This window comes from Saccoglossus kowalevskii, chromosome 8 (genome assembly GCF_978046115.1).
Source record: "Saccoglossus kowalevskii chromosome 8, keSacKowa6.1, whole genome shotgun sequence".
NCBI classification, from domain to species: domain Eukaryota; kingdom Metazoa; phylum Hemichordata; class Enteropneusta; family Harrimaniidae; genus Saccoglossus; species Saccoglossus kowalevskii.
In genome coordinates, this window is record NC_140648.1 from 5,611,248 (window position 1) to 6,187,963 (window position 576,716).

At 36.1% G+C, this 576,716-nt stretch overlaps 12 protein-coding genes and 6 long non-coding RNA genes across 21 annotated transcripts in view; 11 read left to right on the forward strand and 7 right to left on the reverse strand.

Moving 5' to 3' along the window:
* Positions 1 to 23,218: 23,218 nt before the first annotated feature.
* Positions 23,219 to 53,706, reverse strand: LOC100379042 (peroxisomal 2,4-dienoyl-CoA reductase [(3E)-enoyl-CoA-producing]-like). The gene is made up of 10 exons (XM_085502078.1): positions 53,612 to 53,706; positions 53,287 to 53,355; positions 48,426 to 48,477; positions 40,810 to 40,875; positions 40,319 to 40,388; positions 39,124 to 39,248; positions 38,712 to 38,805; positions 38,197 to 38,301; positions 37,829 to 38,016; positions 23,219 to 23,621 (listed from the first exon to the last, which is right to left on the reverse strand). Exons 1-10 carry the CDS (start codon positions 53,683 to 53,685, stop codon positions 23,532 to 23,534), a joined length of 933 nt encoding a protein of 310 aa, XP_085358204.1. The 5' UTR covers positions 53,686 to 53,706; the 3' UTR covers positions 23,219 to 23,531.
* On the reverse strand, positions 29,215 to 37,178 carry LOC146739241 (uncharacterized). Its single transcript, XR_014930058.1, has 2 exons — positions 36,903 to 37,178; positions 29,215 to 29,462 (listed from the first exon to the last, which is right to left on the reverse strand). It is a non-coding gene; the product is annotated as an uncharacterized LOC146739241 (long non-coding RNA).
* A 199-nt stretch (positions 53,707 to 53,905) lies between the features above and the next one.
* Positions 53,906 to 115,940, forward strand: LOC102801969 (intraflagellar transport protein 140 homolog). Of its 2 annotated transcripts, none has more exons than XM_085502076.1 (32): positions 53,906 to 54,245; positions 71,470 to 71,643; positions 72,301 to 72,522; positions 73,809 to 73,939; positions 74,349 to 74,491; positions 75,243 to 75,418; positions 75,827 to 75,915; positions 76,831 to 76,937; positions 77,864 to 78,105; positions 79,168 to 79,278; positions 79,926 to 79,995; positions 80,091 to 80,182; positions 80,852 to 80,979; positions 81,457 to 81,574; positions 81,853 to 81,998; positions 83,832 to 83,997; positions 84,852 to 84,983; positions 85,180 to 85,376; positions 96,707 to 96,884; positions 102,651 to 102,734; positions 102,853 to 102,959; positions 103,476 to 103,571; positions 103,943 to 104,075; positions 106,498 to 106,569; positions 110,147 to 110,218; positions 110,834 to 110,962; positions 111,265 to 111,447; positions 111,862 to 112,068; positions 112,560 to 112,772; positions 113,207 to 113,373; positions 114,150 to 114,291; positions 114,522 to 115,940. In XM_085502076.1, exons 2-32 carry the CDS (start codon positions 71,500 to 71,502, stop codon positions 114,738 to 114,740), a joined length of 4,416 nt encoding a protein of 1,471 aa, XP_085358202.1. In that variant the 5' UTR covers positions 53,906 to 54,245; positions 71,470 to 71,499; the 3' UTR covers positions 114,741 to 115,940. The 2 variants fall into 2 exon arrangements, with proteins under 2 accessions (XP_085358202.1, XP_085358203.1); XM_085502077.1 differs by lacking the exon at positions 53,906 to 54,245 and adding an exon at positions 67,916 to 67,951.
* Positions 115,941 to 118,630: 2,690 nt separating this feature from the next.
* Positions 118,631 to 133,483, forward strand: LOC100378894 (U4/U6 small nuclear ribonucleoprotein Prp31-like). The gene is made up of 12 exons (XM_085502080.1): positions 118,631 to 118,791; positions 119,516 to 119,768; positions 120,558 to 120,612; positions 120,954 to 121,040; positions 122,068 to 122,165; positions 122,555 to 122,713; positions 123,383 to 123,500; positions 123,744 to 123,901; positions 126,788 to 127,005; positions 131,339 to 131,540; positions 131,657 to 131,755; positions 133,193 to 133,483. Exons 2-12 carry the CDS (start codon positions 119,589 to 119,591, stop codon positions 133,307 to 133,309), a joined length of 1,491 nt encoding a protein of 496 aa, XP_085358206.1. The 5' UTR covers positions 118,631 to 118,791; positions 119,516 to 119,588; the 3' UTR covers positions 133,310 to 133,483.
* Positions 127,974 to 129,842, forward strand: LOC146739242 (uncharacterized). Its single transcript, XR_014930060.1, has 2 exons — positions 127,974 to 128,585; positions 129,507 to 129,842. It is a non-coding gene; the product is annotated as an uncharacterized LOC146739242 (long non-coding RNA).
* LOC146739243 (uncharacterized) lies at positions 129,719 to 131,112 on the reverse strand. Its single transcript, XR_014930059.1, has 2 exons — positions 130,806 to 131,112; positions 129,719 to 130,057 (listed from the first exon to the last, which is right to left on the reverse strand). It is a non-coding gene; the product is annotated as an uncharacterized LOC146739243 (long non-coding RNA).
* Positions 133,484 to 140,024: 6,541 nt separating the features above from the next.
* LOC100378749 (uncharacterized) lies at positions 140,025 to 203,010 on the forward strand. Of its 2 annotated transcripts, XM_002742368.4 has the most exons (8): positions 140,025 to 140,239; positions 140,357 to 140,459; positions 141,095 to 141,276; positions 189,118 to 192,927; positions 193,409 to 193,502; positions 194,164 to 194,213; positions 196,378 to 196,442; positions 201,223 to 203,010. In XM_002742368.4, exons 1-7 carry the CDS (start codon positions 140,147 to 140,149, stop codon positions 196,408 to 196,410), a joined length of 4,365 nt encoding a protein of 1,454 aa, XP_002742414.1. In that variant the 5' UTR covers positions 140,025 to 140,146; the 3' UTR covers positions 196,411 to 196,442; positions 201,223 to 203,010. The 2 variants fall into 2 exon arrangements, with proteins under 2 accessions (XP_002742414.1, XP_085358207.1); XM_085502081.1 differs by lacking the exons at positions 140,025 to 140,239; positions 140,357 to 140,459; positions 141,095 to 141,276 and adding an exon at positions 173,459 to 173,500.
* A 7,431-nt stretch (positions 203,011 to 210,441) lies between these two features.
* LOC146739244 (myosin heavy chain, non-muscle-like) lies at positions 210,442 to 243,569 on the forward strand. The gene is made up of 5 exons (XM_085502089.1): positions 210,442 to 211,115; positions 211,515 to 211,671; positions 234,184 to 234,211; positions 237,348 to 237,465; positions 243,420 to 243,569. Exons 1-5 carry the CDS (start codon positions 210,774 to 210,776, stop codon positions 243,549 to 243,551), a joined length of 777 nt encoding a protein of 258 aa, XP_085358215.1. The 5' UTR covers positions 210,442 to 210,773; the 3' UTR covers positions 243,552 to 243,569.
* A 1,991-nt stretch (positions 243,570 to 245,560) lies between these two features.
* LOC100378602 (uncharacterized) lies at positions 245,561 to 275,373 on the forward strand. 2 transcript variants are annotated; one of them, XM_085502082.1, is made up of 32 exons: positions 245,561 to 245,645; positions 246,217 to 246,280; positions 247,028 to 247,126; positions 248,838 to 248,981; positions 249,434 to 249,648; positions 250,397 to 250,636; positions 251,072 to 251,155; positions 251,734 to 251,898; positions 252,879 to 252,993; positions 253,171 to 253,352; positions 257,545 to 257,666; positions 258,454 to 258,523; positions 258,728 to 258,888; positions 259,022 to 259,130; positions 259,344 to 259,547; positions 259,940 to 260,088; positions 260,702 to 260,816; positions 261,222 to 261,377; positions 262,818 to 262,966; positions 263,184 to 263,328; positions 263,535 to 263,747; positions 265,919 to 266,230; positions 266,535 to 266,855; positions 268,290 to 268,457; positions 268,672 to 268,797; positions 269,042 to 269,254; positions 269,425 to 269,586; positions 270,229 to 270,570; positions 270,916 to 271,124; positions 271,618 to 271,726; positions 271,908 to 272,080; positions 273,350 to 275,373. In XM_085502082.1, the coding sequence occupies exons 4-32, from the start codon at positions 248,936 to 248,938 to the stop codon at positions 273,462 to 273,464; spliced, it is 4,890 nt and encodes a 1,629-aa protein (XP_085358208.1). In that variant the 5' UTR covers positions 245,561 to 245,645; positions 246,217 to 246,280; positions 247,028 to 247,126; positions 248,838 to 248,935; the 3' UTR covers positions 273,465 to 275,373. The 2 variants fall into 2 exon arrangements, with proteins under 2 accessions (XP_085358208.1, XP_085358209.1); XM_085502083.1 differs by lacking the exon at positions 245,561 to 245,645 and adding an exon at positions 273,129 to 273,165.
* Positions 275,374 to 296,086: 20,713 nt separating this feature from the next.
* LOC100378275 (uncharacterized) lies at positions 296,087 to 376,117 on the reverse strand. The gene is made up of 66 exons (XM_085502091.1): positions 375,676 to 376,117; positions 364,261 to 364,442; positions 363,788 to 363,866; positions 363,078 to 363,188; positions 362,273 to 362,626; positions 361,864 to 361,947; positions 360,939 to 361,052; positions 360,493 to 360,606; positions 359,588 to 359,701; positions 359,062 to 359,175; positions 358,755 to 358,865; positions 358,490 to 358,603; positions 356,653 to 356,766; positions 355,984 to 356,094; positions 355,691 to 355,801; positions 354,576 to 354,689; positions 354,284 to 354,394; positions 354,023 to 354,133; positions 352,762 to 352,872; positions 351,965 to 352,075; positions 348,795 to 348,905; positions 348,235 to 348,345; positions 347,606 to 347,719; positions 347,236 to 347,346; positions 346,920 to 347,033; positions 346,617 to 346,727; positions 346,321 to 346,431; positions 346,079 to 346,192; positions 345,533 to 345,646; positions 345,257 to 345,367; positions 344,950 to 345,060; positions 344,626 to 344,739; positions 343,975 to 344,088; positions 343,691 to 343,804; positions 342,872 to 342,982; positions 342,029 to 342,142; positions 340,343 to 340,456; positions 339,997 to 340,110; positions 339,645 to 339,758; positions 338,768 to 338,881; positions 338,474 to 338,587; positions 337,969 to 338,196; positions 336,936 to 337,049; positions 336,271 to 336,384; positions 335,662 to 335,775; positions 335,441 to 335,554; positions 334,918 to 335,031; positions 334,518 to 334,631; positions 334,305 to 334,415; positions 334,021 to 334,134; positions 332,031 to 332,144; positions 331,596 to 331,709; positions 330,483 to 330,596; positions 329,756 to 329,869; positions 329,028 to 329,390; positions 328,170 to 328,292; positions 327,892 to 328,008; positions 301,559 to 301,681; positions 301,345 to 301,464; positions 300,771 to 300,890; positions 300,407 to 300,526; positions 299,976 to 300,086; positions 299,436 to 299,558; positions 298,827 to 298,952; positions 297,654 to 297,767; positions 296,087 to 297,097 (listed from the first exon to the last, which is right to left on the reverse strand). The coding sequence occupies exons 1-66, from the start codon at positions 375,749 to 375,751 to the stop codon at positions 296,919 to 296,921; spliced, it is 8,163 nt and encodes a 2,720-aa protein (XP_085358217.1). The 5' UTR covers positions 375,752 to 376,117; the 3' UTR covers positions 296,087 to 296,918.
* A 5,133-nt stretch (positions 376,118 to 381,250) lies between these two features.
* LOC146739245 (uncharacterized) lies at positions 381,251 to 381,608 on the forward strand. The gene is made up of 2 exons (XR_014930064.1): positions 381,251 to 381,333; positions 381,442 to 381,608. It is a non-coding gene; the product is annotated as an uncharacterized LOC146739245 (long non-coding RNA).
* A 19,268-nt stretch (positions 381,609 to 400,876) lies between these two features.
* LOC102805237 (GPI inositol-deacylase-like) lies at positions 400,877 to 463,322 on the reverse strand. Its single transcript, XM_085502084.1, has 22 exons — positions 463,165 to 463,322; positions 442,288 to 442,379; positions 441,802 to 441,866; positions 441,253 to 441,378; positions 434,010 to 434,101; positions 432,756 to 432,902; positions 430,831 to 430,974; positions 430,095 to 430,147; positions 429,173 to 429,239; positions 428,603 to 428,711; positions 424,668 to 424,993; positions 419,834 to 419,909; positions 419,317 to 419,454; positions 418,183 to 418,394; positions 417,411 to 417,504; positions 414,526 to 414,616; positions 409,117 to 409,314; positions 408,479 to 408,623; positions 405,639 to 405,689; positions 404,705 to 404,877; positions 403,046 to 403,150; positions 400,877 to 402,576 (listed from the first exon to the last, which is right to left on the reverse strand). The coding sequence occupies exons 1-22, from the start codon at positions 463,294 to 463,296 to the stop codon at positions 402,426 to 402,428; spliced, it is 2,787 nt and encodes a 928-aa protein (XP_085358210.1). The 5' UTR covers positions 463,297 to 463,322; the 3' UTR covers positions 400,877 to 402,425.
* On the reverse strand, positions 458,419 to 459,477 carry LOC146739246 (uncharacterized). The gene is made up of 2 exons (XR_014930063.1): positions 459,343 to 459,477; positions 458,419 to 458,780 (listed from the first exon to the last, which is right to left on the reverse strand). It is a non-coding gene; the product is annotated as an uncharacterized LOC146739246 (long non-coding RNA).
* A 2,105-nt stretch (positions 463,323 to 465,427) lies between the features above and the next one.
* LOC100378124 (VPS35 endosomal protein-sorting factor-like) lies at positions 465,428 to 489,862 on the reverse strand. Its single transcript, XM_006819142.3, has 29 exons — positions 489,822 to 489,862; positions 489,018 to 489,102; positions 488,674 to 488,850; positions 488,281 to 488,406; positions 488,109 to 488,139; positions 486,170 to 486,252; positions 485,781 to 485,909; positions 482,681 to 482,765; positions 482,193 to 482,367; positions 481,432 to 481,479; positions 480,502 to 480,595; positions 479,942 to 480,019; positions 479,118 to 479,240; positions 477,218 to 477,264; positions 475,575 to 475,686; positions 474,964 to 475,080; positions 474,790 to 474,843; positions 474,127 to 474,270; positions 473,147 to 473,232; positions 471,965 to 472,045; positions 471,381 to 471,444; positions 470,803 to 470,901; positions 469,886 to 469,963; positions 469,351 to 469,465; positions 468,982 to 469,121; positions 468,602 to 468,767; positions 467,797 to 467,915; positions 466,979 to 467,125; positions 465,428 to 466,642 (listed from the first exon to the last, which is right to left on the reverse strand). Exons 1-29 carry the CDS (start codon positions 489,836 to 489,838, stop codon positions 466,544 to 466,546), a joined length of 2,919 nt encoding a protein of 972 aa, XP_006819205.2. The 5' UTR covers positions 489,839 to 489,862; the 3' UTR covers positions 465,428 to 466,543.
* Positions 489,863 to 495,623: 5,761 nt separating this feature from the next.
* Positions 495,624 to 496,088, forward strand: LOC144356190 (uncharacterized). Its single transcript, XR_014930062.1, has 2 exons — positions 495,624 to 495,868; positions 496,051 to 496,088. It is a non-coding gene; the product is annotated as an uncharacterized LOC144356190 (long non-coding RNA).
* A 2,019-nt stretch (positions 496,089 to 498,107) lies between these two features.
* Positions 498,108 to 505,531, forward strand: LOC100377976 (uncharacterized). Its single transcript, XM_085502090.1, has 5 exons — positions 498,108 to 498,198; positions 500,046 to 500,139; positions 503,828 to 504,085; positions 504,652 to 504,840; positions 505,312 to 505,531. Exons 2-5 carry the CDS (start codon positions 500,064 to 500,066, stop codon positions 505,467 to 505,469), a joined length of 681 nt encoding a protein of 226 aa, XP_085358216.1. The 5' UTR covers positions 498,108 to 498,198; positions 500,046 to 500,063; the 3' UTR covers positions 505,470 to 505,531.
* Positions 505,532 to 510,511: 4,980 nt separating this feature from the next.
* Positions 510,512 to 519,984, forward strand: LOC100367128 (prostasin-like). Its single transcript, XM_085502085.1, has 8 exons — positions 510,512 to 510,613; positions 511,667 to 511,838; positions 512,149 to 512,402; positions 513,229 to 513,377; positions 514,569 to 514,749; positions 514,961 to 515,080; positions 516,840 to 517,085; positions 518,127 to 519,984. The coding sequence occupies exons 1-8, from the start codon at positions 510,553 to 510,555 to the stop codon at positions 518,492 to 518,494; spliced, it is 1,551 nt and encodes a 516-aa protein (XP_085358211.1). The 5' UTR covers positions 510,512 to 510,552; the 3' UTR covers positions 518,495 to 519,984.
* Positions 519,985 to 520,395: 411 nt separating this feature from the next.
* The window catches only part of LOC100366973 (uncharacterized), a 64,065-nt gene continuing 7,744 nt past the window's right edge, over positions 520,396 to 576,716 (forward strand). The window contains 60 exon segments of the mRNA XM_085502656.1: positions 520,396 to 520,652; positions 525,394 to 525,513; positions 527,111 to 527,470; positions 528,002 to 528,115; positions 529,569 to 529,682; positions 530,195 to 530,308; positions 530,441 to 530,554; positions 530,991 to 531,104; positions 532,064 to 532,177; positions 532,470 to 532,583; positions 532,731 to 532,844; positions 533,068 to 533,178; positions 534,444 to 534,557; positions 535,139 to 535,252; positions 535,456 to 535,569; positions 538,659 to 538,772; positions 539,072 to 539,185; positions 539,799 to 539,912; positions 540,023 to 540,136; positions 540,566 to 540,679; positions 541,256 to 541,369; positions 541,698 to 541,829; positions 542,593 to 542,791; positions 543,647 to 543,709; positions 543,898 to 543,961; positions 548,319 to 548,406; positions 550,077 to 550,205; positions 550,422 to 550,772; positions 551,102 to 551,215; positions 551,364 to 551,477; positions 552,001 to 552,114; positions 552,825 to 552,938; positions 553,124 to 553,237; positions 553,718 to 553,831; positions 554,095 to 554,208; positions 554,703 to 554,816; positions 554,986 to 555,099; positions 555,527 to 555,640; positions 555,925 to 556,038; positions 556,346 to 556,459; positions 556,662 to 556,775; positions 557,281 to 557,397; positions 558,260 to 558,373; positions 558,795 to 558,926; positions 559,654 to 559,864; positions 561,073 to 561,132; positions 561,239 to 561,297; positions 566,001 to 566,117; positions 567,175 to 567,525; positions 568,596 to 568,709; positions 569,082 to 569,195; positions 570,458 to 570,571; positions 571,055 to 571,168; positions 572,169 to 572,279; positions 572,393 to 572,503; positions 573,409 to 573,522; positions 574,280 to 574,393; positions 575,071 to 575,184; positions 575,706 to 575,819; positions 576,291 to 576,404. Coding sequence (XP_085358782.1) covers positions 520,577 to 520,652; positions 525,394 to 525,513; positions 527,111 to 527,470; positions 528,002 to 528,115; positions 529,569 to 529,682; positions 530,195 to 530,308; positions 530,441 to 530,554; positions 530,991 to 531,104; positions 532,064 to 532,177; positions 532,470 to 532,583; positions 532,731 to 532,844; positions 533,068 to 533,178; positions 534,444 to 534,557; positions 535,139 to 535,252; positions 535,456 to 535,569; positions 538,659 to 538,772; positions 539,072 to 539,185; positions 539,799 to 539,912; positions 540,023 to 540,136; positions 540,566 to 540,679; positions 541,256 to 541,369; positions 541,698 to 541,829; positions 542,593 to 542,791; positions 543,647 to 543,709; positions 543,898 to 543,961; positions 548,319 to 548,406; positions 550,077 to 550,205; positions 550,422 to 550,772; positions 551,102 to 551,215; positions 551,364 to 551,477; positions 552,001 to 552,114; positions 552,825 to 552,938; positions 553,124 to 553,237; positions 553,718 to 553,831; positions 554,095 to 554,208; positions 554,703 to 554,816; positions 554,986 to 555,099; positions 555,527 to 555,640; positions 555,925 to 556,038; positions 556,346 to 556,459; positions 556,662 to 556,775; positions 557,281 to 557,397; positions 558,260 to 558,373; positions 558,795 to 558,926; positions 559,654 to 559,864; positions 561,073 to 561,132; positions 561,239 to 561,297; positions 566,001 to 566,117; positions 567,175 to 567,525; positions 568,596 to 568,709; positions 569,082 to 569,195; positions 570,458 to 570,571; positions 571,055 to 571,168; positions 572,169 to 572,279; positions 572,393 to 572,503; positions 573,409 to 573,522; positions 574,280 to 574,393; positions 575,071 to 575,184; positions 575,706 to 575,819; positions 576,291 to 576,404 — 7,522 coding nt within the window. The 5' untranslated portion in view covers positions 520,396 to 520,576.

Genomic DNA, 576,716 nt, shown 5'->3' on the forward strand with positions numbered 1-576,716 from the left:
AACATAATGCCACTACTGTAACACTGTCTGAAAACATAGTGCAACTACTGTAACACTGAGAACAGTGCCACTACCGTAACACTGTCTGAAAATATAGTGCCACTACTGTGACACTGCCTGAAAACATAGTACTACTACAGTAACACTGTCTGAAAACATAGTGCCACTACTGTGACACTGTCTGAAAACATAGTGCCACTAATGTAACATTGTCTGAAAACATAGTGCCACTACTGTAACATTGTCTGAAAACATAGTGCCACTACTGCAACACTGAGCGCATAGTGCCACTATTGTGACACTGTCATAAAACATAATGCCACAACTGTAACAGTCTGAAAACTGCCTGAAAACATAGTGCCACTACTGTGACACTGTCCGAAAACATAGTGCCACTACTGTAACACTGTCTGAAAACATAGTGCCACTACTGTGACACTGTCTGAAAACACAGTGTCACTAATGTAACATTGTCTGAAAACATAGTGCCACTACTGTAACATTGTCTGAAAACATAGTGCCACTACTGCAACACTGAGCGCATAGTGCCACTATTGTGCCACTGTCTGAAAACATACTGCCACTACTGTAACATTGTCTGAAAACATAGTGCCACTACTGTACCACTGAGCACATAGTGCCACTACTGTGACAGTCTGAAAACATAGTGCCACTTCTGTAACATTGTATGAAAACATAGTGCCACTACTGTGACACTGTCTGAAAACATAGTGCACTACTGTAACATTGTCTGAAAACATAGTGCCACTACTGTAACATTGTCTGAAAACATAGTGCAACTTCTGTAACATTGTATGAAAACATAGTGCCACTACTGTGACAGTCTGAAAACATAGTACCACTACTGTAACATTGTCTGAAAACATAATGCCACTACTGTAAAAGTCTGAAAACTGCCTGAAAACATAGTGCCACTACAGTGAAACTGTCTGAAAACATAGTGCCACTACTGTAACATTGTCCGAAAACATAGTGCCACTACTGTAACATTGTCTGAAAACATAGTGCCACTACTTTGACACTGTCTGAAAACATAATGCCAATACTGTGACACTGCCTGAAAACATAGTGTCACTACTGTAACATTGTCTGAAAACATAGTGCCACTACTGTAACATTTTCTGAAAACATAGTGCCACTATTGTGACACTGTCCGAAAACATAATGCCACTACTGTGACACTGCCTGAAAACATAGTGTCACTACTGTAACACTGAGCACATAGTGCCACTATTGTGCCACTGTCTGAAAACATAGTGCCACTACTGTAACATTGTCTGAAAACATAGCGCCCCTACTGTAACACCGAGCACATAGTGTTACTAATATGACACTGTCTGAAAACATAGTGCTATTAATGTAACATTGTCTGAAAACATAGTGCCACTACTGTAACATTGTCTGAAAACATAGTGCCACTACTGTAACACTGAGCACATAGTGCCACTACTGTGACAGTCTGAAAACATAGTGCAACTTCTGTAACACTGTCTGAAAACATAATGCCAATACTGTGACACTGCCTGAAAACATAGTGTCACTACTGTAACATTGTCTGAAAACATAGTGCCACTACTGTAACATTTTTTGAAAACATAGTGCCACTATTGTGACACTGTCCGAAAACATAATGCCACTACTGTAACACTGTCTGAAAACATAGTGCAACTACTGTAACACTGAGAACAGTGCCACTACCGTAACACTGTCCGAAAACATAATGCCACTACTGTGCCACTGCCTGAAAACATAGTGCCACTACTGTAACATTGTCTGAAAACATATTGCCCTTACTGTAACACCGAGCACAGTGTTACTAATGTGACACTGTCTGTAAACATAGTGCCACTAATGTAACATTGTCTGAAAACATAGTGCCACTATTTTGACACTGTCATAAAACATAATGCCACTACTGTAACAGTCTGAAAACTGCCTGAAAACATAGTGCCACTACTGTGACACTGTCTGAAAACATAGTGCCACTACTGTAACATTGTCCGAAAACATAGTGCCACTATTGTGACACTGTCTGAAAACATAATGCCACTACTGTAACACTGTCTGAAAACATAGTGCAACTACTGTAACACTGAGAACAGTGCCACTACCGTAACACTGTCTGAAAATATAGTGCCACTACTGTGACACTGCCTGAAAACATAGTACTACTACAGTAACACTGTCTGAAAACATAGTGCCACTACTGTGACACTGTCTGAAAACATAGTACTACTACTGTAACACTGAGCACATAGTGCCACTACTGTAACACTGTCTGAAAACATAGTGCCACTACTGTGACACTGTCTGAAAACATAGTACTACTACTGTAACAACGTCTGAAAACATAGTGCCACTACTGTAACAATGTCTGAAAACATAGTTCCACTACCTGAAAACATAGTGCCACTACTGTGACACTGTCTGAAAACATACTGTCACTACTGTAACACCGAGCAAATAGTGTTACTGATGGGACACTGTCTGAAAACATAGTGCCACTACTGTAACATTGTCTGAAAACATAGTACCACTACTGCAACACTGAGCACATAGTGCCACTGTCTGAAAACATGGTGCCACTACTGTAACATTGTCTGAAAACATAGTGCCACTACTGTAACATTGTACGAAAACATAGTGCCACTACAGTACCACTGAGCACATAGTGCCACTACTGTGACAGTCTGAAAACATAGTGCCACTTCTGTAACATTGTATGAAAACATAGTGCCACTACTGTGACACTGTCTGAAAACATAGTGCCACTACTGTAACATTGTCTGAAAACATAGTGCCACTACTGTAACACTGAGCACATAGTGCCACTACTGTGACAGTCTGAAAACATAGTGCAACTTCTGTAACACTGTCTGAAAACATAATGCCAATACTGTGACACTGCCTGAAAACATAGTGTCACTACTGTAACATTGTCTGAAAACATAGTGCCACTACTGTAACATTTTTTGAAAACATAGTGCCACTATTGTGACACTGTCCGAAAACATAATGCCACTACTGTAACACTGTCTGAAAACATAGTGCAACTACTGTAACACTGAGAACAGTGCCACTACCGTAACACTGTCCGAAAACATAATGCCACTACTGTGCCACTGCCTGAAAACATAGTGCCACTACTGTAACATTGTCTGAAAACATATTGCCCTTACTGTAACACCGAGCACAGTGTTACTAATGTGACACTGTCTGTAAACATAGTGCCACTAATGTAACATTGTCTGAAAACATAGTGCCACTATTGTGACACTGTCATAAAACATAATGCCACTACTGTAACAGTCTGAAAACTGCCTGAAAACAGTGCCACTACTGTGACACTGTCTGAAAACATAGTGCCACTACTGTAACATTGTCCGAAAACATAGTGCCACTATTGTGACACTGTCTGAAAACATAATGCCACTACTGTAACACTGTCTGAAAACATAGTGCAACTACTGTAACACTGAGAACAGTGCCACTACCGTAACACTGTCTGAAAATATAGTGCCACTACTGTGACACTGCCTGAAAACATAGTACTACTACAGTAACACTGTCTGAAAACATAGTGCCACTACTGTAACACTGTCTGAAAACATAGTACTACTACTGTAACACTGAGCACATAGTGCCACTACTGTAACACTGTCTGAAAACATAGTGCCACTACTGTGACACTGTCTGAAAACATAGTACTACTACTGTAACAACGTCTGAAAACATAGTGCCACTACTGTAACAATGTCTGAAAACATAGTTCCACTACCTGAAAACATAGTGCCACTACTGTGACACTGTCTGAAAACATAGTGTCACTACTGTAACACCGAGCAAATAGTGTTACTGATGGGACACTGTCTGAAAACATAGTGCCACTACTGTAACATTGTCTGAAAACATAGTGCCACTACTGTAACATTGTACGAAAACATAGTGCCACTACTGTGACACTGTCTGAAAACATAGTGCCACTACTGTAACATTGTCTGAAAACAGTGCCACTACTGTAACATTGTACGAAAACATAGTGCCACTACTGTGACACTGTCTGAAAACATAGTGCCACTACTGTAACATTGTCTGAAAACAGTGCCACTACTGTAACATTGTACGAAAACATAGTGCCACTACTGTGACACTGTCTGAAAACATAGTGCCACTACTGTAACATTGTCTGAAAACATAGTACCACAACTGCAACACTGAGCACATAGTGCCACTGTCTGAAAACATGGTGCCACTACTGTAACATTGTCTGAAAACATAGTACCACTACTGCAACACTGAGCACATAGTGCCACTGTCTGAAAACATGGTGCCACTACTGTAACATTGTCTGAAAACATAGTGCCACTACTGTAACATTGTACGAAAACATAGTGCCACTACTGTGACACTGTCTGAAAACATAGTGCCACTACTGTAACATTGTCTGAAAACAGTGCCACTACTGTAACATTGTACGAAAACATAGTGCCACTACTGTGACATTGTCTGAAAACATAGTACCACTACTGCAACACTGAGCACATAGTGCCACTGTCTGAAAACATGGTGCCACTACTGTAACATTGTCTGAAAACATAGTGCCACTTCTGTAACATTGTATGAATACATAGTGCCACTACTGTGACTCTGTATGAAAACATAGTGCTACTACTGTAACATTGTCTGAAAACATAGTGCCACTATTGTGACACTGTCATAAAACATAATGCCACTACTGTAACAGTCTGAAAACTGCCTGAAAACATAGTGCCACTACTGTGACAATGTCTGAAAACATAGTGCCACTACTGTAACATTGTCCGAAAACATAGTGCCACTATTGTGACACTGTCTGAAAACATAATGCCACTACTGTAACACTGTCTGAAAACATAGTGCAACTACTGTAACACTGAGAACAGTGCCACTACCGTAACACTGTCTGAAAATATAGTGCCACTACTGTGACACTGCCTGAAAACATAGTACTACTACAGTAACACTGTCTGAAAACATAGTGCCACTACTGTGACACTGTCTGAAAACATAGTACTACTACTGTAACACTGAGCACATAGTGCCACTACTGTAACATTGTCTGAAAACATAGTGCCACTACTGTACCACTGAGCACATAGTGGCACTACTGTGACAGTCTGAAAACATAGTGCCACTTCTGTAACATTGTATGAAAACCTAGTACCACTACTGTGACACTGTCTGAAAACATAGTGCCACTACTGTAACATTGTCTGAAAACATAGTGCTACTACTGTAACACTGAGCACATAGTGCCACTACTGTGACAGTCTGAAAACATAGTACCACTTCTGTAACATTGTATAAAAACATAGTACCACTACTGTGACACTGTCTGAAAACATAGTGCCACTACTGTAACATTGTCTGAAAACATAGTGCCACTATTGTGACACTGTCTGAAAACATAGTGCCACTACTGTAACATTGTCTGAAAACATAGTGCCACTATTGTGACACTGTCATAAAACATAATGCCACTACTGTAACAGTCTGAAAACTGCCTGAAAACATAGTGCCACTACTGTGACACTGTCTGAAAACATAGTGCCACTACTGTAACATTGTCCGAAAACATAGTGCCACTATTGTGACACTGTCTGAAAACATAATGCCACTACTGTAACACTGTCTGAAAACATAGTGCAACTACTGTAACACTGAGAACAGTGCCACTACCGTAACACTGTCTGAAAATATAGTGCCACTACTGTGACACTGCCTGAAAACATAGTACTACTACAGTAACACTGTCTGAAAACATAGTGCCACTACTGTGACACTGTCTGAAAACATAGTACTACTACTGTAACACTGAGCACATAGTGCCACTACTGTAACACTGTCTGAAAACATAGTGCCACTACTGTGACACTGTCTGAAAACATAGTACTACTACTGTAACAACGTCTGAAAACATAGTGCCACTACTGTAACAATGTCTGAAAACATAGTTCCACTACCTGAAAACATAGTGCCACTACTGTGACACTGTCTGAAAACATAGTGTCACTACTGTAACACCGAGCAAATAGTGTTACTGATGGGACACTGTCTGAAAACATAGTGCCACTACTGTAACATTGTCTGAAAACATAGTACCACTACTGCAACACTGAGCACATAGTGCCACTGTCTGAAAACATGGTGCCACTACTGTAACATTGTCTGAAAACATAGTGCCACTACTGTAACATTGTACGAAAACATAGTGCCACTACTGTGACACTGTCTGAAAACATAGTGCCACTACTGTAACATTGTCTGAAAACAGTGCCACTACTGTAACATTGTACGAAAACATAGTGCCACTACTGTGACACTGTCTGAAAACATAGTGCCACTACTGTAACATTGTCTGAAAACATAGTACCACAACTGCAACACTGAGCACATAGTGCCACTGTCTGAAAACATGGTGCCACTACTGTAACATTGTCTGAAAACATAGTGCCACTACTGTAACATTGTACGAAAACATAGTGCCACTACTGTGACACTGTCTGAAAACATAGTGCCACTACTGTAACATTGTCTGAAAACATAGTACCACTACTGCAACACTGAGCACATAGTGCCACTGTCTGAAAACATGGTGCCACTACTGTAACATTGTCTGAAAACATAGTGCCACTACTGTAACATTGTACGAAAACATAGTGCCACTACTGTGACACTGTCTGAAAACATAGTGCCACTACTGTAACATTGTCTGAAAACAGTGCCACTACTGTAACATTGTACGAAAACATAGTGCCACTACTGTGACACTGTCTGAAAACATAGTGCCACTACTGTAACATTGTCTGAAAACATAGTACCACTACTGCAACACTGAGCACATAGTGCCACTGTCTGAAAACGTGGTGCCACTACTGTAACATTGTCTGAAAACATAGTGCCACTTCTGTAACATTGTACGAAAACATAGTGCCACTACTGTGACACTGTCTGAAAACATAGTGCTACTACTGTAACATTGTCTGAAAACATAGTGCCACTATTGTGACACTGTCATAAAACATAATGCCACTACTGTAACAGTCTGAAAACTGCCTGAAAACATAGTGCCACTACTGTGACACTGTCTGAAAACATAGTGCCACTACTGTAACATTGTCCGAAAACATAGTGCCACTATTGTGACACTGTCTGAAAACATAATGCCACTACTGTAACACTGTCTGAAAACATAGTGCAACTACTGTAACACTGTCTGAAAATATAGTGCCACTACTGTGACACTGCCTGAAAACATAGTACTACTACAGTAACACTGTCTGAAAACATAGTGCCACTACTGTGACACTGTCTGAAAACATAGTACTACTACTGTAACACTGAGCACATAGTGCCACTACTGTAACACTGTCTGAAAACATAGTGCCACTACTGTGACACTGTCTGAAAACATAGTACTACTACTGTAACAACGTCTGAAAACATAGTGCCACTACTGTAACAATGTCTGAAAACATAGTTCCACTACCTGAAAACATAGTGCCACTACTGTGACACTGTCTGAAAACATAGTGTCACTACTGTAACACCGAGCAAATAGTGTTACTGATGGGACACTGTCTGAAAACATAGTGCCACTACTGTAACATTGTCTGAAACATAGTACCACTACTGCAACACTGAGCACATAGTGCCACTGTCTGAAAACATGGTGCCACTACTGTAACATTGTCTGAAAACATAGTGCCACTACTGTAACATTGTACGAAAACATAGTGCCACTACTGTGACACTGTCTGAAAACATAGTGCCACTACTGTAACATTGTCTGAAAACAGTGCCACTACTGTAACATTGTACGAAAACATAGTGCCACTACTGTGACACTGTCTGAAAACATAGTTCCACTACTGTAACATTGTCTGAAAACATAGTACCACTACTGCAACACTGAGCACATAGTGCCACTGTCTGAAAACATGGTGCCACTACAGTAACATTGTCTGAAAACATAGTACCACTACTGCAACACTGAGCACATAGTGCCACTGTCTGAAAACATAGTGCTACTACTGTAACATTGTCTGAAAACATAGTGCCACTATTGTGACACTGTCATAAAACATAATGCCACTACTGTAACAGTCTGAAAACTGCCTGAAAACATAGTGCCACTACTGTGACACTGTCTGAAAATATAGTGCCACTACTGTAACATTGTCCGAAAACATAGTGCCACTATTGTGACACTGTCTGAAAACATAATGCCACTACTGTAACACTGTCTGAAAACATAGTGCAACTACTGTAACACTGAGAACAGTGCCACTACCGTAACACTGTCTGAAAATATAGTGCCACTACTGTGACACTGCCTGAAAACATAGTACTACTACAGTAACACTGTCTGAAAACATAGTGCCACTACTGTGACACTGTCTGAAAACATAGTACTACTACTGTAACACTGAACACATAGTGCCACTACTGTAACACTGTCTGAAAACATAGTGCCACTACTGTGACACTGTCTGAAAACATAGTACTACTACTGTAACAACGTCTGAAAACATAGTGCCACTACTGTAACAATGTCTGAAAACATAGTTCCACTACCTGAAAACATAGTGCCACTACTGTGACACTGTCTGAAAACATAGTGTCACTACTGTAACACCGAGCAAATAGTGTTACTGATGGGACACTGTCTGAAAACATAGTGCCACTACTGTAACATTGTCTGAAAACATAGTACCACTACTGCAACACTGAGCACATAGTGCCACTGTCTGAAAACATGGTGCCACTACTGTAACATTGTCTGAAAACATAGTGCCACTACTGTAACATTGTACGAAAACATAGTGCCACTACTGTGACACTGTCTGAAAACATAGTGTCACTACTGTAACACCGAGCAAATAGTGTTACTGATGGGACACTGTCTGAAAACATAGTGCCACTACTGTAACATTGTCTGAAAACATAGTACCACTACTGCAACACTGAGCACATAGTGCCACTGTCTGAAAACATGGTGCCACTACTGTAACATTGTCTGAAAACATAGTGCCACTACTGTAACATTGTACGAAAACATAGTGCCACTACTGTGACACTGTCTGAAAACATAGTGCCACTACTGTAACATTGTCTGAAAACAGTGCCACTACTGTAACATTGTACGAAAACATAGTGCCACTACTGTGACACTGTCTGAAAACATAGTGCCACTACTGTAACATTGTCTGAAAACATAGTACCACAACTGCAACACTGAGCACATAGTGCCACTGTCTGAAAACATGGTGCCACTACTGTAACATTGTCTGAAAACATAGTACCACTACTGCAACACTGAGCACATAGTGCCACTGTCTGAAAACATGGTGCCACTACTGTAACATTGTCTGAAAACATAGTGCCACTACTGTAACATTGTACGAAAACATAGTGCCACTACTGTGACACTGTCTGAAAACATGGTGCCACTACTGTAACATTGTCTGAAAACATAGTGCCACTACTGTAACATTGTACGAAAACATAGTGCCACTACTGTGACACTGTCTGAAAACATAGTGCCACTACTGTAACATTGTCTGAAAACAGTGCCACTACTGTAACATTGTACGAAAACATAGTGCCACTACTGTGACACTGTCTGAAAACATAGTGCCACTACTGTAACATTGTCTGAAAACATAGTACCACTACTGCAACACTGAGCACATAGTGCCACTGTCTGAAAACATGGTGCCACTACTGTAACATTGTCTGAAAACATAGTGCCACTTCTGTAACATTGTACGAAAACATAGTGCCACTACTGTGACACTGTCTGAAAACATAGTGCTACTACTGTAACATTGTCTGAAAACATAGTGCCACTATTGTGACACTGTCATAAAACATAATGCCACTACTGTAACAGTCTGAAAACTGCCTGATAACATAGTGCCACTACTGTGACACTGTCTGAAAACATAGTGCCACTACTGTAACATTGTCCGAAAACATAGTGCCACTATTGTGACACTGTCTGAAAACATAATGCCACTACTGTAACACTGTCTGAAAACATAGTGCAACTACTGTAACACTGTCTGAAAATATAGTGCCACTACTGTGACACTGCCTGAAAACATAGTACTACTACAGTAACACTGTCTGAAAACATAGTGCCACTACTGTGACACTGTCTGAAAACATAGTACTACTACTGTAACACTGAGCACATAGTGCCACTACTGTAACACTGTCTGAAAACATAGTGCCACTACTGTGACACTGTCTGAAAACATAGTACTACTACTGTAACAACGTCTGAAAACATAGTGCCACTACTGTAACAATGTCTGAAAACATAGTTCCACTACCTGAAAACATAGTGCCACTACTGTGACACTGTCTGAAAACATAGTGTCATTACTGTAACACCGAGCAAATAGTGTTACTGATGGGACACTGTCTGAAAACATAGTGCCACTACTGTAACATTGTCTGAAAACATAGTACCACTACTGCAACACTGAGCACATAGTGCCACTGTCTGAAAACATGGTGCCACTACTGTAACATTGTCTGAAAACATAGTGCCACTACTGTAACATTGTACGAAAACATAGTGCCACTACTGTGACACTGTCTGAAAACATAGTGCCACTACTGTAACATTGTCTGAAAACAGTGCCACTACTGTAACATTGTACGAAAACATAGTGCCACTACTGTGACACTGTCTGAAAACATAGTTCCACTACTGTAACATTGTCTGAAAACATAGTACCACTACTGCAACACTGAGCACATAGTGCCACTGTCTGAAAACATGGTGCCACTACTGTAACATTGTCTGAAAACATAGTACCACTACTGCAACACTGAGCACATAGTGCCACTGTCTGAAAACATAGTGCTACTACTGTAACATTGTCTGAAAACATAGTGCCACTATTGTGACACTGTCATAAAACATAATGCCACTACTGTAACAGTCTGAAAACTGCCTGAAAACATAGTGCCACTACTGTGACACTGTCTGAAAACATAGTGCCACTACTGTAACATTGTCCGAAAACATAGTGCCACTATTGTGACACTGTCTGAAAACATAATGCCACTACTGTAACACTGTCTGAAAACATAGTGCAACTACTGTAACACTGAGAACAGTGCCACTACCGTAACACTGTCTGAAAATATAGTGCCACTACTGTGACACTGCCTGAAAACATAGTACTACTACAGTAACACTGTCTGAAAACATAGTGCCACTACTGTGACACTGTCTGAAAACATAGTACTACTACTGTAACACTGAGCACATAGTGCCACTACTGTAACACTGTCTGAAAACATAGTGCCACTACTGTGACACTGTCTGAAAACATAGTACTACTACTGTAACAACGTCTGAAAACATAGTGCCACTACTGTAACAATGTCTGAAAACATAGTTCCACTACCTGAAAACATAGTGCCACTACTGTGACACTGTCTGAAAACATAGTGTCACTACTGTAACACCGAGCAAATAGTGTTACTGATGGGACACTGTCTGAAAACATAGTGCCACTACTGTAACATTGTCTGAAAACATAGTACCACAACTGCAACACTGAGCACATAGTGCCACTGTCTGAAAACATGGTGCCACTACTGTAACATTGTCTGAAAACATAGTACCACTACTGCAACACTGAGCACATAGTGCCACTGTCTGAAAACATGGTGCCACTACTGTAACATTGTCTGAAAACATAGTGCCACTACTGTAACATTGTACGAAAACATAGTGCCACTACTGTGACACTGTCTGAAAACATAGTGCCACTACTGTAACATTGTCTGAAAACAGTGCCACTACTGTAACATTGTACGAAAACATAGTGCCACTACTGTGACATTGTCTGAAAACATAGTACCACTACTGCAACACTGAGCACATAGTGCCACTGTCTGAAAACATGGTGCCACTACTGTAACATTGTCTGAAAACATAGTGCCACTTCTGTAACATTGTATGAATACATAGTGCCACTACTGTGACTCTGTATGAAAACATAGTGCTACTACTGTAACATTGTCTGAAAACATAGTGCCACTATTGTGACACTGTCATAAAACATAATGCCACTACTGTAACAGTCTGAAAACTGCCTGAAAACATAGTGCCACTACTGTGACAATGTCTGAAAACATAGTGCCACTACTGTAACATTGTCCGAAAACATAGTGCCACTATTGTGACACTGTCTGAAAACATAATGCCACTACTGTAACACTGTCTGAAAACATAGTGCAACTACTGTAACACTGAGAACAGTGCCACTACCGTAACACTGTCTGAAAATATAGTGCCACTACTGTGACACTGCCTGAAAACATAGTACTACTACAGTAACACTGTCTGAAAACATAGTGCCACTACTGTGACACTGTCTGAAAACATAGTACTACTACTGTAACACTGAGCACATAGTGCCACTACTGTAACATTGTCTGAAAACATAGTGCCACTACTGTACCACTGAGCACATAGTGGCACTACTGTGACAGTCTGAAAACATAGTGCCACTTCTGTAACATTGTATGAAAACCTAGTACCACTACTGTGACACTGTCTGAAAACATAGTGCCACTACTGTAACATTGTCTGAAAACATAGTGCTACTACTGTAACACTGAGCACATAGTGCCACTACTGTGACAGTCTGAAAACATAGTACCACTTCTGTAACATTGTATAAAAACATAGTACCACTACTGTGACACTGTCTGAAAACATAGTGCCACTACTGTAACATTGTCTGAAAACATAGTGCCACTATTGTGACACTGTCTGAAAACATAGTGCCACTACTGTAACATTGTCTGAAAACATAGTGCCACTATTGTGACACTGTCATAAAACATAATGCCACTACTGTAACAGTCTGAAAACTGCCTGAAAACATAGTGCCACTACTGTGACACTGTCTGAAAACATAGTGCCACTACTGTAACATTGTCCGAAAACATAGTGCCACTATTGTGACACTGTCTGAAAACATAATGCCACTACTGTAACACTGTCTGAAAACATAGTGCAACTACTGTAACACTGAGAACAGTGCCACTACCGTAACACTGTCTGAAAATATAGTGCCACTACTGTGACACTGCCTGAAAACATAGTACTACTACAGTAACACTGTCTGAAAACATAGTGCCACTACTGTGACACTGTCTGAAAACATAGTACTACTACTGTAACACTGAGCACATAGTGCCACTACTGTAACACTGTCTGAAAACATAGTGCCACTACTGTGACACTGTCTGAAAACATAGTACTACTACTGTAACAACGTCTGAAAACATAGTGCCACTACTGTAACAATGTCTGAAAACATAGTTCCACTACCTGAAAACATAGTGCCACTACTGTGACACTGTCTGAAAACATAGTGTCACTACTGTAACACCGAGCAAATAGTGTTACTGATGGGACACTGTCTGAAAACATAGTGCCACTACTGTAACATTGTCTGAAAACATAGTACCACTACTGCAACACTGAGCACATAGTGCCACTGTCTGAAAACATGGTGCCACTACTGTAACATTGTCTGAAAACATAGTGCCACTACTGTAACATTGTACGAAAACATAGTGCCACTACTGTGACACTGTCTGAAAACATAGTGCCACTACTGTAACATTGTCTGAAAACAGTGCCACTACTGTAACATTGTACGAAAACATAGTGCCACTACTGTGACACTGTCTGAAAACATAGTGCCACAACTGTAACATTGTCTGAAAACATAGTACCACAACTGCAACACTGAGCACATAGTGCCACTGTCTGAAAACATGGTGCCACTACTGTAACATTGTCTGAAAACATAGTGCCACTACTGTAACATTGTACGAAAACATAGTGCCACTACTGTGACACTGTCTGAAAACATAGTGCCACTACTGTAACATTGTCTGAAAACATAGTACCACTACTGCAACACTGAGCACATAGTGCCACTGTCTGAAAACATGGTGCCACTACTGTAACATTGTCTGAAAACATAGTGCCACTACTGTAACATTGTACGAAAACATAGTGCCACTACTGTGACACTGTCTGAAAACATAGTGCCACTACTGTAACATTGTCTGAAAACAGTGCCACTACTGTAACATTGTACGAAAACATAGTGCCACTACTGTGACACTGTCTGAAAACATAGTGCCACTACTGTAACATTGTCTGAAAACATAGTACCACTACTGCAACACTGAGCACATAGTGCCACTGTCTGAAAACGTGGTGCCACTACTGTAACATTGTCTGAAAACATAGTGCCACTTCTGTAACATTGTACGAAAACATAGTGCCACTACTGTGACACTGTCTGAAAACATAGTGCTACTACTGTAACATTGTCTGAAAACATAGTGCCACTATTGTGACACTGTCATAAAACATAATGCCACTACTGTAACAGTCTGAAAACTGCCTGAAAACATAGTGCCACTACTGTGACACTGTCTGAAAACATAGTGCCACTACTGTAACATTGTCCGAAAACATAGTGCCACTATTGTGACACTGTCTGAAAACATAATGCCACTACTGTAACACTGTCTGAAAACATAGTGCAACTACTGTAACACTGTCTGAAAATATAGTGCCACTACTGTGACACTGCCTGAAAACATAGTACTACTACAGTAACACTGTCTGAAAACATAGTGCCACTACTGTGACACTGTCTGAAAACATAGTACTACTACTGTAACACTGAGCACATAGTGCCACTACTGTAACACTGTCTGAAAACATAGTGCCACTACTGTGACACTGTCTGAAAACATAGTACTACTACTGTAACAACGTCTGAAAACATAGTGCCACTACTGTAACAATGTCTGAAAACATAGTTCCACTACCTGAAAACATAGTGCCACTACTGTGACACTGTCTGAAAACATAGTGTCACTACTGTAACACCGAGCAAATAGTGTTACTGATGGGACACTGTCTGAAAACATAGTGCCACTACTGTAACATTGTCTGAAACATAGTACCACTACTGCAACACTGAGCACATAGTGCCACTGTCTGAAAACATGGTGCCACTACTGTAACATTGTCTGAAAACATAGTGCCACTACTGTAACATTGTACGAAAACATAGTGCCACTACTGTGACACTGTCTGAAAACATAGTGCCACTACTGTAACATTGTCTGAAAACAGTGCCACTACTGTAACATTGTACGAAAACATAGTGCCACTACTGTGACACTGTCTGAAAACATAGTTCCACTACTGTAACATTGTCTGAAAACATAGTACCACTACTGCAACACTGAGCACATAGTGCCACTGTCTGAAAACATGGTGCCACTACAGTAACATTGTCTGAAAACATAGTACCACTACTGCAACACTGAGCACATAGTGCCACTGTCTGAAAACATAGTGCTACTACTGTAACATTGTCTGAAAACATAGTGCCACTATTGTGACACTGTCATAAAACATAATGCCACTACTGTAACAGTCTGAAAACTGCCTGAAAACATAGTGCCACTACTGTGACACTGTCTGAAAATATAGTGCCACTACTGTAACATTGTCCGAAAACATAGTGCCACTATTGTGACACTGTCTGAAAACATAATGCCACTACTGTAACACTGTCTGAAAACATAGTGCAACTACTGTAACACTGAGAACAGTGCCACTACCGTAACACTGTCTGAAAATATAGTGCCACTACTGTGACACTGCCTGAAAACATAGTACTACTACAGTAACACTGTCTGAAAACATAGTGCCACTACTGTGACACTGTCTGAAAACATAGTACTACTACTGTAACACTGAACACATAGTGCCACTACTGTAACACTGTCTGAAAACATAGTGCCACTACTGTGACACTGTCTGAAAACATAGTACTACTACTGTAACAACGTCTGAAAACATAGTGCCACTACTGTAACAATGTCTGAAAACATAGTTCCACTACCTGAAAACATAGTGCCACTACTGTGACACTGTCTGAAAACATAGTGTCACTACTGTAACACCGAGCAAATAGTGTTACTGATGGGACACTGTCTGAAAACATAGTGCCACTACTGTAACATTGTCTGAAAACATAGTACCACTACTGCAACACTGAGCACATAGTGCCACTGTCTGAAAACATGGTGCCACTACTGTAACATTGTCTGAAAACATAGTGCCACTACTGTAACATTGTACGAAAACATAGTGCCACTACTGTGACACTGTCTGAAAACATAGTGTCACTACTGTAACACCGAGCAAATAGTGTTACTGATGGGACACTGTCTGAAAACATAGTGCCACTACTGTAACATTGTCTGAAAACATAGTACCACTACTGCAACACTGAGCACATAGTGCCACTGTCTGAAAACATGGTGCCACTACTGTAACATTGTCTGAAAACATAGTGCCACTACTGTAACATTGTACGAAAACATAGTGCCACTACTGTGACACTGTCTGAAAACATAGTGCCACTACTGTAACATTGTCTGAAAACAGTGCCACTACTGTAACATTGTACGAAAACATAGTGCCACTACTGTGACACTGTCTGAAAACATAGTGCCACTACTGTAACATTGTCTGAAAACATAGTACCACAACTGCAACACTGAGCACATAGTGCCACTGTCTGAAAACATGGTGCCACTACTGTAACATTGTCTGAAAACATAGTACCACTACTGCAACACTGAGCACATAGTGCCACTGTCTGAAAACATGGTGCCACTACTGTAACATTGTCTGAAAACATAGTGCCACTACTGTAACATTGTACGAAAACATAGTGCCACTACTGTGACACTGTCTGAAAACATGGTGCCACTACTGTAACATTGTCTGAAAACATAGTGCCACTACTGTAACATTGTACGAAAACATAGTGCCACTACTGTGACACTGTCTGAAAACATAGTGCCACTACTGTAACATTGTCTGAAAACAGTGCCACTACTGTAACATTGTACGAAAACATAGTGCCACTACTGTGACACTGTCTGAAAACATAGTGCCACTACTGTAACATTGTCTGAAAACATAGTACCACTACTGCAACACTGAGCACATAGTGCCACTGTCTGAAAACATGGTGCCACTACTGTAACATTGTCTGAAAACATAGTGCCACTTCTGTAACATTGTACGAAAACATAGTGCCACTACTGTGACACTGTCTGAAAACATAGTGCTACTACTGTAACATTGTCTGAAAACATAGTGCCACTATTGTGACACTGTCATAAAACATAATGCCACTACTGTAACAGTCTGAAAACTGCCTGATAACATAGTGCCACTACTGTGACACTGTCTGAAAACATAGTGCCACTACTGTAACATTGTCCGAAAACATAGTGCCACTATTGTGACACTGTCTGAAAACATAATGCCACTACTGTAACACTGTCTGAAAACATAGTGCAACTACTGTAACACTGTCTGAAAATATAGTGCCACTACTGTGACACTGCCTGAAAACATAGTACTACTACAGTAACACTGTCTGAAAACATAGTGCCACTACTGTGACACTGTCTGAAAACATAGTACTACTACTGTAACACTGAGCACATAGTGCCACTACTGTAACACTGTCTGAAAACATAGTGCCACTACTGTGACACTGTCTGAAAACATAGTACTACTACTGTAACAACGTCTGAAAACATAGTGCCACTACTGTAACAATGTCTGAAAACATAGTTCCACTACCTGAAAACATAGTGCCACTACTGTGACACTGTCTGAAAACATAGTGTCATTACTGTAACACCGAGCAAATAGTGTTACTGATGGGACACTGTCTGAAAACATAGTGCCACTACTGTAACATTGTCTGAAAACATAGTACCACTACTGCAACACTGAGCACATAGTGCCACTGTCTGAAAACATGGTGCCACTACTGTAACATTGTCTGAAAACATAGTGCCACTACTGTAACATTGTACGAAAACATAGTGCCACTACTGTGACACTGTCTGAAAACATAGTGCCACTACTGTAACATTGTCTGAAAACAGTGCCACTACTGTAACATTGTACGAAAACATAGTGCCACTACTGTGACACTGTCTGAAAACATAGTTCCACTACTGTAACATTGTCTGAAAACATAGTACCACTACTGCAACACTGAGCACATAGTGCCACTGTCTGAAAACATGGTGCCACTACTGTAACATTGTCTGAAAACATAGTACCACTACTGCAACACTGAGCACATAGTGCCACTGTCTGAAAACATAGTGCTACTACTGTAACATTGTCTGAAAACATAGTGCCACTATTGTGACACTGTCATAAAACATAATGCCACTACTGTAACAGTCTGAAAACTGCCTGAAAACATAGTGCCACTACTGTGACACTGTCTGAAAACATAGTGCCACTACTGTAACATTGTCCGAAAACATAGTGCCACTATTGTGACACTGTCTGAAAACATAATGCCACTACTGTAACACTGTCTGAAAACATAGTGCAACTACTGTAACACTGAGAACAGTGCCACTACCGTAACACTGTCTGAAAATATAGTGCCACTACTGTGACACTGCCTGAAAACATAGTACTACTACAGTAACACTGTCTGAAAACATAGTGCCACTACTGTGACACTGTCTGAAAACATAGTACTACTACTGTAACACTGAGCACATAGTGCCACTACTGTAACACTGTCTGAAAACATAGTGCCACTACTGTGACACTGTCTGAAAACATAGTACTACTACTGTAACAACGTCTGAAAACATAGTGCCACTACTGTAACAATGTCTGAAAACATAGTTCCACTACCTGAAAACATAGTGCCACTACTGTGACACTGTCTGAAAACATAGTGTCACTACTGTAACACCGAGCAAATAGTGTTACTGATGGGACACTGTCTGAAAACATAGTGCCACTACTGTAACATTGTCTGAAAACATAGTACCACTACTGCAACACTGAGCACATAGTGCCACTGTCTGAAAACATGGTGCCACTACTGTAACATTGTCTGAAAACATAGTGCCACTACTGTAACATTGTACGAAAACATAGTGCCACTACTGTGACACTGTCTGAAAACATAGTGCCACTACTGTAACATTGTCTGAAAACAGTGCCACTACTGTAACATTGTACGAAAACATAGTGCCACTACTGTGACACTGTCTGAAAACATAGTGCCACTACTGTAACATTGTCTGAAAACATAGTACCACTACTGCAACACTGAGCACATAGTGCCACTGTCTGAAAACATGGTGCCACTACTGTAACATTGTCTGAAAACATAGTACCACTACTGCAACACTGAGCACATAGTGCCACTGTCTGAAAACATGGTGCCACTACTGTAACATTGTCTGAAAACATAGTGCCACTACTGTAACATTGTACGAAAACATAGTGCCACTACTGTGACACTGTCTGAAAACATAGTGCCACTACTGTAACATTGTCTGAAAACAGTGCCACTACTGTAACATTGTACGAAAACATAGTGCCACTACTGTGACACTGTCTGAAAACATAGTGCCACTTCTGTAACATTGTCTGAAAACATAGTACCACTACTGCAACACTGAGCACATAGTGCCACTGTCTGAAAACATGGTGCCACTACTGTAACATTGTCTGAAAACATAGTGCCACTTCTGTAACATTGTACGAAAACATAGTGCCACTACTGTGACACTGTCTGAAAACATAGTGCCACTACTGTAACATTGTCTGAAAACAGTGCCACTATTGTGACGCTGTCTGAAAACATGCCACTACTGTAATATTGTTAGAAAACATAGTGCCACTACTGTGACACTGTCCGAAAACATAGTGCCACTACTTTAACATTGTCTGAAAACATAGTGCCACTACTGTAACATTGTCTGAAAACATAGTGCCACTACTGTAACATTGTATGAAAACATAGTGCCACTACTGTAACACTGTCTGAAAACATAGTGCCACTACTGTGACACTGTCTGAAAACATAGTGCCACTACTGTAACATTGTCTGAAAACATAGTACCACTACTGCAACACTGAGCACATAGTGCCACTGTCTGAAAACATGGTGCCACTACTGTAACATTGTCTGAAAAGATAGTGCCACTACTGTACCACTGAGTACATAGTGCCACTACTGTGACATTGTCTGAAAACATAATGCTGCTTCTGTAACATTGTATGAAAACATAGTGCCACTACTGTGACACTGCCTGAAAACATAGTGTCACTACTGTGACACTGTCTGAAAACATAGTGCCACTACTGTAACATTGTCTGAAAACATAGTGCCACTACTGTAACATTGTCTGAAAACATAGTACCACTACTGCAACACCGAGCACAGTGTTACTAATGTGACACTGTCTGTAAACATAGTGCCACTAATGTAACATTGTCTGAAAACATAGTGCCACTACTGTAACATTGTCTGAAAACATAGTGCCACTACTGCAACACTGAGCGCATAGTGCCACTACTGTGACAGTCTGAAAACATAGTGCCACTTCTGTAACATTGTATGAATACATAGTGCCACTACTGTGACTCTGTATGAAAACATAGTGCTACTACTGTAACATTGTCTGAAAACATTGTGCCACTATTGTGACACTGTCATAAAACATAATGCCACTACTGTAACAGTCTGAAAACTGCCTGAAAACATAGTGCCACTACTGTGACACTGCATGTCTGGAAACATAGTGCCACAACTGTAACATTGTCCGAAAACATAGTACTACTACTGTAACACTGAGCACATAGTGCCACTACTGTAACACTGTCTGAAAACATAGTGCCACTACTGTGACACTGTCTGAAAACATAGTACTACTACTGTAACAACGTCTAAAAACATAGTGCCACTACTGTAACAATGTCTGAAAACATAGTTCCACTACCTGAAAACATAATGCCACTACTGTGACACTGTCTGAAAACATAGTGTCACTACTGTAACAGCGAGCAAATAGTGTTACTGATGGGACACTGTCTGAAAACATAGTGCCACTACTGTAACATTGTCTGAAAACATAGTACCACTACTGCAACACTGAGCACATAGTGCCACTGTCTGAAAACATGGTGCCACTACTGTAACATTGTCTGAAAACATAGTGCCACTACTGTAACATTGTACGAAAACATAGTGCCACTACTGTGACACTGTCTGAAAACATAGTGCCACTACTGTAACATTGTCTGAAAACAGTGCCACTACTGTAACATTGTACGAAAACATAGTGCCACTACTGTGACACTGTCTGAAAACATAGTGCCACTACTGTAACATTGTCTGAAAACATAGTACCACTACTGCAACACTGAGCACATAGTGCCACTGTCTGAAAACATGGTGCCACTACTGTAACATTGTCTGAATACATAGTGCCACTTCTGTAACATTGTACGAAAACATAGTGCCACTACTGTGACACTGTCTGAAAACATAGTGCCACTACTGTAACATTGTCTGAAAACAGTGCCACTATTGTGATGCTGTCTGAAAACATGCCACTACTGTAATATTGTTAGAAAACATAGTACCACTACTGTGACATTGTCTGAAAACAGTGCCACTATTGTGACACTGTCTGAAAACATAGTACTACTGTAATATTGTTAGAAAACATAGTCCCACTACTGTGACATTGTCTGAAAACATAGTGCCACTACTGTGACACTGTCTGAAAACATAGTGCCACTACTGTAACATTGTCTGAAAACATAGTGCCACTACTGTAACATTGTCTGAAAACATAGTGCCACTACTGTAACATTGTATGAAAACATAGTGCCACTACTGTAACACTGTCTGAAAACATAGTGCCACTACTGTGACACTGTCTGAAAACATAGTGCCACTACTGTAACATTGTATGAAATCATAGTGCCACTACTGTAACATTGTCTGAAAACATAGTACCACTACTGCAACACTGAGCACATAGTGCCACTGTCTGAAAACATAGTGCCACTACTGTAACATTGTCTGAAAACATAGTGCCACTACTGTAACATTGTATGAAAACATAGTGCCACTACTGTAACACTGTCTGAAAACATAGTGCCACTACTGTGACACTGTCTGAAAACATAGTGCCACTACTGTAACATTGTATGAAAACATAGTGCCACTACTGTAACATTGTCTGAAAACATAGTACCACTACTGCAACACTGAGCACATAGTGCCACTGTCTGAAAACATGGTGCCACTACTGTAACATTGTCTGAAAAGATAGTGCCACTACTGTACCACTGAGTACATAGTGCCACTACTGTGACATTGTCTGAAAACATAATGCTGCTTCTGTAACATTGTATGAAAACATAGTGCCACTACTGTGACACTGTCTGAAAACATAGTGCCACTATTGTGACACTGTCTGAAAACATGGTACTACTGTAATATTGTTAGAAAACATAGTACCACTACTGTGACATTGTCTGAAAACAGTGCCACTACTGTGACTGTCTGAAAACATAGTCCCACTACTGTAACATTGTCTGAAAACATAGTCCCACTACTGTAACACTGTCTGAAAATATAGTGCCACTACTGCAACATTGTCTGAAAACATAGTACCATTACTGTATCACTGTCTGAAAACATAGTCCCACTCCTGTAACACTGTCTGAAAATATAGTGCCACTACTGCAACATTGTCTGAAAACATAGTCCCACTACTGTAACATTGTCTGAAAACATAGTCCCACTACTGTAACACTGTCTGAAAATATAGTCCCACTACTGTAACATTGTCTGAAAACATAGTACCACTACTGTGACACTGTCTGAAAACATAATGCCACTACTGTAATGTTATCTTAAGTACCTAATATAGTATGGAAATGTTTTTTGAAAAGATATAGCTACAACTGTAAAATTTTCGTAATGAAACTACCTGTAGACAACCACAATAACAATAACAATAATAATCTTTGACAACCATTATATAACACCCCCCCCCCCACCACCACCACTACCACACATGCACACATGGCTCTATTACCAGAATTGCATAACCAACTTTTATTAATAACAGCATGAGATCAAAAATTGAAATGAAGAAAGCAAATAAAAAGTACTGTAAAAATAACAGAAGAGTCACTCCAAACTAAATTTTAAGAAAATCATTTATTCTTAATAAAAAAACAGTATTAGTTAATATACACATGGCCCATGAGTAAATTACAGCTCACGATAAAGTCTCACATGTCACCAATAATTTGACTGATTATTCTAGACCGATTTGTGTAATGTCACAAGACCCACTGGTACATGAAGATAATTGATTAAAAGTGCTGTAATACCAAGTATATTATAATTTACTGTATGCTAAGGTGAACACTTTCCCATTTGGTTGAGTCATCCAGGATCCTCCATCAGCAACAAGCACAGTTCCAGTTGTGTAGGAACTGACATCACTTGTCAAGAAAAGAGCTGATTCTCCCATCTCTCGTCTAGTTCCTCTACGACCCAATGGTACCATGGCATCAATTGCTTTGTCATGGCCTTTTGCTAAGAATTAAAAGTCACAATTATTTTTCCCATGGGTGCTGACAAGTGTTAGGATAGAATAGTGAATGTCATTAGCCCTCAATTATTTAAAGTGATTAAAAAATTTAAATGTTTGCTGTTGCATATCTGGAAGGAATATGGGTGCAAATAGCTCCTGGCAAGTCCAAAAATTACCTTACCCTACTTGTTTATTACCTGCATGAACTAGTTATAAATGGAATGGTGGAATCTGAATACCATTTCGTCACTGAGTGTACCAAACTCAACCCGACAAGGGATAAATTCTTCAACACAATTGTCTTCTTTTATTCCACATTTAGTATGTTGAACAAAACCCATAAATTCTATTTTATCATGGATCCTATATCTGATATTGCTCACTGTGTTGGATCATACCTTTATCAAATCTTAGAGAATATTTTGTTGTGTAATTTTCTGTATGTTTTTGTTTTACCCATACCACCAGAAATGAAAGGTTGTGGTCAATAAAGTTTTTTATAAATATAAAAGCTTAGTGTGAATGTATTTTGTGACACTTTTTTAGATGTAACAGCATTTGTATTTCACTCAAATTGAAATAAAAATTAATGATTGGCTCTCAGAATTAGGCCTATTATTTTTATGTGCATATATATCTATACATACAACCAGGTAAAATTCTATACATTATTCAATAATGTATGTGATAAGGGTTTGCAACTGATGTCATATGAGATGAATAATGTATGTGATAAGGGTTTGCAACTGATGTCATATGAGATGAATAATGTATGTGATAAGGGTTTGCAACTGATGTCATATGAGATGAATAATGTATGTGATAAGGGTTTGCAACTGATGTCATATGAGATGAATAATGTATGTGATAAGGGTTTGCAACTGATGTCATATGAGATGAAAATCTAAATACAAATGTATGTGATAAGGGTTTGCAACTGATGTCATATGAGATGAATAATGTATGTGATAAGGGTTTGCAACTGATGTCATATGGGATGAATAATGTATGTGATAAGGGTTTGCAACTGATGTCATATGAGATGAATAATGTATGTGATAAGGGTTTGCAACTGATGTCATATGGGATGAATAATGTATGTGATAAGGGTTTGCAACTGATGTCATATGAGATGAATAATGTATGTGATAAGGGTTTGCAACTGATGCCATATGAGATGAATAATGTATGTGATAAGGGTTTGCAACTGATGTCATATGAGATGAATAATGTATGTGATAAGGGTTTGCAACTGATGTCATATGAGATGAATAATGTATGTGATAAGGGTTTGCAACTGATGTCATATGAGATGAATAATGTATGTGATAAGGGTTTGCAACTGATGTCATATGGGATGAATAATGTATGTGATAAGGGTTTGCAACTGATGTCATATGAGATGAATAATGTATGTGATAAGGGTTTGCAACTGATGTCATATGGGATGAATAATGTATGTGATAAGGGTTTGCAACTGATGTCATATGGGATGAATAATGTATGTGATAAGGGTTTGCAACTGATGTCATATGAGATGAATAATGTATGTGATAAGGGTTTGCAACTGATGTCATATGAGATGAATAATGTATGTGATAAGGGTTTGCAACTGATGTCATATGAGATGAATAATGTATGTGATAAGGGTTTGCAACTGATGTCATATGGGATGAATAATGTATGTGATAAGGGTTTGCAACTGATGTCATATGAGATGAATAATGTATGTGATAAGGGTTTGCAACTGATGTCATATGAGATGAATAATGTATGTGATAAGGGTTTGCAACTGATGTCATATGGGATGAATAATGTATGTGATAAGGGTTTGCAACTGATGTCATATGGGATGAATAATGTATGTGATAAGGGTTTGCAACTGATGTCATATGAGATGAATAATGTATGTGATAAGGGTTTGCAACTGATGTCATATGGGATGAATAATGTATGTGATAAGGGTTTGCAACTGATGTCATATGAGATGAATAATGTATGTGATAAGGGTTTGCAACTGATGTCATATGGGATGAATAATGTATGTGATAAGGGTTTGCAACTGATGTCATATGAGATGAATAATGTATGTGATAAGGGTTTGCAACTGATGTCATATGGGATGAATAATGTATGTGATAAGGGTTTGCAACTGATGTCATATGAGATGAATAATGTATGTGATAAGGGTTTGCAACTGATGTCATATGAGATGAATAATGTATGTGATAAGGGTTTGCAACTGATGTCATATGAGATGAATAATGTATGTGATAAGGGTTTGCAACTGATGTCATATGAGATGAATAATGTATGTGATAAGGGTTTGCAACTGATGTCATATGGGATGAATAATGTATGTGATAAGGGTTTGCAACTGATGTCATATGAGATGAATAATGTATGTGATAAGGGTTTGCAACTGATGTCATATGGGATGAATAATGTATGTGATAAGGGTTTGCAACTGATGTCATATGAGATGAATAATGTATGTGATAAGGGTTTGCAACTGATGTCATATGGGATGAATAATGTATGTGATAAGGGTTTGCAACTGATGTCATATGGGATGAATAATGTATGTGATAAGGGTTTGCAACTGATGTCATATGAGATGAATAATGTATGTGATAAGGGTTTGCAACTGATGTCATATGAGATGAATAATGTATGTGATAAGGGTTTGCAACTGATGTCATATGAGATGAATAATGTATGTGATAAGGGTTTGCAACTGATGTCATATGGGATGAATAATGTATGTGATAAGGGTTTGCAACTGATGTCATATGAGATGAATAATGTATGTGATAAGGGTTTGCAACTGATGTCATATGAGATGAATAATGTATGTGATAAGGGTTTGCAACTGATGTCATATGGGATGAATAATGTATGTGATAAGGGTTTGCAACTGATGTCATATGGGATGAATAATGTATGTGATAAGGGTTTGCAACTGATGTCATATGAGATGAATAATGTATGTGATAAGGGTTTGCAACTGATGTCATATGGGATGAATAATGTATGTGATAAGGGTTTGCAACTGATGTCATATGAGATGAATAATGTATGTGATAAGGGTTTGCAACTGATGTCATATGGGATGAATAATGTATGTGATAAGGGTTTGCAACTGATGTCATATGAGATGAATAATGTATGTGATAAGGGTTTGCAACTGATGTCATATGGGATGAATAATGTATGTGATAAGGGTTTGCAACTGATGTCATATGAGATGAATAATGTATGTGATAAGGGTTTGCAACTGATGTCATATGAGATGAATAATGTATGTGATAAGGGTTTGCAACTGATGTCATATGAGATGAATAATGTATGTGATAAGGGTTTGCAACTGATGTCATATGAGATGAATAATGTATGTGATAAGGGTTTGCAACTGATGTCATATGGGATGAATAATGTATGTGATAAGGGTTTGCAACTGATGTCATATGAGATGAATAATGTATGTGATAAGGGTTTGCAACTGATGTCATATGGGATGAATAATGTATGTGATAAGGGTTTGCAACTGATGTCATATGAGATGAATAATGTATGTGATAAGGGTTTGCAACTGATGTCATATGGGATGAATAATGTATGTGATAAGGGTTTGCAACTGATGTCATATGAGATGAATAATGTATGTGATAAGGGTTTGCAACTGATGTCATATGGGATGAATAATGTATGTGATAAGGGTTTGCAACTGATGTCATATGAGATGAATAATGTATGTGATAAGGGTTTGCAACTGATGTCATATGAGATGAATAATGTATGTGATAAGGGTTTGCAACTGATGTCATATGAGATGAATAATGTATGTGATAAGGGTTTGCAACTGATGTCATATGAGATGAATAATGTATGTGATAAGGGTTTGCAACTGATGTCATATGGGATGAATAATGTATGTGATAAGGGTTTGCAACTGATGTCATATGAGATGAATAATGTATGTGATAAGGGTTTGCAACTGATGTCATATAAGATGAATAATGTATGTGATAAGGGTTTGCAACTGATGTCATATGGGATGAATAATGTATGTGATAAGGGTTTGCAACTGATGTCATATGAGATGAATAATGTATGTGATAAGGGTTTGCAACTGATGTCATATGGGATGAATAATGTATGTGATAAGGGTTTGCAACTGATGTCATATGAGATGAATAATGTATGTGATAAGGGTTTGCAACTGATGTCATATGGGATGAATAATGTATGTGATAAGGGTTTGCAACTGATGTCATATGGGATGAATAATGTATGTGATAAGGGTTTGCAACTGATGTCATATGAGATGAATAATGTATGTGATAAGGGTTTGCAACTGATGTCATATGGGATGAATAATGTATGTGATAAGGGTTTGCAACTGATGTCATATGAGATGAATAATGTATGTGATAAGGGTTTGCAACTGATGTCATATGAGATGAATAATGTATGTGATAAAGGTTTGCAACTGATGTCATATGAGATGAATAATGTATGTGATAAGGGTTTGCAACTGATGTCATATGGGATGAATATCTAAATACAAAATGCAATGCAAAATATAAATCGCAAGACAAATTTTTAGAATTACTAAATGTAAATGATCGAGTCTGTGAGACACATAAAACGAATTACACTGAGCATGGGTATCCAAGTTGTTCACAATCATCTTAAAAACAAGACATGACATGTCATGTCATAGCCCCCGCTCAGAAAAAAATTTAAAAACTTATATTGAACTTAGTTTGTGTCAGAGTGAATTAATTCATTATGAGCTGTATTAAAATTCTGTTATTAAATGTTCAGAATTGATGTGTTACAATTTTAGGGGGTGGGGTAAAAATTTATTCATTTGGCTTTTCTGAGACAATTTATAACTTGTTAAACATATAATGCGATGTGCACTTGTAAACAATTATTACCTGTCCCTGTACCAACTTTGAACAAAACTGGATGACATATCTGAGAAAAAGCTGTTAACAGATAGAAAAAGCTTGTTTTTTTTAGATTTTTGAGGGAAAAAATGGCCTCCAAGTCGTAAAACTTTATCCAATCAAACAGGGCATGAATGACACTGAAAGTTGCAACATATAATTTGTCCAGTTTTTGGTTTGGATGTAAATTGGCAAACATGATTTCTATGGCATTCTCAGCAAGAACACCAGAGAGCAACAAACAAGTACAACAGGTAAAATGACATGCAAGTATGCAAATCAGATCTGCAAATATGTTAAAGAGTCAGTGTTGTGTCTGTTTGGATAAACTTCTTTGTACAACTGTATTCCTAATACAAGAACACCGTCAATCACAGAACTGTTCCAGCAAAAAACTTCTGATATTTCAAACAGTAACAGAGCAAAGATACCGTTTGTCATACAAGTACTAGCACCAGATGAAGAACTGAGAAACTGCAATGATCCTTGGTGTACATTACCTGTGTCAACAACTTTACTTCCCATGTACTTCATGTACAGATCTACATGTAGTTTATGGCCCTGAATTAGTTTCAATATCTCTAAATAAGGACAAGAGTACTTCTCATATGACAATGATACAAATAAAGTGCAAGAATCAAGAAAAAATATTATCAAGTTTTTATTATCATACATTAATATTAACAAATCATGTGAAATTGAACTTTTATGTACAGAGAAACACATATTTATGCTTTGGTTGACAGCACTTCTCAAAAAAAAAAAAGACGACCTGCAAAACTTTATACAATTGTCAGACATGCAGCGAATAGTATGCTTTTGTAATACATTGTATATGCAGTTTCAGTGGCTTTGCTTTCCGAGAAAAAAATTCTGGCTCTGCACCTGAAAAAAACAAAAAAACATTTAGTCAAAAGTAAGCAGAGATTGTAGCATATATGCTCCCATTAGCTGTTAAATTTAATTAAAAAAGATATTTTCGTACTGTCTTTTCAATACGAAAATATATTACTTAATATATTTATACCAGCCAGAAAGAAATTGCAAGTTTTCACTGAGCAATTAGGAATATACATGGACAACAATTGATGCATTTCTAGCAATATACTGTTTGAAAGGCTGCAAGATGTAATGAAGTAGCGAAGTAGCAAAGTAGTCTGACTGGCTGGGAAACTGCACAGTACATACAAAAATGTATGCTCATGATATATGAGCAGCTCCACCAAATATAAAAATATTCTTTCCATAGTTATGACTCTAATGTGAATGTGATTTTCCACTCCTTAGCAATAGTAGTTAGAGTATTGTATTGTACTGTATCGTACAAGTTTATTGTGATTCTATGTGTTTGTAATATTATTTAGCTTTATTTAGCATTCTGTTTAGTTGGTTAACTTTACTGTATCTTAAGGTAGCGAGAAGGGAAATTTTCACTTTTTTCTTGATTTTTCAAAAATTGATAAAACGGTTACTTTAGACCTTGATACATCACCCCAGGTTTACAAAAGATCGAAATTGCGAAATAACGTTGCTAAAATTAGTGTTTTAAAACACTAGCAGAAAAGACTGCAACTGGCGTTTCGTGGATATTTGCATAGTGTTTATCTTTGGAAGGAATTAAATGATAAAATCTTATCTGTATACTCTGTTGTTGACGATTCTGATATAACGGGTGATAAGCTTCCAGTTGCAAACAATGCGTGTTTATCTAACGTCCATTGTCAGCATTATTGTCAGTCGAGACTTCGTCGGAGAAACATGGTCATACAGTACTCATTTCGCCCAACCTTCCGCTTTTACATCGACCGCTTATCGCTTAATTTCCGACCACGCGGTCTTGTCCGACCGGAAACCGACCGCATTTTAATCGGGTTTTGTTTTGTTTTTTTTCCGCTCGCTCGCTCGCTTATTGAAAACATTGACCGCTCGCCCAAACACTGAAAAATGGCACATGGGTGGTCGAAATGGTGGTTTTGATAGTGAAGTGTGAACATACAACTAGTATTAACTATTATTACATTCTGAACGACACTTCAAATCTAATAGCTGTATTACACTTGTATCGTGAAAGCAACTGAACTGGGACCTCTTGTTACGTGTTTTGGGTGCTTGTTCTAGATATAATATTTTTATTTTTATTTTAATGAGACAGTTACGTGAAAAAAGCCTAGGTAACTCATTTTGACAGAGCAGAGAAACGAGGAAATGTTAGTGATTAATTCCAAAAATAACGATATCGAATCCACATCGGTTCACGTCTGGTAAAATTTGACATTCAATTTTTAAAATTAAGTCACGATCATTGAATGAGCTCGGTCTATACTGTATACGTACCGCAAAAGTGTTCCCACAAAAAATATTTTCGACTAAAAACGGCCACATGCCCTGAAAAAATTGAACAGAGCTTGACATGTATGAATAATTTATTGGGCTTAAAAGAAAAACGTGTCAAATTTAGTTATAGCCAGTGGATGAACAATTCAATGTCCTTCAGGGCTGAAAATCATCGACGCTACTCTGGTTTACTTTATTTCACAACTTGCAGAGAAAACTGCGTGAGCTCTAATGTATCTTAGCCTAGTATTTTCTTTTTGAACTAAGGTCAAATTCCATCAGTTTGTCAAAATATATGTTTTTCAGCGAATAATTTTGAAGCCTGTCACAGCACAAACAACTATGTGAATCGACGCCGGTGATTGGATTGTACGACGACCCTTCAATTAGCGTCAAATATGCTTTGTTACAACATCATTGATTGGCTGAGAGTCACCTGATCGGAGCACGAACTGGGTCACAGAACCATATTTGTCCGTATTATCAACAGGACTTTGCAAAATAACCACACCCACATTTTCAATCTTTTTTAGCGCGGAAGTTGCCAACAAATGTAAAAAAAATCGTGAATTTCATGGATTCGAATAAAATAAAGCAAGCGATTGATAAGGATGATTATTAATATTTTCCCCGATGCTCTTCGAATTTTTTTTTTTATTTCAAGATAAGAAATGGCTAATTGAAGTTGCATCGTCTTCAATGCGGTTGTTTCACCGCGAACAACTCTAGCTCTGTTTTGGGCATGGTTTAGTTTTGCGATGTAAAATAAAATATATATTAAAATAATAATACTTGATTAATTATTTGGGGTTTCAGCCCTCAAATTACGGACATGATCTCCATGAATTAAGGTCAATGTTTGTCTTCTCTCGGCTGATTGTCACGGTGTTGATCGACGCCCTTCCTAAACTCAGTATGGAGAAACCAATGGGGATCGACATTCCAAACAAACAATCGAAATTATCAACGAAAGACAAGATTTTTCTAGATATTTACAAACATACTGTCATGACAAACATATGTAAAATTAACAAATACACAAAGAGGTGTAATATTAGGTTTTATTTTAGGCTTAGAAATATTTTCTTTCACTCAGCCCATGCATGTAACTGCCATTTAGCTTTACGGTCCTTCAGCATCGGGGGAAAACAACAATAATTATACAAAACACATTGCGAAGACTCAACAATCAGGAAAGAAACCCCAGACAACCATGTCGTACTTGTGTTGAAATACATTTTGTATTTTACGTCAGAATATTGTTTAAAATAAAATATTCAGTCCACGCCAAATCGAGGTCAAAGGGTCAGGTTGCGTGCATATAATTATATATAGTTAAAACAAAAAGTATTTGAACTTTTGTCAGCTGTTCAACATCTATAAAAACCAGAAAGACAATTATAAGACAATGTGAACCTCGGAAATTATTCTGTTAGTCCGAATTTTAAATGCGCGCGAGCGAGCAGGTGGGCGGTGATATTTCGGGGTTTGCGCGGTCGAAAAAAAAGCGGAAATTGTCCGGTTGAATTCAACAAGCGGTTGCAAAAGCGAGAGAAAAAAGGTGATTGGAAAGCGGAAGCGGGCAGGAGGTTGTGCAAAAGTACTGTAACTTTGCACAACTTTCTTTTAAATCGTTTTATTTTCCAAGTCAATATTCTATTTTACTAATACATTTTTTTTCTAACGCAATGGCGAAGAAAAGAAAGAAAGCGTTGACAGACGAGGCAAAGAAAAATCTGCCACTCAGTGTCGCACTCTGACACAGCAATTTTTTTTCAAACATCGGCCATTTTGTTTCACCATGAAAACCGTTTTATTAGATGTCTTATCTGAGATACTTGAAGGATTAGCTTGTTTGTAAACTGTCAGCGTGTACAGTGGGACAGTAATGTTTGTCAGAGGATTATCCCTCGTTGTTCGTTTGCATAACAATGGAAAACCCGAACGTTCCTGCAGTACGGACTCAAATGCCAGCAGTTTTCTTCATTTTTCATGCTCGAGCTTGAAATTATTCATTATCTGACACTCTTTATGAGTTCTATGATATTAGTGGTTAATATGTTTGGCCATTTTTAGTGTATATTTATAATAATGCAGCAAATCTACAGTGTTTTATTAACCAAAACTGTTTTTCGCGTTTTTCTCGAGTTGAAGTTTTGATCGAGTACGACTCATTGGGACCGCCGCCAAATGAAGTGCGTTCGGACTAGGACATTCAAACTCGCAGTTATCGTTCAAAAGATAATGATGGTGCGAAATATGTCTGGGTTTTTAAAGAAAATGCTTTGTCACAGAATAATAGTCTGTTAAAGGTGCCAAGTATGAAATAATTTGGGGACAAAAAAACAAACCTGCATAGAAATCGGAATAATAGGTCTTTTGATTATCGGAGACGCATTTCAATGCACTTGATTACGGACAATGCATAACTTAAATTTCACCAGGAAATTCCGCAGTGTGCTCTCGCAATCGCGTACTTAGTCATTTTTACAAGGTTCGCCATTTTTGATGTCACGTGATAATTATGTAAACAATGTCTGTCCAGTTTGTGCGAACTTGCACCTCTATACTTAGTCTTTTGATATATATAACCTAAATTACTGTTCTGAACGAGACAACAGACAGGGAATGTTTTATTTAAAAACGTCACAAAACCTTCTCGCTACCTTAATGTAGTTCATTTTATTTTTATACGACCATAGAACAACTCACTGTAGTTTGTTTTAATGTTGAATAAAAATTAAAATCAATCACTGTATAGTGGTGACGTATTGCGCAAAATTGTTGCAAGGACAATACTTTTCTCGATTTGCGTGTCGTCGTGCGTCGATAAAAAATGCATGGAATAGTCGGCAGTATCGATCAAGTTCGTCTAGTGTGACATTCGTGGCTGGCGACAAGATGCCGTCTAATCGTTTAAATAGGCGTCAAGGAGGAGTGAAAAGCCCTAATTTGGTGCTACAATAGACGTCATGGAATGTTGGAAAATTACAGTCAATCAAAAAAACTGTTCACATGACAACAACAAATATTCACTATATTCATTATGCATTATTTTTTTGTTGGTAGCACGGTACGGTAGCTTACTTGTTTTCGAAGTGTTGTAATTGTTGATTAGTACTCAGTAGTGATTATATTAACGTACAAAAAATAAATTCGTTGAATTGTTATGAAATGCAAGTAAAATTCAACTTAGTTTTATCGTAAGCAAATGTTTTCGGTTACATGTTAACGCTCGATGAGACAATATCCGCCATGTTATCCATGCCCACGACGCGTGTTTATAATGACCAGATAGGTCAAGTCGCTAATCAACCAATCAAAATGCTGGATGGTGCCCATGTGCTCAAATTACCATAAAGCATTTAAATATGACAGTTCAGCGACCTCATGGTGAAAGCAACACGAAAGACCAGATTTACCGATGTTTTAGTGCGATCTTTTGGCTTCGTTTCTCATGGGGACAAGTCATTGTCAATGACACGTCCCCGTTCCGTTCATATTTGAGTGACGTATACATTCAAAGCAGATCATGACCGAAATGCACCTGCATATGTACAACACATTGTGCTAAATCTGAACAAAATCCATCCATGCATGACTGAGATCCGGTTCTGGAATTGTGAAAATACGTGATTTTGATGCATTTTCGGCCTTAAAATGGCCATCATTCCGCTATTGTTAAGCAGATCATGAAACAAAGGCACATATCTATTTGTGACATGATGTACCATGTGTGTGTGAAGTTTGAACTTGATCAATCCAGACATGTCTTGGATACGGATCCAGAACTGAATTCTTTAACAAAATGGCCGCCAGTCAGCCATTTCGAACTTGATCCGAAAAAAAAAAGACGTGCATCAAGGTCCTATTATGTTTAATGTATGTACCAAATTTGAACAAAATCCATCCATGCATAACTGAGATACGGGTCCGGAATGGTAAAAATGTGCGATTTCAATGCATTTTCGGCCTTAAAGCGGCCGCCATTTGGCTATCGTTAATGAGATCATGAAACAAATGCACATACATATTTGTGACATGATGTACCTTGTGTGTGTGAAGTTTGAACTCGATCAATCCAAGCATGTCTCGGATACGGATCCAGAACTGAATTCTTTAAAACAAAATGGCCGCCAGTCGGCTATTTCAAACTTGATCCGAAAAAAAAAATGACGTGCATCAAGGTCCTATTATGTTTAATGTATGTACCACATTTGAATGAAATCCGTCCATGCATAACTGAGATCCGGGTCCGGAATGGTGAAAATGTGCGATTTCAATGCATTTTCGGCCTTAAAGCGGCCGCCATTTGGCTATCGTTAATGAGATCATGAAACAAATGCACATACATATTTGTGACATGATGTACCTTGTGTGTGTGAAGTTTGAACTTGATCAATCCAGACATGTCTCGGATACGGATCCAGAACTGAATTCTTTAAAACAAAATGGCCGCCAGTCGGCTATTTCGAACTTGATCCGAAAAAAAAAATGACGTGCATCAAGGTCCTATTATGTTTAATGTATGTACCAAATTTGAATGAAATCCGTCCATGCATAACTGAGATCCGGGTCCGGAATGGTGAAAATGTGCGATTTCAATGCATTTTCGGCCTTAAAGCGGCCGCCATTTGGCTATCGTTAATGAGATCATGAAACAAATGCACATACATATTTGTGACATGATGTACCTTGTGTGTGTGAAGTTTGAACTCGATCAATCCAAGCATGTCTCAGATACGGATCCAGAACTGAATTCTTTAAAACAAAATGGCCGCCAGTCGGCCATTTCGAACCCGATCCAAAAAAAAAAATGACGTGCATCAAGGTCCTATTATGTTTAATGTATGTACCAAATTTGAACAAAATCCGTCCATGCATAACTGAGATCCAGGTCCGGAATGGTGAAAATGTGCGATTTTGATGCATTTTCGGCCTTAAAATGGCCGCTATTCGGCTATCGTTAATCGGATCATGAAAAAAATGCATGTGCATATGTCCCATATAATGTGTGATGTATGAGTGAAGTTTGAACTTAATCGGTCCATGCATGTTCGAGATACAGGTGATCACGGACGCACGGACGGACGGACGGACGGACGGACACAGGGCAAAACATAAGTCCCCGTTTTCGGACTGCGTCCGAACGGGGACTAAAAAAGGCAGGATTTTTTTAATCGGATTTAGAACAATAAATAAACGTACCGTCCCAAATAAAAATGTGCCGGATGTAATTTTTCTGTGGAAAAAATAAACATACCGGTACGTTTATATTGGGACATTTAGACCTCATGGTGAAAGCAACACGAAAGACCAGATTTACCGATGTTTTAGTGCGATCTTTTGGCTTCGTTTCTCATGGGGAAAAAGGCAGGATTTTTTTAATCGGATTTAGAAAAATAAATAAACGTACCGTCCCAAATAGAAATGTGCCGGATGGAATTTTTCTGTGGAAAAAATAAACGTACCGGTACGTTTATATTGGGACATTTAGCGTTGTGGGCAAGCTCTCCTGAGTAGCGACATATTTTTAACTTCGCCTATTGCGTGATCAGTGGATTACGTAAATAAACCAACACTTTCAATGAGTACATGCCGACCCAACTAAACTTGTTTATGGCTGTTTATGAACAGCGAGGACGCATCTCATAGAACAATAGCTGTGGAAATCATAAACAAATGTAAATGTTGCGGAAATCAAGCATGGCGATAATGATTTTGAGCGAGGCAGAGTCTGGCAAGCATCTCAGAGCAGCATTGCGCCGACACCACCACGACGTTTGAATCCCGGTGAGAGCACTGCAAACCTCTTAAGTCACGAGGTAAACTTTCAATTTACACAATAATCAGTTCCTACAACCATAATAAAAAGGCAGTTTTTCTGGCGAAACTCTCGACAGGTTAGCAATAGTTTCTCACGATCACCAAACCCGAGACACAAACGATAATACAAAGTGTATAAATACCATAACAAGCACAGTTTCTTACCTTTGAAATTGAAGAGACACAATTTTGTCCATAGAAGCGTTGCGCAAATAAAGATACAATTCCGGGATACAATATCCTCACAAAATTGACTGATTTCCATCGAGACGAGAACTGCGTAAGCGTCATCAAAACTCGGATTAAACTCGGGTAATTTCGGGAAAAGTCGGATTTTGAAGGAAAAATGTTAAAAATCAAGGAAAAACACAGTGAAACTTTGAAGAATCGAAAAAATAACTTGATGTGCACCATAGCACCATCAATTTCTGTCTCTGTACCAACTCTGAACTTAATTGGATCACACATGTGTGAGAAAAAGCTGGTAACATGAAAATGTGCACGCACATTGCACAGACACAACCCAAATTAATACCCCCCGCCCGGATCACAGATCCGGCGGGGGCTAATCATTGATCTAAGGAAATATTTAAGAGTACAGTGATATCAAAGTGGTTTACATAACGTACAGTGACAAGTTACATTGTTATTGCATATAAAAATTCATCCATGCACAATGGTTAGGTAGTTTTTGACTGGAATTTATAAATATTTATGTTGAAAGATCAATAATGTCACAAACAGAACCAGAACCATGTATATTTTTTTTCAAATTTATAACATTTTTAATAGAAGCTGTACTCTCAAAAAATTGTAATGACTAACGTGTTTATGAAATGTAAATGTATGTGATATGCCATAATGCACTAATTTTCATTCATGAAAAAATGTAAATGATGATGAATGCAGCTTATGATACAATGACTTATTGAATGGGCTAAAATGTAATGTAGTGAAATCAAAGACTTGACTGTACACTTCATTAATGCATGTGTCTGGATGGTTTATCAAAATCATTAACCATACTGGCTACAAGACTCTCGTAATCCATTACACTATCAAAGTCTAGATTTTGACATTTGTTCAAGTACTTGCTCAGCTTGAACCATAGAATTCTCTGATGTCATCCAACTTCCACCATCAACTACGATAACAGTTCCAGTGATAAATGAGGATGCGCCACTAGCGAGAAACAGAGCACATTCTCCAATCTCCTCCCTCGTACCCATTCGACCAAGTGGAATATATCGACCTTTTGTGTCAGTTAATGCAAGACCAGCTGAGTGAAATGAAAGAAATGAGTTCATGTAAGGAACAGATTATATGAGTTATAAACATGATGTATGTTTTATACTATGAGGCACAGCAAGGTATGCAAGGACACAATGACTGCAGGTATATTTACATCAAATGAGGTGGTGGGAGGGGCAATAATAATTTTGGGTAATAAATATCTCACCAAGTTTTCGGATCCCTTCAGTGTTTTCTATTGGTCCTGGAGCAAGGCAGTTGATACGGATTCCCTGACCTCCCCATTCAACTGCCAGACTTCTGGTCATGGCATCTGTTTTATAGACCATACATGCAAGTGATAGCAGACATAAATTAACTGCCACACTTTTGGTAACAGCATTAAAATTAAAATATCTGCACAATCAATACAACTAAATAATAGCAGACAACCAGTAGTAGTCAGACACACTAATAACATACCAGACATAAATGGTTTTTGATATGTATGACTATAATTGGTATTATTTCTGAGGTTACAGCAGCCAATCATTCAGAGATTAATCACCAGTTACAGTAATAACACAACACATGTTTCAACATAAATGTATTTTTTCAATTGCATACTGCGACGGTATAAAAGTGACTAAACTACTTCATACTTCATGGTATAATCTTACATACACATACACACTAGATCCATCATATAACCTTACATATACTAGATCAGCGGTATAATCTTACCTATAGCTGCCTTAGCTGAAGCCGCATGAGTTTGAAATATAGTTCCTTTATACTGCAAGGTTGCACTTATATTTAGGATCACACCACCATGGTCCTTGAAGATAGATACAGTATAGTCATCAGTATAACAACAAGTTTAGGAAAGCCTTAAAAGTGGCACTATCATCTGCACATGTATGCATCCTACTGTCCCGGGTTGATCTTTACCAATATACACACTATACAAAGAAACATTGCTTCCGGTAATGGTCATAACTATTATACAAAGTTCCTCGGTAATTGCCTACCAGGTGCGGAGGTTAGGTTTATGTAAATATCTTGCGCCCGCTGTAATAACACACAGACACAATAATATAAAGAGAATCAACCAGCACAAACCATATTGACTGAACAAGAATATAAAATAGCTTACCTTCATATACTTATCATACACAGCTTTAGTGGCATTAAATGTTCCCAATGTATCAATGTCAACGACTGTCTTGAAAGCATTGAAAGATAAACTATTAGCTGGTGCTAGGAAATTACCAGCTGCATCTACATGTATAAAACAAATCAAACTTAGGGACGACGTCAAAAGATCGATGTCGGATAAAAACTCATTTGCTTTAGTTTGAGGATGGGGGGGTTTGACCTCAAACAGTCCATCCTACAAAAACGATGTGCAGAACCCAGAAAAGTAGTTTGCGCATATGTATATTCCCCTTCATTATTTCCTCTTGAACGGTTTGGTGGCTGGGTTTTTTGGGCGTGAGTTGGTAAGATGCCACAATCAATATTTATCAATTAAGTTTCCGTGGGGGGGGGGGGGACTAAAGGAATTAATTGAACAAGACATATAGTAGCTGCAGTATTTTTTTATGACCATTTCATGATCAAATAAATGAAATCTGGGTTGTTGATAAGGGAAGTAAGAAGTTCAATGCTGCTATCTAGGCATGCTGCACAAATTTGTCTAATGTACAGTATTATCTGCAATGAATATTACTGTAATGTATTAGAAGCTGCATCCCTAATACAAACCTATTGTTTTTGAACAATTGAGATTATAAAATGCTCTAATAAAAGTGGCACCCTCTTTGTTGCATTGTACCATTCGATAGAAGTCTCAGGTTCAATTACAAATTTGTCAGTACTATTCTCCAATTTTTGTTACAAACCTTTTTCTTAGCAAAAACATGTTTATGGAATTTTCATAAACATGTATAACAAATAATGTATAACAATGTATAACAAATTATTTTAGGAATAAAAATTCAATCACAAAGAAAAGACAAGGCCATGGACCTTTAATCAAATTTAGATGTGCCATGACTGATTCTGTGCCTTTAATCCAATTCTGTTGTGCCATAACTGATTCTGGGCACAAAACATGGGCCTTTAATCCAATTTAGTTGTGTCATGACTGATTCTAGCTGCAAAACATAGGCCTTTAATCTAGTTGTGTTGTACAATTCAGATTTCTAATGAATTACAAGATAAAATTTAAAGTTATTGTTAATATCAATTCCGATATGTCTGTTTTTTTCTCACATAACTGCAAAGCTATCATCACATATTGCATATGCTGGCACCACAAATAATTGGTATAAGAATGAAATACTTACTGTTAACCAGAATATCTATTTTACCAAAGTGACTGAGTGCTTGTTCCACCATATGAACTACTTCCTGAGGCTGTGACATAAATTATGAATACAAATAACTAAAAGACCAATATGCAAATAATGACAGCAATATTTCCTGAGATAATGATGATTCTGATTACCATATGAGTTCTATTAGAAGCATACTTGAGACATTAATCCTATTAATTGTAGACTGGACCATTTAAATATTACCAAATATAGCCATTGACACACCCCTGTCATTTACGTAATCTATTTCAATTGAAAATTGCCACCAGCATTGGTTTAAACATTATAGAGGAAATCACAATGTAGTTGTTTCTATGACATCAAGTTGGGGTACCTCCTTTGCTCTTTGCATTTACAGATTAAAGTTTGTTTTCAACAAAATATCAATAATTTGTAGTGTTTTTACTAATTAGCAATGTTTGTAAATGATATAAAAGCATGAATTGGAACCAAATTATTACCTTTCTTACATCCATTACAACTGTCAGACATCTTCTACCAGTAGCATCTTCTAAAATCTTTGCAGCCTGGGAAGAGTCAGCAATATTAAATATTAGAATAACAGAATAGCTTAATAAAGTGTGCTAAATAAACCATTGAATGGGTGATATCTAAAATGGAATGCAACTATGGAATAAGTTTACTGAGGAATGGAAACAATGGAATACGGGTAGTCTATTAGGAATGGAAACAATGGAATACGGGTAGTCTATTAGGAATGGAAACAATGGAATACGGGTAGTCTATTAGGAATGGACACAATGGAATAAGAGTGGTCTATTAGGAATGGACACAATGGAATACGAGTAGTCTATTAGGAATGGGAACAATGGAATAAGAGTGGTCTATTAAAAATCAACACAATGGAATACGAGTAGTCTATTAGGAATGGGAACAATGGAATAAGAGTGGTCTATTAGGAATGGACACAATGGAATAAGAGTGGTCTATTAGGAATGGACACAATGGAATACGAGTAGTCTATTAGGAATGGACACAATGGAATACGAGTAGTCTATTAGGAATGGACACAATGGAATAAGAGTGGTCTATTAGTAATGAACACAATGGAATACGAGTAGTCTATTAGGAATGGGAACAATGGAATAAGAGTGGTCTATTAAAAATCAACACAATGGAATACAAGTAGTCTATTAGGAATGGGAACAATGGAATAAGAGTGGTCTATTAGGAATGGGAACAATGGAATAAGAGTGGTCTATTAGGAATGGGAACAATGGAATAAGAGTGGTCTATTAGGAATGGAAACAATGGAATACGGGTGGTCCATTAGGAATGGAAACAATGGAATAAGAGTGGTCTATTAGGAATGAACACAATGGAATACGGGTAGTCCATTAGGAATGGGAACAATGGAATAAGAGTGGTCTATTAGGAATGGAAACAATGGAATAAGCTGGTGGTCTATTAGGAATGGACACAATGGAATAAGAGTGGTCTATTAGGAATGGAAACAATGGAATAAGAGTGGTCTATTAGGAATGGGAACAATGGAATAAGAGTGGTCTATTAGGAATGGGAACAATGGAATAAGAGTGGTCTATTAGGAATGGGAACAATGGAATAAGAGTGGTTTGTTAGGAATGGGAACAATGGAATAAGGGTGGTCTATTAGGAATGGACACAATGGAATAAGAGTGGTCTATTAGGAATGGGAACAATGGAATAAGAGTGGTCTATTAGGAATGGACACAATGGAATATAAGTGGTTTATTAGGAATGGACGCAATGGAATAAGAGTGGTCTATTAGGAATGGACACAATGGAATAAGAGTGGTCTATTAGGAATGGGAACAATGGAATAAGAGTGGTCTATTAGGAATGGAAACAATGGAATAAGAGTGGTCTATTAGGAATGGACACAATGGAATAAGAGTGGTCTATTAGGAATGGGAACAATGGAATATGAGTGGTCCATTAGGAATGAGAACAATGGAATAAGAGTGGTCTATTAGAAATGGACACAATGGAATAAGAGTGGTCTATTAGGAATGGGAACAATGGAATATGAGTGGTCCATTAGGAATGGGAACAATGGAATAAGAGTGGTCTATTAGGAATGGGAACAATGGAATAAGAGTGGTCTATTAGGAATGGGAACAATGGAATAAGAGTGGTCTGTTAGGAATGGGAACAATGAAATACGGGTGGTCTGTTAGGAATGGGAACAATGGAATAAGAGTGGTCTATTAGGAATGGGAACAATGGAATAAGAGTGGTCTATTAGGAATGGGAACAATGAAATATGAGTGGTCTGTTAGGAATGGGAACAATGGAATAAGAGTGGTCTATTAGGAATGGACACAATGGAATATAAGTGGTTTATTAGGAATGGACGCAATGGAATAAGAGTGGTCTATTAGGAATGGACACAATGGAATAAGAGTGGTCTATTAGGAATGGGAACAATGGAATAAGAGTGGTCTATTAGGAATGGGAACAATGGAATAAGAGTGGTCTATTAGGAATGGACACAATGGAATAAGAGTGGTCTATTAGGAATGGTACCAATGGAATAAAAGTTGTCTATTAGGAATGGAAACAATGGAATTTGGGTGGTCCATTAGGAATGGGGTAAATGGAATAAGAGTGGTCTATTAGGAATGGTAACAATGAAATAAAAATTGTCTATTAGGAATGGAAACAATGGAATTTGGGTGGTCCATTAGGAATGGGGTAAATGGAATAAGAGTGGTCTATTGGGAATGGAAACAATGGAATACGGGTAGTCTATTAGGAATGGGAACAATGGAATAAGAGTGGTCTATTAGGAATGGGAACAATGAAATACGGGTGGTCTGTTAGGAATGGGAAAAATGGAATAAGAGTGGTCTATTAGGAATGGTACCAATGAAATAAAAATTGTCTATTAGGAATGGAAACAATGGAATTTGGGTGGTCTATTAGGAATGGGAACATTGGAATAAGAGTGGTCTATTAGGAATGGGAACAATGGAATAAGAGTGGTCTATTAGGAATGGGAACAATGAAATAAGAGTGGTTTGTTAGGAATGGGAACAATGGAATAAGAGTGGTCTATTAGGAATGGACACAATGGAATAAGAGTGGTCTATTAAGAATGGGAACAATGGAATAAGAGTGGTCTATTAGGAATGGGAACAATGGAATAAGAGTGGTCTATTAGGAATGGACACAATGGAATAAGAGTGGTCTATTAGGAATGGGAACAATGGAATATGAGTGGTCCATTAGGAATGGGAACAATGGAATAAGAGTGGTCTATTAGGAATGGGAACAATGGAATAAGAGTGGTCTATTAGGAATGGGAACAATGGAATAAGAGTGGTCTGTTAGGAATGGGAACAATGAAATACGGGTAGTCTGTTAGGAATGGGAACAATGGAATAAGAGTGGTCTATTAGGAATGGTCTATTAGGAATGGGAACAATGGAATAAGAGTGGTCTATTAGGAATGGGAACAATGGAATAAGAGTGGTCTATTAGGAATGGGAACAATGAAATATGAGTGGTCTATTAGGAATGGGAACAATGGAATAAGAGTGGTCTATTAGGAATGGGAACAATGGAATAAGAGTGGTCTATTAGGAATGGACACAATGGAATAAGAGTGGTCTATTAGGAATGGGAACAATGGAATAAGAGTGGTCTGTTAGGAATGGGAACAATGAAATACGGGTAGTCTGTTAGGAATGGGAACAATGGAATAAGAGTGGTCTATTAGGAATGGTCTATTAGGAATGGGAACAATGGAATAAGAGTGGTCTATTAGGAATGGGAACAATGGAATAAGAGTGGTCTATTAGGAATGGGAACAATGAAATATGAGTGGTCTATTAGGAATGGGAACAATGGAATAAGAGTGGTCTATTAGGAATGGGAACAATGGAATAAGAGTGGTCTATTAGGAATGGACACAATGGAATAAGAGTGGTCTATTAGGAATGGGGACAATGGAATATGAGTGGTCCATTAGGAATGGGAACAATGGAATAAGAGTGGTCTATTAGGAATGGGAACAATGGAATAAGAGTGGTCTATTAGGAATGGGAACAATGGAATAAGAGTGGTCTATTAGGAATGGGAACAATGGAATAAGAGTGGTCTATTAGGAATGGGAACAATGGAATAAGAGTGGTTTGTTAGGAATGGGAACAATGGAATAAGGGTGGTCTATTAGGAATGGACACAATGGAATAAGAGTGGTCTATTAGGAATGGGAACAATGGAATAAGAGTGGTCTATTAGGAATGGACACAATGGAATATAAGTGGTTTATTAGGAATGGACGCAATGGAATAAGAGTGGTCTATTAGGAATGGACACAATGGAATAAGAGTGGTCTATTAGGAATGGGAACAATGGAATAAGAGTGGTCTATTAGGAATGGAAACAATGGAATAAGAGTGGTCTATTAGGAATGGACACAATGGAATAAGAGTGGTCTATTAGGAATGGGAACAATGGAATATGAGTGGTCCATTAGGAATGGGAACAATGGAATAAGAGTGGTCTATTAGGAATGGGAACAATGGAATAAGAGTGTTCTATTAGGAATGGGAACAATGGAATAAGAGTGGTCTATTAGGAATGGGAACAATGGAATAAGAGTGGTCTATTAGGAATGGGAACAATGGAATAAGAGTGGTTTGTTAGGAATGGGAACAATGGAATAAGAGTGGTCTATTAGGAATGGACACAATGGAATAAAAGTGGTCTATTAGGAATGGGAACAATGGAATAAGAGTGGTCTATTAGGAATGGGAACAATGGAATAAGAGTGGTCTATTAGAAATGGACACAATGGAATAAGAGTGGTCTATTAGGAATGGGAACAATGGAATATGAGTGGTCCATTAGGAATGGGAACAATGGAATAAAAGTGGTCTATTAGGAATGGGAACAATGGAATAAGAGTGGTCTATTAGGAATGGGAACAATGGAATAAGAGTGGTCTGTTAGGAATGGGAACAATGAAATACGGGTGGTCTGTTAGGAATGGGAACAATGGAATAAGAGTGGTCTATTAGGAATGGGAACAATGGAATAAGAGTGGTCTATTAGGAATGGGAACAATGAAATATGAGTGGTCTGTTAGGAATGGGAACAATGGAATAAGAGTGGTCTATTAGGAATGGACACAATGGAATATAAGTGGTTTATTAGGAATGGACGCAATGGAATAAGAGTGGTCTATTAGGAATGGACACAATGGAATAAGAGTGGTCTATTAGGAATGGGAACAATGGAATAAGAGTGGTCTATTAGGAATGGGAACAATGGAATAAGAGTGGTCTATTAGGAATGGACACAATGGAATAAGAGTGGTCTATTAGGAATGGTACCAATGGAATAAAAGTTGTCTATTAGGAATGGAAACAATGGAATTTGGGTGGTCCATTAGGAATGGGGTAAATGGAATAAGAGTGGTCTATTGGGAATGGGAACAATGAAATACGGGTGGTCTGTTAGGAATGGGAAAAATGGAATAAGAGTGGTCTATTAGGAATGGTACCAATGAAATAAAAATTGTCTATTAGGAATGGAAACAATGGAATTTGGGTGGTCCATTAGGAATGGGGACAATGGAATAAGAGTGGTCTATTAGGAATGGTACCAATGGAATAAAAGTTGTCTATTAGGAATGGAAACAATGGAATTTGGGTGGTCCATTAGGAATGGACACAATGGAATAAGAGTGGTCTATTGGGAATGGAAACAATGGAATACGGGTAGTCTATTAGGAATGGGAACAATGGAATAAGAGTGGTCTATTAGGAATGGGAACAATGGAATAAGAGTGGTCTATTAGGAATGGACACAATGGAATAAGAGTGGTCTATTAGGAATGGTACCAATGGAATAAAAGTTGTCTATTAGGAATGGAAACAATGGAATTTGGGTGGTCCATTAGGAATGGGGTAAATGGAATAAGAGTGGTCTATTGGGAATGGAAACAATGGAATACGGGTAGTCTATTAGGAATGGGAACAATGGAATAAGAGTGGTCTATTAGGAATGGGAACAATGAAATACGGGTGGTCTGTTAGGAATGGGAAAAATGGAATAAGAGTGGTCTATTAGGAATGGTAACAATGAAATAAAAATTGTCTATTAGGAATGGAAACAATGGAATTTGGGTGGTCCATTAGGAATGGGGAAAATGAAATAAAAATTGTCTATTAGGAATGGAAACAATGGAATTTGGGTGGTCTATTAGGAATGGGAACATTGGAATAAGAGTGGTCTATTAGGAATGGGAACAATGGAATAAGAGTGGTCTATTAGGAATGGGAACAATGGAATAAGAGTGGTCTATTAGGAATGGGAACAATGGAATAAGAGTGGTCTATTAGGAATGGGAACAATGAAATATGAGTGGTCTATTAGGAATGGGAACAATGGAATAAGAGTGGTCTATTAGGAATGGGAACAATGGAATAAGAGTGGTCTATTAGGAATGGACACAATGGAATAAGAGTGGTATATTAGGAATGGGGACAATGGAATATGAGTGGTCCATTAGGAATGGGAACAATGGAATAAGAGTGGTCTATTAGGAATGGGAACAATGGAATAAGAGTGGTCTATTAGGAATGGGAACAATGGAATAAGAGTGGTCTGTTAGGAATGGGAACAATGAAATACGGGTGGTCTGTTAGGAATGGGAACAATGGAATAAGAGTGGTCTATTAGGAATGGGAACAATGAAATATGAGTGGTCTGTTAGGAATGGGAACAATGGAATAAGAGTGGTCTATTAGGAATGGACACAATGGAATATAAGTGGTTTATTAGGAATGGACGCAATGGAATAAGAGTGGTCTATTAGGAATGGGAACAATGGAATAAGAGTGGTCTATTAGGAATGGGAACAATGGAATAAGAGTGGTCTATTAGGAATGGGAACAATGGAATAAGAGTGGTCTGTTAGGAATGGGAACAATGATATACGGGTGGTCTGTTAGGAATGGGAACAATGGAATAAGAGTGGTCTATTAGGAATGGGAACAAAGGAATAAGAGTGGTCTATTAGGAATGGGAACAATGAAATATGAGTGGTCTGTTAGGAATGGGAACAATGGAATAAGAGTGGTCTATTAGGAATGGACACAATGGAATATAAGTGGTTTATTAGGAATGGACGCAATGGAATAAGAGTGGTCTATTAGGAATGGACACAATGGAATAAGAGTGGTCTATTAGGAATGGGAACAATGGAATGAGAGTGGTCTATTAGGAATGGGAACAATGGAATAAGAGTGGTCTATTAGGAATGGACACAATGGAATAAGAGTGGTCTATTAGGAATGGGAACAATGGAATAAGAGTGGTCTATTAGGAATGGGAACAATGGAATAAGAGTGGTCTATTAGGAATGGTACCAATGGAATAAAAGTTGTCTATTAGGAATGGACACAATGGAATAAGAGTGGTCTATTAGGAATGGACACAATGGAATAAGAGTGGTCTATTAGGAATGGGAACAATGGAATAAGAGTGGTCTATTAGGAATGGGAACAATGGAATAAGAGTGGTCTATTAGGAATGGGAACAATGGAATAAGAGTGGTCTATTAGGAATGGACACAATGGAATAAGAGTGGTCTATTAGGAATGGGAACAATGAAATACGGGTGGTCTGTTAGGAATGGGAAAAATGGAATAAGAGTGGTCTATTAGGAATGGTACCAATGAAATAAAAATTGTCTATTAGGAATGGAAACAATGGAATTTGGGTGGTCCATTAGGAATGGGGAAAATGGAATAAGAGTGGTCTATTAGGAATGGAAACAATGAAATAAGAGTGGTCTATTAGGAATGGACACAATGGAATATAAGTGGTCTATTAGGAATGGACACAATGGAATAAGAGTGGTCTATTAGGAATGGGAACAATGAAATGTATGTAGTCTCAGACAAATTATAACAATGAGTGTGGTCAAAAAAGAAAAAAACAATGATATGGGTGTGGTCTAAAATAAATGAATAAAATAGATAATGAATTGGTTGGAACTGGGAAAGGAGCAGCATATATAATCTCCATAAAACATAGATGCAGTAATATAATTTCCTACCTTTTTTAACTTGTCAATTTTACGACTAGCAATAACTGTATCACATTGATGCCTACATAATAAAAAGATACAATCTTTGAAAATTAAATAAATCACAGAGAATAAGCTTAAGCCATCTATCTTGTAAGTTGAGTTGGGTCGCCAAAAAATACTGTGCATTGAATCTCAATATGTATTGACAGTGTTACCAAATTACAGAAGTCAAAATGAAATGACGCTACAAATCACTCTGAAACAAGTCATGCATGGCACAATCCATGTTAGTCATCAAATTTAATAGTTATCAAATAGATACAGTAGTTTTGTTTATAGTAATATAGTTTGAAAATAAACATGTCACAGATATATATCCAGAAGCTGATGCTTGATTATAATGATTTTTTAACAATAAAATAATCAACATTCAGTTATATTCAGTATCTGATCGTCAAATGAGTACATATTGAGAGTTATTGCTCTGGAACAGCATTAATTCAAACAAAATGGCCACCGGTCGGAAACTTTGAATTTTTTTTAAATCTCAGTGATTTTTTTAACTAACGAAACAATATCTTTTTTGGCATGAAAAGAGTGAGTATTTTACCCTTTATCTCAGAAATTTCACATTGCTAGTTACACCAAAATTGAACTTGATTGACATTTCATAGCAATTGATAAGATTCTCAAGATGTGAAGATGATCAGATAAAAAATTGTCACAGAAAATGCTAAACTGATCACTATTTTTCACACACAAAGATATTGTTACATTGGCTAAAATTGCTAAATCTAAACATTTGCATGAAATAAAGGTTTTTAATCGTACGTGAATCATACATGAATCAAACCATGCACTGTCTTCACACTCATCATTTTATTGATAATTTTCGCTGCTAGAAGAACCTTAGGCAGCATGGAATATTTTACAGTAAACCTCTTGCTTACCCACGCAGTCATTCATATTTTGTCATGCAAATTCTGATTTCAATGGTTCTAAAATTGTTCATGTTCTCTTGGTCTTATCATATACATTATTAGCTACCTTCCTTCCATTGCAGTCTTTGTTTTTCAATGGTGAAGACTCGATCCCAAAATGGCTTAACATGGCTGCAACAAGGCATAGCTAATGAAACAGTTCAAATTTTCCTTTCTAAGATGTCACCTGATCATGCAAACCCAGTCTTGACAGTCACGTATGTAGACTGAGAAAATTTTAAAGCAGGAAGTCGTCTCATGTGTCAGATGGCCATAGCATGTCATTGTTTACAAACATGTCTACCCATGAGCCTTTGCGATTTTATTACCAAACGCTTCAGCGTGGTATTAAGAGTTTGTTTTCAGGGGTGGGTGATACCAAGGTGGGAAATGGATGCACATATGGGGTTAATTCCTTGAATTGCAATATAGAGGGTTCAGGCTGAAATACAATATATAGTGTTTTCATGTTTCGTCTGATATTTCTGTGGTATTCTGCTGCTGTAAGTAATGCACGATTTGTTCCGAAATTCAGTATATTGTATGTATTCCAGGGTTATTCGTTTTTTGCTGAAAACACCCCTATTTTTTAGTGGCAGAGTTTGAATAGTCTCACTCCCACTGGGAAATCTGCATTGTTGCTTGAATGTGAGTTAATTAAACACATTTTCCAGACCGGCGAAAGAGTATGCAACAGCCAATTTTAACAGCCTGTCACGTGATTTTAGTCTGAATGTCAACATGAAGAGGCTAGTCCATTTTACGCAGGAGTAATTGGGAGTAGAATATGTGAGGGATAGTATCAACAGAGATGTGTATAGTGAAAAGTAATATCTATCCTTCATTTACATCTCTGAGCATTTCTGTTTTAGTATATTGGTTTGAAAATGTTGAACTTGCATGATTTGCAATGTGTTTTTTTAATGGGACTCCCCTATTGATCGAATCCAGGGTTTGAACGAGAAGGGCACACCACGTGATTCGTTTGAATACAATGCTGATGGCAAACATGCCGTGTTACTGCGGTACTCCACTGACGGGATGACTTACTGCATGCTACAACTTCGCTTGTGATGTTGCTTGTTAGCCATGGATTACATGAATCTTGATTACCAGTCAAATGTTGGTACTTCGTACTATGATAAAAATCAGTCAACATACATCAAGTTCTCTCAATCGTAGTATTCCATGTGATGTACACCTAATATGCCAAAAATGTTGCTGAACGATTTGAAGTGAATAAAAATAGCAGACGAAAATTTGTTTACAAAATAAAAATACTTCGGTTGCCAATGAAAACCGGTAAAAAACAAGCAATATGTTTTCGGCTGTTATCATGGAAGGGACATGAACGTGAAGCTAACGTCTGTTTATAACTAAAACCGGGCACCTTATACGAGGTTTGCAAAATAAAATGGCAGTCATTAGAAGTCACTTTATTTTATTGTTAGGACGTATTCAGCCGTTAAATGTATAATTTCCAATCGTTTTGCGATAGTATTTTCCAGATTGGAAGCAGCATTTACATTTTATTCAAAGTTCAAAGCTGCGTTGGGATTCCGTTGACAGTGGTAACAATGTCGGCGTCGGTGATCTCTTACCAGTGCGCAACGTAGCCAAAATAAAAGGCATGATCATTTGGGCACTGCTATTACAAGACTTTGGCTGTTGCCATGGTAGCGGTGGGTCAGGATTGTTTTTCCAATTAGTGATGGTACGACCTGCCTGTCAAGTATGAACCGTGACAAAATCAGCCAAGCCAAAAAAAAAAATCACAGAAGAGTTAAAAAGCCATTCCTGCTGAACAGTTACTCTAACTTCGGGGTCAACTTTCTCATTAATGAAAAAAGATATCAAAAATTCAAATAGTAACTTTTTGCCCACACTAAGGCCGAGTACAATGAGCTATGTCTGAGGTGTTGTATCACAGGAAGTTGGACAAACTTGTGTATTTTAATAAATTATTGAATAATAAAATGTTATATAACTTTTCTTTTACCCCCCTCCCCTTCCTGGTATCTATTTCAAGTATTTTTGTCAGGTTCAAATCGTTCACCAGCATTTTGGCATGTTAGATGTACATCACATAGAATACTAGGATTGGGAGAACTTAATGTTTGTTGACCACCTGGAATCTGAGTTTTATAAATCTTGAAGGGCTCTCGGAAGATCCACCCGCTGCCTGGACCCGCAGTAAAATCTCCGATTAATATGGAGCCGCAACCATCAACATCGATATACCATGAGGTTTCTGCTGGCGACGTTGCGGCGTTACTCAGTTCCAAATAAAGATTACCAACGCCAAATTAGCAAAATTTAACCGGTAACCAAGACTCAGTCTATCCACGACAAGCAAGCAACATCACAAACGAGGTTGTAGTGTGCAGCTCACGAGTCAGCGACGACCGATTTCAACGAAAATCATTCCGTCAGTGGAGTACCGCAGTTGCACGGCATGTTTGCCAATGTACAGATCTGTGGAGGAACTTTTAACTTCAACATCAACCGTGTATCGTAGTCGCCCAGTTTAAGTTCTGGTTCTGTCGTGGTCCCAACTAAAGGGCGACAGTCGTCGTGTCACGTCCTGTTCGATATGGGACTCACAGCGACGTATACAACGCGTGTAAAATACATTGTTTATTTACATGAAATTCGAACACGCGCTGTGCTACGACCACCGCGCTTAAACATCGACGAGTTATTTATTCGGACAATGACTTAAATTAGACGTCTGATTATTTTATTTTCACACGTACAGCGACACGCGTTCTACACTGACAAGCGTTGCTAGGTCGCAGCACTGTCTTGGAGCATATTAATGGGCAATTGGGTTCCCCGATCTAAATTTCTATCCCGGTTTGTTGCACGTTCTTTTTTTAATATGAAATAATCAAATATGGGACATGTGTATAATAACAGAACCCCACACCCTCCCCGTGGCTTCGCTCGTGAAAGTCCGGCAGCAGGATACACCGCATCACTCGTGAAAATAACTTCCATACGCAATGAAAGCCACGGGGAGGGTATCATAATACTTCATTATCACTGAAAACATTTTTCCCCTGAAATAAATTCCAGTGAATATGCCATTTCCCTCATACTATATTGAGACACAGCGCAGTGAAAACTAGATTCACATGTAATGCTTGAAAACATGTCAGCAAAAATAAATTAAGTGAAATTCTACGTGACTTCATAATAGTTGGAAACGAACACATTACACCCCACCCTACCACTCCATATACAATGTAAACTACACCCCAAAACATCCTTTCACCCACAGTTACTACCGTGTTTCACCAGTGTATTCTATTTGACGTCAGGAGAAATTGAAATAAACAAATTAATTATAATTTCAGCCTCTAGTTGACCACTGATTAAATAAACTACCTCGTCTTTATGTCAACTTGCAGTTATTCGTTGCCTACATCAGTGACTTCAAAATATATGTTTCAATCCCAGGAATTTCACTCGCTGTTAATTGCATGGGAGTGGCAGTCTTTAATGAATTTCTATTGTCATGTCAATTTCTTGCGATTACTCGAACATTAAGCTGTAACCACATACCGCCTAGGTGCTGTAATTAAATCCTGGTGTAAGCACCATATGAACTATGAACAATGCATGTGAAGCCAGCTGTGGGGTATATTCAATCCTATAGATTTCTCATTGTTTGGTAACTATTTGCTGCAAATGCAACAAAAATCAATATAAAAAATATTACCCACACAGTATTCTACAGGTTACTTGTCATGTGTTATATCTTGGCTTGGGACTCAATTCCTGCATGTACACAGGTGACGACCCTCCATTTGACATTACATATAACTGCTGCAATGTTTAAAAATGTTATCAATGCATTTTTTCTGGTTGAAGCTATTTATGCCTTTTTAACATTTAACTCTTACCTCATAAAAACCTCAGCGATTGTAAATCCTATTCCTGTAGCGCCACCTGTTATAATCGCAACTTTATTCCTAGAATTCAATTAAACCAAGTGGCTCACATTAAATAAATAAATAAATAAATACTATCTATTGAAGTTAACACAACATGGATAGTAATGAAATATACTTTGGTTAAAATATTGAACATCTAAAGTTCGTTTAGTACAGGTCAAAGGTCAGTCTAATTGTTATTATGTTAATCGTTTCGAAGTTGCTACTACAAAACTGCAATTTATGTCTAACACAATTCGGAACGTTTGCAACTATAACAGAGTAAACAAGATACTTCAGTAAGTCTTCTCGAAAGAACCCTTGATAGTTTTCAATCAAAGCGGTATCTGGATCCGTGTTATCGGCCATCTTCGCAGGGTTACTACTTCGATCAACCTCGTTCGCTAAACTGATAATACAACGGACCGTCAGTTATTAATGACGCAAATAAAAATAGAACAGAATGCAGAACAATATACTGTTTGCCTTATAGACTTTAATTATAATTGAAAGACGGATTTTTAAATGAGAACTTTAAAACATTTGTTGTGTGTATGAAAACTTATTTCCATAGAGGGTACATCCGGGACTGTTGAAATTTTTTCGTCAGGTTCAAAATGGTGGACAGCGGTAACCATAATAATACAACATTTGCAGATGGATAACTGTGGTTGAAGTTTTGAAGACCTTATTTAAACACAGCTTCGCCTCAATGTGATGAGTTTATTATAAAGGAACAAGGATATTACTGTATTTACGCGTATCTTCGCCATTAGCTGTCAAGAACATTGAGACATTTCACTTGGTGATTGTGATCAATCAACATCAAGTCGATTTTCATCATAACAACTGTTGATTGATTTGAAAAATATCGCATTGGAAGTTAGCGTGACTTATAATAATTATATTACACGACACTTAATTTAAAGGTGAGTATGTAAATCTTGTGTAATATCATGTATATTCACTAATTTGACTCCTTGGGCTAATACTGAAGTTGAGTGATTACCGTGGGTATTAAAAATGGGTCTAAAACGACTAAGCATTATATTTAATATTTACTAATTATATATTTACTGTAACTGTTGAAAAATACATTTTCAATTTGATTTTCTAATGTTTTACAATTACTAATAAAATAAGTGTATTGGTTTGTGGTTCATTCATCTAGTCTCAATATTCACTCAATACCTCTGCCAATATCAATTTAAACCTGCATTCCCTCCTAATATGTTATTGAAAACTTAGTCGTACTGTAGAACCATAACATATTCATGTTTTGCCAACAAACAAATCGTGAAATTAAATCTTGCTAACTTTTAATATTGTTGATCAATCAACTCATTCAAAATATACCACTCAGATTAGACTAGAGCTGTAATAAATGTTCTCTATAAGGAGACAGTTCTTGTACTGAAGAAACATTTATGTGTCTGAATTCTGTTAATTGTAGTTTTGTGGTTAGGTCATTATTAATTGCTGTAGTAAAGAACTGTGGTTAGCATGATACAGACTCGGGCGCTCGGAACGTTTCTTGGATAATAAAAAATGACCCAAAGTAGGATCGGCATAGTTAGTCAGTCGCCGGTACATTCCCCTAGCACTCGTATAATAACACAAGGTAGGACACCATGACATTGAAATTGTCTAAAAATAACACGATTTTCGAAATTTTATTTCGATCCACTTCACACAACTCAAGCATGATATCCGTAGAAACTATCAATCGACTTATATTACCTTTATTCGAACTAAAACAGGTTAAATCCTGTGAAAATCAAAACACCAGAGCAAAAAAGACAAATCCATCTACGCCAATATTTTGAAGCAGTGACCCGAGCATGCGCACTTCCCAAACATGTACTCGCGTACTGCGTCGTCAAAAACCGATGCAGATGTGTGTTTTTTATATTGCAAACTATTAGCTCAATTTTTATTTTTCGAGAAAATTCAATTTAAAAATACAACATATAATGATACAACATACAATATTTAAATTTTGAGACTATGCAGTACGCGTGTACATGTTTGGAAAGTGCGCATGCTCAAGTCTCTGCTTCAAAATATCCGTGTAGATGGATTTGTCCTTTTTGCTCTGGTGTTTTGATTTTCACAGGATTTAACCCCTAAATAAATTGTTTATCTCAAAAAGCTCTCTTTGAAAAGATATAAACAAGGACTTGTCATTTTTAAATAACTTTTTTTTTACCAATTTTTATTTATTATAAATGGCATCAACTCGTATTAATGAAAACACAGATAAATAATATGTGACAATAGAAGTGCTGATACTTTAGTAAACAAATTCTACATCTACTGAGAATTTGAAAAGAATTTAACCTTACCTTGTTCATACTTATAGCAACTTTATATTAAAATATTACAGTAGACTCATGTGTGTCATATAAATCTGCTTTTTACATGCTGTTTTTAATAAAACATTGGTATGCTAGACATGTAATTTATCAGGATTAAATCTGAAAGGGTCTTGTGTGCTGAATAAAAATGAAAAACAAATTAATCTTGCCTTAAGTTACAGTATACCAGAAACATGACAACTGTTCAACATGTGATGTCTTAGTGTTCATTCACAGAGAGCACAGAACCTTTATCACCCGTCTGGGGGGTCCTACTATTTAACGCCCGGACACGCGAGGGAGTGTCCGGGCACGCGCGAAGGCGAACAGGGGGGAATACCTAACGCGCGGGGCAGGGGCAGCAATCCTTGTACTGTATAATATTCGTTTATGCTCATAATTTGAACTGGGATGGCGAATTCGAGCAGCTATCCACACTTTTTATGATCGACGCCCGGGCATTCCGGCGAGTCGAGTCCGCCATGTTGTTTACTAATTTTGGTTAGCATTTAACAATAGGACAATACCATTCGATCCATGGGGGTGACAGTCCTATGAATGTGCCGACATTGTCGAAGGACAAGGACAGGAAAAGTTTGTGCAAGTGTGGCGAGACTCCCGTAGTTACGCGGAAATTATTTACCTCATGTGAAAAAAAAGCATTTTCGAGCATATGTATCGAGACCAAACATAATTTGTCGATAATCGAGTGTTGCAAGAAAAAGTGAGATTGTCGCAAAATGTAGCAAATTGTTTTCAAAACAGTGCCGCTAAGAAAGTCTCGCTTTGTTTGCGCCCACTGTAAAACATGTATAGTAAACAAACCGCCCTTTTAGAAAATATTTTCATTAAAAATAAGTACAAGTCAACTAAAACGAAAATTAAAACATGTATAGTAAATAGACAGACACCCCGCCCTTGTGGAAAATATTTTTATTCAAAATTATTCAAAGTACAAGTCAACTAAAACGAAAATTAAAACATGTATAGTAAATAGACAGACACCCCGCCCTTGTGGAAAATATTTTTATTCAAAATTATTCAAAGTACAAGTCAACTAAAACGAAAATTAAAACATGTATAGTAAATAGACAGACACCCCGCCCTTGTGGAAAATATTTTTATTCAAAATCATTCAAAGTACAAGTCAACTAAAACGAAAATTAAAACATGTATAGTAAATAGACAGACAGGTTTGGAAAAGATCGATCACGGGGCGTGTATACAGAAAACTACTGGTATGTAGCTCGCCAACTGGGCTTGGGATCTCTCCATCGCGTCAAGTGGTCATTCAGTCGCAAACGTGAATTCGTACAGCGGGCGATGAACTAAACTTGACCTTTCGATGTGTCGCTTCCAAGGCGTTGTGATACTCTCTTTATTACTACCTATATTTAATAAAAGTGGGAACGTCATTAACGGCAGGTTACACTAGTGCACCGGAAGCATGTGTGCGAATAGAGGTCATAGCCATCGCATCGCGATTTTATAGTAGCTCACATACCGGACTCACACCCTGCTCGGGGATCATGTGGTCCGTGTTACGAGCCCGGCCGTTACAAATTGGTCTGGGATCAGCTTGTAAATAATCTACTGTAACTATACACTGCACAAACAAACTACAAGAGATTCCATAAAATAGAAATACAATTTTATTCAAATTTATTCAAACCCTTTTGTTACCTGTTATAGCTCCAAACAGAAACAACAAATGCTTTGTCTCTCGACGCAACTCGCCCTGGTTATGTAAATGTTTTCCCTTACCATCAGGCTCCAAGCCGGAACAAATGACAACCTTTTTTTTCTGAATTACATAAGTTCATCATATTTGGTATGTCATGTTTATTTGAAAAAAAAAACGTGCCTTGCTTGGGTTGAACCACAGTTACTTAAAAATAGTGACCATGGTTGAATTGAATTAGGGACAGTGTATGTTCCCCTCTTTGTTGTAGTTGTACAATAGAGTGTCAATCACAGCTGAATACGTGTTGCGACGTCAACCTCTGAAATATGTGGACGAAACGTAATATATTCCGTATGCTATACTGTGCACGAGATTGACCAAACTCTGTGTTTTCGACAAGAGGTATAAACCAGGTTTACCGTAAACTGCGTGTACAATAAGAAATTTACCGCATGCTGTAAGAGTGGGGACAGGGGGTGGGTGACTGGTACAGGAAATAAAAAAAGCATCTTAAGTTTTTACAGGAAGTTACCATTTATAGTAAAAAAATCGATTTTTACACTTAAAGATATATTTGATATTTTGTGTTTAAGAATCTATATTGAAAGCTTAATGTGGAAAATGCTTTATACACTTACAAAATATACGATCTTTGTACAAATCATGGATGAATAAAACGGTTGATTACATTTTAAATCTTGTCCATGTCTACGAATATACGTTTTTTTATTTGTTTGAATTACATTACAAAGTATAAAAACATTGGACGAAAATATCCCCTCTGTACCGTACACGAGATTTACCAAACTCTGTACCGTTCACGATATTTACCGTATGCGATATTCTTAGGATACCGACTTCATTGCAAGTGTACGTAGCATTGTCACCTGCATACAATGCTGTGTTTACAGGGACACATAACAATGAGAAAACAACATGAGGTGAATAATTTCTGCGTAACAGACGTCTTAGATGGTCATTTTTAAATGAATCTTACTAAACAATACTACGAGAGTCTCGCCACACTTGCACAAACTTGTCCTGTCCTTGTCCTTCGACAATGTCGGCACATTCGTAGGACTGTCACCCCCATGGATCGAATGGTATTGTCCTATTGTTAAACGCTAACCAAAATTAGTAAACAACATGGCGGACTCGACTCGCCGGAATGCCCGGGCGTCGATCATAAAAAGTGTGGATAGCTGCTCGAATTCGCCATTCCGGTTCAAATTTTGAGCATAAACGAATATTATACAGTACAAGGATTGCTGCCGCTGCTCTGCGCGTTAGGTATTCCCACCCTGTTCGTCTCCGCGCGTGTCCGGACACTCCCTCGCGTGTCCGGGCGTTAAATAGTAGTACCGCCCGTCTGGCTATTGTTTTAGGTGAGAAACTGCCTGTTCCTTGGGACCAACAGCATATGGTTTTCCTGTGAATTATATAGCTAATACGATAAGCGTAGTTGTTGGTTTCATGCCTACGGTTATTCACTTTGTTTTGTTTTCTAGTGTGTTTTTCTCCAATAGTTTTATAATAATAAAGTGTAATTCTTACATGGGAGTACTTTTTATTATTCATACTAAGAGTTTATCAATCTTATTTAAAAAATAAAAAAAAAATTATAATGTTAATTCTTTTTTCTAACATGGACAACAATGTAAATGTGTTGATTGACATTTTATCTTCCTTTCATTTCCATCACGACAGGGTTTAATTGGAAATTCTTTACCCAGACGGCTTTTCCACAGTATCCATATCACTTTGTTCTGAGCTACGAAATCAATGTTGACGTCTCACAATCTAATATATATGAAACTTTGTACGTAGATGTCATAAGACAATGCAGGGATTTGATAAGTTTTAGGTTATTTTTATTTTTTGCATAATTAGTAAAGTTTTTGGTCTTTCCACTGATATTTCAAGTACTAATCATTACATTTCAATGAAACTTGTTATATAGATGCTCTATGACTATTCACAGACCTGATTAGTTTTAGTTAAAAATCTGTACATAATAATTACCTTGTTTGCATATGGTTATTAAATTTTAGGCTTTTTCACTGATATCTCAAGTACTAATCATCACATTACAATAAAACAGATTTTGATGAAATACATTGTACGATTTTAGTATTGAAGCCCTACAACTTCCACATAGCCGTAATGTTCTGAGTGACCTCTACAATAACTGCAAGTGCCAATCTGCATAATAGTCTGCATACTGGGATTTTTCTGATCTTGACTATTCAACAACTTTACACGAATGATCACTGCTCATTGTACATGTCATGTAGGTTTGAATCATCTGTTTACTCGTTCACGCACAGTAACAAAAGAGAGTCTGTTGTTGCCAGTCCTGTGATGAAGGGATTGTGACTGAGAGTATCTGATCAGACCTTAGAAATTATGTCAGTTAGTGTGAAACAACTTATTGTCATTTTACCAGTATCTGATAGAGAAAATGCTTTGAATGAAAATAAATATCACAAAATTTACCAAATCTGTATATTCTATTGAAACTGCCAAGACTGTATTTATTGAATAATCTTTGATTCAATCAGAATGAATGTTCAGTGGTTCATCATTTTTAAGTCTTTTTTTCCTGATAGTACTTTGTAGCTTTAAAGATGCTCCATGGTATCCAGTCAGATAAAAACCAGCCATAGAGGGCGCCCCATTCCAACAACTCTATTGTACCTAAAGTTGTGTTTGAAAACAGCCTTATATATAAATCTTTTTTTTGGGGCCAATTACCAGTTTTATTTAGCCACTTTAAAATCAGGAGAAAGACAAAATTAGTATTTGATAATTCATAATATTTTTAGATTGATGCAGCAGAATAAAATCCCAGTGTACACAATAATTTGTAATCTAGATTTTCTATGTTAGCATTTACTGTAATGTCTTTTCAAAGGACAGTGAATTAGATATGCAATATGTTTTGCTGATGTTTATTACATTTTCCGAGGGTGATAACTTAAACTTTTCAATAGATAGTCATTTTGTGGCTATGATTTGGCTTGAGTATAGCCACTATATACTATAGGTCGAAACAAGTAACGAAGTCGGAAAGTTTCATGTCAGGATTGACATTTATTGAATTACGAAATGGGAAACTACAACAAAAAATGATAAGAACAAGTAACCTGTAGAATGCTGTGTGGGTAATATTTTTATATTGATTTTTGTTGCATTTGCAGCAAATAGTTACCAAACAATGAGAAATCTATAGGATTGGATATACCTCTCAGCTGGCTTCACATGCATAGTTCAAGACTGCCTAACCGGTGCTTATACCAGGATTTAGTTGCAGCACTGTGGTCTGTGGTTACAGCTTCATTTTCCGAGTAATCACAAGAAATTGACATTACAATAGAAAATAAAAGACTGGCACTCCCATACAATTAATAGCAAGTGAAATTCCTGGAATTGAAACATAGATTTTGAAGTCACTGGTGTAGGCATTGAATAACTTCAAGTTGGCATAAAGACGAGGTAGTTTATTTAATCAGTGCTGAACTAGAGGTTGAAATTATAATTGAGTTCGTTGTCATATAATTTGTTTATTTAAATTTCTCCTGAATTCAAATAGAATACACTGGTGAAAGGATGTTTTTGAGGTGTGGTTACATTGTGTATGTTGTGGTAGGGTTGGGTGTCGTATATTTTTTTCATTTTCAACTCTCATGAAATCACACAGAATTTCACTTAATTTATTTTCGATGAAAAGTTTTCAAGCATATGGTGTGAATCAAATTTTCACTGTGCTGTGTCAAGTCTCAATAGAGTATGAGGGAAATGGCATTTTCACTGGAATTTATTTTAGCGGGAAAATGTTCACAGTGAAAGGAAGTATTCCACATTATTACATATATACTGCAGTTTATTTTGATTCGTCCCTGAAATCAAAATCGGTACTTCCACACTCCATATGCAAATGAGGTCTGAGAGCGAATAAAGTAGTCCGTTCAAGAGTAGCGTTTTTCGAAACATAGCAGAAATAAACAATATTTAGAAGTACGATACTTTACGTTTGGGTACATGAATATATTTGCCGAGTGAAATGAAATTTGAACAACAGTAATGGTACTTCTAAGCAGTAACTTATTTTGACTAAAACTAATTTGCATATCACCCGTGCAATGATGTTTTTGGTATTTTCACGGTCAATATGCAAATGAACATGGTATTGGCGATTCGCTCCACTTGGATTGCCCTTAAAATCACTTTAATTTTGTGTATCTGTGTGTGTGTGTGTGTGTGTGTGATTTCTAGTGTTTTCACGTATTAATTCTTCTGTGATTTGTTTGGCTTGGCCGATTTCGCTCAAACTTAGCAGGTAGGTCACACCTTCACCCTAGTTATCAGGAAATGTATCTCCTACAAATTTTGGATACAACACCTCAGACATAGCTCATTTTGCTCAGCTTGAGTGTGGGCACAAAGTTACTATTGGTAAAATCTGAAAACAAATTCTGACCACCGTTTCCATGGAAACAGCCAACAACTGAATTTTTTAATACCTTCACGCCAAATGTATCACACCCTACATTTCTATGATTAAAAAGCATGGACGTAGCTCATTCTAATCCGCTTGAGTGTGGGTAACAATTCCATTTTGTCAGCTGTAAATCTCAGTTGACCCACCCCTATCAACAACAAAAAAGTGGGCGACCCCCTAACATTATATTTTAAAACATACTGTTCCCCCCCCCCCCCCGAAAAACAAAGAAACATTAACAGTTTTGGCTCTGACATGATTACAAAATGTATGATGTGCGTTGAAAATATCGTGGTTTGCCGTAATTTTTAGTGTTTGCATTTAATAGACCAGTCACCTTAGGAGGGGAGGGGAAGCATAAAGCCAAAAAACGACTACAGAAAAGGCTGCAGGAAGTAGGGAAATCTATGCTGCTAAAGATAGTAAATAAAAACAAAGCTGTGGAGTACTCACTCAATAAACGCCCTTCATATAAGATAGGAAAAGAGGATTTGAATCTAGGCTGTTTGAAAACTAATTTGGATTTAATATATCTTTCATATCTTATAGACCAGAGAAAGCTTTACACCTGAAGCACAGTCTGTGCTTATGAAAACAAAGGACACTTTGATTTTTGTATAAATTTGTGTTGGATTTTGGTATTTTACAGAGCAAAATATGCATATTTAAAAGTTAAAAAAACAAACAAAAAAAATATTTATTTATATACATGAATCCATTTAACTTCTTTGGTTTGCTGAACAAAAACTGTCACTGCTCTTTGTACTAATTGCTGTGTTTTTCCGTCTCCAGCTACAATTGGATAAATCCAGTAAATATCTTATACAATGGTGACTTCAGACTTTAAATAAAATAATCTGATATCACATGGACTTGGGATGTGTTCAAAACTTAACTGTATAATTGCATGGGGCTCTGCCGCATTGCATAATCTGTTAGTTAATTGTCAACTTCAACCCCAAAATATTTAGCCTATAACATTTTTTGCATCAACAAATTTATAGGCAATATGTGTAATAGTTATTATTAAGAACACATTTGTACGATTAACTTTTTAATCTATTGTTCTGAAATAAAATTTAAAAAAATATATGAATAAGCACGTGTGTGAATTGTGGAAAACAGGGTGACCCCCCCCCCCCATTCGCAAAATCAAAAACAGGGTAACCCGCCTACTGATCCACCCCCAGGCCGAAGTAACTGACCAATCCCTAACAACAGCATTTGTCCTAGCAATAAAATAAAATGACTTCTAAGGACTGAATGTTTTTTTGCGAACTTTGTATACGGTGCCGGGTTTTAGTTATAAACCGACGTTAGCTTCACGTTCATGTCCTACCATGGCAACAGCCGAAAACATATTGCTAGTTTTTTTTTAGTGGAGTGGATCGCCAACCGGCTTGTTTTCATTGGCAAAATCGTTCAGCAACATGTTTGGCATATTAGGTGTACATCACATGGACTACTACGATTGAGAGAACTTTATGTATGTTGAATGAGTTTTATAAACCCCCGAAGGGCTCTTGGAAGATCCACCCGCAGTAAAATTAGCGATTGCCATGGAGGCGCAACCATCAACATCAAAATCCCAGGAGGTTTCTGCTGGCGACGTTACCCAGTTCCAAATAAAGATCACCAACGCCAAATAAGCAACATTTTAACCGGTAATCAAGATTAATTCAATCCACGGCTAACAAGCAACATCACAAGTGAAGTTGTAGCGTGAAGCTCAGCGACTACTGCTGACAACGTAGGTCATGCTTGCGTGCCTTCACCATTGTATTCAAACGAATCACGTGGTGTGTCGTTCTCTTTCAAACCCGGGATTCGATCAGTAGGGGAGTTTCAGTAAAAAAAACACATTGCAAATCATGCAAATTCAACATTTTTAAACCAGTATACTAAAACAGAAATGCTCAGCGATGCAAAAGAAGGATAGATGTTACTTTTCATTATACACATCTCTGTTGATACAATCCCTCACATATTCTATTCCCAGTTATACCTGCGTAAATGGACTAGCCTCTTTTGATGTTGACAATCAGACTAAAATCACGTGACAGGCTGTTAAAATTGGCTGTTGCATACACTTTCGCCGGTCTGGAAAATGTGTTTAGTTAGCTCTCATTCAAGTAACAATGCAGATTTCCCAGTGGGAGTGAAACTATTCGACTCTGCCATTAAAAAATAGGGGTGTTTTGAGCAAACACACTGAATTTCGGAACAAATCTTGCATTATTTACAGCAGCAGAATACCACAGAAATATCAGAGGAAACATGGAAACACTATACCGGTATATATGTATTTCGGCCTGAACCCTCTCTATTGCAATTCCAGGAATTACCCCCCATATGTGCAACCATTTTCCACCTTGGTACCACCCAAGCCTGAAAACAAAATCTTAATACCATGCTGAAGCGTTTGGTAATAATGGTGCGAGGACCTTAAGTGTCACATGACACAAAACACAAGTTGTGATAGATTGGTTCTAAACCAATCACTGATCACGTCATAGGTCAAATACAATGTATGATATAATAGGAATACAAATAATCTAAACTAAACATCAAAGCTACATGCATTGCTGCACAGAAATAATACAGCTAATGGTATAATAATTATAGAGAACATTTTGATGTCTAACTAGACAATTCAAACTTAATTAGCAAACACATCTATGATTTGCATCTCGCCCGACACATTTTCTCAATGATTCATGGTTTGAAGTTCACCATATCCATTGGTGGTTAAAGGGGGTCTAACTTTCTGCAGTCAAAGCTAAAAGTAATTCCTAATGGGTGACTTACGGAAGGTTGACAGAAGCCTAGTACTGTAAACAAATGACTGCTCAGGAAGATTCAGTTTCAGACTCTTCAATGTCTATTTCGCTAATTTGGGGAAATGAATGATACATATTAAGTGTATTACAGTATGCTTGTAAAGAGAACTGTGATGTTATTGAGGAAGTACTGTGAAAATAATCCCTAATGGATTTCCTAGTTAAACAAAATGCTAAAGTAGCTTGCCATCTAACGTCTAGATGCATGAAAGAATGGACTGATTTAATTGGAAAATATGCAGTTTGGTTTACAAACCAGTCAATGGCTGACTGGTCTAATCATTGACTTTATTTTGTCCATATGGTTTATTTTTATGACTAATTTGGAAGGTAGTCACTAGAGGATGCTTATTTCGTTTTTCTAGCTATATTATGGACAAGTTTGTCATATGAAAGCGTCAGTCCTGTTAAACTCACTGTAAATCTTGTTGAATTTTTATATTTACTATTTTTATGTCAAACAGATTCAGTTTTAATTTGCAAGTTTCTTAAAATGCCATAAATAGTATAGATGAATTTTGATGAAATTATAAACAATTTCCCATGCATCCAGTTAGTCGTCATAATAGTGTATTTATAAGCAAACCAAGAAATTCTTTTTAAAGACTAGTCCACAAATTTTACCTGGTAATTTAAATTGTGTCAGGGATCCCAGAAGCAGCACTAACCCTAGAAATATGTAGTGTTAAGTATTGAACATTTGGGTTTAAAAAAAATAAAGGTGAGATTTATTCCGTATTTAAAGAATTCTTCACTTATAGTCTAGTTAAGAAAAAACTCCAAAAGACTTGGGCAAATATAACCGCCAAAATAGATAAGAACAATAAAAAAGTATGAACAAATAATATCTGGAAAAAGGTACATAAGGTTTTAATCAATTTGCACTGCCCCTTCTCATGCTACCAAATTTGCTCTATTAGAAGCATATGTGCTTATTAAAAAAGCCAGTCATGGCGCAGCTCACATTCAAATTCATGTAAATAAACAGTGTATCCTATAACTACGATATGGGGTCACTGTTAACATATCAAGTTTTTTGTGTTTAGGGTTTTTGTAGCACAGGGCCAACAAATTACAAGGTGCACATGTACTCGTTGACTTCAGTTTTTTAGCATCATGACAAAATGTGATTTTCTTGTCTATAGAAACTTGTTAAAATGTAATTATTAGCTAATTAGTGTATTTACAGTCTTTACAGTAAAACTTTTAAAATCATGTTTCAAATGTTCGTATACCTCTGAAGTTGGTTTACTAACTAGCAAATTTATAAACATTGGCGTCATTTCTAAACTGTTTGAAAGACTGTTATTTATATTCACTTTTCAATCTTGGAAGGACTGGACCACATGTCGACTGCGTCGTTTGCATTACTTGCATGTCTTTGAATTTCAACAACATCTTTTATTTTCTGGGCATGAACGTAGACATTATTCCATAATGATTCGTCAAGCCAGTTAATTGTTGAATACTATAATTTGACAGTTTCTATGAAATCTAGTGTTGATTCTATAGAGACATTTGTGATTCTCTTTCTGATAACTCAACAGTGTTCCCTGTACAGAAATTTTCATTGTTGAACTTAGTTTGAATTTCTTTTGAATATATGCTGAACTCAACTTTGAACACTCTAAACTGTCAGTCGGCGGTGTCAGCTTCTGGACTCCATGTGGATTTGCCATCCCTTGTTGGCTGTAGTTTGTGATGGTATGCAAACTATTAAATGTGTGTAAGAACATATGTTGGTAGTACTTGAACTGTCTGTTTTGATGGCACAAAGTCTAAGGGTTTGACTACAATGTTTCAAAGTAACTAGTAATATTAACCAACTTCAGAAGTATAGGAATATTAGGTTTTCGTTTTAAGTTCTCCGTTAAGTCACGACTGTAACAGTTTTTCCTAGAACAGAAAATCAACATATTTACAAAGACTAAAAAAGGTATACATAGTGTTTCCTGGTACTGAAATAATTATATTATATTTGGATACTATATTATTGTCAATGATTAAGGGACTGACTGAAATACGAGCACATGTCAAAAACACACAAGTAGTATAAACTTAGTGTATACTTAATTTGTTGTATTTACATCAACGTGTGTATATGCTGATTTCTTTCATTTAAAGTTACCACAGAATACATAATGATTTTGCATATTACAACATACATGTATTTTTGTAAGACTGTATAACACATAGCCTTTTAAAAACCTCAAGGGATAGCCGCAATGAATGTGATAAGACATTGTCAGCTGTCGATGTGTTAAATTTCATGGTTGTTTAAATGCAGTAAATATATGTATACCTGAATTAACTCCAGCTTCAAGCATATTACATTTCCTGACACTAAATGCATATTCTGCTTGTAAACCCCTTCCCTAACTCTGTGTTTAAAAAGCTCTGCTTTTTTTTTTCCTGATTTTAATACATACATGTATACATGTAAGCTCATTACATATACATGCATGTATAGCAACTAGCATGTCTGTTGATTATCTTATTCCTGTCTTCCCTTGGATTTTTTTTACGTGCACATGTAATTGTTTGACACATAAACTTTTTGCTTTTTGTATGGTTCTTATGTTTTTCTTGACAAAATACAATATTTAAATTCCTGTGGGTTAGATGCTGACGATATGTGATGTGTGTACTGATACATTCTAGGTCAATTAACTCAAGATAGTTTGTATAAAAAACTGCCTCTAAAAGAAATATGTGACTATATTACTAACTTACCTCTGATCCTTGATTTTGTATTTGCTAACTCACTAGCCTCTTTCGTATTTTGCTGTATGTATAACTGCATGACTTTGTAGGACACATTCCTACGAGTAATAGTAACTTGTAAAATGTGTTATTGCTAAACATCTTGCTTGAACTCCTCCTTGTGAGCTGACACCCCTCTTCAAGTAATAGTTCAATCCACATGAAATAAATACTAGTAATTTTCTAGATATTCTCCAATAGGATTGAGTGAATATACATGTAGGATGGTCTTTTGAGATTTGTTATTTCTGTCTGTACTGTTATCTTGTAAACGCCTCTTCTGCGAACAATCCAGCTGTTCTGATTTAACCACATGATGTCTTCGTGAACGTAGGATGTAGCATGTCTGTTACATCACTTGCAGGCTGCCGTGGCAACAGTAGTGAGATTTATACATCAATAACTCCACAAAAGTTCCATGATAGTCAACATGGCAATGTTCTACGGTGATGACAATTATGATGTTTTGTGGGAGATTGATTTCCCAACTGTATGTATACATTATTATTTTGACTGGCTTTAAACTAATGTTCATGTACATGAATGTATATACAACATGACTTCTTTCTACGGTTTCACATGTATGTGTGTGGTTATGTGAATGGGTTTGAACTAGTATGTTAATAGTATTTATAGATTACAATACAAAATGGTATTCCATTGCACAGTATATGATCTAAATATTGCACATATTGAAGACCTACTGTCATTGCCAACATGACTAGAAAAATGTGAACCTGAGAACTTTGAAAGTATGTGCTTTTACTGGGCAATAGCATGTTCATTGGACATGTACATGTTTCAGCAAAATTCTTTCTCGTGTTGACAAGTGTGATACTGTTACATTTTAGAATTGTTTTATTCATTGCGACAAGCCATGGGCCTTTCATGTTACATTTGTATAGTGCTATAGAAAATATACGTGGTTAGTTGAGGTACAGAAAATAGTAAATTAAATATTTGCCAGCAGTATTTGTTGTTTCTTAGAGTTAAACTTGCCGGGATTTTCTTGTGTCCAAAAATGTTTAGTCTTTATTTAGGAAATACATTTCTAAAATGTTTAAATATCAAGAGACATAGTTTCCCTATATCTTGTGTAACGCATGCATTGGTGGTTATCGGTTCTTTTATTTAATTTTATTTAATCTTAGTATAATTAGAAACACAAGCCTGCCATGAATTGGCATCTCTGAACTATGTTATTTGATGCCATTATAGTATGTCATATGTGATGTAAATGGTATTGTAGATGATTTCTCGCTCATTAATTTTAACTGCATGGAGTCTTGAAAAAGTAGAGCTTTCCTTTGTCATAAACTGGTACATGTACTTCTTTGAGGCCTGTCTGTCTCTTTAACAGATTACATGGTTGTAATTGTATATGATTCAGTAGTGACTTTTGCCTTAGATCTCAGTTGTAGAGGTGAACCTAGTATCTAAACATTATTTACTTTCATTGTCCTTAGTAGTTAATTCACACTAAGTGATTTCTTCAAATAGTACATGTAGCAGTAAAATTAATATTTTACGAAAGATATAAAGTTCATGCAAGCTTATCAGTCACTAGCGAAAAACATGTATTAGCTCTAAGCGTAGATTTTGTTTCCAAGTATCAATCTGTCCATCAATGTTTCAGAACTCGTTTTTGTACAGACATTTCCGCTTATGCTCCACACTTTCTCTAGATGATTTTTATTAAACTGACAAACACTTACAAGCACATATATGTAAACATTATCTTTTTTTAATTAAAATGTATTTTCTATAAATATATCAGACTTCATTGTATTCCTGTCCTTTGTATTGCTTTAGTTAAATATTACATTTTTTTTAGAAATAATCTTTGATGTTTATTTGATATATGGTTACTTTGTTAGATTAACAGCATAATAATATGACTCATGGGAGCGAAAAGAGGGCGAATAGGATCTGCATAATGGTGTTATTATCTGTTATTTGTATATTTATGGTTTTTAGGAATTAAAAATGCATCTTGCACTGGCAGAAAAAATACATAATCAAATAACTGAGATACTGGTATACTTTGTAGCAAACCTGATTTATGTATTATGTATGGTTATTGTGGACTTGCATTTTGGGTTTGCTCTGTCTGTCTGTTTGTTTGTTTGTCTGTCTGTCTGTTTGTTTGTTTGTTTGTTTGTTTGTTAATTCTGAGTTGTCAACTGGTGGTCATGTATGTTTTATTTTCATTTGGCCCATCTCTTTGACGAATTTTGTTTAAATTTGTTGCAAAGACAGGACAATCATTTGGATATTCCTTTCAATTGTTATGGGGTTTTGAATAAATTTAACCAACAGGCAGCCATTTGTTTTATTTTTCAATTGATTTTGCCTGATTCAGGTGAGACATAATGAGTTATGTATCCTGCCAATTTCATTTTTGTTTTGTTGAAATTTCCTTGACATCCTACCATTTCCATTTTGTGTTCTTAAATGTCAATTTTGCCGCATACAAAAAGGAATTATGTTATTGACAGCAGTGAATTGTGTCTACAGTATTAAATTTAACTATTTTACAAAGTGTAATTGACTAAAAACATGCTAAAATCGTCCAAATTTAAATTTGGACATGATATTCTCTGAAAAATGTTGTTACTCAATGCTATGGGCTATGCATATAGATTTCTGGCACTGTAATGCAATAAAATTGTTATGTGGCATAAGTTTAATAACTTAACAGTGTAAAATATAGCCTCATATTATATTACAGATAGTGCTAGAATCATCTGTAAAGTTAAGGATAATTATTACCAGATGGTAATGTAGCTCCTACATTGTAGTCTTAGAATTATGTCTGCAGTATTTGTTTTGAGGCTGTTTTGGCACGAGATGTAATGTGAGTGATATAAGTAACAGTATTGGTATTTGCTAGATATCCACCTTGGCAATATCCCAACATTAGGTATCTAGCGAGCATTTCCATACATTCATTTGTGACTACTGAGTTTTCAGCATTTCAAATCACCAAATCTTTCGCAGGATTTTCTGTTCAACAAATGATCAATATAATTCTCTGTCGTCGCAACTTTCAAATTTAATTTTTGCCCAAAGTTACTCAAAATTTTAAAATGTGTCTGCTAATTTTTGCTGACAGTACAACTTTAATTAAAAAAATTGTCTGTTTGATACTCAATCCTACACCTCATACTTTTTTACTTTCCAATTATTTATACTATTGTGATATCAGATTACACTGTTAATCTACACATGTAGGTGTGCTGAAGTTAACATGCATACAGGCCTTAAGGATATAATACATAATGAATGATGTCTTCTGACACTTCGATTCACCAATTCTATCCACACATTTTGGGATTCAATTTATAAAAATCACAGTTTAATGCCAAATTATAATTTTGCATTAGTGAGCATTACATATATGCAATACATTATGGAGGGTTCTTCCTAATTGTATCTAATAGAAAACTATTATCAAACTGGAAACTATATTAAATTAAATATTATAATTCATATCTATAGTAACATATGACTTTTTCATCTCATTTTAATAACAGCAAAATTTTAAGATTTTTAAATAAATAATTTTACCAAAAAAATCTGTGTAAAAATGCTGATCATTTTTCATGATGTTTATTTTTTGATAAATTGTCTGGTGACCTAATGGCATTACTGGTAACCCGTAATATAAGAAATCATGAAGAAGATAACATAAAATCATCCCAAACCTTCTTAACATCGTACTAAGAGATAAATTTTCTGTTGAGCAACATTTAGATAGGTACATTATATATGTTACTACATGTATAAATTTGATGTTATTTTCAACTTTGTGTTCTATGACTTTGCTAGAATTGAAATGCTACATTTATTTAATATCAACTCTGGGATATAAACAACATAGTCCCCATAGTTGCATTCATCAGAGTCTTGACTCTAGAATATAAATATGATAGTCTCTGTAGTGGTGCTAGCAAATATACATCTGTTCCGTGACATAAATATTTAATTTTTTTCATCTGTTTGTAGCGCCCAAGAGAAGAAGGGAAGCCGATCATCATGGCAGTATACTTTGATCACAAAGTAGAAAAGCCGATTGCTGGCCCCAGTGTGGATATCGCCTGGCATAGTGTGCGACCGTTGTTAGCTGTTGCCTCAAGAGGCGATGGTGGAGGTGGTACCGTACATGTCTACAGGGAAGAGGTAAGTCACCTATGCAGATTTGATGTTCATTCAAAGTTCAAACCCTCTTCTTATCCATGTATTACTATTATATTACAAAATATTGTAATAAAGTTCCATAATCATATTCTTTATATATGTCATTAACTTTTTTTTTTTTTTATTATTGTTATTAAGAATACAGTACGTATTTTGAGAAATCAACTCTTTGTTGTCTAACTCAAATAAAAAATGTTCGATGTACCGTACTTGCTCTATTAGAACTGCACATGAATTAATTAGAAGTTCACATTTATTATATCCTGGATAATTAAAATATGACTTTTCACAATATACACATGACTGTTATTATTTGTGTTAGCGCATATACTGCAATAGAGCCAATGCACTATTTGAATCTGCCATTCCACTTTTAGATTCAAAGTCAAACTAATATATTTAAGAACAGAATGTTCACTTATATTGGTTTGTGTACACGCTGTAAATTTGAAAGTATAAAAATTGAATTTTATTATGATTATGAAACTGCGGGTAAATAACTCTGAAGAAAGTCTGATAAAAAGCATTGTAGCAACACTAGCACATGTATGCCACAAAACAACCCAGTGTTGATATCTGTGATTAATATACCTGCGAATTACCATCATTAATATTATATGCATTCAATGATTTATTTAGGGGGAATTACTGGAGCATGCCACAATGCAGAGAGCATGTCCATCCATGTCATTAGATTGGCATCCAATCAGACCTATAGTGGGTGCCGGTTGGGAGAATGGTGAAATACTTATATGGAATGAGCAAGAAAGAGAACTCTACTGGGCTGAACATATTCATAAACATGAAGTGGTCTTATTGAAATGGAGTCCCAATGGCACTCGACTTGTGTCTGGTGATAAGGTGAGAATTAATGATGTAATATGTTTTACATCTATATATATAGTTTCTCTTCTCTATAGTTGCACTCTCTCAAGTGATTCAGCTGCTCATGTCACTCTTCCAACTCTTGCTTTGTCATCCTGCCTTTTCCCTGTCCTCAATGATTATTTTCAAATTTATTTCTGTATATAGACTGAATCAGTAATTTTCATAGATGCTTTTAATCCACTTTACCTCAGATTTTAATTTGCAAGAATATTATGTAATGATGACAATCACTGATAGCTTAGTGGTTGTTGCATTGGTAAAAAAAAAAAAATGCTAACGAACAATGAATAAACAAAGACTGAAAGTAGTATAATTTGAGATCTGCTACCTGGTTCATAATGTGACAGTATTTTTAATGAAATGTTAACTAAACTCACAAATAATAATATCCAACAGTAAATTATATGACTCTGATGTAGTCCTTGATAACCGTACAATTCAAGATGTCATAGATGAGTATCAGAAATAAATTGGATGCTGAAATTGAAAATAATGGTGCAGTGCAATTCTGATCCAAATTAAATGTGAATTACGTGTTACATTTTGTATTTAAAGCCTGCAGCTGCTTGTAATGGAATATTTAAATTGGGAATTTGAAAAAGTTGATATTTCATCATATTCTTATGTAGTAAATTTGTTTTCTTGATCAAATTTAAAAATTGAAATGTACTTCATAATATTTTAACATTCGCTACAAACGAACAACAGAAAAGTTCCAGGCAATTCCATGTGTCCGCTCCAAATAACGATGTTACCTGATTGGTGAAAATGACCAAGCCATGTTCTAAATGAAAATCTCTACAGAGAATAAAGATGTTATTATGTTATTCCCGATTGGTGGAAATAGGACTACCGGTACTTCACTCAATTATTGATGTCCCAAATATTTAGATTCAGGGATTTTTTTAAACAAGGGAGCAGATCCTCTGGCAACCATAAAATTCTGATTGACAGGGATCACATGTGGCCACTGTCTTCACCTGTGACCTGTCTGATAGTAATTTTGGCCCCAAAGAAGCCATAGAATGCTTCATTTTAACTTAGAATTACTAAAAACTCTACATCCTAGTAGGGAGAACCCTATCTCCCCCACGTGGTGGCACCGCTGAATTGCAGTGCTCCCTCTTGCATTTTTTTTTAGAAAAAACCCTGAGATTTATTGGTGAAATCAAATAAGGAACATTTGTTTTACAATGCTATTTGTACATGTCTCTATACACAGTCTGCAATATCTCACATTCTTTATTTTTACTTTTCAGAATGGTTTGTTAGTGGTATGGAGAGCAGACCCAAGGGGTCGATTGCAACCCGGTCCTCTTAGTAAACATGAACTGCCACAAATATTAACTCAGTGTGTCTTTAAGCCTTCTGTTAATCCAGATACTGCTGCGTAAGTAAATACATCACTAGGGGGCCCTGTATAGCTAAGTTGAATGAAATGGAAAACTAATCATTGCCATATACTCCATAGCCTGAAATTTGTGTATGGACAAACGGTTTGAAATTGACAGTTGTCTTTGTTATCCAACACCTATTTTTTCATGGACAACCAAATAAGCCATAAAAATATAAATCCCACTTAGTATAGTCTATTGTAGTATTATCATAGTGATGACAATTTCACTGAAAATAAGAATAATTGGTTTTAGATGTTAAAATATAAAACAAGTACAAAGCAGAATTACAAAATTACATAAAAGACAAATCATTCACAAGTTTTCCAAGGCTTTTAATAATAAAACTCACTACTCATCATATATATCTATCATTTCAACTTGTTTCTTGTATTGCTTCTCTAGTGACATGGCTGCCTTAGCACGTGCAGCAGTTAGCGGTGATGAGAGTGCCTTAGATATGTTTAGTTGGAAAAAGGGCGGTAAAGGCCCTATGAAGGTATCAGGAGATCCCGATGCACAAACATGCTTTATAGGAGGGTCTGAAGGTAAGTAAACATAGGATGTGATTTTTTGACCAGTAGCTTAACTTTGATGTGGCTTAAAGATTAAATTTTTAACACATGCTTCCCCTAATAACCTATAAATATACAGTGTGTTTGTAAAATCCAACCAAATTTGTTTGACTAGCTTGACAAATTTCGAAAACAGGGAATTAAGGATTGACATCACACATGCTTGGTTTGATCCAGTTCAGACTTCACACATACATCAGACATTCTGTTTGACATAGGCACATGCATTTGTTTCATGATCCAAGATGGCAGAATGGCAGCCATTTGAATGCATGATAGAAATGTGTGATTTTGATGCATTTTTGGCATTCAAATGCCTGCCATTTGGCCATCTTGGATCATGAAACAAATGTGCATGTAGGGACTCTGTTCAACTTGGTACATACATTGAACATAATAGTAGAACCTTGATGCACATCATTTCATTTTTTGGATCCTGTTTAAAATGGCCAAATGGTGGCCATTTTGTGTCAAAGATTGCCGTTCCGGATCATATATTCGACATGCCTGGACCGAACAAGTTCAAACTTACATCAGACATTATATCACACATTAATTTTGTTTCATGATCTGATTCAACATGGCCATTTGACAGTCATTTAAATGTCTGTGATACAAACAAGGACTATGTCAATAACTTGTATAATACATTACTTCATCTAGTAGACGTTTTTTTTCAAATGCATGTATCTGGAAATGTGACTGACCTGCTTTTCTTTTTCAGGAAATGCCTTTTATGTTGATGAGAAAGGTGGATGTAAAGCTATTTTCAATGCTGATGGTGCTATCAGAAAGTTACTCTATAATGAATATAAGGATATATTGGTGGTTGTTACTGAGTCACTTATGCTGTCACAGTTTAGTGTCTCCCCAGAAGGACATGTACAAGAGTTAATGAAGGTAGGCATGATTTAGTGAATGCATGAATGAAGTATTGTTTATATTGTACTTTACTGTCCCTCAAAAAATACTGTTAATAGTTTATTGATTTCAGGAATTCTTTCTTTTTTTCATTTGTAACATACTTACCTTTTCAGAAGCAAATCCCTAATAGAAGTACACATTAACCAAAACAAAGACATACTTCTGCCATTTATTTAATTATATACATGTAGTAGCAATTGACTTTTACTTTCTCTTCAAATGATTTATGCTTGTTGTGCTTCTGTTTTAATGAATGATGATCAGCTTTGTTGTATTTACAATGACTTATACTACTCTGTGTAACTTTTATATAAGTACATGTCTTATGAATATGTGTAGTACACACGTGTCTTATTTTATTATTGTGGTGTTTCTTTTTTTTAGGTTAAGCTCAGTGGTAAACAAGGTGAATTTGATGCAATCTGGGCTGGTAGAGGACTACTAGCTATTGCAACAGGAGAAACTGTTATTAGGTAAAAATAATTGAATATAAATCAGCTACTGCTTTAATAGTACACAAATATTTCTGTATATCAATCGTTTTAATTCATCATAATAGTCTAATAGTCTAATAGTAAGGTAGCACTCATATGCCATTTACAATTGTAGTCATTTATATGCAGATAAGGCACCATGCTACAACTTAAAACTGAGACAATGCTGATTTATATACTATTTATTAAGACTATAATGTTATAATGTACATTTGTTGTCGATGAAACGTGAAACTACTAATATTTAATTCAGAACATCAATATTAGATACATGGTTTGTACTAGCATGATGAACCTACGCTATTTATAAATAATATAGTTGTAAAACTACATGTACCAATATATTTAGCCTAGTTGGTATTTCATAAACAGAGGTTTTTGTTTTCTTCACACACAATGAAAGCCTGTAATTCTTTTTCATGTTTTATCTATTTTGTGTTTTTAACATAAAGTTATGGCAAGAATTTTTTTTTAATTATTATTCAAAATTTGTGAAGACTGTCCAGGGGAGGTCTGTATATCTGTATACACATGTACTACTAGTTAATACAGTACAGTCCAAGCATATACACATATTTAGCCAGATTTGAGCTTGCTTAATTTGCTTTCTGACATGTTGTATATCCAAATCATGCATACATGTAGTAGTCTGTGTACTAAATTTCTATCATATCAGTAATATGTTCTTTGTGGGAGTTAAATTATATTTCAATTAAATATTCTCATTTTTTTTTTACACCTCTTTTTGGCCATGATTCTAAAGATATAAAAGCATTTGTCACATGTTATCATTCTTTTATTGCCAGATGCAATAGACATGGGTACCATGAAATTATTGCACTGTGGAAAGCAATGTGTTACTGAATCTGATAATTATTCTGGCTTTTATTGTAGAATGTGGGATTTGGATCGTGATGATAACTATGCCTTATCATTAGATGGACACCAAGGTTTTGAAACAGGAGATTATATCAATTGTATTTCATTCTGTGATGCTAAAGGTATGTAATCCATTGACTTGTAGTTGTATTGCCCACCATAGGAAGCATACCTCAAGGCTTTGATGTGTGTCAGTCATTGGTACCACCTAGCACATACATGTAGCAGTCACCTACTGCACTGACAACTAATGCATAGAAATATGGTAGCTTATCACAGGAGCCAGTTAGGTGTCACTTTTTTTCAGAAATAAGAACCAAATGTCTTTTAAAATTTTTAGACCAAGCTAAAAATGCTAAGACAAAAAATTTTGATTATGAAAAAAAAGAAGTTAATGTAAACTTAAAACATATTTTAAGTTGAATAGTTTTTAAAGCATTGGCAGTTTTTCAAATTTTAGATTAAAATATTATACATTTTAAAATTTAAGAATTGTTCACCTTTTAAATACCAAAATCAGCTTTTGTCATTCTTAAAAAAATAAACCAGCAAAAATTGTGATCCATAATTAACACAGAAATTATAGAAAAATATTGTTTAGGCTTAAAATAGTTAGCCACATACTGTAGATGTATTAATTATTCTCTGGGTTTTAATTTCGCTATTTTTGCTGATAAGAAAAATTTGCTAAATTAAATCTACATGAACACGTAAAATAACAATGAAATACATTGTTTCCTTGACAAATTCGTGAAGTTAAAACAAAGTGAATATGCTCAAAACATCAAAATAGTGAAATTTAATGTTAGTGAAAATAAATGATTTTACAGTATGTTATGGACACTAAAATTGTTTTGAACCATTTAATATGTTTCATCTCATTTTCAAATTTATAGTACATGTGCTTCTAATACTCTGATAGCATAAAAAACAGTACATAAAACGGTGTAAAATATTACACCAAATTTTGGCAGGGAAATATTTCAGCATTCAAAAGATAATACTAGCATTAGACAGTGTGTTGAGTTTGTTATTTCATTTCTTGAAGGTATCTTGGCTGGTGGTACAAACAATGGCCGAGTAGCTCTATGGAGATTCTCACCAGCACAAGGACTAGCAGGTAGAAGGCAGGAAGGTGAACAGAAATGGAAGTTACAGGCACCTGCCAACTGTGATGGCAATATTTTACAGATATCATGGGGATCCAGTAAAAATTTACTAGCTATTAATAATATTGCTAATGTTATAATACTTCATGAACATGTGATGAGTTCACATTTCAAAGATGGGGTAAGTTCATTTTATGCTTGTGTAGTAAGGCTGCTCGTCAGTGTATGCAAAGTGTGTCAGTCAGTGTTTTGGGTTGGATCTCCATACTGCTTCCTCTATGCCCAGAGGATAGTATGTTAGTCTTGGGTTGGATCTGCATACTGCTTCCTCCATGTCCAGAGGATAGTATGTCATGCACATAAATACATGGTTTCATACAGTATTTCTATACATCTAACTATCAATATCATAGCTTTATTATCCCTCGGCACATACAGCTGGCAGGGGTTGTTACCAGCGTCTGTTTGTCTATCCCTTTATACTGGGTCATATCAGAAGCAATATGACAACTAGAGACATTCATACAGTGTTATATTGACAACATTGCATACTGGATCTAATCGAAACAGATTTAATGATTGTATATGGTTGTGTAACCTCTCAAAAAGTGCATAAATATCATATCTGGACCATTGCGGATATAGATATTCAAGCAGTGCCTTGTTGAAGACGCTAGGCCCATAATCTGATAAGCGGAATTAATAATCACATGTTGTTATGTGACCTCATCAAAAATGCATAAATGCACTAATTGTAAATATAGACCAGTGCTTTACTTTATTTAGTATCATCTACTGTGATATAGTGGTACAAGTGTCTGTAGTCAAACTAAAGAAAATTCAAAACTTAAATATGATCTTCCAGTATTGACTGACTGTTTACCTACTTTTCCCATCTAGCAACACATACTCTATATAGAAATGGTCAAAAACTTCTCAATATTATTGTCATACTACAAGTTTTTTGACCATTTACCTATTCCAAATTATGTATAAGCCACTTTCAATACCCCATGTTCACCCATGAGTCCTTCCTCCCATCAAGATAAACATACCGGTAATGAAGATGGCGGTGGATCTGCCTTCTCTGCCAGCTTTCTTGTTTTGAGATGGTATACTATTATATATTAAACAATGAAAATGACATAGTTTCAATGATATAGTGTACCTTTTTCTTTAGCTGTAGTTTGTAAACAAGATTTTGTGAATCAGATCTGACACCATTTTATATATTGTTATTCAGGTTGCCTGTGTACAGACGTCACCCAGTATATTGGCAGTAGATATGTACAATTCAGGTATACATCATGATCTGAAAACAGATATTCATATCAAGGGAGTCTACACAACCAGAGTAAGTACTGTTGAGTTGTCTGTATTCACTCATCTATGTCAGTCAGATCTTTTCTTATTCAACAGGTAGTTGAATTTAAATTATGTCTTTTGTGTATGTTCGTTTATTCGTTGTCACAGCAGTGACAATTTATGTGTTACTTACTAATGTTTGATTTAATCAAGTAATATTTTGCTATATGTTTAGTTTTTCACACGTGATAATAAAATCGTCCACCCTACATTTATTTTAAGCAGTTGTGTGCAAAATATGTCAAATGAACGAGATTTCAAACAGCGACGTTGCAACTGGTATTCATAAATGTAGCCGCCAGATTGATTTTTGACCCCACTGTACCCAAATTCCTAACAGTTCAAATCATGTCAATGACGTATTTGCAACGCCTTCACACATTAGATTTAGGTAATAAGATTTTTGTATAAATTACTGACGAATAAAATGGCTGATTACAATTTATACCTTGCCCATGTCTACAAATTTACAATTCTTATTTATTTAAATTACATTATTACGAAAATAAAAACAATTGATGACAGCTTACAAAAATACTCCTTGCCGACCCTCATTATTTTCTTTATTCTATAAACTATTTATGAAATGCAAGATGTGAGTTCAAATGATAAATGTTTTTTTTTTATTTTTTATAGGACCATGTGGCAATATGGAATGGTAGGAAAGTTGTCGCTTATGAGATTGGACCAACAATTAGATGCCTAGGTAAATAACATAGAAATAAACACCAAATATGTAGATGTATATATGTGGCATCTGTTGATGGTCGTTGCTTGATATTATTTATTTCACTATTGTAGGTACGTTTTCAACCGAATCCATGTTAATAGCTATATTTGATCAGAATGTGTATACTACAGAACCGGGTAAACTCCAAATTAGAACATTCCAGGTGAGTATCAATGGTGTTTATATTAGGCTACGAAAATGACCAAAAAACCATTTAATACGTTTCTAGTCAGCACATCGCCAAATATGTGGGCATATCATTTTTCTAACTTATTTTGCACCTGCACAGCGCCCTCTGACAAAGTGATGAAATTTGCAAAATGTGTGTGCCATGAAATATTTTTGTGTGATTTATATAAAATTTGTATTACTTCAGGTGTCAGCAATGTAATAAAATACAAAGACACCAAAACAAAGGGTACACTAATCACATTTATGTTGTTGAGAATTTAAATATAGACAATGTTTAAGTAAATCTGGATGTGGTTGGCTGGTCATGATGTTACATGACATTCTATACATGATTGATGTATTTTATTTGTTACATCAGTCTTATGCGTCAATCTGCTATATTTTACATGAGACAATTTGTCGCTAATTTCACAAGCACTGTAAGAAAATTAACATTTAGTTATTAAACACGGCAAGTCACAGTGTTTTAAGAAATGTCATCACCCATGGACGCTATCGAATTATCATACCTGGAAAAAAGTGCCTGTGGCGGAAATTCAACAAAAAAGATTCATTTGAGAATACTTGATGTGGAATCTAGTCATCCAGTAGATAGCGTGTAATACCCGGTAACATATTTTTGTTAATTGTTTTAATGAAGGGTACAGTAAAACAACTGTTATCATTTAATGAACAAGAAGGAGAAGTCATAGCTATAGACATCAATGGTTATTACTTAGTTGTTGCCACATCAACCGGTTATCTTAAAATATTTGACCTATCAAGGAGGTAAGTCAGTCACACATCTAGTCTAGGTGTGTTCATAATATTAGCATTGTTGTCTACCACAGTCCATTTTCCAGTGTTATAATATATCTGTTAGAATAAAAGCATGCCATAATTTTATGATATCAACCACAGTATCTGCATCTTAGTACATTGGGAATTACTGTCAATCACTTTATGTGAGATAAATTTGTGATAATTTGTAGGTGTGAAAATTTAATGGTATATCAGTCATTGATCACATGATCACACAGGTTATCACAATAGTTAACATGTCAGCTCAGCATTGGTGAAATTTGGGGTTTGACCCTTGTAGTGGGCTGTTCACAGCAGTGAAAAAGTACAAACTGCCCACCTACCATCCTCATAAGTTCTCCAATATTTTTTGAGGCAAGAATTGGCTAACTATTTGAATACATACCCTCAACATGCTTTGTTTTTTCTAAGTTAAAGTACATATCTGAATTACTTATGTTACAGGGAAGCTAAGCTCCATGCCAATCCTAAATATATACATGATTCAGTCTCTAAATTGGGTAGTATAGTGTCTATCAGAGTTAATTGTAATGGTACCAAGATTAGTATACTCTCTAATAAGGTATGAATGTTATATATTTATGTCATTATTTCTCTTATCTAGCATTGTAGACAAATACTACATGTAGCGAATTTTATTCTGTACTCCACTAATATAAGGCAGTGACAAATTAATTTAAATCCAGAAATACTTATACAGATACTTTGAGATATTTTATTATGATTAATCATTTGCTGCATTTGACATTATACATACCAAAAATAATAAAGTTTCTTTCCATTTATGAAATAAAGTAATCATGATTTTTTCTATATAAAATTTGATAATTTGCTGAATAGACGGATGGTACATGTGACCCAACGTTATATGTCTGGGATGTTGATATGGACAACGTTAGTCATTTTGACTTTGCTGTTGGCCATGGAGATCAGGATGATTTCACTCCACAAGATGAAAGTACTGAGGACCAAACTGATGAAGAAAGGTATACCTTGTTCTGTCTAACCATTACCACATACCTGCTTGTTTGTTTTATCCCACAATACACCATTCAAGATGGTTGCCATATACAATTAGAGCAATGTGTTTGATGCTAAAACATTGCAAACTTTTCTTCCATGTATAACGTGTTATTTTCAATTTTCTGTACTCATTGTTTTATTTCTGTTGTTTGTTATTGCATGTTATGTTGCGATGTGTAGATTGATGCAGTACCAAGGTGTTCAAATCTATCATTATAACCCAGTAGCTGGCCCCACCTGGTAGGAAACTCACAGCATGAAAACCCAACAAAGCACTGTTTGATTGTGTTGAACTTCTGCACTTGATGTGTTTATTGTGAACTCTCATCATCCCCCATTCCCCATTCTTTGTGTGTTGTTATTGAAAACGGTCGTAATCTGCTGTGTAATTCTGTGACATGCTTAATCAGTCTTGTAGTTTTCATCATATAATATCGTATTTTCTCTAATAGATGTACAATAGAAAAACACATGTACCGGTATATGTATTCTGAAAGTGCTATTTACATTTTCGTCAATACTGGTGCACTTGTGTCAATTGTCAAATCTTACATGTATTTGAAAGATATGCTGTAAAATTTTGTCAATAGGATTTTGAGGTTGTTAAAAAAGTTATCAAGACATCAGTTAAATTATCACTGCTATTAAATTTGGTGGTTTTTCTTGACCTGCAAAATTGAATTATTTGATGATACTATATTTGGGTACTTTTCATGAGAATACAAGACAGAATAAGCATGGCAAATGTTACTTAAGGTGAATTGTATTGGTTTGTGTCAGTAGTTATTTAATTTGTTGTTGATATGATTGTATTTGCAGTCATGATGTGTTATTTATTGCACACCATATACTACTCATTTACACATAAAACTATGCAGACATAGTTAAAGGCTATTTATTTGGACCTGTCGTCTCTTTTAAATGTGCTCTTCTTAACGTTGAATATTGTTATTAATGTGAAAAAAAAAACTTTAAATTGGTGAAATCTGGAAGCAGTATTGTCATTCAAACTGAAAAACGTTTTGAACTAGTTAGTAAGCTTAACATTTTCAAAAAGTGTTACTATTAAATAGATGATTTCTGATAAAAACAATATCGATACAATATCAGATTTATTAAACGTTCCATTTGTTCCAAATCTTTGGTGGATAACTAATGAAAATTAAATTTGGAGTCAAATCCAACTGTGGAATGTTTCTCTAGATGTGGGTGAAAACAATTCTGAGAAGGTAAAGTTGGGAGAATTTTAAATGTCTCAAATATATGTGGCTTTTATATCACTTTTATATCACTCTGACATCTAAAACTACCAGAAATATCCAAATTAATATAATTTCTAATAGTAATTCAAGAAATATTATATCATCTTGAGATATTGTTGTTATTATGTGTCAGCCATGATGTCAATTGTCTGGACCAATCAGATCACAAGGATTTTTATGACACAATAAGGAGATTATAACACTGCTTTATTACACTGAACTGCCATGATATATACTGAATTCATTTAAAGCTATTCATCTCAGTCAATATTTATATCAATAAAGTTTTTCATAGCCCAATATATTAACTGTATACAATGGTACAGTATTTCATCTTAAATGTACACATTTTCAGTTTTATTTTTTAATAAGTAATGTCTGCAGATCTCCTTAATTACCTAAGACGATGCAAAATCTGAAACATTGAAACTAGTCATCATTATGTTACATACCCGTGAAATCCTCGCTGTGTTTGTGACACATCACCTTATAAAAATAACAATTTACTCAGTACCTTTCGTTTATTGAAATTAGGGGTCGTTCAGAGGCTGCCCGTGACATAGCAGGCCGATATCCAATATCCCATTATTGGGATCCGCAGGAACCCAAACTATTGGTATGTGAAGCAAAGCTTTCAGCTGCTGCCGTGGAAATGAACACACCAAAAAAGTCAGCACTTGCTTCAGCAATGTATATACCTGTAAGTAACTTGATGTGAGTGATGACAGTGGACATTGGATGATTAACTCTCCAGCACTTGCATACTAACAGTATTCCATGATGAGAAAAAATAAATAACAAATAACAGTGTTGTCTACGTAGTTGTGGACTTTTGTGTTTGTTAAATGCAATGCATTGAATCCATATCAAACACAATTATGCAATGACTTTGCCAGATCATGGTATTAATTGAAATTGAAATAGTTTAGTTTATTAAAGTACTGCAAACCACTGGCCCATAATAAGTACAATTACATCATACAATAAATACATGATGTACATGAACAATTCTGGCATATATAATTAAGGTAGTAGTGTAGAATCACAAATGCCCACCAGTTAGAACAAAATTCTTGCTCTTTTTTCCATTGCAAGAAAGATAAATTTAGCAAGGTTGGCAGAACAATTACGTTATTGGATTTGCATCAGCAAAGAAATTTTCAAGTAGGATGGATGTTCATAATAATATTTTAGATAGTCTGTCAAATAGTATATTGTATAATAGAGCATGAGTGTCAGCTGTGTCATCTTAATCTTAGAATTCTAACCTTTTTAATTCTTTGATAATGAGATTAAAAGCTCAGTGGAGCTTGGCAAGACATTCTCATTGTGTGAAAATTATTACAAGAGAAACAGTTTTAGAAAGGTTTTAGAGTTTCCTCCTTAGATGAAAAACCATTATGACTTTTATCAGTGATTTGGTCGGTGATTTGAACCCACACACCTTCTGACAAAAAGTGTTATCACCTTTTACAGTGAGAGTCCATTTAACCACCAAGCCAGTCTAAATTACTGTTTATTGAATTATTGAATCATATGTCTTTATCTTTGCAGCCAGAAGTCGTGATCGTTTCATTATTTAGTACGTTAGAACATGGTGTAATGCTACAAGATAGTTTTCCATTGGGTGCCACACACAACTCATTGATTGGCCTTGAAGTTCCTTATTTCTACTTTGTAAAGAAGGTAAATATTTTGACAATCAAGTATGAGTGCTGAATGAATGATTAAATACATGTATCAGTTATAGCGACCAGTATCTAAATCTTTTTTTTCTTGTTTCACTATAGCTAACATAACTGCTCTCATTGAAGATTATATTGTCTAACTAACTAACAATGGTCATTTGGAATAATTCAATTTGACTATATTTACTTTGTAGAGCAGTGAAATTGGTCAAGACGATCCTCACAGCCCATTGTCTGGTCTTGGTAACAATATCGGCAGACAAGTTATGAGAGATTTTGTTGGACTGGAAGATGGTGATAAGAGTGCAAGGGATGCCATGATGAATTTTAGCTACTATCTTACCATAGGAAACATGGACGAAGCATTCAAAGCTATCAAACTCATAAAAAGGTACACAATATACCAAAGATTGATTAACTAACAATCATTTCATTTCTCCCAAAATATTCACGGGACTCTAGTCTTGAGTTCTTTTCCCTTATAAACTCTTTCTGACATAAATTGGACCTGCTCGTGTCAGTTTAGATGAAGGTACTGGCTTTGTATCGGCTGATGTAAGCTGTTTATAGTGTTGGTAGATTACTATTGTATTGTCTGTTGTATTATCTTGTGTGAAGTTTGTAGTGTAGTTGTGGGTTCCAATCTGTCATTTGTTGTCAGTGCTTACTCGGTTACATTACTATCTGTTTGGTTTTCTGTTATGTTGTTTTTAGTTGTGTTCCAGTAGAAGGGACATGTTACTCCAGTCTGTTACTTAGTTTAGAAACCATTCCAGATGGTATTCTTGAGTTTTGTAACCTGAACTGTGTTGTGTTGCACAAGCTGTGCATCATCCCCTGGAAACCCCATGCTGTTACCTTTATCTCTGCCCCAATAATATGCACTATTTTCTTCATGTATCATTCATTCCATGCTAGCTCACACTCAGACATTACTGAGGGTAACTTGATTCTACACAGGTAAAATATCTTTAAGATCTCAGTGTAATATTATTCTATAAAATCCTCAAATAACTATCTGTACCATAAGTTTATGCTCTCCCATCGTTTGAATTCTTTGAAACTTTCAAATTGCATTTTATCATAAATTACACAGCATTAACTGCGGGTTCCATTAATATATTGAAGTAATTTAGACAACCGGTAATGGAGATGAGATCGTCTGTTGTCGTTGTCTTCAATGTTATACTTTCTTGTGGTTGCAATAACTTCTGTAATTTGTATCTGATCTTCATCAAACTATATGTTTTGTGAATAACCTTAACACCTCGGTCAAGTTTGATTTTGGTTGCATGCATAATTAATGAGATGTTGACAATTGACATTGAAATATACCCAAGCTTAACTCCACACTCTAAGCCCTTGCATCATTTTATATAAAAATATAGATAATTGTTTATAATGAAATGTCCTGATGATGATTTTCTCAACATAAATAAACTATTAGTTTACAGTGTAGTATAAAATCTCAACCAAGATGTTCAGTGCATGCTTATATATCCATTGGTCCTTACCCTTGCTGCATCTAAAGATATGCATAAATATTAATATATTTTATGAACCTATAAGAGCATTTTTTCAAAATTCCTGTGTCTACATGACAGTGAATATTTATCAATATTATCAATATAATTTACTTGTATATTTAAATTGTTAACATAGCAAATTAACAACAAAACAGAGTAAAAATTACAATGATAAATACTTTTATATTGAAAATACCGGTAATATTCTTTGTATGCTCAGTCACAAATACTTGATAGCTGTATATCTAAATACTTTTTGCTGTTAGAAATATTGTTTTCCACTTGTTGTGTTGAAGGAAAGTTATATTTGTATTCCTATGTTTTTGATGACCAATAATAATTTGTGCTTTGTTGTGTGTCTCTTGCTTGATATTGTCTCTTGCATGAATCTATGAGTGAAGTAATATCAGAGTGTGATCTTACTCATCAACAATTTTTAAATATAGTTATTTTGAGGCAGTGTATAGAATATTAAAATTTATTTAAACATATATGTGTATGAGCCACACTCTTGGTATACATCAGAAGTAGTCCATAGGAATCAAGTTAGTGTTTACATGAATTAAAACACTGCATGGGTCTCAGTGTCTGAGAGAAATAATATTAATAATCCCTGTTCACTCCAAACTTTCTCTTTGTTTTCATTTTCTTAATATTATGTTTTTGTTTGCATGCAATCATTGTCTTGCATGGATATATAACTCCTTATGCACAATGACAGAGATGAAAGGTGAGATGATACGTTTACCTTATGTAGAGTAAGAGTGTTTTTACTATGCTTCCTCTCTGTACTGTATTTGTAGGTAGCTGTTATTTGCTGCAACTGTAATACTTATGATAGAAATGTGTTACATCTTTGTTTTTGTTGTATCGCTGTTCTTCAATCATGTGATTATTATATCCCCCCTTTACGGAATCATTACGACGTTTGCTATCTCAACATTTCAAACTGGTTACAAATCATTAAGACATTTGCTATCTCAACATTTCAAACTGGTTACAGAATCATTAAGACCTTTGCTATCTCAACATTTCAAACTGGTTGTGGAATCAATAAGATGTTTGCTATCTCAACATTTCAAACTGGTTACAAATCATTAAGACATTTGCTATCTCAACATTTCAAACTGGTTACAGAATCATTAAGACCTTTGCTATCTCAACATTTCAAACTGGTTGTGGAATCAATAAGATGTTTGCTATCTCAACATTTCAAACTGGTTGTGGAATCATTAAGATGTTTGCTATCTCAACATTTCAAACTGGTTACAAATCATTAAGACATTTGCTATCTCAACATTTCAAACTGGTTACAGAATCATTAAGACCTTTGCTATCTCAACATTTCAAACTGGTTGTGGAATCAATAAGATGTTTGCTATCTCAACATTTCAAACTGGTTGTGGAATCATTAAGATGTTTGCTATCTCAACATTTCAAACTGGTCACAGAATCATTAAGATGTTTGATGTCTCAACATTTCAAACTGGTTGTGAAATCAATAAGATGTTTGCTATCTCAACATTTCAAACTGGTTGTGAAATCAATAAGATGTTTGCTATCTCAACATTTCAAACTGGTTACAGAATCATTAAGACCTTTGCTATCTCAACATTTCAAACTGGTTGTGGAATCAATAAGATGTTTGCTATCTCAACATTTCAAACTGGTTGTTGAATCATTAAGATGTTTGCTATCTCAACATTTCAAACTAGTTGTGGAATCATTAAGATGTTTGCTATCTCAACATTTCAAACTGGTTACGGAATCATTAAGATGTTTGCTATCTCAACATTTCAAACTGGTTACGGAATCATTAAGACCTTTGCTATCTCAACATTTCAAACTGATTGTGGAATCAATAAGATGTTTGCTATCTCAACATTTCAAACTGGTTACGGAATCATTAAGATGTTTGCTATCTCAATGTTCCAAACTGGTTATGGAATCATTAAGATGTTTGCTATCTCAATGTTCCAAACTGGTTGTGGAATCATTAAGATGTTTGCTATCTCAACATTTCAAACTGGTTACGGAATCATTAAGATGTTTGCTATCTCAACATTTCAAACTGGTTACGGAATCATTAAGATGTTTGCTATCTCAATGTTCCAAACTGGTCGTGGAATCATTAAGATGTTTGCTATCTCAACATTTCAAACTGGTTGTGGAATCATTAAGATGTTTGCTATCTCAACATTTCAAACTGGTTACGGAATCATTAAGATGTTTGCTATCTCAACATTTCAAACTGGTTGTGGAATCAATAAGATGTTTGCTATCTCAACATTTCAAACTGGTGACGGAATCATTAAGATGTTTGCTATCTCAACATTTCAAACTGGTTACGGAATCATTAAGATGTTTGCTATCTCAATGTTCCAAACTGGTTGTGGAATCATTAAGATGTTTGCTATCTCAACATTTCAAACTGGTTACAGAATCATTAAGATGTTTGCTATCTCAACATTTCAAACTGGTGACGAAATCAATAAGATGTTTGCTATCTCAACATTTCAAACTGGTTACGGAATCATTAAGATGTTTGCTATCTCAACAATTCAAACTGGTTACGGAATCATTAAGATGTTTGCTATCTCAACATTTCAAACTGGTTACGGAATCATTAAGATGTTTGCTATCTCAATGTTCCAAACTGGTTACGGAATCATTAAGATGTTTGCTATCTCAACATTTCAAACTGGTTGTGGAATCAATAAGATGTTTGCTATCTCAACATTTCAAACTGGTTATGGAATCATTAAGATTTTTGCTATCTCAACATTTCAAACTGGTTACGGAATTATTAAGATGTTTGCTATCTCAACATTTCAAACTGGTTGTGGAATCAATAAGATGTTTGCTATCTCAACATTTCAAACTGGTTACGGAATTATTAAGATGTTTGCTATCTCAACATTTCAAACTGGTTGTGGAATCATTAAGACGTTTTCTATCTCAACATTTCAAACTGGTTACGGAATTATTAAGATGTTTGCTATCTCAACATTTCAAACTGGTTGTGGAATCAATAAGATGTTTGCTATCTCAACATTTCAAACTGGTTACGGAATCATTAAGATGTTTGCTATCTCAACATTTCAAACTGGTTATGGAATCATTAAGATGTTTGCTATCTCAACATTTCAAACTGGTTATGGAATCAATAAGATGTTTGCTATCTCAACATTTCAAACTGGTTGTGGAATCATTAAGATGTTTGCTATCTCAACATTTCAAACTGGTTATGGAATCAATAAGATGTTTGCTATCTCAACATTTCAAACTGGTTATGGAATCATTAAGATGTTTGCTATCTCAACATTTCAAACTGGTTACGGAATTATTAAGATGTTTGCTATCTCAACATTTCAAACTGGTTGTGGAATCAATAAGATTTTTGCTATCTCAACATTTCAAACTGGTGATGGAATCATTAAGATGTTTGCTATCTCAACATTTCAAACTGGTTATGGAATCAATAAGATGTTTGCTATCTCAACATTTCAAACTGGTTATGGAATCATTAAGATGTTTGCTATCTCAACATTTCAAACTGGTTACGGAATTATTAAGATGTTTGCTATCTCAACATTTCAAACTGGTTGTGGAATCAATAAGATGTTTGCTATCTCAACATTTCAAACTGGTTACGAAATCATTAAGATGTTTGCTATCTCAACATTTCAAACTGGTTATGGAATCATTAAGATGTTTGCTATCTCAACATTTCAAACTGGTTACGGAATCATTAAGATGTTTGCTATCTCAACATTTCAAACTGGTTACGGAATCATTAAGATGTTTGCTATCTCAACATTTCAAACTGGTTATGGAATCATTAAGATGTTTGCTATCTCAACATTTCAAACTGGTTACAGAATCATTAAGATTTTTGCTATCTCAACATTTCAAACTGGTTACGGAATCATTAAGATGTTTGCTATCTCAATGTTCCAAACTGGTTGTGGAATCAATAAGATGTTTGCTATCTCAACATTTCAAACTGGTGACGGAATCATTAAGATGTTGGCTATCTCAACATTTCAAACTGGTTACGGAATCATTAAGATGTTTGCTATCTCAATGTTCCAAACTGGTTGTGGAATCAATAAGATGTTTGCTATCTCAACATTTCAAACTGGTTACGGAATCATTAAGATGTTTGCTATCTCAACATTTCAAACTGGTTGTGGAATCAATAAGATGTTTGCTATCTCAACATTTCAAACTGGTTACGGAATCATTAAGATGTTTGCTATCTCAACATTTCAAACTGGTTATGGAATCATTAAGATGTTTGCCATCTCAACATTTCAAACTGGTTACAGAATCATTAAGATGTTTGCTATCTCAACATTTCAAACTGGTTACGGAATCATTAAGATGTTTGCTATCTCAACATTTCAAACTGGTTGTGGAATCAATAAGATGTTTGCTATCTCAACATTTCAAACTGGTTGTGGAATCAATAAGATGTTTGCTATCTCAACATTTCAAACTGGTTACGGAATCATTAAGATGTTTGCTATCTCAACATTTCAAACTGGTTATGGAATCATTAAGATGTTTGCTATCTCAATGTTCCAAACTGGTTACGGAATCATTAAGATGTTTGCTATCTCAACATTTCAAACTGGTTGTGGAATCAATAAGATGTTTGCTATCTCAACATTTCAAACTGGTTACGGAATCATTAAGATTTTTGCTATCTCAACATTTCAAACTGGTTGTGGAATCAATAAGATGTTTGCTATCTCAACATTTCAAACTGGTTATGGAATCATTAAGATGTTTGCTATCTCAACATTTCAAACTGGTTATGGAATCATTAAGATTTTTGCTATCTCAACATTTCAAACTGGTTGTGGAATCAATAAGATGTTTGCTATCTCAACATTTCAAACTGGTTACGGAATCATTAAGATGTTTGCTATCTCAACATTTCAAACTGGTTACGGAATCATTAAGATGTTTGCTATCTCAATGTTCCAAACTGGTTACGGAATCATTAAGATGTTTGCTATCTCAACATTTCAAACTGGTTACAGAATCATTAAGATGTTTGCTATCTCAACATTTCAAACTGGTTACGGAATCATTAAGATGTTTGCTATCTCAACATTTCAAACTGGTTGTGGAATCAATAAGATGTTTGCTATCTCAACATTTCAAACTGGTTGTGGAATCAATAAGATGTTTGCTATCTCAACATTTCAAACTGGTTACGGAATCATTAAGATGTTTGCTATCTCAACATTTCAAACTGGTTATGGAATCATTAAGATGTTTGCTATCTCAATGTTCCAAACTGGTTACGGAATCATTAAGATGTTTGCTATCTCAACATTTCAAACTGGTTGTGGAATCAATAAGATGTTTGCTATCTCAACATTTCAAACTGGTTACGGAATCATTAAGATTTTTGCTATCTCAACATTTCAAACTGGTTGTGGAATCAATAAGATGTTTGCTATCTCAACATTTCAAACTGGTTATGGAATCATTAAGATGTTTGCTATCTCAACATTTCAAACTGGTTATGGAATCATTAAGATTTTTGCTATCTCAACATTTCAAACTGGTTGTGGAATCAATAAGATGTTTGCTATCTCAACATTTCAAACTGGTTACGGAATCATTAAGATGTTTGCTATCTCAACATTTCAAACTGGTTACGGAATCATTAAGATGTTTGCTATCTCAATGTTCCAAACTGGTTACGGAATCATTAAGATGTTTGCTATCTCAACATTTCAAACTGGTTATGGAATCATTAAGATTTTTGCTATCTCAACATTTCAAACTGGTTACGGAATTATTAAGATGTTTGCTATCTCAACATTTCAAACTGGTTGTGGAATCAATAAGATGTTTGCTATCTCAACATTTCAAACTGGTTACGGAATTATTAAGATGTTTGCTATCTCAACATTTCAAACTGGTTGTGGAATCATTAAGACGTTTTCTATCTCAACATTTCAAACTGGTTACGGAATTATTAAGATGTTTGCTATCTCAACATTTCAAACTGGTTGTGGAATCAATAAGATGTTTGCTATCTCAACATTTCAAACTGGTTACGGAATCATTAAGATGTTTGCTATCTCAACATTTCAAACTGGTTATGGAATCATTAAGATGTTTGCTATCTCAACATTTCAAACTGGTTATGGAATCAATAAGATGTTTGCTATCTCAACATTTCAAACTGGTTGTGGAATCATTAAGATGTTTGCTATCTCAACATTTCAAACTGGTTATGGAATCAATAAGATGTTTGCTATCTCAACATTTCAAACTGGTTATGGAATCATTAAGATGTTTGCTATCTCAACATTTCAAACTGGTTACGGAATTATTAAGATGTTTGCTATCTCAACATTTCAAACTGGTTGTGGAATCAATAAGATTTTTGCTATCTCAACATTTCAAACTGGTGATGGAATCATTAAGATGTTTGCTATCTCAACATTTCAAACTGGTTATGGAATCAATAAGATGTTTGCTATCTCAACATTTCAAACTGGTTATGGAATCATTAAGATGTTTGCTATCTCAACATTTCAAACTGGTTACGGAATTATTAAGATGTTTGCTATCTCAACATTTCAAACTGGTTGTGGAATCAATAAGATGTTTGCTATCTCAACATTTCAAACTGGTTACGAAATCATTAAGATGTTTGCTATCTCAACATTTCAAACTGGTTATGGAATCATTAAGATGTTTGCTATCTCAACATTTCAAACTGGTTACGGAATCATTAAGATGTTTGCTATCTCAACATTTCAAACTGGTTACGGAATCATTAAGATGTTTGCTATCTCAACATTTCAAACTGGTTATGGAATCATTAAGATGTTTGCTATCTCAACATTTCAAACTGGTTACAGAATCATTAAGATTTTTGCTATCTCAACATTTCAAACTGGTTACGGAATCATTAAGATGTTTGCTATCTCAATGTTCCAAACTGGTTGTGGAATCAATAAGATGTTTGCTATCTCAACATTTCAAACTGGTGACGGAATCATTAAGATGTTGGCTATCTCAACATTTCAAACTGGTTACGGAATCATTAAGATGTTTGCTATCTCAATGTTCCAAACTGGTTGTGGAATCAATAAGATGTTTGCTATCTCAACATTTCAAACTGGTTACGGAATCATTAAGATGTTTGCTATCTCAACATTTCAAACTGGTTGTGGAATCAATAAGATGTTTGCTATCTCAACATTTCAAACTGGTTACGGAATCATTAAGATGTTTGCTATCTCAACATTTCAAACTGGTTATGGAATCATTAAGATGTTTGCCATCTCAACATTTCAAACTGGTTACAGAATCATTAAGATGTTTGCTATCTCAACATTTCAAACTGGTTACGGAATCATTAAGATGTTTGCTATCTCAACATTTCAAACTGGTTGTGGAATCAATAAGATGTTTGCTATCTCAACATTTCAAACTGGTTGTGGAATCAATAAGATGTTTGCTATCTCAACATTTCAAACTGGTTACGGAATCATTAAGATGTTTGCTATCTCAACATTTCAAACTGGTTATGGAATCATTAAGATGTTTGCTATCTCAATGTTCCAAACTGGTTACGGAATCATTAAGATGTTTGCTATCTCAACATTTCAAACTGGTTGTGGAATCAATAAGATGTTTGCTATCTCAACATTTCAAACTGGTTGTGGAATCAATAAGATGTTTGCTATCTCAACATTTCAAACTGGTTACGGAATCATTAAGATGTTTGCTATCTCAACATTTCAAACTGGTTATGGAATCATTAAGATGTTTGCTATCTCAATGTTCCAAACTGGTTACGGAATCATTAAGATGTTTGCTATCTCAACATTTCAAACTGGTTGTGGAATCAATAAGATGTTTGCTATCTCAACATTTCAAACTGGTTACGGAATCATTAAGATTTTTGCTATCTCAACATTTCAAACTGGTTGTGGAATCAATAAGATGTTTGCTATCTCAACATTTCAAACTGGTTATGGAATCATTAAGATGTTTGCTATCTCAACATTTCAAACTGGTTATGGAATCATTAAGATTTTTGCTATCTCAACATTTCAAACTGGTTGTGGAATCAATAAGATGTTTGCTATCTCAACATTTCAAACTGGTTACGGAATCATTAAGATGTTTGCTATCTCAACATTTCAAACTGGTTATGGAATCATTAAGATGTTTGCTATCTCAACATTTCAAACTGGTTACAGAATCATTAAGATGTTTGCTATCTCAACATTTCAAACTCGTTACGGAATCATTAAGATTTTTGCTATCTCAACATTTCAAACTGGTTACGGAATCATTAAGATGTTTGCTATCTCAATGTTCCAAACTGGTTGTGGAATCATTAAGATGTTTGCTATCTCAACATTTCAAACTGGTTATGGAATCATTAAGATGTTTGCTATCTCAACATTTCAAACTGGTTATGGAATCATTAAGATGTTTGCTATCTCAACATTTCAAACTGGTTACGGAATCATTAAGATGTTTGCTATCTCAACATTTCAAACTGGTTACGGAATCATTAAGATGTTTGCTATCTCAATGTTCCAAACTGGTTACGGAATCATTAAGATGTTTGCTATCTCAACATTTCAAACTGGTTGTGGAATCAATAAGATGTTTGCTATCTCAACATTTCAAACTGGTTGTGGAATCATTAAGATGTTTGCTATCTCAACATTTCAAACTGGTTGTGGAATCATTAAGATGTTTGCTATCTCAACATTTCAAACTGGTTGTGGAATCAATAAGATGTTTGCTATCTCAACATTTCAAACTGGTTACGGAATCATGAAGATGTTTGCTATCTCAACATTTCAAACTGGTTACGGAATCATTAAGATGTTTGCTATCTCAACATTTCAAACTGGTTGTGGAATCAATAAGACATTTGCTATCTCAACATTTCAAACTGGTTACGGAATCATTAAGATGTTTGCTATCTCAACATTTCAAACTGGTTGTGGAATCAATAAGACATTTGCTATCTCAACATTGGAACTTGTTACGGAATCATTCATCAGGACATATGCTATCTTAATTCTCTACATCCAAATTATGGATGTAGCTATAGCTAGATGGTTTGTTTTATTTTTAACACCCCAAGAATGCAAACCTATGCCATGCTGCAAAGTACTATCTGGCAATTAATGGTGAAGAATTCATATCTCCATGGCAACCAGATCCAGCTTTCTCTTAAAGTATATTTGATTAGTCATTGTCATAACCACTTTTGAATCACTTTCTGAAAATTTGTGCTCAACTTTTTGAGTGGATGTGCTGACACACATACAAACAAAACACATAAACCGCCTCAGCTCTCCTGAGTGCTTCAGAACTAAGAATTCCTCATTAGTGACTAGAAGTAGGTGGTTAATCAAGTGACTTTGCTACTCTTCACTGTCTTGCTATCTTGAATGTCATAACACAAGTTTTTCTTATGCATTACTTGCAAAGATGGATGTAAATATTTTTCACCGTATACTATGTCATGGTGAAAAGTCGCTCATGTTTGAAATGCTTTTCCTCAGTCTGACTAAGATATTCCAAAGACTAGACGGAATGGAACACATTACATTGTAAGGTATACAAACAATAGTCCCAGTTACATACTTATCTCTTCATTCAAATCTGCTCAAAGTTCCTCCAAGTGATCTTTCCTCCAAGTGATCTTTTCTCCAAGTGATCTTTTCTCCAAGTGATCTTCCCTCCAAGTGGATGTTGGTGACCGCCTACTGTCTTCTTCACCTTACCAGAAGTACAAACACTATTCAGTGTAATTTTGTTACCCATTGGTGCCTGTTTTCATAAGTTGTGGCCAAATATATTGTTGCCAGTGCTTTCTTCCACCAATCCTGCGAAATTCAATAATAATGTACAATTACACATTATTACATTTTTTTTTGTGATGACTGAACTAACTTATCTTTCTGGTAGAACATATTTGACACATTTCTTTTTACCCACATTGCTTGTCACAACTATAGCCACTATAGTAGAGCAAATGTTAACGGTGATATTCAATTTATGCATTCTTGATTTTCTTTTAATATATAGATGTACAAAACTTTCTTTTTTATAGAATAGACAAAGTGTTGTTTTTTTTAGCCCAAGCAGTTTCCATCTCATGTTTTTATTTTATTTATTACAGTGAATCTGTCTGGGAAAACATGGCTAAGATGTGTGTAAAGACCAGAAGGTTGGATGTTGCCAAAGTCTGTCTAGGAAATATGGGTCATGCTAGAGGGGCTAAGGCACTGAGAGAAGCTGACAAAGAACCAGAACTTGATGCCAGGGTTGCAATATTAGCTTCACAATTAGGACTCTTGGTAAGTTAAACACACATTTTACATTTGTTGTATTTGTTTACCCTCTTTTCAGTTCAAAAGTTTGAACAATAGTATAAAATATGGGGTTTACAATTTGTATGGAACAGTAAAAGTGTAGGGTTTACAAATTATATGGAACAGTAAAAGTGTAGGGTTTACAATTTATATAGAACAATAAAAGTGTTGGGTTTACAAATTATATGGAACAGTAAAAGTGTGGGGTTTACAATTTATATGGAACAGTAAAAGTGTGGGGTTTACAATTTTTATAGAACAATAAAAGTGTTGGGTTTACAAATTATATGGAACAGTAAAAGTGTGGGGTTTACAATTTATATGGAACAGTAAAAGTGCTGGATTTACAAATTATATGGAACAGTAAAGGTGTTAGATTTTACAATTTATTGAATAGTAAAAGTGTGGGGTTTACAATTTATATGGAACAGTAAAAGTGTGGGGTTTACAATTTATATAGAACAATAAAAGTGTAGGGTTTACAAATTATATGGAACAGTAAAAGTGTGGGGTTTACAATTTATATGGAACAGTAAAAGTGTGGGGTTTACAATTTATATGGAACAGTAAAAGTGGGGTTTACAATTTATATGGAACAGTAAAAGTGTGGGGTTTACAATTTATATGGAACAGTAAAAGTGTGGGGTTTACAATTTATATAGAACAATAAAAGTGTAGGGTTTACAAATTACATGGAACAATAAAAGTGTGTGGTTTACAATTTATATGGAACAGTAAAAGTGTGGGGTTTACAATTTATATAGAACAATGAAAGTGTTGGGTTTACAAATTATATGGAACAGTAAAAGTGTGGGGTTTACAATTTATATGGAACAGTAAAAGTGTGGGGTTTACAGTTTATATAGAACAATGAAAGTGTTGGGTTTACAATTTATATGGAACAGTAAAAGTGTGGGGTTTACAATTTATATAGAACAATGAAAGTGTTGGGTTTACAAATTATATGGAACAGTAAAAGTGTGGGGTTTACAATCTATATGGAACAGTAAAAGTGTGGGGTTTACAATTTATATGGAACAGTAAAAGTGTTGGGTTTACAAATTATATGGAACAGTAAAGGTGTTGGATTTTACAATTTATTGAACAGTAAAAGTGTGGGGTTTACAATTTATATGGAACAGTAAAAGTGTGGGGTTTACAATTTATATAGAACAATAAAAGTGTAGGGTTTACAAATTATATGGAACAGTAAAAGTGGGGGGTTTACAATTTATATGGAACAGTAAAAGTGTGGGGTTTACAATTTATATGGAACAGTAAAAGTGGGGTTTACAATTTATATGGAACAGTAAAAGTGTTGGATTATACAATTTATTGAACAGTAAAAGTGTGGGGTTTACAATTTATATGGAACAGTAAAAGTGTGGGGTTTACAATTTATATAGAACAATAAAAGTGTAGGGTTTACAAATTACATGGAACAATAAAAGTGGGGTTTACAATTTATATGGAACAGTAAAAGTGTGGGGTTTACAATTTATATAGAACAATGAAAGTGTTGGGTTTACAAATTATATGGAACAGTAAAAGTGTGGGGTTTACAATTTATATGGAACAGTAAAAGTGTGGGGTTTACAGTTTATATAGAACAATGAAAGTGTTGGGTTTACAATTTATATGAAACAGTAAAAGTGTAGGGTTTACAATTTATATGGAACAGTAAAAGTGTGGGGTTTACAATTTATATAGAACAGTAAAAGTGTGGGGTTTACAATTCATATAGAACAATAAAAGTGTAGGGTTTACAAATTATATGGAACAATAAAAGTGTGGGGTTTACAATTTATATGGAACAGTAAAAGTGTGGGGTTTACAATTTATATAGAACAATGAAAGTGTTGGGTTTACAAATTATATGGACAGTAAAAGTGTGGGGGTTACAATTTATATGGAACAGTAAAAGTGTGGGGTTTACAATTTATATAGAACAATGAAAGTGTTGGGTTTACAATTTATATGGAACAGTAAAAGTGTAGGGTTTACAATTTATATGGAACAGTAAAAGTGTAGGGTTTACAATTTATATGGAACAGTAAAAGTGTAGGATTTACAATTTATACGGAACAGTAAAAGTGTAGGGTTTACAATTTATATCGAACAATAAAAGTGTGGGGTTTTACAATTTATATAGAACAATAAAAGTGTTGGGTTTACAAATTATATGGAACAGGAAAGGTGTTGGATTTTCCAATTTATTGAACAGTATAAGTGTAGGGTTTACAATTTATATGGAAAAGTAAAAGTGTTGGATTTATAATTTATTTCAAACAGTAAAAGTCTGGGGTTTACAATTTATTTCAAACAGTAAAAGTGTGGGGTTTACAATTTATATGGAACAGTAAAAGTGTGGGGTTTACAATTTATTTAAAACAGTAAAAGTGTGGGGTTTACAATTTATATGCAACAGTAAAAGTGTGGGGTTTACAATTTATTTCAAACAGTAAAAGTGTGGGGTTTACAATTTATATGCAACAGTAAAAGTGTGGGGTTTACAATTTATATGCAACAGTAAAAGTGTGGGGTTTACAATTTATATGAAACAGTAAAAGTGTGGGGTTTACAATTTATTTCAAACAGTAAAAGTGTGGGGTTTACAATTTATATGCAACAGTAAAAGTGTGGGGTTTACAATTTATATGCAACAGTAAAAGTGTGGGGTTTACAATTTATTTCAAACAGTAAAAGTGTGGGGTTTACAGTTTATATGCAACAGTAAAAGTGTGGGGTTTACAATTTATATGGAACAGTAAAAGTGGGGGGTTTACAATTTATATGGAACAGTAAAAGTGTGGGGTTTACAATTTATATGGAACAGTAAAAGTGGGGTTTACAATTGATATGGAACAGTAAAAGTGTTGGATTTTACAATTTATTGAACAGTAAAAGTGTGGGGTTTACAATTTATATGGAACAGTAAAAGTGTGGGGTTTACAATTTATATAGAACAATAAAAGTGTAGGGTTTACAAATTACATGGAACAATAAAAGTGGGGTTTACAATTTATATGGAACAGTAAAAGTGTGGGGTTTACAATTTATATAGAACAATGAAAGTGTTGGGTTTACAAATTATATGGAACAGTAAAAGTGTGGGGTTTACAATTTATATGGAACAGTAAAAGTGTGGGGTTTACAGTTTATATAGAACAATGAAAGTGTTGGGTTTACAATTTATATGAAACAGTAAAAGTGTAGGGTTTACAATTTATATGGAACAGTAAAAGTGTGGGGTTTACAATTTATATAGAACAGTAAAAGTGTGGGGTTTACAATTCATATAGAACAATAAAAGTGTAGGGTTTACAAATTATATGGAACAATAAAAGTGTGGGGTTTACAATTTATATGGAACAGTAAAAGTGTGGGGTTTACAATTTATATAGAACAATGAAAGTGTTGGGTTTACAAATTATATGGACAGTAAAAGTGTGGGGGTTACAATTTATATGGAACAGTAAAAGTGTGGGGTTTACAATTTATATAGAACAATGAAAGTGTTGGGTTTACAATTTATATGGAACAGTAAAAGTGTAGGGTTTACAATTTATATGGAACAGTAAAAGTGTAGGGTTTACAATTTATATGGAACAGTAAAAGTGTAGGATTTACAATTTATACGGAACAGTAAAAGTGTAGGGTTTACAATTTATATCGAACAATAAAAGTGTGGGGTTTTACAATTTATATAGAACAATAAAAGTGTTGGGTTTACAAATTATATGGAACAGGAAAGGTGTTGGATTTTCCAATTTATTGAACAGTATAAGTGTAGGGTTTACAATTTATATGGAAAAGTAAAAGTGTTGGATTTATAATTTATTTCAAACAGTAAAAGTCTGGGGTTTACAATTTATTTCAAACAGTAAAAGTGTGGGGTTTACAATTTATATGGAACAGTAAAAGTGTGGGGTTTACAATTTATTTAAAACAGTAAAAGTGTGGGGTTTACAATTTATATGCAACAGTAAAAGTGTGGGGTTTACAATTTATTTCAAACAGTAAAAGTGTGGGGTTTACAATTTATATGCAACAGTAAAAGTGTGGGGTTTACAATTTATATGCAACAGTAAAAGTGTGGGGTTTACAATTTATATGAAACAGTAAAAGTGTGGGGTTTACAATTTATTTCAAACAGTAAAAGTGTGGGGTTTACAATTTATATGCAACAGTAAAAGTGTGGGGTTTACAATTTATATGCAACAGTAAAAGTGTGGGGTTTACAATTTATTTCAAACAGTAAAAGTGTGGGGTTTACAGTTTATATGCAACAGTAAAAGTGTGGGGTTTACAATTTATATGGAACAGTAATAATTTGGGGGCTTACAGTTTATATGTAACAGTGAAAGTGTGGGGTTTACATATTGGAGTAACAGTGTGTGTCTAAAGTTACTATTTTGTTTTTTGAGTTGATGCAAACAGTGATGTTAATAAACCTCCATAAAAGTCTCTTGTTTGCATGTATTTTCAAACTTGATAGGTTGGTCACACCTGCACTCTACTTAGGTGGAAATACTTCTGTCCTACCATTACCATGACAACATCGGGGGGAATGCAAACTGAGCACATCACCTATCATCATGTTTCATTATTAGTCTCCGTTCGGACGCAGTCCGAAAACGGGGACTTATGTTTTGACCTCCGTGCGTGCGTCTGTGCGTGCGGCCGGACCTGTATCTTAGAAATGCCTGGACCAATCATAATCAAACTTCACACATACATCATATATGATATTATACATGTGCACGTCAATTTGTTTCACGTTCTGATTCAAGATGGCTGAATGGCGGCCATTTTGTTCTAAAAATCATCAAAATTAAGCATTTCCCGAGTGTTTACAGATGGATTTTGTTCAAACTTAATAAATACATTAGACATTATAGGACCTTGATGCACATCATTTTGTTTTATGATCTGATTCAAGATGGCCGAATGGCGGCCATTTTTGTGTTGAAAAATCTTAAAAATCAAGCATTTCTCGGCTGTTTACAAATGAATTTTGTTCAAACTCGATATATACATTAGACATTATGGGACCTTGATGCAAATAATTTTGTTTTTCAGATAAGATTCAAAATGACCAACTGGCGACCATTTTGTTTCAATGCATGTGGTTCGCGTGCCATATCTCTGATTTGCTTTCACTGATTATGTTCAAATTTTAAATATTCATTATACATCATGTCATAGATAAACAGTTACATTGGTTTGACAATCCTATTCAAAATGGCCTAATGGTGGTCATTTTTGTGCTAAAAAATCATCAAATATCAAGCATTTCTGGCATTTATGGATGGATTTCGTTCAAACTTGGTACATACATTAGACATTACGGGTTCCTGATGCACGGCATTTTTTTTTTCAGATTGGATTCAAAATGGCTGACTGGCGGCCATTTTGTTTTAATGATTGGGCTTATAGAGCCTACTCTTAAATGCTTTGACTGATTATATTCAAATTTTATATATTCGTTATACATCATGTGATATATATACATGTATTCAAAATGGCTGATTTTGAATGCTGTTCCAGAGCAATATCTCTAAATATGGACAAGTACTTGTTTGATGATCAGATACAAATGTTAATCATTTTAATGTTAAAAAAAATATATTCCTGACATGGTTATATTCCAGCTATATTACTATAAACAAAACTATATTTCTTAAATTTAATAACTAACGGGGACTGTGCCATGCATGGCTTGTTTTTTTCTGTTTTGTTGTATTGTAGGAAGATGCTGAAAGACTATTTAAGACATGTAAACGTTATGATCTTTTAAATGATTTCTATCAAGCAAGTGGTCAGTGGAGTAAGGTGAGTGCAAATAAATCCTATATTATTACATTAAAATGCCATTTCATATTCCATGGACAACACGAGTAGGGTAGTTCAATTTCATATCTTTGAACATAATAAACTGTGTTGATTCTAGGCTATGGAGACAGCTGAGCTTCATGATAGAATACATTTGAGAACTACTTACTATAATTATGCAAAACATTTAGAAGCCAAAGGAGACATCAATGGTGCAATACCAAAGTAAGTATAGTATGGTATGTATGATGGTAAAACACACGGCAATAGGCATGCCTTGACAACTGATTGATTGATTGATTGATTTGAAATTAAATGAATAAATTGTGATTGTATATAATAACATGTCTGGTATGTTTTATGTGGTTAGCAATGGGTTGTCATGGTTAAATCCACTAACTGAAGATGAACTTTTTAAAAATGATTTAAATTAACACTGGGTATGATACTAAAACATCCTGCTAACTTTCCATAAAAAAAGTTCTTTACATGCTAGAATGAGGGGAGAGACAAAAGTCAAGTATATGCATGTCACAATCGTCAGTGACTGTAGACTGCAAGTGAATGGCAAGCATCAGGATACAAACTCTATCACACCAACCACCCCAGAGTTAACTTACAATTGCTGATATGGAAAATTGCCAAATTTCAGAAGACTTGTGTGTATTCATACAAGGTCTTTATGTCATACATTTGAAATCTATTCTATATTATATATGTAATTGTATTTCTTTTGTACAGCTTTGAGAAATCAGACACCCACCGATTTGAAGTACCCAGAATGCTGTTTGATGAACCGCAGGCGTTAGAAGCTTATATCATGAAAACAAAAGACAAGTAAGTTATGGCATTAATATTAGACCTTCCCAACCTCTCAGTCATGAGTGTTCACGCTTTTAATTTGTACCAAAACTTAAAACAAGTCTTCGTGTACATCTGTAGCCATACTCTTACCAACACATTCAATTTGTTCCATTGGAATTGCAGTACTAATAGGTAAATTCTTACTTGCATGTTTTGGTCTTTGTGTTTTCCTGCAGGGAAAATTATCAGTTTAATTCTGCCTAATTTTCCACAGTACAAAATCACCACCTACAGTTCATGTTCACACTGTGACTCCTGTGATCTAACACAACTCAGACAAAAGTCTATTTCACTATTCAAGCATCGGTATTCATTAATACACTGTTTAATTTCTTAATTATTAGAGCACTACGTAAATGGTGGGCACAATACATGGAAAGTACAGGAGAAATGGAAACCTCATTACAATTCTATGAAGCTGCTCAAGATTTCCTATCCCTGTGTAGAGTATACTGTTATTGTGGTAATATGGAGAAAGTAAGTGTGTTTTTGCATTCATTCGGTACATCTGATTACAATACAGTGTCAGTGCCTTATTATGAAATGCTGCATAAATTTTCATCGATACTACAGGCAGCCATGTTATCAGATTATAATCAGGGCTACGCTTGAGATCAATGCACAAACATACAGTCAAACCTGTGTTAACGGCCACCTGGATACAGCGGCCACCTGCCTATAGCGGTCACAACCGAACAGTCCCTACGAATTTTACATGTAAAGTACCCTGTTTATAGTGGCCACCTGCCTAATGCGGCCAACGGCCACGTTTCAGCGGCCGCAGTGATCAGTTGACCTGCATATAACGGACATAGTTCCCGGATGTCTTGCAGACTACTGCCTTCAATCTCAGACAACTAATAAGCTCACAAGGGACAAAATTAGCACGTTTTCACACCTTTCATTCAACCGATGGCTTCGGCAATTATGTTTTATTCTTGTTTATAATTCAGTTTACCACGGCAAGCACATCGTACCGATGGCTGTGGAACGCCAAAAACATAATTAAGAATTTGAAAGTGTCTTGATAAAAAAAACATGCTGTCATTAATGTTTTGTTGAAATATGTATACCATGGGAATAACTTACAATTTTGTTCAATGAATGAATCAAGCAACCACAACGATGACGACCCGCAAAAGTTTTGTGAGTCGCCGGGACACAGTCACGATTCCTATCCATGTGGCTGGGGTGAATTGGAATGCCGACGGTAAATCCCCGATCGAATTGATTACCAACAAAAAAAACATAACAACTCACTTGTTATTTAGTATCGATATTTATTCACTTTGAACTCCTATAAATCTCGATAAATACGTATGTAACTGGAACTGATAGCAAAAACGAAAAAAATCAACGCAACGGCCATGCCTGTTCTTTATCCATCCAAATAAATTATGCTAATTAGCCTTGCGCATGTGCGTTCTTGTTCTTCCGGGGTTATGATTACTCGGGTCAAAAAGTAGAGTCGCTTCCGTTACTGCCTATCGATCACTGCGAGGGAATGTGTGCGCAGTATCGTCTCGTTGTCCAACTAAATTCATTCAACTATTTTGTTCTTTCGGTCGGTACTGCCTCGGTACATTTAACAATAGATGCTTTTAACAATGATGTTAAATTGACCTCAGTTCACTGGCCAAAGTCGCCAGGCATATTTCACACTTTCCTATTGTTGCATCAGTACAATAACATGGAAGTCGCACAGATTTCGATTGCGCAAAGTAATGTTTTGATTAGGGATCAACCATTTCGTAAGGTAGGCCGAGAAGATTTTTGAAAAAAAATGAACAGAATGTTAAGGGAATTGTGATTGGGGAGGAAACTTTCAAGTTGTCACGTAACTGGAAGTAGATCCATCACTACAATAGATAAGTGTTCTTTTCGTATACGTGACGTTGTAGGTATCAATAAAGCACTGCTAACTGTCCCTCTTCCTTCTCCTTTGCTATAGCCCAGAGACACTCCGATTTATTAGAACAGTTGCCAGACACAATAGATATTAAAAGAAACATACAAATTCAGAATAGCTAAGCAAAGCAAGCTGAGTGATTTCTTTAGTAGGATATGAGACTAAAACTGCTGCTGAACATGAACTTTACTGTACAAATCTTCAAATATTTAATTTTCATACTACTCATTATTGTGCAATGATCATTTTTTGTGAAATGATTTTAGTTTACATAATACAATTTAAAACCAACATTTTTTATTTGTAATAAAGTGTTTGGATACTGTGTACAGTAGTGTAATAGTGTGTGTCAAATGGGGTTGTGAGATCTGTTTTAATACATTGATTCAGTGCCTAATTAATATTCATGAATAAATTAGTGAACCTGTATAGAAAGGACACCTGTCTATAAAGGCCAAAATTTTAAAGTCCCTTGGGTGGCCGCTATAGACAGGTTTGACTGTACAAACAAGAATATGTGTGTGACATGTCAACAGTCGGTTTTCCTCCACCTCTGTATGAATAATTTAAACAACAAACCCACCAGTATTATCACATGATAATGTTTACTGCCGTTCACTAGTAAGTTCATTTCAACAAAAAAGGTCCTGTATTTATAAACAACAATAATGAATCTCCCCCATCATCATATTGGATTCAGAGAGGGTTCTAGACACAATGTGTATGGCTTTGTCTCACATTTTCTTGCCATAGACCATTCTTCGCATCCAATATGGTGCTGTTATTTCTTATTCTTAAAATAACAGTACTTTCCCATTATTGCCTACATCCCCATCCTTGTCCTATTACCACGTAATAATGGACAGTATGTTATCCTTTATTCCCCAAAAATATTAAAAGTATTCTGAATATACCTCTATTGTGATTCATAAATAATAAGAACGGTAAAATATTTATTCCATCACTGACTTGTTTTGCTTTGATTGACAGGCAGCTGAGATTTGTAATGAAACAGGAGACAGAGCAGCATGTTATCATCTTGCTAGACAATATGAAAATCAGGTAAGGTTTTAATTTTGTTTACTTTCCTGTGTGTGACTTGCATTTAAAGTATAGTAACATTCTAACTGTAGGTCCACAGAGAAATTCACTGTATACAATAATAATTAACCCATCCTGCATATTAATGAGGTGAATCACTGCCTATACATTCATTAATTTTATTTTAATTTTCACTCTTGGGTGTGTTTCTTAAATAAATAAGGTCACTGGCTCTGTCGCACTTTATGAGGTAAAAGCATTCTATGTAGATGATTTTTTTGTTGTGATTTCAAAGTGAAATCCTATGTTGTGTTACTTGACTTCTTTGTGTGTAGTGATATACATTATCTAACTATTAAACACAGAATCTTTGTACAAGCCACTGCCCTCTCCTCAATACTTATCAATTAGTAGCACATAAAAGGTATGCCTAAGACTAAATGTGTGCTTCTATTAATGATGCACTTCAAATAGAGCAAATACAGCTCATCTAGCACAGTGTGTTTTCTAATGATACTCCAACTAGACCAACTAAACCTTATAACTCGATTTGAAAGATTGGTATTTTGCAGCAGGTGGTTGTTGAAGCTGCCCATCATAATTGTTTTATATCACATCTTTCTGTGTGTTGTTGTTGTTGTTATTGTTGTTGAAATGGGCCCATTATACACTGCTCCAACAATCCAGTGATCTTGAATCATTGTACATGTGTGTGTTTGAACCTTGTGTTGTTGTTGTTGTTGTTGTTGTTGAAATGGGCCCATTAAGTGGATGATACACTGCTCCAACAATTCAGTGATCTTGAATCATTGTACATGTGTGTGTTTGAACCTTGTGTTGTTGTTGTTGTTGTTGTTGTTGTTGTTGTTGTTGTTGTTGTTGAAATGGGCCCATTAGGTGGATGATACACTGCTCCAACAATTCAGTGATCTTGAATCATTGTACATGTGTGTGTTTGAACCTTGTGTTGTTGTTGTTGTTGTTGTTGTTGAAATGGGCCCATTAAGTGGATGATACACTGCTCCAACAATTCAGTGATCTTGAATCATTGTACATGTGTGTGTTTGAACCTTGTGTTGTTGTTGTTGTTGTTATTGTTGTTGAAATGGGCCCATTATACACTGCTCCAACAATCCAGTGATCTTGAATCATTGTACATGTGTGTGTTTGAACCTTGTGTTGTTGTTGTTGTTGTTGTTGTTGTTGTTGAAATGGGCCCATTAAGTGGATGATACACTGCTCCAACAATTCAGTGATCTTGAATCATTGTACATGTGTGTGTTTGAACCTTGTGTTGTTGTTGTTGTTGTTGTTGAAATGGGCCCATTAGGTGGATGATACACTGCTCCAACAATTCAGTGATCTTGAATCATTGTACATGTGTGTTTGAACCTTGTGTTGTTGTTGTTGTTGTTGTTGTTGAAATGGGCCCATTAGGTGGATGATACACTGCTCCAACAATTCAGTGATCTTGAATCATTGTACATGTGTGTGTTTGAACCTTGTGTTGTTGTTGTTGTTGTTGTTGTTGAAATGGGCCCATTAAGTGGATGATACACTGCTCCAACAATTCAGTGATCTTGAATCATTGTACATGTGTGTGTTTGAACCTTGTGTTGTTGTTGTTGTTGTTGTTGAAATTGACCCATTAAGTGGATGATACACTGCTCCAACAATTCAGTGATCTTGAATCATTGTACATGTGTGTTTGAACCTTGTGTTGTTTGTGATGCCATAGTGATATAAAGATTTGTCCAAATTGATAAGTCTTAACAGTACATGAATTGTCAAAGCATTACATGGTCAGAACTAATGGGTTGCCAGAGTGTAATGCATTGTCTGGCTATTATGCGTTAGTTATTTCAGTTGTCAATATACCAGACATATCTATTTATTTATTATTGTATTTCTTTTTCATTTTATTACATAACAGTTTGATGAGGTAAACTATTATTCACATAAAACCAATCTCACATTTGATATTAGAGACACTTGTTGTTTGAATAAATCTGTATTACAATTAAATATGATGACAGACAACAAATGTTTTCAACTCCTTGTATGTAACCTGAGTGTGTGCACTATTGCAATATCTTATCCCATATATAATGGCAGTTCAGTGTAATTAAGCAGCATAATAATTCTCTATATCTCCTAACTACCAGTATGTAATAAACATCCCAGCAATCTGATTGGTTCATACAGATTGAACTTTTGATGTCATGACTGACTTCTGCAAAATACACCAATATCTCAAGATGTTGAAGGTTTAACACAATATATCTTGAATTATTATTAAGAATTATGTTAACTTGAATATTTCTGATAGTTTCAGATGTTGCCTAAATGCGTGTATGATTTATAGCCACATATACCTATGTGAAATCTCATTTCAAATTCTCCCATTCTCAACTTTCTGCAAACAAAAAATTTGTTTCACTCATGGTGATTTTCACTAATTGTGAAACTGTCACAGTTGAATCAACTCTAAAATTAGTAATTAAACATAGTGATGTTTCTAAAAATAGCTCTATTCCTTCATGGTAATGGTAATCAGAGTTCATGTATAATAATCAGTTATGCAAATAAGCCTGAATGTTCTCTGATGTCTTGAATCCCCACTCATGAACTATGATCACTGCATTAGTTTTTAACCCTGGAAGCTATGAAGCTAATACATGAGATAAACAAGATATCAAATTTGTGATCCTGCGATATTAGATTTACCGGTATGAAACTTGTAATGAAAATTACTGCACTTGTTTAATAAATCTGATATTGTAGGATCACTTATAAGATATCCTATGTATATCGTTTTTCCTGTTGAACAAATGGTTGCCCTGGTGTATTCCAATATCCAGTTTCATTGAACCAGATAATGGGGAAATGATTGAGAGATTGCTGCTGTTCACACTCTGACTGACTACTAACTATATACATCTGTCACCATAATGCCACAAGTTGAAGAGTGTCGTAATTTTGTGGTATTGCATTTGGTATTTACATCCTACCATATTAGGAAATGCGAATTCCAAATATGGAACGATTACACATGTAAGCATCCTCTAATAATAAAAGCAAACATGGCAGCACCCAGGGTACTTTATTTGAAATTTTACTTGACATGCATTTCATTCACTCAAAAGGCATGAAGAAGTAATAAATGATCAATTTCTTTGAACAAATACCCTTGGGAGGAAAAGATGTATAATAATTAGGTTAATACGAGGATACCGCAAAATATGCGCTCAGCCAGTACACGGCTGCATCAACCTCCGTTGCACGTTGGTCAATACTCCTGCTGTCTTCGCACGTACTTTGTGGTATCCTCGTAATAACCTCAAAGTGTTTGCTGTTCTTCTGTCTCAACATAATACTTGGTTTATGTCAGAACTAAAGTACCGGTACTAGAAGTCTTTTGCCTTGTGACTTGTGCACAACTGATAACTGGAGTTATGTGCACATGTTTTTTGCACATTCATTCCTACTGTCTGTATTCAGTGTGAAAATGAGTGATTTGATGTGTTTTCGCACTTTATCACAACATCATAGGTTTACCTTGGTATCTGCAATGATTTGTCATGTTTTTTGTCTGTAGGACAATGTGAAAGAGGCCATACATTTTTTCACAAGGGCCCAAGCATACAGCCAGGCAATACGCTTATGCAAGGTATGTCACTCATACAGCAAATCAAGTCATATACTGTGAAATACTTTATTTTAGCTGGAATTAATTTTCGGTGAAAAGACATTTTGAGTGTTTTGTTTATGGAATTTATTTTCACTGATTTTTGACAAGTTGAATGTAAAATATAGGAAAAAAGGTATATTCACTGGATTTTATTTTCACTGAATCATTCCTTCAGCGAAAATAGCGAAAATTAATTCCAAACGAAAATATAGTACTGTAAAATGACTAATTTTCACTGGGTTTAAATTTCGCTGATTTACCATTTCAGGCATATTCAGTGGGTTTTAAATTCACAGTTTTATCATTTATCATTTGTGTTCTATGCTGAATTTTACATATTCACTGGGTTTTAATTTAGCGCATTTTCCAGTCAGCAAAATTAAAACCCAGTCAATAATTACCCCCTTTACAGTATTTTACAGTAATGGGATGTATGAACACAGATGCTACTAAAATGTGTGATGTGTTGGCATTTTTACCTGTTTCGTTCATGAAAATAGAGCCACATGATGCACTACATCACTCTTAAAAATAACTTGACCACAAACATTCTGTCTTTGTACTGCATTCACTATGTGTTTAATTCATTGGTAGGAGCATGGTATGGAAGATCAGCTGATGAATCTTGCCTTGATGAGTACTCAATATGATATGATAGAAGCAGCTAGGTACTATGAAAACAACTCTAATACACAAGACAAAGCTGTTATGCTGTATCATAAGGTACACTATATGCTACTTAATTTAAATCAAGCAAGTCGTCAACAGCGCATGATGACTATAGCATGTCGCTGTTTACAAACATGCGACTACCCATGTCTTTGCATTTTTAACGTGTGTTGACATGTTTAGAACTCAATTTCCATGCATGTTCAAGTAACAATCTATCCGCTTCAAAATATTTTCATGATGAATCAGATACATGATCAACTCTGTAGTGCATTTTCAGGAATCTTGCAGTTCATGTAAGTTTTGAATATGTAATCCTAGATGTTTTTATTTCATTATTTGTCTTTTTTCACTAGGGTGGCCATTTCTCAAAAGCATTAGATTTGGCGTTCCGGACCGAACAGTTTGGTGCCTTGCAGTTAATAGCAGATGACCTAGATGACACTACAGACCCAGTGTTACTCAATAAATGTGCTGAATTTTTCATGGAGCATGGCCAGTATGACAAAGCTGTGGAATTACTTGTAGTCGCTAAGAAGGTCAGTTTTATTTTTTGTAATTGATATTAGTAAGATATTAGCAACCTATCAAACATGAACTGAGTCTGCCCAGCAGTGAAAATTTGATAAAGTGGAGATAAATTATGATTTATGGATTTCCAACCATTATATTAAAAATAAAAGTTAATTGCTGCATTGCAATCAAAACCTCATTAAAATAAAACCATGATGTGGTTCACAAGATTATACAAATAAATATTTATTTAATACTAATGTGATTGAGAAATTGTTTGGTTCTACTATGATCTTTTCAGCCAATAGAAATGTTACACACAAACCAAACCTCACTGTAGATCTCTTTTTTTTCAAATCTTCATGTATTGATTTGCATGGAAGGGAAGGCATGTGACAATATTTTGAATTCTGATTTTTTTACTACTTGTTTTCTTATAGTACTTTGATGCCTTAGAACTGTGTGTACAACAGAGTGTGACAATTACAGAGAAATTAGCAGAGAAAATGACTATACCAAAAGACACTCCTCAAGTCAATAATGATACTAGAATTAAACTATTAGAAAAGATAGCTGACTGCTGCTTTACACAGGGTGCTTATCACCTAGCAACCAAGAAATATACACAAGCTGGTAATAAAGTCAAGGTAAGTGGAGATCCTGGTGTGGGCTTGATTTAGGTTTAGTTTGATGTCATTACTGAAGTTAATCATAATTGGTCTTTTATTTAAATTTAAGAAATCACATGGAAATATCAAAACTATCAGATTATCAGATGCTTAGCTGTCAAAAGTTAAAAACATCAAACTTTGGGGAGTTGTTTCAATATTTCATCTCTTATTCTTGAGCTGTAATCATAAAACACAGTCCAGGGACCGTCTAATACGAATACTGATCATAATTGTGTTTGGTTAATTACAATCTTGATTGTAGAAAACAATGGTTGATAAATTTAAATAGCTTCCTCTATAGTTGAAGATGTGAGTTTATTTTGTTTTTTTACTTCATAAATTGCAACATCACTTAAACATAGTTTGATTAAATTTACTCACAATGTGTAAATTTCGAATACAACACTCGATAATTTAGCATGTGATTTGAATTTCCTATTTGAATTGACTTTCAATGTGTATTACAGGCGATGAGAGCTTTGTTGAAATCAGGAGACACTGAGAAAATCGTTTTCTTTGCTGGTGTGTCAAGACAGAAGGAGATATATGTTATGGCTGCCAATTATTTACAATCATTAGACTGGAGGAAAGACCCAGAAATTATGAAAAATATTATTGGGTTTTATACAAAAGGTAGAGCATTGGATTCACTGGCTGGCTTCTATGATGCATGTGCACAGGTAAGTTTAACCAAACTTTATTATTTCAAAATAAGAAAAATGATAAACAAAAACTTTCAAATGCATCTAAACACCGAGAAAATAATTTGTTTGTGTAGAGTAAAAAAAATCTGTTGACAGTTACAAACACAGCACTTTTGTCAACAGTCTATAAAACGTATTTACATTACTTCTATGTGTAAATATGTTGGGAATGTAGACAAAATCTGTAGATACTCAACAATATTTTGAAACAAAGTAGGTAATCAGTTGTTGTAATCTTACAACGTCTAGAGCAATCTCAATGGCAAAACCTCGGTTTTCATTGTAAAACACAACGGTTTAATTTTGTCAGTCAGCAATAAATTGTGTCCACCTGAATGCAGTCTAGCGATGCCAATTTAACAGTGTACTGTGCTTATCTAATGTAATGATATATTTTCATTTATGATCAGGTTGAAATTGATGAGTATCAGAACTATGACAAGGCCCTAGGTGCAATGAGTGAAGCTTATAAATGTTTAACCAAAGCCAAGATGAAGAATATCTCACAGCAAGAAGAACGAATTGCAAATCTTAAACATAGAATAGGATTAGTAAAGAAATTTGTACAGGCAAGAAGGTAATGTGACATATTCATGCTGTTTAACTATAATCTCTTGTGTATCACCTGGATGGTTTTGGAATGCTATTGCAATTACATTCCTCAAACACATACTCTGTTTGCTGTACTAGAAGCACATCTCCAAAAGATGCATATATTTCCCCTAAAAATAGTGTCATTGTGTGTTCACTACTAATCTCGCAAGGCTTGTAACTGTAATGTTCTGAGAGAACCCGATGTCATGGCAAACTGTTTTAAACATGATTTAGACTCACTTTATAAATTGTTGAGAAAATATCTGAAGAATTGCGTGGCATTCTATATTATGGACATTTTAGTTGCCATTTGCCATTTAGTTGCACAATTACTAAAATAATAAGATAGTGTATGATCACTTTTGAGATACCTCTGTATAAACAGTTGCATAACATTATGTTTATTTTACAAATGAAACCTGACATTTTAGGAAGATTTTGCTCGAATGTTTAAATGATTCAGAGCATTTAGCTCTTCACCCTAATGTAAACTTCCCAGACTGGTATCCAGGCAATGATGAAGAAAACATTCATTAACTGTTAACATACATCAAACCTTTGCTTCAAAGCTACAGCCAGTTCTATTTTTCAGTTTAGTCCATTCTATTTATTACCTATATATTAGGACTAAAATATATACTGGTATTTTTGCTAAAATGCATTAATAATGCCCAAACAGATAATACAGATTGCAGCACTGTCTTGTGTCTAATGCCAACCATCTGGAGAACAAAGTTATTGAATGATCTCCATTTTCAGGTTATATGACGATGATGCAGAAGAAGCTATGAAGCAATGTCAGATACTTTTAGAAGAACCAGATTTAGACAGTGCTGTTAGAATTGGTGATGTCTATGGCTTAATGATTGAACACTATGCTAGACAAGAGAACTACAAGAGGGTAAGTTGAGGGCGCTCTTCACTCTAGTAAACATGACTGAAAGTTGTAATGCTGTATTGCAGCACTTTTAAGTTGAGCTGCACAGATTTAATAATACATCTGAAATGTATTACAAAACAACAATGCCAGAGTTGCAAAATGGTATCTGTAATTTAGTGCGTATTATGTCAATGTCATTTTCTAATCCTTTTAACATCTAGTGATAAAATGGTAATTTTTGTGATTGACAGGCATATTCAGCAATGGAGGAGATGCGTAATCGGATCCCGACTGTAAACATGGCATATTATGTGAACATGGCAACCATTGAGGCTGTACATCGAGCATTAGAGATACCGCTGGGGAGGGGCATTGGTGCAGATATAAAGGGAGGAGGGGGTAGAATCAGTGATGATGAAGATGGAGAAGTAGTCGAAGAAGAAATTTACAATGGAGAAGAGTATTGTTGAGGAATTTCAAGAACTATATTGTGAAAAAATGACTGAATCTGGATACCGTGTAGCTTTGTGTGCTGTACGGATATTTTGTTCGTACTGTGGTGATGACATGTAGAAATACTGTAGGTAGGATATCATATAGCGTGGGGATGACAATGTGTACGCTGACAGATCTGAAAGTCTTTTGTAATCCTTCCACATAGATGTAAGAGTCAAACACTGACATGCACATAGTTTTCACCACAATTATTATCCGTTATCCATTTTGTTTACTGTGCCTTTACCTGCCTTTCAAATGATATATAGAGCATCTTGTAGTCATTCCGTCCTGTCAAGCAGCTACACGGTACTCAGCTTGTTTTTTAAAATAAATATAATTTTGAATGCTTAAATTTGGTGATTCCTTGTTCAAGGGTCAGCAATAAGTTTACCCGTTCAGTGCACACAGATATTGCAGAGAACTTTTTATTCAAGGCTAGTGATGGTATCCAGATTGCAAGTTGAACTTTCCATTCTCACTTTGATTGCTGTCTCATATTTTTTACATAATTTATTTTATCAGAAATAGATTTGAAAGAGGAGGGGTTATATGTACAATATTACCAGCAATAGGAGTGCCAGCATTTTAATATCACACTATTGAGTGAAATTATCATACAAATATAACCTCATCAGCTGCACATTTACTATACTGCAAACCGTTTTTATTTTAAAACAAATTGAAAAATATTGTGAAATTTTGTATCTACACATATCACTGGAGTAACATTGACTTTTGTGGAAGGTATGAAAACTCACAAATTTAGTGGTTTACAGTATTCTCCTAAATTGGTAATATTGATGTAAATTTCCAATTAAATCTGTAAATTAAGTACTTAAAAAATGTTCAAAAATATGACCCCATGCTGCAGTTGCTGTTTTTATGTCCATTTAATATACATATAAAAGTACAAATGTTATGTATATTTTTCTCTATTCTCTGTGCTCTTCCACTGTGGCCATGTTATTATTAAATTCCTATTATGTATAGTAAAATGAAATTTGTATGTATATAACTTTTGACACAAGATTACTTGGCCAGAAGTGTTTCTGCAACATGGCACGGTTTGTAGTCATCTCAAAGATGGTTGCAGATCTTGTGATATTTTGCATCCTGTAATTTGCTGTGTCATATTCAAAAACTTTGAATAAAAAATAATCATAATTAAGAAATGAAGTGGTTTTCTATTCTTTTTACCTCGCTCGTAATGATAATGAAGTGGTGATATATAGAGGTTACACTGTCTGAAGTTGTCGTCAGCATCATTGTTCTTGTCCTAAACACTTTGTAGTTAAGATAACTAATTCATAATTTTTGTTCAGTCGTCCTCATATTATCAAATATCAACCAATGTATAATCTTGGTGTAGTTCAAGATTGGTAAAGCTGGCTCATGTATTTTTTGGAAATATTGGTGAAAATGTGCTTCATTAGCTTAAATTAGAGGAGTTTGTAATTGAATGCCTTACTCTGAGTGGAAACATAAAACTTGGATACTGATAAGATTAGCTTAGCTTGAAAGTTAAATCCAAGTAATAAAAACGTGTACAAAAAAAGTTAATGAAAAGCACTTTTATCTTATTTCTGTTTTAAATCCTTGTTCTTGTGATTGCAATAATGAGGTTCAAATGTCAGTACTATATTCTGCAAGATCTATTAAGATAGCCTCATAACCAATCATTTTATATTTTTTATTATAATGGCTTGCATAACTTTCCTGCCTAAATTTTGCTTAAATATATTGCTAAACTATTTGGAAACTTTTATTGAACTCAAGTTGTGTTCTATAAGGGACCATTAAGATTAATGCTATTCTAAAAGGGACATTTGGATTAATACTTGCGCCAGCATTTATTCAATTTATGTTGTCTGAATTAGATATGATAAACACATAACAATTAGGGTAGTACCAGTATTATGTAGTATAAATACATTTTTGCCATTTGTCACTGTATTTTTCCATTGAAATTGGCCAAAATGTAAATGTTACACTATTTTAAAACTTTCATGCAGTTCATATCGTACTAGTATTCTATAAGGGGCAATGAGATTAATACATTACATTTAATATTAACCTATTCATTCAATAATTTCATAAATAATTACTTATAACTTCATTGTTCTTGTGAAATGCCATTCAGAATGGAATCCAAAAGCAGGAACAGATTAACCTTTGTTCATCTGCACATGTCTTGCTTGATCATTGTGTCACATGTATGTACATTCGTTTGTTCATCAAAATTCAAGATAGTCAATTGCTGGCTATTTTATTTTCAAAATTTATAGCCTCCATCCTGTGTCTTATTATTTTGAGTATCATTTCTCACTAAGCCCCACAACGCAAGGTTTCTTGGAGAACATACAGTTATTTAGTTTATAAGGGAGATGTACTAAATCATGACTTGCTATATATCACACATCTCTACCAAACTGAATGTCCAGTGAATTCTCTACAAACACCACTGCTCCCATCCCACTCCCAAAATTATACCCAATGTTTTTGATAAATTAACCATATTATTCCATTGTAACTACTATTATGGCATAAATTTCATCATAAATCACAAATAATGGGCAAAGTAATCAATAGCTTCATAGCTACATTAATTTATTGACCCCTGGCAGTAAAATGTCACTGTCATCGTTGTATATAAATTGTGTCTATGTTTTCAGATTCACAGTATGTGATGCATATTAGACTATTCTGTACAACAACTACTGCTTTTAGCAATTCTGGGAAGTGGTTTGAGAGATGATCTTCCTTTTCAATTCTTGAATTATATATAAATGGCTTTGTCAACCCTATTGCATGGCCAGTGAGAAAAGATAAAAATAATTACACAAAAGTAGAAGGACATGTATGTATATTCTCAGTGTGCTCAAGACCAGATCGTAGAACAAATTGGCTGCTGTATAAACTGCAATATTTGATTGCCAAGTTTCATTGCGATGACGGATGGTACACCAAATCAGCATTATTGTCATCTAGTTTGCTAATGATACAGATGAGCAATGGATAGCCCGATTTAATTTTGGGTCACAATACTGGTATTATCAAGAAGAAATATTTAAACTTACTTTGAGGAGTCACTTTTAATTTACTTTTTCCTTTTACAAAGAATTTTATGAAATAAACCACAAACACACCAGGAGTTGCTAACTGGAAAACTGGTAGACTTCGAAGCTGTCACCATTCTTGCATCCAAAGTGTGTTAGCACGTTGTGAGTTATTGAGTAGACTTTTTTTATTGACATAAAATCAAATCATACGTTCATATATGCAGTTGTACTACTGATTTGATGTCTCAATTGTGAGCAGAGTAATTCTAGTGGTGCATATGCCAACAAAGACACGAAGCAAAAAATAGGAACTGAAGTGAAAATACTACATTGGATTTTAGAGGTAACCTCGTGGGAGAAGTGCAGGTAATTGATAACAGATGTGAATGGTTGGTATTTTGAAACAGGTAAAGGAGGAAGAGTTGAAGTGATGTGATTAAGACTAGGGCATTGTGTAATAGTACTATACTTTTATAAAATCCGAGCAATGTGACTGACGCATGGCCGAAAGACTAAATGACAACCACATATTTCTCGTCTTCCAAAAGTAGAGAAACTTTGATGACTCAACAGATATTTGTTTTTCATTAGTTATAAAAAACCTTCATATATGTGTATATTTTCCAGTATCCACTCTTTCTGACCAATTTTTTGTGTGCTGCAGTGCATTTGAAATTTGTATTTGAAATTTCTTCAGTATAGGCAACTGAAACATCAGATAATATTCACCTTTTAGTGTTAGCGCCCTCAACATAAAAACGTACAGTATTGTAATGATTGACGTTGTGGGCGTAATTCAGGGTGAAAGTTCATTGCGTTGTGTTATCGTTTTTCAAGATGGCAGCCTCCGTGTGAAAGAAGTGCTTTTGTTTTTGTTGTGACTCTGGCAAATTGAGGCTTTGGTTGAGTGGTTGGAAGCTGAATTGCATACAGTCTTTGAAACGAAATCTCCTCACAATCATAGGTTAGTTTTATGTCGAAAAGTGCAGGGTATTATTAATTTAAACAGATACTAGGTCCAAGTCCCAAATCATTGTTCACGTAAGACATTGCACTTGAGGGAGGACTGTGCATTGTTGTATGCCGGGACGAGGGCACTACTACTGCATTTAGCTGTGTACCGTTGGTACAGCTTGTTATTCCAATAACTAATGAAATAACCATCACAGTGATACTAAAAAAAACATTACTACCTACATAGATGAAAAATAGAGGTCTATGGTTTCTGTGAGCAGTGGCAAGCGAAAATCATTATTATTGCCAAGTTGGTTCACTACTGATTTAGACTTGAACAACTTGTAATGAAACTACTTAAAGGCACATTTATTACTATCACATGCAATCATTACCACAAATGCAAAATGATTCTTCAGATGCAAGAATTTCCGCTCAGATTGCAGATTGCCAATTCTGCATCAGAGACTTCAGCAACAATGTGTATTGTGCGTGTGCTGTATTGTTGTTGTTAATAACTTGTGACAATATAGCAAGCCCATCACCTGTCTGTATCCTGCATGTAAACAGAGATTATGTAAAATAATGAATCAGACACTTCCCAGTATTCGTTTTGACTTCACAGAGGAACATGTGATTTTCAAAACAATTTGAAACACTTTGGAGCTGAGTTTTTGTCCCATAAATATGAGTATTAATTTTTCACATCACTGCTTATATGTATCTGGTTGTAGTTTGTTTCAGGAACGGAAAGCAGTGTATTGTGTTATTAAGGCAGGATATTATAGAATTGAATCTTGATTAGCAATGTCTTTGGCGGATGAATTATTAGCTGACTTGGAGGAGATCGCGGAGGAAGGAGAAGAACCTGAGATAAGTAATGAGCAGGATGATGGGATTGATGACATACAGGATGTTCCCATGGAGATGGACACCAACAGTGCAGAGTCCATAAAGAATATTGCAAAACTACGTGATGGTCAGCAAGTATGTAAACAATCTCAATAAAATAACTTTTCTTATAGTGGACTCCATATCCATGATATCATCATTGTTAATTAATTTTTGTCAAATCTTGTGCAGTGATTATTTCCAATCTACTGGGTATGCTCAGATGTGTGTAGTTGGAGGATGTCATATTAATCGTTAATATAAATATTATTATAATAACTGATGTATACATTATCTTTCAGATCTTGTTTTATAAAATTCTAATTAACTCCGCTCTGTACGTTGTTAATTGATCTACAAATTGTGATTAATTCTGATGGGTGTCTCAGTTGTATCCTAATTTATTCAATCACATTGTAGTTTATCACTAATCTTTTTTAACTTTTTTAAGTATTCTAATTTATGACTCAAACATAAGTGCAATTCCATCATTTGGTTCTGAAATAGACATCACAGACTGTAGAAATTTTACTGTCCACAAACAAATAATAACTGGTGCAAAATGATTTTAATATAAATACTCTAGTTTCAATTTTTTTTAATGTAAAGTATAAAATCTGAAATTAAGGATGCTGTATAGGTTTTTGGTATTGATTTTCTAAACTGATGTTTCCATATAAAATATTTACTGAACCATACAAAGCTATACATTAATGGAAAGCTTATTTCACACTGAATGTGAAATTGACAAACGATGTATTGCTAAAGGAACAGGAAAGATTGAAAAATACTAGAAAATACACCTAAATAGGATATTTATGGTTTTTGAAATTGCATTGGTTCATATGATGACAGTAACTCAAATTTATCAATCTTGTTGTCTAGTTAAAAAAGATTATGGCCCAAATTGAATATTATGAAAAGAAAAAGACCAAATCAGGTAAGAACACTCAAGAGATATCTCTCGAGACATGTCATTTTCTATCATACAACTTTCATATATGTTCATGATCCATGCTGTTTGACTTGGAGACTTCATCAGCCTCCATTGTTTACAAATAGTTAACATTGATTACCTGCCAATACAATGAAAACTAGCATTTTTCAAATGTTTTCTGTTGGTAATGTAGTGAAACAATAGTTTGCATATGTATATGTCAATTTAGTTATAGTTTCTCAATTTTTTGTTCCTAAATGTCATTCCAGTCGAATACAGATAGGGACTATTTCATTGACAGTGACTTCTTTATCACATAAATATGAAACCTTTGTTCATTGTAGGTGCAGCTGGACCTGTTGAGGCTGACCCTGAATATCAGTTGATTGTAGAAGCCAATAACCTCACTGTAGAAATTGACCATGAAATTGGTAAGTTGAAATTTACTGTTGAACTTGAGTAGAAGCTCTTTCCTGAAACCTCTTTTTTGATTGAACCATTAAAATAGATGATATAGTTGGCAAGAAAACTAATTGAAACTGTAAAAGAACCAGAAGTTCTTTGCTTGTGTTCATTAGCATTCAACAGTATTCACACACATTTTGAGCTATTACATGAACTCACTCAGTGTATGGTCTCATTGATGTATACTTACTGTACTGTCATTGTAATATCCTTATAACAACCTTATTATGTCAGATTAGAGTCCTCACATGTCATATATTATACCAATAATATTTGTTTTATCAGGTGCTGATTTTATTGTCCATTGAACTTGACAATAAAATGTGCTGGAAAATATCTGGCATTTGACCAGATTTGTCAGTAATATGAGGTTATTACGAGGACACCTCAAAGTATGCGCAAAGACAGTACAGTGGGAGTATCGTCCGACACGCAGCAAACTGTCTGTGTGCATACTTAAAGGTATCCTCGTAATAACCTTATTATGCCGAAATCCAAAAAGTTTAGATTAGAATCAGCGAACTTCTTTGTGGGGAGTCCGGTCAAATCCTGGTGGCAGTCATGTTTGTTTTTCCATATTTGGAATTTGCATTTTCTAATATGGTAGGATGAAAATACTCCATAAAATACAATTAAAAATTACGACACACTGTAATTACGGTGACAGATGTATAATAATTATATATAATTCCATATTATTTTCTGTTAGTTTGATGTCAACAGACATGAGGCATATCGTAGGATTATGTATTTATCACATTCATATTTCCACAATACGATAGTGAAACGATGGAGTATTGAAAGTGGAACTTTTGCTAAAATAACACTGAATACAAATATATTATTGTGCCCGCCTTGTATGCTAATTTTGTTGAAGCCACAGTGTTCTAATTCACACAAACGTCTTGTTTACGCTGTATGGTGATTCTGCTTGTTTGTTATGCATGTGATAATCTTTAAGATCTTCATGACTTTTCATGTGCTTACTTCCAGATGTTATCCACAAATTCTGTCGTGATCATTATATGAAGAGATTTCCAGAGTTAGAATCATTGGTACCCGGAGCTTCCGATTATATGAATACAGTTAAGGTTGGTATGGCTATGTCACTGTTAAGGTGGGTCGCAAGCTTTGCTGGGCTACCTATTTGAACAGATGGTAGCATTGTGTCCTTTCCAGGACTTTTTTGCAATTCAGTTTTGCCATGCCTTGCCTTACCTTAGAATTGTTATTATTATTTACGCTGTTGATTAATTTTTTTTATGCAAATTACCCTTCATGCTTGGATATTTATCTGGTAGTACATGAATTGTTTGATACTTGAAATCAGGAATATAAGTAAGTAGCCTACCGAGTACTTACTTTGTGTAGGATGCCCATAAATTGAATTGTTAGGATACCTTACATTTAGGCTGCTGAGAATAATCTGAATTCATTTTATGCTTGCGTCATGACTGTTTTGTACTCTACCTTTATGTAGGAACTTGGTAACAAATTAGAGAAAGCAAAGACAAATGAGAAACTACAGGAAATTTTGACACCAGCCGTTATCATGATAGTAAGTGTATCTGCATCAACGACACAAGGACAGTTAATGGAGGAAGACGAATTGAATCGTGTCTACGAAGCATGTGATATGGTAAGTATGCTGACAAGCTTTGATGCAATCAAATGGATTTTATTTTCAGTTTAATACAAATACTATTGCATGCATCTTGTGTGCATTTGTTGTGAACATTTTGTCGTATGCTTGCTTCTGAAAGTGACTATCCATTGACTTTGGCTTGTAAATTTGTTTCAGTCATTTTATGTCTGAACAATCAAACAAAATTAGGTGATCATTTTAGTTTATAAAATCTGACCTAGTTGCTTGCTGAACTAATAACTATGTATTATTCATGTGTTCTCATGAATGAGTGTGCATCACAGGCCAATTTATTACTTTATTTTGATTTAGATTTTGTAAGTAATAATCATTGATAAGGAAATTTCTCCTGAAACCTGATACGTCATATTTATTTACCAAAATACGAGTGTGTGACTGGTGTGATATGCGATGACTACTCTATTCAAATCAAATTGTGACATCACAGTCTCAATTTCCAAGATATTTGTTCACATAATTTTTAAAAAATACTCCCGGTAATTCACTTATTCACCTTTTTAAATGTATGTTTCCCAAAACGAAACCAGTGTCCATTGCTTTCTATGATGTCATTGTCATAACTCGCATGGATTGGGATCTTTATCGCAAATGGCAAAACTGACCAGCACTTCTAATGTTAGTTTGTTTGTGTTTCTTTACTAGGCTATGGATCTAAATGAAGCTAAACTAAAGGTATTAGCATATGTAGAATCCAGAATGTCGTTTATTGCTCCTAATTTATCGATCATAGTAGGTGCTTCCACGGCAGCCAAATTAATGGGTATGTGCAATTAGTTGTTTTTTTGTTTCCCAGAAAACTAACGACATTTACAGAGAAAATTAAATGAGTATTGCTTAAATTAAGTGGCACAATGTTTAATTCAATGTTGTGCCAGTGCTTGTTTCTATGAAAACAATAAATGTAACTCTACAATTCATTCTTCTTCAGGCATATTGGAATGAAATGGTCACAAAGCATATCCTTTTAATGACGACATGATTTATTTATTATTTACATTTGTAGGTGCTGCTGGTGGTCTTAGTCATTTATCACGAATGCCGTCATGTAATATATTAGTATTAGGAACACAGAAGAAAACTATGATGGGTTTTTCCAGTACTGTCACCAACCCACACACTGGGTATATTTATTATTGTGATCTAGTACAGGCCACTCCATCGGTAAGTTTATTTAACATTTTATTCGCCAAGACTCAGCTGTCTCTCTGATCATTTGTCGTCTATGTTAACGATCCACTCCACTAGGATTGCCCTCATAATCACTTTTGTGTGTGTGTCGTCTTCACGCATTAAAGTGCCTGTGAAATGGCTGCTATTTTCACGCCTAAAATTATCAATTGATACATAAATATTATTAATTTTTATGTTTCTAAGCATGAATTATTTTTTTTAAGTGAAAAAATGTGTTTTAAACTCAGTCTACGGCAACTTTATTTTTGTGTATTTTAAAACGAGGCTCCTCATTAGCTTCTCATTTGCATACAGAAATTCCCCTTGTGATGTCAGAAGGGGAAGTCGCATGGCAGCTTGCATTGCCGATACGTGTAAATAAGGCAAATTTCTTGTGCAGTTTTCTCGTTTTTGACTATATTGTCACTTACGTACTTGTTCGTCGAGGAAGAATGGACCATAATGAACACATAGTATCAATTTTTGTAGCATTGGGTTGAGTTAGATGCGAAATATGTTCGTTCTAGTGTAGCTGGTCACCGTGATTGTCACCGACACTGGCGCACGTTTGTACACTGTTGCTGGACAAAATATAATTTGACGTCGGAATTATCTCATTATTTAGCAGGTTACTAGGCACGTCACTACACTGTTTTATTTCATCGATCGTCTGGGTAAAACTTTCAAAATTAAAATAAAAGAGAACATATTTTAACATTCTAAACATTAGACTATAGTGATCACTATAAAATAATTAAAAAATCACAGTTACTAAATAACTGACAGCCGCGTGGAAATAAATTGACATTTTGTTGAAATAGGTTGGCTCACGGCGAGGGCAAGTGCGTGCATTAAAAGCGGCGTTTAATTGGATAACAAAAATAATCAAGATCGACACACATACAGATAAATTCAGAGTGGATTCGAGTTAGCTTGATCCATGGCGTGATTGTCATAATTATAACATCGTATTAAAACTTTATTTGGTGGAAACACATTGACCAAGCCCGGATTCTTATTTCATAAATTATTACGCAGATCAAGCTGCAAGCATGGAGGTAAAAAAGAACAGAGGTGTGAATTCGACATTCAACACCAATCACCAAACAATTCAGAAACTTTTAGCCTTCGAAAATGAAAACAATTAGCAGCGTGTAAAGGCTGTGTAATTTCCTGTCTGTCCAAAGCTTCGTTTTCGTGTCACTGTCAAAATTATTGCTACTCTTTACTTGACTAAATGGTCTCTATAAAACGATAATTAGGATCGCAAAAAAGTCAACTCATTTGAAACACTTGCCGTCTCTCTCTCTCTCTTCTGAAATCTGCCTCGGTGATCATGGGCTGGTGCGTAATCTATTTCTTTCAAAAGTGTTGCGCCAGGTTTATGTCGTCGGCGTTTCTCTTTAAACCTAGTTGTTTTTTTCATGGACGAGGACAGTTTTTCCAAAAAAAAAGAAGCTGAGGTTAAGTGGCTTTCGTCCACTGATGTCGCACTTTCGGATCGATTAGAAGCGTGTGAATACTTACATTATGACTATACGTTTCACTGCAACTGCCCATAACACAACATCTAAAAACTGTCTCTCAAAAAAAAAAAAAATAGACAAAAAAAAGAAAAAAAACGCCGACCGAAAAATGTATATCGTTTAAAAGTATACTAAATGACCAGTGTTATTACGGCTCAGGGGTATAACTTCCTCTCACATTTTGGCATTTGGTGGCGCACTTTCGGCGAGAGTCGGAGATCCGGAAACAGTCGACCGTTTCAGGATAGGTGGGCGTGGCTACAACACGAGAAATATCCCAAATGTACTTGGATACGAGTAATCATTTTCAGCAAAAAAATCAATAACTGCCCATTTCAGTGGGATACTGATCTAAAATGGGAAACGTGAGGGTGGGCATTGCACAGGCACTTTAACTCTTCTGTGATTTTTTTTTGCTGGGCTGATTTCGTTCAAACTTGGCATGCATGTCACAACTTCATTCTAGTTACCGTAGGTGGAAAAATCTGGAAAAAATTCTGTCCAACCATTGCCATGAAACAGCCATTTTTGAATTCCTTTGCATCAAATGCATCTTGTACAAATCTTGGAGTAAAAACCTTGGACATATCTCATTCTACTCAACTTGAGTGTGTGCCCGAATTCACTATGTTTTTTTTATATCTTTTTTCATTGTTGAGAAATTTGACCTCAATCTTTTCACCACTAACAGCTTTTTAATTCTTCTGCAATTTCTTTGGCTGGGTCAATTTCATTCAAACTTGGCAGGCAGATCACACCTTCTAGTTATGCAGTAAAATCTAAAGAAAAAAAATCCTTGCGCACCATTGTCATGGCTACAGCTGAAAAAAGGAATTCCTTTTGTGCCAAATGTATCTGCTCCTACAAATCTTGGAATAAAAACCTTGGACATATTCTACTCAGATTGAGTGTGTGCCTAAATTTACTATTTTGTTTTTGAGTTGACGCTAGTGCCTTTACTGGAATGACAAGATCCACATTCAGTGCTAGCCTAAATTGTTATTTACACTTGACTTCAATTGTGTTAATAAACCACTACAGAAGTCTCTTGTCTGTGTGTCTGTTTAAACTTGTCTGTTCGTCTGTCTATCTATCTCTGTCTGTCAAAATAATATCTCAGACTCTAGTTCAATTGAAACTGATTGTAGTGCATAGATGTTGTATGATAAACGCAACACTTATGATTTGTTATTAAATGCATGCTAAAAACGTTTTTTTTTTTGCATAATAATTACTTAATTTTGGCATTTAAATTTGTAATTTATCCATTGTGCTTATTTTGAAAAATAGAGAAAAATAAATGAAAAAATAAGAAAAATGAAAATATTCCCAAAAAAAAAATATTTTTCAGGATCTTCGAAAAAAAGCAGCTAGGCTTGTTGCTGCCAAGTGTACACTAGCAGCCCGCGTTGACAGCTTTCAGGATACCTCTCTCGGTGAAGCTGGACAAACACTAAGAGAAGAAATTGAAAGAAAGTTAGATAAATTACAGGAGCCTCCTCCGGTTAAACAAGCTAAGCCACTTCCTGCTCCAATTGATCCTGTCAGAAAGAAGAGAGGGGGCAGAAGGTGAGTTACCGGTACCTATACATCCGTTGAGATATGCCACTTTGGTAATCTATCATAAACATTAATTAACAATGAAACTAAGGTAAATATTACCTGCATTTAATATCAAACCAATAAATTTATTTTTATGTGTTATAATATTCATGAATGAGTAATAATAATTGTTCATAATCCCTAAAAACAAGTTATTCGAATGTGAATCAGCATGTATGGATGAATCAATGCAACTGAACAAATCAGTGTGACCGGACTGACTGTATTCTAGATCACTTGTAACCAAGTAATTCACCAACAAAATTACAACCATTGCATAATATACCAAAAACACAGTTTAATTTTTTCATAAATAGGAATATCACATTTATTTCATGTACTAAAATTGTAACCTAAATGCCATGCTAAATGACAGACTGTCTCTCTCATCTGACATTGAAATGAGAGTGACATCTAAATTTGAATTCAAATAACAATGCATGTACATGATGATAGTTTCTCATTTGTACATTGTAACTATCAACCTGAGTATCTACCCTCTGTCAAACATTGTTAATAACTTTTTCATCATCAAGTCAACTTTGACAAAATTCTGTAACTGTTTCTAATTTATATTTTGATCAAGACAGTTGATCCAAAATTAACTGAGAAACTATAATAGAAAAATATACAAAATGTTTCAGAGATACAAATGTTGTTGATACAAATGAACCTTTAATGCATTTTTTAATAACTGTATAGGTGGTTGTTAATAAAAATATTCAATATTGTTATTAAGTATTTCTACATTGATTTTTTGCATAATTTTAATGGGGCTGTTTACTTCATCTCAAAATATTGGACATTTGCATGCCTTCAGTTTAAAGTGCCTGTGCAATGCCCACTCTCACGTTAACTATTTTAGATCCGTGTCCTACTGAAGTGGGCAGTTATTGATTTTTTTTGTCAAAATGGTTACTCCTGTCCAAGTAAATTTAAGATATATCTCGTGCTGTAGCCACGCCCACCTATCCTGAAACGGTCGACTGTTTCCGGATTTCCGACTCTCGCCGAAAGTGCGCCACCAAATGCCAAAATATGAGAGGAAGCCATACTCCTGAGCTGTACTTATATAACACTGCGTGATTCAACATACTTTTAAACGATATACATTTTTCGGTCGGCATTTCTTTTTTTTGTCATTTTTTTTTTTTTTTGAGATAGAGAGTTTTTAGAAGTTGTTTTCAGAACAAACGTTTGTGATGGTTAAACGTTGTGTTGTGGGCGGTTGCAGTAATACGTATAGTCATAGTGTAAGTATTCACACTTTTCCAAACGATCCGAAGGTGCGACGTCAGTAAACGAAAGCCGTGAAAACAACGAGAAAAGGTTGGGGTGGACCTTCTCCTTACAGCGTCATATGTAGTGTCCACTTCACCTCAGATTCTTTTTTCGAAAAACTGTCTTCGGCCGTGAAAAAACAACTAGGTTTTAAAGAGAAGCGCCGACAACTTAAACCTGGCGCAATACCAACAATTTTGAAAGAAATAGATTCCGAACCAGCCCATGATCACCGAGGCGGATTTCAGAAGAGCGAGAGACGTCGGGTAAGTGTTTCAAATCATTTGACTTGTTTTGCCATCCTGATTATCGCTTTATAGAGACAATTAAGTATGCGTTATGTAAAGGTATCAATAATTTTTGATAGTAACACGAAAACGACGCGTCGGACAAACAGGAAATTACGCAGTCCTTACACACTGCTAATTGTTTTCATTTTCGCAGGCTAAAAGTTTCTGAATTGTTCGGTGATTGGTGCTGAATGTCGAATCAGTTATGAGACATGACAAAACAAACGCTGCCAGTGATAGATTTCGCGAATAAAAAACAAAATTAACGCAATCAAAGGCGCCGACCACACGCGTTGGAAATACTAGTAGATAGTACACGATGTTTCGAATCAAAAGATGTCGATCAACGTTGAACTAGATAGAGGTTCGCGTCGCCACATTGAGACAGGGTCGCGTCGATGCGGTGGGTCGAGATGTTCAATTTGGGTTGAAATGTCTTGGGTCGAGATGTCTAGAAATCATTTATGGAATAAGAATCCGGGCTTTGGCTGTCAATGCGTTATCACCAAGTAAATAAGTATGACAATCACGCTAACTCGAGTCCACTCTGAATTAGTCTGTATGTGTGTTGCTCTCAATTATTTTTGTTATCCAAGTAAACGCCACCAGTCACGCACTTGTCCTTGTCGTGACCCGACGCGTTCACCCATTTCAACTGAATCTATTTCCACGCGGCGGTCATTTATTTAGTAACTGTGATTTGTCGTTTTTTTTAGTTATTTCCCTATTTTATTGATCACTAAAGTTTAACGTCTAGAATGTCAAAATATGTTTTCTTTTTATTTTAATTTTGATGCTTCTACTGGAAATGTACTTCAATAGAGCATGTATGATATGATTCTTTATGGTTTTCTATCTACTATTGTTGAATCAAAATGCTCTCATTATAATTTACAGATTACGTAGAAGAGCTCTTCAATACACTAGACTTGTATGTTGGAGGAGATTGTGTATTACATACACTTGATGATGCACCCCTGCCACTCAACAGCCAGTATGCCCACCCTGACAAAGTCTCGGCAGTTCATTGCCACACTGCAAGATTCACATAACAGTGTAAATACATTTCCAGATGCTGCAACAATTATGCTAATAAAAAACAGGCTACGTTACACAGTTCACATATTTTATTTAGACTTGTGATGAACAAGGAAATATGACAATGTAAACATTGGATCGTCTGTACACGTATGTGAGGAAAATAATGTGAATAAAATATAATTTGTACATGGATTACTATTACTATAGTATATGGTTTTAATTGAGTGACACTGTGTGACAATGAAAAAAAGGAAACACATCTTCAGATTTTGGAATCCATGAAAAACCAAGATTTGGTAATTTAAGTCCTAAATAATTCTCTGACATAAATATTGATAAATCTGTTACTGCTCACTCTGGTAGTACTGTAGTCTTTTTCAAGGAACTTCAAGTATCCCCTCGTTAACCTGTGGAGGTTTAGAAAATAAATAAGGTCACAATCTTTATTTGGCATTTGTTTATACGTAATTCATTCGTTTTATGATGCATCTTTTGTTACTATAATAAAGGCAACTATTATTATGTTATATATGTGTTTGAATTATGGATGAAAAAAATATTGAACACATTTACAATTAGTACATAAGTATAAACAATTGCCACCCAATCCTCTCAAACGATTATTCAAAAAATAATTAAATTTGTTTTCTTCATTTTCGTTTCATAATAATATGTCAATTTTATTTCACCAAACATTTTTCAAATTTACGTTTAAAATTTTGAAACTTGCGGATGTAATGCACACCCGCGCTTCGTGTGGAGGGAAGCCAGGTCAAAACATTGGGCATTTTACGTGTGTAGAGCAGCCCACAGAGACGTCGGCCGATCCCAACAACCATATCAGAAATTGTTGATGGTGGAAAAAAATAAGAGTTTCATTTGTGCAAAAAAAAAAAAAAAATCAAACGTGATAAAGTAAAACGCCGATGACATTCGGGCCACACGAGACACTCACGCCTTCGACCATGAACGAAAATCTAATATATGGATGCCAATGCACGTTTGAACGAAGCAGGCAATATTTCTGAGGAAATTCGCGATCTAAGTTTATCGAGCATAATAAAGAGTTCACACATACCTCTTTGAAATTATCGATAAGATATTTTATAAAGAGTAGTAAGCTCAACTAGAACAAAAAAAACTAGAACTTCTTACCGACTCGAAAGTTGTCCAGTGCCGAGGTTCAGCGATAGTTTACAAACGTGCGCCGGGGACGGTGACATCACTCCGACCAGCCACACCAGGACGGACATATCTCGCATCTAACTCAACCCCATGCAACAAATTTGATATCCAAGTGTTCATTATGGCCCGTTCTTCCTCGACGAAAAAGTACATAAGTGACAATGTAGTCAAAGACGAGAAAACTGCACAAGAAATTGGCCTTATTTACACGTATCGGCAATGCGAGCTGCCCAGCAACTTCCCTTTCTGACGTCACAAGGGGAATTTCTGTATGGCAATGAATAGCTAATGAGGAGCCTCGTTTTAAAATACAAAAAATAAAGTTGCTGTAGACTGAGTTTAAAACACATGTTTTCACTTAAAAAAAATAATTTATGCTTAGAAACATAAAAATTAATAATATTTATGTATCAATTGATAATTTTAGACGTGAAAATAGCAGCCATTTCACAGGCACTTTAAAGTCAAAGATAATAATGTCAAATTCAATGTTTTTTTACTAGATTAAGGAAAATGAAAGAGAAATATGGTATGACAGAAATGAGAAAGGCAGCAAATAGAATGACATTTGGTGCAATTGAGGAAGATGCGTATCAGGACGCTATGGGGTATTCTAGCGGCATGATCGGTAAATCGGGCACGGGGAGAATACGTGGTCCTCAAGTAGACACTAAAACACAAGTCAAGCTATCCAAAAGTTTACAGGTTTGTCTGATTTGTTTGTTTTTGTCTTCATATAACAAGAATCTGTTTACAAAAACATAATGTTCTGATTTCTGCTGCATCTTAAATACTTTGTCGTGTTTTTTTTTTTAATGCAGAGAACATTACAAAAACAACAGACATATGGTGGTAAATCAACAGTAAGAGGACGAGAGACGTCGGGTACAGCATCTAGCGTGGCATTTACACCATTACAGGTTGGCACATTACATTCTCTTTCCCTCTGAAGTATTGTGTCTGGTCATTCACCACTACCAAAACAGCATCCCACTCCCACAGTACAAGTAACTGTAAAGTATTGTGTCTGGTCATTCACCACTACCAAAACAGCATCCCACTCCCACAGTACAAGTAACTGTAAAGTATTGTGTCTGGTCATCCACCACTACCAAAACAGCATCCCACTCCCACAGTACAAGTAACTGTAAAGTATTGTGTCTGGTCATTCACCACTACCAAAACAGCATCCCACTCCCACAGTACAAGTAACTGTAAAGTATTGTGTCTGGTCATTCACCACTACCAAAACAGCATCCCACTCCCACAGTACAAGTAACTGTAAATTATTGTGTCTGGTCATTCACCACTACCAAAACAGCATCCCACTCCCACAGTACAAGTAACTGTAAAGTATTGTGTCTGGTCATTCACCACTACCAAAACAGCATCCCACTCCCACAGTACAAGTAACTGTAAAGTATTGTGTCTGGTCATTCACCACTACCAAAACAGCATCCCACTCCCACAGTACAAGTAACTGTAAAGTATTGTGTCTGGTCATTCGCCACTACCAAAACAGCATCCCACTCCCACAGTACAAGTAACTGTAAAGTATTGTGTCTGGTCATTCACCACTACCAAAACAGCATCCCACTCCCACAGTACAAGTAACTGTAAAGTATTGTGTCTGGTCATTCACCACTACCAAAACAGCATCCCACTCCCACAGTACAAGTAACTGTAAAGTATTGTGTCTGGTCATTCACCACTACCAAAACAGCATCCCACTCCCACAGTACAAGTAACTGTAAATTATTGTGTCTGGTCATTCACCACTACCAAAACAGCATCCCACTCCCACAGTACAAGTAACTGTAAAGTATTGTGTCTGGTCATTCACCACTACCAAAACAGCATCCCACTCCCACAGTACAAGTAACTGTAAAGTATTGTGTCTGGTCATTCACCACTACCAAAACAGCATCCCACTCCCACAGTACAAGTAACTGTAAAGTATTGTGTCTGGTCATTCACCACTACCAAAACAGCATCCCACTCCCACAGTACAAGTAACTGTAAAGTATTGTGTCTGGTCATTCACCACTACCAAAACAGCATCCCACTCCCACAGTACAAGTAACTGTAAAGTATTGTGTCTGGTCATTCACCACTACCAAAACAGCATCCCACTCCCACAGTACAAGTAACTGTAAAGTATTGTGTCTGGTCATTCACCACTACCAAAACAGCATCCCACTCCCACAGTACAAGTAACTGTAAAGTATTGTGTCTGGAATGTTTGAACCAAAATATGTTTTATTCAGTGTGTGTGTAATTGTTATCCCCACTGAGTTTTGTTTGATTGATTACTGCTACTACCCGGTAGTATTTAATTAATTGTTCTTGTTTTATAGGGTCTTGAAATTGTAAATCCAAATGCTGCTGAAAAGAAGTCTGAAGAGGAGAACGCTAAATATTTCTCAGCTACTGCTGGATTTCTTAAAGTAACTAAAGAAGAAGAAATGAATTGATCCGAGTTGTAATCTGATGTGTCCCTCACCTCAAACAAAGCCTATTTTAAAACATCTTATTTTTTTATAGTTTATAAAGATTCCTGGCAGTTTTTCTGTACATGTGTGTCAAGATCAAATTACAAACTGTCCAGACCTCGTGAAAGATATCATTAAATATAATTGGGGAAATCAGTATTGTCTTTTGTTGTGCTGTGATATCTGAGTATTTCTATAGTTTTAACTTATTCGATTTGTGCAGTATTGTTAAGTGGAAGTGTCATTTGAAGCCTGGATATTTTATTTCATTCAATTCCATATCTGAGAAGTGCTTGTCATTGTGATTTTTGATTTACGGGTATGTAAAACGAAATTACATTAACGGATGTAACTGATAACTTTTCCAATGAAATCCTTAGCACCCCGTTGACAGGCCAGTCACACTGGTTCTCACCACAAGAGGTTACGATCCCCCCTGCCAAATGCTAAGAACAACTGAAACTAATATCTACATATTTACATGAAAAATTGTCCACCTGTGCGGATCTATTTGTGCAGGAGTTTTACGACCGTATGCCCTTACTGACGTCATTGTGTAGTCATGTACATGTATGTTATGATTGTAGGTAGATTTATTAGATGAGGTTTGTAAGTGATGTGTTATGCCGTTGTGTAGTCATGTACATGTATGTTATGATTGTAGGTAGATTTATAAGATGAGGTTTGTAAGTGATGTGTTATGTCATTGTGTAGTCATGTACATGTATGTTATGATTGTAGATAGATTTATTAGATGAGGTTTGTAAGTGATGTGTTATGCCATTGTGTAGTCATGTACATGTATGTTATGATTGTAGGTAGATTTATAAGATGAGGTTTGTAAGTGATGTGTTATGTCATTGTGTAGTCATGTACATGTATGTTATGATTGTAGGTAGATTTATAAGATGAGGTTTGTAAGTGATGTGTTATGTCATTGTGTAGTCATGTACATGTATGTTATGATTGTAGGTAGATTTATTAGATGAGGTTTGTAAGTGATGTGTGTTATGTCATTGTGTAGTCATGTACATGTATGTTATGATTGTAGGTAGATTTATTAGATGAGGTTTGTAAGTGATGTGTTATGTCATTGTGTAGTCATGTATGTTATGATTGTAGGTAGATTTATTAGATGAGGTTTGTAAGTGATGTGTTATGTCATTGTGTAGTCATGTACATGTATGTTATGATTGTAGGTAGATTTATTAGATGAGGTTTGTAAGTGATGTGTTATGTCATTGTGTAGTCATGTACATGTATGTTATGATTGTAGGTAGATTTATTAGATGAGGTTTGTAAGTGATGTGTTATGTCATTGTGTAGTCATGTACATGTATGTTATGATTGTAGGTAGATTTATTAGATGAGGTTTGTAAGTGATGTGTTATGTCATTGTGTAGTCATGTACATGTATGTTTATATGATTGTAGGTAGATTTATTAGATGAGGTTTGTAAGTGATGTGTTATGTCATTGTGTAGTCATGTACATGTATGTTATGATTGTAGGTAGATTTATTAGATGAGGTTTGTAAGTGATGTGTTATGTCATTGTGTAGTCATGTACATGTATGTTATGATTGTAGGTAGATTTATTAGATGAGGTTTGTAAGTGATGTGTTATGTCATTGTGTAGTCATGTACATGTATGTTATGATTGTAGGTAGATTTATTAGATGAGGTTTGTAAGTGATGTGTTATGTCATTGTGTAGTCATGTACATGTATGTTATGATTGTAGGTAGATTTATTAGATGAGGTTTGTAAGTGATGTGTTATGTCATTGTGTAGTCATGTACATGTATGTTATGATTGTAGGTAGATTTATTAGATGAGGTTTGTAAGTGATGTGTTATGTCATTGTGTAGTCATGTACTTGTATGTTTATATGATTGTAGGTAGATTTATTAGATGAGGTTTGTAAGTGATGTGTTATGTCATTGTGTAGTCATGTACATGTATGTTTATATGATTGTAGGTAGATTTATTAGATGAGGTTTGTAAGTGATGTGTTATGCCATAATGATTGACCTGAATTAAAGAGTCATTGCAAGGTGGTGCATTCAAAATTGAATGACAAATATTCATTTTTTAGAAATTACTGGCAAGTAAAAGCACTGGCAAGTTTTTATCTTGTGCTATTTTGCTGGTGGTTATTATTTATTTCGCAAAGCATGTATTGTGTTTTTCATTTTTAAATACCCGGTACAGCAATAATTTTACTCATTTCTGTTTTATGTAAACAAACATGCATACGAAAGTGGACCTTTGTTGTATATCACTGTACATACTGGTATCATAGTGGTGTATCTTCATCACAAAGTTCTTTGATAATGACAAAAAAATGCTTTTTACCATCACATTTTTATTTCAACAAATGAAGGCTGTTGTAAGACTTTTATAAACACATTATAGCAGTATTTTGGGATCATTTTTATTCCCAGAATGTGAACTTCTTGTTGGTTTCTGTATGCATCAATGAATATATAATAAAATATCTATTATCTGTGTACTTTAATTGTAAAGTTGCCAAGAATACTGACCCAATAAAGGAACCTTCTTATACCAACAAACTTGTAACATTACAATGGTTTTCTCATATTTAAATTATTATCATTTAAGTATCAATATTTATGTCATTAACAATATTACCATATAAATGGTAGGGTTTTATTTGCTGAAATATAGATGAGTGTTGTTGATTAGAAATGCTTATGCATGTGTAACCATTTGCTCTATTAGGAGTCAGTGGTGTGTGCCTATGGCCTAAAGAAGTAATATTTAAATGTCCAGTATTTGATTAAAGCAACTGATAGTTTACCTGCAATTCTAATAGAACAAATACTGTATCATGAATGCCAAATTTCAAAGTATGACTTGTCAGTACTGTTATCAGATTTACATGATTGGTCAAAATCTTCACGGTTGAGCCAAGATCAAATATAGAATTACCAATATTGTCCCAAAAATTATATTGTTTTTGAGAGATTGCTTGATATATTTCATTAATATGATGGCACAAATACCATGCATGATGGATCCTATCTCAACACCATCAGATGTGTTTCTATGGATACCGGAAATTTATACCAGTCAACTTGCATCTACACATGAAGCAGATGATGGCCAGACCCAGATCATCTGTTAACACCAACAGTCTACCATTACATCATCCATGTTCAAAGCTGAGTTGAGTACATCAGAACAGCAAATGACAGAAGAGGCAGCTGGAAGGCTCAGATTTACACTGGTATTTTGGCAGCCAAAGCTATAGTTTCTTCCTTGTCTCTTATGAGCAGTTTGAGTTGGATGGTGATTTACCTTTATCTTGTCTAGTGTTGAATTCAGTACATTCCCATTCAATACAGTATTGATAAGATACTTTCAGTCTAATAGAACACATCACTCTGTCAGATAGTGGATGAACACACAAAGACGTGTGCCAGGTGCAGCTCTCCACGTACAACCACTGCAGAGATTGATGAACGGGCTCTACATAGTGCACAGTTTTGTTAACATTTCTGGACGCACTACTTTGGTGGTACTGTCCTCATCAACCTGACAGTGGGGGTTTCCCATTATTCCACTCGGAATGAGTGTGACTGTCATCACAGATGGTTTGGGAATTAGGTGGCAGGGTGGTATTGGACATGACTTCACAGTGACTGTCACAATTTCTGGCGGACATCATAGTGAAAGAGTAACGCATTCATTGGCAGGAAATTACTGCAGTTCAAAATAGGACAGTGATGGCATATTTCAACAATAAAGGGGGAATCAAGTCAAGCAATTTATCGGTTGACATTTTTCAGTGGTGTCTGGCCAATCTGTTGAAGTGGGAGGGTCATCACCTGCGCACGCGCGGGAATTGAAACCCAAGCGACGATAACAACGCAAAGGCTTATGGGAAGAAGCTAGTTTGTAAACAATGACACGCTATGGCCATCTGACGCATGCGCAGGCGACGACTCCCCCGCTTTAATTCTCTCAACAATTCCCTGGAAGTGCGAACTGAACTCATTAGCGAATATGCTTGTCTCATCAGAGGCAAGTCAGCAACAATGAATAGCAGATAAGTCAATAATTGGCAAACCACCTGTTCAGAATATATGGTCAGAACTGATCATAAACCTATTTAAATTTGACCACTGATTAAACATCGCTCACTAATTTACCGCCACCTTGTCTTTGTTTTAGGTCTTTGCAGAATCCATTTTGAACCAAACAAGTCCGTGTTACTATATCAGTTATCATGCATGACACACTAGTCCATGCGGTTAATGATCAGCAACGATGTTTGAATGACAAACTGACTTGCATGTGCATATGTATTCCATGATATACAAGTACAAAGGTTTACGTTCATTCTTTAACAAAATTAAGAAAATCACCACCAATTAGCCATTTTTAATCAAAACGTGAAAAAAGCAACCCTGTATGTTCAATCGTCATACCAAATCTGTAGGAAATGTGTCATCGCATTTTCAAACAAGTGACTCTTATGCTAGAGAATTAAAAGCACATACATGTTATATCAAAAGAATCAGCTTGGGCAAAAGCATACAGTGTACATTATAAAAATAATTCTTATTTCATTTTCATTCTCAAAGGATTTATTTGTGTTCAATTTCAAATTTTTATACAGGAATACGGTGAAGAATTTAAATTTAAAAATATTGGCAATTTGATCAGACATGGTTCAGGTATTGCTAAAATATTTATACAAAGAATTATCAGTTGGTGCAAACTCTCGCAAGGTTATCTTTCATTGCTTAACTTTTGGATATACAAGAAGCAAAATGGCGACCAGCCCATCATGTGTTTAAACATCATACTAAATCCAAAACAAGCACATGTCAACTGTTATTACATGTCATGTAGTAACTTTGAACCAAGTCCGTCAAAGCATGCCAGAGAAACAGAAAAAAAATACTGAAACCAGACGACCGGTAATTTGAATCAAAACGTAAAAAACAAATCGGCATATTCAACAAATTGTCGGGAAAAGGTTTTGGAGCATGACATTTTTTGACATTTTAATGACTGAAATGGCCACAATTTGGTCAACAACTATCTGATTAAAAACATTGATATGCGTATGTTAACTATTATGACCTGAATTTATTGAATATTGTGCCAAGTTTTGAATAATTCCGTCAAGGCATATCTGAGAAACGACTAAATGGCCCCTAGTTGGCCATTTTAAAGTAGCTACACATTTGTAAATGTGTGACTTTTCCCATAGGCCTACTTATAGTATTTGTTTTGTAAATATAATGTATTGGCAAATAATAACCTTGTTGAGACAAAACTAGCTGGGAACAGGCTGACACCGAGGTTAATCAGCAGAAGTTGTTTTTCTGAATCTTCTTCGTTCAATCCAACCAATAATCATATCTGTGAATCGCTACTATCTATCTCTATATTGCATATACCCTTTTCCTGAAAATGTTTATCTTAACCCTAAATACATTACGTGATTTTAGCATAAATAAATACCCCTTCCATATGTTTTCCGTAAAGAACATGCTTAACCATCTTATGGCTAAGTGATCTGGAAACAGAAGAGAACTCTTAGAGGAACAGCATAGTAGTAATGGGTATGCAAAAAACGAGTTTTGGCACATAACAACCACTGAGTTTATAATTTTGCAGTACAAGGACATTTTAGTTATTTCATTCAGTGGTGGTAGCAGAAAATTTGTTATTTTTCTCTTACTAATATTTGTTTTCTATGTGCAGCTCGTATATTTTTTCATACTTATGCTTTTTCCATATCGTAGTACCCCCCCCCCCTCTCCGAAGCAGTTCAAGTTGTACAGTTACTTTTTTTATTTTTCTTCTTTCTGTGAATTTTTTTTTTATATCAAAGGATCAAATCTATCACATTCTACTCGTATTGAATTAATTACTGTAACACTGTTAACTAATTAATTTATCCATGGGTCCTATGAAACACATAGACATTAGGAAATTCTGTGTCTCCTCCAAGTAATTTCAACCGTTAAATCAAATTCTGCTTAATACTAAATGCAATCTTTTTTATTTTACCTATGTAAAATTGCTTGTTACTAAGAAGAGAAAAATGAATTAAAACACGGGAATATCGATGACAAGAAAATAGCATGTTTTGTATGGTTTATGTCATTTTACCATTGTTTCCTATGGCAAGGATAGTTTCTCTATATCTCCGTCCAAATTTTGATCAGTGACGTATCTTACAATGTACTTGTTCGTGTCTAGAAGTATCGCGGGATTTTAATGACAAAGTGTGTTTTCATTGTGGCCGGTGACGACCGAAGCTAAATTGCTATTTTATGCATATTAAAAAAGAAACAGTGAAATAAGTCCACATATAGTTGAATAATAATAAAATGTTTAATTATATTAATAGTTTGGCACTGCTATATGCACCAAAAATTGAAGATATTCGCACATGCCAAAACGCGCGTGTAGCATTCTACCTTAGAATGAAATTTTAAAATTGTTTAAAACTGCTAGGACCGATAAATATAATACATTTGTTGTATATAAAACTAGACTACCTACTACTATTTACTGTATATTATAATTGTACATGTACTAGTATTATACGATGTTTCCATTATTTGTGAATAGACGCGCGTCGTTGAGGGCGTGTTTGTTGTACATCCCATGAATCTCCGCGCAGCTGAGATGAGGTCACATGACCTTTGCCCTTATAGAATAATGAAATCAAGGTCTAAAGCTTTACTGGGTTGAGAGGCAGATAACCCATGATTTTGATGCGAATTTCGGGCGTAATTCGACCAAAGTTTCACGAAAAGATTTCAGATTACGATGTCCGGACCTGTAGAGCGATGGCTGGAGACGTTTATGTGCAAACAATACGCCGAAACATTTGAAAAGTGTGGTTACAAAACGCTATCGTCGGTGAGTCATAAACCTGTATTGTATCTCCCCGGTTTCTGATCGCTACGAATACTTATGTTTGCCGTGGTAATGATGTTATATATGTGCTGACGAGTATGTTGTGTTTATTCCTAACAGGTTTGTCAACTGGATAGGCATACATTGCGGTCCATGGGAGTTCTTGAAGAACACTGCGACAATATAATCGAAAATGTATCTGTACTGAGACAAACCATAGTGGGTACGTAGCGTTGTTTATTATACCTATATGAACATTCGACTATGTGATGTAGTCACTGCTGTGAAATACCCTCTGCTTTTACATAAGTGTATATAGGTGATCTCATATACCTGTTTATAATTACCTTTTTAAAAGAATTTACAATATAATATTAAAACTTCACTTTTTTCTCACTTCTCTCACTTGCTTTCATAGTCTCAATAAACACACGTGCTTCTATTTGCATACATATGCTCATCAGGCACAGAGCGTATTTATATATCTTGCTCATGTCAAACTGATAATAATCTTATCTTTCTCTTTTTTTCTCCTCTTTTTTTGTTTGTCCTGTTTGTATGATTCCTTATTCAGCAGGGACTGAATCGCCCAAGAATCGCACCTTCCCTGACCTGAGCACCTTGGCGACGGACGCCCCAGCTGCGCCCCAGGGGGAACCTTCACTTCCCGCTGTCCCCAATCCTGTTGTCAACCCTGCTAGTTCTGCTTTGCGTTCAGTGGCAATGAACTATCAGGGTAAGCATAAAATGTGCGCTTTTGTTGTCGTTCTCCTCTCTTTCCTTCTATCTTTTCCATCTGAACTCTGTCAACATGATTTTTGATTGCTATAACTGCAGTTGGCTTGAATCTCTTTGTAGGTAAAGCCAATCTGGATAAACAAGCAGGTTCATCATCATCTTTACCACCTTTCCAAAATTTCTCTGGTATGCCGGCCCGCCCACCCGGGCATCAGTTTTTCTCCGAAAACCAGCCATACAACCGAGGAGAATTCCCACATGGTCAGATGAGCACACCAAATCCACCAGGAAGTGGTGACGTGGTAAGACAATTGTTATTCAAATGTATTACTCTCTCTTTATGACATGATTCTACATCCTAGTAGTGGAAACAAGAACTTCTGTGTGAGTAGAAATTTTAAGTGTGAAACCACTACTTAAATTATATATAAAAAAACATTTTTTTTTCTCGCAAACCATTGTATAGCATAAGAGATTTATGGATAATGCAGCTATGATATGTCATTGGTTGATGTTAATAATAAAAAGATTAATCGAAAGTACAAAATATAAAATATTGTTTGGATATCAATTTGATACCACTAGTCATGCAGGATATGTGTCTCGGCGTACGCCAAGGTCCTAGGGACACAGATAACTCGTATTGTCAAGGCAATCAAGTTTGAATAATACTGCTATCATTAGTATAGACTGAGTGACAGCCAGTGTTACCACCATACTGTAATTACACACTCACCACGTAGAGTACATGTAGTATAAGTACTCAGGTTCTTATTAGCTTTGAGGCTTTGGGCTTGAACAAAACTGTTTGATTGGTTAAGTCACTGCCCCTCAGTGGTTGTGAAAGGAGCAGTGGCTTATTTGAATGGGGTCTATTTTTCAATGTTAGATTACTTTCCATATTAAGGTATTGAATTCAAATTTATTGTATTAATCCCTGAAATTGCACCATTGCATTGTGGGTCACCATTTAAGTAAAATGAAACAAATTTGATGTTTTTGGTAATGGTAAAAAAAATTACTACGTATGTAGGCAAGGATTTTTTTATTATACATTTCCCAATGAGTTGTACTCTTAGGTTTTTTTTTTGAGAACATAATCATTGTTTAACTACAGTTGTGAAAAATCTAAGTAAGTTTCCAGAATATATTCACTAGTTAGAAGTAAGTACATGAAATCAAAATATATGTCGTTATTAGCATGACCTGTGTTATGGTATATATTTGCATAAAATTAACATTTAGATTTTCCACACAAAATGGGTAGGTAACATAGGATTTATTTTATTTTGCCTTGTATATTTACATACTAATTCATTATAATCATACATGTATCTACTCTAAAATTAATATGATAAGAATGCTTTCTGTTTAATAATGCATATTCTTATTAAATCCTGATGATTGACAATTCCTTTGTGCAAGTTACTCTGATTTGGTGAGAAAATCGTGTTAATGGGATACACCTTACTACTATTACTGATCAACCATTTGTATTTTTAAAAACTTGTGAGAGTAACGGAAAAAATGCAAGTCATTTTGTAATTGAAGTGTTGTAGGAATTTAATACTGTGTTTATGTATTATAATAAAAAAACCTTCAGTCATTTCAGTCAAGCACCGGGAGCCCTGAGGCAACTACTGACTGGTAGCTGTTCATTTATCTCCTTTATGAATAGAATATCAGAGAGATTTGTGCCTGCTTACTAGTAAAGCAGGTACATTCTGTGCTAGTCAGCCAGTTGTTTGTTTGTTGGTTGATTTTTATCTCCACATATTTCAGTTTCAAAAGATTTATCATTAGCTGCACCCTTATTAAGGATTGTGCCCTCTAACAGAGTGTAGATTTGCAAGTCTATCAATAGTTCACAAGCTCCATTATAGTATTATATGTAAGACCCTTTTCATTTAACCATGGTTGCAAATATAATGTTTCAGATTTTGCATCACTGAATGTTTTTTAGGGCTTTCAAATGCTACTTACAACCCTATGACTATTTGTTTGGACTTACCTGAGTTGGTATTGAGGCTATTGACATGGAATATGTAGTGACAAAAACTGTGGATAAGTGTTACATATGTTAATACTTGATATCTGACAAGTAGAATTTTGGTGTAAAACGTAATCCTAATGTGACATGTGTGCAAGGCTCGATGCTAATGTTGGCCCTGGATACAAATTCAAGTTTTGGTTTGAGTCAATGAGAAAGTATCACCTCATTGTTTTTTTCATGCATTTGTAGTACTTGTAGCTTTTTTAATTTGTCTCTAAAAATACCCACCATAAGTTGATTTGAATTTTGCATTTGATTTTTTTTTAACAAATACATATGTGTATGATCCATAGACCTCAATAAATTTGTTTATCTGATTTAAATTAATTATTATTTTACAATTATTAATGCTTAGAAAATGTTTTAATGTGATTATAAGCTCATAGTTTTTCAATTGTTTTAATTATTTCTATTAATTAATCAAAGTTTGTACAAATTTATTGTGATGGATGGACTATGCAGTTATTGAGACTTTACCTTACTTATAAGATCATTTGCACATATTTAGTTGATTCTGAATTTTAAAAAAAAATTATAGATGGCCAAATAATGTAATTTATGCTCTGTTTTTTTTTTTTTTTTTTTTTTGCTATTTCTCAGTCATGCTCTTCAGTACCTTCAGCACAATAGATACATGTCTTTTAGATAAAATTAGTGACATCAAATATTTTTTTGCCTTCCTTGTATTGAGCATCAAGTAGTACTTGTATGTGAAACAAATTGACAAGCTTCTCTTTGTATTTCTTCTTCTAAAACTGCCCATTACAGTCCTTATATCAAACATGCTGTGTATAACAGAGGACTAAAATGATGATTTTATTGAAATAATACACACTACAAATATATATAGTTTATTTTAATCCTGATTTACAACCCAGCATGTTACTGCTCTTAGTACTGTATTGTAGCTATATAAATTGAAAAAGCTAGGTCAGATTCAGTTTTAAAAAGTATGAAATAATATTCCTACATAGTAGCTTACAAAATAATATAATCTGTATAGATTATTACAATTATTTTATTATTTCCAGACTCATGCTTGGCTGCGATACAACTGTCTGCTTTTAATGTAGTGTAAAGGTCAAAGGTCGGAATGAAATTAATATCTACATTAGCTGTGTGGCAGTCAATTATTAGGCTGTTGGCATTTTCCTAGTAGCTGAGTGACAGCTTTCTATACATTTCCCCTCATTTCCTACGTCTGTCCAAATTATATTTATTAGTTGTATTCCAGACAGCAGCCACATTTATTCAGCTACCTTGTGTCTGCCTGTGTTGTGTGGCTATAACGGATCATACAGTAGCGTATTGGTTGTTGTCTCCACAGGGTACTACCGTTACACACATCACCACTGTGAAAAAATAATAAAATCCTTTTTTATTATTATTATTATTAACAATAACTAAATGTTGTCAACCCAGACACTGATGTAAGACTAATGAAATATTATATTCCATTAATGGATGAATAATGGTGGACTGTTATCCTAAATAAAGCTTGTTTTTGTTTCTTGAAGTTAAAAAAAAAGTATATTGTGTTATCACATTGTCAACAACAGGACGGATATCTAAAATTATTTTAATATTGAATGGGGATGATGAAATTATTGCTTGTCTGTTTGTAGTAAACACCGTTAGTGTTAATCATCTTTCTTTTCTATATTGGTAGTGGGTGGGGGTTGTGATTATACCAATATGATTCATTTTAATTTTTGTCTGCCTTTATTGTGTATATATGTACAGTTGGGGAATGTATACTTTTTGTTAAAGTAAATGATGATTGATAGGTAACATGTGCTTATGCAGTACAGATGTAGATGATATGACCTTATCTGACCCCTGTATTGTTGAATTTCCTGGTCTAGCTATCATTTCTTCATTCATGTTTCTACACCAGAGCTTTGATGTCACTGGCAGGATGTGATCATTATAATTTGTCTACGCCTACTCTGTAAATACACCTAGAAATCTGGTATACAGTGCCATATTAATTTCTTAATATTAATATAATATGTTGATGCTGATATATTATGTATTGATTCATCATAATATTGCATTAAATATGAAAATAATTACTAATAATATGAGCAAGCCTAATGTGTATGATACTGTATACCACTTCAATTTTCTGAGTCAGTAAAAATATGTGAAAATTTGTAGCAGTGATAATTCACTGGAGGATTAAAGACATCATCATAGTGACTTTTGCAAATATTTATTCTTGTACATTTTGTACATGCAATTAAATCATCCCATCTTGAAAACTCCTAGTCTGGAAAATTATGTATAGTACAGTATAGTACAGTATATTGATATGCACCCAGCAATAGGACTGGTTTCCATATAATTAGCATATTAAATTTGTTTTCAATTTCCAATGTACCACAAATTAATTCACTGGAGACCCTACTCAAGCAAATTCAGATTATTGGCAGAGGTTTTCTTAAATAAGTCAATCTACTTCCTGTTTGTACATGTGTTGTGTCATTAAAAAAAACAGTATGTACTCAAAGACATCATTCATTTGAGGTTTGTTTAATAAATAAATTAAACTACTGCTAAAAATAATTTATTTTAAAAATATCATATGTAAAATGCATTATTTATATACAGCATGCAGCATGTAGTTTATTTTAAGCTGTTGTGAGCAGGGACATATTTTTATCATGTGGCAGCTTTTGTATCTAGATTGGGTGCAGTATGCTTAATATTGCTAAATTTACTTCCAAGTATAATTATATATTATATATACATGTAGTACTATTACAATGGCTAGTTTGGAGAACTTGCAATTCATATGTAAATTACCAGGCAATCGGATTACATGCGTACCAAACCTGTAATAACATGCACAAACCCTAACTGTAGATAATATGTTGACATGTATTATGGTAGTATGAGTTGTTTTCACTGGTTTATGTCAATATCTGTACATTGTCACTGCTGCAATCATGCTGCAATATAAGCACAGTAGACAACATGTTCTTTTTTATTGTTTCATGATTTGTGCTATGGTATATGCACACATAACATAAAAATAACACAAATAATTGTTACAATTTATATTCAGATACATGTATCTTCAGCAATCTCAACTGTAAATGGCAACTTTACATGTAAGACACATTGTAATCAAGTATGATCTCCCTTGACAGTTTATTCCTCTCCTGGCTTATAGCTTATAGCTTATTTGTGTCTCTATTGACTACCACTGTATTTTGTCCTCTTTGAATACTGGGCAGGCCTCTGACTTCTTAAACATGACATATGACCTTGAAATATAGAGAAGGTTGTAACTACAATCAGTATTACCGTAGGTAATGCATTGCACCACTGTATGAAGCCATTTCTATGTATATTAGGTATCAGGTAGCTATACATTACAGATATGGGAAGCCACAAAAACAATGTACATGTGGTGTGAAATGTCATGTAGGTCAAGGTTCACTAGATAAACACTTATTGAATGTTAAACCATAGAGGGTCTATGGTTAAACTAATGCCCTATTTTAAAAAAAACCTTAATATTGTGTTAGTTTGTTTATGTTGTGTGTAAATACAGTACATGCATATTTCTATGATGACAGCCATGTTTGCATCTGTACAACCTGTTTTCAGGTTGTTACATGTGTAATCGTGTAGCCATGTTTTTTTTTCACACTTGTTTCACTTGACTGCATAGTATGTATATGATATCTATTTTTTTTTCTAAGGGAGACGAGTACAAAAATAGCTGGGTTAGCCTATGTTCTGTCACAGAAAAGCTCACTGTGTTTATGAATTTTGCTTAAAAGCACATTGAAATTACAGTATAATACCTAAGTATGCGGTCGTCATACAATGTACTTGTATGTCTAGTTGTTTTCTGAGAAGATGAGTTAAACGCTGTTCTTGTCATCATTTACATGTTCTGTTTTACTACATGTATACTAATAATATAATGAGTGGGATAAGGTACTGTTGTCATTCTGCTTTAGAGTTTACACACATATTCTTTGCCACATGCAATATTACACATTGTTCAGTACCGGTAATACTACATAAGAGTGTAATCTTCATATACATTTATATAGGATGAAGCTTTCAGGGTCCATGCATTGCACTATGCAAATTGATACAACATCGTTTCTTCTATTACCCATCCTTGCAGAATAATTCCAATTACTGAAATCGAAAATACAAATTGCCAAGTATTTACCGACTACCTGTCTGTCTTCCAAGTCTGAATTATAATTGTAGGAGGGTTCAAGAAACCGTGTTGATTGTGTCAGAGTATGATTGATTCATGAATACTGTAACTATGATTAGTTTACAAATTTGTCTGGGTAAGCTAACCCGAATTCTCTCCTTCAGAGCAGTGAGCACTGACTTTAATCAGTTGTAATTCTCACTAGCGCGCTTAGTTTTACCTTTGTGGTGGCTACCTTATCCCTCTATAATTAAGTACATTATTTTTTTGGAGCACTGAGTTGAAATCATAACATGATTCTTCCATTTGCTGCCATGTGCACCCATAATACCACTATCTTGAATTTTGTCCGTGAAATAGAATAATAGTTTTTTTATTTATAACTTGTAAATTGACTTTGTATGGTGTAATGACCCAAATGTTAGCTTAATCTATAATTAAGATTATAATGCTAGAAATTTTTTATCACAGGCTATATACAGTTCAAATTAAAGATTGCCTGAGAATTAAATGTTGTCATTGAATGAATCACCTGTCTTAAGAACCCCAATAAAATGTTCACTGTTGCTATAATTCATGATTTTCACAACATGTAAAAATTGGTCTTTGCAAAATTGAAGTTTTAATTGCAGCTGACCGTACAGTGTCTGCTTGGTACTCAGTATTGCGAGTAAAATTATTTTGCAATTGGAATTGCAAGCTTGTAACAGAGTTAGCATGGTCAATTTATACCCAATAATGTATAGTATAATTGTGGCATGACTTCCTATTATTATGTTATATACGGTAGTGCAGTTTGCTCAAAGTTTTAAAGGACCTTAGTGTCATTTACTCAATTTACTAATAGACTTTATTTCATTTCTAAGTCCAATAAGATGATGAAAGGTCATCATTACTTGTCTGTAATGGGATTATGGTGTATGGCAAACAACCATTGAGCTATAAAAAGTCATGATTTGACAGCACTATTTATATCTTGGGTTCTGTTGATCATAAATAATGATCATGACTGCATGTTTTAAAATAAAAAAGATTTGTATTTTTTTTATTTCTTTTTTATGTGCATGTAGGTTGTTAGCTTTTTAATGATCAGACTTATGATGACTGTCTTTGTGCATGTTCCTATGATACATACAACCTCAAATGTGTGCCTCAAAATGCAATGTTACAATAGGTGATTTTCCGAACAATTGCGAGATCTCGCGAGATGCATGAAAGACGCGCGTCGAACGTCTGCCGCAAAAATCGAACGATTTGATTTTGAACTAGAATTTCTTTATTTCGCAGCTTACATTGACCGGCCGATCTTCGACAGAGGAATATTGCTTCCGAATACCCTCACTTAATCGAAATTGCCTATCATCTAATGTGGCCAGCACATTATTAAGCATGGAAATGTCCCCGAAATACTTTCGCGTTTGTCGAATCCCACGCGATGTTTGACGCGACTACGACGCTATGACCTTTGTTTGTCCTGTTTTTACGTTCGATTTCACGCATAACGCGTGATTCTCGCAGTGTACGGAAAATGGTCTATTGAGAAGAAATTATGCATTATATCCTAAAGAATCTTTGACCTACATATAATTTTTTTTTGAAAAATGTTCCAACAGGAAGCCGACTTAACCTCAAATCTGACTGCCCCCCCTCCAGCAAAAAATAAAATGACAGGGGACATCAATAATCACATTCCATAGCTTAGTATGAACTCAGTCTGCTGTGGACATATCAGATGAGTGAACAAGATAATTGCATTTTTATTAGGGACGACTTCCACTGACAACATTGTGTGATGCACACTGATGCTAAATGATTTCATCAACATACCTATTTTACGTAGGATTTTTTGGGGACTATACCGAGTATATTTTGGTTCCATCTGTGCGTGCATCGGTGCATGGGTTCAGAACCATTTACCAGACTTGCTTTGAACAAATCTCCTTCAAACTAAAGACAAAGACCATGTGTGCATAAATTTTTATTTGATCAAATACATGTATGACTGACTGTCAGCCATTCTGATAATAAGCGTGTCTGACACTGTCTTGGAGTTGAACATGCTGCTTTCATTTAAACTTTGTATCATGATCATGTATTTTGGGTTACTTGTGTACATGACCGTATGGCAGCCAGTTTGTTTTCATCCATGTTCAAGTTTATTCCTCTTTAATATATTGCTTAATTCAGTTGAAATTACACATAAAGTATTATACTCAAACACTGAAAGTTATAAAATACTAGTAGATTGTGTTATTTTGTGATTTGTTGAATTTTTAACAACTGTTTCTATGAGATGGTTTGCCATAATTTCATTGAAACTCTCTGAAATGATTCTCCATACTAGATTTTGGTTGTTCATTACATTTTTTAGTGATTCAACCAAATATACGCCACTTATAACAGACAGGACATTACCAGCACTGGCTGATTACATCACACCACTCCTCATCACATCATTGTTGGCAGTGATGACCTTTGGCATTGAATACAGAATGAGGACTGTGCATTGTCAATACTTGTTAATATATGATACTAATTCACACTAAATTATAATTTATTGTTAACTAAAAAAGTATTTGTACACATGATGAAATATTGAACTATGCGTAATGTGAATTGCAGGTACATACCATTGATTCCAATTTGTCCTTGCAAATACTATTTTTTCATCTTCAATTCATGGTAAATGATAATCCAGTCTTTATATCAACATATTACATCAATCAACAAATATTTTGTTACAAACTATGGGTTGTGATTTCTCTGAGAAAACATTTTTGCTTAGTACCAGGTATATACATAGACCCCGCAAAATATTTGCTGTGGTTGTATTATAAAACTTATTTCATTTTTATCCTGTGACAAACAGTTTGGTACTTACCAGTATGTACTTTTGACTAAAATGAAATGTTGACAATATTATGGTTGATAAGAAATGACAGCCCTTCACATAGAGGTCACTGACCTTAATTACCCTTTGACCCATCTGGGAAAGAAGGCTATCTCTTTGTTAAATTATTTGTTTGTTATTCAGTGTTGAATCCCATTAACCTGTACTTTCAATTCAGTAATGTCCAATATTGCTTATTACTTTTCATTTTCATTTTATAGAAACTTAGAGGGGGATAGTCTACATACGAGATACTCAGTGATGGATCACAGTATTGACTGTGGAGATTTTATTTTATGTGAACAATGAATGCTTTAGTTAGCAATAAACAGAATATTATAATATGTTCTTAATGTGTAACAAAGCCCAACCATTCAAAATTTATTTTTGTTCTGACCCAGATTTGTTACAATCAATTGTACATATAATAATTCCATACATGACGGTCAGGCCTCCGATTTTGGAGGGGACCAAGCAGGGAAGGACATTGGGTTTTGTAAAAAAACAAAAAACCCTACACTCTGCCAGCCAGGGATCGTCTGTCGGATCCAGTGACAAGGGATTATTTTTCCCCCAGAGTCCTGCCTCCATTACGGGTCACTCTTCCTGCGAGGACCTGCAGACGCTCCCAGACCGACGCGGCCATCAAAGAGTCTCGGACATACCCTTGCTCACTTTTTTTTTGAAAAGTGAAGGGGGGTAGGCGATATCTGATTTGGCAAGTACAACCTTGGGCGGCCCCTCAGAGTCTGTACTCTGTAACAACTCTGTGAGCCACACCATGGGTGATGTAGGGAACATGGATCCTAGTGATCCGATGTTCGATCCCCCCACCCCACCCTCGATCCTGAAGCAGTCTCTCTCGGTAGTGCTGTCGCTTCCGAGATCCAGACGGCGAGATCCAAAGCAACACCAACTGCATGACTTCTAGTCCGGCCGAGTGCTGAACGCAGTGGGAACGCACAGACTAACCTTGGTTGCCTGCGGAATACAGGCCCTAAGATTCTAGGTGGGGCAATCTCATGCTTAATTCTTTCCGCTGGACCAAGCGCTACACGATCGATACAATGTTTGAGACCGGAGCCAGTAGAGTCTGGAGCCAAACTTCACTCCCTGGCCGGATCCCTCAGTTTCTGGTCACGTGGATTGTGACGTGGAAGAAAATCCCCTGACCTAGATTTCTCTTACCGTCGTTGACTGAATCGCAGATTAATGCCTACAGTTCAAAATAGTCATTTTGACTGACCAGAGTCTATGGTAGGTATGAACTATGTGAATAAGAGGGTTGAAAACCGTCTGCCTAATTATAGCATTCTACAGAAATTTATATGTGTATGAAAACTTGACTACTATAACGCATATACATTTCATTGATGTTTGTCAGGTATTCTTATTTATATAGTACTGTTACAACACAGGAACATGCACAGTTTGAATAAACACTGAATATTCATTTTAATAGACTGAATATCTCTGTAAACTGAACACATTTCGCTGGTGTTCCATTTAGGCAGGTTTCTTTGGAATTTAGAGAGGTTTCAGCGTAAGCACATCTCCAATATAAGTGCACATCACATGGCTTTTATGCTGAATCATCTAATTAGTCCCCGTTCGGACGAAGTCCGAAAACGGGGACTTATAATTCGGTCTTCGTCCGTTCGTGCGTCCGTCCGGAGTCATATCTCAGAGTCCCTTGGACCGATTCCGTTCATTCTTTGCATGTGCCTAGTACTTTATGTGGGACATATGCACATGCAGTGGTTTAGTGATTCGATTCAAAATGGCCGACTGGCAGCCATCTTGTTTTTTGAAAATGTTGTATTTTGGACATGCTTTGTCAGTTTTCATTCAAACTTGGTACATAGATTATACATGTTAGGATACATGTCCATGATGATTTATTTCACAATTGGATCAAAGATGGCCGACTGGCAGCCATCTTGTTTTTTGAAAATGTCGTATTTTGGACATGCTTTGTCAGTTTTCATTCAAATTTAGTACATAGATCATACATGTTAGGATACATGTCCCGACCGTCCGTGAGTTCCTGAGTCTGTCCGTCCGACCGTCCGTGTGTCCGTCTGTCCGTGCGTCAGTCTATCCAACGTCATATTTCAGAATCCTGTGGACCGATTCCGTTCATTCTTTGCATGTGCCTAGTACCTTATGTGGGACATATGCACATGCAGTGGTTTAGCGATTCGATTCAAAATGGCCGACTGACAGCCATCTTGTTTTTTGAAAATGTTGTATTTTGGACATGCTTTGTCAGTTTTCATTCAAACTTGGTACATAGATTATACATGTTAGGATACATGTCCATGATGATTTATTTCACAATTGGATCAAAGATGGCTGACTGGCAGCCATCTTGTTTTTTGAAAATGTTGTATTTTGGACATGCTTTGTCAGTTTTCATTCAAATTTACTACATAGATCATACATGTTAGGATACATGTCCCCGACCGTCCATGAGTTCCTGAGTCTGTCCGTCCGACTGTCCGTCCGTGTGTCCGTCTGTCCCTGCGTCAGTCTATCCAACGTCATATTTCAGAATCCTGTGGACCGATTCCGTTCATTCTTTGCATGTGCCTAGTACCTTATGTGGGACATATGCACATGCAGTGGTTTAGTGATTCGATTCAAAATGGCCGACTGGCAGCCATCTTGTTTTTTGAAAATGTTGTATTTTGGACATGCTTTGTCAGTTGTCATTCAAACTTGGTACATAGATTATACATGTTAGGATACATGTCCATGATGGATCAAAGATGGTCGACTGGCAGGCATCTTGTTTTTGTTTTTTTATGCGGTATCTTGGACGTGCTCTGTCAGTTTTCATTCAAATTTGGCACATACATGTACTTTATACATGTTAGGATGCATATCCATGACAATTTGTTTCAAAATCTGGTCAAGGATGGCCGATTGACAGCCATCTGACTTTTTGGCCTTACTACTATATTTCCACAATTTATGTACCATTTTCATTCGTATTTGGCACATACATCATACATATCAGTGTGTTTCATAATCAGATCAAAGATGGCTGAATAACGGCTGTTTTTATTTTGGCCATATTACTATGACACGAAACACGTGTTTTGATGTAAATAAACAATCTGTTGTATACGCCACTTGGAACTCAAGTTTCAAGGACACGCTCGCAACAACCCCTTCGCTTTAATATGACGAGCACAAAGAGAACTTAACGGGGACTGTGTCATTTTCAATGACTTGTTTTCCTTCATTTGACCTTAGAAACACCTGTATTTTACAAAAAAAAAAAAAACACAAGTTACTAGAAGCGAAAATATAGTGTAAGAAAGTATAAAAAGTATATAAGCATGTTGATAGCTGGTGCAGGGTTTTGTGAGGTCACCTTGTTAGACACACATTTTATTTCTATCCATATGTGTATGTACTAACCTAGCAGATTTCTCAATAATCTGACTAATATATACTTGATCAGTAGTCTATGTGGATGCAAATCTGGTTTCTTCAAAGCTGCATAATTTGATAGAAATGCTAGTCAAATGATGGAAAGTGCTGTGGTGTTCTGTTCAAGTATTCATAGGTTAAATAATCACACTTGTAATTATCTGTCAATCAGAATTCAACAGATGAGCCGAATTCAGTGGTTGCTATGTTACTAAGCATGCAATGGCGATCTAATATGCAAAAGAAGAGGTTGTTTTTACGACTAGTCATTTGCTTGCATGTTGTTATTCATTGAAAATATCGACTAAATTTCATGGAAATTCTAATTCCCATGATCTGAATTCTGCAAACATATTAATTTTTGCTGCTTGGAATTGTCATGATTTGTTTATTTCAGTGTTCGTAACATACTCAATTATAATTGTGCAATGCAACATTGGGAATGCGGCTTTATTAGAGCATCTACACATATGAGAAATGGTGAATTTTTTGTTCTCATTTGTTCAAAAGGAATAGAATGGGTATCAGGGATGTGGCTTTCAATATAGATTTTATGGTACATACACATAATGTACATATGAAGTACTTAATGCTACACACAACCATATGTTAAACATAATGTAAATAACTTTTTTATAATTAAATTTTGCTAAAACAACTTGGTGGGTGTTTTTTTTAGAAGTTTAATGTAAAAGATGAGGAAACAGATATATTCGCTGTATCCAGTATTTTTTTGGTCCCCGAAATTTGTTCTCCGTCCGTCCATCCATCCAGAGTCCTATCTCAGAACCCTGTAGACCAAATCTGTTTATTCTTTGCATGTGCCTAGTACTTTATCTGGGACGTATGCACATGCAGTTGTTTACTGATTCAATCCAAGATGGCTGACTGGCAATCATTTTGTTTTTTGAAAATGTGGTATCTTATGCATACTTTTTATATTTTTGTTCAAAATTGGTACATATATTATACATATTAGGATACATGTCTATGATGATTTGTTTCACGGTCTGATCAAAGATGGCTAACTGATGGCGATCTTGCTTTTTGATCGTACTGCTATAGCTCCAAGGCTTATTGACCATTTTCATTCTTATTTGGCACATGCATCATACATATAGGTATACATGTTCATGTCAATTCATTATGTTCAATTACCCACCACAGACTACGGTCAGTCAAAATGACCGTAGTCTGTGGTGAACTATTTGAACTATAGGCATTAATCTGTGATTCAGCCAACGACGAAGAGAGAAATCTTGGTAAGGCGAAGCCCCATGACCTCAAAGATTTTTTTCCATGTCACTAACCATGTGACCCAAGGTGGGAGACGCCATCTTGCCTTATGATCACTTCTGTTTTTCTCCCTATTGAGTGTGCAGGTTCTGTATCCCCCTGTACTCTGCCAGCCAGGGATGGTCTGTCGGATCCAGTGACAAGGGATTATTTTTGTCCTGTCTACGGGTCACTCCTCCTGCGAGGACATGCAGAAGCTTCCAGAGGGGACCAGCCCGGCCATCAGGGGTGTCCCTTGCTTACTTATTTTTTTGGAAAAGGGGGTTACACGATATGATTTGGTGGGTGCAACCTCGGGCGAACACTCAGAGTCTGTTCTTCTTAATGACTCTGTGAGCCACGCGCGCGTGGAGGGGGGGGGGTTGATGTGGGGGACATCAATCCTAGTGATCCATTGTTAGACCCCCACCCTCATCCTGAAGCAGTCACTCAGTGATGGTGTCACTTCAAGGATCCAGACGGCGGGATTGAAAGCAACACCTACTTCATGACTCTCCTGGCCCGGCCGAGTGCTGGACGCATTGGGAACGCACAGACGTTGTTGATGGGCAGACCTTGGTCATCATGCTTAACACTTTCCACTGGACCAAGCGCTACCCGTTCAAGGCGGTGTTTGAGACCAGAGCCAGCAGAGTCTGGAGCCAAATCTCACGCCCGGTCGGATCCCTTGGTTCCTTCCCTTGACTCCGGTACCCCAAATTTTTTTCAGTGGGACGGGCAAAGGGGGATGGCTGCGTTCATGGAATATTGTGTCAGTTCAGTTGGAAACAATCCATGCTCTGAGAGCAGAGTGGCAACCCTCAACTTTTGAGTTTGTGTGGCCAGCCCACTGGAACACATTGTTTTGCACTCCAGCAGAAGTCTCAAAGGCGGAACGCACCAACCTTCTTAGACCAGCAGACACAGCCATTGGCTACACGGGATATCCTGCAGTGTCATCTTGCTGTCGTGGCCTGTCTCTGTGCAGTGGAATGCTGTTTTGGCTGTTTTCGCAGACGAACTGAGTCACTGGGTGCTTCACGCCTTGGTTATGCAGACTGGACCTCCCCCAACCTCTTTCATTTGAGGATGAAAGGAGCAGTCTCAGTGCTTCGGGATCCCACTGACCAGTTGGTACAGGTAAGATCTGCAAGCCAGTTTGGCTTCTGCCAAGGGCAAGCAGAAAGGACCCCAAGTTGAGAAAACATAACGACCAAAGTTGGCACCCACTGGCCAGAAGTAGCCAGGAGGCAAGCGTCCCTTCTCTATCGTGGTAGGGTACCACCCAATTGGGACTTGTCGGTTGTATTGTAAGCTTTAAGCAGACCACCCTTGGAGCCCCTGGGATCAGCACCACTGAGATATTTGACGTGGAAAACAGTCTTCCTACTAGCTTTCGCCTCGGGTAGGCGTCGTTTTAAGCTAGGCGCCCTGTCCTTCTCCAACGATTGTGTCACTTTTATGGACAATCAAGCTGTGCTAAAGACACGCATCTGGTTTCTTGCCAAGTCCCAGGACACGATCCTTAGCCAAGCGTCATACCCCGTCTAGCCAACATTGTCGGCTCAGAGAATCAAGAGGAGTTGCTTCTTTGCCCGTTTCGAGCGTTGAGTTACTATGACCGTACTAGGGAGTTGAGGCATGGCAGCAAGCACATGTGTTATGTGTATGTGTTATGGCCAGGGTAAGCAGGACAGACCAGCCTCCTCGACTTCCATTTCTAGGTGAATCAATGCGACAGTGTGTGAGGTTTATGACCATCTGGCATCCTCGACACAGAGTCTACAGAGACACCAAGTACGAGCGCATGGCGTTCGTGCGATCGCTAAATCATTGGCTCTTGCATCAGGTACCCCCTGAAGCATATACTGAGGGCGGGCTTCTGGAGAATACAAACGTCTTTACCAGTTATTACCTAAGAGACACCCAAACCGTTGAGGAGGGTCCCTTTAGGGTAGGTCCTGTTGTAGTGGTTTCTGACCCGGCCCGGACGACTCTGCTACAGATTTGTGTGGGGAAGTTTCTCTCGTCAGCGCTCCTTGGACGTGTCGCTTTCGGCCTATGCCCTCATGCAGAACTGTGTCTGCCTCTTTTTCTTTGGAATGCAAGTCACCCAAGAATGTAGGTTTGGGTATAGTGTCCTCGGGCATGCCAACCCTGTCACCCTATCAGCAGTTCTTTGTTATTGGGTATAGTGTCCTCGGACATGCCAACCCTGTCACCCTATCAGCAGTTCTTTGTTATTGGGTATAGTGTCCTCGGGCATGCCAACGCTGTCACCCTATCAGCAGTTCTTTGTTATTGGGTATAGTGTCCTCGGGCATGCCAACCCTGTCACCCTATCAGCAGTTCTTTGTTATTGGCTATAGTGTCCTCGGGCATGCCAACCCTGTCACCCTATCAGCAGTTCTTTGTTATTGGGTATAGTGTCCTCGGGCATGCCAACCCTGTCACCCTATCAGCAGTTCTTTGTTATTGGGTATAGTGTCCTTGGGCATGCCAACGCTGTCACCCTATCAGCAGTTCTTTGTTATTGGGTATAGTGTCCTCGGGCATGCCAACCCTGTCACCCTATCAGCAGTTCTTTGTTATTGGGTATAGTGTCCTCGGGCATGCCAACCCTGTCACCCTATCAGCAGTTCTTTGTTATTGGGTATAGTGTCCTCGGGCATGCCAACCCTGTCACCCTATCAGCAGTTCTTTATTATTGGGTATAGTGTCCTCGGGCATGCCAACCCTGTCACCCTATCAGCAGTTCTTTGTTATTGGGTATAGTGTCCTCGGGCATGCCAACCCTGTCACCCTATCAGCAGTTCTTTGTTATTGGGTATAGTGTCCTCGGGCATGCCAACCCTGTCCCCCTATCAGCAGTTCTTTATTATTGGGTATAGTGTCCTCGGGCATGCCAACCCTGTCACCCTATCAGCAGTTCTTTGTTATTGGGTATAGTGTCCTCGGGCATGCCAACCCTGTCACCCTATCAGCAGTTCTTTGTTATTGGGTATAGTGTCCTCGGGCATGCCAACCCTGTCACCCTATCAGCAGTTCTTTGTTATTGGGTATAGTGTCCTCGGGCATGCCAACCCTGTCACCCTATCAGCAGTTCTTTGTTATTGGGTATAGTGTCCTCGGGCATGCCAACCCTGTCACCCTATCAGCAGTTCTTTGTTATTGGGTATAGTGTCCTCGGGCATGCCAACCCTGTCACCCTATCAGCAGTTCTTTGTTATTGGGTATAGTGTCCTCGGGCATGCCAACCCTGTCACCCTATCAGCAGTTCTTTGTTATTGGGTATAGTGTCCTCGGGCATGCCAACCCTGTCACCCTATCAGCAGTTCTTTGTTATTGGGTATAGTGTCCTCGGGCATGCCAACCCTGTCACCCTATCAGCAGTTCTTTGTTATTGGGTATAGTGTCCTCGGGCATGCCAACCCTGTCACCCTATCAGCAGTTCTTTGTTATTGGGTATAGTGTCCTCGGGCATGCCAACCCTGTCACCCTATCAGCAGTTCTTTGTTATTGGGTATAGTGTCCTCGGGCATGCCAACCCTGTCACCCTATCAGCAGTTCTTTGTTATTGGGTATAGTGTCCTCGGGCATGCCAACCCTGTCACCCTATCAGCAGTTCTTTGTTATTGGGTATAGTGTCCTCGGGCATGCCAACCCTGTCACCCTATCAGCAGTTCTTTGTTATTGGGTATAGTGTCCTCGGGCATGCCAACCCTGTCACCCTATCAGCAGTTCTTTGTTATTGGGTATAGTGTCCTCGGGCATGCCAACCCTGTCACCCTATCAGCAGTTCTTTGTTATTGGGTATAGTGTCCTCGGGCATGCCAACCCTGTCACCCTATCAGCAGTTCTTTGTTATTGGGTATAGTGTCCTCGGGCATGCCAACCCTGTCACCCTATCAGCAGTTCTTTGTTATTGGGTATAGTGTCCTCGGGCATGCCAACCCTGTCACCCTATCAGCAGTTCTTTGTTATTGGGTATAGTGTCCTCGGGCATGCCAACCCTGTCACCCTATCAGCAGTTCTTTGTTATTGGGTATAGTGTCCTCGGGCATGCCAACCCTGTCACCCTATCAGCAGTTCTTTGTTATTGGGTATAGTGTCCTCGGGCATGCCAACCCTGTCACCCTATCAGCAGTTCTTTGTTATTGGGTATAGTGTCCTCGGGCATGCCAACCCTGTCACCCTATCAGCAGTTCTTTGTTATTGGGTATAGTGTCCTCGGGCATGCCAACCCTGTCACCCTATCAGCAGTTCTTTGTTATTGGGTATAGTGTCCTCGGGCATGCCAACCCTGTCACCCTATCAGCAGTTCTTTGTTATTGGGTATAGTGTCCTCGGGCATGCCAACCCTGTCACCCTATCAGCAGTTCTTTGTTATTGGGTATAGTGTCCTCGGGCATGCCAACCCTGTCACCCTATCAGCAGTTCTTTGTTATTGGGTATAGTGTCCTCGGGCATGCCAACCCTGTCACCCTATCAGCAGTTCTTTGTTATTGGGTATAGTGTCCTCGGGCATGCCAACCCTGTCACCCTATCAGCAGTTCTTTGTTATTGGGTATAGTGTCCTCGGGCATGCCAACCCTGTCAATCTATCAGCAGTTCTTTGTTATTGGGTATAGTGTCCTCGGGCATGCCAACCCTGTCACCCTATCAGCAGTTCTTTGTTATTGGGTATAGTGTCCTCGGGCATGCCAACCCTGTCACCCTATCAGCAGTTCTTTGTTATTGGGTATAGTGTCCTCGGGCATGCCAACCCTGTCACCCTATCAGCAGTTCTTTGTTATTGGGTATAGTGTCCTCGGGCATGCCAACCCTGTCACCCTATCAGCAGTTCTTTGTTATTGGGTATAGTGTCCTCGGGCATGCCAACCCTGTCACCCTATCAGCAGTTCTTTGTTATTGGGTATAGTGTCCTCGGGCATGCCAACCCTGTCACCCTATCAGCAGTTCTTTGTTATTGGGTATAGTGTCCTCGGGCATGCCAACCCTGTCAATCTATCAGCAGTTCTTTGTTATTGGGTATAGTGTCCTCGGGCATGCCAACCCTGTCACCCTATCAGCAGTTCTTTGTTATTGGGTATAGTGTCCTCGGGCATGCCAACCCTGTCACCCTATCAGCAGTTCTTTGTTATTGGGTATAGTGTCCTCGGGCATGCCAACCCTGTCAATCTATCAGCAGTTCTTTGTTATTGGGTATAGTGTCCTCGGGCATGCCAACCCTGTCACCCTATCAGCAGTTCTTTGTTATTGAGTATAGTGTCCTTGGGCATGCCAACCCTGTCAATCTATCAGCAGTTCTTTGTTATTGGGTATAGTGTCCTCGGGCATGCCAACCCTGTCACCCTATCAGCAGTTCTTTGTTATTGAGTATAGTGTCCTCGGGCATGCCAACCCTGTCACCCTATCAGCAGTTCTTTGTTATTGGGTATAGTGTCCTCGGGCATGCCAACCCTGTCACCCTATCAGCAGTTCTTTGTTATTGGGTATAGTGTCCTCGGGCATGCCAACCCTGTCACCCTATCAGCAGTTCTTTGTTATTGGGTATAGTGTCCTCGGGCATGCCAACCCTGTCACCCTATCAGCAGTTCTTTGTTATTGGGTATAGTGTCCTCGGGCATGCCAACCCTGTCAATCTATCAGCAGTTCTTTGTTATTGGGTATAGTGTCCTCGGGCATGCCAACCCTGTCACCCTATCAGCAGTTCTTTGTTATTGGGTATAGTGTCCTCGGGCATGCCAACCCTGTCACCCTATCAGCAGTTCTTTGTTATTGAGTATAGTGTCCTCGGGCATGCCAACCCTGTCACCCTATCAGCAGTTCTTTGTTATTGAGTATAGTGTCCTCGGGCATGCCAACCCTGTCACCCTATCAGCAGTTCTTTGTTATTGGGTATAGTGTCCTCGGGCATGCCAACCCTGTCACCCTATCAGCAGTTCTTTGTTATTGGGTATAGTGTCCTCGGGCATGCCAACCCTGTCACCCTATCAGCAGTTCTTTGTTATTGGGTATAGTGTCCTCGGGCATGCCAACCCTGTCACCCTATCAGCAGTTCTTTGTTATTGGGTATAGTGTCCTCGGGCATGCCAACCCTGTCACCCTATCAGCAGTTCTTTGTTATTGGGTATAGTGTCCTCGGGCATGCCAACCCTGTCACCCTATCAGCAGTTCTTTGTTATTGGGACGACACTGGCAAGTTAAGACACCATTTGCCACTGGTCTTATCTGGGTGGTCGTCGTAAGAAGGGAATATTGTCCCCTTTATTATTTCTGTTGTTTAGAAAAGTTAAATTGAAGATTGTATAAGGAGTAAATTTAATCAGTAATGTAAGCAAGGGCAAGGTTATTATAGACTTTAAATGTTAGCCATACTATTTTGTATATAAGCAGTTTATGGATTGGCGGCATCCAATGAAATTGATGCAGGTGGGGTAATATGTTGATTATGCTTACTACAAGTATGGTGGCAGAATTCTGGATACGTTATAGTGGTTTATGCTGGGATGATGGTATCCCATAGAGCAATGAGTTGTTATAGTTTAAATGTTGATTTTTGGTTCAGATATTTGCGAATGTTGTCAAGAATGACTTGGAAGATCAATTACCGATGCAGATATGATGAATGATGTCACTGACAGTATGTGGCTCTTCAAACTTGTGCTGACATTCTGTAATGATCATATGCAATCACTATATTATCTTCCGTTAGATGTCATTTGAGTGTATGGTTACTATCATATATTAGATTATTTGTCCAAGAAATATATTTAACCTTTTCACCACTAGTTCACTCTTTTCATCACAAAATAGTCCAGTTAATAGACTGCACTTCCCTTCAGATTATTTGGACATAAATAGCCAAATTTTTTGGGTAAAAGCTGAAAATTGACTAAAATTTTGTCTGTTGGCTCAAAAATTAAGGTTCATTTCCAGAAATATTAAGGAATATAAGAAAAAAGGGTCGAAAAATTTGGACGAGAAAGTCTGGTGGTGACAAGGTTAACAATGTGAATTAATTGACCTTTTATTTAGACATTGTGATCCAAGAGTGGATTTTTAATTAAACGATAATGAGAGCCCTATAGCCATATTGTAGAAGGGCTTTATGCAAGCCTGTATGCGAGTTGCAGACATGCATACTGTAGACATATCATAATATCTGAACTCAGCACCACTGAAATAAATACCGGATATTAAAATAGGGTTGTTTTGGCAGGAAAATACAGATATTTTTTTCCTATTTCCTGATTGAATCATAACAACATGACTGGACACAGAAATGTAGTCTAGTAGGTTTTAGCATGTGAATTATGAGTAGGTTTCTAGATACTGATATTTTTGGCATGGTCAGATTTTTAAGCAAATCAGCCTCTGACTGAGTAAAGCATACCAGTTATTAGCTGTGTTAAAATCTCTTCAAATTGAATGGTAATAATGATTGATATAACTACCAGTTGTGTATGTCTAGAAGTTGATGGACAAAGTTTCCCCAAACTTGGTACATGGTTGATACATGTACATGATGCTATACATATGCTGCAGATCTTTTGTTTATGTTCTAAAAGCCTAAAAACCTATGTAGCACATTATCTCCATGTTGTGCTGGCCAAGTTTGTTTAAATTTTAGATTTTCAGTCCCTGTTCACATACACATTGATCACCTGCTCGTCATTGAGCAGCATAGGTGACTAGTACAAACGTGGAGTGTATACTTTCTAGCTTGTTTCAGATTGGATGCACAATACTGTATTGTGTTCTCACCACTATCTATGATGTGATGCGATACATCTGGTACATGTATATTGTATGTGATGGCATGAGACGTTTGTGGATTCAGATTCAGTTTTATTGTGTAATTCACCCATGTCAACATTGTGTATTAGATGCCATGCATTCCATACAATCTGTACCAACCTTCAATTTCATATTTCTGTCTGTCTGAAGTGTCAGCATTGTATAATATATGCCATGCATTCCATACAATCTGTACCAACCTTCAATTTCATATTTCTACCTGTCTGGAGTGTCAGCATTGCATAGAATCTGTACCAACCTTCAATTTCATATTTCTATCTGTCTGGAGTGTCAGCATTGTATAATAGATGCAATGCATTGCATAGAATCTGTACCAACCTTCAATTTCATATTTCTATCTGTCTGGAGTGACGGCATTGTATAATAGATGCAATGCATTGCATAGAATCTGTACCAACCTTCAATTTCATATTTCTACCTGTCTGGAGTGTCAGCATTGTATAATAGATGCAGTGCATTGCTTAGAATCTGTACCAACCTTCAATTTCATATTTCTACCTGTCTGGAGTGTCAGCATTGCATAGAATCTGTACCAACCTTCAATTTCATATTTCTATCTGTCTGGAGTGTCAGCATTGTATAATAGATGCAATGCATTGCATAGAATCTGTACCAACCTTCAATTTCATATTTCTATCTGTCTGGAGTGACGGCATTGTATAATAGATGCAATGCATTGCATAGAATCTGTACCAACCTTCAATTTCATATTTCTACCTGTCTGGAGTGTCAGCATTGTATAATAGATGCAATGCATTGCTTAGAATCTGTACCAACCTTCAATTTCATATTTCTACCTGTCTGGAGTGTCAGCATTGTATAATAGATGGAATGCATTGCATAGAATCTGTACCAACCTTCAATTTCATATTTCTACCTGTCTGGAGTGTCAGCATTGTATAATAGATGGAATGCATTGCATAGAATCTGTACCAACCTTCTATTTCATATTTCTGTCTGTCTGGAGTGTCAGCATTGTATAATAGATGCAATGCATTGCATAGAATCTGTACCAACCTTCAATTTCATATTTCTGTCTGTCTGAAGTGTCAGCATTGTATAATATATGCCATGCATTCCATACAATCTGTACCAACCTTCAATTTCATATTTCTACCTGTCTGGAGTGTCAGCATTGCATAGAATCTGTACCAACCTTCAATTTCATATTTCTACCTGTCTGGAGTGTCAGCATTGTATAATAGATGCAATGCATTGCTTAGAATCTGTACCAACCTTCAATTTCATATTTCTACCTGTCTGGAGTGTCAGCATTGTATAATAGATGGAATGCATTGCATAGAATCTGTACCAACCTTCAATTTCATATTTCTATCTGTCTGGAGTGTCAGCATTGTATAATAGATGGAATGCATTGCATAGAATCTGTACCAACCTTCTATTTCATATTTCTGTCTGTCTGGAGTGTCAGCATTGTATAATAGATGCAATGCATTGCATAGAATCTGTACCAACCTTCAATTTCATATTTCTGTCTGTCTGAAGTGTCAGCATTGTATAATATATGCCATGCATTCCATACAATCTGTACCAACCTTCAATTTCATATTTCTACCTGTCTGGAGTGTCAGCATTGCATAGAATCTGTACCAACCTTCAATTTCATATTTCTATCTGTCTGGAGTGTCAGCATTGTATAATAGATGCAATGCATTGCATAGAATCTGTACCAACCTTCAATTTCATATTTCTATCTGTCTGGAGTGACGGCATTGTATAATAGATGCAATGCATTGCATAGAATCTGTACCAACCTTCAATTTCATATTTCTACCTGTCTGGAGTGTCAGCATTGTATAATAGATGCAGTGCATTGCTTAGAATCTGTACCAACCTTCAATTTCATATTTCTACCTGTCTGGAGTGTCAGCATTGCATAGAATCTGTACCAACCTTCAATTTCATATTTCTATCTGTCTGGAGTGTCAGCATTGTATAATAGATGCAATGCATTGCATAGAATCTGTACCAACCTTCAATTTCATATTTCTATCTGTCTGGAGTGACGGCATTGTATAATAGATGCAATGCATTGCATAGAATCTGTACCAACCTTCAATTTCATATTTCTACCTGTCTGGAGTGTCAGCATTGTATAATAGATGCAATGCATTGCTTAGAATCTGTACCAACCTTCAATTTCATATTTCTACCTGTCTGGAGTGTCAGCATTGTATAATAGATGGAATGCATTGCATAGAATCTGTACCAACCTTCAATTTCATATTTCTATCTGTCTGGAGTGTCAGCATTGTATAATAGATGGAATGCATTGCATAGAATCTGTACCAACCTTCTATTTCATATTTCTGTCTGTCTGGAGTGTCAGCATTGTATAATAGATGCAATGCATTGCATAGAATCTGTACCAACCTTCAATTTCATATTTCTATCTGTCTGTCTGGAGTGTCAGCATTGTATAATAGATGGAATGCATTGCATAGAATCTGTACCAACCTTCTATTTCATATTTCTGTCTGTCTGGAGTGTGATTCGCACATGTCAACATTGTATAATAGATTCTATGTATTCATACCCATCAAACTCTAAATGCAGTGCCAATCATGTCAATGACCTGTGATTAAAATCAACAGTACTCCCTAATGCAATCTTAGTTTATATGTAAATGTTGGTAATCCTCAGGGACCTAGGGGGTCAGTCACTTACAGATTAATGTCACATCTGTGGAGAGTTCTTGCATAGGGGCAGACAGGTTAATATTTTTGTTTCCCCTTTCCTAAGCTGAGCATATTTGCTCTCTAGATGCATCAATATTTTGCATCACTCATCCAAAAGTACACAGTTGTGTTTTAAAATGGTAATGATAGTTGATAATGTAGTACCGGTATATGTTACCTGGTATTTATACTTTCTAAATTATTGCTGATTGAAACTAAAAAAAAAAATTTATATCTGATACACTTACTGCATGTGCTTCTTGTGTCCATGTAAATCTGAAGCTATCCATCAAATATTCTAGCACTTTTGTAATACTGTCTCACTGTTTCATGTGAATAATAATTCAAATCATCTTTGTACTGCAAGCCACTGTATGTTCGTTCCAACACACCTCATTACTAGGTCTTACTTATGCTGATTTACTGTATTCAGTATAAGCTTTTAATCTTAAATTGTAGACTGGAACTATGGGTCACTGACATTAGCCAGTAAAATTGGTATGATGTTAGCAATGTTAACCATCCCTCTTATATTCTTAATATTAGACTTTGAAACAAATATCGACTTTTGATTCTCTCATTGGCTTAATCAGTCTTAAGCAACATGTGATGTTATCTTCCCATTATCGTTGTACTCTGAGGGGAATCTATATTTTTTATGGCTGTTGTGACTGTTCTGAAGGTTTCAAATTCTTTGGAATATTTTAGTCCTTCCTGGTGTCTAAAATAAGATTGAATATGCATTTAATGTTGTCACTGATGCCTATTTAAGAATACTATTATTACTGAATTGAATAGGTACAAATGTAAATTATGTTATGACTGTATATATGTATGTGTTAAATACTCCATCATCACTGTGAATATTGACATGAATGTCAGATGCAAATGTTGAATGTGGATGTCATGCAAATGTCAGATGTGAATGTCATGCAAATGTCAGATGTGAATGTCAAGCAAATGTCAGATGTGGATGTCATGCAAATGTCAGATGTGGATGTCATGCAAATGTCAGATGTGGATGTCATGCAAATGTCAGATGTGAATGTCATGCAAATGTCAGATGTGAATGTCATGCAAATGTCAGATGTGAATGTCATGCAAATGTCAGATGTGAATGTCATGCAAATGTCAGATGTGAATGTCATGCAAATGTCAGATGTGAATGTCATGCAAATGTCAGATGTGAATGTCATGCAAATGTCAGATGTGAATGTCATGCAAATGTCAGATGTGAATGTCATGCAAATGTCAGATGTGAATGTCGTGCAAATGTCAGATGTGGATGTCGTGCAAATGTCAGATGTGAATGTCGTGCAAATGTCAGATGTGGATGTCATGCTATTGTCAGATGTGGATGTCATGCAAATGTCAGATGTGAATGTCATGCAAATGTCAGATGTGAATGTCATGCAAATGTCAGATGTGGATGTCATGCAAATGTCAGATGTGGATGTCGTGCAAATGTCAGATGTGAATGTCATGCAAATGTCAGATGTGAATGTCGTGCAAATGTCAGATGTGAATGTCGTGCAAATGTCAGATGTGAATGTCGTGCAAATGTCAGATGTGAATGTCGTGCAAATGTCAGATGTGAATGTCGTGCAAATGTCAGATGTGAATGTCGTGCAAATGTCAGATGTGAATGTCGTGCAAATGTCGGATGTGAATGTCGTGCAAATGTCGGATGTGAATGTCGTGCAAATGTCGGATGTGAATGTCGTGCAAATGTCGGATGTGAATGTCGTGCAAATGTCGGATGTGAATGTCGTGCAAATGTCAGATGTGAATGTCGTGCAAATGTCAGATGTGAATGTCGTGCAAATGTCAGATGTGAATGTCGTGCAAATGTCAGATGTGAATGTCGTGCAAATGTCAGATGTGAATGTCGTGCAAATGTCAGATGTGAATGTCGTGCAAATGTCAGATGTGAATGTCGTGCAAATGTCAGATGTGAATGTCGTGCAAATGTCAGATGTGAATGTCGTGCAAATGTCAGATGTGAATGTCGTGCAAATGTCAGATGTGAATGTCGTGCAAATGTCAGATGTGAATGTCGTGCAAATGTCAGATGTGAATGTCGTGCAAATGTCAGATGTGAATGTCGTGCAAATGTCAGATGTGAATGTCGTGCAAATGTCAGATGTGAATGTCGTGCAAATGTCAGATGTGAATGTCGTGCAAATGTCAGATGTGAATGTCGTGCAAATGTCAGATGTGAATGTCGTGCAAATGTCAGATGTGAATGTCGTGCAAATGTCAGATGTGAATGTCGTGCAAATGTCAGATGTGAATGTCATGCAAATGTCAGATGTGGATATCAGATGCAAATGTTGAATGTGGATGTCATGCAAATGTCAGATGTGGATGTCATGCAAATGTCAGATGTGGATGTCATGCAAATGTCCGATGTGGATGTCATACAAATGTCCGATGTGGATGTCATACAAATGTCAGATGTGGATGTCATGCAAATGTCAGATGTGGATGTCATGCAAATGTCAGATGTGGATGTCATGCAAATGTCAGATGTGAATGTCATGCAAATGTCAGATGTGAATGTCATGCAAATGTCAGATGTGAATGTCATGCAAATGTCAGATGTGAATGTCATGCAAATGTCAGATGTGAATGTCATGCAAATGTCAGATGTGAATGTCATGCAAATGTCAGATGTGAATGTCATGCAAATGTCAGATGTGAATGTCATGCAAATGTTCGATGTGAATGTCATGCAAATGTCAGATTCAAATGCAGAATGTTGAATGCGAATGTTAGATGAGAAAGACAGATTTTGTGATTATTAGATGTCGTGTGAATGTCAGATATGAATGTGAGATATGTGTTGCTTTCTCATTATAGAAAACAAATTTGAAAGTAATAATTTTGCTTGCAAAAAGTGACGTACAAATATGAAAATTTATTTTATGAAAGGTGGCAACACCTTTTACTAAAATAAATTCCTACTGTATGTTATTTAATCTTCAGATCAGTGGGAAAGTATGAATTAACTGGTAGTGTCATAGTACATTACCGGTATATGTGGCTAAAAATAGATTCTGCTTTATTAGGTACTAAATTTGCCATGCTATTGTGAATGTACCATTTGGTTGAATAACTAGAACTAGAACTAAATGTACATTATTTAAGAATAAGGGATGTAATTTTGTATCCTGTGCTGCTGATTTTACTGTATCCTACCACACAACTCACTGTATCCTACCACACAACTCACTGTATCCTACCACACAACTCACTGTATTCACAGTATTTTTTTTCTTTTATAACTCATGGGAGAAAAAAATAAAAGCATTTCATCAATATCAAAAGTATGTGGGAGGGGTAGGGTTGTACAAGCTTGAGGGCGCTGTTAATTTTAGATGCCAGATATTTATATTGGAGTGATGACATCCATATTAAGAATATCTTGACAGTAGATTCAATCAAACAAGTGTGCCAGCCTGAGGCATAGGATAGGTTTGTAAATGTCATATGGCAATTGAACAAGTGCATCCACGCATGCATATGAGTATATCAAGTAGTTGAACCTGATTAACCTGTGGTGACAATCTTGCGTAAACATTATTCACTTTATTGACTTGATGTGTATTATAGGTACAAGTAGGATAGAATTCAACAGTAGGTTTGATCATTATAATTTCCTTCTCTGATGGGAGTAACAAATGCTTCTTAAAAAACTGCTATACTTATGATAACTGATAAATTTATCAACTATTGACTACTTTCTAGTAAGAAATTTATTAGTTTTATAAAATAATGGTCATTGTTAGCACACTTTTTAAACAGCATTTGTTAGTGTCTCCATAGTAAAACTATATCGTATTGGAATCACTGAGACAATGCCATTGTCCTCCTCAATCCAACTTCTATGTTTTCTGTATGGTAGATTTGTTTTGATGTACTTATCATATGATACAACCTGGTAACACTACTCAATTTATGTTATTAGTCGATCATAGTCTAAATCACACATTTTCTTGGTTTACATATCATGGTTGAATAAACAAACTTTTTGTCTTTAAGAAGCATTCAGGGAATATCATGAAATGTAAGATTTATGAGTTTGACTGATTTTATGAATTATACATAGTCAAAGGATTTGAATTTTCTCAGAGTATCATATCATGAAATTAGTTTGTGGAATTTTATTCTTTTTTTGCAGTTTATTATTGCCATTTTCGCTAGAATTTAAAACAATCCATGTTATCCTATTCTTTGTATGTTCATTAACATGTAACTTGTCTGCACCTGGGAATCAATGAAATAATTTACATACACCACTCAGACTTAAATTTAGTTTTCAGTGTAAACAAAATCCTGCTAACATTCAATTATTTGGTGTCATTAATTGCTGATTGGTTTTAGTTTTTCTGTACCTGGCCACAATTCAAACAAGACAAATTTCTTTTTTATGCAGTGTTTTACTAAGAATGGTAGTGCAAGGAAAATTATCTGTATTAATACAAAGTTTCTGTTAATATGCACAATTTTTTTTATTATTTTTAATGCTAGTATGAACTGTTCTTCATTTAAAAGCAAATTTCTTCTGTGTTCCCATGATGCAATGTGTGTAACTGAGTGAAAATGTAGCAAAGCCACATATGTTCATATTGGAGGTGCTGTGAATTGAAAAATGATGAGTTTGATGTGGTAGTACAGTACCATCATGTCTCTTGACAATCATTGCCAATTAACTGTGCTTGATGTGATGTAGCGTAGTGATGTTACGCTTTCTTGTTACGATTCACCTTAGGTCATTTGCATTATCTACTGTCTTCACAGCAAATATGCAGTTTATAATTGGTACTTTACCGTGTCATGATTTTGTGATTATGTATGATGGCCGTATTTAGAAGTTTCTCTTTTCTAGAATTCATGTCATCAAATTGATGACCTGTTAAAGTGTGTGTAAGTAACCGTGTTATTGACTGTTTGAATTTCGATATTTGGGAAATCTTAGATAAGATCAGTAACTCTTGTTTCACTGCACCAGGTTGATACAGTGTACCAGGATTTTCTTTGCACAATGACGCAAACAACGATATGTAGTAATTTTATTTTGTTCTTCTTCATATTCTCAAAAAAATTAAAATTAATTAAAAAAATCAACTGTTCATTTCCTAGCAATAATTTGTACTTCCCTACTGTGGTCACTAAATACTTCACTAGACCTAAATGGATGCTCCAATAAAATATAATATATAACAAAATTATTTGCACACAGCTGTTCAGAATATACATAGGTCTCATTTCTGATAAACTTTTCTTTTAACACTATGCATCAATTAATCTAGATTTGTCAAAATAATTCAACGATTTATATTTAACATATTTTTTATGATTTATTCACATTAGTTTTTGGACATGTACGCATATAGAGGATTGTGTACTCATGTCACTTTGTACCACATATGATAGGATGCCATAGTAAATGTTCAGTCAAACCTATGTTAGTTACCCCCTCAAATACAGTATAAACCACCTGCCTATAGTGCAGCCCCTGTCTTATGGAACCTAATTTTTAGCAATTTTTTAAAATAATAATAATTAGCATTCTGCATTTTCTCAAGCCAAACTGATTTGATTTTGTTCATGTGTTCAAAAGTACTATCTCAATTTTTCTGGACAAATATTATATCAATTGTAATAGATGGTGATCGATAAAAAAATGCAACCTCCATATAAAAAGTACCTGTCTATAAAGACCCTGGGTGTTCACTATACACAGGTTTGACTATAGTATTCTACACATGTATATTTTACCACATACTATATGCATGTAGCATATATTTAATATCAAAATCTTGTATATTAATGAATAGTAGTTTTGTTCACTGTAAATCAGAAAAGATCTGTCAAATAATATTTTAAAAACGAAAATAATGGTGAAATGCCATAAAACGTTTTTCTTTTCACTGAGGGTTACCCTAATGTTTGTATTCAATTTTCTTTCCTTCATAAGAAAATCCTGAGTAACATTCTTTATTCAAGAGTAATTTACTATTATCATTCATCCAGGTGGAGCCTTGAAAATTCTATAATCTGTAAAAAAAAAAAAAAAAAAACACATTAAATATCTTTTTTTTATATTTAGATTTGAAAGATTCATTTTGAGCTCTGCATCAGTACCTTCATCACATCATTGTCATGCTGCCCTCAAAGTTAATTTTACGTAAAATTATATTTACGGTTTTGCATGGGTGTATTTCATAATAACACTTCACTACTTGCATCTATAACACTAGTACATAAATGATAAGCTTATTGTAGTTACAAAGGTGTGTATTGTATAGTTACAGATGAAATTCAGTATTACCAGCATATGGAACAGTTAACTATAGAAAGCATTTGTATATCCCAGTGCACTTTTACTGTGATGAATCTTGTTTTGCTGACCTTTGTATAAGCAGCATCTCTTTTTTTTTGTATTGTCAATCCATGAGCTTGAAGAAGATACCTAATTAACAATTTAGTGTGAGGTACATTATTTTCTTATTTATGAGAGTTACACCTCTACTGATTTTTAAAAGGCCTTTCATCATAAATATCAGAAGTGTAGCAAAAGACAGTGGCATTGTGACTAGTTTGTCAATATTTAGTTGAAAATCTTGAATATTTGAAAAAAACTTTAAACAATGAGTTATTTTTGAATCCTATGGATGTTGTCATATCTTTTATGGTTCTGGCAAATCTGGTCATGTATCGTTGTTTTAACATTTTGCTAACACCTTTGTCATATCTAAAGAAAACAAGTGAAACTGTTTATGCAGTCAAATTTCCAGATTTTGCTAGAAATCTGTTTTTCCTCGAATTTAAATAGTCTGCAGTGTACAGTGGTTTAAAGGGAACTGTCAACCTTTCCTTGTCAAGGTCCACATAGTCACCTGACTCCAGGGAAATGTATAGTTAATTAGCCTCATGAATGCAACTTCATGATAAGATGTTTTCACTTTTTATTCCTAGTACTAGATGTGTTTGAATTTACCTGCCTCAATGCATAATAAGTCATTGAAAAATAATTTTCTCCATTTTATTTTGAGGGTTTTTTTTTTTTTGCCCGAAACCTTTTCATCAACTTTTCAACATTTTTACCTGACACAGAATTTATTTCGGAGAAAAACTGTCTGAAAAAATGATGTCTTTGAAACAATCCCTGTTTATTAATGCATTATTCTTCAAAAAATTAATAATACTCATCAGAATTTCTTGACAGTGTGAATACACATCCTACAAAATGTATGTTTTTTTTACCATACATGTATGTAACTGAAAAATATGTTGAGATATGATAAAATCTTTTTACCATAGGAACCAATGGTAAATGGTCCAACAATTACTATTTTTATGGATATTCCACCAGTTTTTGTGTGAAAATTAATCCATTATATTGTTATTACATGAAATAAAACCATATTGTAAGAAAAAATGATCAACTACTTAAATTTACTAGTTTATTGTAAACATTGAAATTTTAATAACAGTTTATATTAGAAATATCAAAGTAAAAAAAGTAGAGAATCAGTCATCATTAAAGCATTAGTAGACTACAGAACAGACAATTAACCTAGTATTTTTGTACATTCTGTTATTGTGTTAAATACATTTGATGAATTATCACTTTTATCACCAAATGTTACATTATTTACAAGATGGCAATGAAGTTATTATTTATTCTGTGATTAATTAACATTGCATAATCACCAGGTTTCAATATAGTGTATTTAACTATCAGTGAAAATAAATAAATAAATAAATAAACCTTAACTCTATGACCTGCACATTGCAGAAATGTGCTTTTGTCATTTGCATAAACTTATTATCTTGAGACTTCTTTTTATTCAGTAAAATTAATGTAGTTCAAAGTATGTCACCGTTATAACTCAAGGCAAAATGTATAAGTAAATAATCTTCATAGTTTAGGCCATATTGGACATACAATTAAAACATGACTACAGCTTTTAGATTGATTTTGTAGTCAAATAAGAAAATTGTGGGATTGACCTCTGACCTCTGCATAACCTTTGACCAGACATTATATTTCAAGAATGAAGTGTTGGTGTATCAGGAAGTGAGTGTAGCTCCTTGATGATTCTGTATACCAGCAAATATGATTACATATTTTCCATATTTGATGGTAAGTATTACTCCGAGGGTGTAATCGCATGACAGACATGCAGGTTTGTGTGAATTTTTGACTTCATGGCCCTTTTTGATGATCTATTATTCATTATATGAAGGTAAATATTATCTATTGTCGTTCTCTGGCTACATTGGGTTAAATATTCTATTACGTTTCTACATTTTATGATTGAAAATATTTGCATTGATGAATTGTCTGTGTTTCTTTCAGCAGAAAAACATTGTCCTTGCGAAAATCTGTGTGTGACAGTTTGAATATCTTATTAGACTCACTGTCTAATAGTAGTGTAGAGTAGAGTATTAAACATAACACACATACATAGGATATTCACACTGTAACTGATGTATCTAATACAGTATAAATATTTTATTTCTGCTCTTGAATATTCCCTCTGTTAAATTGTGATGAAGTCAAGGATAAGAAATGAGGTGATGGTATTTTGAGGTTGAGTTTAGAATGGACGGGTGATTGTATATTCACTTGACATACGTAGTTGCATGGGCCCCAGAAGGTAGTCTCTCTCCTTCTCATTATGCCTGCATTTTTGACTCGCTATAAGGTATGCAAAAACAGTCTGCTGTTGACAAAAATGTGTTAAAATGAGGTTAGTTTCCATGGTTTTAATCTACTTCATGGTTTCCTTTGTGTTGATTTTATATCGCATAATTAATATTTTTATATTAATTTCAATGGTTAACCTACATTTCTGCATTTTTTATGATAATTAACCAGTTGCTATATTTTCTTCCATTTTTTATAGCCTTCAAGTCAACATGTTAAAATTTTACAAATCAGGTATTTACCTTATTTGTCAAACTTGTCAGTTATCAGTTCAATTGGAGCAATCATAATTTATGTCAGTGTACATGTACTTGTAACAGAATAACAAGATTTATTTCAATTTTGCTGCTTATTTTTATTATTTCTGTGTCTCCAAAATGGAAATTGAGCAAGTTGTTTAATTAACTTAATTATTGACATTTGCTGCTGCTACTACTTTCTTTAAATAATCACCTTCAAAGATTTACAGAATGTTAATGTGAGTTTATTCATATCTGATTTCCTTGCTTACATACTGGTATTTGGCATCTGTCAGTGTAACAGAAAAAAGGAAATAGTTTTTGGTGCCGCTGTTATACTATTTTTAGTAAATCTTAATATGTAGAGACTAACTGATTGATCTACATATTAAATCTTTTTTCAATTTTCACAACTTCCCATTTGATTGGTCAGCTTAATGTCACATGTCATGCAGACACTGAAAATGGTGGATAAATTTGTAATGGCAAACATCGCAATATGGTTGTGTGTAAAACCTTCCCATAATATTTGAGTATTCTTTGTTTTGTTTTTCTCTTATATTGACCTCGGTATTATTTGCTGGAATATAGGATGGTATTAATTAAAGTCAAGCAAGCACTGAGGCATTTCTGCTTGTCTGACAAAGCAGGGACCCTTGTTGTATTTTTGCTTTTTTAATTGAAATTTTTTGTGTTTCTTTGCATCTGTGTCAAAGGTTAGAAAAGTGGGGGGAAAGTTCACATAGCAATTGGATACACAGCCAGATGTAACTTTACTTGTGTTAGGGTATGAAATTTGATATTTTTATCAACAAACTAAATTTTCCATTTTTTTCAATTTAACATATTTAAGAGTTGTATTTAGAGTGATCAGTATTTGTTTTATATTTATTTAAAACCAATTTGTTGTATTTCTTATCTTTGTACCCAATGGAATATCATACTTGTAGACTTTATGTTAATACAAGTTTTGTCCTCCATTAATCATAATATACAAATCCATTTCAGGGTTAAGTTGTGTTGCCATGGATACAACCATTGCAGCAAGCCATTAGTGTATGTCTTTAAGTACTTGATAGTACAGAGGTTAGCTTTTATCATCCAAAAGGAATCCTTTCTCATTGAAAAAAAAATATCATTGGTTAAATTCACTGGTAGTTTAATTGTGTTCAGGTCATGGTAATATTTATGCTAATCCTTGTCCTGTTTTATTATCAAACACCACTTTTTCTTTCTTTTTTCATTCTTTGCATCCAATTTACCACAGAGTTTGGCATCCAGTTGTCATGACTCCAAGGCTCTTTAAATAATAAACAAGCTTGGAATGTGAAATGCATGGCCAGCAGCGTTTATGTACAAGCTGGTACATTCATTAGTTTGCCGGAATTAATGTAACTGATCACACACACTAGCCACATCTTGAATTATCAAGGATACTGGTTAGCTAAATCAGCCACATCTTGAATTATCAAGGATACTGGTTAGCTAAATCAGCCACATCTTGCAGGATGTACGTTAGCTAAATTAGCCTCATCTTGATTTAGCAAGGATGTAGGTTTGCTAAATTAGCCTCATCTTGGTTTAGCAAGGATGCAGGTTAGCTAAATTAGCCACATCTTGGATTAGCAAGGATGCAGGTGAGCTAAATTAGCCACATCTTGAATTAGCAAGGATACAGGTTAGCTAAATCAGCCACATCTTGCATGATGCAGGTTAGCTAAATTAGCCTCATCTTGGATTAGCAAGGATGTAGGTTTGCTAAATTAGCCTCATCTTGGTTTAGCAAGGATGCAGGTTAGCTAAATTAGCCACATCTTGGATTAGCAAGGATGCAGGTGAGCTAAATTAGCCACATCTTGAATTAGCAAGGATACAGGTTAGCTAAATCAGCCACATCTTGCATGATGCACGTTAGCTAAATTAGCCTCATCTTGGATTAGCAAGGATGCAGGTTAGCTAAATTAGCCTTATTTTGGATTAGCAATGATGCCGGTTAGCTAAATTAGCCACATCTTGGATTAGTAAGGATGCAGGTTAGCTAAATTAACCTTATTTTGGATTAGCAATGATGCTGGTTAGCTAAATTAGCCACATCTTGGATTAGTAAGGATGCAGGTTAGCTAAATTAGCCTCATCTTGAATTAGCAAGGATGTAGGTTTGCTAAATTAGCCTCATCTTGGATTAGTAAGGATACTGGTTAGCTAAATTAGCCTCATCTTGGATTAGCAAGGATGTAGGTTTGCTAAATTAGCTATATTTTGGATTAGCAATGATGCCGGTTAGCTAAATTAGCCACATCTTGGATTAGTAAGGATGCAGGTTAGCTAAATTAGCCTCATCTTGAATTAGCAAGGATGTAGGTTTGCTAAATTAGCCTCATCTTGGATTAGGAAGGATACTGGTTAGCTAAATTAGCCTCATCTTGGATTAGCAAGGATGTAGGTTAGCTAAATTAGCCTCATCTTGGATTAGTAAGGATGCAGGTTAGCTAAATTAGCTATATTTTGGATTAGCAATGATGCCGGTTAGCTAAATTAGCCTCATATTGGATTAACAAGGATACAGGTTAGCTAAATTAGTCTTATTTTGAATTAGCAAGGATGCTAAAATAGCCACATCTTGGAATAGTGAGGACGCACACAGAGCTGACAAGGCGTTACCAGTGTCCATCTATACATTACAAAAGAAATTCAACACTTGTCATTTTAAAACTTTGTGTGTTTTGTGATATTGTTACCGTGAAGACAAAATGGGTAAATTGCATTGCTGATTAGCCAACACAAACCTAACCTTCTAACTCTAACCATACATACTAGCCATGTGAGATATGTACAACTGTTAGCTAGATCCAATTGTCAGTAGCTGGCATACCACACTTACACCACTACAATCAAAACAGTGAAACATTGTCAGAAATCTGCTGTTTGGCTCTCTTTCTATTTTCCAACAGACGAAGATGAAAAAAACAATTTCATTCAAACTTAGTGTTAACACTTATGGTGGCTTATTGTTACACGTTAATTTATTTCAAAATCTGATTCAAAATGGCTAGCTGACGATAGTTATCAATAAAAATTGTAAAATATCAACCATTGCTAAGGCATGCTTTGGATAATTAGGTCTGAACCACAAGGAGTTGGACAAACGTATGTATTTTAATAAATTATTAAATAATAAATTGTTATATAACTTTTCTTTTACCCCCCCCCCCTTTACTGGTATCGATTTCAAGTAATCCCTGATCCTTGTTTATACCACTCTTTCCTTTATCACAACTTTGTTACGCGCTAATGTTATATGCAAATTTTAACGCGCGATGTAGAAATATTATAGTAAAATATTCCAAGGGTTGAAACGCAAGGGTTGTATTTATTAAAATACATAAGTTAGTCCAACTCCCTGTGTCTGAACATCACACATGATGGATTACTAATGCCATGTTTGTTTTGTGAATTGATTCAAAATGGCCGACATGGTGCCAGTGTTGATTTCTGGGATTTGTTTTGACTGATTCTTTTCAAAGCTGGTTCAAAAACGATGAGTAATAATTATACATATGCATGTCAATTTGTTTTTAGCTCCGCTGTCGACTTTGTCGAGCGGAGCTTATCATATAAGTGATTGTCCGATGTCGTCCGTGTCAATGTTTTACTTTTTCGACTTCTTCTTGAAAACTACAAGCCTGAATGCTTTGATACTTGGTGTATATGTACCTTGGGTAGACTTCTCTCAGATTTGTTCATTTCATGATCATATCTTCAATTCTCTAATTTTGGTGAACGTTTTTGTCGTTTTTGGTAAAAAGTGATATTTTCGACTTCTCGTTAAAAATCGCAAGTATAATTACATTGATATTACATATATAGGTACTACATGTGGATCTCTCTCAGATTTGTTCATTTTGTAATGATATCTTCAATTCTCTAATTTGGGTGAATATTTTTGTCATTTTTGGTAAAAAGTGATATTTTCAACTTCTTGTTAAAAACCGCAAGTCCAATTGCTTTGATATTACATATATAGGTACTACATGTGGACCTCTCTCAGATTTGTTCATTTTGTAATGATATTTTTAATTCTCTAATTTTGGTGAATATTTTTGTCATTTTTGGTAAAAAGTGATATTTTCGACTTCTTGTTAAAAACCGCAAGTCCAATTGCTTTGATATTACATATATAGGTACTACATGTGGACCTCTCTCAGATTTGTTCATTTTGTAATGATATCTTCAATTCTCTAATTTGGGTGAATATTTTTGTCATTTTTGGTAAAAAGTGATATTTTAAACTTCTTGTTAAAAACCGCAAGTCCAATTGCTTTGATATTACATATATAGGTACTACATGTGGACCTCTCTCAGATTTGTTCATTTTGTAATGATATTTTTAATTCTCTAATTTTGGTGAATATTTTTGTCATTTTTGGTAAAAAGTGATATTTTCAACTTCTTCTTAAAAACCGCAAGTCTGATTGCTTTTATATTACATATATAGGTATTACATGTAGACCTTGTTAATTTCGTGGTGATATCTTCAATTACTTAATTTTGATGATTATTTTTGTCATTTTTAGTGAAAAGTGATATTTTTGAATTCTTGTTGAAAACAGCAAGGTCCGTTGCTTTGATACTATACATATTGTTCATTTTCTAATGATATCTTCAGTTCTTTAATTGAAATGTGCATTACTAACAGCGGAGCTATCTCAGCCGAGAGGCTGCTTGTTTTTATTTTCTTGACTCCTGACAAAACTGACTGTCCTATTAGTCCCTGAAACAACGTTTGAACATGTCATAAACCAGGTGTGTGTGCATCGCCACGGTTACCCAAAGTTAATAATAAGATCCCCTGACAATGTGAAGCTAGTCATAATAATGGAGGCCATTCCCATGGGCTAAGTAGTGGCATTACTAAGAGTAGAGTTTGGATATTAGTCTTAGCTGTCAAATAACAAATATAAATGAATACATCTTGTGCTTATCAATACAATTGTGTTGTATGTGGATTTGGAGAAATTATTTATATTCTGTGCAGAAGTTTATATTAAATTTTTATTTTAACAGGCACTCCATATCTTGCATGAAATAAATTTGTGCTTAGCTTCTAACATTGAACTTAATGCTTAATAATTATACGAATCTAAGTCGTATACAATGTAATTGTAAAATATGGAAATGTACCGGTAATTTTTAATCAGATCAAAAAGAATTATGTATTTATTTTCTTGATTGAAATACTGCTTTAATTTCTGATCTCAATTAATACATTAATTGCATTTACTCTATTTGAAGCATATCTAAATCTGAAAATGATGCATGAAAAAAAGTTCTGAAGGCCAAAAACGTCTAAAAGGGTCAGACCACTTTTTCTGACAATAATGTATATAAATATCATATGGTTGTTAGGCATCCATGTTTTTCTAGGTTTGGCTATTTGTGTAAGAAGACCATTCATATGGTTATCCTAGGACGCTTCCACGTTTTTTTGTGGAATTAGCTATTTGTGTAAGAAGACCATTCATATGGTTATCCTAGGACGCTTCCACGTTTTTTTGTGGAATTAGCTATTTGTGTAAGAAGACCATTCATATGGTTGTCTTTCTTCCACATTTTTCTGGGCTTGGTCAGTTGGAAGCCATTTTGTTTGACAAAAATCACCAATTTCTTTTTGCACAATTTTGCCTATATCTCAAATTTGCACTATCCTGTTAGCTTCCAAGCTTTATACTCAGAAGTGCGTTCTAGCACATCAAAGAAAGTTTTGTTATGATCCAATACAAGATGGCCGACTTGTAGCCATTTTGTTTTATACTTTGCTTTAACATAAACATTATTGATGCACACACATGTTGGCTTACAGTCCAAGACATTTAGTTCAGAGTGTAGAACTAGTACATGTGCTTGTAGCAAAAAGAAACTTATAAATGCTGACCATTCAGCTCTTGTACATGTACAAATACAAAAAGAAAGGGGCTGGATCATTCTCAATGTCTCGTTTTATATACCGGTAATAGCACATTTTAATAGCTATCGTCCAAATAAGCGAAAGGTTATTCCGATACAATACTAACGTTGCCCTATCACATTGTCAGGAAGTGATTTGATGAATGGTTTCAGTTAGCATGTAAAGCATTTTGAACCACTAGATTGAACACCTGTTTCATCAATTCTACCCTCTGAGGAAATCTACCTTGATTAATAATTTCAATCACATATGTACAGAATGACTAATTATTCTAGGAAAAAAATGCATATTTGTGCTGAAATTTTTATTGTACACATATATTTATAGTACATGTATCTGAATTACATTAAATGGCAGTGGTCATCTTGTTTGGATTTGAAGAAGTGTATTCATGGATACATGGATGAATATGCCATATATGGGTTTCTATTATGTAAATAATACATTAAACATTCATTAAAATTTTAAAATAGTTGACCCAGGAGCCTGATTACCCTAAATTTTGCCTGGCTCTTCGATTTACTCTTCAAAGAGCCAGCTGTCACATTAATTAATTTCTGAGTGCTTCACAAGATCAGGTTCCTTCCCCATCATTTTCAGCCTGGCCATGACTACTTCACCTTCTGATTTGATATTAAGATATTGTTATTATGATCCTGATGTTTTTGCTTGGTAATCTTTCATTGGCTCATGACTTATTTAATACATTGTCTCATCTAGGGACCAGGTAAACCCTCTGTGTCCTGGGTCCAAAATCAAAATTTATATGTATATAATACATCATTTCACACATGGTGACATGCTTTTTGTTTTAATTTCCAATTCAAAGTGGCTGACTCATTTCAGTTTTGTACAGTGTTTTGAATAACTGAAATTTGTCTGATTCTGACTTATCAGGATAGCATCAGCCTCATGTGCATCAGTTAATAATAGGATGACTGTGTAGTCTGTAGCTTTGCAGTATTTTTTATAATGTCTCTTTGAAATTATAAGGTGAAATGTCAAAATGATTTTACACAATTGGTCCTGCATTCGGTCATGGCTGGTCATAAAAATGTACCTGTAGTCTCAATGAACCTTAATAATAATAATAATAATAATAATAATAATGATAATGTTTATTCAACCTTTGTATCGGCACCATGAAAACAGTAATACATATCTTTAAATTACATTCATCATTTCTTTTCTATATTGCCATAAATCAGTTACATATTTCCTATAGTGTTCTATTGTATGATTCTGGTCACACCTCTATGTGTACAGTGAAAAAATCAGATAAACTTGTCAGTCTGAAGGTTGACTGATTATACTTATTTGTATGCCCAGCTTTAGTGACAGTAAACTTCAATTACTTACTGTATGCATATGTTGTACTGTCAAATATACAATGCAATGCAGCATGCAGGCTAACATTATAATCACTGAATCACTTTTGAGAGTGGGATCCTACTATACAAATACTGTTTTAATATTTAAAGGGGAAGTCTGTGCATGAAACTCCCAGAAGAAAGAGCTCCACAAATGCAGAGGGAATTTAATTTACATCTGTTCTTTACCATTGCTCATTCTATAAATATCCAACATCAGTATACATTGTCCACCATTTTTATTTTCCTGAAAGGCATTCATTAAAATGTGACATTACAACATCTGTTGCAAAAAATTAAGAAAAATGGTTTTATCCCTAACTTGATAAATACTGATGCAAATTAGTTTATATTCACAGTATGCATATTACTTGTGTATATATTTATAATAATAAAAATTAGAATAAATCATTATTTTGTTGAAAATGAAATTAATTTTTTTTTATCTCTTTGTTGTTGTTGTTGATGGTTTATTTATAACCTATATGAGATACTTGCATCAATAAATTGTACTATTGAGCATTCAGTGGAAAAGGAAATATTTTCTGTTCTATTGCCATGGCAACCATGATGTTGTATGTATGGTTCACACCAGTATGCTATGATGTTTTTAACTGTCAACCAATTTAAAGTTCCACTTTAGTATTTACAGATGAAATCATTTTCTTAATTTTACAAAATAGTGTCATACCATAATCCTTCACTGGAGAATCAAGATGGCGGGCTGGGTATAAAAAAAAGTGCAAATTGCATTCTCCTGCATTTGTTTAGCTCTTACATCTGGGTTCGTTAGCCAAGACTTACACTTTAAAGATAAACAGTACTGATAAAACCTCATTCTCAATCATTTATCAGAATATTTGTCGCTACACTTTAATTACGTTTAAAATCCTGTTAACTAACCACCATACTTGTCATGTATTTCATCTCACAGTGTAAACAAACAAAATGTGGCAAGGATTTGTAAAATTTTGGTACTAATTTCCTGACATTAACCTAATCTACTGTAAAATGCTAAATCTTTTGCTGCTATGAATTTTCGTTCGCAATTTGATGTCATTCATGAAAACAAAATTTGTTGAAACTGTCTCAAAAGACCTTTGAGAAAATTAAAGTGCTTTCCAGTATTTCAAAACCTTCACATTTCATCAGTAATTCATCACTTTTACTGTGAATTTTACTTGTGCATTAATTGTGTATCTCATTTTATCAGATGAATCCAAATATTTTTAGTGTATTAGTAATGAAAATAAGGTACTAGATATGGTACCAACTATAAACCACATTCATCACTTTTTGCCATATTGCAATAAAATAAACAGAACACATGCATAGTTATGTCAATTGTTTTTAAAATGAATGCTTGTGTTTGTCATCTGTTGTCTGTTTCTTTCATTTCCTCTCACTGGCTATCAATAATACCCTGCTATATTCATGATTTACCACAGTTTAGTCTATATTACCAGCATGTGTTTGCCAGTGTAGCAAGACTGATATCTGACCCAAAGCTTTGAAATCTAGATATGAACCCTCATACTTAGTAGTAATATTCTGAAAATTAAAATAAATTTCATTTTAATATTGGAGTGAGTAATTTATAATATAGCTTTTTAAAAACAACTTTGTGTTTATTTTGAGATGTTTTATTTTTAATTCTGTATTTTGTACCTCTTTACAAAGGAATGATTACTGCCAAGTTGTTTGTTTCAGAGAATAATCTGCCATCAGTTTAGTCTCATAGTGCTGTGGTGTAGACAAATTTATATTTGAATGGGGGTTATATTTCACAGATTCCCCAATGTGCTAAATTAATACCAAACACATAATGTACACAGTATTGATAATTAATGATTTTTTTCTTCTGTGACAAATGAATTAAAAACCCATGGATCAAATATACCCTTAAATCATAAAATAAAAAGCAAGATTTAAACCTAGTGAATATTCCTGTTTTGGTAAGTGTCTCCTGATTGGTCGTCAGATTGCATAGTGGTTGTCATTGTGTACTGACATCTGATTGGTCTTCAGATTGCATAGTGGATGTCATTGTGTACTGACATCTGATTGGTTTTCAGATTGCATAGTGGTTGTCATTGTGTACTGACATCTGATTGGTTTTCAGATTGCATAGTGGTTGTCATTGTGTACTGACATCTGATTGGTCTTCAGATTGCATAGTGGTTGTCATTGTGTACTGACATCTGATTGGTCTTCAGATTGCATAGTGGTTGTCATTGTGTACTGACATCTGGTTACTATTCCTGAGATGACCTCAGTTAGATTGCATGCATAGAGAAGTCGTCCATCTATTTGAGACCAGTTATAGACAAGGGCCTCCTCCACAATTCACTCTTACATTTTTGCACTTTTTGACAATTTAAATATCAATAACATCTCAATTTCAGTGTGCAGAATCCTTAATTTCAGTTGCATAGCATTGTTAAGATTACTACTAGGCATGTATTGTAATTCATCTTCCTACAGGAAGTTTTAGTTTTTCATCAATTTAAAAATTGAATTTAAATGTACATTTCCATCTGTATTTTGTATTGTGTAGAATCACTGTCTGTCGCAATTGTCATGTCCTGTTACCATAGTCACTGTTGTTATGACAAAATGAATGTTGCAGCTATGTTTTAGATAACATATATTCATTATGCATTTTTTACGTTTTAATTCTTGGGAGAACAATTGCACATGCGTCAAACCTGTTTCTAAGTCCTCTGTAATGCAGCGATGTAAACAAGATTTAATTTTGTGTCAGTAGAATTGCAATCTCATCTCTAATGTTTCAATCTGAATATACAATTAAGGTAGTTGCCACTCAGCTTCACAATGACCCAATTTCACATTCTGCAGCACAATTTTTTTTCTCTCCATGTTAAATAATTATATATTATTAATATAATAATTACTAAAAATTGAGATTTGTTTTTAAAAAAAGGGAGTGATAGATTTTAATCATAACTTATCACCTACCTAATTGTTGATAAATTCCTACAAAATTAAGTTTTACTATTATCAATAACACATTATATGTATTTGTCATTCAAGTACAATAATCCTAACATATTCAGTATGTATATACATTGTACAAGCTTTTAACACTGACCTCTGTTGACCTTTTGATGTTTGCACCATTCTGCTCTATTTTCTGTCATATAATTTTAGTGTGTTACAAAATAATTCCTCATTGTCATTAGATTGTGATTTCGGTTCAAGAAGCTGGAACTTACAAAAACATGAAATATATTGTTTTGATACACGCAATAGATTTTTTAGTCAATTTTCTATAAAATAATTCTGCTTTTACATGCAATATATTTTCCAGAAAGTAATTATTACTTTGATATTTCATCATATTTGTTAATGTATTAAATTCATAATTATATAGATGGTATGCATGTAAACTGTTAGAAATTTGATATTTTCTGCCATGGTATAATTTCCAAGTTAAGATTTGATATTATTGAATTGAATTATTTTGTTACGGATACATGTATGTATCAAAAATCATCAGTTTGTTATCTATATAAGATATTGTAAACAAATTTTATTTTAAGAGAAATGTTCATGAATTTCAAGTGTTAAGGAAACTTAAATTTTGTGGCAGAGAATGTCACTGGGGTTTTCTTAAATTTACAGCGACTTTACTTTATTTGGTCTTTATGACTGCTTTTATTTATAAAATGGCAAGTATTTGTAGTGATAGTATTATGAGGTTATCACAAAAATACTGCATTGTAGGCATCAAGGCAATATGATGATTGTATCGACTGCTGTAGCAGAGAACAGGGCAATCCTATTCTTTCTTTTTCTCATCCTAACATTATTATTATATCTGTTTTCTGGTTGTAGTGATAAGTTAATGAAAGATAGCAACTGGAAATGGCAATGAATAATGTTTTGTTAAGCATTGTGTTCATTGACGAGATTCAATTTCAGTCTCGTGCTTTAGTGGTTCTGTCAGATGTATAAAATGAAAGGAAATATTTGAATGTTACATCAATAATTTAAAACATTAAAGGAAATTTTAGATGTTGGAGCAAGTACAAATACATTTCATACGAATGCACATATTGAATGTATATTTTTTCTCTGCTTCATGTATAGAAAGAAGGTTATCATGTGCTATATTTTTTGTTCTATTTATACACGTACATTTCATATGATTGCACATACAGGTGTGCCAATTTTATTGAATGCATATTTTTCTCTGCTACATGTATAGAGAACAGGTTACAGTATGCTATCTTTGCTCCTTTTACACACACACATAAATCAAGGATTGTATTTATTGTTTACTGTATCAAAATGCATGTAATATTAATTAGAGCAAATACAGTATTTAATTGTCCTCATTATGATGCATCACTGATATAGTTCCTGTCTGGAATGGTAACTTATGGTTTACTTTAGTGCATGTGTCCACCTGAATTCGCTTCAAACTTTACACATACTTTATAATACCTTGTCTTCTTGATTGGCATTTTGACTTGTATGGTTTCAAATCTTAGACATGATGTATTCTGTTGTTGTATATTTTGAATAAATTGGCATATCATTACTGGTAATACTGTTTTAAATGAGATGGTACTTTCCGATTATATATCATGAGAATTCCTATGCCATGTCTTATACATTTTTTCTTTGTACATGGATGTGAAGTAGATGCTGAAATTTAAATTCTCCATGAACTATTGTAAGGGAAAGCAATTCTTTTGTATATTTTCTATGTTACTGACTTTTCACAAACAAACAAACAAACAAACAATGGAATTGCTTATAGTCTTTAACACGCAATAAGACTGCATTTGCAAACTACCTGTCCAGTTTGAATTGTTCAGTGGCTTCTATTACTTAACCCACTACTCTACCATCAACACATGCTACAAATCATGGATAAGCAATAAAACTGGGGTTATAAACTGTTTGTTTCTATAGCAACTCTCGCTCTATTCTAACGTAAATTTTAATTAGACTACATGTATTAATATTAAGACCCCAAAATTGAATAAATAAAATTGTAATTTTATACTGTAAAATTTAATGCCAAAATATTTCCAGTAGCGTGAATCTTTTAAAATGTTTTACTCGACCACATCAGATTATTTTGTCTGTCATTGTAATACTTTTAGCTGCTTATTGGAATCGTCTGCTATTGAGAACATTGTACAGTATCAATTCATGATTTTGTTCATTCAATGATTGTGTGTTTTGCCATTAAATCCTCCACTGTATGAATGACTTGGCAAGATTCCTTCAATAATAGAATGATCAGAGTCAGTCTCGTGTTGTCTTGACAACTCACTCTGTACTCACTCCACTACTAGCCTGCTATACATTCTACATACATATTTCATGTCATTGTAACTGGTTTTTACGATATTGTTCACTATATCCGATCAGTGTATTGTTTTCAGTATTCGATCATTACAGTGCCTTATCATTCTAGACGTATCATTCTAGAATATAACTTTGTAATCGTGCTTTGTATCAAAGCTCTGTCACTACTGTGAATCGTGTCTTTAATATTAAACATTTTCTTTCTCTTCTTTTAGGTTATTTCTTCTGATTTAAGGTGTATCTATTTTTAATATATTCTTGCATTGAGATTGTTGGCTATATAACAGTGTTCTTTAATAATTCAGATATTCAACTAAAATCTATCTAATTAGAAGTGTTTCACAGTACATGCATGAATATATAATGCATTATTTTCACTTGCAATGTATTTGTACTGAAGGGCAAAATCAACAAAAATGAAATTCATTAGAGATACTTTCTTTTTGTTTACATGTATTTTGAAACAAAACATTGAAATATATTGCTTATGTGGGTTTTCAAGGAAAATTAAATTCTCCTAAAACAACAAAGTAAATCCAGTTTGAGCAATAAAAATGAAACGCGCGTGTATCTTATAAAATCATTTCATGGCATGGTATCAATCAGTCACTCATTAAGGATTTTATTAACGCTAGGTCGAGGCATTATTAATCCCTGTAAATCAACGTTATCCAATTGTATTGCCATAGAGGGCAGTATAACAAGTCTTTAGCCTTGCATTGAAATCTTTTCTACCTTGTGTACTTTTATAATCATTACATCATGATTTTTAATGGTTTATAATCTAAATCGATTTCTTCTCCATAAACATTTTGTTGTGTTTTCAAAGTTATGGACTACTCTCTGCTCTCAATTGGTGGTTTGATGTTGTACATCTGTTCTCCCCAGTTTTACATATTAAGCATTCACATGACAATCTTATATGTATACCGGTAACCCAGTTTTTTTCCCCTTTGCTGAAATTAATATCCTCTTAATCACCAATTTGAAATGGGTTAGTTGTGATCAATTTTCAAGTGATCATGATCTTACCACTGTGTATTACTAAGAATTGTTTACTTGAGGGCAGAAGTCAAATAAAATTGTATTAATAGTTTGTAATATTCTAGTTATATATGTACTTTTAAAATATTTTTGCGAGTTTTTTTGGGGGTTGCTAAAGTTGGTTTATATTCACAATGTTAAAAAGTTGATGGAAAAGCCGTTCAATTTGATTATATGTGGTACCCTGCTATTATATAGAATACTATATTTTATTTTTAATAACAATATACATGCTATTACAATATTATATACAATATATCTTAAAATATTACTAGATCTCTTCAAAATGTTTCGTTGTATCCATTTTTAAAACAGTGAGTGCAATATAATTTATTCAGGTCTGTACAACTACATACAGAAGTGTTTGAATGTGCCTTGGTTATTTAGAAAAATTTAAATCACAATTAAAATTAAAGTTTTGGTTCGAGCGTAACTTACCATTTAGCTACCTTTTAGTTGGCTTGAATGTAGCGTATTTTGCTGGCATATATCTACATTATGTAGAGTAATTACAAATTTTTGTGAATTTCATTAGTCAGTAAAAATCACAAAATTTTATAACAGTGAAAATTTCTCTGGGGTCACAGAGTGTCAGCAATTTTTGCAAAATGAAAGGAAAGCCATGCAATCCTAAAATCGCAAACATTTGTAGCAGTGAAATTAAATGGTTTAGAGTATACCTCATATTAGTAAGTTTAAATTATTGAAGACAATGCTTTATAAGTTTTATGTAGAAGCAATGTCAGCTGATAGCCACTTTGGAAGTTATGCCGAACTGTACTGTACTATTTTACATAAACCATTCATTACATGTTTTTATCAGATGACGACTAAAAATATTGTCATCATCAGACTTGATTGAGTTTACCAGGACAAAAACTAGAAGATTGCAAAACATATCACAATACATTTTTTACTGAACTGAAAAGTCACATGAATCAGTTTTATTTTGAGAATATTGCACACATTCAAACAGTAACACAGCTGCATTATCATCTTTTGCTCGGCGTCCCTGTTCGTCCATGCATGTGTTCTGCACACAAAATTATATTGTTCTCATAGTAGTGTTATTTTTTTGTGTTGCAGAGCCATGGGATGAGCCAAGTACAGCCTGGTCATTGGCAGCAGCAGCAACAGCAACAACAATCACAGAGAGCTCATACTGTGCAGCATTTACCACATAGTCCCCCTGGACAGTCACCGACATCACATATGCCACCACCACAGCCGTTCCCATCGGACCAGTATGGTCAGTATGACTCCCATGTGGCCCAACCACCACCACCGCCATCTCAACAACAGCAGCAGCAGCAGCAGCAACAGTCGCAGTATTATACCCAACAACAGCAGTACATGGCACAGCAACAAAATATACATCCTGGCTATAGAGATCAGCAACCACCATCAATGGTCAGTCAATATCCTCCCCACCAGTACTATTCACAAGATGACCAATATCAGTATGGACCACATTATCAAGGTGGCAACTATGGTCCAGGTTATCCTCCCCAAAACAGTATGGGTTACAATCAGAATTATAATATGGCTAGTCCTGGACAGATGCATACTGTTCGAGGTTATAATCAGTCACAGACAGTAGGCACAAGTCCTCCACAACAACAACCTAGTGGTGCGAGTAGGTATCGTAGCATGGTACCCAGTCCTAGCCATTCTACATCACCAAGTATGATGCAATCATCTAGTGTTTATCAACAGCAGCAGCATCAAAATGCCATTGGGCATGGAATCACTGGTGGTAACAACAATCGCAATCCACACTATGTGTATTCAAATTCACCGCTTGGTCAGCCAGGTAGCCATCCATCTCCAGTCCCTTCTCCCGCTACAAGTATAAGGTCACCAGTAAGCATCCATAGTCCCAACTCTGTTCCTTCAAGATCCCCAGCACCAAGTCCCATTACAGTTCGTTCTCCACTTTGTGGCATGGTGCAAAGTCCAGCAGCTCTGCCATCTCCTGGAAGTTCTAATGGCTCTGTGAAATCACCTTTATCAGTGCCACAGAAATCTCCTAATAACTGGCAGCAGCCAGTTTCTCCTGTTGGAAACCAGACATCATACAAATCAGTTCCGCATCACCAAATACCCAACGGTCCTTATGTCAACCCTAATGGGCAACAAATTAGTCCAACACAACATGACAGCCTGCAAAATAAAGGAGCATTGCCAAGACTTGAAGAGATGGTTGCTTTTTTAGGTGAACCGAAAAGTAAAGGACCTGCTGCCCAAAATTCCAAAGAGGATGATGGGAACAGCCCCAAACCAGTTGATCAAGTTGATGGCAATCAACATGAAAAGGGTGGTAATAAAGGAGGTAGAGATTCCAACGTGAATACTGATGATAAGTTAAATGATGGTGAGAAAAGGAGGGTGCAGAGCCATGTTGAGGGTCAGAGCAGAAAAAGAACTATTGAGGAGTGCGAATGTTCTGCAGGTACTGAAGGATTAAAGAAGAATAAAGTTGAATCACAAGACTCTAAAAAAGATGATGAAAAAACAGTTGAGAATGTGAAAAAGAATGATAATGGAAATAAAGATAAACCTGATGTAATAGTTCAGCGAAGGGCAAATCGAGGGATGGGAGGAAGTCGAGCATTCTTGAAGAGGATCAAGTCGGATGTTTCAGACACAAATTCCAAGAAATGTGAGGACTCTGAAAATCACAGCAAAGATAAATGTAATGAAACTGCCAATGAAAAACAAAAAAATCACAACGTATCTCCCAAGTCAAATGCTTCTAACCAAGAACAAAAAAAGCTTGCTTGTGATGCACAAGAAAAAAACTGCATAGACATCATAGAATCGGGAAAAAGTTGTGTTAAGATAGTGTTAACAAAAGAGGATTTAATTAAAGATGGTCATCAGGGAAGCATTATTCATAACAGAATGAGATCTCCTTTGAAAAAAGTTCCTAAAAATGGGAAAAGTATAATACCAATTTCTGTTGACTGTTCTGGGGAAGGCCAGCAAATAACTGTGAGTAGAGAGACATGTTTCATAGAGGAGCATGAGATAGAGGCTGCAGAAAGCCTTGTAGAACATGTTATGACAAATGATAACAGAGTAGCAAACCGAAGACATTTTTGTGTGAATGAGAAAAGTCCTAAGGGGAAAGCGAAGGCTATTGGTAATTGTGGAACAGAACATGGTTGCCCTGGTGATAGTGATGATAATGAGAAAGATGTGAACAAGAAAAATTCATTAACATCTAGTAGACATAAACAAAATTCAAAAACTGTCAAACATGATCTGAATGATGATACCGGGGATAATGGAGACTCTGATAGAAATCCTAAACTTTCAATATCTAACATTAAACAAGAGACGACTGTTTTTGAATCTGATAGCAGCAGTGGGTCTTCGATAGATCTGCTGTGTCGGGAATCAGATTTTGGTTCTTCTGATAGTCGGTCAGGATCACCAAATATAGCCCTTGAAAAGAGTGTACAGCCAACACATGACATTAACATCTATTCTAGATTTTTGGATTTGCCAACCAAAACTAAGTCAAAATTAGATAAATCTTTGAACAAGGATGGTGCTTCCAGGAAAATTGATGGGTCAGTTTATCAAAGATCAAAGTCAAAAAGTTGCAATCCAATTTTGACTCCTGTTCTAAGAAAACTACAAAGGAAACAGTGTATGTCAAATATAAGGTCAGATGAAGAGATCATGGATGAGGGAGAAAAGTGGAAACTGGGTGAAAAAAGTGAGAAATTAAGTCAGGGAACAAATAATATTAAACGTAGTGTCAAAAAAGAGGTAAACTTAGAAGTACCAATGAAGACAAGAGAATCGCTAGATGATAGGAACAATATTGTCATGAATGCAGATGATAAGTCTGTGTGTGTGGAAAGTGATAGGCATATAAATGAGAATACCTCGACTCAGGATACCACTACAAGGGTGAGCCTTAAAGAGGAGTCTTGGGACACTCGAGAACAAACACATGATGACACTACAACTGATCATCCACCAAAGAAAAAACGAGGCCGCCCACTTGGCAGTAAAAACAAAATAAAGACTGAGAGAGGTGCAAAGCGAAAATCTGCGAAACATGAGTTTAGTGACAAGGTGGATGAGACACCCAAAAGAGGGCGTAAAAAGAAACATGGTCTGGATATACCACGTAGATTGCAAGGGCCACTAATTCGTATACGTGGTTCAGAGGAAAGGACTCTTTCTCTCACTGTTGTTAATAATCCAATGGCAGAAGCAATGGAGAAAATTCTTGCAAGTAAAAAGAAAAACAAAACACAAGTGCTTTCATCTGCAGTGAACAATGACAGACCAGCTTTGTTGAAACCAACCTCACCTCCAGTGGTGTCCTCGAACACCATTTTTACATATGGTGGACCATGGCATTGTGCATTTTGTGGTAAAATTTCCAGTTATGATACTTTAGGAGATCTCTATGGACCATATTATCCCCCAGGCCATAAACTTCCCAAAGTTGAGCCTAAAACACCTTTGGATACTTTAACTGTGGACACTGGATCAACCAAAAAAAGGAGGAGCAGGTCACGGTCACGATCTGAAGACAGTGCTGCACTATCACCTCCTCTGAGTTCAAGAGGTAGAACAAAAAGTGGAGACAAGAGAATTGGCAAGCCTCCTAAATGGTTGTCTGATTCACAACTTTCTGTGGTATATCCAACGATGCCTAAGCCTGACAAGGGAAAATCATCTGCTCGGGGAAAAGGGAGCAAGAAAATGGTGTCACCATTGCCATCACCAGCAGGGTCAAGTAAATGTTGTAAAAGTGATTCTGATGAGATGTGGGTTCATGAAGACTGTTCGGTTTGGGCTGATGGAGTGTACATGGCAGGACCTAATATGTATGGTTTGCATGATGCTGTCAGGGTGGCCAAACAAATGGTATGTACACTCTGCGCTTGTCGACAATGCAAGCTTTTTTAACTGGATAGGTGTATCTACACTGTGTAGGTATGTACACTCTGCGCTTGTCGACAATGCAAGCTTTTTTAACTGGATAGGTGTATCTACACTGTGTAGGTATGTTTTGTGAGTAATGTTGAGGACTAAAACCATTACATTAATTAAAAAAACACAGAAACATCTTTCTTTAGAAAGCAACATGATTTACCTACTGTATTTTCATGTAAAATTAATTGGGTTTTCTATTTGTTGATTTGATGAGGGTTTTGTATATAACCATACCAAAGGAATATACGGGGTGCTTTCAAAGTTAGTTTGTTTTTTAATCTAGAGAAAGATGTCTACATTGAGGCACTGAAACAAATCTTTGAAAATCAACAAGAAGAAGCATTCTTTATGCATCAAAATGATCTTATCAGCTGTCTAATTGAAATAATGTCATCAATATTGTTTGTTGTAGACGTGTTGTTCTTGTCAGCAAAAAGGTGCCTCACTTGGATGTATGACGAAAGGTTGTGAAGAAAAATATCACTATTTATGTGCAGTTCATGAAGGTATGTAACCAAGTTGTGATTGACAAATAATGAAAACAAGTTGGTAGACTGATTGGATGGTGCCATGATAATGGTAGGACAGAATGAGTGCTAGTGTGACCAGCTTTATCAAGTTTGACAGACACACAGACAAAAGACTTCTGTAGAGGTTTATTACACAGTTGTTTTAACCACTCATCTTCACTCTCATATTTTTTCCTTCAATATTAGTTGTACAATACTAATAGAACCAAAATTGTAGTGGTCTTTGTTAGTAATTGACATTCACAACACACTGCTTGTTTGGAATCTATGTAAATAAGAAACATTATATTTTATCCTCTTTGTACGTGTCACATGAGACAACACAGAAAAATCCATGCAATCTCTCTCAAGTCTTAAGATAGATATAAATTCCTTGTTCACCATATTTGCTTCATCCGTAGTGTTGTCAAAGTAAGTAATATTTTAATGATTCAGTAGACAAAAAATACTGACGATCTATGTATACCTATGATTTTTTACAAATTATAACAAAAACAAGGATTTGTGTCCAAATTAAGTTACATAATACTTTTGAAAAGGAAATTGATAAATTTGTCGTCCATATTTATTGCAGTGATTCCCTGTTAATAAATGAAGTCTAATGCTTTGTCTTATTAGTTTTACGTTATATTCACAGGTTGTCAACTTCAAGAAGAAAATTTCTCAATGCTTTGTCCCAAACATAAGGTAATTACACCAACCAAAAAATTGCCAATGTATATGATATGTACAGTTTGCTATGTACGTTAAATCATCATAACCAGATGTCAAATTGATACCAAGGCACATGTTGAATATCAATAGAAGATTCAATTCCCTTTCACTTATTTCATCCAATCTTATCATATAGCAAATGATAAAGTTATTCCAAAATGTACCGGTATGAACTTGATGCAGTCTGGTGTGTCAGTATACAGTCATAGAGCATGTCTGGTGCATGGCATAAAATGGTCAATCCATTGCATTTCAATGCATTCTCTATATTTTTATTCTAGCTATATTATTATGAAGCCGCTTCGGCAATCATCTTGTTCATTTTATTGATTTTAAGGTTTTCCTTTTCAATTTTACAAAGACGGTCTTTTTTCCAAATAAGTTTGTTTCACTAGTACTAGTATACGGCACACATATGTAAAAATGGTTTAAGGTAGCGAGACTATTATTTGTGTTGAAAATTCTGATTTTCACATTTATTTATTAATTGATGAAATGCACTATAAACTTTCATCTGACAAAGTCAACGTAACCTAGAATGTCATGTAAGTTGGTTAAAATGTAGATTTTCTGAAGGGAAGCAAGGCAGCTTCAGTAGTGTTTTCTAAAATCAACAACACAGGTTTAATTTGTGTGCCTATAAGTTTCAAAGATTAACTCAAGACAAAGCAATGTTAGGATGTGTTATCAGTAGCTATCTGACACACAATGAGTGTTTGCAAACATTTGAGTGGTTTGTCTCCGCCCCTGTTTATTTCACAGATTAGTCATTTGCATATGAATGTGTCAGACACAAGGTCACACAGCCACTGAAAAAAAATCATTGATTTTAGTGTTTTCATCTGCCGTTTTATCGAACTATAGCTATCCCATTCCTTTAATTTTTTGGGGTTTCCAATAGCCTTACACATTTGGATGCCCCTACACATGTTAAAACAGACCTTGATGGGAAAACAAATCGCTTGTGCAGATAAACAAGGTAGAAAATCTTTGCTGTGACTTCATCAACGTTTTCAAAATACAAGGTCTTTAACAAAAAATAACGTATACTTATTGTCGTTGGATTAACACCAAATTTTCACAGCTTTAAGGTGACAATGAGAGGAACTTGAATGTGTCCAGACAAACTATTTCATGGATTATTTACCAATGTGTTGTGGTTTGAGTTGGGGTCAATGCGACTAAAACAGAAATTATAATTCAGGACACTATTTTTCAAAACGCGTTGCGTGAATAAAACTGATCAGACACATTCAATTTACCAGACTATTGGACAACTAGGAAAAGTGAAAACAAAACTTATTATCACCAACATAAATGCGTAATTATTTTTTTTACAAAAAAAGTAATTTTTCACTTTTGATTAAGTAACGCACCGTAGAATGCAGATACGGGCATGACAAACACACCTTTTAAAAGCTTGAAGTCTGGCGATTCCAAAAATATATACTTTCCTGGGTCTGTTTGTAGTCGTTTGGTCCCAATTAGAAGATGAAAAAAAGTACATGTATGCAAATAATAGTCCCGCTACCTTAATCTAACCAGTTCTAATCATGTAAGGATCTTGAGACTCATAGCAAACCATTCGGAAATTTAGCTGACTATTCCTGCTAGGTTGGGTGTCAGTGACAGTAATATTGTGACTGACCATTGGGCTCTTAGAATGTCTTTATGGGATGAGACTATGAGCAATGTATTTGTACAGTATACTGGGAATTGACTGACATGGTAATTTTAAATTTGATGAGATCATTTCTTTAAAGAAATTATCGCATTGACATGAGCGACTAGTTAGGCAGATTTTCCAGATTGGAAGAACCACTTAACAAATAAATGAAACATGATGCATTGGATTGAAATTCATGCTTCTTATTACCTAATTTGCATTAATTAAGCATCTTTCTAGTAATTACCTAATTAATTTACATATTTCCAGCTGTTCCAAAAAACACTCAACATAGTAGGTACACAGGTGGTCTGAGATACTTCAGACCATAGATATGTAATCAGATTGTTGCCATCACATTTCCAGTTAGTATTATACAAATTTATTTCACATTGTTCTTTTGTTTTTATAGTGCGATAAATTATACAAAAAAGTATTGACAGACAAAGTATGTTTTTGTTTATTTTGTAGAATAAAACAATAAAGATGAAAGACTTAAGCTAGATCCACTGCCATATTACAAGTTTTAAATATTGGTAAGTTTGGAAATTGTTTTTGTTACTAAATTACTGAAGGCATTATCCTAGGCATGTTTCTGTATAATTCTGTATGTTTCTGTAATTTTTAGCTCCGCTGTCGACTTTGTCGAGCGGAGCTTATCATATGAGTGATTGTCCGTCTCCGTCGTCCGTGTCAATGTTTTACTTTTTTGACTTCTTCTTGAAAACTACAAGCCTGAATGCTTTGATACTTGGTGTATATGTACCTTGGGTAGACCTCTCTTAGGTTTGTTCATTTCATGTTGATATCTTCAATTCTCTAATTTTGGTGAATATTTTTGTCATTTTTGGTAAAAAGTGATATTTTCGACTTCTTGTTAAAAACCGCAAGTGCAATTGCTTTGATATTACATATATAGGTACTACATGTGGACCTCTCTCAGATTTGTTCATTTTGTAATGATATCTTTAATTCTCTAATTTTGGTGAATATTTTTGTCATTTTTGGTAAAAAGTGATATTTTCGACTTGTTAAAAACCGCAAGTGCAATTGCTTTGATATTACATATATAGGTACTACATGTGGACCTCTCTCAGATTTGTTCATTTTGTAATGATATCTTTAAAGCGAACCTAAATGCGGCCTTAATTTATAGTTCTATATATTCTAAACTGTATTCGAAATAATATTGCAGTGGTTTAATTTTGTTTTAATTATAACTGTAGCTTGGATAGGCATTTGAAGTGCTTGCCATGGAGGCCATTCATGGAGGGGAATAATTAACGAACGAACATATTTAACATCCGGGTACTTTTCAAAGCTATGACGTTTTAGTATCTGATCGCATTCGTATACGCCATTGTACATAGCGGCTCTAACCCAAGTTTTAAAAAGCACATTGTGCATGTAAAAGTTGAGTTTATACTAATAGTACACATGCCGTTCATGCTGCCAAGCATTGTGTACTATTAGTATAAACTCAACTTTTATATGCACAATGTGCTTTTTAAAACTTGGGTTAGAGCCTTATGCGTTTGAACCACAGTATTCTGAGAGTGAAAGCCCAATTGCGTTAAAGTATCGTACTTCCCCGATCATAAGCCCCTCCCGAGTATGAAGCCCATCCCTATGTTTTTACTTGGTATTTATTGAGTTGAGAGCATTCACGATTATAAGAGTGTTTTTACGTCGACGGGCGTCGACGATATTCTTTAAAATATGCGTGTAAAAGGTGTGTTTCATTTCATAATAATCGTGATTGGCATGTTAGTTTGGTTCATGCTTTTAGTTTTATGAGAAAACTCGCATTAATTTCAAGTTCAGAGTGCATGGCGAACGTACACAACGTGATTCGCATCGTTTCTATTCTGTCATTTACTCAGGATGAACATCGATGTTGCAATTCTGGAGTAATCCATATTTCTTTGAGTATTAGCCTTCGAAAAGCCAAAAATGTGATCGTCAAGGCTTGTACCTGGTTATTGGGCATGGTTTACTTTGAGACTATCATGAAAGGCCTAGGGTTTGAACGATGAGACATGTTGGCGAACGAGAAAGGTGTTTAAATTCTTCCTCCACACTCAGTTTACCCACGGTTATTATTAACCGTCGTTTATATTTCGGAAATTGCGAATCGCCAGTTTTTAGGGAAAAAATCATCGTTTTTTCGTTGCAATCAGTGCTACAGATCGCATTTTAACATTGCGGTAATTCACTTCCGCATTGCGTTAAAAAATCATCGTCAATAATCGGAAAATTTCATCATTACGACACATCATTTTGATTGGTTAATGAAAGACATGACCTGTTATGTCAAAGGAAGTTGTTCCAGGTCAAATCGTGCTGAAAAACCTCATGGTTGAAAATTGTTTTGCGTCGAGAGTTTGCGTACGATCGAAAACATACCAAAACGAAGATAATGATAAATGCCTTCGTCCACTGTTTCCTCACAGACCCTACCCATTATTTCACCGTAAATTCAGACGGTATGTAAATCGTATTGTAATAAAATGTGTGTGTTTTTTATGAACATGTTTGTTTCTTCATTGTAAGTATCGTTCAAATCTATGACGCATTTTTTTTCAAAAATAAGTACAGTGACCCCTCGCTAAGTCGCGCCTCGGTAAGTCGCGATTCGGCTAAGTTGCGGGTACTTTGATGGCTCCCAAAATTTCTATTGTGTTTTGAAGTACAAAGACTAATGTTTTGTTGCATAGTGTTTTTAACTAACCGTTAAAAAGACAACTTAACACCTACTGTCCGTCAATTGCTTAGATTCAATGGGTGACGGCGGCCTTACTCAAGGTGTCAACAGGAGAGATCATACGTGCTTCTCGGCCGGTCCCATTTTGGTATACCTCTATAAAACTCGTTACAATGAGTTGAATTCATTATCTGATCTCTATTTCTCAACTGAGCAGCATGTCAAAGCGAAAGCTATCCAGTCTGTTCGTACGCCATAAACTTACACCGATCGACGATGTCAAGAGGTGAAACCAAGTTAAGGGTTGCACGTGATCTAGCAGTGGGTTAGCCCACTATTCGTGGGTGGGTAAAAAATGAAGAGTAAATTTGTTTTCAAAGTTTAGCAAGAGACGGGACTGAACAGAAAAATGTACGAAATTGTCCGACAATGGTGACATCGATAAAGCTGTTTACATTTCTTCAAAGCACGCAACTCGAATTTGAGGCCAGTTCAGGGTGGTTCTAGCGATGGCAAAGAAGACATGCTATACACGCAGTCTCAATTCAAGGCGAAGCTCGATCTGCGAACATGGACGCTGTCAGAACTTTTCCCGAAAAACTGAGGGAAATTATCTATGAAGGTGGTTATTTTGACGAACAAGTTTATAATTGCGATAAAACTGGTTCATTTTGGAAGCTGTTACCGTCGAAGTCGCAAGCAAAAAGCAAACGACCCACATACTATCGGACACAAACAAAATAAACAACGCATCACTGAAGTGTTCACAGCAAACATAGTCATGATTTTATTCGAATACTGCCTGACACATATGATGATACATCAATTAACTAAACCGAGGGTTTATATGTGCTTTTTATATGTTTTTCAATGCACGATCTCCCTCTTTCACGAGGTCCCTCGGTAAGTCGCGGCCCTCGATAAGTCGCGGTTTTTGCTTGGATCCCGACACCCGCGACTTAGCGAGGGGCCACTGTATTATTTTCCCGAGCCCGGCGTGGTGAACGAATATTTTTTTTGGATAATTTTTCGTTGTTTGCAAGATGGTTACAGGTTTAACCCCAAAACAAAATCATTTTTTCTGAGTTGGTCCTCGAGTACAAGCTCATCCCTTACTTTTCCTTTACGTGTTCATGCCTCCGGGCTTATGATCAGGGAAGTACGGTATACTGTGACGATTCAGATCAGTCCAGTGTGAGTGATGAGAGTATATCGTCGACGATGCCCCTTGTTCGGATGAAAGTTTTATTTCAAATCACACGGAAGTCTGTGAACAATTTGCTTAGTGTTCCTATGACACTTGTCCCATGATTTGCCAGTGCAGCCCCGTGAATACATGGACGAAAATGTTTTCACCACCACTCTACGAACTCAGGCTCAAGATTGCATACTCCAGCATCCATACTTTGAATAATTTGCACGCCACACAGTGCAGTACTGGAAACAGCATTTATTAGACAGTTAGACAAAAAACAAAACAAAATGCCTGTCTCGATCAATCGCACATCCATAATGTTTGTATGTTGATATGGTTGTAAATAACATTAACGTAAAAGTCGAAACAACCTAGACTAGAAGTCAATTCACCTGTCCAGCCAACTATGGCTCCCTAAGTTGCTTATATTTAATCAGATACTATTTCGTCATCATGCTTTGTTACCTTACCTGTTTATACCTCATGAGGGCGTTTTTTATGGCAAGATGGCGCAAACGGAAGTCCTTCGCTGGTTTATGGTTTCTCATATTTAAATCATCATAACTCTGAAGATAATCATTTTTTTTTATTTTTTTTTTCAAATTTATAATCAATATACATAACTTGATAAATACAAACACCAAAATAGGCTCTATTTAGTTCCCCTTTATTTCTCTAATTTTGGTGAATATTTTTGTCATTTTTGGTAAAAAGTGATATTTTCGACTTCTTGTTAAAAACCGCAAGTGCAATTGCTTTGATATTACATATATAGGTACTACATGTGGACCTTTCTCAGAATTGTTCATTTTGTAATGATATCTTTAATTCTCTAATTTTGGTGAATATTTTTATCATTTTTGGTAAAAAGTGATATTTTCGACTTCTTGTTAAAAACCGCAAGTCTAATTGCTTTGATACTACATATATAGGTACTACATGTGGACCTCTCTCAGATTTGTTCATTTTGTGATGATATCTTCAATTCTCTAATTTTGGTGAATATTTTTGTAATTTTTGGTAAAAAGTGATATTTTCGACTTCTTGTTAAAAACCAAAAGTTCAATTGCTTTGATATTACATATATAGATACTACATGTAGACCTTTCTCAGATTTGTTCATTTCATGATGATATCTTCAATTATCTAATTTTGGTGAATATTTTGGTCATTTTTGGTAGAAAGTGATATTTTCGACTTCTTGTTAAAAACTGTAAGTCCGATTGCTTTGATACTATACATATTGTTCATTTTCTGATGATGTCTTCAGTTCTTTAATTGAAATGTGCATTTCTAACAGCTGAGCTATCTCAGCCGATAGGCTGCTTGTTTTTTCTAGGATTTCTTTTTTATTGAAAAAGGTCCTGGTGCTTATATTTTCTGACTGTATTCTGTATTTTTCATCACTTTTCTGCAGGGGAAGCTGTATGTATGAATAATAATATATAAAGATAATGAAGATATACAGAAGTTGAGACTCCTTGATTTTGGAAGATTTCAAATCATAATACATTGATAAGATTATATGATTTAATTTGCATTGTTTTTCAGTCTGATCATGGAATTACTGTATGCATAAACTGTGTAGAAATTATTTGCATCATCTGCTGGCGGGGAGGGAGGGAGGGAGCAGAGAGAGAGAAAGCAGGTCAGTTCTCTCCCTCAAAATCACTGCAGTATAATTTGGGTGACTGGTATGGAGATTTCACTGACCTATATAGGAAATGACATTTAGCAGGTTTAAAATGTTTCTCATTAAAAGGTAACATACCTAAAGCTTTTATCGACCTATAGACGCAGTCTAAGGGTGCCTGTACCTAAAGCATGATCTACTGCAATGGATCTATTGAAGAGGTAATTCTCAGTGGCTTTGGGTGTTTAACTTTTTGGGATCCAAACTGAAGGAGGTGACCATTAAAACATTACAAAAACAGTTTACTGTGTTATCCTATGTGGTTACCATGACAACGTCAACAATGATTTTTAGTGATATGTACCATATTTCTGTCACAGACCAATATTTTAAATTCTGAAGGGAACCAAGACGGTATGTCTACCAAATATAGCAGAATGTAAAATTTAAATATAATCTAACATGTTTTCTTTTTGTTTAAAAATGTCTAAGAAAACAACATGGGTGATTTGCTGTAAAGTAAACAAGTGAATGACGGGTAGAATGCCTGTGATTTGTGTAATGAGATGAAGCTGCATTATTCCATTTATCATTTTGTTGATGTGCAGCAGTGCTGTGTGAGTGCAATAAACTATTACAATGTATTGTTAGTTGCCATGGAAACAGATTCCTATTCTGAGTGAGGAAATGTGCAAGTTTATTTTTGTCTTAATTTGCGTATTTATTCACAAGTACTATATTTTGAAGAGTTATCCTATTATGAGCATTAATGTTGGATTAATCATGTTTTACATGCATAATAACTTGGCATCTTGTGGAGGGCGTTTATCCTTTATAGACATCGACTGAACAAGCGAATGAAATAAGAAACTTGTTGCAGATGCTAATACAGTGAAAGCTGCAGCTATCTGTTATTTCCTACAGTAAAGCACTGCTTGTGATAACACTTGTGTGGTATTCTTTTAAGCTTGAGTGTGAACCAATCAAGGCTGCGACATAATTTTTTTGTGGTAAATGTTTCTTACCAGTATTTTGAGGGCATTTTTTAGGTCTGCATTTTGAGAAAGTTACTGACTATCCATCTTGAGAACTCCAGAGAACTTTGAAGTCAGTTACAATTGAGGAACTGTACTCTGAATGAAAATTGCCTGCTGTCATTTGTCTGTGACCTTTGACCTGCCGCTGTGATACACTTTGTAAAAAATCATGAAAACAAAGAAAACGTATTGCGTGTTGTATTATTTGTCTTTGAAGTTGGATTATACAAAGTGAACTCTTGCTTATAACATAACAAACTTAGTTATTTAGTTGTCTTATTCTTTCAGTAGATTTTTCTAATATGTATCATGTTGTAAAAGATATATTGAAATTTGAAAAAAAAAATCCTTTATTATATTGTCACATTTATTTTCAATTTTCAACCATACTGTTTAAGTAGATGATGATATACTTAGCAGATATCTCACTACTATTGTTTTGGTTTATTAATTATTAAAAACAAGTGTAGAAGTATCCTGCCATGTGCTCGTTTTTCACTATTCTTTATTAGTAAAAAGTTGTAAACTATGAAAACTCGAGTTTTGTCATTTTTTACCCAATGGTCTAAAGAGCCATCGTGGTTGTGATTTTCTTAACATGTCAGTGATATTTCCCAGTTTAAAAAACTTTCAGGATTCAAAATCCACTGGAAAACAAAACTAATTCTAACAATGCATGCAGACAACAATAGGAAAAGTCTTGTAGTCTGGTCTCGGGGGGGGGGGGGATTACCGATACGAACACCAACACAAGTTCAGCCTTCACTTGAAATATAAATCCAACATTTTCCATCTAATAACTTTGCTTTTGCTAGAGTAACTATTCATACAAAATTACGGCTGCTCCTTTCCGAACTGAAATATAGAGCGCCACCAGTGCTTAATATAATTAAATTTTCTGCTGTAAACTATTGAGGGCGCTGTTTTTTCTGATTCTCGATGTTGCTCCTGGTCTTTCGTTCAACAGATTTGCTTATACAAAGTATTCTTTAGCTCAGCTGTCATTAAAGATGAATGTTTGTTGTCTCGCATAATTTTTTTTTCAAACATTCTTCTTGAAAACCGTTAACTATTGTTTTTTATACTTGGTACACATGTTGAACCTTTAGTGAAGATTGTCTCCATTGTTTTGTGGATGTCTTAGAGATGATGTAATATACTCGAAACCACACTTTCTACTGAATTCTGCTACAGCAGTTTTTTCCTCATCAATATGCGTTTAAAAAACTTCACATTACTAGAATTATTGTTGAAATCATATTAAGCAATAGGTGTGTTTATGATATTGATAATTTCTGAATATTTACAAGTTATGTGTTTATTGATGTTATGCATAATTATTATGCTCCACCTAGTATAGAAATTTATCAAAATCTTCCTATCATGCCTTACTGGCTGATATTCCATGATTAGTTTAGTATGCAGTCAAACGTTCACCAGAATGTAATGGCAAGGAAAAGCACTCTTTTTATTTAGGTTGACATCCACACTGAATATATGAATATTCCCTAAAATACTATGGTAGTGGCATCTGCCTGCTCTTGAACTACCGGGTACATACCAACTTGATATTGGCCATTTCGAACAAGCAAATTAATGCCAAGTTGTCAATATAAATGAGTGTATTGCATGCACTGGGCTTCCTGGACAGCCAGGAAAACCACTCTAGGAATGCAGTTTGACATAACATCTTCAGTACATTGCCAGTTAATGGTGGTAGGGGTCAAGTACTGCCAATGCAAGCAGACTATGGCACTCCATTAAATTATGCGATGAGTGGCAGCTATGTAGTTAGGCCATCTAAGCTCAATTATCTCACCCATGGCTCCATATCCCACCCAAACCAAGCATGGCAGGCAGATATAGTTCTGGGATGTCTATTGTCCCAGATTGACACCCCTAGAGAAAGAGCTGCACATCCATTGGCAGGAAGTGATTGCAGTTCAAAATTCTACAAGCCTTTCAGAACATTCAAATAAGCATGTTGATGTTATGTTGTGGCATATCTCAACAATGATACTCTGCACTCAGAATTGTGAATTTAGCATTGTGAATCATTCATTGATGTCACTCCAATCAGATCATTCAGATGTCCCAATGGTGAATTGAGCGTGATAGCAGACACCTTTTGTCAGAGGTGTTTCAATAACATGAAGGAGCAGATAATTTAGTCTAGCAAACCTGGTCCAACTATTACCAGAGCTATCACGAATTCATTGCAAACTGTCTAAATGCAAAATGTTCATGCATGTAAAGGCTCCTCTGCAGTCGAGCACTCACATAGGATATGCTGTCATTGAGGTGGGAACATGGATGCTTCCCACTATTTCAACTTGCTAGTAAAACATAAATTGCAGTGGGTGACATATGTCATACTAAACCCAATAGTGCCAAATTCTTGATAACACTGCATAGTGATACATCAAGGAATGTCAGTGTACCAGCAACAGACTGAATATTATTACATCCATTCATTTTTCACTTCAATTCGTAGCTGAGTACCTCGTATGTCCAGTCTTAGCATTGCATTACTACCTACAAAGAAAAGTGGATGATATAAAAAGATGTTTATTATGCAGAAGGTAAAGAAGAGTTGGTTGAGTCTTTAACAGAGGGTGATGTTCTGTCTTTGGGGTGACAGCTGTGTGTGCACATGCATGACGTCCAGGAAATGGCTAACTAGGTTTTCTAGATGGTGCCCCATTAGATCATGTCCTCAAGGCAGTTGAGTATTTGATTGCCATGTAATCTTTACTCATAGAAGGTTTCATAATAGAAGCAAACCCTGAACAGAGGTTAGTGACTATCTCCCCGGATCCTTCACTAAATAATTTGACCACTGCGGGAGAAGTAGGATAGGCTTGTGAATGATAACCCCTGTGATACACCAATCATTATAGCCTATCCAGTGATTCTGACTTGTACCTTAAAACAAATTATCATCCTCTGCTCTCAGTCTGACTGTATGTGATGAACAATCAACTTTGCATTAGAATGACTATTTAATTTCATGCGCTTTATATTACTCCAGTATAGAGATCCATAGATTCTTTCAACTTTCAGGTCAACATGGAACCACGGAATCCTCCCTGCACACAGTGGCTTCCAACATAGTAAACATCAAACCTGCCATCAGGGCTCAAATTTGTGTGGTATCAAACCTGCAGCACTACCACTTTTGAACCGCATTAGCTAGGAAATGTTTTAGTGAACTATTTTCACCGGACGTGACAAGGCGTGGTCAGGTGCAGAGAAACCTTACATCCTGCTATTAAAATGTAAGACGAAACTTGTCAGACACTAAGGAAATAATTTACTAGTATATGGGATATTAAATCAGTATCGGAAATTTGTCAAATCAATAGCTTCGTCATAAAATTCTATCCAATTTATTCTTGATTTTAGCAAAACGGAGGTTCAACATTATTGAGAAGCATGACAAATGTTCAAGTTAGTTAGTAAATGTCCAAATTGGCTAAGCCGCGTAAAAAACGTGAATGACAACTGAGAATAGATTCCTAAGTTTGGGGATGGGATGTATAACTAGTATTCGCTGTCTAAGGCGATTCTACAATGACTATAGCACAACGTTGAGGACAACATTGTACACGGATATCAACAGCTTTACTGCAGCAAAATAATTGTAACGTCCAGGCCTGTGTAACGTCAAAAAATAATTAAAATAAATAATAATTATAGTAATTATATACAAAAGAAATTAAGCCAACCAGGATCTTATTTTAATCATATTGGGAATTTAGTCCCAAGCGACAACACCCGCTAAAACCGCAAAGGCTCATGGGTAGACTCTTGTTTGTAAACAATTACACGCTATGGCCATCTGACGCATGCGCAGGTGACGACTCCCCCGCTTTAAGTTTGGCTTCGAAAAGTGACGGTATTTGTGCATGTTAACTCATTCTGCACGGATTACTGTAAAATATTTTTTTGCTGGAATTAATTTTCGCTGAAAAGAATTTTTTAATCTTTTGTATGGAATTCATATTCACTGATTGTTTACAAAGTATATTCGCTAGATTTTATTTTGACTGAATCGTGAAAATAAAGAATTGTACGGTACATTTATTGCTATCATAATAAACAACAATCAGTGCGTGTATGCGTTCTTCCGTCGCCTTGTTTTCCTTTTGATGACCTTTGACAGAATGGCGGCCGTTTTTGACCCCAAAACATCATTTGAAGATGTCACTTATCGTATCTTTTCGTAACTGGGAAGAACAGCAAAACATTATCCAGTGATAAGCTATCCTGACCAATCACTGATTAATCTCAATCTCAGTGACTTGCAACGCCTCCGTAAATTATTTGTCAATCAATTGGTACACACTACAAAATGTAATAACATCCGTTGAATTTTATTAACCTAACCTTTTCCGGGCATGACTGCCAGTGGAATGATGTCCTCATCTTCTTTGGAATGTGGGCAGTGTTTTTCAGTGTCTTTTTCTGTTTCTGTTTTGTGTTTGGTTTGTAACGAAATAAACTGGTTGTGTAAGATGGAGACACCCACATGTTGTCAATACATTTGTTCTACCAAAGACACTAGAAACTATTTCCTAGTGTATTTGGTATTACAGTACTCGTGGATTTGAAACTGTGTTGGCGACTAATTTGATCAACGGGGAAGCATTGAGTTTCCCATGTACCCATGTACCTAAAATGACAGTCTAAACTTATCGTTTCGTTGCGATCTGTAGTTGTAATGTTATTATAGCACCATGGCTCTTAAGTGATGAAACATGAACCAATGTCTTATGTACGACACGTCAGTATTGCACGAAACGAGTAAAGTGGTCAGATTTGTACCTAAATTGCACAGTTGTCAGAAAATATTTCAGGCAAAGGAACTGTTGTCTAGCCTCATGCTGATTGCCATGGTTACTCGTAAACGTCGGCAAGCCGTCCTGTCACATGGACGTGGACATCCTCATAAACCGTGAACATGTTCCTGTCGAACCTATTCACATAACAATGTTATCAATTACATGAGATAGGCGAGGTCTTTCAATATATCCAGTGTATATCTTCGGTATTTTGATATGTTTCTCAGTCATATAAGCAATATTAGAACAAAATAGAATGCTTTGACGTGCATACAACTTGAACTTGTCCAATAAAGAGACACAATCACAACAAATCTTGAATAAAACAATTGAAAGATCTGATAAAATTATTATCACAAATAAAGCTGCCGTTTGTTGTATAAGAGTTTCACAAACAACTCGTCTTCTGATATATTTTGTTTAATAATTGAACTAAATAGAAGAACAAATTCATCTAAGCTCCCATTTAACTCTATGTTTGCAGTGAGTCGTGTACGCATGCAGTGGTCATACTTCTAACACATCCCGGTAACACATTTACACTTATTTGTCAACAGGTCTTGTGTGCGAGCCATGAAAGTACATGTCTTCAAAAAAAAAGAGATAATTTCCCATTTGTAGTAAATGTATACCCGAATTAAGGATGTACGACCTTGTGTGGGTTATGCACATTGCCAGAGATAATGAGTGACGGATTACGGGGTTGGGTGGCGGATATTGTAGTCAGCAGTTACTGTGTATCATTCCGCGGTTTGGGCAAATATATATCGAATTTGTGATCTCAGGAAACGCTGAAACTAGTACACGGTGTGTTCGGTTTTCAGATAACGTACACGATTTGTCCAGTAATATCGTCAACTGTGTCTATGCACGGTTCATCGCATTCACTCTACAAACTATATCGTTACCGTGGTAGAATGTACTAATATTTAGTTACGGCAAAGACACCAGGGTCTTTGGTTGCGACTCAGACAACTAATAACTATTCCTAATCTGAGGTTGTGGTAACGTGAAATTCACGCTTTCGGGGATTACAGGACAAACATTAATTATACTGATATTTGTTTTTATCATGAATTGCGATTCTTGTTTGTTTTCAACACTAAAACGACTTCCGATTATGGTTGTAGTAGGCTTTAGTTACGGGGAAATTAAAGAAGAAAAGTGAAAGCAGGGTTATTTATGCCGCTGTTTAACTTAATGTGCGTGTGGTATTCATCTTCCGACAAGTATGAAATACTAGTACATTTTATTTGTTATCACCTATGTTGTAATTCCAGCTTAACTTCTAACTAGTGTATCAGTTTGAATAAGTACACGTATATTTTAGTATATTCAGTACATTGCGAGTTTTTCTTTCCCAGTACTGTTGATAATATTTTTTTTTTTTTTTATAAAAAAGCAAACACACACTTCTTCAAATTTAGAAACGTGATTGATTGATATAGAAATATTATAGCACAATATATAGATTCATGTAATGGGAGATATGTTTATAACAACGTAGTTAGTCAGGTATTACTCGATAAACTGGTTTCTTCCGGGGATTTCATCAACCAATGACAGGATTAAAATATTCAGTGATCAATGTGACAATACGACTTTGTTCACATGCGTAGAAATAACTTTTAAACTTGACCTATATGCTTTTTTGGAAAGTCTGTTATATCCTCAAGTTGTAATGCAAAAATGCTGCTGCAACTACGTGACGGTAAGGGATGTCTGTAAGATTCGCCGTCTATTAGCTAGCTTGAGGAGTACTAGTATTGGGACCGGGTATTAGATGCATTGGTTTAGTCACGAGTTATTCAGTCTGAGTCACGCCGTGTAGCAAAGACACACGTGTTCGGCTTACAATTCCAAGTTAATCGAGAACATACTATTATTCATCAGTGTAACGGGCAGTCCAATTTCCGTTTCCAATCGTATGTTTTCCCATGTCTTATACGGTGGGCGTGGCATTATGATAACTCGTCGGTTTGTAGTACTACGCCCTCATACGACCGATTGAGAATTATAGTGGGAATTATTGTATTTATCTTTGTATGGGATACTAGTAATTGCAAAGCAAATATTAAAATTAAAAATAAAGGAAACTACTAGTAAATAAGGTATAAAAAAATTATTGGCACCGATCATACTGATGCATGATCATCGATGTTTTTTTTTCTATAAACATAAATACGAAACTATCTGAGACCTGTTGCTCGGTCATTTCAACTGAATTTCAGTGAAGTTCATGTATCATCGCACAGAACATTTACTTTTCAGTGCATTTATTTACGCGTGGGCTCAGATTCGGAGTGTTTCTCAATAAACCCATTGGAATGGGCACTGTAAGATACAGCGACACGGGATACATCATGTCATCCCTATCTTACCTGTACATTCTTTGCAACTATACGCAATGAAAAAAATATTGAATTGTTATTCACGTGATTAGTCAGTTTAAAAGACTGCTATGGGTCTGTGGCTCTAATATTGCCTTGCAACATTGTATAACAGTGATTTAACATAGGTCGTAAGAAGGATGCCTTATATGGTCAAAATGCCGGGCACTACCTGTGTACCGCGAACTATGACTGCAATTCTATAATAGTATGCAAATTGTGCGTATAGCCTGCCTCTCCCTTTTAACCACAGATCACCCGGGCATAACCCATACCTCTTTAGATTGAACGACCCTTTGTGTTCGTGCCTAATCACTTTTACAACGCTTTCCCTCTCGATGACGTCATCGAAGCAATACTGAATGTTGATGCACTCTTTAGCTCAAACAGGAAGTGGTGTTTCAACTCATTACAGAGAATTATGTCACTTTCTTTTGCAGAAAAATGTGCTCAATTTCTTTCTGAGTCAGAATACCTATGTTTTAAGCGAGAGAGTTTACGTGGTCTAATTTAAAAACACTTCAAATAACATACACCAGTGAATGATGGGAGAGACTCAATAGGGTTGAAGGGAACAATGGGTGAAACTATTTGGAGTATGATGTCATCAATATTGTCCTCTGAATTGAAGTAACTGTCTTGGCAGTTTACTCTCTTATGTTACGTAGACATCGTCGTTGACACATTTGATACTTTTCTCATCGTTTTCGGACATTCCAAGAAGTTTTTAGATAATTTTGTGATGAATTAGGTGTAATTTGGGGCGTGGATTTTGGCTGTAGTCAATTATTGTGGTCACGTGATATTGTCAATCAGCTTGGGCGGGCGGCGGCTACTAAGCGTGGCGCAAAGGATTGCATTGGAGCGCTGTGTGTCACCGTTCAGTTCCATAACACTGAACGTAACTCGTGATTTTACCGAGCGTTTTAGGCCTCCGACTATTATTAGGCGGACGTGAGAGAAACTGGAATATCCTCACATAGTGGTTTGCCGTGGTTGTTTTACTGTGTGATACGGGAATCAAGACTTGCTCTATCGAGTCACAGCGTGAAGCCAAATCCAACATGGCGGATTACAGCTCGGGCTCCGAGTTGAAGTACCTGATTGTAGACAAGAATCTTGTCAATGACCCGACCGCTCAGGCCGAATGGACATCCAAACGACTAGTATGGGTCCCATACGATGGCCAGGGATTTGTTGCAGCGAGTGTCAAGTCAGAAAAGGGCGATGAAGTAACTGTCGAAGCAACGGGCTCTGGCAAGCGAATGATCGTGCACCGGGATGACATTCAAAAAATGAACCCACCAAAATTCGACAAAGTTGAGGATATGGCCGAGTTGACTTGTTTGAACGAAGCATCAGTTCTGCACAACCTGAAAGACCGTTATTATTCTGGTCTGATTTATGTAAGTTTATTTCAAGTTTTGTATGAAATGTGCCAAAATCTCTGCGGCCGAGCACTTCCCGATAGCTGTGACCGGTGGTTCACCCTGATTCAGTTACAGTGAGTGTGACAGTGCCAGTATCTCGTGTAATTTTACAAACTAAAACTCTCCACCATTCTAATATTCTTCAAATTAGGCCAAAGTTGTGATACGTCAAGTAACGCAATTTGCAGAAAATATATAAAATATATACATAATATTCACAAAATGTTTAGAATATTTGTCAGAACAGGAAACTACTTTTTCTTTAGTCTAACACGAAGTCCGAAATTGTATTACATACTCGCTCTTGTCGTATACGACACGCCCCTTCACTCTCATTCAAGTCCAATGTTGTTTATATTTTGTCATTTTCAACAGACATATTCAGGCCTATTTTGTGTTGTTGTCAACCCATACAAGCGATTGCCTATCTATACTGAAAAAGTTATAGAACTATATAAAGGAAAGAAGAGGCATGAAGTCCCCCCACATATTTTTGCTGTCACTGATTCAGCATACATGAGCATGTTGCAAGGTGAGTCTAAGTAAAATCAGATTATTAAATGAATCATCACATCAGTTAGGTTGCTCCAGACTTATTTCTAATAAGAAGGTAATTATACAATAATTTCTTGGGATGTGTTTATATATGCAGGTTAAAACCAGCTCTAGCAAATTAATGATGCTACTTTTGACGTAAAACTTCCAGAACCTGTAACTTTTGCGTTAAAATGGTCTACCCTTCTTACTATGCTGCACATTTTGAATACAATTAGCTGAGTCCTTGCGTCAATCCCTCTGATTAGAGGTGTGCCCATTTTCTCTCAGATATTTTGACAAGCCTATCCCCTCTTTTTGTACCATACAAGTATTTGCATATGTCTGAACTCCCTTGAATAGGCCCCACTCAGCTGTCCGAAAAAAAACATGTCTGTGTCAATGTTTCTCCCTCCACAGGTGGCGGACCATATAGTGGATATATTTAACCATAATTCTGTTAGTAATCAACATAGATTACACAATGTACTTACCATGGATTCATGATAAACATAATTTACCAAAATGATAAGATTTTCACTTGTCTAGTATTTGCAAAGCTAATTCTGTTTCACATGTATGTGTGTGAACTGTGTTGGTCAACAAGGTCAGCAAGAGCCATTGTGATTGATATAATTTGTCTAGAAGTAGGAAGTGATAAGGACCTATATGCAGATCTGTGTTATCAATGTTGTCATTTAAAGTCTTAACTGTCTCAACTACATCATCAAAATATGCATTTTACATTATTAGTTTGGCTAATTATTCAGTGTATTTTCGATGGGAGTATTGTGTCTATCATTAGTTTGCAATTCTATTACTAGTTGGGTGTGGCAGGACTTTTTATGTCAATAGTAAACCTCCCATTGCTCACAGGTGGAAATGAATTGAATCTATAATTGCCTGAATAGACATGTATGTGTTGAAAACTGCCCAGTATCACATAGTTATTCTGTATAAAGGGAATGTTTGTTACCCATTGGCAATAGTCTCTTTAAGAGGTTACAAGGGTATGCTTTTGAGTATGTCTGTATGTAATGATTCCCACTCAATCTTTTTTTAGTATTTGCTTATGTTAACAATCTTGTTCAATTTGTAAGCATATTTATTTTGTGTCTTCTGGAAAATAAGCCTTACAGCTGACTGTGTTGGCCTTGTGCTGGAGACTAGTAGTTAGTTACTTGTTGTCTTCAGGAGAAACATTCTGATCACAGATGGATCATTCAACACTTAAGTTTAATATCTTTTCCACACTAGCATGTCTGTCTAATAAGGAAAAAATGTACCAGTAATTTTGCAATTCATGGCTAGGACATTATTTTGTATGGTTCATATAACTTCTGGAAATGCATTAAAATAAAGTTAGTTATCACTGGTAGTGTAGTGTTGTGGGTAGACCTAAGTTGAAATCCTATTTGGGTTGAACACTGGAAGAACTGATCCTTGCCTGTGAGCGACTGTGCCAGGCCAAAATCACTGACCAAGTTTTATTCACTAACGGATAACAATTTGGAGACCTCAGTTAAGGTCTGTAGGTGCTTATGTTCAAACGGGTCTGGTTGATAGGATTATGTGCAACTATAGGAAGATGGTCACATAACACTCTCTCGTATCCCAAACATGGAATAGGTTTTCTGTGGCAAAATGCAATATGTTACACATTAAAAAAAAGTCGAAAGAGACAAACATGAGATTCTGAAACTGTTGGCAGGTCCAAAAATATATCATAAAGATGAAAAGTTGGTAATTGGAAGAGGATTTTATTTGTGTGGTTCAATGATCTGCGGGTACAAGGAATGTATCCTAGCAATGTTATCAATCTAGTCAGTGTCTGCTACAGTTCAGTCATGTGAATTAAGTGCCAGTGTGTCTGCCCTTGGTGAAATTCCACCTGAATTGTGCAGATAAAATTGCTTCAGTTTGTACTCTAATTGATATAACTTTTTTCTTGTACAGTTGTATAATATTATTTAGATATGTATTCTTTTTATAGTAGTATGTGTCTGTTAAATACGTAATTAGCATATTTCCAGTATGTGTACACAAAAAAAAAAGACTGGTGTTATGCCTCAATTGGAGAATTGCACTTCTAATATAATTGAGAAAATACAGTATTTGTTTTTGTCCTGAGATAAAGACCATAGTGTAATCAAAACAGTATAAGGTATGGCAAAATGAAAAGACACACCTAGTACCTGCCAATTATCATGTTTCTGTGTGTAACTTGTAGTGAATATTGAATTACATTTACAATACAAGTCAAAGTTTCATTGACTCATTGGAACATCTGTTGGCTAGGCAAGTTCCTGTTTCTACAATCTTGTCACTATACCAGTGTTGAATCCACAATCCTGGATTAATTAGGAGATATAATGCTGTAATACAGGATGCAGAAGTAATGTGAAAATATTATCTGTCAACCAACTAAAAATAGTGCATTGAATACATAATTTATCATAACATGTATGTCAATCAGTATGGAAAAATAAATTTCAGATTCACGGTTAAATCGTATCTTCTATAGGGTCACAACCAGTTGCTATAATCACATAACACATTGTCCATGCTCTTTGTTAAAGTTTTGTTAACATCCTAAAAAAAGTTCCGGGTAATAGCAGTAGTACTTTAGTTATCAAAAATCAAAATCAAACTTAAGTGCATTTACTTGATGATCAAGCTAGTTTATACTGTATTGATGTTCTGAATATGCATTAGTGCTCGCATAATATTGCATTATAACTTGAGCCTAGTTGACCTTTGACCTGAAACCATAGATATTATTGTACTAATTTTTTTGTCATACTACAGTGTACAAACTTACATTGCCATTGAATAGTTTTCAAAAATTACAAACTATACATTTTATATAAAACTGAGACTCATAAATCAGCTGTTTATAGTGCTTTACTTGCAGACACTGTCAAAATAAGTTGACTACCTCAAGTGATATATGGTGGTTGAAATAGTTCCTTCTTAACAACCAGAACCAAGTACGGTAACCCCTAACAGAAGTTGAAAAACCAAATTTTTCACATTTACAGCCATTAAACTGAAATCGAAGTAGTCATTTTTGGGGGTTGGTTTGGGTTGGGGTGAGGGACTTGGTGTGGGGAGTGGGGTGGTGGTGGTGATAATCTTTGCAGTTCATGTGGGTGACACCTCATGATCTCATTCTACGTGTTACCAAATGTTAGTGTATCCATGCAGTATGTAATCTGTGAATCTTCACAATCTTGGGTAGTATTCTTAGGCGGGGATAATTGATAAAATGACATCCTGTTGTTCATGCAAGTTTTCAAGTGGCACATTACTCAGTTGCTTGGACTGTGACATGATACAGCCAACAAAAAACTCTACACTTACCCGTAACCATAACTGTTATGGACCTTGGTCCTAGTTTCAGTTTTCAACCATGAATTCATGTTTAACCTTGCATTTCAGCAGATTGTTTTCACCAAAAAGCTACTGATTCATGAAACAAAATGAATTCAGTAAATCTGTGTTTGGTGTGACCAGCAGCTGAGTTGATTTGTTCATCAACAATGATAATATTTGTTCTTTCATGACGTGAGCTGTTTCAGTCGAGTAAGTGAGCTGTGATTCATTAACAAGCCAAAGGGCTGTGGTTGGTTCAACCGTTTAAATGGTGATTGGTCAAGTGAATAGGGATGTCTTATAAAACAGACATGCTTTCAAAACATACATTATTGTTGCTTTCTCCTTCAATTTAATTAGGACTTTAAAACAATTGTAACAGTGGCTTGTGATATATTTTCAATTCGTGCATCTACTGTTTTCTTTACAACATCTGTTGTGCTGTCCCAGAATATTCATGCAACCTCATTGGGTTGTGAACCTTGCATTCCTTGAAGTAAATGAAAATAGCGTATTTTTAATATATGACAATAACTGATTGATAATGCAGATGAATTGTAATGGTACAATTAAGCAGCATGTTTAAACCAGTAGCTGAGTTCTGAAGAGATTAGTCTGACATCCACTGGTATGGTTTGTTCAGCTGTGTCATTATGTACACATTGTATTCTCAAAAACTAATGTCAAAGTGCACCTTGAAGCAGAAGTCAGTCTGTAAACGATGTTGAATTAAATAGATACTACTTCAGCACTTTGAATGCATCAACCATACACAAAATGCAGTACATTTGAGGCATCACTAATCCACCAATTGCAGTAGATTTTAAGCTTCAATCCTCTACCAATTGCAGTACATTTGAGGCATCAACCCTCTACCAACTGCAATACACTAGAGGCTTCAATCCTCTACCAATTGCAGTACACTGGAGACATCAATCCTCTACCAATTGCAGTACATTGGAGGCATCAATCCTCTACCAATTATATTACACGGGCGGCATCAATCCTCAACCAATTGCAGTACATTGGAGGTATCAATCCTTCACCAATTGCAGTACACTGTACACCAGAGGCATCCATCCTCTAGCAATTGCAGTACATTGGAGGCATCAATCCTCTACCAATTGCAGTACACTAGAGGCATCAATCCTCTACCAATTGCAGTACACTGGAGGCATCAATTCTCTACCAATTGCACTACACTAGAGGCATCAATCCTCTACCAATTGCAGTATATTGGAGGCATCAATCCTCTACCAATTGCAGTATACTGGAGGCATCAATCCTCTACCAATTGCAGTACATTGGAGGCACCAATCCTCTACCAATTGCAGTACACTGGAGGCACCAATCCTCTACCAATTGTATTACACGGGCGGCATCAATCCTCAACCAATTGCAGTACATTGGAGGCATCAATTCTCTACCAATTGCAGTACATTGGAGGCATCAATCCTCTACCAATTGCAGTATACTGGACGCATCAATCCTCTACCAATTGCAGTACATTGGAGGCACCAATCCTCTACCAATTGCAGTACATTGGAGGCACCAATCCTCTACCAATTGCAGTACACTGGAGGCACCAATCCTCTACCAATTGTATTACAAGGGCGGCATCAATCCTCAACCAATTGCAGTACATTGGAGGCATCAATCCTCTACCAATTGCAGTACACTGGAGGCATCAATCCTCTACCAATTGCAGTACATTTGAGGCATCAATTCTCTACCAATTGCAGTACACTGGAGGCATCAATCCTCTACCAATTGCAGTACATTTGTAATATCAATCCTCTAGCAATTGTATTACACGGGGGCATCAATCCTCAACCAATTGCAGTACATTGGAGGCATCAATCCTCTACGAATTGCAGTACATTGGAGGCATCAATCCTCTACCAATTGCAGTACATTGGAGGCATCAATCCTCTACCAATTGCAGTACACTGGAGGCATCAATCCTCTACCAATTGCAGTGCACTGGAGGCACCAATCCTCTACTAATTGCAGTACATTGGAGGCATCAATCCTCTACCAATTGCAGTACATTGGAGGCATCAATCTACCAATTGCAGTGCACTGGAGGCACCAATCCTCTACCAATTGCAGTGCACTGGAGGCACCAATCCTCTACCAATTGCAGTACACTGGAGGCATCAATCCACTACCAATTGTATTACACGGGCGGCATCAATCCTCAACCAATTGCAGTACACTGGAGGCATAAATCCTCTATTAATTGCAGTACATTGGAGGCATCAATTTCCTACCAATTGCAGTACATTGGAGGCATCAATCCTCTACCAATTGTAGTACACGGGCGGCATCAATCCTCAACCAATTGCAGTACATTGGAGGCATCAATCTTCTACCAATTGCAGTACACTGGAGGCACCAATCCTCTACCAATTGCAGTACACTGGAGGCATCAATCCTCTACCAATTGCAGTACATTGGAGGCATCAATCCTCTACCAATTGCAGTACACTAGACGCATCAAATCCTCTACCAATTGCAGTACACTGGAGGCATCAATCCTCTACCAATTGCAGTACATTGGAGGCATCAATCCTCTACCAATTATATTACACGGGCGGCATTAATCCTCAACCAATTGCAGTACATTGGAGGTATCAATCCTTCACCAATTGCAGTACACTGTACACCAGAGGCATCCATCCTCTAGCAATTGCAGTACATTGGAGGCATCAATCCTCTACCAATTGCAGTACACTAGAGGCATCAATCCTCTACCAATTGCATTACACTGGAGGCATCAATTCTCTACCAATTGCACTACACTAGAGGCATCAATCCTCTACCAATTGCAGTACATTGGAGGCATCAAACCTCTACCAATTGCAGTATATTGGAGGCATCAATCCTTTACCAATTGCAGTATACTCGAGGCATCAATCCTCTACCAATTGCAGTACACTGGAGGCATCAATCCTCTACCAATTGCAGTACACTGGAGGCATCAATCCTCTACCAATTGCAGTACATTGGAGGCATCAATCCTCTACCAATTGCAGTGTATTGGAGGCATCAATCCTCTACCAATTGCAGTACACTGGAGGCATCAATCCTCTACCAATTGCAGTACACTGGAGGCATCAATCCTCTACCCATTGCAGTACATTGGAGGCATCAATCCTCTACCAATTTCAGTACACTGTACACTAGAGGCATCCATCCTCTAGCAATTGCAGTATATTGGAGGCATCAATCCTCTACCAATTGTATTACACGGGCGGCATCAATCCTCAACCAATTGCAGTACATTGGAGGTATCAATCCTTCACCAATTGCAGTACACTGTTCACTAGAGGCATCCATCCTCTAGCAATTGCAGTACATTGGAGGCATCAATCCTCTACCAATTGCAGTACACTAGACGCATCAAATCCTCTACCAATTGCAGTACACTGGAGGCATCAATTCTCTACCAATTGAAGTACACTGGAGGCATCAATCCTCTACCAATTGCAGTACACTGGAGGCATCAATCCTCTACCAATTGCAGTACACTGGAGGCATCAATTCTCTACCAATTGAAGTACACTGGAGGCATCAATCCTCTACCAATTGCAGTACACTGGAGGCATCAATCGTCTACCAATTGCAGTACACTGGAGGCATCAATTCTCTACCAATTGAAGTACACTGGAGGCATCAATTCTCTACCAATTGAAGTACACTGGAGGCATCAATCCTCTACCAATTGCAGTATATTGGAGGCATCAATACTCTACCAATTGCAGTACACTGGAGGCATCAATCCTCTACCAATTGCAGTACATTGGAGGCATCAATCCTCTACCAATTGCAGTACATTGGAGGCATCAATCATCTACCAATTGCAGTGCACTGGAGGCACCAATCCTCTACCAATCGCAGTGCACTGGAGGCACCAATCCTCTACCAATCGCAGTGCACTGGAGGCACCAATCCTCTACCAATCGCAGTGCACTGGAGGCACCAATCCTCTACCAATTGCAGTGCACTGGAGGCACCAATCCTCTACCAATTGCAGTACACTGGAGGCACCAATCCTCTACCAATTGCAGTACACTGGAGGCATCAATCCTCAACCAATTGCAGTACATTGGAGGAATCAATCCTCTACCAATTGCAGTACACTGGAGGCATCAATTCTCTACCAATTGCAGTACACTGGAGACACCAATCCTCTAGCAATTGCAGTACATTGGAGGCATCAATCCTCTACCAATTGTATTACACGGGCAGCATCAATCCTCAACCAATTGCAGTACATTGGAGGTATCAATCCTTCACCAATTGCAGTACACTGTACACTAGAGGCATCCATCCTCTAGCAATTGCAGTACATTGGAGGCATCAATTCTCTACCAATTGCAGTACACTAGAGGCATCAAATCCTCTACCAATTGCAGTACACTGGAGGCATCAATTCTCTACCAATTGCAGTACACTAGAGGCATCAAATCCTCTACCAATTGCAGTACACTGGAGGCATCAATCCTCAACCAATTGCAGTACATTGGAGGCATCAATCCTCTACCAATTGCAGTACATTGGAGGCATCAATCCTCTACCAATTGCAGTACACTGGAGGCATCAATTCTCTACCAATTGCAGTACACTGGAGGCATCAATTCTCTACCAATTGCAGTACACTGGAGACACCAATCCTGTAGCAATTGCAGTACATTGGAGCCATCAATCCTCTACCAATTGCAGTACACTGGAGGCAATCAATTCTCTACCAATTGAAGTACACTGCAGGCATCAATCCTCTACCAATTGCAGTACACTGGAGGCATCAATTCTCTACCAATTGAAGTACACTGGAGGCATCAATCCTCTACCAATTGCAGTACACTGGAGGCATCAATCGTCTACCAATTGCAGTACACTGGAGGCATCAATTCTCTACCAATTGAAGTACACTGGAGGCATCAATTCTCTACCAATTGAAGTACACTGGAGGCATCAATCCTCTACCAATTGCAGTATATTGGAGGCATCAATACTCTACAAATTGCAGTACACTGGAGGCATCAATCCTCTACCAATTGCAGTACATTGGAGGCATCAATCCTCTACCAATTGCAGTACATTGGAGGCATCAATCATCTACCAATTGCAGTGCACTGGAGGCACCAATCCTCTACCAATCGCAGTGCACTGGAGGCACCAATCCTGTACCAATCGCAGTGCACTGGAGGCACCAATCCTCTACCAATTGCAGTGCACTGGAGGCACCAATCCTCTACCAATTGCAGTACACTGGAGGCATCAATCCTCAACCAATTGCAGTACATTGGAGGAATCAATCCTCTACCAATTGCAGTACACTGGAGGCATCAATTCTCTACCAATTGCAGTACACTGGAGACACCAATCCTCTAGCAATTGCAGTACATTGGAGGCATCAATCCTCTACCAATTGTATTACACGGGCAGCATCAATCCTCAACCAATTGCAGTACATTGGAGGTATCAATCCTTCACCAATTGCAGTACACTGTACACTAGAGGCATCCATCCTCTAGCAATTGCAGTACATTGGAGGCATCAATTCTCTACCAATTGCAGTACACTAGAGGCATCAAATCCTCTACCAATTGCAGTACACTGGAGGCATCAATTCTCTACCAATTGCAGTACATTGGAGGCATCAATCCTCTACCAATTGCAGTACATTGGAGGCATCAATCCTCTACCAATTGCAGTACACTGGAGGCATCAATTCTCTACCAATTGCAGTACACTGGAGGCATCAATTCTCTACCAATTGCAGTACACTGGAGGCATCAATTCTCTACCAATTGCAGTACACTGGAGGCATCAATCCTCAACCAATTGCAGTACATTGGAGGCATCAATCCTCTACCAATTGCAGTACATTGGAGGCATCAATCCTCTACCAATTGCAGTACACTGGAGGCATCAATTCTCTACCAATTGCAGTACACTGGAGGCATCAATTCTCTACCAATTGCAGTACACTGGAGGCATCAATTCTCTACCAATTGCAGTACACTGGAGGCATCAATCCTCTACCAATTGCAGTACACTGGAGGCATCAATTCTCTACCAATTGCAGTACACTGGAGGCATCAATTCTCTACCAATTGCAGTACACTGGAGACACCAATCCTGTAGCAATTGCAGTACATTGGAGGCATCAATCCTCTACCAATTGCAGTACACTGGAGGCATCAATTCTCTACCAATTGCAGTACACTGGAGGCAATCAATTCTCTACCAATTGAAGTACACTGCAGGCATCAATCCTCTACCAATTGCAGTACACTGGAGGCATCACCAGAGACATTTAGAACTAATTGCTTTACTATTGGCTCGACAAATCAAAAATAAAATTATTTTTATATGTTAACTGAGCATAATACTTGCATGTGTCAACACTTACTCCTGTCAGTCATTATCGTGGTGTGTGTTACCAATTTATAAATAGAATTGACATAGACAGTTATATTTATTAAGCAACGTTTTGTTGATGGCAGTTGTCAGCTGTTGTCATTGTATGATTGTATTGTACAGGAATTGATGCAATAGTTATTTTATTGATCCCTGGGTTTTTATCATGAGACTATTTGCATAAATTACATACTGAATGTCACATAAATTTATTATGGCAGGGGCGTGGCATGTCATAAATCTAACTGGTCCCAGCATGTAATGTTTTAATGATTTTGTCGTGAATATACTGAGAAATTGCAACTTCTTGTGTAACTGGGTTTGTGCTAGTGTCTCGGCAAGACAAGTCCCACTTACACAATTTTAAGAAATAGAAATTTTATCCTGGATAACCTTATTAGAGATTGGACCCCAGCTTGCCTGAAAAACTGGGTCTCTCTTCAATAATTGGAGTCCGGGAAGCAAAATATGGGGGTCAATGCAATCCCTGTGTGTATATAATGTGGGACCCCCTTTTTGTTTCAAAAAAGGAAGCCTCACTAATATTTTGGTTGCATTGTTAAAATCAGCCAAGTGTAGAGAGAGGGCTTGCCTGTTTTGAGGTAACCCATGCCCTTGCTAGTGTTTACAGATACCATGTCCTAGGGCAGGCCAGTGTTGTACAGATACACACGATAGAGGTTATCATGCACAAAGAGGAGAGAAGAGAAATCGTGAATGTGTAGTGTGATGTATACATCTACACATTTCTTCGGATAATTGATTTAGTCGTAAATGTGAATGGGATGACCATGATGCAGGTGGCACTCACATTTAAATACTATCTATACCTTGCTTTGTTCTGACAAGGCATTTGGTTCATACACATATACTCCACTGTAACTTGATAATGTCAGTAACTAAAAATACATTTCATGTTTACTTATATGAAAGTCGCTTTCCTGAGAACATAAATTTGATAGGACAGACCCCATCAGAAACAAATTATTGCTGCTTTTAAAAATAATTGATTTCAACTATAAATTTAGATTGAAAAGTTTATTTTGAAACAATATTAAATAAATTACCGTAGTGTTTTGAGAACAGTTGTGTTCAAGTGATCCTGGAGCACAAAAATGTAATGCATGTCATATGTATAAATGTTTGAATTTATTTGTTATCCCGAGAATAAAAAGAGATCTGCTAATTCTCAATAAACATTTGTACTCCCTAGTCGACGTTGTCTTTTCAAGTAAAATACATGTAATTAAATTATCAAATTTGCAAAACGAAATTCTAAGCATGTATTGAAATTAGTGATATTTATATTATATCTGTCTGCGGTGGAATGTACATGTAGCTTATCAAAGAAAATAAGTTGCTGTTTTGACTACCTGGTTATCCCAGAACACTTGTTTGTTTTTACACTTAGAAAAAGTCTTTAAAGAGATTTTGAGAAATAAGAACAGCTAATAAACAATCAGTACTTTATAGGTTGTGAGGAGATGAAAAATACAAAATAAATCTTGTGTAACCAATGATTTTTTATTAAGTAAATTCCTGGTATACTGGTTTGTACGTATCATGACATAAACAAGTCTACTAAGGATGGGCAGTATGAACAGATCTTTTGAAATCTGTTTGAAAGAGACAATCCTTGGTGACAAAGAAGGGTCCCAAGCGTGACTGGATTATAAGGCCATTTATTCAATGAAATTTCACTAACATTCTGTGGTGAACACTATTTGCTGTCAATAATCAACCACAATTAGGAAACTAATTAACATTGCAATTTACAATATGATTGTTCAAACTATACTTCTCATTTTAATTGTGGAAACAACCTTGCTCTGCAGGTTAGAGGTCAGAGGTTATTGGTGATTGACATTTGTTATAGTTTGAAATCAAGATATTTTTACTGATAACTCTTCAGTTGCAGATTAGGACGTGGCACCTAGGTGGTGGATATATTAGTATACTTGTGCTAAACAATAAATTTCTAATTATCATGAAAAGTAATACTGTAGAATACTTTATTTTCGCTTGGAATTTATTTTCGCTGAAGGGATGATTCCGTGAAAATAAAAACCAGCGAATATACTTTTTTTCCTATATTTCACATTAAACTCATCAAAAAACAGTGGAAATAAATTCCATACAAAACGCCCAAAAGCCTTTTCAGCGAAAATTAATTCCAGAGTTCCACAGTAGTATTTATTATTGCATTAATGGTAAATTAACCAGCATATACTATAAACTTATGAAGGTCTACTAGTAAGTCATAACACAAGTCAGTCATATTTAACTAGTTCCACTTGTACTAATATTATGTGTCCACCAAATGGGTCACCCCAGATGTAGGAAAGGCACACAAGTACCACAAAATTTAATAGATTTGAAATTAAGTATTTATGTGGTAAGTGGTGTATGTACACCACCACCAGTAACATTGTTCGGTTTGCTCTAATTTCCAATTATGTTACAAATAAGCATTAATACATAAGTTAGGTCAAAGCTTATATCCACAGAGTCTGTCATGATCTGTCTTTGTCTGTTTGGTCAGTTGATCTTGTTGAGTTTATTTGACATCTTGTCATTTATGTTCCGTAATTAAGCAAGGCTTACTGCATGCAAATCTTATTAAGATCAGGAGAATACAGATGAATCAATTGCTATATTCACACGGCAGCATTCTATCGGAGCCGAACTACTTCTCCTCCACGGATTAACAGGAGATTATCTCCAATGCGTTCATACGGTCGGGAGTGAAAAATTTAAATGTCCACAGTAGTAAGATTCTGTAGATTATTTATCATCCTGTTTGGGAATAAAGAATACATGTCAGCAGTGTAGGAAATTCCTGCCCGTCCGCACGCCCGAGACGGGTAACTTTCGTATCGGACTGGTTGGATTTCAAACTTCCCTGTCCGGTGGTCGGGTAACATGTTACCACATTCTTCCGCCGAAATTAAAATAAAAACAAGCTACCATTCTTTATATGTGCTCCAAACATTTTAAACAGAAACGTGATCAGCCAAAACTATGAAAATATTGCATTGCCGTCGCACATCGTGACTTGCCGACACGCATTCTCAACCCACAACACGGAATCCATTGACTTATTAACATAATAATAGGTACGTGACCTCGGGTCAGGTCCTATCTCCCATGGTGCAGTGACACTTCCGGTGACCCCTGACCAGTTCTATCGTTGAGTAGTTTGTTTACAAAGTTTTCATTTCGCGTACAACATGTATCGTTTTTTGGGGATAGACCCTCCAACAAAGAAACAGAAGTCAAGCATCGATAGAATTGCGGCAAATAAGGAGTATGACCAGTCAAAACGTACTCGCAAAATCGTTCCAAGCTGGAAGACGGAGTTCAAAGAATGGCTGGTCACCGATGTAGCCCTGCGTACAGTGCTGTGTTTACGGGGACGCGTTCGGTTGATAGATGTCCCAACCACAGCCCTGCGTACCTCCATAGACAAAGTTGGGGAGCGCACCGTAATTGGTGCGCAAGTTAAAAATAAGTAGTTTCCCAGCCGAAATCGGTTGAAATGACGATAGTTATCCGTAACAACCATTACAAAGTTATCTGAAACTTGAAATGTCTTTAAAAAGCGACTAGTAAAGACGGACAAAATGTAAACGCGTTGATACCGGAGGAATTATCCACCAAACGCCGCCATTTTTAATTTCATTCACGCAAGAGAATGTGTTTGTTTTTAGGGCAAAGTAGCCGATTCCATCCACAATTGGACTCCGAACTGGGAGTTCTGGATATATCTGGTGATCGATCATCATTTTTGGTACCTGGGCATGTTATTTCATTAAAAAAATTATATTTTTCAAAGTCCCGTACTTTGTCTATGGAGGTACGCAGGGCTGTGGTGGGGACATCTATCAACCGAACGCGTCCCCGTACACACAGCACTGTACGCAGGGCTAGTCACCGATGACACCGGTAATCATACGGTGTATTGCCGTATCTGCTGGGCTATTTACGGGCTGTTATCAAACCGCAAAATACCAGACAAACTCCGTAAGTACGGAAAGGGATCGTTTGTAACCGGCTGTACCAATTTAAGACATGATGCCCTCACATGCCATGAAATGTCAATTGGTCATAAACAAGCAAAATCGATATTCGACGCAAAGAATGCTCCACCCACAGTCACTTGGGAGCTGAAAATCAATAAATACCGGTACTAATTTTTTTAAAAAACCAAGTTTTATGGAAGGACAGAGGAGAAAGAAGTTGAGTGCTATACAGGCAGTAGATGAAGCAGTAGAGCAGCAGAGAGCTGCTGAAGCACTTGATGAGGAGGAAGTTGCAGAAGCTGAAACAGATGGTGATGGTGATGCTCATTTGGTAGCTGGATTAGATTCTGACTATGGTTCAGATTTTTCTGATCTAGCCGAGAGCAACAGTGACACAGACGTCTGATATATCATGTTCTGAATATGCATGTTCTCTACAGCTACTTTGTTGTTAAAATAAACCGTGCATAGTATATTGTATACAACTTGTGTTTATTTGTGTGTGTGTGTGTGCGAAAATAATTGAAAAAATGTGCGGGACTGGTAACATTTTAGCAGGGCTTGTAACTTTTGAAAGTTACCAGCCCTGATGTCTGGTATGTAATCTGGACAAATTTCCTACACTGATGTCAGTTGTCATTCTAAACAGAAATTATCTCCCAATTGTTTACAAATGGACGAAAACATGATTTACTCTCCCAGATCAGAGTGAAATCTCAGACATTAAATAATTTCTCTTCAAATGATTATTTATCATGTTATAAATTGAATCAGTGAATATTGAACTTTGGTTACTTGGATTCGATAATAATTCTTGTTAGTGGAGAATACTTGAATTTTTATCTATGTTTGATATTTAACTTTATTCCAGGAAATCAAGATTTATTGAGTACATGGTTTATTTCCTAGCTGGAGATGTGTTAATTATTGAAAGGAAATGGATTGTTTTGTGAATGATTTACATGGAAGCATGGTGACATGCTTTAATAATAACTCTTCCTGTGCATGCAACTAATGCTATCATCTGATGCAGTTGTCATTCATGTAATACATATACTTTTTTTTTTCCACTTGTTTCATTTTCTATTTATATTCTTATTAATTACAATTTGATGGTTTTCATCTTAGGTGCCTGTAGTTCTCTATATTGTTTGGCCTTTATATGGATTGCACTCATTTGCATATATTACTGTGCAATTACGCATTCTGCTATGTGCGAGTCGTGACCCGTCTGCCCACCAATAAATGGAGTTATGAAAGTTCCCGTTAATAGCTGAAGTAAAAATGAGTTGTCTCCGTGACTTCAAACCCTTCTTTCCCACCCACAATTAATTGGTCTGTCCCTGATATTGCTGAAGCTAGTTTATTTTTCCCATGGCCCAGTTTGTGATTTCTAGTCCAGAGCTTATTGTAAGCTTGACAATGAGTTCATAGCAAAGTATTTCAATGGTATTTCTTGTAAGGTCACCTTCAACTTATCAGCTGTTGTCACAAGAATTAGACTAAATAGTCAATTACGGAGATATCTGGTTGTGTTTTCATTTGACATCAAGCTACATTCTTTGATGAGATTCACAGTATTCTTTTCCCACTGACAGCTAGTTTCCTCAAGGTTGTTGAAATACTTGCATCACAAGTAATGGTTATTTTTTTTTTCACTCCTTGTCTTGTAAATTCTGTGTTTCTTGTTGAAACCCTAAAACAGCAAGGCATTCCACATTTTAATGTTAGGGTTCTGCCCTTTCAGTGAATGTTGTATAGCCTTTGTGGTTGGGTTGTTTATTGCATTATTGCATTCCTCACATAAACCAGTTAAATAAGACATTATTATCTTATCTTGGCTGTTTGTGCATTTTCTACTGCTGTGTTGGTAGTCTACATTTAGGTTGAAGGTGGGGTGGGCGATGTATTGTCCCATTGACTGGATTTCCAGACCCATTTCATGTATCATGTCATCTAATTGGAATGTGTAGCATCCTGTCTTGATTCTTCTCACACCACATGCTTCTCCAGAAATATAACAATGTACAGATTGTTCACCAGTATGTATTCTTGCCAACTTGGTATCACTATAGTGGTGTATGCTCTGGATGTCTCACTCAATTACTCTCTGAATTTAAGACGTATATTCTTGCCAACTTGGTATCACTATAGTGGTGTATGCTGTGGTTGTCTCTCTGAATTTAAGACGTGTATTCTTGCCAACTTGGTATCACTATAGTGGTGTATGCTGTGGTTGTCTCTCTGAATTTAAGACGTGTATTCTTGCCAACTTGGTATCACTATAGTGGTGTATGCTGTGGTTGTCTCTCTGAATTTAAGACGTATATTCTTGCCAACTTGGTATCACTATAGTGGTGTATGCTGTGGTTGTCTCTCTGAATTTAAGATGTGTATTCTTGCCAACCTGGCATCACTATAGTGGTGTATGCTGTGGTTGTCTCTCTGAATTTAAGATGTGTATTCTTGCCAACCTGGCATCACTATAGTGGTATCTGCTCTGGTTGTTTGTCTGAGTTTAAGACATCTCAATTCTTAGAATCTAGTTTGTATATGACTAAAAAATAAATAATTAGCTAAAGGTCGAGGGTTGCTACCATGTTGATCCAAGAGGGGAATGAAGAACCTTGATGCATGGATTTCTTTTACAGAGTTTGTTATATTGATACCATCCCTGCCTTACTTATTTGCTAGATAATAAATGCCAGAACAAATATTTAGAATATGGTTGTTTTTGTTATTATTTGCGCAGTTTCTGCCCAACAACAGAGTGTGTCTGATCAGATTGGTAATTTGAAAAGCAATTAATTACCTAAATAAATTAATAATTTATTACCTTGCTGTGTACGTCGTCCATTTTTTGAGGCAGATTGACAACTGCTAATCACTAAAACTATGTACATTTCCGTTCTTTAGCCTAGACACATCAGTCGACATGTTGGAAATTTGCCCTTTGCACCATTACATTATGTCTGTGTTTACTTGTATGTATGATGTATTAAAATTTATCACACTGCTTAAAATATTACCTTGCTTCCTAATAGTGGGGCAAATATCTGACGAAAATGGCTGCACAAGTATTGGAATGTTGAGTTGCATAGTAGTCAATACTATTACATATATGATACTGATTTTATGGTTTATATTAACCTTTGTTTGACCGCCCTGTCTGACCGTGATTGATGTTATCAGCAGGCAGAAATTAGGAGGCAACTATTTCATAATAAAATTAATTTAGTAGTTATAACTTGTGTCTTATCAAAATTGCTTAGTCAGCATATTGTGTATTGAAGATGAGTTTAAAGATATATTTCTTAACACAGTTGTTATTTGAAGCGTATCTTATGATTCTACATAATGTACTTACATACATGAATCATCTAATCGGTTTCAGTCTTCTGTTTTCCCGATTCAGGCAGGCTAGCCTGGCAAATTTAATACCTACTGAGTCCTGATTAGCAGTTAGGATGGGCAGCGTTACTCGTGTCGAGTGGGTGCCTTAATATTTTGATAAGCAAATTAAGTAATTGCATATTAATATTAGAAAATGACGTGGTAACCATGGTGCCTTTCATTTCTACTCTTTTTGGTGCAATTGTTGAATTGACAATTTCTTTATTGTTTATTTATTTGACTTCTGTTGTCAGAGCAGCGTTCTGTTCTGAGCCCAGTCTTCAATCTTGAATGTTTTACAATTTTGTAGCTGTTAATAGTCAATTATTCTATGCCTAAACTTGAGAAATCATGATGCATGTCCTACCCCCAAAATCACTTTGTTTGATCAATGTTGTTATTTAACCTTTATAAATGAATCTATAATACAGGTTATTTGACAGTAGAGCGTACCTGTCTGGAGCGTTATCTAACCTAGGTATGGTATGGTGTAGCAGATCTTGCATATTCTGCCATCAGGACAGGTCAATGTTCAGTGTGTACAATAGCGCCACTGTTCTACGCTGTCAAATGCGTCTGAATGAACCACAGAGTTCGTAGTCCTAGGCCAGTTTGAAAAGGTCCCTTTGTGACTACTGTTGGAACTCTAGGATGTTTTGTGGCTCTGAGGCATTTGTTTCTGAATTCTTGCAGGTTTTCTTTTGTAGGTCCCCATGCTTATATTACCTTGTAGTCCTTGATTTGGATATGAATGGTGACTAGGTTTATTGTAAATAGTTGGGATGACTTTAGCTATTATAGGTGCCATGGAATGGTACGCTAGTCAGTTGAGTGTGAAACCTGCCTCGGTTAAACATTGCCAGCCATGGCGTGGTTTCTCTGTATTGGAGTGTGTGGCTACTTCATATATGAATTTTAGATTCTGATTGGTTGCAGTGTTTACTCACCAAACATTACATGATCCTACTCATTTAATAGAGCATGCTGATGCCTAATAAGCATTTCGTACCTACCCTCCCCTTTCCTGTTTGTATGGGTGCCCACTTTGCTAACCTCTGAACTGAAAAATGAGGAAGGTATTCATGCACATAAAACTACAAAATGTTGGCTAAAAAGAACTGTTTTCTCCATTGTCATAAAATAATTCTGGTTATCTGTTGTGTATATTCTGTTTTTCTTTGGAATTGATATATCCTAAAAAATCAATTTTAATCTGTAACATGGGTTATCTTAACTTTAAATCTCAGATTATTCTAGAGCACCTAGAAATACCCAAATGCAAACTTGACAACAGTGCATAGGCAGCATCTTAACTAATTCAATGCAAACATTCTCATTGAAAGTTCAGGCTGAATTCAAATAATACACTACTGAGCACATTACCGCACATATATGCAGTGCATTATGGGAAAAACTTCCTATTGTATATAATGGAAAACTATTATAAATATTATTTATCATATCAATATTAGGAAAGATATCTTTGCCTGGTTCCCCCTCCCCCAATTTTCGATATCCTATCCATAATTATTAAAGCAAGAAGTCGATGACTTCAAATCAATTCGGTTTAGCCTAAACCTCCTTGAATTAATTAGCAAAAATACAGGGTAGCTGAAAAAAATACTAGCATTATTTGAGTATTCGTAATGTATACATTGTTCCTGTTATGCTGATTATAGGCAGCTAGATTACCAAGGTGTGTCCCACTGTTCTCCTGATTGACATTAAAATAATACATTCAGATATGCAGACTTTGTTCACATGGAGAAGTTAGCTCTGTTTTTCAGTATCTGTGCACAAAGTATTTTGCTGTTGGCAATTAAGTGTACCTTTTGGTATATGTAGAAGCGTCGATCAGATCTTATCACTACCAAGTCACTGGGTAACAAACTTGTTGCATGTATATGACTAGTTAGTTGGTGTATGACCTATATGTATGACCCCCAACACAAGGTTACAGCTTGGTTGGTGACCTGCATACTAAGAATATACACAATATGTAGATGGCATGAAGTACATGTATACTTGTCTGCATTTTTTAGGGTGTGGCTCTATTTACTGTCTCGTCAGCGTTATTGTTCTTTAAACAAATTGTATTTTATTCATGATTTTACTGCTCACCGTATTTGCCGACCAAACAGTAGCCTAAATTCAAACACAAAGTATAAAACAAATATTTTCCTTCATTTTTTTTTTGTACCTTACATGACATACTTGAATATTTATAATATTAAATGATGACTTGTCTCCTATTTTCTATTAATGTTAAAATATTAAAAATAAAAGTAGTGAAGCAATTATGATGTTAATACTCTTTAATATGTACTTTAAACCATTTAATTTTCACTGCTAGATATTTTCTTGATTTCAGGATTGTATTGCACTTACACTGACATTTTCACTGACTTTCATTGGCTCATAAAATTTGCAAAAATTTGTCTCCTGAAATAAATGCTCTATGCTAATTGAGGCCACTATAATTGGTGTCTCAATTAGTTGTGTGTTAGTGATAATATAGACAGCAGGATAGCAGCTGTAATTCATACCATACATGTACACTGGGGTTAAGCATCAGTATGATTGATGAGTGATGTGATAATGACTATTTAAACATCCATCCTTCATCACCACACCAATGTGTATTGTCCCATTGCCACTCTCATTTCGATGTCCAAACTGATGAATTCTAGTTGAGTAAGGATTGTTATGTCTAGAGTAATTGAATTGTTTAAAAGTAAGTGCATCAGGCTGCAAAATTAAGGCCCCATCTCCCGACTAGGTTGTTGTTTTGAAGGAAATGCTGATCTCAATAACACATTGCCATGGCTAGATTGTGGTCTACATTTGAAGTTGAATTGAGGAGATTACAGGTGTTCTGTTCTCAAGTCTGACTTTTCTGGCACCATGTTTGATGGTCCTAAAGAGCTAGGTTACTGAAAAAACTTCTATCATATTTGTTGTAAAAGTGATGAGTTGCCCCAGCCATTGACCCAGCACTGTATACTTGTATAGTACTTAAACATATTTTATTTACTAGTGTTAGAGAGACAGGGAATAGTAGATATTGGAATGCTGCTCATTAGAAATTTTGGTAAATGAAACTCAAGAATCTACACTTGTACTGTTAATGCTTGTAATTTATTTGGGATCTTGACTTCCAGGGGTATTGACTTACTGCAGAATGTTTGTTTTGTTAAGGTAGCCATAGTGTTGAGCACAGAGGTCATTGTTTAATGGGTTTGTTATGGTTAATTGTTGAGAATAAAACTTGATTCTGGAAGCAACTTAGCGTATTATTCTCATTGAGTTCTTCTGAGGGAAATTAACTTTAACTGCTATTCAGCGGTACATGATCGTGTGATAGTGAAAGCATGTCAGTAGTTGTAGGTAGAGTGCTTCTGTTGTCATGTAATGTATCCTACAGTTGGATACCTGACAAAGTTCAGCTGGTTTTTTGGATCTTCCCTTCAAGTTAAATATTTCAAAAACTGGTATATTGACTATTGAGCAGTAGATTGCTCTGACCTTTGAGACGGCTGGGTACACAGTGTTGACATCTCATTCTTAAGATAATTGCAGTTGACAAACAGCTGCCAACTCTATAAAGCTTTCCCATAATTTTACTGAGAAACTGTTGGTGCTTTATTTATCAGTGACAATAGCCTGCTATCTGTACCAAGGCGTGAGGTTGTTGGCATGGAAATTGTGGAAGCCATTTTGGATTTTGCCTGTAAAGTCAATTCTCAATTTATTTGTCAAGGAAATGTTATTTACATGTTAAGTCTTGAAAGAATTGTATGATCAACTCTTTATTTTTTGTAATTGTAGTGGAATTATATAAAATGAAGATGTGAAAAATTACACAAGTTTTCATTTTCTTTTTACAACTATGTACTAGTCATTTACTACATAGAACAAAGTACATGATATATAAAATGACATTTGTGGAATGACCACAGCTAATTTAGTTTTTAATTTCAAACTCACTTGCATAAAATAAACTTCAAATTTCACCAAAATAAGGATTTTCTTATTTTGATGCTGTGAAATATTTCAGCAAACCCATGTGTTGTAATGTATCACTATAAAGTTGATGGCACCATAAATGTTGCGCTTTACTTGTGTACCCTACTCAGACACAGTAATGTGTCTAGCTTGATATGCCCCTAAAACCACCGTAACATCTGATGGAAAAAATGCCATACCTTGTCTATTGTGTGAGTGCAAGTATTTGGAATGGCAATAAAAACAATGTCTTGGACTGTGCCACATTACCATAGACATTCTTGAGTGCATTCCATACAGCTCACCTGAGTAACCTTATACCCCCCTATAGTACTGATATAAAAATACCTGCCCTAATTTACAACCAAAATTACACTCCCTAGTTAATGTATTCTTAAAAATTTCAATTAATAATAAGTGGCATGTAGATTTCAAAGTGATTTTTTTTTTTCTATTTTGTATTAAAAATTCTTATTCATGAACCAATCTACCATATAGAAACACTGTTCGCTCTTTTCATTCCATTCGTCAGTCTCCTAAATATTTATTTTCAGGACCTAATAATATGCAAGATTCTCAAAGATACCATATTCTCTCAATTATAGAAGTATATAATTAATAAAACACATGTTTGTTTTTTTTACATCTCTAATACAAATGCATATCAAAAATTTTAAATACTGGATAACTAAAATGACACGCCTCACCCGTGTTACAAATAAAGCAAATATGGTATAGGCATCTATTTATTGATAATAAACAATGTTTATAATTATTGCATTAGAATGGTAGTACATTGTATGTCTGTAGTGAACAGGAAACTGGCTTCTTATTTCCTGTTATTCAGTGGTTTAATGTTTGCTTGTTGGAAAGGAAATTCTGTGAGAAATATTTACATGTAAAGTATGGTAAAGGCAAACTGCTTGGCTATGTACAGTTGGTTGTGGGGCGGGGTAATACAGTGGTCGTTTGTGAATATTACATTTTATGATCACCATTCTAAATTCAGTTTATGGTTCACACATCTCTTATGAGGTAAAATAAATTTAATTGTCCCGTTGAGTGTCCAAAAAATAAATCTTGATCAATACCTGTAGGAATAGGACATTTTGTTGATTTGTTTCAAAATTCTTATAGAAAATTATAGAAAAATTACATAAACATTGTTCAATATTGCACCACTATGTTAGCAATTAGCTTCAAAGGTGATGTGCCTGAAAATACATACAGTATGATGAAGATAAAAAAAAAGTGACTTAATTCTTAACTCTTTTTAATTGCAGATCGTGAAGATCAGTCCATTCTTTGCACGTAAGTACATACAGAATTCTACAAAGCATGCCATAATTTGAAGTATTTGCTCTATTTGAAGTGCTTCTCCAGCAAATGATCACATATATAAAGCTAAAGCTTTCATTGTGCACTGGATCATTGAAATAAGACTCAACCATAGACATTATCACTGTTGTTTGCAAGCGCATGTGATAGTAATAGAACATACAATTTTGTGTAATCAGTGATGGCTTTCTAACTTGTCATGGTTGGCTGCTACATTAATCTTGTACTATACACAGTACATGTAGTAGAATGATACATTGGTTTCCATGTCATGCCACACACTCAGAAACTTGGCTTTTGGGGAATGGGGCTAATTATTGTTTCAGTTTGTATTTACATCGATTGAAACTGTATTGAAAAAACATGTAACTCGCCAACCGCAGCCACTTGCTTGTCTTAGGAAGTATACCTTGCAATTTATTCCCAGTGTTGTATGATCCCTGTGCCTGTATGTGCTTGGTTTCAAATAACACGTATCTGTCTACTCTACTCAATTCATGTACAAATCCCAAAGGTGTAAAATAAAGCTTTGTAAGAGGCAAACACATGGTGACCAACACTTTTTGATGAGAAATGATATCCGATTCCAACCTGCTAGTGCTAGTCACCATAAAAATTGAAGTGCATGATAAAGTAAAGGTCATAACCTTTCAATAAGTAGACCTTAGATCAAAATGGCCGCCAAAATCTTGTTAAAAGTAAGAGAGCCACAAGACTTATTTTCCATTCATTCTCGCCACCGCATCCGCTGTTCCAATCACTATGGTTACATAGATAAGTGGAAGATGTGGCCGACAGGAGCAAATGGAACGCTATTTGAGTGATGGGACTCTATCACTCTCTGTGAGATATTGGCATCTTAGGTTTATTACCCTTTGAACTAGACTTCTTGACAACTATTTTGCAATCATTGGAATTTCAGCTATGTTAAATCCTTTATTGTTATTGGTCATTGTAGTGGTAGTGTTGCCCCTAACAAGTGCTGTTTGTGTCTATTGTGGCCTAGCATATTAAATTATGCATTTGCACACAGTAAGCATAACTGTTAACCTCACTAATTTGTTAGTGCAATAATAATCAGCTTGCCAGCACAGTAAAGTAGGTGATAAACGAACACATGTCAGTGTTACACCATAAGATACCTAATCTCATTGCTTGGTGTTGAGTAATTTGAAATTATGCCATATCATATTTGCGGTGAACTTAATTTATTTAGTTGCAATCAAATGGTGTTTATTTACATTTCAACTAGTCAAAGAGAGCGTTTTTTTCTTGCTCCCTTGGGGCATGAATTCTCGCACATTGAGATAATATTTATAGCAATGGAGTGACAGTATGCATTCTTACAGCTAGCCTTTCAGATTCTCTTACCTAAATGAAAAGCATACCACCTTCTGAATGTTAATAGTGAATATGGCCACAACCACTTGTAGCATTTCAAACTCACCAAGCATGTACACTTGTAGCAGCATTTCAAACTCACTAAGCATGTACACTTGTAGCAGCATTTCAAACTCACTAAGCATGTACACTTGTAGCAGCATTTCAAACTCACTAAGCATGTACACTTGTAGCAGCATTTCAAACTCACTAAGCATGTACACTCGTAGCAGCATTTAAAACTCACTAAACATGTACACTTCTAGCAGCATTTCAATCTCACTAAGCATGTACACTCATAGCAGCATTTCAAACTCACTAAACATGTACACTTCTAGCAGCATTTCAATCTCACTAAGCATGTACACTCATAGCAGCATTTCAAACTCACTAAACATGTACACTTGTAGCAGCATTTCAAACTCACTAAGCATGTACACTCATGGCAGCATTTCAAACTCACTAAGCATGTACACTCATAGCAGCATTTCAAACTCACTAAGCATGTACACTCATAGCAGCATTTCAAACTCACTAAGCATGTGCACTCATAGCAGCATTTCAAACTCACTAAACATGTACACTTGTAGCAGCATTTCAAACTCACTAAGCATGTACACTTGTAGCAGCATTTCAAACTCACTAAGCATGTGCACTCGTAGCAGCATTTCAAACTCACTAAGCATGTGCACTCATAGCAGCATTTCAAACTCACTAAACATGTACACTTGTAGCAGCATTTCAAACCCACTAAGCATGTACACTTGTAGCAGCATTTCAAACTCACTAATCCTGTACACTTCTAGCAGCATTTCAATCTTACTAGTCCTGTACACTTGTAGCAGCATTTCAAACTCACTAAGCATGTACACTCGTAGCAGCATTTAAAACTCACTAAACATGTACACTTCTAGCAGCATTTCAATCTCACTAAGCATGTACACTCATAGCAGCATTTCAAACTCACTAAACATGTACACTTCTAGCAGCATTTCAAACTCACTAAACATGTACACTTCTAGCAGCATTTCAATCTCACTAAGCATGTACACTCATAGCAGCATTTCAAACTCACTAAACATGTACACTTGTAGCAGCATTTCAAACTCACTAAGCATGTACACTCATGGCAGCATTTCAAACTCACTAAGCATGTACACTCATAGCAGCATTTCAAACTCACTAAGCATGTACACTCATAGCAGCATTTCAAACTCACTAAGCATGTGCACTCATAGCAGCATTTCAAACTCACTAAGCATGTACACTTGTAGCAGCATTTCAAACTCACTAAGCATGTACACTTGTAGCAGCATTTCAAACTCACTAAGCATGTGCACTCATAGCAGCATTTCAAACTCACTAAGCATGTGCACTCATAGCAGCATTTCAAACTCACTAAGCATGTGCACTCATAGCAGCATTTCAAACTCACTAAGCATGTGCACTCATAGCAGCATTTCAAACCCACTAAGCATGTACACTTGTAGCAGCATTTCAAACCCACTAAGCATGTACACTTGTAGCAGCATTTCAAACTCACTAATCCTGTACACTTCTAGCAGCATTTCAATCTTACTAGTCCTGTACACTTGTAGCAGCATTTCAAACTCACTAAGCATGTACACTTGTAGCAGCATTTCAAACTTACTAAGCATGTACATTCATAGCATGTACATGTAAAATACAATTATCTGTGAAAATGTTGCATGATTTTTTTTTATTCCAGTGGTGAATCTGGTGCTGGTAAAACAGAAAACACCAAGAAAGTTATACAATACTTGGCCCATGTAGCATGTTCAGCAAAAAGTTCCAAGTCGTCATCACAGACCATACATTCAATACAGGTAGGCCACTCTGCTGACTGGTTGTCATGACTTTAACATGTTATTTTTTTATTTATATTTATACACTGGTTTGCCTGAAATTTACAATATAGTATGTTTTAGTGTTAATAATATGAAAATCAAAACTACTAATGTCCTGAAGGAGGCATACAAAAAAATGAGGGAGTGGCACTGCAGCCGCAAGGTTAGGATTATGAGGGAGGGGGCCCTGAAGAAACCCTTACTGTGTTTATTACAAAGTTTGTATTTGCCAATATTTCCAACAAAAACTATGGAAAAATATATCATTGTAAATTCAGGCGAACCATGTACGTGTACCCCAGTCAACTTTGGCCATCCTGTTCATGTGGTTTGCTGTTCAGTTTGGCCATATTGTCTGCTTGGTTTTAACATGCGTGTTATTGTGCTGTGTACAGTGTTTTTTCTTTGCAGTGGTAATATACTCGGACATACAATCCAACCAAACACCTAGGAGTGCAGAGTAAACATCTTAACACTGATTTGGTAGTAAGTTTGCATGACAATACTTAGATCAAGTCTTGTCATGTTTGCTTTTGTTTTCCCATGCATTTTCTTTCCTACAGTGTTAACATTGTTTTATTTCAGTGAGTGAAATGTCCTGAGGTTTAACAAATTTAATTCTGTTTACATTCAAGTTTTCTCAATTCTTTCTGCAAGAAGAAAATTGCACAAAAATAGGGAAATTTAATGATCTGATCAATTTGATATCACTTAAAATCAATTGAGGATAATATTGGTTGAAGGATGGTATGTCAGTTTGGGTGGGGGACATCACTATACAAGTCATATCACATTGCTTTTTCCCCCCTTACACCTGCTTTTCCTTTTCATCCATTCTTGTTGATATCCATTCTTTCTACTCTCTATTCACCTTCATTGCTGCAGTTATTTCATGGCACAGAGATCACGTCACCAAATCTGAAGTATCTTTCTGTGCCATGGAATGCGATCTCAATTGACCTAATGCCAGCTGTGAATCACTTACTTAGATGTGCTGTATTTAGTGCATATACCAAGGAGAACTAATTTGGATGTGCTGTGTTTATTTGGGGTCAATCGTCAGGGATAATCTATTTCACTGGTTCACTGGCAATAGGTCAGAACTGCAGCCATATTGGACAGAGACTAGATCGACCTTTGACCTCTTTTCCAGTCCTTTAAATGTCCCTACACAGGTGTTGAGATACAGATAGAGAAAGCACCTAAGAAGCTTAGCAAGGTAATTTATGACTGTGTGTCACATGGAAACTAATACTAATACTGTACCTGTGTGCATGCATGGTTTGTAGAGCCAGGGAAAAATAGATTATATCCTGAAATTTAAACCCTCAGTTGTTCGTTAAAACGTTAAATTTTATGAATAAATTTTGTTAATGTATTCTTTTTTTTTATTTAGTCTGGTTATGTGAATTATTTTTAAATTATTTATTACTGCTTGTGTCATTATTTGGATTCTTCCTCAAAATAGTTCCTGTAACAATGCTGTCTACTGCAGTCTACAATCACATACTTATTGGTATTGAACTGTAGTACCAATCCTAAACATGAAAAAAGAATGAATAAACATAAAGTGCTGTGGAGCCTTGTTACAGCTGTTTATTTAACCTCTGATCCAGTCAAACCTTTCTGGGTGGCCTCATGTCTGGTTGTTCTTCACATTGTAGTTTCTGCTCTAGCAACAGACTTTCTACCCTAGCAACAGACTTGATAGAAAAGCGAAATCCCATTTTCTCTATTTTTGTGACAATTTTACTGCAATACTGGCAATTTTAATTTTTTGGGGGTCTTTTCAGAAAAACAAATTTGTTCGCATTTATGAAAAATCTATTTCCCAGTTTGAATAGTTAGATGGTAGTTGGTTTGAATGTGATTTGCACAGTATACTGATACATGTATGGGGTTTGACGTTATTAGTTTAATGCATGCGTGTCAAAATAAGGATACAATGTATCTGAAAACATACAGGATGTATAGTAGACCTATAATTTAATTTACTGCGTGTTTTTAACAGTATTGCTGTTATTTAAGTCTAACTTGTATTAACAAAATTGAATTATGTGTATTCTGAAGTCATGCAAAATAAGGGTATCCATACCTCTCTTAGTCTGGTAATGCAGACAAAGTGGCCTTGTTAGAAACCACAAAGAGACCCTTCTCAGGTTGCAAGTTGTACCCTTGAAAATAGTATTTCATTGGAAAAGAACAAACAGAGCATAGTTAGAATAGTGAATAAGTGGCATGTCTGTAAAGCTGTAAGAAAATCACAAGTAGGTTTAATGAATTTGTCAAGTTTTAGATTGATAATATGACCTTGACAGTGGCCAAGATATGCATACCTACTCAACCTTTCGGTATCCTATTGCTGTCTTGACCACACCCCCCAACTCTGTATTTTCATTTTCACTGATCTCTACTCATAGCATTCATAATTCCTTTATGCTGTCTGCTCACAAATGCATTCTTAATACTTGGCTTGTTTGTGGTGAATATTACACTGTTTACTTGGTACTCGGAATGCCATCTAGGTTCTACCTGGGACTCAGGATGGCATCTAGGTTTGGTCTGGTACTCAGGACGGCATCTAGGTTCTTCCTGGTACGCAGGATGCCATCTAGGTTTCGTCTGATACTCAGGATGCCATCTAGATTTCGTCTGATACTCAGGATGCCCTCTAGGTTTCGTCTGGTACTCGGGACGGCATCTAGGTTTTGTCTGGTACTCAAGGTGGTGTCTAGGTTTCATCTGTTTCTCAGGACAGCATCTAGGTTTCGTCTGGTACTATGGATGGAATCTAGGTTTCGCCTGGTACTCGGGACTGCATCTATATTTTGCCTTGTACTCGAGACGGCATCTATATTTCGCCTGGTACACGGGATGGCATCTAGGACTTGGTACTTGGAATGACATCTAGGTTTCACTTGGTACTTGGAATGACATCTAGGTTTCACTTGGTACTTGGAATGACATCTAGGTTTCACTTGGTACTTGGAATGACATCTAGGTTTCACTTGGTACTTGGAATGACATCTAGGTTTCACTTGGTACTTGCAATGACATCTAGGTTTCACTTGGTACTTGCAATGACATCTAGGTTTCACTTGGTACTTGCAATGACATCTAGGTTTCACTTGGTACTTGCAATGACATCTAGGTTTCACTTGGTACTTGCAATGACATCTAGGTTTCACCTGGTACTTGGAATGACATCTAGGTTTCACTTGGTACTTGCAATGACATCTAGGTTTCACTTGGTACACGGGATGGCATCTAGGTTTCACCTGGTACTTGGAATGACATCTAGGTTTCACCTGGTACACGGGATGGCATCTAGGTTTCACTTGGTACACGGGATGGCATCTAGGTTTCACCTGGTACTTGGAATGACATCTAGGTTTCACCTGGTACTTGGAATGACATCTAGGTTTCACTTGGTACTTGGAATGACATCTAGGTTTCACCTGGTACTTGGAATGACATCTAGGTTTCACTTGGTACACGGGATGGCATCTAGGTTTCACTTGGTACACGGGATGGCATCTAGGTTTCACCTGGTACTTGGAATGGCATCTAGGTTTCACCTGATACTTGGAATGGCATCTAGGTTTCACCTGATACTTGGAATGACATCTAGGTTTCACCTGGTACTTGGAATGACATCTAGGTTTCACCTGGTACTTGGAATGACATCTAGGTTTCACTTGGTACATGGGTTGGAATCTAGGTTTCGCCTGGTACTCAGGATGTCTACCAGGTTTTGCCTGGTACTCGGGATGTCTACCAGGTTTTGCCTTGAACCAGGAATACAAACTATTGTCAACATTTAAAATATTGTGAAGCAAATATGTATCGTGTAATTTTAGCTGTAATTAACATAAAAATTTGAACATTGAAATTATGTGTGGATTTGTTCAGCCCCTGTGTAATTAAGTTTGCATGTTAAACTTGATATACTTATGTGTACAATGCCCACTGAATGTTATGTAACCTGTTTAATCAATAAATCTGTTTGATGTTGGTCGTATTTCATAAATCGCCTCTGTGAACAAATAATGGTGACAGTTTCGAAACTGCTAAATAAATTCAATGTTTGAATATTTTGAATTGTGGCAGTCATAAGAGACAGGTTAGATACTCTAAGAAGACAAATATTCACTAATCCCCAAACAATAATTTTGGGAAGTGAAACTATATCATAATATATCAATGTATTTCTTCATTATATTGCCTTCTCTGCAGGCAATTTAGCTAATAGTTGTCTCATCCATATTCTTTACTAAATTAAATATCTACTGGACTAAAGCTGTGGGAAAACAAAACAAGATTTGTTCACTATGATCCATGTTTATTATTAGCAAGTGAAGTCTGAAATATTTTAAAATGTTTCTCTATTTATTATTCTCTACACCAAGTATTTCTTCACAGATGGCCATTAGTGATTTATTCTCCACCATAAAACTATCTTGTATTGCAATAACATTATTTATATTTCTACTGACAGCGTTTTATTTTTAATGTTTAAATATTAACTAGCATTTTTTAATGTCACAGAAAATTGTTTGTATTTTGTAAACTTTGTGAACATGAAGAAAAATACCATTTAATTTAAATAATTATTGATGCAACATTCCTGTGATCTCTTGCGGTTAGAATTAAATCACCTGTCAAATTTGAATTGCCTGTGACAATAACAGTTTGCCAACCATTGGATATACCTTCCACTTTATTTTTTAAGGGGCACCAAGCATATTTCTGATCACATCTTCAATATTGCACTTTGGCCTCATCGTTATATTAAAATGATATACTTGGCATACAAATGATGTAGACAAGCATCTGTGTTAAATTCCCACATTACATGCATTGGTCTCTATGTAAGGTGTGATTCTCCTCATTAAAGTCCACATGTTAACCTGACATGCTGGCCTTTGTGCTTCTAGTTATGCAAATGTGGTAACCCCAACAGCAATAAGTACTCATACTATCATTTACAGAAAACCTCATTTACTGTTAAGTTACACCCATTGATTTCTTGCACCATTAGTTCAGAATAATCAATATTCCAAAAGCCAAACAAAATAATAGGGACCATGTTCCATTTGTTTAGCTGGAAAGCATCCTCGCCTGTTTCACCGATAGACTTTTACTGGTGTGCAAGAATTAAATCAACCCCCAAAACATGTCGTGATACATTACATGATATAGTACCCCAAATCAAAGAGGAAGGTATTAAGCTGCAATGGAATGCAGAAGTTATTTACAATAACGCCAGGTTCTTCATGGTCTCATGTTCTCATGGTATCATGTACTTGTTCATATATTATGTATTTGTATTTAGTCAAATCAGTGGCAACCATATTCTTCCTATTAGAAGACATGGCACCAGAAAAGTCCATGTTGGCATTTGAAACATTGTCAATAATTTGTTTGACCTGGCAATCCTGAAAATTATGTGACATGTACACATGGCTGGACTGGTGACTACTTCTAATGCAGAAGACATGGTTTCTGCTGTTCTGATGAATTTGTTCAATTTTGTTTCTGTTAATATTGTCATGTATACATTATGTCATTGGTGAATATTACATGTATTACTTTGTGATTATAACTGACTGCATCTACTGAACACATTGCATTAATAAGCACTTTAATCCTCACAGGGTGTTTAGGTTTGTTTTGAACCATCATTGAATGCTGTAGTAAATATCTAATCTGACTTATCAGATGTTTTGTTAATTTGAAATATTCCATGATGGCTCAATAACCTTACCTGCATCTTCTTACTATTAGGGAGTCCTACTAAACATGTTTTCCCTATGAAGTGATATTGACATCTCCCATCCCTTCCTCCCTGAATTCACTGACACGTCCATCTAACTGACAGTCTCTTACCCTACAACACATCCTCTTTCTTATTACTGCTGTCATGTCTGCAGTCCTTCCTAAATAGTAGGAGAGACTCTGGTATTGTTGCAGTGAGTACTAATAACACATTCAAACTAATTTTTATAAGAATGGTTATGCAATATAACATGCACTACTCTCTGTACTACCCCGGTATGTACTGAGAGTGGTTTCTCTAAAAATAACAAACTCATAAATTTTATGGGTCATTTACTAAAAAAAAACATTTATAAACTTAATCAAATTATTACAAATTTTAACAATACGATTAACAACAGATGAGCTCGATTTCATTGCATGTTTTCCATGTTGCTTAACCAAATCTTGTCAATGTTTTGTAAATAATGGATGGTAATGTAAGCCTCTGTTTTTTGTTTTCTTTTTTTTTCTTTGCATGGTCATGCTTTCTCAACACCTAATCTTCCTTTGTGTTCATCCCATTTATCCTGTTGTCAATCTGTTACGTGCTCTGGTCACTCTGTTACGTGCGTGCATAGAGCTCATTCGCAATGAGCAGCGGTTCAATCGTAAGTATGGATGATTGGTTGGATGGGGTGCATGTCAGTAAATAAACACTCACATTAATGATGCACATATTGGGTTTTGGCCGTCCCTTCGTAGTTATGTTTATTAAATGTACAGTGATGTTTCTTTGTGGTCAGACTGTTCAGTGTAAATTGTAATAAATTAATAATTGAAATTTGGTTTACTAAATGTAACTAACTAAATTTAGCATGTGTAATCAAAATTTGAATTTGTAATACCTCAAACTTGTTACTTGTACTAAAACCAGCATGTTGTTATGGAAACAAAATACTTATTAATTGTACATTTCTGTACAATAACCCCCTCCATCCAAATATGTTGCCAATAAACTTGGTTGTTTCTCTCTTCATCATTTATTTTTTTATATATACTTTTCTATGTTCCATTACTATTAAGTTAGATCTGTCTTTTCTTCAGAATTTGATGAGTTCTGGATTTCTCCCGATTCTGAATTTTAAATTCTTATCGGCTTAATATATTGTAATTTGAGGTTACTGCCTGAAAACCTGGTTTAATAATAAACAGTCGACAAGCACTGCACTGCACTACACTGCAATACTTAATGTGCAATATAGAAACTGCTGTTTGAGCAATACCATGCACTTGACCCTGGGTGTAAATAGGTATTTTGTAACTCTTTGAATGCCGTAGTAATCTTTCCTTCATTTTGCACAATTATTTTTATATGTATATTCTATAGAATCTTAGTTAATTTTAGACCAAAGGTGTATACTATAAACTGTTTTAATTTTCAAAACTATTGTTCATGAGTTCGTGAAAATTGGCAATTTTGTATCAGTGAAATTTCTCTGCGTCTTACGACACAGTGTCAGCAACTTTTGAAAATTTTGCTTTCTCGAATGCCATAAAATCATCAAATCATAGCGAGGAAAATTAAACATTTTACAGTAATGGTGTGTAAAAGGTTGATAAACATATTTGAACAAAATATGCATGTTGACAAAAGCTGACCTGCATTCAAAGTATTAACGGACATGTTATATCTGAGGAGAATGCATAAGCACAAGTCACACAGGGAAAAGCTTGAAGTAATGCATGTTTTGCATGAAAGAAATTAGATGCAATGCTGCGTTCTCTAAACGTGCACTTTGTTAATGGTACAGCAAGACTGTATTTGCTTTGCAGTATACAGTGGTACATGCATGCTTCAGCTTTTTTACCATTATATTGAATCTAGCTCAGTGTGGATGCTTAGATGACAAAAAAGTCATTCTCATGATGTATCCCACAATGCAACACTATGCAAAATGGCCGAAAGTTACTTGCTTCAGTATATGAAAGATGGTTAAAAAATATGGGTTTTGTATGTCCTTAATGAGAATTGATAATATTCTGACTGATCACTTGATGCATTGCACATTTCTGTATCAAAGTTCAAATCATTATAATGAATTTCATATATGTAGGGAGAATGCAACCTGTCATATTTTTTAATCAACTGTTCTCTGTAACATTTCTTGCTTTATTGAATTGCAGCTTAACCTTATTCTTGTATTCAGCTTGTTAAAGCAATATGTGTTCTATACTCTTGTTCCATTCATTATTAGGATACACAGTAATATTTTATTATAACATGTCATTTTATTTGAAACTATCAGGGTGAGCTCGAGTCACAGCTGCTTCAAGCTAATCCAATTCTTGAAGCATTTGGTAATGCGAAGACAGTCAAGAATGACAACTCTTCAAGATTTGTAAGTATTGTGTGCTGGTGATCAAAATATTATTATAAATTATAAAATATTGCTCAAGCATGGTACAATAGACTGTTGAAATACTGTGCATGGCGTGTACTATTTAGAGAGGAGTGTTATGCCAGAATTGAACTTGCTAGTACTATTGTTTTCTGTTTCACAATTAAATCTAGTGAAAGCGCCAACAATACCCGATACTAGTAAAGCATATTGTAGAATGTGAAAAAAAGTGGTAGGAAACATGTGTGTCATGTGACAGGGGGGGGGGGTATTGCATTTGAATACCATTACTTCAATGAAATTGACCAAATATGTACAGTACCATATTAAGCATGGCAATATCCCCCAAAATACTTTCGCATTTGTAGAATCCCATGTGATGTTTGTCGCTACTACAACGCTATGACCTTAGCTTGTCCTGTTTTTAAGTGGGATTTCATAACGTGGGATCTCGCAGTGAATGGAAAATGATCTCTTATCAATGAATATTAAATACTTGTTTCCGCCAAAAATGTTTGCAAAGAACATTAGAAAATGATCTATTTTTTCTTTTTCTTTTTCTTTCTCTTAGGGTAAATTCATCCGTATCAATTTTGATACATCTGGGTTTATTGCTGGTGCCAGTATTGAGACATGTATCCTTTATTTTCAACCAATGAATTCTGGGATAACTCAGATCAATGCTAATTAATGAAATCGTTATAGGGGATGTTTCAGTCAATCAAGCAAATACTATGTGCTTGTTATCGTATGTACAAATTTTCGTTTGCTGTACTTGATGTTGTGTAAGTTAAGACATGCAAGTTCACAATGACGCACTTAATGTATTGTGGCTGAGCTAAATATTTCACTGTGTTCTCCAAATCTGTTTCAAGTAGCTATTAAAATCATATGGTGGACATGCTTAGTCTTGTCAATTTCATATGATAATTCACTCCAAGAATGAATTTGAAAAACTGAAATTTACCATGGCTAGTTCATTTGCTTTGGCCTCTAATCAAAGTCCTCTATTTTTGTGCATATTTTTATGTTAATGAGTAATTGATTGTAAGGTGCGCAAGTTTTTAAAGTGTTTATCCCAAGTTTTACTTTATAGCTCTCAGATTTGGATGCATGTAGTGCTAGTCAGGCATTTGCTTTCTCAGTTGTTATGCTGTTGATCTAAACACACCAAGAGTTGATATTCTCTGCCATGACTGGTGTATAGATGAAAAGCAGCAATAGAAATAATCCCATATTATTGTGAGGTTTATGATTATTGTTGAACCTTTACGTCGGAGTGGGATAACAAATACTGTTTTTGTTGATATACAAAGAACTAATTTGATTCTTGGATGATTGAGTAGAAATCTGTGATTGTAGTTTTTCTTAACTAGCTAAAGATCTTCTGGAAAAGGCGCGAGTTGTACAACAGAATCCCACAGAAAGGACGTTCCATATTTTCTATCAAGTTATCCAAGGAACAACTGCTGCCCAGAAAAGTGAGTAATCATCCGATGCTGTATCTCATCTCTTCATTCTTTCTTTCCAAATAACAACTGGATTTATTATCTCAAAAACATGAATGTGTACTGCATATGTAAAATACAAAGCTTGTATCAAAAACCTGATGTGTGAAAAGGGACATTGTTATTGTAATGCTGCTATCTGTCTATCTTGGAAAAGATTGTCTGGTTCTTTATGAGCATGTGTTCTAAATGAATGGAAATGTTACTAGTGAGTGTTGGAGTGGTGTTTATTATTTGGTTCCTGTGTAATGAGTCACTATTGGTGTTCACATTCTTAAACCATTTTGCATTCCTTCTACTTGGGAAATCCACTCCTAGCCAAGTCTACTTTGAATATACTGTGTGATTGTTGTATACTCCTGATTTGTGTTCATGAGTTGTGTAGTGGATTGAAATAATTGCCCCCAAAACAGAATGTTATCAGTGGTTGTGATCAGCTGTGCCATAATGGGACCATGAAAAGTATTGGGATGCAATAAATAGCCATAGTAAAAAGTTCACAATCACAGCAATGTCGTCTTGACGATAACTGGTGTTTGTGCTTGTGCTTGAAGTGGACGACGAGTATTGTGTATCAGGTACTAGTGTTTTTATAATAGCCCTTAAATTGGTGTGTAATGTGTACAAGATTGAACTTCTCTAGTCCACAAGCAAGTTAAGCATTTAGCTATAGTTTGTCACCTAGGTTTTGGTAATTTTATGTCATGTGATATAAGATTTAGTCTGCAATGTTAAATATTTTTGATTTATTTCAATGCCAAATGGGGAAAAAGAATTAATAGTTGGTTGAGTCTAAATTCCTGACCCCCATTTGGAGAGTGATTTGTAGTTCTTGCTCAGATGTAGTTCAAAAGCAAGGACTTGTGTTTTGACATTTGACAAGTTGGGATGCATGCATGGGAGATGCACGTTTCCCAACTTGCCTCAGACCGATTACATTCAAACTTCACGCAAACATCATACTTCTTAAAAACATGCAAGTTAATTCAATTCGCGATTCGATTTCTGATTGCTGAATGTGTCCATTTTTGTACTAAAATTCATCAAAATCACACATTTGACATTCTGAAACCTGATTTTGTTTAAACTCAGTACAAGACATTAGTTAGACATTATGGCACCTTGACTCACATCGTTCAAACTGGCCTAATCAAAACGTTTTATATATGAAATACGTCATATCACACATATTCATATCTATTTGCTTTGTGTCAACATGGTTGAAATGTAGGCATTTTAATGTTACAAATTCATCAAAAAATTCATTTCTGCCTTTCCAGGTCTCAGTCATGTATGGATGGATGGATGGATTTTGTTCAAACTTGTTATATACTCTGATCATTTTGGAATGCCCATCTGTGTGTTTTAACGAATGCTGCTCGGCCATTTTCTTTTGATAAATTGTATTAAAAATGGCTGACTGGTGGCTATTTTGTTAAAACAAATGCCATTCTAAAGCCATATCTCTGACATGGCTTGACAGTTCATGTTCAACTTTATATCTCTTAAACTTGATAATTCACTGGGTCAACACAATACAAATACTTGTTTATTTAATAAGGTTTGGAGGGTTGATCCTGATGTGTTCTTGTGTAATGCCATTCAGTTGTTCGACATTCAGTAGCAACATTTTATATTAAATTAAGACCAGATATTAATAATTTGTTTGGTTTGACCGTTTCAGAGGATTTCATATTTGAAAGCGTTAATAATTATGAGTACCTGAGCAATGGTCATGTGCCAGTACCTGGCGTTGATGATCACCAGGAATTTGCCAACTCTATGGAAGCATTGAGGATTATGGGATTGAATGATGATGACATTGGATGTAAGTATTGTAGCTATTAAAAAGTTAGCAGACTTTTTCATACTGTAACATATGAAGCTGGGCGTTATCACAATACGAGGGCATTATCCACAATACGAGGGCAGTATCCACAATACGAGGGCATTATCCACAATACGAGGGTGTTATTACAATATGAGAGGGTGTTATTACAATATGAGAGGGTGTTATTACAATACGAGAGGGTGTTATTACAATACGAGAGGGTGTTATCACAATATGAGTGTTATCACAATTCGAGGGTGTTATGCACAATACAAGAGGGCATTATCACAATACGAAGGCGTTATCACAATACGAGAGCATTAATGCCCTGCATGCCTATTTTGTGGGTAAAGGTACAATGCTGAAAAATTCTTGTTCAATTATCCATGGAAGAGACTACAGATTGGTCAATTAGTTGTATTAATACAACATTTTTCTTCTACCTCCAGCTGTATTGAGAGTTGTATCTGCTGTTTTACATTATGGCAATATAAAGTTCAAACAAGAGAGGAGTTCAGATCAAGCCACTTTACCTGACAACACCGTAGCCCAAAAAGTGTGTCATTTACTTGGCTTGAATGTCACTGATTTCACCAAGGCTCTTCTCAGACCAAGAGTCAAAGTTGGACGTGATTTTGTACACAAGGCACAGACAAAAGAACAGGTAAGAAATTTAAGATTTAATTAATTTTATGTCCACCTTATTATTTCAAAGCAAAAGTTTTGTATATTTTTAGGTATTTTTCTTATAATTATTTTGATAATTTAATAGTTTCCCAATGGCTACAGGTCCTAATCAAAATTTGGGAAAAAATATGAAAAAAAATTTATTTATATGAACAAAGTTAAAGACTAAAAAAGGGGTTATAAATCCTGTATTTGTTGTCTTACTCTTACTTGTATTGTTATTTATATTTGGGCAATGTTGCTGAGGGTTATTCACGACACAGCTAAAAAAAAATGATTTTAGCTCACTGACATTCTTGTATCCAGATGTAGAATGGACATGTTTACATGTTGAAGAATGTTCAAGTTTGTTGTGTTGCATCAGGGAATCATGAAAGACCATTGTTACGCTATTAATCTTTTATTCATCCCTGTTCTATTATAGTCCGAAAATTGGGACTTATTTACACATCTGTGCAGTCGTACCTGTATCTCAAACAGGTCACTTGCATTCAACCTCCATACACACATCAAACATAAACACAGACATTTGTTTCATGGTCGAATTCTAGATGGCCATACGACGACCATTTTTAGTGCAAAAAATTCATCAAAATTGATCATTTCTGCCATTCCAGTGCTGGATCGCAGTTGTGCAAATTACATTAAAAATTAGTACATATTAGTCAATGATGACTTGTTGAGATTTATAAATTGATCACAAATATCTTGTTTTTTGTTTGTAGGTTGAATTTGCTACACAAGCACTGGCAAAGGCTTTGTATGAACGCATGTTTAAATGGATAGTACACAGAATCAATCGATCTCTTGATAGAACCAAGAGACAAGGAGCATCATTTATTGGTATTTTGGATATTGCTGGTTTTGAAATCTTTGTGATGAATTCCTTTGAGCAGATATGTATTAATTACACTAATGAGAAACTGCAGCAGCTGTTTAACCACACTATGTTCATCCTGGAACAGGTAAGTCTTGCAGCATGACAGTTGCTTTCAATCCGATTGATGGTCACATCAGTACTGTTATATGCTTGACTGTATACATTCTATCACATCTCATTTGAAAATGAAAAAAATACACTACAGCATTTGCTCTATCAGAAGTGCATCTCCAATGGAAGTGCACTTAAACCAAAAATTGTGTTTATTATATGCTGGAACATAAATACAAATTCATTTGACCATAGACCTCTGACGGTCACATGAGCACATGTACTACTAAAAAAGAAATGCAGTACATGTACCCACATCATTTGCACTTGCTCGTTGATCGGCAACAGTGACATTAATTAAATCTTACAAAATATTGCCTGATTACAAAATATTTCAAAAATAAATACTATAAATTGTTAATAATGATATGAATTATAACTCATTATTATGGTATTGTAATAATTACAGGAAGAGTACAAGAAGGAAGGAATAGAATGGAAGTTTATAGACTTTGGACTTGATCTTCAACCATGCATTGACCTTATTGAAAAGGTGAGTCACTTATGGTGTGCTTTATTGCTGCGATTCCAGTATATGTGGAATTCCACTTGTGAAAGTTTTCCATTTTCAATGTATTCGCTGTTGATCTAAACACACCAAGAGTTGATATTTTCTGCCATGACTGGTGTATAGATGCAAAGCAGCAATAGAAGTACATCCCATATTATTGTGAGGTTTATGATTATTGTTGAACCTTTACGTCGGAGTGGGATTACAAGTATATTGAGAAGACTTGCCTTTGTGGATCAGAATACGATATGCAATGTTTCCACTGAAATCTGTGATAAACGATCATACTTCCAACATGAGTAAAACACCATTGACAAGATTCAGGAATTCCTAGAGATCAAAGGATGCAGTTTCAACTCATGCATCAAAAAATTGCAGACATAACTTCACATTGCATGTTTGCTTGTTTTGTTTAATAACATGGAAATTTATTTCTGTGTTGGCTGTAAAATTTTAACTTTTTTTAGAACAAAATAAGACTTCCTTGATTAATGCCAATGTTACATTATATGTATGATATTCAGTTGTGTATACAGTTGTATATGTGTTTATCTTTTTAGCCCATGGGTATCTTAGCACTGCTTGATGAAGAATGCTGGTTTCCCAAGGCAACAGATAAAACATTTGTAGAAAAACTCATGAATACACATTCCACTCATTTTAAATTCTGTAAACCTGATATAAGAGAGAAAGCTGATTTCCAAGTTATTCACTACGCAGGAAAGGTGAGTTGACATTCAATTTCTGCATCATTCAGATTCTTGTACTCAATTCCTCTTTCAGGGCCCAATATTTAAAGTAGCCTTCAAGATGCTTCCCTTAATACCTCATTCCTCTTCAAAATAATTAAATATTTTTTTTAGCTCCGCTGTCGACTTTGTCGAGCGGAGCTTATCATATGAGTGATTGTCCGTCGTCGTCGTCCGTGTCAATGTTTTACTTTTTTGACTTCTTGAAAACTACAAGCCTGAATGCTTTGATACTTGGTGTATATGTACCTTGGGTAGACCTCTCTTATAGGTTTGTTCATTTCATGTTGATATCTTCAATTTTGGTGAATATTTTTGTCATTTTTGGTAAAAAGTGATATTTTCGACTTCTTGTAAAAAACCAATAGTCTGATTGCTTTGATATTACATATATAGGTACTACATGTGGACCTCTCTCAGATTTGTTCATTTTGTGATGATATCTTCAATTCTCTAATTTTGGTGAATATTTTTGTAATTTTTGGTAAAAAGTGATATTTTCGACTTCTTGTTAAAAACTGTAAGTCCGATTGCTTTGATACTATACATATTGTTCATTTTCTAATGATGTCTTCAGTTCTTTAATTGAAATGTGCATTGCTAACAGCGGAGCTATCTCAACCAATAGGCTGCTTGTTTATAGATTTGTTGACTTTGAAATTGGGACCCCTCAGAATACAAAGTTTTCTTGGTATTCTGATCCATTCATCAACTGAAAAAAAAACACATCTGCGACGATAACACTTCAAAGTACATGTCTGACATGACCTTTAACAATACATCTCTTGCATTATCCACCAATTGATGGTAGAGGGCGATATGAATAAAGACTTCTCTATTATTGCATGGAATATAAACTTGACATTTGTAATTTTGAAAATGACAGAATTGATTTAAAAAACACCCCTACTCTTATAAAGTCCAAAAATATCAACTATCTTGAACTTTTTTGTCAGGTTGATTATTCAGCCAAACAGTGGTTGCTGAAGAACATGGATCCTTTGAATGACAATGTTGTACAGTTGATGACAAATTCTACTGATCCATTTATAAGTGGTATCTGGAAAGATGGTAAGTCTCGTCTTTTAATGTTAAAATTGTCATCACTTTTTCTCCTGTATATAATAATTCAACATCCATGCTCACCAATTTGTAAGTTTATTTGTATTCTTTGGTGAACATGATGCATTAAAAAAGTCGTCATAGCCAAATCCTCCTCACATAATCAACAAAATTTTGTTTTCATAGCAACCATTGTTGGCATGGCAGCTACTATGAGCAATGATTCGGCATTTGGTTCCAGAACACGAAAGGGCATGTTCCGTACTGTTGGTCAGTTATACAAAGAGCAATTATCTCGATTAATGGTGACACTGAGAAATACTAATCCTAACTTTGTGCGTTGCATCATTCCAAATCATGAGAAACGGGTAAGTTTCAGTTAAAAATGTTGATTTAAGGGAACTGATCATTACCACCAAGCCGGTTTCCTGTGAGTCTCCTGCAGCATGCGTTTCTTTACCGTACCGGCTGCTGCTTTACCGTACCGGCCGTTGCTTTACCGTACCGGCCGCTGCTTTACCGTACTCGAAGGTCATTAGCCGTACCGGCAAGGCCGTTACCGTACTGGCAGGAGGCAATTCACACTTCTGACAAGTTAATTTATGCATTGATTTTCCGGTTTACCGGTAAAATGCCGACCTGTTTAAATTTCAGTTTTATGCACAGGATCGCCTGAGAAAGCAAAACTGTAGAATTAATTTGAGTAGAATTTGTTTAGTTTGTAGTTATAGTCTGTTTATAAATCATTTTGTTCATGTTTGCTATGCAGTAGCTTTCGAGGTCAAATACACCACCAGGTCAATTTGTTACGTCTTTTTATTTGTCAGAGATTAAACTTTACCATTATTATTGCATAATATTTACATTCAAGTTGCGCGTGATAATGCTACACATGATTTTTTTGAGACCATGGAGCTCCCAGTACGTCCATGTGAACTGTTGGATATGACTACAGACGGAACTGCGTCTTTATTTTATACGATATTTTTATTAGTCCCCGTTCGGACGCAGTCCGAAAACGGGGACTTATGTTTTGCCCTGTGTGCGTCCGTCCGTGCGTCCGTGATCATCTGTATCTCGAACATGCATGGACCGATTAAGTTCAAACTTCACTCATACATCACACATTATATGGGACATATGCACATGCGTTTTTTTCATGATCCGATTAACGATAGCCGAATAGCGGCCATTTTAAGGCCGAAAATGCATCAAAATCGCACATTTTCACCATTCCGGACCCGGATCTCAGTTATGCATGGACGGATTTTGTTCAAATTTGGTACATACATGAAACATAATAGGACCTTGATGCACGTCATTTTTTTTTTTGGATCGGGTTCGAAATGGCCGACTGGCGGCCATTTTGTTTTAAAGAATTCAGTTCTGGATCCGTATCTGAGACATGCTTGGATTGATCGAGTTCAAACTTCACACACACAAGGTACATCATGTCACAAATATGTATGTGCATTTGTTTCATGATCTCATTAACGATAGCCAAATGGGAGCCGCTTTAAGGCCGAAAATGCATTGAAATCGCACATTTTCACCATTCCGGACCCAGATCTCAGTTATGCATGGACGGATTTCATTCAAATTTGGTACATACATTAAACATAATAGGACCTTGATGCACGTCATTTTTTTTTTCGGATTAAGTTCGAAATAGCCGACTGGCGGCCATTTTGTTTTAAAGAATTCAGTTTTGGATCCGTATCCGAGACATGTCTGGATTGATCAAGTTCAAACTTCACACACACAAGGTACATCATGTCACAAATATGTATGTGCATTTGTTTCATGATCTCATTAACGAAAGCCAAATGGGGGCCGCTTTAAGGCCGAAAATGCATTGAAATCGCACATTTTCACCATTCCGGACCCGTATCTCAGTTATGCATGGATGGATTTTGTTCAAATTTGCTACATACATTAAACATAATAGGACCTTGATGCACGTCTTTTTTTTCGGATCAAGTTCGAAATGGCCGACTGGCGGCCATTTTGTTAAAGAATTCATTTCTGGATCCGTATCCAAGACATGTCTGGATTGATCAAGTTCAAACTTCACACACACATGGTACATCATGTCACAAATAGATTTGTGCATTTGTTTCATGATCTGCTTAACAATAGCGGAATGATGGCCATTTTAAGGCCGAAAATGCATCAAAATCACGTATTTTCACAATTCCAGAACCGGATCTCAGTCATGCATGGATGGATTTTGTTCAAATTTGGTACATACATTAAACATAATAGGACCTTGATGCACGTCATTTTTTTTTTCGGATTAAGTTCGAAATAGCCGACTGGCGGCCATTTTGTTTTAAAGAATTCAGTTTTGGATCCGTATCCGAGACATGTCTGGATTGATCAAGTTCAAACTTCACACACACATGGTACATCATGTCACAAATAGATATGTGCATTTGTTTCATGATCTGCTTAACAATAGCGGAATGATGGCCATTTTAAGGCCGAAAATGCATCAAAATCACGTATTTTCACAATTCCAGAACCGGATCTCAGTCATACATGGATGGATTTTGTTCAGATTTAGCACAATGTGTTGTACATATGCAGGTGCATTTCGGTCATGATCTGCTTTGAATGTATATGTCACTCAAATATGAACGGAACGGGGACGTGTCATTGACAATGACTTGTTTTTTTAAAATTGGGATCAGTGCTCCCAAATCAACTGAGCCGACAAAGTGGGTTACAAAAATAACAGTTCCATGAAAGTGGCTATATTTGTGTATGATGAATCCTGAGTCGGTAGTTTTGGCATGTAACCTAATGGTTTTGGTTATTGTTAAAAATGCACAGTGCAGACGTAATTTTGTTTTCATTTTTTCACTTTATCTGGCGCCAGTGCACGTGTGCTTGGATGTTTTTTTATTCAGTGATTGGGCTAAATATTTGACGACGTTGCCAACGTATTCAACATACGAAAATAGCATGTGTGTGCGTTTGCGTGAATGATAGATGCAGACGAGATTTCTCGTCGCAACGCATTTTATTAGTTTATTTCCAACGCGAGTGGTCGGCGCCTTTGATTGCATTTAGTTTGTTCTTTCATTCGCAAAATCTATCGCTGGCACCGTTTATTTTGTTATGTCTCACAACTGAATGTCCAAGCTGACTTTGTATTGGCTGTAATTATATTTTTTTTGTAAAACAAAAAAAAAGTCCCGACCTTTCCAGTCTAAATCGTATTCTGCCCCAAACCAAACAGCCCTTTTCAGGGCCAATCACATGTTCCAAAAAGAGATATACCGGCACACTTGCACACTCTGTTTTGTTATAATAAAGTTACATTGGGGATTGTTGGAGGAGGTGTGTAAATATCGGGTAAATATGTTTGGACAATTCCATAAGCAAACTCACAAAATGAGGTCGAAAAGCAATAGAAAAATGTTGACCTAGAGCAAGGTCAAATTCCGTTTTACGCACTTGAATTTTATCTGGACTACGTGCACGCGTTGCGCGTGTTATTGTCAACAAAGTATCAAAACAGATTTTCGAACGCCCAAGCCCGAATTTAAATACATGTGAGCTCGGCCAAGCGAGTCACGCTGACACATTATGCAAGTATCATCGAATTCATGCGACATGTTGAGACGTTTTATTCAACGTCGTGGGTAAGCTACGATGTAGGACTGTCGTTTTATAGCGTTACAGGCGATCATGAATATGTGAATAACACACATATATTGAAAAAAAAACATGAAATTTCAGAAAGACTTTTTTATTTAATTTATTTATTTGTATTTCGACGGTTGTCCGACTTTCTTTCCACTGTGTGAGCTACTGACAAATATAAACAAATAATTAACCCATCGAGTCCTCTAGTCGACTGGGACGTAACACTCTGTTGTACAAGTCATGTCCTTTTCAAATTATTCACTTTCAATGGGTGGGTAAAAAAAAATTCTTAATGTTTGCAAAATGCCCAATTAATTCATGCATGACTCACGGTTACCGGCAGGGCGCCGATCAGTTACCGGGGCTTTGTTTACCATGCATTCATTAATCGAAGGTGATAAATAGTCGGTATTGGTCCTATCAGTACGGTAATTGTCCGACCGGTACGGTAACGCAACGGTCGGTACGGTAAAGCAACGACCGGTACGGTAAAGCAACGACCGGTACGGTAAAGCAACGACCGGTACGGTAAACCAAGTCAAACTCGCAGGAAACCGGCTGGGTGGTAATGATCAGTTCCCTAAGTTGCATACAAAAATAGATTTAGAGCCCATTTTTTCAATCCTCAGTTGATATGCTGTTGATCTAAACACACTAAGAGTTGATAATCTCTGCAGTGACTGGTGTATAGATGCAAAGCAGCAATAGAAATAATCCCATATTATTGTGAGGTTTATGATTATTGTTGAACCTTTACGTCGGAGTGGGATTACAAGTAATTTGACAAATAAAAGGATTTGATTTTGTATTCAATTGAGAATGAAAATGTAATGGTCATGCAAAACTCACTATTCTGCTCATATGGGAGCAAGAATATTAAACAATTATGTGTTCTTTTACCAACAGGCAGGTAAAATTGACGCTCCTCTTGTGCTAGACCAGTTACGATGTAATGGTGTATTAGAGGGTATACGTATCTGTCGACAGGGCTTCCCAAATAGAATCGTCTTCCAAGAATTCAGGCAGAGGTAAGTAGTAGTGGTATGCTCACAAAGATCCCTCATGTTACTTCATCACTTCAGGAGTTATCCAGCCAATTATGCCATGCGTGTGCCATTGAGTGTTTAACTGTACCTTTTCATGAAAATAACATTGACCAATTGCATCTTTGGTGTAAAAGGTGTTGACTCAAAAAATCACAATAATATGCATCATGACAATATACAAAATTAATAAATAGCTTTGTATCACCCCTCTCCTCCCACACACACACATACTTGTATTGCTATATGTTTCGAGGACTTCATTGGATTAACTTTTAATATAGTTGAATTAACTTTTAATATAGTTGCGATATGAACTCGATTAAAACGCATTCCTATATAGGGTTGCGTTTTAATTGGAGTTTAATTAAACTCAGTTACAATGCAATACAATGGAGAATTGCAATTTAATTAAGTTTGGTTAAACAAGAGTTGAATTTCTCGTGACTGAACATAGAAATGTTTGCGAAGCTTAGGTTTAGTATCGGGGTAAGGTATGGTATAATTATATTAATATTAATATAAACTGAACCATACCTTCCCCCGATACTAAACCTAAGCTACGCAGAACGTATTAATAATCGAATTAACTATTAATATAAATTATGTTTTCCGAGGACTATGAAAAAGGTCCTCGGAAGGTGTGTATGTCCTCGGAAGTTGGTATATATCTGAATTTTTGTCCTCGCAACATATAGCAATCCACGTACACACACACACACACGCACGCAGTTGTCTCACTACCGGTATAATGATATTTTTGTCTGCTTAGGTATGAGTTATTGACACCAAGTGTGATCCCTAAGGGTTTCATGGATGGCAGAAAAGCTGTACAAAACATGGTAAGTACTGTAATTACTCTACAACACAAAAATCTGGACTACTGAGAAAAGAATGTATTTTCTGGTCTACCTGACTTGATTGTAAATCATTTACTTGATTTGACAAAAGCAAGTATTATAATAGTCATGTTGTTTTGAAATTTGAAAAGTTTTCTCAAGTTCTTTATTTTTAGTAGAAATCATTGTTAAACTTGTACTTTTTAGATTGAAGCACTTGAACTGGATCCTAATTTGTTTCGCATCGGGCAGAGCAAAATCTTCTTTAGAGCTGGTGTACTTGCTCATCTAGAAGAGGAGAGAGATCTCAAACTAACAGACATTATTATCCAGTTCCAAGCACTCTGTAGAGGAATGCTTGCCAGAAGGTATTGTTTTATATACATTTTTGTATGGACCACTTTTGGATCCTTAGGAAAGTGAAACTCTAACAGAGATTTCTGGAAATTACAACTTTGGAACGTGAGGTCACTAACTGATTGCAATATTGTTTATTTTCAGGAATTATCAGAAACGTCAACAACAGTTGAGTTCAATTCGCGTCATACAGCGTAACTGCCTAGCGTATTTGAAACTGAGAAACTGGCCATGGTGGAGACTATTTACCAAGGTAAAATAATTGAAAACAATATTTTTTGCAATTTTACCAAACTTATTTCTATTGTTTGTCGCCATGGATTGGAAGCTGGTATTCTATCATCACTTTCACTTTTTAAGTGCAGGTGGTGAATTTGTAATTGTTTGCAAATGACATTAAACTATTATTTAGTTTTCCCATAGTTATACTGTATTGATATTTACATTTATATCCCCATGGTAACAGGTAAAACCTTTGCTACAAGTTACACGCCAAGATGAAGAGATGCATGCCAAGGAAGATGAGCTACTGAAAGTGAAAGATAAAATGGAAAGAATAGAGACTGATTATATTGAATTAGAAAGGAAGCATACACAATTGAATGAAGAGAAAAATATTCTTGTAGAGCAATTACAAGCTGAAGCTGAATTGAGTGCCGAAGCCGAAGAGGTAAAAACTTAACTTTGTCTAATGTCATTCTTATATCGCTGAAAGTTAATGTGACAAATTTTAAAAAACATTAATTTTAAATAAAGTTCATAATGTATTGTTTCTTTTACTTGTCGGTCAAATTAATACCAAGTGAATATTTATTGCCAAATAATATCCACTAAAATTGAATTTAACTGATCTAAATTTGTATTCTGCTATGATTGTCATATTAGGCATAATTTAGTTTTTGAACGTTTAGATTAACAATATTTTTCAGAAATTCACAAAGATTTTAATTGAAATATTCATGCCATTTCTAGCAGCACAATGTGGTAAGTTGTGCTATTATTTTGAAGCAATGTTTCTGCATTTGTCTTCTGATAACAACTGTTTACTATTTTTCTGTTCAGATGAGAGTTCGTCTTGCAGCTAAGAAACAGGAATTGGAAGAAATTCTTCATGATCTCGAAGCACGTATTGAGGAGGAAGAAGACAGAAACCAACATCTAGTGAATGAAAAAAAGAAAATGACAATCACTGTTCAGGATTTGGAAGAACAGTAAGTTGACTTGAATCATCAAGCCAATACAAGTTTCTATTAATATATCTCGCTGTGATGAATCATGTTTGATATGTTTTATACGATGGATACACTGCTTATTAACACAAGATGAACAACTGCAACCTTTTACTTTGGCTGTTACTCTTTCTGCTAGTTCCCCCCTGGCTGTGAAAACTTCATTCAAGAAATCTTGTTTTCGTTAAAAGAAGTATCTATCACGAATCATTTTAATTGTGCAAAGTTCTCAATCATTTGGCTTCATCCAACATGTATGAGAAAATTTTATATTTTTCATAGGTGCATCCCAGTAATATGCAACCTAATAATAATTTGTATAACTGGAACTTTAAAACTGCGTCAGAAAAGTTTAACAGTCACTGGTCCTGAATTATGGAATTTTTTTTACAGAACATACTTTCTAGCTATTTAAAAGAAAATTTGAAAAACTACTGAATTATTGATCGTATATTTGCTTGTTTTGATGTGATGTGTAGTTTTGTCGCCTTTTCTTTTTGTAATGGAAGGAAGATTAACATTTTGCTAATTGCATTAACCTCATTAAATAGTTTGAATAAAACATTATGTAAGCTATAAATGTTTTCTTCACTAGGTTAGAAGAAGAAGAACAAGCTCGTCAGAAACTGCATTTGGATAAAGTAGCCTTGGATGCCAAAGTGAAGAAAATGGATGAAGATTTAGCACTTTTAGAAGATAACAATGCTAAGGTATACAACTTCAATCTGTGACATGAATACATGAAAAAAGGGACGGACCAACACAATTGCCAATTCTTTGGAGGGGACATCTTATCTGCATGTTTCCCTTGTTATTTCTATTAGCTATAACCACTATAACAGTCTCTGCCGCATTGCTTATTGACAACTTTTTATGACTTCTGGAATGAAATAAACTAGTAAAGGTTCATTTTGTGATTTAAAATGCTTTTTTTTTTTAATACAACTCAAAGGATTATTGTTACTTTAGAAAATCTTCCACTTTTTGTATCACTTACCATGTTAAAGTATTTGTAAATAATTCAAGAAATAACAAATTTGGTCATATACGTCAACATGTGCATTAAATATGATGTGGTTTGTGACACCAGAATAAAAGTTTATTGTTCTCTGCAGATAACAAAAGAGAAAAAGTCTATCGAAGACCGTTTTAATGAAGTCAGTCGTCAATTGGCAGAAGAAGAAGATAAGGCGAAACAGTTGAGTAAACTTAAAGTGAAACATGAAGCCAATATAGGTGATCTTGACAGAAGATTGAAAAAAGAAGAAAAGGTAAGAACATTTTATCCCAAAAATTGATCCACTTTCTCAACAGAAAACATGTATTCTTCTTGGAAAAACTGCAATATCTGTTTCTTGAAGTACATCCACTATTTGTTAGAAATAAACAAAGGATTCCTTCAAATAAAATGCACATGATAACATTATAAACTTGATGAGATAGAAAGATCGGTGTAGCATGGAAAAATATTCTCGTTGTGTTGAACAGTCTGAGAAAGAAAAGCTGTTTGAGTATCCTTCTCAGATAAAGATAAACAAACTTGTTCAAAATCAATATTTTTAGTCCTCGTTCAGACAAAGTTCGAAATGGGCACTTGTAGTAGAGCTTTCATGTGTGTGTGTGAACGAAGTTGAATCTCCGATATACCTTGAACCATTCTCTTTAAACCTTGCACATACTCAACACCTCCATATGAATAGAATAGAATAATGCTTTATTACATCCTTAATGAAATCTGACATTTCAGTTTTGGTAATTGCTGTATTAAAGCTTTTTAAAATAAACTACAATTAAACTACACATACAATACAATAGTAGATTTCAAATAAACAACAACTAAATCACACGGAAAATATAGCACAACAATACATTAATTATTTATCACCTACATTAATTAACACCTACAATATATTAATTACCACACATTGCATATGTATCATATATGATACATATGCAATGATTTTGCGATTTTTAATAACACACTAAAATCTAGTATTTTGACATGTCCAGAACCATTACTTCAAACTTGGTGAAAAAGTTAACTATGTGTAGTTGATACGCACCAATTTGATTTGTAAATTCAAATGAAATTCTCCTATTGGTGGCCATTTTGCTTTTGACAAATTTTATCCCTGACATACATGGATATCTTGTACATGCTTTGAGCAATTCACATATCAAGTAATTATGAGTGTTTGCTGATTCAACCTAAGAGAAAATATTATTATTATATTATATATTTATCACACACACATTTCCACAGCACGACTTAATGAAATGGCGAAGTATTGTCAGTGGAACTATTGCTGAAATAATATTGATTACAAATAAATCATTGTGTTGTCTTCATATACTAATTTGTTGGTGCCATGATCGACTTGTGTATGCTGTATGGCAATTTTCCTTGTTCGTGATATTTGCTCAAATTTTATTCCTCGTTCGTGATATTTGCTCAAATTTTTTCAAAACCTGCCACAATTTTGTGACGTTTTTTTCAAATATGGACAAAAAAAGTTAAGGGTCGGGTAGTAAAATATAGGGTTGGTTGGGTTATAGAAACGCATATTTTCTTGGCCTAAATGTGATATTTGTCGTCACGTGCATGACATACATGTAAGTCTCTGTAGTGAAAAAATACCATGAGAAATGCAAAATTTTGTCATTTTTAATTCACTATTAATTCTTACTAAATATTTCTCCTCCATCCCCAGCTTCGTCAAGAACTTGAAAAACTCAGACGAAAGTTGGAAACTGAGATCAGTGATTTAAAAGAGCAGTTAGCAGAACTCAAACAACAACTACTTGAAGTTCAAACACAGTTAGCAAGAACAGAAGAAGAACTCAACCAAGCGTTAGCAAGGTATAAAAACAAAGGAAATCCTACTGTTGGCTGTTAGCAGTGTTCTAATAGCTACCTTGCAGTGTTGTATTCTGGGTTTCCATAAATTACATTGTTATTCATATTTTACCTTTCTGTGGGTTATGATATGTTTTTAAATAATAATAATAATACGAAGCTCAATGGAACGTGGATTAGAAACTGTTTCTAAATGACATATTGGACTATTTATTACTAGATGTGATGAAGAAGCAGCTGCTAAAGTAGCAGCACAGAAAGCCCTGAGGGAGTTAGAAAATCAATTACAGGAGACCGAGGAAGATCTTCAGGCAGAAAAGGAAGCAAGAAACAAAGCAGAAAAACAGAAACGAGACCTTGGTGAGGTGGGTTTGATTCCATTTTTTCTTGCAAAACGTGTTTATTAAATAAATCTTGGCAGGAGTAGGGAAAAGCTTACCACACAAGTGTTTGAATCTTTGTATTACGTATGCAAGTATTAATTGCTTTAAATTAAAAGTTTGTTTTTAATCATTATTCATGTAATCTTATTCTGTGCATTAAAAACAAGCTGTCGTTTTAATTTCACCAGGAATTAGAGGCACTGAAAACTGAATTAGAGGACTCTCTGGATACAACAGCTACGCAACAAGAACTACGAAACAAACGTGAAGCAGAACTTCATCATTTCAAGAAAATGTTAGATGAAGAATCACAAGCTCATGAACATTATGTTGTTGAAATGAGACAGAAGCACAATGCTGTTGTAGATGATCTGAATGATCAGCTAGACTCCTTTAAGAGGGTGAGTTCTCTTCATTTGCAAGGTGATTTCTTGTTGTACATTTTCAGGTTGCAATTCATAAAACCCGGTGTGAATTGGCGAAGAATTGTTATTTCTTTGTTTTAATTTATCAGTCAGTTTTTATAACTTACCCTTTTCTATGTGCTTGTAATGAGTGCTGCCACGGATACACTCAGTGATACATACATTGGCTTTACTCTATGTACATATAATACAGTGGCTGAACAACTGGGCTATTTACTCAATGAAATTTGAATTACATATTTGTCTTTTACTGCTACAGCAAGTCTCAGAAGTATTGGGGCAGCCAATTTGCAAACTCGCTAGCGAATTGGCTAAATGTTAGGGTTTTGACTAAACAGTTGGCTTCTGAATCTCGCTGGCGCCGACTCGTGGTCACGTCAACTCCGGGCGAGTCTATTTTTCATTAGGGAACATAGTATGTTTTAACATAGCCTGGTACATGTCTGGATTCCCCTGAATGATTTGCTTTGCGAGGCGTGGTAATGTGAAAGTAGTTTCCCTGGTCATCCTGAGAATGGCCACAGTCAGCTGGCATACAAGTGATAATATGATAAATGCAATTAATCCACCGATATTTACTATAGTGGGGGTAGCCATCTTGAACACTGATTAAAATAAAGAGACAAGTTGAGAGAGTTTCCTATAAATCAGGGAGAAAATAAATTTTCACATCCAAACAATTCGTTGGGGTAACATTAACCCAACCGCTAATAAAATTCGAATTCATTCATCGTTTTTTCGTGGATAATCCCTTGTTAACAAACACCACGAAAAAAATAGAACACTTTCCCTGGTATATTTGAAAGCAAAATCGCCATCCAACTAAAGTATGACGACTGTCCCCAACTGTTGTATAGATTCACCCAGAGTGGACGCGACCACAAGTCGGCGCCAGCGAGATTCAAAAGCCAACTGTTTAGTTAAAACCCAAGCAGTTAGCCAATTCGCTAGCAAGTTTGCAAATTGGCTGCCCCAATACTTCTGAGACTTGCTGTAAATGTAACAGGAATAGTTGCTGGGATGGTGACATTTCACAGCACAACTGCCCACCATGATATTTTTCTTGTTACACTCCAAATATACTTTGGAAAACTACAGCTAAGCCTGTATTTGGGATCTATGATTTACACATCTTGCATGGTATAAAAGCAATCGACCTATCTGTGCGTTGTAAAATGAGGTTGCTACAATGTAGTAGGCATATTTTACCATGACTACAATGTAGTAGGCATATTTTACCATGACTACAATGTAGTAGACATATTTTACCATGACTACAATGTAGTAGGCATATTTTACCATGACTACAATGTAGTAGACATATTTTACCATGACTACAATGTAGTAGGCATATTTTACCATGACTACAATGTAGTAGACATATTTTACCATGACTACAATGTAGTAGACATATTTTACCATGACTACAATGTAGTAGGCATATTTTACCATGACTACAATGTAGTAGGCATATTTTACCATGACTACAATGTAGTAGACATATTTTACCATGACTACAATGTAGTAGGCATATTTTACCATGACTACAATGTAGTAGGCGTATTTTACCATGACTACAATGTAGTAGGCACATTTTACCACGACTACAATGTAGTAGGCACATTTTACCATGACTACAATGTAGTAGACATATTTTACCATGACCACAATGTAGTAGACATATTTTACCATGACTACAATGTAGTAGGCATATTTTACCATGACTACAATGTAGTAGGCATATTTTACCATGACTACAATGTAGTAGGCATATTTTACCATGACTACAATGCAGTAGACATATTTTACCATGACTACAATGTCGTAGGCATATTTTACCATGACTACAATGTAGTAGGCATATTTTACCATGACTACAATGTAGTAGGCATATTTTACCATGACTACAATGTAGTAGACATATTTTACCATGACCACAATGTAGTAGGCATATTTTACCATGACTACAATGTAGTAGACATATTTTACCATGACTTTCTTGGGGGTAACAATCAAATGTTGCAAAGATGCCAGGGTTTTGTGACAATGATACTTTACAAGAACACCATTCATGATGTTTTTGTGACAAACCATAAGGATTTGTATGTGATGTTACACTAACTGTGCATTTAATTGTATCTGTTTAGGCAAAAGCCGCTCTTGAAAAGTCAAAACATTCTGTGGAAGCAGAAAATACTGACCAGAGAAATGAAATTAAGACACTTACTGCAGCAAAACAAGAATCTGAACGGAAAAGAAAGAACTTGGATTCCCAGGTCCAGGAGTATAGTATACGCCTGAATGAGACTGAAAGAACGAAAGGTGAACTTTCAGATAGAGTAGTGAAAATGCAAGGGGAGCTTGAAAACCTTTCTATACAATTAGAGGAGGCAGAGCAGAAAGCATCGTCATATTCCAAATCAGTCTCATCCTTAGAATCACAGCTTGCAGATGTACAGGTAAGATCTCTATTTTGAATCAGTGATTGATCAACTTAGTGTTTTTTAGGAAGGTTCGATCTCACTTGATCCTTTACCACAGATTTGTCAATTATTTCACTGAATGAATATCACACCTAGTGAGTTTCTCATCATAATTTTGTTTAAATTTAGAAAATAGGCATGACATGCTATATTATGTATGTCAATTTGTATTTAGTTTCAGTTTCATCCTTCTTCCTTTTGCTTTATCAAATTTCAATTATCAAATACATTCAAAGCTTGCATTATTGATGATGACTTGTTTTATTTGTGTAATTTATAGGATTCTTTGAATGATGAAACACGTCAAAAGTTGTCTTTGAGTAGCAAGTTACACTCAGTCGAAGCTGAACGAGAAAACTTACAAGACCAGCTGGAGGAAGAAGAGGAAGCCAAGAAGGCTGTGGAACGACAAGCAGCTACGCTCACAGCACAGGTAATCGAGTTGAAAAAAAGACAAGAAGAGGATAACAATGTAATCGAGGCATTAGAAGATAATAAAAAGAAAATGTCAAAGGAGATGGAAGCAGTAGTCACTAGGTTGGAAGAAGTACAATCACATTCTGATAAACTGGAAAAGACGAAAAAGAGACTACAAGGGGAGGTGAGAAGTTTTACACTTGCTTCAAATTTTTTAAGTGTCAATGTTTTAAAGTTTTGCAGCCACATTTTGCAATCTACAAGGTACTTATCCCTCTTACTAATGTGTACTGCATCAAATATTGAGATTTGAACTAGCACAAGACAAAGTAATTGCAGAATATGAATCCTACTTATAATTTTCGAAAATGTTGGTCATAATTGGCATGACAATGTGCATTGGTTTATTAAGCAAAATTATAGAACTATTGTTCCTTAGCACTATAAAATAGCATTCTTTTGTGTTACAGTGACATATTTTGAAAGACTTGTCCTAATATTTGTCAACAAATTTGCATTTTTTTACTTTTTGAAACCCAGATATTGAAATAATTCAAGACAACAAAAAGTACCTTGTTATCATTCACACCTATGATAAGTAGTGTAATGTTGACAAAATGGTCACCATCCACTAAAAATACAGCCATCATTTTCTACCTTAAATTAAGCTAGATTTGTATAAAAAAAAACAAAAAAAACAAAAAAAACAGATACTCATTGGGTTAGGGAACTTTGTCATTGAAGGTCAGGTCGGATGTCTGGGGGATAAAAACCCCTGGCACATGTTACAGTTTGTTAGTCCCCGTTCGGACGCAGTCCGAAAACGGGGACTTATGTTTTGCCCTGTGTCCATCCGTCCGTCCGTCCGCCCGTGATCACCTGTATCTCGAACATGCATGGACCGATTAAGTTAAAACTTCACTCATACATCACACATTATATGGGACATATGCACATGCATTATTTTCATGATCCGATTAACGATAGCCGAATAGCGGCCATTTTAAGGCCGAAAATGCATCAAAATCGCACATTTTCACCATTCCGGACCCAGATCTCAGTTATGCATGGACGGATTTTGTTCAAATTTGGTACATACATTAAACATAATAGGACCTTGATGCACGTCTTTTTTTTTTTTTCGGATCAAGTTCGAAATGGCCGACTGGCGGCCATTTTGTTAAAGAATTCAGTTCTGGATCCGTATCCAAGACATGTCTGGATTGATCAAGTTCAAACTTCACACACACATGGTACATCATGTCACAAATAGATATGTGCATTTGTTTCATGATCTGCTTAACAATAGCGGAATGATGGCCATTTTAAGGCCGAAAATGCATCAAAATCACGTATTTTCACAATTCCAGAACCGGATCTCAGTCATGCATGGATGGATTTTGTTCAGATTTAGCACAATGTGTTGTACATATGCAGGTGCATTGCGGTCATGATCTGCTTTGAATGTATATGTCACTCAAATATGAACGGAACGGGGACGTGTCATTGACAATGACTTGTTTTATGTTACCCGATTGTCAATCTTTATATCTCAGGATTCATATTTTAAAGATACTATTTACTCTATGTGATGTAAAATTCTTGTTTTCATTATCAGGTTGATGACTTGATTGTAAACTTGGACAGTGAGAGAGCCAAGCATTCTGCAATGGAAAAAAGACAGAGAAAGTTTGACCAAACATTGTCAGAAGAAAAAGCACAAAAAGCTAGGCTATTTGAAGAAAAAGAATCTCTGGAAAGAGAACTACGTGACAGAGAAACAAAGGTGTGTATGTAGAGCAGTATCTTGATTGGTTTATTATTGAGATGGGGCGGAAACCAGTTTCAGTCATTAGTTTTTGTAGTTTGTATGGTTATTAGAGAATTTGGGGTGGGGGATGTCGCACTAGTTTTTGTGCTTTACCTTTCCTGCTGTTGTATTATAGTCTTGATGTCACCTGACTTTATGCTGAGATTTTCACCGTGTGATTGTTTTCCAGGTGTTATCATTATCCAGAGAGTTGGAGGAATCGCAAGACTCTATGATGGAAGTTGAACGAATGTATAAAGCTCAGAAAGCAGAATTGGAGGACCTTATGTCATCTAAGGATGATGTTGGCAAAAATGTAAGTTTTATTTTGAACAAATTTGCTGGCATGATGTATTAGAAATGTCACTGTACACTGACTTGCATGTTTAATAACTAAACACAATAATTAATGTCTTAAACACACTCACTGCTTATTGTGTTTAATTAATTGAACACTTCGAATGTGCATTTTTTTGTAAGAACAAATAATCCCTGCCCATTTTAATGTTGGAATGTATTGCATGTCTAGTTTTTAAGTCTTTAATTGTTTTATTTTTAAGGTTCATGAGTTGGAAAAAGCAAAGCGAACACTAGATACACAAGTGGCTGAGATGAGAACACAGTTGGAGGAGTTGGAAGATGAATTACAAGCAACTGAGGATGCCAAACTGAGACTTGAAGTCAATATGCAAGCTGCAAAGACGAGCTATGAAAGAGAACTGCAGAATAAAGAAGAGCAGAATGAAGAAAAGAGGAAAGCTCTCACCAGACAGGTGTTTTGATAATTTATATAATATAAGTTTGTATTTTGTTTTGATCAACTTTGATATTGGCAAATCTATTTTCATTTAAAATCAGTTTTGTTTCACTAGTTTAGAATGCTGGTTTATTATTGTCATTTTGATAGAGCAGACTCACCAACTAATTTTAATTTTTTTTGAAGCTTCGTGAACTTGAAGCGGAAGTTGATGATGAACGCAAAACTCGTGCCAGTGCAATGAACGCCAAAAAGAAGTTAGAAGCAGATTACCATGATATGCAAAGTCAATTAGATATGTCCAACAAAGTCAGAGATGACAGTATTAAACAGCTAAAGAAATTACAGGTATGTTATTGATCTGTGGAATTTCTTTAAAATTCAGTAATGGAATTGAACTCCATAGGTACTAATTTGGGTTTAAAATAAATATTGAACATGTCTTTTCAATTTAATGCACAGTAGTGCGAGACCCTGATTATTAGTTCCTTTTTGGACTAGCAATTTCACCTCTGTGTCTGTCAGTTTGTCCATCTGCACCTGTATCTCAGATACGCCTGGGCTGATTTCATTCAAACTTCACATCATATCATACATATGCACAGGCAGTTTGTTTTATGATCCAATTTAAGATTACCAAATGGCAGCCATTTGTGCTAAAAATTCATCAAAATCTATAGCATTTCTGTCATTCCGGAACCAAATCTTTGTCATGCTTGGACATATTTCATTCAAACTTGAAAGATCTCATTCAAACCATATCATTATTTTTGCCTTACTTTCAATCTTTGAAGATGATAATATAAGTGTGTGCATGTGACCCCAAATTGTTATTTTTTGCAAGACGTTGTTTGAGCTAAATGTCACAAGATTAATTAATTGACCTAACTAAACTTTGACCATATAGTCACTATCTTTGTGATACGGTTGCCCATTTATTATGTTGCACATTAATATTCTATTAGCTAATTACCATAAACACTGATTTAGGCACAAATGAAGGATTGTGTGCATGACTTGGAAGAAGCCAGACAGAGTCGTGATCATCTATCCCACGTTGCTAAGGACAATGAAAAGAAAGCAAAACACTTAGAAGCAGAACTTATGCAGTTACATGAAGATTTGGCATCTGCTGAAAGATTAAGAAAGCAAGCAGAGAACGAACGTGATGAATTAGCTGATGAGATTAGTAGTAATACAGCTGGTAGATCGGCACTTGCAGACGAAAAGAGACGATTGGAACAGAGAATACAAACGCTTGAAGAAGATCTAGATGAAGAACAGAGTAATGTAGAGATATTGGTAGACAAGGAAAGAAAGATGGGATCCCAGGTATGCTCATTTTAGTAGATATATCGGTAGACAAGGAAAGAAAGATGGTATCCCAGGTAAGCTCATTTAGTAGAGATACTGGGAGACAAGCAAAGAAAGATGGGATCCAAAGTAACCTCACTTGGTGCATTGTCCATTGAAGCAACTTCCTGGAAAAATTAAAATTTTTGTTTTGATAATTTTTCAACCATAGTGCTAAAAATAAAAAGTAGATAATGTGCAAGTGTTCAATTCTCAGGTTTAGCGATAGGATGTCCAGTTCTAAGTACATTGATTTTTATTTCTAGTGGCTTTTACAATATGTCTGAGAAATTGTACTAATCTTATTAATATGCAATTTGAAAGGTTGAACAGCTGACCACAGAATTAGCTGCTGAGAGATCTTCCACTCAACGTTTAGAGAATTCTCGTATGTTGCTTGAAAGGCAAAATAAAGAATTGAAAGCGAAACTTCAGGAATTGGAGGTTGTTGCCAAGACACGAAGCAAGGCCACTATTAACCAATTAGAGATCAAAATTGCTAACTTGGAAGAACAGCTTGAACAGGAGACAAAGTAAGTCATGAATGGTGATTGGATGAATACATTTGTGATGTCATCATGCGTATTTCTGAGTAAATTCTGTTCCTTCAAACTAACAAACATATTTCTGCCCTCTTCTCCCAAACTACATTGTACTTGTCACATTATTTCTATCCTCCACTGTGCCCCACCTGTATCTTAGACATACCTGGGCCAATCACATCCAAATACACAAGCATTTCTGCCCTTTCCTACTCAGATCTCTGTCATACACATACTGTTGTTGTTCTTGATATAAATATTGAACATAATGGAACCATAATGGAACCATAATGATTTTTAGATCTTCTCATGTCATATCTCTGAAATGAATTGCCTGATTGCCACTACATTGTACATCATGTCACACACATGCATTTGTTTAATGTTCTGATTCAATTGGCTCACCCATTTTCAATGTTCACTTTTGAACTCTGTACTTCCATGACATGACTTATTATCGTCTATAATTTTAATATCTTTACAGAGATCGTCATGCTGCTCACAAGAGTAATCGTAGAATGGAAAAAAAATTAAAAGAACTTGTCATGCAGGCAGAAGATGAGCGAAGACAGGGAGACCAATACAAAGAACAGGTACAGTTGCTGTCCCCATTTGAACATTTACTGTGTTGGTGGAGTACCTTGCACAGTTGATTATAATGTGCATTTGAAATGTGCTGTATGGTATTCACAAGGTCTTGAACTTTATCAGACTGTTTATAATCTTTTTCACAAGTTGCAACTATTATTTCATATGTCTTTTCTATTTTTTTAGGTTGATAAAGTGAACTCTCGAGTTAAAGGACTGAAACGGCAACTTGATGAAGCAGAAGAAGAATTCACCAGAGCCAATGCCAGCAAGCGCAAACTACAACGTGATTTAGATGATCAGATTGAAGCCAACGAATCACTGACGCGAGAAATTAATCAACTCAAGAATAAACTGAGGTTCTTATGAATCCTTCGCATTACTCTTGGGTGTTCTCTTGCGTCCTCTACACGTACATACATACATACACACATACATGACATCACATCACATCACATGCACACTCAATCCCTTCAGTTCATCAACATAGTGTTAGTGTTTTATTTGGTATTAATGTACTAATCCAATATAAACAATTACTCTGTAACAAATGCATGGTTTCTGTTGATGTATAGTTGCACCTATACTTGTTTCATGAGCAAGACTCTCGCCAAGACTAGCGCGCCAACCGCAGATTTATTTACCGGTGTCTTGGAATTCAGCATCATATTGTTAGAATATCATCAGAGAGCAGGCTTCTATGAAATCTGTGTAATATAATCACATTAGTGTTAAATTAGAATGATTGTTTCACTTCAAGGGATTATAATCACATTATTAAACACGCTCACTGTTTGTAGTTCCAACAACTGACTACTGTTAGATTGGATATTTTATCATAAGCACCATAGAGTTAACAAAATGATGTCATTGCACAATAATAATAATATTAACAATGTTGATGTATATCACCTGTTATTCATCACAGTCATCATTGAGCAAACCTCATGAAACCAATGGGTGCTTTGCTGCCACATTATAATGCAACAGATTGGGGATTTGCTCTGAATAACATTTGTTCCAATGTGGATCAGTTGGGACTGAATCCCTTGCTCTATCTTGTCGTAACACCACTAACACCATGGCACTGTGTTTTTCATCATAGTCACACAGCATCATTGCCTTCCATGCTCTTCTCACTATTCACTGTCAGCATTTTGGTGTGCCTATTGCAGCTTATGAAACTATATCCACCATACTACCATCACTCAGTATCAGTCCTATGGTAGGGCAGATAGTCAGTCTTACGAACACATCTCTGTTTTGTTATTTGTCTTGTTTGTTTTGTTTGGGTTTGCATGCAGGTAAGTAAGTAAATAGTCTGGTGATAGGATAACGGGACCATTATGGTTATGATTCAAACGAGTTAATGGCATCCCTTATTTTCATCTTGTTTGTTCCTTTCAGACATTGATGTCCACCGAATAATTTGAAAGTTTGAAATGTAAGGGAAACTAATACTTCCTGTTCATGCAGTATAATGGGTTTGTAATTCTGGGAATGGTCCATACTTCTCATCATTCCACAGTAAAACCATCACATTTCAAGATATTTGTTAAAAACCCTGCTTCATTTTGTCTTACACCTGAAATCGCGTTAATAATTGCAATTTTTATTTTGTTTTACAGGAGAGGTGATATATCATCACGTAGTAGTCGAAGTTACTCGCGCCGTACTGAAAAAAGAGATACCAGTGGAACTGACAGCCCTGATGCTTCCATGGCGGATGGGGAAGACGATTAAACCAAATAATGTTGAAAATGTTTGAAGACAAATTTATTGCTTTTATGAATACAACTTTATAACAAAGAAAGAAATATCAATTAATACAATGATGTGAATAGAAAGGAATAGATTATGGTATAATTATTATTACTAGAAAAAAATAAATAAGCAATTGTATGAACTCTAGAAGATTATGAAAGTTGGAAGAGTTGTGTATTTACCGTATCTTAGTGATTTTTGAATGCATTAAAATGAAATAGCGCTTAGCCAGGAAGTTGATATGACATGCATGTGGAAGATCTTGTTCTGTAGTTAAACTGTGTACCCTCTGGATTATTGGGTGGGGTGGGGTGGGGTGAGAAGAAATGTAGCCACCCAGCACAGTCACAGATTAACATCAATGTCAACATTTCATACATAATTTGTATAAATGCAAACTTTTTTCATTTAGGTTATCTGAAGCATGATCTGATCAGTGTGTGGTTGTATGGTTTATCTCTTGTTTTTCACCTGGAATAAATACTGAACTCGTGTTACTACATTTCAAAGGTACGCGAAGAATAAAAAAAATTGCATTTACATCTATTAAAAAAAAAAATCCCTCTGTCCAAAAGGGATGGGGGGTCATCTATGTATTTCGCATGCATAAGTAGAAAACCCTAAATTAGTATTAAAATTAGGGGTACTATAATTGATATGGGCAGGTTAGAGTAATCTGAAATGATTTCCAGTGCATGCATTAACTGTACACATTTGTGAATGAATACATAATCATTTTATATTATCATTACATAGTTTAGAAATGTTTCCCTATTTTTTCCTTACATAAACAGCGTTTTAAAAAATTCAAACTGCTAATCTTGTATCAGTATTTTATATATTTTTGGAGATATGTTTAGATTGGGCACATTTCAGCATTACTCTTGGCAGAGTTTTTAAAAAATAAAATCTATGAAAAAAAAATCAATTCTGCCATGCCACGGTTGATACAAACTCGTTATTTTCTTTATTACAAAGTTGGTTTTCATTAATGTGCTTTGTCTGCCTTATTGCTGATTTGTTCACACAATTGTTTTTATTCACGGTGCTCCCATTGTTAAGTTTACTGCATTTTTTTGAAGTCAAAACTTTAATACTCAGTACTTGCTAGTTATTGACACAGTTTAGTAATCTCAATTCCTGCATCATGTTTTAGTTATGGGAGTTCTGGACTATTCTATTATGAGGAGGGTATCATTAATCTGGTGATCCACTTTTAAAATTGAAATTGCCGTTTTAATCCCCCTTTTTAAACCTTGTGAACTGGTCGAGGCAGCTGATTGTAGAGTGGAGACATTTTGAAATCAATCCCTGTATCACATTTTGCTAGTAGCAAGCTCATATAAATCATCACACACGTTTTCATATTCTTAACAGTTTGATGTTCCCCCTCATCTATATTGTGTATCAATTAACTAAAATGAATGACCCTTGTTGAAAATGTTCTATTCAGTGGGCTGGGGAGAGGCTGATTTTTACAGTCTTAGTTCAAAGGGCATCTAAGTTTGTTGCCGGGCATTCTTTGGCTTCATGCCATGATATCTGAACAAATTATGATACATAATATAACTATTAAAACCCAGTGTGTTTTGTGTGTATTTAGAAGTGGTTCATACAGACATGTTTCTGTCCTAGTTTACGAATAATCAAAATCAGGTCTGTGCATCGGGAATTGTTTCTCGCTGTTCATTTTTCCAGCAAATAAGTTTCCGTTAATGTGAAAGATGTTTAATTAGAAAATAATAACTATTGTTTTTTTGCGCTTTGTTAGATGTATTGTTAAAGTACAACTCATTAATGACGTTGAGGCGCAAAATGTTGTCTATTGTATGCAGTCTTGTCTGTCGCTTTCTCACACAGAATTAAATCATTTCCATTTAACAAGTAATTGTGTGTCTTTTAGTATCATCCATCCCAGATGTTAAATCTCAATTGTAGACCTCTTCCAGTCTATGATTTCAATTGGTAATAGACATCTGAAAAATCGCCTTGGTGTAATATACATACTCTTAATGAAAATAATGCATTACATAGTAAAGTGAAGGTACAATTGTAGAGTTGACTCCCATGTGCGAAGCACAAAATGGGAGTCTTTGCAGTTAGTGTGTGTGTATGTGTGTCCGACTGTTCCACTGCTATCTCAAGAACCATACATCGGTTTTTGATGAAACTTGGTGCATAGATGCTCTGGGCCAATGCGCAGATTTGATTAGGTTTTGGTAAAAATCCATGCTCGTTAATTACCTAATTTGCATGATAATTAGCTAATTTTTAGCTGTTCTATGACTGTTCCACTGATATCTAAAGAACCACTCATTGGATTTTGATGAAACTTGGTACATAGATGCTCTGAACTAATGCTAGGTTTTGATTAGTTTTTGGTAATAATCCGTGGATACTAATTTGCATAATGATTAGTCAATTTTCGGTTTTTCCACTGATATCTCAAGTACTAATCATCACATTTCAATGAAACTTGGTACATAGATGTCGTATGACACTGCACAGACCTGCTAGTTTTTATGGTAATATCAGTACATGTAATTACCTAATTAGCATAATTAATTAATTTTCAGCTTTTGATATAAGTAGTGAGCATTACATTTCAATGAAACTTGGTACTTACATACTCGAGGACTATGCAGAGATTGAGTTTGAAATATTTGTGCATATTAATCACCTAATTTGCATAATTAGTTATATTTTCAGCTTTTCCACGGGTATCTCAAGTACTAATCATCGCATGAATCTAAAATTATGCAGAGACCAATTAGTTTTTGGTAAATATTTGTGCATATTAATCACCTAATTTGCATAATTAACCAATTTCCAACTTTCACACTGATATCTCAGGTACTACCGTAATCATCACATATCAATGAATGTTTATACATGGATGCTGTAGGACAATAGACAGACCTGGATAATTGTGGGTTAAAATCTGTACATATTAATTACCCAATTTGCATAATTAACCAATTTTAAGCTTTCACACTGATATCTAAAGTACTAATTTCCATTTTAATGAAACTTAGTACAAAGATGCTCTAGGACAATGTACAAACCTAATTAGTTTGGGGTAAAACTGTTCATATTATTTCCCCAATTAGCATAATAATTCATAATTTTTTGGTCCTAATCACATTTCAATTAAACTTGGTACATAGTTTTTGTTACATTGCGCAGACCTCATTAGTTTTACAATCAAATCTGTTCATGTTAATTTTCTGATTTGCATAATTAGTTTTCAGCTAAGTAATTTCAAATTATATTTAATGTGTCTCCAATACTTTCAGCACATGGGAGTTCTTTCTAAGCTTTCTTTGATTTTAATAAATGATGTTGAAGGAAGCACAATAGCTTCTATTAGAGCAAATGCATCATTCAATAAAAATATAACCGCAAGCAAGCGGCTTATTCGTAAGGGTCTAACTAATGACTAATTTTCGCTGGGTTTAAATTTCACTGATTTACCATTTCAGGCATATTCAGGGGTTTTTAAATTTATGGTTTCGTCATTTAGATAATGTGTTCTATGCTAAATTTTACATATTCACTAGGTTTTAATTTAGCGCATTTTCCAGTCGGCGAAATAAGCTAAATTAAAACCCAGTGAATAATTACCCCCTTTACAGTAGTACATGGTGTGGGTGAAAAGGTTTAAATTTGGTTAATGTGCAATTCGATAATATGCTCGGATTCCAACCAAAAACTTGTCTGGTCTGCACACTATTCCAGTGTATCCATGTATCAAGTTTCATTGAAATCTGTTGAATAGTACACAAGGAAAAAGTATACAGGCTTAAAAATGGCTGATATGAAATCTGAATGATTACTAAATCGCGATTTGGGCACAAACTCATTTTGTAATATTTGCAAAAACTGCAGATTTACATTTGTAGAATGACAATGTTTCCACTCCTTGCCGGAGATACTCAATGCTGCAATGCCAATAGACAAATATCGCGTCCGTTTAAAATAGCGCCCTCATCGATTAAGGTAGTAAGGGAGAACATTTTTAGCTCTGCCTGCACACAAGAATGAAGAGTGGTAAGCCAAATCTCAAACTTTGTAGGTTTTCATCAAATTTAGTAAATGGTTGCCTTGGGGGGGGGGGGGGTAATACGCAGAAATTAGTTTTGAGACGGTGTTTTAAATAGCTAATTTGCATGATAATTGTCGCATTTCAGCCTGTGCATGATGCTCTAGCTCCATGGCCTGTGTAAGAAAAATCTCAAAACATTCTGAGCGAATTTTGATCAAATGTGCTATATTGGTGCTGAACATTTCCTAGATATTATTTTTATTAAACTGATTGCATATATTTACGCGAACATTGCAGAGTTTAACTTTCATTTATATTTGAAACAGTGTTTTCACATTTCTGGCTATCTTCTGAATGTCACTCCAAGCGACAGCTTTCTGTTTACGCAGTATATCTTGCGTTACTGTGTCTTTGTACTAAGGTGTTGAATCAGGTTACCTTTCAGTTCATCGTGCATGTTATTTTCAGCTGCAAATGACATTTCGGCATTCAGGGTCACTGAGTAGTTCTTCATTATAGTGTCTCGTATATTGTCAACATAGTTCATGTGTTAGTACATGTTATTTTGGCGAGAAAAATGCCAGATAGCTTCTGACACAATTGTCAGTTAAATTGTGATCGTCAGTCATTTGTTGTCATCGTTGGGATTATTCTCGGGATGAAATCTCAATCATTCTAATAACTACACATAACACGGCAAGTTCACTTCAATCATGGAGCTTTAATTATAACTCCATGTTTCAATGTACTATCACGGGGGTAATTCTTTTATCTCTGGGTTCTCCACACGTGTCGGAGGGAAATCTCGTCTCGTTTCTCTACCGCGTCCCCTTGAGGTGCGGGATCGGGAAAGTCACTTATAATTTACAGTCAAATAAGACGCACACAACGAAATACGTTTCAGCTCTCGTCTTAGTCGGTCAATCGAGCACTCTATAAGACACAGCGCCCTGGGGAAAAAATCCCCAAGACTATGGCAAGGCTGACCCAAGACTCTCTTAGACTGTGTCTACACTCGCCCCAAGGCTCTCCAGGACTGCCTCTATCGTGGAGTACTTGCCAAGACCAACTAAAACAACTTTATTCATTTTCAAAACTCTAACCAATTACAAAGCAGTAAAAAGACTCTAGGGCGTAACCTTCAATCATAAAGCCAATCACACTAAGTACCGAATACGTCATATCTTTTGATTAATCGTTCACTACATTAATAACTATGGAAACCAACTGTCAGAATAGCGGCGGTTATCTCGTAGTTAGTTCCAAATCACTGAGCCAAGTTCCGTCCAAAACTTCAAATAGGCCTAAACGATGACAGACATAACACACCAATTCGCTAATAATCAGCTAATTAAGTCGATCAACAGATACGCAAAAACAAATTCATGACAGTACAAGATGACTGGCGGTCAAAGCCACCCCAATCAGATACTCAGGCTAGTAGTTTATGAAGGTTTAGTTATTGCCTGGTTAGCTTCTTGAAGCTGTTCAGCGATTATGAATTAATGTCGTCGGGTAAAAAGTTCTTATGGCGTATTATTCGTTGACAAGATAATTAAAATGAACTAAAATATTACCGCCCGTAAACCCCTGAACACTTTGTCAATTCATAGAGGTTTTTTACCTCCATCGTCAATTTAAAACTTAGTCCCGAAACAAATTTCAAATTCACTAGACGTTAGTTCACCGACGACGCTGGCTAGCATGACAATTTCATTATTCGCCGTTTTGGACACGTTCTCTCTCGACAATGCACAATGAAAATCATACAACCTATCGCAATATTCATGCAATATAAATCCAATAAACATACACAGAAAAGAAACTTGACTATCGCTTATGAAACTGAATGCTTTCAGTAAACACGGAAGTAACTTTCAATATCTCGCTGTCATGCAGATAAGTACCAAGCAAAAGCGAAATAACTTTTTAACAAATTCCTGCTAAATTCTTCCAAAATTTGGATCGAAACGCCACACATATGAGCAAGATATACTCGCGTCAGAAATGTAAATAAAACAGATTCAGGCTCAGCAAGTGCTTTATTTAGTGCAAATTGATCAGTCGACAACATCGCACTAATTAAAGACCGTCTGTAGAACACGCATTTGTAAATTTATAATCGGTGACCATGATCTAATGATAGAGCATGAAGGTAAAAAGAGAAGGAGTCACAGCCAAAATAATCCTCCTAAACTTCTTTTGTTTTAGACATGTTTAATCCCATAATTCCCTTTGTCTTCTCGTCCTTTCACCCCAGGATCGTCGCCGACGCGTCATTTACTCTCAAGCGTTGCTGCGCAAAGTACACATTCCAAGGTCTTGTTTTACGGTGTCGCAGTAAATGTCAAAGGACATAAAGCATGCGCAGATCTTTTATACGTAGACGAATCGTGTTTGTGAGAACGGGAAAGTTGGAATTATGAAAATCAGAGAATTTCTTGTTAAGTTTATGTAATTTTTCGTTTTCAGCACATTTTCCGTTGTATTTTTGAATCAGCAATATTGTAATGTTTCGAAACCTTGCTAGTACTGTTTTTAGTCCACAATAAAGCTCGTTTAATGATCTTTGCAATGGTGCATGGCATGGACCGCACCGCGTTGTACAAGAGACTGAATTTTGAGGTTTATTGCTGGATAAACTGGCATAGAAACATGTAACACATGAATGACGCTTTTTGAAGTTTATATCCCTTGTATGTCCTACTTCCTACGGCAGTGCGTCAACAAGAAATTCGCTGCATTTTTTGTTTTCGAGCAATCATTTTGTTCACAGCATATGGAAAACAATTTTTCGTCTGTAATATGCTCTTCGATTTCGTTTACGTCTTCTGAAATGAAGGACATAGCAGTTTCAGCATCGTAGTCAAACTCGTACGCGTTATCGATCGTCGCCATATTTGTTTATAAGAATTTTTACCTCCATGGATAGAGAAAGCCAGGCATGCTAAGCCAACAGTAAAAGAAGATGGGTTATACAACAAATGCGATAGCAATATATTGAAGGGTGCTGTTTAGTATCGTATCAGCGGCAACTCCGGGAGGCGACCTTCCAATCCCAGTTATTTAAATCATTGTACTCAAAATTCTCTTTCGTGTACGAATTAAGGGTACAGGCTTGCACGAGTATGCCTTGTGTCCTGTGTGGCAGCTCGTCCTTTTTTCCTGGTGATGCGCTTAAAATAAATAAATAATAATAATAAATTACTAGTAATTTCAGTTTGTCAAAATGCACGGAGTCTATATATTATTTGCTAATCGGTTGTCACAATACTGATCATGGAATGATGGTCCCAACTTGTAACATCGTTACGACGAATCTAGAATAATGGAATATGTGGTAAATGAAGGCCAGACGAGTTCAAAACAGTTTATCAACAGCTTAACATAATCGATATGTTGTTTTGGTGAATTTTCACATATTTAATGGCAAGCAAATTGTTTTATTTGGTCGTTGTATTTATTTCGCTATTTCACAGTGGTAAATGACCCCGGTAAATGACATGTATGTATTGGGGTCTAAAAACTAACTCTGCGACGCGATTGTGCGACTCGCCGAATGTCGATTATTGCACTCTGCGACAGGATCGCAGTGTCACTATGCGAGGAGCACGATTCCTATTGGTTGGTGGGTCGAAATTAAGTTTTAAATGGTAAAAATGGTACGGTAAAAAAAAAGTGTGTAAACACTATGTACCGGCGACATGCCGCACTGTTCGGTGATCGGCAAGCACAAGGAAGACAAATTGTGGGACCAAACAAATGACGCATGGTTTACGGTGATTAGACACATTACACCGCTGGCTAGAAAAATTAAATAGTGTAACGTGCACGTTGGTTTTGACTGCATATTTACGGTGTAACGTTATCGCCATCTTTGAGTTGTAAGGCTTCGTCCTGACGACTATGCTCATTAGCTTCAAAGCGAGTGGAACGCGAAGTACTTTTCACGCGTTCTGCAACGAATGTTGTACGTCAGCTTTGACTTTGTTAAGTGCATCAGGGAAAATAATTTGCATGCAGTGAAAAAAAATCATTCACGACGTGCAACGTTTTGCCATGACAGCAGTTATTTGCAATCGTCTGCCTTCGTTTAGATCGTAAACGCGGACTCCAAACTTGTGGTCTACGATCGATTAGCTGGTATTTTAACCAGAAATGAAATACGTTGTAACAGTAATGAAAAGTAAACAAAAACTGCGTTGGTTTGTGGTATGAATGGAATTATTTTTGCATCATAATTTTCGAAGTCAGTATTACTGAAAATTATGGTTTATTTTTTTTAAATGAACGCCAAATTTCGGTAGTCCATATTGATCTTAATGTAGCGGGAAGGGGAATTTTTTTTTATCTTGATTTTTCAATAATTGATAAAACGGTTAATTTGTACCTTGATTCATCATCCAAGCTTTTCGAAATTTCGGAAAGACAAGTGCCCAAACGCTAACACTACTACCGTTTCGTTAATATTTGCATAATGTTTATACCATGTATATGTATACTACCGGTTATACTCTGTTGTCGACGATTCTGATAGAACGGGTGACAAGCTTCCTGTCGCAAACAATGCATATTTATCTAACGTCCATTGTCAACATTATTATCAGTCAAGACTTCGTCTGAGCACGGTTACTAAAAAACCGTTCTCACCGTTGTGTCGTCACCGGAAGCGCTGTCCCAGCACAAACCTGTGTCATAACTCATATGACGTGTTTGAAGTTCGAAAGTAGGTGCGTTAAGGGTGGGAAAACCGACAGCAGCAGCAGGTGAGGTAAATTGGCAGCAAAGGCAGGCAATGCAGGAACACTGAATTAAGAGTGTTAAAACCCATGCTTAAATAACGGCGCGAAGCGCCACCTTCGTTAATCCATAGGCAGTCGCCGAATGATTGGTCACCCCCCTCAAATAAGCAAAAGTGACCTTTAAGTTAACTAGCCCTATACATGGTAGTTTATAAAAAAAGGCAAATGAGACCTAAGTAAGAAACAGGTAAATATAAATATGCAAATGAGACCTTTGGGTTGAGGAGTCACCCTCAAGCTTCCCCCCTGATTTAAAACCAGTTAACAATTAACTTTGCCTTAAATCATGGTTCACCGCCAGAGGGCGCAACGCCAGAGCAGAGCAAAACACCCTCACAAACAAAACAAAATACTCGTACACAACAGTGTCTTGGGTCCAGTAGGGGGTAGTTTATTTCTACAAACTAAGTGTTCATCCTAAATCTAAAAGCAGGTAAATGATAAGTCAAACCAGAACTAAAGACTATATCCCAAAGGACCCAAGACATCGGTATGCGTAGTTAGGTAGGTGGTAGTTGAGAGGCAAACTGGGCCATGGTCTTTAAGCGAAGTGGGAGAGAGGGGTGCAGATATTTCATAAATGAGTCACTCTGCCAATCTCCTAAAAGCTTAATCATTTCCGTAGGGATGCCACAATGCAGTGCCCAAGATGCCCCTCCTCTACGAAAGCTATGAGATGAATAATCAGCTGCATTACAAACCAACGGTTGTAAAAGTGACACAAGGCGCTTAGAAAATGCTGGGTAAAGAAGTGGGCGGGAGGGTGAGATGACAAAGGCAGGGCCCTCCTGTGGGGAGGGGGTACCCAGGAATGCAGAAATCACAGCAGACACTGGACATAGTGGGTGATCATGCAGGATGGGGAGTGGCAAGAGCAACTCTCGTTGTCTGGTCTGGATAGTCTTTGACCACCTAACCGCAATGCCTAGCCCCCATGGGAATGCAAGAAAATCCCAACGGGACAGGTGCTTGTCAGAAGAAAAACCCTGCAACGATGGTGGTAGGACATTGGACTTCCGCAGCAGCCCGAAAAACATAACTAGACAAACTGCCCAAAAAACCTTGTCCTGCTTGTCTGAGAGATCAAGCTGGGAGCGAATGCCCAAGAGCAGGGCTGGGGTAATTGGCAATTTACGTTGGATTTTAGTGCCTTTTACCCTTGCCACACCTTTGAGCAGTGTTGAAAGGGTGAAGTTATCAGAAAGTGGGTTAGGAAATCCGCACTCAGAGTGCAGGATGCGAATGATGCTCAAATATTGGCGAATAGAATTCACCTTGAGACGGCGCGCCAAATGGGAAACATACCGACAAAGCACCACAGGATCAACTGGTACTGGGTTGTAGTTGAATTTCAAACAGAATTCCAGAAAGGCCTTACGATGGCCTTAAAACCGGCAGCAGCAGCAGGTGAGGTAAATTGGCAGCAAAGGCAGGCAATGCAGGAACACTGAATTAAGAGTGTTAAAACCCATGCTTAAATAACGGCGCGAAGCGCCACCTCCGTTAATCCATAGGCAGTCGCCGAATGATTGGTCACCCCCTCAAATATGCAAAAGTGACCTTTAAGTTAACTAGCCCTATACATGGTAGTTTATAAAAAAAGGAAAATGAGACCTAAGTAAGAAACAGGTAAATATAAATATGCAAATGAGACCTTTGGGTTGAGGAGTCACCCTCAAGCTTCCCCCCTGATTTAAAACCAGTTAACAATTACAATCGTTTTCACTAAACATTGGACAATCAGATTGTGGTAAATGTTGATACATCAGAGCAAGTACCTAATGAAATTGCCAGTGATTTTATCACTACTATTCAAAACATCATAACTGTAGCCTAAACATGTTTGATACAATGTATAACTGTCTGTACTCAACTCATTTACATAAAATGTTACGTTTGTGTGTGTCCCAGTAGTGTGTCCAGACACCCAGAGCATATAACGCGGGAAAGTCGGGAGTACATGTAATTTGGTGAAAAAATGCAGTCTCATAATTCGACACACAATTTAGTGTACGACAGAAAATTGTCAATTTGCACAACAAACTAGGGTGTCAAAAAGTACTGCGAATAATATATGCACTAAACTTATTACTAGCAGTGATGTTTCAGCTGGGAAGCACGGACGAAAACGTGGTAACAGAACATGCTTGACTGGCAATATTTTACAGCATATTGAATTTTATAAACGGCGACAGCCTAGTATTTATCGGCGTGAAATTCGGTCAAAGTTACGCCAAGATAATGTGTGCCACCACGGATCCCCCTAGCAGACGTGGTCCTTAGGCCCACGTCAACATACGCCTCGGACCTACGGCCCTCGATGGATGGCCAGACCAAATACTTGTATTTTTTGCTTCCTACGACCTTGTAATTGCTGCAAAGTCAACGACTGACATTAACGAACAACGAATGCTTGATTTTATCGATAACATTTCTGATTTTAGACCAGAACAGCTGCACTGGTTTGACGAGGCGTCTGTCATTCGTATATATTCTTAGTCTACTGGAAACCGGCGTTACGGGCATGCAGAAATTGGTACACCGGCGACAGAAATACAGCGGTTTGCGTCTAATATTAATTACACAATAAACCTGCTTACAAGTATATTTGGTGTCGAACAATCTGATATCATTGTTGGACCTTCCAATGCTATAGAAATGATGAACTTTTCTTTGAAGCAGTCAATGTAGAAGACCATGTTGGAAATCGTTGTTTGGCACCGGGATATTGTGTAATCAAGGATAATTGTGGTTTTCATTCCGCCAGGATTGTCGAACCTAATTTGGTACATTTATTACAACAGCAAGGAGTGCACCTAATTTTTCAACCACCATACAGTCCCCAGTATAATCTGTGAACAATGTGTTCGGTCTATAAAATCGTATTTGGGGGGAAACCAGGAATTTTCTTATATATTTACTGAGTTTGCTATAGCAGACGCCATTGGTCACATCACGCCCAGGGCATGTCAAATTTTTGATAGAGAAAGTGTGATTTGCTTTCCGCCAAAAACTGGTCAATACGAACTGAAATGGAAGTCAACTTGTACCAGTATTAAAACAATATATATTCACTTGTATTTCCTTGATGATTTGCAGACGAATAGCCTGCATTCGCCTTAAAAAAGCAATCTGTTCGCATGGATATTCAACAAAATGTTGATATGACATGCACATAAACTCGTCTTCTTTAACATAGATGGGAACGATTCTGTCCTCCGTGTAATAAGTAAAATGTAGCTTGAAAAGATATTCAGCCATTGTCCAAAGATCATTGTAAATCAGCAATGCTGGTCAGAATTCACACTGTTCATGCTAAAAAAACGAAATGTCTTGCGCAAACAATAAAAGAGAGAATGGCGCCTTGGACTCAGACAGGTATACATTGTATCAAAAATGTTTAGGCTACAGTTATAATGTTTTGATTAGTAGTGATAAAATCAGTGGCAATTTCATTAGGTACTTGCTCTGATGTATCAACATTTACCACAATCTGATTGTCCAATGTTTAGTGAAAACGATTGTAACTTTGCCTGAAGTTCGAAAGTAGGTGCGTTATTTCCGGTTTCAACTAGTTCGAAAATAGAACGTCCTTGAGCGCAATAAAATCACGCGTAGAACTCCATCCGAACCAGATTCTAGTAGCGTAAACTTATTACAATTTGCGCAATTTGGGCCCAGTTTGTTCTTACAAGTTTTCTAAGTTTCATTTATCATTATTTAGTAAACAGGCCTATGAAACGATTTTATATATCCGTAAAATACACTTCGTGCTCTGTAATAAGTTTTGTTTTTTTGTTGATAACTTGGGAAATCCACATCTCTGTATATCTAGAAACACCGTCCCTCAACACCGTTTGAGGGACGGTGCTAGAAACAACTATAAAAACATATTGAATTCGCTGCGGATAGAATGGCCGAAGAAAAAAGAATACGCAAGGAGGTACGTGATCCGATGTTCCTGTACGAGAATGACGAAATCAAAATGCAGGTCAGCTCCACACAAAGGAAATCTAAGACAAAGAAATCTGGTAAGAACTGTTATGCAGTCGCAAAAGGCCGATCCACAGGTATCGTGACAACCTGGGATGAATGCCACAAGATGGTTGATAAATATCCTAGCCATTTATTTAAAGGGTTTCACGGTGAAGAAGAAGCTAAGAAATTTCTTATTTCCGCTGATGTGTGCACCGACACTTCAGTAAATGATGCCTCCATTGTAACATGTAACAACCATACATGTAATAATAATAATAATAATAAACTTTATTGATATCGTATTCTTTATAGGATCTTGAGTTAAATTACAATAAAGTGTGGATGAAAAAACAAACAAGAAAGACAATAAGATAAAATATCAAAAATAAATGATAACAGAAAAAAAAAAAACCTTGCAGATATGCCTTGATATTAATATTGTTGTTTATTTGGATGAGAATGAAGGCTTTTTCATGTTATTTTCTCTAATTTTGAAACATTCGTAAATGTATTTAGCTAGTTTTATAATTGTTTTATTTTCATTGTTGTTCATCATAGCTATCATTTTTTCTTCATCTGTCGTGTTGCCAGTGAACTTGATGCAGCAGGCGACAAATCAGTCACTGAAAATAACAGTGACAACAAATCTGGTAGCGAAAAAAACATTGATGACTGTAAAGGGACTCAAGTAATGAGTCCAACGAGCTCTCCGAGTATTGAAGGCAAAACAAAGGACATATTCGAACAATCTTTAAAAGAGAGATTAAAATCAGGGAGCTGTCTCATTACAGCTCCCTGTTAAAATCAACGCCATCCAAACAAAATAATTCGTCGTCATCAATCATAACAGACCATTTTAAGCGCATACAGAAGACTACAAACCAATTTAATGGAAGAATCACATTATTAGAAGACAAGTATACAGAGATTGTGGATTCGAATAACGAAGATAAACAAGTAATTAATACTAAAATACATGAAATACAGGACATTGTAGACAATACAAAAGAAGACAATAAGCAAGTGAAAGGGGAAGTAGACCAGCTGAAGAAGTCAATAAGTTCAATACTTCAATTAGTTGACAACAAAAACCTAGCTGTCCAGACCGCTGTTGACTTACAAGTCAATAATTATATAAAAATATAGAACACTCAACAAAACTGAAGCTTGAAGAAGTAGAGACAAAGTGGAAGAGTACATACGAAATTATGATGTCAGAAATGGAAGAGTCAATGAAGCAAAAAATAACCGACACTGAAAGCAAATTAAAAGCCGAATATGAAAACAGACTAATAAACACGAAAGAACACTTCCAATCATTAATAGAAAAATCCGAGTCTGAGAGTAAGGCAAGATTACAAGAAGTGAACAATAAATTGCAAGATATGAATAGGAAATGTGATTCCTGTATTGCGCTTCTGAACCAAGATGCTAATAGCAATACAGATCTTGACAAACAATCACAATCTACGTACAGGCCAACTGATATTCCTACATCAACCTCATTTCCCATTACATTTGCCGAAGATTGCGTTGATGATCACGTGAAGTCCCTCGATAATACTAAAATCAGCAAACCAGTTACCTCAACAACCGAAAAGCCGACAAATAGCCCTAGTACGTCATCCTCCAACAGTTTACATTGGCCAGAGGAGGTCACTACTACTGCAACGAAGCTGTTATTTGGCGATTCTCTAACGCGCAACATCTCAGTTACTCGCATGTTTCCACGTACTTCAGTAGATCATATAGAGACCTACACACTCAAGCATACATCTGAAGTCATTAGAGATATTACATCTATTTCTACTGACACCGTTGTGTTACACTTAGGAACAAATGATTTGAGTGAAGGACTGTCACCTAACGAGTGTCAACTATTAGCAATTGAAATAATAGACACTATTAGTAAAAACATGCCGAATGTACTAGTGATTTTCTCTGAAGTATTATCACGTCACAACAATGACCAGGAAATGAATACAAACATAAATAGGTTCAATGAGCTGATGAGAGAATATGTTGATAAACGCGATGATAATGTTATTATTTTGATTAATCATGACGATTTATCAAGATCGCGCAACATGTATTCCAAAGATGGCATTCACATCAACAAGATAGGAACCGCTAGTCTTGTACGTAACATCAAGCAAACCATGAAGAATAAAGTGCAAGACAGTACATCATTTACAAACAGTAGCAGACCAGTTTATTACAACAATCGTTCTTCCAGAAAGCCGCCCACTTTTCGACGCCAATACAGCAATGAAGGCCGTGATAACTACCGCAACCGGAACAACTATCAAGAGCGCCACCAACGCCAGACGGAACAGTATCCAGAACATACACAAGACCCCGCTCGCAATCCAGTACAATGAACTCCTCAGACATGTTCTCGAAATTCGAAAAATTCATTGACTTTATGAACTCTTTCTAAGCTGTCCTGAAATTGAATTAATTATTTGATCACTTGTCGTAAGTACCCTGAATTTTGAATATGATAATAATATCTAGTATCTTTCCCAAGTTACCTTCATTTCAAAGTGAGACGATTCTTGTGTTTTGATTTTCTTTTATAATTTTAGTATGCACCCATTAACATCTAAATTTAAATTAGGCAGTTGGAACGTTAATGGGTTAATTAACAAAATTTCTAACACAGAATTTACCAGTCTCATTTTATCTCTTGATTTTATTTGTTTACAGGAGACTTGGTTAAATAGTAATAGTTCTTTTACTTTGCCTAGTAGCTTAAATAGTTTTGAAATTATTAGACAAGATAGAAATTTAGATATTAGTAAGCAGAGAGTTTCTAGAGGGGGTGTTGCTGTCTTATACAAAGCACAATATAACAACTACATACACAAAGTCAGTAACTGTTCAAACCACTTTCTCTGGTGTAAAATTGATAGAGATTTGTTTAAAATACAGAAGGATATTTATATCGGATGTGTGTACATACCACCAGAGAATCCTATTATTCATAAAAAAACAGATACGGATATTTTTCATCTCCTAGAAAAAGACATACTCCACTTTTCCACTAAAGGAAATGTCATTTTGTTAGGGGACTTTAATTCTAGAATAGGAGAATTAACTGACATTATTAATGAAGACATAAACCAACACATTCCGCTTCCTTTGGATTATGTGAATGATAATTTTGAACCACGTAATAATATGGATAGTGTCTCAAAATCCTGTGTTAACAAATTTGGTAGAAAACTCTCCCAAATGTGTATTGAATGTAATCTTGTAATTGTAAATGGCAGGACAGTTGGGGACTCGGCAGGTAAATACACTTATTATTCACCCAATGGAAGTAGTACAATTGATTTTGGGGTCATTTCTAAATCAATTTATAATTATGTACAATATTTCAAAGTTGATAGATTAACCCACATTTCGGATCACTGTCTCATTATCCTATCTTTATGCTTAAATCCAGACCTCCCAAATAATTCTCAAAGAAATCATAGTAATAGATTGGATTCCTTACCAACTAAATATATTTGGGACAGTGACTCAAAAAATAAATTTTTATCTGCTTTAGAGGTAGCAAAACGTAATGAAATCAAAACATTTATGTCGGCAAACCATGAGAACTCTGACAAAATGGTATCTGATTTCTCTTCACTTCTATGTCAATTGGCAGAAAAAAGCCTTAAAAAAATCCACTTCAAAAGAATAATAAAAAATAAAATAAATAAAAAACAAACAACCAAAGATGGTTTGATAACGATTGCCATTTATTACGTAATGAACTTAAAATTCATACTAAATTAATTCAGAGATTTCCTAATGACCCTATTGTTAGAGGTAAATTCTTCAAAACACATAAACAATTTAAAAAAATCCTCAAATACAAAAAAAAACAATTTAAAGTACACCAGCTTAATGAAATTGAGAGTCTTCAGGGTAACAATTCATCATTCTGGAAAAAAATATGTGAACTCAACGATGACGCGAATACACGAAAGTCAGAGACTGATTGCATAGCACCAGATAAATGGTTGACACACTTCAAAGATCTATTAAATTCTAAACCTGGTAAAAATACAGAAGAACAAGACGATATTATATCAGATCTTAGAAATAGGGAAATTAAGGGACTTGATGATAGTAAAACTGATTTGAATGGACCAATACAGGGAAATGAAATTAAACAAGACATCAGATTATTGAAAAACAACAAATCAACTGCAGAAGACCAAATCTGTAATGAGATGCTAAAATGCGGTGAACATTACCTCATCAAACCTATTAAAAAATATTTAACTGTATTTACAATGCAAATATCTTCCCACATGCATGGAGTACAAGTTTAATAATACCCATACATAAAGCAGGATCTAAATTAAATCCCTCAAACTACAGGGGAATAGCAATCTCCAGTTGCCTTGGCAAACTATTTACAAGTATCCTTAATACAAGGCTAACCACTTTTATTGAGAAAAATAACATTTTGTCCCACCAACAGTTTGGTTTCAGAAAAGGTCGTCGTACAACTGACAACCTATTTATATTGAAAACTATTATTGAAAAACACACCAACAACAATCAGCATGAAAATACAGTGAATGAAAAAAAGAAGCTAAAGCAAACAACAAAAATTTATGCCTGTTTTGTAGACCTGAAAAAGGCTTTTGATAGTGTTTGGCATGATGGTCTATTCTGGAAACTATTAAACAGTGGGGTGACAGGTAAAATGTATCAAATTATAAAAAGTATGTACTGTAATATAAAATAAAAATGAAAGATGGACTAACCAATCAATTTAATTCAACACTGGGTGTTAAGCAAGGGTGTAATCTGAGCCCTTCACTCTTTTACTTATTAATGACATAACTAATACCCTGGACCATGAATCATGTGATCCACCAAATTTAAATAACACACCAATCAGCTGTCTAATGTATGCAGATGATATAGTTATTCTTTCTAAATCCAAAAGTGGCCTCCAGAATGCCCTTGATAATGTCTCAAAATACACACAGAAATGGAAACTCGCTGTGAACACAGAAAAAACAAAAATTATGGTTTTTAATAAAAATAATAAACTCTATGACAGTGATTTATTCTTTTTTGAAGGGAATGAGATTAACATCGTGAGAAATTATAATTATTTAGGTATTGTTCTCAGCCCTAATGGAAAATTTAAAGCTGCTATGAAACATCTGAAATACAAAGGAATGAAAGCATTATTCTCTTCATGAAAGCCAAATTAGGTCATAATGAAAGCCTCAGTCCCTCATTATTGTTATCATTGTTTGATAAACTAATAAGACCAATTCTTATATATGGATGTGAAGTATGGGCTGAAGAAAGTTCATTCAACTCTACTATAGAAGATGTACACCTCAGCTTTTGTCGCTTCATCCTAGGCGTTTCAAAAAACACTCCGAAATTGGGAATTTATAGTGAGTTGGGTAGATATCCTATCGATTTATTCATTAAAAAACAGTTAATAAAATATACAAACCACCTAAACAAAATTCAAAACCCCATTATTAAGGAAGCCCTCCTACTTAACAAGACTATAAAAAGTAAGTGGTACAATGAACTTAACTCAGTACTGAAATCTACAAATACAACACTATCAGATATTGACAATAATGAGCTAAAATCGTCACAAATGTCACGGATATATGATAAAATAAAAAATGTATTTATAAAACATTGGATTAACTCAATTAATGATGATAACAGACAAAACACTAATACAAAAAACAAACTGAGAACTTACAAAAAATTTAAAACAAACTTCATTTTGGAAAACTACTTAATTAAGCTAAAAAATAAAGAACTGAAAAGTACCCTAACTAAATTCAGACTGAGCAATCACAGTTTAGAAATTGAAAAAGGAAGACACAACAGAAGCAAAAATAGCGACAGAATCTGCAAATTGTGTAATAAAAATGATATTGAAGATGAACATCACTTCCTTATAATATGCCCAGTATATAGTAAAAAGAGGGTCATTTTATACAATGAAGCTGAAAAGATTATTCCTGACTTTACTAATCTCACACCTGAAAATAAATTCATAAAAATAATGTCAAATAATAACTTAGCAATTCCTCTTGCACAATATCTGAAATACAGCTTTGCTATTAGACAGCAGCACCTACTTAGTCATTAACTTTTTTTTTAAACCTATTCATTGGGTTTTTGTTTTTATATTCTGTTTATAGTTTTTTGTTGGTGTTTCATTTTACTTTATTGTATATTTCCGTTACTAACTTCAATTTAGTCTGTTTCTGGTTGTCTTTAAACTATTAGCCATTGTAATTTGATTAATTTTTATCTGTAATTTTTGTTGTTGTTGTAACCTTTAACCTCCTTCAGTAGGTTGTTATGAGTTAATAAATTGTTTGTTTGTGAGAATGGTTGTTTTTAAGTGCGTTCTCACGTAAAGAGAAAATGCGTTAAATCCTTTATAGGTGTTGTGAAAAAGGAAAATGCGTGAGAATGATTGTTTTTTTAGTGCGTTCTCACGTGAAAAAGAAACATTGCGTAAGATCTCACGTGCGTGAGATTGATTGTTTTTTAGTGCGTTCTCACGTGAAAAAGAAAAATGCGTGAGATCCCTTATAGGGTTTTGCGTCCCGATCTCACGTGCGTGAGAATGATTGTTTTTTAGTGCGTTCTCACGTGAAAATCGAAAATGCGTTAGATCACGATCTCACGTGCATGAGAATGATTGTTTTTAGTGCGTTATCACGTGAAAATCGGAAATGCGTTAGATCCCGATCTCACGTGCGTGAGAATAATTGTTTTTTAGTGCGTTCTCACGTGAAAAAGAAAAATGCGTGAGATCTCTTATAGGGTTTTACGTCCCAATCTCACATGCGTGAGAATGATTGTTTTTTAGTGCGTTCTCACGTGAAAATCGAAAATGCGTCAGATCCCGATCTCACGTGCGTGAGAATGATTGTTTTTCAGTGCGTTCTCACGTGAAAGAGAAACATTGCGTTAGAGTCCGATCTCACGTGCGTGAGAATAATTGTTTTTTAGTGCGTTCTCACGTGAAAGAGAAACATTGCGTTAGAGTCCGATCTCACGTGCGTGAGAATAATTGTTTTTTAGTGCGTTCTCACGTGAAAATCGAAAATGCGTTAGATCCCGATCTCACGTGCGTGAGAATGATTGTTTTTTAGTGCGCTCTCACGTGAAAATCGAAAATGCGTCAGATCTCGATCTCACGTGCGTGAGAATGATTGTTTTTTAGCGCGCTCTCACGTGAAAATCGAAAATGCGTCAGATCCCGATCTCACGTGCGTGAGTTCGGGCTCTAACACATTTTCTTTTTTCACGTGAGAACGCACTAAAAAACAACCATTCTCACGCACGTGAGATTGAGACGCAAAACCCTATAAGGGTTCTCACGCATTTTCCTTTTTCACGTGAGAACACACTAAAAAACAATCATTCTCACGCACGTGAGATTGGGACGCAATGTTTCTTTTTCACGTGAGAACACACTAAAAAATAGCCATTCTCACGCACGTGAGAACTGACCGGAAACTGTCAAACTCCTGCACGAAAAAGTAATTACGTGACAATGGCCAATTTCCGGCCCAACTCACGTACGTGAGAAAGACGTGAGAATGGTCAAAATTTTGACCTATAAATAACTCAGCTCCCTGGTGTTACACCGTCACAAGGCAGCCAACACCAACGTGCATGTGTTTTGTAACCCCTTTCATCCCCTCCGGGGGATGTTATATACTAGTATGTTAATTTATCAATGTTAAATACTTGCTGATCACCAAACCATGCGGCATGTCGTCGGTAAATACTTGTTTGCCGTAGTTCGCGAGCAGTCGGCGAAATAACATTTCTATAAGGCATGCTGTGTACCCTTACATCGATCGACCATTGAGATTTGAGCTTTTCGACCAACCAACCAATGGAAATCGTGCTCTTCGCAGAGTGACACTGCGATCCTGTCGCAGAGTGCAATAATCGACATTTGGTAGATGGAGAGTGTCAGTTGTGCGTGGCTTAATACAACGATGCTTTTTTTTTTTTGACCGTAGTTTGTATTTCAGAATTTGTGAAAGTTTTGAGTACTAAATATATTATACCGACTGCCCAACATACAAATAATTAGTGAGTAGGCGCATGGAAAAATTTACTTTGATATATTCTTTTTAGAGTACCAAACAAGGCTTGAATCTGGAGTCATGTACATATGCGCTGTTCTAAACATGCTCGACTTTGATTCACTATCGTGGAATCCATAAATTTATACACTACCTAGCACAACTTTTTATCTGCTATTGAACATTCAATAGTAAAACAAATAACTAAAATCTTAAATAATCAAACATTGGACTTTTGTATAATTGATTTAAAACCCAATATTTAAAAAAGTGATTGAAATACGCCATGCTACTATAGGGGGGACAAGAGGGATAGATGGTACAGGTTACAAGGAATAAAAACCGTGACGGCATTTTATGTTTTACAGGAAATAAAATGAAAATTCCATTTACAGTAAAAAATAGGTTTTTACACTTTACAGATAAAGAAAATTCCTAATTACATTTTTATAATATTTGTGATAATTTGTGTTTAAGAATCAAAATTGGAAATTGTGTACGAATTATGACATTTAATTTAAAATGCTTTATACGCTTACAAAAAATATCTTTACAAATTACGGACGAATAAAATGGTTGATTACATTTTACACCTTGCATATGCCTACGAATTTACTTTTTTATTTATTCAAATTACATTATTACGAAAATAAAAACAATGTATTACAGCTTACGAAAATTCCCCTTGCCGACCCTCCTATTAAGTCACGAATCACATGTACACTCTTTTAGAAATGTTTGACTGTCATTCAACATTATCAATTACAAACGTTCGATATTATTATTACACTATGCAGGAATTTCTGTGGAACTTCAATCTGCAGTTGAATCGAAGCAATCATACAAGACCTGATTTGTTGAAAGAACGTGTGAACAAACGAGCTGCATTCTGATTGGTTTAACTGTTTGAGGTGTTAGGATGTGTTGCCAATCAGACTCAAGTTCTGTAAGTTTATGATTCCCAGAACTATGATGCGGATATAGTAATTGAGGATTATTGCATTCTAGGGAAGAAATTTTTGACTCCTTATTGGATTTTGCAAAGAAGTGTTATAGAAAAGTGAGCTGTAGAGGGCGTTTTTTTGGGGTCGCATCTCGTGTCCTATGTCAAATCGTGGAAGGTACTAACGTTAGTACCTTCCATGGTCAAATCAGCTGTTTCTATCCCACAATTCTTTGTAAAATCCAATATGGAGTTAACGTATTTCTTCCTTAATATACTTTGTTTTACATTGCAGTCTGGGATCTAGAAGGCTTTGCCTGCTGGTTTACTCATGATTGAGAATATTTGTCTAGCTCGTACAATAATCTGAACAATTAATACAAAGCATGCAGTGGTAGTATCCGATGGGTTATGACATAACTAGAAAAAGTGCTGAAGGAGGGAGATGAAAATTTACATGTGTGGTCTAGATTTTGCATTAACAAAATCCTATTTGTTTGAACAATACAAAGTAGTGCAAGTAATTGGTAGTAGGTAATGAACAACACGACTACCCGTAAGCAGAGCAGAAATCAAATGTATCATGGTAACGCCAGCATAGGTGTACCGAAGGGCGCCATCTATCATGACACAATGAGAAAATGTGTTCACTTCAAACCTCTGCATCCCCAGTTAGACATTTGTTACTTTCTCTTTATTACACATTCATTAAAACACACGAGTTCACTTGAAAACAATGAGAATTATTTATTCAAATTGAATAATTACACATGACCAATTAATAAAAAAGTACAATTACAATTGTACCGGTAATATAAAAATAGCATTCAGTTGAAAAAGACGTTTTACAAAAGTTACAATAATATAATAAAAACATTCAAATTCAGTTGGCAATCTGACTCTGAAAAACACAAGATATATATAGACTGAACAATTAAAACAAATCTAAAGTTAAAAAAAGCCTATGTTTTCTGATATGCCATGGTATCATTGTAGTACCTATGCATTCACTATATTAGAAGCATATGTGTAAATAAAAGGTGTCTATGATCAAAATAAGTCATATTTCACTAGCCCTGTATACAATATATGCAACTGTTTGCTTCTAAATGAGACGCGTGTTTAATAGAGTAAATATGGTACATATTCTCAGGTCAAATGTTTAGTTTTCTGAAAACGCTCTAAAGAAACTTAACATCGCTTGCTGCAGACACCATCATTTTCATGAATATTTATTAAATTTCATCTTGTTTGTGTCAATGTTTTTTTTAGTGGTGGTTATCTTTTATAATATTTATGGAAGTTTATTTACGTGTTCAAATGCACCATATAAGTTACAAAAAAATACTTGTACCCATTCAGTAAAAAAACATGACATCATATGTACTTAAATGTATTTAAAACACTGCCACGAGTAATGTATTTCATTATATATGTGCAATAACAGAGCATCTTACACTTTAAAAATGACAAGTTATTGGTTCAATTTGTTGGTTAACACGTTTTAATATTACATGAATTATTAACAGATATGAAATCATTAGATTACGTTCTTTAAACTGTATGTTTGTATTTTCGACTCTTGGGAGATGGACAAGTGTACACACAGAGTACAGTTAGGCATATAAGTAGAAGGATACCAATGACAATGATGATAATAAACCAATACATCTCTAAACCACCTACACTATCTATAGATGGTTTGGCTGTGCCATCTATCACTTGTGGATTCACTGCAATAGAAAGTGATAATTTAACCAAATATTAACTCAGTGAATAGACCAACGTGATGTAGGCAAACAAGAGTCCCCATTTTGGATTATATAATGTTATTTCAGTACCGAAAGAGTGTAATGACTACTCTGTGTAGTCACCAATGACAGTTAAGCACAGCATGATGTTTATAATAGTGCAGTTATGTTTCATATTGTTTTTTCTTTAAAATTTGTTTCAGGGGGTGAAATTGGTCTCCCGGACGTCAATTTTCCCCAAAAGTTGGTGCCTCGCATACCCATATATAATTAATACAATAAAAAAAAAAATAATGCTGTTCACTTTGAGGGAACCAAGGTCTGGCTTACAAGGCTTGTCAGAACGATATTCATTCCAAAGCCGATTTACCAATCATAATATTACTTTACACTCACTGTAAACATTATTGGTGTTATCGGTAGTAAATATTGTCTTTCTAGTCCACTCATAATACCCTTACACATATAAGAATATTCAAAACCACTGTATCAGAGTCTTTTTTCATTTAAAAATAAAAGTGTGTCATGTGATACTCACCTTGTTCGCAATTATCTCCTGAATACCCCTCTTTACAAGTACATACGTAATATCCTTCATGATCCTTACATGTGCCCCCATTTCGACACGGATTTGATGTACATTCATAGATAGCTGCAGCAAAAATAAATCAAATCCTTAATTTTACAACTAACATATCAAATTGTTATTATTGAAGTTTACAACTAACGTATTGAATTGTCAATATTGAAGTTTACAACTAACCTATCGAATTGTCAATATTGAAGTTTGCAACTAACCTATCGAATTGTTATTATTGAAGTTTTCAATTAACATATCCAATTATTAATATTGAAGTTTACAACTAACATATCCAATTGTTAATATTGAAGTTTACAACTAACTTATCGAATTATCAATATTGAAGTTTACAACTAACGTATCCAATTATTAATATTGAAGTTTGCAACTAACCTATCGAATTGGTAATATTGAAGTTTTCAATTAACATATCCAATTATTAATATTGAAGTTTGCAACTAACCTATCCAATTGGTAATATTGAAGTTCATAACTAATATATCAAATTGTTAATATTGAAGTTTTCAATTAACATATCCAATTATTAATATTGAAGTTTGCAACTAACCTATCGAATTGTTAATATTGAAGTTCATAACTAATATATCGAATTGTTAATATTGAAGTTTATAACTAACGTATCGAATTGTTATTATTGAAGTTTTCAATTAACATATCCAATTATTAATATTGAAGTTTACAACTAACTTATCGAATTATCAATATTGAAGTTTACAACTAACATATCCAATTATTAATATTGAAGTGTGCAACTAACCTATCGAATTGGTAATATTGGAGTTCATAACTAATATATCGAATTGTTATTATTGAAGTTTTCAATTAACATATCCAATTATTAATATTGAAGTTTGCAACTAACATATCCAATTATTAATATTGAAGTTTGCAACTAACATATCCAATTATTAATATTGAAGTTTGCAACTAACCTATCGAATTGGTAATATTGAAGTTTATAACTAACATATCGAATTGTTGATATTGAAGTTTATAACTGATGCAACATGGCCAATAATAAGTTATGAACTAGAATAGGTAAAATGGTAGATTGATGAAATACTCTGACAGCAGCACACTATACATAGTATCCCAGCAATAATTACTTACGAATATGACAAAATTTGCCTTCCCAGCCATTTTTACAGTTGCATGTATAATTAGTTTGTCCATTTGGTGCGTTTAGACATTCACCATGCACACACAGATGTTCATTTTCTTCACATTCGTTAATGTCTAAAAGAGAAGCAAAATATATATATATCAAAAAAGTTGCTTATGTTAATGGAAAATTGAGATAATCATAAAGGTATATATGGTTATCTAAAACAATACATTGAAAAGTGATTCACTCTAAGACGTTTTATATTATCCAACTTTTTCTTTTTTTTCCTATTAGCCAAATGTTTGATTCATAATGTACCTGAGGGATATTTTAAAATCCTCATAAATAAAGCATTTATTTATATTGTATACAAATTCATATTAGTATATATTTAGATATTTATTGTTTATACAATGATACTGAATAAACAATTATGAATATATGTATCTTGGTATGTGCATATTCTGAGAGTTGTCATTTGAAATGAACTTATGCTGAGAACGGTATAATAAAGATGAATACAAACATTTTAATATTTCAATCAGTGAGTCTTCTCCAGCGATTATGACCTATTATTTGATAAATTACATTATTATTCTGCAATGCATACTGACCTGATTCACACCGAGATCCAGTCCATCCCACCTGACATGAGCAAACTTCAGTGTTGTCTTTCATAATCACACAGATGCCACCATTGAGACATCTGTTCATTGCACACATGATTGTAATATCTCCTATGAGAAGCAATAAATTTAGAAATGTCAGTAAAAGAAGCTTACACAAAAAGATGTAGGAATTGATCAATGTCAAAAATTAAAAAAATATTTGCAGATTTTATATCCAGTATATGGACATATATTTAAAAAAATATGAAAATGTTTTCTTCAGCCAAATATCAACTTGTATGGTCACTTCAGAAGATGCCATGAAAGATAATTTTTTCCCAGATTCACATAGGAGACATACACATACATTAAAACGGTATAACAAGTTTTGCTGATTTAATATCCTGTGGATCACTTGAAATTAGTTTTAATCATTGGTTGCAAAAGTGACATACATATCTTGTAACAAAATCTGAATTTATAACTGGTGAATGAATTACAGAAGTACAAAAACATGCACATTGTATAGCTTAAAGAATTCCTTACTTTCATTACATTGGGTGCCGGCAAACCCAGGTGTACAGTCACATTCATAGGTGTTACCGATTTCCAGACATCGACCGCCATTGTAACAAGGTAAATTACGACATGCAGCCACTGCAAGAACAAGAAATACAGTGAGAATTATACTAAAGGTGATTACATGTCCTGCCTGTTCAACCATGGGTACCAAACCCTCCTGGTATCAACTACTGCAAGAGAAGCTTAATAATCCACAGAATTAAGACAATAGTCATAGGCAGTAGTCATCCAGTGATATCTGGTGTTTCAAAAGATGGTGAGATATGAAAGATATATTTCATATTTACTGTATTTAAAATGAACAATATAATTATGATAAAATGAGAGTAGTTCTAGCAACAAAAATATTATTATTTTACAATATCAAACATGATCAAAAAAATGTATATACATACATCCTTGGCAATTGTAACCCATGTTATCTGCAGGACATTGACATACATAGCCAGCAGTATTCACATTTTCCAGGCATGTTCCACCATTTAGACATGGTGAACTTTCACACTCATTAATATCTAGAAAGAAAGAATAATAATTTTTATAAACTTAAAATGCAACTCAAATATATAATTTTTTTGAAATATTTCTGGATATAAAAACCAATGATATCTCTCCAATGACTCCTTATTTTTGTATTCTGTGCTAATTGCAAGTACCAACCAGTCTCCCATCAGCCAGGTAATATATATGTATATGCACACACAAGTGACTGTTACATATTCTGCTTTAATAAATGATAATAACAATAAATAAACTTACTGACTTCACAGATTGCTCCTGTATAACCGTCAGGACATAGACATGAAAACTGATCAATATTATCAATACAGGTACCACCATTCACACATTGGTTGATGAAACATACAGCTTCTGTGAGTTCTTGAAAAAAAAAATGTGTTAGCATATTTTTGTGTGAAATATCTCGGTTTGCATTATTTTAAACTTTTCCTAATAATTTTACTAGACATATAGCATTCAATATCTAAATGTATGGTATATTGATTGATAGTTGGTTGGTTAGTTAGATGACTGACTGATCTACTGGTTGGCAATATGTTTCAGACTATACACAACAATCCTGATAAAAGGAAAAAAATTATTCTCAGAATTATAAAATATTCATCGGGTTGTAAAGAAACATAAAACATCTTTGGCTAATTATAAACACCTCATGTACATGATACACCAAGGTATCTCTACCATCTATACCCACGACATAGTAATATTATATTATATCATCATTATTGGAAGAAAGACAATGTCCTGATATAGTGTATCCCAGCATTTTGCATATAAATATTGTAGAGTTACTGAAATAATACAGTATACTTACTGACTTCACAGTTGTCACCTGAGTATTCTTCTTTACAATAACAGATGTATTTGTTTTGGCCAACTGAATTAACGCAAGTACCATCGTTCAAACAAGGGTCACTGAGGCATCTGTCCATAGCTATATTAATGTTTTTAAAAAAATACAATTTGTTAAGTAATTTAAATTTGAAGCTGATATAAGCATATTAATCAAAGTAAGGTGCATCTCTTACCTATTGAACATGTATAACCTTCCCATCCTGGAGGGCAAATGCAAGCAAACTCCCTTCCTTCGCTGACACAGGTGCCACCATTTTCACAGGGTTCAATATCATTACATAGCTCAGAACCAGTAGCTGTAGTAAATGAAAAAATGTAAAAATAATGATACAAGTATTAAGATTTATTTATAAAATGTGGTTAAAACATTAAAACAAAAGAGAATAAATATGTAGATTTTAATGAAGAAACCAGAAACCCCTAAGTTGTTGGAGTATCCTTTCCAACAAATGAAATGATCATATATACTTTCCTGGCACAGGACATAGAACATGGGTATAACATTTACTGGCCGAGCTGTCAATGTCCCTCACAACATGGGTATAATATTTACTGGCCAAGCTGTCAATCTTCCTCACAACATGGGTATAACATTTACTGGCCGAGCTGTCAATCTCCCTCACAACATGGGTATAACATATACTGGCCGAGCTGTCAATCTCCCTCACAACATGGGTATAACATTTACTGGCCGAGCTGTCAATCTTCCTCACAACATGGGTATAACATTGACTGGCCGAGCTGTCAATGTCCCTCACCACATGGGTATAACAATTACTGGCCGAGCTGTCAATCTCCCTCACAACATGGGTATAACATTTACTGGCCGAGCTGCCATTCTCCCTCACAACATGGTTATAACATTTACTGGCCGAGCTGTCAATCTTCCACACAACATGGGTATAACATTTACTGGCCGAGCTGTCAATCTCCCTCACAACATGCGTATAACATTTACTGGCCAAGCTGCCAATCTCCCTCACAACATGGGTATAACATTTACTGGCCGAGCTGTCAATCTCCCTCACAACATGGGTATAACAATTACTGGCCAAGCTGTCAATCTCCCTCACAACATGGGTATAACATTTACTGGCTGAGCTGTCAATGTCCCTCACAACATGGGTATAACATTTACTGGCCGAGCTGTCAATCTCCCTCACAACATGGGTATAACATTTACTGGCCGAGCTGTCAATCTCCCTCACAACATGGGTATAACATTTACTGGCCGAGCTGTCAATCTTCCTCACAACATGGGTATAACATTTACTGGCCGAGCTGTCAATCTCCCTCACAACATGGGTATAACATTTACTGGCCGAGCTGTCAATCTCCCTCACAACATTGGGTATAACATTTACTGGCCGAGCTGTCAATGTCCCGCACAACATGGGTATAATATTTACTGGCTGAGCTGCCAATGTCCCTCACAACATGGGTATAACATTTACTGGCCGAGCTGTCAATCTCCCTCACAACATGGGTATAACATTTACTGGCCGAGCTGTCAATCTCCCTCACAACATGGGTATAACATTTACTGGCCGAGCTGTCAATCTCCCTCACAACATGGGTATAACATTTACTGGCCGAGCTGTCAATCTCCCTCACAACATGGGTATAACATTTACTGGCCGAGCTGTCAATCTTCCTCACAACATGGGTATAACATTTACTGGCCGAGCTGTCAATCTCTCTCACAACAGGGGTATAACATTTACTGGCCGAGCTGTCAATCTCCCTCACAACAAGGGTATAACATTTACTGGCCGAGCTGTCAATCTCCCTCACAACATGGGTATAACATTTACTGGCCGAGCTGTCAATCTTCCTCACAACATGGGTATAACATTTACTGGCCGAGCTGTCAATCTCTCTCACAACAGGGGTATAACATTTACTGGCCGAGCTGTCAATGTCCCTCACAACAAGGGTATAACATTTACTGGCCGAGCTGTCAATCTCCCTCACAACATGGGTATAACATTTACTGGCCGAGCTGTCAATCTCCCTCACAACATGGGTATAACATTTACTGGCCGAGCTGTCAATGTCCCTCACAACATGGGTATAACATTTACTGGCCGAGCTGTCAATCTCCCTCACAACATGGGTATAACAATTACTGGCCAAGCTATCAATCTTCCTCACAACATGGGTATAACATTTACTGGCCGAGCTGTCAATCTCCCTCACAACATGGGTATAACACTTACTGGCCGAGCTGTCAATGTCCCTCACAACATGGGTATAACATTTACTGGCCGAGCTGTCAATCTTCCTCACAACATGGGTATAACATTTACTGGCCGAGCTGTCAATGTCCCTCACAACATGGGTATAACATTTACTGGCCGAGCTGTCAATCTCCCTCACAACAGGGGTATAACATTGACTGGCCGAGCAGTCAATCTCCCTCACAACATGGGTATAATATTTACTGGCCGAGCTGCCAATCTCCCTTACAACATGGGTATAACATTTACTGGCCGAGCTGTCAATCTCCCTCACAACATGGGTATAACATTTACTGGCCGAGCTGTCAATCTCCCTCACAACATGGGTATAACATTTACTGGCCGAGCTGTCAATCTCCCTTACAACATGGGTATAACATTTACTGGCCGAGCTGTCAATCTCCCTCACAACATGGGTATAACATTTACTGGCCGAGCTGTCAATCTCCCTCACAACATGGGTATAACAATTACTGGGTTAACTGCCAATTTCTCTCACAACATGGGTATAACATTTACTGGCCGAGCTGTCAATTTCTCTCACAACAAGGGTATAACATTTGCAGGCCGAGCTGTCAATCTCCCTCACAACATGGGTATAACATTTACTGGCCGAGCTGTCAATCTCCCTCACAACATGGGTATAACATTTACTGGCCGAGCTGTCAATCTTCCTCACAACATTGGGTATAACATTTACTGGCCGAGCTGTCAATCTCCCTCACAACATGGGTATAACATTTACTGGCCGAGCTGTCAATCTCCCTCACAACATGGGTATAACATTTACTGGCCGAGCTGTCAATCTTCCTCACAACATGGGTATAATATTTACTGGCCGAGCTGTCAATCTCCCTCACAACATGGGTATAACATTTACTGGCCGAGCTGTCAATCTCCCTCACAACATGGGTATAACATTTACTGGCCAAGCTGTCAATGTCCCTCACAACATGGGTATAACATTGACTGGCCGAGCTGTCAATCTCCCTCACAACATGGGTATAACATTTACTGGCCGAGCTGTCAATGTCCCTCACAACATGGGTATAACATTTACTGGCCGAGCTGTCAATCTTCCTCACAACATGGGTATAACATTTACTGGCCAAGCTGTCAATCTCCCTCACAACATGGGTATAACATTGACTGGCCAAGCTGTCAATCTCCCTCACAACATGGGTATAACATTTACTGGCCGAGCTGTCAATCTTCCTCACAACATGGGTATAACATTGACTGGCCGAGCTGTCAATGTCCCTCACCACATGGGTATAACAATTACTGGCCGAGCTGTCAATCTCCCTCACAACATGGGTATAACATTTACTGGCCGAGCTGCCATTCTCCCTAACAACATGGTTATAACATTTACTGGCCGAGCTGTCAATCTTCCACACAACATGGGTATAACATTTACTGGCCGAGCTGTCAATCTCCCTCACAACATGCGTATAACATTTACTGGCCAAGCTGCCAATCTCCCTCACAACATGGGTATAACATTTACTGGCCGAGCTGTCAATCTCCCTCACAACATGGGTATAACAATTACTGGCCGAGCTGTCAATCTCCCTCACAACATGGGTATAACATTTACTGGCTGAGCTGTCAATGTCCCTCACAACATGGGTATAACATTTACTGGCCGAGCTGTCAATCTCCCTCACAACATGGGTATAACATTTACTGGCCGAGCTGTCAATGTCCCTCACAACATGGGTATAACATTTACTGGCCGAGCTGTCAATGTCCCTCACAACATGGGTATAACATTGACTGGCCGAGCTGTCAATCTCCCTCACAACATGGGTATAATATTTACTGGCCAAGCTGTCAATCTCCCTCACAACATGGGTATAACATTTACTGGCTGAGCTGTCAATCTCCCTCACAACATGGGTATAACATTGACTGGCCGAGCTGTCAATGTCCCTCACAACATTGGGTATAACATTTACTGGCCGAGCTATCAATCTCCCTCACAACATGGGTATAACATTTACTGGCCGAGCTGTCAATCTCCCTCACAACATGGGTATAACATTGACTGGCCGAGCTGTCAATGTCCCTCACCACATGGGTATAACAATTACTGGCCGAGCTGTCAATCTCCCTCACAACATGGGTATAACATTTACTGGCCGAGCTGCCATTCTCCCTCACAACATGGTTATAACATTTACTGGCCGAGCTGTCAATCTTCCACACAACATGGGTATAACATTTACTGGCCGAGCTGTCAATCTCCCTCACAACATGCGTATAACATTTACTGGCCAAGCTGCCAATCTCCCTCACAACATGGGTATAACATTTACTGGCCGAGCTGTCAATCTCCCTCACAACATGGGTATAACAATTACTGGCCGAGCTGTCAATCTCCCTCACAACATGGGTATAACATTTACTGGCTGAGCTGTCAATCTCCCTCACAACATGGGTATAACATTTACTGGCCGAGCTGTCAATCTCCCTCACAACATGGGTATAACATTTACTGGCCGAGCTGTCAATCTCCCTCACAACATGGGTATAACATTTACTGGCCGAGCTGTCAATCTTCCTCACAACATGGGTATAACATTTACTGGCCGAGCTGTCAATCTCCCTCACAACATGGGTATAACATTTACTGGCCGAGCTGTCAATCTCCCTCACAACATGGGTATAACATTTACTGGCCGAGCTGTCAATCTCCCTCACAACATGGGTATAACATTTACTGGCCGAGCTGTCAATCTTCCTCACAACATGGGTATAACATTTACTGGCCGAGCTGTCAATCTCTCTCACAACAGGGGTATAACATTTACTGGCCGAGCTGTCAATGTCCCTCACAACAAGGGTATAACATTTACTGGCCGAGCTGTCAATCTCCCTCACAACATGGGTATAACATTTACTGGCCGAGCTGTCAATCTCCCTCACAACATGGGTATAACATTTACTGGCCGAGCTGTCAATGTCCCTCACAACATGGGTATAACATTTACTGGCCGAGCTGTCAATCTCCCTCACAACATGGGTATAACAATTACTGGCCAAGCTATCAATCTTCCTCACAACATGGGTATAACATTTACTGGCCGAGCTGTCAATCTCCCTCACAACATGGGTATAACACTTACTGGCCGAGCTGTCAATGTCCCTCACAACATGGGTATAACATTTACTGGCCGAGCTGTCAATCTTCCTCACAACATGGGTATAACATTTACTGGCCGAGCTGTCAATCTCCCTCACAACATGGGTATAACATTTACTGGCCGAGCTGTCAATCTCCCTCACAACAGGGGTATAACATTGACTGGCCGAGCTGTCAATCTCCCTCACAACATGGGTATAATATTTACTGGCCGAGCTGCCAATCTCCCTTACAACATGGGTATAACATTTACTGGCCGAGCTGTCAATCTCCCTCACAACATGGGTATAACATTTACTGGCCGAGCTGTCAATCTCCCTCACAACATGGGTATAACATTTACTGGCCGAGCTGTCAATCTCCCTTACAACATGGGTATAACATTTACTGGCCGAGCTGTCAATCTCCCTCACAACATGGGTATAACATTTACTGGCCGAGCTGTCAATCTCCCTCACAACATGGGTATAACAATTACTGGGTTAACTGCCAATTTCTCTCACAACATGGGTATAATATTTACTGGCTGAGCTGTCAATTTCTCTCACAACAAGGGTATAACATTTGCTGGCCGAGCTGTCAATCTCCCTCACAACATGGGTATAACATTTACTGGCCGAGCTGTCAATCTCCCTCACAACATGGGTATAACATTTACTGGCCGAGCTGTCAATCTTCCTCACAACATTGGGTATAACATTTACTGGCCGAGCTGTCAATCTCCCTCACAACATGGGTATAACATTTACTGGCCGAGCTGTCAATCTCCCTCACAACATGGGTATAACATTTACTGGCCGAGCTGTCAATCTTCCTCACAACATGGGTATAATATTTACTGGCCGAGCTGTCAATCTCCCTCACAACATGGGTATAACATTTACTGGCCGAGCTGTCAATCTCCCTCACAACATGGGTATAACATTTACTGGCCAAGCTGTCAATGTCCCTCACAACATGGGTATAACATTGACTGGCCGAGCTGTCAATCTCCCTCACAACATGGGTATAACATTTACTGGCCGAGCTGTCAATGTCCCTCACAACATGGGTATAACATTTACTGGCCGAGCTGTCAATGTCCCTCACAACATGGGTATAACATTGACTGGCCGAGCTGTCAATCTCCCTCACAACATGGGTATAATATTTACTGGCCAAGCTGTCAATCTCCCTCACAACATGGGTATAACATTTACTGGCTGAGCTGTCAATCTCCCTCACAACATGGGTATAACATTGACTGGCCGAGCTGTCAATGTCCCTCACAACATTGGGTATAACATTTACTGGCCGAGCTATCAATCTCCCTCACAACATGGGTATAACATTTACTGGCCGAGCTGTCAATCTTCCTCACAACATGGGTATAACATTTACTGGCCAAGCTGTCAATCTCCCTCACAACATGGGTATAACATTGACTGGCCGAGCTGTCAATCTCCCTCACAACATGGGTATAACATTTACTGGCCGAGCTGTCAATCTCCCTCACAACATGGGTATAACATTTACTGGCCGAGCTGTCAATCTCTCTCACAACATGGGTATAACATTTACTGGCCGAGCTGTCAATCTCTCTCACAACATGGGTATAACATTTACTGGCCGAGCTGTCAATTTCTCTCACAACAAGGGTATAACATTTACTGGCCGAGCTGTCAATCTCCCTCACAACATGGGTATAACATTTACTGGCCGAGCTGTCAATCTTCCTCACAACATGGGTATAACATTTACTGGCCGAGCTGTCAATCTCTCTCACAACAGGGGTATAACATTTACTGGCCGAGCTGTCAATGTCCCTCACAACAAGGGTATAACATTTACTGGCCGAGCTGTCAATCTCCCTCACAACATGGGTATAACATTTACTGGCCGAGCTGTCAATCTCCCTCACAACATGGGTATAACATTTACTGGCCGAGCTGTCAATGTCCCTCACAACATGGGTATAACATTTACTGGCCGAGCTGTCAATCTCCCTCACAACATGGGTATAACAATTACTGGCCAAGCTATCAATCTTCCTCACAACATGGGTATAACATTTACTGGCCGAGCTGTCAATCTCCCTCACAACATGGGTATAACACTTACTGGCCGAGCTGTCAATGTCCCTCACAACATGGGTATAACATTTACTGGCCGAGCTGTCAATCTTCCTCACAACATGGGTATAACATTTACTGGCCGAGCTGTCAATGTCCCTCACAACATGGGTATAACATTTACTGGCCGAGCTGTCAATCTCCCTCACAACAGGGGTATAACATTGACTGGCCGAGCTGTCAATCTCCCTCACAACATGGGTATAATATTTACTGGCCGAGCTGCCAATCTCCCTTACAACATGGGTATAACATTTACTGGCCGAGCTGTCAATCTCCCTCACAACATGGGTATAACATTTACTGGCCGAGCTGTCAATCTCCCTCACAACATGGGTATAACATTTACTGGCCGAGCTGTCAATCTCCCTTACAACATGGGTATAACATTTACTGGCCGAGCTGTCAATCTCCCTCACAACATGGGTATAACATTTACTGGCCGAGCTGTCAATCTCCCTCACAACATGGGTATAACAATTACTGGGTTAACTGCCAATTTCTCTCACAACATGGGTATAACATTTACTGGCCGAGCTGTCAATTTCTCTCACAACAAGGGTATAACATTTGCTGGCCGAGCTGTCAATCTCCCTCACAACATGGGTATAACATTTACTGGCCGAGCTGTCAATCTCCCTCACAACATGGGTATAACATTTACTGGCCGAGCTGTCAATCTTCCTCACAACATTGGGTATAACATTTACTGGCCGAGCTGTCAATCTCCCTCACAACATGGGTATAACATTTACTGGCCGAGCTGTCAATCTCCCTCACAACATGGGTATAACATTTACTGGCCGAGCTGTCAATCTTCCTCACAACATGGGTATAATATTTACTGGCCGAGCTGTCAATCTCCCTCACAACATGGGTATAACATTTACTGGCCGAGCTGTCAATCTCCCTCACAACATGGGTATAACATTTACTGGCCAAGCTGTCAATGTCCCTCACAACATGGGTATAACATTTACTGGCCGAGCTGTCAATCTCCCTCACAACATGGGTATAACATTTACTGGCCGAGCTGTCAATCTTCCTCACAACATGGGTATAACATTTACTGGCCGAGCTGTCAATCTCCCTCACAACATGGGTATAACATTTACTGGCCGAGCTGTCAATCTTCCTCACAACATGGGTATAATATTTACTGGCCGAGCTGTCAATCTCCCTCACAACATGGGTATAACATTTACTGGCTGAGCTGTCAATCTCCCTCACAACATGGGTATAACATTTACTGGCCGAGCTGTCAATCTCCCTCACAACATGGGTATAACATTTACTGGCCGAGCTGTCAATGTCCCTCACAACATGGGTATAACATTTACTGGCCGAGCTGTCAATGTCCCTCACAACATGGGTATAACATTGACTGGCCGAGCTGTCAATCTCCCTCACAACATGGGTATAATATTTACTGGCCAAGCTGTCAATCTCCCTCACAACATGGGTATAACATTTACTGGCTGAGCTGTCAATCTCCCTCACAACATGGGTATAACATTGACTGGCCGAGCTGTCAATGTCCCTCACAACATTGGGTATAACATTTACTGGCCGAGCTATCAATCTCCCTCACAACATGGGTATAACATTTACTGGCCAAGCTGTCAATCTCCCTCACAACATGGGTATAACATTGACTGGCCGAGCTGTCAATCTCCCTCACAACATGGGTATAACATTTACTGGCCGAGCTGTCAATCTCCCTCACAACATGGGTATAACATTTACTGGCCGAGCTGTCAATCTCTCTCACAACATGGGTATAACATTTACTGGCCGAGCTGTCAATCTCTCTCACAACATGGGTATAACATTTACTGGCCGAGCTGTCAATTTCTCTCACAACAACGGTATAACATTTGCTGGCCGAGCTGTCAATCTCCCTCACAACATGGGTATAACATTTACTGGCCGAGCTGTCAATCTCCCTCACAACATGGGTATAACATTTACTGGCCGAGCTGTCAATCTTCCTCACAACATTGGGTATAACATTTACTGGCCGAGCTGTCAATCTCCCTCACAACATGGGTATAACATTTACTGGCCGAGCTGTCAATCTCCCTCACAACATGGGTATAACATTTACTGGCCGAGCTGTCAATCTTCCTCACAACATGGGTATAATATTAACTGGCCGAGCTGTCAATCTCCCTCACAACATGGGTATAACATTTACTGGCCGAGCTGTCAATCTCCCTCACAACATGGGTATAACATTTACTGGCCAAGCTGTCAATGTCCCTCACAACATGGGTATAACATTGACTGGCCGAGCTGTCAATCTCCCTCACAACATGGGTATAACATTTACTGGCCGAGCTGTCAATGTCCCTCACAACATGGGTATAAAATTTACTGGCCGAGCTGTCAATGTCCCTCACAACATGGGTATAACATTGACTGGCCGAGCTGTCAATCTCCCTCACAACATGGGTATAATATTTACTGGCCAAGCTGTCAATCTCCCTCACAACATGGGTATAACATTTACTGGCTGAGCTGTCAATCTCCCTCACAACATGGGTATAACATTGACTGGCCGAGCTGTCAATGTCCCTCACAACATTGGGTATAACATTTACTGGCCGAGCTATCAATCTCCCTCACAACATGGGTATAACATTTACTGGCCGAGCTGTCAATCTTCCTCACAACATGGGTATAACATTTACTGGCCAAGCTGTCAATCTCCCTCACAACATGGGTATAACATTGACTGGCCGAGCTGTCAATCTCCCTCACAACATGGGTATAACATTTACTGGCCGAGCTGTCAATCTCTCTCACAACATGGGTATAACATTTACTGGCCGAGCTGTCAATCTCTCTCACAACATGGGTATAACATTTACTGGCCGAGCTGTCAATCTCCCTCACAACATTGGGTATAACATTTACTGGCCGAGCTGTCAATCTCTCTCACAACATGGGTATAACATTTACTGGCCGAGCTGTCAATCTCCCTCACAACATGGGTATAACATTTACTGGCCGAGCTGTCAATCTTCCTCACAACATGGGATAACAATTACTGGGTTAACTGCCAATTTCTTTCACAACATGGGTATAACATTTACTGGGCTAACTGCCAATCTCCCTCACAACATGGGTAAACATTGACTGGGCTAACTGCCAATCTCCCTCACAACATGGGTATAACATTTACTGGCCAAGCTGTCAATCTCCCTCACAACATGGGTATAACATTTACTGGCCGAGCTGTCAATCTCCCTCACAACATGGGTATAACATTTACTGGCCGAGCTGTCAATCTCCCTCACAACATGGGTATAACATTTACTGGCCGAGCTGTCAATCTCTCTCACAACATGGGTATAACATATACTGGGCTAACTGTCAATCTTCCTCACAACATTGGGTATAACATTTACTGGCCAAGCTGTCAATCTCCCTCACAACATGGGTATAACATTTACTGGCCGAGCTGTCAATCTCCCTCACAACATGGGTATAACATTTACTGGCCGAGCTGTCAATCTCCCTCACAACATGGGTATAACATTTACTGGCCGAGCTGTCAATCTTCCTCACAACATGGGTATAACATTTACTGGGCTAACTGTCAATCTCCCTCACAACATTGGGTATAACATTTACTGGCCGAGCTGTCAATCTTCCTCACAACATGGGTATAACATTTACTGGGCTAACTGTCAATCTTCCTCACAACATTGGGTATAACATTTACTGGCCAAGCTGTCAATCTCCCTCACAACATGGGTATAACATTTACTGGCCGAGCTGTCAATCTTCCTCACAACATTGGGTATAACATTTACTGGCCAAGCTGTCAATCTCCCTCACAACATGGGTATAACATTTACTGGCCGAGCTGTCAATCTCTCTCACAACATGGGTATAACATTTACTGGGCTAACTGTCAATCTCCCTCACAACATGGATATAACATTTACTGGCCGAGCTGTCAATCTTCCTCACAACATGGGTATAACATTCACTGGGCTAACTGCCAATCTCCCTCACAACATGGGTATAACATTTACTGGCTGAGCTGTCAATGTCCCTCACAACAGGGGTATAACATTGACTGGCCAAGCTGTCAATCTTCCTCACAACATTGGGTATAACATTTACTGGCCAAGCTGTCAATCTCCCTCACAACATTGGGTATAACATTTACTGGCCGAGCTGTCAATCTTCCTCACAACATGGGTATAACATTTACTGGCTGAGCTGTCAATCTCCCTCACAACAGGGGTATAACATTTACTGGCCGAGCTGTCAATCTCCCTCACAACATTGGGTATAACAATTACTGGCCGAGCTGTCAATCTTCCTCACAACATGGGTATAACATTTACTGGGCTAACTGCCAATTTCCCTCACAACATGGGTATAACATTTACTGACCGAGCTGTCAATCTTCCTCACAACATGGGTATAACATTCACTGGGCTAACTGCCAATCTCCCTCACAACATGGGTATAACATTTACTGGCTGAGCTGTCAATGTCCTTCACAACATGGGTATAACATTTACTGGACGAGCTGTCAATCTCCCTCACAACAGGGGTATAACATTGACTGGCCAAGCTGTCAATCTTCCTCACAACATTGGGTATAACATTTACTGGCCAAGCTGTCAATCTCCCTCACAACATGGGTATAACATTTACTGGCCGAGCTGTCAATCTCCCTCACAACATGGGTATAACATTTACTGGCCGAGCTGTCAATCTCCCTCACAACATGGGTATAATATTTACTGGCTGAGCTGTCAATGTCCCTCACAACATGGGTATAATATTTACTGGCCGAGCTGTCAATCTTCCTTACAACATGGGTATAACATTTACTGGCCGAGCTGTCAATCTTCCTCACAACATGGGTATAACATTTACTGGGCTAACTGTCAATCTCCCTTACAACATTGGGTATAACATTTACTGGCCGAGCTGTCAATCTTCCTCACAACATGGGTATAACATTTACTGGGCTAACTGTCAATCTTCCTCACAACATTGGGTATAACATTTACTGGCCAAGCTGTCAATCTCCCTCACAACATGGGTATAACATTTACTGGCCGAGCTGTCAATCTTCCTCGCAACATTGGGTATAACATTTACTGGCCAAGCTGTCAATCTCCCTCACAACATGGGTATAACATTTACTGGCCGAGCTGTCAATCTCTCTCACAACATGGGTATAACATTTACTGGGCTAACTGTCAATCTCCCTCACAACATGGATATAACATTTACTGGCCGAGCTGTCAATCTTCCTCACAACATGGGTATAACATTCACTGGGCTAACTGCCAATCTCCCTCACAACATGGGTATAACATTTACTGGCTGAGCTGTCAATGTCCCTCACAACAGGGGTATAACATTGACTGGCCAAGCTGTCAATCTTCCTCACAACATTGGGTATAACATTTACTGGCCAAGCTGTCAATCTCCCTCACAACATTGGGTATAACATTTACTGGCCGAGCTGTCAATCTTCCTCACAACATGGGTATAACATTTACTGGCTGAGCTGTCAATCTCCCTCACAACAGGGGTATAACATTTACTGGCCGAGCTGTCAATCTCCCTCACAACATTGGGTATAACAATTACTGGCCGAGCTGTCAATCTTCCTCACAACATGGGTATAACATTTACTGGGCTAACTGCCAATCTCCCTCACAACATGGGTATAACATTTACTGGCCGAGCTGTCAATCTTCCTCACAACATGGGTATAACATTCACTGGGCTAACTGCCAATCTCCCTCACAACATGGGTATAACATTTACTGGCTGAGCTGTCAATGTCCTTCACAACATGGGTATAACATTTACTGGACGAGCTGTCAATCTCCCTCACAACAGGGGTATAACATTGACTGGCCAAGCTGTCAATCTTCCTCACAACATTGGGTATAACATTTACTGGCCAAGCTGTCAATCTCCCTCACAACATGGGTATAACATTTACTGGCCGAGCTCTCAATCTTCCTCACAACATGGGTATAACATTTACTGGCCGAGCTGTCAATCTCCCTCACAACATGGGTATAATATTTACTGGCTGAGCTGTCAATGTCCCTCACAACATGGGTATAACATTTACTGGCCGAGCTGTCAATCTCCCTCACAACAGGGATATAACATTGACTGGCCGAGCTGTCAATCTCCCTCACAACATGGGTATAATATTTACTGGCCGAGCTGTCAATCTTCCTCACAACATGGGTATAACATTTACTGGCTGAGCTGTCAATCTCCCTCACAACAGGGGTATAACATTTACTGGCCGAGCTGTCAATCTCCCTCACAACATTGGGTATAACAATTACTGGCCGAGCTGTCAATCTTCCTCACAACATGGGTATAACATTTACTGGGCTAACTGCCAATCTCCCTCACAACATGGGTATAACATTGACTGGCCGAGCTGTCAATCTCCCTCACAACATGGGTATAATATTTACTGGCCGAGCTGTCAATCTTCCTCACAACAGGGGTATAACATTTACTGGCTGAGCTGTCAATCTCCCTCACAACAGGGGTATAACATTTACTGGCCGAGCTGTCAATCTCCCTCACAACATTGGGTATAACAATTACTGGCCGAGCTGTCAATCTTCCTCACAACATGGGTATAATATTTACTGGCCGAGCTGTCAATCTCCCTCACAACACGGGTATAACAATTACTGGGTTAACTGCCAATTTCTTTCACAACATGGGTATAACATTTACTGGGCTAACTGGCAATCTCCCTCACAACATGGGTAAACATTGACTGGGCTAACTGCCAATCTCCCTCACAACATGGGTATAACATTTACTGGCCAAGCTGTCAATCTCCCTCACAACATGGGTATAACATTTACTGGCCGAGCTGTCAATCTCCCTCACAACATGGGTATAACATTTACTGGCCGAGCTGTCAATCTCCCTCACAACATGGGTATAACATTTACTGGCCGAGCTGTCAATCTCTCTCACAACATGGGTATAACATATACTGGGCTAACTGTCAATCTTCCTCACAACATTGGGTATAACATTTACTGGCCAAGCTGTCAATCTCCCTCACAACATGGGTATAACATTTACTGGCCGAGCTGTCAATCTCCCTCACAACATGGGTATAACATTTACTGGCCGAGCTGTCAATCTCCCTCACAACATGGGTATAACATTTACTGGCCGAGCTGTCAATCTTCCTCACAACATGGGTATAACATTTACTGGGCTAACTGTCAATCTCCCTCACAACATTGGGTATAACATTTACTGGCCGAGCTGTCAATCTTCCTCACAACATGGGTATAACATTTACTGGGCTAACTGTCAATCTTCCTCACAACATTGGGTATAACATTTACTGGCCAAGCTGTCAATCTCCCTCACAACATGGGTATAACATTTACTGGCCGAGCTGTCAATCTTCCTCACAACATTGGGTATAACATTTACTGGCCAAGCTGTCAATCTCCCTCACAACATGGGTATAACATTTACTGGCCGAGCTGTCAATCTCTCTCACAACATGGGTATAACATTTACTGGGCTAACTGTCAATCTCCCTCACAACATGGATATAACATTTACTGGCCGAGCTGTCAATCTTCCTCACAACATGGGTATAACATTCACTGGGCTAACTGCCAATCTCCCTCACAACATGGGTATAACATTTACTGGCTGAGCTGTCAATCTCCCTCACAACAGGGGTATAACATTTACTGGCCGAGCTGTCAATCTCCCTCACAACATGGGTATAACATTTACTGGCCGAGCTGTCAATCTCTCTCACAACATGGGTATAACATTTACTGGCCGAGCTGTCAATCTCTCTCACAACATGGGTATAACATTTACTGGCCGAGCTGTCAATCTCCCTCACAACATTGGGTATAACATTTACTGGCCGAGCTGTCAATCTCTCTCACAACATGGGTATAACATTTACTGGCCGAGCTGTCAATCTGCCTCACAACATGGGTATAACATTTACTGGCCGAGCTGTCAATCTTCCTCACAACATGGGATAACAATTACTGGGTTAACTGCCAATTTCTTTCACAACATGGGTATAACATTTACTGGGCTAACTGCCAATCTCCCTCACAACATGGGTAAACATTGACTGGGCTAACTGCCAATCTCCCTCACAACATGGGTATAACATTTACTGGCCAAGCTGTCAATCTCCCTCACAACATGGGTATAACATTTACTGGCCGAGCTGTCAATCTCCCTCACAACATGGGTATAACATTTACTGGCCGAGCTGTCAATCTCCCTCACAACATGGGTATAACATTTACTGGCCGAGCTGTCAATCTCTCTCACAACATGGGTATAACATATACTGGGCTAACTGTCAATCTTCCTCACAACATTGGGTATAACATTTACTGGCCAAGCTGTCAATCTCCCTCACAACATGGGTATAACATTTACTGGCCGAGCTGTCAATCTCCCTCACAACATGGGTATAACATTTACTGGCCGAGCTGTCAATCTCCCTCACAACATGGGTATAACATTTACTGGCCGAGCTGTCAATCTTCCTCACAACATGGGTATAACATTTACTGGGCTAACTGTCAATCTCCCTCACAACATTGGGTATAACATTTACTGGCCGAGCTGTCAATCTTCCTCACAACATGGGTATAACATTTACTGGGCTAACTGTCAATCTTCCTCACAACATTGGGTATAACATTTACTGGCCAAGCTGTCAATCTCCCTCACAACATGGGTATAACATTTACTGGCCGAGCTGTCAATCTTCCTCACAACATTGGGTATAACATTTACTGGCCAAGCTGTCAATCTCCCTCACAACATGGGTATAACATTTACTGGCCGAGCTGTCAATCTCTCTCACAACATGGGTATAACATTTACTGGGCTAACTGTCAATCTCCCTCACAACATGGATATAACATTTACTGGCCGAGCTGTCAATCTTCCTCACAACATGGGTATAACATTCACTGGGCTAACTGCCAATCTCCCTCACAACATGGGTATAACATTTACTGGCTGAGCTGTCAATGTCCCTCACAACAGGGGTATAACATTGACTGGCCAAGCTGTCAATCTTCCTCACAACATTGGGTATAACATTTACTGGCCAAGCTGTCAATCTCCCTCACAACATTGGGTATAACATTTACTGGCCGAGCTGTCAATCTTCCTCACAACATGGGTATAACATTTACTGGCTGAGCTGTCAATCTCCCTCACAACAGGGGTATAACATTTACTGGCCGAGCTGTCAATCTCCCTCACAACATTGGGTATAACAATTACTGGCCGAGCTGTCAATCTTCCTCACAACATGGGTATAACATTTACTGGGCTAACTGCCAATTTCCCTCACAACATGGGTATAACATTTACTGACCGAGCTGTCAATCTTCCTCACAACATGGGTATAACATTCACTGGGCTAACTGCCAATCTCCCTCACAACATGGGTATAACATTTACTGGCTGAGCTGTCAATGTCCTTCACAACATGGGTATAACATTTACTGGACGAGCTGTCAATCTCCCTCACAACAGGGGTATAACATTGACTGGCCAAGCTGTCAATCTTCCTCACAACATTGGGTATAACATTTACTGGCCAAGCTGTCAATCTCCCTCACAACATGGGTATAACATTTACTGGCCGAGCTGTCAATCTCCCTCACAACATGGGTATAACATTTACTGGCCGAGCTGTCAATCTCCCTCACAACATGGGTATAATATTTACTGGCTGAGCTGTCAATGTCCCTCACAACATGGGTATAATATTTACTGGCCGAGCTGTCAATCTTCCTTACAACATGGGTATAACATTTACTGGCCGAGCTGTCAATCTTCCTCACAACATGGGTATAACATTTACTGGGCTAACTGTCAATCTCCCTTACAACATTGGGTATAACATTTACTGGCCGAGCTGTCAATCTTCCTCACAACATGGGTATAACATTTACTGGGCTAACTGTCAATCTTCCTCACAACATTGGGTATAACATTTACTGGCCAAGCTGTCAATCTCCCTCACAACATGGGTATAACATTTACTGGCCGAGCTGTCAATCTTCCTCGCAACATTGGGTATAACATTTACTGGCCAAGCTGTCAATCTCCCTCACAACATGGGTATAACATTTACTGGCCGAGCTGTCAATCTCTCTCACAACATGGGTATAACATTTACTGGGCTAACTGTCAATCTCCCTCACAACATGGATATAACATTTACTGGCCGAGCTGTCAATCTTCCTCACAACATGGGTATAACATTCACTGGGCTAACTGCCAATCTCCCTCACAACATGGGTATAACATTTACTGGCTGAGCTGTCAATGTCCCTCACAACAGGGGTATAACATTGACTGGCCAAGCTGTCAATCTTCCTCACAACATTGGGTATAACATTTACTGGCCAAGCTGTCAATCTCCCTCACAACATTGGGTATAACATTTACTGGCCGAGCTGTCAATCTTCCTCACAACATGGGTATAACATTTACTGGCTGAGCTGTCAATCTCCCTCACAACAGGGGTATAACATTTACTGGCCGAGCTGTCAATCTCCCTCACAACATTGGGTATAACAATTACTGGCCGAGCTGTCAATCTTCCTCACAACATGGGTATAACATTTACTGGGCTAACTGCCAATCTCCCTCACAACATGGGTATAACATTTACTGGCCGAGCTGTCAATCTTCCTCACAACATGGGTATAACATTCACTGGGCTAACTGCCAATCTCCCTCACAACATGGGTATAACATTTACTGGCTGAGCTGTCAATGTCCTTCACAACATGGGTATAACATTTACTGGACGAGCTGTCAATCTCCCTCACAACAGGGGTATAACATTGACTGGCCAAGCTGTCAATCTTCCTCACAACATTGGGTATAACATTTACTGGCCAAGCTGTCAATCTCCCTCACAACATGGGTATAACATTTACTGGCCGAGCTCTCAATCTTCCTCACAACATGGGTATAACATTTACTGGCCGAGCTGTCAATCTCCCTCACAACATGGGTATAATATTTACTGGCTGAGCTGTCAATGTCCCTCACAACATGGGTATAACATTTACTGGCCGAGCTGTCAATCTCCCTCACAACAGGGATATAACATTGACTGGCCGAGCTGTCAATCTCCCTCACAACATGGGTATAATATTTACTGGCCGAGCTGTCAATCTTCCTCACAACATGGGTATAACATTTACTGGCTGAGCTGTCAATCTCCCTCACAACAGGGGTATAACATTTACTGGCCGAGCTGTCAATCTCCCTCACAACATTGGGTATAACAATTACTGGCCGAGCTGTCAATCTTCCTCACAACATGGGTATAACATTTACTGGGCTAACTGCCAATCTCCCTCACAACATGGGTATAACATTGACTGGCCGAGCTGTCAATCTCCCTCACAACATGGGTATAATATTTACTGGCCGAGCTGTCAATCTTCCTCACAACAGGGGTATAACATTTACTGGCTGAGCTGTCAATCTCCCTCACAACAGGGGTATAACATTTACTGGCCGAGCTGTCAATCTCCCTCACAACATTGGGTATAACAATTACTGGCCGAGCTGTCAATCTTCCTCACAACATGGGTATAATATTTACTGGCCGAGCTGTCAATCTCCCTCACAACACGGGTATAACAATTACTGGGTTAACTGCCAATTTCTTTCACAACATGGGTATAACATTTACTGGGCTAACTGCCAATCTCCCTCACAACATGGGTAAACATTGACTGGGCTAACTGCCAATCTCCCTCACAACATGGGTATAACATTTACTGGCCAAGCTGTCAATCTCCCTCACAACATGGGTATAACATTTACTGGCCGAGCTGTCAATCTCCCTCACAACATGGGTATAACATTTACTGGCCGAGCTGTCAATCTCCCTCACAACATGGGTATAACATTTACTGGCCGAGCTGTCAATCTCTCTCACAACATGGGTATAACATATACTGGGCTAACTGTCAATCTTCCTCACAACATTGGGTATAACATTTACTGGCCAAGCTGTCAATCTCCCTCACAACATGGGTATAACATTTACTGGCCGAGCTGTCAATCTCCCTCACAACATGGGTATAACATTTACTGGCCGAGCTGTCAATCTCCCTCACAACATGGGTATAACATTTACTGGCCGAGCTGTCAATCTTCCTCACAACATGGGTATAACATTTACTGGGCTAACTGTCAATCTCCCTCACAACATTGGGTATAACATTTACTGGCCGAGCTGTCAATCTTCCTCACAACATGGGTATAACATTTACTGGGCTAACTGTCAATCTTCCTCACAACATTGGGTATAACATTTACTGGCCAAGCTGTCAATCTCCCTCACAACATGGGTATAACATTTACTGGCCGAGCTGTCAATCTTCCTCACAACATTGGGTATAACATTTACTGGCCAAGCTGTCAATCTCCCTCACAACATGGGTATAACATTTACTGGCCGAGCTGTCAATCTCTCTCACAACATGGGTATAACATTTACTGGGCTAACTGTCAATCTCCCTCACAACATGGATATAACATTTACTGGCCGAGCTGTCAATCTTCCTCACAACATGGGTATAACATTCACTGGGCTAACTGCCAATCTCCCTCACAACATGGGTATAACATTTACTGGCTGAGCTGTCAATGTCCCTCACAACAGGGGTATAACATTGACTGGCCAAGCTGTCAATCTTCCTCACAACATTGGGTATAACATTTACTGGCCAAGCTGTCAATCTCCCTCACAACATTGGGTATAACATTTACTGGCCGAGCTGTCAATCTTCCTCACAACATGGGTATAACATTTACTGGCTGAGCTGTCAATCTCCCTCACAACAGGGGTATAACATTTACTGGCCGAGCTGTCAATCTCCCTCACAACATTGGGTATAACAATTACTGGCCGAGCTGTCAATCTTCCTCACAACATGGGTATAACATTTACTGGGCTAACTGCCAATCTCCCTCACAACATGGGTATAACATTTACTGACCGAGCTGTCAATCTTCCTCACAACATGGGTATAACATTCACTGGGCTAACTGCCAATCTCCCTCACAACATGGGTATAACATTTACTGGCTGAGCTGTCAATGTCCTTCACAACATGGGTATAACATTTACTGGACGAGCTGTCAATCTCCCTCACAACAGGGGTATAACATTGACTGGCCAAGCTGTCAATCTTCCTCACAACATTGGGTATAACATTTACTGGCCAAGCTGTCAATCTCCCTCACAACATGGGTATAACATTTACTGGCCGAGCTGTCAATCTCCCTCACAACATGGGTATAACATTTACTGGCCGAGCTGTCAATCTCCCTCACAACATGGGTATAATATTTACTGGCTGAGCTGTCAATGTCCCTCACAACATGGGTATAATATTTACTGGCCGAGCTGTCAATCTTCCTTACAACATGGGTATAACATTTACTGGCCGAGCTGTCAATCTTCCTCACAACATGGGTATAACATTTACTGGGCTAACTGTCAATCTCCCTCACAACATTGGGTATAACATTTACTGGCCGAGCTGTCAATCTTCCTCACAACATGGGTATAACATTTACTGGGCTAACTGTCAATCTTCCTCACAACATTGGGTATAACATTTACTGGCCAAGCTGTCAATCTCCCTCACAACATGGGTATAACATTTACTGGCCGAGCTGTCAATCTTCCTCGCAACATTGGGTATAACATTTACTGGCCAAGCTGTCAATCTCCCTCACAACATGGGTATAACATTTACTGGCCGAGCTGTCAATCTCTCTCACAACATGGGTATAACATTTACTGGGCTAACTGTCAATCTCCCTCACAACATGGATATAACATTTACTGGCCGAGCTGTCAATCTTCCTCACAACATGGGTATAACATTCACTGGGCTAACTGCCAATCTCCCTCACAACATGGGTATAACATTTACTGGCTGAGCTGTCAATGTCCCTCACAACAGGGGTATAACATTGACTGGCCAAGCTGTCAATCTTCCTCACAACATTGGGTATAACATTTACTGGCCAAGCTGTCAATCTCCCTCACAACATTGGGTATAACATTTACTGGCCGAGCTGTCAATCTTCCTCACAACATGGGTATAACATTTACTGGCTGAGCTGTCAATCTCCCTCACAACAGGGGTATAACATTTACTGGCCGAGCTGTCAATCTCCCTCACAACATTGGGTATAACAATTACTGGCCGAGCTGTCAATCTTCCTCACAACATGGGTATAACATTTACTGGGCTAACTGCCAATCTCCCTCACAACATGGGTATAACATTTACTGCCGAGCTGTCAATCTTCCTCACAACATGGGTATAACATTCACTGGGCTAACTGCCAATCTCCCTCACAACATGGGTATAACATTTACTGGCTGAGCTGTCAATGTCCTTCACAACATGGGTATAACATTTACTGGACGAGCTGTCAATCTCCCTCACAACAGGGGTATAACATTGACTGGCCAAGCTGTCAATCTTCCTCACAACATTGGGTATAACATTTACTGGCCAAGCTGTCAATCTCCCTCACAACATGGGTATAACATTTACTGGCCGAGCTCTCAATCTTCCTCACAACATGGGTATAACATTTACTGGCCGAGCTGTCAATCTCCCTCACAACATGGGTATAATATTTACTGGCTGAGCTGTCAATGTCCCTCACAACATGGGTATAACATTTACTGGCCGAGCTGTCAATCTCCCTCACAACAGGGGTATAACATTGACTGGCCGAGCTGTCAATCTCCCTCACAACATGGGTATAATATTTACTGGCCGAGCTGTCAATCTTCCTCACAACATTGGGTATAACATTTACTGGCCAAGCTGTCAATCTCCCTCACAACAGGGGTATAACATTTACTGGCCGAGCTGTCAATCTCCCTCACAACATTGGGTATAACAATTACTGGCCGAGCTGTCAATCTTCCTCACAACATGGGTATAACATTTACTGGGCTAACTGCCAATCTCCCTCACAACATGGGTATAACATTTACTGACCGAGCTGTCAATCTTCCTCACAACATGGGTATAACATTCACTGGGCTAACTGCCAATCTCCCTCACAACATGGGTATAACATTTACTGGCTGAGCTGTCAATGTCCTTCACAACATGGGTATAACATTTACTGGACGAGCTGTCAATCTCCCTCACAACAGGGGTATAACATTGACTGGCCAAGCTGTCAATCTTCCTCACAACATTGGGTATAACATTTACTGGCCAAGCTGTCAATCTCCCTCACAACATGGGTATAACATTTACTGGCCGAGCTGTCAATCTCCCTCACAACATGGGTATAACATTTACTGGCCGAGCTGTCAATCTCCCTCACAACATGGGTATAATATTTACTGGCTGAGCTGTCAATGTCCCTCACAACATGGGTATAATATTTACTGGCCGAGCTGTCAATCTTCCTTACAACATGGGTATAACATTTACTGGCCGAGCTGTCAATCTTCCTCACAACATGGGTATAACATTTACTGGGCTAACTGTCAATCTCCCTCACAACATTGGGTATAACATTTACTGGCCGAGCTGTCAATCTTCCTCACAACATGGGTATAACATTTACTGGGCTAACTGTCAATCTTCCTCACAACATTGGGTATAACATTTACTGGCCAAGCTGTCAATCTCCCTCACAACATGGGTATAACATTTACTGGCCGAGCTGTCAATCTTCCTCGCAACATTGGGTATAACATTTACTGGCCAAGCTGTCAATCTCCCTCACAACATGGGTATAACATTTACTGGCCGAGCTGTGAATCTCTCTCACAACATGGGTATAACATTTACTGGGCTAACTGTCAATCTCCCTCACAACATGGATATAACATTTACTGGCCGAGCTGTCAATCTTCCTCACAACATGGGTATAACATTCACTGGGCTAACTGCCAATCTCCCTCACAACATGGGTATAACATTTACTGGCTGAGCTGTCAATGTCCCTCACAACAGGGGTATAACATTGACTGGCCAAGCTGTCAATCTTCCTCACAACATTGGGTATAACATTTACTGGCCAAGCTGTCAATCTCCCTCACAACATTGGGTATAACATTTACTGGCCGAGCTGTCAATCTTCCTCACAACATGGGTATAACATTTACTGGCTGAGCTGTCAATCTCCCTCACAACAGGGGTATAACATTTACTGGCCGAGCTGTCAATCTCCCTCACAACATTGGGTATAACAATTACTGGCTGAGCTGTCAATCTTCCTCACAACATGGGTATAACATTTACTGGGCTAACTGCCAATCTCCCTCACAACATGGGTATAACATTTACTGGCCGAGCTGTCAATCTTCCTCACAACATGGGTATAACATTCACTGGGCTAACTGCCAATCTCCCTCACAACATGGGTATAACATTTACTGGCTGAGCTGTCAATGTCCTTCACAACATGGGTATAACATTTACTGGACGAGCTGTCAATCTCCCTCACAACAGGGGTATAACATTGACTGGCCAAGCTGTCAATCTTCCTCACAACATTGGGTATAACATTTACTGGCCAAGCTGTCAATCTCCCTCACAACATGGGTATAACATTTACTGGCCGAGCTCTCAATCTTCCTCACAACATGGGTATAACATTTACTGGCCGAGCTGTCAATCTCCCTCACAACATGGGTATAATATTTACTGGCTGAGCTGTCAATGTCCCTCACAACATGGGTATAATATTTACTGGCCGAGCTGTCAATCTTCCTTACAACATGGGTATAACATTTACTGGTCGAGCTGTCAATGTCCCTCACAACATGGGTATAACATTTACTGGCCGAGCTGTCAATCTTCCTCACAACATTGGGTATAACATTTACTGGCCAAGCTGTCAATGTCCCTCACAACATGGGTATAATATTTACTGGCCGAGCTGTCAATCTTCCTCACAACATTGGGTATAACATTGACTGGCCAAGCTGTCAATCTCCCTCACAACATGGGTATAATATTTACTGGCCGAGCTGTCAATCTTCCTCACAACATGGGTATAACATTTACTGGCTGAGCTGTCAATGTCCCTCACAACATGGGTATAACATTTACTGGCCGAGCTGTCAATCTTCCTCACAACATGGGTATAACATTTACTGGCCGAGCTGTAAATCTTCCTCACAACATGGGTATAACATTTACTGGCCAAGCTGTCAATCTCCCTCACAACATTGGGTATAACATTGACTGGCCGAGCTGTCAATCTCCCTCACAACATGGGTATAACATTTACTGGCTGAGCTGTCAATCTCCCTCACAACATGGGTATAACATTGACTGGCCGAGCTGTCAATCTCCCTCACAACATGGGTATAACATTCACTGGGCTAACTGCCAATCTCCCTCACAACATGGGTATAACATTTACTGGCTGAGCTGTCAATGTCCCTCACAACAGGGGTATAACATTGACTGGCCAAGCTGTCAATCTTCCTCACAACATTGGGTATAACATTTACTGGCCAAGCTGTCAATCTCCCTCACAACATTGGGTATAACATTTACTGGCCGAGCTGTCAATCTTCCTCACAACATGGGTATAACATTTACTGGCTGAGCTGTCAATCTCCCTCACAACAGGGGTATAACATTTACTGGCCGAGCTGTCAATCTCCCTCACAACATTGGGTATAACAATTACTGGCCGAGCTGTCAATCTTCCTCACAACATGGGTATAACATTTACTGGGCTAACTGCCAATCTCCCTCACAACATGGGTATAACATTTACTGGCCGAGCTGTCAATCTTCCTCACAACATGGGTATAACATTCACTGGGCTAACTGCCAATCTCCCTCACAACATGGGTATAACATTTACTGGCTGAGCTGTCAATGTCCTTCACAACATGGGTATAACATTTACTGGACGAGCTGTCAATCTCCCTCACAACAGGGGTATAACATTGACTGGCCAAGCTGTCAATCTTCCTCACAACATTGGGTATAACATTTACTGGCCAAGCTGTCAATCTCCCTCACAACATGGGTATAACATTTACTGGCCGAGCTCTCAATCTTCCTCACAACATGGGTATAACATTTACTGGCCGAGCTGTCAATCTCCCTCACAACATGGGTATAATATTTACTGGCTGAGCTGTCAATGTCCCTCACAACATGGGTATAATATTTACTGGCCGAGCTGTCAATCTTCCTTACAACATGGGTATAACATTTACTGGTCGAGCTGTCAATGTCCCTCACAACATGGGTATAACATTTACTGGCCGAGCTGTCAATCTTCCTCACAACATTGGGTATAACATTTACTGGCCAAGCTGTCAATGTCCCTCACAACATGGGTATAATATTTACTGGCCGAGCTGTCAATCTTCCTCACAACATTGGGTATAACATTGACTGGCCAAGCTGTCAATCTCCCTCACAACATGAGTATAATATTTACTGAGCGAGCTGTCAATGTCCCTCACAACACGGGTATAACAATTACTGGGTTAACTGCCAATTTCTTTCACAACATGGGTATAACATTTACTGGGCTAACTGCCAATCTCCCTCACAACATGGGTAAACATTCACTGGGCTAACTGCCAATCTCCCTCACAACATAGGTATAACATTTACTGGCCAAGCTGTCAATCTCCCTCACAACATGGGTATAACATTTACTGGCCGAGCTGTCAATCTCCCTCACAACATGGATATAACATTTACTGGGCTGACTGGGCTATATCCCTCACAACATGGGTATAACATTTACTGAGCTGACTGGGCTATATCCCTCACAACATGGATAAACATTTACTGGGCTAACTGGGCTATATCCCTCACAACCTGGGTATAACATTTACTGGGCTAACTGGGCTATATCCCTCACAACAAATCAATAATAGTTACCTGTATCAATGCACATAGGATCATCTGAATCGGGAGGACATACACAGAAATATTTATTAAATGAGTTCAGACATCTTGCTCCAGTTGGACATGGATTACTGGAACACTCGTTAATGTCTGCAAATAATAAGAATGGTACACATAAAACACAATAGATACAAGTGGTAAAACAAAACTTAATTTATTTCAATAAGTCATCAGATTCCATATATGGAAATAATTTGCATAATCTAAACATATTCCAGTAGCCAATCAAAACGCAGTTTAAAGAAACTTACCAATCATAATTTCACAATTGATACCAGCCCATTCATAAGAACACATGCAAACATATTGATCAATACTGTCCACACATGTGGCACCATGCCGACATGGGTTGCTTGAACATTCATTCACCAAATCTACAATGATAAAGAGTTCAAAATTAATAATGAAGGTTTAAAAAATCAAAATTTATGAATTTTAATCTTCAAAATATCTTTATACATTTCTAAAAACTAATTCCATAATTTCAGAAAAGAAATTGCATAAAATTAACGTGTATCACCAGAAATGGTATAGATGTGGGAGGTGGAATTAGATACCTGTACTAGAGAAGCTGAGAATATCATTGAAAAATGTATATAGGATCATGATATATTTCTACACTTCATGTAGTGAAACATGTTAACAGCAGGAATACAATATTATTAAAGTGATTAAGCCATTACCACATATATATGCAATGCATTATGGGAACATCCCACTGTATATAACTAGAAACTATTATTGCACTGGTACCCTAATCAAATGTTTCAACAATATCAAGATTCATATGAATAATAAAATATTATTTTTTCATGTCACCAAACAAATTTTTTTTATTTTTTTTTTATTTTTTAACCTATACCAATGAAAGTATATTGAAAATTTAAGGATAAAATAACAAATAATCTTTAATTTAAGGATAAAATGACAAATAATCTTTAATTTAAGGATAAAATGACAAATAATCTTTAATTTAAGGATAAAATAACAAATAATCTTTAATTTAAGGATAAAATGACAAATAATCTTTAATTTAAGGATAAAATGACAAATAATCTTTAATTTAAGGATAAAATGACAAATAATCTTTAATTTAAGGATAAAATTACCTGGAGAATCTTCCACTGTAAATGACAATGCAAATCCTTTTTCTGTTTTATGACTATCACTTCTGAAAGTAACCCAAACCACATTGGAAGTGGTAAGGAATGGTGGAGGGACTTCATTACCAGATGCCTGAATGACAACTGAGCCGGCATCCTCTACGTCGACACCATTACCTGCTTTCAGTACATCATATCGCATTTCGGTGTAGAAATAGTTGAAGTCAACACGTACATGTTTTCCTGATTCAGCATATATGAACCAACGACAGTATTCAAAATCGTGATAGTTAGCGGGATAATTTGGACTTGTAATCTCCATGCTATCTTGATCTCTTGGGATTGTTATGTTGGCAATGCAACCCAACCCTGCATAGGAAAATTTTGTATATTATTCACAATTCCAGCAATGGTAAACTAAATATCAATTCTAGATTATACAGATCTCTGTGAAAGCAAAGTATAACTATTGACATAATTTATACTTTCACGTCTTCAGTAATAACATTGATGGGTAACATAAGTGAACACCTAAATTTTACTATCCGGTTCCACATTTTCATGTATTTTTGTACAATTTTTTATTAATTTTTGACCAAACGACCATAATTTCTAAATGGGCAAAGGTCTTGCTTGATAAACATTATTGAAACAAATTTGGAAAAGTTAACAAAAGTGGATTTTGAAGAGTAAAGTATTATTACACAGTACTTTGAGTGAATTAGATTACTCACAATGTTCACAGTTATCACCAGTCCATCCTGCTTTACACTGACAAGTATATCTATTTATTCCATCTACACATAGACCACCATTCTTGCAAGGATAGCTATAACACTCATTAACATCTAAAAAAAGAAAAACAAAATTAATTTTACAAATGTGAAACAATTATTTGGATGTAAAAGTAAGGCAATATATGTGTGTAACAGATATATCAATTTATTGTGACATTGTTTTTTTGGAAAAAAGGTTAAAATTGAAGAAATAACCAAGACTGTCTAACAAATCCATATCAAATTTTGATAATGATTGAATTAATTATAGTTAATATTAATCATACATAGGAAATAAAGAATTATATTTTGTTTCCAAAGTAAATATATATTAAAAGTAAATTTACTACAAATCACTATAATTACAATACTCTTGAGATCATTCAAATTAAACTCTACTGTCAGGACTAATACTTCTTGTGGCTCCCCATTTTTTGAATTTCATTACTAACACTTGTGAAGCGAGGATTCACAAATGTTCACTTTTGTTTTGAATGACATTGCGAGATGTAGTCATTCAAGACAATGGCAAATCATCAAATAATTCCATTAGTACATATTAACACCGTCAAAAATACCACGTAATTCAACTTTTACATTCAAAAACAAGTTAAAATAAATCCAAAACAAAACACTAAAACATGTTTGCAGCTAAACTAAATTATTTTACAGTATATGGACTTACTTTGATCACAGTGGAATCCTTGCCACCCAGCAGCACATTGACATGTGTACTGATTTATACCATCAATGCACATAGCATTATTTAAACAAGGAGAGCTAGCACATTCATTTATATCTGAAAGGTAACATAACATATCCCTGTTATAAATATGATTAAACATATGCATGTCTACTTCAATATCTTCTGGATTGTCATCTGCTCATTTGAGAAATAGTTCATTTAGTTAATCAGAACACTTTATATACATACAATACTGAACAATTATTAACTATAATTGATGGGTATAATAATAATAATTTCATTTATTACACCATAATGAAAGTTAACAAATCATTTTAGGCTGTTATGTAATAAATTAAAAAAAAACAAAAAAACAGTAATAATAATAAAAGTTAAAGAAAATTAAGATAAATATAGTTTAAAATGGCAAATTAGCCTGAGATAGTGTGGTGATATACAATTATGTATGATAAGTACATGTCTATGTGTCATGTTTCTTGAAACAAAGTTTTAAGTATTTAGTCACATGCTTGATTAATTTATGTTCTTTTGTATTAATAATAGTTTTGAATTTGTTTATATTGTTTTCTGATTGAAAAGTTGGGAGTACATTTGTGAATTCCATATAATATAATATAAAAGAGAAATAATTATTAGAAATTATTATTATTATGGTATATGAAAATTGAACGTCCATGGTCTCATTGGCAAACAGTGCAGTGGGGCATGCAGCAGCCGGGCACAACAGTCTTGGGACAGTAGTACTGTACAAGGAGAGTTTTATCCTATTTTAACAAGATTATTTTCAAGAAAGAGTTACATATTAATTTGTGTCAACCTCGCTGTCAACATGGTTGAACATTGGTTAGGTATTCAAAATGTGTGCTTCATTTGTGTTATGTTACCAGTGATTAGAGTGAATGTCAGCTGCTTGCATTCATATTTTCAAAATATTACATTTCGATATCCAATGTGTTTACATGCTTTGGCCTACGTGACATCAGAGCTAATTATGATTTGAGGGGGTATATTACCACATTTCATGTGATCAGCTCTCTACCAATCAGCTTGGCATACTAGAATACGAGAGATAACAAAGCTGTTTATACTTACTTATTTCACATGCAAGTCCTCCCCATCCTGATTGACAGATACAGCTATAGCCATCAATTAAATCTACACATTGGCCACCATTTTGACAGGGATAACTACCACACTCGTTGATATCTGTCAAAATAAAATAGTTTTAATAAATTTTATCTTAAAGAGACAGAAGTATTATGTGGTTATTACGTATGTGCATGAAGAGAGTACAGTCAACCGACGCATAGTGGGGTAACCTTAATATTATGCATCTTTTCCCTTCTTGTAGCAATAATTTAATGAAAGATACAGCATTTTAAGGACAGGAAAAATATATTGTTTTGGGTGTCAGATATATAATAATATATAATATTTCTATCTGAATAAAAATTTACATTATTTAATAGTATACAAAATTGTGATAATTCATCAGACTTCTTACAGTGGTTAGAGGTATTGACTTACTGATTTCACATGTTCGTCCAGTCCATCCATTTACACAGAGACAACTAAATGTGTTTGGTTGGTTTTCACAGGTTGCCCCATTTTTACATGGATTTGGAACACACTCATTCAGATCTGTAAGATAAAGCAATATTTAAAATAAGTCTACCATTAGAAAAACAACATAAATGACACAAATATATTGTCTCAAACATCAAATGGGGAAAAGGTTATATCTTATATATTGTTTTATACTGTATTTGATGAAATTAGTGCACATTGACCTCAAAATAATACCAAAAAAAAAAAAATGAGTTGCATTCTCATTGACTTCCACAACACACCAACCATCGTCCGAATCGCACGGTTTTGCTAAAGCCGGCTATTCATAACCGGCTCACGAACCCGTGCGTGATCGTGTTAGAAAAAGCTGTATTTCACAGCAGTTGAATTGAGTCATTTGATTGGGCGTGCCAAGAAGCTGGCGCTACCAGTCAGCGTTGCTGTTAAATAAATTTGAAGATCCGGGGGTCATCACAGAATAAAATGGCACCATGTAGGCTCTGTGCTGGTTCACCGGGAGTCAAGAACAGATGGTCTATGTTCGTTGACACGTTTCCAAATTATTTTATTCCAACGTTCAAAATTGTTCGTGGACAAGTGAATGAAGACTATGGAATGTTTAAATATTTGTGCAAATCGTGGTTTAGTAAACTGACAAAACTGTTGATACAGATAACTGTCGACTTGTCCGATCCGTTCTTCGTTGCAACTAACACATCATTTCCCTTAGAAACAGCGCTAAGTTATTTTCTTTTGATGGTCAGTAAGCTCGTTCAGAGAAAAAGCTAGCAACTCGTTGATTTCTATATTCAACCGAGCTAGCGCCACGATTTTACCAAGTAATATACCGTTTCTATTGTGAGTTCTGATTGGGTAAATCAAATGAGCCCAAGTGAATCTTATAATCGTTTGAGGGCGTGCGACATACAGTAAATCATGATGAAATCTGCCAAGGGTTAATGTTGAGTCTTCAGCCAAATAAATGGTCTTTAGCTGGCGAAGATGCACACCAACATGCACTTTAACAATGAACAACAAACATATCTGCGCCAGCCAAGGTTCATTTGTTTGGTGGTCACCTCACATTACTATAAACCTGTATTTATGCACTGTTAACTCAATCAAACAACAATTCATACTCTGGTTCGTTCCCATAGTAAATTGAACACAAAGTCAAGTGTTAATTAAGATGCATTTTCTTCGGGAATCGAACGTGATGTCACACATTTTTGTCAGTTAAGCCATATGACATGATTGAAATTAATGCAAGTTGTTGTTGTTACAGAAATACTGATTGGAGCACCCAATCAAATTATTAATTTAAAATTTATTTGTTAAACTGAGGTCAAATAAAGCTTTTCGTAACATGATCACACACGAGTTTATAGAGACAGTCATGAATGGTTGGCTTCAGGAAAATTGTGTGAATCGGAAGATGCGAACAAAAATGTTCATGAAAAATATGCACATTTTATTATAATTATTATTATTTACATACTGGTACCATCTGAATGTCAATTTATTTAACATGAGTTTTCAATGATCTATGGTTGGGAAAGTTTATTTACAATTTTACAGACTGGAAAAACAGTCACGATCTCCATTATCTTTGTTGTTAATCATTTTCATTTGTACACAAATAGGGGAGGGTAGCTTAATTGGTCAAATACGGTTACCGTAGTGAAAAAATCATCTGAACTTATGAGATAAATGTATCTTAATGGTTGCTAAGAATTATCAACAGTTTTTTTTATAAATATTGTTATTATTTTATAAAAATAATGATTTAACATAGATTCCTATGATATGTGGAGAATATATTGATAAAATATAATAAAAATCACTACACCAAATCAGATGATGTAGAGTTACCAATTTTATATCCTGTCTAACTCATATTTTCATTCAGCAGCTTTCAAACACAAAAACTTGAGAAAAAATAACATACCTATTTCACAGTTGTAACCTTGGTAACCAGCTGGACATGTACATGTATAATGACCGATACGGTTGTTACAAGTACCACCATATAGACATGGGTTACTTTCACATTCGTCGATATCTAGTAAAAAAATATTTTTTAGCAATTTAAGTCAAACTCAAATAAATTGCTACTGCAAATTTCATCATCAGACTGAACACAATATAAAATTTATAAATTAAATTAATTCATCTTTAGCTGCAAGTACAATAAATGTGTGACATAGAAGTGTGTGCGGGGTTACCACTTACCGACATCACAAAGTAAACCTGTCCAGCCTTGGTGGCATTCACATCTAAACGCATTGATAAGATCAATACATAAACCATTCAAACAGGGAATACTGGCACACTCATCAATATCTAGAAAATATTAGACCATAGAATTAGTGGTGTTTACTGTTTTGAGAACTTTTCACTTACAATGCAGAATATATTCAGTTGATTAATATGATATGTACTTACTTATTTGGCATTGAGGTCCAGTAAATCCAACAGGACAGACACAGGAATATGCATTAACTGCATGTATGCATGTTGCACCATTCTGACATGGTCCACTGTCACATTCATTTATATCTATAATTTATAAAGAACAAAAGATGTACGAAAGATGACGTTGTTGTGATATCTGCTCAATTATTTTAATGTTATGTCGATGAATTGTTGGATGTGAGAAAGTTAAAAAGGACACCAATTAAGAAAGCCATCAGATCTTCCATCGTTTTTGACAAGTATTGGTACGAATATCTGCAATATTGTTTCAGATAAGACTTTTATGCATTTTTAATGAGGTAACATGACTTTACCGATCTCACAGACTCCCCCAAGCTGGACACAACATGCCAGGTAGAACAAAGCTTACCTAACTCGCAGACTGCCCCATTCCATCCTGGTGGGCAGGAACAGGTGAAAAAACCAATGTCATCAGTACATGTACCACCATTCATACAAGGGGAACTTGAACATTCATCAATGTCTGTAGACAAACAAGAAAGCCACATGAGAAAATATGACTGATAAACAATAACACTCAAACACACAAACAATCAATCAATCAATCAATCAATCAATCAATCAATCAATCGATCGATCAATCAATCAATACATTAATTGTATTCACACTGGTGGATACAAACATTATCTTGCACATATAGTATAGTACAGTATAGTATATTTATTGACACAACACTGACTTAGGAAAGTACAACAGTAAGGTCACTAAAACTACAGAACAGAGAAAAAAAAATAAGAGTGCAAAAAAAAAAAAATAAAAAAATAAATAAATAATAAACTAACTAAAAAAAATGTATGCTGTTCAAATGGCATAGTGTTATGGGTAATCATAGCATATGACTAGAATGTACATGTAATAATTCCATACTTACTGATTTCACAGTGTACATCAGTCCATGCGGCACTACACTGGCATGTATAACCATTATGTCCATCGATGCAAGTACCGCCATTCTTGCAAGGATGACTGGCACACTCGTTAATCCCTGAAATGAAATACCGGTAGTACACAGGTTTTTATACACGTTGACGAATAAAATGAAGCCAATTTTGCAAGAATACAGAAGTTATTGTAACACACACTAGTACATACCATTGTTACAGTCCTTTCCTGTCCATCCAGGTGGGCATACACACATGTAGTCGTTTGCACCATCAACACATGTGGCGCCGTTCTGACACGGCCTACTCAGACAATCATCAGTACCTTCAAAGACAACAGTATCATTAGGTTTAGAACATATATTAATGAAGTAGGAGGATGAGAAACATTACATTTTATATTGTAATAACTGTCAAATCAAAGAACAAAGATCTCGATTCCTTGCAGCTTTATACATCTATGCCCCAAAGTTGGAAGATTTTTGCATGGATGAATTATTTCCTATTATTGCTTCAAGTAATGATTTCTTCATTCTTAGCATTTTTGCAAAATTTATTTTCTATATTCTTGATATGTTTTAGGACTGTAATTTTGTTGTTGTTGTTGTTGTTGTTGTCCTGAATGTTTTGTTTTGTTATTGTTATTTTTGGACTTTACTTAAGTTTTCATTGGTACGTTCCAAATAAAAAATTCTATCTATCTATCTATATTAACTTGATTTAACTAAATAAAAGAATGATCACTTTTTTATTAATTAATTAATTATTGATTAACTTATTGCGATATCAATGTACTGAGGCACTAGTAGTATATACTCACTTAATTCACAATGTAGACCAACCCACGCTGGCAAACACTCACATATGTAGGAGTTCACAAGGTCAATACATGTACCACCATTGAGGCAGGGACCACTACCACACTCATTCACATCTGAAAAGAGACAATTAATAGACGTCAGGTTAATTATTTTAACAAATATGATGTAATCAGGTAGCAGAAGTAGAACACCACTATCTAGATATAATATATATTTAGGGCAGACTTTTTTTTATTCCTTGTTTCTCGTGTTTTTATAAGGCAATTTTTTGAGGAGGGCGGAAAAAAATAAAATAAATTCTTTTTTTCCATTAGATTTGTGTGATTCTCAAAGAATTGTAAGTGAGATCATTGATCGGAGAGAAGAAATGAAATTTTATTCCATGTATAACCTTATTTCTCATCTGTGCAAGACTTTGGTACTTTGATCATGCTACTCCAACGAAAATGCTTGGATTTTTTAGGCGGCAGGTGGAAAAAAAATGAAGATAAAAATAATTTTTTTTTAACAATTTTTTGCACATACAAGTCGGCGGACGCAAGAAATTACGCTGAAATAAAATTTTATTTTTATTTCATTTTCGGCTCCTGTTCATTCGGCGAGTTCGCGAAACAAGGGATAATAAAAGTCTGGCCTTAATACTTGTGAAGTGTGTTTTACTTACTGATATCACAGTTAATGCCTGTCCACCCTTCAGCACATTCACATGAATAGAAATTTTCGCCATGACTACACGTTCCACCATTTTGACATGGTCCACTCAAGCACTCGTCGACATCTGAAAACACAAATTGTTCTTCATTTATTTAGAAGACTATGAAATTAAAAGTACAATGTTACAGAAGAGTAGCAAAAGGCTACAGATGGGTTTAAATGTCATTACAAACATCATAAAACAATGATTTTTTGAACAAACAAATATCTACGTTTGCAATTTTATACTTATATCCTGGGTAAATTTTTATATCCAATAAGAATCTATAAGCAATATACTATCTATTTAGATTACTTAAAATTATTCTTGAACCAAGAAGAAATTACAGACAAATTGTAAAAATTTGATATGATAGAACCATTTCAGTTTAGGGAATTTGACACATCGTCCGATTTGTATGTTTTCAAACCTGTGTGTGATTGTGTTAAAGGGGAACCGCTCTATCCCATGGATTGCACCAAAGAATCATGGGACACTATTGTTTATGTTGTTTACAATGATAATCTAACTTTTGTTATCCATTGTTATTTTAATCCAGAAAGTAAATTTGTTGTGGGATTAGGCTTAACTGGAAGGTGCCCCTTTAAGAAAAGCAGTATTTGACCTCAGTTAAATTGAATGATTTGATTGGGTGTGACAAGAAGCTGGATCCATCAATCAGTATTTCTGTAACAATTCACACCAAGTTCAAATTTCAACCAATCGATTGCACCGTCTTATATGTCACAGCTTAACTGACAAAAACATGTGACTTTGAGTTTGATTTTCAATGGAAACATGTTACAACATATGATTTTGTGTTCTTTTTGCCACAGAAAATACATATATATATATAGTGGGAATTCTGCCAAGATCACGGTCAAATAAATGAACCTTGGCTGGCAAAAATGCTCATGACATTGTACAGCTGACTATGATATTCACCACATATACTTGTATGGCATAAAACCAGTATTTCAAAACAGATCTATATTCCACTTACCAATTTGACAGTTGGTTCCTGTTTTTCCTGGTTTACAGAGGCACAGATATGAATTAATACCTTCCATACAGGTACCACCATTCAAGCAAGGACTACTAGTGCATTCATTGATATCTGTCTGACAGAGTGTGCCAGTGTAACCCGCTGGGCATACACAGATGAAGTAGGTATGGTAATTTATACAACTGCCTTCATTTTGACACTGGTTGGGAAAGCATGCATTGACATCTGAAAACAAAAAATCATAAAAGTGTGAATAATGCTACCAAAATTGACACAGATGTTTTGTAACGCCTTATTGACACCACAAAATAGCAAATATGTCTATTGTATCTTATTTTTACCCAATGTTTTATATTTGAAATTATTTTCAGGTTTTATGGATGGGTTTAAATTGAACTACACATCTGAAAATAATTGATATTAAATTTTGATTAAAAAAACAACAAATATTACAAATTTAAAAATAACATAATTACTGATGTATACAAATAAGAAGTCTTACTATTGTCGCAGTTGTATCCACTGAATGCCACTGGACAGGAACAACTGTAATGATTAATTCCATCAATACAATGGCCACCATTTTGACAGGGATTGCTCCCACACTCGTTAATATCTAATAATACACAACATCATAATTGGCAGCGTTAGTAGTTGCCGGCATACACGATGTTCATACTACTTGTATTGATATAATGCGACAGCTATACATAATTAAAGAAATATAAATACCGGTAAATGATTTAAAACACATTCTGTTATTAGTATTACTGACAATTAACTATAGATAACTTACTGACTTCACAGAGTGTACCGGTCCAACCAGCCTTACAGGTACAAGCAAAGCCACCAATGAGGTTGATACATGTGCCATCATTCATACATGGTAAACTGGCGCATTCATTGAAATCTGAAAAATAAAAATGATTTCTCAGAATATTTCATGTACCAATATGTAAAATTGATTCTTTCCAATGTTAATATATTTTAAATTAAAAAAGGCTATGTAAATATGGCCCCATGAAGAATCGAAGACATTAGAAAAAGATGTCTTTGGAAGAATGCTGCAGTGGTTTTCAGGAAGTAAAATTCACACTAATTATTTTCATAGAAGAATTGTTTTTAAACAATATCAAACTATATATTTTATGAAAACTCATAATTGACACTAATTAAAATTTATTGGTAAACAAATAGTTTTTTTGAGATGCAAACGAGTACTGTGAAGAAATTGAAAAGATTACCACAATTTTACTTTTGAAAAACATAGAAATGTCAACTTTTGAATTTTCACAATCATAGAGTGAAACCTTGAAGAATGCATAATTTAATAAGAATTGCTGAAGAGGTACTGTATTGTTCATATATACCACATCAACAGAATTAAAACAAATGAAATGAAGTCCCATGAATTGTTTAAATATGTTCTAAAATTATTTCACACATGACTGGATGATTTATCAATTATTTAAAATACATGCCAATATGCAAATTTAAATCATCGTAACAATGCAGGTTGTTAATTTTGCCCACTGTTTTAAGTATGTTCAATTCATGATGACAGAGTTTAGAAGTTTTCATAGATATATTTATGAATTCTATAAGTTATGAAAAGTTCATTTTGATTAAAATATGCCAACAATATTATAACTATAATATTAATTTCCACTTACCAGACTGGCAGTTGTATCCAGTATAGCCATCCTGACATCGACATGTATAGTGGGTTACCTCATTAACACAAGTACCACCATTAATGCATGGATCACTGGTACATGGGTCTAATTCTGAAAATAGTTATTAATTCATGTGTCATAATCCATCCAGCACATTAAAACTAAAAATACCACAATTTTCATTGTTTGGATGTTTTTTATTGGGTCCATAAACCCACATGTAATGTACTCATATTGATAAATCAAAGTAATACATGTACAATAAATTATTTAAAAAATCTAAATTGCAAGAAATTTAGATTTTTTCATAAATAAGACAATTTCTATGAAAAATATGATATAAACATACCTATCTGACACATATCTCCAGTAAAGCCAGGTGGACATGTACAAGAAAATCTGTTTTGTAGATTGTTACATCGGCCACCATGCTGACAAGGAAGACTGATGCACTCATTAATATCTAGAAAAATAAAACAATGTGAATGACCTTGACATTGAGATATTAAAATTTGTATATTGCCTTATTTAGAAACATGATAAATGAGAGATGTGATTTTTAATATGTATAATAGAACTGTATAGAATGGGCTTTTATTAATGCAAATAAGGTATTAATATTGGTAGATTGTCTAATTTGTGGATACAAGCACCAATGTCTTAATTTCATGTTTGGGAATAATTAATCAACTCACCTTCTTGGCATAGCTGACCTGTCCATCCAGCAGTACACATGCAATAATATGCATTTTCGAGATCGATGCACGTTCCACCATTGATACATGGTCCACTGGCACATTCGTCAATGGCTTAAATTAAATTTTACAAAATAATATGATATTAATTCTAAAATATTCATAGTGTAAATATGATAATACATATATTGAATACCACAATTTTTGCGCAACTTTTTTCACTTTGGTATTTTTCTATAATTTAACGATTAATTTTGTAACAAATGGATATAATCACCTGCAGGTCTTATTAAAAAAGGTAATAATAATTTTTATTAATTGTATAATGGCCTCCGGCCCATTACAATCATGCAAATTAATTATTGACAAGAAATAAATTTACATTACAAAATATGTATGAAAATATAGATGAAGAGTGTGTCAATACATAATATAAGCCCTATATAATAATGTGATGGGGATATTAATATATATATACATACAAGCTTATTAGGTTATTCTCATTTGATCTTTGATTAAAAAACACTTATAAATAAATAGAGCCAAAGAGTTAATGATTTGGCTTTTAGAGGAACTTAATAGTTGTACTAGAGTATTCAAATTTGGGGGTTGTGTCTCATTTGGAAGATACTTTTTCCTGATTGTGTCCCATGCAGTGCATTTTAGTAAAAAATGATATTCATCACCAATTTCTTGCAGGCACAAATTACAAATACGGCTCTCCCTAGGGATATTATTATGTCTGCCTCTTTCTATTTCTAAGGGATGGCACGCACATCTTAATCTTGCTATTGCTCTGCGCAATTTTAATTGTGGCAATGACACATAGTTTTCAATCCCAAAATTTGTTTTGTATTGCCTATAATACTGCGTTTTTTCGACAGAACAAACGTCTATATACCAATCTGTAATTCCAGTATCTTTGACCCTTTCACAAACTTTATACAAGAACATATCAGAGTCCCCCACCCCTTGATTAAACCAGACATAACCAAATCCATATTTAAATAGCAGTTCTTTAATTTCTGTGGCCCATGACCTTTGTCCTTTTTCGTCCAGTGAAAGTAGCATCCTGTAAGCTTTCTGGGGTAATCTGTTTTCATCCATGCTAGTAATTTTTAACCAATATTTCACACATCGTTTAACATGGTAACAAAATAAGGGTAGCCTCCCACAATCCCCTAATACTGTACAAGTTGGAGCATTTTTACCTACACTGAGGTATTGCCTACAATAAGATTAAAAAATTAAAAAAGGTCATGTTGTGAAAGGTGACAGAGATGGACTTTGGCATTCAAAAGGTTAAAGGTTAAATGAGCAATACATATATTTAGTGTTTTACAAATATTGTGTTTTTCAACAACAAAAATCACAATGTTCTAAATGTTAACAAAGACTAAGAGTGTTGATAATAATCAGTTTACAACAAAATATAACTCTTTCAATCCAAAACAAAATGGCCGCCGTGCTTTAAACAATTATCTCATTACTATACATTATTGACGGGATACTGTAAACGATTCTTCAATTCAAATATTGACTAGATGTTTGTGATAAGTCATTAAATTTAAATAAAAATAGTAGAAGTTGTCATTACAGTAGCTTCAACTATTAAAGAGAAAGGAAACTTGTGTCAATGATTTTGACCAATTACACTGATTGGTCACAAAGTATTAATTGACTTACGAAGTTCACAGTTAGTTCCAGTCCAGCCTGACAGGCAGTTACATGAATAATAATTAACAAAATCCAAACATGTGCCACTATTTTGACAGGGAGTACTTCCACATTCGTTGATATCTAAATAAATGAAAACAAATATATATGATAATAGTTTGTGATCTAAACAGATTACATAGTATTTGACAAAGCATCTTTTAATTTGACAAATTCTCATCCAGACTGGTGTGTCTATTGGAAGAATTTTCTACAAAACCCAGTATACTTCCTATACAAATACAGTTTTATGAAATATACAATCCAATCAGTGATAATATATGTGTGCATGATCTTTTCTGAGGTGGTCCTCGAGTATAAGCCCACCCCCTAATTTTCCCGATTTTACATGTTCAGGCCCCTGGGCTTATACTCGGGGAAGTACGGTATGTACCAACTTTGACAAAGCATAGTAGTACTATGGTACTACGGTTCATGGTACTACATTTTCAACAAAAATAAGATGGCTGTCAGTCTTTTATTGTTACATGGAATAAATCGTCATAGACATGTATCCTAACAGGTATAATGTATGTACCAATTTTGAACAAAAATTGAAAAAGGATGTCAAAGATACCACATTTTCAAGAAACAAAATGGCTGCCAGTTGGCCATCTGTTTCAGGTCCAGAGAGTTCTGAACTCGAAAATGGATTGATTAAAATCAAGAACAGTGAATAACATTGGGAAATAACAAATCTGATTTTATTTTACGCTTGGTAAGTGCACAAAAATGATAAAATGTTTCATATATACCAGGACTACCAATGGCAGTAATGGTCAGCATTTAATGGGTCAGAAAACAAACACTCACCATATTCACAATGAACACCAGTAAATCCAGCATTACAAGTACATGTATAGAAATTTATCATATTATTGCAGAAACCATTTTGACATGGGTTACTGGAACACTCATTTATATCTGTAATAGTGGTAATTATTGTACATTAATATGCAGTAATGATCAGTAAACAACTGGCAATAATATTATAAATTAAAATATTATTGAATGAGTAATAAATAAAGCACATTGAGTGACAAAGGATAAGTGAACAGAGAAGTGAGTGAGTGAGGCAGATAAATGAATGAATTATGGTGAATGAATGAATGAATGAATGGATGAATGAATGAATGAATGAATGAATGAGTTTGTGTTACATAAATGTAGATATTATAACATACATCAGTCCCATTAAACCAGGTCATGTGACTAAAAAATAAAATGGAGAGTAAAAAATAAATAAAAATGTGTTAGTGTTATAATGCATATTAAAACTTGTTAAAAGAATGAATGTATTATTAATGTATTATGTTATGTTATTTTGGGTACAGTGTTCATCGAATTCTACCTATTAATTAAACAAATATATAAATAGTACATTAATACAATGGGAACAAAAGGAACATTGTAGTGAGTTTGCAGTGAGTTATAATACTGTTAACTGTACTATATAATTAGTACATTAATACAATGGGAACAAAGGGAACATTGTAGTGAGTTTGGAGTGAGTTATAATACTGTTAACTGTACTATATAATTAGTACATTAATACAATGGGAAAAAAGGGAACATTGTAGTGAGTTTGGAGTGAGTTATAATACTGTTAATTGTACTATATATTTAATTTACCAATTTCGCAAAGTGTCCCGGTGTAACCATCAAGACACATACAAGTAAACATGTTTGTGTCATCAGTACAGATACCTCCATTCATACAAGGAGAGCTTTCACATTCATCGATGTCTGTAGTAATATCAATAAAAGGTGAAAAAAATATTAAAAAACAAGATTAAATATATAATGAAGTACCCACGGTAGGTACTAGATAAAAACAAATAGATCTTTTTATCCACAGACAACTACATTATATTTATCCAACTATTTAAGAATTAAATTATCATAAAACTTTGTACCCAATTCACAATGAGCGCCAGTCCAACCAGCAAGACATTGACAGACATAGTTGTTGAGAAGATTTGTGCATACACCATCATTCAGACATGGTGAGCTTTCACATTCGTTGACATCTGTGAATATAAATAAATGAGTTTGACATCACAAATCAACATTATCACAGTTTGTTACGTTAATCCAACCTAAGGAGTAAATATTATGGGATGAAAAGATATATAGTGTTAGAAACATCATGCATTGTTATTACGAAACGACTAATATCGTTATTTCTACAACACATATATATATCACGGAACTGTCATCGTGTGGTGGCGCAAAAGTCGCAGCGAGTTCGCATCTGCATAATACACTACCAGGTAGCAATTGATAAACGCACAGTGGGGGGAAAATTAGTGTATTTCTGAATCCAATCAAAATGCATATGTATGTCTTGCACCCACTTTGAGAAGACAGTGATGTATACCATATGAACATAATTTTTATTAAAATGTGTGAATATATAGTTTTTAATATTATTCATAACTGAAGTTATAAGTGTTGATTTTCTGTGTTAAATATATTAGATTGTTATGAATGACATACTGGGGAGGGAGGGAGGGAGGGAGGGAGGGAGGGTTTACATGTCATGCAAATATGTGTTCCCAATTTACCCAGCAGACACAGTGCCCCGGTATATCCTGGTAGACAAATACAATGAAATGCTGCAACGTCATCCACACAAGTTGCTCCATTTGCACATGGCAAGTCAAGACAATCATCAATATCTGCATACGACAGGATAAAATAATTAAGTTAAATACAATAAACCTCAAAGGTCAAACATAGGTCATTATGAATGAATAGCTGAATGTAATAGTTACTACAATAAAAACAAAACAAATGGAATTAAAACAAACTAACACAACTTATGATTATCCTCTAATGCAATTTTATAAATTTATATTTAGATCGGGACATTGAACAAATTGTTTCACCTATATTACAGTGCAATCCAGTATATCCTGCGTCACATTGACAAACATAGCCATCAAGACCATCAGTACAGGCACCATGATTACATGGTGAACTTTGACATTCGTTGATGTCTGTGCAGTGGAGAAATGAGATAACAATCGAATATACAATAGTAAATAATATTAAAACAATATGTAAAATCTCAGTACAAAAAGTTTTCAAGATGTTTTGGCTTTCCAGAAAAAATTTTAAATGAAGTTTTAGAAGTTTTTACTTGTATCTATTTTAGTGACTATATTAATGAATTGTATACATGATTTCATTTACCGATGTCACAAAGCCGACCTGCGTAACCTGCGAAGCATACACAGCTGAAAGAGTCAATATTATCAACACAGTTGCCATGGATACAAGGACTGCTTTCACACTCGTTGATTTCTGTTGGAATAATTTTGTGTAGCAATTGTTTTAAGTCAGTCATTTATTTATGCATTTAATTCAGGTTTGAAAAAAATAATGGGCCTTTCAAAGACGCCATCCAGGTTGACAAACACTGATTTCACTATCTTAAATTAGCTAATAATGCAGAATGTGTAGAGGTACCTGTTTCACAGTTTATACCCGTCCAGGCAGAGGGACAACTGCATACATAGCCATTCAGTATATCCTGGCAAGCACCACCATTCAAACAAGGTGAACTTGTACACTCATTGGATTCTGAAACAATTAGTATTTATTTTAATATATATTTAATTAATTATTTTGTTTAAAATTAGGTTTGAGAAATGATGTATTTATTGTTAGACATTTTAGTGTTTATTATCTTTATCAGAATACAAATAATGTTTATTCAAATATAGGATCAGTTCTGTTAATTACGGTGACAATATACATGTATATGTAAACAGTTGTTAAATTCCTTCTAATGAAGGAAGATCTTATTAACCCTTACAGCACCTTAATTTTTATAAAAATGCACATTTTTTACAATTTTTTTTTGGTAATATTATGAAAGTTACACAAGTTTATTTTTTGTTTAAAGGTTGACTTAGGTTAATATTTACATTTCATGCATTAGTTTAGTATATTAAGTTTGGGCATATAGACCCTCTAACAGAGAGGATCTATGGTTTGGGGTATTTTGGTTACCAAATTGGCACAGAGTTCCTTCATATCCTGGTACACATGCGCAAACAAAACTTCCAATGTGATCAACACATGTGCCTTCATTCTCACATGGCTGGTCGTGACAATCATCAATATCTATAACAGGCAAAGGAGGGATATGTGTTAAAATGTCCCAGCATGCATCACTGCAGTGACAGGAAGTAAACTATAACTAATAACCATTCTGAAGTATTAATTAGAAGTATTGGACATTTGGTTTTCACCTATTTCACAGTAGAGACCAGTGAAGCCTGTGTTACATTGGCAAACATAGGAATCAATTCCATGAATACACACTCCATTGATACAGGGAAAGCTCTGACACTCATCAATGTCTGTGTAGTGGACAGATACAACATGTTATGCTGGAATACTGAATAGTTATGATAATTTGACGAATGGATCTGGATGAATTTATGATTGACGAACTAATTTGTATGAATTTATCATTAATTAACTGGATTTAAGTATTATATCTAACAAAACAGAATTGGTTTACAAAATAATTTGATCTTTTTACCAATGTCACAATTCACTCCTGTGTAACCAGGGTTACAGATGCATCTGTAAGAATTGATGTTATCAACACAGTTGCCATAGATACAAGGACTGCTTTCACACTCATCAATATCTGTTGGAATGATACAATCATTACAATACAATTGGAGAAAAAGAACTGTTTACCACAACTATGAGAAGTATCGAAAATATTGGTTAGAACAATAATTAGTTAATTTAAAATAGCAAATTTTGTGACACATAATCAAGGGTAATCCTAATTCCAGATTCTAACATATTAAAACATGCTATGACAAGACAGTACCTATTTCACAATTGACGCCTGTCCAACCTGCCAGACACTGACAACTATAACGATTCAATTTATTAAGACAACCACCGCCATTCAAACATGGTGAACTATCACATTCGTTGATATCTGAAAGTAAAGTATTATAGATAAAATTTCTCCCAAGAAAGGAATCAAAATAAAGAATTAAATATTAACCTGGTTTGAATTTGACACATCAAAGCAATTGAATAATTCTGGTAATCATGGAGATATCTAGTGTTAGGGTGCACAATAATTAGAGTAATTATTTTCAGTCAATTTTCACAAAAACATTATTTGTATTTGTTACCAATATCACAGTTGCGCCCTTCATATCCAGGGTTACAGTCACAGCTGTAGGAATTAATATGATCAGTACAACTGCCATGGATACACGGGTTGCTCACACATTCATCAATATCTGTTGAAATAATGGTACAAATGTATATGACGAAGTGAGAAAAATTATGTTTATGCTGTCTGGTACATAAATATGAAATGTTGTTGTAGTTATCACATCTATAGGAAGTATGGGCAGGACTAATGGCAGGAACTAACACACAGGACCTAACACACAGTATGTCACTAATGTGTTAAATGTTTAATTCAAAACAAACACAAAAAAGGTGAATATAATCAATGTGACAAATTTGATATTATCAAAATGCTTCAGTAGGTACCTATTTCACAGTGGATGCCTGTCCATCCTGAAAGGCACTGGCATGTAAACATATTCATGCCATTCTGACAGACTCCATCATTCAGACAAGGAGAACTATTACACTCGTTGATGTCTGCAAATAAGACACAATGTATTTCTAACTTAAAACATGCTGTAAACACCATGTGACAAGTGTATATGAATAACATCACTACAGATGAATTAATATTTCAAATTATACAACATATAAAAACACACTCTAGAACATATAGTCTATTGTGGAAGATTACAAATCAAGAAAATAAAACTAGTAAAGCAGAAAACCCAGGTATTATTTAATCTGATGGCACTGGTTTAAATTCCTTTCTTAGACTCTATGCAAACACAGCTACATAACATTTTGATTTTCACAGCATAAGGCTACTACAGATGCAACCAGGATGCTACCAGGGATGTATAAAAATAACAGCAAGACTTCATATGATGGTGTCATAAATCTGGGAGCAATCTGATATTCATTCGTTTCTACCATGTGTATTAGACTATTGCAACTTTATAAGTATAAACATTAACTGTGTGTTTAAGGTGCAAGTGTGCAAACCTATTCAGTTCAATAGATTAGATAATGGAATAATGAGTTCTCATTACCAATGCCACAAGTCACTCCTTCATATCCAGGATTACAGACACATGTGTAAGAATTGATATTATTGACACAGTTGCCATAGAAACAAGGACTGCTTGCACACTCATCAATATCTGTTGAAACAATTTTGTCAGAATTAGATTATATCTCACTTGCATGGGACAACCAAGAAAAAGAAGTGAACCTGACAATCCATTCATTTTTGTGAGGTGGAAATGAAAAACTTCAATACAAAAAGTACAAGAACATGGTAAAACAATAGACAGGTGCTTGTAAGCATGGTCAATTCAATGTGAGCAAGATATATATGGACATCAAGGCATATAGCCGAGAAGTGATGTTTCAAAAATAGCTCATTCCTTTCCACATATCAACCTAAAAGGCAGTGATAAATATTAGTAAACGGTTTTCTTGAAATTACTAGTTGTTGTCCAGCTAAACTTAGTTGTTTTAGATAGTATAGGTACCTTGTATATTAGTACATTTTTTTTCTAGTCAATAAAACAAATGGCTGAAAAAAGTTTATCAATGTATTATTATAAAAAAAAAATGTTCTTTTTACCAATGTCACAATTCACTCCTGTGTAACCAGGGTTACAGACACAATTGTAAGAATTGATTTTATCGACACAGTTGCCATAGATACAGGGACTGCTTGTACACTCATCGATATCTGTTGGAATAATTCATCAGTGTATAGATTAAACGGTATTGATATCAATTGCAAAACATACTCTGAAACAAAACATTTACTATATTTTTTGATGTTTTGAAAAATAAAAATAAATTGCCAAGACAGAATGAAACATTGTGAGAAATATACAATCTTTAGAATATTTAACTTCATTTACAAAAATAAGCATTCTTCAATGCATAAACAAGTATCTTATTATTGTTGAATAGACACTTTAAATTAGTAATGTTGATGACATGGTCACTAGAGTATAAAGGTTATTTCAATGAAAGACTTCATAATTCGTTAATGGTTAATTTAAAATCTACATCTACAAATAGTTATAACCACTTAACAAACAGCATAATCTCCTTGTTTTGTTAATTTTGGACCAAATAATAACAACTTCCCATTATCTACAGGGATTGATCAAAACATTTGAAAAATATTAAAACAATTATGCAGGTTTATTTTGTGAAAGAGGACAAAATCAAATGCTGGTGTTTAATGGATTAATAATTATATTTTTAGTAAAATCCTACATAAATCCATTAAGTGACTTTTATAATACTACAAGTTTTCACTTAACCAATTTATTTCTGAAATAAGATTTGTTCTCTTTACCAATGTCACAATTCACTCCTGTGTAACCAGGGTTACACACACAATTGTAAGAATTGATATTATTGACACAGTTGCCATAGATACAGGGACTACTTGCACACTCATCGATATCTGTTGAAATAATTCAATGTGATTTGAATAAATATAATACAATATATTTGAGTGCAACCAAGTCACAATACCACATAAACAGCAGTAGTAGACAACATCAATAAACAGCAGTACCAAGGACCAACAAGAATACTTCAAAGACATATATATCAAACACTAATTAATGATCAATCAATCAATCAATCAATCAATCATCAATCAATCATCAATCAATCAATCATACATCAGTCTAATCAGTGTTAGGTTAAATATATGTTTAAGTTGATGAGCAGTGAATCCTTACTAAATTTGTCAATGTTTGAAATTTATTTTCCATGGTGAGATGTTTAATAAAACAGTTTTTATTATTAAGTAGTTTAGTTTAAAGAATAATTTGTTCTTTTTACCAATGTCACAATTTACTTCTGTGTATCCAGGGTTACAGACACAATTGTAAGAATTGATATTATTGATACAGTTGCCATAGATACAAGGACTGCTTGCACACTCATCGATATCTATTGAATTAATTAAAATAAAATTACTGATATATTTGACACATTAGAAACATGTGACAGAGAGTGCTAGGTGGGACTATGAATTGCACTACAATAAACTAATGTCATTTTCCCAAAGGACACAAAAAATGGAACAAACAAAAGGCAAAATTTTCTTTAGATTCTTTAAAATTCTGAGCAAAATTTTAAAATTTAAAATTCTACAAGTGGAACATTTTAAACTATGATTTCAAAAATACAAAACAAAGGTACACACAAGTGTTTATGCTATGAAATTGGAAAAATTGAGAAACTGGAGAATGGAAGAGCAGAGAATGACTAATTTGCATAATCATTTACCCAGTTCACCTGTTATTAACAAATTACCAGTCATTAAAATAAATAAAATGGCTATAACACTTGTATCAGTAAACCAATAAACGTATTGTAAAAGATTATGTTTAGTAAATGATATAGTTTTGATTTTTACAAATAATATCAGAGCATTAGAAAAATAATAAATATTTTTTTATTGTCTTTAATAACTCAGTGGTTTTGTGCATGTGTGAAAATAGGAAGGCAAGACTATTTATATTTGAAAACATCAAACACCAATTATCTTCTCTAAGTGTTCATAAACCTATACTAAGGTGAAGTGCAGGTATTTATTTGCAACTAGGAATACCACACTGTAATGGTGATTAAAGTTTAATGTTTGACATTGAATTCAAGTAAATGGTCTGTATTAGTATTAAATCTACATTTATACAAACACAATATCTTATAGAATTCTACAATTAGTATATTTCTGTCTTAGTAAGTATTTCCAATCAATCAAATAAACATATTTATTAGTTGATGCACAGTGAATTCTAACTAAATTATATATCATGTTACTTATTATTCAATAGTGAGATGTTTAGCTCAAAACAGTTTTGATTAATAAGTGGATTAGTTTGCAAAATAATTTGTTCTTTTTACCAATGTCGCAATTTACTCCTGTGTAACCAGGGTTACAGACACAATTGTAAGAATTGATATTATTGACACAGTTGCCATAGATACAAGGACTGCTTGCACACTCATCGATATCTGTTGAAATAATTCAATGTGATTTGAATAAATATAATACAATATATTAGAAAACATTTATATGTAAAACTAAATATATGCAAGATACATTAAACCTAATATGGGCATAAAGGATTAAACTGATGTTTGTGTGTTGAATGGATAATTAATGTGAGTCACTTGACATGTTAATGATTCAACTGGTATTAATTAGGTATATATGTACACTTCATTTAGTTTACTATAATTATTCAAGTTATAGTTTTTAAATCTACAAAACATTCCGAATTAATAATTAGTTTAAAAAATAATTTGTTCTTTTTACCAATGTCGCAATTCACCCCTGTGTAACCAGGGTTACAGACACAATTGTAAGAATTGATATTATTGATACAGTTGCCATAGATACAGGGACTACTTGCACACTCATCGATATCTGTTGAAATAATTCAATGTGATTTGAATAAATATAATACAATATATTTGAGTGCAACCAAGTCACAATACCACATAAACAGCAGTAGTAGACAACATAAAAATCAGCAGTGCCAAGAACCAAAAAGAATACTTCAAAGGCACACATATCAAACACTAATCAATCAATTATGCACGAGTCTGATCAGTGTTAGATTAACTATATATGTTTAAGTTGATGAACAGTGAATCCTTACTAAATTTGTCATCAATGTTTGAAATTTATTTTCCATGGTGAGATGTTTAGTAAAACAGTTTTCATTATTAAGTAGTTTAGTTTAGAAAATAATTTGCTCTTTTTACCAATGTCACAATTCACTCCTGTGTATCCAGGGTTACAGACACAATTGTAAGAATTGATATTATTGATACAGTTGCCATAGATACAAGGACTGCTTGCACACTCATCGATATCTATTGGATTAATTAAAATAAAATTACTAATATATTTAAAACATTAGAAATGTGTGACAGAGAGTGTGCTAGGTGGAACTATGAATTGTACTACAATAAACTAATGTCACTTTCCCATAGGACAAACCAATGCATAAGTAAACCAATTAACATATTGTCAAAAGGTTATGTTTAGTAAATGATATAGTTTTGATGTTTACAAATGATATCAGAGCATTAGAAAAATAATAATAATTTTGTAATTGTCTTTGGTAACTCTGGTTTTGTGCATGTTCCACTTGTGTGAAAATAGGAAGGCGAGACTATTTATATTTAAAAACATCAAACACCAATTATCTTCTCTAAGTGTTCATAAACCTATACTAAGGTGAAGTGCAGGTATTTATTTGCAACTAGGAATACCACACTGTAATGGTGATTAAAGTTTAATGTTTGACATTGTATTCAAGTAAATGGTCTGTATTAGTATTAAATCTACATTTATACAAACACAATATCTTATAGAATTCTACAATTAGTGTATTTCTATCTTAGTAAGTAGTAATAAACATATTTATTAGTTGATGCACAGTGAATTCTAACTAAATTATATATCATGTTACTTATTATTCAATAGTGAGATGTTTAGCTCAAAACAGTTTTGATTAATAAGTGGATTAGTTTGCAAAATAACTTGTTCTTTTTACCAATATCACAATTTACTCCTGTGTAACCAGGGTTACAGACACAGCTGTAAGAATTTATATTGTTGTCACAGTTGCCATAGATACAAGGACTGCTTGCACACTCGTCAATATCTGTTGGTAGTAATTTAAATATTTATATTTTGTGAAAATTAATGACAATTTTATGATCAAGTGAACTGAAATTATCTGTGTGAAAATAAAAAAAAATGCCACTTATTTCTATCCATAATTCACAAAACTAAACATTTACATTAAAATTCTGCTGTCACAAATGAAAGCAAGTGATATGCCGTGTTTCCTGCTGTTCACATACATGCAAAACAGAAGATTGCCAAGTCGAGTATACAAACACAATTTGGTTTTATTGTACCAACAACACAGCACAGTGTGCAATTATTGCTGTCAATTTCAATGTTATTATAATTCTACATTATAGAACTACGAACTATGGTAAGAAAATGGTAAATGGCCATGTATGGGTGACATGTCAACACAAAGCGCCACCACAGGACAAGGTAGGGTGTTAATATGGAGAACTTTGGAAGATACTATGTAAGGGAAACAAAACATGCAAAGTTATTTAGTTTTGGTGACAATTTATTCAATTACCAATATGACACAGATTTCCTTCATAACCAGGTATACATATACAACTAAACTCTCCAACTCCATCAACACATGTGGCTCCATTCTCACATGGCTCGTTGAGACAGTCATCAATATCTGGGTATGGGAAATGTATGTGGTTGGTATTCAACGCCAAATATCATTACTTTAGGATTGTGAAAGGGATTCACAATAAGCATACAGTAGTGCACATAAATATAACTTGAAATTAAGACTTCTCACTGAGATGCAGAAAATTAACAAGTAAACCATGTTGCTATACTACCCCATGATTTGTATATATCAGTTTCATTTAGTTGGACAAATACGGGTTAATTCGCTGATGAAATCCATAGTCCAGACTCAATTACAATTTTAATCTGACCTGAGGTCATCAAAGGACGCCCTCTAGAAGCCTGGTACGTCAAAGAGCTTCAGAGTGACCGTTGACTGAAGAATCAATTTTAGCTCAAGTTGAGAATAATCTATTATTAAGAGGCATTTAATAAACAATAAAACCACCATTTACTTTTTTGCTGTTTTTCTAGAATTTTACAATGACTACTAGCAGTCACCACTGACAAGGAAACAAATAGCATGAATGCCTATTTACACAACAATAAGACATTTATAGTAAAAAAATCTGAAAAATCACCTATTTGACAGGTTACACCAGTGTATCCAAGATTGCATTGACAGGTATAGGAATTAATTCCATCAATACAGACGCCATTAACACATGGAGAACTTTCACACTCGTCAATGTCTAGGAAAGCAAGAAACATGTTTACAAAGGAATCATGGGGAAGCTACTTGTCCAAAATGCATCCATAAAAAACTTGTATTTCAGCCAAGAGACAAATGAAAACTAAGTGTCAATATTATGTTCAATTTTGTAATGGAGGAATTGTTTTACCAATGTTACAGTTGATTCCTGTATACCCAGGGTCGCATATGCATCTGTAGTTATCTATGTTATCAATGCAGTTGCCATAGATACAAGGACTGCTTTCACATTCATTGATATCTGTTAAGAGTAATTCATGTGATTGGTAGAGGAAATCAAAAAAATATACCAGGTAAATCAAAAAATTACAATCATGAATTTGCAATAGTAAGTGTAGGATAATATATACATGTTTGTGCAGATAGGATGAACTAATTAAATCAGTATTGTTACAAGAAATTGTCTCAAAATACAACAGTACCTATTTCACAATTAACACCTGTCCAACCGGGTAGACATTGACATGTGTACATATTCAGGAGATCCAGACAAGCACCGCCATTTAGACATGGCGAACTATCACACTCGTTGTAGTCTAAAAATAACAGTCAATGTATTGAGGATAAATAGTAAAGCTACGCATTTATGAGTAAAAAATACACGACAATATGGAATTAATGGGGAGTCACATTATGTCAATATTTTATGCTGGAGAAAAAAATCATTAGAATATTTTTAGTGAAAATACAAAATATATATACAATGGTCATCATGAATACCAGAAAGTACCGGTAGTGGTCAGCACAAATAAATCATTGTTATGTATTAACTTTTTTCACCACCAGACTTTCTCGCCCAAATTTTTCTGAACTTTTTTCTTTATATACTTCAATAATTCTGGAAATTAACCCAAATTTTTGAGCCAAGAGACAATATTTAAGTATTTACTCAAACAATTTGGCTATTTTTGTTCCAATCTTCTGGACGCAAAGTGCAGACTATAAACAGGACTATTTTGTAAATTTGTGATGAAAATAGGGAACTGGTGGTGAAAAGGTTAAGGTTAGGTATTGGATAATCTATTATGGTCGCATGTCGACGCACATGCATTTAGCATCCACGCAGCCAACACAAAGCGCCACCACACGACGACAAGGTAGGGTGTTAATATGGAGAACTTTGGAAGATACTATGTAAGGGAAACAAAACATGCAAAGTTATTTAGTTTTGGTGACAATTTATTCAATTACCAATATGACACAGATTTCCTTCATAACCTGGTATACATATACAACTAAACTCTCCAACTCCATCAACACATGTGGCTCCATTCTCACATGGCTCGTTAAGACAGTCATCAATATCTGGGTATGGGAAATGTATGTGGTTGGTATTCAACGCCAAATATCGGTACATTGTGTGAGGGTTGTGAAAAGAATTCACAAAACACTTTTTTGTATTACACAAATTTAGCAAAACAGTAATAGCTATAATGCCGCACAGCAGGATTAAAATATGCATATGTAAACAACAGCAACTAAATAAGTGATCGCGTTACTGCCGCATAGTGCAACTTAAAGAGTACAACTTATTCACCTATTTGACAGTTTAAACCAGTGTATCCAAGATTGCATTGACAGGTATAGGAATTAATTCCATCAATACAGATGCCATTAACACATGGAGAACTTTGACACTCGTTGATGTCTGGGAAGGCAATAAATAGGTTTACAAACGTATCATGCATGATAACACATAAAATAAACGTGATGACAGGTTAGCACATATATACAAGTATACATTATTATTATATATATTTTATCATTTTCATAATTTTGTATTGTCAAGTGCATATATATTAAACTCTGCAAATATACTGTTTTTTTTACCAATGTCACAATTCACTCCTGTGTATCCAGGTTCACAGACACAGCTGTAAGAATTGATATCATTGACACAGATGCCATGGATGCACGGACTGCTTTCACATTCGTTAATTTCTGTTGGTTAGAGCAATTCAACTGTGTATGATATGAAATGTGAATGATATGAAAACGGTGGCAATGAAATGATACAACATGCTAAAGTAGAATAGAAATGAATTAAAAAAATTAACATTTTCACCACCAGACTTTCTCACCCAAATTTTTCTGCACTTTCTAAAATATTTATAAAAATTAACCATAGTTGTGCGAAATTTGAGTAAATTTTTAGTTTTTAATTACTCAAAAATTTGTTTACCCAATTTTCTGGCTATTTTGTGAATTTGTGATGAAAAGAGGAAATTGGTGGTGAAAAGGTTAAGATGTAGTTTCATGATAGATAAATCAACACATACTGTTATTCACATGGTATGACAAACATATTACTGGTACATATAATGAATACAATAAATATAATGTAGAAGTATTAAAGATACAGTAAATGCAGTACAATTCAAGTCAAATATCAGAGATTGATATATCAATATACTAGAAGTAACAAATGTTGGATTTATTTCCATTCATGAATTCTGTTACCTTCAGATCTTCACATATAGATGTTGAATTATCACTTACCTATCTCACAGTTGTATCCTGTATATCCCGGTAAACATCCACATGTGTACATGTTAATCAGATCATTGCAGAGACCTCCATTCCTACATGGTGAACTTGCACATTCATCAACGTCTTCAGGAAAAATTAAGACATGAATTAATATTTACATTCAGAGTGAAACCAAGATTAGTTACAGTTTACATGACAAGTGCTTGTGCTGAAGCAGTGTTTTTTTAAAAGGGTGTTGATTGGGAAAGTAAACCAGATTGATACTATTCCCAAAGCCTATAAAAATACTGCCAAAGAATTATATTAATATATAAACGTAGTGCAGAGTTAGTTATATAATGCAATCAGCTCATCCAAAGTTGGATTCCTAGTCACACATTTTGATATCATGTGACATTTGCTGATGGAGTTTCATTCCTGTCACATGACTCTTCAAACTCAATAACAGTGCGTCAGACAGACAGACAGATAGACATTAAGTTTCTGAATTATTATTTTTGGAGAAAAAATAATGTGATTATTACAGGATGCAATGTTATCATTGTGCACAAGAAAGTACATTCAGTTGCTTGATAAAGAAAAGTGCATATTAATAATTATTTTAACATATTGCCTGCTGACTTCATTTTTTTTGTCTGGAGATTTCAGGAGGCAATACGTTCATATCAATACTGTCACTACTTACATATCACAATATCATAACCTACAGCTTAACAAACAAACATTAAAACCTCTTATTCGTGTACAAAATGCAGCAGCCCGCCTTGTCACTCGTGCTCGAAAATATGACCACATTACAGACATTTTTATTAAACTTCATTGGTTACCAGTTGTACAAAGAATCAATTTCAAATTACTTTTACTAGTGTATAAATCTTTGTATGGTTTTGCCTCAAATTATCTATGTGAATTAATCGAATTTTATGTACCGAGTCGTAGTTTAAGATCTGAATCGAAGTTTCTTATTAAAACTCGTCAGATGTGTAGTAAAAAGTCCAAGGTGTTATACAAAGACCGTGCTTTTGAAAATTTAGGTCCTAAACTTTTTAATGAATTACCTCTGTCTGTTCGTTCTAGTCCTTCAGTAGACATTTTTAAATCCAGACTGAAAACGCACTTATTTAAATGTGCTTTTAATATTTGACTGATTGTTTATTGTATCAGCGCCTTTGATCTTCATATGTTGGAATTGTTGCGCTTAATTTAAATAAAGTTATTATTATTATTATTATTAGAAACATTTACATTTTGTTACTCATTCCATTCTTTTTTTTGAAGTTACATTGTGTTTTTAATTTCTTTACTTCAACATGAATTATATTATAGTACTGAACAAGTTCAACATTGAATGGCGGGCTGTAGATGGGGAGATTGTAACATTGTGAATTGCCAGTGATATCATTCAGTAGAATACTGACTACTATGTAGGTGCAATAAAACCCAACCAGGATTCTGGAATTGTTGTGGCATTTGAAATAAAAACTTCACACACAAAAAACATACATTCCTAACACCACACAAATCCCAGGACCATGGTCAGATATTTGTAATTCTGTTAAATACAGAAACTATTATGCAAGAGAAAGGAAAGATGTGCATGGAATAAAAGAGAGATAAAATGAATAAAATCAAACTGAAACATTTTGAATGCAAGCATGAACTTGTGTCACAAAATAAACCTGCATAATTTAGCATAATAATAAGTTCTGCAGCTAACGGTCCAAAAAAGAAAAAGTTGAAAAATATATAAAATTCAATAAATTTTAAATGTAGTACCAAAAGTATGGTTTGGGTAAATTATAGCATTCAAAGTGTTAAGTGAGAAATAGATAGAGAGACTGAGTACCGATCTCGCAACGTGTGCCTGTGTAGCCAGGGAAACAGTTGCACACATATTGGTTTTCCAGGTCGAGGCACGTTGCTCCATTCAAACACGGATTACTGGCACACTCATCTAAATCTGAAGAAATGAAGTTACATGGCGTTAAGGTGGTTGGTTTGTCCATGCGCGAAAATATGATAAAAAATAATTTGATAATTAAGAATCGATAATTAGCTGTGTAAAAACAGATTTTACTTTTTTGTTATTTTTAAGGTGTCTCCATATGTACCTTGGTTACACGTGACGCCAAGCCAACCACCGTTGCAGACACAGACAAATCCGTTAACATTGTTATTACATTGGCCATTTGGACAAGGATTGCTGGCACATTCGTCGATATCTATGAAATGGGAAATATAATGTAGCATGCATTTTCTATAAAATAACACTTAATTGAAATACAAGAGTGAAGGAATATAATAGAACATATGAACAATTCATGCAACATGCTATCATAAAATAGAAATGTGTTAAGTTGTGGGGGCGCTGTAAAGAAAGATTACAATTGTTGGAAATTGAGGTCGCTCTACACTTACCTATTGTGCAGTGAGCTCCACTGTAACCAGGTGGACAGTTACATGTGTATCTATTAATACCATCTATACACGTTGCTCCATTCTGACACGGATTACTTGCGCATTCATTAATATCTGAGAGGAAGGTTAAAATAATCATGTACATCATATTTATTAAGTATTATTATTGTGTATAAAGATGGAGCAAAAGATAACCACATATTGTAATAAAGCTGATGAGTTAAATTAGGCAGGATGGTGATGAATAAATCAGTCATGGTCAAGGTTATTCAGCCATCTTCTCAGATTCTGTTCAGCCAGTGTATTTGAAAGTGCGTCTTTTTTTTATCAAGTCAACCTCCTGCTTTTTTGTTTCATCTCCACTGCCAATAAGCTACAGAAACTCAGATGAAAACAGATCTATGTATTTTACCATTGACAAATACACCACCTCTTGGTAAAAAAACAACACAGATTGGTAGGGATATGTTGATATGGCGTTTACAAAACAGTACGTAATAGACAATGCATCACAGCAATGACTTACTGATTTGACAGTTAATTCCTGTATACCCCGGTAGACATATACACTGGTACATGTTTTGTAGATTATTACAAGTGCCACCATTCTGACATGGATCACTGGAACATTCGTTTAAATCTGAAAACCAGAAAAACATTGAATGAAAAAAAAATCCTATACTGCAATACACTATGAAATACTGATATTCTAATGACTTGGTGCAATGCATAAATCAGCAAAACCCAAAGAAATAACAACCTCATGTTTACTGTATAGGGTAATAGGTAGTTATACATGTATAATGGTTATAATAATGTCAAGGTTTGAAGTGATACAAGGGTATATTGTAATAGAAAACATTTGCTATGGACCATTTTATCAATCAAGGTTGTTACGCTGAGGTTTATACAAGAGGTTGTTATGCTGAGGTTTATACAAGAGGTTGTTATGCTGAGGTGTTTAAAAAAGGTTGTTATGCTGAGGTTTATACAAGAGGTTGTTATGCTAAGGTGTATACAAGAAGGTGTTATGACGAGGTGTATACAAGAGATTGTTGTGCTGACGCGTATACAAGAGGTTGTTGTGCTGAGGTTTATACAAGAGTTGTTGTTCTAAGGTTTATACAAGAGGTTGTTATGCTGAGGTGTATACAAGAGGTTGTTATCCTGAGGTGTATACAAAAGGTTGTTGTTCTGAGGTTTATACAAGAGTTGTTGTTCTGAGGTTTATACAAGAGGTTGTTATGCTGACATGTATACAAGAGGTTGTTATGCTGAGGCTTATACAAGGGGTTGTTATGTGAGGTGTATATAAGAGGCTGCTAATTGCGAAATTCTGAAGATTACAGCACCGTTGAGCAAACTGACCAGGTTGACCCATTATACGAGAACGATACCAACTCATGTGTAATATAGATTAAACCATCCTACCTTGCAAACAAAATGGGCCAGTAAATCCATTCATACATGAACATGTGTAAGACGTCAAAAGGTTGGTACATACGCCGTTACTGCCACAAGGATTACTGAGACATGGATTGATTTCTACAATGAAATAATGCATTAAAAATCATTACAGGTGACACTTGGCATCAACACAAGAATAGTTAAACTAAGAGACTAATATTAACTGATGCGGATGTAGAGAGAAGATAATTCAGTTTAAGTACTACTGTATTTGCTCTATTAGAAGCACATTTTGTGTTAAATCAATAAAAAATACCCAACTTTGATCACAGACTCATCTCTGTCATTTACACGATGCTCTTCTACTAGTGCAATATTTCCAGCTGACCTCTTCAGCATCATACCCCTATAATAGTTAATGTAATAAAACAAACCATGTTTTCTTAAAGTAGGGATGTGTATGTACTCACGTATCTCACAGGTATTCCCATCGTATCCTTCTGGACATACACAAATAAATCCGTTATCAACATTGGTACAAGCACCACCATTTAGACAAGGGGAACTCCAACATTCATCAATATCTATAAAGTAAAACATAAAATTGATGATCAATGAAAGATTGTATCATGTATATACAGTGTATTTGCCATGTTAACTATTTGGCAATTAGGACTAATTTTCCATCATAGTACCTCTTGGCATAATCAATAGAAATTGAATGAAAGTAATTTTATAAAGCCAAGTCAATAATTCATTTGACTTGCCTATGACAAACTGGTAGTGTATAACATTAATCAGAGATTAAATCATCACAAACTGTTAGCCCCTTAAAAGTTAGAACACATCAGTTCCAAAGGCAGTACTCTAAGTTTTTTCTTTTACTTAAAACTTGAACTTAAAAAAAAAGGAGGGCAAATGTGCCTGACTTTTGTCGCACATGTGCAGATCAACTTGAAGTTTCTTATAAAAAAAACACATCACTGCGGAATTATTTTAAGAAACTTTTGATCAGAAACAATTTTTTGGCCTTATAATAAATAACATAATGTCATGATTCAGAAAAGAAATCCATCATATTTATATCAACTTAACAGGCATGCGTTCAGTCGTACAAAGTTGTCTCACGCATTGTGATGTGTTGACTCAGGAACACACAAAATATCAAAGAAACCAGAGCGATTTCAAGTTTAACTTCTTGTTTATTCCGCCATTTTCAGTTACACTAATGGCACTACTTACACTCTGGTGATCAGGTGACATATAACACCATTACAAAAGTATGTAATGCAATAATGTAGTCCCAAAAACATCACACACATAATTAAACATGAATGATATTGCATTTGCAGTTGGTTTGTACTGATATACATCACATTATGTTATCTCACTTACCCACACACGTAGGTCCGTACTGGCCATCAAGACAGAGTTGTCCAGCAGGACACGGAGGTGGATCTTGGTCACAGTCGTTTGAATCTAAAGAGGGTTATAATTATAACAAATATTAGTAGCATAATGAATCTACATTATCAAATCTTTGATGTGTCTGTCATATTGTTCATAGTGTCCTGTAAACTTATCAATAAATTATTATAGATTTCATTACTACATGTTCTATATCACATACTGCGAGAATTTTTTTAGCTGGAAAACTTGTCTATGACTGATTTCCAGAGTGCTACATCAGGAAACAAGCTTTAGACCCCATGATGATTAAGACTATTGTGCAAACTGCAGAAAAAGAATTAAAACAGCATCATTGTTTTAAATTTTCCCTTGAACCAAAGGATAATGATCTTACCAATACTAAAACTGATGTGGTAGCCATTAGCTGGGACGTTGAAATCTGCCTCAAAACTGAGCCATACGACATCAGACTCAATTATAATAGGATCTGGTGGAGTGGGATATCTATCCATATATGTATACATGGCATTGGCTGGGTCTGGTGTTGGACCAGTACCAATATCCAAGTAATCCTTTCCTGACTCCAAATCCAACATATGGAAAGTAAGTTTAATGCTAAATGCACCAGGGTAGGTGATCACAGAATAACACGCATCTCGGTCTGCATATTGACCTGGATACCCAGGTGAAAAGATTTCACCTCCAGTCACTCCATGAAAGCTGCCAGTAGTACATGTGGGAGAGCTTCCTGTAATAATTAAATAGAGTAATTACATTATATAGTTCCTACCAGTTATCAGTTTAAAAAATACAATTATATATAAATGAATGATCAAAGCTTGTCAGAGATATAGCTCCAGAATTGCAATCTGAAAATCCAAAATCATGTGCATCAAGGTCTTAATGTTCAATTTACAAGTTTGAACAAAATCTCTCCATACATGACTAAAATCAAGATCACAAATTGCAGAAATGCTCCAGTTTGATACATTTTTAACATTAAAATGGCCACCATTCAGCCATATTGAATTTTATCATATGCATATGTGTGGCATGATGTAGTTTAAACGTGATAGGCCAGAGATATTTCTTGTCTGAGATACAGATACGAACACAGCCACAATCACACACAAAGGTCAATGGAGACTGATGTAACATTTACCAGTAACATCAAGATCGGATATATTATTTTTACTTACTCATAAAATCTTGGCAGTTGGAGCCAAAATAATTGTCTGTACACTGGCATATTATTCGACCCACTAGCTGTACACACGTGCCGCCATTCAAGCAAGGGTCTGTGTCACACTCTGTAAAGATGATAATAAACAGTTAAAAATAAAATCAAAACTTGAATTGTTCCACAATCTCCGTGTTTTCATATCTTAAGTATTAATTTCCACCTTATTTATATATTTTCACTCATAATTGACTATTTTGCTTATTAAATGAAATAATAAATTAGAAGACAATGATAAAAGTAAAAATAAGTAAAACAACAAATGATTTATTGTGAAACTTTTATAATTTTACAAGAAAAATTGTCATGTATTTTGCAAAATTTATGTTGTATTTTGTAGCAGTGAAATGCAGTCACAGCAATATTCACATAATTTAATTCCCACACACCATTATCAAATTATGTAAATTCAAAACAAGGATTAAACGGTTTAAAGTCCATATTTATAGCCTTGTTGCTTGGTAACTGACCAACTATTTCACTGGAGTGCTAATCTGAATATTCTGTTTTTCCAGACAATTGAAAAAGCTATAGTTTTCTTAATACCCCCCCCCCCCCCCCCCGTCTTCACTACATACTGTACTCTGATAGCCAACTACAACCAGCGGTGATAGTACGTATCTGTGCAGGAGGCTGTGTACGTTATGATTAGTGTTTGTAGCATCTTACCTCCAGTTGGAATGAGACTTGGATCAGCTGGGAAAGGATCTTTGTCGTTGCACAGTCCTTGACTGCAGCACATAATGGGCTGAAAACGTGAAAAGTGTGCATTGCAATGAAATTCGACATTCTGCTTTTTCAAATTGTGAAGGCTTGCTTCACAAATATATCAGTTAGTTACGCCATCGCCGATAACTTGATGACAATGTATTGAACCAGAGATACATTTACATGATTTACAATGTAACATTCACACTCTCACGCACAAAACGCCATTTTAAACATTATCTCGCGCGTAGATAAAAACAAAAGAAATGAATCGTGATTCTCACGAGGGCGTATGCGTACTACAACGTCATACATCACACTTCACAATAATGAAGCAATTAGGTTTTATCCAGTGATTTGTTATTTTGTTTTATTTTTAACGTGAAAAGCAGGTTTCGACTTATTTTTCGATTAAAAAAATAAACAGTACTCACCTCAGGAGAATCAACTCCGCACCTGGTGACGGTTTGGCCGTAGTCTAGACATCCACGAGTGAAAGTGGCGGTGTCGTCGGGCTGTAGTTCCCAGAGAGTGTAACATGAATACGTTGAATCGCAAATTGTACCCCCATTGCACTGGCCGTCGTCACAGTTACAAGTGATTAGATTAATTCGACCTGGATATAAAATGGAAATAATTGCTATATGCACGTTTATTTTATTGATTGCAGGAACATCTGGGTATTTTGCAGTCGGCTCGCAGTACCTTGGCAGTACCGTTTTCAAAATGGCGATTAAAACTATTCGATATAAGATTGGTTTAAAGAACATATTCGCAGATATCAGATGAGATGCATGTACTATAAAAACCATAATAATAAACAGACGCATTCCGAAGCACAAGCTTGTATTATACCCTGTGGTATATACGGGGTAATATATAGTGTATACTAGCAAGAAGTTAATTGACTTATGACATGTGTACTCATTTATTTATACGGGAGGTAAAAAGTTACCTCCATGATTTATACAAGCAACTGATGTAGGATTGTTTCAGAATTGTATATCACACTTACATGAAAAAAATAAAATCGTAATTGTATTTAATATATACTAATATGTGGAACTTATGTGGAACTTATGCAGAACTACTGTATGCGATATGATTATAATCATTATTTAAATTAGTGGGGCGTTACTGGTTTTACCAAATATTTAAAGAAATCGTGTGACAGGGGTCACCCGTTCAACAAAATTGAACAGCACCTTCGATCTTACTCGCAATATTTGAATAACACCTTCAAAAAGGTAATGTGCAATTACAGTTAATCACATACTGTCAATGTATTTAGGACGAATTGCACAGTGTGTGGAGTAAAAAATAGCATCGACTAGGTTTTGACGTCGAATAAAGTATATAGATGCCAGACGTACCACAACCCATTATTTAAAAAAGAACCACACGCCCCTTTATAAGGATGTTTGTTATTTAACCTCTAACCTAAAATAGATAAGTTTGTGATACTAGTACCTAATGGTATATGATTGTATGTGTTGCAAAGCCAGATAGTGTATTTCGTTGAGTAATGAACCTTTTCAAGTTAGTTAAAGTTTGTATGGGAAATAAAATGCATGCTTTTATGTCATCTTATTTCTAAATGTATAAATACAGGCTTGGTCTTGTCTTATTTCAGCCTGACCTTCGCATACCTTCTTTTCAACGCATAGGAGTAGTTAATAATAGTGTTTCGCTTCACATACAAACGTGTTCACTGAAGTGCGGATAGACGCCCCAGTGAATATCACAAGAACAAGTAAGTTAACGATCGCAAGAATCCGGTCGTACCTGTCACTGATGCGATAGTGAGTGGAAATAAGTAACTGACCTCCTTCAAAATATGGAGATTTTAACCTGGCACTCTAGGTATTTCTCAAAGCATTGTTTCACGATGTACCGAACACACCTAGTAATCGTGAAATAGTGGCTCGGTTTACTCAGAAATACTTTTGTCAAAGTAGCAACGATGAAATTCCGAAGATTAAATGGCATCAATGACATCTTGCGACAAGTATGTCGCTAAGATTTATGAACAATACATCAATTGTTTGACGTAATAATTTCTAATTTCTAATTGCCAATTGTTAATTGCCAAGTTTCCTATCCTTGCAAATAATGGTGCATGTCCTGAGGTTGTCAAGACTACCCAGTGCAGTAAATTTATTTACTTGATTTACAAATCACTTGATCTCAAGTATACGCATCTTGTAATAGATACATACCAATAACGAGTAGTGTCAACATTGAAGTTTACTTACAGGCAATTAGTATAAGTATGTGCGCTACTTGTTAGAACTCTATATATTCTAGTAATACTGGCTTACACATGTAGGTGGACTCTGAGAATGTTTCAAATCGCAACCCGTGTCAAAAGGAAATAAAGCATAACATTGCCAGGACTGTCACGGGTTAGGGTTTGCTTATTTCTGTGTTTGTTTTCTACTAGCTTCTACCCATCGTTGAACTCGCGATACCACACAAACTATGACACATCGCCACAAATGACCGTGTTATACAAGCCGTGTTGTTTTGTATGACGTGTTGCAATGCAAGCCGTGTTGTATTGTATTGGACTGTAGGTCGTGTTGTATTGCAAGTCGTGTTGTATTGCAGGTCGCGTTGCATTGCAAGCCGTGTTGTATTGCATGTCGTATTGTATTGCATGTCGTATTGTATTGCATGTCGTATTGTGATTTTTGATTTACGGGTATGTAAAACGAAATTACATTAACGGATGTAACTGATAACTTTTCCAATGAAATCCTTAGCACCCCGTTGGCAGGCCAGTCACACTGGTTGTCACCACAAGAGGTTACGATCCCCCCTGCCAAATGCTAAGTACAACTGAAACTAATATCTACATATTTACATGAAAAATTGTCCACCTGTGCGGATCTATTTGTGCAGGAGTTTTACGACCGTATGCCCTTACTGACGTCAACCGAACTTGTTATGTGGGAAGTTGGCACCCAAGGCTCACAGGTGCTACACCTTGCCCAAGGGTGACCTGGAGGTAGTTGCGGCAAAGGGTAACCTCATTCTCCCGAGTACAAAAACTCCGCAACCGGATGCAATTTTAACGTCGTACCCAGGACATAAAAAATATGTTTTAAAGCTGAAAACCGACACTACTAAGCCATGAGGCCAAACCTGTAACAAACCGGGAGCGCTGAAAAGCACCGCGTTCACCCGCGCGATCAGTGTGTTGAGGAAAATGACAAGCCAAGAGGGTGGCAAATCAGTGTTTGTGTGTGTAGACTGATATCCACCATGAGAACAAAATCCTCTGACACGACTAATGTCACGAAACCAGGGAGTACCACAACAATTACCAAAGCGGATATTGTATTGTATTGTATTGTATTGAAAGAAAATATTAACGCTGTAATTTTCACTTGAATCTCACATAGTCCAAACCGTTTTAAGACAATTTTTTGCAAGACAGTTAAAATTGCGAAATTTTTTCGCAGTGAAAATTTCTCTCAGCCAGTTGATAACTGCCAGTGGGTCCAAACGATCGGGCACTTTGGGGTGTTTTTGACTAAAAAATTGGCGTAAATAACCAACATTCTGCCAAAATAAATGGAAATCTTAAAAATGGAGATCAAAAAAAAAAAAAAATCGGCTCGGTCATAGCCGTATAGTTCAATATGGGAGAGTACGCGATCATAAAAAGGAATACTGTTGGTGATATCCGCTCATCCGTTAAATACATTTGTACATACGGGTATAATATTCAACAGACATACCCCGTATGAATGTACTCGTATTACCTATGCTGACGATAAAGAGCCATTGCTCTAATAGTCTAGCTATTTTTAATAGTTACTTATTACCAAATACTATCTACAATATACCATATGAGAGTATAATTACCTATTAGGACCTTATTTTGTCAGTTTCTAATATTGAAGATGTGAGCATGTACAGTGTGGAACATGGTCAGTGGCACTGCAGGTGCGTCGAGTCACAGCTACTAACTATAGCGGCTGCATGCTTTGTTGACTGGCACCTATCGTTTCTTTGTCAATGTAGTACCACTTCATCATATGTGATTTACTCTAGATGCACATATTTCTAATCGAACGGTTAAAATGTACTAATTGTGAAAAAACGCCAAATTGGGAAAGTCAAGTGGAGAATGAAACTTTAAATACATTGAACGGGAACAATATGTCAACATATACTGCAAGCATCTGATTTTACAAACTTCAGTTGGAATGTGGGATGGTTTTTAATGTATTTCAACTACCAATGTCTTAGACCATGTTTCGATTTGTGGTATGTGTGACATATTTAGTTGCAGACTCGGTCGCAATCGGTTCACGAAGCGCATGTATCGTGCATACCACAATTTGCACCAAGGTTTTCCAGTCGTCGTATTACAGCAATAGATTTTAGACAAATAGTTTAATGTACAGTCCCTATGCATTTGTTATGTTGTCTAAATAGATAGAAAATGTTTGATGGTAACCAATGGCTACAAACAGAATGCCGGGACTGGTGACGTATTCGGACAAAATGCCGGAACTGATGACGTGCTCGGACCACGCGGCGCCATTGAAACCAGCAGGAGATGTCTTGTCTACTACATACACAGACAGAGGTGCGCTATGCAATCGACAATGCATTGACATTTATGCAGATTTTGCAACGTGTTATGTTGCCAGTAAACATTGGAGAGTTATTATTGCTGTCTTGATATATATGGCCTCCAGCAATATGAACTATCGAAAAACACGCGGCTATGTATTCATACCTGTATCTGCATTCAATGTATTACCAAATTACAAATAACTGTACATGTAATAACAGTATTGTGTTACATTATAACGACACGGGTGGTTACTAAACAACCACGGGTTTACAAATAATTGATTGAAAAACAAACACATTATGAATAATTACACTCACATATCCGTATACGCCCTCTAAGTATACAACCCCCATGTTCTGTACATTCTTGTTTCGGTTGAATTGTTCTAGAAAACAAATCATCCACATGGAATGCAACGACTGCAATTGTAATATTCAAGCACATTAACATACGATTCCATCTTTCTGATTTCCATATTGCGATTAACTGTTTCCATGGTATCAAGTATGTGTGATGCCTGCCTAATTTCATATTGAATGAGGGGTGGGCAAGGGGGATAGCTGGTATAGGTTACAGGAAATAAAAAAAATGCATTTTACGTTTTTCCAGGAAATAAAATAGAAAGTTCCATTTACCGTAAAAAAATAGTTTTTTTCACACTTTACAGATAAAGCAAATTCTTAATTACATTTTACATTTTTATAATATACTTGGTAATTTGTGATTAAGAAGCAAAATTGGAAATTGCGTACGAAATAAGATAAGATCTTTGTACAAGTAAAGTAAAAAACAATTGATTACAACTTACGAAAATACCCCTTGCCGAACGACCCTCTTGTATCGAAGATCAGTTTAGTTGGCGTTTTCTCAGGTGACCTCACTTTATAATGTGTATTAACTCTACACAATCATAAATGCAAAATGACACTGAAATACAACAGGTAAATGTCGGTCTATTGTAAATATTGATAGATAAGCAAATCATAATAGTTTCGAAATATATTTATAAGTCATCGTCGAATCGCCGGAAAATTCAAGATGTTTAGTATACATACTTGCAAAGTTTGAATTTTTTGTGGTTGAAAATTATATTGACTTGTCATTTACATATAATTATAATGTTCACTGTATACAAAAAACAACATCACAAATAATTGATGTTGTAGTCGTTATTGTCAATAATGATTATGATATAACCGCACATTAAAGTACAAGAATCTATTACTCTGGCTGGTGGTGTTTGTGGTCACCATGACTTGTCCCGACAAAACGTCAAAACAAGTAATCCGTCTGACTATTTTGTAAATAGTCACGAATAGTGTCGGTTCTTATTTCAGACCAGAATCATTCTCGTCACATTAAAACAAAATACTTTTTTTCTCGGAAAGTGAACATCAACCAGGGCACTATTGTTCGTCACACCAACTTGGGACTTGTCATGGGTAACTATGGGTGTAATTTAGACATCAGGTGACGTCAGATGTACGTATGACCCAAGGAAAGAATGGAGCTTATGACTCAACTCTTGGTAGGGTAGAATTATAGTATAGGTGGTGAATAGAAATGGGACATCGTGCCAGAGGCGGGTCACGATGTAATCAGTCACGCACTAACTGTCATCGACCGAGAAAGAAAATTACTTGACACATTGTAGTTAGATGAATGTGAAGTTTTTTATTCCTCCACTGTGTACATTAAGGCATGTACCTACAACTTGCGATGCCATTCCTTCGCATGGAGATTAATGGCCATCATCAATTTGACGTTATAGCTTATCTAAGTTTAGTTTGCGGTCATCATGGTTCTCCCTTTCCTTTCGTGTAACCCAAAATTGGTTTGATCGAAAACATTTCAAAACGAAGTTTGTTTCATCAAATATTTGAAATAAATGCCAAGTAGGATTCGAAATGTGTCGGTATATACTAGTGTCTGACGAATCATATACGATAAAGAAATCACAGACAAGTACACTCGGCAATAAATTATGCCTACAGATCACGGTCAGTACAATGGTGCATGAATGGTGTAACTATTTGTATCGTCGAACAATGAAATGTGTGATCATGGTAGATCATACCATTAAATTGTCACCTGAATGTACAACGTGTAAAACTGAAACGTAATATCAGTTGTATCAGACACAAAATCTTGAATTTTCAAGTTATAATGATGAACGGATACGAAACCGTAGAGTATAAATCGTCATTTCAATTTAATTTTTCCTCGAGCACGTGACACCACGTGACCTGGGCGTTGGTACAGTAGCGGCAAACTTGTTTTTTTTTTTGCTTGTTCACCTTAGCCATCTTCCATTACGGTTACCATAAATAAATTTGCCAACGTCTGAATCTCTCACTACAAAAATGCAAGTGTGGCGCGACCGAATGAGAGGGTTACATTGATGTTTTGAATCGCGTGTCCTGCCGTGTTACAAAGAGAACAAGGCTATCTTGAATGGTTCGATAGGTAAAGGTGTGGCCACGCCCGATATTAGAAACCTTTGCCAAGCCACACGTGTTTCGCATACACTATATCTGAATATGCTCTCTAGCAATCTCTCTCGTCACCACGTACCCGTCGGTGTCCTATTTTTCTCGGAATTTCAGAAAATTAAATATAAATTCTTTTTTTCATGAAAAAAAAATAAATTGTAATCACAATGTTAAAACATGTGTGTGTCGATTGCGTAAAACAGATTGGTCAGACATTTCGTTTTTTTCTGGACCTAATAAAAACGTAAAGTCATATGTCTGCTTTATATAATGTCGTCGTATTTGATTTGGTAGAACTGTCTTTGTAAATCAATCCCTATGCCTGGGCTCTTATTGAATTTATTAGGTGGTGCTGCACACCATATTTTCAACATGATGGTAGTGGTAGCGTTTAGAGTGTAATATAATGGATACGTGCAGTCCCATGTGGCTTGGTGTCGGGTAAGTAAACAGAAATACGTGGTAGTATACATGATGGTGTTAGGCATACAAATCACACACTGATACAATTCTTAGCTATTACTACATGTAAACAACTGAAGCTAACAACGAGCGTCTCCCAATTGAGTTGTGCTGTCGTTTTGGTCTGAAATCAGAAACACCGCCATAGAAACTTAAGTAAACAATGAATGGGTAATTCAATTGTTAGACCGTCTTTTTACTAGCACCCCGTTCAAATCTGTCTACGTTGAATAAAGTATTAACATCGTACAACGGTCAGTACGCACAAGATGAAAATCGGATCAAATACTATTTATTATTGTTTTAATATAGTATACTACCCGTTTGAAAGTTGGAAGGTGGGCTGAAGGAATGGGTGGGGTGGGGGCTTAATTTTCAGTGTACTAATTTCTGTACATCCTCGCAAGTTTTTAAATGAGCGTAGACACTGTAGAACACGGACCATATATACCAGTAGCGTAGACGTGCATACAAGAATGGGTCTTAGTTGTAGACTGACCAAACATAACAAAGAAGTCGAAACATAAAGAACGCTCTGTTGATTACAAAACTAGTCTGTATTTCGTTTTTTTTAATTTTAATGTCATAATTAAATTATTATGAGATTCAACTTTACAGGCACCAATTTTCAAGGTACAAATGTACTTTGGCGCTCAGCTTATTGCCGCCATAGCTTATTGTCTTTGCGTAATTCGCGGAAAGAAGGCTGAACAGATACAAAAGCCTGTGAGCAGACAATGGCTTGCAAGCAGATGACCCTTTCGTGTCAAAAATACTGGTGTGATCATTGAGTAATTACTACCTCAGATAAACAGCCAGCGTCTTTGATAAAAAATGATACTTTCTTACGGTACTAGGGGGTCCGTGACCACCAGAAAATACACAATTCGTAATAAAATAAATAGTGTCGAAGTACATGTAGATGGTATTTATTCTATTCACTGGTTTGACAGATAGAATGAAATGAATCAACAGGTGTGATTAACTCGTTTAGGGTTCTGTTCTTCTTTATACGCGTGAAAACATTCCCATTCTTTCTATCTTAAATATTGATATAAAGACACAGCGTGGGCATATCCTTCCAACAATGTTGGAGGGTCTGTGATATGAATAGTGGATGAGAAGTGGCACTAGAAAATTATTTGTGAAAGACTTGACGTTAAATAAACAGGTACAATGTAATAACATATTGAACATGATAATAAAACGAAAACTTACATTGCATGTCACATAACATTTTATTATGTCATACAATTTGCATAATATAGCAATATAGAAGATATAGTCTAAACTACATGTAGTTGTATTTATATGAAACTAAGTCATAACAAAGTCATAAACTAAGTCTATGAGGGTCTATGGTCATAAGCTGTCTCTGGAAGTGAATAGACTGTGAATAAAAAAAAATAACCACTACTGCTAGACTATGAGGTGTCAACATGGTTTAGAATTCCCATACAATGAATGCAATTGAATTATTGGATGTTTTACAAAGGGAACACGAATACATACACTACTACCTGTCGCGCCTTTCAATTTCAGTTCAAGAGACGAATTGTGAAGTTGTCAACGTAATGGAATGCAGTGTCACTGTCAATGTCAAGTGGTGATCCATTTGTCACATTCAATGATGATTTAATTTACCCAGACTAAAGGTAAATCTGATCTTTGTACAGAAATCCAGTACAAAGCTTTCACGTTTTTAAATATAGCTTTCACGTTTTTAAATAATTTAAATGTTCATAGCGTAGGCATTTATTAATTTGTTTGCGGGTCAATATATATTTTCGTGAATGGCACACTTAGGAGTGGGAAGTGGACATCATGTGTGTCATTTGACGCCTATGTGACTCCTAATATTGCGTAATACAGCCTAATATTGAAAACTTGGAAACATTTCCTGATAACTATCCACAGATAGGAGTATGGTGCGGAAAAAGTATTAAATCAAATCTGTCTTACGTGTTATATTAAATCACACGGGATATATTGGTCAATACTGACAATTTGTTGAATATATATTCATTTTACCAAAACCAGATCTAACTGTCATAATTGGCGATTTAAATCCACATCGGGTTCCCCGTTAAATGTTTTAAAAAAAACATGAACCCAATTTGAATCTACTTTGGTTTAAATCTTCAATATTCACGATTTAACTTGCCAGTCCCATGTACATTTATATCGGCTAGACCACAGACGCGGCGGCACGAAGTTTTGCGAGATCTGCTCACCAAGCTTGCGCCAAAAGCGCGACTTTACTATGGGGTACCTGGGCGTGCTCTCCCTTAACAAATTTGAAATCTACATTCTCTACACCTATTCCATACATTTTGAGGGGCAAATTTTACTGACACAAAGGGTTTCGAGGGGAACCACTGGCAGATAAGGGGTAAATCCACGCGTCGGGCTGACCATTAAATGTTTTTAAAAAATACGTGAATATATTCGATATGTGTCTTGTTGTTCAATGTAAGCATTTCAATTCCCCGAAGAGAATTTTGAGCTTTTAAATAAATCACAATGGCAACTGCACTACTACACCACTTTATACGGTTGAACAGAGCGTATATAATCGATCAGCCGTGGATTCAGTATTTCTATCCACGTTATTTGACGAAATATAAAACTGTAATAGCCATATATATGCTTGGCTATTCTAGAAAGGTGTACTAGAATATCAATTACCGCTGTGTGATCGACCTTGCATTCCAGAACCAACGAATGAATCATTATTTCATTGTCCACCAATGGACTTGCATCGAATAGGGTATACATGAAATACTCTCCGTCATAATAGTAGGGACATCTAAGAAGGGCGATACTGGTTAATTTAAATTCAGTTTTGCTTAAGAGTTAGATTAGTGGCAATTTGCCAAATAGAAAATATTAATATTTAGAATCAAATTTCATAAAAATGCCAGTATTGCACATTGTTTGTGTGGGTAAGTGAGAACCCCACTTGCAACACATACCGAGCCTGTTGCGAGAATAATTTCGTCTGGATAAATTCATCTACTAGTATATAGTCAGGCACAGTAGAGGGACTGTGAGTCAGGAGACACTTTGACACACACAATGGTTATAATCATGGGCATAGTCCAGTTTACAAAGGCTGACAATGTACATTTGTGAGTCAGTAACATTAAATACAGGGCAACAACCGGTGGGCTGTGTTTCCATTTGAATCACGGATAAACGAAATACAGAAGTAACAACGTACTTGTCTGGAATACAAATACAGTAGCACTACGTGTAAACTTGTGAACAATCGGTGAAGGAAGCTTGGAAAACATCGTCAGAAATGGTTCACACAATCCAATCTTAACATAATAGTAAAAGTGTATTCGGTTACATAGGGATACAATATGTATGTTATAAAATGGATTGCCATTAAATATTGTTTGATAAAATAGTGATTTAACAATAATACTTTAGTTTTCGAATACTTGTAATCGGTTGCTACTACAGACCAGTCGCTACTACAGAATTGTCAGATGCGTTACAGTTACTCGTGAACTTTCAGTTGCGTGTCGTGGGTCAATAGTTACGAATAATGTCTCGTATTTTTAACAACAGAAGAGTATTGTTTGTTCGCACATCTATTATCCGTGTCGCACAATAAACTGTATCCAAATTAGTATCAACAAAATGGACGCATAGCAGTTTCAGTATTTTAAATGGCTGGTTAGTAATTTATTCATATCGACTTGGGATTATGTTTTCCTACAATCGCTGAAATGCCATTGATGTCTGGTCCATAAAAGTACGAATCGTTGTTAAATAATATATTTAAAGAAAAATGTGAATTGTGTGGTCACCCCTAGAAATATGCAACATGGCTGCCTCGTAAACACGTTGACACAATCTCTATTCAAACTATGCTTTGATTATCTTACGTGTTCAATAGAAAACGATGTGACCCATGACATGTAGGAGTTTCCCTCAGGGGGTCACGCCCTGACTAAAAAAGTGCGAAATCGTCTCCCGTCTATTAATAATACAAACTAATTCTTATAGCATTTTTCATGACCTCTTCACTGCTATAACATTAACTGTTAGTTGTTAGTTGAATTGATGACGAAATAACAATTGGTGTAAGAAAATTTGTTGTTATAGCAAACTATCTAAAATCAGCTAGGGCGTTGGTAACATGACGACAAAAATGTGATTATTATTAGCGCGTTAAAATTGCTTTGCTAAAAACAATGTTTTTATTTGAGAAAAAAAATGTGTATATATCCAAAATAAAAATAACCCCCACGAGGGCGGGATATCGATTTTTGAAATATTAGACTTACCTTCGGGGGGAGTTTGTCCAATCGTAGCTACCACACAACTTGTTAGAATAATGGAAAGTAATATTAAAGTCTCCATGATTGTTGGTCGATTCTTTAAAGTTGTGGTAAACACGATCTAAACACTGTGAAATATTACACCAATCAAGATTGTTGAGTACTAATCGAATCCAACAGTTGCCAATAGCTCCGGTGCACAGCTTCGGCTGGCACAGACAGGTACCTTTTCTCGATCACTCGCCTTTTACGTGAGGCGAGACCAACGGTCTTCGAAACTTGTACACCGGTGACGCGAAATGCCACTGCTCAGTGGCCGGGACCGTATGGAAAGCTATAATACTCCTATAACTGCTTTGATCGTTGTACTTGGCAGTTGATCGTGTTGCTGAGTACCGCTACCATCCGTAAAACCAAGACACCCAAGACAGAAGTGAGAAGCTTTTGATTTGGTATGTGTGTGTGATTCACGAAAGACTCGTTACTCGGCATTGTTTGTTCATTTGCATATGAATGTGTAACACCTGAGTGAGCTCTCCGAATAGAAAGTGGAATCAATATGCATACAACTCAAAAGTGACTCCCTAGGCGACGATTCAATCAGGCCATGAGATTACACCAATAACAATCGAGTCATCTAATATGTATATCGCACCAAAAAGAAACCTTCTAGGTGACAATTAAATGCTGTATTTAAAGTTATGCCAATACAAACTAATACCACCGTTTTTCGTGAATCCGAACCCTCAGAGAATGAAAACTAACTTTATGACCAAACAGGAAACTCCTGATTTTGTATATTCAGATCTGTTTTCAGCAACCAACAATTCTTTTCAAATTATTATATAATTCCATTTCTCGACATTATGAAACTTTGACATTATCAAATTGCCCAGTAATGCCCACCACAGGGTTTCTTACTGTATACATGACCTCTAAGGATAATATACCCTAATTTTTTGAACTTCGAATACAACCGAACTTTTAGAAGAATAATTTAAAAATTCTAATTGATAGTGAATTTGTCTTTCTTGAAAATACCAGAATATGTGACTTTTATGAGTAATGTATAACACGATATAACACGTGTGTATGTCTCTCATGCTAACCTGTTTATTTACAGTTCGGAAATTGTATCAGGCAGGAGGAGAAAGATTACCACACAAAATATAATAATACTGTAAAAGTTGAAGAGCATTTTACAATTGTAAAATGCTGTCAAATGACGAAACATACATTACATCAATTTCATTAAAGTGGCTGTACTCTAATTTGAATAATAAATCATATTCGAATAAAATTGAAAATGATTCAGAGTTATAGCCACTCCAGTCGAATTTGTCGGCCTTCTGACTTCTGCAGAAACTGTGATACCAAACGACAATGGGAGGAAGCTATGCAAGTACTATGAGCTGAATCCCGTAAAACATTTACTAGGATACTAATGAGACTCGTGTTTTCATTGTTTGTGGTTTAAAAGAACATTCGATTGAAAAAGGAGTAAATTTCTGTCATTCAATTTTGTTCCGGTAAAAACTTTGGTTCACTGAAGACATTATATTGCAAATGTACAGAACATCCCAATACGTGATACGATCACCACGTACGATACAGTAGTTTAAATATAAAAAACGATTCGGGTACATGTGACATTGACAAAATCTAAATGTTTTTATTTACATGTATATTGCTAGAAGCCTCATGCAATTAGCGCATAATTGCTAGAAAAACTAGAAGAAAACACTATTCTATGTGTGGTAAGACGTGGTCTGCCGCCATACCGTGTTCTGTCACACAATCACTTAGTGTGTTATATAAGTATGCTAAAATGTTCACTGACACTAGATTACTGTCACTCCAAATTTTGAAACTTATTTGTTGTTTTTATAATAAATATAAATATAAATATTTATAATATATAAAGGGTATACTCATTGTAATTACATAACATGTTACAGAGGACAATGTCATTTAACATTGATTGAAAAAGAACAAGAAAATATGAAAAGAACATGAACTGTCAGACCAAAATAATTGTATTACGTTTTTTTGTGGTGAAAAAAATAAATTTAGAAATATTACGCAAGATTACTGCATTTTGTAATTGTAATAGCGATATAAATTTTTCGGGTGAGGGAAGTGTATAATAATAACTTGGGATGTATTTAGATCTCAACTCTTGGTAAAACGGACAGATAATGCAAAAATGATACTCGTCCTCTACACAATTGGTATTACATAAAATACAAATTCTTTCTGTGCGTGTAATTATGGAATTTTCTATCAGTTTCAATACGTAGACAATGGGCAGAAATTCTTAGGCGACACAATGCTTCCCTGTAACAGTCTTTTTGGACTGTTTTAAAATAATTCTCTTGACCAAATATATATTTAAATTTTCTATAAAAGCACAGCTTCGGAAATAGCTCGAGTCCACTTTTCCAATTTTGAATATCAATGTCCAGGCATCGCTGTTTGAAAAGCTTAACAAAGTATTCAGAGTTCCCCACCTCTTGGTTGTACCATGCCTCACCCAGGCCATAAGAAAGAAGTAACATTTTTAAATTCAGGGCCCAACACTTTTTACCCCTTTCTGCTTCATGGTACTGAAACATGTAACATAAAAATACCAGTCTGTGTCGGGGTAATGATAAAATGCGAAGCCAGTACTTAATAATTCCAATAAGTCTAAACGTTCTAATAGTAAACCTACCTAACTCCCCCATTATAGCCAAATTTGGTGCATTATGATAGACTTTCAATATAAATCGACAGATTTTTTTTTTATAATTTCAACTTGATTGCCATTGTGAAAGCCCCAGACTTCGCTAGCGTACACAAATTGGTAGGATTTTACCATCAAAGATTTTAAATGCAATATTTACATCAATACCGTCAAATTGCGAAATACTTTTTTTAATCGCAAACAACGATCCTGACGCTTTTTTGGCCAAACTAGACTCGGCATAGTTCCAAAGCCCAGAACTCAACAATACTATACCCAAATAATTATAATAAGAAACAACTTCTAGTTTATGTCCTGCAAGCTACCATTGCTCACTTGATTTCAATCTGCCCCACGCCTAAATACCATTACTTTAGATTTATCAATATTAACTTTTAGTCCCCATTTATTTGCATATAGATCCAAATTATTCAGAAGACGTTGTAACCCCATAATGGAAGAACTAAAAACTGCCAAATCGTCTGCAAATAACAAATAATATAATTTTATAGGCGTTAAATAAACTCCGGCGTGGCTGTGTTGTATTGATTCGCCAAGATCATTTACAAAAAGAGAGAAAAGGAGTGGCGATAAAACACTGCCTTGTTGGACTCCTACTTCACATTTGAACAATTCAGAAATACCTACTGGGGAGCGAACACTTGCCCTGGTATCTTGGTACATGAACTTCAATACTTTAAATAGTTTGCCACCCATTCCCGATTTTGTTAGTTTATAAAAGAGTAAGGTGTATAACATGTTAGGACGTAATCATTTACACTGGCACCTGTAGATTTAATATATGTAAAATGGCCTAGTCCTTTATCTTCAAATAATCAGCCATTAAGATTTCTTAAATTAGAGTTTTTACATAAATCTAGTAAAAAATGGCCAAATGGATTAATTGCACGATCCTGGGAAGACCTTTATGGTAACTCGGGTTCTGGTATATTTACTTGATCAGCGAAAAAAATCTCTGTTATCATGTTCAGTAAAGTCTGGTTCCGTTGCCGTTCTGGCGTTAAAGTCGCCACAACAAAAGAATTTATAATCCGGATATTTAGATATATTATTTGCCAATTCATCCTCCAAAATTTGAAAATTTATTTCATTAAAATGACTGCTAGAATACTGGGGTGAAAAATAAACAATGCCAAAACAATATTTCGAATCACCAGTACTGCAAAGAAACCAGACAATACTATCAGTCGCTTCACTGTTTAAAAATTTCACCTCATTAAAATACCCTGTTTTATATAAGATACTAATGCCACCAGAAGTACGACCATAGCGTATGCGCTTGGTACATGAATTGTGATAGTATCATGATTTATATTTCAGTCAGTTTGACAGTGGTTGTCATGACATATACTGATAAAGGTTAATGACAAGACCAGATGGCGAGCTGGTCGAAATCAACCAAAAACATCTTATGACTCTGCAGTTTTTAAGATACAAGACAGTAGCTGTAATTCTAAACCAATGTTGTTTGCGAGTTTAAAAAAGGTAGTATCTTGGTGGAATGTTAGTGCGAGATTATTACCCCATCAATATTAGTTAGTGTTGACAATGTATAGAAATGTTTTCTCTAGACAGCTTGACGAGTAATTAATTGATTACGATGTGTAAAACTTTCATGTGATTGGTTGTTTGTTGGAAGGAAAGGCCTTGGAGTCTCTTATACTGATTGTAATTGGTTAAGGGGTGACAAGAAATAAAGATGGATTTAATGCTGTCTCGGGTGAAAACCAGGGACTTGGCAGAGAATCGTTTTGGGAACATGAACGAAGCTTGTGTGTGTCTTTTGTTAGCCTAGCGTGGAAACGACCGAATCCCGGTTACCTAAGTGAAAGGTTTTTAACCATCAAAAATACCTATCACACGTGGTGGAGAATCCGGGCATTGTGTTCAACACAAAAATCATCCTGTGAAGAAAAGTGAAATGACGAAGAGGTGTCTTTCTTGTGAACCGAACTAACAGCTCCATGGCAGAGACGACTCAGAAACCGCGCTCGACGACTAACACCGTTACCAGTATGGCACCGATGTACAACGCTGAAGAGATGAAGATTTCAGAACCCCTTCGGAAGGACCAGTACCGGATAGGACTGTATAATTAAGAATTGAGCGACATTAAAGACAAGAAGATGACAAATAACGACCCGGACTAACGCGACGACAAGAGAAGAAGACGCTATATAGACTTTGAATTAGAACTTTAGCTATCTGTGTATTGCTTAGAGAACTGCTCGCTGGACACTGTAACTGACACTGTGTAACTCAATAAGGACGTTGAACTCTTTTCCAGAACCCTAACCCTATTGCTCAGTAATGTAATGTATTGCTTACTTTTCTATCTTTTTTTTACCGTTTTTTTTTGTGGTATTGAATTGTATGTATGCCCAGAGACACAGAGATGAATAGTAAGAATAGCGGATATTTTGGTATCGAAAAGATTATTAAGGGTAGGCTAAGGAACGGTAGAAAAGAGTATCTTATTAAATGGGTGGGGTACCCAAAAGATCAAAATTCTTGGGAATGTTATGAGAATTTAAACGAACAGGCGAGATTATTTTTAGAAGACCATCCGATACCCCTTATGGGATCGACGAAAGCAAACAAAAGAAGGCGGGAAAAGTTGATTAATGGTTTAGAAGTATATTAAAAAGAGATTAGTGTGTGACAAGACGAGTGTTATTTAGACCCTGGGACGCACATCATCCATTACTAACGATAATACTTAACGAATTCATTCATACGAGATCATTTCTCAAGGAGCGTGGAAAGAATCCATGATAAAGCCTAAGTTTAAATTACATGGAGGTGTTATGTCCGCACTATAGCTACGTACGGGTTTGGTGTTGGGGGGTCACACTTTCATGAAGACGCCGGGCGGTGACGCCATGGACAATTTGATGAGAACATAGGAAACGCTTTAGGTGGGTACTTAATTCTACCATTCGACCACGCAAATTGAGAATTGGCCACGAATTTTTCATTTATCATGTGTCATACCCCTTTCTTTTCATTTCATTACTAATTTATAGTGCGTCTCCCGAGAAATTGATGTCAAGATGAGAATAGCGTTGATATTTATTAGTGTATTACTGGTCGTACGATGGAAACCGTCTGTGCAGATGAGAGATTATGTTCTGCGCCCCAATTATGGAGTATTGTTTGAACGGGTAGCAAACATCGATAACAGCCTAACGTACTGGCATCATACGTTCGCAATACCTTATTTAGATATTCCTATGATGAGTGTGAATGAGTCATTATGTTCGAACGAAACAGTTCACCTCATTCCGAAGTTTTGTGAGGAATACGGGGAAACTTTGAAGTTAGTCGAACAACAGAACAAGTTCTATATGTATCATATTTCGAGAGATGGACGAGCGATTCGTGTGTTATTTCCAAAGATAGAGAAAAAGAATTTGGGAAATGAACGGCAGAAAAGGGGATTATTGGACTTTGTAGGGAAGGTATCGAAATCTTTATTCGGAACGGCCACGTCGAACGACGTAAATATTTTGAGACGGCATGTAGCGGCATTGGAAAGTTCCACCGAGGTTATGACAGATCAAATTGTTGCGTACGAAGATGATTTAAACTCATATGTTTTCACAACGAATAAAAGAATAGGGAATGCTCTGAATGGGATTAAGGAAAATCATGAGGCCATTTATTCGATCGTATCTGATTTATCGCAATGGAGAAAGCGCTTGAACAGAATGGAACTAAATCAAGAGGCGTTAGAAAAAGAATTAAATTATGAACGGCGATCCACACATTTAATGTTTCGATATGCTATTCAACGCCTACAAGCGTTACAGTTACTTGAAAGGGAGACACAACGTAGGCTGAGTTTGATTGACGTGTTATTACAAGAAAGGTTACCTTTGCAGTTGGTAGGACCGAGAGTGTTAGGGGATGCTTTAAGGGCAGTGCGAAAGAAACTACGAAAGAAATATCCTAATTTTGATATAGCATACACGAATTTGAATTATTATTACCATAATGCGAGAGTGACATTTCGGCGTACAGACAATAATGTGTACATAAAGGTTGGAATCCCCATTACTATAAAAAACGACATATTCGAAGGGTATAAAGTGATAGTCATGCCTATGCCCCTCCCTTATGATTTAGGTGATAAACCTCAGCATTTCGACAATAATACAGCAAAGAACGGGCGCACGAAGGTAACGTCAGTTGCAGAGTATTTTGGGGTTAATGAAGATGAAACTTACTACATTGAAATGAGTGCAGACCAAATTTCGTCTTGTACTGGTCTGACAGTAAAAGATTGTCCCTCTGTGATTACCATGATAAATATGCGTAAGTCGTCGTGTACGAAGGCCTTGTTCTATGATAATAAAGAGGAAATTCATAACACATGTAAAATAGATTTAATACTCAACCCAGTATACGACCCTAAGATTCTCGAAATCGGACAGGGGAATATTTTGGTAAATAGCAATGATACTAAATGGTTAATAGCATGCGGGGATAAAAGCCCTGAGCCTATTGAAGGTTGTACAATGTGTATAATTAAATTGCCCTGTGGATGCGCTATAAATTCCGACAATCTCTATATATCGCCATTGTTAACCAGTTGCACAGAAGACGAGGCCCCCACGTTTCTGCATCCGGTAAATTTGCCATTCTTAGTACCCTTTTATGACCCAGATGATTTGACAGAAATTACGGGGGAATCGATGTATGAAAACCCGTGGCGAGTACAACTCCCTAACATCACCATTAACAGAGGGAATTTCGAGGAAACTGTACGTTCTGATGCACGTTTGGTGGTAGATTTAAACAGAACGGCAGATTTATTAAGGAAAAATAAACCAATTTATTATTCTAAAGTAGACAAATTATTTAGCGACATTACGGATGAAACCCCTGCCTTACCGTTTTTGGAAGTCAAAACTATTACTATAATGGAAACCATTCTGGCTATTATAAGCACAGGGTCACTGATTTTGTCAGTATATACAGTTTGTAAGGTGAGAACTTTGAGCATATTGATTGCATCCCTTCCCAGGGTCCGGGCTAAAACATTATATTTGCCAGTAGACGAGTTAATTACGGATCATCCCTTGCGAGATTTGAAGAGTTCCATGATCCAACTTCGAAATGAAACGTTAATTCTGATTTTAATGTGTTCAGGATTCTTATTAATATTGGCGGTTATTCGATTGTGCAAGTGTTATCGTAATCGCTCTATAATGTATCGTGCACCTAAATTGCCCCGTACTAAGTTAATTTTAGAGATATCCAATGACAAGCTGTATGTCTTGGTAAATGTTATGACCCTATACGTGTCTCCGAGCCATTTGGCCTTTGCAAAGCGACCCGTGATCGAGAATTTAACAGTTGAACGTGGTATAATTTCGTCCGTGTTGAATATCGAATGGGGTGATTTAAAATACAAATTTCATGGTGTAGAACGTGTAATTCCTTTGCCCAAAGCCGTTAAGATACCAAAGTGGAAAGATAGTAAGTGCATGGCTGTGGAAGAGGTAGGGAATCATTATAGATTATTGGTGGGTCTATCTGAAGTATATACCGAGATTCCCAGGGATATTATTAGTATGCAGTAGATAGGGAACCCAATACTGAATAATTGGGATAGCAAGTGAAGTGCTGGCACCTCTCCTTGATAGAGTAGGATATTCGAAAATATAACCAATGTATTTAACCTCATAATCTTTTTATTTAAATATATATAACTATTGTATTTTAGAATCATAACAGTATAGTGTTTAAATTTATAGCTTTTTATTTGAAATTATAATTACCATATGTAATCATTGTATTTACTCATTTGAAACTATGTATTTTGTTATATTAGAGTGTATTTTACTTGCTTAACAATTGTTGATGTATTTGACGTGTGAAATATAAAGGTGATGACATCCTTGGTATTGGAACGGTATGTTCGGAGAACATGCAGAATGTAAAACAGGGGGTTGTATCATGATTTATATTTCAGTCAGTTTGACAGTGGTTGTCATGACATATACTGATAAAGGTTAATGACAAGACCAGATGGCGAGCTGGTCGAAATCAACCAAAAACATCTTATGACTCTGCAGTTTTTAAGATACAAGACAGTAGCTGTAATTCTAAACCAATGTTGTTTGCGAGTTTAAAAAAGGTAGTATCTTGGTGGAATGTTAGTGCGAGATTATTACCCCATCAATATTAGTTAGTGTTGACAATGTATAGAAATGTTTTCTCTAGACAGCTTGACGAGTAATTAATTGATTACGATGTGTAAAACTTTCATGTGATTGGTTGTTTGTTGGAAGGAAAGGCCTTGGAGTCTCTTATACTGATTGTAATTGGTTAAGGGGTGACAAGAAATAAAGATGGATTTAATGCTGTCTCGGGTGAAAACCAGGGACTTGGCAGAGAATCGTTTTGGGAACATGAACGAAGCTTGTGTGTGTCTTTTGTTAGCCTAGCGTGGAAACGACCGAATCCCGGTTACCTAAGTGAAAGGTTTTTAACCATCAAAAATACCTATCACAATAGCTTTCATAACCATTAATTTCAAATTTGCTTTCAGGTGTGCTTCATGTTTCAGTAAGAAAAATAATGTCATATTTAGATAAGAATAACAGAAAGTCAGGATTGGTCCATTTAGTTTTCAGGCCCATTTGAATCCCTGGGGAATTAATGAATACAATTCTAGTATCATCTAACGAGTCTAATGGGCTACAGTTTCCAAGTGGTACGCCGGGTGAAAAGAGCTCTATTGGTGACAATGGGCCGTTGTTTCAGTTTATCGTCAGAATGATGTCACTTTGTGAACTACAAATATAATTTAAACAACTTTCATTGTCAACATTTTTTAAATACTTGTCTTTATTGCTCTTCCCACTGTCAACAAAGAGACTGTTTTTTCTGTTGTAAACAGTCACCTTTGATTGTTACATGCATGGGTAAACTTTTGGTCGTGCGCTAAGTTTGGATCTACATGCGAAAAGCCGCCCGGTGTAAACCTAGAAATTTAGTGTCATTGTCACAACGAAGTGACTAACGTACTGATAGACCAGAGGCCACATTCCTCCCATCACACAAGTTTACGCCCGGAGAGTCTACAACTCTCGGTATAATCAGCATGCTCTGCGTCTCAGACACGTCTGCTAATGGTTGCTTTCTTTAAGTGGTTCTTCGGAATTATTACCGTCTCCATGATTGTCAGTATGACAATGAATACATCAGTCTGACATTTAAAGGTTCCAGCTCTGATTCGACCCCGAGCTCATTAAGGTAGAACCGAGGACACACGAGCTGACATCTCAACGATATCAAGACAATATGGGCGACAATATATATATTGCGTTGCCGGGATACCTCATGAAACAACGCAAATTCGTACACACGTTCTCCGATTTATTCTGCAAAACTTGTTTATTCACCACAGACACATCCTTGGACCGATCAATGCCCAATAGACACGCTACCGACCAGTTTTCATTAAGAACTAGGTATTACTGCAGGCGTGCAGTAATGAGGGGTGCATTAAGAACGAGGTATTATTGCAGACGTGCAGTAATGAGGGGTGCAATAAGAACTAGGTATTATTGCAGGAGGTGCAATAATAAGGGGTACAATAAGAACTAGGTATTATTGCAAGGGGTGCAGTAATAAGAAGTGCAATAAGAACTAGGTATTATTGCAGGGATGCAGTAATAGGGGGTGCAATTAGAACTAGGTATAATCGCAGGAGGTGCAATAATAAGGAGTGCAATAAGAACTAGGTATTATTGCAGGGGGTGCAGTAATAGGGGTGCAATAAGAACTAGGTATTATTGCAGGGGTGCCGTAATAAGAGGTGCAATAAGGCCTAGGTATTATCGCAGGAGGTGCAGTAATAAGGGGTGCAATAAGAACTAGGTATTATTGCAGGGGGTGCAGTAATAAGGGGTGCAATAAGAACTAGGTATTATTGCAGGGGGTGCAGTAATAGGGATGCAATGAGAACTAGGTATTATTGCATGAGGTGCAATAATAATGGTGCAATAAGAACTAGGTATTATTGCAGGGGGTGCAGTAATAAGGGGTGCAATAAGAACTAGGTATTATTGCAGGGGATGCAGTAATAGGGGTGCAATGAGAACTAGGTATTATTGCATGAGGTGCAATAAGAACTAGGTATTATTGCAGTGGGTGCAGTAATAAGGGGTGCAATAAGAACTAGGTATTATTGCAGGGGTGCAGTAATAAGAGGTGCAGTAATAAGGGGTGCAATAAGAACTAGGTATTATTGCAGGGGGTGCAGTAATAGCGGTGCAATGAGAACTAGGAATTATTGCAGGAGGTGCAATAATAAGGGGTGCAAAAAGAACTAGGTATTATTGCAGGGGGTGCAGTAATAAGGGGTGCAATAAGAACTAGGTATTATTGCAGGGGGTGCAGTAATAAGAGGTGCAATGAGAACTAGGTATTATTGCAGAGGGTGCAGTAATAAGAGTGCAATAAGAAGTAGGTATTATCGCAGGAGGTGCAGTAATAAGGGGTGCAATAAGAACTAGGTATTATTGCAGGGGTGCAGTAATAAGGGGTGCAATTAGAATTAGGTATTATTGCAGGGGTGCAGTAATAAGGGGTGCAATTAGAATTAGGTATTATTGCAGGGGGTGCAGTAATAAGGGGTGCAATAGGAAATAGGCATTATTGCAGGAGGTGCAGTAATAAGAGGTGCAATAAGAATTAGGTATTATCGCAGGAGGTGCAGTAATAAGGGTGCAATAAGAACTAAGTATTATTGCAGGAGGTACAGTAATAAGGGGTGCAATGAGAACTAGGTATTATTGCAGGAGGTGCAGTAATAAGGGGTGCAATAAGAACTAGGTATTATTGCAGGAGGTGCCGTAATAAGGGATGCAATAAGAACCAGGTATTATTGCAGGAGGTGCAGTAATAAGGGGTGCAATGAGAACTAGGTATTATTGCAGGGGGTGCAGTAATAAGAGGTGCAATAAGAATTAGGTATTATCGCAGGAGGTGCAGTAATAAGGGTGCAATAAGAACTAGGTATTATTGCAGGAGGTGCAGTAATAAGGGGTGCAATAAGAATTAGGTATTATCACAGAAGGTGCAGTAATAAGGGGTGAAATAGGAACTAGGCATTATTGCAGGAGGTGCAGTAATAAGAGGTGCAATAAGAATTAGGTATTATCGCAGGAGGTGCAGTAATAAGGGTGCAATAAGAACTAGGTATTATTGCAGGAGGTGCAGTAATACGGGTGCAATACAAATTAGGTATTATCACAGAAGGTGCAGTAATAAGGGGTGCAATAGGAACTAGGCATTATTGCAGGAGGTGCAGTAATAAGAGGTGGAATAAGAACAAGGTATTATTGCAGGAGGTGCAGTAATAAGGGGTGCAATAAGAACTAGGTATTATTGCAGGGGGTGCAGTAATAAGGGGTGCAATAAAAATTAGGTTTATTGTAGGAGGTACAGTAATAAGAAGTGCAATAAGAACTAGGTATTATTGCAGGGGGTGCAGTAATAAGAGGTGCAATGAGAACTAGGTATTATTGCAGGGGTGCAGTAATAAGAGTAACAATAAGAACTAGGTATTATTGCAGAGGGTGCAGTAATAAGAGTGCAATAAGAATTAGGTATTATCGCAGGAGGTGTAGTAATAAGGGTGCAATAAGAACTAGGTATTATTACAGGAGGTGCAGTAATAAGGGGTGCAATAAGAATTAGGTATTATCACAGAAAGTGCAGTAATAAGGGGTGCAATAGGAAATAGGCATTATTGCAGGAGGTGCAGTAATAAGAGGTGCAATAAGAATTAGGTATTATTGCAGGAAGTGCAGTAATAAGAGGTGCAATGAGAACTAGGTATTATTGCAGGGGTGCAGTAATAAGAGTAACAATAAGAACTAGGTATTATTGCAGGGGGTGCAGTAATAAGAGGTACAATAAGAACTAGGTATTATTGCAGGGGGTGTAGTAATAAGAGGTGCAATAAGAATTAGGTATTATCGCAGGAGGTGCAGTAATAAGGGTGCAATAAGAACTAGGTATTATTGCAGGAGGTGCAGTAATAAGGGGTGCAATAAAAATTAGGTATTATCGCAGGAGGTGCAGTAATACGGGTGCAATAAGAATTAGGTATTATCACAGAAGGTGCAGTAATAAGGGGTGCAATAGGAACTATGCATTATTGCAGGAGGTGCAGTAATAAGAGGTGGAATAAGAATTAGGTATTATTGCAGGAGGTGCAGTAAAAGGGGTGCAATAAGAACTAGGTATTATTGCAGGGGGTGCAGTAATAAGGGGTGCAATAGGAAATAGGCATTATTGCAGGAGGTGCAGTAATAAGAGGTGCAATAAGAATTAGGTATTATCGCAGGAGGTGCAGTAATAAGGGTGCAATAAGAACTAAGTATTATTGCAGGAGGTACATTAATAAGGGGTGCAATGAGAACTAGGTATTATTGCAGGAGGTGCAGTAATAAGGGGTGCAATAAGAACTAGGTATTATTGCAGGAGGTGCCGTAATAAGGGATGCAATAAGAACTAGGTATTATTGCAGGAGGTGCAGTAATAAGGGGTGCAATGAGAACTAGGTATTATTGCAGGGGGTGCAGTAATAAGAGGTGCAATAAGAATTAGGTATTATCGCAGGAGGTGCAGTAATAAGGGTGCAATAAGAACTAGGTATTATTGCAGGAGGTGCAGTAATAAGGGGTGCAATAAGAATTAGGTATTATCACAGAAGGTGCAGTAATAAGGGGTGAAATAGGAACTAGGCATTATTGCAGGAGGTGCAGTAATAAGAGGTGCAATAAGAATTAGGTATTATCGCAGGAGGTGCAGTAATAAGGGGTGCAATAAGAACTAGGTATTATTGCAGGGGGTGCAGTAATAAGAGGTGCAATGAGAACTAGGTATTATTGCAGGGGGTGCAGTAATAAGAGGTACAATAAGAACTAGGTATTATTGCAGGGGGTGCAGTAATAAGAGGTGCAATATAAACTAGGTATTATTGCAGGGGGTGCAGTAATAAGGGGTGCAATAAGAATTAGGTATTATCACAGAAGGTGCAGTAATAAGGGGTGAAATAGGAACTAGGCATTATTGCAGGAGGTGCAGTAATAAGAGGTGCAATAAGAATTAGGTATTATTGCAGGAGGTGCAGTAATACGGGTGCAATACAAATTAGGTATTATCACAGAAGGTGCAGTAATAAGGGGTGCAATAGGAACTAGGCATTATTGCAGGAGGTGCAGTAATAAGAGGTGGAATAAGAACAAGGTATTATTGCAGGAGGTGCAGTAATAAGGGGTGCAATAAGAACTAGGTATTATTGCAGGGGGTGCAGTAATAAGGGGTGCAATAAAAATTAGGTATTATTGTAGGAGGTACAGTAATAAGAAGTGCAATAAGAACTAGGTATTATTGCAGGGGGTGCAGTAATAAGAGGTGCAATGAGAACTAGGTATTATTGCAGGGGTGCAGTAATAAGAGTAACAATAAGAACTAGGTATTATTGCAGAGGGTGCAGTAATAAGAGTGCAATAAGAATTAAGTATTATCGCAGGAGGTGTAGTAATAAGGGTGCAATAAGAACTAGGTATTATTACAGGAGGTGCAGTAATAAGGGGTGCAATAAGAATTAGATATTATCACAGAAAGTGCAGTAATAAGGGGTGCAATAGGAAATAGGCATTATTGCAGGAGGTGCAGTAATAAGAGGTGCAATAAGAATTAGGTATTATTGCAGGGGGTGCAGTAATAAGAGGTGCAATGAGAACTAGGTATTATTGCAGGGGTGCAGTAATAAGAGTAACAATAAGAACTAGGTATTATTGCAGGGGGTGCAGTAATAAGAGGTACAATAAGAACTAGGTATTATTGCAGGGGGTGTAGTAATAAGAGGTGCAATAAGAATTAGGTATTATCGCAGGAGGTGCAGTAATAAGGATGCAATAAGAACTAGGTATTATTGCAGGAGGTGCAGTAATAAGGGGTGCAATAAAAATTAGGTATTATCGCAGGAGGTGCAGTAATACGGGTGCAATAAGAATTAGGTATTATCACAGAAGGTGCAGTAATAAGGGGTGCAATAGGAACTATGCATTATTGCAGGAGGTGCAGTAATAAGAGGTGGAATAAGAATTAGGTATTATTGCAGGAGGTGCAGTAAAAGGGGTGCAATAAGAACTAGGTATTATTGCAGGGGGTGCAGTAATAGGGGGTGCAATAAGAACTAGGTATTATTGCAGGAGGTGCCGTAATAAGAGGTACAATAAGAACTAGGTATTATTGTAGGGGGTGCAGTAATTAGGGGTGCAATAAGAATTAGGTATTATTGTAGGAGGTGCAGTAATAAGAGGTGCAATGAGAACTAGGTATTATTGCAGGGGTGCAGTAATAAGAGTAACAATAAGAACTATGTATTATTGCAGGGGGTGCAGTAATAAGGGGTGCAATAAGACCTAGGTATTATTGTAGGGGGTGCAGTAATAAGGGGTGCAATAAGAACTAGGTATTATTGTAGGGGGTGCAGTAATAAGTGGTGCAATAAGAACTAGGTATTATTGTAGGGGGTGCAGTAATAAGGGGTGCAATAAGAACTAGGTATTATTGCAGGAGGTGCAGTAATAAGAAGTACAATAAGAACTAGGTATTATTGCAGGAGGTGCCGTAATAAGAGGTACAATAAGAACTAGGTATTATTGCAGGGGGTGCAGTAATAAGAGTAACAATAAGAACTAGGTATTATTGCAGGGGGTGCAGTAATAAGAGGTGCAATGAGAACTAGGTATTATTGCAGGGGGTGCAGTAATAAGTAGTACAATAAGAACTAGGTATTATTGCAGGGGGTGCAGTAATAAGAGGTGCAATGAGAACTAGGTATTATTGCAGGGGGTGCAGTAATAAGAGGTACAATAAGAACTAGGTATTATTGCAGGGGGTGCAGTAATAAGAGGTGCAATGAGAACTAGGTATTATTGCAGGAGGTGCAGTAATAAGAGGTACAATAAGAACTAGGTATTATTGCAGGGGTGCAGTAATAAGGGGTGCAATAAGAATTAGGTATTATTGCAGGGGGTGCAGTAATAAGAGGTACAATAAGAACTAGGTATTATTGCAGGGGTGCAGTAATAAGAGGTGCAATGAGAACTAGGTATTATTGCAGGGGGTGCAGTAATACGAGGTACAATAAGAACTAGGTATTATTGCAGGGGGTGCAGTAATAAGGGATGCAATAAGAATTAGGTATTATTGCAGGGGGTGCAGTAATAAGGGGTGCAATAAGAATTAGGTATTATTGCAGGGGTGCCGTAATAAGAGGTACAATAAGAATTAGGTATTATTGTAGGAGGTGCCGTAATACGAGGTACAATAAGAACTAGGTATTATTGCAGGGGTGCAGTAATAAGGGGTGCAATAAGAACTAGGTATTATTGCAGGGGTGCAGTAATAACGGGTGCAATAAGAACTAGGTATTATTGCAGGGGGTCAGTAATAAGGGGTGCAATAAGAACTAGGTATTATTGCAGAGGGTGCAGTAATAAGGGGTGCGATAAGAACTAGGTATTATTGCAGGGGGTGCAGTAATAAGTAGTGCAATAAAAACTAGGTATTATTGCAGGGGTGCAGTAATAAGGAGTGCAATAAAAACTAGGTATTATTGCAGGGGTGCAGTAATAAGGGGTGCAATAAGAACTAGGTATTATTGCAGGGGGTGCAGTAATAATGGGTGCAATAAGAACTAGGTATTATTGCAGGGGTGCAGTAATAGGGGTGCAATAAGAACTAGGTATTATTGCAGAGGGTGCAGTAATAAGGGGTGCAATAAGAACTAGGTATTATTGCAGGGGGTGCAGTAATAAGTAGTGCAATAAAAACTAGGTATTATTGCAGGGGTGCAGTAATAAGGGGTGCAATAAGAACTAGGTATTATTGCAGGAGGTGTCGTAATAAGAGGTACAATAAGAACTAGGTATTATTGTAGGGGGGTGCAGTAATAAGGGGTGCAATAAGAACTAGGTATTATTGCAGGTGGTGCCGTAATAAGAGGTGCAATAAGAACTAGGTATTATTGCAGGGGGTGCAGTAATAAGAGGTGCAATGAGAACTAGGTATTATTGTAGGGGGGTGCAGTAATAAGGGGTGCAATAAGAACTAGGTATTATTGCAGGTGGTGCCGTAATAAGAGGTGCAATAAGAATTAGGTATTATTGCAGGGGGTGCAGTAATAAGAGTAACAATAAGAACTGGGTATTATTGCAGGGGGTGCAGTAATAAGTAGTGCAATAAGAACTAGGTATTATCGCAGGAGGTGCAGTAATAAGTAGTGCAATAAGAACTAGGTATTATTGTAGGGGTGCAGTAATAAGGGATGCAATAAGAATTAGGTATTATTGCAGGGGTGCAGTAATAAGAGGTGCAATAAGAATTAGGTATTATTGCAGGGGTGCAGTAATAAGTAGTGCAATAAGAACTAGGTATTATTGTAGGGGTGCAGTAATAAGGGATGCAATAAGAACTAGGTATTATTGCAGGGGGTACAGTAATAAGAGTAACAATAAGAACTGGGTATTATTGCAGGGGGTGCAGTAATAAGTAGTGCAATAAGAACTAGGTATTATCGCAGGAGGTGCAGTAATAAGTAGTGCAATAAGAACTAGGTATTATTGTAGGGGTGCAGTAATAAGGGATGCAATAAGAACTAGGTATTATTGCAGGGGTGCAGTAATAAGAGGTGCAATAAGAATTAGGTATTATTGCAGGGGTGCAGTAATAAGAGGTGCAATAAGAACTAGGTTTTATTGTAGGAGGTGCCGTAATAAGGGGTGCAATAAGAATTAGGTATTATTGCAGGGGGTGCAGTAATAAGGGGTGCAATAAGAACTAAGTATTATTGCAGAGGGTGCAGTAATAAGGGGTGCAATATAAACTAGGTATTATTGCAGGGGGTGCAGTAATAAGGGGTGCAATAAGAATTAGGTATTATTGCAGGGGGTGCAGTAATAAGGGGTGCAATAAGAATTAGGTATTATTGCAGGGGGTGCAGTAATAAGAGGTGCAATAAGAACTAGGTATTATTGCAGGGGGTGCAGTAATAAGGGGTGCAATGAGAACTAGGTATTATTGCAGGGGGTGCAGTAATAAGGGGTGCAAAAAGAACTAAGTATTATTGCAGAGGGTGCAGTAATAAGGGGTGCAATATAAACTAGGTATTATTGCAGGGGGTGCAGTAATAAGGGGTGCAATAAGAACTAGGTATTATTGCAGGAGGTGCAGTAATGAGGGGTGCAATGAGAACTAGGTATTATTGCAGGGGGTGTAGTAATAAGAGGTGCAATAAGAACTAGGTATTATTGCAGGGGGTGCAGTAATAAGGGGTGCAATAAGAACTAGGTATTATTGCAGGGGGTGCAGTAATAGGGGTGCAATAAGAACTAGGTATTATTGCAGGGGTGCCGTAATAAGAGGTGCAATAAGACCTAGGTATTATTGCAGGAGGTGCAGTAATAAGGGGTGCAATAAGAACTAGGTATTATTGCAGGGGGTGCAGTAATAAGGGATGCAATAAGAACTAGGTATTATTGCATGGGGTGCAGTAATAGGGGGTGCAATGAGAACTAGGTATTATTGCAGGAGGTGCAGTAATAAGAGGTGCAATAAGAACTAGGTATTATTGCAGGGGATGCAGTAATAAGGGGTGCAATAAGAACTAGGTATTATTGCAGGGGTGCAGTAATAGGGGGTGCAATAAGAACTAGGTATTATTGCAGGGGTGCAGTAATAGGAGGTGCAATGAGAACTAGGTATTATTGCAGGGGTGCAGTAATAAGAAGTGCAATAAGAACTAGGTACTATTGCAGTGGGTGCAGTAATAAGAAGTGCAATAAGAACTAGGTATTATTGCAGAGGTGCAGTAATAAGAAGTGCAATAAGAACTAGGTATTATTGCAGGGGTGCAGTAATAAGAAGTGCAATAAAAACTAGGTATTATTGTAGGGGGTTAGTAATAAGAGGTGCAATAAGAACTACTAGTATTGCTATTCTCTGCGCATGCTTGGTTTGGATGGGCAGGTACTGTGCGGTGTGCTGCAGGCTTGCTGTTAAGGGTTCAGGGAGTGTTTTCATTGGCACTAATACTTTAATGAAAACACGATTCAGTACGTCCTACATTTTTCATCACAAAACGTAAATTATGCGATATATTTTTGTTATTGTTTGCGGTATTTGGTGAAATGTAATTAATCATTTACAAGTAGGTTCCAATAAATACAAACACATGACAAAGGTGAGTCAATTTGTTTGGAGATGCAAATAGCGCCAACACGCGGCAAGTTCTGACATTTTTTAAAATGCAGTTTGCGTTGTTATATTTTCTTACCTATAAATTATAATACACGGTGATTTTTTTGGTTTTCTGACCCAATGTTCGGTCGATATTGCTGGGATACAGTCACGTGCACATTTTTATCAGATTGTTTTATTTTATTATGAAGTATTATTGTTTGGTATGAACTTTGTTATAGAACAGCGTAGAAATTTCATTCAAAAGACAACGTGTTTGACGTTCAGTAAACATTTCAGTCATCAACTCCTCATTGGACTGTCTTGCGATTACTTAGGGAATAATACAATTATTATAACTTTTTGAATGTACGTGGTTTCTATGTTTTTGTGTTATAACGAATGCAATAAAATTGTCACGAATACTTGTGCTAAAATTAAAAAAATCTACCACTTTCCATGTGCTTTTACGTTATGAACGATTGTATTAATAACTGTGAGAGTATTGACACACGGGTAATTATGCCTATATAGAGGGGGCAAAGGGGGTAGCTGGTACAGTTTTACGGGAAATAAAAAGGGCTTTTTACAATTTACGAGGAAAAAAAGACGTTTTTACAGTTTACAGTGAAAATTGAATTTTGTAGTGACTTGTGTCATCTAGTCGGTTTACGTTTCGAAAATGTAATTTCCCTGGATCATTCTTTACGACTTTTTTATTTGGATGTAAATTCTTGTACGTACCGAGAAAAATGACACATTTTTACAGTGTACGAAAAAAATATTTGATTGATTACGTTGTACGTCTAACCTGTGATTACAGAATTACGAAATTTATTTTTCAATTCACGTTGTACGAACAAAAAATATTGCAATTACGTTGAAGGAAAATAACCCTCCCCTCTATATACACAGTGAATACTGTCAATCCGGCAACATCAAACTACAGTCCCTCTACAGCCGGTCTGGAAACGGCTATTGTTTGAAGGTGTGAATGCTTTTCCGCGAAGCAAGCTCACTTGTTTGCTGCACACCACGCTCTTGTGTCTGTTTCAAAAGTCAACGTGTTTCTTCCTGTCGAAGCTATTTTTTTTTATTTGTCCATCGTTATTGAAACATACCATTCGATCGGTGAGTGAAATTTATATACTTTTTTTCATTATTTGACCAGAGGTAAGTAATGTACCTCTGTTTGACTGACTTTACATACGATGTCAGTTTGGTAACTACCACAACGTATTTGTATTGTTCGAAAAGACAACCGATTATCATCCCTTTTTCTCGATGCATAGTCACTGAATGTGAATCATGTTTGTCGTTTTGTATGGCTTAGAGATCGCTGAAATTGGTGAGAAGATTTAAAGTGAATGTTTTGAAAATGCCGCGAAAACGAGACGTTTTCAAAAATAGTGATTTTCCTTGTTAAAAATTGCGCTCTTTAAATATATCGTTCTGTTATCGGTAGTATTTATCGAATTAGTACACCACGACTTGATATAGCTGTCATACTGTGTTTGTGTAGATACTTTATAAACAGTTGTAAGTATTTTGATATCATGGAAGTGCAGTTTTCGCGCTTTTTTGATGATTATTTGTTAATTTCAAGTATGCGTTGAGGCACTCGTCAGGAACATTTTATTATCACCCCTTTTGGAAGAATTACACTCTATGTGTACCAATATTTGTTGTTATATGTCGAGATACAACTATTTAGGGGTTGGTCTGATACTCTAATATTGTTTTTGTAACAGTTTTGTTACGATTTTCACGATGTTTTGTGTCGTTTACATTTTGATCATTTGCGTTGTTGATTTCGATTAGGTGAAACTTTGCGTGTGAATATGCCGCGTAAGATGAATAAATATTGGCGACCGAAAGGATATTACAAGAAGCTGAAAAAAAGAAAAAGTCAGGATGTGGACCAGGCTATGCTTCAGCACGTTGCAAAGTCAGATGCAATTCTTCCAGTTGAACGTCATGAAGTGAGTCACTTTTTAGTTGAACAGATTTTCAATAAAATAAATGGAAGTAGTATAATAGTAAATTTTATCAATACTAAGTGACAATTCAACAAGAATCACAGAACAGTTGCTTGTGTGTTGTATCTGAGAGGATGCTATAGAAACATTATCATTATGTAATTTTATGTAATGTGTGTTTTCTTTATAGCCAACCTCAGACAACCAATAAACAGACTGCATATTTCTATTGAAGTAATGCGTTCCACGTTTGTTTAGGTTATCAGTTCTTATCATATCTAGTAAACGTTGCGAAGCAACAAGATTATTATTAGGTCTCACAAAATAACGCGAGATTTATTCATATTCCAACCAACTATCGCAAAACATAACCACAGGAAGTGACACAGACGACAGTAGTTGTTAGTGAACAACACCATGAGGTAATAAGAAGGTAATTCTTATTACCTCCATGACCACACATTCTCGCCCACCAGAGTATTTTTTTCAACCCACTCAAAAAACGGCAACCATCAGTTGCCGAAAGGGGGTGTGGTTTGCAACGATGTGACCACACCAATGGCATTTACGGAAGAATTTAGCGAATCTGAGGAGTTACGAACAATGCATATATCGCGCACTAAAAGTTTAACGCGACATTTTTTACCGCTAACCAAATTACACTGATACGCTGAGAGATATCATGTATATGACACCACCAGCTATCCCATGTATCGGCACCCCTGAACACAAAAACAAAAACTGTTAACACACAAAATGGTATGATCGCTCGAAACGCTGCGATATGCACTTCCCGAAAAAAATATAGAAACAGTAAGAAATATGTTGGTCGATTCTTAAAAATCTTACACAGCTGCAAAAGTCAAAATGTCCTGAACGCATCTCCTTTTGTTTTAAAACAATGTGGATCTGTTTTACGAAGAAACGCAAAGTGCGCAGAATATTCGGTGTTCTGTTAACTTTGACGGTGTCTATGTCCATACTACCGAGTGTGGCACACATAGCATATACAATTAAGCCGATTAACATCTTAAACAATAGGTGTTGCCAGTCTGTTGTATTAGTTGTCTGAGAGCCAACTATAGGCACTTTTTCTTTTTCAGGAGACATGTTAGTATCCATAAATACCTTTTTGATAAATTCTTCAATAAATTTGTTAATTGTGAACAAATATCAGGGGTGGTTTTTTTCAAACATTGGTTGGGCTGTTATAAATTTTTCAAATAAGATGATTGTTTCTTGATAGACTATTATTACGTATGTCCTCTGAAACTGGATTTCTCATTTCAGGGAAAAGTGTAAACATGTATTGTAAATTTGCTTTCTTGTTTTTATGAAACATTTTTTCATACTTTATTTTTTATTTAGAACAAGACAAAATTGCAAGATGAATTTTTTGTTGATTATCTTCATCGAAATTATCTTTCTTTACAACTGCCTGATGGATGGAGCATCATGTTAGACAGAAAAGACAGTGTTAGATTTGCAAAAGTGGAAAGCATCACAGGAGAATCTCAATGTAAGATATCAAGATTTCTCCTCATTCATGAAGATTTACAGTGGAGTAGAGTTATTCATGGGAATACTGTATTTACCAAGAACAGTGGATGGCAGCAAATTCCTCAAATATTAAGAGATACAGAGACCTTAAAGACACTAATTGACTTGTTTTCTAGAGTGAATGTGTGCTGTGGGAACCCTGATTTGAAGTTCATAGGTTAGGGCAAAAAGTACAGAACCCACAAATGGATTTGCATCGTCAGAAAAGTCAACCGTCTCTGCCTACATTGAAGAGAATTATAATGGAAAATCTCTGCATGGTGTAGAGTATGACAAGACTGTTCGAAGTTCTGGTTGTGACATTATCACAGAGAGAAACAGATGTTCAAAGTGCAAGTTATATAGGAATTGTCTTCGCGCTATGTGGCATAGGAAAACCCATGTCAACAAAATCCATCCAAGCAGTTACACCAACTTAAGATATTTGAGCAAAGAACAACTACAAGAAACAGCTTATAGTTTACAGAAGGATAGAATCAAACTTCGTAATAGTTACATCCGTGTTGCAAGGGGTGCGGTAATAAGGGCTGAAAAAAAATAGGTATTATAAAGGGACTGTGATCAAACCAAACGTATCTCAACACCATTTACTCTAGATTCAAATACTTTTAGCTAATGAATGTACATTGCCTCCAAAAACATTATCCATACCAGAAAATTTCCTTTCTCATCCACTGGTTTGTCATTTATAGAATACTAGTTAAGTTTACATGCCAGCAACATTAGTTTAGTCTTAAAAAAATGTGTATTATCATGTTCAGCAATCACATTCGTTTCGTTTTTGCTAATCTCTACCCCCCCCCCCCCTGTGAGCATGGGAGAGTCCAAATTTTCTGATTATCAGTATTGAGAAAAATCATGATTAAAAACTTGTATGATTATGTGTGTATGGTCATACTATAAATTTATTTGAACACTAGCGTTAACCTCACATGCTAAATCTGAACAGCCTGGTAAAATTAATCTTACCGGTACTTATTTTCACTCATGACTGGTAGGATGTTTTCATTTTTTATACTGCATTGAAGAATACAATGTCATTCCTCGTACGAGACATGCATATAATATTATGGTTTGAATGAGCGCATTTTAGCTAAATAAAGCTCTAAAGAATATTTTGCTGACAAACTCATTTTTACTCCTGTATACACCAGATTGAACATTAAACTCTCATTTTGAATATAGACGTGCGAGCTCATGTTTTGGTTCCTGTAGAAGATATCTGGAAACCTGTATTTGCTTTTACTATCTGATCAGATTTTGTATATTAATGATCATTATAAATCTGGCATTGGAAACAATATGATTTACTATTCCAAAATGTATCTGCATGGACTTGTTTAAGTGTTTGTATATTTCCCTCACAATATCTCATGCTAAACAATCCATTGTACGTTTGCCCTGTCTGTCAGTGTGGTGCCTGTTTACTTTTGCAGGGGAGATATCTCGGTCTCATTGGACGTACAAAGTTCCTTCAGGGTTCTAACAAGTTGGATATGACCTCTGTGCTGTAATTCATCCAGTACGACTCCAAATTCAACATTACAGCTGCATGTTCAGTGTTCACACCCAGTTTAGTTTAGTACTGACATCTGGCAATTATAAATCATTAGTCGAGTACCCATGGTGGACATGATAAGACTCGTCTAGCTAACTGGGTAAAAACAAACAAGGGGCTGACCTGTTTACCCTTCACTTCCAGGGAAATTGTGCCCACCATCCTGGTCATTGTTAGTGCTGGCACCTCTTCAGCAAAACTCCTTATTTGTCAATTGGTTAGGGGTAGTACAGCAAGTTGCATGCTCTTTTCTTTTCTGATGAATTTTGCAGATAAATTCAGGTGGTTCTCAGTTTCCAATGTCCATTTGCCATGCTGGGGTAAATATACATTGCCAACCAGCTATGCCACACTATCCATATACATTAGGTAAGGAAAACACTTTCTAGTTACATCAAGCACAAGGTTCAGTGAGTTGTAAGATCTATACTTGCGGACAAATTATGCATAATGAAATTTTGAAAACATTATTAACTGTTGTATAATTCTTGTTTTCCACACAGCTTCTCAAAATGGAAAACTATTAGGTTTGAAGTATTTTGTATTACCTAAAAACTAGTGAAACTACTTTTCTGTGTCATGTCTCTCTGACCATCCCCACTCACCTGGCCAGCTTCTGATTTGATTCACTTCTCACTGCACCAGAGCACCACCTGCTGGCTGAGCACCCCTTGGATTTGTGGCCTAAACCATTGAGTTGTTGCAGCAGACTCATGAAGTGGACTAGCACTCTCTTGAAGGCCAACATTCCAGTATGTTTATGTGATGTCTCGCTACCTTAGCCTGCTTTTAACTTTTGTGGCATGTATTACCAGAACAAAGCCCACGAGCCAGGTCTGACCATGTTAGCATAGTAAGGACTTTTATCAGTTAACTATGAAACCAAGAAAGTGATTGTTTTGCTGACATGGTAATAACAGTTTTCAGGTCCTGACTTCATAAGAGCCAGTCGATATTTTTACCCTAAATCATAGGTATTTGTGACTTTCAAGGTGAAAGATTAACCAGGGTGCCAGTTAGATAAACTGTTAGTTATGTGACTAAAGTTAGTTACGATTAGTATGTTGGAAAATAGGAAACGTCACACTCATTCAGAATTTTATTTCATAGTAATACAGCATTTATACAAATTAATTTGAAAACAAGCGCAATCAAAAAATATTTAAGGACTGAAATGTAGAATTTGAAGACTACGCCTGGCTTACAATTTGTAATTCATAATTTTAATATAAACTACTTCTCTTAACAGTTCATCAATTCATTTATCTTGTACTATGCCTTTCATAAAATATCAATATAAACAAACTTACTGTATCAATATTTTGTTTTAAAACTGCTACTTTATTAAAGATTTGGATATATACCTTAGAGATTTAAGTATTTTTATCCAGTACAAATCATGGTTTTAGAAAATCATGTGACAAAATTCCATCAGAATCCATATTAAAATACATAGTATTCCACAGAAGCTCCTAATATTTTGTGACAATCTATACGTTGCCTAACAATATTTTCAGATATGACAAGATCTTCTCCCCATAGGATCATATGTTAAATGGCTCAAACATTGTCATTTTCATGTCCATATGTTTTTCTGAACAAAAATCATGTAAAGCTGAATGTCCGTTTAATACACATGAACGACCTTAAAACTTTTTCTTTATTAGTATGTGTTAGGAATAGTTGATTAGATTTGTTAATAGCGCTGGGACTTTTCACCATATTTAATTATTTTAAATTGACTTTAGTGATTTTAATCTTATTATTGATCAAATGTTAAATCAGTTTCCTAGAACTCTCATATTATAAATACAGTCAAGATTCATCACTGTTCCAAAATATACATTCAATATTCATCTGATGATCAAATAATTTAGTACTAGTCACCCATTCGTCAAAGTCCAAATAGTATAGTGAGCAGCTTATGTACAACTCAAAGTCATTCAATTTGGACAAAGGAAGTAACAAAAAATAAAATAGAAACAAACTATTAGTAATTTCTATCTGCTGCAGCATGAAAAAGTCATTAATTGTTCAGTAATTGTACTTCATTTGGATTCATAATAAATTATGATATATAACATTATTTAGAAAATGTGCATTACTTGTGCTGCATGTCATGTAATGACTGAAATAATATGCTCATGAATGCAAACGATTGAGCCAAACATTTTTCTCTGGCATTATATGTTTTTGTTAACAGTGTTATATCTCATAAAATTATTATTATACACAGGACAAGTTTAGTACCGGTAATCATGAGAATACTACAAAGTATGCACTCAGGCAGTAAAGGATCGCATTGACCTCTACTATGTGTCTGGCGATAAGATTACCATACTGCTATTGTTCATAATCCATATATTAGTGAGAATATTGAATGATATGGTAGTTATAAACACCACAGTAATCACAATGCCTCAAAGACATTGTTAACAGAAAATTATACATTGCATGATTACTGAGGCACTTTTCGTTAATTAATGATAATGTTGACTCAATTTCTAAACTTACAGTGACAATGAAAGTACATTCTGTAAATTGAGCTTGCAAAGAAATTACATAATTAATTTTACAATATTTACCTTGAAATTAACAAAAGTTGATTAAAATCTGTGATTTGTTAAAAACATAATTAAATGCTCGCATCTAGTGCTGTACCAAAAGCAACGATTCCGAGCACACCAGCAATAACTAGTGACACACGATAGAAAGACAACATACCAATAGAAGCTAATCCGATACAAGAGAAAAGCATCAATTTGGAAATCAGCGGTAGACGACTCCTGCAAGTAGTGAAACATATGTTAAATTTATATATTTTCAGACTTAATTCGGACTGCTAATAACTGTGTTACTAAAATTGACAAAAGAAGTTTGAATGCGTTAATGGACAGTAATTGTGTGATTTCATGATATATGAAACATAAGACAACCAAATTTGTGTTTAAAATTAGAATCAATGATGCTATAACACGCTATCGCTCTTATCAAAATAAAATACTGTAAAATACTTTATTTTCGCTATTTTCACTGAAGGAATGATTCAATTATAATAAAATCAAGCGAATATTCTTTTTTTCCTATAATTTACATTTAACTCGTCCAAAATCATTGAAAATAAAATCCATTCACAACACCCAAAAAGTCTTTTCAGCGAAAATTAATTCTAGCTAAAATAAAGTATTTCACAGTATTCTACACAACTATTTAATCTTGTACCTTTATACAGAAGTAGGTAAATAATTCACTCACCGATTAGCTGGTAGTTTATATCTCGGGTCTAGTAGAAACATCAGTGACACACATGCAGGTATAGAGGTCAATATAGAAGGATCATTAGCAAGATGCATAGTTAATCTGTTGATGAAAATATGGAATTATTCAATAGTTTTTATAGAGAATCTGGGTGCTCTCTGGATTTTTTGAAGTGTTAGTAATTGTGGTAATTGAACAAGCAGCCTCTCAGCTGAGATAGCCCCACTGTTAGCAATGCACGCTTCAATTAAAGAACAGAAGATTTCATTAGAAAATGAACGAATCTGAGAGAGATCTATCTGAGGTAATTACATGTATAACATCCAAGCAATCTGACTTGCGGTTTTTAACAAGAATTTGACAAAAATATTCACCAAAATTAAAGACATCACAAAATGAACAAATCTGAGTGATGTCTATCTGAGGTACCTACATGAATAATATCAAAGCAATCTGACTTGGGGTTTTCAACAAGAAGTCAAAAATATCACTTTTTACCAAAAATGACTAAAATATTCATCACAATTTGAGAATAGAAGATATCATTACAAAATGAACAAATCTGAGAGAGGTCTACCCAAGGTACATGTACACCAAGTATCAAAGCAATAAGACTAGTAGTTTTCAAGAAGAAGTCAAAAAAGTTGACACGGATGACAATGGTCAAATCACTCATATGATGAGCTCCACTCAACAAAGTCGACAGGGAAGATAAAAAAAAGAGGACAAAAAAATAAACCTTCCCCATATACATCATAATTAATTCATCTTGAGATATTTAGTGGATTTACTAAAGACAATACAATACAATATAAATTTTCGCTGGAATTAATTTTCGCTGAGAAGGCTTTTTGGGCGTTTTGTATAGAATTTATTTTCACTGATTTTTGATGTTTAATGTGAAATAGCGAAAATAAATTATTCTACAGTATTCTTTCATCAGAAATATTATATATTACTTGTCAAATATTGTCAGCAGAGCACAGGAGATCCTTCACCTTGGGAGGCATAAACATTGACATCTTGTATTTTTATTATCTTTCAGATCTAAATTTCTCTCAATATAAATATTATGTAACAAATCAAAAAATCAGGTGAACTTTCGTGATTGCCTCCAATCCGAACAAATGTTCTCCGCTTAGCAAAGCGGTTTGTACAAGTGAGAACAGTTAAAACATGTGTCACTAGACCTAGGCTCTCTCAGATATTGGTAAATTGAGACTTGTTTCCATGAATTACTAAAAATCTGAAGATGAACTACTGTGGAACACTTTATTTTCGCTGGAATTAATTTTCGCTGAAAAGGCTTTTTGGGCATTTTGTATGGAATTTATTTTCACTGATTTTTGATGAGTTTAATGTGAAATATAGGAAAAACAGTATATTCACTGGATTTTATTTTCACGGAATCATCCCTTCAGCGAAAATAGCAAAAATAAATTCCAAGCGAAAATAAAGTATTCTACAGTATTAAAATTTACATTAGTATGTTTATTTTTAATGTTTGCTATTTTTTGCTTTCCTTTCTTAATAATTTGACAACTAACACTTTACACAATTGCAGTACAAAATACCTAGGATGTTTCTATTTAAACCATGTATTGATTTTGCATGAAATGTATTAATAACTAAATTTATCAAAGTAACCCGACTCACTGCATGTTTTTGATCCAAAGTACAAGTGGTGTAAAATTGAGAGCCACTAACGCACACCATAATAGGAGTATTGTAAACTGATAATGGAAGGTATTCTCAGCATCTAACAGAGATTCTGAAATCTGTGAATCCTTGTCCTCTTCTTTCTTGCTTGATTCGTGTGATTGTTCAGGCTAGAATATTAAGCAGAACATATTTTAGATTATTTGTGGCATTCAACTTAATAAATAAAAAAGCCATTTTCACAAGGAATAGATACTGTTTTGATTGCTGGACTGTGATGTACCAGCTACTGTAACTGAATATACCGTAGTAGTGCATCTCTCAATTAGAAAGTAGGTTAGGATATGCAAAACCGTATGCAATTGTGTTTCCACAAGAACTGTATAAATACACACCAATTTTCTTAATAATAAGTACAGGGGGGATTACATTTTTTGTTATGATTCTGTACACTATACATGCATCTCCTGTCAGGGATAAGGGGGGGGGGGGTAATAGGAGTGACAAATTTATCAAAAAGCATTGTCATACAAAATCAATGATAAATAGCTCAAAATCATCATTTTTATGGATGTTACATGGACATTTTTTATTGCGTTTTTAGATGAACATTGTGTAATTATAGGAAATTAAATTAATTAAATGTCGCCTGAGGGAGTTTAAGGGTGTTAACAGTCCTCAGGCCTGCAGCATTTCTTGCAAACGCCTTCGGCATTTGCTGATGATATAGTATACTATCTAATTATGCCTGAGGACTGTTGACAGTCTAATATTTCACTAACTGACTGAGAGCATAAATTAATTATAAATGATTGGAATTATAATTGGATTAATAAATGAATGGATCTTAAATCAATATGAATCATGAATGATCAAAAGAACAAACAAATAAACAGACTGACTGAACTCCAAGAAACTACAGCTAACTCACCAAATTCAGACAAAGCCTTGTCCTTTCTACAACTGCATAGTGTCTAGCAACCTATAAGAAAATGTTATTTTATTTTGATACTGGTTATTGCTCAAACATTGTTGTATGAAACACAAGCAGATATTGGCAGCTGTACACAAGTAATGAAAGAATAAAACAGTTAAAGGGGAACTAAATAGAGCCTATTTTGGTGTTTGTATTTATCAAGTTATGTATATTGATTATAAATTTGAAAAAAAAATGATTATCTTCAGAGTTATGATGATTTAAATATGAGAAACCATAAACATGCGAAGGACTTCCGTTTGCACCATCTTGCCATAAAAAAACGCCCTCATGAGGAATAACAGAAAAGGCAACAAAGCATGATGACGAAATCTGATCTGATGACGAATCTAGTATCTGATTAAATATAAGCAACTTAGGGAGCCATAGTTGGCTGGACAGGTGAATTGACTTCTAGTCTAGGTTGTTTCGACTTTTACATTAATGTTATTTACAAGCGTATCAACATACAAACATTATGGATGTGCATTTGATCGAGACAGGCATTTTGTTTTGTTTTTTTGTCTAACTGTCTAATAAATGCTGTTTCCAGTACTGCACTGTGCGGCGTGCAAATTATTCAAAGTATGGATGCTGGAGTATGCAATCTTGAGTTCGTAGGGTGGTGGTGGAAACATTTTTCGTCCATGTATTCACAGGGCTGCACTGGCAAGTCATGGGACAAGTGTCACAGGAATACCAAGCAGATTGTTCACAGACTTCCGTGTAATTTGAAATAAAACTTTCATCCGAACAAGGGGCATCGTCGACGATATACTCTCATCACTCACACTGGACTGATCTGAATCTTCACAGTATACCGTACTTCCCTGATCATAAGCCAGGAGGCATGAACACGTAAGGGAAAAGTAAGGGATGAGCTTGTACTCGAGGACCAACTCAGAAAAAATGATTTTGTTTTGGGGTTAAACACTGTAACCATCTTGCAAACAACAAAATATTATCCAAAAAAATTATTCGTTCACCACGCCGGGCTTGGGAAAATAATACTTATTTTTGAAAAAAAAAATGCGTCATTAATTTGAACGACACTTACAATGAAGAAACATGTTCATAAAAAACACACACATTTTATTACAATACGATTTACATACCGTCTGAATTTAAGGTGAAATAATAGGTCGGGTCTGTGAGGAAACAGTGAACGAAGGCATTTATCATTATCATCCTTTTGGTATGTTTTCGATCGTACGCACGATTTGACCTGGAACAACTTCCTTTGACATAACAGGTCATGTCTTTCATTAACCAATCAAAATGATGTGTCGTAATGATGAAATTTTCCGATTATTGACGATGATTTTTTAACACAAAGCGGAAGTGAATTACCGCAATGTTAAAATGCGATCTGTAGCACTGATTGCAACGAAAAAAACGATGGTTTTTTTTTCTAAAATCTGGCGATTTTCAATTTCCGAAATATAAATTTAAACACCCTTCTCGGTCGCCAACATGTCTCATCGTTCAAACCCTAGGCCTTTCATGGTAGTCTCAAACTAAACCATGCCCAATAACCAGGTACACGACTTAACGATCACATTTTTGGCTTTTCGAAAGCTACAACTAAAAGAATTATGGATTACTCCAGAATTGCAACATCGGGGTTCATCCTGAGTAAATGACAGAATAGAACTGATGCGAACCACGTTGTGTACATTCGCCATGCACTCTGAATTTAATGCAAGTTTTCTCATAAAACAAAAAGCATTAATCAAACTACCATGCCAATCACGATTATTATGAAATGACACACCCTTTACACGCATATTTTAAAGAATATCGTCGACGCCCAGTAAAAACACTCTGGGCTTATAATCGTGAATGCTCTCAACTCAATAAATACCAAGTAAAAACATAGGAATGGGCTTCATACTCGGGAGGGGCTTACGATCGGGGAAGTACGGCACTTTAACGTAATTGGGCTTTCACTCTCAGAATACTGTGGTTCAAACGCATAAGGCTCTAACCTATAAAGTTATAAAAAGCACATTGTGCATATAAAAGTTGAGTTTATACTAGTAGTACACAATGCTTGGCAGCGAGAACGGCTATGTACAATGGCGTATACGAATGCAATCAGATACTAAAACGTCATAGCTTTGAAAAGTACCCGGATTTTAAATATGTTCGTTCGTTATTTATTCCCCTTCATGAATGGCCTCCATGGTGTTTAATTGCCATCACTTCAAATGCCTATCCAAGCTACAGTTATAATTAAAACAAAATTAAACCACTGCAATATTATTTTGAATATAGTTTAGAATATACACAACTATAAATTAAGGCCGCATTTAGGTTCGCTTTAAAGTGTATATATACATATTCTTATTTGAAGTGGTTCCAATGTGACATAATTACATTGTTACTGACTTAAAGCGCAGTAGTCGTCGCACTGCACATGTGCGACATTTGTGTTGATAAACATTGATTTTTCCACAATCCAATGTGCTCTTCAAATGGAAATCAGAAGTATGAGGTTTGGCCTTGGCGCGACTTGCACTGATTGCCGCCGGTGACTCCTTTGATAGCTTCCAATAACATGAAAATTACTCAATTAAAGCTTGGAAACATCTAAGTTCGTACTCGTTGATTTGTGCAACTGTCAAAGTCGCCATCTTTGTTTCTATGAGACCCATATATCTCGCACATGTGCAGCGCGTCGACTACCGCGCTTTAAATATAAAACAAAATATGATTATTTTTGTTTATATTAAAATCAAATGTATTGACACATTTAACTTAGATTGAAAGATCAACTGTAATATTTTACTCACCTTAAAAAAATAAATTATTAATCCTAGTACCAAACCCACTGTTCCACATAAACGCATTGACAGTGATAAAAGAACACCCACGAATAAATATAACAACCATGGTGAACCGGTAGACACAGTGTTCTTTTTAATCTCAATCTTACGTCTGAGAGGAAAGAATAAAATTCAGACAACATTTGAGGTGACAAGAAAAGTGAAATTCAGTCAACAATTGAGGTGACAAGAAGAGTGAAATTCAGTCATCATTTGAGGTGACAAGAAGAGTGAAATTCAGTCAACACTTGAGGTGACAAGAAGAGTGAAAATCAGTCAACACTTGAGGTGACAAAAGAAGTGAAATTCAGTCAACATTTCAGGTGCTGAGTTATCTGTTTGCTCTCCTACTGTTTTTTATAGCATTTTTCGATGAACACCCATTATTTTATATGAAAATTGTATTATCAATAATATCAAAATGTTCATGTATTAATTATTTTGTATTATGTAATACTATATATCCTAGCTATGAAAGTATGTGGTTAGACAGATTGTGATCTACCCATGGCTGCATACACTCATGCTTGCTAATATTGTGTGAATATCAGGCACTACAAATGTTGAAACCAATTCAAGAGAGAGAGATACTAGTATCTACTTACGCAAGTGTGATCATGATGATTTTCCCGGCAGTTTTGACCAATATTGTAATTATATGTGCCACCAGCCATATTACTGCATAGGCAAATATGAACATAACTAATCCTACAGCTCCAAAACCAAAATAATTGTCTTCCATAACCAACACATCCAGCTTTGGTATCCGTAGTGATTGCCATACTTGGTCTACAGCATCAATCCTAAAACAAAGGACACCGAATATAATGCCAATAAAAGGAAAATGTGTTCAGTCAATTTGGTTTCAATGATGAACACACACTAGCAGCTTGTCATTAAATTTGTGAATTTTTTATTTATCATGTCTACAATTCTGCCAAAAAACCTAAAAAAGAAGCTGTGACCTATATGTTTTTAACTCACGTTTGCCAGTGTTCCCTTCTAAGCCTTATTTTTGCAATATTTTCTCAGTCAGGTGACAAGGGTTCTGACAGAACTCTAAGAAATATTCCATGTAATTTCCTGCATTTTATATTCAACATTTCTCACTGATAAATTTGCTTAAGGTAAACACTGGGCTTAATACATATTTTTAAATTTTTTTCAAAATTGACTACCAGATTCGGCTGATACCCCGCCCTGGGCGATCTTATGGAGGATTCGATTTTTTTTAGAAAAATGTGGACCAAAAGATCGCCCGGGCAGATATTACGAGGCCCATCTTGTCTGGAAAAATAACCCTGCGTTGATAAAAATGGTCTAGAAAAAATAATGTTTCGCTTTGACCGAATATAATCATGCAAAGTATAAATTCAAAGTGTTTTAATACATTGATGAGAGGTCGCATTTTACGTGAACAAGAACATGCACTAAGATGTCAAAGTCTAAACGGGGTGCATCATGGAAATGACACAACACACGCTGCGACAACTGAGTGATCAGCGACATCATTTTGGGACGCAATTGAACTTCAAGTACTTTGCGAAACTTGCTGCGCGGTGATGCTGGCATCAAGTGTGTGTTGACCGAAGTTTGACCCCAAGTCGCGCGCTGAACTGGTGCGTTACCTTAGCAACCTTTTACTTTTGTGGTCCGAGCGTCAATCTAGTAAAATTATTATATCCGACGGTACTGTAATTATGCAACTCTGTACTGGCTTTGAATATATCAAAGTCGTTTACTTAGTGCACTGCTTTTCTAATTATGCAAATTTGTTTACAATATTGTACCAGCTCTGAATATTTCAACTTTGTAATGTACTTTCATGTTAATTATGCAAACTCAAGTTTACTATTGTTAGGATGCTGACCCGGGGTATTGGGTCTGTGAATATTTCAATATTACCGAATTGATAATGCGTTGCATTAGTAATAATTAGACAAACATAAACGTGGGCGCATTTAAATCATTAATCAAAGAAAGCTTAGAAAGAACTCCCATGTGCTGAGAGTATTGGAGACACATTAAATATAATTCGAAATTACTTAGCTGAAAACTAATTATGCAAATCAGAAAATTAATATGACCAGATTTGAGTGTAAAACTAATGAGGTCTGCGCAATGTAACAGAAAATCTATGTCTCCAAGTTTAATTGAAATGTGATTAGAACCAAAAAATTATGAATTATTATGCTTATTAGGGAATTAATATGAACAGATTTTTACCCCAAACTAATTAGGTTTGTACATTGTCCTAGAGCATCTTTGTACTAAGTTTCATTGAAATGGAATAATTAGCACCGTGAAAACTCCAAAATTTCGACCCCTCTAAAAATTTGACCGCCTATTTATTTGCCGGGTTTCGGTGTTTTATTTATCTCCAAATTTTCGACTCCACTAAAAATTGCCGACTCATTCTTATTCGAAAATTGCGACCAGTTTTAGTTTTCCCCCAAACGAAAAAAAAACCGATGTGAGCGTTCAAACGGGACCTTCCTCAAAGGCATGAATCCGGGTTTCTGATTGACTGAGATTTTTATTTTATTGGTAACGAAAATATATTCTAAATAAACGAAGTTTCAAATAAAAACGAACACAAAAATCTCGGCATGCTGCGTTTCTGAATTGTTGATTATTACTGTACTCAGTAGTGATTATAATAATGTACACAAAATAAATTTGTTGAATGGTTATGAAATACAAATAAAAGTCAACTTAGTTTCATCGTAAGCGAATGATTCCGGTCTCGTATAAACGTTTGATGCTGTAGGATATCCGCCATGTTCTCTTAGGTCAAATAGGTCAAATCGCTAATTAACCAATCAAAAAGCTGGATGATGCGAAAAAGGCATGATTTTTTTTAAATAAAAAAATTAGTTGTTTTTAAAAAATAAACTGGTTATCTGAAGAATAATTTAACATTGTTCACAGTGATAACAGCTCATTCTCGAAAGGAAGCTTACCCGCTCACGCTAGTCACGATAAAAATCATACACGTGTACTCTTGAATAGACAGACGTCAATGACTACGGTAAAACTTAGACTCTATTTTAGCCGGCAGGATTGATTGAAATGTCCGAAAAATGACGCCAAAATACACCTTAAAAGTCCCATTTTATTTTCTTAAATCCCATTATATTTTTTAATCCAAGGGCGAATTTACGGCAGAATTTGGTCCCTCAAATCACCGGTACGGTGCTCAAATAAGGGACACGTGAGCTTTGATTCTAACCGGATACATTGCACTGGGTCGGGGAGATCGTTTGCTAAACTTCCATGTATCTTTTGTCCAATGGGTACCTGTACTTCGAACATTCGCAAGTTTTCCTAGGTAGTGCGAGACAGCTTTGTCTTTTGACCTATTAGTTTTGTGCTGACCTCTTCTCCGCGTCTTGATGTTTTGTTTTGCTTGTCATATATACTCACTGATTGATGACTTTGTTTAGATTTTAAGTTACAACTCGGCCACGACCTTTGCTTTTACCGTGAAACATGAGGAAGTTTACGTCAATTGACGGACATTGCATTTTTTAAAAACTAATGAAGCACACTGTCTATCATCCCCATTTTTTTTTGCTGATTTCTATTCTGAAAAATTCGACCGTCCGAAAATGCACCTTAATTTTGACTCTAAAAACACGTCACATTTCTAACACAAATTATTTAAAACCGGTCGAAATTTTGGAGTTTTTACGGTACTTTAGATATCAGTGTGAAAGATTAAAATTGGTTAATTATGCAAATTAGGTAATTAATATGTACAGATTTTAACCCACAATTATTCAGGTCTGTCTATTGTCCTACAGCATCCATGTACATTCATTGATATGTGATGTATAGTACCTGAGATATCAGTGTGAAAGTTGGTTAATTATGCAAATTAGGTGATTAATATGCACAAATATTTACCGGAAACTAATTGGGTCTGCATAATTCTAGATTCATTGAAATATGATGATTAGTACTTTAGATATCAGTAGAAAAGCTGAAAATTAATTATGCAAATTAGGTAATTAATATGCACAATTATTTACCCTAAAACTAATCAGGTCTCTGCATAGTCCTAAAGGATCTATGTACCAAGTTTCATTGAAATGCGATGATTAGTACTTGAGATACCCGTGGAAAAGCTGAAAATTAACTAATTATGCAAATTAGGTGATTAATATGCACAAATATTTATCGAAAACAATCTCTGCATAGTCCTTGAGTATGTAAGTACCAAGTTTCATTGAAATGTAATGCTAACTACTTATATCAAATGCTGAAAATTAATTAATTATGCAAATTAGGTAATTAATATGTACTGATATTACCATAAAAACTATCAGGTCTGTGCAGTGTCGTATGACATCTATGTACCAAGTTTCATTGAAATGTGATGATTAGTACTTGAGATATCAGTGGAAAAACCGAAAATTGACTAATCATTATGCAAATTAGGTAATTAGTATCCACGGATTATTACCAAAAACTAATCAAAACCTAGCATTAGTTCAGAGCATCTATGTACCAAGTTTCATCAAAATCCAATGAGTGGTTGTTTAGATATCAGTGGAACAGTCATGGAACCACTAAAAAATAGCTAATTATCATGCAAATTAGGTAATTAATATGCACGGATTTTTACCAAAAATTAATCAAATCTGCGCATATGTTCAGAGCATCTATGTACCAAGTTTCATCAAAATCCAATGAGTGGTTCTTTAGATATCAGTGGAACAGTCATAGAACAGCTAAAAATTAGCTAATTATCATGCAAATTAGGTAATTAACGAGCATGGATTTTTACCAAAACCTAATCAAATCTGCGCATTGGCCCAGAGCATCTATGCACCAAGTTTCATCAAAAACCGATGTATGGTTCTTGAGATAGCAGTGGAACAGTCGGACACACATACACACATACACACACACATACACACATACACACATACACACATACACACATACACACATACAGACACACTAACTGCAAAGACTCCCATTTTGTGCTTCGCACATGGGAGTCAAAAATGATAGTAGTCAGATATCTATGGAAAGTCGAGAAAATATTTTAAATACTTGTGATTCATTGATGTTCCAATGGTGATTTTTTAATTCGAAATGAAGTGAACATGTAATATAAACCATACCATGCGTCAAGTTAAATTTTACTATAATATAATAAACTCTGGACAGCGCACTTCGATCGCAATATTCATGTACATTTTGACTGAACTCTAATGACCACGCGTTTGAATTACGTGCGGCATTGGGTGGGCAATGACCTGCAGAGTTCACGCACTGATATTTAAATTCGGGCCATCCAGCTTGACGCAAATTTATATAGTTACTTGTCATGTGTTCAAAAATCTTTCAACTCTAACAAATACGTCAGTACAAGATTATGTGTACAAGGTTAGCTTTATAGAACGTACATGACTGCTTAACTCTGTGTTTTTTAATAATCATGTCGCTTGTGAAATGCAGACATTTTAGTTCGCCCATTTCTTGTTTACCAACTAATTTATACAGACAAAGATTAAACATTACTGATAACAACCAAGAGGTTCGAAACAGGAAGGCTTGGATATTTTAAACTTCGTAAATAACATTTTTTTCAAGCGTGGACTTTATTCGAGTGTAATAAACGTAAGTGAAATGTATTTTAATGAGTCATAATACGCAACAACAATTCGTATACAGCATTGGTTTTATTGAAGTTTTAATGCTTTTCGACTTCACAGTAAATTATTTTAGCGTCTTATTTGAAATAGCGTGCTCGATACAAAATGATGGACGGGAAAATTGAGGTCTGTAAAAATGTTTGTTGGTTCAGTCAGGCAATGTGTGGACCAAAACATCGCCCACTATTTGAATCATCGCCCAAGGGCGGGGTTTAGGATGGGCAGGGTGTCAGCCGAATCTGGTATTTCTAAATAATCATGCATGAAATAATATCAGGCAATGGGTCAGTATGACTTTCAATGCAGTTTCCATTACAAAAAGATTGAATTGTTGATTGTACTTACCCAACTAATAACTTAAGAACAACGACGAATGGCACAACTTTGAATGGTTTGTTGTAGTCAGATTGAACATATGTAAATGACTGGCAAATTTCTGAAACCCAAGACAATACAAGTTATAAAATTTACCCAAATTTTGTCTGTTGGCTCCAAAATTTGGGTTCCTTTCCAGAAAAAGTGCAGAATAATTTGGGTGAGAAAGTCTGGTGGTGAAAAGGTTATTGTTTCCCACTAAACATTAAAATGGGACAAGATGAAGGATTATCAGTGTTGCTATGTTGTGTAAAGTAAACAATGGCACAGATGTATGCCTGCCTACCAGGATATGTGAGGAGAACACTTAGTAGGTCAATATATTAACCACCCAAACACTGATAAATATCTGGATTTGTGAGTAGAACACTTAGTAGGTCAATATATTAACCACCCAAACACTGATAAATATCAGGATTTGTGAGTAGAACACTTAGTATGTCAATATATTAACCACCCAAACACTGATAAATATCGGGATTTGTGAGTAGAACACTTAGTATGTCAATATATTAACCACCCAAACACTGATAAATATCAGGATTTGTAAGTAGAACACTTAGTATGTCAATATATTAACCACCCTAACACTGATAAATATCAAGATTTGAAAGTAGAACACTTAGTATGTCAATATATTAACCACCCAAACACTGATAAATATCAGGATTTGTGAGTAGAACACTTAGTAGGTCAATATATTAACCACCCAAACACTGATAAATATCAGGATTTGTGAGTAGAACACTTAGTATGTCAATATATTAACCACCCAAACACTGATAAATATCAGGATTTGTGAGTAGAACACTTAGTATGTCAATATATTAACCACCCAAACACTGATAAATATCTGGATTTGTGAGTAGAACACTTAGTAGGTCAATATATTAACCACCCAAACACTAATAAATATCAGGATTTGTGAGTAGAACACTTAGTATGTCAATATATTAACCACCCAAACACTGATAAATATCAGGATTTGTAAGTAGAACACTTAGTATGTCAATATATTAACCACCCAAACACTGATAAATATCAGGATTTGTGAGTAGAACACTTAGTATGTCAATATATTAACCACCCAAACACTGATAAATATCAGGATTTGTAAGTAGAACACTTAGTATGTCAATATATTAACCACCCAAACACTGATAAATATCAGGATTTGTGAGTAGAACACTTAGTATGTCAATATATTAACCACCCAAACACTGATAAATATCAGGATTTGTGAGTAGAACACTTAGTATGTCAATATATTAACCACCCAAACACTGATAAATATCTGGATTTGTGAGTAGAACACTTAGTATGTCAATATATTAACCACCCAAACACTGATAAATATCAGGATATGTGAGTAGAACACTTAGTATGTCAATATATTAACCACCCAAACACTGATAAATATCAGGATTTGTAAGTAGAACACTTAGTATGTCAATATATTAACCACCCAAACACTGATAAATATCAGGATTTGTGAGTAGAACACTTAGTATGTCAATATATTAACCACCCAAACACTGATAAATATCAGGATTTGTAAGTAGAACACTTAGTATGTCAATATATTAACCACCCAAACACTGATAAATATCAGGATTTGTGAGTAGAACACGTAGTATGTCAATATATTAACCACCCAAACACTGATAAATATCTGGATTTGTGAGTAGAACACTTAGTATGTCAATATATTAACCACCCAAACACTGATAAATATCAGGATTTGTGAGTAGAACACTTAGTATGTCAATATATTAACCACCCAAACACTGATAAATATCAGGATTTGTGAGTAGAACACTTAGTATGTCAATATATTAACCACCCAAACACTGATAAATATCAGGATTTGTGAGTAGAACACTTAGTATGTCAATATATTAACCACCCAAATACTGATAAATATCAGGATTTGTAAGTAGAACACTTAGTATGTCAATATATTAACCACCCAAACACTGATAAATATCTGGATTTGTGAGTAGAACACGTAGTATGTCAATATATTAACCACCCAAACACTGATAAATATCTGGATTTGTGAGTAGAACACGTAGTATGTCAATATATTAACCACCCAAACACTGATAAATTTTATATCTGTAATGTGCAATACAGATGCTAGTGTGATGATATTCAAAGACAAAATTAGTATGTAATTTTAAATTTGAACTGTCTACATATGTACATTTATTTATAGTTTGTATATTCCAATTTTAATATTTTTTGTTTGTTTATGGCCTGGAGGCCTTGTAATACAAATAAATTAAAATCTAATCAAACATAATAAATCTGATAGTCACTATTATTTGCATACATCAAAGCAATATTGTATTCAATAGTCTGTTTTGATTGCATTGATTTACTGACAATATGGACTGAATGAGAAAATACCACAAAGTATGGAAGAAGACAGTACACAGGGAGTATAATAAGTAAACAAGATTAATGTGACTGTGTACTGTCTGAGTGTATACTTTGTGGTATCCTCGTAAAAACTCCATCATTATAAATCTTTCCAATCCAACTAGTTGGCGTATAAAGCCCAGAATTGTGCAAAGTGGTGAAATGCTGAAACTGTCTTGATGTGTTTTCAAACACGTTCACCATCTTGGAGATTTACTGCTCTATTAGAAATGCATCTCTAAAAGATGCATTAGTAAATGGCATACTGCCATGTCATATTTCTAAAGACCCTGTAATTTGTAACATTTTATTTGTGTTTCTGTAAGTACGTCCAGGTAATATATAAATGTTTTGATATACTAAACAAAAGTGAAATCAATATTTTATGAAATAAAAATATGTTGAAATTTAATTTCCTTCAATATACTCACCATTGGTGCTCAATAACTGTAGTTGTCTTGAGAAAGCCAATATGATATTATTGACGATGAATGAAGGCAACAATGCAGCATAGAACCGTATCACCTGAAAATAGATTCAGAATAATTATCACTACCAGTATGTCAGATACTAAAATATGATGCTGTAATGCTGGAATCAAAACCTATCACTGTGTCAGATACTAAAATATGATGCTGTAATGCTGGAATCAAAACTTATCTGTGTCAGCAACAAAAAATGTCAGGCTGTAATGCTGGAATCAAAACTTGCTTTTCATCAGGGATGCACATGCCCACCACACTTGAACTTCTTGCACCCTCTATTGTTAGTAATGGTATTGTTTTGTTTGTTCATTGTTTATATACCCCGCAGGATGGCTGCTGTAAAGTTTATAGAAGCTCATCAAAGGATATCATGCTTCATTTCCTATAGAATCAAAACATTATAGTTATTTCTCTGTATGAGACCGACAGACAGAAAAACTTAAGGTACCCAAGATGGCCACTTGAGTATAATGCTGTAGAGCCATTGTTATAATAATGCTCCAGTATCTTATATTTTATTTACATTCAGAAATTTATTTGAAAAAAATCAAGGATTTGAAAAAGTGCCTTTAAATTTTCTGTATTTTTGCTGGTCATTCCTAATCACCTCAATCTGGTTAAAATAGTTTGTTTAGGCTTTTGTGTTTTTTCTTTACTGAATTGATCTGTAACATAGATGATCCATGATGGCTGACTGACTATGAAAAATGTCACATACCTGGCCCATGCAGTCAGAGAAGCTAGATTTCATCTCTACTTTATACTGACATTTAGGATTGAGATACATGTGAACTTGAACTAGTCTCTCATCATTTGCTGGTCTGTTCATTTGTAGTCGTAGCAACAATTTGTTAGCCTCTGTTGCCTTGGAAACAGAGTAGACATCTTCTCTGTACCAGGGTACAAACATACGCATTGTAACATTGGCATCTGAAGAAAAATAGGATTGAGTTTGATCATTTTAGATTTATATGTATACCAACCTCTTCTGTAAAAAGAAAATTAACGCATATTATATGTGAATATGAGCAAATAGACATTACTCAACACGCGGTCACCTGATTGCTACATGTAAGTAAATAAATTATTCATGGAAGATTAAAATGAATACTGTGTTACAAAATTGAAATTGCAAATTTTATTCTTGAGAATTGTAAAATAAGAAAACAAGAGACATAAACATTATAACAATTTTACATATAACCTTTTTTTTAAATGTCTAAGTTTGTGTTTTTTCACCAGAATATGTTCGTTTTTACATCCAGGGAGCCAAATCTTTTTGTCAATTTATCAAAAATCGCCGATTAGCTATTATTCATATATAACACATCTACAATCTCTGGAAAAAGTGTTGCAACCTGCAGATTAATACTCATTTTATAGAGATGCTGAATTGTTATGCAGAAAAATGACAATGTCCATATTTCAGAAACCATGCCCACTTTTGCAAAACCATGTCCAATTTATAGCTTGATACTCAATTACCATTTAACCAAGTTACAGGCAACTGACATTTCTTATTTTCTTCAATGTTCAAATTTAGTAACTCAAACTTTAACTAACAGTTCATCGAACAGCGAGTTACAGACAACTGAATTGTTATTGTTGTTTAAGTTTAAATTCTACAAGTATGCCCAGCCCAACAAACAAGTTTACCACATGATAAATATGATTTACAGTATTTGAATGCTTAAACAATGAATCCAGGTTGTCCATTTCAACGTTCAGAGACACTAATTATCTCAGTTAAAAAATGTAAAAACCATTCTTACATTCTACTCTTGGCCAGCCATACTTTGGTTCAAGGACATTCTGAAATTAGTTCATCTTATTCCTGGCTCACCATACTTACTTGGTTCAATGTCGTCTTGACATTTTATTGGAGTTAACATGACATTATGTGCTTGGTGTACCAAATTAAATCCCTGTAACTCCATGTTAACAAATGTCTGCCCTGGCTGTGTTTCCTCAATTACAGTGTGAGTTTGGGCTGTGAAGTAAAATCATGATTCATGGGTTACCGTACATTCTCCACAAACAACCTGGCTGAATACTTTTAAATTCACTTAGTTTTAGTTGATAAAATACAAATCATTGTCATTAAAGGACCCGAGAAGATAATATGGCATACCCTTCAAATAGAAGGCTTTCTATATTTCGTTTTTTATTTTGCATATGAACACGTATAACAATAACAAATAGCTTCACAAAGTATTCATAAATCCTTAATACTTTACTCAAAGTTTGATCAACCTCAAGTTAAAACATTAGTGCAGCATACCCCTCTCAAAAACATTACACCTGAGTAATCCACCTACATATAATCCACCTACATATAATCCACCTACATATAAACAGATTTGTCTCACCTGACAAGAACACGTTAGGACTCGTAAATTGTATACGTCTTTCAGTACTGTTGTAGAACTCCACCTTAATATCAGTCTGTTGAAAACAATGTCATTACATATTGTATATTAGTACAAAAGTTAAATTAGCTGGATTTTGTTTTCACTTATTCCTCTGAAGTGCTAAATTAAAACAAAGTAAATATTTCTATTTTAGAAATTAATTCACATGTATTAATGACAAATATAAGTTAAGGAATTAGAAGAATTAGAATTTTAGCATCAGCTTTTCCAAACAAATATAATAAATTCAGATACTTCCATCAGGTTTGCTAAAAGCATAGACAATATATGCGACATATGTCACAAGTACATTAGTCCACAGTCTACTGGTAAATGAAATGAGTCTTTTGTTATAGACAGGAAAAACATTCCATATTTGATGGCAGATGGGTAAAGAGAATAGTTCATTTATTTCAATACCACAACTCAATTTGATTAATACTCAAAACATGTGATATTTCTTTACAATGTGATTCTGAACCCGGATATTTTATGACAGCTCTCAATTACAATAACTGTTAACATTCAAACTTTCAATTTGATACATTAAGGCAAATCCTCTACTCTCAGAATCAAGTGAAATGTTCATGCTATTTTGAAAATATTTTGTTTCAGGTATACAATTCAAGGGTTTCCATTTTAAACACATTGACTGCAACAGAAATGTAATGATACATGTATAAGGTAACATTTGTGGGGCTGTCTATGTGATAATAGGTAAACTGTCATTTGTTAAGCTCCACAAGATCTAGTTAAAACTTTTCACCACCAGACTTTCTCGCCCAAATTTGTCTGCACTTTTTTCTTAGTTTTGGAGCCAACAGACAATCAAAGAAAGCTTAGAAAGAACTCCCATGTGCTGAGAGTATTGGAGACACATTAAATATAATTCGAAATTACTTAGCTGAAAACTAATTATGCAAATCAGAAAATTAATATGACCAGATTTGAGTGTAAAACTAATGAGGTCTGCGCAATGTAACAGAAAATCTATGTCTCCAAGTTTAATTGAAATGTGATTAGAACCAAAAAATTATGAATTATTATGCTTATTAGGGAATTAATATGAACAGATTTTTACCCCAAACTAATTAGGTTTGTACATTGTCCTAGAGCATCTTTGTACTAAGTTTCATTGAAATGGAATAATTAGCACCGTGAAAACTCCAAAATTTCGACCCCTCTAAAAATTTGACCGCCTATTTATTTGCCGGGTTTCGGTGTTTTATTTACCTCCAAATTTTCGACTCCACTAAAAATTGCCGACTCATTCTTATTCGAAAATTGCGACCAGTTTTAGTTTTCCCCCAAACGAAAAAAAAAACGATGTGAGCGTTCAAACGGGACCTTCCTCAAAGGCATGAATCCGGGTTTCTGATTGACTGAGAGATTTTTATTTTATTGGTAACGAAAATATATTCTAAATAAACGAAGTTTCAAATAAAAACGAACACAAAAATCTCGGCATGCTGCGTTTCTGAATTGTTGATTATTACTGTACTCAGTAGTGATTATAATAATGTACACAAAATAAATTTGTTGAATGGTTATGAAATACAAATAAAAGTCAACTTAGTTTCATCGTAAGCGAATGATTCCGGTCTCGTATAAACGTTTGATGCTGTAGGATATCCGCCATGTTCTCTTAGGTCAAATAGGTCAAATCGCTAATTAACCAATCAAAAAGCTGGATGATGCGAAAACGGCATGATTTTTTTTAAATAAAAAAATTAGTTGTTTTTAAAAAATAAACTGGTCATCTGAAGAATAATTTAACATTGTTCACAGTGATAACAGCTCATTCTCGAAAGGAAGCTTACCCACTCACGCTAGTCACGATAAAAATCATACACGTGTACTCTTGAATAGACAGACGTCAATGACTACGGTAAAACTTAGACTCTATTATAGCCGGCAGGATTGATTGAAATGTCCGAAAAATGACGCCAAAATACACCTTAAAAGTCCCATTTTATTTTCTTAAATCCCATTATATTTTTTAATCCAAGGGCGAATTTACGGCAGAATTTGGTCCCTCAAATCACCGGTACGGTGCTCAAATAAGGGACACGTGAGCTTTGATTCTAACCGGATACATTGCACTGGGTCGGGGAGATCGTTTGCTAAACTTCCATGTATCTTTTGTCCAATGGGTACCTGTACTTCGAACATTCGCAAGTTTTCCTAGGTAGTGCGAGACAGCTTTGTCTTTTGACCTATTAGTTTTGTGCTGACCTCTTCTCCGCGTCTCGATGTTTTGTTTTGCTTGTCATAATACTCACTGATTGATGACTTTGTTTAGATTTTGAGTTACAACTCGGCCACGACCTTTGCTTTTACCGTGAAACATGAGGAAGTTTACGTCAATTGACGGACATTGCATTTTTTAAAAACTAATGAAGCACACTGTCTATCATCCCCATTTTTTTTTGCTGATTTCTATTCTGAAAAATTCGACCGTCCGAAAATGCACCTTAATTTTGACTCTAAAAACACGTCACATTTCTAACACAAATTATCTAAAACCGGTCGAAATTTTGGAGTTTTTACGGTACTTTAGATATCAGTGTGAAAGATTAAAATTGGTTAATTATGCAAATTAGGTAATTAATATGTACAGATTTTAACCCACAATTATTCAGGTCTGTCTATTGTCCTACAGCATCCATGTACATTCATTGATATGTGATGTATAGTACCTGAGATATCAGTGTGAAAGTTGGTTAATTATGCAAATTAGGTGATTAATATGCACAAATATTTACCGGAAACTAATTGGGTCTGCATAATTCTAGATTCATTGAAATATGATGATTATTACTTTAGATATCAGTAGAAAAGCTGAAAATTAATTATGCAAATTAGGTAATTAATATGCACAATTATTTACCCTAAAACTAATCAGGTCTCTGCATAGTCCTAAAGGATCTATGTACCAAGTTTCATTGAAATGCGATGATTAGTACTTGAGATACCCGTGGAAAAGCTGAAAATTAACTAATTATGCAAATTAGGTGATTAATATGCACAAATATTTATCGAAAACAATCAATCTCTGCATAGTCCTTGAGTATGTAAGTACCAAGTTTCATTGAAATGTAATGCTAACTACTTATATCAAATGCTGAAAGTTAATTAATTATGCAAATTAGGTAATTAATATGTACTGATATTACCATAAAAACTATCAGGTCTGTGCAGTGTCGTATGACATCTATGTACCAAGTTTCATTGAAATGTGATGATTAGTACTTGAGATATCAGTGGAAAAACCGAAAATTGACTAATCATTATGCAAATTAGGTAATTAGTATCCACGGATTATTACCAAAAACTAATCAAAACCTAGCATTAGTTCAGAGCATCTATGTACCAAGTTTCATCAAAATCCAATGAGTGGTTGTTTAGATATCAGTGGAACAGTCATGGAACCACTAAAAAATAGCTAATTATCATGCAAATTAGGTAATTAATATGCACAGATTTTTACCAAAAATTAATCAAATCTGCGCATATGTTCAGAGCATCTATGTACCAAGTTTCATCAAAATCCAAAGAGTGGTTCTTTAGATATCAGTGGAACAGTCATAGAACAGCTAAAAATTAGCTAATTATCATGCAAATTAGGTAATTAACGAGCATGGATTTTTACCAAAACCTAATCAAATCTGCGCATTGGCCCAGAGCATCTATGCACCAAGTTTCATCAAAAACCGATGTATGGTTCTTGAGATAGCAGTGGAACAGTCGGACACACATACACACACACATACACACATACACACATACAGACACACTAACTGCAAAGACTCCCATTTTGTGCTTCGCACATGGGAGTCAAAAATTGAGTCAGTTTTTACTCAAAATATTTTGCTATTTTTGTCCGCATCTTCTGATGGAAAGTGCAGAATATAAACAACTATTTTATGAATTTGTAATGAAAAGAAGGAACTGGTGGCGAAAAGATTAAGTTCTTCTCTCCTGTAATTTTGTCAAATGTTCCTCTGATCTATGTAACCAAGGTATTTAGAACCAAGGACACGATGGTCATTGACGCTGTAGGTCGGGGTCTTCTACACCGATCTGACGCATACCGCGCAAGGTGTGCCGGGAGTTTGTTGGAAATTTCAAACGTTTCGAAGTCAATCGTCACGTATTTTACGGATAAATTAAATCTTTTCAGTTACCTGTTTACTAAATAATGATAAATGAAACTTAGAAAATTTGTAAGAACAAACTGGACCCAAATTGCGCAAATTTACGCTGCTTGTGTCTAGTTCGGAAGGAGTTCTATGCGTGATTTTATCGTGTTCAAGGACGTTCTATTTTGAACTCATTGAAACCGGAAATTACGCAAGTACTTTGGAACTTCATACACAAATTTTATTATCGTTGTGTGTTAGTTTCTGTTATTTACAAGCTTGAAATATTTATGACATTAACATTTCACCCACTAAACAATATTTCACTACAATACGCGATTAAAAAGCAACTTAAATTGGAAAAAGAAGTATCAAGTTCCGTGTATAAACACTAGTGCAAAGAGGCGGCGGAGCGCTATTTTAGCCAAATCGGCTAGTAAGGCGTCATATGACACAGGTCTGTGCTGGAACAGCGCTTCCTGTGACGACACAACGCACGATGGTGGGACAAAATGAAACACTAATGAATGAAAAAAAAAATCTCACTGTCTCACTGGTTCTCAACGAAATCTTGGCGGCCATTTTTATTTATGGTCTATTCACATTCCAATTTAACCCGACACACCATAACTCATAACCACCATACTAACCTTAAGAAGCTTCGGTACTGTAATAACTAGATGCGATATTTTTTCCTTCGTGAAATCAGCAATACTTTCATGTAAGACTTTATAATTGGTGTAAAGTGGTGGAATTACTTCAGCTTTATGGGAGATATCAATACCCTGTAGACACTGAGAACCATTAGTCTGAACACAGCCTGATATCCACTGGTCTCTATTGATATTGGATATAATCACAACACTATCATACATGTGTTCACTAAGTGGTAACATGTAGTGGGTATTTTCTGCTGGCTTTTTCATTTCTTGAGGTTTATTCCATATATTCTCATTAACAGTGACCCATTTTTTACCTGTTGAATGAAAAACATAATTATAATTATTAAGTATTAGGCCACACCGACTTAATTGTATGGATGACATTAGTTTTCACCTTTTCTCAAAAAAAAAAAAAAAAAAAAAAAAAAAAATCTCCAACGACGAGTCTCTACAGATCGGTTTTCTGTCCGGAACTTGCCGACTCATATTGTCGCAAAGCGCCAGCTTGTCGTAAAACTCTTTTTGGACTATCTAAAAACGTGCCAATTTTGTCGTAAATGATCTTCTGCACATGCGTATTGCGTTGCCAGGAATACGTGAGCATAACAGTTCAGAGGAAAAACTGAGGGATTGTTGTAGACTGGTACGCAATTGACGTCGGCCAGGGAGATATGACGTTTACACAGCTATACGAGAGATTGGTTAAAGCTAACCCCTACTGTGTAAAGAGGAGCAAGCAAGGACATTTCTGTATCATTGCAATGTTTTGTTAGTTATTGTCATAAAGTAGTGATATGTACATTCCGCCTTGACTTGTACTGAAAATGATGTCCATGTTGTACCTTGCATGCAGTGTTTTTGACTGAAGGTACAGTAGAACGTCGATTATCCGAACTGTTAGGGGGACATGCTTTTTGTTCGGTTATGCAAACAGTTCGGATATGCGATCTTGTGTGGGCGTCCTCAAGTTTACAGGCTCACTACACACAAATTCTAACGCACATGACTGTAATGAAATCAAACAATAATACATGTAGAGTACGTCATTAAAAACATTTTTATTTAATCAGTAATATATTGTAATAAAAATGTTGCATGCTGGAATGTTAAAAAGTGTTTCAAAATGTCCGTAAAATGTAGCGATAATAAAGTTCTTGGGAAAACCAAGTCCCGGAACCAAGTGAAGACGGATTTCTCTGAATGATCGTCATAGGCTGTTTTCGTTATCTTTCGTTTCAGTCCTGCACTTGAATCCATTTTACTGAAAAAATCCAGCAGCTTTTGTTTTGCCTTGATATCGGATATCATCGATTTACCAACACCATACTCGGTAGATAGATTGCTTGCGGTTTCGCCACGTTCTAGTCGATTTATAATTGACAACTTTGCGTCCAAATCAAGCACACAGCGTTTGCATTTCACTGGGGGTAGCCACGCCAACGCTAGATAAAAGACGCTGATAAAGTAAACAGGTGAAAGGTCGCTTCGTATTCGCTGTGTATAGATCGGCTAGCGGCTCGATGTTACCAGATTGCTCTGGGATTTTCGAATGGTAAACTGCTACAAGATGTCCCGATTTTATTGGATTCAGCAAAGTTTTTAACACCTAGAACGATTGACATAATAAATTGTTGTAAAAATCCAGGTTGGCTACTGTGATCATCGGACGTAAACACTTTGACGCTGTGAACCATCAAACGGCCCGCCGACTGTGGTCATTGGTTGCCGTTGTCTGCTGATAAACCATCAAAGAGGCACACCAAAGGGTTGTCGTTTCGCCTCTCTTTTTCACTGCACTATTAAACTGGCGTCGCTTCTGTGGCAAGACATCCCAGAAGTTATTTTCTTTCTTTTTTTATTCCGAAGAGGATGTGACTTCTCATACTGGACATTAAAATTAAAAATCGGAAAAAACATGGGATCGGCTCATGGCCGCGTTTCTTTGACGGCAGTGGAACACCGTACAATTTTCCCGGGAAACGTATCCGAACTGCGGTGACTTACAACTTGGTAAAGTTAAGGATCTGACTGTAAACAGTGGAGAAGACATTTGATGAAGTTTGTGTTTTTAGGACATTTTTTATTTACAGTGGAACACTGGTGTGGCGTAATAGGCTTGTCTGAATTTAGGAAATTATTGGATACTGTAATTCGTTTCATTGTTTGCGCAGACACTGTAAACAATGAACGTACACGTGAAAGACGTCGGATTACATGTTGATAACAGCTTTATTGAAAGTGTTGCACCAGGAAATCACACAAGGCGACTGTAGTATTTATTGTTCACAGTTGACTTTTGTATTACTATACGGAACACAGCCAGACCTGCATACAAACTTTGGGGGACACACAGTAGGTTCGGATAACCGAACATTTCGGATATAAATCGACGTTCGGATAATCGACGTTCTACTGTACTTCATCATGACTACATGTACTAGAGCTTGTCTGAAATGGTTATACCTGTGACAGTAATACAGTACGAGATGTGTATATCAACATGTGCCTCCTACAAATAAAGACTTCTTGTTGTTCTTTGATACATTGTGTTCTGTGGTCCAATTCGTAATAGCAGCTCCGTAGTCCTGTGCTTTTAGCAGGATTTTTTTTTTTTCGCCCTCTCGCATTAGTTTTGGGGTCTCCAGAGGATGTCATCCATAAAATTAAATCAGTGTGGCCTTATAGTCCAAAACTAATTTGATATATAGTGTTCATCATCATCACTATTTGAAGAAATGCCATTGTACAATTTTCACTTTTAGTCATAGGATAGTGTGAATGTTTTTTCCCAAACTCAAAGTTCAGTGAAATATCTATTATTTAATTAATTATTAAAGATGTTTAACAAGAGATAAATAATGCCTCAAAAGTCATCACAATTTTTGTCTACTTTAAAAATCAAAAAGTTTCAAATCCTAGATTTTTGAACTTTTTATGATCTCAATATTTCATTACAGAGGGTTTATTTCATTACCTGGGTACTTTGGTGGAGACTTTGTTTTGACATAGAGTTTATTTCATTACCTGGGAACTTTGGTGGAAATTGTGTTTTGACAAAGGGTTTATTTCATTACCTGAGTACTTTGGTGGAGACTGTGTTTTGACAAAGGGTTAATTTTATTACCTGGGAACTTTGGTGGAAATTGTGTTTTGAAAAAGGGTTTATTTTATTACCTGGAAACTTTGGTAGAAATTGTGTTTTGACAAAGGGTTTATTTTATTACCTGGGAACGTTGGTAGAAATTGTGTTTTGACAAAGGGTTTATTTTATTACCTGGGAACTTTGGTAGAAATTGTGTTTTGACAAAGGGTTTATTACATTACCTGGGTACTTTCGAGGAAAATGTGTTTTGACAAAGGGTTTATTTTATTACCTGGGAACGTTGGTAGAAATTGTGTTTTGACAAAGGGTTTATTTCATTACCTGTATACTTTGGTGGAAAATGTGTTTTGACAAAGGGTTTATTTCATTACCTGGGTACTTTGGTGAAAATTGTGTTTTGACAAAGGGTTTATTTTATTACCTAGGTACTTTCGTGGAAAATGTGTTTTGACAAAGGGTTTATTTTATTACCTGGGAACTTTGGTGGAAATTGTGTTTTGACAAAGGGTTTATTTTATTACCTGGGAACTTTGGTAGAAATTTGTTTTGACAAAGGGTTTATTTTATTACCTGGGAACTTTGGTGGAAATTGTGTTTTGACAAAGGGTTTATTTTATTACCTGGGAACTTTGGTAGAAATTGTGTTTTGACAAAGGGTTTATTTTATTACCTGGGAACTTTGGTAGAAATTGTGTTTTGACAAAGGGTTTATTTCATTACCTGGGTACTTTGGTGGAAATTGTGTTTTGACAAAGGGTTTATTTTATTACCTGGGAACTTTGGTAGAAATTGTGTTTTGACAAAGGGTTTATTTCATTACCTGTATACTTTGGTGGAGACTGTGTTTTGACAGAGGGTTTATTTCTTCCACTGTTTCTGTCAAAATGATGTCTAAAGATTTCCATTTTGAATTCTGCATCGGTACTTATCTACATGGTTAAAGTAAACAAATAGAAGAAATTGTTACTCAAATAAAACACTGACAAAAACATAACCATCAAAGTTTAGGCATGTTTTAACAAACAAAGTAGAATGTATATGAATTAATTATAGAGGTAGAAATAAAATCATTGTTGATTGTGTGGTGGCATCTAAATACAGGTTTCACATCATTATTAGATATTTCATTGGTGAGGTCAATAACAAAAAACGTTTTTGTGAGACTAGTAAATTTGATTTACAAATATCGAGATACAATTATATTCATCTGTTCTGATAGGAATTTCCATTATTGTATATTTTGCAAGTTTTTGACACACAACTAATTACTGGAAAGTAGGGTATTAAAGAGTAAGCACACTAGTTCAGACATCAGCTGATGGCTTTGGAGAGGGATCATCATTCATATAAACGCATGACTAACACAAACATGTCATTGTTAAAGACTGACCTGCTTTGTGGTTGGGTCAATCATGTCAAACATGGCTCTTTTTGTTGCCAATACCAACTGTCTGCACCTGTAGCATAAATATCACATGCATGGGTGAAAGAGACCTTTATACAGACTGGCAGAATAATAATCAAAACTATTATCATTAAAAAATGCATGGGATAATTTTTGTGAGTTTCAAATTTTAAATTTTGCACGGTAACATGGACGAAATAGTCGCATATCATCATTGATATGAATCCCCATGTTGTCAAAACAATTCTAAAACTTGACTTTTAATTTAGTACAAATCTAGCGCGATACTGTAAAATACTTTATTTTAGTTGGAATTAATTTTCGCCGAAAAGACTTTTTATGTGTTTTGTATGAAATTTATTTTCACTGATTTCTGACGAGTTGAATGTAAAATATAGAAAAAAGGTATATTTGCATGATTTTATTTCCACTGAATCATTCCTTCAGCGAAAAATTAATTCCAAGCGATATATAAAATATTTTACAGTAATATATTTTTCATTTATATACAATGGGAAGTTCTCTTCCAGAATGTATTGCACATATGTGCAGTAACATGCTCAGTAGTGCTAAATTTGAAGTTGTCTCCCATAATGCATTGCACATATGTGCAGTAACATGCTCAGTAGTGCTAAATTTGAAGTTGTCTCCCATAATGCATTGCACATATATGCAGTAACATGCTCAGTAGTGCTAAATTTGAAGTTGTCTCCCATAATGCATTGCACATATGTGCAGTAACATGCTCAGTAGTGCTAAATTTGAAGTTGTCTCCCATTGTGCCCATTTTTATGACTTTGATTCAAATGGTTAACACAACTTAAAACTCAAAGTTTCACATACGAGAGGATGACTTTCATTGACTGGTTATGCAAGTGCATGTATCACATTAAATGTGTTAACTTACCATACAATACATAGATGATCAGCGGAGGCCCATACATTGGGAATTGCGGTACTCTATCAAAGAGAACAAAACAGATTTAAAAAAAAAAAAGATGTCAATAAATTAATTAGTTTCACATTCACATAAAGTGCATGCTTTAAAATATACAAGGATTAATTATTAATTAGTGTATGATGTGTCATCGTATTTTCATAGAACAAGTATATCCAAATTTTGAATCTCTGCTCATACACTGCCAATTGAAAGGTTAAGATACAAACGCATGCCTTCAGAGGAAAGAATTTGTAATTTGTGTGAAGACAAAGCTATTGGTGATGAAATACATGCATTATTGGTTTGTAAGAACCAAAGGTTAATAACTAGTCGTACACAATTTATTAATACTTTGTCATTGTATAATGATAGTCTACTAACAATATCAGAACAAAACATGTTCAAACAAATTTTAAGTTCAAATGATGGTTTCATTACCAACAGCCTAGGAAAATTCATCAATGATATCATAACAGAAAACAAAAATTAAACTTTTAATATTTAACATTTTTTCTAACATTTATTTTATATTTTTACAGTGGTTGTTTATTTGTTATTTGTTTGTGTGTTTATAAAGTAATGTATATTGGCCATAGATTATGTATTTTCCATGCATTTTTTTGTGTCAAATAAAATATACTATACTATAATCCAACAGTAAATCTTGAGATATGATTCCAGATAGATAGTTCATAATTCTTACCACAGCATCGACTCGTCTATCGTCAGCTATGATATCTTTCGTTAACGTCAGCCCGGCACGTACCACATGGTCCCTTCCACCACCACCCACTGATAGCACAGTCACTTTTTGTAATACAGAACTGTTCTGATTCTTCTTCCACATCTGTATACACAAACACAATTAGTCAATTAGCATATTTAGTATTACCCATGATGCATTATACCAGATCTCATTACTGGAAGCTTATTTTTGTTTTCTAATAAAATTGTCTTTGCACAAAACAGGCAGACAGAGCAACTTTAAATGGCCAATATATTATCAAGTGAAATATGAATAAAATTTGATGGAAATGATTTTTTAATAGCATTAGCATATGGCCAACAGCCCTCGACCAATCAGAGTCGTGATAAAGTGAGGTTCTATTTCACCACGAATTTACTTAGATCCTGGATTTTCATTGCAACAATTTATTTATAACATCAAGATTAGATACAAAGTATCCATTGAGTTATGCTCGATTCAACTGACACTACTGGCAGCACGTAGGCCATCGTTGCAACATTTTGACAAAATGTAACATAATGTACTAAAATGTTGTTTCACAAGTTTGATTGCTGTCAAAATGTCGTCATTTGATTGGCTAATAGAAATCTTTTCCTGGGCTGATTGGCCAGTGCTAAGTCAGTTAGATTGCGCTCCTTGATGCCTACGGCCCTCGTTCAAATTCTGATAGTCACCTCGGACCGTGATCTAACCTATATGTAATGGATAGCATTAACACTACAATAATCTGACAATTTACAGCAATCAATACAAGAGGTCACAACAATAATCTGCTTAAATGTTACTTTTTAATATAACTATATGAAACGAAGGTCCTGAGACCCAAAGGACTATTATAGGCTGAAGGCACAGCCTTGCTATTAATTATGCATTCATCTTGATTACGTAGTTACATTTGCATATAGGTGGAGCTCATTTGCATATAGGTGGAGCTCATTTGCATATAGGTGGAGCTCATTTGCATATAGGTGGAGCTCATTTGCACGAAAAGGTCAAATCGTGGGATTTTAACTGTCATGCATGTGTCTGCAAGTGCTAGTGCTGACACATAGTGCATTTTGCCACAGAAGTCATTTCCTGTTTGGAACTACATGACAGGGCTGTGTGGCCATCTCTCTGTCAAATGGCAATTTTAATGCGCTATCCTGGCGTCAACCAGGCCCGGTCGAACACAAGCACTTGCGGACCTTAACCAAGGTTCCCCCAAAGTCGCATTCGTTAGTGAATGAATCTCGGCCAGTGGAATTGGCCTTCCCATTGAGTCTGTGGCACACTCACCCAGGGTAGGGGTCGACCCTTTGATGTTCAGCCTAAGGTAGGATTTGAACTCGGGTCTACCGATCATGAGTCTGATGCGACAACCACTATGCTACCAGTGACCGGCATGTGTCTGTTTATTCAATCATTTGTGTCGATGTTTCCTGTTCACTGTCTAATAATCCATCTCCAACAAATTGGTCAAGTTCCATTTCTTACCTCAAAGGCAGTGCAAGTCAATGTCAGTCCACTCTGGGGGATGTACGACAAAGTTCTGGTCAAAGATTCTCTGAACATTTCACTCTACAAAACTGACGAAAGTAAATATTGGATTTCCCCCTGTGACTTGCAATTAGTTAGAAATTTTATGACGTCATTCTAATCCTCTCAATCACCTAGATATACTACCGTGAAATTTCCCCACAGTGGTGAATGATGGAGTAGCGGCGTATGGCGACAGTCTCTCTGGCCTTGCAGTCCTTACTTGAAATGACTGCCATTTTGCAAACGCATTGCAACATTTTGCAAACACATTGCAGCATTTGATTAAATCATTTTAGTTGAAAAAAGAACATTAGGCTAGAGGGTCTGGTAGAGTGAACAAGATACAACCCATATATTACCTGGTTAACTTTATGATAGAAGTCTGTCATTGGTCTGTCCACTTCCACAACAGGTGCTCTATGAGGTGAAGCCTGGGTTATAATAGTATGGACTAAGCTTGGATCAAAGTCTGGTAGTGTGAACAAGGCACGAGCTAATATACCACCCTGTGTAAATATGATTATTCAGATATGTGAAGTGCAACAAACACAAATAAGATGGAACCAACAACGAATTACAATTCTAATGTTAGTATTTGTGTTAAAAATATGTGAAATGAATACATGGAATAAATTGGACCCCCAATTTCAAACAATATCAGAATACATTAAATAACAATTATGTGACATTATATTAGCCAATGTGAATTATACAAGCCAATGTGACATTATACAACCCAATATAACATTATACTAGCCAATGTGACATTATATTAACCAATGTGACATTATATATCCTAATGTGACATTATACAACACAATACAACATTATATTAGCCAATGTGACATTATACTAGCCAATGTGACATTATATTAGCCAATGTGACATTATATTAACCAATGTGACATTATATATCCTAATGTGACATTATACAACACAATATAACATTATATTAGCCAATATAACATTATACTAGCCAATGTGACATTATATATCCTAATGTGACATTATACAACACAATATAACATTATACTAGCCAATGTGACATATAACCTAATGTGACATTATACAACACAACACAATATAACATTATATTAGCCAATGTGACATTATACTAGCCAATGTGACATTATATTAACCAATGTGACATTATATATCCTAATGTGACATTATACAACACAATATAACATTATATTAGCCAATATAACATTATACTAGCCAATGTGACATTATATTAGCCAATGTGACATTATATATCCTAATGTGACATTATACAACACAATATAACATTATACTAGCCAATGTGACATTATATATCCTAATGTGACATTATACAACACAATATGACATTATATTAGCCAATGTGACATATAACCTAATGTGACAATATACAACCCAATGTGACAATATACAACCCAATGTGACAATATACAACCCAATGTGACAATATACAACCCAATGTGACAATATACAACCCAATGTGACATTTTGGTGGTATGTGTTTCAAATAAAAGAAATTTTGAACATTGGAATGAGTACAAATAATGTTCAAACAAATGAGAAAATGGTATTTGACAGTAAGCTAAATATGAACTAAAGAAAGTATAACTTACCACTGAGTGTCCTACTATCACCACTGATTGTGGAGGGTTTTTAGATTGCCCATACAAAGATAGAATATGCTTCAAACAGACATGTACATAATCTGAAATTCGGAATAGAAACACAATATTCCAGGTGAGAGCATAATCAAAGAAAGCTTAGAAAGAACTCCCATGTGCTGAGAGTATTGGAGACACATTAAATATAATTCAAAATTACTTGTCATAGATAGTGATAGTGATGGAAAAGCCGAAAACTAATAATGCAAATCAGAAAATTAATATGAACAGATTTTAATGGAAAACTAATGAGGTCTGTGCAATGTAACAGACCATCTATGTACCAAGTTTTATTGAAATGTGATTGGAACCAAAGAAAATTATAAATTATTATGCTAATTAGGGAATTAATATAAACAGATTTTAACCCCAAACTAATCAGGTTTGTCCTAGAGCATCTTTGCACTGAGTTTCATTGAAATGGAATAATTAGTACTTTAGATATCAGTGTGATAGCTTAAAAGTGGTTAATTATGTAAATTAGTTATTAATATGTACAGATTTTAACCCACAATTGTCTATTGTCCTACAGCATCCATGTACAAAGTCTCATTGAAATGTGAAGATTAGTACTTGAGAAATCAGTATGAAAGCTGAAAATTAATTAATTATGCAAATTAGGTAATTAATATACACAATTATTTACCCTAAAACTAATCAAGTCTCTTGATAGTCCTAAAGGATCTATGTACCAAGTTTCATTGCAATGTGATAATTAGTACTTGAGATATCTGTGGAAAAGCTGAAAATTAACTAATTATGCAAATTAGGTAATTAATACGCACAAATATTTATCCCAAAACAATCAATCTCTGCATAGTCCTTGAGGATCTATGTACCAAGTTTCATTGAAATGTAATGCTTACTACTTGAAACATCAAAAGCTGAAAATTAATTAATTATGCAAATTAGGTAATTAATATACACAATTATTTACCCTAAAACTAATCAGGTCTCTTGATAGTCCTAAAGGATCTATGTACCAAGTTTCATTGCAATGTGATAATTAGTACTTGAGATATCTGTGGAAAAGCTGAAAATTAACTAATTATGCAAATTAGGTAATTAATACGCACAAATATTTATCCCAAAACAATCAATCTCTGCATAGTCCTTGAGGATCTATGTACCAAATTTCATTGAAATGTAATGCTTACTACTTGAAACATCAAAAGCTGAAAATTAATTAATTATGCAAATTAGGTAATTAATATGCACTGAAATTACCTTAAAACTATCAGGTCTGTGCAGTGTCCTACGACATCTATGTACCAAGTTTCATTGAAATGTGATGATTAGTACTTGAGATATCAGTGGAAAAACCAAAAATTGACCAATCATTATGCAAATTAGGTAATTTTTACCAAAAACTAATCAAAACCAAGCATTAGTTCAGAGCATCCATGTACCAAGTTTCATCAAAATCCAATAAGTGGTTCTTTAGATATCAATGGAACAGCTAAAAATTAGATTATCATGCAAATTAGGTAATTAATATGCATGAAATTTTACTAAAACCTAATCAAATCTGCGCATTAGCCCAGAGCATCTATGCACCAAGTTTCATCAAAAACTGATGTATGGTTCTTGAGATATCAGTGGAACAGACGGACACACATACATACACACACACACACATACATACATACAGACACACTAGCCGCAAAGACTCCCATTTTGTGCTTCGCACATGAGAGTCAAAAACCTTATCTCTAAGAACTTCTTTCATTAGGCTAATTGATTTGGCAAAAGAAGTAGGTGCACATGATGTAGATAAATTCAACCCATGGTAATGACCATAACCAAGTTCACTGTGTAATGGTAAAGACCTTGTTCAAGTTCACTGTGACATTAGTAAAATAATCTCAACCCAGGTCATTTTATGTCAGGGTGATAACCTAAATTTAGTTTACTATGTCTGTGAAATGACCTCACTCATCCCACGCCATAAATCAGTGAGATGGCCTCAACCTAGGTCAGTAAGTCAGTGAGATGGCCTCAACCTAGTTCAGTAAGTCAGTGGGATGGCCTCAACCTAGGTCAGTAAGTCAGTGAGATGGCCTCAACCTAGGTCAGTAAGTCAGTGAGATGGCCTCAACCTAGGTCAGTAAGTCAGTGAGATGGCCTCAACCTTGGTCAGTAAGTCAGTGAGATGATCTCAACCTAGTTCAGTAAGTCAGTGAGATGGCCTCAACCTAGTTCAGTAAGTCAGTGAGATGGCCTCAACCTAGGTCAGTAAGTCAGTGAGATGGCCTCAACCTAGTTCAGTAAGTCAGTGAGATGGCCTCAACCTAGGTCAGTAAGTCAGTGAGATGGCCTCAACCTAGTTCAGTAAGTCAGTGAGATGGCCTCAACCTAGGTCAGTAAGTCAGTGAGATGGCCTCAACCTTGGTCAGTAAGTCAGTGAAATGGCCTCAACCTAGGTCAGTAAGTCAGTGAGATGGCCTCAACCTAGTTCAGTAAGTCAGTGAGATGGCCTCAACCTAGGTCAGTAAGTCAGTGAGATGGCCTCAACCTAGGTCAGTAAGTCAGTGAGATGGCCTCAACCTAGGTCAGTAAGTCAGTGAGATGGCCTCAACCTTGGTCAGTAAGTCAGTGAAATGGCCTCAACCTAGGTCAGTAAGTCAGTGAGATGGCCTCAACCTAGGTCAGTAAGTCAGTGAGATGGCCTCAACCTAGGTCAGTAAGTCAGTGAGATGGCCTCAACCTAGTTCAGTAAGTCAGTGAGATGGCCTCAACCTAGTTCAGTAAGTCAGTGAGATGGCCTCAACCTAGTTCAGTAAGTCAGTGAGATGGCCTCAACCTAGTTCAGTAAGTCAGTGAGATGGCCTCAACCTAGGTCAGTAAGTCAGTGAGATGGCCTCAACCTAGTTCAGTAAGTCAGTGAGATGGCCTCAACCTAGTTCAGTAAGTCAGTGAGATGGCCTCAACCTAGGTCAGTAAGTCAGTGAGATGGCCTCAACCTAGTTCAGTAAGTCAGTGAGATGGCCTCAACCTAGGTCAGTAAGTCAGTGAGATGGCCTCAACCTAGGTCAGTAAGTCAGTGAGATGGCCTCAAACTAGGTCAGTAAGTCAGTAAGTCAGTGAGATGGCCTCAACCTAGGTCAGTAAGTCAGTGAGATGGCCTCAACCTAGGTCAGTAAGTCAGTGAGATGACCTCAAGCCAGGTCAGTAAGTCAGTGAGATGACCTCAACCCAGGTCAGTAAGTCAGTGAGATGGCCTCAACCTAGTTCAGTAAGTCAGTGAGATGATCTCAACCTAGGTCAGTAAGTCAGTGAGATGGCCTCAACCTTGGTCAGTAAGTTAGTGAGATGGCCTCAACCTAGGTCAGTAAGTCAGTGAGATGGCCTCAACCTAGGTCAGTAAGTCAGTGAGATGGCCTCAACCTAGGTCAGTAAGTCAGTGAGATGACCTCAACCTAGGTCAGTAAGTCAGTGAGATGACCTCAACCTTGGTCAGTAAGTTATTGAGATGGCCTCAACCCAGGTCAGTAAGTCAGTGAGATGGCCTCAACCCAGGTCAGTAAGTCAGTGAGATGGCCTCAACCTAGGTCAGTAAGTCAGTGAGATGGCCTCAACCTTGGTCAGTAAGTCAGTGAGATGGCCTCAACCTAGGTCAGTAAGTCAGTGAGATGACCTCAACCTAGGTCAGTAAGTCAGTGAGATGACCTCAACCTTGGTCAGTAAGTTAGTGAGATGGCCTCAACCCAGGTCAGTAAGTCAGTGAGATGATCTCAACCTTGGTCAGTAAGTCAGTGAGATGGCCTCAACCTAGGTCAGTAAGTCAGTGAGATGGCCTCAACCTAGGTCAGTAAGTCAGTGAGATGGCCTCAACCTAGGTCAGTAAGTCAGTGAGATGGCCTCAACCTGGGTCAGTAAGTCAGTGAGATGGCCTCAACCTGGGTCAGTAAGTCAGTGAGATGGCCTCAACCTAGGTCAGTAAGTCAGTGAGATGGCCTCAACCTAGGTCAGTAAGTCAGTGAGATGGCCTCAACCTAGGTCAGTAAGTCAGTGAGATGGCCTCAACCTAGGTCAGTAAGTCAGTGAGATGGCCTCAACCTAGGTCAGTAAGTCAGTGAGATGATCTCAACCTTGGTCAGTAAGTCAGTGAGATGGCCTCAACCTAAGTCAGTAAGTCAGTGAGATGGCCTCAACCTTGGTCAGTAAGTCAGTGAGATGATCTCAACCTAGTTCAGTAAGTCAGTGAGATGGCCTCAACCTAGTTCAGTAAGTCAGTGAGATGGCCTCAACCTAGGTCAGTAAGTCAGTGAGATGGCCTCAACCTAGGTCAGTAAGTCAGTGAGATGGCCTCAACCTAGTTCAGTAAGTCAGTGAGATGGCCTCAACCTAGTTCAGTAAGTCAGTGAGATGGCCTCAACCTAGGTCAGTAAGTCAGTGAGATGGCCTCAACCTAGTTCAGTAAGTCAGTGAGATGGCCTCAACCTAGGTCAGTAAGTCAGTGAGATGGCCTCAACCTTGGTCAGTAAGTCAGTGAAATGGCCTCAACCTTGGTCAGTAAGTCAGTGAAATGGCCTCAACCTAGGTCAGTAAGTCAGTGAGATGGCCTCAACCTAGTTCAGTAAGTCAGTGAGATGGCCTCAACCTAGGTCAGTAAGTCAGTGAGATGGCCTCAACCTAGGTCAGTAAGTCCGTGAGATGGCCTCAACCTTGGTCAGTAAGTCAGTGAAATGGCCTCAACCTAGGTCAGTAAGTCAGTGAGATGGCCTCAACCTAGGTCAGTAAGTCAGTGAGATGGCCTCAACCTAGTTCAGTAAGTCAGTGAGATGGCCTCAACCTAGTTCAATAAGTCAGTGAGATGGCCTCAACCTAGTTCAGTAAGTCAGTGAGATGGCCTCAACCTAGTTCAGTAAGTCAGTGAGATGGCCTCAACCTAGGTCAGTAAGTCAGTGAGATGGCCTCAACCTAGGTCAGTAAGTCAGTGAGATGGCCTAAACCTAGTTCAGTAAGTCAGTGAGATGGCCTCAACCTAGTTCAGTAAGTCAGTGAGATGGCCTCAACCTAGGTCAGTAAGTCAGTGAGATGGCCTCAACCTAGTTCAGTAAGTCAGTGAGATGGCCTCAACCTAGGTCAGTAAGTCAGTGAGATGGCCTCAAACTAGGTCAGTAAGTCAGTGAGATGGCCTCAACCTAGGTCAGTAAGTCAGTGAGATAGCCTCAACCTAGGTCAGTAAGTCAGTGAGATGACCTCAAGCCAGGTCAGTAAGTCAGTGAGATGACCTCAACCCAGGTCAGTAAGTCAGTGAGATGACCTCAACCCAGGTCAGTAAGTCAGTGAGATGGCCTCAACCTAGTTCAGTAAGTCAGTGAGATGATCTCAACCTAGGTCAGTAAGTCAGTGAGATGGCCTCAACCTAGGTCAGTAAGTCAGTGAGATGGCCTCAACCTAGTTCAGTAAGTCAGTGAGATGGCCTCAACCTAGGTCAGTAAGTCAGTGAGATGGCCTCAACCTAGGTCAGTAAGTCAGTGAGATGGCCTCAACCTAGGTCAGTAAGTCAGTGAGATGGCCTCAACCTAGGTCAGTAAGTCAGTGAGATGATCTCAACCTTGGTCAGTAAGTCAGTGAGATGACCTCAACCTAGGTCAGTAAGTCAGTGAGATGACCTCAACCTAGGTCAGTAAGTCAGTGAGATGACCTCAACCCAGGTCAGAAAGTCAGTGAGATGACCTCAACCCAGGTCAGTAAGTCAGTGAGATGATCTCAACCCAGGTCAGTAAGTCAGTGAGATGATCTCAACCCAGGTCAGTAAGTCAGTGAGATGGCCTCAACCCAGGTCAGTAAGTCAGTGAGATGATCTCGACCTAGTTCAGTAAGTCAGTGAGATGGCCTCAACCTAGGTCAGTAAGTCAGTGAGATGGCCTCAACCTAGGTCAGTAAGTCAGTGAGATGACCTCAACCTAGGTCAGTAAGTCAGTGAGATGACCTCAACCCAGGTCAGAAAGTCAGTGAGATGACCTCAAGCCAGGTCAGTAAGTCAGTGAGATGACCTCAACCCAGGTCAGTAAGTCAGTGAGATGACCTCAACCCAGGTCAGAAAGTCAGTGAGATGACCTCAACCCAGGTCAGTAAGTCAGTGAGATGGCCTCAACCTAGGTCAGTAAGTCAGTGAGATGGCCTCAACCTAGTTCAGTAAGTCAGTGAGATGGCCTCAACCTAGGTCAGTAAGTCAGTGAGATGGCCTCAACCTAGGTCAGTAAGTCAGTGAGATGGCCTCAACCTAGGTCAGTAAGTCAGTGAGATGGCCTCAACCTAGGTCAGTAAGTCAGTGAGATGATCTCAACCTTGGTCAGTAAGTCAGTGAGATGGCCTCAACCTAGGTCAGTAAGTCAGTGAGATGGCCTCAACCTAGGTCAGTAAGTCAGTGAGATGGCCTCAACCTAGGTCAGTAAGTCAGTGAGATGGCCTCAACCTAGGTCAGTAAGTCAGTGAGATGGCCTCAACCTAGGTCAGTAAGTCAGTGAGATGGCCTCAACCTAGGTCAGTAAGATGGCCTCAACCTAGGTCAGTAAGTCAGTGAGATGGCCTCAACCTAGGTCAGTAAGTCAGTGAGATGGCCTCAACCTAGGTCAGTAAGTCAGTGAGATGATCTCAACCTTGGTCAGTAAGTCAGTGAGATGACCTCAACCTAGGTCAGTAAGTCAGTGAGATGACCTCAACCTAGGTCAGTAAGTCAGTGAGATGACCTCAACCCAGGTCAGAAAGTCAGTGAGATGACCTCAACCCAGGTCAGTAAGTCAGTGAGATGATCTCAACCCAGGTCAGTAAGTCAGTGAGATGGCCTCAACCCAGGTCAGTAAGTCAGTGAGATGATCTCGACCTAGTTCAGTAAGTCAGTGAGATGGCCTCAACCTAGGTCAGTAAGTCAGTGAGATGGCCTCAACCTAGGTCAGTAAGTCAGTGAGATGGCCTCAACCTAGGTCAGTAAGTCAGTGAGATGACCTCAACCTAGGTCAGTAAGTCAGTGAGATGACCTCAACCCAGGTCAGAAAGTCAGTGAGATGACCTCAACCCAGGTCAGTAAGTCAGTGAGATGATCTCAACCCAGGTCAGTAAGTCAGTGAGATGGCCTCAACCCAGGTCAGTAAGTCAGTGAGATGATCTCGACCTACACATAGGTTACTTTTTGTAATGATCTCAACCAAAGTCATTATGCAGATCATAACTTAAACTTAGTTACCTGTTTGTATATCCAGTAAACTACCATAAAGTCCAGCAAGCTCTTCATTCAAATTGACCACAAAATAGTCAAAATGATAAGGCAGCTTTTCAGATTTGCGTAAAGCAACTGATCCAAGCGACCTCACTGTAATAACAAAAGTATCATGAAATCTTTGTAAATTATTTTTCTTCTGCAGCACATTCAAACAATAATTTTACTCAGTAAAACTTTATTGCAAATAATTTATCAATGACCACGGTAATTAACAGCCCTGCACAGATTTCATTTTCCCCGAATAGAATATATCATGTATTAAATAATGCTTGATTGCAGAACACAGTTGTGTTTTTGAATTTGTTTTTACATTGTTCTCATAAGATTTGCATATTGTAACTGTGCCAGGTGGGTGTGTATTGTTTCATTAAAGTTTTGTCCTGTGTTGATTTTTGAATTGTGTTATTGTGTGTTAAAACCAAGTGGTCAGGTGGCCGAAATCTGGTGTGTATCATAAACAAATAGAATAGTGTTGGTTGGCAACTTTTTGTCCTGGTTGGTTTTTTGCCTCACCTTGTTTATAACTACCAGCATTTCCAGGGATAAACAACACTGGTATACCATTCAGCTTCATATTCCTAGGTAGAAGAAAGGGTAAGAAAAGTCTACATATGTTGATGTATCCCCTACATTGATTTCTCCACAGCAGTGATGGAAAAGATTTACTCACTATGTGTAAATATTTTAAATACAAGATATTTATGCAGTAAATTCTCAAATCTCATTAATGACAATTATCAAATACAAGCATATCTTACTCCCCTATGGCTTGATAAGATTCATTTATTTGTGGAAAATATTATTTTCTGACTTTGTTGCAACATGTAAAATGTACACGTGTACAAATTAAAGTTAGTATTCAGCACATTTTATAATTTTCTAGATTTAGTATGCTAGAAAAATAAATGTCATATTTTTTTTACATGTGAATGTTAAAGCACTCTATTCTACGGTCAGAACTACATTCTAATTTTGTTTTAATTCCATAAATTGACTTACTTTGATCGCTGTGCATAGGCGCCTTCACCATATAAATGTAGTGAATAATGTGGAAATAGATTCTGCACACTTTCTGGTAGCCCTGCTACTTCCTGTATAATAAGTATACATATAATATTACCGGTATTTATTTTTGGTAAAATATGATATTTTCACTTTCTTTTTAAACTACCAGCCGGAGGCTTTGACAATTGATCAGTAGGTACATGTACTGTGGATGGACCTCTATCTTATTTGTTCATTTTCATGACAATATCATTTAATCCTCTATTTTTACAAATATTTTTGTCATTTTGGTACACAATTTCTTCTTGAAAACTACCAACTCGATTTGCTTTGATATTTTAGATTTTTGATATTTTTTGTGAACAATTTGTTTGATCAAGTTAGGTGTCATTAATGAAAACTATAACTTAAAACTGGGAATCTTGGGGTGGATTGACATATAAAACATATATTGCATTCATTGTTGAACCTGTTGCACCTAGTTCATGCTAGAAAAACCTGAGAAATGTAATAACACTAGGATTATGTTTGGAAATTGTATGGGGGACCATATTTTTATGAGACCTATGGAAGATGTCACCTTTAGATGACAATGTGCCTGGCACGTGCCCTGATTAAACGGACACATGTGTTAATTAAGGCCACTGATTGGATGGTTCCTATGAGCTGGTGCATCAAGGAGTCCATAGAAGAAGAAAGTGTCCAAAGAAGAGAGTTCTCAATCTGCACAATAATATAGTAGATTAATAGTAGATTATTTTAAAATCTAAAAAAAAAATATTTTGACCCTTCAACTACATATATAAAAAAAATTCACATTTTACAACCACCAGTCCCGTATATATGTACCCGTAATCACAAACCACAGAATATTTGTAAACACTGAGGACATATTTTAGCATTATAAACATATCTTAGAAGTGTAAATAACTAACAATCAGCAAAGGAGCAATGGCATTAGAGGTTAACATCAGTCAGCTGATATTCAGCACCAATATATAGCAAATTTGTTCTAAAGTTTTTGAGATTTTACTTACATAGTCTGAAATGAGACAATACACAAATTAGCTATTTAATTTGCACAACCATGGCTCCAAAACTAATCAGGTTTGCACATCACCCCATGGTACATGTATCTATGTACCAAGTTTAATCAAAATCTGCTGAGAAGTTTTTGAGGCTGAAATAATTAATATGCAAATTAGTGACTTAATATGCATAGAAATAGACCCAAAACTAATCATGTTTACGTATTACCCCAAAGTACCTAAGTACTAAATACTTTTAATTTTTGGCAAACTTTGCTAATTTGAGAAAACCATTTTAATAGATGTAATTTCAAATGAGATGTAAAAAACACACTGACAATGACAAGATGTCATTTCAATTGTATAGCATACATTGTCTCGTTGTCCTATACGTTGTACACCATGTCCCTAGATTTGGCAAAAATAGGTGGGGGGAAATTATCCAAACCACATATTTTTTTCTGTTTGAACTCAGATGTGTGACACCTGGAAGAGGGCAATAAATGTCCTGTTATTAGTTATAGGCAAATATAAATATGTTTTATTATTTGACATATAAAACAAGGTTACTGTAGACAAGGGTCAGAGAAAACAGGAATATTCTAGCTAAGCATAAAAGTTAAATGTAATCAAAGAAAAAATTATTTACACTCATGTGACTGACATATACAAAGCAAAGTTTATTTGTGCAATTCCTTCCCTTATTCATGACATTCATAATACATTTCTAGCAGAAAAATGATAAGCCATTACATGATGTATGTGTAAAGTTTGAACATCAGTCCAGCCAGTGTTCTTCCCAGAGTGTTTAGAGTATCAGTCCTGATATGCTATAATTTATGCTGATACACTATCGTCTTGACATTATCCTATTCAATACGCTACTGTGGACAGCCTAATCTTTTGTTTCTCGCTATTGTTCAACGCACACGCCTCGAAAAACAAAGGTACTTTTTCTGTCGTGGTTTAGACCCGACCAACCTGATACAACGCCAATCACGTCTGATGTACCCCCGTCGTCTGCGTACTGTTTAGCGAGCAGGAAGTTCACGTACCTTCACCGTTTAGAAAGAGGCCTGCCACTGATCCGTTAAGTCGAAAGTTTAGAAGAAAAGAAAGGCCGAATTTGACCCAACCATGGTTGAAAGTAACGTCAGATGAGAAGGGTAAGTACTTGTTTTTAATCTTGTTCACGCCAAAATCCCGGGCCAAAATACTCCACATCCTTTTAGTGTTTTAGTGACTTGCTTAAGTGGTCTTGTATAAGGCAGCCCTGGCTAGCGAACCTCACTCCACGGGAATTCCGTTCAGATGTATAGAAACCATGATTCCAGTGTCTGAAGATGGGTGATTTTTACTTTCTCCATTATTATTTTTTGAAAAAAGGTTTATTTCAGAAAGACTTTATGCACGGAATACTTGCATGTGATCCACGATTTTAGCAACATGCAATTTGATTTGAATCGTGACCTCGAGCACCATGTTTGTTTTGAGGGACGGATGACAGTCGTTTGTATTTACAAACCATAACAGACATTACTCTTGTTTCTGACGATAACACATTTCTGTTCTGTTTTTTACTTAATATAGGCATGCTGTGTGATTATTGTGGTAAATTTTGAACTGACTGATGATGATCAAGGTAGAGGGTCCACCTATTTCTGAGTTCAACTTCACCAATTGGCCAATGTGAAGACCAGGTGAATTTCAATTATTTAGAATTTAAATAGGATCAGACAGTTTGACTGATCAATTCTATAATTGTAGTGCTATATGTCTGCAGCTTATACACTACCTGTAAATACTTCTGCAGTGGTAAAGAATAAATTTGTTATTTGAATTTTTGCATGTTGTGTTTTGTTATATAATCCCCAATCACCAATAATTTGCTAATTTATGCAAATTGATTCATACTATGCTAAGTTATGCAAATTAGGCGATATCATATGAACAAATCCAGCCATGTCGGCAGTATGACTCAAAAAACAGCATTCGTTTAAGAAAAATTAGTCAGCCATTTTGAATAAAATCGAGTGATAAAAATTATGTGCATCAAGGACCCATTGTGCTTAATGCACATATCAAGTACGATATGATGTGTAATGTATGTGCCAAGTTTGAATATGATTGGTCAAAGCAGGTCTGAGATACAGGTATGGATGGACGAACTGTGAATTTATAATTCCCCGTATTTGGACTCATAACACTGATTTTAAATCATAATTGTTATTATTTTCTGGCTATTACCGGTAGTCGAGATCACTATTACAAAGACTATTTAGACTATTATAATGACAGATGGCTCTCAAGAGTTATATTGATCACAAACCCATTCCCATTATTTTTAACTGAAATTTAGGCAGAGCTCCAGAAGGAGTACCTACACTTTATGCAAATTTTTTAAAATTATGCTAATTTATTCATGACGTAGCAGTTTCTGTGCTCATAAATATTCATTAATTTGTGGTTCAATACATTTTAAAAGGGGCGATATATTATTTTTGGGGGAAGAGTTAGAAAGGGGGATTAGCAATCCTTAGGGGGTCAATACAAAAGAAAGGACCCATTTGGAGAGCAGCCATGCTCCTCGTGTCTGTTGTTGCACGTGACCTACAGCTGTCAACTGTGTTCGTTCTTCGACGACTTCGGCTGGCTTCCACGTGGGGTAGTATTCTTGTGTTCTGTTTTCCTGACTTGAGTTTTTGAATCCGCTGTTTATGTTTTTAACGTCTTTCATGTCTTTTGTAGGAGTGTCCAATCCGTGATTCGAACTTGCGATCTTTTAGTTCCCAGCGCACTGTCTTGTCCACTGTACCACGAGTGTCTTCACACAGGAGTTAGGATTTAAGTCCTATTCATAGGAGCACTGTCTTCACTAGCATTCAAAAATCTAACTAAACATACTGGATTCGAACCAGCGATCGCTCACATAGTACAAATCAACTGAGCTATGTGGGTGGTCATGCAAATTAAATAATTTGTTGTCATATTTAGCTTTATTGCCAAATGGTGTTTGCGAGAAAAAGATGGGCAGGCAAGGGAATTGAACCCAGGTCCTCCTGATCACTATGTAGAGAACTGACCCACAAGACCACAATGGATTAACTGGATGTGTTTGCATTTGATAAGACTATATAGTGTGTATATATATACAACATATTTCTATTATTGAGTTACAATTGTCCAAAAAATTGCCAATTTTGTGTTTTTACTTGTGTAAACTACATGCATGCCATAACCCGTTAGTGTACATCTTGCCAATTGGGTGTTTGCCATTTGCGTTGCCCATACCTGACCCGACCCTAACCCTAATGTCAAGACACGTTCCTGTTAATAATTCCGTTGCCCATACCTGACCCGACCCTAACCCTAATGCCAAGACACGTTCCTGTTTATAATTGCTCAATAATGATACTCTGTTGTGCACTGTCTGCGGGTACTGTAAAATGACTAATTTTCATTGGGTGTAATTTTCACTGATTTACAATTTCAGGCATATTAAGTGGGTTTTAAATTCATGGTTTCGTCATTTAGATAATGTGTTCTATGCTAAATTGTACATATTCACTGTGTTTTAATTTAGCGCATTTTCCAGTCAGCGAAATAAGCTAAATTAAAACCCAGTGAATAATTACCCCATTTACAGTAAGTTGCATTGATGTCAACTGATTAAACAAGTCGCATTTAAGTAATTTCCACTATTAACAAGTGGTTAAATTGTGACAATAAATGTGTGGACAAATATTTGAGATTAATTTTGGTGTAGACAACTCTCGTTTAATTATTTTACACCATTACAAGTTGTTAAATTGAGAGAATAAATGTCTCAACAAATATTAAATACTTAGTTTGATGTAAACAACTCACGTTTGATTAATTCCCACAATTACAGGTTGTTAAATTGAAAGAATAAATGTGCGGACAAATATTTTAGACTTATTTTGGTGTAGACAGCTCTCGTTTAATTATTTTACACAATTCCAAGTTGTTAAATTGAGAGAATAAATGTATGGACAAATATTTTAGACTTATTTTGGTGTAGACAGCTCTCGTTTAATTATTTTACACCATTACAAGTTGTTAAATTGAGAGAATAAGTGTGCGGACAAATATTTTAGACTTATTTTGGTGTAGACAGCTCTCATTTGATTAATTCCCACAATTACAAGTTGTTAAATTGAGAGAATAAATGTACGGACAAATATTTTAGACTTATTTTGGTGTAGACAGCTATCGTTTAATTATTTTACACCATTACAAGTTGTTAAATTGAGAGAATAAATGTGCGGACAAATATTTTAGACTTATTTTGGTGTAGACAACTCTCGTTTAATTATTTTACACCATTACAAGTTGTTAACGTGAGAGAATAAATGTATGGACAAATATTTTAGACTTATTTTGGTGTAGACAGCTCTCGTTTAATTATTTTACACCATTACAAGTTGTTAAATTAAGAGAATAAATGTGCGGACAAATATTTTAGACTTATTTTGGTGTAGACAACTCTCGTTTAATTATTTTACACCATTACAAGTTGTTAAATTGAGAGAATAAATGTATGGACAAGTATTTGAAACTTATGGAAAGCCGTACGGGACCCTGCTGCGTCAATATAAATTGCATGGTAAAACATATAGCTTCAAAATTATTCTGCTTCTTCAACAAAAGTGCGATTTCCGATGTCTACGTTTACTAATTGTAGTAGTAGCAATCAGCGCAAAACTTATTCACAGTCGTCGCTAATTAATTAGCAGTTGTCGCAAAGCGAGATGTAGTAGTCGCGATTTAACGGGTGATGATTTGTGGAAGTCACTAACACACTACAGCGTATTTGTCGCTGACGCGGTTCCTTAATTTCTGGATGACGACATTTCATTTTCCAAGTTGACGAAGCAAACAAGTCCCCCTAGTAGATGACGCAACTTGCACTTTTCAAGTTGTCGACGCAAAACGAGTCCCCCTAGTAGACTTTGCATTTTTCATTCCAAGTTGACGCAGACACACTTTTTCTAGTAGACGACGACGCATATAGCATTCTCAAGTTGACACAGACGCATTTCCAAGTAGACGACGACGCACATTGCATTTTTAAGTTGACGCAGACGCGTTTTCCTGGTAAACAGTGTATTTTCAAATTGATACCAACGCAACATTTAAGTTAAAAACTTAGGGTGCGGATGATAATCTTCACAGAGAAAATTTTAAGAAAAACCAAGTCAGAAATAATATTTATATAAATTAAAAAACTATGTATAGTAGCAACCGCCCCAATGAAACAATCATGATATAGAGGACTATTAGAGGTTGATATTTGTATATGGATCTCCAACTCGTATATTTGTCATAAGAAATTTGACTTGAGGAAATTTAAAGATTGTTTTATCATGGCATGTTAATTATTATTTAGCTCACTGAGCAAATAAGAATCTGCAAAAATATTCGTGAGTAACCACGTAAGATAGGTGTTTTATAAGTTGATCACACTACCACTACCTCCATGATCACACGTTATGTCTTGAAACTGCCTAAAGGTTTCGCTATAACTAGTTAGGCTTTATATAACATAGAAAAGTTCACTAACACAGTTTTAAACTATATAAAAAACTGCATTAAAACAGAAATTTAGCACACAAATGAGTTAGAGAATATAATTTACTATATCTCAAAAGTTACCAATAGTAAATGCCATCAATAAAAAAATATTTTTTATGAATATCACTTATATGAGATCACTTACGTATATACACTGACGGATCCAGAAATTCGGTAAAGGGCGCTACTATTGACGTGGGCTGGGTTTGTCAAATTTTTGTTTGCGGGCTGAAGGGGGTAGGGCGCCTGGAACATATGTGTTTATTTACATGTTCGCCATATAAACAGACATAAAGTCATTATTAGTTTAATTTGTTCAGGTCCTAGTAGTTTGACGTCGTACTAGCGGTCAGGGACTGCCAATGGCAGGGTAGTTATATACATGGTTAAGAGACCATTGTGCATTTTTTCATGTGAATTCACCATAATAAAATAGCCCGCTAGATTCTCAATAATATCATTTGATAGACATTAAAACAATGAATAAATAGAATAGTCAGACCCAGGTGAGCTGAAAACTATAGCAAGTATACTATAGCAGTTTTCATCTCCGGTATATATTAAATAGCAGAACATAGGGGATTGAGCATTTAAAATATAGGGAGATGGAAGTGTGTGACCAATGCAATACTCTTTTCATATTGTTTTATATGTACATTTTTATTTATCTTGAATTTCCTTCTTTCATGCATTTTCTTTCCCTGTGTCTAACTTGTAAATTATTTGTTTCAAGAAAATGTTCAGCAACCACCCATGATTTAAAATTACCAACCCCTTAAGTTATAAGAAAAAGGCAACACAAATAACCAGTAGCGATAAACATTGTCCCATTTTGCGTGGTCTACACGAAAACACATAAGGCAAAAAAATTGTTTTGTTGCCCTCAGCGACCGAACGAAAAATATGAAATAATAAAATATCGGGTAGCGTTTTTATTTAATAGGCCCAAAAGTGAGTAAGTAAAAACTCACCATTTTAAGTAGTAAAAGTGTTTCCTCTAAAAATTAACGATCCCGGATGTTATGTTTAGTAATTGACAAAAACACTGTCTCTAGCTACTACTTCTAAGAACTGATTTATTCAACCCCAAATAACTATAAGTAAACAAGGTCACATAATTTGCATAATGAGGACTTCCTGTGTGTACAGGGTCAATTGCCATATGTTCATAATTAACATGCTTTGTTGATTACATATCATGACACCGGACCGTTGTTTGATCCCCAGGATTCCGGGGGGGGGGGGGGGGGGGGGGGGGGGTAAATTGCGACTTTGAACCTCTGGTTGATCTGTATTTCTCTGACATGTTCCGAATACTATGAAGTCTGAAGAGCAAACACGTCTTTTGCATTTCAGGCCATTTTGACATTTGCGATTCGAAGGATAGTTGGTGCACAATATTAAAAATATCGCCGCACCAAGTATTTTCTTAATTAAATAAAAACATTATTGACAAAAACAATACGTTTGTTGTTGTAAATAGTATTTTTAATAAATGAAATGCACAAATTTTTATTGAATTTACAAAACTTGACATTTTATATTAAAACTCTCATCCGCTTACAAACAAAACGACGGCTTTTGCACGTTTTAGCGCTGTCAGTATCGCAGTAATGCCATCGTGTGTACGTACCAGTGGCGGATCTGGGGGGGGGGGGGGTCGGGGACACACACACCCCCGTTGACAAAATTAAGTTTAAAAAAAAAAATCCGACCGACCGACCCAATTTTTCAATTTTCCGACTTGAGGGCAACATAGGTTTTTTTTTGGGGGGGGGGGGGGCTAACGGGTGACGAGATATTTTAGTGTGTACAATGGATATTTCAGCGATATTTGGTGGAACTATGAACAGAATACCAGTCAATACTTGATTGTGCTCGTTTGCCTGGGAGCAATACTAAAACCGATTAATAACATAGAACATGACCAACTCGGATCAGGTCAATCGATGACTATACTTCTATACTTCCAGGTTTTTGTCATTTACTTATTCTCGACAAATGCGAGATATCGAACTTGAAAATGCACTGTACATTTTGTGTCGTCGTCGTCAACTTGAAAATGCAATGTGCGTCGTCGTCAACTAGAAAAAATGCGTCTGCGTCAACTTGAGAATGAATGCTATATGCGTCGTCGTCTACTAGAAAAAAGTGTGTCTGCGTCAACTTGGAATGACAAATGCAAAGTCTACTAGGGGGACTCGTTTTGCGTCGACAACTTGAAAAGTGCAAGTTGCGTCGTCTACTAGGGGGACTTGTTTGCTTCGTCAACTTGGAAAATGAAATGTCGTCATCTAGAAATTAAGGAACCGCGTCAGCGACAAATACGCTGTAGTGTGTTAGTGACTTCTACAAATCATCACCCGTTAAATCGCGACTACTACAACTCGCTTTGCGACAAGTGCTAATTAATTAGCGACGACTGTGAATAAGTTTTGCGCTTATTGCTACTACTACAATTGGTAAACGTAGACATCGAAAATCGCACTTTTGTTGAAGAAGCAGCATAATTTTGAAGCTATATGTTTTACCATGCAATTTATATTGACGCAGCAGGGTCCCGTACGGCTTTCCATAGAAACTTATTTTGGTGTAGACAACTCTCATTTGATTAATTCCAACAATTACAAGTTCTTAAATTGACAGAATGAATGTATGGACAAATATTGACCATTATATTTGTGAGTAAATACCTGTTGTTTAATTAATTTCCTCCTCTACAAGGTTGAGAGAATAAATGTGTCGACAAATATTTGATACTTATTTAGGTGTAAGAACTCGTGTTTGACCAACTTCCACCATTGCAAGTTGTTAAAATAATGAAATAAATATACTGGTATCATTGGATATTTGATTTAATTGTGAAACTTTCTAACAAAATGTTAACTGCTGGCTTCGAACCCTCAATCAACAATTCCGCAGACACGGTATAAATTCCACAACACCACAGAAGATATTCGTCTGTTGCCTGAATTGTTTTCGTAATATAGGGAACGCCATCGACACTTTAACAAAACTTACCTTGACTTGGGTCTTGCTCATCTCATGTCACAATCTGGAAACTGTTGAACAAATTGCGCGTCGTCCAGTTTAAGACGTTAGTTATTTTATTATTTATTCATTCAGTTTTGTATGGTGGAGTTTTGTGAGGTTTATTATTTTTTTGCGACGTTCTTTGTTTACTTGTTTACGGTTTGAAAGATTTCAGTTTATTTGATTTACGTGTTTACGGTAGCTCTGAGCGGGACTCGAACCCACTGTCTTTTCAAGCTGATTTTGTTTTATTTTGATGGCACGCTTGTGTACCACGCCACGACGTTGGTCGTTAAGTGGTGTTCATTTTTCTAATTACTCCAGTGTTTCGATGAGTTGAACGGAAAAGCCAAAACGATTGCTGGTTTCTGATTGCTTCGGTTCTGGTGAGTGTGTATCTAGTGTGATTCGAACCCATGTCGTTTGTATTGGGCGTTTTTTTATTTTCCATGTTAGCTACGCCGTAATATGCAACCACTTCCCCGTTTTATTGTGATTTTGAGTGTTTAATGATGTCTTCCTCACCCGTCACGCCATGACCCAGTTTCAACCACACGACCATTTTGCAACACAGTTCGTGACCCTCGGCGTCACCCGACTGACTATATGAGCGTTCTGTTCAACTGTTAAGCTAGGATTTATTACCGTTATTATCATTATATTGTCACGTGATTTGTTTTACCTTATGTGTAATGTCTTAAGTATCTTTATTGTAATTTGTATATACCAATTCGTATTGTGACGTAAATTGTAACTGGGAAGTACTTGGAAAAGGGAACAGAGCCCTGGATGTGTGTGTGGAAAGCACACGTGTTTGGATACTTTGCCACCACTCATTGCACATGTTTATTTTTAGACTGCTGATACAGTAGCTGGATTGGGGTGCCAGCAAAATTTGATATACATACGTCCTGTTTCCCCTTTGGGATAATGGTATGTCCCAGATAGTGGTGTGGTGATTGTGAAATACTTTGGAATGTGCTGAGCCCAGTGTTGTTGGCAATGAAAATAGATATGACATCATTGACCCGAGTCTCCTACTTTAAATTGGTAGAGCTTGGATTAAAAGTGGTTTATTCCACTACCAAAATTGGCATCCTCTGTACACTGATTTGTCGACTATTTCGAGATAACCAATCATTTCGTTATATACATTTTATTATTTGCATGGCCATAAATTAACTAGGGTATTTAAAGTTGAGACATAAGGGAAAATCTCTAGTCAGGAAGGTGACCTGACTTGATCCTGTAACATCTTGTGATGCTGATTCCTGACTCCAGTGAGCTGTACCCTATACAGGGGTACATATGCAGACGTGCTGTGCAGTAATCCCTGCTGATCAACAGGAACCACTGAAGCTCACTGCCTGAACTACTCCCGTTGTACCAGTGCTACCAGTAGCAGCAGATAGCAGTGCAGTTGTCGATACTCCCTGGACACAGAGCACGAGTTTAAATTGTAGTGCAGCTGCTGAGACAGTGTGCCAGATACGAAGGAACGCAACCAGGTACATTGCTGTTAACCGGAGAGTGGAGTGTTCCTTGCAGCCTCGATCAAGTCTTTTTAATTCTATTTATGTACTGTATACCCCCACCTCCTACTGTTATTTGTTCATTAAAGTACAGGAAACCGTATATATTGTGTTGTGTTAATTTGTTATAATCGTTACTGGTATATTTCCTTCTCTGCACAGTCTCAGTTGTGGTGATATACATTCACCAAACGATCCCCACCCCGTGACAGCGGACGAGCTGAGAGGGAGGAGAGTTATTAGATAAGCACGCTACCAAAGACAAAGACTATTAGACCGGTATTAAAAACAAGCTCCCCGATCCTGAATACGGTGTAGCCCCATAAAGGCCCCCCCGCATTTAACGTCACATTGGTGGCAGCGGTGGGATACAACTGGTGCAGAGGAGGTGAACCAGAGAAAGCAGATCATGGCGTCTCCAGATACCGATCCAGATATGGCAGAGCAGATTCCAGTAGAGAGTATCCAGATTGAACCAGTAGCTGATACAGAGCCGGGAGATGATCAGCAAATTTTTGTTGACACATTAGGAGAAATAGAGTTTGCACAAGCAGCAGCTGGTGATATTGCAGAGTTTAAAGAACCAGGGGAGACTGAAAAGGAGGGGGTTGTGCAGCCAGAGGGTAAAGCGGATGAGCTGCCGCCACAGGTGACACCCACCTCTGGCTATGGGACCCAAGAAATTAGTAAAGCTGAACTGTTGACTGGCAGTAGAGTTACAGTGGAAAAGCGGAGTAAGCCAGCAGTAGCCGAGAAAACAGATATACCATGGAGGCTGGATACAGCCACACCACGGTACCGATCAGCACTGAGAGGGAGACCAGCTGACAGAGCAGATGACCTCTGGCTTGGGTACCCCCGGGCACAATCAACTGGCAGACGGCTGACAAACCCCCCCTCAGATTTATTTGGGGGAATAAAAGAGGATCCAGAGCCAGTTGTTAGACCAAAGCTGCGCAAAGAAAAAGCACTGAAAGGAGAGGAGGCTTTCCGGCAGAGGGGCATGTATCCTGTGACGAAGCCTAATATAATTCCAGAAAAATTTAATGGGAAAACACCATGGAGAGATTACAAGGCCTATTTTGAGCAATGTGCACTTGTAAATAATTGGGATATGGCACATAAGTCCAGGTATTTGGCAGTGAGTCTGTCCGGTCTGGCGCAAAAAGTGCTGACCCAGGAAGCAGATGGTGGAGAAATACCGTACCAGGAGTTAGTCACCAGACTGGACAGGAGATTTGGTCCCGGTGGGCAAGCAGATACATATGCGGCAGAATTGCGGATTAGACAGCGCAAGAAAGATGAAAGTTTGCAAGAATTGGGTGAAGCTATACGGGAGTTAACAGAGATGGCCTACCCAGGTATGGATCCGGCTTCCCAAGAAAGGCTAGGCAGGCAGTATTTTAAGAATGCCATCCCTGAAAAGGAAATAAGAGACGGTATATTCAGAGCAAATCCAAAAACATTTGACCAGGCGATACAGGCTGCATTGGAGACTGAATCACACGTGATGTCAGAGAAAAGGAGATTGGCTGAGCGGTGCCCCAAATTTGGCAGGGTGCTGAATGCTGAAGGTGACTCGGAGATGGTAGAACTAAATGAAGGAATAAAAGAAATGGGGGTGGGAAAATTCCAACCAACCCAGATAGGAGAGCAGTCATTCGGTGGAGGGAAAGATAAAAGACCAAGAAGGTGGGGCCAGATGGGAATTGAGTGTTACAGATGCGGAGGACGAGGGCATATTAAGAGAAACTGCGCAACTCCACCAAACGGGTATGCGGGAAACGAATCACGACCAACCCCAGGGGCCAGGGCTGGGTCGGGAATGCAGACAGGCCCAGGCAACCCCAACAAGCAGTAAAAATGATGCAGGGACGGAGGGGACAGGGTACGCAGGCAGGGGAGACAAAACTAGAGGAATCAGATACAGCGACCCCCCCAGCAACTGACAGTAGACCCCTGCCTACCGTACATGACTATACAAGGGCAACAAGTGGTATATTTGTGGCAGGCAGAATAGGAGGATTACAGGGATATTTTTTAATAGATACAGGGGCATCAGGAACCCTGTTGTCAAGAAAACATTATGAGCGTATACCTGAGATGCAGAGACCTGCATTGGAAGCCATGACGACTCGGATCCGGCAAGCAGACGGTACCTTGATGAAACAGCATGGTGGAGCTAATATGGAGGTACGCATAAGTAAATACAAAACCACAGCCGATGTGATTGTAGTGGATATGGAGACTGATGCAATATTGGGGATGGAATTGCTGATTACCTTAGGCTGTGTAGTGGACATAAAGAATCTACAGCTGAAATTTCTGGATGAAATAGTCCCATGTTATGACTGGAAGGCCCGTACTCTTTGTGCCAGAGTGGTGCTGAGAAAAGCCGTTGATATTCCTCCTGGCAGTGAAATGTTAGTACGATGTGATGCTAACAGAAAGATCCCAGGCTCTCGGCAGGGAATGGTGATACCAACAGATAGAAACCCGATTGCGGAAAGAGGAATAATGGTGGCAAGAGCGTTAGTATCAGATTGTAATGGGGTAATACCAGTACGGTTGTTGAATGTAACCCCACACCCGATACATGTAAAACAAGGCACTGCAGTGGGGATGTTGGAGCCGCTATCAGAGGGGGAGGGTGTGGTTACAGCAGAGAGGGATAAAGAAAATGAGGTACCACTGAAAGAAAAGCAACTGCCAGAATATTTGCATGATATATGGAGGCGGAGTACAACAGAGCTGGATGACGGTGAAGCAGAAAAGGTAGCGGCATTGCTGATGAAGTATGCAGATGTATTTTCCAGGGGTGATGATGATATGGGGTGTACCAATCTGGTTAAACACTCCATTAATACAGGTGAGGCAGCTCCTATTAGGCAACCCTCAAGAAGACTACCAATTTGGCAGAGAGAGGAAGCGGGGAAGCAGGTGGAAAAGATGCTGAAAGCCGGTATTATTGAACCAAGTTGTAGTCCCTGGGCTTCACCAATTGTGTTAGTAAAGAAAAAAGATGGTGGGACAAGGTTTTGTGTTGACTACAGGAAGCTGAATGATGTAACAATTAAAGATGCGTATCCAATTCCCAGAATAGATGACTCTCTGGACAGTCTGTCAGGCGCTTGCTGGTTTTCTACCTTAGATTTAGCTAGCGGTTATTGGCAAGTCCAGTTAGATGAAGAGGCACAACAGAAAGCTGCTTTTGTGACCCGTAGTGGTCTGTATAGTTGGAAAGTGATGCCCTTCGGCCTTTGCAATGCGCCCTCTACGTTTGAGCGGCTTATGGAGCGAATAATGGCTGGATTGCAGTGGGAAATACTCCTGTTATATTTAGACGATATTATTGTATATGGCAGAGATATTGATGAGGAGTTGGAGCGTCTAGAAATAGTGTTAGGCAGATTGCGGGCAGCCGGACTAAAACTCAAGCCAAAGAAATGTGACCTATTCAGAACCAGTGTAATGTATTTGGGTCATATAGTGTCGAAAGATGGGGTAGCCACGGATCCAGACAAAGTTAGGGCCATAAAAGAGTGGCCAACGCCAACAAGTGTGAAGGATGTAAGAAGTTTCTTGGGGACAGCGTCCTATTATCGCCGATATGTAAAAGGATTTGCCAAGATAGCAGTACCTTTGCATAGATTAACGGAGAAGGATAGAGTGTTTAACTGGGATACCGAATGTGAGATTGCTTTCCAGGTGTTAAAGGAGTGTCTGATGTCTGCCCCAGTACTAGGGTATCCACAGGAAACAGGAGAATATGTGCTGGATACAGACGCAAGTGAAACAGGTATTGGTGCTGTCTTATCACAGGTCCAGGATGAAAAGGAAAGGGTGATAGCGTATGGCAGCAGGTCGCTTAGTAAAGCGGAAAGGAATTATTGCGTCACAAGGAAAGAATTGCTGGCATTGGTGAATTTCGTGAGATACTACAGGCAGTACTTATATGGCAGGAAGTTCATCATAAGGACTGATCATGCAGCTCTAAGGTGGTTGTTGAATTTTAAGTGTCCAGAAGGGCAACTCGCCAGGTGGATCGAAGTCCTTGGGGAATATGAGTATAAGGTAGTACACAGGCCAGGGAAAATCCACGGGAATGCTGACGGGTTATCAAGGAGACCATGCAGGCAATGTGGTTGGCAGGGGGAACATAGCGCTGTGATTTCCAGGGCCGGAGAGTATAGCAATGAATTGCAGGATACTCCCACTTGCATGAGGGACACAGAAAAGGTGAATATGGGAACAGGAGTAAAGGAAAAAGGAATAGTGGACACCAGGATGGTGGACACAGAAACGGAGACCCAGATACGGTCTGTCAGAATTCAACCAGAGGTGAGCGGTGATCAGATAAGGGAAGCTCAGGAGGCTGATGCGGATATAGGGCCAGTAAAAAGGGCGAAAAAGGGCGGAGTCAGACCAGGTTGGGAAGAGATTTCACGGTTGGCGCCCGCCGTGAAGGCATACTGGGGAAGCTGGAAGCAATTGAGAATAAAAGAGGGCATTTTATATAAGTATAGAGAATCAGAAGATGGGAAATCGGGTTGTTACCGATTAATCCTACCGAAAAAATACAGGAAAATGGTTCTGCAGGCTTTACATAATGATGTGACAGCAGGACACCTGGGTATTACAAAGACTGCGGAGAGAATAAAGCAGAGATATTATTGGTATGATTTGGGGACTGATGTGCAGTTATGGTGTCAACAGTGCACCGTTTGTGCAAAACGTAGTGTTTTACCCCGAAGGCATAGGGCACCACTGCAGCAGTATGGGGTAGGAGCCCCAATGGAAAGAATTGCCCTAGACATAATGGGACCATTGCCAGAGACCCCCAGGGGGAATAAAGTTATCCTGGTGGTTGGTGATTATTTTACTAAATGGATAGAGGCATATGGGCTCCCAAATCAAGAAGCAGAGACAGTGGCGCATACATTGGTAACACAGTTTATTTCACGGTTTGGTGTTCCTAGAGAAATACACTCTGACCAAGGGCGGAACTTTGAATCCAGGTTATTTGCAGAAATGTGTCAACTATTGGGTATGAAAAAGACACGCACAACAGCCGGGAATCCGAAATCTGATGGTTATATTGAGCGGTATAATAAGACATTGATAGATATAATTGCCAAGTATATTAAGGTGGATCAGTCCGATTGGGATTTGTATATTCCCATGGCAACAATGTCCTATAGGAATGCGATACAGGAATCTACCTCATTTACACCAAATTTGCTGATGCTGGGAAGAGAGATTACACTCCCTATCGACTTGACGATGGAAACGGATGTACCTGAGGGAGAAGAGACAATAACAGATTATGTGGAAAAGCTGAGGAATAATTTGCAGTGGATACATGAGAAAGCTAGAGTTAGGTTGCAAGGTAGTGCAAAACGCCAGAAACGACAGTATGACCAAAGACTGGCTGGGAAGCAGTTGCAAAGAGGCGATTTTGTGTGGTTATTTGACGCCACGAAAAGAAAAGGGCGCTCCCCAAAGTTACAGCAGAGATGGCAAGGGCCCTTCATAATAGTGGAAAAACTGTCAGATGTTGTTTATAAAATACAGAAAGGAAAAGGTGGTAAAACGAAGATAGTGCATTTCGATCATATGAAACCATATCAGGGGGAGGAAATAGCAAGCTGGCTGACGGACAGTGAACCCGGGAAGGTGGCAGAAGCTGAAATTAATTTATCCGAGTACCCTGAATTGGTGACACCGGAAGCGGTATTTACTGACTCGAGCAAGGCAGGCCTAAATATAACTCAGTTAAATGCTGAACCGGAAATACGACGCGAGGCCCAGGGAGGTGGTAACGGGAAAAATGACATGATAAAAGATGAAGAAAAACTCACCCCAAAAGACACGACGAAAGATGCAGGTAGTTCAAAGCAGCCAGGAGAAGCAGAGACGCGAAGGAATCCCCCCAGAACGAGAAAAATACCTCGTCGGTTTCTGTATTAGTAAATAGGAAAACCAAGATGGCACCCGATGACGTAGCACATCGAGGGCGCCCTCGGAGGTGAGTTAAAAATAGCCCAATTGCTACGTCATTCATGCATACTTAATTTATAGAATCCGCTGACAGAGGAAAAAGTTTTTAACTTTCAAAGTTGCACGCTTGATACATCCTGGTGACCACTGCTGAAAATTGGAGACTCGCTTGCATTGCTAACGTGGAGAAAGACGTGAAAGGAAAGAACAAAAGAAAGAAAGAATGTCCGGCGGCAGGAAAAGAGATTGGGATGGCGAAAGGAAGCGTTGGGAGAAAGAAATGAACTTGAGGAGGTGGGACAGTCAACAGCCTGATCCGGACACCGTAACCTGTGAGAGATGTGATGCAGTTTTTAAGTCTAGGAGGCGAATGAGAGACCACATGGAGCGGCATCATGGGAATGCAACCGGCAGGGAGGCGAGCCGTAAAACTAGGAAAGAGAAGACGGATGGTGAAAGATGCAGAAAAGCCGTCTACATCGTCACTCGGGGTAGCAGTTGTTGGTGTGGGAAAGCTGCACAGTTATACTATACCCCGAATCCGAAAGTCCCAGGAATGGATGCAGGGTGGGCCCCAATGTCGGAGGGTAAGGAGAGAAGAAGGGAAAGGAAAGTCTGGAAGGACGCCGCCAGGAAGACGTCCGACAGTCAGATCAGGGGGAAAGGATATAGAGGCAATGAAACAAGCGTACGTGAATGCCTGTGAGCGGGGGGAAGTGGAACAGGAATCTGACGGGGTGTTGGTATCGTCGGACTCGGAGTCGAACCCAGAGGCGACGCAGGGTGAGGAGTATGCGGCGGGAGTTAAATATCGAGACGTGAGCACACAGACCCCGGAATTACAGAGATGCTGTGCTGGAGGTTGTGGGGGTGGAAAATTGAGAGTAAAGATTAGAAACCGGTCCGAGTGCGTTTTTGTTGATTTGGAAGAAAGCACGGACTCAAACTGAACTGTGATAAACTGTGAAGTGCACTGCCCTGTAAAAGTATTTTTAACTATATTTATAATCTGTTTTTAACTATATTAACAATCTATTTTAACTATATTTATATGACATATATATTTCTATTTTGATATGACTAAAAGTTTACAAGTAGATAAATCGCACTTGTGCGTGAGTAGAAAACAAAGTTATTATTTATTGTTCTATACTTGTTGTTATTCGATATTTGTTTATTTTATTCTTTTGTTATACCCATGAAGTACAGTCTTTAGTTTGTTTTGTAACCAGAAACCAAAGAGATCTCAAACCGAACTCGTACTGCTGGGCTGCAGACCAGCATTGGGAGTTTGGGGAGAGTGGACAAATTTATCAATAAAGTGGAAGCCGAAGTTAACTGGACTGTGACTTTTTGTCCTTGATTTTATGTACTACTTCAATGCCACACCAATGTATAACCCCTTTGAATTTCCCACAACAGTTTACGTCTGTTTAAAATGCTATGAAATCAACCCCGGTGTGTTGAACTCAGGGGGGGATAATGTGACGTAAATTGTAACTGGGAAGTACTTGGAAAAGGGAACAGAGCCCTGGATGTGTGTGTGGAAAGCACACGTGTTTGGATACTTTGCCACCACTCATTGCACATGTTTATTTTTAGACTGCTGATACAGTAGCTGGATTGGGGTGCCAGCAAAATTTGATATACATACGTCCTGTTTCCCCTTTGGGATAATGGTATGTCCCAGATAGTGGTGTGGTGATTGTGAAATACTTTGGAATGTGCTGAGCCCAGTGTTGTTGGCAATGAAAATAGATATGACATCATTGACCCGAGTCTCCTACTTTAAATTGGTAGAGCTTGGATTAAAAGTGGTTTATTCCACTACCAAAATTGGCATCCTCTGTACACTGATTTGTCGACTATTTCGAGATAACCAATCATTTCGTTATATACATTTTATTATTTGCATGGCCATAAATTAACTAGGGTATTTAAAGTTGAGACATAAGGGAAAATCTCTAGTCAGGAAGGTGACCTGACTTGATCCTGTAACATCTTGTGATGCTGATTCCTGACTCCAGTGAGCTGTACCCTATACAGGGGTACATATGCAGACGTGCTGTGCAGTAATCCCTGCTGATCAACAGGAACCACTGAAGCTCACTGCCTGAACTACTCCCGTTGTACCAGTGCTACCAGTAGCAGCAGATAGCAGTGCAGTTGTCGATACTCCCTGGACACAGAGCACGAGTTTAAATTGTAGTGCAGCTGCTGAGACAGTGTGCCAGATACGAAGGAACGCAACCAGGTACATTGCTGTTAACCGGAGAGTGGAGTGTTCCTTGCAGCCTCGATCAAGTCTTTTTAATTCTATTTATGTACTGTATACCCCCACCTCCTACTGTTATTTGTTCATTAAAGTACAGGAAACCGTATATATTGTGTTGTGTTAATTTGTTATAATCGTTACTGGTATATTTCTTTCTCTGCACAGTCTCAGTTGTGGTGATATACATTCACCAAACGATCCCCACCCCGTGACAGCGGACGAGCTGAGAGGGAGGAGAGTTATTAGATAAGCACGCTACCAAAGACAAAGACTATTAGACCGGTATTAAAAACAAGCTCCCCGATCCTGAATACGGTGTAGCCCCATAAAGGCCCCCCCGCATTTAACGTCACAGTATATACCGAGGAAACGACCCCGATTGAAGGTCATGTATTTTATGACGTCACCAATTCGTGTGTAGGTACTGCTTCTAGATCTGTGCCGAAATTTATAAACATTTATAACAATCGAGAAGAAGGGTTTGTGTTTGCAATCATACAGGAAATTTCATATAGGCATGATTTTTTGGTGTAAAATATTGATGAAATATTCAGTAAACTTCAAATGAAAATCATACAGAAAATGTGACCACTCACAACAAATTTATAAATGCATGGTATGATAGAATAAAACCCACTCAGCACATGGCTAAGAGGTCAAAAACATAAGCCTGTGCTAAGAAAACATGTGCGCATCGGTGAAGAAACGTTATGTGCTAAATCTGACCTGTTTTAAGACCCAGTCCAGACCCATAGCATGGAAAAATAAGAGGATGATACTCTGTACTACTTCCTGTCATTCTGCAACGTGCACTTTCTGAATTTGCACTGTCATTGTGGTTACTTATATAGTTAAAAGGGCTCAGATTTGTAAATTAAAATAAAAACAAGTTTGAGCTTATAAGTCCTCATACTTTGTTTATCGACTAATACCAGCAGCCACCATGCATGATTACACATTAGTGTGACCCTTATCTGACTGCAGTTCGAGGACTTTCGACCTCAAGTCAACAACATGTGGACATGTCCAGTCTCGACAGTGTAATCAGCTTTGTACAATATGCTATAAATGAAATTAATCTGTTTGCTAGCTTCCATATTAAATAACCGAATCTAGTAATCAAAACGTGTGATTGATCCACCGGTGATTCAAAAATCCCGCGTTGAAAAAAGCTCAATATTGCATTCTAAAAACAAGAATTTTCAAACAAAGTATTTATCACCAAACAGATTTCTACGAATAAAACCGACCACATGTAATCACAAACGATCACGACTTAGTTGCCAGTTGAAGCCTGAGCTCCCGGGACTCACCAAAATAGCAGGTGTTTACATTACAAAATTAAATGGTACGATCGGGCGGTTGTCTGAAAACTTACACACCATAGCTATTCGTTCACCCTTCCTACCTGATATTCAGGCTTTTCCCACATCCATGTCATTTCACAAGCATTTTTCTCAACGTTTATGATGTAATTGTACAACCCCAGTAATAACAGCAGTAGCAGACTTGTACAGAACACGAAATTTTTGGCCGCCATGTTAGCCGAAGAGTCGCTAAACACAGCAATGCAGTATGGGTAAGGTGTGAGCGGAGTCGATTCATCATTGAATTCTTCGACATCTCCCATCTTCACGTGGACATCTCCATTGCGGCGCAGGTGAAAACTGTTTCGGATACAGGATTTTTTGTAAGGGGGGGGGGGTGTCCAAACTTTAAAATCAAATTGAATAAATTTTTCCTAGTAAAAAAGTACATTCTATTTGGTGTTAGAAATGCAATTAATATTTAAAATCACAATATAACGTATTATTCCAGTAATTGAAAAATTGAAAGTTCAATGATGGTGGCGGAATATGAAAGAACATAAACTGTAGCAATAATAGATACTGTAAAATACTTTATTTTAATATTTTGGGTGTTTTGTATGGAATTTATTTTCACTGTTTTTTGATGAGTTGAATGTAAAATATATAAAAAAACATATATTCGCTAGATTTTATTTTCACTGAATCATTCCTTCAGCCAAAATAGGGAAAATTAGTTACAAGCGAAAATAAAGTATTTCACAGACATTACAGTATGCAAACTTGTGTCATGTGTAATCACTTGAAAGAAACGTGCGGAATTGAGTCCCAAAGGACGATAACAACACATGCCAAAAACACAAATAGCTCATGGGTAGACGCTTGTTTGTAAACAATTACACGCTATGGCCATCTGACGCATGCGCAGGTGACGTCTCCCTCGCTTTAACTGCTATTGATATTTAATTGTTTATAATGAAGAAGGTAACTGGTTTGTTGTGCAGAATGTAAAGTGATGCATCATCGCTCACCAATTAGCATCTTTTGAAATTTAACACAACTAATGAAAATAACTTAAAAGGCGACAGTCGTCGTGCCGAGTCCTGTTCGATATGAGACGTATACAACGCGTGTAATAAATACATTGTTCATTTACATGAAATTCGAACACGCGCTGCGCGACAACCACCGCGCTTTAAAGAATTTTTTGTTACTAGTAATAGTAGTAAATAATTGCTAAATAGAAGTGTTTGTTACTACTAGTAATACCTATCTACATACAGGTATGATTGAGTGAAATTTACAACCATGTCAGTTGATTTATTTATTATTTCATTATTTATAAATAAAACAAATAACTAGGTAATTAAATAAATGCCTTTTTTAAGTTTATATATAGTATACCAACACTGACTAATGGTACAGCAGTATAAAGTTACTTTAGTGATCCTCATCACACAATTTTTTGGATTTGTGAATGTGCTGGTTATGTGGTGGTACTATAGCAACATTTTTGAATGTCAAATTTAAAAAGAAATCTGACCAAACATAAGATTTTACAGTTTACACGATTTATCTGCACAGATTAATCTAATCAGATAAATCTGATCGAATATCAGTATATGGACCTCAGGAGGTAATGATAGGTGATGCAAAATGATTGAGTACATCATAAATACACTGGCGAAATATTAGTATATGGACCTCAAAACGTGACACCAGGTGTATTAGTATATAGATTTATATATAAATACTGAAGAATTTATGTCGGGTGATTGATTGAGTAGAGCTAAACTAAAATACCAGTAAGACTTGTATAACAGTCACTAAACACCATCTGCTGAGCTAAACTACAATGGGCTGAATATGTCTTCCCAGATAAATCAGTTGTTTAGAAACATTGTAATAAAACCCGTGGACTTGGAGTTTATGACATGTACCAGTGAGCTTAGGAGGTCAAAGTTATAGTTGACTATATCTGTGTCATACTTAAATTGCCAAGCAAAATGGGCGGATATTTAATTAAAGTCAAATTCATGCACTATTCAGAGGCAAGAATAATCTCTTCATCTGTGAAACATTTCCCAGAGATCAGGCTCAACAAAGCGGCAATGGTGAAACCCCCAGTTGTTATGGTAATACAATCTCCCTCCACCAAAATAAGATTTCCCAAAACGTGTGCTTCACTGAAAACATTACTTAACCACTTTGTATTCACATAGACAATCAAGGAAGCAGTTACACACTCTATAGAACTGCCTTTCCCAATGTCTAAACAATCACGCCAATGTTTATTCATACTTACTTCAATGCGTAATTTTCTACCGATAACTCATAACAAGAATCAGAGCAAATAGGAAAAAGTTTCTTGCAAATATTTTATTTATAAATGTTGATACATATAATGAAGGCATGAATTTGTTTTCAAAGGAAGATGCTTTCTTTAGAAACCAATCAAATTTGTTTGAATGCTTGAACTTTTTGAAATTTGTTTCATTGTTTTGTTTGTTGAAATAAATTTAAATGATCAAGTTCATTACAAGTAGTAATACCTTTATTTACCTGAAAAGGTGAGATTAAAGGATAAATTACCGCTGCAGAGTTCTATATGGGCAGTATTTATCTCCTAATGATTGTGATTGTTGTTTTCAATCGCCATTTGAAATTATAAACATTTATAGATATTTTATATAAAACCAATTCACACCTACGTGAAACCTGATATATTTCTAGAATCTAATTTGAATATCTAAACTACTAGATACTCCAGCATGTGGTATATTTTTGTTCATAATCTCGAGTAAATTCATAACACAAATTTTATTAATATTAAAAAAAATAACATTGTCATGCCTATGAAAGTGTTGGGACTCGAGGCAGTGTCATGCCAGTGAAAGAACAATTGCATTTTCAAGAAAAATATGCGAGTAACAGAGCACAGGCCATGACATTTACATAACAAAAAAAGTTGGCAATCAATCCAACTTGCAGACAAACAATCACAGGGCTCATAAATAGAATAAACAATTGTAATCAGTAAAGGCAAAAATAATTGGGAAAGAAGAAATCATGTAAAGATGTACAAACATGTGACGTTTTGAACATTTCATTACTTGTAACAGTAAGACAGCATTCTAACAGTCTTTCTCTCAGTAAATATCAGCAGAATAATGAATCAGAAGGAAATCCAGATGAAAAGAAGGAATGTATATTTTATAAATCTATAGTGAGACATGAGTGAGATATGCAAATAAGCTACTTATTATGCACAGATTTACAGAAAAATTAAGACCTGCATCAATACAATGTAAACGTTGTTAAATATATGGTTTGTGCACATGTAGACAACAGGATATGTGTGTGCTACACGAAAAGCTTATAAAAAACTATTAAAATGTATAAATATTTGTTTGTGCTTCAGATAATTTCAAAATTTCGTGCAATGTTCATCTTCATAATATTGGTAAGTCAAACTGTGATTCAAGTTCTTGTTTGCAGCGGCATTTTCTGCAGCAATTCATCATAACACTGAGTATCTGAAACAGCAGCTTTCTTTTTTACATAATCCATTGTTCTCACCTGTAAATGGGACAAGAAAACAAGAACTGAGAAACTGTGCAGTATTTTTGTATTTTCATTAGGAGCTTAATATTCAATATCAATAGTTATGTAAAAAATTACATAACTATCTCTGACTCCTGCCATTACACGCATCTTTTATTTTTTCTTCCATACACCCTTATGCAAAACTGCATAAACACATTATTGCACACATTTTCCCACATCCTCTGTTAATGTATAACATTGCACAAACGAGGAAAAAACTTGTTGAGATCACAGAGCAAGTTGTGCACAAATCCAACTATAACACTGCCATAATACCTCAGTAAATCAAGATAATTCCATAATACTCACCATATTTTTGGTTTCAGCATAACCATGCTTTTGAGATAACGTCCACAAATTGTGTGCCAGACTTGCCATCTTTGAGTTATTCAAATCTCCATGTCCAATGATACGATTGAATAAATCTAATGACAGATATGACTGTCTCCGCAAACCCTGTAGAATAAATGTATGTGTGTTAACTATGCCAACTAAATACACAAATATGTTATCTATCAACATGTTAGAAGTAGTTTGCTCAATAATTTAAGCATTTGCACTAAACTGTAAAATAGTTGTCCCGAGTGTTTTGAAAAATTAGAATGAGTTTTCTTGATTAAATATCATGAAAGTAATACAGAATTTTGTCAGAATATTCCCTGACCAATGAAATTGAAGTATTTAATGGTATGCTGATGATACACAGCCAACCTTATGAGACACCCTCTCAAAAAACCAACCAAAAAATTTAGAACTAATAAACACAAGCAACCACATCTTACTCAACATACGGTATCAATCCGAGTCATACTTAGGAAGTTTACGAATTCAGAAATGACATATCTAATCTGCAGACAAGAACGATGGTGTACAGAATCAATCCTGCTCATGTTTCAATGCATATACTGTAAAATACTTTATTTTCACTTGGAACTAATTTTCGCTTTTTTGCTGAAGGGATGATTCAGTGAAAATAAAATCCAGCGAATATGCTTTTTTTCTTACCGGTATATTTTACATTCAACTCGTCAAAAATCGGTGAAAATAAATTCCATAAGAAACACCAAAAAATTCCAGCTAAAATAAATTACTTTACAGTATCATATATGTAGTAAATGATGACTCACATCAGGTGTGTTTAGATTCTTACAATGATCCAATACACCTTCTATCACCATAGTACTGATATTAGAAATCTCTGTTAAAAACTTCCTATCACTTCCATACAGAGCATCATTTGAATCCACTGAAAGTAAAAAATAAACCTGTGATAGTGATAAAAACCCAACGCAGACTGGAATTTACATGTTAGCTGCATGTACTAAAGCATGGCCCCAAACATTCACAAAAGGGCTATGATGCCCCAACTGCATATTTTCAGGTAGTTGTTGTTACAAAAATATTATCTACATGCAAGGTAATGAGTTCATCTATAGCTTGTCAATTGAATTGAATTTTGTATATGTAATATCTATTATTATGTGTTCATTAATTGTGTTTTTTATAGATTCAGCTTATAGTATTTTGTGAGTATTTCATTTTTTTATTTTCTGTTACTAATTCCATTTAGTCTGCTATTGGTTGTTCTTTATACTCTTAACCATTGTACATGTAATTTGATTACTGTAAAATACTTCATTTTAGCTGGGATTAATTTTCGCCGAAAAGACTTTTTTGGTATTTCATATGTAAAATATAGGAAAAAAATATATTCGTTGGATTTTATTTTCACTGAATCATTCCTTCAGCGAATATAGCGAAAATTAGTTCCAAGCAAAAATAAAGTATTTTACAGTAATTTTTATTCGTAATTTTCTTTTGTAACCTTTAACCTCCTCCAGAAGATTGGTATGAGTTAATAAATATCAAATATCAATCTCAGAGAGAACATTAATAACTCTTACAACAACAATACTTGCTCAATCAGTATACCTTTATCCACATGATAAATATAGTGTTCTTGACTCGCAGCTGATAAAAGATTGAGGACATTCAGAAATAACTTAATTTTTGTGTCACCATTTTCTTCCCAGGGGTAATCTTGTACAACATTTAGTAGACCTCGAATCAGATACAACGCACCGTGATCTGGGTGATCCTGACCAACGAATGATGAAAATAATTAGTACAATACCGTAGTTACATTGGGAATGGTCATGTGATTTCCCACTACCGAGTACCTAAGATGAAGTATGTATATCACATAATATTTACCATTCTAGTATAATTTCTAATGTCTGACTTGCACCTAATTGTGAGCAATTTCCTGAGTGGACATCATGTCCCTCCAGGGTCATCAAATTAGTACTTACAGGAACTATTAACAATGTGGAAAGGAAATTATTGATAAATTCCAATAATAATGGTTCAGTTGATCTCATCTTGTAATCTAAATAAATAGTTTTTGGTACATCATTTATCAGACTGATGGCTGCCTTGAAAAACGAATCACCTAGTAAGAATAAAAGATTGATCATAAATAGCACTTAAAGTATACAAACACAAACAATACTTATAAAAAAAAAGTACTTAAACAAATTTATTTTTACTGATGACAATAATACAATTTTCTATTCTACTTTATTCAATATAAGATATGAGTAAATACATGTATTTCTAACATTAGAACGGCCATCAATCAGCCATTATTGAATTGTAATATTTTCAAATTAGGTGTTTACCTTGTGATAATGCTTGGTTCATCATTGTAACTTGACCAGACAGTAAATACAACTGAAGCTTAGAAAAGATACTGCTAACAGATGGAATAGTGATAAAACAATATGCTGAACATGCCTACAATGTAATTTTAGTAAAAAATATTATATTAGTAATATTAATTAAATATGAATTAATTAATAAAACTGCTTAATATATGTACATTAGAGAAAGTTTACTACCCAATCCAATAAGGTTGATTTAATCAAAACAAGGAATGAAAGTATTATTTACATTTATTTATTAACACACTAAAAAGCTTTTCATTGAGACAGAGTGAGGTTAAAACAGATTTTCTACCAATCCATCCGAGCCACCATATTTTCAAATACTAGTATACATGAATTAGCAGAGCTCGTGGATTAGGATTTAAGTACAATACAAGAATTAATAACAATTCACCATGTGAAAGAGAGCTAAGCACACAACAAACATTTATTAGCGCCTTGTTTGCCTTATATTGCACAGGAAAAGTTGGAATGAATATACAAGACTTACCCTAACAAATGCAGCTGTTTTCCGAGTATGGTTACCATGCACTATATTTCTTGTGTCAGTTGCAAGGCAGTTGACGCTCTGTGAATGATTACATACATACATAAATGAAGTTAGAATTCTGAGATGTAACATCATGTATTGTACTATGCCCTCAATAGATTATCCCATTCTGTTATTTCCTTTTGTTTTTTTTAATCACAAGTTTGATAAACCAATGCCATTCATTTATTCATTCATAACCTGTTTCTATTTGTTTGTGTGAGTGAAATTTCATTCTATAATAAGTTTTTGAAAGTTGTTCTATAATCCAATATACTGTGAGATATATATTTTGATAAATTCCTTACAGAGGGAAGTTTGTAATTACCAAGTACTGGTAGTTGAGTACAAACGAACACATTCATAGTAACAAAGAATTTTCAATTCGACTCATAGCTTTGTCAGTTGCCATGGATTATAATAATTTTAAATGGTAGCTTTTCAAATTTCATTCTAGTTTGGTGTTTGGTTCATGGTTTTATTATATTTTCAAAGTCCATGGTCATGGCTGACTTTGAAAACAGAAATGAAAATTTATACTTATTTAATGCCAGTTAAAACTGCATGTTTTGGTTGTATGCTATATACAAAGAAAGGTTAACACAAGAAAGTTGCAGATTATTGTTAAAACAATGCTGTTTTTACTAGCTGACTTCCACGCACTCAACCACAGACAGTGGCGTTAAGGTGTAAACGATTTGTCAATAGTAAGTATGTCTAAATGTGCAGTCATGTGATTAAAATAGTAGAGGCTCTGTTTGTGATGAGGTAACTGCAAAATATCGGTGACATACATATACAATTTGTCAAAATCAATGGACTGTTACCAATATTGTCTTGTTCCGTATATTATGTTGTTAATTTGATGATAAACTTACATGTACTAGTTGTACAAGTACTGTTTCTAGGTACGAGAATGATGCTCTGGATTCCACATAAAAACTTAACTGTTGTTCAAAATCTCTACCAAATGACACCTGAAAGAACACAATCAAAGACATCATGGTAATAATGACAATGCTGATGCAACATGAAATGCAACAGAAATTTGATAAATCTGCAATCAATTTGGTTACACTACACTATGCTTGGCTTGCTACGTTAGGCTACGCTACGCTACGCTACACTACACTACATAAAAATTAATTTCAGGTAAAATAAATTATGCTACACTACACAACAACAAAATCTACACTACACTACACTACACACTACACTACACACTACACTACACTACACTACACTACACTACACTACACTACACTACACTACACTACACTACACTACACTACACTACACTACACTACACTACACTACACTACACTACACTACACTACACTAGATTAGACTAGACTATATTTATCTCGTTTTGACAATATCTAAAAAAACATACCGGTAAATCAGTGGTAGTAATCACCTAGCAATGACACTATTATGAAAGACTTAATGTACAAACCTTTCTTATAAAGTCACATATCAAATTGCCAATAATTCGCTTCTCATCTTCTACCGTAAGAGCACTAAGACAAAGAACATAAAAAACACCTTGAGATAAAAGTACTAGTTACTCTGCTGATTGAAGTTTTGGGATTACAATGTGACAAATAATGGAATGCAAGAAAATGCATGAAATATTTTATAAAGATTCAAATTTCAAAAACTATTGTCTGCGAACATTTTTGCTTCCAATTTAAAATGTTCAAAATAAATTTTTAACACATGTTCAGATACGTGTGGATTCACAAAAAATTGACGCTTGAACTACAGTATTTCAAATTTGGTTGAACACTCAACAAATTCATTGAAGCAATTAATCTAAGGGTATCATGTATAATAAATACAAATCTCAATCTCTGTGAATGGTGTCCATTTCATATACATGTACCATATTTCACAAGGAATTGGGGACATACTTATTATCCTATAAGAAATATTGAATTAAAAATTAAAAGCTTGAATTAACCTCAACAAAAATACTGAAAATAATTTTATATCATTTGTTGATTGAAGAATGAGAGTTGTGCACAAGTTTATACTCACTTGACAGAATCATGCATAGTTTTACAGATAAACATCAATGCGTTGATAATAACTGGATCATTGGTTGATTCTATCTGTGATCTACATACAAATACATACTGCATTAGAGATGTTATTATGGAGATGCCTCAGGGTTATGTTGGAGATGCCCCACGATTACGTTGGAGATGCCCCAGGATTATGTTGGAGATGCCTCAGGATTATGTTAGAGATGCCCCAGGATTATGTTGGAGATGCCCCAGGATTATGTTGGAGATGCCCCAGGGCTATATTGGAGATGCCCCACAATTACGTTGGAGATGCCCCAGTGTTATGTTGGAGATGTACCAGGATTATGTTGGAGATGCCCCAGTGTTATGTTGGAGATGTACCAGGATTATGTTGGAGATGCCCCAGTGTTATGTTGGAGATGCCCCACGATTACGTTGGAGATGCCCCAGTGTTATGTTGGAGATGCCCCACGATTACGTTGGAGATGCCCCAGTGTTATGTTGGAGATGTCCCAGGATTACGTTGGAGATGTCCCAGGATTATGTTGGAGATATGTCCCAGGGTTATGTTGGAGATATGTCCCAGTGATATGTTGGAGATATGTCCCAGGGTTATGTTGGAGATATGTCCCAGGGTTATGTTGGAGATGTCCCAGGATTATGTTGGAGATATGTCCCAGGGTTATGTTGGAGATGCCCCAGGATTATGTTGGAGATATATCCCAGGGTTATGTTGGAGATATGTCCCAGTGATATGTTGGAGATATGTCCCAGGGTTATGTTGGAGATGTCCCAGGATTATGTTGGAGATATATCCCAGGGTTATGTTGGAGATATATCCCAGGGTTATGTTGGAGATGCCCCAGGATTATGTTGGAGATATATCCCAGGGTTATGTTGGAGATATGTCCCAGTGATATGTTGGAGATATGTCCCAGGGTTATGTTGGAGATGTCCCAGGATTATGTTGGAGATATATCCCAGGGTTATGTTGGAGATGCCCCAGGATTATGTTGGAGATATATCCCAGGGTTATGTTGGAGATATGTCCCAGTGATATGTTGGAGAAGCCTCAGCTTTAAGTTAGAGATGACCCAGAATTTTGTTAGAGATGCAAGGGTGTTGAGGTTTGGTATAATAGATATTTTATTAAATCAGAAAACTGCACATATGCACACTTTAAAGTACTTACTTAGAAAATGATTCCATTATTGTTTTACACACTTCAACTTTGATAGATTCTTTTTGAAACATATCAATAAATGGCAGAAACTTGTCCTAAAAAAAAGAATGCAAATTAGAGATTGTAAGCATGTGATCAGCTGTGACCAATCAGAGTCAAGAACTAGATTTACAAGAAAAATTCAATGCAAGATTTTTTTTAAAGTGGTAAAAAAATGACTTACTGGAAATTAATTAATATTACAGTAATACACAGTCAACAATAAAATTGGGTTCAAAATGCATGTGAAGATCTAAAATTGTGAGTAGCTGAAATTACAGTTCAGACTGTTTCAAGACCTCATCAAACAATTATATCACAATCATATACATGTATTATGAGGTTATTACGAGAATACCTCAAAGTATGCCAAAGACAGTACACCGACCTCCGCTGCACGGCGTACTGTCTGAGTGCATATTTTGAGGTATTCTCGTAATAACCTTATTATTATATATCTTTTCCTTTCAAGGATAATCATGGGAATGATGAAATCCAAAAAGTTTAGAACAGAATCAGCGAACTTCTTTGTGTGGAGACTGGTCAAACTCCGATGGCAATCATTATTAGAGGACGCTTACGCACGTAATCATTCTATATTTGGAATTCACCACGGTGATAGATGTATAATAATATATCATATTGCTTAAGGTGTTAAATAGGGTAAAGCCAAGTTAAGACTTTTTTTAGATATTTAAGCCTTTAGTGGAACTCTACACCAGAACACCATGTGTTTGTGTGGCCAATATTTGCATGCCTACTTTGTCACAGAACACTGGTGGAATAGAGCTATAAAAGCAGCAGTCATGGGATTATAATATTTCAAACATTTTAAAATAATGACACATTGTATTAGCTCCAAACATACAACTTCACAATAGGATAGGGCTTACCGGTACTCCCAATTTATGAAGTACTTGCGATATCTAAAAAATGTTATTATGACTTACCATGGAGAAGACTTCTGAAAAGTTATTGAAACGAGATAAAACTTTAGCAATAATAGACTGTAGCTGTCCGTAATAGTCTTCAAAAGCTCTGTCAGGTGACATATGTTTTATTATATCACCCAGTATTGTGTTGACTTCACGTTTCTATAGCAACAAATGATTTCACAGATTATTAATGATTTGGAATGATAATTGAAATTTCTTTCACTACACCACCAATGAAGTGTACCCCTTAAAATTTAAATTAAATAATCTACAAAAATCTGAGATAATCACTTTTATGCACATAAAAATGATTCAAAATAAGCTGTAAACAGTAAATTAACAAATCGCAAGTTACCACGAATGGAAATGTTACGAAAGCAATCTGACTTACAACAGAGTAAAATTGCTCAACTTTTTCACCACCAGACTTTTTTACCCAAATTTTTCTGTTCTTTTTTCCTTATATTTTTCAATATTTCTGGAAATGAACCCTTTTGGAGCCAACAGACAAAATTTCAGTCAATTTTCAGTTTTTAATCAAAAAAAATTGACTACATTTTGTCCCTATCTTCTGAAGAAAGTGTAGACGATAAATGGAACTAATTTGTGATGAAAAGTAGAAACTGGTGGTGGTTAATGCAGCAAACATTGCACAGAACACCAGTATAGATTACTTACAGTGAAATGTGTACAGGGATATTCTATCCAAACTTCAGCACAACTTATATAATCCTACAATAAAAATCATGTATAAGTAACCTTTTTGCATAACTAGGTTATAAATCATATTGGAGATATGCAAGATGTAAGACAGCCATGGGTGTCTACTGAGAGTCATGTATGCAAACTTACCGCAGGGTTTTTAAGTTTCATAACAACTTTCCAAACTTCATTTAAGACATTTAATCTTTGATCTTGAGGTGGATCAGCCATAACCAGATTAACACCCATAGATTTGTATAAATTATGCTGGAATCAATCACAATATCAACAAAATTTAAAATTGATCAAATAATGTATTTTATGGCTAGATATTTGTATGAGACCTAAAATACAGCTTTGCCATAGCAACAAAAGATATGTCAATTGACGTAGTTTGGTGTAAGGAATGTCATCAAATCGGCAACTGTTAAATTGCATTGTCGTAATTTTGAATATTGATCAAAACATTTTTCATCGATGGATAACAGACATTGAAACAATATCATCATGGTGAAACCTATACACTGTGTATGACATCACAGTGGTGCCAAATCATCCGAAGGTATGAATTAAAGGGACAGTGTTCAATCTACAACACAGAACCATAATCATACATATAAAGTTTTATACAAACATGATAGACTTAAGAATGATAATCTAGCAAAGATCGTGCCAGATTTGAATTAAATCAGTCTAATTTTGAAACACCACAATCTAGGACATCATTCATAGTCGCTATGACAAATTAATTGTAGTCTCACCTTTGGAAAACCTGATTCTTCACAATCTTTTATCATTTCTATAAAATTCATAGCTCTGCTTGCGATATAATCAGGTTTAAATGCTGACATGATAGAATTTAACAGCAATGCACTGAAAAACATTAACATTATTATAAAGTATTGGCACATTGAAATTTACCAGATTTACCATAACACAGTCAAATGTACGAGAGGAGTTTTGGAAATTAACCTATTACTAAAGGGACAAACTGCCAATGAAAATCTGAAAGCTCCAGGTCCTACCAAATTTAGGCAAAGCTGGTCCTGACTAATGCAAATCGCTATGGCAACCAGCATGTTATGTATTCACCAATATCCAATATTTTTATTGCCACTTTTTTCTCTCCAATATTTGCAGGTATCAACAGAAGTGAGTTGTATCAACAAAGAAGTTTATGTCACTTTAGTCATTTGACTACATTTACCATTGACTTGGTCTCCACTGTCATCGCTTTCATGCGTGTACATAAAATATAATTAGTGCACTTTTTAAAAATTACATACTAATGTTTTTCATTTTCTACTGGAGATAATTCCCAATCAATCCATTAACATTTGTACTTCTACTAAATGTCTGTGTGTCTAGTGGAAGGTACAAGCCATGCCATCCATGTCAGGGAAGTACACATTCTTTGATATGGGATGTTTGAATGGACAAACCTGTCCAACTTTGATTGAAAATTCTCAGTTATTACAAAATAACTATAAATAATCAACAAAAAATGCAAATTTCAATATAGATTGTCTGTGTGTCTTTATAGTTTTGTACTCTTGCATATCCATGACAACAACTGAATGAACATTCCACAAAATCACAAGAATATACTGAAAATAAGAATTCAAAATAAACAGATTATAACAATTTGATTGAAACTCGCACAAACATGGTTACAAAGACAAAGAGGTTACAGACAGTAAATTTCAGTTATGATTCCAAAAATCAATTCTAATTGACTCACCGATCACCAGAACTGTAATCAATGAAGGCAGAAATTAAAGCAAAATGTAAAAAAAAATTATAAACTGTAATAAAACAACTCAAAGACTGAAATAAATTTGTACTCTAATGGTGATGACAGATACCTTTTTTTTTTCTACTATTTTGCACCAAATTTTCTTTTTATTGAACTTTGAATAATAGCCATACCAAGTGTCTGGAAAACACAGTTTTCAACATCCCAGCAAAGTAATCCATACATGACCAATGATGTGTATTTAGGTATATTAATTTTCAATCTCTCTATGTACAATGAATTGCAGAAATGCTGTATTTTGATTAAATTTTAACTTTTAGATACATGGCTTAGATACATTTGATACAGGCTCATGGACGCACAGGGTCAAATGTGAGTTCCCATTTTCAGAATTTGTTTGAAAAGGAACTAATAATACTATAATAATAATAATAATAATAATAATAATAATAATATCAGAGCTTTCTTGTTAGTAATATCATAATTGTTTTGAAATTATAAAATCTGGGAAAAGTTATCAATGGTACATGAAGTGCGACTTTACAGAAAGACTATTAATGGACTTGTCACATGACTGTGGTTATGTTAAAAGTGGCCATGGTTCTGTTTCTGTACATAACTGTCAATGCCTCTCAGTGAAGTATTTACCTGTTGCACTGTTTCTTACATTTGGATAAAATCTCTGTCAGTGTAGTCTATGGTAAAATAAAAAAAAACATGTTAAAACTTGTAAATAACAGTGGTGTAAATAACAGTGGTGTAAATAACAGTGGTGTAAATAACAGTGGTGTAAATAACAGTGGTGTAAATAACAGTGGTGTAAATAACAGTGGTGTAAATAACAGAAATGAATTCCCTATTTGCACCACAGCGGTGTAAATAACAGTGGTGTAAATAACAGTGGTGTAAATAACAGTGGTGTAAATAACAGTGGTGTAAATAACAGTGGTGTAAATAACAGTGGTGTAAATAACAGAAATGAATTCCCTATTTGCACCACAGCGGTGTAAATAACAGTGGTGTAAATAACAGTGGTGTAAATAACAGTGGTGTAAATAACAGTGGTGTAAATAACAGTGGTGTAAATAACAGTGGTGTAAATAACAGTGATGTAAATAACAGTGGTGTAAATAACAGAAATGAATTCCCTATTTGCACCACAGCGGTGTAAATAACAGTGGTGTAAATAACAGTGGTGTAAATAACAGTGGTGTAAATAACAGTGGTGTAAATAACAGTGGTGTAAATAACAGTGGTGTAAATAACAGTGGTGTAAATAACAGTGGTGTAAATAACAGTGGTGTAAATAACAGTGGTGTAAATAACAAAAATGAATTCCTTATTTGCACCACAGTGGTGTAAATAACAGTGGTGTAAATAACAGAAATGAATTCTTTATTTGCACTACAGTGGTGTAAATAACAGTGGTGTAAATAACAGTGGTGTAAATAACAGTGGTGTAAATAACAGTGGTGTAAATAACAGTGGTGTAAATAACAGTGGTGTAAATAACAGTGGTGTAAATAACAGTGGTGTAAATAACAAAAATGAATTCCTTATTTGCACCACAGTGGTGTAAATAACAGTGGTGTAAATAACAGTGGTGTAAATAACAGTGGTGTAAATAACAGTGGTGTAAATAACAGTGGTGTAAATAACAAAAATGAATTCCTTATTTGCACCACAGTGGTGTAAATAACAGTGGTGTAAATAACAGAAATGAATTCTTTATTTGCACTACAGTGGTGTAAATAACAGTGGTGTAAATAACAGTGGTGTAAATAACAGTGGTGTAAATAACAGAAATGAATTCTTTATTTGCACTACAGTGGTGTAAATAACAGTGGTGTAAATAACAGTGGTGTAAATAACAGTGGTGTAAATAACAGTGGTGAAATTAAAAGAAATGAATTCACTATTCGTACCGCAGTGGTGTAAACAAGCGATCTGACAGTCGAAATAGCTCCGCTGTCCTACAAGAACATTGTGGTAGCCAAGTCGAGCAACTCACACCCATAAGACTACTTGAAAACTGCCAGCTCAATTTGATACCTAGTATCAAAGCAATTGAGCTGGTAGTTTTCAAAATGAAGCTGAAAACAGCATTTTTCACCAAAAATTACAAAAATCTTTGCCAAAAATAGAGAATTGTTAGATACTGTCACAAAATGACCATACACAATGTAATGCACCATGTGTCATAATGCACTACAGGGTTTGGAGGTTTAAATGACAAATCCAAGTAGTACGTTGCTCATTGAAATTCATTTGATTGAATAGATTTGTTATATGCACTGCCGTGGTGTTTATAGCCACTTCGTTAACATAGAGGTGCCAAATAATCAACTTTTGATTAGACTTTATTTCCATTTTCTGTCCAGCATGTACATGTATATAGTGGTCCCCCATAGCATTATATTGGATTGGAGAAGGGTCTAGACATGATAATTCGTTCACTTCACACGTTATGCAATACACCCTTCTTCTCATCCGATATAGCACTGTGGAGACTCATTATTGTCTGAATAAGCAATCTATTAGTACTCACATCTGACACTTTGTAGGCTATACATTGTAATAACCAATCTAATGCTGGTGAATACAGCAATAAATATGTAGACATATCTAATCTTTGAACAGCTAATAAATTCTGCACACTGTCTCCTTGTAACTGTAAGTAAAAACGTGAGTATTAGTCAGTATATTCATAGTAACTATGACCCAACTATTCTGGACATTTTGTTTTCAAAAACTGATATAAATTAGTAATTTCATTTTGAAACCTTCATATATAGTGCTAATTAATTTTTAAAAAAACTAGATTTTGTTGTATTGACAGAAGCCAAAGAATATGATGTGATGCCTTTAGTTGTAATTGTTCAATTCTATATAATAATGATTAAACAAGTCAATTACAAATGGCATACATGTAGTATTAAGAAAGTAAGGATGTGCCTTGACATTTTGAAATCATATTGAGTCACTAAGTGAAAAAAACAAAATGACCACCAATCTGTCATTTTGAATCAGAACTCGAAAAAATATTGAGTCACTAACATTCAGTTGCAAACCAATATGTATTGTCATGGTACCAAGTTTTATTGAAAGTTGCAGTTGTGGATACATTTGAGTATTAAGATTTACCCCTATTTCACATGTAAATGGTTGCCAGTCAGCCATATCTGATCTGATCAAAAACTAAATTGACAGACATAACTATAGCATCATGTCTTGATTTTGTACCAAGTTTGACAATCTTACAATAATACAGGTGTGAGATTACCATAACAAACAGCCTTGGAAGGCAAATATCAGATCTACATTTTATTTTTAATTCATTTTAAAGACAAGATGTAGTATAATGAAACTTACCTGTGAATAAGTTGACAAAAAATCATAGAAATTATTTATCAAGTGTTCCTTAGATTCTGGGGCTACACTCATACCAACCTGCAAACAGACAACATGACTGAGTTACAAATAAAGTATTCATTATGTGACCAAATTACACAAACTACCTAACTCCTGAATAGCACCTTGAAAATAACAAAATAAATTTGAATGCTATAAAATCAGTCAATGGTTAAATTAAAAGAATTTAATCATTCTAGAAATATGTGCACTTTCAAGAGTGAGTTTGATTCCCTGTTTCAAAGACTTCTGTGAAATGATGACTATAGCCACACATTTCACAAAAGTGAATGTGACTCCTGGTCTCAAGCACTGTAATTACCAGGCTACAAATGTTGCAAAAGGAGTGTGACTCCACTTTTCAAAGACCCAAGTTGAAAGAAGTGTTCACTCTAGGTAACAAAATTTACAAGAGTGAGTGCAGCACCCTGTCTATGATTTTCAGTAAAATGTTTCATTAATTCATTATACAGTTACAAATCAATGATTGATGATGTATATTTAATTTAAAGACAACTTACTCTACACAGATATGTTCTGGCATAGATTGCAACAAGTGGATCACCAATCCCACGCATTTGGTTTGCAAGTCTCAATAAGGCTTGGGAGTACTCTCTTTGAAGAAAACATTTCACATGGAAATATCATATAAGTATCATTGTGTATTTGAGTGATGCAGACCATTGAAACATAACTGGGTAATACTACCATTGTAGGTTATATATTACATGAACATTCTGACATGTATTGTTATATTTATATTCATAAATATAACAATACATCATAGTGTTTCTTGGTACTGCATATCGCATGATCTAATTGTATAGCATTACAATGGTCTCAAATATAGAGTACACATTTCTACAGTCAGTTGGCGTCTGTGATTGGCTAAAAAATATAGGACGTTGCTAATTTGAATATGCTAATTTTTCAAACTATGAATGACAGTAGTTCAGCAATAAAGTGTGACTGCCCAATTCTTCAAAGTTGCAATAAATTTTCATGGGTATGTACAAAAATTAGCAGCCAATCAAGACAATAGTAGAAAGTGGGTAACCATGGAAACAGTGTTTGGGTAGCCAGGTACCCAGGGTACATCAATGATAAACGGTCATACTGTAAAATGATTTTATTTTGCAAGAAACAAATTCAGTAAACTTTGAATCAGAAATTTTTTAGCAAGGATTATTGTAAAATTTTGCCATCAAATTATCAAAACGTGAACAATTTCTAGCAACAAAAGTTAAGTGAATCACAGTATACTATGACACTGGTAGGTATACACCGCTTTATATGAGAATTTTCATGTCAGGAAAAATAACAAAATTTTGTTATTATGATCCTTACAACATATCATATCAAATGATGTAAAATTATCAAATCAAAATTTGTAGCAATGAAAATTAAATGATTTGCAATATGACAATAAAGCATTGAAAATTGACACTCACCCAGTTGTCAGATAACTGTAACATTTGAGAATGGCAGCTTCTACATATCTTATTTAATGTTAAGAAAACAAATTGTGGACTGAATCTGAATTAGTAGAGACTGTAAAATACTTCATTTTAGTTGGAATTAATTTTCGCTGAAAAGACTTTTTGGGTGTTTTGTATGGAATTTATTTTCACTGATTTTTAAAAAGTTGAATGTAAAATATAGGAAAAATGGTATATTCGCTGGAATTTATTTTCACTGAACAATTCCTTCAGCAAAAATAGCGAAAATTATTTCCAAGCACAAATGAAGTATTTTACAGTACTGTATACATCGTCAGTTAACCCTTATCTGGTCAATTTAATTTAAAGTACATGGGGCTGTCAGGATAAGGGTTAATGTGTCAAGATAATCACCGTATATACATGTACATATTACTGAGGTACAAATGAATGAATGAAATTTGACCAGATTGTATCTGGGTTTGATAATATATGACAAAACTATCAAAGCAATTATGTAATTTTCAAGAAGTTGATAATATCATTCAATAAAAAATGACTTTACAACCCTATTCAACTGGATGCCATTCTCACATCTACCATGAACCTTGCAAGAAGGCAGTATGTACTGCTGAGTAGATAACCAACCCCACAGGAAGTCAAACCTACAATCTCACTGATACTGAGTATACAAGCTAACCAATTAATGTGCAACACATCAAGTCCAATTTTAATTTCCATTAAAAATTGTAATCATATCTTTACAAGGATACAATCTTGGTATGAGTTCTCTGATAGAAGCTATTTTGAAGAACCAATTCCTACATGTCTCTTTGGCAGAGTCAGGTACTTGATCTGGTGTAAAATGTTTGGGCAGTGTTGTGGCAGTTCTACTCCCTGGTGGGAAGTACGTTGACTTCTGATGAATACGTTCATATACCAAGTGACCTGCAATCACACAAAACAAGCACAATATAGAAAACAAACCTGAGCAAAATAAAAATACCCAGGATTGATCTAAATTTAAATATGTTGATGTAGGAATAGCCCATGCAGTGTCACCACATTTTATTTTTTTAAATTATAATGGTCACCCACTCTGTAATGACAACTGGTTGGGAAATTCATTTATTAATTATTTGCCGAAAATATTTGACATATTCAATGTTGAAAGCAAAACATTTATTAACATAAACCAAATTAGAAATGTTTCTAAACCGATTTATTTCTCTCAATATACTGAGAGATTTGAAATACTCACCAAAGGTATCCAATATGTCTGTAATTAGTACAAATTTACTTGGATAAAACTGTATCACTGAAGTGTCAGCAAGCAACTTGGCACACTGAAAAGACATTGATATTGATTATGAATGATGTTACTTTTTCTACTAAGTCAATAGTTTTGCTCAAAAGCAAAGAATAACTGTTTAAGGTAGAGATGCAGTTTATTTGTGAATTTCAATCAAAAATAGTTTTTTTTGTTTTTTATATAGATTTTTATCTAAAGAACATTCTGTGAAAATTTGACCAATGAATTCTTATTGGAACACCATTAAAATTGCTGTTTATTTTCTGGTTAAAAATAAAAAACACTCACACGTGGCAATGTTTATGTCCAATTGCCTAATTTGCATGAGTAAGCAAATAACAGGATCTTTGATTGACAATATGCATATCGAGATTGTACGGATCATAGTTCATTCAATTCACGCGCATGTGCAATTATTCTCGAATCAGTTATCGCTCGCTAGCAAACCAAACAATATATTTCCTCAGCGTTTTTTCCTAATTTTTATCATTACATTATGCATGGTGTGAAAAGAAAGAGAGGTAGAAAGAAGATTCAGATGATTTCTATGTCGGAAGAGGCAAAAGCTACACTGAAGGCATCAGCCTGCAAAACGAAAAACAAAATCGATGTGAGCGTCCAAACGTGACTTTCCCTGAAGGCGTGAATCCGAGTTTCTGATTGACTGAGAGATTTTATTTTTAAATAATTATTCTCAAAAAATAAACTGAGCATGTGAAGAATAATTTAACATTGTTTACAGTGATAACAGCTCATTGTCGAAACAAAGCTTACCCATTCACGCTAGTCACAATAAACCTCATACTCTTGAATAGTCAATGACTACGGTAAAACTTAGACTCTATATTAGGCATCAGGAATGATTGAAATGTTCGAAAATGACGCCAAAATACACCTTAAAAGTCCTATTTTATTTTTTTCTAAATCCCATTCCGAATTTACGGCAGAATCTGGTCCCTCAAATAAGGGACGTGTGAGCTTTGATTCTAACCGGATATATTGCACTGGGTCGGGGAAATACAAACTTTCGTGTATCTTTTGTCCAATGCTAGGTGCTAGGTGGTGCGAGACAGCTTTGTTTGCAACCGGACGAACTCCGTTTAATTCAATCAAGCAAACAACTGACAATGCTAAAATAAATTGCAGAGGTACGCTAAAATTAATTGAAAACAAGCAAATAATTTCAATGAAAAATAAATCACAGAGAGAGGTAACTTGATACATTAACAACTCTTTTGACGCGCTGACCGCTTCTGATGTTTTGTTTTCCTTGTCATAATACTTACTGATTGATGATTTTGTTTTGATTTTTGAGTTTTTTAGCCTGCAACTCGGCCACGACCTTTGCTTTTTCCGTGAAAAATGGGGAAGTTTACGTCAATTTGACGGACATTCCATTTTTTTTAAACTAACGAGCACACTGTTTAGCACTCCTATTTTTTCATTTGCTGATTTATATTCAGAAAAAATTCGACCGCTCGAAAATGCACCTTAATTTTGCACTCATGTCATGTCAGATTTCCAACACAAATTATTTAAAACCGGTCGAAATTTTAAAACTTTTACGTTAGGAGCTGGAGCTCTCTCCTTGCAGCGACCGTCGCCGGTAGTACAACAGCATGTTTTGTACTAGTACGTACATCCGTGCGCTGATTGTCTGCGACTGTCTTAGAAAATCCCTGAATAAGGTGTTACCAAAATCGGAAAAAATAAAAAATTGCCTCCTTAAAAAACGAACAGAATTCAAATATTTCTTTTAACAAATATGTCGCAGTGGGAAAATGGGATTGGAAACGCTGAACAAAACTTCTGTGCCTCGCGTTTCGATTCTAGGATTACGCGATTATTCATTATTGTGCGTTCGCTTCCTGGAGTTTGTTCTAAATACTACATAAAAATCATCAAGGAAAATTAATTTAATATCCCACTTTGTACTCTTCACGGTAAACCATTGGCTCTGAAATACTCGTAGATTTTTTATTGAAAATACATCGAAGAGAAGCCATAATGTTTTGGTCATGATAAAAAGTCACCTTCCTAGGACCGCCCCCTGTTTAATAATTCATGAGATGACGTCATGTTTACTGGGCATTGACACGTGTTTTTACCGACCCCATCAAAACACTGGTATGAATGACGTGTTTCTGATTTATATATTCAAGAGCAGTTCTGGTCCAACAATTTTACATAAAATGTCTATGTCTATACGTTAACTTTCAATTTCAATAGTCTAGAAAGTATGACAAAGTATGACAAAGCAGTAATTCCCGGTTTAACGCGCAAATATGCAAATTAGCCTTTTTCTCGTCTTCTATTTTTGGTGAATTCTTGGGTTTTAAATTAAAATAGCTGATAGACGCTTTGACCATTTGCCTCGAAATTTTCACACATTATTGACAAGGTGTTCCCCCTTCAAAATGCGTCTGGACAGTTTATTACGGCGAGTGGAACAAAAATAACAAGTCCACAATTACCGGTAACATGGATATATAATTTATGCAAAAATAGAAAAGAGTGAACTTTGAGGTCATGCTGTGCGACTTTGAAAGCCGTTAGAGAGATGAGTGGACGCATTTGAATTAGTAGTATACCAAGGTATCCAGTGATGTAACTTTACCCACAAACGGACTTGAAGTTTTTGAGCTAATTTTTTTTAAACCACTTTTGTCCAAAAAAGCATATTTTTGACCCAAAATCAAAAACGCATTCTGGATATTTAAAATAAAGTTTTACAAAGTTTGTATAATAAGCTTTCAGAAAATATATAACATGCTGGATATATAATACCATCTTCATTGTCTAATTACTTAATTAAAAAGCAAGCCAAATAAACTGCATCTCTACCTTAAGTGGACCAATTGATACAAAGTAACTACTAAAATCCAACAAATCCAGAAGTTAATGAAAAGTTACTTTAAAATTAAATCTTTGGTGAAAAAATAAAAGGAAATAGCAACTATTATTAAATTCATGAAAGATGAACCTACATGCTTTCACAAACCAAGAATAACTGAACATTTCTGGAAGCATAAAAATACACTTAATTTACCTGTATGGCAATTTTCAATGTCTTGACTCTTTGATCTTGTTCCCATGCCAACACCAATGCTTGGTTTAATTCATCAATTCTGTGTACATATTCTTGTTGACTCAAGTTTAACATTTCTTTTACTGAACCCTAAAAACAGTAAAACAGCAGTAAAACTTAAGAAGTAGCGCCCTCATAGAGTATACTGAATGAAATAGGGTTCTGTAATGTGAAGCACTAAAATAAGATTATGTTTTATTGAACTTCAGCAGATACCACAAATACAAAATAAAATGATTCAGTAAAACATCAACACTGTCGTAAGATTTACCTCAGGTCATTACCATTAACAACATTAATCTAATGTAAAGTTTTCTTTAGAGAGAATTTTAAATAATTTTAGAACAAACCTCTTCAAAGTCATCCAACTGTTCCAGTCTATGCTTCACTTTATCAGACATTGTACTCTGTGCTACTTGTGTTTTCACTACAACTGTCAAGTAAATTCATATATTAAATATGTTTTTAACAGATAAAAATATCGGATATAAATGTAACTTTTTACAGACCTTTCCTTTTAAGAGCGATTGAAAGCGAGCAATTTGCTGTCCTGTTAAGATTGATTATACATAAACAATTCACTCAGGTTAAATTTTCCTGAGGGAAGCTAAAAAAAAATGTTTGTTTTTTGTGAAATATTTTTCACACTTCAGGCATTATCAAAAGACAAGATTTGTTTTGATGAGCACCATATAATTGTTATAAACTCTATCTTAAGATAGAGATCCCTACTCATAATTTTTGAGAAAGTTGGTCATAAAAAATCGCACCACAATGTTCAGTGGTTTATTATGTGCATGAAGCTATTGTTCCATGGCATTCTTTTACAGTGACATATTTTGAGAAACTTGTCCTAATATTTTTCAAAAATCGCTATTTTTAGAATAATTTCATAGAATACAATGTTGCAAAATTGCATTTTCTGACACTTGCTAAAATCCATTATTATTATTGAAATAATTCAGAAAAACAAAAGGTACTCCATTATTCATAATATAGGACTTTTTCATCCTATATCACAAGCCTACAATTTGAGATATGGCATCTCTGCCATACAAACCTAAAGTAAAAGCGTTATAATACCACCAAAATGGCCATTATCTATTATTAATACAACCATCATTTTTAGGTTAATATCCTTGTATTGCCCAGGAGTACAATTTATTGCAAAGTGAATAAATTCTAGGTATCTGTATTTACCATCTTAAGACACCCTGTACAAATTATACAACCTAAAATTTGCATGAAATATGACTATTGTGGAGATGATTGTAGTTGTGCTGGGATGCATCATAACTACATATGAAGTCACAAACTAATGAATAGCATTGGTTTGAGTTATATCATCACCTCATAATATGCATGAGGTCATTTGATTTGGAACAATGAGTTAAAAAAAAGCAAAACGAGCAAAAATTAGAATAGCAGCAACAGTTGTGGCATTGTAATAACTTTACATTGTCATTGTACAAGTAGTCAATTAAATTAAATTAGAATTCATAACAAATGACTGAAAAGTCGTGATACATAACACAGTTGGAGCTGAACATTGTTATGTCACCTGCTCAAATTGAATCTGTTTTACACACTGAACAACGTCCTATGGTGGTGTCAGTTCTATTTTTAGAAATATTTAGTAATCATGACAACACACTTGTGGCTTGACGACTGAGCTGTATTTTTTCAGGCGTCGCCGAGCAGGTTCAATTTGTAGACTTATGGATAACGCAATGTCTCGTAGTACGTAACTCGTCAAACAAAGTTTATTGTCAACTGACTAAAGTTTGGAACAATACAAAAAACTACACTATTGAGTTTGTGAAAACTCCAAAACAAGAACACAATCAAACAGTAATAAAGTTGGTGCCCTGAAACTGATAGGCAGCCTATTTCTGTTACCGATCTCTGATTGGTCATATTTATCAGTAGTATTTAGCGCTCTCGCTGCATCCAGCAACAATGCTCATAGCAATGTACTGAATGATAGTCACTAAGAAAAACATCACAGTCGCCAGAGGTGATAGCATCAATTACAAATGACATTATATCATAATTTCTAATTCTGACAAAAAGGTAAAAGCAAAGTAACATGGTGAGTTTGCTAGTGATACTGGTGTTTTTGTGATATGTAAAACTGTTACAGATACAATTACAGTAAATACTGATCAGTTCAAATACTGATTACCGGTATATGTGTATTGGAATATTAAACTACCTGCAGATTAGACACCAGTAGCGTAGAAAGGGGCAGCAGGTTAAAGGTGAACAACAAAGACAAAGGTCACTTACCTTTCTCCTTGTCAGCAGCCGACAGAAAACTCTATAAATGCAAACAGAGCATTAATTGAAAGAGAGAAGTCATAAATGAAATTATTTAAATCAGATGAGTAAAATGTTTTGATGTCAAGCATAGCATTTTGAACAAGTCATGTTTTTAAATATAAATCATAATAATTCCTACCGTTGTAATAGAGAGCTTTTCTGACGTAGTATATTGACTAAGAATACCAGCTTTCTTGGCAGACCATGGTTCAAAGTCATCACCAAGAACACCAACAGATTTCTTAGGCTTAGAATCAGTTTGTGTCTTAAATAAAAGTGAAAAAACACATCGGAATGAATATTTGTATTGCTGTTATAATGAAGTTACGATGCCAAATATTCTCATGTTGTGCCAATTCACCCAATCCTGATATGTTTAGTAATGTTTATTTGTTTTTTTATTATTCACTCATTCATTCACTTTTACCGATACCATATACAACAGGGCTTAAAGACCAGTGTGGTGCTCTATAAACAAGAAGTCTCGCACAACTTTTTCCAAGCAATGAATGTGTGATAAATGATTAATTACTTTAGACATGGCTAATTCAGCAGCAGCCTGTGACAAGGGATCTTGATGTACTGAAGCTGCCATTTCAGACAATGGATCACATCCCTCAAGAGCCGATGATAAAGGATCCATCGCTATCGTATCCGATACACTTCCCTGCTTTCCAGTTTTCTTAATTTTACTTTCAGTGACAACAATCTGCAAACAAAACAAGTAATGATATTTGTAACATGTGGTTATAATCTTTTATTATGATTTATTTAAATGTTTTATTGGCTGTCACACATTTACTCTCTACTCATTACTTGAAGTGAAGTTTCCTTGTTAAATGAATAGCAACATTTTACTCAGTACTACTTTAATACCATCTTTGACTTCAATGGATGATCCAAAACATATTCTTTTGGTATCTCCCTCTTCTCCTGTTCATATTTACGAGCACAGGCATGCCTACAAGAAAATACAATTATCTTAATATTATCATATTGTCATAGTAATAGTTTGTAAATTAAATGATTCACACAATCAAAGATGTGTTGGTGTATCCATGGACTATGATGGACAGACACTGGTGTATTCATAATGTTATCATACGCCTACTATCTTCACGTCACACTACCGGGAGTACACAATTGTAGCGAGGTTAGAAACATGAATTCGATAATACAATAATAATTGTTTATTGCATCTTTAGAAATACACATTTTTCAGTACATAGCAATAGTAAAATTAATCAATACACAAAAATAAAATATAACAAGTTAGTAAGTAGAATTTTAAAAAGTAAATAAAATTCGATTGTTGATGATATACCGTTGTTACTATCACAATAGTTTTGCTAAAAACTGAATTTCATAGCACAGAAGATCCGAGCTAATTATGTCTACAATAATACAATATTTATGTAATCATAATAATTCTAACCGTGTCCCAGAGTGGGGCAACTTGTTAGGGGTACGGTATCGAATTCCACGATTTCCAAGTCATGTCACCGACTACATTCACAGTGGCAGCACTTGGTCATTTTCATTTAAGTTTACGATGGCCGATCAGGTACTTACTACATACATGGAATAGTAATAACATGGTTAAAATATGAGCATTAAACGAGTCTTATATAATAGCATTTCAAAAGAAACAAAGACAAATCCAGGAGGTGTGTCACTCACCACTCGTAGGACGCCATCTTGGAACAACCCTGACGAAACCATTTCAACCAAAGGGTGGTACGTTATTTGTGACGTTCTTTTTAAACAGTACCTCACATAATCAGTTTTATTTAATGTCAGATACGCAATCTATAATTTAAATTTTAGGTATTTTTCAAGTTACAGACTGTGAAGTGTTTGCTAGTAGTTAAACATAAACTAGAAAATCGATAGATTAGCAGCAAGGAAATGGTTGTTTCCACGAGCGCTATAAAAGCACGTTGGGGGCGCTTCAGCAAAACTCCAAAACCGTACTTCCCTGATCTCTAGGTTTCACACTACAATTATGAAACGAATATTATTAATTATGATATCAGAAACAAAAGAGTTGTATTTTTTGTGTGACTTTAGTGGTTTTCATTCCTACCCCCGGGCAGGGTAGCCCTTTCTAATGTTCAAGTTGCCAGTGTAAGTGTGGTTGATTCAGATCTTTGAGACATTTCTGACATTTATTGCGCCTCAGTCGACACACCGTGTTGTGTTCGTTGTGTGTCCCATGCAACGTATACGTCACAATGCTGGGCACATGGCTACTTATATAGATTATATTAGTGTGATGCCTGGGAAAGAGGGGGGATTGAAGGGGGAGGAAGATATTGAAACTTATAGTTCGCCAGAATACAACTCGGGGTTTCTATAGAGGTGATATAATTAATTTCATCAAAATCTTGTGATTATTCAGGAAGATGATCCCAAACAGGGCATTTTAACAAATTGAATTCAAAACTTTTAATAAGTTAATAGGTAGCTTCCACGGCACACATCGAATTCTCTTAATCTTAAACGGATTTTTATAAATTCGAGCAGAAACAAGTCAATGTCCTTCACGGCGAGGAAGCTATATTTCAGTTGCATATGGGCGTTTTCCTTGATTGTGATTTTATAGTAATATTTGGAAAGTTGTTTTTTGTAAGTTTGTATCAGCCATATTTGTTATTCGTAACCAGTATAATACATAATTTATAATAAAACAAGTGTAGCCTTTCACAGTTTGTTTGTTCGTTGTTACTTGTCCAGAGTACGCCCGCAGTGTCAGATTGTTGATAAAAAGGGGGAATTTGTCACAAATAAATGAGGCATTCGAGGCAGATATTTATAATTTTATATCGGAAAGTTCGATATGCTGTTATTTTTAGTAAACAATAATTTACAATTAATTTTTGCTGAAAAAGTTTTTTGGGTGTGTTGTATGGAATTTATTTCACTGATTTTTGAGGGTTGAATACAAAATATGGGAAAAGGGTATATTTGATGGATTTTATTTCCACTGAGTCATCCCTTTTGCGATAGCTAGAATTTCTATTTGCCTGAAATAATAGGTATTTCGGAAATCATGTTTCTCAATTTGTGTTTGATATTGCATTTTGGCTGTACAGAGAAGTATTCTTTCTATGAACTACTGGAAACAAGAGTTTGTTTACAACCTGTACATTTGCGAGCTACTTATAGGTAAATCCAAGACACATGCTCATTAGAGTGTTCCAGTATTTCAACGAACGAATAATGTATGGTGCCAAAAGAGGGGTTTTATTTTATAGATAATTATACTATAATGTTTCATCAAGATGAAATAAAGAAGAAAATATGTACAGAAGATCAAAATACTTAAAGTTATCTGAAATAATATTTTAATTGACTGTAAATGATATACGAAGTTTTCTTAAATCAGTAAACTGATCTGGGATAAAATTTTCTAACTCTATCCATAGGCATTTTGGACCTGTCTATACTTTACAAAGTTCAGCCTAATTTTGACTTTTACATTTCTCTACAAAACTCATATTGTTTTTAACCAAGTGTGTGTATTCAGCTTGAGAAATGAGTCAGTATCGTATAAAACAAATATTATTTATACAAAATATGACCCAAGGCTCACTTATTTACTTGACAACACAGTCATTTTTTATAATTTATTTATCCTACGTTTGTAAATAATCAATTGACTGGAAGAACACGCGTCGTCTGTTTATCTGGCAAGCTTCACTGGTAAGCAGTGGATAGTTCGAGTTTATAAAACCTCATCAGATCCATACTCTCAGTGTAACATATAGATACGGTCAAAGATCTGACAGTGCATAATTTCGTGCTTAAGAAGAAGTTGAAGAAAAACTGTACGAAGACTCCTAATATACAACAAAGTTCACGTCCACCGTTTAAGTAAGTTCACTACTTTTCTCACACTTGTTTGAATCTTGAGAATCCTGTTTTTCTGTATAAGTGTATTTACAAATCAATTAATAGACGAGATCTGAATAATTTAATGAGAAAAGTGTTCATACTGGCACCAGGGTATAGGGTATAGAAGCGTAAGGCACCAAGTGGTACTAATGGTGGATGCGCGTTTTACAGCGTATATGCGATTACACCAACACAGAAGTAAGGCACCAAGTGGTACCGGGGATGGATTCCCATTTCCCGGCGTATATAGGATTTCCTCAACACAGAAAGCACCAAGTGGGTGATACTCGTTTTATAGTGCATATATGGTTTCAACAACACGGAATTATAACATAATTGTATATAAGAATCATAAATTTAAACCGGCATTTTCCACTGCGAATAAAAATGGCTGGACAACATGACCGTCAATTAATCATTAATAGCGTTATCTCTTCCCGCTATCTCAGAGTTTGTGTTGAGCGGTACATCGACGTTTTGAAAAACTTTCTTTTGCATCACAGGTTTGCACATTTAACGCTATATACTAGTGATAAAAATGATAATTCGGTGAACATCGTAATAAGTTGTGCTCGGAACAACCCATGATGATTTCAACAAATAAGTCGACATGAGCGGAAACGCCCAATTATAGGTGCGTTATTGTGTCTGTTATCGCGTAGGTAAATAGTCTTATCAACGTTTTTATTGGATACCCGCCCATAAATCCGCAAGGTGCGTGGTTTCGCAGCAAGCCAATCACGTTTCATATCGGATGTTTTATGATTCAAATAAACTCGTGACAATCTTAAAGAAGAGTAATGTTCAAGGTCCATATCCAAACAAAGTACTTTTGTCAAAATATAAAATGTCATAAAAACATCAAAATACAGGGCAAAGGTCTCATAAACCGATATAATGTGATATATGTTCTTGTCAGACACCGTTCTCATACGACGACCAGCAATACGAACAATATGCTCCATTGTATGGAATTTCTATACATGTATTTACATATTAAGATAGCGGAACCAAGGTGGTCGTTTCACGCCATCAAGATGCAATATGAAATAAAAACAATCCGTGCACATACGTATTAAAAAATGTAATTATTGTTTCATCGAACGAACATTTAGTGTGCTAAAAGAACAACGCTTTTAGTTCGTGTTAAATTATAATCCAAATTATTTAAGAAGAATTTATTTAAATACATAAAGTTTTGAAGCTAGGGTGTGTTTTATACACGAGAGTATTTCTTTGTGAATTGTTATTTCATTGATATTTTTAGTTGTTGTGTTTTATGTATACTTTCGGATTGTCTTCCTACATTCATGGTTGTGTTGATCTCAAATTACTCAGACATACAGTATGAAATTAGCCTGACATGTAGGCCTGAGTAGGCCCTGGCCGGCCGAACGGCATCAGACCTCACAAATTGCGTGTGTTGGGTTTGGAGCACCGCGAAGGGCGCAAATCACGCGACATCGTCAAGCTAAGTATGAATTAACAAATATTTGGTTCTTCCACCTACGTCATTTCGAACGTCGTTAATCAGATAAAGCAGTCATTGTAGAGACAAAACTCGATATTACACATTAGTATTACGTGTGGAACATCTCGCATTGGGGCCTTGTGATGTAACACGAAATACAATAAAATACCGTATTTTCACTATTTTCGCTGAAGGGATGAATTAGTGATTCTATATTTTACTTTCAACTCACCACAATCAGTGAAAATAAACTTCAAACAAAACAGCCAAAATGTCGTTTCAATGAAAATTAGTTCAATGTAAAATAAAGTATTTCACAGAACCCATATTTATTCCACGATAGTTGAGTCAAATCCGATCGTACGTCACGTATTCGATATTATATCTATATAATCGACGAGTTAATGACATTTGTCGATGCGTGTACATTGCATTACTAGCTTTTCAGTGTAAAAATTCATTATAAACGCCCATTATTTTTGCAATCATGTTTTAGACTAGAAAGCACAATATTATAAACACTAATGAGAACGATTCTGTTTCGTGTTTTGATATAAAATGTTTACATTCAATTGCAGATATCATTACAAAGCACAATGATGAAGATAACCTTTGTATCTGTATCTGTTTACATATTTATTTGCAATTGCAACCTAGTAAACTCCGTATCTTATAGTGGTAAGTGCATTGAATTTAATGTTAGCTAAAGTTAGTTTCAAACCATTAACTGTGTGATTTATTAGTGTTAGCAGTTATTATAAAGTTTATTTACTCTCAATTTTATTTTTGAGTGTCGTTATAATAGTTGATGTCAATTCGTTCATTTGCATATTTTTTGTAATCGTTGTTACTAGGAATCAAGTTTGTTTCAAAAGACTTCACATTACGTAATTGATGATGTGATAGTGTAGGCAGTAACATAACTATCATCTAAATGTTACTAAGAACACAATTTCATTTATAGAATTGATAATGTGACTAAGAGTGTAATTTTAAGAGTGAATGATCTTCATTCTTTACTGGCCCCCAAAAAATAAAAATATTTAAAAAACTAAATATATTGCTTACCAGTGTGTTCAGTAGTCAGAGTTTGAAGTACATTCTGAGTAATAAGTTTGCACTGATAACATATGTTGTGCTTTGTTGTATTTGTTGACACCATAGAGCGAAATCTTAGAATTATCTGTATGATTTCACTGAGCTTACGAACAGCATTATGGTTTGATGTCCATTTCTGTATCCGATCAGCCAGGCATACACAATAAAGGAACATTCAATCTCTGAGTTCCATATTAAGATATACAGAGTGAGCTGTGAGAAACCTGTACATAATATTGTTTTTTTAAGTAGAACATGAATCGTGGCCCATTGTGGAAGTTTGTGTCTTACAATAATGGAGTGGTAGACATAAATGAATTACAGGTAAATTAGTAACTTATAAACACGCAGCATGGATTGAACTCACGACCACGGCAAAACTCACTGGCACTGTAAGCAGACGCTTGCCTAACTACACCACAAGTACCAATAAAAAAAACGGTTTTAAGCAATGTGACTTAAATATATATTCAAAATTATTCTATCAGCGAAAGTATAAAACGGGCTTACATATAGTTTGATTGTCTCATTCCATGCCATTCTTTTGGCACTTCACATACTCATTCAATGTTTTGAGTTTTTTTGTATATTCTGTCGAGGTTTTGTCAATTTAGTATTTACCCAACTGTCCAATTGCGGTCTATTTCTTTAGTAGACGTTTAACTCGGAGCTTATAATATTTTTATAACCTGTTTTTCAAAAACGAAATACGCGAAGGCCATTAAAACATCTTGCCACGATATCAAGTCTAGATATTCAGATTATTGCAACCAATATTGAATTGTTTAGTTCTGATTAAGCGATGTAAGCGGAATCATTCAGTCAGTATTATGTAGTATCTCCCACAACTGTTTTGACTTCTTTGTCGAACTGTAAAAAACTAAAACTTTTAATTTATATATACCCAAAATTGACCTCAATATGATGACAGTCGCCATAGAAACATTTCTCCCACATTTGATTTGTAATTTTCAGCAGCGCATCTGTTTTTCACAATATATTATAGGTAGAGCGTTGCCGGCTTTTAAATCTACGCCCAATTCCAGAATCGAAGATCCATCAGAGATAGTGAGTATAACATCACCAACAACACGAGAAGATTGTGCTGAACTATGCTTAAACCAAAAAAGATTTCTGTGTCATTCGTTCGACTACGAGGCTGACACGTACACATGTACGGTGTTAAACTCTCCACAATATCCGGCAAAACTTACAGCTGACACCGACAACAATGAACACTGGGATCTGGCAAGAATACCAGGTATGTGTTGCATGATGTATTTAGCGAATAAGTCTGTTTTGGTCACGTGTTTTCGAGTGTGTGGATGGGTTGAACGGAATGGTGGGTGGGTGGTTGTCGGCTATGTATGTTTGTAGGTAGGATGATATAGATATATTTTATTTAAAACAAGATTTTCGAATATTCATATATTTGTTATACAGTGGTAACTATCCAGTCTAGCGATTGTCAAGAACAAGAAGACGAAATAATAGATCTCAAGTACCAGCGAGCCGCCCTCTATATATCCACCGTGGTATTCGCCGCTGTAGGCGTCGTTATCGTAGCAATGTTGGGTATGGCTATACATATTATAACTAAGAGAGAAGTTCAACTCAGACGTCACTTTGGGGGTAGGTATTTTGGTCACATGTATACCTCTGATTGGACTCGGCGTTATTTTTAAACATTTTAAGGTGGAAAACAATCGGAAGCACTCTTTGAAAGATGATAATTGTATGGAACAAACATCAGTTTCACAAAGTAGCACAGCGATTGTTTGCACGTCCAGTGTTTACATGGTCTATACGCAAAACTAATTCGCCGTTATTCTAGCTTTGGTACCTGATAACATCACATGAACCAAGCCCCTGGTTTTGAATGAAAAATAGTATAATATAATAGTTGATCGCAATATATTAAATAATTCCCAGCGTCGAATTTACGAGTATGCGAGCCTTTTAGAAACCCATAACACACATCAAACAAGAGGATATTTATACGGGAATTGTCAACATTACAGTGATTTAGTTGCGTACTAAACATTAGCAATTTGATGATATTTTTTTCAAAATGTTTCTTATTTTGTTCAATTATTTTTAAATTTACTTTTTCACACGGAAATCATTCAATTAAGAAAAAAACTAAACCCCTGTAATAATGTTTTATATTTCTTTGTTCCTAGTGAGTCTAATCGATCCTTTCTTGGAAGAACTCAACCATGAGAAGGCAGATGGACCCGGATCTGAAACTGATGAAAATGCATTGCTTGAAGAAATACAACAGCACGATTCCGACAACCTTGACACACCATCCGTTGAGGGCGCTACAGGCGGAATTGGCAATGATGCTGTCCAAGATTTTGAATCAGTAAATGTCCCCGAGAAGGTTGCGCTTTAAAACACTATTAATACTCATTGTCGTCATTGGACATGGCCAACTCTATGTTTTGAGAATGGTTGTGTAACACGTTATGTGTAAAACATCAGGAGAGAAACATCAGTTTTATTTGGGACTAGTTCAGTGAATTTGGTAGATTTGAATTTAAAGATGGTTTTAGTGATGGCGCCGCAGTGGCAGATTTAATAAAGTCTTGGTCAATCCCATATTGCAATAAAATTATTAATAGGAGTAACAATCTTGCGAAAAATGTGTTTGATATGAGCGTAGAGATGGTTATCCTTTGATGATGTTGTGAGCCTCGTCGGCATTGAAAGTTTCTACATGAAAAACCAGATAGTTACATTATGCTGGAACACGAAAGAAAGTACATTTTCACAAAAAGCGCCACCTGGAAAGATAAATATTTTGTTTTCATTTTATTAATTTTAAAACTGTTGTATTTGTAGTTATGTATTTTCTCTGTCTCTCTCTCTCTGTTAATTCTTTGTATTTAACATTTGCGATCATCTACTTTCCTAAGTCATTGTCGTTGCGATAATATATTAGTATATAATATTATTGCATATAGTTGAACATTCACAATCAGTTTTAAATTTGTTTTAAAGTTATATGAGTTTGGATAATTTTGTTCTGGCATAGATGCTTCAGGTCGGCTGCAGTGAATAAATATGTGTCCCTTTATATTTTCTCGTGTCGATAATACGGGTAATGATAAAAGTAAGCCAAGATGGCGGGATAAAACAAAATAACAATGGCTACTACGTGGTATTACTTAATGTGGGTTGCTCTCACCTCTCAATAAAATATCAATATCCAGATGTTCAGCCGCGCACCTCTTGGCGCGAGCGTACATGAGTCAGTATGGTTCTACCTAGTGTTAAACAATCATCAACTTGTCTACGAGTGACATTTGACCCCAGGGCCCAACAAAATGATTTCTTTATTTATACGTCACTGCTCTTCCAGCTAGAACCAATGCACGCCATATTTCAATACTTCCCAGCGTAAACAAATTTAAAACAATATTTATGAGTTGTTTGTTATTTTCAAATTACTCTTTCAATTTGTTACCGACAACTTGAAGCACACCCCATATTTGAGGGTTCAAAGTTCATTTCCTGAATTTATTGACAAAGAAGAAAAGCATCGACGACTTAGCAGGTCTATAATACAAAGTTCACAAACATTAGGTAAGTTTACTGACGTTTTTCGACATATTACTTTAATGAGTATTTCAAGTTATACGTGTTCACAGGGTGTTTAGAAGTCATAGTTGTAATCCGAGTAACGTAATAAACACAGTAACATCAATGGCTTTAGTATAGCGATCATAGATACACGACACCACATTATCCAAGATGTGTACACTCGATAGATTCCCGTACGCTTTGTTGTGTCAACAAAACACAGTTAAACTATATTTGTAATAATATTGAAATTCTGGATCAGTCAAAAATATTGTGAACAATGGTGGCCCGGCCTGAAATGCGATTAGTTATTAATAATAAATATCGTTATCTTCCCACTATCTCGGTATTACGATAAATAAGATATATTGCACTAGTATAAAGGTCATATGATTCGCGTTTTTCAATCATTTTCGTCCATTTTTTTTTCAAATTGAACTCTACAAGCAAATAACTAATATACGTCGCTGAAAATCATGATGTGCCAGAGTCGTACTGTAATGCGCCGCTAACGAATAATAAATCTATATCAGTAGAAACGCTTAAGCACGTGACGTCACATAGCCTCGCCCATCATAGATGAACTATTCAACATCGGTACATCGATGCTCCATTAGTAAACTAGGTTAGTTGTTTAATCTCTCTCGGCTCTCTGCTCGATAACCCGTGGTAGGTATGTGGTGTGACGTCACTGTGTTTCGAATATGTCGCATAAACACATTATTATTTTTACATGTTTCTAATAAAATACAGAAACAACCATGTTCAGCGTGCCCCGAGAGTTGACCCAAATGTGCACCAACTCAAATAATAAAATGTCATAAATGTCAACAATTTACGAAGGACAAAGTTTTATATTAAACCGATGCCCAGGACTGATGCTTATATATACTTTATGGTCTGTTCCCAGACGGACGCCGCGCTTCTAAATTGCTAAGACCGTCACAAACAAGGTTTTATTATCGATAATTCCCATATCTCATAACCATTGATACCATCTTTCTATAAACGTGATGTAAAGTGTTTAGCCACTATGTTAGCAGTCCTTAGATGACCCAATTCAACAACATAAAACGCGTATTCTCACAATGTGATTGTTGGCAATTTAGTCAAGTAAGTTTCCACTAATTCAGACATGAAATCAAAATAGCTAAAATGACATGTAGCTATTTCAAGAGTATTACAGTAACACGTTGACATTACAGTAACACGTTGACATTACAGTAACACGTTGACATTACAATAATACGTTGGCATTACAGTAACACGTTGACATTACAGTAACACGTTGGCATTACAGTAACACGTTGACATTACAGTAATACGTTGGCATTACAGTAACACGTTGTCATTACAGTAATACGTTGGCATTACTGTAACACGTTGACATTACAGTAATACGTTATTTGATTCAGAAGTCAATTTCCACATAATATGAGAACACATAATTTTCCACACTACTCTTTGGTACTGGGCACATAGAATTGTGATGTATCGTGAACTGAATGCATTGTTTTTGCCGCGTACTAAGTATTCATTCGATGTATCAATGGCATGCTGTAATACGTATATGCACGTATTGTGTTTGAATGTGCAAAAACCAGATACGTATTAGCGTGTTTTTTTCTCGAAAGAATATACATACAAGTTCTACAAAAGATAACGATAAGTCATAATTCAATTTGTTCTTTAACATTACAGTTTCAAACAATATATGTATATACATACACCCAGCAACAAGTGTATACAAGATTGTACAAACTATTATAAACAAGATCAAGTCAGTTTATGTGTTTTTGAGAATGGCGAATGCGAGTCGTGTTTGCTCACTTGTACATCTTCCATTGCAGCTGCCACCACCAAACGAAATGAGGAAAATATCCATTGTATTTGTTCTCTTATGTAGTTGCTATGGTAACCTAGTTAACTGTACATCGTATGGCGGTAAGTAAACTGAAAATATAATTTTTTAAATCTTATAAACTTACAATGGTTGAGGTTTGTCATTAACTAATACTGTCGCGAGTACACGTTTGAGATTTGTAATCCATTATTCCCCAGCTTTCATCGGGTTTGTGCGTACAATTTAACTTTTCCGAGTACTCTCAAACGAACCGTTCTGCCGTTGAGGGAGCTGCAAAACACGTTATTCACTCGACTCCGAACAGTTCGTACCTCGCGTACAGTGGAATAAAAAAAACGGCGGATTTATGAGAATTAATTGAGTTGCAACGCCATTGTTTAAAACTAGTTAATTTCACACATTTTCTAACATTAGTGTTTACGGTGCCAGGACTCACTATCGCATTTTGCAAAATATGGTACCAGTATGAAATGACTTCCCATCTAGTACAGAAGCAGGATATTGTGAATGGGCATTTATATTCTTGTGAGAGTTAAAATGACAAATTTTGCTGCTCTTAAATGTTAGATTATTCGAGGATGACAGAGTCGCCGAGTTTACATATTTGATTTGTAGAAATGTAGCAAAATAACAGCCTTTACATTAAATGAAAATTGATACATATTGACTATATATTGTTCACTGGGTTTGTATAAGAATATATATGAGTTGTGTCACTATAACACAGTATAATGCCTATTTCGAAAAGATATACAAGAGTTTACCAGCACTGTGATGTCGGAATGTGTTTGTGTGACTTTCACTTTATAACTGGTTTGATAGGTATAAATACAGCAATAACCAAATTTGAAAATTAAAATGTAATTTATTGTGAATTACTACTCGAAACAATATTTGGGTGGAGAATGATACAGGTTTGCCAAAGATATCCCGTGCGTACTGATAAACCAGAAGTATAGTGACCCCGCCGTGTGCGCCCAATTACGATGAAAATGGAATAAACTTTCTGCAGAAGTAACTCGGAAATCATCAATTCTCAGGGCGGAGTCAGATAACGTTATGCTTGGACACGCACCACTGTGCAATGTATTCAATAGGCTCTGCGCGTGCTGCTGTGGAACCCGGGGCTGCTCACTTTGATATTTGGTGATCCGCAGCCAGTTGTCTGGTCTCGCCTCAAGTGTCATTCAGAATGCAGGGAAACCGGGAACCAGTGAACGCAGCCAGCTGAAAACTGGACTAAACAGACCGCTGACTCGATGTGGGCACTTTTGGACTCAAAATTGACGTCTTTCGCCAAAAAATCTTAAAATTGAAGATCGACAAAGCTCGAAAAAAGGGGGATTAAAACAGCGACGCATACCTTAACTATGGGAGTACACCCCCGGAACTCCGGTCGAGGAACCGATGAAAACAACTAAAGTCGAAAAACAGCACAAACTCAACTTTGAGGTAATCTTCATCAACCATATTTAGATATGTTGAACATGTTATGGTAGAGGTAGTCTTGTTACACTGTTTAGGAAAGTCTCATCAAAACTAGCACAAAGTATTGCATCCTGGGAGTTGTTGGCTTTTGTTTTCACCGGTAATGGTTGCCAGGTGGTGAGAATACCCGGATGTCCGTCCGAAAATACAACAGTGGGGCAGTAGAAATTTTCAAACAGACACCTTTTTAATGAGGCAGTTTGGATAAAAAACAATGTGCTTTGATTTTATCTTAAAATGCAGCAAACAATGAAAACTTTAGTGCGCGTGCGCTTCGAATTCCCTATATATATTATACAATAATAACCGAAGAGGAGATTAATATTCAGTCGTAATGACCTGAAAGGGAGTCGAGGCGCAGTCGAGGTCAACATTTCCCGAGAGCCAATAAAATTGAGTATTGACCGACATTAAGGTAACTACAAGTTTTATTATACTGATTACATAAGCACAACATATGTTAAAATTACCTGAAATGAACATTTATTTATTTATTTTACGTTTTTGTGAATACTAAAACTGCTCAGGCTCAATAAAGAATCGAGGAATTTTATTATGACCGCGAGTCAAAACTGACTTTTATTCACCACCACGTGACCGCGTTCTGACCAACCGGCAAGATGGTGCCAAGAACTCAAAGCACTATGACGACTCACAGTCCCTCTATAGAGGAACTGTGAACGACCTGGTTATCAAATTGGATAGTTGCCGTTATTTAGAATTCATTATCGAACACAGCCAAATTACGGTCACAGTTTCTTCACCCATAACTCTAATACTAACCCTGCCCCTTCAGTGCCCCTCTACCATTTTAAGTGTACACGCCCCTTTCATGGTCATGTATAGTTATCTGAAGGGGCATATACTATTACTTTGGGGGCTAGAATGTTAATGTCAGGGTTTAGGCTCGGGACGGGGGCCCTAAAGAACTCCTTCCCAAATTACTTCACAGTCGAGCTTTAACCTATGTATATGTGACATTGACACCCAATATTTTGACGGTCACCATGTACATGTACCGACCTGTTTTATTTGCCTACTTTGAAAAGTGAAGAATTGCAATAATGACTTCTTCGAAAAGGTTGTCTTAATTATTTCGACAGTCACGAGAGATTTAAGAAATGATAACATAATTAATAAAGTTTAGTCCGTCAATTCTTTAGTAGTATTGGTACTTGATTAGCAAATGAACTCCCAGAAGTTTTACCAGGTAGGCCGAATATTCCACTGTCAAAGTCAGACTCTGTATTTCACTTTAATAAAACCATTGCCTCTGTTATCAAATCTTAACTCCGTGAATATAGCCACGGGTCTTGGTAGAAGTAGTCGCCGTTTGTAAAGGTCAAAAAATAAAATAGCACCTTCCTCAATGTATATAATGATATGACATTCTCTAGTAGGGAAGTAGCAAATGAATGAACATCAGCAAAAGTAGTTCCTGTGTATAAATCTGGAATTAAAACTGAAGTAAACAACTATCACTGGATGCATATTTACCAATAGTTTTTAAATTGATTGAAAGGGTCAAAACTCTCAAATTTGTGATTATTTAAAACAGAATAACCAGTTGACCAATTGTCAGTCTGGGTTCAGGGAATACCATTCAACTATGACGTTACATTTCGCATATGATGACCACATTTTGAATGCAACGAGGACCGAAAAACGATTGCTCTCTCGAATTGCTAGAAGATTAAAGAACGATGCTTTTGAGCTCAAGTTGAAATTGCGAGTTCGAATCCAGCATAAAACGTTGCTTCTGGCATGGAGGTCTGTTTACACCTCCATGCTTCTGGTGATGAATCTTCTAAACAAATATTTTTCATAAATACCCGGGGCGGACATCCGGGCATTTCCACCACTTGGCAACCTTCACTGTGAAAACAAAGGCTGAAAATTCTCAATAAAAAGCACTTTGGGCTAGTTGTTGAGACTCTCCTGAAATTATAAATATATAAATTTGGTTGTTCAGGGTTATCTTATAGTTGAGTTTGTGCTGTTTCTCGACTTTAGCAATGCAATTTACGGTTTCATGATAACACCGTGACAACACCACTGTCACTTAGTCCCAACAATGGAATACTAGTATGCATTTGTGTGGCAAAATTACACTTTATATTCAATATTTATTTTCAATTTGCATATAAAATAACAATGAACATATGCTAAAGACAACACACTATTTAACCTAGACATCTAATGAAAGTATAGGATTGGCAACAGAACGTAACCCTTGTCAGGTGTAATAACCAACACTCTGTGTTTCACAATATATTATAGGTAGGGCGTTGCCGGCTTTTCAATCCACGTCCAATTCCAGAATCGAAGATCCATCAGAGATAGTGAGTATAACATCACCAACAACACGAGAAGATTGTGCTGAGCTGTGCTTGAATCAAGTAGGATTTTTGTGTCATTCGTTCGACTACGAGGCTGACACGTACACATGTAAGGTGTTAAACTCTCCACACTATCCGGCAAAAATTATCACAGCTGACAGCGACAACAATGAACATTGGGATTTGGCAAGAATACCAGGTATGTGATGCGTCAATTTTGGTCACGTGATATTTGCTCACCGTGTTATTATTGCTGCCTGGGAGGAGGGGGGGGCAATATAATCTGCTGGAGAAATACAATCACCATGAACTGTCTTACTCAGCTGAATTGTCTTGAATACTAGTATTAATGAAAATAGTAATGTTTGCTCATCGTATTATTATTGCTGCCGGGGGGGGGGGTATAATCTGCAGGAGAAATACAATCACCATGAACTGTCTTACTCAGCTGAATTGTCTTGAATACTAATATTAATGAAAATAGTGATATTTGCTCACCGTGTTATTATTGCTGCCGGCGGAGGGATTGGGAAATATAATCTGCAGGAAAAATACAATCATCATGAACTGTCTTACTCAGGGTTGAATTGTCTTGAATACTAATATTAATGAAAATAGTGATCGTTTGCTACATATACTATTATAGCAAAAAATGTCTGAACACTATATCCCACAGTCAAACATTGAAGGTAATGTGCGAGCATATAACAACAATATTATTTTTTGAAAGCAGTATTTTTGAATATTCATATATTTGTTATACAGTCGTAACTATCCAGTCTAGCAATTGTCAAGAGCAAGAAGACGAAATAATAGATCTCAAGTACCAGCGAGCCGCTCTCTATATATCCTGCGTAGTATTCGCCGCTGTTGGCGTCGTTATCGTAGCAATGTTGGGTATGGCTATACATATTATAACTAAGAGGGAAGTTCAACTCAGACGTCACTTTAAAGGTACGAATCTTGTTGCACAACCCCTTGTTTAACTGGAAATTATATGTAGCATGTGAAAAATATGTATTTTACGGCGAGAATAATTTAAAATTTTAATGAACCGCGCCTTCGCTGACCGTCGTCAGAGGACGCAAATCTTTCGTTGCTAGGAAAAGTCATACTGATTTCTCTAAATAGACATAGAAGATTGCGCCGATATAAAAACTACATACTATTATATATGGTTTACCTCATTTCATCGTTTATTTTCGTTAAATAAGAACATTTCAAGGCCCATGTCAACTTATGATCACAAATATTGTCGATTGGAAATGAATGTAAAATGAATCATACTCACTTGTCGATTTTCTCAGCAGCTCAGACGCTGTCTCATCTTTATGTAAATTAATAAATCTAGTGCTTGGCAACCCCTATCAAAAATATTGACAAAGAAATATAAAATGTAATAATAATTCTCTATTTTTTTCTCAGTTAGCCTAACCGACCCCTTCTTAGAAGAACTCAACCCCGACAAGACAAAACCCGATGAGAACTCCGTGATGGAAGACATACAACACGTCGACGAGGTCGACACACCAGCCGTTGAGGGCGCTAACGGCGGAATTAGTAACACTTCTTTCAAGGAGTAGTAGTTTGTAATAAACAAGAATATGAGAAATAAATAAATCAATAATAGCGGCATAGAAACAGAGCATATAGATTAAGCGCATGATTGAAAAGCTCAAAAGGGTATGAATTTAGTTTTCTCACATAGTTTTAATCACTGTAATACTAATCCTTATACACCAGCCATGTGAATGTCGGCGATAGCGTCTCAGCAATCCATGGTATTACTGGTCATAATCACTCGCTGCAAATTTACTGCGGCTGTCCCGGATGTTACTGTGTTGTTGTTGTTGAGAAGGTGGAGTTATTTCAAGCAGGGAAGTAGGGTGCCACAGTGGTTCTAGTTGCTGGTTGTTCAGTGTCAACATATGATTGGAGTGTTATTTGTCGAACATCACGACGTGCCTGTTTGTTCTCAGTGTTACAAGGGATTAAATAACCACCCATTCATGTAATATATATCGTTGCCCATTATCATAGATGTTATTGTCACATCCCAAATTTTGGTTCTGGCTTCTCTAATAAATAATCCAATCGCTATACTGAAATAATGTTCTTACGTCACAATTATAGAAGGATGAATATCCATTCGGTTCTTTTGTCCCTGGATCAGAACGTGCATAGACTTTTAAAGCAAACTGGTTTAATAATAAAAATGGTTAGGTCACTTTACACAAGCAAATTCGATAGGAGAGCAACATTTCATGAGCTAATTTTTGGAATGTAAAATTCGAGACACACGGAGTGACATGTCAGAATTGGGGATCGAGACGCACTGAGTGACATGTCAGAATTGGGGCCGAGACGCACTGCGTGACATGTCAAAATTGGGGATCGAGCCGCACTGAGTGACATGTTTGAATTAGGGATCGAGACGCACTGAGTAACATGTCAGCATCGGGGATCGAAACGCACGAGTGACATGTCAGCATCGGGGATCGAGACGCACGAGTGACATGTCAGCATTGGGGGTCGAAACGCACGGAGTGACATGTCAGAATTCGGGACCGAGACGCACGGAGTGACAAGTCTGAATTGGGGATCGAGACGCACGGAGTGACATGTCAGCATTGAGGATCGAGACGCACGTAGTGACATGTCAGAATTCAAGTTTGGGGACCGAGACGCACGGAGTGACATGTCAGCATTGGGGATCGAGACGCACGGAGTGACAAGTCTGAATTGGGAACCGAGACGCACGGAGTGACATGTCAGCATTGGGGATCGAGACGCACGTAGTGACATGTCAGAATTCAAGTTTGGGGACCGAGACGCACGGAGTGACATGTCAGCATTGGGGATCGAGACGCACGGAGTGACATGTCAGCATTGGGGATCGAGACGCACGGAGTGACAAGTCTGAATTGGGAACCGAGATGCACGGAGTGACATGTCAGACTTGGGGATCGAGACGCACGTGGGATGGATGGTATCTGTAGAACTCAGTGTATGCCTAAGATAGCGGACACATGGCATAGAATACACACTTTCACACTGGGCACCTACGAACTCATGTATCTAGTGTTAAATTACAAGACAACAAAAAAGTTGTTTATAATCAATACATTTCACAATGAATTTAACACATGGTCTGACTGGTCCTTTCGGTGTCAGGTGACAAGGTGTGACACCTGCCCACGCATCATGCGATAGTACAGTTTCAATGACAGACATTTCACAGGAAGCAGAACAATTTGATAGATGGTTGTGTGGGGAGAAGAATCAGACATGATTCAATAATAATATAATGTTTCGAATTCCAAATCAAAATCACTATAAAACTATGTTATGAGTGAATTAGTATATTTTTTTTAGATTTAACCATAGACCTTAGAAAAGGAAAAAAGGTCTATGATTTAACCAATATTGTAAAAAAGCTTCTTTGAAACATACTTCCGTTTCCGCCATCAAATCCAACATGTGAGTTTCAGGAAAATTATTTCACAAAAAAAAAACAAAAAAAAAAACATTGATCAGGTAAGTCTGTTCTTTGAAGTATAATATGGGGAAAATGTACACACATACTGATATGTGAATGAATATAATGTTTTCACCAACTTGAAAAATGCTTTGCTCACCAATTTGCTCTCGACAAACTCAACAACAAACACTACGCACATGACTATGGATGAACCATAGCGAGAATGTTATTCGACAGCTTCATTCAAATGACTTTACGAAATTAAGAGATATGTGTGCATTATTGAATGAGTTAGTCATAGCGATATTGTGTACCTAAGAGCCACATGCACACTCGGTGCCAGTGTCCATTCTACAGGAACCACGCAAACTCCCCATAGATGACAATGTAACACCTTGAAAAGCAGGACTAATTACATCCCGCCTTTTAATCGCATCGCATTCAATGTCAAAGCAGCAATGACATGTACATGCAAGATTGAATTAGTAATCGCGACCTCGTACATTCCGCAACCGTAACAAATAAATGACACTCGCTGTCATGGTTACAACAAAATAGAGAAATCAGCGATCACAGAATATTTATATATTGTATATTTATATCCGGCTCAACCCAATTCAGTAATGTTTTTAATACATGCAAATAAAATAGTGTTTTACACAAAGAAACTGGATTCTTTCATTTGGCGTTTCAATATTCACGCTTCAATAAACTTTACTCTTCGTGTGCGTTTTATAATGCTCTCACCCACCCACATCCATGGCTATGATTCTTCAAGTTGATATGAATGTGGGTGGCACGATATATTCTGTGAGGTTACTTTAACGATCATAGTTGTAAAAATTAACTCTCCGTGTTTTTCAGGGACATCGTACTTGATCGTGTCAGTTGTCTCTATTGTCAAGCAAACTATCAACTACTTGTACAATGTTTTTTTTTGCGGATGTCAGCTTAGCACACCATGTAAGGCATGTCAGCTTAGCACACCATGTAAGGCATGTCAGCTTAGCACACCATGTAAGGCATGTCAGCTTAGCACACCATGTAAGGCATGTCAGCTTAGCACACCATGTAAGGCAAAAACATACTAAAGAGAAAATCAGTCGAAAATTCTAATATATATATGTCGTTTGCTCTCTTTAGCAAACAATATCACTGTTCTTGTTTCACGTTATACTAGTACCTGGTCTACTAGTATTACAAATAAGTTTTTGCACACAAATTAAGATACATTATCGGTTGAAATAAACGCCATACACGGAAAATATCACACCACAACCCTTTGAACTCCAATGTTTTGCAGGCCAAGGCCTTTGAAACGGAAATAATTTCTGATATATATATATATATATATATATATATATATATATCCCTGCCAAACGTTACAGTAAACTAGAATTATCCTCGCTGTGTTATTTTTTTCAGAATCAGTCAAACCAGGGTCGGGTGCTGCTGGATGACAGCATGTTAAGGGATGTTCAATATGACGCTGATTTCTGCGTGTCCATAACCTGGTAAAGGTCGGCTTCCTAATGCGTCTCTGAAAACAGAATAAATCATGAATCAATTGCTAATAGAGACCTTATAGTAGGTTTATAACAAGTTTCAAAACCCATACTGATAGTTGAAAAAAATAAATCAATTTTGAATCATACACATTATTGTTTTAAGTCATGTTTCGAAACTAATAGTGCTGCAGTCAACATAATATCATATCAATATGCAATATACCGATATATGTTGTCTCGACACTCATGACGACGTGATTAGACTGAATTGTTAGCCAGGAATTTTGGTTACAGCGAACAATACATTAATGAGCATTTGCATGTGAATTCATTGCAGATCGTTCTTATTTAGTGACATTTTAATAACGATATTTTTCACGTATTTATGCACAAGTAGAAATCCACCCACCGTCAGACATTCAACACAGTGTCAATCCATCACCAAATCACACATAACAGGAAATTAGGACAATAACTCCCGCAACATTGATTTTAAAGTTTTGTTGACAATACCATCAGTTTTTCTTCATTGCTAAGATTTTCTATTTTATCACCATTGGAATCGGTTCATCATTTGCTATTTGCAGTTAAATCCAATTAAAACCGTGTGTTCCATCATAAAACGCTGTATTCAATAGTTCCATCTTTTAAGTGCCTATTAAATACTCTTAATGCGCATGACGTATGAATATAATTAAATATTCTACTGGTATCAACTTGTCACCTGACAGTCACATTTAGTGAATACAGCAATTCCAACTACGACAGATGGATAGTTTTGTTGCGACTCTTTTCAAATGTCCATTACATTTGCATGTTAAACATATGAATATATTATGACATAATCAATACTTATTTGAGAACGAGGCTAACATACCAGCATAATTTATATAATGTAATTCGTTCATTATTGTTTCTTGTACGCAAAGTTTTTACTATTTTATTCAAATTGTACAATCTGTATTTGTATCGCCCGTGTGCATTAATCTGTTCCTATATTTTCTAAGAAGGTGACTTTCCAGTTTTAATAAAATCAATACAAACGACTGAAAATCATTAACAGTGCATTTGACCCTTGTCTACACTCCAAGTACTTCGCGGAATAGTTAGTACCTTAGAGCAAACCGTCGCTCTCATAATTTTGTATTCGAGGGCATTTCAATTATGAATATTTATAAACTGTGACTTTTGGAAAACGGAGTAAGATTTTCCAGACTCATAGCAAGCTGTTACACTGTCACGACATATGATTCTGATCAGACTTTTGACGACTTTAACTAATTAATATGTCTACGTGTCGTAATACGACAATAACCACCAAGAACACGACAGCCTGGTCACCTTTGTTAAACGGTCCACTGACTATAAAGTATGCAGCATAAAACTAAATTAAAATACATGACGGAATAGGGTGATGATATCATTTTTGTACTTTTTCCTTTATGTTTCCGTTTATTCATATCATATATTGCAGTATAAAGTTTACTGCTCACGCGAGGGTAGCCCGACAAAGTCGTGTTCAATCTGCGCATGCGTGACAATGTCACGCCTATTTACCCAATGAGTTTACGCATCTTTTAGTTCATCTAATTGCAATATTTAATCCATATTTTAATGCGATGTTGCGCCAGTTATCGTCAGATCTGACATCGGGAGGCTGGGGAATACGTACTTACTATGAGGTATATTCTATCTCTGGTTGGAGGTCTGTGCCTATTTTTGACACCTACGACGGCAGGTAAGCTCTGTTTTAACAACTTAAATCACGTTCTTCACACGATAACCTGTTCGGAAAATATTTTCAAAGATGGAAATAATAACGCAAGATATTTTACTAGATGGGTTGCACATTACGAAATCATCAACAGTATAAAATATATACCTTGTATATTTATGTTTACAGATTCGTTAATACTAGTATACGCGTATTTACAAAATAGTCAGCGGTTCAACTAGTATGACCTGTACGTCTAAAGTCGCGGAGTATGGTAGTTATAACCTCAGACTACTTCTATAATAGTTTAAGTTATACAGAGGCGGAGGCGGAGGCACGAAATTATGCATGGGGAGGCGAGATCTGCTCACCATCCCTTGCGCCCCGTAGTGGTCGCGCATTTTTTCGGGGGCACCCCTCCCCCGTGCCGCTGCCACTGTTATATAACTTACTATGAACATGTCATGTTGACTTATCAACACATATGTTTAATTCAGGTAATAATGAGTAACCATTATCTTTGTCACGTGGCACCAAATGAGCGCTCACCGAGTGGATAATTTCATGACACGTACATGCATAACAACAGAAAAATAACTGTTGATCGATTTTCTGGTATTTATGCCATTATCATAAATATACGCCATATAACATGACATAATGAGATTCTCCAATACACATGTATTGTTTAGATACATATAACACTTAATTATTCAAATTTTCTGATTTTATAGTTGTTTTTCTTTACTTATTTCTGCGACCATTCCAATCTAATTTATTATGTATTTATATGTATCTGTACATAAGGCCGCAGTACGAAATAAAGATATTATATTATTATTACATATAACAACAGTGACTGCACCTGCGTATTCCATCTAACAAATACTATATGACAATAAATCAAACTCCAGTTCGGTTCACAGAATGCCATATCAACCAGCAATTTCTAAAAAAAATATGTTTTCGTTCATATTGCATCTTTAATAGATGAATATACGTATAAAATTAGTCACATGATAAACAGATAACAAATGCGTCATTTCAATGTCACGATCAACTGGATTGTTTTAACAGACTGTGGAACACAGACGGGTTATTCAGAGACAAGAAAACGTGTAGCCGGCGGCAATGTAGTTGATGATGTATACAAATGGCAATGGACCGGTCACTTACGATTCAGTGGACAAGATGTATGTACAGTCGTACTCGTAGATCATATGTGGGCGTTAACCAGTGCACAGTGCATGTAAGTATAGTCTGTTGTACCAAAAAGGTTCGATAACCATTAATGTAAATGCAAATCCCTTTGGAGGTACATTTTGCCACAGATTAATGATTACCGTGACCTGCAGGAATACTTTGCTCGATCAAGCATGAATTACAATGTTTTACAAATACTAGTGCAGTATTATAACAAATACAATATTTTGACTTTAAAAATTGCTAGAGCGAGAGTTTCGAATTTCGCGTAAACGTATTTTACGCATATTGTATATGTCGCATAGAACCCACTTCGAATACTATGGACTGACACTAGGATTTTGTTCCGTGTATAGATTAAAATGGACAGATCCGACGATATTTACGGTCGTTTTGGGGGATGGATATGGTACGGGAATAGAGCAAACCTTTGGAGTGACAGAAATGATGATCCATCCGTTATTTGACCATGCAACACGTGAATACGACGCATGTTTACTCAAGTTATCAACTCCCGCCAGTAACTTCGATCCTATATGTGTTGTCGATGAAGCGTTTGATTATACAACGTTTGATGAATGTTGGTTAACAGGGTATGGGCAAATCACAGGTAAGAATGACCAGAATGGTGTCTTGTTATGTCGGTATTTGTGGTGATCATGAGTGGACATAATATGGATGATATTGTGAAAATTGTACGAAATACGTAATATGTTATCAACCTGAAATAGCCACCAATACCGGAATTGACCACTCCGCTCCGTTAACATGCGCAGAGCAGTTGGTAATTGGTTGTCTATGAAACGCGGAACCGAAACCGGAATTGCAAAACTGTAAAATTAATATTAAAGTCAATTTAAATAAATACGTGTCTTGGTATTTAGTTTACGGTTTAGGTAGACATACAGTATACCTAAATATCTTTTTATCATAATCCTAATTCCAAGACACGATAAATTAAATTTAATACATGTACAAGTTTAAGTTGAATGTCATTGAATTTACTATATTTCACCTAGATACAGTTTAAACATACTGTAATCAAACTACATTCCGATATAGAATCGCATTTCATTTGAGTTAAATTAAATGTCATTGTTATTAAAGCATTTTAATTGAGTTTAATTATATTGTAATTAAATTGCATTCCTATATAGGATTGCAATTTAATTGAGTTGCTCTACAGATTTCGATTTTGGTTCCGCGTTATATAGACTACCCACCTCAATTGATATCTAAACCATGCTTACCGGTACGTTCCGTCAGAGCTCCATGGCCTTTTTTCTCCTTGTAACAAATATGTAAAATTCATCACAGAACATTATTTACGGTTGTAGCGAATAATTTCATATGGTTGTTACATGGAACTTTCCGCAAATCTCAGCTATACATTTGGCATTACCAATAATATTATTATTATTATTATTATCGCACAGGCGGTACATTCCCATCTAAAATGCACGAAGCATTAATGGACCAAGTCAATAAAGAAACGTGTTATTCTATCTGGAAACAATGGAGCGTACCGATAACCGACAATCATATCTGTGCTGGTTTCCCGACAGAGCAAATAGGAGCCTGCCATGTAAGTTTCAGTTCTTATTTTATTTCGAATAATAACGAATACCAATACAGTACCACGCATTGTCTTGAGACGCTGAAATGTTCGAGTTACGAACATCGAGTTAGGAAAACATCGAATTACAAAAATTGCCACGCCCATATTTAAAAAAACACGCCCACTTTTGAAAAAAAAAACACGCCTAAATTGTAACTCGAAGTTCAAATAACAGTTAATAGAACTTCGAGTTGCGGGCAACCTGTATTTTTGTTTTTGTTGAACGTCCACGTTTAGTAACTCGAAATTTAATTAGCAGTTAACCGATCTTCGAGTTACATGCGACATATATATTTTATTTTGTTTAATGTTTTATGTTTCCCGTAACTCGAATTTCAGTTAACAGTTAATTAATTAAAATTCGAGTTACTAAATTTTAACGTTAAACAAAATGACAAATGTATGTTGTCTGTAACTCGAAATCCGGGTAACTTTTAATTTACGTTCAAGTTACTAAATGTGGACGTTCAACAAAAACAAAAATGTATATTGCCCGTAACTCGAAGACATCGAGTTACAATTTAGGCGTGGCTTCTCGAAAGCAGGCGTCATTTTTGTAAGTCGATGTTTTCGTACTCGTTATTCGTAACCCGATGTCCGTAACTCGAACAGTTCAACATCTCCATTATCTTTAACTTTATCCGCGAAAGACCGCCTTATCTTATGTGCCACTGCATCAGTACGAAACTGACAACAAGCAAGAGGACGAGCGTGAACAGTAGTGGGTGGTAATTTCACTAGACATTTTAAAACACAGTTTTCTTATTACGGGTATACCTGTCCATGAGAAACGTCAGTTAATTCATCTCAGTAAACAAACTGAACACAGTCGAAAGTATTGGAATAGGTATAATAGGGAGAAGTATGGGGTTCTGATAAGAACGTTCAGTCCGGAAATGTATGATAATACCCCAACATATTAAAATCACCAAAATCGAGTAGCTGCTGCGGAGAGTGTCAAATCACATCGTCACAAATCGACAACACCGGTATTATTTACATTGAAATCGACAAACTTGAATATCAGTATTTTGTCAAAAACGAAATCGAGTTGGTTACGGGCGAGTTGGTATTCGGGCGACTGAGTTGGTAGCGGACAATTTGGTTTAGATGCGACTTACTAACCGCTACCCTAACAGACGACATTATTTTCCACAGGGTGACGCTGGAGCTCCATTGAACTGCGTGAGGGATGGTATCTGGTTTCTGGGTGGTATTTTAAGTTTTGGATCTGGAAAGTGTGGCGCTATTCCAGGTATTCCAGACGTATATACAAAGATGTCGACTGTGTTTACAGATTTTATAGAAAATGCCGTGAATGGCTTGACACCATTGTCTAGTAAGTTGACTGTCTGTACTGTATTTTAGTATATACGCTGTTTGTATAAGTCGCCCATTGATCAACGAATCGCTTGTATGGCATACATGACGGAAATAAGGCCGTCCATTGAGTTGTTTTCATCACTCATCAATAACAAAACACTATATTTGACAACAGAATGATTCTTACATGAAAACTCTTTGTATTCGCATTTTATTGTAATCTATAGGAAGTTTTGATTGTCATCACGAGACAGAATTCCGTTGTGCCAGTCCTCAGTGTATATCATCACTCTATAGATGCGATGGCTATACTTTCTGCCTAGGTAACGATGACGAAAAATACTGCGGTGAGTTGTAACACGGATGCATATAGTGTAATGAAAACTACTATAGTTAAATCTTGAAGAGGTCTCTCGTCGTATTATATTTTGGATTTTAAAGGAGGGTCCATTAATTCGGCTAAGTGTAGTCTAGTTTGTTACAAATTTGATAAATTTGCACGAATTGCTAGAACTGTGAATAATCATTTTCAGTGGACCCCAATGTTGACCAACGACTCGGATTGCTGATATTGGTAAATGCAAATGAACAAGAGGTCATTGATTTGAAGGGTGAATCGTGTTTCATGGTGGCAATCGGGCGGCGTGTACAAGTGCGAATATGATAAAATTGAAAGACTCAGTCAGTAATTACCTTTCTCAGTGTACAGTGAGCAACTAAGATTAATTTAAATAAATAAATACAAAGGCTATACTGTACACCCTGAAAGGCGTGTATTGCCGACCCAGAAGTTAGAGGCTCTATGTGCTATGGTTGATGTTGTAGATTTGAATCCCTGCCTTGGGCAACTTTTTCAATAGTCAAGTTAGTACTTTAAATCTGTGCATTATTACTACTAACTAAGGAGCAAAAGTCTGATTTACCATTTTCCGTTCACCACGAGATCCCGAGTTACGCGTAAAATCGAACGTAAAAACAGAACAAACAAAGGTCATAGCGTCGTAGTGGCGTCAAACATCGCGTGGGATTCGACAAACGCGAAAGTATTTTGGGGATATTTCCATGCTTAATAATGTGCTGTACACATTTGATGATGGTAAATTTCAATGAAGTAAAGGTATTCAAAAACAATATTCCCCTGTCAAAGATCGGCCTTCCATGTGAGCTACGAAATTCGAGTTCAAACAAATTGTTCAGTTTTTGCGGCAGACGTTCGGCTCGCGTTTTTCACGCAACTCACGAGACCTCGCAGTTGAAGGGGAAAAGTCTATTGCAATGTATAAATGATGTATAGTTATGTAGCGATATACACTCTGCAGATGAATACAACCATAGAGGTTTACAAGTTACATAAAGACAAAAAGACACGTGTTTATTAAAAGTAAAGATATGAGTATGAGGAGGTTTACTAAAACATTACGACCAATTTCGGTAAAACTCGGAATATCAGTATGTGTCTTATTCTACACTGCGAATTTTACCAGTTTTTAATTTTTTTTCAAAAAACCCTATCAAGGTTGCTGCTTTTGTGTATAAGAGCAATAGGTCGATGATCTGAGGTGAACACACCCGATACATACTAAACACCCAAAACGCGAAGAAAACTCCCCCATGTGGCCTGGTTGAGAGATGCGGAATCTGATTGAAATATGATCCTAGTTTGGGCTTTCGCCAAAACTTAACAAAAAATACAAGCAAATAAATTAAAAAAATATATATATGAAAATATATATTAACAAAAAAAAAGGTAAAAAAAGCCCAAACTGTGATCTTATTTTAATCAGATTGGGAGGTGCGGGTCCCGTATTTTTCATGGTCAAATAAATCCATAATTAGAGAATTATTTGATATCATTCAAGGGTGACTACTGTATCATTGGCGGCGGCACGGGGGGGGGGGCAGAGTGGGGGCGTCGCCCCTCCAAAAACAAGCTGAAGCCCTTTGTGTCACAACATTTGTTCCCCAAGATGCAGGAAATATCGTTTCAGAGGGTCTAGATTTCAGATCTCGCCCCTCATGCAACATTACGTTCCGCCGCCTCTGTATATAATGTTTCTTTGAATGGGTTGTTGATATGACGTGTATATTGTTTACATATGTTTGTAGCTGCACATGTAAAGTACTTCAATCCCACATACATGACGTCATTCAGTGATACACCAGCAGAAAGTATTGTGACGGCTAACGTAGACGAATGTGCCGACCGCTGTCTGACGTCACATGGTTATGTCTGCCACCAGTTTGCGTTTAGAAAATCTGATGGACAATGCGATCTGAGGTTTGAAGACTACCAAGAAGTCAGCTTGGTCTCTATGCCAGGAACAATGTATTTTCGGTTACAGGAATTTGGAGGTAGGTGATATGATGAAAGAAATGGTACGCGAGCTAATTTATTCATTGCTAAGGTAATATGACCAGAAATGAACTAAGTACGCAGGCATGTCATGTAATTAACAAACAAACATTTAATCACTGTTCTATTATACAGTCATTTACTACCATATTGTGTTTGAACGATGTTGGTAAAACCGACAAGTTTTTGAAAATCGCTAAGATTTCTAATTTGTTACTTTCCCGTGTATTAACTACGTCATCCACACAAAGTAATACGAGTTTATGTTTTTTCTCAAACATTTTGTCTGTGGCCCCATTAGCATTATTCCTATATAGTAGCAATGAGCAACCTTATTCGAAAAATGTAAAAAAAAAAAAAAACTGTATCGGGCAGCCTTTTTTTTTTTAAATGATATTTTATTGGGGTATCTCATATGAATTACACTACTTGAAATACACAATAAAATTACATTTCTAGTATTTTCTTGCTCATTTATATGTTCCAATACTTGGTTTATAACTAGCTTTAATGACCTCAGGTACATTTATTACATCAGTCTAACCCACAACTTTCAGAAAATTTCCCCATTTTTTAACGTGTCCTTTTAATTTATTTTTTTTGATTGCAATATCAAATTCTATACTTTGAACATTTTGCATGTATTTTCTATAAGCCATTAAATCCGGCTTCTGTTTTTTACACCTTGCACTGTGTATCGGGCAGCCTTAACGGAATGTCTATTTACGCTACCAGGAACCACAGTCAGCTGACGTACTAGTGATAATTAAATAAATGCGACCTTGTCTCTTTCTTTGATTTCAAGCCATATAGTAAATATCGGAAAATTAATCTCATTTATTTTATTATCATGTGTATGCTAGCTGAATGTGGTCGAATCAAGTACCCCTCAAAAAGGCGCCTTCCTTTTCTTGATTCAGCCTGGAAGGAAAGTTACTTACATTGATACGTATGGGTACTCTGCATTGTTATTGGAATGCAGTGTAGTGGAGAATCAGGAAGTGTTACTATATACTTAATGATACATTTATCTATTTCAGGACATGCGCAGACGATACATCCCAATTTGTTAGGAAATGGACAGTTCTCAACACCGAGGTATTTTAATCACAATTCCCGAAGAAAACTCACCCAATTAAATTTGATGACTGAACCCGGAACAAACATTCAGATACATTTTGACCACTTTTTCGATGATCCATCTCATCCCGAATGTCCTTTATGTAAAGCCGAGCTGAGAGTCCGTTTAAATGGAAGTTCAACCAACTTAGTGGATGAATGCATAACAGAAAGTTCTTCACTTCCGAGTAGTATTATCGCACCCGGCAATGAAGTGGTACTAGAATGGTTTACTGAAAGACCAGAATTGACTGGAATTATCGGCAGTTTCTCTACTGTCGTACCGTAATTGTTAGCACGCGCTATTAATACAAATTGTTTCCGGCAAACAACGAAAGATGTGGCTAGTGAATAAATAAAAATACGTCAATATAGGTCCATTCATTGTGTCAAAAGACGTAAATATATCAGCAATGATGTGCAGTGACGAACAATTTTATGCACACCGATTTGTGTATGTATTGGGTATTGTATAAATTGAATATTTAATTATTGTACCATGTGATAACTGTTTGATTGTTGCGAAAGACATGAGTGCCGATTTTTCGATGTGCTTCTGTAACGATACATTTCCAAAAAACATTGGTTTCATTTTGTTTAAAATGCATGTTTGAGCAACCCAAATTAATGAATAATAACAACAACAAGCATTAAACATTACTAATATCTGTCATTTTGCGTAATTTAGTATTATTTATTGTCTAGTCACAAGTTTGTTCCTGTGATATTTGGAGATTGTGTGTGTTCATTCGTGCAAATTTAAATTATTGCAACTTTTTCGGTTGAGCCATTTTTCCACCAATTCGTTGACACAAATATTTTGTTCAACAAGTTTCTCTAATTTCGTTTGGAAAAATAACATCGCTGATATAATTGGATTAAAAATGATAATTGTGATTACAATATATCGAAACACGATACATTTTCATTGATCGTATATTCGGTCAAATATATCAATGTTTTATTAGTGGGTAGTATCATAATATTAGTTATGCATGAGCTGTCAAATTTACCAATTACATGGCCCCAAAAGGCGAGCTAGAAGAAGGTCATTCAATTGTCAATTATAAAATTACATGTATTTGGGGCGGGGTATTTAATGGCAAGTCGCTCAGAGTATGTCCCTGAGGGAGGGGGAGGGGTGAAGCCATTAATAACAAATGTCTAAAGCCATTAAATCAGAATAGTTTAGATTTTAGTAGATCAGCGCTAAACATGCAATGTGTTTGTGTAGTGGATCAATGCTAGAGTGTAGCGTGATATCGGTTTCTTTGGCTTCAATGTTAATTGGTAGCCATTTCAAGGACACCAGCTATCAGGTGACATTTTACCGCACCTCGTATCCGATGATCCAGAACAAGATGAAGTAGTACGATAGACGCTATTGTGTAAACAAATCATAATGGTGCCAATACAATATGAACGCAATTACACCTACAATACTACAATCAAAGGTCGATTGACGATGATGTTCCAAAAGCATAAGACTGAGATATAGGGCACATCATTCTAAATTTGTCCTATTTAACTATTTCGCTTCAGTCACCTAAAATATTAAGTTTGAAGGTTTTTTTCTAAGAAGGGAATAGAATTATAGAGTGCCACATTAACTGTATGAGATTTTGATATGATTAATGTGCTTGATTATTCAATTCACGATGTTGATTCAATTATGCTGACGATTGCCTGGTAACTTCACTAGTATGCGACAGGTATGTGTTAGTGTTGACACGTTACTTGACCTAGCAATGAAAATAGTAAACCACAAGAATTAAGAAATATAGTTGTTGTTTGTGTGTTTGTGTTCATCAGTTAACTATTCTCCAATGACCTTTGTAAATACATACTGTGTACACAAGGCCTTTCAATTACCCCTATGTATGAATGAAGCCTGCTACACAATAGGAGAAAATATTTCGATCTTCCCAACCTAAAGTGGCCACGCTATTGCCTTCTGCATCGACACCCCCGCCTTAAGAGAGGATGTGGTCGTAATAAATATGGTGTCATTACCTTTTTATAACAAAAGGTACTAACTAAAAACACATCGCCATTACGTATCATTAAATACGGGTTAGGGACTAAAGAGGTGCTTTCGAGTGACGTGTAGAATGATGTCTACTATGACTAAACAAGGCAAGACGCAATAGAACGCTTAATTATATTCATACCAACATGGAGATAGTTGCGTGACACTGTTGGATGCCTTGGTGCTTGCCATTGCGTAATTTATAGTGGGTGTGTCGAATTTGAATACAGGGGTGCGTTCTATTGTCAGCACAGCAACTATTTGCCAGCGCTGAGCTTTTATAGACCATTCCAGTAAGTTTTCATGTTCAGTTTATGCGTATGAATTGAACAAGGCATCAAGATGTTTGTCGTGAAAGTACTGGCTTTAGCGGTGGTCTTGACGGCTGCTTTCACAACGGAAATTCACGCAGCAGATGGTGAGTAACAAAACAAATTTCATAATTTGAGTTATATGGCACAATAGTATCTTAAGCAAAATATATGGGTACGCATACCGATATGTTCGAGGGGATTAAGTGTTTGAAGAATAAAATGAGTACTGTTGAAGGGACAAATAAAGAACGGTAAGAATTTCATTTCATTCAATTTCACCTTTCTGTTGGTTCGCATACAAGTATAACAATCGTCGTCTTACGTGCTGGGTCATACTTAATTGAAATCAGGGATCTAAGCATACTAGCCCAAAGTGAATGGATTTCTTTAGGCGTGTCTATGGTATGTGAGTCCAGCCTTGAGTCGGCGACATTCTCTGCTGACAATATGTGTCTTGTGAAGACAGTCATTTCATCTCCTGTGACTACACTCTTTGGTTTTTTAATAGCATTCAAACAGGTGGCTGGCTCATGCTCTCGTTAGATCTACAGTGTGAGAATGAACTTTTCATCCAATGAAATTAGGTATTCATAGTCTCAATGCATTTCCCCATGGGTATAAGAAATAATGTTACTCTATATTTTGTCGTATCACTTGTTTCAGATCACTCATAATAATTTGAAGACGCAGCTTATCAAATGTACATTAGTTACATTCATTAACACGCCATCGTGCATAACCAGTTTTACGACTGGACATTATTTCTGCATGAGTTAGATTACAGCCAGACTTTATGTTGGTTGTAAGGTGTGCTACACTGTATATACAGCTTGCTAACTACAATTATACAGGGTGACCATACGATGGTGCCCATTTAACCGTAAACTATTTGATTCATGTCAAGAGAGCGGCACCCAACATAGGTTCTTTTGTACCAACTAGGCAACGATGTGACACTTTTTTCTTTCACGTGATAGTTTCCAAGGCCGTGAGTGTAAAAGTGCGACAATATTTGGTGACAGCCATTTCTTTAGAACCTTTAAACTAAACGCCAAGATTACAATGGATGTGAAACAAATCAATCTCTTATTAGATTCCAGCCCCACAGGGTACACACACACATTGTTCATTCAAAAAAACGAACTCACATGGAAAATAATGACGCACGGAGTAAATACTTAAAGGTGGGTATACTGCTAAATATAGTTTATTTTAATTTGATTTAAATATACCCCCGATACGGGGAACATGACATTGATGCGAAGAGTCTGTGAACGTGAAAGTGGAGTTACCGTTAGATAGGAAATCTCGTGAGACCGAATGATGCTACATAAAACATACCAACCGTTTCATTTAACGTTCGATTTGAATAGACAATGTTGTAAACCTATAAAAACCAACCAGTCATGAATTTTTTGTAGACATTCACCCATTCAAGTCTTTCAAGTTGCCGAAGATTTAATACCAACAATTGGTGATAAAAAACTCTAAATTATGGAAACAAAATAACACCGACTCATTCCTGACGTGACCGGAGTAAAATTAAATTGATTCTAATATGAAATTAAAACAAACATTGTCCAATCACAGCAATATATTTATGGCTTACATAAATTAAAACAAGCCTTGTTCAATCACAGTAATGTATTTATGGCTTGCATAAATTAAAAACAAGCCTTGTCCAATCACAGAAATATATATTTATGGCTTGCATAAATTAATACAAGCCTTGTCCAATCACAGCAATATATTTATGGCTTGCATAAATTAAAACAAGCCTTGTCCAATCACAGTAATGTATTTGTGGCTTGCATAAATTAAAAACAAGCCTTGTCCAATCACAGAAATATATATTTATGGCTTGCATAAATTAAAACAAGCCTTATCCAATCACAGCAATATATTTATGGCTTGCATAAATTAAAACAAGCCTTGTCCAATCACAGTAATGTATTTATGGCTTGCATAAATTAAAAAAAAGCCTTGTCCAATCACAGAAATATATATTTATGGCTTGCATAAATTAAAACAAGCCTTATCCAATCACAGCAATATATTTATGGCTTGCATAAATTAAAACAAGCCTTGTCCAATCACAGTAATGTATTTATGGCTTGCATAAATTAAAAAAAAGCCTTGTCCAATCACAGAAATATATATTTATGGCTTGCACTAATTAAAACAAACATTGTCCAATCACAGCAATATATTTATGGCTTGCATAAATTAAAACAAGCCTTGTCCAATCACAGTAATGTATTTATGGCTTGTATAAATTAAAAACAAGCCTTGTCCAATCACAGAAATATATATTTATGGCTTGCATAAATTAGAACAAGCCTTGTTCAATCACAGACATATATATTTATGGCTTGCATAAATTAAAACAAGCCTTGTCCAATCACAGAAATATATTTATGGCTTGCATAAATTGAAACAGTTCTCGTCCAATCACAATACTGCATTCACGGCACTGGCAGAGTAGTACGTCATAAACTGATCATTGAATAACACCTATTATACGGGCAAACCACAGTATTCATGAGTTTGATTCCTTTTATTTTAGAGAACCTGAAGTTAAAGGGCGGCAGTCGTCGCGCCGCGTCCTGTTCGATATGGGACTCATAGCGACGTATACAACGCGTGTAAAATACATTGTTTATTTTCATGAAATTCGAACTCGCGCTGCGCGACGACCACCGCGCTTTGAGTCATTGTACTTGTTCATACGATCACACTTACATGAAAGTGGACACACAAATAATCCCTGCCTCGTTGGAAGCCGACTCCGGGTCATGACAGTCACTCAGCAATTGTTTAAAGCGATTATTGCGAGGGTGTGTGCCCGGTAAACACCCCAGCAGATCCACTTTCGGATCACATATCGCGCCAAGTAGTGGGCGAAATGCATGGCGAATGATGAACGCCCACATACAATTGCCATGTCTAATGAATTCAAAGTTTCTGTGACAATGGCCTCATAATATATTGCAATTACATGTTTTCATTTGGCACCCCTAACACTAGTTATTTCGTCTCAGTATTATATTGGTTTAAAAATTATGGAAAAATTGAGAAAAATGCAGCTTATATCTCGTTAACCATGAATTGAGGGCATTTATGTGTCTATCTGCGTTCATCACGAAGACTCATGAGAACACCTCTGATGAATATATTCATATCACAAAGACCTCGAATGGCAAAAGCGTTATGTACTCATTTCATCCATAACACCAGTCACTATAAATTAACATGCCACTGTACTGACAGTGTTATTCACAAACAAACAGACAAAAAAGTAAAGATTGTGACCCGAAAGTACTTAAAAAGTACAATAAATATATATAAATGACAGATATGCCGACGGTGTTGTATTTTGATCTTTGGGGTTGTACAGTTTCATAAATCATGGACACAGAACATTTGCATGCAGATTAATAAATCCTTCACCAGGATGACGAGAGCACGTGTTATGATTCGGTAATTATAACCAGTCCCGGTGGAAAACCAGCTAGTCTCGAATAACTCTTGTTTACAGAATCATAATTACATATTGTATTTTGACCCATGTCATTATAAGGGTATATGGACAGTTTCTACAATTATGACCATAAAAGGACAGACGGTGGTGTTTCAATTACGGCCATTCTTATAGAACAATTGCGTTCAGATGGACAGAGAGTGATATGCATTGACTGGGTCAATGCTCTATAAATTATTGTGCAGCTCCATAAATTATCCAAACTCATGGAGAAAACCCCATACAGATACACTAACAGACTGTGATGTGAACTCATTTAGCACCACGCTGTCAGATTTGACAGTTCCGTCAACATCGATTCATTCTTGCAGGACAGCGTCGCTCGATACATGACATTGTACCACGACACAGAACATTTGCATGCAGATTAATAAATCCTTCACCAGTATGACGAGAGCACGTGTCATGATTCGGTAATAATAACCAGTCCCGGTGGAAAACCAGCCAGTCTCGAATAACTCTTGTTTACAGAATCATAATTACATAATGTATTTTGACCCATGTCATTATAAGGGTATATGGACAGTTTCTACAATTATGACCATAAAAGGACAGACGGTGGTGTTTCAATTACGGCCATTCTTATAGAACAATTGCGTTCAGATGGACAGAGAGTGATATGCATTAACTGGGTCAATGCTCTATAAATTATTGTGCAGCTCCATAAATTATCCAAACTCATGGAGAAAACCCTATACAGATACACTAATAGACTGTGATGTGAACTCATTTAGCACCACGCTGTCAGATTTGACAGTTCCGTCAACATCGATTCATTCTTGCAGGACAGCGTCGCTCGATACATGACATTGTACCACGACCGTCAGTTCCGCTGCGTAAGTATGAGAGCGCTGGTCGGCCACACCCAATATTGTTATCGTCAATGACAAATTACGAAAAAGATGAAAAGAATTCCATTGTATTGTGAGAGTGTTCCGTCGATTATTTTCGCTCCATCGCGCTGAATGTCAAGTCTATTACAAAAATAGTAGTTGCAAATTAAAACAGCACACGAACGCGTTCTCTAGCGACCAGACAAATGACGAGGTCGTTCATCATTTAGAGTATTGGAAATTTCTTAACAAACAAACAAACAAACAAACAAACAAACAAACAAACAAACAAATAAATAAATAAATAAATAAATAAATAAATAAATAAATAAATAAATAAATAAATAAATAAATAAATAAATAGGTTTGTGAACACTAGTATAGTGACGACTTAGCGTAATTTATATCTGGTGTAATATACATTTGTCATTTATACCCAATAATTTGTTAAATATTATCATTATTTTTCAGAATGTGCGTCTAGTCCCTGTGTGGCTCCTGCCGCTTGTGTAGACGGCTATGGTGTTTCTGGATATACTTGCCTTTGTGACAGCGAGGCTTTTGATGGTGTCAATTGCGAACATTTCACAGGTGAGTCACTATATCATACAACAAGCAGCCATGTCCTATTGTAATTTGATCAATATAATATAGAAATTTCAACAGAGGATATCGTCAAAAAATGGATAAATGTAATCAGATCCATCCACGGTAACTAAATATAAAATATCATAACATCGGGCTAGATGTTTTCAGTAATAAGCCCATTATTTTCCCAAACCACTTACTTAAAATATAAAATTTGTGTAGGCTGTCCTCACAAAATAACCAAATCTGAGGCCGATTCAATTTTCCTGAGTATCAAAACATTCGGACTAGTAATTTTCGAGAAGATGTCAAAAATAACTATATTACCCAAAAAAGCAAACATATTCACTAAACAGTATGGCAGCAATGCAGCTATGATCGGATTCCAAGCCATAGACTTCTGGTTGTAGTTGTAGGTGTCCGATAAAATATGCAAAGTCTTTGCAAAAATCAACACCCAAATCTTACGCGTAAACTTCTTGTTTGCTTGTGTGAAATACGTGGTAATGATACATTTTGACTGCTTAATTTACTATTGGTTATTAATTTGTATGTTTGGCACAGAATGTTGAATATACTATAGTCATATATATACTTAGTCCTCGGAGTACGAGAATTTTAATCTTTAATATTTATAATCTTTTATTAAAGGAAAATTTAAAGTCTTCATTTAAGCAAAATATTTTAAAATTAATTCTGAAGATATGAAGGTTCTACAGATGGCTTACCCTTCCTTATACTTTGAGAAATTCATTAGATACACAGACATAGAATCCTGGCAAGTTCTGTATCCGATAGAAAAGTTGGCCTAATATTATAACATATTAACCACACGTTTGATTAGAAAAACTAAGGCGTTCGACGAAGTACAGCCTCTGGATATAACTCAGGCTCATTATAATATTGCTTCATTAAAGAAATACGCCCAAGGCATGTTTATAATGCAACAATGACGCGATTTACTTGTCACCAAAGAATCACCTGAATGCACCACAGGAATTCACAGATTTACGCAACGCTGCTTATGAAATAATTCACTATAGTAACTTCCCAGGGCGGATACAGGATGTTTACTTAGCGTATATGGGGGAAGTAAAGGGCGTCGTCGTTCAACCGTGTTTTTTACTCTGCCTAAAGTTGTTATTGCTAAAATATCGGTCGATCAATATATTAGCCAATACATAGTCAGTTTGATCTCGGAAAGAATAAAATTAACCTGATAGTTGAATTAGTGAATTACACTGCGTTTAGATTTACCCCCTCAGCGAAAATATTCATTCACCTTTCCTGTAATTCGCGCCCTCTCGCGATGAGATGCTTCCGTGACGTAAATATATGAGCGCAGTTCACATCGTCGATATCATCACGGTTTTTAGAAGAATTTTTAACCGTGATATTTTTTGATATGTTATCATATGTCAGAAAAATATTATTTCACAGATTTGCTTAATTTTTTAAACGACGAGCACCGATACAACTTACCAAACTTATATATCTGAATAAGAAGTTTTATTATCCGAACACTATTCGTTTGTCGATATAGACGACTCATAAAAAAATATATTGAAATTAATGTATTCTAATATTTTTTTTATTTCAGGCGCGAATTGCGGTGGTGTGTATTCAGATCAAGTTGGAGTAATTACGTCACCAAACTACGGTCCAGGTGGAAAATATGACGACAGATCATTATGTGTGTATCTGCTTCGTATTCACGGCGCACACTCAGTTACCTTCACCATAGACTATTTCCAAACAGAACTTAACAAAGATGTGCTTGAATTCGGTATCGGTCCTACTGCCGACTATTTACAAACGGTTTATAGTTTTGAAGGAAATCTAACAGACGACAATACGGTACCACTTCCGTGGGAAGTGAAAGACCAGAGTCTATTTTGGTTCATCTTTTCAACAGATAGAAATATTCGAATGAATGGATTCCAAATTAGTTATGAATCAGGTAAGAATACGCGTCAAGGTATGATTGAATACTGATGTTATACTGCATTGAACCATTTCACAGTCCCTGTGTATTTTTCACTGTGAACGTTGATGAATCGTGTTATTAGACCAGTGTGTATATATCGTGTTATTTGACCAGTGTGTATATATCGTGTTAATAGACCAATGTGTATATATCGTGTTATTAGAGAAGTGTGTATATATCGTGTTATTTGACAAGTGTGTATATATCGTGTTATTAGACCAGTGTGTATATATCGTGTTATTTGACCAGTGTGTATATATCGTGTTATTAGACCAGTGTGTATATATCGTGTTATTTGACCAGTGTATATATATCGTGTTATTTGACCAGTGTGTATATATCGTGTTATTTGACCAGTGTACATATATCGTGTTATTTGACCAGTGTATATATATCGTGTTATTTGACCAGTGTGTATATATCGTGTTATTTGACCAGTGTGTATATATCGTGTGATTAGATTATTTAAGTAAGCATAACGAATTAATTTTATTCCATTCTAAGATGGCGATGATTGTTGGTCAGACCCGTGTCTAAATAATGGCGTGTGTGTTGACGAAGTGCGATCTTACAGATGTGAATGTGCTCCAGGGTTTATTGGTAACAATTGTGGAGTAGGTAAAGAATATTTAACTTATTATTACAAGTCGTTGTTAGATTGCAAACTATCATATCTATATATTTATATTTTCAACGAATATTATCCGTTGAAAAGGTAATATTTGTATTTTTTTTATAATGATCGCGTAGTCGTACGGTCACCATGTATATATGTAAATATATCAGTAGGACACAAATGACTATAGTGTTCAATGAATATATCACGCAGAGGTATTATATTGGTGATGTAAATTGCATTTGCATTGAAGTGGTAGATAGTATGATAATTAAAAAATAAATGTTTTAACTCGCCGCCAAACTCTTACTGTGTGTATCCTACTGTCGATAGAGGGCGCAGCACTTGCGACTTGCGAGTAATTTAAAGGCTACACATTTACTTTCACAATGTAATAGCAATTGCCTGTTTGCTATAGTGCCCATATCGGTACAATGTCAGTACAGCTCGGCTGGGATAATATATCTCAGCTGATTTCCCCGGTATATGCGAAGCCTTTGCACGTGTGTGCACGCTGCTTACTGCGCTCACCTCACCGAGCCACGCGCTGTTGATCTCATGACTGCAATAGCAATAGTGTTTCCCGCCAAAGACAATATTGTTTTTGTTTCAAAAACTGTATAAGAATGTGATGTTCAATGAAATAAGTGTTGTACTAATGTTAGTGGACAAACCGTTACACTGTGTTAATGAAATCTGGGGTTAGTTTAACCACGTTTGTGTTCTTTCCAATGTATCTGATTACATCTGATTTAAAAATGAATTTTTAAGGTCTATGGGTAATCCTACAAAAAAAGATGTTAAATATACCTTTTAAATATGTCGCGCCCTCTGGTGTCGAAATTACGTAGTGACGACAGAAGTGTTTTATTACAACAACTTTGATTTATTGTGTGGTCGTCCGCCATTCAGAATATGATAAACTTCTCAAAGACATAATTTTCACTGAAAAAATACAGACAAAATAGAACCGGCACGATATGAACAACCTTCTTATCACCAATCTGCAGTTTGAATCTGTTCACTACATCGTTAGATGGCGCTACTTAGTATGGGAACATAGACTTGCATACTGTTACTTGTTTATTTGTTGTTGTTTTACCAATAAAATAATGCGCCGAAATAAACAATAACCCGACTTTTGCGGAAACTCGGCTTTCGCAGTTTAAACACTCCCATAACATGTTGGGAATTTTATGCAAGTCTAATGGACACAGTGTATCAAGATGGAGATGGGCCACTCTTTTATTAATGGCGCTCATATTGTTTTTGACATTCATTCTGCAGTAAGGTTATAATTCACGCACATATATATATATATACATACATACGTTCACTATTATATATATATATATAATAACAATATTTTTGATATTCATTTGTCACCAAATATTGCGTTTTTAATAGCTGCATATACGAATTGTCAATGACTAATATCACCATTAAATATTCTAGATGTCAACGAGTGTAATAGTTCCCCATGTCAGAATGGCGGTGTGTGCATTGACGAGGCTAATTATTATATATGTCAATGTATTTCCGGATACACGGGAACTAATTGTGAAATTGGTAAGTGAACGTATGTTCCAATGTCTTTAGCAACGTTGTCACCATGGTACCAAAACCAGTATTATATCACAGTTCACTTTAAATACTGAAAATTTAAGGTAGCAACAGGGGAAATCTGGTCGAATTTTCATGTTTTTTTTTGGTAATCGGTATATCACTTCCTTTCAATGTATTCGTCCAGTACAACTATTAAAAAAATATCACTAGTGTTATTTTAGACGTAAATTGGAGAGACTCGGCACAGCAAGCCAACAAGCTGTGGCCAACTCAACAATTTTACCTAATTGAACACATGTTTGGTTATATTCTATCCGTATGCAAATAAAATGGTGTCGTACATGAATATCACTTGTAGATCTGTACTTTTCGAAGTGTGACGTATTGGAGTACGTGGTCTGTCTTTCCTCCAATTCGAACCAGTGTATTTCCTCTTATCAAATATTATATTCAAAGTGAAGTGTTCATATACCTAACTATACCACGTAATAAACGTATTCTGTTGTATAACACAGATATCAATGAATGTGCCAGTTCCCCGTGTCAGAATGGCGGTCAGTGTACAGATGGTGTTGATGGGTTTTTCTGCGCATGCCTGGAAGGATTTCAGGGAACATTCTGTGAAATAAGTACGTGTACATATGTTTATGTGTGTTTTTATCATATCGTTGTGAATTGTTGATTGCGATATTTGTAGATTTATTTATTTATTTATTTATTTATTTGTAAGTGACATGCTACTATTTTCCCAATATAAATAGATGTGGATGAGTGTTCGAGTTCACCGTGTCTCAATGGCGGTGCATGTGCAGATGGTATTAATCAGTATATCTGCACATGCGTACCAGGTTTCGTTGGCATCAACTGTGAAATCAGTAAGTTGGTTTAACTATTAAGCTTATTAATTCGAGAAATATGAGACCAGTTATTTTGTTTATATAACCAGTACATAACGTCACTGGCGGATCCAGAAATTCGGTAAGGGAGCGCGCTCATGTTGAAGTGGCCGAATGCCCCCGTCCGCGCACCTCCGGTGTACTTGGCTTGTCAATTGGTTTGCATTTTTTTGCGGGCTGAATGGGTGGGGCGCCTGGTGCGCCTCCCCTTAAATCCGCGCGTGAACGTAGTGTGTCACCGCACATAACATTACGTGATATTTCAGATAATCAATTTAAGTGCAGTATCCGAATAGAACATGAGCACCTCATGCACCCATGTCTAGGTCATTGTGATGATACGAAATGTAGTCACCTGTCAACCACAGTATTATATTTGATATCAATAACTAAAGCGTGTTTTCTTTCTATTTAGACTTCGATGAATGTTCTAGCAATCCCTGTCAAAATGGCGCACAATGCATTGACGGTATCAACGAGTTTACATGTGTTTGCATTGCGGGCTATATTGGTGTTTTCTGTGAACAAGGTATGTGTGTATAAAATATCATTGCATTTGTGTCGTCTGGGCACTTTTTTTTGTATTGAGGCGGAGCCGAGTCCATAAATCAAATTAGGACTGTGAACAAGCTGTGGTTGGAGCGTGGGCGACCAATCATTTTAGACAACGTTTAGGACTTGACTGACGCACTATTAGAAGACGATTGATGAAAATTCGAAATGTTTTTTGAAGTCGAAAATTATTCATTGTTTTTTGTGCAGACGTTTGAGTCGATCTAATTGGTTTAGAATATTCGTTGTTCTTGAATGAAGACGAATACTGATACACACATGGACTGAGATAGAAGATTTATGATCATATATATATATATATATATATATATATATATATATATATATATATATATATTTCCAGAGGTACATTACTTGGGGTTTGTAACTACGGTGACATGATACCAAGATCCCGTCACAATCTCGCTCTCGCATAAGCGTTCCAACTCAGAAAAATGCGAATGCGCATGCCCGAGGTAACTAGGATACTGGGATGTCCAGGTGGATCAAAATAGCTGCCCACGATATGACGGATTACGAGAACTATATTTTCTGTACTTTTTCGATGTATTACATTTTTCACTATGATAGCGACAAGAAAAGTTTTATTTTTTCATTACAAACCTTGAACATTGATATGTGTCATGTCAGAAGGTCGTAGCCTCAGTCTCGCTATCTACGAGAAGAGACTTGAATGGGATCTTGACATGATGTCACCATACAGTACTACGCGAGTTGCAAACCCCAAGTAATGTACCTCTGATATTAATTGTTGATCGCATGTCTGTAGAGTGTAATTAGAGTATATTAATGACATGTTGTATCACGTGGCATTATTCCTCCAATCGCAATCAGTGTGTATTCATATACTCAACGTGTTTCCATTACATAACCCCAAACTTAACCATTAAATACATATTATATTGTATAACACAGATATCAATGAATGTGCCAGTTCACCGTGTCAAAATGACGGTCAGTGTATAGATGGTGTTGATGGGTTTTTCTGCGCATGCCCGGCAGGATTTCAGGGAACATTCTGTGAAATAAGTACGTGTACATAAGTTTATGTGTGTTTTTTTTTATCATATCGTTGTTTTTAAGTCTTCAACAATTTTTTTAATTTATTTATTTGCTTAATTTTTATTTATTAATTTGTTCGTTTCATTCATTTATCCGATTTATAGTTATTTGCTAACTTAGTTAGATATTACTATTTGTGTGTTCAAGTTGATGTACATTCGTTTGTTTGTTTGTTAATTACAAGTCGCATTAACACACAGATGTCTATTTCAGTACATTTTGAGTAAGTGACATGCTACTATTTTCCCAATATAAATAGATGTGGACGAGTGTTCGAGTTCACCGTGTCTCAATGGCGGTGCATGTGCAGATGGTATTAATCAGTATATCTGCACATGCGTACCAGGTTTCGTTGGCATCAACTGTGAAATCGGTAAGTTGGTTTAACTATTAAACTTATTAATTCGAGAAATATGAGTTCAGTTATTTTTTATATACTCGATACTAGTCACATAATAAGGTTCGAATTTTCGCTATTTGTCGGTAATCACTATATTACTTTTACATTCAATCCATTTAGACTTCGATGAATGTTCTAGCAATCCCTGTCAAAATGGTGCACAGTGCATTGACGGTGTCAACGAGTTTACATGTTTTTGTCCTGCGGGCTATGTTGGTGTTTTATGTGAACAAGGTAAAGTATTATGGCTTTCGGCATATGATTAATAAGGGTAAGGGAAATGACACAACTAGCTATGAACTAAACTGAACAAAATGGCGGATTTGATGCGTACTCGGACTAGGGTAAGATCCTTCATTTATCTGAGAACATTCTAAGCAGTTGAAATCATCGCAGGTTTGAGCTATGACGTAATGTACATACGTGCTTTGTAATTAAAATCTATTTCCCCTTTCAGACGTAAATGAATGTGCAAGTAATCCATGTGTGCACGGTGTGTGCACTGATGGTATAAATGGATATGTGTGCGCGTGTGACGTGGGATGGCAATCTACAAATTGCGACGTTGGTAAGTTATCTTAGTAACATAGCTGGTATAGGTTGGCTATTTTAGTAACAAAATTGGTATTTGTTGGTTATTTTAGTAACAATACTAGTATAAATTCATTTTTTAGGTTATCTTAAAGTAGTGACATAACGTATTTGGGAGGTAAAGTAATACACGAGTGTTTGTAAAGGAATAGTATATTGTTTATTTGCTCTAATCACAACCTGTTCGTTGCTGGCGCTTTATCATCCTAGTCTCATGTTGCGGTTTTTACATTTCCACCCGATTAAATCTTAATTTGAGGGCGAGAAAAGCCGTAATGTTGACATTTTTTTATAATGGAGACTGCTTGCTGCTTGTGCTCTAACCTGCTAAGTAAAGTGGTTAATATAGTTGGTAAATGTCTAGATTTCTATTTTGACATTTACAACATGCTTCAATAGCATAATTTATTTCACCCCTAAGTATATTGAGGATAATGGCACTTCGATAAACGTTATCTTTGATTCTGTATATATTCTGGTAACCTGCTGAAGCAGTACTCGTAACATGTGTGATAAACTATGCACTACCCTATGGTCATACACAGTGACGCACACATGTAGCGATAACTTTAAATTCTAATGCGGTAAACTACGAATTAATACTGTCTTCAAACTCTGCGCTGTCTCTCAATGAATTCTCAGATTCATTGCTGACAGTGCAATCCACCCAAGCTGTACTGACATTGTATCATCCCGTAGTCCTTTCCCAAGCTATTAGTGAACTCCGTGGCAGAAGAACAGTGGGTTCTGCTTTTGACAGACAAACTGTGACTACAGTGCGCCATCAAACACCCTATTCGATAAACGGCTTCATGGGAAATCGTGTTCAAACCGCACATGACGTGCGACATACGGTTACTTCGTCAGTCAAGACAAACCGTGGTGCGTCTGCATTAAAATGGTATACCGCCGCCACGCGGTAGAAATCTGAGACAACACTCGCCCAGCAGAATTTTGACAATGACGTAAACATAAATTGGAACGAAGTAAATATAAGTAATAGAGTATTTATAATAATATGTATAAAAGTTTATATAATAAGTAATAAAGTTTTAATAATGTAATGCGCATTGCGTATACACCGACTTTTGTTTTTTTGTCTTCAACCAGAAACACAACTTTTTACCGTAAAGTCCAGCCACAAAATGCGCGCCATCACCGACACATTGTAGAAATGATGAGGTAGGGTATATATTTTAGTACTGGTAATAACATATTGTTTAAACATCTGTTGTATTGTAGAGATTGATGAATGTGCTGGTGTCGTGTGTTTAAATGGCGGTGTGTGTCAAGATTTACTGGGTGGCTATGTTTGTAATTGCATTCCTGGATGGACTGGACAATTGTGTGAAATCAGTAAGTAATAACCATAATTTTGACCGTGTCACATTTCCATCATGAGATTGCATTTATTTCTATATATATACATATATATTCAACAATATGAAGTAATGATCAAGACCTATAGCCGAAAAATTATGATTGCCTGGTTAATTAGAAAAAAATCACATATATATTACAAAAATATATAAAATGAGCAACATGTGTCCCAACATTTTGAACAAGGCTTTCAAATCGTATTACCCTAGTTATGACATCAATTTTACACTAAAGTAATTTGTGCAAATATTCCATAATTTATTTCATAGAAAACGTAACTATTGTTTTTAAATATTTGAATTTTGTTCGAACAATTCAATGTTTCTATCCTAATAGTTGGTATTACTGACTGAAGGAATTACACACATCTTCTAGGGGGCGTGAAATAACAGCGGGACATTGACATGTCTAATTCCAGTCGCTGCCTATGTCTTCAATTTTATGTCGAATTGCTGTGGGTAGTCTACATATTAACATTCATGTACAGATTTTAGTTTGTCATGAATATATTATCTTTATATAGTATATAATGAAACATAACTCATATATGATTGCAGATATCAACGAATGTGCCAGTAATCCGTGTTTAAACGGAGGAGTATGCAACGATTTAGTGAATGGATATAGCTGTACCTGTCCTATTGGTTATGGAGGAACTAACTGTGGGATAAGTAAGTGGATTTTCCCATAAGTAATGTTTTTATAAGTAGCTCCATAATGTTTTTATAAGTAGCTCCGTTGTGTTTTTATAAGTAATTCCCGTATGTCTTTATAAGTGTAAATTATCTCGGCCACAAAAGTGAAGAAGGAAACTTATCGTATTTAATGTATCGTGGGAAATATGTACATTTCATTGTTTTTGTTTTTTTGGTAGATATCGACGACTGTGATCCCAATCCTTGTGTTAATGGTGGTGTGTGTAGTGATGGTATTGGTACATTTACTTGTAGCTGTCTAGCAGGTTTTACAGGAAATACTTGTGCTATAAGTAAGTTGGTTATCATAGATGGCAAATTGGATAATGTGAACACTTCAAGATAGTATCATTTTAAAATATAATAGACTTTAAGAGAAAATGTAAAACCCCAAGTTTTAGTGTATTTAATTGGTTCACTGTTTAGCCTTCTGGGTGGTTTTAACCAACCCTGTTTTTTCCTGTGGCAAATAAAAGTAAGCAAACTCAATCTTTCGACGACTACACAACCTCAGATAAATCTATTACTCTGATCTTTTACACACATATCCTTCATAATGTAAAATAATATAACGAAAGCCTCAACATTAACCTTTGGCAGATTCCACCACGTATGTCGCACGCCCTCAAGCGATTATAAGAATCACTCGGGTTCATTTGCATTACCCAATCAGAACTCACGATAGAAACGAAACATACTTAAATCATGGAGCTAGCTCGGTGAAATATAGAAATCAACGTGTTGCTAGCTTTTTGCTCTGTGAACAAGCTTACTGACCATGAAAAGAAAGTGCTTAGCGCTGTATCTGAGAGAAATGATGTGTTTGTTGCAACGAAGACCGGATCAGTCGATATGTTATCAGTTTCGACAGTTTTGTCAGTTTAATAAAACATGGTTTGTACAAGCAATTTTCAACGTTGGAATAACAAAAATTGGAAACGTGTCAACGAATATAGACCCTTTGTTCTTCACTCCCGGTGAATCAGCGCAAAGCATACACGCTGACGTTGTTTTAATCTGCGATGGCGTTCACATTTATGATACAGCAACGCTGATTGGTGGCGCCAGCTCCTTGGCGCGCCAAATCAAATGACTCAGTTCAACTGCAGTGAAATACAACTTTTCCTAACACGATTACGCACGGGTTCGTGGGCCGGTTATGAAAGGCCGTCTTTAGCTACCCCAGACCATTCGTCCCAGTGTTATCGCTATCGCCACACGAGACTCCAGCTTGTCTCCTATACAATTTGACTGCGCACATCCAGAAAGTAGATGTAGCTGTGATTGGTGGAATACTAATGAGTTGAGTGTCAATCAAACGCCCACGCTATCTTTAGTAAACAAAGTCACATGACACGCGCCATTTTAGTTTTGATTAGTTCATCGGATCGGAGTGTCGGTGCTCGCCATCCATAAATCAAATCAAAATGATTTCTAAGGAAATTGTCGCGTCAGCAGTGGACAGTGTCTTAAAACACATCGATGGTATCAACTCTATCAAAGAAGAACAATTGTCCGCAATTGAAGCTATATGTAACAGGAAAGATACTGTCGCTTTTTTGCCGACTGGTTTCGGAAAATCGCTTATTTTCCAAATTCTTCCACTTGTCATCAAAGAACTAGGGTTAGATCCAAACCCAATAATACTGGTAATTTCACCGCTAGTTGCGCTAATTGAGGATCAGGTGAATGCGGCAACGAAACTTGGAGTTAGTTCCAGTACACTGGCATCGCTGAGAATGCCGCCGGCGCAATTTTTCACCCAACTCGCGATTCTGTTTTGCAACATTTTATCAATATTCCCTTTGACAAAATCGCCGACAAAAGCACCGCTTTGCTGATCTTTTGTTCTATAATTCTTAATGCAAACACCGACCCTAGTAGTAATTAGTAACGTCGCCTAGTACATATGAACGGTCGTCATTGCAAATCGAACATCCTTTTGAAATTTGGACGTCGGGCAGGCGATTTCAAGGCACCGCACTTAAATATTAGCAACATATTTTTCTGAGCGGTTGTTTATTCTCTTTCAAACGAGACATAAATGTGACGACATAGTCGATCCCTTATCCACCGCTAAGAATGCCGCAATGTTTCGTTCGTTTTGCAACATGCCACAAATCGTCGAAAAAAACACCACTTCGACGGAAGCTTGCGTAATAAGGGGGTTAAAACAAGAAAACAAATGCCATGTTTAATACATATCGACCTGTTTTACTTGCGAAAGATAACGGAACATGAACTCGTTTCGTGCGACTTCGGAACCCGAAGGAACACACCAACAACGTTGAATTTACCCGCTATCTTCCAAATATGGTATATTAATTTATTCAGTTGTTTATTTAGAGTGACGTCCGCGGTCGAATGCGATTGGCTATCGATGTCAGTGTAAAGGTCATATGAATATTAAAATTAAGTGGGCGGAAGGAAAATTGTATAGGAGACAAGCTGGAGTCTCGTGTGGCGATAGCGATAACACCGGGACGAATGGTCTGGGGTAGTCTTTAGCGAAACCGTGCGATTCGGTGACACAAGCGCGTTCTTCTTAGGTGCAATAACATACATAAATATAGCAGCAAGCAGCAATGATCGGACTGCAGCTGAGAGAATGTTGTATTATGTTGCTATGGATATGTCAGAGCTTACTAAAACACACTCCTTCTCATCAAAATAGAAGTATTTTAAGTATCAGTAAAAGCATATTTACAATAGATATGTGCATAGTTTATGACCAGCTGTAGTATAAAAAAATAAAAATCGCTTCATCCGTGTGCCCAAAGTCCAATTAGTAAATGTATATCTATAATAGATCTCTAAAAATTAGACATGTGTTTAATTAATGAAGTCCCATAACCAGCTAATAGCTTATCTAAATCGTTTCAACTATGTGCACAAATCTCACTTAGTAAATATGTGTTTAATCTCAGACAACTAATAATATTAATATTAATTGTCTGGGATTTAACTAATGACCATGACCAGCTGAGATCTTCCGCCTCTATGCGCACAATAAACAATTAGTAGTGAATGTGTATCTGTAATAGAGTATCCCACAGCTAGCCTGGGAGAAAAACAAAAACATTCAAATACTAACACGTGGAGAGTTCGTGAGATACTTTATATACAAATACATGGTGAAATGATACAATTACTAAAATCGTTAACTTGAATATTATATTTTTTGGAAAAATGTATTGAACAAAATAACTACCCTTCTTGTAGTCACGTGTTCATTAAATATGCATATTCCTTTGCATATATTCAAAATGTTGAATCCAACTGTCGCTGCGGCAAACCTAAATATTCGAAAATACTCAATTATGACAGTTGCTTATTTGATAATACATGTAAATATCGTTTGTATCTTTTATCTTCCTGGTAGATATTGACGAATGTGCGAGTAATCCATGCCAAAATGGCGGCATTTGTGTTGATGGAATTAACGGCTTTGTATGTACATGTCTGGTTGGATTCATAGGACAGACTTGTGGCATAAGTAAGTCGATGTATCATATGATAACGATGTTCGTCTTATAACTGATAGCCGTCATATAGATGTTGCTTTCAGGTTTATGTAGTGGGTTTCTGATGAGCTTGGGATATTGTGATCGATTAAGCCATTAACGGTCGTATGCTCGTGAATACAAACTATCGCAACACGTTACTACAAACATTTAGCTGCTGAAATAGTCATGTGATAGATAGATATATTTAGAGGACTATGTTAGTGACTATGAACAAGCCTAAATAAAACGGAACGTTAACTCATTATTATCATGTTTTATAATGTTTCAGATACGAATGAATGTGACAGTAGCCCTTGTCAAAATGGAGGAGTATGCGTAGATGGTATCAACGGCTACACCTGCCAATGTGCTGCGGGATGGACTGGTGTCAACTGCGAAATTAGTAAGTACATGTCCGTTATATTAATGAATAACTTATATAACACTGGATCTTTACATCATACGAAATTGTGTATACTAATATTTTTACCATGTTTAGTGCATACTTCAACACCCGCCCGGAACGTATTCTACCTAATCTACATAATTTAACATACGTAATTCCACCTAACTACACACAAAGCTAATGACCCATGTGTTTTGTTGTCTGTTTATATGTCGAGTAAAACCTGTAGTTAATATAATAGTTCAAACATAGGTTACATTGAGTACATAGTGTAGTCTTGTTCATCATGACGTTGGAAAATGACTGAACTATCACTGTAAATTGCAAGAAGTTGATGTTTACAAAATAATACATCTGTTAGAGTGTTATCTGCTTCAATTAAATGAACAATTTTCTTAAATTTGAAGAACTATTCACCACTAATTTATTCCCATCAAGAATTTATACTGCATTTTGCCGCCTTGCACATGACGTAGACCTAGAAAGTGCTTATTTTATTTTATATAACAACTCTTCCACAGGGTTGCCCGACATAGTTACATAGTTGTTATCCAGTCTGGTTAAACATACTAATTCATTTACTCTAATAAGATAATGTATACACTTATAGATATCGACGAGTGTGCGAGTAACCCTTGTTTAAATGGAGCTGTCTGTACCGATGGTATTAATGGATATACGTGCTCGTGTGTAGTAGGATTTGATGGTCCCAACTGCGAAATAAGTACGTATTACCAGAAACATTCTTCTATGTTCTAAATCGTAAATAATAAAAAAAAACTTATAAAGTTTGGTTTATCAAATTTGAAATTTACGCAACTATTTTATATATAGATATTGATGACTGTAGTCCCAATCCATGCTTCAATGGTGGTAACTGTGTTGATGGTGTAAATGGATATACATGTGTTTGTTCTCCTGTCTGGTCTGGTGACAACTGTGAAATAAGTAAGTACTTATTTTTAACATGCAGCTAAAACATTGTTTTTTATTTTATGATGAATAAATTTATTTATATAGACGCAATCTATCCTCATCGGGTGGCTGGAAGGTGTCTTAAAAATTGCAATCTAGGTAAGATGTTGCAACATTCAGTAAAAATGAAATTATACTGTCAAGACAACGCGATCACCCCCCCCCCCCATGAATTCGAAAGGTTGACTCCCTGCCATGTTTCCGGAGATTATCGCAAAAAAGGCACGACATTACAAAGAATTATCGATCGAAGTGTCAGGAAAAAATCTCGATATGTATAACTCGATTTCATATAACCCGTAACGTGTGTATCTAATACTTTCCCTAAATTTAGAAATTGCAAGGAAGTTTCACCCGATTATCGTTATTATTACATTTATTGCATATATGATATCATTGCAGATCTCGATCCATGTGCTAACAATCCGTGTACAAATGGTCAATGTATCGCAGATGGTACTGGTGGTTTCACATGTCAGTGTCCACCTGGCTATACTGGTCGCACTTGTCAAATAGGTATTTTTATGTAATATCATTTTACTACAAACTAGGTAGAAATATTTCACGTCTTTTATCGCATAAACATTTCGTTTATATAGCCCACATCCCTCCTTGGGGGAAATCTTAGCTAGTAAATCTAGTAAAACCAAATACGAATTAGGGTTGACGTCTACTGACCAGTATCTGACATGGTTGGACGAATTATTTCTAGCCCGTCTCCATTAAAGAGTACTGGGCATTTAATGGGGTAACTACGTAAACCCCAGAATAATTTTTCTTTCCAGAGCTCTCAAAAGTAAAATAAAATGACATGTATAAAACTACTTTAAAAGTTACACTTTAGAATAGAAAATATAATAGAATCAACAGCGTTTGAATTACTATTGAGGTTCAAAACAGGGATTGAAGCCGCACACAATTGTAACCGAATAAGGTCAGTAACAAACCACACACCAAACCCATTATTCAGAAGAGTGTCCTAGATACACCCATGCTTCACTGCGTCGAGGTCATAGAACAAGCAGTGACTGGAACGGGGAGACGATGTCTACTAATCCACATATAAACTCTCTTTATGTTTTTGTTCTGTAGATATCAATGAATGTTCTAGTCTACCGTGTGCAAATGGTGGTACTTGTCATAACTTACCAGCAATGTACACTTGTACATGTCGCGAAGGATACACTGGAACTAACTGTGAAATAGGTCAGTAAAATTAACTTACGTGAATAGGGGACATATTGTAATAGTGACACTACGTCATATGCATATGTGTGTCCCATTTCCAGGTTCAGATTGTATTAATGCCTACCAAGTGTTTATTTAACATTACTGCATGTGTATACTATAGTACTGTCCGCTACGCATGCGTACTAGAAAATCATCATGGGAGTTTGGTGATTGGATACCACATATTGTACGGGGATGCATGCCTGCAATGCAAGCGCTGATTGGCTTAGCGCTACATACATTAATTCACTAAGTGAGATTGCAAGTCAGTCCATTTATCATGATGACTCCTCTACTTTTGCAGTTACATTCTGCGATTTGAATGGTGTATGGTATAATCAGCTGGGTGATGAAATCAGCATAGATCAAACTCCGACTGGGATGTTACTTGGTAGTTATACATCAGCTCTGGAAAATGCTCTTGAATACGATGCAGGTGTGCTAAATTTATTTATACATTTGAAAATACTTATAATAATACTTAATATACATTAATTATAATTTATGCATGTGATTAACTGGCGATTTTTGATTCGAGCGAGTGTTAGATTCTATTGAACAAAATGTCACATGATATATAGGAACATAAGAAGATAAAATCATTTGATATAAAGGTTGATGGGGGAGCAAACAACATTCACTGCAACATCGTTTTAAAAAATCAAAATATCGCTTGCCTACTGTGTCTACTATCTCCCCTCATATAGTAATTTGTAACATGGGATATAACATTTATGTATGGGTGCTTGGGTTCACATTGCCAAATTTAATAAATAATTGTCCCACGCGACAGTCTCTCGCCAGGACATCTGGTCGTATCGTGTGATGCGTCTTATAATAGGAATCGGGTTGGATCAATTTCTTATTTGGAATCTCCCATATTTTTAGTACTAATGGTTAAAGTGCTGACAATTTGGATTTTGAGCGAACGTATACAATGTATGTGCAGTGTGTTATAGAGACTTCCTTGAAGGATTTCATCAGATGTGTAACCCGGTATATATGTTATGAAGATAAAATTTCCAACAAAACAACTACTCTAGATGTAGATCAGCATACAACATCACCCTCTAGATCTGGTGTTTAATTGGAACAATGATTTTATAACCGAGAGATTGTATGACAATGTGTTTTACACTGTATTGGGCTGTTTTTGAAATAAATGATAAATGTATTATGACATATTGTTTATTATATAGGTGCTAATATAGTGCTCGGTTATTCGGCAATTAACACACCTTTACCTACCTTTGGGTTCACCGTAATTTTCAACGGCGGTGATTCTACTACAAGTTGGACTGGACAATGTGAACTCTGTGACGGAAGTGAAGTATTGATTACAACATGGATAACAAGCGACAAAGCAAACAGCTGTAGAGAAAGTTATTTGACCAACAAGTACGTATCACAAAGCACGCACCATAGTACACTGGTATTGACATTGAACGCCAAAGCACAACACGCATCATAGTACCCTAGATGTTGCCATGGCGAAAGTCAACTGTTGTTGCCTTTCATAAAATAAGCCCCCATATATTTTTTTCACATTCTTTAAAACATTGTACCACACGTTTTTCAAATACCGGTATTTTTTCTATAATTTGCATCAAAACGAAAATCTTTTCTCCCATATCCCAATTTCTGACCAACAGCCTTTCTTTGAATGAGATCACAACACTATCACAGCAAATTTACTTACTAGATTATCATTACAAAGGGAAACATATTTCTAGGACGGTTTGATGACGTAGTCAACAAACTGTATAACCATATAAACCTACATGTAACAGCCTAATGATCAATAATAGTGATAATAAATACCACTGTCTAACAGTATAGACCATTAATTTTGTTTGCGTGACCGAGTTTAGTATCTTCTGGCAGATTTTGCACTGTTTGCATTGTATTTTTGTCATGTTTCCTGATTCAATTAAGATTACTAAGTATTGTGTCTTACAACAAACGCCTCTTATAATCATGACGGTATACCATTGTGCAAATAACACTTGAAACAAAACAAAGGCAGATGAATATTGTATATAAATCACCCAACGGATTTATAGTGTGAATATTGTAGACAATCCCACTCTTGGCCGCTAGGGGCATAAGAACGAGAGGTTACCACACAGTGTATTCGTGTGCATACATGAAATGGTTTTATCTCTGATTTGATAATAATTAGTTGATTGACAAAGATGCCCACAATATTACAAAATATAAATCAAATCTAAATGTTACATTGTCTTTTTTTAGGATTGGTCGAGATCTATGGACTCGTAATAAGCAAAGCTTAGCACCAAGAAGATTGGATGAACTGTAGTGGTTACCCAGGGTAACGTACATTTTACACAGGTGTTATGGTATTCACGCTAACAAATACATGCTCGGGATTGGCACCCATTTTACAACATATCAGTCACACTTTTATCAGACGCGGTAAGTTGTACCGTAATATTGTACGCAGGGACTTAACATCATTCACATAATATGTTCATCTGTCTCAGGGGTGAACCATTAGAAAAATGGGAGGTAATGTGCACAAGGAGAAATCAGGAAAAAATACTACAGGTACCAATGACAGGAAAAATCGGCAAACGAGAGAGCAATATTTCATAATATAGAACCTCTAATAGATCTCGCGCTATGCGTGAATCGAACTTCTGGCGCAAAAATCGAATGATTTGATTTTGAACTTGAATTTTATATTTCAATGTCAAACATCAATCTTTCAGATGGGAACAGGACGTTGAGATACCTTTACTTCATTAGAATTGTTATCATCAAATATGTATAGCACATTATTGAACGTTCGCGTTAATTTAATACTACGTGATTTTTTGACTTCACTGCGACGCCATGGCCTTTCCTAGTTTTAGTTTTTATGTTCGATTTCGCGTATAACGCGGGATCTCGCAGTGAAAGGAGAATGGCTTATTATCTATTCAGTTTATTATTAACACTAATATCGTCCATATCGATAGTCGAGTAGATATTTGAAAATCCTAGTGGAATTACTGAATGTATATTTTATAAATTCTCGTTCTCATTTTATTTGGACATTGGTTTCTAATGTAATGGTCACGGTGTTTTCTCATATCTCAGATACATTGCTATTGATATGAACTATAATATTGTTAAAACAGTTCAAACAATTATTGTAACACATGAGCTTTATTATTTTTGGTTTTATGAATCTCGTCTTTTGAAGGTCCAATTACTATTTTGATATTCTCATTGACGAAGTATTGTTGCTAGGCGATAACAGAATTTGGGAAAAATGAAATTCAAAAAACGACATTTGAAAGAAAATCCATGAATCCAAAAATTTATTCACATGTTTTATAATCACAGGTTATGTAATTAAACATTAGGGACATGCAGAACATAGAGTTGCTGCTAATTAAGGTTGAAAGGTTGTATCCTGATTCTTGATATAACTATTTTGCTGCTCAATATTGTTAAAATAAACTCTGGTCAGGGATATACCAATTTGGAGATTTAATATTAACAAAGAATTGTTTTGTGATGATTTCATACGCATCTGTCTAATCTCATTTTGTAATATTTGATGAATTAAACTATGCAAAAAGTATTGTCTGATCTTAAATGCTGGTAAATGTTGGCTCTGACATTGTAATGATTTTATTTGTGAAACTTTAATAATATTTTATAACAATAACTAATAAAAGATGTCATCTAAATTGCATGTATGTCTTATGTGTATGCTGATTGCCTTACTGATAGCAACTTATTTATAATAAGTACAGTTCATGTTTGAACTATTCCATGTCCACATCAGCACATGAAGCTGGGTAATGTTACTGGATAAATGAATGGTGATACATACATACTAAAAGATTGCCAATTGTAACATTGTACAACAAAATATAACATAACAATATAAGATAAATTATTATGTTTTGTCGATGTGTTCATATTGTTCAATGCGAAGTTTATTTTCGAAACTACCATCAATTGAGTGTGGTTCTGACAGATAGAACTGAGGAGATGAGATGCGATGGGCTCCCGTTCTTATAGATGAAAGTTCGAGTGCATTCTCCTCAATTTTAAAAGAGTAAACAATTGTTTTGCGTAAGTGTGTGCTTTAAGTCTTGTAACCACCGTTCCCCCGATTGTTCTTACTGGAATATCCTCGGTCGTTGGTCTCTGTGACTCACAGTCAGAAACGTCTCCAAGTTGGCGTGATCCGTCCTAGATAACAGTTTTGCAATGTGGTAATAATAAATCTGTTAGATTGGCTATTAGAATATTAACATGTGATTTGGCTGATAGTTATAGTTGGGTCACGAATAGTACAGTGCTAATACATATATTACATTGGCTATTATCAGAATACTGCTTATAGTTAACTCTTTCAGTTCAATACGATGTAATCCTATTCTCTTGGAACTTGTGATAGGCTTAAGCGGCATCATGTAGTTCCCCCTTCAGGATACTTGAGTAATTCATTCAGTGGAGATATTTAGGGCAAACGTGAATAACTGGAGTGTGTCCAGCCCTTGAACACACACAAGATGTATGTGTTCTTGGTCAACCTCTAACACTTTCTGAAATAACCTTGCCTCCTTTATCGTCAGGTAAATACCAGTGCCATAAATAACCAGGTCTGTTATGGAGAGTGCACTTTTACTTTTAAATCTCAAGGGACGATGTTTGAGGATAACCATTCAGTAATTATTACAATGTTTTCATTTGAGGTAAAGAGAATGCCTTTAATATGCCGCTCATGGTCGGCCGAGTCTTGAATGAAAGACGTTCACTGGTTCCCAAGGTCAATAGACTTGAACTTCTTAAACAAACACATCCACCAAATGAGAACGAAGAGTACAGTACAATCAGGATGACAGTAAACGTATATGAAATAGCTTTATTAACTGTTTCCATGTTGATCTCCTGATAGAAGAATGCGCCATCAAGAAACTGAAACATCGAAGTCACGGTGTGCAATTGTGTTCAATTCATTCTTATTTTTAGAACAATGGTCCTTTCTGAGCGTGCCCCTTGAGTGGATAGAGGCACTTAAAATCATTGTTAAATGGCCATGGTGCATGAATTCGTTTATATGCCCCCACATAAAAAAAACATTTGTAAAAGAAATATACTGTACTTAGACAAAGTAAAGAAGAATTTGTATACCATTGCAATCATCCAGGCAGTATATTAACTAAGATACTGATAAACAAGCATTCAGTCTTATTACTGCAAAAAACAATACAAACATATATGGGCACAATTAGACTTATTTCATTTTTCAGACTACTTTAGAAATCTTCAAATTGGGCAGTACATTTCTGACATATTAAATACAAATAATAGGGGCCGGTGTCTACGAACATAAGATACTGTTGTTAGAGTCGGAACCCACACTTTGTATAAATATTATCACGATGTTGTTACAACAAGAAGATGAATAGTTTTTGCATATTAACTGCCTCAAGGGCTAGACTCGTAAAGGTTTTGACGAAGCCTTGAAAGTGTACACATCCCATGGGACGAAATCTATGTTATGAGTGCAGAAGTAAGAAATTGAAAATACCACCACACTCACATACTTTCAGTACAATTTGAGGGACCTCGCACGCTTGTCATCCGTGCTAAGATTAGTTCACAGGCATTTATTAGCGATCAGAGTTAGGACTGCACTAGCTACGTCAGTATCTGTGTATTAAGTATTTTTCTTTGGGGGGGGGGGGGGGGGCTGGGCCGATTACGTTCACCCTTGACAGTCAGGTCAAACCTACATTCTTTCTTCGTTGCTAAGAAATTTGCCCCGGAAGTTGAGGTAACTTTTTTGTCATAAACGGTATTTTCACTTTTCTGTGATTTTTGGCTGGGGGTTTTGTTCAGACTTGACAGGCAGATAACACCTATGGTTGGATGAGGGAATTTGAAATAAAATCTGCTCCGTTGCAATGGCAACGCCCAAAACCCCAACGCTTTGGTCGTAAACATGTTTTGAGTAAAAATTTCGTGATATGTGATCTGTTTTAAAGTTACTATTTTGTTTTTCAGTCAAAGCTAGTTTTTCGACTGGGTTGATATTATTCTTCAATCAATGATAATATGCAACATCTCTGCGATGATGATTACAGCCAACTCTACGTATGAACATTCTAATACAAACAAAAACTGCAAACTATATTGCTAGCCTAATTCGTTATTTACACTCAATTCCATTGGTTCAACAGCGGTGTTAATAATGAACTCTATGGAAGACGCTTTCCAATCAAAATCATTTTCTGAAGTCGGTCCAACGTATCATCAGGTCGGCTTGTCTGTGTGTCTGTATATATTTACGTTTTGTGATTGATTTTTTGCTTGGGCCGACTTTGTTCAAAGTTGTTAGGCTGGTCACACCTGCACTCTAGTTGAGTGAAATAAAATTACAACAAATCCTGTCCCACCGTTGCCATGGCTAACAAAATGGTTGTTTGCATCCTCACACTGACCGCCAATCAGCAAACCGGCTTGTATGAGTTTCACCGACTGGCTTAAATATTCGTTGAAAAGATAAAAGTTTACCTGTTCTATAAGTAGGACAATTTCCTACAATCTTTAGCTATACACGCAAACATTTATTAATAAAATTCAAAATTTACGATTCTTCTCAGATGAGAAGAAATATTTTGTGTTGACCACACTTCAACATAGCTGATATTCCTTGCGCCGATCTTGGCTGATTATTCAATCAGTGAATGCATCCACAAAATCGTGGGCGACGTGATTCGTCTTACTTGGGCAGCCAACACTGCACCAAAAGGTCATAAATATTTAACCTTACATTGAAACCAATGAAAAGACAGGTATGTTTGGCAGGAGAAAGTGATTTACACATGTGATGACAATAGACGAAGGTCTTCTTTTAACTCAGTCGTATCTTAGCATCATTCCATACGTGTTCTAGTTCTCTAGCAAGATGAGGTTCCTTCGCACCAGTCTGTGTTCAGCTCTTCTTTTTGTCACCCTTTTCAGAAGCACTTTGGCTGATGGAGGTAAGTCTGTAAACATATAGTAAGTACTATTTTATAGGTTCTTAACCAACCACTTGTTAAATCACTTATCATTGTTAACGCAAACTACAGTTATGCATATACTGAACGCTACTGTCCCACATTTCATAAAACTCTGAATGTGATTGTGGTTTTATACAATAATAACAACTAAAGAAAACTCCATGTTATACGAAAAGTTTGTCGATGAATGGTTTCAATGCTATGGTGCCATGGTAACAGGCAGTCTTTCGATGATTTACCAAGAGTGAGTAGATTAGTCAGTAAGTTAGGCAGGCAGTCAGTGTCAGTCATTGTCAGTCAATATGCCAGTCAACAAGGCAACAAATAGCACAGTGTTTGGCTTAACTGAGTATATGCATTGTGTTTTACTAGTTAGTAATGATTTGTGTCATTCCACCTGCTCCCCTTATACTTGTCTCAACCAACGCCCAGACGACTCTGCCGACACCATTTCTGTACTGGGGGTCATGCGTGAGTGTACATCCAGAGGCCATAAATAGATACCTCTTTTGAAGCCAAGCGTGTCATTCTGAATTCTTTTCAAAGTAATCATTGAAGCCAAACAATTGTCAGCCGTTTTATTGCCGTTGAATCTTTAGAAAGTCGAACGAATGCATACTCTGTTCGTATAAATAATGCTACTAACAATAACTATGTCTCAAAACTGAATATATAATTACCCGAAAGTTGTTGAACTATTGCCCTTTTATCAAGCTCTTTTGAATCGACTGACCCCATCCATCAAATGTCACGCATGTATGCTTGAAGTTGAATGCAAACTTCTGTGATAGGAATGCATTTAATACTTTTACTTTTACTTCTAATACTACCCCTCGCATCCACCACGTAATCCATCATAATTTACAACTCTCAGTAGACCACCAAAGGACATCTAATCATCAATATACCGAGCTATTCACTTACAACCACTACAATATACGGCCACCGTGAAATATACCATATCAGCTACCTACGTCATAGTATGACACATCTTATCACTGCTGCATTTGTCATCTGTTAGTATAGCATATTTCAGAATATGTGCTCTGTTATATCCAGCACCACGTCGGTAGTCTGTTTACCACATGGAAAAAGAAAAACCCCTTTATATACTAATATGGCTTTCATATATTTAACAAATTATAATACTATATATTCATATTTTGTCTTAATAATTATATCGATATAAAGTAATATAAAAGTGTAATTGTATAAAATAAAATATAAATAAAGACATAAACCCATGAACGCTTTTAAAAATAAAGTGTTAGAATTCCTTCTGTTAGTTGGAAAAGGGGCGTTTATACATATTTCTTTTCTGATTAAATTGTTTAATCTATGTAGCATCATAAGAAAATGAATCGATGAGTTAGGTCTCGTTTGCATAGAAGATAAAACAATGAGCGTGAAGGTAGACTCAGATTTCTGTAGTTATATTCTAAAGTCGTCATTATAGTCTTGGGCCAATATGTTTAAATTATGTATTGTATGGCCTGCATTTTTATTTTATCAAGCTTGATCAACGATTTATTCATCTTAACACCACTACTGTGTAACACCTCTATCGCTACCTGGCGGACAATAACATTTCCATGCACGTGCACCTTATTATTTGTAATGCAGTCAAAATTGTGTTACTTCTTCTTCAGAGTGCCTAAGTAACCCCTGTCAAAATGGCGGCGTTTGTGAAGATGGAGGTGACTCGAATCCGGTTGATCACTATACTTGTGTCTGTGCGTCCTATGACTGGGAGGGACCAAATTGCGAAAGCCAATCAGGTAAGAAGTGAAGTTGCAAGTCTGCGTCTTATTTATTTATTTATTTATTTATTTATTTATTTATTTATTTATTTATTTATTTATTTATTTATTTATTTATTTATTTATTTATTTATTTATTTATTTATTTATTTATTTATTTATTTATTTATTTATTTATTTATTTATTTATTTATTTATTTATTTAATTATTTATTTATTTATTTATTTATTCAGGTTCGAGTTGCGGGCACGTTTTTTCTGACACTAGCGGATCAATAAGGTCACCAAACTATCCGGGTCAATATAACAACAGGGCATATTGTACTTACTATGTCAAAGTTCACGGAGCACAACAGATAACATTCACGGTGGCCTATTTTGACACCGAAGAATTCAAAGATGTACTTGAATACGGAAGTGGAGACATAGTGGACTTTAATCAAGCTATTGGGTCTTTTGAGGGCAATTTAACTGCTCGTAATCAACTACCTGATCCAGTGACAATTCTCTCTGACCATGTATGGTTCCTTTTTACTACTGATCGTAACATCGCAATGAATGGATTTGAAGTGAATTACGTTGCAGGTATGGTTTTCAGACAGAGAGGTTCCTGCCATTACTGGGCAATGCTGCAGCAAGAGTATCGAAATATATCTCCCATGATGCATTCAACATGTGCCGAATAACATGCCCAGTATCGCAACATTTTATTTTATCTCCAACAATGCATTGTTTATATGTGTTACATTTTAATTGAACTTTTTTTGACAAATCAAAATTGCAAATAATTTATGTAATTATATTATCATTACTCGGAGAATAGTATTTATTTATTTATCATTACTTGAAAGATGCACTCAAAACACATTTACAACGCACTAATCATATATTATAATATTTGATAATATTAATAGATGGAGATGACTGCCATAATTCCCCATGTCTTAACGGTGGCACGTGCAATGACGGGATAAACAGTTATACTTGTGACTGCATAGCTGGTTTTGAAGGAATCAATTGTGAAATTAGTAAGTAGAGATTTAGGAAACTGTTTCTATGGAGACCAGAGTTTATGTGGACACTTGATTATTCCTTCTCAAATACATGATTCTAAGTATTAGTTCTCAATATATCTAAACTATTTTTTGTTTATTAATTATAATTGTATAATTACAGATATTAATGAGTGTGCGAGCAGTCCTTGTCTCAATGGCGCTACGTGCCAAGACGGCATCAATCGGTATACCTGCATATGTCCATTGGGGTACGCCGGTATCAATTGTGATATTGGTGAGTATTCCTACCTTCATTCACTGATTCTATTCTATTCTATTCTATTCTATTCTATTCTATTCTATTCTATTCTATTCTATTCTATTCTATTCTATTCTATTCTATTCTATTCTATTCTAAATGCATTAATTATTCACTGGGTTTTAATTTCACTATTTGCGCCGCTGACAAGTAAAATCCACTAAATTAAATCTATGTCAACATGTCAAATAACAATAAAACTCATTGTTTCCTTGAACAATTCATGAAATTAAAACACAGTGAATATGCTCAAAACATAAAAATAGTGAAATAAAATGTCAGTGAAAATAAAAAGGTTTTCAGTATATAGTATTTAATTTGGTGACAAAGAAAGTAATGGAATGCTGTAGCAGTCTGGCAAATTATCTGAAGTGATCAAAGTCTTTAAGAACTTTAACCCAGGAAATAAATAACAAATTATTGGTTTACAGTATGTGTTTCTGTATACAGTGGACAGATATTGTATGTATTTCAATGTGTTTGTACGTTTGCAATACAGATATTAATGAGTGTGCTAGCAGTCCATGCCAGAATGGCGGCACATGTACTGATGGCAACAACTTTTACACATGTGCGTGTTTGCCTGGATATGCAGGTGTTAACTGTGAAATAAGTAAGTATTGAACCATTTTCTTCAATCTTATTTAGGTTTTCATCAATGTTTCATTAAGTCATTTATGAGTTCATACTGCTTACGATCTGACACATCTATTTTTACATCGCAGCCACAGAGAACTAATTGTATATATTTTATACGATCACATTGCAATTCATGAAATTGATACCAGCAATGTCTCAAATCACTTGTTGTCCATTTAATATAAACAACACACTGACACGAACGTCAGCTTATAGATTGAAACAATAAGTATAAACCCATCTGTTTTAAGCTTATTCAATCCGACGATGGGGTACATTAGCCAGGTTAAAAAAACAGTGGAGAGAGCGGATTAATCTGTATGGAAAAATGAGTACGGGGGAGGGGGGGCTTAATTGTGTAAGAAAATGGGATATTTTGACTTAAAAAGTTTCATTGTGGCCACGTCTTTTGGGGGATAGTCATTATGAAATTCCTCACACGATTATAAATGTCAACCATGTGACGGTACAAACAGTTGTGTTGGGTTGAATCGCGTGGTTGGTTGCAACATACGTGTACTATATGCCGTTTTCGTGTGAAGGGAGTACTCTCGGAGTCGAATCACCTGCGTGAAATACGTAGGTATAACGATATTATTCACAGCGTATGTTGACACGTGTATGAATAAGATACCCTAATTGCACTAGACTTACACTTGTTTGTGTTATTTATTAACTCCTCAGATATTGACGAATGTTCTAGTGAACCTTGTCAAAATGGCGGAGCGTGTTTTGACGCTATCAATTCTTATCTATGCGTTTGTTTAGCTGGATGGACTGGCAATAACTGTGGAATTAGTATGTATTACTTGTCATTGTTCATTTATTGTTGAAATTAGTATGTATTACTTGTCATTGTTCATTTATTGTTTTTTAATAGTTGTGCCATACAAATCGTCTCCCTTTGTTGAGTTGCAAACTGTGCCATTGTGTGTATATCCCGTGCATGACATTTGCATTTCTTTTCTTCTTTATTTTACCAGATATCAACGAGTGTGCCAGTTCACCATGCCAGAATGGTGGGCAATGTGTCGATGGTATTAATAGTTATACATGTGTATGTTTACCAGGATTTGTGGGAGACAACTGCCAGACAAGTACGTATGACATATAACCACCACTTACTAGGAAAAAGAATCATTCCCGTTCTCCATTTTGAATAATTAATTTCAAGGGTTACCTATTTCAGCGTATGAAATATATCATTAATCTGCTAACATAATCTGTATTACTATAATCATACCGATAAATTTTAAGTTATTTAGAAAAAGTAGAACATTGAAATTGTCATTAGTATCCCAAATGGTTAGACAGATTTGACAGTTACGGTATGCACCAGAATGATGATAAAACTTTATCACAATATTCAATTTCAACCCACAGTTTAGGTTATGACATGTGCATAATGATAGTAAAGATATCTCTGCTCAATCACCCTAAGATTATTGATTGATATATTGCCAATTTGAATCATATACATACTGATTGTATTGTAATTCCAAAGAGGCAATGTTCTTGCTTTTCATTTCATAATGATTACAATGCCTCTTTGCTGACAATTACGTAATTCATTGTAGATATTAACGAATGTGCCAGTTCACCTTGTCAAAATGGTGGAATATGCAACGATTTGGATAATGGTTTCACATGTCAGTGTGCACTGGGTTATGAAGGTGAACTATGTCAAACAAGTAAGTATTTAGGTGGTATATATATTGATTGTAAACGACGTATGTCGCAATGCCTGACATGCCAGATATTTACAGAATTGAAGGCATACTACGTGAAATGTTTTAAACGGTTATTCTTATTCAAGTATAAATATAAAGTTATCCCATACTAAATAGTATGATATACCTTTATATACTCATGTATTCCAATGATCTCATGATTCAATTGTAACATTACAGAAGTGAATACTGTTAAATATAAATACTTAATTGTGTCTATTTAGATATAAATGACTGTCTGAATACACCATGTATGAATGGTGCTACATGTATTGATGGAATAGCAAGCTTTCGATGTGTCTGCGCTCCTGGCTGGACTGGAACAATTTGTGATATTAGTAAGTGATCATATATTGTATTATATCGTATGCAATGTTTTAACATTTTTCTGAAAAAGAGGGTGCCTGTAATGCGCAGATGGGATTATCTCTCAACGTTAACAGAACAAACTTTAGACTGGTATATTTCTACATGAGATTCCATACAACGAGTTTAATACAACAGGTCTATTACAAATCTATTAAATTCACTCTAAGGTGTTGAAAACATTACTGTACATGGGAATAATTGTATTCAATAATGCAATAATTTGTGTCACTGCAAGCAACGTTTTATAAATAATGCTATAATAAAAGGAAGATCATAGAACATTATTAAAATATTCTTGAAAATACTTTGTACTACCGTATTTGCTTTATTAAAAGTCTGTGTGTGCAAGTGGGAAATCTTGTGCTCTTGTCTCATCCAAGCGTACCCCTAATACTAGTATAAATTATGTGTTTACAATAGAGCAAATATGGTACTTGTAATGAGTATATGTTTCTTTCACTAGACATAAATGAATGTGCCAGTGCTCCATGTTTGAATGGCGCGGTTTGTAACGATTTAGTTAATGGATATACATGTACTTGTCAAATTGGTTACCGAGGAACTAATTGCGAAGAAAGTAAGTCTTTACCATTTTAGCAACTAAAATAAACCAGATTATGTTATATGACTATGATTTATGTATAAATATCATCTTCTATTTTTGACCTTATGATATCAGAATTTGTAATACTAGTCAAATATCTTTCCTCTAAACCATGTATCTATTTAACACGTCTTGTCTTTAGATATCGACGAATGTAGCAGTTCACCTTGTCTAAATGGTGGAGCCTGTGTTGATGGTGTTTCACAATACACATGCACATGTCTTCCAGGATGGACTGGAGTCCGTTGCGGAACAAGTGAGTACGATTCACATCAATATTCTTATCGTCACCATGCCAACAGTGATCCTTACATTCTTTTTATTAATAATTAATAATTATATCTTTGTATGTCCAATTGATTATTTTATTTTATCTTCAATTGAGACTACATGTTTTTTTCTCAAGATAAACCAAGTGATAATTTAAAAACATTGAAGATGTCTTTTGATTTTACGATGAACGGCTTACCAAATGTACATTATTTATTGGCATAACACTCACGGGTCATCCCATTACATCACTTGATTCACCAAGTGCGAACACATTAAATTCATTTATATTAAACTTACGAGGTCATCATATTTCATCACATGAACCAATGAGTTTCAGTGTCACTTTATGTATATTTAAGATAATACACATCTTAATATAATTAAATGGAATGCATTGTTGATACTTTCAGATATAGATGAGTGTGCCGGTGCTCCATGTCTTAATGGTGGTCAGTGTATTGATGGTATTAATTCATTCACATGTGTATGTGCAGGGGGTTATACTGGAGTGATATGTGATATCAGTAAGTATGGCAACATTTCTCATAAGCGTTAAATCATTCAATGTAATTCAATTACAATATAATATAAATTATTTATGTCTTACTTAATCCAGAATGATGCAGACTGTGATTATTATTACGTAATTGAGTGGTTATACTAAAGACCATACAATATCATATCATCAAGAATTATTTTTGATTTTTAAATTCAATAATGATGTAACTACTGCTCTACTTTACAACACAGACTTATTGCTATTATTACATTTGTAATTATTAATAGCATTTTTCTTTTTTTCTTTAAGATATAAACGAGTGTGCCAGTGCGCCATGTCTACACGGTGGTGTATGTAATGATGGTGTTAATGGATATACATGCGACTGTGTACCAGGATGGACTGACCTTCATTGTGGAACTAGTATGTATAGGTTTTAGGCAATCATGAACAAGACAGCAATTGACATTGACATTGAGATTATAAGCGAATAATTTGTGTTCATGTGAAAGCCCGTTAAAGGTGGGATACTAAATTCCGATCTGAGGAGAACAATTTTTAACTACATCACCTTCTCCCTGTCTCATAAAGGCACGAAAAGTAAACAAGGCAGTAATAGAGCACCGAATTAGTTTCTACAAAATTGTACATTATATCAATAACTTTAAAACCCGAAATGTGTGAAATGTGTACGCCATTAATGCCTTTATTATTTGTATCCTAAATTCAGATATCGATGAATGTGGCAGTAGTCCTTGTCAGAATGGTGCACAATGTATTGATGCTATAGCGTATTATTCATGTGTTTGTCTAACTGGCTACACAGGACACAACTGTGAAATCAGTAAGTTATATTGACTTTTTACAGATTTATACGTTTTGTGAATTTGAATAGTAATCATTTTAGTAACTATTTGAGTACATATACTTAGGTCAGTGAATTTGTCAGTGATATTAGTAATATTTGATTTGTTTGTTGCAAAATAGTGTATATTCATTACGTGTCCTATTACTGTAACTAATTTGCTGATACTGTTTACACGCAGATATTGATGATTGTGATCCAAATCCTTGTCTCAATGGAGGTGTTTGCAATGATGGTATTAATTCATATACTTGTAATTGCCCACCAAACTGGACTGGCGAAATATGTGAAATCAGTGAGTCTACTTGTCTAAGTATTATGTAGTTATATAATAGTCTATATTTAGTGTAATCATCACTACAACCATTGCGCAAGAAACATAACTTCATAATTTTAGCTAATAAATATATTTGGATTAATATTGTATTATATAGCCACAGATGTAGTAGGTACTAAACCTTATATCTTGACTCAATCGTTTTCGAAAATTGAATAATTATCTAGTAAGCTTTCATATGATATGACGAACATGATTTAAACAAGAAAACTTCCTAACTTGATTTGTAAACTTGATGGTGGCCATATAAGCTTAACACATTCACTGAACCGAATTAACTTTCGGAAAATAAATAAAATAAAATAAATAAATAGGATAAGGAACTCAAATCTATCTCAACGTTGGATTTGACATACATTCCTCATCTACCCTGGAAGTATATAGAAATAAAATAAAAATATGTTGTAACAAATGTTACACGCCTTGTATTTTCACTAATATTATATATACTTTTATTTGACAGATGTTAATCCATGTGACCCTGATCCATGTAAAAATGGTGGACAGTGTATAAATGATGGAATGGGTGATTACACGTGTCAATGTCCACAAGGATATGCTGGAAGAAATTGTGAAATCGGTATGTAATATTGGATCATGTAGATTGTCAATTAAGTCAGCCAAAATTTGATCTGATATTATAAAAATTAAAATTTGTAATAAGCATTCAACTCAAATGCAATTTCAAGTTATTTGTTTTAGCCAAACAGAAGGGGAATACGATGCGCATCGTTCACAGCCATAATAATAATATATAAAGTGCCAAAAATCACTGGTCTAGCTTCCTTATATTTACAGTATATATCTATTAGTGCGACTCAGATCTCATATTATTTTTCAATATAAATATCACAAATATAATTTATATAAATGATATTTTTTTACATTCTGGATGTGTACATCGCAGGTTAACTGAAGATTTCTGTCAGTATTTTAGTTCATTCTACATTTGAAAACATCACATACACAAAAATACATAAAAATCATGTTATTAACTTTGTTTTATAACTTTTCTCACCATACTCGGTTCGTAGAAAATTGGTGTACAAAGCGGAGTAAAAAAACATATATTGTCTGTCTTAGGGCGATAGCATTGTTCTTTATGACAAAGATATATCTCAATATCACAATTTTTTGGCATGTGACATATGGTGATAAAAATTTTAAAATTACATTATTTATATTGGGATTTTAATGACTGAAAGCACAGTATTTGGCTGTTTTTATCAGACTTACAGTTAATTAAAACAAAATTGCATTTAATAAATAATACAAAAACGATTTTGATTATAGACAGATTTTGACACGGAATAATTGTCAATGCTATATTCACTAAACTGTGCGCAAGGGTATGGAATGGTTTATGAATCGTAATACACCTGAGAAATGGATTTTCGTGTTTTAAACCAGCACGTTCATTCACGTTTTATTTATGATTTCAGATATTAATGAATGCTCAAGTCTTCCATGTAAAAATGGCGGTTCCTGTATTGATAACAAAGGATCATACTCATGCGTATGTCGTGAAGGTTTTATCGGATATGACTGTGAAACAGGTAACACGTTTTAATAAAGTAGACAATGGATTGCTGTACACGAATATATATGTATATAGTTTGGAGATAGGACAACCCTGTCAGACATGTTTTGTAACATTGTTTGCTCTGTGTGTCATATGATAACAAATGATCAGCCAATTAATCTGTCAGGCAACAATTCATCAAAAGATGTATTGCAATAGATATATGTCGAGTTAGTAATATCGCTTTCCCTGGTTTTTCATCATGATGAAGTTTTGTGAGAATAGATGCGAGTTAGTAAAAGTCAAATCTTGCTTGGTCCAACGAGAATATCGGAGTGTGTTCCATGTTTCCCTGAATTAATCGAGTTTTTAGATTCTTACAGTGTTGGACTCGCTTAATAAATTTACTCATCAGCCTATTTTAACATTAAACTTTCTGATTGTTCATATTGCAGCTACATTCTGTGATCTGCAAGGCACGTGGTATAACCAACTCGGTGATGAAATCAGACTAGATAAAACACCAACTGGTATGCTATTGGGTGGTTACACATCTGCATATGAAAGGGCACTCAATTATGATGCAGGTAAATACATATAGTGTTGAAATATATAATTTATTCACATATATTCATACCCAGTAATGACAATGAATGTTACCCCGAGACATTTGATTTATATAGGTAGCCCTGATGTATGCCCTGATTTTTAGTAAAGTAGTAAATTATGTGTATACATATATTTACATCAAATAACAAGTTTGGTTGCTGCCATATATAAAAACATCAGACATAAAACTAATAATCAAATTATTGTAAAATTTACATACACGATACATACAACAGATTTGCATACAACATTGTATATATAAATAATATAACATTTTAATGAATCAGTCATAAACTGTAAAGTATCATACATGGTATGGCTGGGATAAAGAGACCGAGGTACACAATAGACTCAAGTGTACACGGGCGTCTTTTCATCCCAGTAAATCAACACCGATGTTTATACGTATACTAAAACAATAAATATGACCCGTACTTATATCTAAAATCCTGAAAGCGGGTATATTTCATCAGCAGATAAATTGTGCGTGGCGGGTGGGCTGTTACTGCTAATCACCGGCTGATTCTAGTCATTTTAAAGGATGATTGCCATCGCGTCGTACATAACGCGTGTAAAATACATTGTTTGTTTTAGAAAATCGAATATGCGCTGCGCGACAACCACTGCCCTTTAATTTTTGTTTCACATTCTTCTCCGTTGGTATACTCTTATCAATAAATTATATGTGTCATCTTTTTTTTAAAGGACCTAATTTGGTAGTTGGCTATTGTTCATGTCAAGCTGAAGATTGTTCTGGATTTCCAACATTTGGTTTTACTGTTGTTTATAATAATGGTGACCTAACTACAAGTTGGACTGGTCAATGTCATCTGTGTGATAGTGAAGAAACTCTCGAAACTACATGGATTTCAACTGATAAAGCCAATGCCTGTCGTGAGAGCTATGTCGTAAATAAGTAAGTACTTGTACAGTGTGAATACGGCTGCCATAAAAACATTTTAGTTTCCAAGAAACCACAAATTTTTCTATCAGAGAGATAGAGGCACTGTGAATAAACTTTCTTTCCCATACTCATTTCAATAAGTCGCGCCCTCAACGACGAAGCGCTTGTAAGCAATTTCATTCAAAAAGATTATGTTTGATCTTGCAGTTTTTCGTAATTTGTACTAAGGCAAATCCCATTACCCCGCGCCCTCAAAGAACAGCTTCTTTGATGGCAATAACAAAAAAAAAAATATTAGCGACGATTTGAACGGTGTTCCAGCACCGAAGACACGCTTTATCGTCAGAGGGCGTGATTTATTAGAACGGTGCATTAGTAGTGAGGGTTCTGTGACGTAGCTACTTTCTTGATCTGTATTCATCTATCAACAGGGAATCGTGATTATAATGGGAAAGTTAATCTGGTTATGGGATTCTCGGTTCCACTCAGCAGTGGCCATTTACACCAAGCAGCAACACATGTGTTCAGTATTTTGCTATAAATCAAACATTTAGATGCAACAATATGACATTGTCGAACGTTAAAGAAACCAAATAACCTATGCTGTCTATAACTCGAAGTAACACTGTTAATTAAAGTTTGAGTTACAATTTGGGTGTGGTTTTGCAAAAGTGGGCGTGGTTTCTAAAATATGAGCGTGGTCCTTTTTATAACTCGATGTTTTCGTGACTCGATGTTTATAACTCGAACAATTCAGCATCTCTCAAAACCACAACAAAATAACTCATATGGATCAAATAAACTTTTACGTCTGCGAATGTTGTTATTAACAATACGTCTGTCTTATAAATCGCGCCCTCTAGCGCCAAAACGCTTCTTTGACGTAAATAGGCGACAAAAAGCTTTTCAGAACGTTGATATCGTGTAGTCGTCCATAAATCAAGTTTAGGTTTTATCAGAAATTGAAGTGTTTTTGAGATAACGTACGACTATACAACCAAACACAGCTGTTTATATCAATGACATTGCTTTCACCAATACGCGTCCTTTTTGACGTCAAAAAAAGCCTCGTCTGTAGAGGGCGCGAATTATAGAAATTATCTGTTGCTCACTTTTGGGGTGGAAATGCGTTGTAGATTTGATATAAATGTAACTCACTTAATCAATGTCGCTTTGTAGACATGGATTTAACTTAATTTTTAATTCTGTTTTCTCTGTAGACTTGGTCATGATCGCTGGACACGTTATGAGCAGAGTTTAGCTCCAAAGCGTGTCGCTCCGTGAGTCTGTACACAACATTATCTGTAGAATTTTAAAATCCCATAGAATAGACAAATTTCAATAGCGTGATTATTATAAAGTTGTAGTCTGCGATTATTTCTATAGCTTTATTGGGGTCCTGGGACTATTGTGTCACGTATTTGATGGTACTGGCATTGCGGGAAGTATGTGATTCATCCGGATTCAGCGTTGACTCGTCAGTTTCCCTGAATTATGGCAGTCTTAGCGAAATCAGGTGCATCGGCACACTGTTTAAAAACATTAGCATGTGAAGTGTTGACACACAATTAAAGAGAAGTCGCAAAGATTGCCTATATTCAGACGTCATGGAAATCATTGTAATAAGTTCATTTAGTACATATTTCCCTTATCAAATTCATATTATAGTCCCAAGATCCCAATACAGCTGTATGCATGATTTCATAGTGTACCTTCAGAGATGCAATATGGACGAAAGCATGTATTATTTAATGCTGTTGTTTGCACGACCAGTTGAGGACCAAATTGGATTATGACTTATTGTAAACTAAAGCATCTGTATAGTATTCGTACGAAGAAAAATAAAATTCACTAACACACATGTACACTAAATAGTACTAGTATTGTACCTACCTGTAACAACGTTTTTAGTTTTTTTTTATAAATCACATTCAAATGCATTCAACAAATGGTGTAAAACAATGACATGCAAATATTACAATATTTTCGATCGTACTGAATCTTTTAGGTGGAATGGTAGTTAGCCATTTTATACGAATGTTCTCCTAAACCTTAATTACAGATTGTACCAATTAGATATCAGTCATTTGGTAAAGCATGTGTGGTGCTTTTAATTATTTTTTCCATTATATTCAAACCGGCGGCCATTTATGAAACGTTTTGTAAAATTCGGAAGAGACTTTGGTTTGAAATGTTTTTTGTCAAAAGTTCTTTTGACAAATTCAGAAATTCTTTTGCCGACTTATTACTTACTACTACCATCCCCTATCTTCGTTTCTATGACTCCATTTTCTTTTATAGTCCTATTCCTCTGAGATTGTTGCTATTTTATTCATTTCCAGTTTCTACTGCGTGAAACACTACAAATGTCCTCATTTCAATTAAGACTCATAGTCCCATGAGTTTAAATATTAAAGCGTAGATCACTTGATAGGCAAGATATTATCTCCTAAAACCATTTCGCTAAGACCACGCATTTTAGATGAAAAGTTGAGTGTATAGATCTTAAAAAAGGTCAGTAAACAGACCACCTGAAGGTGTACCAAACAGATCTCCTTCTCCTCACAATATAAGCATATATATACTAAATTTCAAATTGTGAAATTGTCAAATGGTAAATCCCACAAGAAAAAAAAACATAAAAAAAACATGTTGTATGATTTTGTTTTATGTATTATGTGTAATACCTAGCTTCAGGAAACCGCACATGTGTGAGTACTTCAACATGAAGTAGAGGTATGCCTATCAGGCAAATTTAATACCAAGAACCTTGACCACCGTGACCCCATCCGGATCTATTTTACTACTACCTCATGTTCTATAATGTAGGTCATGGCCTATTTATATAGATTTCGTTGTTATGTGTGTTTGGACAATGCAATGATGAAATAAATTATTAAAATATACTAATCACCACGATAATTATTTTTCTTTTCAATATTTCAAAACTATTAATTTTTTTTGGTGAATAATTGGAGCGACTCAGTAGTTGAAATGTAGACAGAAATTGTTTTAATTGATGAGTAATAAGTTAAAAGTTCCAGAATCCAGCATGAGCTGCCTTTAATATCTTATCCTTCTAAAACAAATGGTCTTCATTTTTATTGAACTTTTTTATTTTACAAGTTAGTATATATAACGTATACTATGATTGGTTACAAAGGATTGGTGATGAATGTTGTTGATTTGTTCACATCCGGGTATCTATACACCCACTCATTTACCTACGAGTATTACTCACACGTTTTTACTAATTTCAAAAGACCAATAAAAAATCTAAATCAAACTATATCGCTATTTTTGTTATTATATCCTCCATTATACGTCACAGTTGTAAATCTGGATTGAATATTCATTCATGCATATCGTGAATAATTAACACATCGAAATTTGCATGTAGCTGACTTTCGTGACTGTTTGTTGGCAATTCTTTGGGTGTAATATAAATAAATTTTGCTCATAAAGAAACATATGTATACAATTATCATATGAGCAACTGTGGTATCCACCGTGTCATTTTCAGCTTTCCAGAATTCCATTCGCGTCACTCCCATTCTGAATAATAGCGTGGCAGAGGCTTGCCTCCAAATATGACATCCTATATTTACGTAGTTACGCGCTCCAAAAGACATGGATACATTTTCTCGCAATACCACGCGCGATCGCCTGTGTTAACAGCAGAAACACCTCTAAATATACCGTACTTTGTTCAATATGAATGGTATAGCCCAAAACCTGGTGCGAGAAAATAGAATCATAAATAGACATTGACAATGAATACAAAGTACAACTGTATACAGTGGATTTGGTGAGGTTACCATGGCGCCAAGTTTACTTCATACTAATTCAAATAAGAGGTAAATAACACCGAAATCAATTAATATTGTGATAAGAACTTGCTCCTTCTCAGACCCGGAAGTATAAATGTTAATATGAGATGACCTTCATAGTTGCAATAAAACACTGACATTAATTAATATTTTAGTATTTGAGTTTAAATATGATTATAAATCTAATAACGTTGTAATAAAGATTCCATATGTCGGTAGAAAGGGAGAATGATTCACAGTAATTTGATTTGATTTGATTCCGCTAAAAAAATCAACATACGAAACACTGCGCATGCTATTTGACTAAATTGTACGTACAATTTTACCTCCCATCATGATATCGTATTGTCGTATGAAGTCATTTACATCCTGTACCTATCTACAGTGAGCAAAATTGCCGAACATTACCGAGCATTCCCGAAGATTGGTTTGTACTTTGAGTTGAAGGAGTTCCCGCTGGAGTGCACGATGTCAATTCTACGCCAATAGGCAGGGACATTAGTTACACATATTAGTTGGTTTTATCGATAAGCCGAAGCAAAACTCTAATACATTATAAATGTAGGTTGTCCAGGCAGAAAACAAACTTTTCAAATTCATAAACTTAAGTTATCATATGTTGAATAATCCCCCAAAAATGTGTGATAATACATAATACATATGGTACTACTATAACTCATAAGTACGTGCTCATATGGCCAGTTCGTTATTGAACGAATACTATTTTTGTAACGCCAAAACAACAAGCCTTGTTCATACTAATTGTAATTAGCTTTGTATTTGATTGAACAATTTCTCAAGAATAGAGTGGACGTTAGGAAGAGGTGTGAACGAGTCTTGGGAATCTATTGGGTAGTTTTGCTACATCGATACTTGTTATGCAAATTTTACTATCCAATTGTCACCCAAATAGTGTCAAGAGCGCTTGATTCAAAACTGTTTCAATTGCGAATTGTCTTTGGTAGAGCGTGCCTGTTCCCATGTACTCCAGTGAGTGACTCGTACAAATACATCCCGTACTAGAAAAAAATCCAAAAATGATGCAGGAATTAGTATTCTGTTTAGTATGTATAGCAAGTTTTGTTTGTGCAGAAAATGGTAAGTTCATATTTAGAAACTTTCTTAATTTTCAGATCCATTTTTACGTCTTGTAATCCCATTAAGGCGATGTAGACATGTGACGTTTTGCCGTTATTCCAGAGAGACGTAATTTAAGTGCGTTACATTTCGCAATGCTTCCTTGGCGCACAGTCCCTCTATCATAGAGGGATTGTGGTTGGCGTCACCGTGTTGAATGAACACTGATCTATTTATTCAAATCCCTTGAAATGATTAACGGATATACTATGACACAAATTTTTGTTTATTCTTGGTCAAGCAACGCATTGTTTATTCATACTGGGATATAAATTATCAAATGTATTACTGGACCAGCGGGATAAAAAAAATGTTCCCCTTCTCGGGTTGTTTTGAGAAAAATGCATGAATATATCTGAATTGATGAATACAAACAGCCTAATAAAAAAAAAACGTTTTACACTTGCTCAATACATTGACATTGGTATGTGAAGCTAGGGAATCATGCCACATTGTTCAGTTTGGGGTTTTATTTGTTGGCACGTTGTTCAGTTTGGGGTTTTATTTGTTGGCACGTTGTTCAGTTTGGGATTTTATTTGTTGGCACGTTGTTCAGTTTGGGGTTTTATTTGTTGGCACGTTGTTCAGTTTGGGGTTTTATTTGTTGGCACGTTGTTCAGTTTGGGGTTTTATTTGTTGGCACGTTGTATTCATTTGAATATGCATAAAACTGTAAATGCATTAGTTTTCACTACTGTAAAATGACTAATTTTCACTGGGTTTAAATTTCACTGATTTACCATTTCAGGCATATTCAGTGGGTTTTAAATTCACGGTTTCGTCATTTAGATAATGTGTTCTATGCTAAATTTTACATATTCACTGTGTTTTAATTTAGCGCATTTTTCCAGTCAGCGAAATAAGCTAAATTAAAACACAGTGAATAATTACCCCCTTTACAGTATGTTTTAATTACGTCATTTCCGCGTAAAATTCTTTGAATTCAATTCATGTGAGCATGGTGTTACAGCAAAACTCAACGTTTAACTCGCAAATTTACAAATAACCCATGAAATAGCATGAGCGCTCAAAATAGTGAAATTAATAAATATTTGATTTTCTTGTTGTTGTTTATACTGTTCCGCAAACTCGCATGTCTGCCTTAGAGACAAAGCGATGTTCGACTTATAAACCATAGTCCTTTCTCAGGTTAATTTTTCTCTTCTTTCCTTCTTTCCCAGAATGCAGTAGTAATCCCTGTCAAAATGGAGCTCAGTGTGTTGATGGCATGGGAGTGAATGACTATACGTGTCAATGTCCTGACACATATTATGGAAAGCAGTGCGAAATCCTAGCAGGTTTGTAGTCACCACCACAAATACACCACATATGACGTCATGTTTCTCGGTATTGTCCCATTTAGATCCCAATCTATGCAATCATTTCGTACTTTTATCAGGGGGAAATCTCTTCTCCCCGGGGTTCTCCACTCTGTCGGGGGGAATCTCGTCTCGTCTCTCTATCTCGTCCCCTTGAGGTACGGGATCGGGAAAGTCACTTTAACTTTACAGTCAAATAAGGCACACACAACGAAATACGTTTCAGCTCTCGTCTTAGTCGGTCAATCGAGCACTCTATCAGAGACAGCGCCCTGGGGAAAAGTCCCCAAGACTATCCAAGGCTGACCCAAGACTCTCTTAGACTGCGTCAAGGCTCGCCCCAAGTCTCTCCAGGACTGCCTCTGTCGTGGAGTATCCGCCAAGACCAACTCAAACTCTCTTTATTCATTTTCAAAACTCTGACCAATTACAAAGCAGTAAAAAGACTCTAGGGCGTAACCTTCAATCATAAAGCCAATCACACTAAGTACTGAATACGTCATATCTTTTGATTAATCGTTCACTACATTAATAACTATGAATGTCAGAATAGCGACGGTATCTTGTAATTAGTTCCAAACCACTGAGCCAAGTTCCGTCCAAAACTTCAAATAGACCTACACGATGACAGACATAACACAGCAATTCGCTAATAATCAGTTAATTAAGTCGGTTAACAGATACGCAAAAACAAATTCATGACACTTTACAGAATGAGACAAAAGTCATTAGGCGTTTAAGTACCTCAATAAAATAACATTGTTTATACGGGTGTTCGACGTGTATTGTTCAAGATAGTTGATGAAGCTGGAGTAGAATAAAGCCTTTGTCGTACTAACGTTAGTACCTTCCATGTACCAATAAAACAGTCATGTACTAGTGTACACCCTTTCCTGTGAGACTATCGCTTGAGATCTAGAATCATAATCCCCTGTTGAGGGCGCCATGTACGTTTAGTTATTAAGAGGGTACGACCATTATTTGTGAATCGCAGTATACATGGATACATTTACTCTCGTTATTCATTTGTATACAGCTACCAACTGCGGCTATGGCTTCTACGCACCGTCGGGCACTATCGTGTCTCCTAGTTACCCGGACAACTACTCAAATAGGCTATTATGCGTGTACATACTACGAGTACATGCAGCCAATTACATACAACTCAATTTTACGGATTTTATGACTGAAGAATTCAAGGACGTATTAGAGTACGGTACAGGATATGAAGCCGATTATACTAAAGCTACTGGGAGCTACATGGGAAGTTTAACTGATCGTGGTGCACTACCTGAACCGATCACTGTATATAATAGCAGTATGTGGCTTGTGTTTTCGTCTGATCGTAATATTGGAATGAGAGGATTTCGTCTAGACTACACTTCAGGTAAGAAACAACTAATTTAGTATGATATGGCTACTAAATATACGCCAGCAATGTAGTTACATGACGAATTCAATTTTTGCGCCTATTTGACATATAAACTGCATTGTTGAAAAATAATTCCGTCGATTCGGTAAACTATAATCATTGAAACTAAAATCTAATGATGTATTTAACAATCAGAACATCGAGTTTAAATGACAGTATATGACTTTTGCAAAATGTCTTAGACAAGATGAAAGAGTTTCACAACTAACGGCGGGCTGTCAGATATTTCAATGAATGCAGTACAACTGTGGCGTAAATGGGTGAATAGAATTTCGTTCAATATTGTCATGACTTGTGGTTGTCCGCCAATAAAAATGATGTTTTGGGGATATTTATTATATTAAAATGATAAATTACGAAATAACCAAGCAAAGCTATAGCATATTCTTCGAACAACACTACTGTAACCCATCTACGTCACAAAAGCATTGTGTCGCTAGAGGGCGCAAGCTACTAGTATTGGTTTAATTTAATTACTGTACTGCTATTGTGGTGAGATACAGGGGTAAACCAATTATAATCCTGGGATTTAGATGATCGAGTGTAGGGTATTTGGCCAAGGCGTGATGTATCTTTGTTTTTCATTTTGCAAAATATCTGCTATATATAATTGTGGAAGGTTTTTTAAAACGTGAGTTTAAAAACTATCTAAGTGAAACGTTCAGTTTCAAACACATCGCCTGGATTTTAGATAACAAATGTTATGTGGCTTTTGTTATATTAATCAGCTAAGGTTAAAGCGGAGGGATCGTCGCCTGCGCACGCGCGGGAATTGAGTCCCAAGCGACGATAACAACGCACGCTGAAAACGCATAGGCTCATGGGTAGACACGTGTTTGTAAACAGCGACACGTTATACCATATTCCGTATACCACTTGCCTATTATGGACATTTCACAGAGATGTATGAAGAGATGTTTAACATGCTGTCATTTATATGATAGAAAATGATTTCGTACAGTAACAGTTTTGTTAGTAATCTGATGTAAGATCAATTTATTCAAATGACGCCATTTTCATTACAGATGGTGACGATTGTTGGGATTCCCCTTGTCAAAATGACGGTACTTGCGTTGATGGTATCAACGAATACAGCTGCATATGTGCGATTGGTTTTGAAGGGAATAACTGTCAAACAAGTAAGATTTCAAAACATGTTTTAATATTATTAAATTCATTTCATATTTCATAATATAGCAATTCTTAGAAAATAACATTCTCAAATTGATTGACTGGCAAAGCATTGTCAACGCCGTGTGGCGGCCTCTCTTTGTAAGGACAATACACGTTGCCAGTAAAAGTGTAGTTTCGCTATATGCCCCTTGTATCATTTATAGAAGTGACTCGTACAGAAATTGTACCAGACAATAACTCGACAATTGCTAGAAAATTATTGAACAATAAGTGACAATTACATCTGATATTTTAAATGTAAGACAAGTTTTGAACGTCATGGCAACCTTGTGAGAGGAGAAGGTGACTTCATTTAACTTAATCTTTATTGTGTCTAGATACGGATGATTGTATAGGCAATCATTGTCAGAATGGAGCCGTATGTGTCGATGGACAGAATGAGTACACATGTACCTGTCCAGAGGGGTATGCTGGATTGCTATGTGAAACTGGTATGTAATATTTATAGTTTTTCGCTCTGTATAAGTAATCGCTCTTCAAGCGTGAGTGGATGTGCTTAGCCATACCCTTATTCGTGCCTATTTTCATAATTTATGGTCCTTTTCCTGTGAGCGACTTTTCATGTCTGTTGGATTTCGGCAGAAAAAAATAACAAAAAGTTCAAACGTCGCATGAAAAGTGCCACAACTATGTCGTGATGTGATGTACTAGTATATTGACTGAGTGACACGCTGGAAATGCGTGTCTGGTGTGCGCGGTGGAACCAATCAAGAAGCACAATGCGCAAGCCGTCATTTAAAAATATTTCAATGTCATTGCATCGGCTAATAGAAATCTCTCATTTCAGTTTCAATTGAGAAGTTTATAAATATTTATGACAATTAAGGAATGGGTTTGTTGGGTACTACTCAGGCTGTAGTTAGTCTCATTTTATTATGCAACAAGGAGAACAAATGCTGTCCGTGTGAGCAATATTATTTGATTAAAACTCATTTTTAGTCATACTAGTTTTAAAACATGTCGTAATGTGTAAGTCTTTCAGTGATTTGTTATGGTCGTATTAATTCCGAGTACGGTCATCGATGGCATTTAGACTATGGTTGTCCACGTATAGAGAAAAGAAACAAGCGAATAAAAAACGATTAGAAATCAAGTGCTATTTGAATACCAAGTGAAAAGTTCAGTGTTCTACAGATGATAAGTAGCTTTATGTGGCGGCACGTTTGAGAAAAACGAAAGAAAATACTTTAACAGAACTACTTTAGGGTGGCGCTGTATTGCTAAGTTTGAAAGTTCAAGATGGCAGCGCTCATGGCAGGAGTTGGACCCGGAGTTGGATCTGCTCAGTGTCAGCTAGTCAAGTGCGTGAACGTCAAAACAGTGTAAACTGGGAACCAGTTTAATGTCATTATTTCACAGACCCTATGTTGAAATCTAGCCATAATGGCGGATGTAAACTGGTTACTCGTTGCTCAGCGCTTCACGTACACTTCACTTCACCCTGGGGTCACTAGACATACTACATATAACAAACATAAACAATGTTTTAAAATGGGAACCATTTTTGACATTTTCAAGGCAATTCTCCGGAATCAAAGCTGTGTTGAAATACTAGTAATTTGTTATATGTGAAAATGTAAATTTAATATTCCCGGCCTGATACTGCAAACCCCAGAAAATAAATACTGTTCCACGGATAGAAAGTTCATATTTGATTCAACTGTAAGCATGACACATTATTAATTGTTTTCAGACATCAATGAATGTGGCAGTAATCCATGTCAGAATGCAGTACAGTGTGTGGATAACGTCAATGGATATATATGTGTTTGCTTACCTGGCTTCACAGGAATTCACTGCCAATCAGGTATGTTTAAGGTGCTTTGTCATTATTGTGACCTATTGAATAGGGTGAAAATTTTCTCACAATTTTGTTTTAAAAGTACTATTCAGATTTGGATGACTAAGTATGTTATCGCCTTTTGAGATTTTTTACCGGTGCAAATCATGGTTATAGGTATTACGTCATGAAAAATAAAAAGTAGTTCTCAGATTCTTCTAACAATTCAGAATTAACAATCATAACAACATACTATTTTTTCACTTAATGTCACCGAACGATATTTTCAGGTAGAAGAACCAATGTTAAATGCCTCAAACATGTTTTTTAGCCATTTTTTACACAAAAAGGGGTTCTGTGAGCACACGTTTTCGTGTGAATTTTGTGAACAACAACATAAATAAAAACATAGTGTAAAAAACATAGAAATCTGGATCAAGCAGATGATAATATTCAAAACAAATTCTGGTAACAATAGCAGTAAAGATGGGTTTCTCACTTTTTCTATAGATATCCTAGAGTGTGCTAGTACACCATGTCAGAATGGTGCAAGATGTCTGGAAGGAACCAACAGATTCTATTGCCTATGTGAACCAGGATATCTTGGTGAACTCTGTCAAACAGGTAAAATATTATTGGCTCTATTCGGAAAAATGTAATGACACAACTACAATTATCATTAGACTGGTGAATTCAATTGTGTTTTGAGGGGGTTATAATTATTTGATATAATTATTTGATATAATTATTTGAAATGTTAAAAAGAAAATTATCGGAAAATAACAGCAGTAATGCTTGGATGGTTGTTTTATTTAAAGTAAAATATTGATCATTTAATTTCATATATAAAATCCCAATTGAGGGACCCTGATTATTGAGATAATTTGGAGGAATACTGGTATATTAAAATTTAGTAACTATAAAATGTGAGTGGTCTCATTGTACCAGCTTCAAAAGTATATGGTAATACACTAGAGTCAAACAAACTAATGTTTTTGCTGTTTTCATAAGAAATCAGTCTCATTCAAAGAAGAAGGATGATTGGATTAATTTGGCCACAGTCCTGGCCAGTTGATGGACTGTGGTTAGGCTGACACCACTCTCCATTCCATTAATCACTCACAAGTCAATCAGACCACTGATAACAATTTGTTGATTGGTCAAATCTTTCAATCCAACACCAAATCTGTGACGTCACATTATGAACTCATATAGTATGTAACTTTTATTTGGGTTTATAAATATTTAGGTTTTTAAATACGTACATGGCTTTGTTGACTTCAATATTCAATCCATAAACTGACAGGATTTTCTAGAAAAAAAATGCAATAGGGAGCACCGCAATTCGGGGGCGCCGCCAAATTGGGGAGATAGTGTTCTCCCTACCAAGGTGTGGAGTTAAAATGGAGCATTCTATGGCTTCCTTGGGGCCAAAATTACTATCAGACAGGTCACAGTTGAAGACTGTGGCCACATGTGATCCCTGGACATTCAGAATTTTATGGTTGCCAGAATCTGCTCTCTAGGGTAAGGGGGCACATGGCCATGGCATGAGGGCGCTGCGGTTATATAATTATTAATATAATTATTATAATTATTATTCATTGTGGTTATCTTATTTCAGATATAAATGAATGTGATTCAAATCCCTGTCAGAATGGACAGTGTACAGACATTGTTAACTCTTACATATGTGACTGTGTTCAAGGCTGGTCTGGGATTAATTGTGAGCTTAGTAAGTATTGCTAAATTTGATATTCCATTTTCCTGCCTGTTCTGTGTTAGTGTTTTATATGCTGTATACCTTAGCAATATTTTAAATAACATTTGTCTCCATCTTATCTTTAGACAATGATGAGTGTGCTAGTTCCCCATGTTTGAATGGTTTCTGTGAGGATGGTATCAACTCGTTTTCTTGTGCATGTCACCCTGGATGGGTAGGGTATAACTGTGAAAAAAGTAAGTAAATTATTACTATTATTCATAATATGTTTATTACCAGATTACGTACAAGATTATATTTTCTGTGAAATTGTTTTCAAGTCGCTTTCCCCTTCTATATATGAATACTGCTTTTACAGCAAGTCTCAGAAGTATTGGGGCAGCCAATTTGCAAACTCGCTAGCGAATTTGCTAACTGCTTGGGTTTTGACTAAACGATTGGCTTTTGAATCTTGCTGGCGTCGTCTTGCGGTCACACCCACTCAAGGTGAATCTATGTAACAGTAGGGGATGATCCTCATAAATATTGCTGGATCAATCGTATTTATCATATCATCACTTGTACGCCAGCTGACTATGACCAGTTTCAGGCTCAAATCATTCAGGGAAATCCAGACATGTACCAGGCTGCGTAAAAACATTCTATGTCCCCTAATGCAATATAGACTCGCCAAGAGTGGACGCGATCACAAGCCGGCGCCAGCTTGGAAAGCCAACCGTTTAGTCAAAACATAGCCAAGTCGCTAGCAAGTTTGCAAATTGGCTGCCCCAATACTTCTGAGACTTGCTGTAATTATTATTTTGCTTAAATACTATCGCGAAGATTCTAGCAAGAAAAAACAGATTCTTACTAGATTTTGATCACAAAAAAAAAACTGCTTAGCAAAAATATTTTTTGTTTCCTGTCACTAGAATCTGATGAGAATTTCTAATGAGTATATTTAGACAGAAAATTGTTGGTGATTTATTCAACAATTAGTATTTGGGGATCCTGCATGGTTTTAAGTGGCATTCATATGCTATATTCATAGCTGTATGGTTAATGGTTCAGGAGTATCATGAATATATGCATCGCCTGGCTGTCTGTTTGCTAGATACTATATATTTATATATATAATTACTACTCTTATAATACATTACAGATTTTGATGAGTGTGATAGTAACCCATGTTTAAACGGAGCTTGGTGTCTGGATAATGTAAATGGATATATCTGTATGTGTGGACCAGGTTTCATTGGAACCAACTGTGAAGTAGGTAGGTATACTGGTAATATATACTTGTTAGTGGTACAGTTCTGACTATTGTTGGTAAATAAATTTATGTGCTCTATTTTCATTAATTACATACATCAGTTCTCGTACATGGAACAAGGGTTAAGATCTATCAGTTACATGTTGTATTTTAAAATTTATCCCCCAAATCAAATCAAATCAAATCAAATCAAATTAAATTAAGTTAAATTAAATTAAATTAAATTAAATTAAATTAAATTAAATTAAATTAAATTAAATTACTAGTATAATTAAATACAGTAATAGACTAGGCTTATAGATGTTACACCTTGAATGAAATTCTTACCGTATTTACTCTATTAGAAGAATGAATAAACATGAATAATTTGTTAAAAACTTTTGTTTCTTGTCCTAGGAAAAATTGAAAAATAATGCAGTTGAATTATCTTTTTTGTATTAAGATTATTCTATACCACTACAACAAGATACATGTTCAACATTTATTAAATAATGCTTTCAGGTATGGTATATGCATTGAAAGTTTATTTGGATCCTCGGAAACAGAAAACAAACATTTCCTCATTTTACCATATGTGATACACTTTACCATTATACACAATTGCAAACAAAGTTTCAAACTCAAGCGTGTGATGACCATAAGCAAAACCTTTTTTATTAGGGCCTGAAATAAATCAGAGTAATATTATTGTATTGTAGTAATATTGTAATAGAGAACTTATTTTTGTTTCAAACCTGTAATGTTTTGATAATTTCACTAGATGTAAATGAGTGTTCAAGTTCTCCGTGTTTGAATGGTGCAGAATGCTTAGATGAAGTGAATGCATTTGTGTGTTCCTGTGTTCCTGGTTTTACTGGTACCAACTGTCAAACAAGTAAGTTAACATCACTTGCTGGTTTCATTGTCACAATGTATTACTTAAAAAGATAAGTTTGAGGTTCTTGTAATGCTACCATTTGCAGTTAAAATTCTCATCTCATAGCCTATGTGTACTCATTTGTGGCCATTAAGAGACATTACTATATCAGCTTCTGTTTTGTACCAAACATATTATTCTGTATGCATCCAGATTACTTTTGAAAATTTATGAAATATTCATAACATATGAAAAACATTTGGTTTAATTCACAGTGACCAATGATTTATAACAAGTATATCCTTAATTTCTAGCAGTACAAAATTTATAAACATCTGTCTCTTGTGAAATTTCAGATGGGAATAGCGTGACTGTTTTTGTATTAAATTCAACACTTAATTGTCATGTGGAGTCTTTCATGTTGTGTTTGATTCTAATTTGTGCATGTGGTTGACACAATGCACTGTATACTTATGGAGAATGTGAAATTAAAAAGCATTGCAACAGAAATGAGATGTGGCAGTAAATAACACACAACGATTACATTTGTAGCTTGTGTCCACAAACATTTAGATTGCAATTTACTTGCAATATACACACTAATCTGTCCTTGGTTGTAAATCGTATTACAATTCAGTTTGTGGAATACTAGTATACATTTAACATGTTTATCCTGTATATTATTATCTTATTAGACATAGATGAGTGTTCTTCGTCACCGTGTCAGAATGCCGGTATCTGTCATGATAGTATAGATGGATTTGCTTGCATATGTGAACCTGGATTTAATGGTGACCTATGTGAAAATGGTGAGTCTCAAATTACACAGAATTGTGATGAAAGTACTAAACATAGACAGAACTTGTCAATTAAACATCCTACCAAATAATAACAAATTCTGCATTAATCAAATTTATCAGATTTACTTTAATTTACAATTTCTATTTAGTTTCTACTTACCATTTATGCTCCATTAGTAGCACATACTATGGTCTTAATGAGTCATATTTTCATAATTCAACCATAACTTCTATTGTAATTTTTGGTTTACATGCACTTCTAATAGAGCAAATTTCAATTATATATATAAGTACTGTGAAACTTGTCTATCTAGCTAACATTCAGCTAATTTAGCTAATCTGTAATTTCTCTAATTCAAGATGTTGCTAATTTAAAATAAAGGATATTCTCACAATGAGTTGACATTAAATTAGAATGCTGTTAAAATTTGCTAAAATGATATTTCAGTTTGTTTTACAGTATTAGAATTGTCTAAATCCATTGGAATTAACTTTTAAGTTCTTATACTGTATTCTAAATTATTTTTAAGATATTAACGAATGCTTAGGCTCACCATGTCAGAACAGTGTAGAGTGTACAGACAAGGTCAATGGTTATACATGTGTTTGTGTTGCTGGATATTCTGGGATACATTGTGAGACTGGTAAGTAGACACCAAGGTTACCATAACAACATACTGCTGATAACCATACTTTAAAATTAAATTTTACACATATATAGTGTAAATTTAAAGTTTTTCACCATTGGACACTGAGGGTGCTGTGTCAAATTATGTCCTGATTGAGCATATCTTGCCAACTCAACACTGAGGGCGCAGTGTCAAAATACGATGTCATTATTGGGCAAAACATTGTTGTTTGGCTGTAGGAATAAGAATATGTGAGTTTAAAATGGATATAATTATTCTAATGAACTGTAATTTTTACGACTAGTGTTGCAAAAAACCTGCAACTAGCAATGACAATCCTTGATACGATATCATACTTAGAAAGAGCACCCTCAGTGTTATGCTGAGGAGAACCATTACAAGAAGATATGACAGTCTTTAAATTTGGTTTCCCAAAACAAAAATGATGATAAAAATACCTGATATGAAAATATCATTTTATTACAGATATTAATGAATGCTCCAGCTTTCCCTGTCAGAATGGTGGAGAATGTAAAGATGAAGTCAACAATTATATTTGTGTTTGTGTTGATGGTTATGAAGGAAAGAATTGTGAAAACAGTGAGTGTAATATCTCTTTAATCTGGTCACCATTGGCTTAGCTATGTGTGTACGCATTCCTGTAATTGCAGTTTAACAAATAAACTGTTATTTGTATATTAAGTCAAGGAACTATGTGTTACCGATGTATAGTAATTTAACAACATTTTGAAGCATTGTTTTTATTATTCGGAGATATTGATTACATGGGTACTTGAGAAATGATATGTGATATGTCATTGACATTAATTTTAATATTTCATTGTTTTCACTGGATTCTAATTTACTAATTTTACAGCGAAAAAAAGTTATTTTATGTTCATGTTGATCTAA

Bases quoted from the DNA above. Each gene is read 5' to 3' on its own strand.
- LOC100379042 (XM_085502078.1), bottom strand. From the start codon at position 53,685: ATGGCCGATAACACGGATCCAGATACCGCTTTGATTGAAAACTATCAA. The intron at 53,356-53,611 runs GTATCTTGTTTA...ATTGAATTCTAG, and splicing joins TTTCGAGAAGACTTACTGAA to GAATAAAGTTGCGATTATAA. The intron at 40,389-40,809 runs GTAATAATTTGG...TTTATGTCACAG, and splicing joins TTGTAATGGATGTAAGAAAG to CCTCAGGAAGTAGTTCATAT.
- LOC102801969 (XM_085502076.1), top strand. From the start codon at position 71,500: ATGGCAGTATACTTTGATCACAAAGTAGAAAAGCCGATTGCTGGCCCC. The intron at 102,735-102,852 runs GTGAGTGCAAAT...TGTTGATTCTAG, and splicing joins CAAGTGGTCAGTGGAGTAAG to GCTATGGAGACAGCTGAGCT. The intron at 114,292-114,521 runs GTAAGTTGAGGG...TGTGATTGACAG, and splicing joins GACAAGAGAACTACAAGAGG to GCATATTCAGCAATGGAGGA.
- LOC100378894 (XM_085502080.1), top strand. From the start codon at position 119,589: ATGTCTTTGGCGGATGAATTATTAGCTGACTTGGAGGAGATCGCGGAG. The intron at 122,166-122,554 runs GTTGGTATGGCT...ACCTTTATGTAG, and splicing joins ATTATATGAATACAGTTAAG to GAACTTGGTAACAAATTAGA. The intron at 131,756-133,192 runs GTTGGCACATTA...CTTGTTTTATAG, and splicing joins TGGCATTTACACCATTACAG to GGTCTTGAAATTGTAAATCC.
- LOC100378749 (XM_002742368.4), top strand. From the start codon at position 140,147: ATGTCCGGACCTGTAGAGCGATGGCTGGAGACGTTTATGTGCAAACAA. The intron at 140,460-141,094 runs GTACGTAGCGTT...ATCTCTTTGTAG, and splicing joins ACTGAGACAAACCATAGTGG to GTAAAGCCAATCTGGATAAA. The intron at 192,928-193,408 runs GTATGTACACTC...TGTTTGTTGTAG, and splicing joins TCAGGGTGGCCAAACAAATG to ACGTGTTGTTCTTGTCAGCA.
- LOC146739244 (XM_085502089.1), top strand. From the start codon at position 210,774: ATGGCGGATTACAGCTCGGGCTCCGAGTTGAAGTACCTGATTGTAGAC. The intron at 211,116-211,514 runs GTAAGTTTATTT...CATTTTCAACAG, and splicing joins ATTATTCTGGTCTGATTTAT to ACATATTCAGGCCTATTTTG. The intron at 237,466-243,419 runs GTAGGCCACTCT...TCATGTCTGCAG, and splicing joins AGACCATACATTCAATACAG to TCCTTCCTAAATAGTAGGAG.
- LOC100378602 (XM_085502082.1), top strand. From the start codon at position 248,936: ATGGAAGCATTGAGGATTATGGGATTGAATGATGATGACATTGGAT. The intron at 249,649-250,396 runs GTAAGAAATTTA...TTTTGTTTGTAG, and splicing joins AGGCACAGACAAAAGAACAG to GTTGAATTTGCTACACAAGC. The intron at 269,587-270,228 runs GTATGTTATTGA...ACACTGATTTAG, and splicing joins AACAGCTAAAGAAATTACAG to GCACAAATGAAGGATTGTGT.
- LOC100378275 (XM_085502091.1), bottom strand. From the start codon at position 375,751: ATGGAGACTTTAATATTACTTTCCATTATTCTAACAAGTTGTGTGGTA. The intron at 347,034-347,235 runs GTAACAAATACA...CTTTACTTTCAG, and splicing joins AGGGCGCAACTGTGATATTG to ATATCAACGAATGTGATAGT. The intron at 344,740-344,949 runs GTGAAACAATTT...TGTCGTATGCAG, and splicing joins TGGATTGCACTGTAATATAG to ATATTGATGATTGTCTTGAC.
- LOC102805237 (XM_085502084.1), bottom strand. From the start codon at position 463,296: ATGGCGGCCAAAAATTTCGTGTTCTGTACAAGTCTGCTACTGCTGTTA. The intron at 441,867-442,287 runs GTAAGTCAATTT...TCTTCTACCTAG, and splicing joins GCCTATGCACAGCGATCAAA to GAATATGAAGCTGAATGGTA. The intron at 405,690-408,478 runs GTGAGTAAAATA...ATTTTCTTATAG, and splicing joins TAATAATTTATTTTTTTAAG to GTTGCTAGACACTATGCAGT.
- LOC100378124 (XM_006819142.3), bottom strand. The intron at 474,844-474,963 runs GTAAGTTTGCAT...TTTTTATTGTAG, and splicing joins TGAAACTTAAAAACCCTGCG to GATTATATAAGTTGTGCTGA. The intron at 469,964-470,802 runs GTAAGTTTATCA...AATCATTCACAG, and splicing joins TACTTGTACAACTAGTACAT to AGCGTCAACTGCCTTGCAAC.
- LOC100377976 (XM_085502090.1), top strand. From the start codon at position 500,064: ATGAGGAAAATATCCATTGTATTTGTTCTCTTATGTAGTTGCTATGGT. The intron at 500,140-503,827 runs GTAAGTAAACTG...AATATATTATAG, and splicing joins TAACTGTACATCGTATGGCG to GTAGGGCGTTGCCGGCTTTT. The intron at 504,086-504,651 runs GTATGTGATGCG...TTTGTTATACAG, and splicing joins GGATTTGGCAAGAATACCAG to TCGTAACTATCCAGTCTAGC.
- LOC100367128 (XM_085502085.1), top strand. From the start codon at position 510,553: ATGAGGTATATTCTATCTCTGGTTGGAGGTCTGTGCCTATTTTTGACA. The intron at 513,378-514,568 runs GTAAGTTTCAGT...TATTTTCCACAG, and splicing joins AGCAAATAGGAGCCTGCCAT to GGTGACGCTGGAGCTCCATT. The intron at 517,086-518,126 runs GTAGGTGATATG...TATCTATTTCAG, and splicing joins TCGGTTACAGGAATTTGGAG to GACATGCGCAGACGATACAT.